Source organism: Oncorhynchus mykiss, chromosome 11 (genome assembly GCF_013265735.2).
Source record: "Oncorhynchus mykiss isolate Arlee chromosome 11, USDA_OmykA_1.1, whole genome shotgun sequence".
Classification (NCBI taxonomy): Eukaryota; Metazoa; Chordata; class Actinopteri; order Salmoniformes; family Salmonidae; genus Oncorhynchus; species Oncorhynchus mykiss.
This window is the reverse complement of record NC_048575.1, coordinates 51246170-51808872: the sequence shown is the minus strand read 5'-3', so window position 1 is coordinate 51808872 and position 562703 is coordinate 51246170. Positions and strand designations below refer to the sequence as shown.

Genomic DNA, 562703 nt, shown 5'->3' with positions numbered 1-562703 from the left:
CTAATAATAATGACCAAACAATGACATCCATTTCCACTATCAGCTGTCAGTAGTAATCTCCCCTGGGGGACACAGGTCTCCAATAAGTAAGACGATGATAGGTTTTAACTCATCACGTTAACAAAACAACAAGACTACTTCCTGCGAACAGGGCTGGCTGTGACAGCACTATCAGCAGTGAAGCAGTCCCTTCCCCTCCCCACCAGTACGACATATCATTTGTCCTGTCAGATTTTCCTCTTTCACTCATCTTATCGAGGCTGCTGGAAAAAAGCAAACTGCAGAACAAATATAATAAATAAAATAAGGGGAACTGTAGAGAGCAGTGAATGATGTGGCTGCTAGGAGAGGGAGACAGCACAGAAACTCATCACATTCTCATCCCCAGCTAAACATACGAGCACATTTGAACAAAACATAATAAAACCTGTGTGTGTGTGTGTGTGTGTTTCAAAAGGGGGTGGTGGTTGTTGGAGGTTGATAATCAGCAGGGGCTTATTGTAGAGTACATTGACTCTAATAGGAGCCGGCTCTGCGGTTGTATGCTGCTCTCTGCTCCCACTGTGAGGAGAGTTTTACATAATTAATGACTGTTGATGTTTCCCAGGTAATCGCCCGGCAAATTCACTCCAGACTCGGCTGCCACCGTCGGCGGTTCCGCTGAGAATAAGCGACACTGGAACAGACAGCTTACATTACAGGCATAAACAAGGCAATTTTGTACAGTGTCTTCAGACATTAACGTGAGCTGTTCAGGGCCATGATTCAAGTTCCTTCAGAGAAATACTGGGAGAGAGAGAGATTGTCTCTGTCTTGTAACCTACAGAGGATTTGAGATTGATGCTACTAAAGCCTGTGCTTGTGTGTATCACATATTCTGTAAGAAGTATAGAGCTAGATAAAGGCACAGCAGCTATTCCAGGAAACAATGAGGAAACCAAATGTATTATCATTTATACAGACTGCTGAAGATGTCCATTTGAGCATGTGTGTGTTGGAGTAAATGGTGCATTAAAAACAAAAAAACAAAGTTTTAAGTGAGAATAGGCATTGGTCTGAAGTCGAAAAAGAAAGGAAATTCACATGAGCACCACAATGCCGATTCCACCCATGCTCCACCAAGGTTTTCAAGCACACAGCTTTGACCTATTACAGTAGCTATGTTGGTATTGTACTTCAAACTATGTGTAGGCAGGTTGCTTAGGATTCAAACCTTCACAAACAGCCTAATTCATACTCTTAGAAGAGCTGCTTCCACAATAATGTGATCTGTACAGGATACAAGGAAAAGTATTGGATTCTTCACACACCACAGTAAGACATTATCCCATTACGCTACTTTTCATGATTTTTTAGAATTAAATGAAAGCAAGCTATGCTTTTATACTTACGAGACCATCAGGCTTGATTGGGCTGTTTTGTCTTGTAATAATGTGGTGCATGCATCTATTTCCTTAAACCTTTATTTTAGCAATATATTTAATAAAACAAAAAAAATCTATAATGGTACTTGAATTAATTATTGCATTAAAGATGGTGACGCAACAACAATACACATTTACAATAAGCCTATATCTAAAAATACATACGCCTAGGGGTGTGGCGAGTAGTCAGACAAAACAAGCATGGTAACGGATATGGGCAATTTTCTAGATACAATTATGATTTGAGAACTTTTTAAATGATCTGATTTTTTTCCATTTTTTTTCAGGTGCCAGCAAGCATATTTCTCATGTCAGTCACAGAGTTCCTAAACCATACTGTACTGTCTTTGAGTCAGTCATGTGAGTGGTCTTAATAAATAAATGGTCTAGTTTGCCTGTCTGTAAAGAGAAGGGCACGTTGATCCTGCTGCTCTGATTGGATGGAGTGGAGCTGTTTTTTTCAGGTCCACTCGCTTCATAATTTCACCCGATCACTTTTCCTCACATGTTTTCAGTCTTGATCATTTAGATTGCTGCTGCCTGCTACTATGATAAATCACACTACGCGGATGTTTGCTATCAATGTGCATAATATCTAACAAGTAGGGCAAGAGAAGGAAAATTGAGGAAACGCTAATGTGCATTCTGACAGAGTGATAACAAACTTAGCTGCCACTGCAAATTGAAGACACACACACCCACCCACCCCTCCACGCACCTCTCCTAATCTGCAGCTTTTTTTGCAGTGAGAATGTGCAGGGAGGTATTTTGCCAACATCTATTTAGGCATATCAAAACACTTCAGTTTAGGGATACGATTATGGTCATGTTGGCACACCCCTAATACAGCCAAATGAGATATACATACACACCACATGGCCAAATGTGTGTGAATACCCCTTCAAATGATTTCAGCCACACCCATTGCTAACAGGTGTATAAAAACGAGAACACAGCCATGAAATCTCCATAGACAAACATTGGCAGTAGAATGGTCCGTACTGAAGAGCTTAGTGACTTTCAATGTGGCACTGTCATTGGATGCCACCTTTCCAACAAGTCAGTTAGTCTAGCAAGATGGCGCCGACAGAGATGGTCGCCTCGCTTCAGGTCCTTAGGAAACTATGCAGTTATTAGTTTTTTTATGTATTATTTAATGTACAGTTGAAGTCAGAAGTTTACATACACTTAGGTTGGAGTCATTAAAACTCCTTTTTCAACCACTCCACAAATGTCTTGTTAACAAACTATAGTTTTGGCAAGTCGGTTAGGACATCTACTTTGTGCATGACACAAGTAATTTTTCCAACAATTGTTTACAGACAGATTATTTCACCACAATTCCAGTGGGTCAGAAGTTTACATAGTTTTGAGAATAATAGAAAACAATAGTTTTGAGAATGACACAAATATACATTTTCACAAAGTCTGCTGCCTCAGTTTGTATGATGGAAATTTGCATATACTCCAGAATGTTATGAAGAGTGATCAGATGAATTGCAATGAATTGCAAAGTCCCTCTTTGCCATGCAAATTAACTGAATCCCCCAAAAAAACATTTCTACTGCATTTCAGCCCTGCCACAAAAGGACCAGCTGACATCATGTCAGTGATTCTCTCGTTAACACAGGTGTGAGTGTTGACGAGGACAAGGCTGGAGATCACTCTGTCATGCTGATGGAGTTCGAATAACAGACTGGAACCTTCAAAAGGAGGGTGTTGCTTGGAATCATTGTTCTTCCTCTGTCAGCCATGGTTACCTGCAAGGAAACGCGTGCCGTCATCATTGCTTTGCACAAAAAGGGCTTCATAGGCAAGGATATTGCTGCCAGTAAGATTGCGCCTAAATCAACCATTTATCGGATCATCAAGAACTTCAAGGAGAGCGATTCAATTGTTGTGAAGAAGGCTTCAGGGCACCCAAGAAAGTCCAGCAAGCACCAGGACCTTCTCCCAAAGTTGATTCAGCTGCGGATTGCAGAGGTCTTGAAAAAGAAGGGTCAACACTGCAAATATTGACTCTTTGCATCAACTTCATGTAATTGTCAATAAAAGCCTTTGACAATTATGAAATGCTTGTAATTATACTTCAGTATTCCATAGTAACATCTGACAAAAAATATCTAAAGACACTGAGGCAGCAAACTTTGTGAAAATTAATATTTGTGTCATTCTCAAAACTTTTGGCCACAACTGTACATTAAGTTGACTGTGCCTTTAAACAGCTTGGAAAATTCCATAAAATTATGTCATGGTTTTAAACGCTTCTGATAGGGAATTGACAGAAATTTGAGTCAATTGGAGGTGTACCTGTTGATGTATTTCAAGGCATACCTTCAAATTCAGTGCCTCTTTGCTTGACATCATAGGAAAATCTAAAGAAATCAGCCAAGACCTCAGAAACAAATGTAGACCTCTACAAGTCTGGTTCATCCTTGGGAGCAATTTCCAAACGCCTGATGGTACCACGTTCATCTGTACAAACAATAGTACCTAAGTATAAACACCATGGCCATACCACTCAGGAAGGAGACGCGTTCTGTCTCCTAATGATGAACGTACTTTGGTGCGAAAAGTGCAAATAAATCCCAGAACAACAGCAAAGCACCATGTGAAGATGCTGGAGGAAACAGGTGCAAAAGTATCTATATCCACACTAAAACGAGTCCTATATCGACATAACCTGAAAGGCCGCTCAGCAAGGAAGAAGCCACTGCTCCAAAACCGCCATAAAAAAGACAGACTACGGTTTGCAACTGCACATGGGGACAAAGATCATACTTTTTGGAGAAATGTCTTCTGGTCTGATGAAATAAAAATGTAACTGTTTGGCCATAATGAACATCGTTATGTTTGGAGGGAAAAGGGGGAGGCTTGCAAGCCGAAGAACACCATCCCAACTGTGAAGCACGGGGGTGGCATCATCATGTTGTGGGGGTGCTTTGCTGCAGGAGGGACTGGTGCACTTCACAAAATAGATGGCATCATGAGGCAGGACAATTATGTGGATATATTGAAGCAACATCCCAAGACATCAGTTAAAGTTAAAGTTAAAGCTTGGCCGCAAATGGGTCTTCCAAATGGACAATGACCCCAAGTATACTTCCAAAGTTGTGGCAAAATGGCTTAAGGACAACAAAGTCAAGGTATTGGATTGGCCATCACAAAGCCCTGACCTCAATCCCATAGAAAATTTGTGGGCAGACTTGAAAATGCGTGTGCGAGAAAGGAGGCCTACAAACCTGACTCAGTTACACCAGCTATGTCAGGGGTGAATTTTGGCCCATTCCTCATCTTATTGTGGGAAGCTTGTGGAAGGCTACCCGAAACGTTTGACCCAAGTTAAACCATTTAAAAGGCAATGCTACCAAATACTAATAGAGTGTATGTAAACTTCTGATCCACTGGGAATGTGATGAAAGAAGTACAAGCTGAAATAAATAATTCTCTCTACTATTATTCTGACATTTCACATTCTTAAAATAAAGTGGTGATCCTAACTGGCCTAAGACAGGGAATTTTTACTTAAATGTCAGGAATTGTGAAAAACTGAGTTTAAATGTATTTGGCTAAGGTGTATGTAAACTTCTGACTTCAACTGTTTTGTTAGACTACTTGTTAGATATTATAGCACTGTCGGAACTAGAAGCACAAGCATTTCGCTATACTTGCATTAACATCTGCTAACCATGTGTTTGTGACCAATAAAATGTGATTTGATTTGAAATTTCTGCCTTGCTAGAGCTGCCCCGGTCAACTGTAAGTGCTGTGAAGTGTAAAGTGGAAATGTCTGGGAGGAACAACGGCTTACCTTCGAAGTGATAGGCCAAATAAGCTCACAGAACGGGACCACCGAGTGCTGAAGCACGTAAAAATGGTCTGTCCTCGGTTGCAACACTCATTACCAAGTTTCAAACTGCCTTTGGAAGCAACGTCAGCACAATAACTGTTTGTCGGGAGCTTCATGTAATGGGTTTCCATGGCCAAGCAGCCGAGCAGCAGCACACATGCCTAAGATCACCATGCGTAATGCCAACTGTAAAGTTTGGTGGAGGAGGAATACTGGTCTGGGGCTGTTTTTCATGGTTCGGGCTAGGCCCCTTAGTTCCACTGAAAGGAAATGTTTACGGTACAGGCGATTAAGTGCTTCCAACATTGTGGCAACAGCTTGGGGAAGGACCTTTCCTGTTTCAGCATGACAATGCCCCCATGCACAAAGCGAGGTCCATACAGAAATGGTTTGTCGAGATCGGTGTGGAAGAACTTGACTGGCCTGCACAGAACCCTGACCTCAACCCCACGAACACCTTTGGGATTAATTGGAATGCCGACTGCGAGTCAGACCTAATCGCCCAACATCAGTGCCCGACTAAGTCCTCGCAGCAATGTTCCAACATCTAGTGAAAAGCTTTCCAGAAGAGTGCAGGCTGTTATAGCAGCAAAGAGGGGACCAACTACATACTCATGCCCATGATTTTGGAATGAGACGAGCATATACACTGCATGACCAAAAGTATGTGGACACCTGCTTGTCATCAGATATAGTAAACTTTGTAAATACAATTCAGGGGATGGCAAAAATTACTCTTGACAAGCTACAGCCCAGTTCTGCCACACCTGATTCTACTATTAATGGTCTGGATGAACAGCTGAGTGGTAGTATCAGGTGTGGTAGCACTGGGCTTGAACAAAAAAGCCTGCACAACACTGTTAATCGCCAAGAGAAGTTTTGATCATCCCTGATACAAACACTGAAAACAAATGACAAACTGCTCAGAAGGACTTGCAAAATACAAAGTCATTAGACAACTACATAACTCTTAAGAGAAATGATAGACATATTTACAAATCTGAAATTGGACAGGTGCTCTAAACCCTTGAATACAAAACTTCAGCTACAAATGTCCTAAGTAATGCTGTAGACAGTTGTACAACTCCAGTAAAAGAGCACACATGTCCTCATTTATAAATGGCAGTATAAATATGAAAACAGGTGGGAGAAGTCACAGATTTGGAACAGAACATACATTTTAATTATTGATAGTGTGCGAAGTACCATGTTTCCCGTGTACATTTGAATTGGCATAAGTCGTTTGTCAGTTCCACATGGGCCAGCTTGCATTTCTCCGTGACAGGCGCATTCTCACAACCCGCCACTCGGCTATAAAACACTGTGTCCCGAGGCAGTACCGTAGGGATGGCGTGCATCGCACGGATGAGGGCAACGACCTCTTCTTTGAGTGTCTGTGAGGTGGTCTCTCCTCTGTTCTAGCAAGATGAACGCAGTAGTACACATTACCACACTCACTGCCACCTGCCTGTCACTACACAAACCCAAATGTTTATTTAAGAGCCACCTAATATATTAGAATAAGTGTGTGTGTGTGTGTGTGTGTGTGTGTGTGTGTGTCGGTAGGGGGCTGGGAAAACTATAATCAAAATGTATCCTCTGGGAGACGAACCCACAATCTTCAGATGCAAAGGCGGTACTTCTAGCCATCACACTACGAACCCTATTCTTAAAACAGTGATTTTGACAGACGATTTAAATGAACAGTCAAAAAGGATTTTGTTTCTTTATTTCCTTTGCTTGGTTAAAATACAATAGTCTAAAATAGTTGTTCTGAATAGTTCAGAAAACAGACAAATTTAATCACGCAGTTAGCATGCATGCCATTTTCTTTTGACTGCGCACAGCATGGCACACAATTTAAGCAAGCAAGGAGGGGTTTGATTCATCTGGCCCAGGGTACACCAGGCGAAAGCAGAGAGGGAAGGCAGAGAAAACATTTTCATCAAAAGCAATCACTTTTGCGTGTGAAAACAATCCTACACATTACTATACATGCTTAATTACGTCACTTTTGTTTTGAGTCGACTTCGCCGTCAGACAGAGTGGGGCACCTGGCTCACATCTGGGAGACACACCTTACATGGGCCCCTGGCGAGATTAATCGAACCCCCTCAATGATTTTGATGTTGTTATACCTGGGTGCAACGTGTGCAGCACCCGCAACCCCTGACTACTTTTTACTTGTTGATGGCAACTTCAGATTTTCTGGGAACACACTGAAAAGTAACGTTTACATTTTTTAAAATATTTATATATTTTTTATAGAAATATATATTTAGCTGATGGATCAGCTTTAATATCACAGATAGATTGTTGCTTCCATCAATGTAATTGTCTGCATCATTTCCAATCTCCCATATATTTTTGGGTTAAATATACACTACTGTTCAAAAATTTGGGGTCACTTAGAAATGTCCTTGTTTATGAAAGAAAAGCTCATTTTTTGTCCATTAAAATAACATAAAATTGATCAGAATTGATACAGTGTAGACATTGTTACTGTTGTAAATGACGATTGTAGCTGGAAACGGCTGATTTTTAATGGAGTATCTACATAGGTGTCCCTCGTACAGAGGCTCTGTCACGAGCGTAGTCTTGAAAATGACCGGACCAAGGTGCAGCATTTATTTTTAAACGTCGCCAACAAAACAATAAACATCAAAAACGAACGTGAAGCTCCGTAAGGCTATACATGCATTAAACGAAGACAACAACCCACAAATGAGAAAAGGAAAAAAGGCTGCCTATGATTCCCAATCAGAGACAACGATAGACAGCTGTCCCTGATTGAGAATCATACCTGGCCAAAAACAAAGAACCAGAAAGCATAGACTTTCCCACCCGAGTCACACCCTGACCAAACCAACAGAGAATAAAAGGATCTCTTACGGCGTGACAGGCCCATTATCAACAACCATCACTCATGTGTTCCAATGGCACGTTGTGTCAGCTAATCCAAGGTTATCATTTTAAAAGGCTAATTGATCATTAGAAAACCCTTTTGCAATTATGTTAGCACAGCTGAAAACTGTTGTCCTGATTGAAGAAGCAAAACAACAACAATGATGTGCAAGTAGAGATACTGGGGTGCAAAAAAGCAAGAGGGTAAGTAATAATATGGGGATGAGTTAGTTGGGTGTGCTATTTACAGATGGGCTGTGTACAGGTACATTGATCGGTAAACTGCTTTGACAGCTGATGCTTAAAGAGAGGGAGATTTTAGACTCCAGCTTCAGAGATTTTTGCAATTCATTCCAGTTATGGGCAGCAGAGAACTGGAAGGAAAGGCGGCCAAAGAAAGTGTTGGCTTTGGGGATGACCATTGCAATATACCTGCTGGAGCGCATGCTATGGGTGGGTGTTGCTATGGTGACCAGTGAGCTGAGATAAGGCGGGGCTTTACCTAGCAAAGACTTATAGATGACCTGGGTTTGGCGACGGATATGCAGTGAGGGCCAGCCAACGAGAGCATACAGGTCGCAGTGGTGGGTAGTATATGGGGCTTTGGTGAGAAAACGAATGGCACTGTGATTGACTATGTCCAGTTTGCTGAGTAGAGTGTTGGGGGCTATTTTGTAAATGACATCGCCAAAATCAAGGATCAGTAGGATAGTCACTTTTACGAGGGTATGTTTGGCAGCATGAGTGAAGGAGGCTTTGTTGCAAAATAGAAAGCCGATTCTAGATTTAATTTTGTATTGGAGATGCTTAACGTGAGTCTGGAAGGAGAGTTGACAGTCTAACCAGACACCTAGGTATTTGTAGTTGCCCACATATTCCAGGTCAGAACTGTGCAGAGTAGTGATGCTACTCGGGCGGGAAGGTGTGGACAGCAATCGGTTGAAGAGCATGCACTTAGTTTTACTAGCATTTAAAAGCAGTTGGAGGCCATGGAAGGAGTGTTGTATGGCGTTGAAGCTCGTTTTGAGGTTTGTTAGCATAGTTAGCACAGAAATGTGCTTTTCTTTCAAAAACAAGGACAATTCTAAGTGACCCCAAACTTATGAACGGTAGTGTGTATATATATATATACACATACATACACATATACATATACAGTTGAAGTCGGAAGTTTACATACAACTTAGCCAAACACATTTAAACTAATTTTTTTCACAATTCCTGACATTTAATCCCAGTAAAAATTCCCTGCTTAGGTCAGTTAGGAACACCACTTTATTTTAAGAATGTGAAATGTCAGAATAATAGTAGAGAGAATTATTTATTTCTGCCTGTACTGCTTGTATCACATTCCCAGTGTTTCAGAAGTTTACATATACTCAATTAGTATTTGGTAGCATTGCCTTTAAATTGTTTAACTTGAGTCAAACGTTTCGGGTAGCCTTCCACAAGATTCCCACAATAAGTTGGGTACATTTTGGCCCATTCCTCCTGACATAGCTGGTGTAATTGAGCCAGGTTTGTAGGCCTCCTTGCTTGCACACGCTTTGTCAGTTCTGCCCACACATTTTCTATAGGATTGAGGTCAGGGCTTTGTGATGGCCACTCCAATACCTTGACTTTGTTGTCCTTAAGCCATCTTGGGGTCATTGTCCATTTGGAAGACCCATTTGCGACCAAGCTCTAACAGCCTGACTGATGTCTTGAGATATTGCTTCAGTATATTCACATAATTGTTCTTCCTCATAATGCCATCTTTTTTTGTGAAGTGCACCAGTCCCTCCTGCACCCCCACAACATGATGCTGCCACCCCTGTGCTTCACGGTTGGGATGGTGTTCTTCGGCTTGCAAGCCTACCCCCATTTCCTCCAAACATAATGACGGTCATTATGGCCAAATAGTTATATTTTTGTTTCATCAGACCAGAGGACATTTCTCAAAAAGTACAATCTTTGTCCCCATGTGCAATTTGCAAACCGTAGTCTGAATTTTTTGGGCGGTTTTGGAGCAGTGGCTTCTTCCTTGCTGAGTGGCCTTTCAGGTTATGTCGATATAGGACTCGTTTTACTGTGGATATAGATACTTTTGCACCTGTTTCCTCCAGCATCTTCACATGGTCCTTTGCTGTTGTTCTGGGATTGATTTGCACTTTTCGCACCAAAGTATGTTCATCTCTAGGAGACGGCTGCGTGGTCCCATGGTGTTTACTTGCATACTATTGTTTGTACAGATGAACGTGGTACCTTCAGAAATTGCTCCCAAGGATGAACCAGACTTGAAGAGATCTGCAACTTATTTTCTGAGGTCTTGGCTGATTTCTTTTGATTTTCCCATGATGTCAAGCAAAGAGGCACTGGGTTTGAAGGTAGGCCTTGAAATACATCCACAGGTACACCTCCAATTGACTCAAATGATGTCAATTAGCCTATCAGAAGCTTCTAAAGCCATTACATAATTTAATGGAATTTTCCAAGCTGTTTACTGGCACAGTCAACTTAGTGTATGTAAACTTCTGACCCATCTTTTGAGATCTCTTTTGTTCGAGGCATGGTTCACATCAGGCAATGCTTCTTGTGAATAGCAAACTCAAATTTGGTGAGTGTTTTTTATAGGGCAGGGCATCTCTAACCAACATTTCCAATCTCGTCTCATTGATTGGACTCCAGGTTAACTGACTCCTGACTCCAATTAGCTTTTGGAGAAGTCATTAGCCTAGGGGTTCACATACTTTTTACAACCTACACTGTGAATGTTTAAATGATGTATTCAATATAGACAAGAAATCCAGGTAATTCCAAAGGGTTCACATACCTTTTCTTGCCACTGTATATATACTGTAAATCATTGGTTGGAGCTCATAACAAGGCATGTTCCATGTTGCAGGCAGGCAGGCAGGCAGACAGACAGACAGTGTCGGCAAGCCAGGCCTACAGGCACGATCCCACTGCTGGGAGCCAGTCCAGCTCTATATTGGAGCATGTTAAATTACATATTTAAACACGACACCCTGGGAGGGCAATTTTTTTACTGCTCTCACCCCATTACTCATTTGTAATAACCTTTAAGGATTTTTGATGTCATACATATTTTACAGAGAGATATCACTCATTTTCACAGTGAGCATGGAGCTCTGTGGTCCTGTCAATGACAGATCCCTGTTAGATCTGTGAAGGTGTGCCGTCATACACTATAATTAGAACGAGGTAAGGACAAAGAGTAATATTCACAAGGTGCGTGTGCGCGTGTGTGTGTGCGCGTGTGCGAGTGTGTATACGTGCACCCTTAGAGTGTTTATCAATACTATATACTGAAGAAAATTGGATGACACTTTAATAGAAAACAATTATATAGTGCAGTGCTTTCAGAGGTGAGCCAACATTCTTCCAAAAACCAGCTTGCAGAAAAAAGTGGAGTAACTGTCATAACAGTACATAAAGCCTTTTAGGAGGTGACCTGATGACCATTTAGAGACTCGAGAGTCCAGTTGGTGGCAGTGTAAATCAGCAACCCGGTGAGCAAGTTTCCTCTTTCTCCTCCTCCTCCCCCCGGTCTCTGTGAGAGAGCTGGCCCGGACCCACACTGCACTCCCTCCTGTCTCTGTGAGAGAGCTGGCCCGGACCCACACTGCACTCCCCCCTGTCTCTGTGAGAGAGCTGGCCCGGACCCGCACTGCACTCCCTCCTGTCTCTGTGAGAGAGCTGGCCCGGACCCACACTGCACTCCCTCCTGTCTCTGTGAGAGAGCTGGCCCGGACCCACACTGCACTCCCTCCTGTCTCTGTGAGAGAGCTGGCCCGGACCCACACTGCACTCCCTCCTGTCTCTGTGAGAGAGCTGGCCCGGACCCACACTGCACCCCCCCCTGTCTCTGTGAGAGAGCTGGCCCGGACCGGCACTGCACTCCCTCCTGTCTCTGTGAGAGAGCTGGCCCGGACCCACACTGCACTCCCTCCTGTCTCTGTGAGAGAGCTGGCCCGGACCCACACTGCACTCCCCCCTGTCTCTGTGAGAGAGCTGGCCCGGACCCACACTGCACTCCCTCCTGTCTCTGTGAGAGAGCTGGCCCGGACCCACACTGCACTCCCTCCTGTCTCTGTGAGAGAGCTGGCCCGGACCCACACTGCACTCCCTCCTGTCTCTGTGAGAGAGCTGGCCCGGACCCACACTGCACCCCCCCCTGTCTCTGTGAGAGAGCTGGCCCGGACCGGCACTGCACTCCCTCCTGTCTCTGTGAGAGAGCTGGCCCGGACCCACACTGAACCCCCCCCTGTCTCTGTGAGAGAGCTGGCCCGGACCGGCACTGCACTCCCTCCTGTCTCTGTGAGAGAGCTGGCCCGGACCGGCACTGCACTCCCTCCTGTCTCTGTGAGAGAGCTGGCCCGGACCCACACTGCACTCCCTCCTGTCTCTGTGAGAGAGCTGGCCCGGACCGGCACTGCACTCCCTCCTGATTGGGACTTCCTCCATGACCGCTGGATGCCAGCCTAAAGCCCATGCACCCCGGTGCCAAGGCTGTTCTAAGAGCTGTAAAACAAATGGGCTGTTTGGTTAATGTACACTCGTTGACCGCCCCTGCCAGGAGTTTGATTTCCTCGTGATTGTAATGAGCATCTATCCTGTCTGATCCCTCATGTTACAGGTCCAGGTTGGTTTAGATTTGGGGTTAATGTTGGGGTTCTAGTTGACCACACATGATGGGATGAGTGTTACACTGAAAATAAGGAAAGATCAAGTCTCACTGAGAAAATACCAAGCTACAGAAGCTAGAAGTTTTATCATATTGTTCAAAATGAGTTTCAAATATGAGCGTAATTAAGCAATAAGGCACAAGGAGGTGTGGTATATGGCCAATATACCACGGCTAAGGGCTGTTCTTAGGCACGACGCAACACGGAGTGTTGGCCATATACCACAAACCTCAGAGGTGCCTTATTGCTATTATAAACTAGTTACCAATGTAATTAGAGCGGTAATAATAAATGTTTTGTCATACTCGTGGTATATTCCACGGCTGTCAGTCAATCAGCATTCAGAAGCTCGAACCACACAGTTTATAATGAAAAATATACACGGTTTAGCCTACAGGAGATCCATTTTGAATTGAATCTCATAAAGCAACCTTTCAGAATGCTTTAGATCAGAGTTTCATGACTGCGCACCTACTGTCACGTAAGCCTCTATACGCTCAGAGTGTAGGACAACTCCACCCGGGGAATAAATGAAGCAACCTGGCGCACGGCTGCAGACACTGTGATTTGGGCAGTTTTTCACACAGGATATCATAGCTCTGCAACCCTAGCTAGCCCCACTGCCATTTCAGGCTCTGCCTCATTAGAGTGAGAGGAAGCATCTTCAATGAGAGAAAAAACAGACTTTACAAAATACTTTATATGGGAAGACTGGAGGAATAGAAGAGCACATTTGCCCAATGCCCACAGCCTCATGGGCTTGCTGTAACATTACTAGCGGCACTGCTACAGATGGCTTCAGGATGCAAACACTACACACACACGCGCACACACACATGCATAGGCATAAGTATGGTATCCAAGGCCAGGCATGCCAGGAAGTGTCTGTGGAGATGAGTGTCACCATACATCCCCCAGGCTGGGGTCTCCAGCCTCGTCCAACAGGGGCACCAGCAGATGACCTGCTCACAATGCCTGCAATTACCCCCAACCCTCCCTCCCTATGCTTCACAACAGACAACAGGGACAATAATGAAAAAGAAAAGAGAGAGGGCAGATTGAGAATGTGTATGTGCTCATAAGCGTGGGTGTTTGTGAGTGGGTGTGCATACGTGTGTGTCTGAGCATGTGATAAAGGGAGTCTGTAGAAGCCTGCTCGTGGACACGGGTTAAATTGAGTTCATGTATTAGTGATAAACAATTAATAAAACAGATACATCACATAATCCTCCAGCACCAACATCTGTCCTTCATGTGTCTCGCCAGACAACACGCAGGCACACACAACCACAGGCAAGCACGCAATCCCATACTCATGCATGCACCCACGCAAATGACACAACCACGTATTCAACACATCATTCCAGTTAAACAGACTGAGTGGTACACATACACCACACGAGATCAAGCCACACACTGAATCAGTTAAAAACCAGAGAGATGTGTTGTAAAGCAACTCTGTGTCCCGAGTGAATAACCTGGTCCATCTGTAAAGAGTGACACACGGCCAAGCCCCCTGTTCGTACCAGTGTGTCCCTCTCCATTCAGATCCAGCTGACGCCTCTAGTCCTCCATCTCTCTCCCTGTGTCAGTGGCAGGGCCCCAACATCAGCAGCTGTTCCCCTTGGCTGTCCCAGCAGCCCCTCTCCAGGCTGGGCCCATCATGCTGAAGGAATGGGAACTCTCACACTACTCCACGGAGACCCAATTAAAAGGGACGGAACTCGGACGGAATCATAGGGAGATGCAGAGTTGCTACTTTAATTGAAGAGCTCTCTCTCTCTCTCTCTCTCTCTCTCCCTCTGTCTCCCTCTCTCTCTCTCTCTCTCTCTCCCTCTCTCTCTGTCTCCCTCTCTCTCTCTCTCTCTCTCTCTCTCTCTCTGTCTCTCTCTCTCTCTCTCTCTCTCTCTCTCTCTCTCTCTCTCCCTCTCTCTCTGTCTCCCTCTCTCTCTCTCTCTCTCTCTCTCTCTCTCTCTCTCTCTCTCTCTCTGTCTCTGTCTCCCTCTCTCTCTGTCTCCCTCTCTCTCTCTCTCTGTCTGTCTCTCTCTCTCTCTGTTTCTCTCTTTCTCTCTCTGTCTCTGTCTCCCTCTCTCTCTCTCTCTCTCTCTCTCTCTCTCTCTGTCTCCCTCTCTCTCTCTCTCTCTCTCTCTCTCTCTCTGTCTCTCTCTCTCTCTCTCTCTCGGGCCACCATCGCCACTTTACTCTCTCATGAGAGGAAAGAAGGGAAGAGACACACAGGCGAGAGCTGTTTGTGGGAAAGGCAAATAGCTCTGTGGTGCCCGGGTTTGGCTGCACAAGGGGAGATATAATTTAGGACAATGTATTTTATTGAAGAAAGTAAGTAGAAATAATGAATTTAGACTGTACTGTATGTAGAGGGAAAAAACCTTTCCCCTTAAACTATACATGAGCTAAAACTATGGGTTGCTTCTCTTTCTTTCCTCTTTATGCACAGTTCTCTTCCTCTGCAGGAGAGTTCCTGGCTTTAATATAACCACATGTTAATTAGTATTGTAGTTAATCCGTTATTGAAGAGACCCAAACTGTCAGGTCACATTATAAACAATCGGTCCAATGGTAGTGCGTGTGACATTTTGAGCTGCTATCTCTCCTAGCTAAATGTTCCCTAGGTACTAATTGGCCTACTTTACGCTGTCTTTCTTTGAATTGCTAGTTTTTTATAGTTTGGGATATTGGCCCTGACAAGCGTCATCCTACACTGTATGTGCAAAACTCCACATTTTCTGTACAGGGACAGCAAAAAATTTAAATAAATGATTTAACCCTTTGAATTATATCAGTTAATTAAAGACTGTAGCATTGAGGCCTACAGTACCTTCATGGGATATTAAACATCATTTGAAAGGAGAATAAAAGTTCAAACACTTAGCTAGCAGCAAAGTGAGCGTAACTTTTCTCTCCTTTGCATTATTTAAGATGGGCTCCATCATTTTATCAATCTATCGATCTCCCACCAGAAAGATGAAAATTGAAAAATAATGAGGCCGATGAATGCTGTGTAAAGAACATCAATGTATGAAATGTAATTATCTGTGCTGGAAAGAGAGAGAGAGAGAAAAGGGGGCTGCTGTTTTCTAAAACAAAAAGAGAGCAAAAAAAGCAGCAGTTAATATTTTTCCCTCTCTGCATATTTTAATTACCAGATCAATCATAACTACATACAGCGGTGCTTTCACAAGAGAGGAGAAAATTGCAAGTCTAAATGAAAAACAATAGATTTACTTTAAAGGCTTGGCTTCTTTTGAAGTCTAAATAAAAATTTCAGGTACCTTTAGGAGAGCCTTCTTCTGAAAGTTATGATATTTAATTAGTGGGTTTAGATTCTACTGAAAATAAACTTCACAGCCCAACACAATGTGAAATGAAAACTGGAGGATCCAGACAAGAGGGAATTAAAATCTCACCACACAGGAGGACTTTGTCTTCTGACAGGAGCCCATGTTCCAAATGTGACTGCAACTGGTTTCATCTCCAGCTGTGTCTCTGTGGTGGATGTAAGAAGACATTCTCTCCATCTCTAACTGGTTCTGTTTCTGTGACTGACTGGGTCTGTGTCTCTGTGGTGGACGTAAGAAGACATTCTCTCCGTCTCTAACTGGTTCTGTTTCTGTGACTGACTGGGTCTGTGGCTCAGTGGTTGTTTGGCGAAAATCACAGCATCACAATGTGGAATTGGTGGAGCAGCTCCCCGTTCCGCCTTTTCCTCCTCACATGGGTTTTTCCTGGTTGTACGAACGCTGATGTTTATTTCTCCTGGCATGTCCTCGCCGGCGCAGAGCCACCGATTTCACACATTTTTATTGGCTAATTTGACTGTGCTCTTGCCAGGAGCTGAGAGGGTGCCAGCCAGGAGTCAGAGCATCCCAAGAACACGGCTGCTTTACTCTGCTCTGATCTCAGACTGGGGTGCTTGGGGGAGCCTAACGCCTGTCTCATAACAAGTCAGTTGACTTCGAATATGTCGAGATTTTGGCAATTATCTACTTCCCCAGAACTCTGTATAGCATTTGTATGTCTCTGTGTCCAGTATGAAGGAAGTCTGAGGTAATTTTGCGAGCCAACGCTAACTAGCGTTAGCGCAATGACTGGAAGTCTATAGGTATCTGCTACAGTAGCATGCTAGTTAGGAGTTGAGAGGAGTGAGTGTTTCAGAGATCACCTGTTTGTCAAAGGGGTGGGTAAGGGAGTGTGAGGGAATGTGAGTGGCTGGGTGTTATGGTGGTAGGAGATTTACAGGGAGAGGATGTACGGGCAGTCTGAGGCCCTGTAAGAGCAGCACAGCACAGACACCTCTGTGTGCGTCCATCCTCAAACATGGCTAACATTTGCACAGTATCGTTACTCAGGCGTGGCGTCTCCGGGGTCAGAGGTTTGTGCTGTCAGGACTATAGAAATTAAACCCAGCACTGCAGAGCAGAATGTGCTGAAACTCATCAATTCCACATGGCTAGAGAGGAAAGTAGCTATTTATAACATCAGCCCCTTCTCTCTCTATACCTGGTGTGAATCCTTATATCTAAACACGCTGCAATAATGATGAATATCACCAACTGGGATGCGCAGACACGGCATCTGTCAGTATAGGAAAACAAACACGCCATCATATCACAACCGCATCCTCAAGCACAACCCTGAGAGGTGTAATGAGACTAACACTGGGAGGTGTAATGAGACTAAAACTGAGAGGTGTAATGAGACTAACACTGAGAGGTGTAATGAGACTAACACTGAGAGGTGTAATGAGACTAAAACTGAGAGGTGTAATGAGACTAACACTGAGAGGTGTAATGAGACTAACACTGGAAGGTGTAATGAGACTAACACTGAGAGGTGTAATGAGACTAACACTGGGAGGTGTAATGAGACTAACACTGGGATGTGTAATGAGACTAACACTGAGAGGTGTAATGAGACTAACACTGGGAGGTGTAATGAGACTAACACTGGGAGGTGTAATGAGACTAACACTGGGAGGTGTAATGAGACTAACACTGGGAGGTGTAATGAGACTAACACTGGGAGGTGTAATGAGACTAACACTGGGAGGTGTAATGAGACTAACACTGAGAGGTGTAATGAGGCTAACACTGGGAGGTGTAATGAGACTAACACTGAGAGGTGTAATGAGACTAACACTGGGAGGTGTAATGAGACTAACACTGAGAGGTGTAATGAGACTAACACTGGGAGGTGTAATGAGACTAACACTGGGAGGTTTAATGAGACTAACACTGAGAGGTGTAATGAGACTAACACTGGGAGGTGTAATGAGACTAACACTGGGAGGTGTAATGAGACTAACACTGAGAGGTGTAATGAGACTAACACTGGGAGGTGTAATGAGATTAACACTGGGAGGTGTAATGAGACTAACACTGAGATGTGTAATGAGACTAACACTGAGAGGTGTAATGAGACTAACACTGGGAGGTGTAATGAGACTAACACTGAGAGGTGTAATGAGACTAACACTGGGAGGTGTAATGAGACTAACACTGAGATGTGTAATGAGACTAACACTGGGAGGTGTAATGAGACTAACACTGGGAGGTGTAATGAGACTAACACTGAGAGGTGTAATGAGACTAACACTGGGAGGTGTAATGAGACTAACACTGAGAGGTGTAATGAGACTAACACTGGGAGGTGTAATGAGACTAACACTGAGAGGTGTAATGAGACTAACACTGAGAGGTGTAATGAGACTAACACTGGGAGGTGTAATGAGACTAACATTGAGATGTGTAATGAGACTAACACTGGGAGGTGTAATGAGACTAACACTGGGAGGTGTAATGAGACTAACACTGAGAGGTGTAATGAGACTAACACTGGGAGGTGTAATGAGACTAACACTGAGAGGTGTAATGAGACTAACACTGGGAGGTGTAATGAGACTAACACTGAGAGGTGTAATGAGACTAACACTGAGAGGTGTAATGAGACTAACACTGGGAGGTGTAATGAGACTAACACTGAGATGTGTAATGAGACTAACACTGGGAGGTGTAATGAGACTAACACTGGGAGGTGTAATGAGACTAACACTGAGAGGTGTAATGAGACTAACACTGAGATGTGTAATGAGACTAACACTGGGAGGTGTAATGAGACTAACACTGGGAGGTGTAATGAGACTAACACTGGGAGGTGTAATGAGACTAACACTGGGAGGTGTAATGAGACTAACACTGGGAGGTGTAATGAGACTAACACTGGGAGGTGTAATGAGACTAACACTGAGAGGTGTAATGAGACTAACACTGAGAGGTGTAATGAGACTAACACTGAGAGGTGTAATGAGACTAACACTGGGAGGTGTAATGAGACTAACACTGAGAGGTGTAATGAGACTAACACTGAGAGGTGTAATGAGACTAACACTGAGAGGTGTAATGAGACTAACACTGAGAGGTGTAATGAGACTAACACTGGGAGGTGTAATGAGACTAACACTGGGAGGTGTAATGAGACTAACACTGAGAGGTGTAATGAGACTAACACTGGGAGGTGTAATGAGACGAACACTGAGAGGTGTAATGAGACGAACACTGGGAGGTGTAATGAGACTAACACTGGGAGGTGTAATGAGACTAACACTGAGAGGTGTAATGAGACTAACACTGAGAGGTGTAATGAGACTAACACTGGGAGGTGTAATGAGACTAACACTGAGAGGTGTAATGAGACTAACACTGGAAGGTGTAATGAGACTAACACTGAGAGGTGTAATGAGACTAACACTGAGAGGTGTAATGAGACTAACACTGAGAGGTGTAATGAGACTAACACTGAGAGGTGTAATGAGACTAACACTGAGAGGTGTAATGAGACTAACACTGAGAGGTGTAATGAGACTAACACTGGGAGGTGTAATGAGACTAACACTGGGAGGTGTAATGAGACTAACACTGAGAGGTGTAATGAGACTAACACTGGGAGGTGTAATGAGACTAACACTGAGAGGTGTAATGAGACTAACACTGGGAGGCTGATGGAGGAGGAGGGATTCAAACACAACTGAATCAAATCATCAGTCAAGAAAGAAGAAGATAAGTCAGAGAGTCATATCTAAAACTCTGTGCTTTGGGTCTTCTTCTGTGGCATGTCCCACACGACTCCCTAGGTCTCTGTGTATGGACTTTTGAATTAGCAGAGCTGCAGCACTAATTATTACCAGTGTCAACGGAAGCAGAAGAAAGAGATGACTGCTTCCACAGAACAGACTGCATGGGCCGAGGGACATTATATTCTAACCCAGTAATTCATGCTTGGAAAAATAAATGAGATTCGACTGAACCTCTTAACCAATACGTGTTTTCTTACTCTACTGGCTACTGTAACTATATTAATGACAGTCATTCAAATGCAGAGAAAATAACTCCACAAGGCAGAAGCATGACAAGTACAATACAGTATGTTCTTAATGGGAGCACTACTGCTGCATCAGGTGAGTGGAGGGCTGTGTGTGGAGCGCCACTGGAGATGAGAGGTGGGAGGTCATGTTAAATATGAGCTCCTATTGGTGCTTCGAGCCACACCCTCTCTTCACTAGACATGGGCGGAGGGTGTCTCTGGTTTACATGGCTCCTGCAGCCCATTATATTCCCAACAATCGGCCGGAGGTGCGATGTGTGCTGTTCATACCTAATGGCCTGGAGTTCCTGTATGGACCTAGGCTGGCTGGCTGGCTGCTCAATGAGCCTGAGACAGACAGACAGCAGAGGTAGGTGGAGACCGCATTAGAACCGCCTCATGAGCCCAGTACGAGCTCTTGGTGAAAATGGACATGGTAGGGTGTGACAGATCCAGCCAGACAGGGGAGTTGGAATGGGTCACATCCAGAGATATCTCAGCTACCGTACCTCATTGCATTGTTCTGGAGATTAAATGGTGTTGTTGAATTTTGTGAGAGGGGGGGGGGGTATCGCTACCACATTGTGTTTTACTGGACAAAGTCACACTTTCAACACCGTGCCAACCTCACCGTTAAAGACACCTACCATGAGATGAGGACTCTACTAACCAACCCAACCCCACCGACCCATCCGATCATCTGACCATCCGATCAGCCTATCTGCACCTTATATCCAGACAATTTCGTTCATGACGAAGATCGGTCTTCATTGAGCTGTTTAAGCGGGAGCATCGCTGCTGCATTTCACAAACGGCGCAGTCCCTCATCTATGAAAGTGCCATAGAGCCCCTCAGACAATTAGGCAGGGAAAAGCTTTACGACCGCTAGCCGCAGCGCCGCGTGGCTCTCGCCACCGGCAGCACAGCCAGGAGCGCTGGCTCGGGCAGAAAGGTAATTATAGAGCCTCTCGTAATGACATGGAGGAAGCTTGCGTCATAACACGCACAGATTTTTTTTTATCACAGCGCCATAATTAATTATCATCCTTTACTCTTTGATTCATTCCACTATTCATAACATATTTATACATTCAAGATGAATGATCATTTCCTTCAGGAATTCATCAAAAAGAGGAAGGACTGGTCTCCTCTCGATGGATGATCAAAGAGTGTGTGTCTGAGTCTCTACCTGGCTAGCGGCAGTGCTGCCCGCTCTGCTCTGTATGGGTTCAGGTTCTGGGTTCAGGTTCTGGGTTCAGGCTCTGGGTTCAGGCTCTGGGTTCAGGTTCTGGGTTCAGGGTCTGGGTTCAGGCTCTGGGTTCAGGCTCTGGGCTCAGGGTTTATGTGCAGGTCTGCAACAGGAGGCTGATAGACCGGTGTCTCTGCATGACATCGGTCTCATATCGCCTGATAGACTGGTGTCTCTGCAGGACATCGGTCTCATATCGCCTGATAGACCGGTGTCTCTGCAGGACATCGGTCTCATATCACCTGATAGACTGGTGTCTCTGCAGGACATCGGTCTCATCTCACCTGATAGACTGGTGTCTCTGCAGGACATCGGTCTCATATCGACTGATAGACTGGTGTCTCTGCAGGACATCGGTCTCATATCGACTGATAGACTGGTGTCTCTGCAGGACATCGGTCTCATATCGCCTGATAGACTGGTGTCTCTGCAGGACATTGGTCTCATATCTCCTGATAGACCGGTGTCTCTGCAGACGTCTGAAGTACCTGTATGCCTTGATTGGAAAGGCATTGAAATTCACATTCATGACATGCTCATTAATGGAGCTTGGATGAAAACACATGTGTAACATGATAAGCAGATATGAATTCCTAGATTCCTAATAGAGGCTTTATGAACAGCTGTCATTTCTTCACCTCTTACCAGTAAAACCCTTGATGTCGGTGTAGCACCTACCCGGGTAATCAAGTTGCCAATATACACCTGTACAGAATTCTACCAATATATCTGCTATTGACTTGAAGAGATTTAGGATTATCTCCTCTCTGTAAGAGCACTACAGTGCATAGCCTACTCCTTACTCCTAGAGAATGATCAACATTTACTCCACATATCATCACCACAACCTCAGGGTAAGAGATGGCACAGTTAGAAAACAGGTGTCGCCCATCCAACCCTCAGTCGGCATTGCGTTAATAGCTGTTTGATGTTTTGACGTCTAGTCAGCTCGATTGTACCTTTCTGGCTGATAATGAGGGCCAATAATGATTCCTGAGCTCGAGGGGTTAATGGTATGTAACCGGCAGAGAAGCTAATTACACGTTACAAACTATTTATCAGATTCTCCATCTGCGCAACGCAAGCACCACAACTCTCATTGTGCACGCTAAATTACTCCTCGGATTATTGTAAAGCAAGTTTCCTTAATTAGGGTCCCGGGCTGCTGTTTTCTTACTCTGAGTAGGTTACCACACGACATCAAGAGAAGAGGGGAAAATTTGATGACTGGTTAATTTGGGCCTGACATCCCCAACAATTCAAAGCCAGTATCTACAGTGTCTTGTATCTACAGTATCTAGCTGTATGAAGAAGAACACAGCCTCACAGGAATCCACAGGCAACAGATTCCAGAATTCCATCACAGTTTTTTGTTGAGAAGGTGAGTCTTATGGGGGATTTACACTCTAAAATGAGAGCGAAGTGTAAATTGCATCTTGGATCCCATGTAGGCTTGGTGGAGACTGCAATACCGTATAGTCAGATGGCAAGGGAATGTTGTGTGAAAGTTGTGTGAACGGCACATGGCGCTAAACGAGGCTCAGGCCCAGTCCAACAGGCCTCTCTCTCCTGTGATCGGTTATGTGAGAAATAACTCATATCCCCCAGCCCCAAAGGTGTGCCGGAGACCATGGAGACACGTACCATCTCATCTGTCTCTGCAGTAAATTTTATTAAAATTACCTTCATTATAAGACAGTGTTCATTATAAAACCAAAAACGCTGGTCTCCCAGGGCCCAGTGGATTAATAAGGACAGCGGTGTATTTTAAGCCGTAAACTCAGCTCCTCACTGTCCTTAATCTCCTTCCCACTTCACAAGGCCAAATTAACACCTCTCCCAAGCTCTGACGGGACCTCATTAGCAAACTTCCAGGGAAAGAAAGAAAAGAGGAACGAAGGAGAAGAAGGAGGGAAGCGACCAATGACAGCCACCAGCTCTGGGATTAACCCTTTCTGGTGCTTCAGCTCTGTGAAAACTAGGTCGCCGTGTTTCTAATCAGTCGCCTGGTTAACGATAATTAGAAGACGAGATCGGACGAGGGATGAGAGAGAAAGTAGGAGGGGTACATTGAAATGAAACAGAAAAGAAATAGAGCCTGTCATGTCGCAAACACTTCAAAGGGAGAAACTTCTCTTTTAAAAGTGGCATGATGAGGGTCCAAATACCAAGAGGGACTCCTCTGGGCCACAGCCCCGGGCGAGGAGGGGGGAGCAGATCTCTCAAATATAGACACACACACACACACACACGCGTGTGACTCATACACCACCTGTTCGGTGCAGCTGTAGAGGAGCTTTAGTGTATCCCAAAACACACAGCCAAACAAGCTCCTGCAATTACAAGTCCTATTTACTGTGCTTCTCACATGAAGCAGCAGGTATAACTCCCACAGCTTTACTCTCAGGCCTGGCAGATTACTGGTGGGTAAAGTTCACAAGCCTCCACAAGCTGTTTGACATTAAGCAGGAAGGTCAAAGTGTATCAGAAAACACCAGGGGTTTCATTTATGATGATGCATACTTTTTCTGGCAAAAAAATGTCCCTTCTGAAAATAGCTGAGAATGACTGTATATACAGTAGGTAGCTAGTACAATTTACTTTAAAATCTGCACTTTGATGGGAGTTATCCAAAGTAGAAGTGCAGACCTTTCGGTGTTTCTGCATTCCAAATTAGTGCCCCCACATCATAGCATTTCTACCAAACATACTTTCAACAATCTGTCCGTGTAATTTATAAAGGTGATTTAGCTCTGTCTGAGTTCAACATCGTTCTAAAGGTTCTTCAGCCATTTGTGCCAGTGAGGTAGCCAAACCTGCCCGCTTAGGTTTGGCTACCTGGCTTATGACGTGTTCATATGCGCTATCTGGTTGCAAGGGAGCTTTGGGGACCCAAACCCTAAAACTGTATTATACAATGGGAAGAATGTCCTTTTAAAAAGTCACTAGAGTTGACCCGTTTCATAGTCGTTCTACAAAATAACTACTGCTACAAACACTTCCAGTGGAAGCATTGATACCTTTCTTCCTTCAAAACAATTATCAGCTACCTACTTTATTTACTTACCAAACATCTTTGCTCCCAGTTGTCAAACATCAATAGTGCTCAAATGAATCCCCTAGGTTCATGTTAGCACAATAAAGATACACCAGGGCACTTTAGATACAGTATTTTGATGTCTCTGCCTTTGCAGTCACAGTCATTTAATTGACATTGGCACCAACCTCACATATCAGTAATGACTTCAGACAAAACAGATGGTCATTTTGGCATAGATAATTACAAACCACTTAAAAAAAAACACGTAGACTATGATCACACATGAGAACCAGAAAATCCATGCAGAGTGTTATCATATTTTGTGATTCAGCTTTCAGGTTAGTTGAGGAGAGAGAGGTAGACTGGAAACATTATTTGCGGTATCACTTCAATATGCCTCTGCTTTGTGGACCATAACGTAGCTCCCAAATGTGATTTATGACCTTGGTTTAATGGCTAGAGCAGAGCCTTGGTAGGTATCAGATGACTTTTTCAATATGGCCACGTCAGAGAGGGCACTGAGAATGCACAATCCAAAAACAGGAAATGAGGGCTTGTCTCAGGGAAGAGAATATGAGTAGCCAGATATCTGATCATCTAATGGCAGAGAGAGAGCTACTCCACTTTGACAGAGAAGATACCAGTCAATAAGGATCAGATGAAGTGTAACATGAAAATGGGGTCCTTACACATGAATTCCTATCCCGGACCCACCCTATCATCCATCCAAGGCCACAGTTTCATGTGCTGAGTTTTTTGTGTCAGGATGTAGTGGTCAAGTTTCTCTAAATCACGTCAAAGCCCCACCGGCAAAACATGGACAAGGAGAAGTAGACTCACCTGAGCTTGGAAACTCTTGAGGACAGGAGCCACCATCTCCCGGACTTCCTGAATACAGACAAACAGAACAAACGCTTACCATTTTTGAGACACTAGAAGCCAATTGCCCTGGTGAGGACCGGGAAAGACTTCTACTGCACTTTGTATTGTAATTTGTCTCAAAAGCATTGAACATGCTTATACTTGTTATGGACCATTTTAACGAACAACTGCCAAATGTCTAATGGACAACTGTCAAATGTCAAATGCTGTTTGATCCCAGATGTATTTTACTTTAGCACAAATTCCAGCAGAAGAAGCAACATCTCTGGTTTGGGCGGAAGTGTGAGGGAGGGAGGAAGATGAGGAAGGGGGGGGGGGGGGGGGGGGTGTTATGAATTGGGAAAAGCTGAGGAGTTTGAGTGAGAGTCTGTAAGTGGGGATTTCCAGCTTGTATAAGCTCCAGCCGCTCCCTTCCTCCTGGCTCTCAGTCAGCCCCCGGTAAGGGGATTGGTCTGCCTGTGGTGACAGCCTGATCCTGCCTTCTGCACCTGTACTATACTGACAAGATTACAGCACACTCTCACACAGGGATAGGGGCTCTGTAGTCTGACTGGGAGATCCCAGGAACCCTGACCTTAAACAACACCTAGCTATAAGCCACAGGGTCTCAATTAAACCTTAACAGACCTGGAGGAGGGGGGTGGGGTAATGACTGACTTGTCCCAAGCATTGTGCGCCAATGATATACACTAAAGCAGATTTGAAAAATAAATACAAAATTACAGGCACATATTGTAGGTAAGCGGGGCTCAAACACTGCCAGAGACTGAGAAAGTCAGTCTGCCTAGTGGAGCGGAGACAAGCCGAATGACACGCAGAACTCATGGCAGGGTTGGGAGAAGGCACGGGGTTGGAGGGTGAAAGGGGCAGGGGGGGGAGGGGGCACTCACCTCCGGAACATTTCTCTTGAACTCCCGGCTCAGCTCCACCAGGTGCTTGTGGGAGTGCTCGCTCTCTTCCTGTCGCCCCGCCAGCTCAGACGCTATTGAGTTTAGCTCCCTCTATAAACACAGACAAAGAGAGAGAGTTAGAAAAAAGAGAGGCAGAGAGAGACAGCACTTAGAGAGGCTGCCAACAGTCATACAGTGCAGCTTAAAGTTGACATAAATAAAAATACACTGCTGAATATTAACAATGTAATCCTTCATGATCTTATAGCGGTAATACTTACTGCAAGCCCTGGCCCATAAATAATTAAGCCAAAATAAATCCAATGCCTACAGTAGCTGAAAGCCTTTTAGATAATCAGTATTTGAAATAATCAATACGCTTGCAACAACCATGGAACTCCAGTGAGAGAGAGTGGAGAGAGAGAGAGAGAGAGTGACGAGAGAGAGAGAGAGAGAGAGAGAGAGAGTGACGAGAGAGAGAGAGAGAGAGAGAGGAGAAAGAGAGAGAGAGAGAGAGAGAGAGAGAGAGAGAGGAGAAAGAGAGAGAGAGAGAGTGTGGAGAAAGAGAGAGGAGAGAAAAAGGAAAAACAAGGCAGAGTCACGTGGGAAGGACCCAATATCCTGACAAATACCCTTATAAACAAATACAGAGCTTCCTGGAGAAACGAGGAGCCGATTTCAAGCCCAGACAAGATTCAAACACAAAGCACTGTCCGTTCTTTCTGCAACAATAAACACAGATAACAGTGAAGCCTCTTCCTTATTCAAATCTCTCTTCCACTGCCTACATCTTTACATTGATGTCAGGTAGGGCTGGGAGGGTCATGGAAGTTTAGACGGCAGTTAAAGCCAGCCATAATAACCATTTGAATAGCACTTTGGATTTGAAATTATAATGACTATGGAGGTTAAAGTGCAGACTGTCAGCTTTAATTTGAGGGTATTTTCATCCTTATCGGGTGAACCGTTTAGAAATACAGCACTTTTTGTACATAGTCCCCCCATTTTAGGGGACCGAAAGTATTGGGACAGATTCACTTACACTACATAAAAGTATGTGGACACCTCTTCAAATAAGTGGATTTGGCTATTTCAGCCGCACCCATTGCTGACAGATGTATAAAATCAAGCACACATGCAATCTCAATAGACAAACATTGGCAGTAGAATGGCCCGTACTGAAGAGCTTAGTGACTTTCAATGTGGCACTGTCATAGGATGCCACCTTTCCAACAAGTCAGTTCGTCAAATTTTCTGCCCTGCTAAATTTCTGCCCTGTTCAACTGTAAGTGCTGGTATTGAGAAATGGAAACATCTAGGAGCAACAATGGCTCTGCCGCAAAGTGGTAGGCCACACAAGCTCACAGAACTGGTCCGCCGAATGCTGAAACGGTTGTCCTCAACCGAGTTACAAACTGCCTCTGGAAGCAACATCAGCATGTAATGGGAGCTTCATGTAATGGGTTTCCATGGCCGAGCAGCCGCACACAAGCCTAACATCACCATGCTGGAGTGGTGTAAAGTTTGTCGTAATTGGACTCGGGAGCAGTGGAAACGCATTCTCTGGAGTGATGAATCATGCTTCACCTTCTGGCAGTCCAGGGGAAGTTTGGGGAAGGCCCTTTCCTGTTTCTACCATGACAAATCCCCTGTGCACATAGCAAGGTCCGTACAGAAATGGTTTGTTGAGATCGGTGTGGAAGAACGTGACTGGCCTGCACAGAGCCCTGACCTCAACCCCATCGAAAACCATACTTTGGGATATATTGGAACGCCAACATCGAGCTATGGCTAATTGCCCAACATCAGGCCCGACCTCACTAATGCTCTTGTGTGGAAGCAAGTCCCCGGAGCTAAATGTTCCAACATCTAGTGGAAAGCCTTCCCAGAAGAGTGGAGGCTGTTATAGCAGCAAAGGGGGGGACCAACTCCATATTAGTGCCCATGATTTTGGAAAGAGATGTTTAACTTTTGGCCATGTAGTGTATACAGTATGTGTATTAAAGAAGTCAGTTTAGTATTTGGTCTCATATTCCTAGCACAGCATGATTACATCAAGTCTGTGATTCCACAAACTTGTTGGATGCATTTGCTGTTTGTTTTGGTGGTGTTTCAGAAAATGTAGCGCCCAATTGAAATGAATGGTAAATAATGTATTGTGTCATTTTGGAGTAGATTGTATTGTAAATAAGAATAGAATATGTTTCTAAACACCGTGGATGCAACCACGATTACGGATAGACCAACATGAATCGTGAACAATGACACAACTATCACACAACTGAAATGCTGAATACAACAGGTGTAGTACGCACAGTGAAATGCTGAATACAACAGGTGTAGTACGCACAGTGAAATGCTTAATACAACAGGTGTAGTACGCACAGTGAAATGCTGAATACAACAGGTGTAGTACGCACAGTGAAATGCTGAATACAACAGGTGTAGTACGCACAGTGAAATGCTTAATACAACAGGTGTAGTACGCACAGTGAAATGCTGAATACAACAGGTGTAGTACGCACAGTGAAATGCTGAATACAACAGGTGTAGTACGCACAGTGAAATGCTGAATACAACAGGTGTAGTACGCACAGTGAAATGCTGAATACAACAGGTGTAGTACGCACAGTGAAATGCTGAATACAACAGGTGTAGTACGCACAGTGAAATGCTGAATACAACAGGTGTAATACGCACAGTGAAATGCTGAATACAACAGGTGTAGTACGCACAGTGAAATGCTGAATACAACAGGTGTAGTACGCACAGTGAAATGCTGAATACAACAGGTGTAGTACGCACAGTGAAATGCTGAATACAACAGGTGTAATACGCACAGTGAAATGCTGAATACAACAGGTGTAATACGCACAGTGAAATGCTGAATACAACAGGTGTAATACGCACAGTGAAATGCTGAATACAACAGGTGTAGTACGCACAGTGAAATGCTGAATACAACAGGTGTAGTACGCACAGTGAAATGCTGAATACAACAGGTGTAGTACGCACAGTGAAATGCTGAATACAACAGGTGTAGTACGCATAGTGAAATGCTGAATACAACAGGTGTAGTACGCACAGTGAAATACTGAATACAACAGGTGTAGTACGCACAGTGAAATGCTGAATACAACAGGTGTAATACGCACAGTGAAATGCTGAATACAACAGGTGTAGTACGCACAGTGAAATGCTGAATACAACAGGTGTAGTACGCACAGTGAAATGCTGAATACAACAGGTGTAGTACGCACAGTGAAATGCTGAATACAACAGGTGTAGTACGCACAGTAAAATGCTGAATACAACAGGTGTAGTACGCACATTGAAATGCTGAATACAACAGGTGTAGTACGCACAGTGAAATGCTGAATACAACAGGTGTAGTACGCACAGTGAAATGCTGAATACAACAGGTGTAGTACGCACAGTGAAATGCTGAATACAACAGGTGTAGTACGCACAGTGAAATGCTGAATACAACAGGTGTAGTACGCACAGTGAAATGCTGAATACAAGCCCTTATCCAACAATGCCGTTAAGAAAAAAAGTTGAAGAATCTACTAAAATAATCTGGGAGAAAAATAAAAAATAAAACAAATAATTAAGGAGCAACAATAAAATAACAGTAGTGAGGCTATATACAGGGAGTACTGGTACAGAGTCAATGTGCGGGCACCGGTTAGTCGAGGTAATTGAGGTAATATGTACATGTAGGTAGAGGTAAGGTGACTATGCATAGATAATAAACAGAGAGTAGCAGCAGTGTAGAAAGGGGGGTGGGGGACAATGCAAATAGTCTAGGTAGTCCTTTGATTAACTGTTCAGGAGTCTTATGGCTTGGGGGGTAGAAGCTGTTAAGAAGCCTTTTGGACCTAGACTTGGCGCTCCGGTACCGCTTGCCATGCAGTAGCAGAGAGAACAGTCTATGACATGGGTGGCTGGAGTCTTTGACAATTTTTAGGGCCTTCGTCTGACACCGCCTGGTATAGAGGTACCTGACGGCAGGAAGCTTGGCCCCAGTGATGTTCTGGGCCGTACACACTACCCTCTGTAGTACCCTGCGGTCAGAGGCCGAGCAGTTGCCATACCAGGCAGTGACGCAACCAGTCAGGATGTTCTCGGTGGTGCAGCTGTAGAACGTTTTCAGGATTTGAGGATCCATGCCAAATCTTTTCAGTCTCCTGAGGGGGAATAGGCTTTGTTGTGCCCTCTTCACAACTGTCTTAGTGTGTTTGGACCATGATAGTTTGTTGTTGATGTGTACACCAAGGAACTTGAAGCTCTCAATCTGCTCCACTACAGCCCTGTCAATGAGAATGGAGGCGTGCTCGGTTCTCCTTTTTCTGTAGTCCACAATTATCTCCTTTGTCTTGATCACATTGAGTTAGAGATTGTTATCCTGGCACCACACGACCAGGTCTCTGACCTCCTCCTTATAGGCTGTCTCATTGTTGTCGGTGATCAGGCCTACCACTATTGTGTCTTCTGCAAACTTAATGATGGTGTTGGAGTCATTCTTGGCAATTCAGTCATGGGTGAACAGGGAGTACAGGAGGGGACTGAGCACACACCCCTGAGGGGCCCCTGTGTTGAGGATCAGCGTGGCAGATGTGTTGTTGCCTACCCTTACCACCTGGGGGCGGTCCATCAGCTAGTCCAGGATCCAGTTGCAGAGGGAGGTGTTTAGTCCCAGGAACCTTAGCTTAGTGATGAGCTTTGAGGGCACTATGGTGTTGAACGCTGAATTGTATTCAATGAATAACATTCTCACATAGGTGTTCCTTTTGTCCAGGTGTGAAAGGGCAGTGTGGAGTGCAACAGAGATGGCATCATCTGTGGATCTGTTGGAGCGGTATGTAAACGCCTGGTTATGAGTGGTTATTTTATTTTCATGACAGTCTTCATCCATAACCGTCGGTGCAAATATTGTCACTAAAATGTTCCCCATTAGCAGGTAGCCTAACGGTTCAGAGCATTGGCCCAGTAGCCGAAAGGTTGCTGGTTCAAATCCCAGAGCCGGAAAGGTGGAAAAAATCGGCCGTTCTGCCCTTGAGCAATGCAGTTAACCCCAAACAATAACTGCTCTCTGGACACAGTTGATTAAGGCAGCCCCCTGCACCTCTAATTCAGAGGGGTTGGGTTAAATGCAGAAGACACATTTCGGTTGAATGCATTCAGTTGGGCAACTGACCGGGTATCCCCTTTCCCTAGTGTAACAAATCATGCCTTAATAACAATTCATATTGTTTGAATATATGATATCAAATAGATCCTTCGATACCTGGTGATACAGTACTTGCATGTTGTTAGAACTAAAACTCCACCCTATCAACATCCAAAGCGATTTATACTAGCCTCACCATACCACATGCCATCCACAAATTCAACTGATCAATCATCCAATTTCCAGCTCCAAAAAAACCCACATCTCAAATCTTCCTAGAGTACAAGTCTCCACTGAGGCAAACAACGTTTGTCCCTCTTCAATCCCATCTCTTTTCCTCTCCTCTTGGACTGGTTTTATTTGATGAAGGTATTCCCTTGTAACTGCTGGCATACAATATAAAACTGGAGTGGGGGATTCAATTACCACAGTGAATTTATATATGCTGGAAAATTCAATTGACTGTGTTTTAATTAATCTCCAGTCTTACTTAAAGGCAATTTAATAAATTATCACGAGCCAAAAAAGAGAGCGAAAACCTAGGGATAAAACTCCAGTTCCATATTTGAAACATTTAACTTATTCTACTTATTCCCAGTGAAGGCATTTTAACCCTTCAATTTGATCACATCTTGATGTAATTAGATTCCTGTATTGGTCCTTGAAAAGAGCTCTCTCCAAAACCAGGGACAGAATGCTCCCATTGACGAGTCTTATTTGATATCCCTTGGTGACAATTATGCCTTTGTTCAAAACAGTCCTTTGCCTCAGGACTTTCTCCAAGAGTCCGAATGGATTACACTCCCCTTGGCCCATCCCTTTCTAACGTAACTACAGGGCCTTCAGAAAGTAGTCATACCCCTTGACGTATTCCACATTTTGTTGTGTTACAAGCTGAATACAAAATGAATTAAATACATTTTTTCTCATCCATCGACACACAATACCCCATAGTGACTAAGTGAAAACATGTTTTTAGAAACGTTTGTAAATTTATTGAAAATTAAATACAATAATATTTAATTTACAGTGCATGCAGTAAGTATTCAATACATGTTAGAATCACCTTTGGCAGCGATTACAGCTGAGAGTCTTTCCGGGTAAGTCTCCAAGATCTTAGCACACCTGGATTTCACAATATTTGCACATTATTATTTGTAAAATTCATTAAGCTCTGTCAAGTTGGTTGTTGATCATTACCAGGCAATATGTATATTTGGCCTTGTGTTTTAGGTCATTGTCCTGCTGAAAGGTGAATTTGTATCCCAGTTTCTGTTGGGAAGCAGGCTGAACCAGGTTTTCCTCTAGGATTTTGCCTGTGCTTAGCTATATTCCGTTTATTTTTATCCTAAAAAAACTCCCTAGTCCTTGCCAATGACAAGCATACCCATAACATGATGCAGCCACCACCATGCTTCAAAATATGGAGAGTGGTACTCAGTGATGTGTTGTGTTGGATTTGTCCCAAACATAACACTCTGTATTTAGGACATAAAGTTCATTTCTATGCCACATTTTTTGCAGTTTTACTTTAGTGACTTATTGCAAACAGAATGCATGTTTTGAAATATGTTTTATTCTGTACAGACTTCCTTCTTTTCACTACGCTATTTAGGTTCGTTTTGTGGAGTAACTACAATGTTGTTGATCCATCCTCAGTTTTCTCCTATCACAGCCATTAAACTTCGTAACTGTTTTAAAGTCACCATTGGCCTCATTTTGAAATCCCTGATTGATTTCCTTCCTCTCCGACAACTGAGTTAGGAAGGACACATGTATCTTTGTCGTAACTGGATGTATTGATACACCATCCAAAGTGTAATTAATAACTTCACCATGCTCAAATGGATATTCAATGTCTGTTTTTGTATTTTTACCCATCTACCAATAGGTGCCCTTCTTTGCGAAGCATTAGAAAACCTCCCTGGTCTTTGTGGTTGAATCTGTTTGAAATTCACTGCTCGACTGAGGGACCTTACAGATTATTGTATATGTGGGGTACAGAGATGAGGCAGTCATTCAAAAATCATGTTAAACACTATTATTGCACAAAGAGTCCATGCAACTTATTATGAAACTTGTTAAGCAAATGTGTACTCCTTATTTAGGCTTGCCATAACAAAGGGGTTGAATACTTATTGACTCAAGATATTTCAGCTTTTCATTTTTTAAATAACATTTTAAATAATTCTAAGAACATAATTCCACTTCGACATTGGGGTATTGTGTGTAAGCCAGTGACACAAAATATCAATTTAATCCAATTTAAGGGCAGCCTGTAACGCAACAAAATGTGGGAAAAGTCAAGGGGTGTGAATACTTTTAAGAGGCAGATTGGAGATTGGGAATCCTGATGTTTACGGCAAAACCAAGCATTGCATTTTTGTAAGAAACATATTCCTAATTGTTTCCCTACAGCCTGTACTCCTACCAACTAGTCACTGTTCGTCAGTCAGCCCTTCTACCACATCTAGAATTGGATTTTTCTGAGATTTGGGACTTGGCTGTGAGGAGTGGGCTAACCTCCAACAGATTCAAGCAGCTCTAGACCACCAGCTAATTTGGCTGCGAGAGAATCCTGGTAGAAGTGGCTTTGTGTGGATTAAAGTGCTGATTCTGAATTGCCCAGTGCTTGCTTCATTGACAAAGAGGCTGTAAAGTAAAGCAAATCATATTGATGCCTCATTCAGTCAAGTTGACAACAATTTCTGGTCCTGCTTCACATGAACAGCCCAACAACATATGTATAGTATTTACATGGTAGTTATGTGGGTCATTTGTAAGTAGAGTGTATAGTACAGTGTTTGCAGTATGCTCAAAGTCCTCTCCATGTTAATTCATTGCAAAAGTGGAAGCATCAGTCTACAGTGTTGGACAAGGAATGTAACATTTCTAAAAACGTATCAAATGACATCATGGCAGAGCATTTCTTTTGATTGCATCCTACATATACCAGCGAGGGAACAGACTTCCGTTTCCATTCAGTTGTAAGTGACTTCACCAATGAGAACAGTGAATACTCCCATGGGAGTAAAACAACAATAGCTACTTCCCTGGCCTTTCTGAAAAGGCTGGGCAACAGCACATCAAATAAAACCTGGTGTCTGTCCACTTTCTTGAAGGGAACTGAAGCAGAACATTTTGTGTGCCTGTTTGGTTTTCTTGAAGAGACCGGATGATGGAGCAACTATAAAACATAGTGTACTTCAAGTCTCTTCAAGATTTTCACCGCACTAATCAAATCTGATCCATTCCAACTTTGAGATCTCTGATAAGATTCACTTATCCATCTCCATGATGCTAAGCTTATGTCTGCATGGAGAATCCAAAACAACAACAACAACACACACAAATCTAGAGGTCCTATACTCCTGATTGCCTACATTGAAAATAGGGGGAGTAAGCAAGTTCCATTCCCTAGGCAAAGAAGAATTTCCCAGTAATCGTTTGACAGGTTTTAAAAAAGGCGATCGGGACCGAATTTTCAGTATGTGGCAGTCGGGTCAATACCGAGCTCCTGTCATTAAGCCTCTGCCAGTCAAACATCCAGCCGTAATTGATGAGTTTCCTCTGGGGAGGGCGGAGCTGTCGCTGGGGTGGGGAGGTGTAGGGAGGGGGGGGGGGGGGTAAGGGGGATGCTGAGCAGGCCGGTCCTGAGGGAGGGAGTGATGGGGAGGCCCAGGCTGGGCCCTGCTGAGAACAGCGTCTGTGGAGGAGCCATCACATGTCTTGACAGACAGCCAGTCACACAGCATTGAGCAGGTCAGGTATTTATGCATATGTGTGTTGTGTTGCAGAAAAGACTGCAGGGAGTGGTCTCATTGGACCCAACGGAGGGAGAGGAAAAACAAGACAAGAAAAATGTTGGGTAATGGTGATAACAAAGCAGTGGAGAGATGATCTCAGGAATATAATGCGTTTGGTACTAGAATATATCGACAATGCTATGAAACAAATCCCTATTGAACCATTGCCAGCATTGATGTTAGCCATTAGAAATAGTATGAATATTTATTAAAGCTTGTTAGTCCATCAATCCCACTCCAAATCATTTACATCCACTGACGTTAGTCTATAAACACATTCAATACACAAAATACATACAACAACAGTAACGACAGTAAAAAGGTGAAGCTACTATATTGTAGAACAGCAGTCTACATTTGACATTAGTTCATTAAAGCTACTCCTCTTGATTACGTCTGTGGTTTGTACACAGTTTTTTGGACCTTCCACAAAGACAAAACATGGTGGAAGAGTTTGACAACTGGTAAAAAAAAATGGCTAAGATATTGCAATATATGTTAGACTGAGTCACAATCACTATATTGCGTAGTGGGCTGGGACAGCACAAATTAAATAGGAAAATAATCGGGCAGGGGGGAAAGAGGGGAAAATGCAAATGGAGATATTATTTTTCTTTTTGTATCCCATCTAATTGCAATCATAGGCAGATGTCTGAAAGTGCGACAGTATCAGCAGAATTGCTGCTGAGAGCACAGAATCTTTGTCTAAAAATAATCAGACATTCTGTGTGCTGCTGTTTGTTATAATGGTAATCGATGCTGGAGGCTTTGAATTCCATCAATTTATAGATCCACTCTGTTCTGCCTGGTGACTTTACTACATCACAACCCCCACTGCATACGCACACCAAGAGAGAATCAAGCACACACATACACTGCATGCAAGCTCACACACAAAAGAGCACACACACAAACACAGACACATGCACACAGTGGCAGCACAGGGGCCAGTGTGTGATTCAGATGAGTGTAGTTTCCTTTCATACATTCCTTATCACCTCCTATTTTCTGTAAGACACCAGAGTCCGTAGCCGTCTCAGATTAGCCCTGCATCTCAGACGCCACATTTGAGAGGGGGATCGATCAATAAATCAAATCACCACAATCAATGGCCCCGATCACTGCAGTCTAGTCTGGTCTCAACGTTATTACTGGCACCCCCCAGCCGCTGAGGGGCGGAGAAAAAAGAAAAACAAGGCTGGGGAGGGAGAGGGGGTTCAGGGCAGGCAGAGCCACGCCTGGCTGGCTTCTGTCCATATGAAAGATGGAAGATGATCCCTTATCTGGCTTCTCTCCCTGGGCTGACCCGACCGACCGACTGACAGACAGGCAAGCAGCTTCTTGTGGATGGTTGGTCCAGACTTGCAGACATAGAGGGAGCCGGGAGGGAGGGGCTGTTGACTGACCTCTGTGACCTGGCCCTGGGAACTTCAACCTCCCCCAAACACACTCTGACAGGGTAGGCATGGGGGGCCTGGGGGGGGGGGGGGGGGGGGGGGGGCAGCTATCACCTGGCTGCTTCCTCCCTGCATCTGTCTCTCTCTCTACATCTCTAGACCACTGTCTACTATAGTCCCTCTCTGTTCACTCAGCTTGGCAGGAGCTGCTCTCCTTTCCACTAATCCACTCTCCACTGTGTTCAGACCATAAGCTAGTGATTGGTACCAGAGTGTCCAGTGTGTTCAGACCATAAGCTAGTGATTGGTACCAGAGTGTCCAGTGTGTTCAGACCAATCACCACTGCGACCTGTACGCTCTCGTTGTCTGGCCCTCACTTCATAATCACCGCAAATCCCACTGGCTCCAGGTCATCTACAAGTCTTTACTAGGTAAAGCCCCGCCTTATCTCAGCTCACTGGTCACCATAGCAGCACCCACCCGTAGCACGCGCTCCAGCAAGTGTATCTCACTGGTCACCACCAAAGCCGATTCCTCCTTTGGCCGCCTTTCCTTCCAGTTCTCTGCTGCCAATGACTGGTACGAACTGCAAAAATCACTGAAGCTGGAGACTCATATTTCCCTCACTAGCTTTAAGCACCAGCTGTCATAGCAGCTCATAGATCATTGCATCTGTACATAGCCAATCTGTAAATAGCCCATCCAACTACCTCATCCCCATACTGTATTTATTTATTTATCTTGCTCCTTTGCACCCCAGTATCTTTACTTGCACATTCATCTTCTGCACATCTATCACTCCAGTGTTTAATTGGTATATTGTAATTACTTCGCCACCATGGCCTATTTATTGCCTTACCTCCCTTATCTTACCTCATTTGCACACACTGTATATATACTTTTTCTACGGTATTATTGACTGTATGTTTGTTTATTCCATGTGTAACTCTGTGTTGTTGTATATGTCGAACTGCTTTGCTTTATCTTGGCCAGGTCGCAGTTGTAAAATGAGAACTTGTTCTCAACTAGCCTACCTGGTTAAATAAAGGTGAATTCAAATATAAATAAAAACAAGGTAGTGATTGATACCAGTGTCCACTGTGCAGCTAGTAGTACAGTACATACAAATTAGAAATTGGTGGTGCTGTACAGTTTGTGTAGGCTCAACTCTGAAAATCTCATTTTATTTTGACACCTTTCTAAACCTTGGACTAGTAAACCTGATAAATCATCCACAATAATTAATCCCCAGTCAGTCAGGCTGTCTTCAAACAGCATGCCAAATCTTACAAAGGGGATGAGAGGCGCGTGAGCGTTACAGCCATCAGCAAAAGGTGTGACTGGTGTTGTCAGACATTATTAGTCGTACCCAGCTTCATTTAGGGACTTTTAGCGCCTGATGCACCAAAGCACACCGGCCAGTCAACGGTTCTCTCTCATTTTAAACACATGCGCAAGCATGCACACACAACCACTGATAACACAGGAAAACACATGACCAATATGGTCTTCTTAATACAAACAGCCTAGCTAGGCTCAGCACCTTCAAAATTCCAACAAATAAAAACTACAGCCCTAACATAGCCCCTCCACTGAATCTAAATCATAGGGATGTATTTAAATGTCCTCCAATTACAACCTTCAAACAGCTATCTATGAATGGACATTCTAAATGAACGGCCAATTAGAAGAGCTTATTTATCATCATTAAGCCAGGCCATTGTTCTCGTCATCTCCAAGTCTGTGGTTACAATCAGAATGTCTTGTCATACTGTAATACATGGCCACTGACTGATTAGACGTTCCCTGGATTCATCAGCAAGCCGGGAAGTTGAAACCTGAGTGAAAACATTATAACCTCAACAGGCCAGCAGGTAAAATAGTGACTGGATGTGAATGATAAAAGATTTGACTCACAATATCTAAGGATAAAAACATTAAATAAATAAATAAATAAATATATATATATATATATATATATATATATATATATATATATATATATATATATATATATATATATATATACATACATACATACATATATATACACACACACATACATATATATACACACACACACAGTATATATACACACAGTATATATAAATAATTAATGATGCTCTACAATGATTGTTTTCCTTTGAATGGACTGTGATGGACTGTTTCTTTGTCAGAAACCAACCGCTCATTTCAGCGTGAGGAGAAGAGAACACTTGGTAAAGTTGTACAAATCGAGTCATCACCATCATCACCACGTTGACCCACTTTTCACCAAAAACGACTATAGAGGAGCAGTGCAACATAGACAACCTGCGATTGACATTTTCTTAAGACAGAATAAACAATCTGTTGGTTCTCAGGTGTGCTGATCTTCCTCTTGTTTTTGTTGTTTTCTTCCCCCTATTCCCTCCATTTTCCCTTGTCGATTGCGGGGAGATCAAAGCGCCGCCACCGGAAGAATCTGAATATTTCAGGTGAGGAGAGATGGCTGCATTTCACACCACCTGTGTAGCGCTATCGCTGAGAGACTAGTCCCTCCTCTCTCTCTCACACTCTGTTCCAGGGGCCCCTGGGGGTCCGGCGACATGAACCAGGCCACCTGTCTGAGAGAAAGAGGCTCCTTTATTCTCTCTCACCTCTCTCATTTTCCCTCTCTCACCCCATCTCCCTCTCTCACCCCATCTCCCTCTCTCCCAGAAATAACTGTATTGAAATAGAACGGTGAGAGTGGGAATACAACCTGGGCTGACAACAAGCGGAGGAAAACTTAGAATGCTGCTGTCAAACGCTGCGAGACCCAGCAGACAAGTTATCATACTGTGAAATGCGAACAGCCATTTGTAATGACAATTTACACATGAATGGGATTTCTTTGTGAGATTTGCAATGGGGAAACTATTTATAGACTTGCGATAGCATAGTAGATTGCTTTGGTGAACACAGTAACTTTCATCATGTAGGCCTAAATGAAAATAACTTCCTGTATCAAAGAAAAGAGTGGAAAAAGAGCCACCCAGTGCAGCTTACTCTTCAGTACATACTGTACAGTACTGTACTGATCTCAAGGAGGGCAAAGTGTTTTTTTGTAAGATGCCGCACATCCCCAGAGCAGCCATTTCTGACTCACAGCAAATAAAAAACATCTCTGACGTCCAGACTAGTCTTAACAGTTTGTTTTAGCTGCTCTTCTTCAATGTGTGTACGTGTGTTTGTCTGTGTGTCCACGTGTGTGTGCACGTGTGCGTGTGTATATACACTGAGTGTACAAAACATTAGGAGCACCGGCTCTTTCAATGACATAGACCTACCAGGTGAATCCAGGTGAAAGCTATGATCCCTTATTGATGTCACTTGTTAAATCCACTTCAATCAATGTATATGAAGGAGAGGAGACAGGTTAAAGAAGGATGTTTAAGCCTTGAGATGTGGATTATGTACAGTATGTGTGTTATTCAAAGGCTGAATGGGCAAGACAAAAGATTTAAGTGCCTTTGAACTGGGTATGGTAGTAGGTGTCAGGCGCAGCGGTTTGAGTGTGTCAAGAACTGCAACGTTGCTGGCTTTTTCACACTCAACAGTTACCCATGTGTATCAAGAATGGTTCACCACCCAAAGGACATCCAGCCAACTTGACCCAACTGTGGGAAGCATTGGAGTCAAAATGGGCCAGCATCCTTGTGGAACACTTTAGTCACCTTGTAGAGTCCATGCACAGACAAATTGAGGATGTTCTGAGGGCAAAAGGGGGTTCAAATCAATATCAGGAAGGAGTTCCTAATGTGTTGTCCACTCAGTGTATGTATGTACAGTGGGGGAAAAAGTATTTAGTCAGCCACCATATGTGCAAGTTCTCCCACTTAAAAAGATGAGAGAGGCCTGTCATTTTCATCATAGGTACACTTCAACTATGACAGACAAAATGAGAAAGTGCCATTAAGGTGCCATTAATACAGGTAACGAGTGGAGGACAGAGGAGCCTCTTATAGAAAAAGTTACAGGTCTGTGAGAGCCAGAAATCTTGCTTGTTTGTAGGTGACCAAATACTTATTTTCCACCATAATTTGCAAATAAATTCATTAAAAATCCTACAAGGTGATTTTCTGGATGTATTTTCTTCTAATTTTGTCTGTCATAGTTGAAGTGTACCTATGCTGAAAATTACAGGCCTCTCTCATCTTTTTAAGTGGGAGAACTTGCACAATTGGTGGCTGACTAAATACTTTTTTTCCCCACTGTATGTATGTATGTATGTATGCATGTGTATGTGTGTGTGTGTGTGTGTGTGTGTGTGTGTGTGTGTATATGTGTGTGTGTGTGTGTGTGTGTGTGTGTGTGTGTGTGTGTGTGTGTGTGTGTGTGTGTGTACTGTACTGTACTGTGTGTGTGTGTGTGTGCCGGGGGTTGTGGATTGGGTTCCACACAGCCAGTTCCCAGCCATGTCTCTCAAAAAGGCCGTAAAGTCTTTACAGCAAATTCTTTACATTCATCTGTGTCATAGCACTCGGCACACATTAGGCGTTTACACGGGAGAAAACACAATCTATTTGATGCTACACTGCCCACACGTCCAGAACCCTCCTCCCCACACTGGAGATTCACAGTGTTTAACTTCCATTTCATATTCTGAACAGGCAGACAGGCAAGTGGAGGGAATGGACTCCATCTTGCTGTAAATCAGCATTTAAACACCCAGCTAAATGTAATGTGGAGAGAGTCAACAAGAGAACACGTATTACCCCGCTGAAGATATTTGTTTTTATTTACTCTGGAATGTGCAATAGATTTTTTGTCTTCCCCTAACGATGTATGCAAATGGTGAACCGAAAAAGTCACACTTAATTATTTTCACACTTCACCCCCATCTGTCCCTCTCTATCTTTTTAATATCATCTGTGCTTATGTGAGCAAGTGCAGGTTAATCTAGGGAGCGGGTCAAAGGCAGCAAGCTCTTTGTAAATGTCAGCAGGGAGATCTGGGATGCTCTCATTACCACACTAAACCCACATGCCTGTCGGCTCCAAGATGGATGTATGACTTGGAGGTGTCTTTCCCCCACTCTTTACCGTCATCGCAGGGTCGCCCCTCCACCACAGAAAACCTTATTAATCAATCGATTTATCGCCATAAATCAGGCCGTAGCTTTGATTGTATCAGCAAGTCACACAATCAATCAATTAGTCCAGCTCTAGCAGACCAATTTGCCTAAAGAAAGATGAATGTCTCTCATCCATTTAACTGTCCGTTTACCCATCAAACACCGGGGCTGTTGACCCAACATGCGTCCTCTTATAGATTTTTACAGATTAAACTTGCCCTCTTCATTTGTGCTGAGGTATGTTCTCTGTTCTTCTTTATGGCGAAGCCAAACATCATCATCATCATCATCACAGCAGAGGACAAAAATGCCCTCTTTTTCAAGAAGCAATTATTGTTATTACTGTAAATTGGACCAGTCAGTTAATAGTCAACAAGTAAATTAACCAGCAGCATCACTGTAGACATTGCTATTAGCCGTACCCAGCCTGAGTAAAAGAAATTGACCTTCACAATGTCTCAGACAAATCATATATATCATCACATAATCCTGCCAAGGTTGAGATGAAAGCAGGAGGGAGGTGTTGAAGGTAAATGATAGACGAGTGAATTCGGAAGAAGATAAGTATAATAACATATTTGTTTCATATTTCATTCCAACTGTGAATTTCAATACACAATGTGACACAAACTGCCATGGTCCACTGGCTCCCATCTGCAACTGAGTGTCAGGACGTCTCCTAGGATACGCTGGAAACTTTAGGGACGACAAAACTGACAATAACAACTAGAGCACGACAGAGCGGGCTGCCTCTCCCAGCGCCTCAGCAGGCTTCTCGGTGGAGTACGCCAGGCAGCCAGGCCGTAGAACCGTAGAGGAGAGGAAGGAACACCAACCCTGGTCCCTGGGGAGAACGTCTGTGGTGGGATTATATCATGACGAGGTCTGGTTCTGCTTCACACTCCCAGACCTTGATATCTGCCTCACTGCCTGCTGCCTGGAACACTGTGGGGGCTGGAGCACCAGAACACCTTGTCCCTGCAGATATATCTACAGGGCTTTAGAGTTCTGCCCAATCTCACCAAGCTCCACCATGTAATTAGAGATAAAGACACAGGGCCAGGGTACTGAACCCAAACTCTGCCAACTTCACACTACACTGCCCACCTATAGCCTCCCAAAGGACAACCACCCATCCCAGCTCTACCATCTATAAGCCACCTGTGAATAACCACCCACAACCCTATTATGTATGACTAAGTACACATCCAGAAGCTTCCCATACACAACAGAAACATCCCAAAACACCATTACAAAATACTGTAGAACGGAGGACCACAACCAGGGTCGTGATGGCAGACAGAGAAGATGGCAAACTTCCCTGCAGACTTATTTATGAGGAGCTTTCCCTTTCTAAAATCCTCATCTCTACACTTCATTGGTATTTCCTTCATAGCATCTCCTCCCAAATCAGAACCTCTTCCAGGCAACTAGGAAGAACATTTGGAAAATAATGCATGGGAAGAAACCTGAACTATTTTCAAGTAACATAAAATTATACTAGCAAGAGATCCATTATTCATTTCAGATACATTTTTCATTTAGGAACAGGGTGGATATGAGCAATGATAAATGCATCGCCCAGGATGCAATTTGTATGTAAAATAACAGAAGATTAAAGAATATGTTTTAAGTGCAAATGTAGTTTGTTGCCATTTAAGGGGAAAATGCATTCCTGGAAAACAATATAAGACTTGAGCCTATGACATTGGCTCATAAAATCACTTAGCCTATTACTAGGTCCTTCACCAGTCCCTGTAATGGGTCACAATGACAGCACAATAAGTCTCTCAAATGATAAACGAGCAGGCTAGAGTGGGTTTTCATTCATACAGTATTTTTGGCAGACCCTTTGGAAATGCAGGGTAAGAAAACTGAATAAAAAGACTAATTCAATACACACCCAACTAGGCAGCACATTTCTTGACACACACGTACATGCATTCACACAGACAAATGCGCAGAAGTGCACTCATGCACGCACGCACGCGCGCACCCACACAACAACCCACTTGTACACACACACACACTTGTACACACACACCCACTTGTACACACACACCCACTTGTACACACACACCCACTTGTACACACACACACACACACACACACACACACACACACACACACACACACACACACACACACACACACACACACACACACACACACACACACACACAAACTTGCCTGCCAGGCATCTATCTACATGTACCTCTCAGGACTGGCTCTCTCTTCATCAGCTTCACTCAGTGCACACTGCTTCAATTCACTGCTTCTCAAAGACACACAAAGAGCCTTTCCCTCCATTCAGAGCAAACCCACCAAACCAAAATTGGTTCTGTGAAAGTTCTCAGAACATTTGTTACGTTGTGGCAAATGTTCTCATAACACAAAAATTGTGCAGTTGTGCGGATGATTCTACAATGTTTCTTTTAGGGTGCAAAAAACATTCACCTGATGTTGCAAGATCGTTCCTAGAACCCATTTCATCTGTTCTTTAAAAGTTTCCCAGAATCTTTCGTTGTGGGAACAATCTGGTGGGAATAATGTGGGGACATCACAAAAGATATGTTCCCAAAACACAAAAACTGTCCAGTTGTGCGGATGATTCTACAATTTTTCTTTTAGGGTGAAAAAAACATTCACCTGATGTTACAAGAATGTTCACAGAAACATTAAAACTGTCCGGTTGTGCTGAAATTCAGATAATGTTTGTATCAGGGTGCACAAAATATTCCTAAAATATTGCAAGAATGTTGACAGAACAGCCTTTCTGAGTTCTTTAAAAGCTTCCCGGAACATTTAATTAGGTTGTGGGAACAGTGTGGGTACAATACAAGAGGTAGGTTCCCAAAACACAGAATATGCTCAGTTGTGATGACATTCATACAATGTCTAAAAAATTAAGTTGCACAAGATATTCCAATAATATTGTAAGAATGCTGACAGAACACCTGGTTTTAGTTCTTTAAAAGGTTCCCAGAACATTTAATTAAGTTATTGGAGTTGTTAGGGATGTTGTAAGAATATTCTTGTTTGCATTGCACAGAACAATCCCACAATGTTGCACATTGTCACACAATTTCCAAATAAGTCAGTTTTCATGACATTCACAGCATATGTGTTTTAGGTTTAACATTTGAGGAAAGTGTTGTAGCTGATCTAGGATACATTGTGTTTTAATTTAATTCACAGGACATTTTAACAGCATTCGAATCATACACATACACCTATATACTTCACATTTTGACTATATCCACATGTGGGCTTTGAACCTGCAATGTTTGGTTCCTAGGCCAGGTATTTTATCCTATGCACCACCAGGGAAGCTCTATGATGTCTTATTTTTTCAGTATATAACCATGGCAGTATGTTCTATTAGGCATTCCATGCTTCCTGGTAACTGGGTTATTCATCATCACTTCACCCATCCTGTTTATATGCTGCATACTTCTGCACCCACATTTACAATGTAGCCAAGACTATGAGTGCTGATCTAGGATCAGTTTTGCTTTTCAGATCATGAAAAATAAGCCAAGGGGGACCATATCAAGTGTCTCAAAGTACTTATTATATATTATTTTTTACAGTTAGTCTAAATTCTGCATTTCTGACTGGATTTATACATTTGGATGAAATAAAGGCATTTATTTTAGCAGATTATATCTGAGCATCCAGATATATTTTCATAAGAAAATGGTTAAAGAATGTGTGTATTTTATGATTTTCTTTCTTCATCATGTGTTGACGTTCTTATGAATTTTTAGTTTAGTTGGATAGAGCTTCCTTTAAATAACTTGTATTATTGTCTATTCATATGCTTCTTAAATACAGACTCAGAACCTTCAAACAAAACTTCTTTTTTTTGTAACCTTTTCTCAATTTCAATCAAAACACAAAGTGCCTTTAGAAAGTATTCACACCCCTTGACTTTTAACAAAATGTTGTGTTACAGCCTGAATTTAAAATGGATTCAATTGAGATTGTGTCGTTTGCCTACACGAAAGACTCATAATGTCAAAGTGGAATTGTGTTTTTTAAATGTTAACAAAGTCATAAAAATTGAAAAGTGGAAATGTTCAACCCCTTTATTATGGCAAGCCTAAATAAGTTCAGGAGTAAAAAATGTGCTTAAGAAGTCACATAAAAAGTTGGATGGATTCATTCTGTGTGCAATAATAGTGTTTAACATGATTTTTGAATGACAATCTCATCTCTGTACTCCACACAAACAACTATCTGTAGGGTCCCTCAGTTGAGCAGTGAATTTCAAACAGAGATTCTACCACAAAGACCAGAGAATTTTTCCAATGCCTCTCAAAGAAGGGCACCTTTTAGTAGATATACACTACCGATCAAAAGTTTTAGAACACCTACTCATTCAAGGGTTTTTCTTTATTTTTACTATCAAAACTATGAAATAACACATTTGGAATCTTGTAGTAACCAAAAAAGTGTTAAACAAATCAAAATATATGTTATATTTGAGATTCTTCAAAAAGCTACTCTTTGCCTTGATGACAGCTCTGCACACTCCTGGCATTCTCTCAACCAGCTTCATGAGGTAGTCACCTGGAATGCACTTCAATTAACCTTGTTAAAAGTTAATTTGTGGAATTTCTTTCCTTTTAATGCATTTGAGCCAATCAGTTGTGTTGTGACAAGGTAGGGGGGTAAAGAGAAGATAGCCCTATTTGGTAAAAGGTTTCTTCAAGTGCAGTCGCAAAAAAACATCAAGCGCTATGATGAAACTGGCTCTCATGTGGACCGCCACAGGAATGGAAGACCCAGAATTACCTCTGCTGCAGAGGATAAGTTCATTAGAGTTACCAACCTCAGAAATTGCAGCCCAAATAAATGCTTCACAGAGGTCAAGTAACAGACACATTTCAACATCAACTGTTTAGAGGAGACTGTGTGAATTGATTCAACAACAAAAACACTACTAACGGACACCAATAAGAAGAAGAGACTTGCCTGGGCCTAGAAACATGAGCAGTGAACATTAGACCAGTGGAAATTTGTTGTGTGGTCTGGAGTCCAAATTGGAGATTTTTGGTTCCAACCGCCGTGTCTTTGTGAGATGTGGTGTGAGTGAACGGATGATCTCTGCATGTGTATTTACCACCGTAAAGCACGGAGGAGGAGGTGTTATGGTGTGGGGGTGCTTTGCTGGTTACACTGTCTGTGATTAATTTAGAATTCAAGGCACACTTAACCAGCATGGCTACCACAGCATTCTGCAGCAATACGCTATCCCATATGGTTTGGGCTTAGTTGAACTATCATTTGTTTTTCAATAGAACAATGACCCAACACACCTCCAGGCTGTGTAAGGGTTATTTGACCAAGAAGGAGAGTGATGGAGTGCTGCATCAGATGACCTGGCCTCCACAATCGCCCGACCTCAAACAAATTGAGATGCTTTTGGATGAGTCGGACCGCAGAGTGAAGGAAAAGCAGCCAACAAGTGCTCAGCATATGTGGGAACTCCTTCAAGACTGTTGGAAAAGCATTCCAGGTGAAGCTGGTTGAGAGAATGCCAAGAATGTGCAAAGCTGTCATCAAAGCAAAGGGTGGCTATTTGAAGTATCTTAAAAAGAAAATATATTTGGATTTGTTAAAAACTTTTTGGGTTACTACATGATTCCATGTGTTATTTTATAGTTTTGATGTCTTCACTATTATTCTACAATGTGGATAATAGTAAAAAATAAAGAAAAACCCTTGAATGAGTAGGTGTTCTTAGACTTTTGACTGGTAGTGTATAGATATATATATATATATTTTTAAATCAGACATTTAATATCTGTTTGAACACTTTGGATGGTGTATCAATGCACCCAGTCACTACAAAGATACAAGTGTCCTTCATAACTAATTTGCCGGAAACCGCTCAGGGATTTCACCATAAGGGAAATGGTGACTTTAAAACAGTTACAGAGTTTACTATTTGTGATAGGAGAAAACTGAGGATTGATCAACAACACTGTAGTTACTCCACAATACTAACCTAAATGACAGAGTGAAATGAAGGAAGCCGGTACAGAATACAAAATATTCAAAAAAATGCATCCTGTTTGCAATAAGGCAATAAAATAAAATTACAAAAAATGTGGCAAAGAAATTACCTTTATGTCCTGAATACAAAGTGTTATGTTTGGGGAAATCCAACACAACAAATCACTGAGTACCAGTCTTCATATTTTCAAGCATGGTGGTGGCTGATTCATGTTATGGGTCTGCTTGTCATCGGCAAGGACTAGGGAGTTTTTTTACCATAAAAAAAATTGGAATAGAGCTAAGCACAGGCAAACCCCTACAGGAAAACCTGGTTGAGTCTGCTTTCTAACAGACACTGTGAGACAAATTCACCTTTCAGAGAACATTTGCCGGGACCTAATGAATGTTCTGGGAACTTTCACGGAACCAGTTTTGTTTTGATGGGAAAACATTAGTGGTACATTGTTTTATCACATTACCTGGAAACCTAATGAGAACTTTTGGGGAATGTTCTGTGGTGGTTGTTACAGATGCTGTGCACAACATTTTAATGAATGTTAGGAGAACAATCCAAGGATATTTCATTTAAAACATTTCCCTTTGAACGTTTTTAGTATGTTTACCTTCTAATGTTAGATAAAAACAAGAACTTATTGGGAATCTTAGCTAATGTTCTGAGAATGTTACCGGTTTGCTAAGAAGAGATTGAATGCAGCTTGGGGAACACAAGACATGCCCACCACAGAGCATGTGATACAGCTCATTACTGGGCACACAGAGTGGAGAGAGCAGGGGACAGGTATGTACATCAACAACTCCATCACTCAGTCGTCACACAACCTGTAACACTTCTCAAAACATTCAGGTGGCTATTTGGCTCCTGTTTTGAATACTACATGCGATATCGAAAATCAAGATACAATCCTGACATAGAAACTGTCTGAGGGCTACCTGAGGAAACATTCACAGTAGCAGGCCCCAAACAAAACTCACACATGCATGTTACATGTACAGGTCAGGAAATGTAGCTGCTTTGTTAACAGTTCTCAACCCAACAACCAAACAGAGATTGAGCCATTAGCAGACTGTCCCCAATCAGAGGAAAGGGAAGGGAAGGGGGATAAAATCTATTTGGGTCAGCGACATTGATCTCCCACACTACAACATGGCTCTGGGGGTCAGGGCTGTGTGTGTGTTTGTTAGAGAGAGTGTGTTTGGAATGTAGGATTGGGGAAGAAGGGTATTGTGAACTGCACACAGTCTTGTAAACCCTCCCTAACCTTGAGGCTATCGCATGACCTGAGGCAAAGCATTACTGACATTAAAAAGACCTCAACTTCTCAGCATTGGAGTTTCAAATACGTAATCAATGGGGCCACATGTGCGCACATTTTCTGCACCGCCAGTAGAGTGCTCTTTCTCCCCCTACAACACAACGTTGCAGCCTGTTTTCCGCTGTGTGTTCATGTTAATGTCAGCAATAATGAAGACCTGAAGCACGCGAAGTGGAGACAGGAGCTCGGTTGGAAACATAAACAGTGGAAAATCAGGAGAAAGACCAGGATGTGAAAAACCTGTCAGATTCTCTGTGTCAGGCGGCTCCTGTGCTACAGCACAATCGGCTCAGACTGGGAGGGGAACAAATGGCCTAATTCACACTGGGTGTGTGAGTGCCTCTGCTGTCTAGCACTGTGAGCGGGGAATTAGATCTATGGTTTGTAGCCTTCATCTCTTTCCAGACAGACTTGTTCCGGCTCAGAGGCGCTGCCTAATCCGCACCTCTCTCCCGCTTGCGCTCCTGGAAAATGACTTCACACAGCTGCCTCAAACGGCCAACATAGCAATTCTCGTATGACTGAACTCCAAAAAAACACCTCAGCAGACCTCCCATAGCTCATTTAACATACCAATCCCTCAAATGCCCCCCACCTCTAGAAGGAAACAAAAAGGAAAACAACAACAGCCCCTTTTGATCATTTAAGGGCCCTTTTCTCTGGTGAACTGTCAGAATCAGCAATACTGGGTGAGTAATGCCTGTGGACATACTGTACCTACCCCCAATAGTAGGTGATGAAGGAAAGACATAGCTTCACCCAATAGTACATGGTTTAGGGCTAGACATAAAACAGGGCTAGACATACACTGAGTGTACAAAACATTCGGAACACCTACTCTTTCCATGACATAGATAGACTGACCAGGTGAATCCAGGTGAAAGTTATGATCCCTTATGGCTGAACCTTGTTAAATCTACTTCTGTCAGTGTAGATGAACGGGAGGAGACAGGTTAAAGGCGGATTTTTAAGCCTTGAGACAATTGAGATATGGATTGTGTATGGTGTGCCATTCAGAGGGTGAACGGGCAAGACAAAAGATTTACAGTGTATTTGGAAAGTATACGGACCCCTTGCCTTTTTCCACATTTTGTTGTGTTACAGCCTCATTCTAAAATGGATAAAATAACACATAATCCTCATCAATCTACACACAATACCCCACAATAAAAGCGAAAACAGGTTAATACATTTTTGCACATTTTTACAAATAAAAAACAGAAATACCTTATTTACATAAGTAATCAGACCCTTTGCTATGAGACACGAAATTAAGCTCAGGTGCATCTTGTTTCCATTGATCCTCATCAAAAAATGTCTGCAGCATTGAAGGTCCTCAAGAACACAGTGGCCTCAATCATTCTTAAATAGAAGAAGTTCTTCCTAGAACTGTCCGCCTGGCCAAACTGAGCAATCGAGGGTGAAGGGCCTTGGTCAGGGAGGTGATCAAGAACCCAATGGTCACTCTGACAGAGCTCTGGAGTTCGTCTGTGGAGATGTGAGAACCTTCCAGAAAGACAACCATCTCTGCAGCACTCCAGCAATCAGGCCTTTATGGTAGAGTGGCCAGACGGAAGCCACTCCTCAGCAAAAAGGCACATGACAGCCTGCTTGGAGTTTGCCAAAATGCACCTAAAGACTCTCAGACCATGAGAAACAACATTCTCTGGTCTGATGAAACCAAGATTAAATTCATTGGTCTGAATGCTAAGCGTCACGTCTGGAAGAAACCTGGCAACATCCCTATGGTGAAGCATGGTGGTGGCAGCATAATACTGTGGGGAGGTTTTCAGTGGCAGGGAGACTAGTCAGGATCGAGGGAAAGATGAACAGAGCAAAGTACAGAGATTATTGATGAAAACTTGCTCCAGAGCGTTCAGGACCTCAGACTGGGGCAAAGGTTCACCTTCCAATAGGACTACGACCCATAAGCACACAGCCAAGACAAAGCAGGAGTGGCTTCGGGACAAGTCTCTGAATGTCCTTGAGTGGTCCAGCAGAGCCTGGACTTGAACCCGATTGAACATCTCATGAGAGACCTGAAAAAAGCTGTGCAGCGACGCTCCCCATCCAACCTGACAGAGCTTGAGAGGATCTGCAAAGAAAAATAGGAGAAACTCCCCAAGTACAGGTGTGCCAAACTTGTAGCATCATACCCAAGAATACTCGAGGCTGTAATTGCTGACAAAGGTGCTTCAACAGAGTACTGAATAAAGGGTCTGAATACTTAGGTAAATGTTATATATATTTTATACATTTGCAAAAAATAACAACTTTTTTTGCTTTGTCATTATGGGGTGTTGTGTGTAGATTGATGAGGTATACAAACTATTTAATCCATTTAAGAATAAGGCTGTAAAGTAACAAAATGTGTAAAAAGTCAAGGGGTCTGAATACTTTCCGAATGCACTGTAAGTACCTTTGAACAGGGTATGGTAGTAGGTGTCAGGCGCTCCGGTTTGAGTGTGTCAAGAACTGCAACGCTGCTGGGTTTTTCCCACTCAACAGTTTCCCATGTGTATCAAGAATGGTCCACCATCCAAAGGACATCCAGCCAACTTGACACAACTGTGAGAAGCATTGGAGTCAACATGGGCCAGCATCCCTGTGGAATGCTCTCGACACCTTGTAGAGTCCATACCCCGACGAATTGAGGCTGTTCAGGGCAGAAGAGGATGCAACTCCATATTAGGAAGGCGTTAACATGTCAACCACCATACTGAAGTATCATACTCAGGTGAGAGAGGACCACTTTGATGACACGTCACACTAATACTATCTGAGATGCCCTTGGAAGGAGGTTGGGTCACATGAAGTTTAATAATGAGCCAATCTTGTTCCGTGGTAAGACTTCTGTTGCTGGGAATTGCTCTGTTCCTATCTTGTTCCCAACACTCGTCCAGGGGGATGAAGACAGGTTGACTTTTGTCCCATGACAATATCAAGACCAGGCTCCCCTCCTCTCTGGGAACACCAGGCACAGCAAGTTCTCACATCAAACCTGTCTATTGGGCTGAATGTTTCTGTTCGTTTTTATCAATGAAAAGGGACAAGCAAGATAGTGATGACTGGAGGGGGGGATCGTAGGAACACTGGTCCATTTGGGTCATTCAGGGTAAGTCAGTGTAGTGGCAGGGCCCTCAGACAAACACTTGAGTACAGAAGACGGGAAACTGTGAGAGCTCCTTCACACGCCCTTGGATACCCACAATGCTCCATGAATACCCACCTAAAAGAATATGTTTCAAAGCCCTGCACTCATTCACCTGCTCTTGTGCTTACTCAGAATAGGATGTTGAGGGAAGGAGTAGAGAAGGAATAGTAAGGGGAAGAATGAAAAGGGGAAATTCAAGTGGCTAGTACACTGAACAAAAATATAAAACGCAACATGTAATGTTTTGGTCACGTGTTTCATGAGCTACAATAAAAGATCCCAGAAAAGCTCCATATGCATAAAAAGCTTATTTGTCTCTAAATGTGTGCACAAATGTGTTTACATCCCTGTTAGTAATCATATCTCCTTTACCAAGATAATCCATCCACCTGACAGGTGTGGCATATCAAGAAGCTGATTAAACAGCATGATCATTAGGCAGGTGCACCTTGTGCTGGGGGCAATAAAAGGCCATTCTAAAATGTGCAGTTTTGTCACACAACACAATGCCACAGATGTCTCCAGTTTTGAGGGAGAATGCAATTGGCATGCTGACTGCAAGAATGTTTACCAGAGCAGTTGCCAGAGAATGGAATGTTCATTTCCTTACCATAAGCCCCTTTCAGCATAGTTTTAGAGAATTTGGCAGTACGTCCAACCGGCCTCAGAACCACAGACCACATGTAAGGCGTTGTTTGGGTGAGGGGTTTGCTGATGTCAATGTTGGGAATAGAGTGCCCCATGGTGGTGGTAGGGTTATGGTATGCACAGGCATAAGCTATGGACAACGAACAATTGCATTTTATCGATGGTAATTTGAATGCACATAGATACCGTGACGAGATCCTGAGGCCCAATGTTGTGCCATTCATCCACTGCCATCACGTCATATTTCAGCATGATAATGCACAGGTCTGTACACACATCCTGAAGGCTGAAAATGTCCCAGTTCTTCCATGGCCTGCATACTCACCAGACTTGTCAACCATTGAGCATGTTTGGGATGCTCTGGATCGATGTGTACAACAGCGTGTTTAAGTTCCTGCTAATATCCAGCAACTTCGCACAGCCATTGAAGAGGAGTGGGACAACATTCCACAGGTCACAATCAACAGCCTGATCAACTCTATGCGAAGAAGATGTGTCGCTCTGCATGAGGCAAATGGTGGTCACACCCGATACTGACTGGTTTTCTGATCCAGGCCACAACTTATTTTTAAAGGTATATGTGACCAACAGATGCATATCTGTATTCCCAGTCATGTGACATCCATAGATCAAGGCCTAATTAATTTATTTCAATTGACGGATTTCCTTATATGAACTGTAAAATATTTGAAATTGTTGCGTTTATATTTTTGTTCAGTACAAATGGACAATATCTGAGTTTGGGCCATTATCGTCGAGACCCTGCAAGCACTTGGATCACTGGTGTAAAATGACATAACATGTATATGTCAATGCAGCCCACCAGTGAACAGAGGGAGTGACCTGTAGAATACAAGGTCTGAGATCACTAAGCAGATGTTCTGACTACGACCAGACGGCAGCAGTCAGCTGATGCTGAAAAAAAAAAAACATAACTTTCGAACTTCCCAAGAACTCCAGCAGCATCAACAGTGAAATATAAGAGAGATACAATATTAAAATGGAAGGGAAATCATTCAAACCTGAGATGCCGTGGTAAAGAGGGGAGCGAGAGAGGTGATTTATCCCCTTCACGGCCTTTTGACACTAAATTAAACTGTTGAGTCCATTCCCCCGTGCCAGCTAGTTATCTTTCCGGGCTAATTTAACACTATAATTTACATTCCATATAAAATACATCCTTATGTGGCGCTGTCAAGTCCGTACATCATTCGCGGAGAGTGCTCCAGTTTCGGTGAAAAGAACTAAATTAGATCATATTCATGATGCAATTAAACACTTCAGTGGGAATCGATGTAAAACCGATGAGCCCTGAAAACAATGCATATGGCTGAGAACATTAGAACACATTACCTTCCCCTGGATCCCTCGCTCCAGACGCAATTTAAAATCCTCCACCATCCACTCTCCGTCTCTCCAGATTCATAACGCACGGCGATAATAAATGAATTTTTCACAAAATTATTCAACTACTAAATTGCCCATGGTAACTGAATATCAGATGAAAGTGATGTGAATTATTAAGTAGAGAAACTGTTTGTTCTCACCATGGGTGTAATAATTGCCCCAAATGAAGAGGAAAGGGGAGAGAGAGGGGAAGGTTACTGTAAAGGGGTTTTTACAATAAACATTACTGTTGACGTAAAACTGTGAAAACTTTGTCTGCCGCCTGGGCCTCCCGCTGAGACGATGGCATCGACCAATTTCCCTTGGGCGGTAGTGTGGGTTTTCTTATGGATACAGAGATGAGTACATTACCAGCCTCTGCTGCACATACACACACACAGATCTGACAACACACTCTCAGGATCTGGCACACCACTGTAACACCAAGCCAATGTTGCACCAACATCACCACATTTTACATAATCAGACAGACAGATAGACAGACAGCACGGCACGACACAAACAGCAGCACACTGGATCACATCAACTACCTGTCACCGTCTTCTCCGCAGCCATCAACTACAATTTGACTGGACATGTCACAATTGGATTCAGTGGGAAAACAGAGAAATTGTATTTTTTAAATGCCTTTAGCTACAGTAAAAAAACAAAAATCTTTAGCACACCTTACACTTTCAGTAGACAGCACTGAAGATTCCATTTCCACACCACCACACCCTCTTTTCCCTGTCAAAAGTCCAAACTTGTTCACAGTAAAAGATGGATCTAATGAAATTCAGAATTTAAGAGGCAGAGGGGGCAGGAGGGCAACAATTTGTAACCATTTCTGACAGAGTGAGTTCGCCTCTCCAACTGAAACAGTAATTATGCTTAATGGTCCTTTAATCTGTCCATCAGGCAGGAGGTGAGCAGCCAGGTTACGCTAAAGTGCTGGGCGCGTCACGCTGTGTCAGGGCCTAGCCAGTGGGGCGAACTCTTCCAGTAGAGACCCCATGAACACTCATCTCACCATGCCAAACCACAGGTCTCTGGGATCCAGGCTGTACTGATAGACACATCACCTCCTGACGTTAGCACTTACTGCTTAACAATCACAATAATTGGGGTACAAGGGCAGGGGAAAAACTGAACACACTCTCAGGGAAATACACCCCGAATTTTAAGAAGAAGAAGTGAAAAGAGGGCAAAGGATTCAATTATGAAGGAAACATTTGGAAAGAGTTCCAGACTTGGGTTTTTTGGAATTACTACCAATATGTTAAATAAAGTTAAATTAAAGGTTCAATTGAAGAGAAAAAATAAAAAAAGGACTATGTGAATAATTCATGTGATATGTTGTCCACGGGTCCTAAACTATTCTCTCCAGCTGGAGTCATGGTACTCACATTAACTCCAGGAGGATCTGTCCAGGTTTCACAGAATTAGGACCTATGAAAGTAAAATGGGGAGGGGGTTCAACATGCTAATTCAACTTGAACTAGGAATCCAGGGATATGACCGGGGTGATCCCAGAGCCCTGCAGTCTGCATTTCTGATCCAGAGATCCCCCTCCTTACTGGGGAAGCCAAGATGGAGACATATCCATCAGGGAGATACTACTAGATTTATCCCAACAGCATTACCAGAAACACAGGAGCCGTGCCAGTACAGGGCCGAACAAATAATACCTTTGTACCCAGTGTCATTTGTACTCAACTCAGGAGTCTGGCCGTCTCCAGGGCTCAAAGAGAGAACTGCTAGTCCCGGCCATGAATCTACACTTCTGCCCGGCTTATTTTGTTATCTTGGACAAGCATTCTCCCACAGCATTTCACTGGTAGAATAAAGAGGGGCGAGAGAACGAACCACTCCCAACCCCACCACTGTTGTTCCCCAGGCTGTCAACACTTCTCAGCCTGCTTCACCCCCGCCTAGCCACATCGATACAGAGAAGTGACTGCCGTTTGCTTTATGATTGGCTTTCTTTCTTTTCCTCTTTCCCCGTTCTTTTCACCACCCCCACTATTTCCGGTCCAATCAGTCCGGCTGGCCTGGACAACAGGACAGAGGCATTGTCTCTTTAAGTGAGAGCCGCAGACAGCGTATAACCGCATCCCCTTCCCATTTCCCCGCTTTATTAGCCCAGCGCTACACCACTGTTTATACTAGTGGGTATTCCGTGTTTGCTGGAACAATTACAGTATGACAAATGGTCCATCAATGCCCTCTATCAGGGTAGACCTGACAGGAATCCTATACGTAGGGCGGCCATTCGCCCCCCCTGCTCCACGTCTCTGGGGTCCCATGCTTTAGTAGCCATGACAACATGCAAGCCACTCTCCACGCTTGCCACTTGACGGTGAGAGATGGGCGCCCGTGAGTGGCTGTGGAAATTAGCCTTTGACATGTCGTATTCCACTGCATTCCCGCCCTCCAAGGGGCTCTGCACAGGGAGCCTCCTTTTCACAAACAAACACACACCCTTTTTCACCCCTCGCGATACTGTAAGTTACAATCCCCTGTTCCATTCCAAATATAAAAAGCAGTGAGGGAGGGAACAACAGCCCATAAACCAAGTGCATGAAATAGACAGATGGTGAGTGAGAGTGTAGAAGAGGTATCAATAGATTATCATCAGATATAAAGACCAAGCCTCAGACAACTGTCCTATTCCCTTTCCCGGTACATAAACTACTTCTCAAAAATACGATTCATCCCAGAAAACAAGACTGACATTTAATTGAGCAGCTCCTGTGCTCTACATTAAACACAGGAAAGTATTTGTTTTTCAGTCAAGTAGCAGCTGTTCATTATGCCTCACCTTTTGGCTTATTGATACAAGAAACTCGGGGGTTTTGGGAAGGGACTGAATTGCATGGGGCTTCTCTGTGTTGAAGAATGGACTATGGATGTAATACACTACATGGCCAAAAGTATGTGGACACTTGCTCGTCGAACATCTCATTCCAAAATCATGGGCATTAATATGGAGTTGGTTCCCCTTTTGCTCCAATAACAACCTCCAATGTTCTGTGAAAGCTTTCCAGTAGATGTTGGACCATTGCAGCGGGGACTTGCTTCCATGCAGCCACAAGAGCATTAGTGTGGTCGGGCACTGATGTTGAGCAATTAGGCCTGGCTCGTAGTCGGCTTTCAAATTCATCCCAAAGGTGAATTGCACGGTCAGGGCTCCGTGCAGGCCAGTCAAGTTCTTCCAAACCGATCATTTCTGTATGGACCTCGCTTTCGTCTAGAATGTTATTGTATGATGTAGCATTAAGATTTGGAACTAAGGGGCCTAGTCTGAACCATGAAAAACAGCTGGCACTATGCATTTAGCAGGTAGCGTTCTCCTAGCATCCGCCAAACACAGATTCGTCCGTCGGGCAGGCAGTGAAGCGTGATTCATCACTCCAAAGAACTCGTTTCCACTGCTCCCGAGTCCAATAGCAGCGAGCCTTACACCTATCCAGCCAACACTTGGCATTGCGCATGGTAATCGTAGTGCGGCTACTCGGCCATGGAAACCCATTTATTTTCTTTTTTTTAAATGTGTTATATTTTACCCCTTTTTCTCCCCAATTTCGTGGTATCCAATTGTTGTAGTATCTACTATCTTGTCTCATCGCTACAACTCCCGTACGGGCTCGGGAGAGACGAAGGTTGAAAGTCATGCATCCTCCGATACACAACCCAACCAAGCCACACTGCTTCTTAACACTGCGAGCATCCAACCCGGAAGCCAGCCGCACCAATGTGTCGGAGGAAACACCGTGCACCTGGCAACCTTGGTTAGCGCGCACTGCGCCTGGCCCGCCACAGGAGTCGCTGGTGCGCGATGAGACAAGGACATCCCTACCGACCAATCCCTCCCTAACCCGGACGACGCTAGGCCAATTGTGCGTCGCCCCACGGACCTCCCGGTCGCGGCCGGTTACGACAGAGCCTGGGCGCGAACCCAGGGACTCTGATGGCACAGCTGGCGCTGCAGCACAGCGCCCTTAACCACTGCGCCACCCGGGAGGCCGGAAACCCATTTCATGAAGATCCCAACGAACAGTTCTTGTTTTGCAACTGAGGACAAACGACTTTTACACGCTATGTGCTTCAGCACTCGGCGGTCCAGGTATGTGAGCTTGTGTGGCCTACACTTCGCGCCTGAGCCATTGTTGCTCCAAGACTTTTCCACTTCACAATAACAGCACTTACAGTTGACCGGGGCAGCTCTAGCAGGGCAGAAATTTGATGAACTGACTTGTTGGAAAGGTGACATCCTATGACGATGCCACGTTGAAACTCACTGAGCTTTTCAGTAAGGCCATTCTACTGACAATGTTTGTCTATAGAGATTCCATGGCTGTGCTTGATCTTATACACCTGTCAGCAACGGCTGAGGCTGAAATAGCTGAATCGACTCATTTGATAGGGTGTCCACAAACTTTTGCATATATAGTGTATAAAGGCTCTAGTTCAGAGAATGATGCTTGGGTGGTTAATCTTAATGTCTGTGTTTCCTGTGTGTGAGGTTTTGAGTCTTATAAACACTGTATCAAAGAAGAACTGTAAAGTCAAGACAATAAGGGAGCAGGATGAACATCAAAAGCATGGTTTTGCGAGTCATGTTTTGGAGGACGCATGACTCGACGTTCGCTTCCTGAGCCCGTTGGGGAGTTGCAGCGATGAGACGAGATCGAAATTGGGGAGAAAAAGGGGGTAAAATACACACACACAAAAATATATATATACAGTTGAAGTCGGAAGTTTACATACACTTAGGTTGGAGTCATTAAAACTAATTTTTCAACCACTCCACAAATTTCTTGTTAATAAACTATAGTTTTGGCAAGTCAGTTAGGACATCTACTTTGTGCATGACACAAGTAATTTTACCAACAATTGTTTACATTCAGATTATTTCACTTATAATTCACTGTATCACAATTCCAGTGGGTCAGAAGTTTACATACACTAAGTTGACTGTGCCTTTTAACAGCTTAGAAAATTCCCGAAAATTATGTCATGGCTTTAGAAGCTTCTGATAGGCTAATTGACATCATTTGAGTCATTTGGAGGTGTACCTGTGGATGTATTTCAAGGCCTACCTTCAGACTCAGTGCCTCTTTGCTTGGCATCATGGGAAAATCAAAAGAAATCAGCCAAGATAGCAAAAACAAAAGGACCCTGTCTTTCAAAGATAATTCATAAAATCGAAATAACTTCACAGATCTTCATTGTAAAGTGTTTAAACACTGTTTCCTATGCTTGTTCAATGAACCATAAACAATTAATGAACATGCACCTGTGGAATGGTCATTAAGACACTAACAGCTTACAGACGGTAGGCAATTAAGGTCACAGTTATGAAAACTTAGGACACTAAAGAGGCCTTTCTACTGACTCTGAAAAACACCAAAAGAAAGATGCTCAGGGTCCCTGTTCATCTGTGTGAACGTGCCTTAGGCATGCTGCAAGGAGGCATGAGGACTGCAGATGTGGCCAGGGTAATAAATTGCAATGTCCGTACTGTGAGACGCCTAAGACAGTGCTACAGGGAGACAGGACGGACAGCTGATCGTCCTCGCAGTAGCAGACCGTGTAACAACACCTGCACAGGATCGGTACATCCGAACATCACACCTGGGGGACAGGTACAGGATGGCAACAACTGCCTGAGTTACACCAGGAACGCACAATCCCTCCATCAGTGCTCAGACTGTCCGCTATAGGCTGAGAAAGGCTGTACTGAGGGCTTGTCGGCCTGTTGTAAGGCAGGTCTCAACAGACATCACCGGCAACTACGTTGCCTATGGGCACAAACCCACCGTCGCTGGACCAGACAGGACTGGCAAAAAGTGCTCTTCAATGACGAGTCACGGTTTTGTCTCACCAGGGGTGATGGTCGGATTCGCGTTTATCGTCGAAGGAATGAGCCTTACTCCGAGGCCTGTACTCTAGAGCGGGATCGATTTGGAGGTGGAGGGTCCGTCATGGTCTGGGGCGGTGTGTCACAGCATCATCGGACTGAGCTTCTTGTCATTGCAGTGAAATCTCAATGCTGTGCATTAGAGGGAAGACATCCTCCTCCCTCATGTGGTACCCTTCCTGCAGACTCATCCTGACCTGACCCTCCAGCATGACAATGCCACCAGCCATACTGCTCGTTCTGTACGTGATTTCCTGCAAGACAGGAATGTCAGTGTTCTGCCATGTCCTACAAAGAGCCCGGATTTCAATTCCATTGAGCATGTCTGGGACCTGTTGGATTGGAGGTGTAACTCAGGGCTAGGGCCATTCCCCCCAGAAATGTCCGGGAACTTGCAGGTGGTGCCTTGGTGGAAGAGTGGGGTAACATCGCACAGCAAGAACTGGCAAATCTGTTGCAGTCAATGAGGAGGAGATGTACTGCAATACTTAATGCAGCTGGTGGCCACACCAGATACTGGCTGTAACTTTTCATTTTGATTCCCCTTTGTTCAGGGACACATTATTCAATTTCTGTTAGTTACATGTCTGTGGAACTTGTTCAGTTTATGTCTCAGTTGTTGAATCTTGTTATTTTCATAAAAATATTTACACATGTTAAGTTTGCTGAAAATAAACGAAGTTGACAGTGAGAGGACATTTCTTTTTTTGCTGAGTTTATATATATATATATATATATATATATATATACATACAGTGCCTTGAGAAAGTATTTGGCCCCCTTGAACTTTGCGACCTTTTGCCACATTTCAGGCTTCAAACATAAAGATATAAACTGTATGTTTTTGTGAAGAATCAACAAAAAGTGGAATGACATTTATTGGAAATTTCAAACTTTTTTAACAAATCAAAAACTGAAAAATTGGGCGTGCAAAATTATTCAGCCCCTTTCCTTTCAGTGCAGAAAACTCTCTCCAGAAGTTCAGTGAGGATCTCTAAATGATCCAGTGTTGACCTAAATGACTAATGATAATAAATACAATCCACCTGTGTGTAATCAAGTCTCCGTATAAATGCACCTGCACTGTGATAGTCTCAGAGGTCCGTTAAAAGCGCAGAGAGCATCATGAAGAACAAGGAACACACCAGGCAGGTCCGAGATACTGTTGTGAAGAAGTTTAAAGCCGGATTTGGATACAAAAAGATTTCCCAAGCTTTAAACATCCCAAGGAGCACTGTGCAAGCGATAATATTGAAATGGAAGGAGTATCAGACCACTGCAAATCTACCAAGACCTGGCCGTCCCTCTAAACTTTCAGCTCATACAAGGAGAAGACTGATGAGAGATGCAGCCAAGAGGCCCATGATCACTCTGGATGAACTGCAGAGATCTACAGCTGAGGTGGGAGACTCTGTCCATAGGACAACAATCAGTCGTATATTGCACAAATCTGGCCTTTATGGAAGAGTGGCAAGAAGAAAGCCATTTCTTAAAGATATCCATAAAAAGTGTTGTTTAAAGTTTGCCACAAGCCACCTGGGAGACACACCAAACATGTGGAAGAAGGTGCTCTGGTCAGATGAAACCAAAATTGAACTTTTTGGCAACAATGCAAAACGTTATGTTTGGCGTAAAAGCAACACAGCTGAACACACCATCCCCACTGTCAAACATGGTGGTGGCAGCATCATGGTTTGGGCCTGCTTTTCTTCAGCAGGGACAGGGAAGATGGTTAAAATTGATGGGAAGATGGATGGAGCCAAATACAGGACCATTCTGGAAGAAAACCTGATGGAGTCTGCAAAAGACCTGAGACTGGGACGGAGATTTGTCTTCCAACAAGACAATGATCCAAAACATAAAGCAAAATCTACAATAGAATGGTTCAAAAATAAACATATCCAGGTGTTAGAATGGCCAAGTCAAAGTCCAGACCTGAATCCAATCGAGAATCTGTGGAAAGAACTGAAAACTGCTGTTCACAAATGCTCTCCATCCAACCTCACTGAGCTCGAGCTGTTTTGCAAGAAGGAATGGGAAAAAATGTCAGCCTCTCGATGTGCAAAACTGATAGAGACATACCCCAAGCAACTTACAGCTGTAATCGCAGCAAAAGGTGGCGCTACAAAGTATTAACTTAAGGGGGCTGAATAATTTTGCACGCCCAATTTTTCAGTTTTTGATTTGTTAAAAAAGTTTGAAATATCCAATAAATGTCGTTCCACTTCATGATTGTGTCCCACTTGTTGTTGATTCTTCACAAAAAAATACAGCTTTATACCTTTATGTTTGAAGCCTGAAATGTGGCAAAAGGTCGCAAAGTTCAAGGGGGCCGAATACTTTCGCAAGGCACTGTATATATATATATATATATGACCTTGTGTCTCACCAATAAACATATATATATATATATATGTTTATTGGTGAGACACAAGGTCTGGCCAGGTTGCTCATGAACAAATAGACAGAAGACTAGGGATAGCCAAGGATATCAAGGTCAGAAAGCATCAAATCTGTGCCGGTCACCATCAATGATCTGTTATCAAGGACAGAAAAGATTACCAGTGCACACTGAAGCTACATAAAGTGGGCCTATGTGACAACCAGGAGATATGTGATGAGGTGTCAGTGTTCGATAACCAGTATGAATTATACACCTGGATTGTGCAACAGTTTCCCATTATTCTTTTAAAAATTCTTCAAGTTCTGTCAAATTGGTTGTTGATCATTGCTAGACAACCATTTTCAGATCTTGCCATAGATTTTTATAAGTAGATTTAAGTCAAATCTGTAACTCGGCCACTCAGGAACATTCACTGTCTTCTTGGTAAGAAACTCCTGTGTAGATTTGGCTTTTTGTTTTAGGTTATTGTCCTGCGGAAAGGTGAATTCATCTCCCAGTGTCTGGTGGAACGCAGACTGAATCAGGTTTTCCTCTAGGATTTGGGTGTGCTCAGCTCCATTCCATTTATTTTTTATCCTGAAAAACTCCCCAGTCCTGAACGATTACAAGCATACCCATAACATAATGCAGCCACCACTATGATTGAAAATATAAAGAATGGTACTCAGTAATGTGTTGTATTAGATTTGCCCCAAACATAACACTTTGTATTCAGGACAAAAAGCAACTTGCTTGCCAATTTTTTTGCAGTATTACTTTAGTGCCGTGTTGCAAACAGGATGCATGTTTTGGACTATTATTATTCTATACAGGCTTCTTTCTTTTCACTCTGTCAATTAGGTTAGTATTCTGGAGTAACTGCAGCAGGGGGGCCACATCAGGATTTTGAAATTCAACGTATTTTTGGGGGGACCAATTGTTTGTTAAATTCAATTTGCGGGGGCCTCCTGAGTGGCGCAGCGGTCTAAGGCACTGTATTGCAGTGCTTGAGGTGTCACTACAGACCCGGGTTCGATCCCAGGCTGTGTCACAGGTGGCCGTGACTGGGAGCCCCATGAGGCAGCCCACAATTGGCTCAGCGTCGTTCGGGTTAGGAGAGGGTTTGGAAGCACGGTTGCCAGGTGTATGGTGTTTCCTCCGACACATTGGTGTGTCTGGCTTCCGGATTAAGCGGGCATTGTGTCAAGAAGCAGTGCACCTTGGCTGGGTCGTGTTTTGGAGGACGCACGGCTCTCAACCGTCGCCTCGTCCGAGTCCGTACAGGAGTTGCAGCGATGGGACAAGACTGTAACTACTACCAATTGGATACCATGAAGATGCTATGTCTCCCGGGCCGGATTGAAGTGCCCGGCAGGCAGTACTTTGCCCCCCCCACCCCTTGAACTACAGTATAGTACAATGTTGTTGATCCATCCTCAGTTCTCCTACCACAGCCATTAAACTCTGTAACTGCTTTAAAGTCACCCATTGGCCTCATGATGAAATTCCTGAGCGGTTTCCTTCCTATCTGGCAACTGATTAGGAAGGACACCCGTATCTTTGTAGTGACTGGGTGAATTGATACACCATCAAAAGTGTAATTAATAACTTCACCATGCTCAAAGGGATATTCAATGTCTGTTTGTTTTTTTGTTTTTTACCCTTCTACCAATAGGTGCCCTTCTTTGCAAGGCATTGGAAAACCTCCCTGGTCTTTATGTATGAAAATCACTGCTCGACTGAGGGACTTTGCAGATAATTGTATGTGTGGGGTACAGAGCTGATGTAGTCATAAAAAAATCATGTTAAACACTATTATTGCACAAAGAGTGAGGCAATGCAACTTATTATGTGACTTGTTAAGCAAATGTGTACTCCTGAACTTATTTAGGCTTGCCATATCAACGGGGTTGAATACTTATTGACTCAAGATATTTCACATTTTCATTTTTAATTCATTTGTAAAAATTTCTACAAACATACTTCCACTTTGACATGAAGGGGTATTGTGTGTAGGCCAGAAACAAAACCCATCTCTATTTAATCCATGTTGAATTCAGTCTGTAACATAATCAAATGTGGGAAAGGTGTGAATACATTCTGAAGCCACTGTAGCGAAAGAAACAGCCCTGGCGCTGTACTTATCAGGCACATTACACTTTGACACATACACCTCTTTGGTGTTTATGCTAAACTACAGTTGGAAGCTTAAAGTCATAAAATGCTTATGTGAAAGATGGAAACAAAGCTTTAAAAATGTCTTGCACTGTCAGGAGCAGGAGTTTTAGGGTTTGTGATTAATTCTATTTGGATAAACATGAAAGGGAGGGGAGAAATGGCTCCAGCTCTAGGAGGTAGGGTGTCAACTGATATAACCCAGCGCTGACATCCAGCAGAGCGGGCTCGCTCATTGATGTGGCAGCGTCTCATTTTCACCAGTTTGGGAGCAGACAGTTTTGCAGTGCCTTGCGGTTCTGAGTTATCTTCTGACTTTGTCTAATTCAATCAACACAACTCAGATCTGACTGTGAAATGGCACTCAGATCACTTCACGCTCAGCAAGTCAGAAAACACAGAATAAGTGGAACAGTCAAACTGACAAAATGAGCAAAGCACATAAGAAATAACTGCTACTTTATCTCGAGCTGAGACCTCGTCCACTGTGGATGATGAGGAGGTGGGCATGCAAGCTGGCCATCGGCTTTCTGTTGAAGTTACAGGATGGCATTCAGAGGGGACACAGGAGTCAAGTGCTGTGATGACGCTGCAGATGCTGCCTTGCTGTAATGTAGTGTACAGTAGGAGGTCAGCTTGTCACAGGAGACTGAATTCCCCCAGTTAATCACCTCCTCATAATGCTGATGTATCATTTCTGATACAACACTACCAAAATAGATAACATACAATTATCTCCAACATATACACTGGATACTGGCTCTACCAGACAAAACATTTTAGCAAACAGACACAACATTCGGATTTAAAGGCCATTAGGGATTCAATAGTTTGCCGATTTCGAGTGGGCGAAATGGTGGGAGAGAAAGGAACACAGGAAGGGAACACCCACCCTCAGCCAGCCCCCAAAATAAGCCCTGCCAGATCACCACAATCCCCTTCCATTCACCTCCTAATTCAAAGCGCCATCACATTATTAGATTTAATAAGCTCAAATAGCAGTTTGGGCCCCATCGTCATTATAAAGCCTTTACTTTCCTGCTGACTGCCAAATCTGTTTTGCACTAGCTACAGACTGCCAAACCCAACAATGGCAGATTAGTGAAGCCCTTCTCCCTTTGCAACAGAGGTTAATAACAAGTGACGGGGCTAAGTCAGGTCCAATTATGTATGCTGAGAGATATTATAGTAGTTTGTTACATCAGATGGTTATTGGATTAAACAGCATGCACAACAATTACACTTAAATTTTAATTTTCGGCACGCATAGGAAATAGGCTCTGAGTCTGAGAGAGCATGTGTCAGAACAAAGGCAGTATTACAATAACCCCTATTGTTCTATCTCCCACTTCTACTAGACATTAGGGCTGGGAATTGCCAGGGACCTCACAATATGATATTATCACGATACTTAGGTGCCAATACGGTATGTATTGCGATTTTCACGATTCTATATGTATTGTGATTCAATACTGCGATTTTGTTGAGATTCAATGTTCCAAACATATTGCTCACCATATGACTGCTGCAAAGGGACAAGAGAGAGCCATGAGAAAATGAGTTTTAGATCAGTCATGGAAATAAAAGTGCTGAAAACAAATTGGCTCACTATTTAAAAAGAAGATGGAAAAACACTAGAGTTTTGGTGCAGGTACAGCAAACTAGCGCAAAAAAGAATATTGCGACAGTCAAAAAGACACGATATATCGTCAAAAATAATATCCCGATATGTAACTATTGATTCCCCTCCCCCCGTCACTACTACTGTGGACAGATCTATGATGATGGAATGATAGTGAGAGAGTCACGACACTAGTGAATCGTTTTCACACATTAATTAATCAATGTTTTCAAACCAAATTTGTGGACAGATCTAAATTAGATAACAATTACAATTTAACTAGGCAAGCCAGTTAAGAACAATTTCTTATTTTCAATGACGGCCTAGGAACAGTGGATTTACTGCCTTGTTCAGGGGAAGGATGACAGAATTTTACCTTGTCAGCTCAGGGATTTGATCTTGCAACCGTTCGGTTGCAAGTCCAATGCTCTAACCACTAGGCTACCTGCCACCCCAAACCTGAAGTTCACTAACCCTTGCTAGCATTTATTGAATTGACCAGGCTACTTTAAGCCTTAGTCATTGGTTTTATGTCTTCCTGAATACAGAGTTAGTCAATTTCTCTATACATTTCCATGTAGTAAATCTAGTCTAATTTACAGTATCTACCTTTCCCATCCATGAAACGACCAGAACAATGAGACAAAGTCAATCATCCAAAGACCTTATTTTATAGTGCAGATGAGAGGCCTGCGGTCTGCAGAAATGAAAGCCCACCAGAGGAGATAGTAGCCTAAACACACAACTTTAACAATGGCAGGTAGTAGGGCATTCTGTCCAGTGGTCATCCACCCATCCCTGCACCCCACACTCAGACAGCCCAGTTAGCCAATGCATTGTTAGCACTGCTGGGGTAACTGCAGCCCACCATTAACCCATCCTCTGCTTTATGAGATGAGATCAGCTGTCCATATCTGCCAGAAATATGGACTTCCTCATCTGCAGTCAAATGCTCTTCCCATCTTCTCAGAAATGGCTCATACATGTTCCAGCTCCGTTATACCTGCTGCAGCCAGGCAGCCAGAAGCAGGCCAGGGGAGAAGGGGTTCAATCAGTGTGTCTCCTGGGGTATTCCCCACTGTCCCGTTCCCTTCCATAAATCTCAGTGCTTTACGATTAAGTACATGAAATGAGTCATAGATCTGGACGGTAAATAAGATCTTGTCAGTGGAGCTGAGGCCAAGCCAGGCTCCTCCTCCTCCAGAGAGACCCTCAGTATCCCCGCCCTCAGACTACTGCTATTGAACTGAAGCTAAAATGTTCCAATAAATAAGGCTGATATTTTCCTGTGGACGTTTATGGTGCCACTCTGAAGCACGATTTGTAAACATATATAGAAAAACAGAACAGCAGTGTAAATTCAGACAAATTTACTATTTTGCTGTAAATTCAGGCACTGGCTCCTCTCTTATCGATATTATGAAAAAACATCACCATTGGCAAGAAATCCACAAACCACCTGACCCTCTACTGTCTAACGCATTCACATGCTGTTGCTATGACAATGTACTGTGTTTGTATCTTTTGTAGAAATGCTTCTCACTGGTAAAAAGCTAGGTAATCAATGAATCAATCCAGCCATCTAAAGCAGGCATATCCATACTGTACATGTATGAATCAAAGATGTATTTCATGTACCGAAGGCATTTATTAGACTCTTAATGCATGCATGAAAGTAACTATGCAAATATCCCTTTTGAGTAGATTCACTTTTATATTTAAACTTATGGCAATGTTTAGGAATTTGAAAAAACAGTGTGTCTGAAGAATGCTCTTGTGGACCTGACAGACCGGTCTCAGGGCCGGCCCTGAGGGTTGATGAGCTCAAAATGTACTTAGAAGTACTGATGGACACTTGCTTCCCAGCCTCAGCTAATCATTGTGGCCGGTTCGTTTACACTGGTCCAAAATGACTCCCTGAATGAAAGCCTTTGCATATTAAGCAGACAAACAGACAATGGAGACACACTGCTGGTGCACAAGAGAGGAACCAAATATCAGCAGTGACATGGTGGGAAGAGACACAGTGTGCTCTAGAGTGTGTACAAATGGAAATTGACAATCTAATTGATAGTCAGCAGCATGTTAGATAGATGCTATTCAAATACTGTGCATACTGAGAATGTATCTTGAACATAGTGCCTTCAGAAAGTATTCATACCGACTTATTCCACATTTTGTTGTGCTACAGGCTGATTTCAAAATGGATGAAATCAAAAACAAATCTCACCCATCTACACACAATACCCCATAATGATAAAGTGAAAACCTGTTTTTTTTACATTTTTGAAAATGTATTGAAAATTAAATACAGAAATATCTTATTTGCATAAGTATTCATACCCCTGAGTCAATACATGTTAGAATCCCCTTCGGCAGTGATTACAGCTGTGAGTCTCTAAGAGCTTTACACACCTGGATTGTACAATATTTGCACATCATTGTTAAAAAAAAAATATTCAAGTTCTGTCAAGTTGGTTGTTGATCATTGCTAGGCAGCCATTTTCAAGTGTCTCCATAGATTTTCGAGTAATGTGATTGCTGGCACAGTCTCGTTCCGCAGGATGGTTAAATCTGCTTTTAAAGTATCAGAAACCTCCTGTATTCTGGCCTCAATCGTAGCAACCACCTGTGTTTTCATTTCAACTATCTCAGAGTGTAGTAGTTTGATGGCCTCGAGAATGTTCATTTCAGCGCCGCCAGGCCAAGCCGCGCCCCCGGGTGAAGTGTGCGTCCCCGGGCCCTCAGACTCAGGAGAGGGCGGTGATGAGAGCGGGTCTTGTAGGCCGGGTTTTCTCAAAGTCATGCTCTTGGCCTTATGTTTGGTCGACATGCTGACATTCGGAAGCAAAGTAGTCTTGGTTTTTACGGAAAGGGATCACCAAATTAATATTTGAAAATAAATACGGTTCTGCTGCAGAATTCACATAAACTTTAAGAATACCACGGGAGCAAACGGAAAACACATCAGTCGCACATGGCGTCCCCTACCATCCCATCTTGTCTCCATAGATTTTCAAGCTGGTTTAGGTCAAAACTGTAAATAGGCCAATCAGGAACATTCAATGTCGTCTTGGTAAGCAACTCCAGTGTATATTTGGCCTTTTAGGTTATTGTCCTGCTGAAAGGTGAATTTGTCTCCCAGTGTCTGTTGGATAGCAGACTTAACTAGGTTTTCCTCTAGGATTTTGCCTGTGCTTAGCTATATTCCGTCCTTGCCGATGACAAGCATACCCATAACATGATGCAGCCACCACCATGCTTGAAAATATGAAGAGTGGTACTCAGTGATGTGTTGTGTTGGATTTGCCCCAAACATTTGCCTCAAGACAAAAAGTTGATTTATTTGCCACATTGTTTGTAGTTTTACTTTAGTGCCTTATTGAAAACAGGATGCCGGTGTTTGAATATTTTGTATTCTGTACAGGCTTCCATCTTTTCACTCTGTCATTTAGGTTAGTATTGTGGAGTAACTCAGTTTTCTCCTATAACCTCCTATCTTTTTATTTTTACTTACAGTTGAAGTCGGAAGTTTTACGAGTCATTAAAACTAGTTTTTCAACCACTCCACACATTTCTTGTTAACAAACTGTAGTTTTGGCAAGTCGGTTAGGAGATCTACTTTGTGCATGACAAAAGTTATTTTTCCAATAATTGTTTACGGACAGATTATTTCAGTTATAATTCACTGTATCACAATTCCAGTAGGTCAGAAGTTTACATACACTAAGTTGACTGTGCCTTTAAACAGCTTGGAAAATTCCTGAAAATGATGTCATGGATTTAGAAGCTTCTGATAGGCTAATTGACATAATTTGAGTCAATTGGAGGTGTACCTGTGGATGTATTTCAAGGCCTACCTTCAAACTCAGTGCCTCTTTGCTTGACATCATGGGAAAATCAAAAGAAATCAGCCAAGACCTCAGAATTCTAGACCTCCACAAGTCTGGTTCATCCTTGGGATCAATTTCAAAACACCTGAAGGTGCCACGTTCATCTCTACAAACAATAGTACGCAGGTATAAACACCATGGGACCACGCAGCCGTCATACCACTCAGGAAGGAGACGCGTTCTGTCTCCTAGAGATGAACGTACTTTGGTGAGAAAAGTGCAATTCAATCCCAGAACAATAGCAAAGGACCTTGTGAAGATGCTGGAGGAAACGGGTACAAAAGTATCTATATCACAGGAAAACGAGTCCTATATCGACATAACCTGTCCACTCAGCAAGGAAGAAGCCATTCCTCCAAAACCGTCGTAAAAAAAGTGAGACTATGGTTTGCAACTGCACATGGGGACAAAGATTGTACTTTTTGGAGAAATGTCCGCTGGTCTGATGAAACAAAAATAGAACTGTTGGTCATAATGACCATCGTTATGTTTGGAGGAAAAAGGGGGAGGCTTGCAAGCTGAAGAACACCATCTCAACCGTGAAGCACGGGGGTGGCAGCATAATGTTGTGGGGGTGCTTTGCTGCAGGAAGGACTGGTGCGCTTCACAAAATAGATGGCATCATGAGGCAGGACAATTATGTGGATATATTGAAGCAATATCTCAAGACATCAGTCAGAAAGTTAAAGCTTGGTCGCAAATGGGTCTTCCAAATGGACAATGACCCCAAGCATACTTCCAAAGTTGTGGAAAAATGGCTTAAGGACAACAAAGTCAAGGTATTGGATTGGCCATCACAAAGCCCTGACCTCAATCCCATAGAAAATCTGTGGGCAGAACTGAAAAAGTGTGAGCGAGCAAGGAGGCCTACAAACCTGACTCAGTTACACCAGCTCTGTCAGGTGGAATGGGCTAAAATTCACCCAACTTATTGTGGGAAGCTTGTGGAAGGCTACCCGAAATGTTTGACCCAAGTTAAGCAATTTAAAGGCAATGATACAAAATACTAATTGAGTGTATGTAAACTTCTGACCCACTGGGAATGTGATGAAAGAAATAAAAGCTGAAATAAATAATTCTCTCTACTATTATTGTGACATTTCACATTCTTAAAATAAAGTAAACCTAAGAAAGGAATTAAATGTCAGGAATTGTGAAAAACTGAGTTTAAATGTATTTGGCTAAGGTGTATGTAAACCACAGACTTCAACTGTATCTACCAATAGGTGCCCTTTTTTTGCGAGGCATTGGAAAACCTCTCTGGTCTTTGTGGTTGAATCTGTGTTCACTGCTTGACTGAGGGATCTTACAGATAATTGTATGTGTGGGGTACAGAGATGAGGTCGACATTCAAAAAACAGAATGAGTCCATGCAACTTATTATGTGACTTGTTAAGCTAATTTTGACTCTTGAACTTATTTAGTCTTGCCATAACAAATGGGTTGAATACTTATTGACTGAAGACATTTCAGCTTTTCCTTTTTTATTAACTTGTAAAGAAGTCTAAAAACATAATTCCACTTTGACATGATGGGGTATAGTGTGTAGGCCAGTGACACAACATCTACATTCAGGCTGTAACACAACAACATTCGGAAAAAGTCAAGAGGTGTGAATACTTTCTGAAGGCACCTTTCCTGAGAGTCCATTTTTAGTCATGTCTGATTCAAAAGAAATAAGTCTGTTTCAGTTTCACAACGGCCATTTCTCAGCTTAAACACTAAGTCCACATATCTCTCTATGTCAAACAATGATGTCTCAAGAGTGGTACAAAAGTAATACGTTTGAAGGTTTTAAAAGAAAACCAGGCATGCAGTCAACGTGGAATTCAAAAGCCCGGCTTCCACAGTTGTAGAATCAGAGAGTGAATGGAGGAAAACAACCGTTTCATAAAAACCCCAAAACAACTTCCCAAGTCAGTAAGAAAGGAACCTTTTAAAGGGATAGCAACTATTGTTCATCTTTGCACAATGCCTTACTTAAATACAATATGTGTACTTTAATAATGAATTATGCTGAAGCATCTTTAAACTGAGACACAGGCGATATTTGAGAGCAATTGAGAAGAGTGATAATAAAAGAGCAAACGAAATGAAAAACGACTTGTATTTCTCTGTAGATATTGAGTCATCACTAGATTCTGACAGCAGTTGTGGAGTGGGCATTGAACATCGGGTTTATAGGCCTCGTTATTTAACATGTTAAGAGTCTCCCCATGGCTCTATGAAAATTTGATGGCAGTATTACAGCTAGTTCGCTGGCTCCTCAGTCCTACTCAACGTTTATGCGCATGCAAATGGGTGAGAGAAGCCAAGGCAGATATGATAAAGACCTCTCTATTGGACACACACATATAATAATGATTGTCCACTACTGTGTTTTCCTACAGAAATAGACACCCTACTACACCTTCAATATGGAAAACTGGAGAGAGGTAGATTTGCTGCAGTGGTGCACGGCCTGACTTAGCCATTTTCTGTCTCTGGATCTGCATACAGTAAAATAAAAAAAAACATTCCTGTAAATAAAGATGGCTGTCCGGCAACTGTCTTCCCAGCAACAATGGTATTGACCGTAGTCAGATGCTAAGCTGATTAAAAATTGATCCATTTCGAAAAAATCTAATCAACTGAACAGGATTCTTTCATAGGGTGGAGTTGGCGTAGTGGTGGTGGTGGTGGTGGGATGGGGGGGGGGGGGGGGGGGGGGGGGGGGGGTCAGCAGCTGACATAGAGGCAGACCTGTCATTAGCCCCTGCACCTCCACACAGCCCTCTGCACCCTGCACCCCAGCAGCACACGTCCCTAAGCGCCCTGGGACCAGACACGACCCAGACGCCCTGAATTATTCAAAAGTCTAGTAGAGGCTACGGCCACCAGGTCTATTTATGCGTGGCAGAGGAGGGTAGTGGCTCTAATGGCCAGTCCAGAGGAGCCCTGGGTCCCAGCGGAGTCACCCGTGGAGGGAGGAGGGGAGGAGGGGCCATAGCACAGGGCTGCAGGGGATGTGAGAGCGAATTCATCAGTGGCTGAGGTCACAGCGGGTTAATGATGCTGCACGTCTAGACGGACGCCGGGTTCACACCCTGCCCAAAAGGCTATGGGCAGTGAGGCCAAGGTCCACTAATACTTTTATCTCTAAAGGAAAACCGGTGCCAGAACATTAACTCTTTGGGGGCATTTATAATAAGCTGGTGTTATTGACTGTTGCCATGGATCCACACATGGTTACACTGGGTGCATCCTCCCTTTCATATTTCAACCAACACATAAACCGAACGAAACAATGACCGGCTGATGATGATTTCTATTGGTATTTGCAATATGTTTTAATGGTGCCGTCTACCGCCACACGCTATCTAAACAAAAATCACTCAGCTGTAGAGAGAGTTCACTTCATATCAAACATAACTGAATAAATCTAATTAGAGGATAACTCTTCAAATGATGTTCACTAGGAGGAATTCAAAAGCTCGCCTGGGCAACCCCCTTGATTACTGACTCCATACACTTACCCCCTTATCATCACACAGACAATTAAAACAGCTAGAGTGGCACCCCCACCACGGCAGAGAGTCATTCAGTAATCAGGGCGAGAGGATGAGGCACAAGGGTGGGGTACACTTTTGGCAACCGTCCCATCACCATGAGTTCTATCTATCACCTTGGCGACCATGTTCCAGTGCATCCCGCCCTCTCCCTCTCTAAGGGATGAGCAACTACAGGAGAAACAGCCAGTGGAGACTACAACCCCCCCCCCCCCCCCCCCCCCCCCCCCCCCCCCCCCCCCCCCCCCCCCCCCCCCCCCCCGTGTATTCCTGAGATTAGCCGATCAACAACAGCAAAGCATATATCAAGTCAAAGTAGCAACGGCAGAGAGGGAAGTGAGTTCATATTCCCAAACGGACTGCTCCCAGATGAAAGGTATAGTGTACTCAAGCATCAAGCCATTGTCAATTGAGAGGACAAATAGACAATAAAGTCCAGGCTGGTGTTGAGCGGCATATTTCTAATATCATCCAAAAGAGATTCAAGGTTGAGTTCTTTGAGAGAGAGAGAGAGAGAGAGAGAGAGAGAGAGAGAGAGAGAGAGAGAGAGAGAGAGAGAGAGAGAGAGAGAGAGAGGGAGAGAGATAGAGAGATAGACAGAGAGAGAGAGAGAGAGAGAGAGAGAGAGAGAGAGAGGGGGAGACAGAGACAGAGAGAGAGAGAGAGAGAGAGAGAGAGAGAGAGGGAGACAGAGACAGAGAGAGAGAGAGAGAGAGAGAGAGAGAGAGAGAGAGAGAGACAGAGAGAGAGAGAGAGAGAGAGGGAGACAGAGACAGAGACAGAGAGAGAGAGAGAGAGAGAGAGAGAGAGAGAGAGAGAGAGAGAGTGATGAAGCGGAATGACTTCAGCCTTCAATAGATATAGGCCTATTTACGCCCAGTCTCTGCCACTGCATGCGCTCTCTACTTACCCTGCATCTGATGCCAAGAACATTTACTGTTGAGGTCAACATCCCTGCCATGATTGAACCCAACCAAGGGCATCCCAGGCTATACAGGACACACATCTCTCCCATTTACACAAATGCAATTTCCACATCTCTTTCCCTCAAAGTGACTCTGCACATAACTCAAGAGATCCACGTGGGCTCTCCTGATGGCGATGTCACAACAAAGAGAAAGGAGGGGGAGATGCACGATCAACATTCAAAACACTGGGAAAACAGTAATAGACAAAATACAACAACCAATGTCAAATGTGTCCTAAACACACATTTTATACACAAGCATTGCAAACAAGTTGTAAATATGTGGTGTAAATCACAGTTGTCTTATATATATATATATATATACACTGTATATAACATTCATCCACCACAAAATTCCTCAGTCACTCCAAAAATGGGCTTCATATTTTGCACACACATGCAATTTGAGAGCAACATGAACTCATCCTCTTTGCAAAGACGGTCATGCTGCCTAAAGCTACAACTCTTAATGTGAGGAGAGAGAGCACCTAGGGTAAGGGATGCGCCTTAAATGCTGCCCTGTTCAGCAATAGGTCCACTGGTGTCATAATAAAGGCCATGGCCCTTAGGTTTAAACCTCCCTATTCCTGCTCTTCTCTTCAGGGTTTTCTTCCTCCAGCCCCATCCTGCAGAAGCCTGGAGCAACGTTTAGCTAAACCTGCTGGCCTACGTAGGCAGAGAGAGTCCCCTGAGGGCTGAACAATCAGACAATTTCAAGATCATGAAGCATTAAACCAATCCCGGCAGGGTACACTAATTAAACAGCCGAGCCCGGTACAGCCAACCAATCCCCACAGAGCAATTAAATCCATCCCCTCTAAAACACTGTAGAACCTGTCTGGGGAAAACCGCAGAGGAGAGAGAGAGAGAGAGAGAGAGAGAGAGAGAGAGAGAGAGAGAGAGAGAGAGAGAGAGAGAGGGGTGAGTGAGTGAGAGCGAGAGAGAGAGAGAGAGAGAGAGAGAGAGAGAGAGAGAGAGAGAGAGAGAGAGAGAGAGGGGTGAGTGAGTGAGAGCGAGAGCGTGAGAGCGAGAGCGAGGGAGAGAGAGCGAGAGAGGTAGTGAGAGAGAGAGTGAGAGACGGAGTGAGAGAGTGAGAGCGAGAGAGGGAGTGAGCGAGCGAGCGAGAGTGAGCCAGAGAGGGAGCGAGAGAGGGAGCAAAAGCGAGAGGGAGGGAGTGAGAGCGAGAGGGAGGGAGGGAGGGAGGGAGGGAGGGAGCGAGAGAGAGAGGGAGGGAGGGAGCGAGAGAGGGAGAGGGAGGGAGGGAGCGAGAGAAAGAGGGAGGGAGGGAGCGAGAGAGGGAGAGAGGGAGGGAGGGAGGGAGGGAGGGAGCGAGAGAAAGAGGGAGGGAGGGAGCAAGCGAGAGCGGGAGAGAAGGAGGGAGCAAGAGAAAGAGGGAGGGAGAGAGCGAGCGAGAGAGGGAGAGAGGGAGGGAGCGAGAGAAAGAGGGAGGGAGGGAGCGAGTGAGAGAGGGAGAGAGGGAGGGAGCGAGAGAAAGAGGGAGGGAGCGAGACAGGGAGAGAGGGAGGGAGCAAGAGAGCCAGAGAGAGAGGGAGTGAGAGAGCGAGAGAGGGAGCGAGCAAGAGAGAGAGGGAGCAAGAGAGAGAGGGAGCAAGAGAGAGAGGGAGCAAGAGAGAGATAATATATAAAAATGAATCTGGAAAAAGGGGAAAAACTATAGGGGAATGCAGTAAGAGACTAACATGGGAAATTGAAAAGGAGTGATTCAATTCGGCTCTTTGTTCTTCTTCTCCTTTATTTTATTTTTAATTACGATTCAAAATGCCTGAACAGTCCCTTTGTTTTAACTGGGGGGGGGGGGGGGGGGGGGGGGGTCTGTGACCACATTATAATGCAAAAACAGTGACCCTGTTGCCATGAAAGATTGCATATTTAATTCCGATTAGAGAGTTCAGGAGCCACCTTGAAACTAGCAGAAAGAGAGACTGCCTTAGGGCCTACTTTACACACGCGCAGAGCTGCTAACACAGTCGCAACACACAATCAATACCCCCAACGTCCTCCGCCACCAAAATAAATTAGAAAGTGACAACAGAAGAACGACATCAGTTGCGATTCCAAAAGAAGTGGTTGCATGGAAACGAAGGCGTGTGGAATGGGGAGCGGGGAGCATGGCTATGTGGGGGCAGAACTGATCTCTGGGACATTGCTCTCTTTTATCCCTCAGGACATAGTGACTTTATCAGTCAGATCATTAAGGAAACACACTATAAATAAATCCTTATGAAACACATTCACTTTTTTTAAATGTACATTTGCAGTCTGTTGTTCAACTACTTAGGCCAAAAACAATCAATTAGAAAAAGGTAAAGGAGCCAAATGTGAGGGGGCAATCAGTCTAAGTTGAGTCTCCATTTACCCACTAAAGCGCATACATCTTGAAACCCATCAATGATCATAGACAGAGCAAGACATCAATCAAGGACCCAATGAATGAATGAATGAATGAAAGACCCTATTGTTTAGTCTACATTTGTATGGCGAGTAGCAGAAAGATATCTCCTCCCGTGTTAACTGTTACTTAGATGGAAGTTCAGCGACAAGACAAATGCATTTTCCTCGTGACTTTATAAAAAGCAGAAATCACCAAAGAAGAGATACGACAAGAGCAGTAGTGGCGTCAGGGAAACAGTAGCCTGGATGGAGAGATAGACTTGGTCTCTCTTTTTCTCGAGTGAGGCGGTGTATTAATCATAGAGCAGCGCTTCACGTCTACACTTCCTGTTCCTCTCCATTAAAAATGATAAACTGTTCCTCTTAAAGCCACTCGCTCGCTTCACGGTCCCAGTCTGCACCTTTCGTAGTAAAAAAGCAGAACTCTTCTCAGATTTATTCCATCCTGCTCCCATTGTTGGAGATGAATAAGATAGTAATTAACTGGAGCGGGGGTAGCAGCTGCACAAAGACAGGACTGGCTAACATAACAAGCCTGATCCATCTGTTTTTGCTGTAACCCACCTTTTGTGTTATTTCTATAAAATGGAGGACATCTGCTTAGCGATAACAAACGCAGTTTGGATTCTCAAAAGAACCATTGAAAGAGAGGGACCATCTTTTCTCAGGTCTTCCCTCTCCTGTTGAAATGAGGACAAATGGGCCCTAGAAAGATGTACAACACAGAGCCCACCGTATCCCTCCTCTCCAGTAAACACTTTGAGCAAAGACACATAATAAGAGCCCCGGGATCCCCATAGAGACCCTTGAGAAGAGCAGGGAAGCATTGATCTCATGAGCTTAGGGGCCCAGGAGCACCCTTCACACTACGCTCACCTCTGCTGCACAACAGAACAGGCCCGCCAGCATCACCAGCACACATCATACACCATACAAAGCCCAGCTCTCACACAAAAACCAGGGTTCCTTCTTTTTTTTTATCCCTGAAGGACAAAATGGACAATAGAGGGAATGAATTAAAGCCACTGAAGCCCTGCCAAATACAGCAGGGGAAGGGTGGAATAGGGACGAGAGAGAGAACGAGAGAGAGAACGGAGGAGAATTGAGGGGATTCAATATAAGCTCAGTAAAATGAAAAAGAAAGGCTTGGTGTTCAATACGTCTGCAATGCCGTCACAGTCAAAACAAATAAAGAGGGGCCACTGTAGAGACACCGCTCAATATGGACTCGCTGGGCAGGGGACTGGCTGTCAGCAGGGAGAGAGGACACAGATTTATACCCATACCGATGAGCCATTACCTCTCCCCTGAATCCTCCGTCTCCCCTCGCCCGCTTGCCTGACGCAGTGCTAAGAAAGAAGAGCATGCCTCCTGCAGAGTAATGTGTCCCTGAAGTTTTGTTAAACCTGGTTATTTACTCCTGCAATGAAATTGCTTCAGTCTAGGAGCAGCGGAATAAAATAAACAGGAACATGAAATAGATCATGCCTTTTGCGAGAAAGCACTGTCAACTACCAAATGGGGATTACTGCTGAAAGATTGGGGTGCAGGCTTTGGATAGGATAGGGCTTTTAGGTAGGTCTGAATGCTAAAGCAGAGAGTGAGACACCGGAAGAGAATCCCAAGGGTCACGAACAGATGATCCGAAACTAATCTATGATACCTTAATATTAATAATATCCAAATGTAGATCCTTGTTAGAAATGGTCTCACACCGTTGAAAAAAGAAAGCCTACCTCCGAGTTTAGTGAAAGCATGAACTTATCATCATTACAAAAACATCCTCACGCACACCCATAACAAACCGAGTGTACTTATTCTGCAAACAGGGAGATGAATGAGGCAAAATGGCTGTGGATGGCGGCTATGGAAATCTGCTTGAAGGAAGGTCAACGTGATTAAGCTGACGTTAATGACAGGTCTACTCTTTCTGTGGGAATGCTCACCGTAGCTGTCTCTAAACCCATTTGTCATTCCACTCCAAATGCTGAAGCATCTGCTTTGAAGTCTCTACCACTAAAGCTACATAGAGGTTAAACAGCTTAATGCTGAAGTCAGTTTCACTTCTCTCTCTCATGTTGCCTGCATTTTATGTACCCGGGTTATGGCTCCTGGATTTCACAACTCAATTTACCCCAGCTAGTCCTGTAAAAGCTGTCTATATTCTTATTTGCTTTGTATTCGCTGTCAAAGAATAAGAGAGGGGCTTATGGTAAACGAGACCATGACAGACGTTAACCTTCTGATATCTCCCAATGAGGAGGAGGTGTGAAAGCATGTTGGAAGAATGTTTTAGCAGGGTACGGGATGCAACGCAGATCTGTGGTGGTGATGCTGCAGCTTATGTCCCACTGCTTTTTAGAATGATGCTTGATCCACTGAGGCCTTTAGAGAGAGGCCAGTCAAAGAGGAGATTGCAGTGACAGCTCTAAAAGGATGGACATATCTTCCCCTTACTCTAGTAACATTTTGTTTAGCATTTGAGGTCGGCTTCAAAGCTTAGCATCCGTCTCTGACTCTGCATGTGTTTGTATGTGGGAGTGAGTCAATAAAAAACTGCACATCTGCATTACCTTGCGTGCACGAGTATGGCTGTCCTTACGTGATTAATATGTACCCGATGGAGGAGGTAAGTGGGGCTCCCGAGTGGCGCAGCGGTTTAAAGCACTGCTTCTCAGTGCTAGAGGCATCACATACAGACCTTGGTTCGATTCCAGGCTGTATCACAACCGGCCGTACCATAGAGCGTCGTCCGGGTTAGGGTTTGACCGGGGTAGGCCGTCATTGTAACTTGCCTGGTTAAATAAAATATATATAGAAAAAAGTGCACGTGCGTGCATGTATGTATGTGTGTGCGTGTATGTGTGTGCATGTATGTGTGTGCAAGAGTGTGTCTGTCTTTGTGTGCATTTTCTCATTGCATACCCTGGGGCTCTGTCTCCACCGATGCTGCCTCCCTGGGTTGCCCATGCTGTTTGTTGTTGAGGCTATCAATGGATGCCTCAGGAGCTATTCCCCCCTCTCCTCCTTTATAGATCACTCATTGGACACAGTTTTCTCAGGACACAAATCCTAACCCTCCTTTCAACCCTATAGTGCCCTAGACCTGGCATTTCCGGAAAATGATTAGATTATGGTAGCGCCTAATGTTACAAAAACAAAAGTATTAAAGCATGAATGAAAGGGAAACAGAGAGCTGTTTTCACAGCCAATTTCAGATTGCAGGGTTTAGGGGGGCGGGAGCTGCTAGCAAACGGCGTACAGAGAAAGCAGCCAGGCTCACAGGATGCAAAGCAATTTCACTGTTTGGCAATAGTGTTGTCTCTGTCTGTGGATTAGAGCTGACACGAGAGTGCCTGAGTCATGCTAAATGCAGAACAATCACAGCCTTTTGTTCCTGATCTCGACTCAATCCCTCAGAGGATGATGGAGAGAAGAGAATGGAGATGCATGGGGCTGGAAAATGGCATCAAAAAAGCATATTGCTAATAAACCATATAAAATGAAACACAGAATTACATCACTTTAAGACAACAGAGGGATCCTCAAATGAATTGAATATAAACTGGGACCACAGTAATGATATTAAACTAAAGTTAGGGAGTACATTTGGATACGCTTACTTGAGACTTTGAAAAACCACATTGCATTACACTTCAAAATGTACCTGATTGATAGTTGATTACTTTAAAGAAATAATCTTCTAAATACATGATATTTCCTCAATTCTATTTTGGAGAGCTAATGTGTGACTTTATATACGAATACAATACACAATGTTATTACAATGTAATACCTTCTCATAAACTGCGTCCTCTTGTAGTCAGACCTCACCTTGGGTCTGAGAATGCTCCCTACTGGCTGAATGATCTCCTGGGCTTTCTCCCTATTGGCTGAGAATTGGCTTGGGCCTGGCAGGAGCTGGCAGGACAGCTCCTGACCCGTCCTTTTCCATGGTCGCCAACAGAAATGCCATCTGGCTGGTGTGAATGATTACCGCGGCAATAGCCATGTGACCTGCGGCCAGCGAGAACCAAGGTCACTCCACTTCCATGCTCTCACTTTCCCTGCCCTGTTTTTACAAAGCTGTGGAGGAATCATTCATCTCAGACTATTCTACCACAGAAATCTAGTTCATAGACATGGTATATTTCACAATCCTGTTTGTTGATATTGATAATAGCACTGAAAGGGTGATGGATTAAAGTCTGTCTGTGATCAGAGGGGCATGTCACACTTTGATCTGGAATAGATGATTCATAGCAATGTTCTTTAAAATAGACACCAGGATGTTGAATTGAAATGAAGCAACAATGGAAGGTACTCTGCTAATGTAACATGCCATGTGACATGTTTTTATCCTATGGCATCGGTATACCAAAGAGCAAGAATAAACTAAAAGATCTCCCCTGCGCTTCAATTATGTCTCACTTAGTTTATAAGCATATTATTACCATTTGCTGGTGGTGATCTCCAGATATAGATTGCCACTAGTATCCTTTATAAAAATGAATTGAATTTCAAATTGTCAATATGCAAATACGACCTTGACCATTATGGAAAACCATGTCATCAAACTAGCAATGCACAAAATACAAGATGATTTTGAACCTGGACAGACATATAAATTGCAGCCCAAATGTTATGGTGAATAATTTCTGTCAGTGACAGTTGATTAATAGAATAATTCATAAATTACTTTAGGTATAGAGCTACATTATACACTGAGTGTAGAAGGACACCACCTCTTTCCATGACATAGACTGACCAGGTGAATCCAGGTGAAAAATATGATCCCTTATTGATGTCACTTTTGTTAAATGTGACTGCAACTCAATATTAGGAAGGTGTTCTTAATGTTTTGTATACTCAGTACATTAAGAACACCTTCCTAATATTGAGTTGCAATATATATATATAGTGTGTGTGTGTGTGTGTTTTATAGCTATTTCTATAGATTCTAAAGTGTTTTCTTCACTACAGAAACTCCAACATGACTGACATCAACATTGGGATGTTCAAGATGTTTCTATTGAATAATATTATTCAGAAACGACATGTTAGACATGTTCTTCTTTTCAACCTTGCATTATAAACATTACGTTTTCAAGTTAAGGTAATGTGCACAAGTACAGTGAAATTCCTTTCTTGACAGCTCTAAACCCAACAATGCACTAATCAATATCAACGTAGTAGTAAAAAATAACATAAGTTAGAATTACTATGTTACACAGAAGATCAGTGGCCTTCCTCAACGTTGTCATAGATATCTGGATCTTTTTTGTTGGAAATACTTTATTTTGAGCTAATCTTAGCACAAAAGCTTTCAGACCTCGTTCAGGAAGGAAAAATTGAATTTTCTCATTTAATTAGTCTGCTGAAACCTGAAAAGCGGTCCTTACATTGGATATTTGATTCTAACATTGGCCACTAATACAGGGTTGCAGCAAACGAATGATGTAAAAGCATGCTATTTTGTAGGCTAACAGGCAAGATGTGAATGAACCCCTACGTAACACAACACAGCTCAACTCGCCCTTTGGATCCCCGACTACATGAGTAGTCTAGCGATTGGGGGGCAGAATAACAATCAGCTCTGATTTCTTCTCCGTAGGCTTTTCCGCAGGACCTGACTTGCCATGCTCCTGTCATTTCTCATGTTACAGAACATCAATCATACGGCAGACAGTGCCCTTGCGCTGGCCGAGCCTGATTTACAAACATTAGCGGGGAATACAATTACACAGTCCTTGCCCGAATAGCCTAGTGCTCACAATGCGGCTTGAGATAAGGGAACCGGGCTGAAAACAGAAAACCTTATTTCGTACTGAGACGCACAGATAGGCGAATTACATCATCAACACTGTGGCTTTTTAGTGATGTCAAGTGTTACCGAAATGTTATTGAAACTGGTTCATTATAAATGCTATAACATATGCTACATTGGAAGTCAGCAATATATTGTGAAACTATTTGTCAATTTACTAGACAAGTTTGTAAAACCGACTGGATCATTGACAACTTTGTGATAATCATTTTACACGCATGTTACAACGCGCACCACCGGAATGACCAATAGCCTAAATAGGCTACATGATAACATCATAGGTAGACTAAGCCTATCTTCTAGTTTTCTGATTGGGTTATAGTCTAAAAGAGAAATAACAAACAGACAATCAATTAGCATGGCTATATGGCTTGAATAAACGATCAAGATTATTTAGCAGATGAACAGAAAAAAAACTTTCATCAATCTAATTGTGCAAACAAAGTTGATTTATATAAAAAACGAAAGACAACATTTTTTTTTTATCATACATAGAAAATAAAGTAGAACCAAATGTCGCTAAAGAGATGCAGTAGAATGCACGACCATCATGTACTCATAGAATAAAACATTAAGCTGGTAAAAAGTTACGTCCTCGGAGCTAAATTCATGAGGGCATAAAAAGTTTCCGTTCTCTATCTACACCATGATGAGCACTATAAAGAAAGAATCGTATAAAAAAATATAAGGGTTAAATCGGTTATGTTGATCCCAGCGGTGAACGCAGAGCGAAGGCTATACAGTGCGCCTGTGCTACTCTATGGTCGGTGCTCCATCGCTGATCAATGATTGAACTGAACAAAGGCAGAAGAGGATCAATTTCTAATAACTATCAATGCAACGCCGCCGATGTCTTTCTCCATTCGTCCACAGTTTACACATTTCACATAATTTTAAAGTACATAATGTTATATGAACAGATATAACCAGAAGGGTAAAGGATAACACTAACCTGAAGCCGCCGTAGATTAAATTTCTTCCAATATTGAAACATCGATCCCACATCGGCGGCCATCTTGGGGATATTGAAGAGATTTTTTTCAGCGGCTGCAATAAATATGTGGGCTGGATTCCCCTCGCTAACAACGTTTACGATAAGGCTACTCGTTCTACTTGAACAAAAATAATAATGAACACATGAACGTCCACTGAACTAACACAAATATGTTTGTTAAAAAGCAGTGATATCCCGGTGGACCCCGAGTGCTCTTTTCTACATAAAAAAAGAATATCCATGCATTTGTGCAGTCCCGGATATTAACTGGACAATTGCACTTGATTTTGGTTTGGCAAAGTTATCAATACTGACGTAAGGGGTTGACCACAACCGTCTGGAAAAGGGGAAGAGAACAACAATGTGACCTATGCATATTGTGTTTATGGAAATCCGTCTACAATAGAATGAATAAAACAGTTGCGTCCATATCTTGAGTCCTAAATACTAGTAGGCTACACAGCATAGTCTACCTCTGTGTATGTTTACACCTCTCCTTCCATTAGCTTATGCTACAAATAACAGTGAATGGGTAGACTAGGCTATGCACAAAAAAAATCTAAACCCATGAAGTGCATTTGTATTTCTGCTCATCAGAAGCAAGCGGCGCAGATCGTAACCATTGCGAATGCATCGACCTACGCTGGTGAACTAATACAAAATTGTTTACTCTGTGACCATGTTAAATTATGACCATGTCAAAATGTGAAATAATACTGCAAAACTGCTTATATAGTTTGCCTAATTTGAAATAATAACTTCATAATAACTTTAACTAACCTTCCACTGTCTTAACTTTGATAAATGACCTACATATAGGCCTATTGCTGCCACCGATTATATATATTTCACATTTCCATACAAATATGTTTTTTATTATTAATATTAATTCATTTGTGAAAATGAATGTATCAATCTAACAACTTGCTCTATATTTGATCTCTGAACAGTTGCTGGTGTATGGTGGGTTAACTGGGTCTCAGAAGAAGTGGGTAGGCCTATGATGCAGGCATAGACAAAATACAAGTAGGCCTATCTATCTGGGATACATACTGGTAAAAACAAAGGCATAGAGTGCATTGTAAAGTATTCAGACCCCTTAACTTTTTCATATTTTGTTATGTTACAGCCTTATTTTAAAATGGATTAAATACATGTTTTTCCTCATCAATCTACACACAAATACCACATAATGACAAAGAGAAAACAGGTCTTTAGAAATGTTTGCAAATGTATAAAAATTGAAAACGGAAATACCTTATTTACATAAGTTTTCAGACCCTTTGCTATGAGACTCAAAATTGAGCTCAGGTGCATTCTGTTTTCATTCATCATCCTTGAGTTGTTTCTACAACTTGATTGGAGTCCACCTGTGGTAAATTCAATTGGCTGGACATGATTTGGAAAGGCACAAACCTGTCTATATAAGGTCCCATAGTTGACAGTGCATGTCAGAGCAAAAACCAAGCCATGAGGTCGAATGAATTGTCTGTAGAGCTCAGAGACAGGGTTGTGTCTAGGCACAGATCTGGGGAAGGGTACCAAAAAATGTCTGCCGTATTGAAGGTCCCAAAGAACACAGTGGCTTCCATCAAATTTGGAACCACCAAGACTCTTCCTAGAGCTGGCCGCTCAACCAAACTGAGCAATCGGGGGAGAAGTGCCTTGGTCAGGGAGATGACCAAGAACCAAATGGTCACCTGACAGAGCTCCAGAGTTCCTCTGTGGAAATGAGAGAACTTTCCAGAAGGACAACCATCTCCGCAACACTCCACCAATCAGGCCTTTATGGTAGACGGAAGCCCCTACTCAGTAAAAGGTACAGGACAGCCTGCTTGAAGATTGCCAAAAGGCACCTAAAGACTCTCAGACCATGAGAAACAACATTCTCTGGTCTGATGAAACCAACATTGAACTCTTTGGCCTAAATGCCAAGCGTCACGTCTGGAGGTAACCTGGCACCATCCATACGGGGAAGCATGGTGGTGGCAGTATCATGCCGTAGGGATGTGTTTCAGCGGCAGGGACTGGGAGACTTGTCAGGATAGAGGGAAAGATGAACGGCGCAAAGTACAGAGAGCTCCTTGATGAAAACCTGCTCCAGAGCGCCAAGGACCTCAGACTGGGGCGAAGGTTCACCTTCCAACAGGACAAAGACCCTAAGCACACAGCCAAGACAACACAGGAGTGGCTTCAGGACAAGTCTCTGAATGTCCTTGAGTGGCCCAGCCATAGCCCGGACTTGAACCCGATCAAACATCTCTGGAGAGACCTGAAAATAGCTGTGCCACGACACTCACCATCCAACCTGACAGAGCTTGAGAGGATCTGCAGAGAAGAATGGGAGACACTCCCCAATTACAGGTGTGCCAAGCTTGTAGCTTCATACCCAAGACGACTCAAGGCTGTAATCGCTGCCAAAGGTGCTTCAACAAAGTACTGAGTAAAGGGTCTGAATACCTATGTAAATGTAATATTTCAATATTTTAATTTGAATACATTTGCAAAAAATTCAAAAAAACGATTTTTGCTTTGTCATTATGGGCTGTTGTGTGTAGATTGATGAGGGTAAAAAACTATTTAATACATTTCATAATAAGGCTGTAACACAACAAAATGTGGAAAAAGTCAGGGGGTATGAATACTTTCTGAATGCACTTTATGGGAAGCATTTCGTACCCTACCTAAAAAAAAAAGCATATGATTGATGTTATTGACAAATTGACACAAATGCTCTAAAAAGTGCCCATAGGGTTTAAAAGGTGAACGTGCTTATAAAGTCAATTACTGGATTAGGGTCTGAATTTTGATTACATTATGAATTAAGATGTTAAAAGAGTATGTATAGCCTACGGTATCTAAGGGGTTACAAAAGTGTGTATTAACATACTGTTCTTCAGTGGTAGCCTACTTTTGAAGAACACAGCTAGACACAAGTACAACGAACAGGAAAGTGATATGCCATGCAGGCATTCATGTTCATCATCTTTGAAGCACAGTTTTATTTCACATATAAATTCCATGGTGACAACTCTGGTCAATCTGCCCCTGGTTACATGAAGGGGTTTGTTAGCCCAGTGAGGCTGCAGACATATTTAATAACATACCGTAATTTATTTATTTCCATCTTACTTGACTCTCTGCACACCATAGACTCAATATTGTCAATATTTTATAGTGGTGATGATGGTGGTGGTTCTTATACCAACTCTGTACTTCAAACAAATCATTTCCCTCCACCATTAAAACCACACCGTATTCAGAGAAAAACTGGGCTTGAACAAGACCAGTTTTGGTGTTGTCTGCACACCCCCATCCCTCAAGGCAATACGTACATACATGATCATCTGGAGCCATGTGAAATCACAAATATAGGCAGAAGCCATTAACTCAGGCCACTGTGATATACATCATAATGCAGTTGATGTACATCATACATGCCTTATAAAACGATTGTGAAGGGAAATAATATGCACATACTGTCATACTTTAGCAACTTAGTAGTTTATTACAATCTAAACCATATATAAGGGAGAAATGTCATATACTCATGCCAGACAGAAAACACCTAGGGGGAATTCTGAAGGAAGTTTATTAAAAGTTTCAGTATTATTGCGTTTTATTGGTGGCTCGAGGGTGGCAATGAGATGCAAGACTCATATGAAAATAATAACATCTTAGTTAGCTGTGATTTATCTGGAAACTTAACATTCAAATCAGAGTTGATATGGAAGACAATTTCATGCCAGGGTTGTGGCCACAATAATCCCACTGGGCTGTGTTTTATGTAAATATGTTGTCATCCAAGGTTGACTGAACAATGCGGCGCTTACAGATTTAATTCTCAAGCCTATCGATCAATCACCTGAGCGAGTAAGCTCACACATGCTATTTGGTCATGTTTTTAGTTGTTTTATGTACATGTGCAGTGAATGGTGACCAACCAATATTGACAGGTACAGGAATAGATGCAGATGATGTCCACCTCTATTACATGGGTATCAAATGCAGTAGGTCGAGTAGAAGAGATGATCAAATTGAAGACGAACCCGAAGAAATGAACTGTATCAGTGGCTCCTTTTCAAAGACCAAGTTCAACTTGGTTTGACACATTGAAAGATGAGCTGCTAGCACTGCCTACTGGACAACATGGGTAAATGGTTTTCAAAGCCAAGGCAGTTGTATCCATTGCCACAGTACAGAGCATGTTAATTAACAATCACAATTTGAGCCATCCTTCCACTCTTAATAACCCAAAGAGATGAGACGACTTGGACTACAGAGAAGGGTGAATGCAACTAACAAGTTTACAGAGAATGACATAAAAACATCCATGTAATGCCACTGAGAATGTTACATTTCTTTCTGAGGGAGAGCCTGAGGTGCAGTAGCTTGAGTGTTCTGTGTTCTGGGGTTTGGTGAAACAGAAACATTGCAGGTAAGTGTGTTTTCAGGGCAAAATAAGGACATTATGTTCACATTTAATGAGAAGGGTCCAATTTAGTGTAACCTTTTCTCTATTGATGTTCACTGGCTACCTGTCCCTCAAAGAATTGACTTTAAAAATCTCCTCCTGGTCCACAAATCGCTAAATGGTATCGGACCTGCCGACCTGTCAGATCAACACTCCCCCTATGAACCTTCACGCACCCTACTGTCAAGCCACGCCAAATTGCTTCATGCACCCAGGACCCGGCTCAGAACAATGGGGGACCGTGCCTTTTCCTCCCATGCACCATGCCTTTGGAACTCCCTTCCTGACAATCTCATGGCTGTCTTTTAAAGCAGGATTTACAGTAAGACTCATCTTTATCGGCTGGTCTCCCCTTCCTGACAATCTCATGGCTGTCTTTTAAAGCAGGATTTACAGTAAGACTCATCTTTATCGGCTGGTCTCCCCTTCCTGACAATCTCATGGCTGTCTTTTAAAGCAGGATTTACAGTAAGACTCATCTTTATCGGCTGGTCTCCCCTTCCTGACAATCTCATGGCTGTTCAGACTCTTAGGTCTTTTAAAGCAGGATTTACAGTAAGACTCATCTTTATCGGCTGGTCTCCCCTTCCTGACAATCTCATGGCTGTCTTTTAAAGCAGGATTTACAGTAAGACTCATCTTTATCGGCTGGTCTCCCCTTCCTGACAATCTCATGGCTGTTCAGACTCTTAGGTCTTTTAAAGCAGGATTTACAGTAAGACTCATCTTTATCGGCTGGTCTCCCCTTCCTGACAATCTCATGGCTGTTCAGACTCTTAGGTCTTTTAAAGCAGGATTTACAGTAAGACTCATCTTTATCGGCTGGTCTCCCCTTCCTGACAATCTCATGGCTGTCTTTTAAAGCAGGATTTACAGTAAGACTCATCTTTATCGGCTGGTCTCCCCTTCCTGACAATCTCATGGCTGTCTTTTAAAGCAGGATTTACAGTAAGACTCATCTTTATCGGCTGGTCTCCCCTTCCTGACAATCTCATGGCTGTCTTTTAAAGCAGGATTTACAGTAAGACTCATCTTTATCGGCTGGTCTCCCCTTCCTGACAATCTCATGGCTGTCTTTTAAAGCAGGATTTACAGTAAGACTCATCTTTATCGGCTGGTCTCCCCTTCCTGACAATCTCATGGCTGTTCAGACTCTTAGGTCTTTTAAAGCAGGATTTACAGTAAGACTCATCTTTATCGGCTGGTCTCCCCTTCCTGACAATCTCATGGCTGTCTTTTAAAGCAGGATTTACAGTAAGACTCATCTTTATCGGCTGGTCTCCCCTTCCTGACAATCTCATGGCTGTCTTTTAAAGCAGGATTTACAGTAAGACTCATCTTTATCGGCTGGTCTCCCCTTCCCCCTAGACTTTGATTGTTGCTTTTATGATGTGGTTATATTTTTACTTTAAAAAAAAAAAAATATTATATTTTATTTTATGCACTTTGAGATTGTTCTTGTAAAATGAAAAGCACTTTACTAATGTAATACATTATTATTATTATTATTATCTTGTTCACAAATTCAACTTTAATGTTTTGTCCTGTGAACATAGATGTGGACCAGTAAACCTTCAAAGCCAATTAATAAAAATATTGATAAAAAAAACTAATTGTCAATTACAATTGATGAGGTATCAGAAATTCCTATTGGTATTGTTTCATGAATTACCTGCTCCCCCATCATAAAACTAAGCTTGGGTAATAGATAAAACAATCTGTTTTTCTGGGGAAGAGGAAAATCCCAGTAATAAAATATGAATTGAGAGCCAAGTTCTACTGGAGACTGAAATACTTGGGGAAGAGGCTGGCACTATGGCAGCAGAAAGGCACAGATGCCACAGGGAGGCTCACCTAGCTAGGTTAGATATATTCTAGGCCAGTACAGTAGATGGCAGCAGCCATCAAATCCACCCAGAAGGTTGCCTGGCAGACTCCTTTGAAGTAGAAAAGTGGAGTAGGTTAGGGCCGCGAGGAGTAATGGCGCCTGGTAGAGTTTTTAGAGTGAAGTGACATGGTGGCAAATTCAAGATACAAGACCATTTTAACAGTTTTCTACTACAGCGGATGAAGGACTGGAAAGAGTGTGGAGATGTGGAATGGACAGCGAGGAAGATGGAAAGGAGCTGAGCGTAGAGGGAAGCAGTGTTGTGAGGAAGATTGGCGTCAAGTAGGCTTTCAAAAAGAAAGAACGTACTCCGGTAGCTCAGAAATTGAACCTGTTGAGAGTGAGGATGAATTTTGGCTCTCGAGGCAGGTCCTGGGTGCATGAAGGCACTGCATCTCAGTGTAAGCGACGTCACTACAGTCCCTGGTTCAAATCCAGGCTGTATCTCATCAGACCATAATTGGGAGTCCCATAGGGCGGAGCACAATTGGCCCAGCGTCGTCTGGGTTTGGCCGTTGTAGGCAATCATTGTAAATAAGAATTTGTTCTTAACTGACTTGCCTGGTTAAATGTAAACATATACAGTGTATATATATATATATATATATATATATATACAGTGCCTTGCGAAAGTATTCGGCCCCCTTGAACTTTGCGACCTTTTGCCACATTTCAGGCTTCAAACATAAAGGTATAAAGCTGTATTTTTTTGTGAAGAATCAACAACAAGTGGGACACAATCATGAAGTGGAACGACATTTATTGGATGTTTCAAACTTTTTTAACAAATCAAAAACTGAAAAATTGGGCGTGCAAAATTATTCAGCCCCCTTAAGTTAATACTTTGTAGCACCACCTTTTGCTGCGATTACAGCTGTAAGTCGCTTGGGGTATGTCTCTATCAGTTTTGCACATCGAGAGACTGACATTTTTTCCCATTCCTCCTTGCAAAACAGCTCGAGCTCAGTGAGGTTGGATGGAGAGCATTTGTGAACAGCACTTTTCAGTTCTTTCCACAGATTCTCGATTGGATTCAGGTCTGGACTTTGACTTGGCCATTCTAACACCTGGATATGTTTATTTTTGAACCATTCCATTGTAGATTTTGCTTTATGTTTTGGATCATTGTCTTGTTGGAAGACAAATCTCCGTCCCAGTCTCAGGTCTTTTGCAGACTCCATCAGGTTTTCTTCCAGAATGGTCCTGTATTTGGCTCCATCCATCTTCCCATCAATTTTAACCATCTTCCCTGTCCCTGCTGAAGAAAAGCAGGCCCAAACCATGATGCTGCCACCACCATGTTTGACAGTGGGGATGGTGTGTTCAGCTGTGTTGCTTTTACGCCAAACATAACGTTTTGCATTGTTGCCAAAAAGTTCAATTTTGGTTTAATCTGACCAGAGCACCTTCTTCCACATGTTTGGTGTGTCTCCCAGGTGGCTTGTGGCAAACTTTAAAATACACTTTTTATGGATATCTTTAAGAAATGGCTTTCTTCTTGCCACTCTTCCATAAAGGTCAGATTTGTGCAATATACGACGGATTGTTGTCCTATGGACAGAGTCTCCCACCTCAGCTGTAGATCTCTGCAGTTCATCCAGAGTGATCATGGGCCTCTTGGCTGCATCTCTGATCAGTCTTCTCCTTGTATGAGCTGAAAGTTTAGAGGGACGGCCAGGTCTTGGTAGATTTGCAGTGGTCTGATACTCCTTCCATTTCAATATTATCGCTTGCACAGTGCTCCTTGGGATGTTTAAAGCTTGGGAAATATTTTTGTATCCAAATCCGGCTTTAAACTTCTTCACAACAGTATCTCGGACCTGCCTGGTGTGTTCCTTGTTCTTCATGATGCTCTCTGCACTTTTAACGGACCTCTGAGACTATCACAGTGCAGGTGCATTTATACGGAGACTTGATTACACACAGGTGGATTGTATTTATCATCATTAGTCATTTAGGTCAACATTGGATCATTCAGAGATCCTCACTGAACTTCTGGAGAGAGTTTGCTGCACTGAAAGTAAAGGGGCTTTTTTTTTATTTTTTCAGTTTTTGATTTGTTAAAAAAGTTTGAAACATCCAATAAATGTCGTTCCACTTCATGATTGTGTCCCACTTGTTGTTGATTCTTCACAAAAAATTACAGTTTTATATCTTTATGTTTGAAGCCTGAAATGTGGCAAAAGGTCGCAAAGTTCAAGGGGGCCGAATACTTCCGCAAGGCACTGTATATATATATATAAATTACATGTGGTGTCAGGTGCACTGAAGACTGCTGTGGTCCAGCCTCGTCCCGATGAAGATGATTCTGGTCAAGTGAAAGTGAGATTTTTGGAGAGAATGGATCTTTGCTTTCTGGCTGAACCAAATGTGGTGTCAGGATGGGTGGAGAAGAGTTTTAGGACTGTTGAATCGGTGAAAGTAACTCGAGTTGGACTTGTGAGGATTTTTTTGTATGTATGTCTTGTATGTCTTTCGTCCAAAGGTGTCAGGCGCTCCGCACCACATGCCTCGGGACAAGACCTGAGACTTGCTTTGCTCTCAGGGCACCGTTGAAAGGAGTGATAAGTGGAGAGGCGTTAAGTGTTGAGGAGGATCAACTGAAATAGAAGATTCCTGGTGACTGTGACGCCCACTGTGCGTCGCAGACCCGGTGGAGAGCGTGGTGAAAAAGAGAAGACACTGTCTGTCCTGCTGAGTTTTGATGCTGAGTCTTTACCGGACAAAGTCAAGTCAAGCTGTGTCAGTTATTTCGTGAGAGGTTTTGTCACGAACCCATTACGGTGTTTTAGGTGCTAAGCTTATGGTCATGTTGCAGCAGTGTGTAGGAGTGAGATTCCTAGATGTGTGCAGGAGGGCATGAGTCAACAGAATGTGTAGTATCAGTGAAAAAAGCTGTCTGTTAACTGTATAGGGGTACCCATGTTGCTTGAGATTAGAAGTTCTGGTGAGAGGAGGGCGGGTCAAGATTGCCACGGTCAGAGTAGCACAGAAGGTGTCTATGCTGAGGCAGTGATGAGAGTAGTAGATGAATATGGGTCCAGGGCGAGAATCCTAAGAGGTTTCATGTGTGATAGGAATAACATGTGCTTCAGTAAGATTGGCTTCTTAGCATTCATAGCCATGGTTATCTGTACCGCAGAAATGGAATGTAAATCACACAAAATAGATGTTGTGGTGGCCGCTGCAGAGAAGTACTTGGGTGTAAGAGATTTTACTGCTGAGGTGTTACAAGGTGTGTTGAATGATAGTGTCCCGTCCTCCCAGGCAGCCAGCCTGGTATAGGATCAGATAGGGCCAAGTAGTGAAATAGTGGTGAGGTTTTAATGGGTGTAGGGTTAGTTGGTAGGGCAATTTTTCTTTCCTTCCCTTCCCTTTTTGTGTCACCAAAAAAATGTAATCATGTAATAATGTGTGTAATGAATTCACAACCCAGAACAGTAGGCGGAAAAACAGATAAGAGAAATGCATGAGTAGGGAGGCCGCCTCACACTCCAGTACAGTAGGTGGCGATGTGTACACCGCCAAAATGTGTGATCCGCCAATACAAATGTAAAAGAGAAGTAGAATCAGAGGAAGTGATATGTTTCGGTAAAATTAGATTTTTTTATAGCGTTTATAGCAATGGTTGTCAACTGTACTGCAGGGATGTCGCAGAAAATGTAGGTTGTGGTGGCAGTTTCAGAGAGGTATTTGGGTGTAGGAGACTTGACGTCAGAAGAGTTACAGGGTGTCCCGTTCTTTCAGGCTATTGGCCTGAGGTAGGACTATATATATTCACATGGTGGGTTTTTAGTTAGTGTACGGTTAGATGGTAGGGTATTAATTATTATTTTAAACAAAGTACATGGGAGTCATACTCCAGTCTAGTAGGTGGCGGTAATGCAACATTTATTGGATACCAATCGCCATTAAACCTCAGAAGAAAAAGAAGAATCAGAGGGCATTGCTAACGGCTAACGTGGATTTTGTCCCGATATACGGCTAATATTAGGCGTTGTTTTTGGAAATTTGTTTAAAACAAAGATGTTGAAGTAGGTGGTAAGGTATAATATAACGTTGTAAGATAACCAGTAACAGGGTATAATTTCTACACGTTTTTGTTTTTGGAACCAGTAATTTCGCGAAGCGAATTAATCGTAGCTAACGTTACTTAGCTAGTAACCAGCACTAGATTTTGCACTTTGCACCGCTCACTCAGGCCTTTTTTTCTGCGTCGCCATGGCCGATGTTGATAAACTCAATATAGACAGCATCATCCAGCGTCTTTTAGAAGGTAAGGAGTCTACACCAATGTAACGTTATTGCTGCAGTAATATTATCTGTTCACTTTGTTAGAGAGATGACTGTAGGCTAGTTTTAGCTAGCTAACGTCGTTAGCTGTTGATGTCGCATGTAGACTGTATATTTTAGCTAACGTTAGTTACTAGTTAACGTTAGTGCATGATGTTGTTGCCATAGTAGTTAGCTAATTTTAACGTCAAACTAGTTAACCAGCTGGCCGTCTAAACTCAACTCCACGATTTACGATGGAGTTGATCGGCGACTAGTATGGGCTGACGAGTTCCGATGTCAAATAAAATTACGTATTTATTTTTACCATACCGAGGCAGCCGATAGTGGGCGCTAGATCTGCACTATTGTTTTGATGTGCTCAGCCGGTAATGCACTCGTGTCCCCCCTAGACCATCTCGTACAAAAGCATTCTCCATTCAGGCTGCAAAGTCAAAGGCATACATACGCTTTATTAAGACTGTACACATTTGTCCAGTTTATTTTCCGACGCGCAGCAATTTAAAGCTAGTTAAGGAATGAAATGTGATTTTGTACGAGCCGGTCCACGGGGGACATAAGTGTATTAATTACCGACTGGGCAGGCACATCAATTATTTTTTGATTGCGCAGATCTAGCCCCCAATATCGGCTGCCTAGTCTACAAAAACAACGGATTTCAGCACCCAAATAGCCCGCATTTACACAGGACAATGTTCATCGTAAATCGTTTAGTCAGTGGCATGCCTGGAGAAGTGGGTATACTCAAATTTTGCCAAAAAATGTCCGAAATGACTCGCCCAGTGAAGGAAAGGTGTGGAGAAATTCGGACAGTGAACACTACCTACAGTTGAAGTCGGAAGTTTACATACACCTTAACCAAATACATTTAAACTCAGTTTCACAATTCCTGACATTTAATCCAAAAAAACATGTTCTGTCTTAGGTCAGTTAGAATCACCACTTTATTTTAAGAATGTGAAATGTCAGAATAATAGAGAATGATTTATTTCAGCTTTTATTTCTTTCATCACATTCCCAGTGGGTCAGAAGTTTACATACACTCAATTAGTATTTGGTAGCATTGCCTTTAAATTGTTTAACTTGGGTCAAACGCTTCGGGTAGCCTTCCACAAGCTTCCCACAATAAGTTAGGTGAATTTTGTCCCGTTCTTCCTGACAGAGCTGGTGTAACTGAGTCAGGTTTGTAGGCCTCCTTGCTCTCACGCACTTTTTCAGTTCTGCCTACAAGTTTTCTATGGGATTGAGGTCAGGGCTTTGTGATGGCCACTCATTACCTTGACTTTGTTGTCCTTAAGCCATTTTGCCACAACTTTGGGTCATTGTCCATTTGGAAGACCTATTTGCGACCAAGCTTTAACTTTCTGACTGATGTCTTGAGATGTTGTTTCAATATAGCCACATCATTTTCCGTCCTCATGATGCCATCTATTTTGGGTTGTGCACCAGTCTCTCCTGCAGCAAAGCACCCCTACAACATGATGCTGTCACCCCTGTGCTTCATGGTTGGGATGGAGTTCTTCAGCTTGCAAGCCTCTGCCGTTTTCCTCCAAACATAACGATGGTCATTATTGCCAAACAGTTCTATTTTTGTTTCATCAGGTTTTGGAGCAGTGGCTTCTTCCTTGCTGAGCGGACTTTCAGGTTATGTCGATATAGGACTTGTTTTACTGTGGATATAGATACTCTTTTACCCGTTTCCCCCAGCATCTTCACAAGGTCCTTTGCTGTTGTTCTGGGATTGATTTGCACTTTTCGCACCAAAGTATGTTCATCTCTAGGAGACAGAACGCGTCTCCTTCCTGAGTGGTATGGCCATGGTGTTTGTACAGATGAACGTGGTACCTTCAGGCATTTGGAAATTGCTCCCAAGGATGAACCAGACTTGTGGAGGAGTTTGAAGGTAGGACTTGAAATACATCCACAGGTACACCTCCAATTGGCTGAAATGATGTCAATTAGCCTATCAGAAGCTTCTAAAGCCATGACATCATTTTCTGGAATTTTCCAAGCTGTTTAAGGCACAGTCTACTTGGTGTATGTAAACTTCTGAACCACTGGAATTGTGATACAGTGAGTTATAAGTTAAATAATCTGTTTGTAAACAGTTGTTGGAAAAATGACTTGTGTCATGCACAAAGTAGATGTCCTAACCAACTATAGTTTGTTAACAAGAAATTTGTGGAGTGGTTGAAAAACGAGTTTTAATGACTCCAACCTAAATGTAGGGAAACCTCCGACTTCAACTGTACATGACCTAAAATTAGTCAGACCAACCCAAGCTGTACTGTGCAAGTATGCTAATAGTAGGCCAACTGTTGAAATTAATACATTTGTCTGTCAATAGTCTGATAATTTTTTCAGGTTTTCGGTCTCACTTTTTTAATAGAAAAACAACAAAATTGGATTTATGTCAACAACAATGCTTAAACCACATCAGGAGATTACTTTTGAGGTCTGGGAAACATCTAAGATTGCTCTTTAATTCAACTGTGCAGGCACCTAGCACTGTTTGGTACGCAGTGTTTGCAAAACAAATGGCCACTGGATAGATGCAAATAATCATGATATAATTCTGCCAGATAGGCATAGGCTAGATTATGGCTAGTTTACATTTAATTGAGAAGGGAAAGCATCCCTATATTTTTCCTGTTCCTTAATTGATTGATACCTGGCCATTTGACTTCATTTTATGAGGCATGCCTTGCTTCAAATTAGCCTATAGCCAAAGTCCTACCAATAGAAATGTGGAGGCAATTATTTTATAAAGACTTCCTCATGTGTGCTCTTCTGTTCTATTGTTTTAACAAATTAACTTCATTTCATTGTCTAGCAGCCAAAGGCATTATCATAGTCATATTAGCAACACATGATAGATAGATAGATGCTTCTTTAGAGATCCCCTCTTTCAAAATCTCTCCCTGAAACTGCTCGCATTTTACAATGTTTTGGAACATTTGCGCATAGGCCTACCTTTGTGCACATTGCTGCGATTTAATGTGAGTAATAAAAGTTTCTCTCCCGAGTGGCGCTGTGGTCTGAGGCACTGCATCGCAGTGTTGAGGCATCACTACAGCCTGGGGTTCGATCCAGCTGTGAACGGGAGCCCCATAGGGCGGAACACAATTGGCCCCGCGCCATCCAGGTTAAGGAAGGGTTTGGCCGGGCGGCTTTCCTTGGCTCATCGTTCTCTAGCGACGCCTTGACTGTGTGCCTGCAAGCTGACTTCGGTCGTCAGTCGAACGGTGTTTCCCTGACACATTGTTGCGGCTGGCTTCCAGGTTAAGTAAGCAGTGTGTTAAGAAGCGGCTTGGCGGGTCATGTGTCAGAGGATGCATGTTTCGTTTCCTTTCGTAACTACCAATTTGATAAATTGGGGAGAAAATGTAAATAGTTTATCAACATTTTAAGCTAAACATTCTGATCTGTTCAGCACCCTTATTAATTGATACAGTGTATACCTCCACTACACTGATACGCATCGTGGGGATTAAGAAGTGAGTATACTCAATGCCCACAATAAAAGTGGGTGTAAGGTCTGTACCTGCATATAGCCTCCACTACACCACCGAGTTTAGTCGGCTAGTTAACCAGCTAAACTAATGAGTTTGTCCCGGTCGTCACATTTCAAAATGTTCAGTCAAATTAGCTAGTTACCTAACGTTACTTTAGCTACATGGTTCATGGCACTGTCCCAGCTATCTGCCCAGTCAGGGAAAGATGAAGTCAATAACATGAGTAATCTGATATGATTGTCATCACTCACTCCCATATCCAGAAGACATTAACAAGATATGGTGGCAATGAGCATGACGGCAAACTAGGTAGATATATTTGCTTGTAGATTAATCAGAATTTAATTTTTTATAGTCAGAGGAGCAAAACCTGGTAAGAATGTGCAGCTGCAGGAGAATGAGATCCGAGGATTGTGCCTCAAGTCCAGGGAGATCTTTCTCAGCCAACCTATCCTTCTGGAGCTTGAAGCCCCCCTCAAAGTCTGTGGTGAGTAACCATTGCTATTTTGTGAAAATAACTGTTAAACGGTGTCTTCTATCCCTTTAGACCAAATGAGGGCTGTGTGTACTATAGCTACATCTTGTTTTCTGCAGGTGACATCCATGGGCAATATTACGACTTATTGAGGCTGTTTGAGTATGGGGGCTTCCCTCCTGAGAGCAACTACCTATTTCTGGGAGACTATGTGGACAGAGGGAAGCAGTCTCTGGAGACCATCTGTCTGCTTCTGGCCTACAAAATCAAATACCCAGAGAACTTCTTCCTGCTGAGGGGAAACCATGAGTGCGCCTCCATCAACAGAATATATGGATTCTATGATGAGTGTGAGTGATGTGTGGGGATGTTGTAATAATTATAGTCCTGCACTCTGACAAAGTACGGCATTTGTATCTACATAGATAGCATTTTGTTATAAATTCCTGTCATATGCATTGCCTAGCTTATGATCATCCTAACGTGCTATTATTATTATTCTAGGTAAAAGAAGGTACAACATCAAGCTCTGGAAAACATTTACAGATTGTTTTAACTGCCTCCCTATCGCTGCCATTGTTGATGAGAAGATCTTCTGTTGCCATGGAGGTATGTTGCTTTTTAGTTGTCCTAAAAAAAATAAGAGAATTAAGTGCACCTACCGCCAACAGCTAAACAATAAATAGGAGTACAAGGCTTTATTGTTGGCTTTTCTACAGAAATGCTTCTACATCTGCATTGCTTGCTGTTTGGGGTTTTAGGCTGGGTATCTGTACAGCACTTTGTGACATCGGCTGACGTAAAAAGGGCTTTATAATAAATTTGATTGATTTGGTGATTGTCTAGGTATTCCTTGACTGTTGGTGACCACTGCTCTAAGACATTGCTATGATATTGAGGAATGTTATTTGCTTTTATTCCAATTGTTCTTCCTGTCCTTGAAATTTTTACACAAGTTCTGATTGGAATTGACCTCATTCCGGTTGTTCGTCTGTATTAATCTTCTTCTGTGTCTCTCAGGGTTGTCACCCGACCTCCAGTCCATGGAGCAGATCCGGCGTGTCATGCGGCCCACCGACGTCCCTGACCAGGGCCTCCTGTGTGACCTGCTCTGGTCTGATCCAGACAAGGATGTCCTTGGCTGGGGAGAGAACGACAGGGGTGTCTCATTCACCTTTGGATCAGAAGTGGTGGCAAAGTTCCTGCACAAACATGACTTGGATCTGATCTGTCGCGCCCATCAGGTATGTTGTCTACAAACCGGTAACTGCAAAAATAAATAAAACGGCAACATGAAGTGTCTTAATTGGGCGTTGGGCCACCACGAGCCACAACAGCTTCAATACACCGTGGCATAGGTTCTGTGACTCTCTATTGGAGGGATGCGACACCATTCTTCCACAAGAAATTCCATAATTTGGTGTTTTGTGGATGGTGGTGGAAAGCGCTGTCTCAGGCACCACTCCAGAATGTTCAATTGGTTGAGATCTGGTGGCTGAGACCGTCATGGCATATGGTTTTCATGCTCATCAAACCATTCAGTGACCACTTGTACCCTGTGGATGGAGGCATTGTCATCCTATGGGGGCGTAGCCAAAATAATGGCCTGCCCAGCATTTCTATACATGACCCTAAGCAGGATGGGATGTTTATTGCTTAAAGACATGCTCCGGAACTTTGGCGACTAGTAGGTATTTTTTAAGCCTCGTGCTTTGTGCTGATGTGTCAGTGTGCAGTTTATAATCAATGAGCAGAATTACTGTTTTACCTCAATTAGCCACGATATCCCTAGTTTGAAAGCAACTCTTTACTGGACACTGCAGTGCTATTTGCCCTACATTTTCCCCCTCGTGGGCCAGCCAAGTAGCAATTCGAGTTCCAGACAATAAGCTTCAGCCCCTCGCCATTTGAGTGACAGCTGGCAAGATGCACAAACTGCAGGCCGAGAGAGAAGTGATGCGGTGCACATAATCTGCACATATGTGACGTAGTTCGCAATTTTCAGGGACCACTTTTGGCACGTGAGCACTACTTTCAGAACTACTGGCTAAAAAGTATACAAAAGTACCGGAGAATCTCTAACTCAGGAACCATACCTGCTTTAAATATACTTTGTATCCTTCATTTACTCAAGTGTTAATATTATTTTGGAAGTAAACCTGTAAATTCAGTCGTGTTCCGATCAGTGCTGATTAGGGCTGTCTCCGACGAAAACATTTCTTAAAAATCTGACCAATCAATTGGTCTAAATTTTTAAATGGATTTTTCCATATAGACACCCCCTATGTTTTAATCAAATCAACTATATGTAGGCTACTGAGCTTATCTGATGATTTAAACACTGATTTAAAAATTAAGACAAATAACTAAAGAGGGAGCCAGAGATTAATATAGCCTAACCAGAAGAAAAAACGACCTGTTCCTGACTCGCTGCTGCTGTCCTTCGCAGATTCTGCCCTTATGCTTCTGAAGTTGTCGGTAATAGTCAACACCTCCTTTTCCATTTGGAGTGCCAAGTTATCGTACCAATTCTACTGATCTGTGTGCGTGCCAGTTATGATTTTTATATGCACATTTTTGTGGAACAGTTTCATTTATAATAGTCTTCATATCTCAAAATCAATGCCATGTGGTTAATCAAAACTCTATCTAAATGAAAATGATACAAATCTAAAAGTAACTTCTATTGCCAATATGTAAAGATAGCCCACAAATAGAATAATTGCAGCTCGCAGGTAGAAAATATTTGGATAAAAATTAATATTCTACAAATCACATTGGCTATGCATAGCGTATTAACTTGGTCCAGCCTAAACTCATGCTAGCAAATTTGCAACATTGTATAAAATATTCTGGGCCCTCAGTTTCCCGAGCCAGTGAGCTCCTGACAGAAACATAGTTGTAGGCCATTTTCGCAAGCGATAAGAAGTAATCAGATAGGCCTATTTTATGACGTTTCCACCGGATCAGGGCATGACATTTTTCCCCACCCCTTTCATGGTTATCGAAAGGGAGAGGGCTGGAATGTTTTTCCCAGGAACTATTGTCATTCTCAATGGATGTAAAAACATACTTTTTTACTTGCTGTTTGAAGCAAAGAAAAAATTACTTTGAGAAGCTCCACAGTGATGCTGAGTTAAGACAATCAGAAATGGTATCAGATCCCCAAATGGTCTACATTTGCGCGCAGGCCATGTAGCCTAGGCCTACTTCTATGCGTAATTAGGTCCTTACTCAAGATTGACAGGAGCACTCCAAACAAAACACACAGAATAAATTGACAACTCGTAAATGGAATAAAATAAACCAAAACGTGTTTCTCACAAGCGTAGCCTAGGTTGTGCGCTCTGCAAACAACGTGTCCACTCCGACAATGAGAACGGTAAGACTGTAATAATAATATATTGAATGCATTTAACAGAAATTACCTTAGGCAAACATTTTTTATTTATTTTTTTATTTGACCTTTATTTAACTAGGCAAGTCAGTTAAGAATAAATTCTTACTTTCAATGACAGCCTAGGAACAGTGAGTTAACTACCTTGTTCAGGGGCAGAATGACAGATTTTTACCTTGTCAGCTCTGGGATTTGATCTTGCAACCTTTCGGTTACTAGTCCTCTAACCACTAGGCTACCTGCCACCCCTTGTGGATTAGAACAGTAAATGTACTACTGGTGTGCCATTCCCGCGGCCTCAAATGGATTAGTCCACTCAAACAGGCCTGAATCAGACTAGTGTCTTGTGTGCCATAAAAACTATATTTATTTGCCACTGCTCGACTAAAAAAAATCTTGGTCGACCAACAGCATATTGACCAAACAATCGACCAGTCGACTCAATGGGGTCAGCCCTAGTACTGATAGTCTGGTGTGGAATTTGTTTTTGTTTCAACCGAACTGTAATCAATGCTCTCTTTTCCGGTAGGTTGTTGAGGACGGCTATGAGTTCTTTGCAAAGCGACAGCTTGTGACTTTATTCTCAGCACCGAACTACTGCGGGGAGTTTGACAATGCTGGTGCCATGATGAGTGTGGATGAGACTCTCATGTGCTCGTTTCAGGTGAGGGATATTTCAATCATGAATGTGCTCCATCTTATCACAGGCATGTAAATGTCTCAGTGATTGTATTACTACTGTAGTGTATGTATGTATGTTAAAGGGAAATTTCAAAATGTTTCCTCTTCATATTCATCTCCAGCACCACCTGAACATCGACATATGTGAAAATGGCACATTTCTATGTTTTGTAGTAAAAGATAAAGGAAGATGTTTCCAGTGACGACATCGATGTGCATCATGTGATTTTAACCAATTATGTGTAGTCCATGCTTACTAATTGGTTGATGTCACTGGAAACATTTATCTTCCTATATTTTTTTACTACAAAACAGAAATGCACTGTTTTCACATGATGTTGCAGTGGTGCTGGCGATGACAAATGTAGAAATGTCCTTTTAAAGTTATGACCAGTCTTGTCATTATGTCAAACTGTACAATGTGTAGACTATTGCAGTGGGCAAAACATAATCTTAATTGGATTACTTGTATTCATTCCACTTGTAGATTTTGAAGCCCGCTGAGAAGAAGAAGCCAAATGGCAGCCGTCCAGTCACACCCCCACGGAACATGGTCACCAAGCAAGGCAAGAAATAAGGTGGCATGAGCTCCCCGTTCTGCTTTCGTCTGTTGCATCTGAAGGGTTGGTTGCCCTTTGCTGCCAATACTGAAAAGATATCCACTCCAACCTGATGAAAGCGGAATGTTTTGTTGTTTTGTCCACAAGGGTTAATGGATATGTCACCATGAAAACCTCAGGGGTTTTGCACTCCATTGCAACTAGTCTTTGCCACATGACTGTTCAATCAGGAACAATGTAACAATATGGCTAATAATGCACAGAAATGCCTTGTTTGAAGCTGTGCGCAAATTTTCCAATTTCTTCATTTCATCCATTTCTGTCGTCACCTGTTTCTCACTGTCAATAATGAAATTAATGGTTCTTAAACAACTATGGAAATATTACATTTAGACATTTAGATGTTTATTTCGGTATAACTTGTTTTATCATAGGACATTGAATCTGCACTCTGCGCCTGCATCCTCACCATTTTTAAAGTATTGTGCTGAATTTAAATGAAGAAATAAAACATTCTTGTAATGTCTAAGTCTTTCTAATAAACTTTTAGCACATTTGAGGGGGTAATTGGCATTTCAATTGTATTTATTTGAGAATTGAGAAGCTCAACATTGATTTAATTACTCCCATATATTGTGTACTACTAGAAGTGTTGTGAAAGATATGGTAAAGTTGCATAAAGATGATATGCAGTCCAGTACTATAAAAATGATATACTATAATACACAGTCACAAATTATATTACAAAACTAGCAAACACGTTTTTTTTCTCTAGGCAAAACCCACTTGACTTTAGTGTCAAGGGCAGCATTAGAAGTACGGTATGAAAAGGTCACTGGGTCACACTCGAGGCTGTTTGCTTCCAAGTTGACATTCGCCTTTCCTGCCACAAGGGGTGTCGTAAAATCCATCAGAATCCTCGCAAGGCGTAGAAGCCATCATGTTTTTCTGCTACACATTTAAGTTTCATAAACCTGAAATGAATTATTCGAAGGGGATGCTTTTTTTCAAAAGTAAACATTTATTAAAAAACAAAAGTCATGGATGATTTTCAGGGTTAGAAGAACTGAGGAAACTCAAATTGTGTAATGAGATGTGACGTCAGCCCAGTCACAAGACCACAGAGCAGATCACTCTGGCTCGCTCCCCCAGCATGTTTCAGAAATGTGGTAGGTTGTTCTACAGGCACAATGGCTGCAACGAACTCCGAACTTCTCTGGGAATCTGGACTTGTGATATCCTTCGAATTACGGAGCAGTTGTTACTGATTTGGCAATAACTATTGTATTAAACTAAATAAAGAATAAGTATCGTCTGGGCTTTCGCATCAGCTGGCGCGCTGGTTTGTTTTGTTTCTGCGTGGCGAATGTTAACGTTAGCTAGCTAACTAAGCAGTACAGTATCAAGCTAGCGAGTCAAGATTGTGACATTGGAGCTAATATAGCTAGCTAACACCTAGGTTGTTTCTAGCTTGGTACTCAGTATAGTGGGAGCTGGTGTGTAGGTGATGTTCTCCGTACTTTCATACGGTAGACTGGTTGCCAGAGCAGTAATTGGCGGACTCTCTCAAACGGATAGCCGCGACTACAGCCTGGTAACAGCAAGCTGCGGGTTTGGGAAGGATTTTCGGAAGGGTATCTTGAAGAAAGGGATGTGCTACGGCGACGACGCTTGCTTCATTGCACGACATAAATCTGCCGATGTTTTGGGTGAGTAAACAATGCCTGGCATTGACAACTATTTTATAACGTGATGATATAACCGGCCTGGTTGTTTAGCTAACTAACATGCCAGACAGTGCACCGTTGCTAGTTACAGTAGCTAGTTTGCCTTAACTACGTTTTGTAGTATCAAACAATAACAAACCAGGGACACTTAGCATGGACTGTTTTGTTTGATCATGATGCACAATACGCTAACTAGGTTGCTATACTATTGGCTTAGTTTCAAGCCAAGCAAATACAATTACATTTGGGAAACGCTGTCCTAGAGGTCAGAGCTGCCTGTAGTAGTTTGATAATTGTAGTGATAGGGGGGCAGCCATAACCAAACGGTAACCAGTATGTACACATTAATAAATAGATTAGAAAGATGAACATTGAGAACTTATTTATTGATTTCTTGTTTTTCACTATAACTAGGCTACAACCAATCAGTCCCAGACAGACTTCATTTTTCATTCACACTTTACCCCATGTCAGAACTTATATGGTGTACCTACCTACCTGGTCCTGGACCTCAGAAGGTCACTATGTTACAAAACGTTCAGATATTAATGTAGTGTAGAACAGACATGATCCTCTGCCTTGTAAAATAAGGAACAGGCTCAACACTAAATAACAGCACATCTATCAGTAGCATTCTAGCCCAGTTCATACAAGTATGACAAACACACTTGTACCTCCTGATCCCCACCAAGACTGATGGTTGGTGTCTCAGATTTGACATTATCATATTGATAGACAAACCAATAGTTCTGCTGCAAATAGTCACATGTCTGTAGCCCACAGTTTAAAGGGCATTGTACATTTTTAGTATCAGGTAAGCTAAACTGTGAATGCTGCTTTATTGGTCATGTGGCTAATTGACTAATTGCACTGTAATGCTAGAAAGTTCAATGCTTTTGCATTAAAGCTATGATTTCAGGTAACACTGGCTTTAGAGAAGAGTAGCCTTTGTAAGCTATCAAAACAACTTAGAAAATGTGATTCAGAAATCCAGAGGTAGCCTAACCAAAGCCAGAATATCCTCCTTGACTTGTTAGAAAATCCCACTGTCCACTTGAGCCTATATGTCCTCTGTGTGGCTTGGAAGGAAGCTGTGAGGCAGGCCATGTCTGACTGTTGTCACATCAGTGAGCCAAAGGTTGGCAGGGAGAGAGTGAGACGACCCTCCTTGTATGGTCACAGCAAGAGCTGATTCTTGTGTCTGGGAAGCAGCTGGAAATAATTGCATTCCTAGGAAGAACTTGGACTGCCAGACCAACAGCTCCCATAATAGGCAGAGGTACATTTCAATAACCATAGAAACCAAATGTTTCAGGGTTTTAAGCAGTGTGATAATGTGACTGCAAGCTAGTGTATGGGCTTGTTGATAATGTAATGTGACTTGACAACTGCAGACAACATATGCTTCAGATAGCTATCAGTAAAAATGGTTTATATGTACCAGACTGGCCAAATTATCAATGGAGATTATTCCAGGAAAAAGTTTAGTGAGAAGCATGTCAAAGAAGTGCTTATTCTCTGAAGCGTCCCTTGTTTCATTCTAAGCACTGTCTTGCTCTATACACTTGGTGTTTTGTTTTAGTGAAAGTGCCCATTGTTTCTCCTGTCACAACTGTGTGAAGACGTCTAGTACTTGTTTCCGATTAATATTTTCCATTGTCGGAAAACTGTCTTCTTCTGGGAATGTCTTCGTCAGGAGTGTTAAGAATAATCAGAATACAATCTTGATTCTTTCCTATCCTGTTCTCCTCTATTGAACCAATACCTGACTGTGTGTGGTTTCATCAGGTGTGGCAGATGGAGTGGGTGGTTGGAGAGACTACGGTGTGGACCCATCACAGTTTTCAGGGACCCTTATGAAGACCTGTGAGCGGCTGGTAAAGGAGGGACGCTTTGTTCCAAGCAACCCTGTGGGCGTCCTCACAAGCAGCTACTATGAGCTCCTACAGAACAAAGTGCCTCTGCTGGGTGAGTAAAGGCAGCCCTGGAGGATCAGTGTTTTGTGAACCTGGAGGCTGGTGCAAAAGGAAATCACTAGTGTCTGCCTCATACTGACTAGAATAGGCATTTACAATAGAGAATACGGTCTTAAAGCAGTCTTAGAATGGTCTGTTTTCAGTCTGCATGGTTAGGCTAAGTGACATGTGAGGTGCTGCTATTTAGATAGGATATTTGCGTGATGAGTCAGAGACCTGCTGCATGCCTCTATCCTGGGAAGTGTAAAGATGTGGAGAAGCCTATCCCCGCCAGAATCTCATCTTGATCCATTGCTTTGCTAGAATGGAGCATGCGGAAATGTGCAGGACAAAACAAATGGAGAGTGAGGAGTCAAGCAGTCCGTGTCGTCAGTCTGTACTTTTCCATCCCAGCTCATGTAGAAGAGAAAAACAAGTCAGTATTGTATTTTTCCAGTGCTGAGGAGTACGGTCGTGAGGCCAGCAGTAATTGTATTACTATTGAAAAAACACACAAGAAAGGGAGTGAGAGTAGGGTGAGTCAGAGAGCGTGAGGGGTTGTAGGGAGCTCCCATAGAACATTCTGGTGGTCCAGATGACTCATCAGCAGGGTGTGGCTGCACGCGGAGCCATGTTTTCGCCGGTTCGGTTAACTTTTATGTTTCCTTAAATGTTATCCTTTCCAAATGTTTCTCCTCCTGAAATGTATTGACATGCCTTCCTCTTCTAACCACAGGTTTAGCTACAGTATGATCATGATATAAAGCAACCCAACAAAATCACTACTCATAAATCATCCCAACCAATTTATAAATTGTTCAATGGCTCTATTCGACTTCATTTGTTACAAATATAATCAGGATGTAGGGCGTGCCACCCATATATTTATCATCTTGTGTTATCTCCTTCCAGGCAGCAGCACGGCCTGCATCGTGGTGCTGGACCGGCAGAGCCATCGGCTGCACACTGCTAACTTGGGAGACTCAGGCTTCCTGGTGGTGAGGGAAGGAGAAGTGGTGCACCGCTCTGACGAACAGCAGCACTACTTCAACACCCCCTTCCAGCTCTCTATCGCCCCACCCGAGGCAGAGGGGGCCGTCCTCAGTGACAGGTCAGTTTTGTGGCCCTGCCGAAGCCATATTTTCTATTGTAAAGAAGCTGTGTAGCTATGTTTTTGGTTTTGAAGCACAGAGTCTCTGCATTGGTTCTGCCCTTGTGCTGCTCTCTGGTCTGTCCAGTTCAGTGTCGATGCAGCATTAGTGAGTGTCAGTACTACCACATGGGGGCCATGTGCTGCTTTCTCTCCTTGTGTAGGCATGCCAGCAGCAGTAGTGCTGCAGACTCCAGTGAGGCCGGTGTTGGCTCCCTGCCACCGTTTTAAGCCAGGCCAAAGTCTCAACACACACACACACACACACACGTGTCCTCATGGCCCTCCTCACAGCAGCCTCACTGCCCTTCTCACAGCAGCCAATCCCTGGTCTGCTTACCCACAGGCCTTCTCAACCCAGTAATCTAGAACAGGGAGATTATTTAGAGCTGCTCATGTGGGTTTCTCTAAACTGGTGTGAGGTGGAACTGAACTGTCACTGTCGTAAATGTAGCTGATACACAGCATAGTACCCGTAGAACAGGCCTATTCACAACCGTAGCCTCATCATACATACCTATTATAAAATGGCTTGGTTTTGCTCAGTGCATAGGATATCTCCATGACTTATCTCTATACAGAATAAACAGATATGGGCCCGGTTTCCAAAAAGCATCTGAAGGCTAAGTTCATCGTTAGAACCTTCGTAGGAGCATCGTTAAATCTCTGAATTGTTTCCCAAAACCATCCTTACCAAAGTTGCACTTGAAAACGCTTGTTATTTACCGACTGCCTCAGACCACTCGTGGAACAGCTAAGTGAGTCGTTAGATGCGTTTTTCCCTACCGTGTCACTTTATACACAGAAGATCTCTGCTAAACATAGAATCAAGATGTTTATCTGCCTCTGCGACTGCTGATAACTTCACAACGAAGTCGACTACAAATACAACGTTCACATTGTCTTTGCAATTATTACAAACAAGCAAAGGATAAAAAGAGAATTCAGTCATCTCTGTTTTCAATTTGAAGTAAAAGATAAATAGCCTACTTGCAGTATAGCCTATATATTTCAATGATATGGAAATACATTTCATGTTCATTCAATTGAGTTTTATTTCTCTGTTTGGCTTACTGTCAATTTTTTTTCCCTCAATATATTTAATGATGTGCCAAATCTTGATTTAATGCATATTATAGGGTGAGCATTAGAATAAGCCGCCTCAATATTTGTAGCCTTAGGTGATATCTCTCCTAAGAGCTGATCCGTTGTCAGTATTGTGGAATAATTCTAATGTTAAGGTCAGATTTGAATGGAGAATTCTGATCCGAGAGCAGCGTTACCTTTTGATTCTCAGTATCGTCACATGCCTCAACGACGCACTTAGTGAGCGTTCTCTCTGCGTGGTGTTTTGGGAAACTCATGTTACATCTTCAGCCATTGTCGGAAAGATGCATCGTTAATACACTCGTAAGCCTAAGTTCCATCGCGTTTGGGAAACCGGGCCCTAGTCAGTCCAAATTTCGGACCTATTTGACGTGGCCCTGTTGCATACAGGCTGGAAATTGTAGTCTTTCCATGAGCTAGAGGCGGCAGTATTTTTACCATTGATAGTATCATATTCGGGGTCATAAGCGTTGTGATTCTGTTGTAGTTGGTGGGAAGACTCTACGTTCATTTAATTTAGAGCTAAATCCGTGATTCCTTAATAGTGATTATTTTGAAACGTAGCGCTAAAGCCTCAATGTAATGTAGGACTGTAGATCGAATGGTGGCTGGGTTACAGATGGTTTCTAGAACAGCCATGAGTGTCGGGGAGTCTGGGGCAGAATGAATGTCGCCTTCCAAGAACTAAACTTGATACTGCACATGGCTCTGATCTACTGTATATGTGTGTATCAGTCGCACATCAACATTACAGCAGTTCCTTACAACTTCCCATGACGGCCAAGGTGTGCTATTCCTTAGATTATTTTCCACCATACCTGTGCAATTTGTTAGCAGCAGCATTTCACAGCTGAAAAAGTAGTCAGTTGAAATGTATAACTGCATTGCATGATTTCTATAAAAAAAAATGTACTTCATTCCAGTGTTTGACACAGTGATCTGTAGCCATGTCTAACCTGAGGTGTGTGCCTGAGTCTCATAGTCAAGACAGGAGACCGAGCAGCAGTGTCAGTGATCTAGGCTAATGAAAGGCTAGAGGCACAGATTAAACTGGGCTCAGACAGGTCAGATTTCCTTCCTGGAGGGGGGTATGAGAAGGGGGAGCAATTGGATAATGTTTGCAATTTGGTTAAGCACTTTAACGCTCCCTCTCTAATGGGCACTATATGATCAGGATATTTTAACTCATGTTCCACAAGACTGTTATTTCCCCGCTACGTTGTGTTAAGCTCTCTGTGCCCCCTCAGTCCCGACGCTGCAGACAGCTCCTCCTTCGATGTCGAGTTGGGGGACATAATTCTCACAGCCACAGATGGCCTCTTCGACAACATGCCCGACTACATGATCCTACAGGAGCTGAAAAAACTCAAGGTACACCCTCGCATAAACCCGTGCCGTACTCGTGTACAACAAACAGGTTTACTGTTTCATTCTGCAGAGTATTGAAGTGGAGGAACAAGACATTGAAAAAAAAACTAAGACACTCCTCCATTTTGTTTTTGCAGAACACCAACTATGAGAGTATCCAGCAGACAGCCAGGAGCATTGCAGAGCAGGCCCATGTTCTGGCATACGACCCCAACTATATGTCGCCTTTTGCCCAGTTTGCCTGTGACAATGGACTGAATGTAAGAGGTAATGATCATCACTTTTATCACTTCTTCCTGCAAGTGGAAATTGGAAACAAAGCCAAGGTAGTCCTCATTTCATAGTCCATTTGCTCCATTCATACCCTGCTTCCCTTGTGAATGGTATCCAGGCTGAGAGGGCTGCTCTATAAATCAGGAAGAATGACACCCAGTGAGGAATAAGAAGTGTTTTATTAGTGTTCCTTCCATTGCTCTCAGGCTGCTTCCTTTTGGAATGATGAAAATGAGAGATTGTTCTCACACTCATCCTTCTGACTGCATCTCTTTCTCTTCCCCACAGGAGGAAAGCCAGATGACATCACCGTGTTGCTGTCAATAGTGGCAGAGTACACAGACTAGAGACTGTATTGAGGCTAGGAGGGGAATTAGGAGAGTTTCCTCTTGCCATCTGTCTCTTGAAGATGTCAGACTGCTTTGATTCCTGCTGGTGGGGATTAGGGACTAGTGTTGGTGGCTGACTGAGCCCACCTTCGGCCCCCTGAGATAATCAGTCCTATTTCTCAGATGGAACACTGACAATACATGCAGTTCTGACATGTCTCTGGTTAGAATACCCGCTGCAAAGGATCTATCTGGGAAATGTCCCAGTTGTCATTGACATAATCCCCGTTCAGTGGGATGAAGGACATCAACATGTTGGAGATGAGGCTCTGGCTCTCACATTATTTTTGGACTTGGAGCAAAGCTCAGGATGGAGAGAGAGAGAGAGAAAGGTGGTCAGTATTAGCCAGTCAAAAGCGTCAGAATTGAAACTCTGTGAATCATGCCAATGAGGGTTAATCACAGGAACCGAGCTGATTCCAGACGGGAAGTAGCATCATACCATCAAGTCGAAACGATAGGGCCATGAAAACGCCACTTTTACAGTGACTCACCTTACACAGAAAAACAAACAATTAAAAGACGTTGAGGGCAAAACAAATATGCGGGTATAAGGGCATGCATCATTGTGATATTAAAGGATGTTAGAATGTTTTGGTAGATCTGTGGGAAAGGGACTACGTGGTATTTTAAGTTGTTTGACTGATCTAAGGGGTTGTATGAAGACGAGGTGCAGTTGCCACATACTTTGCCATGTCAGTACAATTTGGGTCAAACACAGACCAAGTGAATCATTTCTAAGGATGTGAAATGTTAAAATAACTATTTTTTTGAAATGGCTTGATGTTTCTGTCAAACCTGTTCTCTGACCCCTGCTGCGACGCAAAGAGTGAGTGTGACTGCAAGTGATGTTGAAGGTTGTTATGTGTGATAGAGTAACCTGGAGGCTGTCGCGTGTCAGATGTTCATATTGTATACATACGGAATGGATGGGTTTTGTGTAGGCTACACCGCTTTTTTTATATCCACTGGGATGCAATGGTAACAACCATTTACGCACAAGGTTAAAGAAAGCATATCTAAAAGTTCACAGTGGACGTTGGTCAAGTGACCAAGCAGATATCATTTTATTTCTGCTTTGGTTTGATGGGGTGGGAATCTGGACTGTTTCAGTTTAGCTTCAGGGAAAATTGTTCACAATCAGAATTTCTCAGTTGTCATCGCTGTAAAGCTCCAATGGCACATTTGATGAAGTCTTATGAATCAGGTCACTAGTGTTTTTATTTAATTTAACCGATTTTCATTTTCTTTTTTGCTGCAGTCAAAAATGTGCACTTTGCATTTACAACATAACTCATGTGCAGAAACATTTTAAGAGTGACATTTCCTTTGTAAAGGAAAATTCCACCACAAAACTATCTTTTGGTTATTTGTTTCAATAGTCCCGAAATGTATTGCTTGTCAGCAATCAAGTTAAGATAATTAACATAATAAAAAATAAAAAAACATCACCACTTGATGCAAAACACAGATTCATATGATGCAAAATGCATCATACATGGATGATTTTTGTATTTTCAAAACTATATTGCTGACAAGAAAAACATTTTGGGACTATGAAACGAATACCAAAATATTGTTTTTGGGTGAGGTTTCCTTTAACATGTACTATGTACATGTTGATTTATGGAGCTGATGTGCCTTGTATCAGATGTTATTGATAGTGGCAAAATTGTGTATCATATTGTTCCCTAAACCCCACACTGTGTCAGCTCTGGAGACAGAGTAGAAATGGACAAGTAGCCATATGATTCACACTTACTTTCCCATCATGCCCTGCTGTCTTAATGCTTAATCTGCGCCATCTGATGGGAGACCTCTCGTTCCCTTTCAATGTGTTCAATGCCTTTCACCATGGGACACATTCAAATTTGAATGGTCAAGCTATTTATTTTTAGGGGGGGGGGGGGGGGGGGGGGGGGGGGGGGGGGGGAGCATGACAAATTATCTTAGAATCCTTAAAGGCCCAATACAGCTGTTTTATATCAATATCAAATTACTTCGACACAATTAAGTACATCATTACTGTAATAGATTTCCATAAAAATTTGAAAAAAAACAGCATTTTAGAAGTTTGGAACCCGCACCTCTGATTCACAGGGGTTGGGTTAAATACCACATTTCACTTGTACAAGGTATCCCATTTTCCCTTTCTTTGTTATTAGTTTATTAACCAATTTACCGCATGGTGATTTTACCATGGAAAGCCCAAACTCCTGCACATGCAAAATTGCAGATAGGAAATAACAAATCTCACTTTTGCAGAGTTACATCAGCTATGATACGATATAATACACAGGAAAACACCATTTTGACTGCACTGGGCCTTTTAACAAGGTTCTGTGTATCAACTGTAATAGCTCTTGGTTTTCTTTCTGTTGATGTCATGGTGTTCCCTCACTACAGGCTACTGTCCTGCTTCAAGGGCTCTCCCCTAACTAGGAAAATAATATCTATGCCGGTGCTGACCGATGTAGGGCTATCAGGTGTTTTATGACATAAAAAAACCTAAAGGACCTAATGCCCTGCATACATTTCTTACTGCGCTGGGAGTTGAAACGCACCTGCACTGGATGGCCCAAATGTTTTCGCAAACATCATGGCACTGTAGAGATGGCCAAGAACCCCACCAGCCTTAAAATACAAGCAATTCTCCCTGTCAGACGGCACTATATCAAAGCTTCTCCATGATGTCCATATCCTGCTCCACACTGACTTAGTGACCTGCCAGTACCCCTGTTCTGTTGGCCAGTTCTAGACTTCAGTTAATCGTTATGTTCAAAAAGCAACGTTTGTTACAGTGAGCGCTATATTTTGTATATACAGTTCAACAATGCCATGTTTTCAAAGCTGTAACATATTTCAATAAAGTACAGTATTTATTACCCTCGTTCTTTTCCTTTTAACCAGACCCTTGTCACATGTTTTTCTGTGTCAATATTGTTTGTTCAGTGGTCTCTGCAAGGTATTTGTCTACTTACACAGTAGACTGAACAGTTCCTGAGGTAATGAAAACATGTAGGTCAAAAGCATCTAGAATCAGAACACGGCTACCCCCCCAGTGAGGTAGGGCATGCTGCTACACGTGATAGATCATCTTTATGCAGTCTTTCCCTTTGAAGGTGGAATCCTACTGTTCCCTGCCAGGCAGCATATCCCTGCTCTGACTCATCCATTCCTCTGTCTCAGCAGGGGCCACAGTGGACTAGATTCAAGTGTTTCCCTCGCAGCTGTCTGCTCTTATGCAACTGAGGGGACTGCCTGAAGCTACATGAAAAGGCTCCATGTGATCTGTATGTTTGGTTACACATTCCTCAAGCTTTAGCGAGTCTGTGAGATGTGTGGAGTTACTATCAGCACCCAGGTGTGGCATCCCCAGGTGCTTGGCTTGAGGAATGTTTTCATGAGCAAATCTAGGGCCTTTTCACAATTTTAGATTTCCTCACCTCCGTCCTCCCTGGCCTCCTTTTGAAAAAGGTCAAAGGTAATCGAGTAGGGGGAAAGTGGATGAAAATGCACTTGTATAAATTAGACTGGTCATAAACATGTGCTTCCTCGCCAAATGAAGGCTATCGAGGAGGGGAGGACCGTCTTCCATTTACCTATTAACGAATTGACAATTCTCAACAACTTATTGGTTTCTGGGTCACAGGGAAGAGAGGACAGACGTTTACCCCAATTAATGTTATGCTTTTGATGTCTGACTTTCAGATCTACAATATATGTTTCTTGGAATAACTTATTTGTTAGTAAAAACAAACAGCCATGCTTTATGAACTTTAATTTAAAGCACTCAAATTAATTTAAAAATATTATGTTCTCATTTAAATGCATTTACAATATACAATGGGGAAAAGACTATGGTCTGCTGAAAAAACTTGCAGGGTATGAAAACAGTTCTTGGCTTGGTCATCGTTCTGTGGTAACTTACAGTGCACCAATGGCCCTCTCCTCTCCCCCATCTTCTGTATCACTGGAACACACCAGACTGGGCAGCATAGAGGTGCAACCATCACCTTGCTCACAGGACATGGCCCCAAAGAGGAGGGAGCGAACCTAAGGAACCAAAACACATTACTCATCATTAATAGACAGCTGAGCAGACTATGAGCATGGGTGGAAAAAAACAGCAAATTGTGAAACAGTTTTCGCAATATGGTCTGGTGGTTCTTAGGCAAAAGGGCTTGAGATATGAGGACTGTGCAACCAGCCACACACCTTACATACGTCACAATTCACCTTCACCCTGTATCTTTCAGGTCAATCACATCACATGGTTAAACATTATTGCAATCTAGGCACATTCCAGGTTGAACGTTAAAGCAAGGCCTTATCTGTACTTTGGAACTTACCAAAGTATGTTACCAGTCAGAGCCTGCCAAAATAACAACACAGTGGCTTGAGGGCACAAACAGAAGTCAACCAAAGTTCATATTTTGTTCTAATTTACCTTGGAGGAAGGAGGAGTTGTGATGCCACGACCTCTGTGTGTGTAACGTGGTGTTCTGAGCCTGTCAGAATATTCTCCTGTCCTGGTGAACTCTCTCATGAGGGCTGTTCCACTGAACACTGGGCTTCCCTGGCTGGATGCTATCAGCTCGCCTGCAGAGGGAAACCCCTGGGCCTGGAGGGGACCGACATCTGCCTCACACGGGCCCTCCGTAGGCTCCACAACACCTCCACACCTGAGAGCATATAAGGACCATTACAGCAAGGCTGCCTTCAGGCATTTCCCTCCAGTGGTCTGCCTATAGTTGTTTTCCTATATAGCTATAGCATATTGAAAACAGATGCCTGTCAGTCTCAAATCAATATTAATTAACCACATTTGTGATAATCAACAAACTTAAGCAATAGCATTGCTAACAGACTTTGCTAATATATATATATATATTAGAAGTTATATGAGATGCGCATGCCACGTTCTATTGGGAAAAGGTTGTTTTTAGATAACCGAGCAGTGTGAGTTTGAAAGAAGTCTGCTCTCATGAGCGTGTGTGTTACATGATATGCCGCGTGAGTTACTGCAGCTGCACGTGCATCAGTGTGTGAGGGAGAGAGAGGGGAGGGGCAGAGCTAGGGAGATGGCAGGGAGAGAAAGGGAGGAACATGGAGAGAGAGTAGAGGGGAGGGGCAGAGCCAGGGAGATGGCAGGGAGAGAAAGGGAGGAACATGGAGAGAGAGTAGAGGGGAGGGGCAGAGCCAGGGAGATGGCAGGGAGAGAAAGGGAGGAACATGGAGAAAGAGTAGAGGGGAGGGGGATGGGCAGAGCCAGGGAGATGGCAGGGAGAGAGAGTAGAGGGTAGGGGCAGAGCCAGGGAGATGGCAGGGAGAGAGAGTAGAGGGGAGGGGCAGAGCCAGGGAGATGGCAGGGAGAGAAAGGGAGGAACATGGAGAGAGAGTAGAGGGGAGGGGCAGAGCTAGGGAGATGGCAGGGAGAGAAAGGGAGGAACATGGAGAGAGAGTAGAGGGGAGGGGCAGAGCCAGGGAGATGGCAGGGAGAGAAAGGGAGGAACATGGAGAGAGAGTAGAGGGGTGGAGAGGGGCAGAGCCAGGGAGATGGCAGGGAGAGAAAGGGAGGAACATGGAGAGAGAGTAGAGGGGAGGGGCAGAGCTAGGGAGATGGCAGGGAGAGAAAGGGAGGAACATGGAGAGAGAGTAGAGGGGAGGGGCAGAGCCAGGGAGATGGCAGGGAGAGAAAGGGAGGAACATGGAGAAAGAGTACAGGGGAGGGGCAGAGCCAGGGAGATGGCAGGGAGAGAGAGTAGAGGGGAGGGGCAGAGCTAGGGAGATGGCAGGGAGAGAAAGGGAGGAACATGGAGAGAGAGTAGAGGGGAGGGGCAGAGCCAGGGAGATGGAAGGGAGGAACATGGAGAGAGAGTAGAGGGGAGGGGCAGAGCCAGGGAGATGACAGGGAGAGAAAGGGAGGAACATGGAGAGCGAGTAGAGGGGAGGGGCAGAGCCAGGGAGATGGCAGGGAGAGAAAGGGAGGAACATGGAGAGAGAGTAGAGGGGGGGAGAGGGGCAGAGCCAGGGAGATGGCAGGGAGAGAAAGGGAGGAACATGGAGAGAGAGTAGAGGGGAGGGGCAGAGCCAGGGAGATGGCAGGGAGAGAAAGGGAGGAACATGGAGAGAGAGTAGAGGGGAGGGGCAGAGCCAGGGAGATGGCAGGGAGAGAAAGGGAGGAACATGGAGAGAGAGTAGAGGGGAGGGGCAGAGCCAGGGAGATGGCAGGGAGGAACATGGAGAGAGAGTAGAGGGGAGGGGCAGAGCCAGGGAGATGGCAGGGAGAGAAAGGGAGGAACATGGAGAGAGAGTAGAGGGGAGGGGCAGAGCCAGGGAGATGGCAGGGAGAGAAAGGGAGGAACATGGAGAGAGAGAAAAAAGGGAGCTGTTGTAAGAGTGACACTGCTGTTGGATGTTGGCTGTGCTCCAAGGTTGCATGCTAGGACAACCTAACTCTGTTTCGCCTGTTCTCCTGCACATGGCAGGCCACTGCCTCTGGCTGTTTTCTTAGTGTTCCTCAGTATAAACATGCTTTCCATAAACACCACTGACTGCACCACAGAGAGAACCAGAATGTGCCGATAAAGAAGCGTCCCAGCAGGAGAGAGAATGGGAAGGAGCTGGGTTTTAAATATCTTCACTTATCTTCGTCAAGGTCAACATGAGAATAATGTGTGTGTTTGCCTGGGAGGTTATGGAACAGCGGGTTCAGTAACATAAGTATATAAACATAAATTGTACAACTACAACATAAACCTGTCATACAAAAATCAGAGTATTCCATGAAGGTATAAAAATGACATTTCCATTTTGGTCATTCGAACATACTGTATGAACGTTTCCTTGAAAAAGGAAGAAGCAGTGCAATGCAGCGACGTCATAAGTGACCCAGATGTGCCACAATCCGGCTGGGACTGGTGCAAATCCCACCTCAGGCGGCTCAGAGCAGACACTAAGAGAGAGATACATAGAGGCCGGGCGGGCCACACACTGAGTGACATCATCGCCAGAGCAACGTAACAGGTTAGTGACTGTGGGGGATGTCGGGATTACAGCTGGTCAGTCTATCAGGCCTCTAACCCAGCCAGCACGGCCTTTCCCCAGATAGCCAGCCTCTGTCACAGTGCTACTGCACTGTTCTGTAACACAACCCCCAATGAGGCACCAAAAAAAGCACATGCTGGCCAACTGCCTCCGGTAAGGAGGACATCACAGGTACAGCCAACTCTAGGATTCTAGGAAAGGCTAGTTCAAATTTACTCTACTGTGACTGTCACATGACTGGGCAGGCGCTTTAAGGCTATCTAAGCCTGTTAACTGTTTTATTTGCTATTGAACTGAGAAACCGCTTCTCGCTAGGACAAAATGTCCTGCCTTTCTACACACCATGCCTCCGAACAAGGGCTTCTCTGACTATTGAAATCATTTGGGCACTTCTACATACATTATTTGATATAGCGGTAGGGTTGCTATGGTGACTACATAATAGATGATGAAGATAGAAGCAGATTAAGGGCAGCATGTGATGCTGGTGATGTGGTGTATTACACAATGTTGGACCAAATACAGAACCCCCCTATCAGTGGTGGGGTAATAACTGTTTAACGAATGGTGACAGCTACCTTAGTGCAGCAGGAGCCTGGGCCTCTGTAGCCTGGGAGGGGGTCCTGCTCTCTGGGTTGACAAGAGTAGCCAACACCACACTGGCCTCCAGCACCATGTCCTCTACACTGAAGGCCACCGGCCTGACAAACAGCAGAACACAACATCAGCATACCTAGAACCCAGGCCCTGAGATTTCTCCAACCGTGTGAGCAGACCGGGAAAAACTCCAGGCCTAATTTAGGACCTAAGTAAAAGAGGTGATAGTCACGGGGTATAATCACAAGAACCAGGATACTTACTTTCCTGCAGCGCCAAAGTGGGCAGATACTGGTAGACCATGTGATTCAGCAAATGACAGCAATCCCTAGAGAAGAGGTTAATACATTAAACACATGCATTTTTGGAGTAACTGTTTGATCATTCACCACCAATTAAAATAACAGGTCACAATACTCTGGTACTCTGCTAGACAGCAATGTACATTAGATGACAGGGCACATATTACCAATGTTGCTGTGTACACTAGCCATAACCTTTCAAGTTGTTGGGGTCAATCACAGTGAAAGGGGTAATCATGGGTTCAGTTGAATTGCTTTGTTCGATGCCCAGACACCAGAGCCTCTGTGTGTGTTCGACTAGCCCCTCTAACACACTGTGACAGGTAAGACTAGCAGCAATGTAGAGACTGGCTCACTGTCCAACTCAATCACAGGCTAGCATGGACACACAGCAGTCTATAGCTGGGCATAGCTTTACTGTGTAATGAGGGACTTCACAAAAGGGTACCCCCAACAACATTCCAGGACGTTAGGGTCGGGTCAAAGGATGTGGGTCTGAGCACAAATTATGACACTTTAGTTGTACTTTATAATAAATAACACAAAAAAACATAGGATGCAAAATGGCTGCCTTTTTGGGGTCCTAATGTGACATATTTTGCTATTGAATCATGCTGATGTTTTTTTCTCCTCTGAGGACTTGGATATATTTGGAACATGGTATGAGAGTTAGGCAATCAATGCATGTGTTCTACTACTTATTACTGTCTGTTCACTAAAAATGTAGTCATGTGTGGGGAAAAAACATCATATTATAACTTGATTCATTAGGGTCATAAAACAAAATCCTGCCCATGAGGGGAACGTTCCATTGAAAATGATAGGGTACAGAGTCTCCTGGACACTTGGGTCCTGTAAATAAATGAATTAACCCATGGGTATGCAAGCACAGACAGTGACACCCTCCCATATTCACAAGCTCATGTGACAAAAAATAAGGTCCATCCCAAAATAACCCCCTTACCCTAAGCTCCTTCAGACAGAAGGTTATGTCTGAGTCAACTCCAACCTGGAAGTAGTCAAACTCACTGGGCTCTAAAGACATCTCAGTGTGCATGGCCTTCATTTGATCTGCAACCCAAAAAATCAGGAGTCAGGCACAATATGTTACCGACTTTTTGTGGGTTGGTTTTTTCATACAGCGCAGACAGTGCAACATCTCACCACTTTCATCTTCATAGTAGCTTTTCAGATTGACTCTCAGAGGAGACATGGACAGAGTGATCTCTTCCTGAGACACTGGGAAGTGCATCACCATGTCGCCTAGAAGTCTGGCCCAAAAATAATAATACAAATTTAATACAATTATAATAGATAGTACAAATGTAAATTACTAATGAAATAATCATCATATACTGTATACCCTTGTCATGACGTTAGCCTCTTTGGGTATAGCAAGCCCCATCCCCCTCTCCCCGCCTCCCCCTTTCCTCCTTCAACTAGGTTGCTGTGGTCAGAGAGACGTCGTAAATTCCTGAGGATCTCCTCATGGACACACAGTATAGAGAGAGTACATTTTCATAGAGGACAAAGGAAATCCTTCCACCTCACAGAACTTGAGGTACGAACAAATTTCATGTTCTGGAGAAAGTATAAAAGATCGGTGAAGAATCCAGCTATGAACTGGTCCGTTTGTGACAACTTGGGGAAGCTCATGGGAGACGGTGTGGCCACATTACCATAAAGCTGTTTATATAATAGCCTCAGATATGAGGTTTACATCTAATTGTTGTATAAGATGAATGAGTGAGTATGATACTGTTTGTATAAATTGTGTAATATGATTGTGGACTGTTTAATGAAGAAAAATACAATTCCCTTTTGATTTGAACTAAATCAGAGAGCCGCCCCTGAGCCCAGTTAGGGTCAGACATCCTGGGACCGCCCCTGAGCCCAGTTAGGGTCAGGCCTCCTGGGACAGCTCTTTTTCGGCCCTTCCGAATAAAACCCCCTCTCGGGTTTTCGATCAGCAGACCAAGCTTACCTCAATTACGAGATGGCTAAAGGTTGCAGACCATGTTTTTCTCCATTAGGAGAGTACAAAGGTTGTAGACCATTGCTGAATCTTTTAACCATACCACGTGGTTAAACTCTTAAGACTATCGATACTGACAGAATAAGAACACATTTTGATATGAATTACTAGTCTCCAGCTAGGAATTCGGTATCATTGAACGCGAAGAACGACAACCGGCGAAACATCCATTCTATAACGAAACAAATGAATGTCACTCTGAACTATCCACTATAACCACGACAGAGAGAGGGAGAGAGACGGACAATTCTACAAAAGAAACAAACTTTTCACCAGCGATCAAGATGACACACTGAGCGTAAATATATACATTGATTGCAATTGTTCCCGAATGAGTGAGCGTTCATGTGCAAAGGATTAGCATTTCAATTGTTATAATTATCACTCTGTAGTGACTTCTTAGAACGTGAGGTAAAGTAAATAATTCATTAATTCGAAGACTAATTGACCAGATAAAATATCTGAAAAGTTATTTTAGGAAATGATAACTTTGTAATCTGAATATTTTTCCTTGGTGCCCCGACTTCCTAGTAATTACGGTTACATGATTAATCAGTCTAATTACAGAGAATCTTTGATAAAAAAGTCAGTCTTCAGTTAATGATAGTAAAGACACGACACCCTGTAGTAAGTCTTAGTCAGTCTCTGAATCACTCTTCATCAATGTCACGAGGAGATAGATTGGGATATGTTTATGGGAGGTCACCTGGGCTGGGCCTTCAGGACATTGGGGCAGAGGTGAGAAGGAAACACTGCCTGCAGAGCTTCACTCTCCTGGAAACCCATGTTGTGTGTTTTGGTGATACCTGTCACAATGAGTATGAGATGTTGGGACACAGCGCCATCTAGTATTGATACAATGCATTACAATCTGAGAAAGAATCCCCTTTGTTCCAAAATCATTGTTGAACACCTACTGGAATTTGCTCAACACACACCCACACACACACAAGTCCTTAACATATAAAACAAGATCTTATCTGAGAGCACTCTATTGGACTGTTCTCCTACCATGTCTGCAGTGAAACTGGAATATCACCCGGTTGTCTGGGAGATTAATGGATATTTGACAGCTATCCACATTACGCTCAATGGTAGCCAGGCACCGAAATAGCGGCAGCACTGACTAAAACCAAAAAGATGTATATTAATACACAGCTATTACACTATTAGTACTATAAAGTCTCACCCATTGTAAAAGCAATGATGCTGGACTGTTCCATATGGGCCTGTGTGAGACATTTATCTATCTTGAGATGTTGGGGTCATATTCAGCAGATTCAGAACAGCTTGGCCATTACCTTCATGACCAACTTGCATTTGACAGTTCCACAGTCCTGGGCTGGTCGTGTGTCTGGGCTGTAGTGTTGGAAGAACAATGGGGAGAAGAGGAAGCAGGCGTAGGCAGAATGGGCTGAGTTCACTGACCTCATTGCCAACTACAAGAGACCAGACCAGGCAGATAATTATATGCATAATGGTTAGAACAGGACAATGTTATGTAGCTAACACTTTACATTGATAAAGCTTTGTAGACCATCAACAAATCAAACGTTATTTGTATAGCACACTTCAAATGGACTGATGCTTACCCCTTTCATCATAGGATCCAACCATAGTTCATCTCCTATGCGTGCCAGGGCATGAATAGCCTTCCCAAAAACTGTCAGAAACAGAGTCAGAGATACTGTTTATGTAGATTAAATTCATCAATTATGTGTCAACATATTTAGCTATCTAAATCCTACATTTGAGCTATCTAGCTAAATCACTTTAGAGAACAATCCGCAGACTGAGGTAGGCTGTCAAAGCTAGCCAACTTTAGAGAGTAAGTTAGCTAGCTAGCTAACGTTTATACTATCCTGTTTGGCACATTTAGCTAGCTAGCTAAGTTAGCTAGATATGTACTTTAAAATGTGTTGCACATTTCTGTATGTGTTACAGTTATCTATATTCCAAAAGATAACATACCTTTAACACCGTTTCTTTCAATGACACACTTCATTTTGGCAGTCAAGTTCCACAAAGTTTGATTTTGTGGTGATCCCTAATTAGTGTCTGTCCGTGCAGTTGACGCGCAACAACTACAAAACAGCAGCATGAAGATGACTTACTAATGAACCATATTGTGTAATATGCTAATCTATTACCATTATGGTTAGTATGACTATAAGTGGTCATGTAATGTATATTAAGTTACAATTCTAAAATCCTGAATGCATACAAAACAAGATTCAAGATATTTTTTACCAATATAATTTATTGTCAAGCAGTCACACTGTAGTAAATGCACTGCAAACACATTGTTACATAATAATCTCACAAGCCTATTACAGAAAGCTTCCCAGCTGTCATTTATTTCTCTTCAGATGTTTCTGTATATTAGTTTTGCCCCTGCTTTTTGGGGGGATTATATTTTACATTTTTCAAATACTCACCACATTATCAACTGCAAATTAAGAGGTAGAGACAGCAAAATGACATTGCACGAGCAGCACTTGCAGATATTGTGATGAGCAAATGAGCCAGATGAAAGACTGCTCTCACACACAGCATCTGCGCATGTGCAAAGGTTCCCTTCATGCTCTTACAAGGTGGTAGCCACCGGACCAAAACAGTGAAGTTCAGACTCGCGATTCAACGACTTTTTAGCACACTATGCTGTTTAATTTGTGCATCTACTTCATATCGCTGACTCTACCTTTAAGTTTTAAAACATGTATTATTAAAATGACGTGTAATCATACAATCAACAGACAATAAATGTACAGTGTGTAATAATGGTTTATAAACTATTTAAAAACTCGTATAAACAGTTTAACGGGAGACTCAAATAAATGTGTTACCAATAAGGAAAATGTGTTTTGAAATTATACAAATTATACTATACTTCAATACATTGTCAGAATAATAGAATGTATGACTGACTTCATTATAATTATTTAAAATACAATCTTCTCACTCTGCACTGTGACTGTTGGTAATCTTTGGGAGGATAACTTTAGAGTGCACTGTGGTGCCCTTCCTCTGTCCATATGGCTTGATCCTAGATCCAGAATCTCTCTCATTGTCCATCTTGAACGTGAGCCGATCTTTAAGCAGTGGACCTCCAGTAGTATGTTTGGTTGCATCCAAAGAGCTATGACCTTGAGGGAAAACATTCAATCTAAGATGGGCAATAGTTGGTGTATATTCCATTCTAAAGTAAATACAATTACAACCCACCTGATTTAATACACTGGTGCAGCACATTGAGATAGCGTTGCTTCATCAGTCGCCTCATGTGCTCGGTGCTGTAGACATTTGCAATACTGTAGAGATATCGTTTCTGTCCAGTTGTGAGGGTTGGATGCTGGAACATGATAAGAACATTTTGTAGAACACTACATTTACATTCAGCAATATATTAATTATGGTATATGGCAAATAACTTGCTGACATGTTACCTGTAGAAATGGTGCAGTCATCATGGACTTGGGGACGTGTATGGTTTTCACCTGCTGGTGGTCAGGAACCTTGAAATGTGCTGTCCTGTGCATCTCCACCCTGGTGTTTTGTTCCTTATACACATGCTCAGAGTCTGTCATATAGATAGGTGTATTAATGAGGCCTCTATCTGCATTAATCACACAATTGTTGATTGAGTAAAATGTTAATGCGTATTAGATCAATTACCAGTAATGTTAAATAGATTGATGAACCAAATTAACATTACACTAACATTTGGATAACCCCCCAAAATACATTTACCAAAATACCATTTGGAAAGATATGGACTCCTATACCCGACTGGCTTCTGTGGTGTCTATTACATGCCACACGCAGGCTATTACATTTCATTTCTCTATCAACAGAGCAGCGTTTCGCCTTGCATTTCTGACTCACAAAATAGCCAATAGTTTCAAATTAACTATGTAAACATGCAAACATACAATGCACAAGTTAACAACCAGTAGGCTATATATACAGTAGTACATACCTATATATCTATGATGGTACATGTTATTTGACTCCGCAGATCTACAAACATGAAATAATAGAAACTTGATCTGAAATGTTTGCTTTGAACGCAATAATAGCAAAGCTCGAAAAACAAGTCATCATTAAAAACAGATGTGTCTATAAATATAATGCACTCATTTCATTAACATTCATTACAGAAGCATACAACTAGTTCATTTTGCAAGCCTACCTTGTTGCTAAAACGCGGCTACCACCGCGTTTTATCAGGCGATCTCCTTTTCTTATTTCCTCGACAAATGTAACCTGTTTTCTCATGATTTTGTTACTTTGTAACAAATCGATGAGGTCAATGTTAATATTGGTGGTTACAAGTATCAATCTTACATTGCCATGGTCGTGTGACCAGGAGAGGATGTCAGTCCATGGGGCAGATCCAGAGCAGACTACTGACAAGAGGTTATACAGAGCATTCTCAAAGTATTCAGACTCCGTGACTTTTTACACATTTTGTTACGTTACAGCCTTATTATATAATGGTTTAAATGACAAAGCGAAAACAAGTTTTTAGAAATGTTTTGCAAATGTATTAAAAACAACAACAACAGAAATACCTTATTCACATAGGTATTCAGACACGAGACTCGAAATTGAGCTCAGGTGCATCTTGTTTCCATTTATCATCCTTCAAATCAAATCAAACTTTATTTGTCACATGCGCCGAATACAACAAGTGTAGACCTTACCGTGACATGGTTACTTACAAGCCCTTAACCAACAGTGCAGTTCAAGAAAAGTTACGAAAATATTTACCAAATAAACTAAAGTAAAAAATAATAAAAAGTAACACAATAACATAACAATAACAAGGCTATATATAGGGGTACCGTGGGGGTACAGGTTAGAGGTCATTTGTACATGTAGGTAGGGGTGAAGTGATAATAAACAGTGAGTAGTAGCAGTGTACAAAACAAATGGGGGTTGGGGGGGGGGGCAATGTAATAGTCTGGTGGCCATTTGAGCTCAGCAGTCTTATGGCTTGGGGGTAGAAGCTGTTAAGGAGCCTTTTGGTCCTAGACTTGGCGCTCCGGTACTGCTTGTGCGGTAGCAGAGAAAACAGTCTATGACTTGGGTGACTGGCGTCTCCGACAATTTTATGGGCACCGCCTATTACATAGCTCCTGGATGACAGGAAGCTTGGCCCTAGTGATGTACTGGGCCATATGCACTACCCTCTGCAGCGCCTTATGGTCAGATGCCGAGCAGTTGCCATACCAGGCGGTGATGCAACTGGTCAGGATGCTCTCGATAGTGCATCTGGGGACCCATGCCAAATCTCTTCAGTCTACTGAAGGGGGAAAGGTTTTGTCGTGCCCTCTTCACGACTGTCTTGGTGTGTTTGGACCATGATAGATCGTTGGTAATGTGGACACCAAGGAACTTGAAACTCTGAACCCGCTCCACTACAGCCCCGTTGATGTTAATGGGGGACTTTTTGGCCTGCCTTTTCCTGTAATCCACAATCAGTTCATTTTTCTTGCTCGCATTGAAGGAGAGGTTGTTGTCCTGGCACCACACTGCCATTTCTCTGACCTCCTCCCTATAGGCTGTCTCATCGTTGTCGGTAATCAAGCCTACCACTGTTGTGTGGTCAGCAAACTTAATGATGGTGTTGGAGTCGTGTTAGGCCATGCAGTCATGGGTGAACAGGGAGTACAGGAGGGGACTAAGTACACACCCCTGAGTGGCCCCAGTGTTGAGGATCAGCGTGGCAGACGTGTTGTTCCCTACCCTTACCACCTAGTGGCGGCTCGACAGGAAGTCCAGGATTGAGTTTCAGAGGGAGATGTTTCTTCAACTTGATTGGAGTCCACCTGTGGTAAATGCAATTGATTGGACATTGTTTGGAAAGGCACACACCTGTCTATATAAGGTCCCACAGTTGAAAGTGCATGTCAGAGAAAAAACCAAGCCATGAGGTCGAAGGAGATGTCCGTAGAGCTCCAAGACAGGATTGTGTCGAGGCAGAGATCTGGGGAAGGGTACAAAAACAATTATGCAGCATTGAAGGTCCCCAAGAACACAGTGGCCTCCATCATTCTTAAATGGAAGAAGTTTGGAACCACCAAGACTCTTCCTAGAGCTGGCCGCCCGGCCAAACTGAGCAATCGGGGGGAGGTGACCAAGAACCCGATAGTCACTCTGACAGAGCTTCAGAGTTCCTCTGTGGAGATGGGAGAACCATCCAGAAGGACAGCCATCTCTGCAGCACTCCACCAGGCCTTTATGGTAGAGGCCTTTATCAATCAGGCCTTTATGGTAGAGTGGCCAGACGGAAGCCACTCCACAGTAAAAGGCACATGACAGCCCGCTTGGAGTTGTCAAAAGGCACCTAAAGGACTTCAGACCATGAGAAACAAGATTCTCTGGTCTGATGAAACCAAGATTGGCCTGATGAAACCAAGATTGGCCTGAATGCCAAGTGTCAGATCTGGAGCCAGTGGCGGATTTAAGCATAGGTGACATGGGTATCCGCCCAGGACGGCATCTTCCCGGGGGCGGCATGGGGCGCCGCACAATTTAAATAAATACAAATTCTGAATGGTGAAATTTGCGCAATCGGTTTTCTATCACTCATTTACACGTCACGTCAATGATATCATGTCACCGTGTGGGACTGTGGATCAATTAACCTTGTCGGAGTGGGCGCCCTGAATCCAGTTTGTGAGCTAAGCAGGCTACTGCCTGGGATTGTCTCCCACTCAGAAGTATGAGATGGCGCGGGGGCGGGGTAGGTTGATCTTTGGTCTCCCCACTGGAAGTCCGATCAAACATCTCTGGAAAGACCTGAAAATAGCTGTGCAGCGACACTCCCCATCCAACATGACAAAGCCTGACAGGATCTGGGAGATACTCCCCAAACACAGGTGTGCCCAGCTTGTAGCGTCATACCCAAGAAGACTAGAGGCTGTAATCGCTGCCAAAGGGACTTCAGAAAGTACTGAGTAAAGGGTATGAATACTTATGTAAATGTGATATTTCAATTTTTTATTTGTAATACATTTTCAAAAAATAAAAATAAACTGTTTTTGCTTTTTCTTTATGGTTTATTGTGTGTAAATTGATGAGGGGAAAAAACAATTTGATCAATTTCATAATAAGGCTGCAATGTAAAAAAAATGTAGAAAAAGTCAAGGGGTCTGAATATTTTCAGAATGCACTGCATTGATAAAGTATTTAGACCCCTTGACTTTTTCCACATTTTACTACATTACAGCCTTATTATAAAATTGACAATAGTTTTTTTCCCTCATCAATCTACACACAATACCACAGATTTTTTTGCAATTTAAAAAAAAATAACACATTCAAATATGACATTTACACAAGTGTCAGGTTTCCTCCAGACGTTCAGGCCAAAGTGTTCAATCTTGTTTTCATTAGACCAGAGAATCTTGTTTCTTATGGTCTGAGAGTCTTTAGGTGCCTTTTGGCAATCTTCAAGTGGCTGTCATCAGTGGTGGAAAAAGTACCCAATTGTCATACTTGAGTAAAAGTATAGATACCTTAGTAGAAAATGACTCAAGTAAAAGTCACCTAATAAAATACTACTTGAGTAAAGTCTAAAGGTATTTGGTTTGAAATATACTTATGTATCAAAAGTACATTTAATTGCTAAAATATACTTAAGTATCAAAAGTAAAAGTATAAATCATTTCAAATTCAAATTATATTAAGCAAAGCAGACAGCCCCATTTTCTTGTTTTTAAAATGTACAGTTAACCAGGGGCACACTCCAACACTCAGACATTACTTACAAAAGATGCATTTGTGTTTAGTGAGTCCACCAGAACATAGGCAGTAGGGATGACCACGTGTTCTCTTGATAAGTGCATGAATTTCACAATTTTCAAGGAAAATGTATGGAGTAAAAAGTACAACATTTTCTTTAGGAATGCAGTGAAGTAAAAGTTGAGAAAAATATAAATAGTAAAGTACAAATACCCCCAAAATGACTTTAGTACGTAAGTATTTTTACTTAAGTACTTTACACCATTGGCTGTCATGTGTCTTTTACTGAGGAGTGGCTTTCATCTGGCCACTCTACCATAAAAGGCCTGATTGTTGGAATGCTGCAGAGTTGGTTGATCTTCTGGAAGGTTCTCACATCTCCACAGAGGAACTCCAGAGCCCTCTCATAGTGACCATCGGGTTCTTGGTCACCTCCCTGACCAAGGCCCTTCTCCCCTGATTGCTCAGTTTGGCCGGGTGGCCAGCTCTAGAAAGTCTTGGTGGTTATAAACTTCTTCCATTTAAGAATGATGGAGGCCACGGTTCTTGGGGACCTTCGATGCTGCAGAAACGTTTTGGTACCCTTCCCCAGATCTGTGCCACAACACAATCCTGTCTCGGAGCTCTACGGATAATTCCTTTGACCTCATGGGTTAGTTTTTTCTCTGACGTGCACTGTCAACTGTAGGACCTTATGTTTGCCTTTCCAAATCATATCCAATCAATTTATCACAAATGGACGCAAATCAAGTTGTAGAAATATCTCAAAGACGACCAATGGAAACAGGATGCACCTGATCTACATTGAGTCTCATAGCAAAGGGTCTGAATACTTATGTAAATAAGGTATTTGTTTATTTTTTATATATTTGCAAAGATTTCTAAAAACCTGTTTTCGCATTGTCATTATGGGCAGATTGTGTAGATTGAGGGAGAAGAAAATATGTAATACATTTTAGAATAAGGCTATAATGTACCAAATGTGGAAAAAGTCAAGGGGTCTGAATACTTTCCGAATACACCTGAAGTAAATTGACCCATTTCTTCTCTTCCCATCCGATTAGACCAACACTAGATAAATAAAACAAATACAAAAAGTATGACAGTTAACACATTTTATTGAGCTCATGTCAAATACACATGGCATAAACATAAAGTGGTAAACACAACAAACAAGGGGAATAGGGTGAGATAACAGGATTACCTGGGAAAAACACGATTGAAATGATCAGAGTGTATTGCTTCATGATGTTTTAAATGCACAAAGTCTCTTATGCAAATACAGTGAACACCGGTCTGAGGTGAAATCTAAAGAGTACAAAGCCTACACAATACCATCAATTGTAAACCATATGTCACATAGAAATATATGAATAATACCTGCATTTGTATGCAATCCCAGCATAGCTAATTTGTTGGCAAATCAACCTGCAAACATGACTGCATGTGTCATTAGTGGTTTGTCATTTGATAGTCTTAAAAGTATCGGTCATGACTATGACATTGTTGTTGATGATGATTTATTTGGTGTCGGCTTTAGGGTGGCTCTAATGAACACGACGATCAAAGCAAAGTTGGATTATTAAGCCTGTGGCAAAGCACCCCACCACAATTCAAACATTGATTGTTATGCATAATATTAAATCAACATGCATCAGAACGCTGTCCATTTTTTCTTTCTTTCAGAATAACACTTGATACCAGATGACTTTAAAGTTTTCCATTCCTTTTCACATGTCAACAATCCAACAGCAAAATCCCATGTAACAGACAAAACAAACCTAGATACCTTATGCATTTGAAACACATTTCTAACTAATGGTACAATCACATGCCTCCCAGTAATTTACCACCTGGTTTCACCAAGAGTAAATAGATGGTGGTTAATATCATGAGACTTCTGTCATTCCTTAAAGAAAGAAACATGTTGTCCACAATAGGCTGCGCCAATAACAGAACATTAGATGGCCTTAGTTTGAGATTTTTGCACTCATAATCTGAACGCACAAATCAGAATATAAATCTAGGGGTAGACGTGAATTCTACAAGATCTGATTAAAAAAATAACGGTACACATGCACCAAGAAGCCAAACGTGCCACCCATCCCCCAGAAACAACCTCAAAGGGACAAGTCATGTCAATCACATTTACAGCTCCCATGTAACACTAGACTAGACTAAGAACAAATCAAACAACTATAAAACCTAAAAAATGTAATCATTTTAAGTTGAGGTAAATTCAGATGCCAGAAAACCGGTATATCCACTGAATAATCACAGCTTAATTCTTAACAACATAGAACTTTTTGGTTGTTTTGGAAAAAGTTTCATTAAAGCAGAGTGACCTCAGAGTTGACTGACATGATTGGTAACAGACATTGTGATTATCTGGGTAGAGGACCCAGTCAACAAGCACACTGATCAAACCCTCCAGGGAGAGGACAACCGCCAAGAGGGAGTAGAACTAACATAAGGCAGCAGTGATCAAATGACAGGTGTTGAATGACGAAAACATGCTTGACAAGGTTTTGCAGGCAGGCCCGCATTCTGTAGAGGTGACTGAAGATGGGAAACTTGGTGAGAACCTAAGAAGAACTGGCTTTCATTTGATTTAAATTCTTCAAGCACAACAAACAAATTGCATAAGAAACCTGGTATAAAGTAGAAACTGTTCAGCAGCAGATAAAAAAAAAAAAAGCTAGTTAATTTACAGTAGTGACATATCTTACATTATATATTTTTCAAATAAATTAAATGAAGTATATAATTCCAGGCAGGAAATGGAGGGAAATATTTGCTGGTAGGTTCTCGCATTCATTCTTCGTTTGAAAAAAAAGAAAAGTGGCTGACCGACCAAATCCTTTGATTGGTAAAAGAAGGGGTGCAAAAGCCTAGTCTGAACGGACCATTTTCCTTCTGAAGCCATTTCCTTTAGCTAGATGGAAGAGGGGAAAAACATTCAATGTTTTCTACCACAGTCAAGTATGACACAGAACAGTCAAAACATTACAAAAATAATGATGGCATTCCGTTAAAGAACAACAAGAATGAGTATGTAGGTGAATGTTGCTTACTCACCCTGGAACTTTGCCATTGAGTCTGGGTTCTAGTCAAATGCCATCTCCTGGCTTTTCCGTACACAGCGAGCCACCTTCCTCTTGAATTCACCATTCGGATCCTCCCTCCACTCTTTCTGTGGGACAGGCACAAACTCAATAGCACAATTGTCATTGTCACTTTGACACGGGTTCTGGACGTACTTGGGTATTGTAACACAGCTTAAATACCTTTATTATTACAACTCACCGCAGCATCCACATTAGCAGGCGAATCACTGTTAGGGTCGGCCAGCATGGAGATCACACTAATCATAATCGTCTCTACAGTGTGGATTGGAAGCCAACGTTCCTCTGGTTTCTCATAGCCAAACTTGTCCTCTCCTGGCTCATGCAGTATTGAGATACATACATCACCATTCTTTGCCACTAAGAGAGATGAAGTGATTATATACACTAGTAAACAGCAAACTTGGTAGGGGACACAAATCCCACTCCAATGATTCTAAAACGGTTACAGCTCTGGGTTTAGTAAGGCTCATAACGTGTGACCAATGTGTTTACCATTAGGATGCCAGATTTCAGTGATGAACTTCATCTTGGGAGGCCGTAGTGGATAATCATAGGGAAAGGTCAGGTACGCTTTGAAAAACCCTCCTTCACTGTAAGGGAGAGAACAGAGAAAGCAAAGCATTTCACATTGGGGTAATTTAGCAGATACTCTTATCCACAGCGACTTACAATTAGTGCATTCATCTTAAGATAGCTGGGTGATACAACCACATATCACAGTAAGTATCTTTTCCCTCAGTAAAGTAGTTATCAGCAAAGTCAGTGCTAGTAGGACTATAGACACAGTGTACAAAACATTAAACAACTTCCTAATATTGAGTTGCACCCCCTTTTGCCCTGAGAACAGCCTCAATTCGTCGGGGCATGGACTACAAGGTGTAAAAGTGTTCTACACTTTTTTTTTCTCCACAGGATTAAAAATCCTTCTTTAACCCGTCTCCTCCCGCCAAGGTTCTTTGCACTCTGGGAGGGGGACAATGTGGAGTAGTCAACCGTGATGGAGAGGTCTTGGAGCGGGCAGGCCTTCCCCGGGAAGAAGAGCAGCTCCGTCAAGGTCAAAGCTGTCATCATCCCCATTTACCCATTTGAGAGTACATTCAAAGTATGTACTCCTCTTCTTTAGGAATATCAACCTATGTTCTACAGACGCATTCTCAAATAAATGTCCTAACTTACAAGAGGGTGTCTTGTGGCCCTATGATGACCACCTCCCATTTGTATATATCCTCATCATCTATTAGGCCAGCTGAAAAGCCCTCCACTGGGTTCTTGTTGAGCTCTGAAATAGAAAGACACAAGGTAACAAAATGCAACAACTAACAAAAAAAGACAAAAAGAACAGTGAAAAGTTGTTTAGACAGGGGTAGAAAAAGAGAGTGACAGGTACCTATTGTCAGTGTGGCCAACTGAAAAGGTGGCCTGTATGTACCCCCTACCCCCCTCGGGTGCACAAAATTATGTTCAGACATTTTAACAAATTAATAAAAAATGAAACGCTGAAATGTCTTGAGTCAATCAGTATTCAAACTATTTGTTATGGCAACCCTAAATAATGTGTTCAACAAGTCAAGTAAGTTACATGGACACACTGTGTGCAATACTAGTGTTTAAACAGACATAGCATTTTCACCAATTAGATAAGCAGCTTCAATGTTGGGTCACTCAAAAAGTGGAAGATTTTACATATACTGTACCCATCACTTTGTAGCACAGATAGTTGGATGAAATACAAACAAACCTTGCTTACACTTCAAAGCGAGGGCACATATTTCAGCCTTGTGGGAAAAAACTGACAAAAAGTTTTAATTCCACCATGGAAAACACACGGCCATCAGACACCAGTCCAGGTCCACTCACCAGCATTATTTCCTTTCATCATTTGAACAGGGCGAGGGAACACAAAGCACACACAAGCTGCATTCAGTGACAATATTCTTATTTGTCTTATAAATAGAAGGCAGATGCTCCCTGACAACACAAGGAACTTTGATCCTATCAAAAGGGCAGGGGAGACTAGCCCATGCAAGCTGCATTTAGTCAAATTAACTTCTTCAGGGTCGGGGGCAGTATTCGGAAGTTTGGATGAATGAGGTTCCCAAAGTAAACTGCCTGTTACTCAGGTCCAGAAGCTAGGATATGCATATAATAGTAATGGTAGTATTTGATAGAGTGTTTTCTAAGGTTTCTAAAACTGTTAAAATAATGTCTGTGAGTATAACAGAACTGATATGGCAGGCGAAAACCCCAGGAGAATCCATCAGGAATTGATTTTTTTGGAGCTCACCAACGATTTTTATGGCTCTCTATGGGAATATAAAAGGAATACATCCCAGATTGCAGTTCCTAGGGCTTCCAGTAGATGTCAGCCTTTAGAAAGAGTTTGATTTTGAAAAACTAGCTAGAATTTGTAGTTTTTTAAGTGGCTCCCATTTTGGCTGTAGTGTTTTTACGTGCGCGTGGATGAGAGTGCGCACTTCATTATCTATCTCCGGTAATGAACATACTATTCTCCGTCTTACATTGTATCATTTATTTACATATTAGGGTACCTGAGGATTGATTAGAAACGCTGTTTGACTTGTTTGGACGAGGTTTATTGGTAACTTACATGATTCATTTGTATGCATTTTGAACGAGGGAAACCGGTGGATTACTGAGTCAAGCGCGCCAACTAAACTGACTTTTTTGGGATATGAAGGACTTTATCAAACAAAATAACCATTTGCAACCTGATGAAGATCTTCAAAAGGTAAGTGATTTATTTTATCGCTATTTCTGACTTTCGTGACACCTCTGCTTGGTTGGAAAATGTATGTAATGCTTGTGTGCGCGGGGCAGTATCCTCAGATAATCGCATGGTGTGCGTTCGCCGTAAAGCCTTTTTGAAATCTGATGAAGCGGCTGGATTAACAAGAAGTTAAGCTTTTAAGTGATGTATGACACGTGTATTTTCATGAATGTTTAATATTACGATTTTTGTCATTTGAATTACGCGCTCTGCAATTTCACCGGATGTTGGCCAGGTGGGAGGGTAGTGAATATCCCTTTGAGCATGGTCAAGTTATTAATTACATTTTGGGTGGTGTATGAATACACCCAGTCACTACAAAGATACAGGTGTCCTTCCAAACTCAGTTGCCGGAGAGGAAGAAAACCGCTCAGGGATTTCACCATGAAACCAATGGTGACTTTAAAACAGAGTTTAATAGCTGTGATAGGAGAAAACTGAGGATGGATCAACAACATTGTAGTTACTCCACAATTCTAACTTTAATAACAGAGTGAAACAGAGGAAGCCTGTACAGAATACAAATATTCCAAAACATGCATCCTGTTTGCAATAAGATACTAAAGTAAAACTGCAACAACAAAAAAGGCATAGAAATGAACTTTATGTCTTGAATAAAGAGTAATGTTTGGGGCAAATCCAACACAACATATCACTGAAAATATTCACATTTTCAAGCATGGTGGTGGCTGCATCATGTTATGGGTATGCCTGTCATCAGCAAGGAATAGGGAGTTTTTGTGTTTTTTTTTTTTACAAAAAAAACCTGGTTCAGTCAGCTTTTTAACAGACACTGGGAGACAAATTCACCATCCAGCAGGATAATAACCTAAAACAAAGGACAAATACACACTGGAGTTGTTTACCAAAACAACATTGAATGTTCCTGAGTGGCCTGGTTACAGTTGACTTAAGCCGGCTTGTAAATCTATGGCAAGACATGACAATGGCTGCCTAGCAATGATCAACAACCAAATTGAAAGAATTTGAAGTAGTTTTAAAAGAACAATGTGCAAATGTTGAACAATCCAAGTGTGCAAGCTCTTTGAGACTTACCCAGAGAGACTCTGCTGTAATCGCTGCGAAAGGTTATCCTAACATGTATTGACTCAGGGGTGTGAATACTTATGTAAATTGGATATTTATATATTTCATTTTTAATAAATTTGCAGAAATGTCTAAAAACATGTTTTCATTTAGTCATTATTGGGGTATTGTGTGTAGATGGGTGAAAGGAAAAAAGCAATTGAATCCATTTTGAATTCAGTCTATAAACAACAAAATGTGGAAAAAGTCAAGGGTTATGAATACTTTCTGAAGGCACTCTATAGCCATTTTAATTAAATTACCTTTTGACAGCATCCCTTTTGATTTAAACAAAGCTTTCCATAGATGTTTGCCTATGGAAGAAGTGGACAAAGTTACTTTTTGTACCTGAATGCAAGAATATTCAGAAGATAAAGGTGCTCAAAGTTGACTCATTTTACATACCTCACCATACCATAAGACATCCATGTCTTCATCACTGGAAAATATAAATGGTTGAGTTTTATATCATTTAAAAAAGCTTACAAAGAGTGTTGTCAAACTAAAACGAAGTTCAATCAAAATTGCCATTTTTAAACCTTTGATGTCAATGATCTTAAAACAACTAAACTCTGATTATTTTCATATTTGCATGTTGTAGCTTAGACCTCATTTCAGATCATCTAAGGCACATATGTCAGAGTCAAGGCCCGCGGGCCACATCCGGCCCGCAAGAAGGTTTTTTACGGCCCCTGGGATGATCTTGATTTATTATTAGAACCGGCCCGCAGCAAGCCGGCAGCCCGCAGATCTTTTACACGCACCAATACTACATATCCCACAATGCAAAGGTGACGCACCGAGCAGTAGGCTGCTTCATTTCAATATTTATTGGCACAGCAGTCGTCAGCATCACAGTAAAATTAACTTTCAGATACCCATCAAAAATGGCAAAACGGAAGGTGGATACTGAGAACCGGGGGTTTCAAACAAGGTGGGAGTCGGAGTATATGTTCACGAAGGTAGCTGGAAAACCTGTGTGTCTTCTGTGTGGAGAAAGTGTGGCGGTACTGAAAGAGTATAATCTGAGACGACATTATGAAACGAAACACGCGGACAAAAACAAGAATATGGACATGGAACAAAGGCTACAAAAGGCAGAGGAATTAAAACGAGGCCTCAAATCTCGACAAGCTCTGTTCAAAAAAGCCAAATCACAAGGCCAGGCTGCTGTCAAGGCCAGTTTTATTTTGGCAGAAGAGATCGCTAAATCAGCCCGGCCATTTACGGAGGGGGATTTCATCAAAAACTGCATGATTAAAGTTTGTGACGAAGTTTGCCCAGAAAAAAGGCAACTCTTTTTAAATGTGAGTCTGAGCAGAAACACCATTGCCGAGAGAGTAGACCAGTTGTCCATCAATCTAAAAGAGCAGCTTGTGAAAAAGGGAAAAGATTTTATTGCATATTCCTTGGCTGTGGATGAGAGCACCGACATTTCTGACATTGCCCAGTTGTCAATTTTCATCCGCGGAGTGGACTCCAACCTAAGCGTGACAGAGGAGTTTTTGGCTTTACGTCCTATGCATGGCACAACTACGGGGCATGATTTGTATGAAGAGGTGTCAAGATGTGTAAATGAGATGGAGCTGCCTTGGGAAAAACTCGTGGGTTTGACAACCGACGGAGCACCTGCGATGTGTGGACACAGGAGCGGACTGGTGGCGAAGATACGGGAAAAGATGCAAGAGGAAAACGCGACAGGTGAGCTGACAGCTTATCATTGTATCATACACCAGGAAGCGTTGTGCGGTAAAGCCTTGAAAATGGAGCATGTAATGAGCATCATCACGCGCACAGTTAACTTTATCAGAGCCAAAGGTTTGAATCACCGCCAGTTCAAGGCATTTCTGACGGAGTTAGAAACGGAGCATGGTGATTTGCCTTATCACACAGAGGTGCGATGGCTAAGCCAGGGAAAGGTGCTTCAAAGATGTTTCGAGCTTCGTGAGGAGATTTGTCTGTTCTTGGACAGCAAAGGGAAAGACACAACACAACTCCGAGACGAAATGTTTCTGTGTGAAATGGCTTTTCTGTGTGACATTACGAGTCATCTGAATGCAATAAACTTGCAGCTGCAGGGTCGGGATCGTGTCATCTCTGATATGTACAGTACAGTGAAGGCATTTAAAACCAAACTGACTCTGTGGGAGACGCAGATGCGGAAAGAAAATTTGAGCCACTTTCCCAGCTGCCAGACCATGAAAGAGAAGCTCTCTACCAGTGCGTTCCCGAGCACACAGTTGGCTGATAAAATAGGTATGCTTGCCGCTGACTTTCGACGCCGATTTGCTGACTTTGAAGCACAAAAAAGCAGGTTGGAACTGCTCGGTAACCCATTTGCTGTTGACGTGGAAAGCTCACCACCAAACCTCCAAATGGAGTTGATTGACCTCCAATGCAATGATGCACTGAGGGCAAAATATGCGGCAGTGGGTGCTGCGGAGTTCGCCCGTTTCCTCCCCGGCACAATGCCCCAGCTGCGCATCCAGGCTGCTCAAACGTTGTCTATGTTTGGCAGCACATACCTGTGTGAACAACTGTTTTCTTTGATGAACCTGAACAAAACATCACACAGAAGTCGACTTACTGCTGAACACCTCCACTCAATTCTGAGGATTTCTTCAGCTCAGAGCCTTACCCCGAACATTGATGAACTTGTGGAAAAGATGGGACACCACCAAGTATCACCCTCAACCTCAAACAAGTGAACATTACTGTGCAATCACATATTTAGAGTTTTTACTCAGTTCAAGTTTAAAAGTTAAAATTTAATATTTGTTTTCACTGCATGTTACTTCTCCTTAAACAAAGTGTTGTTTTTGATTAATAGATTTTTGCACTTTATTTTTTTGTATTTCAATCCAATTATATTTTAAAAATATTTCAGTTGAGTGGATGATAGAAAATTGCTATTATTGTTTTTTCTTTGAAGTAAATTTAGCCCACTTTTGCTAAAATAGAAAATATAGTCTACTGATGGTGCCTTGAATACCGGTTTCTTTCATTTAATGTTCATGTTATGGGGATATTTATATAAAGGAAATTTGTCTTTTGTGTCTGTTGAAAATTAAAGATTACTGACAGAGCCATAAGAAAATATTGCTTTATTTATCTGATCATATTGTAATATATTTGTTAGGTTTTCAGTAGGTTCAATTAGGTTCACTAGACTATATGCGTCATTTAAAAATTTTTCAATGAACATTCGAACAGTCCGGCCCTCGTCTTGTAGCTGATTTTTTTATTTGGCCCTCCGTCCATTTGACTTTGACACCCCTGATCTAAGGTGTTTGTGTTGTGCCTAATATCAGTTGAGAAACAAAATTCTCTTGAATACAGAGTGGGTGTCACTTCACCAATAGAATTCATAAAATTGACCTATTCCTTCAGACCACTGCAATTTAGCTGGTACACCATTGAACTTGAATAAAATGTTTTACTTGAATTTACTACCCCAAAGATGACCACCTCTCCACGTCGAATGTCAACTTAAATTGTCATTTCTATTATCTATATTTCTATGATTTCAAAAGGTTTCCTAAAGAAGATTGACAGTATAATTTAAAACAACAGTTCCCATTCAAGTCAACATTTGCTGATGTGTGGAGCTCCAGCGATCTTTGTGGTACAATTTGAAAGTCGACATTTAATTTTTATTCCAATTTTAGTACATTTATCAGCCAAAACATGACATTCACCATGTATTAAAGAGCATGTTGTGTCTCAACCGATTGTGGTCACAACAGAAAAAACAGATATGTCAAATAGGGTCTAAACTACAACATACGCACATTTGAAAATAATCGATGTTTACGCGTTTAGATAATTGACGTTAAGGTTAAAATAAAAGTCATTAAAAAAGATATAATACCAAAAATTCGGTAATTATAAAACTGTTTGACAACTTTGTTTGTAAGCTTGTAAATGAAATCAACCTCAACCTTTTATATTTTGCAGTGATGATGGTGGGGTACCCAAAATGGGTCAACTTTCGTTACCTTAACATCTTGAACATTTTGGCATTCAGGTCCAAATAGTAACTTTCTGAGCACTTATACAATGAGCAAATGTGTATGGTAGGTTTCGTTCAAATCACAAGGGGTTTTGTCAAAAAGTGATTGAATTCAAATAGATTTACCCGTATACGCTAGCTGTATGCCATTGCCAGAACGAGTGAACAGGATAACAATGATGTGATGTTCCCACCATTGTCAGATGGGCCTGGGGACGATTATTCCTTTGTTCCTTGGCTAGCTTGTCAGCTAGCTAATAACAAGCCAGATCATGTTTACAGCCCACCAGGGTTGTGTTTCACTGCAGACAGAGGTTGGTGTAAGATTAGGTTAGGGCTAAATTAGATAGTTATTTCCTCTATAGCTCGAATTAGTAACAAAATGTTGACTTCCTAGCTAGCCAACTAACGTAACGCTGGTGACGTTTCAGTGACAGTCAATATGTTAAACTAGCTAACTCGCTGGTTTAGACTACGTCAATGCATAGATTGGGTTAGTCGTGCAGTTGAATTCCGTCATCTTAACATGATAATTAAGCGGAAAATATATAACTACACTGTGTTTACAGCCAAGATCATTGCACTAATGTAAACAAACAATCGTGTCTGCCCTCGTTGAACCCGGCTAGATAGCTACGTAGCTTGGGGGTCTCTTTCTTTCTTTAAACCTTTGTCTTACCTGCCAATTGCTTTCGAAGAAGTAATGCTGATTGTTCAGTCATTGTATGTGGGCTTCAACCAACCAAAAAAAAAATGTTGCCAAACACTGAGAGAAATAATAAAATCAAATTGGCAACTAGATAGCCTCCGTGTTATGACCGGATAGTGGTAAGATTTGTTCCAGCAGCGCTTGGGCAGAAACTATAGCTGGCTAGACTTTTCTCCTGATCATGAAAACTTTGAGTGGGTATTAAAAAGCATTTAAAACGATGTACAATTTAAATCATTTACACCAAGGATAATACAAAAATCTGTAATATGTATGACACATGTATCAAGGATAGGATGTTGTTTTTTATAAAAGGGAAACATAATTCATGGGTCCTTCAACTTGCCAACTTCCGGCGCTATATTTAATACATCGCAGTTTATGATGAAAGCTAGTAAGTAACTGACTAACTGCAATCGTATAACTTTAGATTATCTCAAAGACACCCATCAAAATACATCGAAATGAACGTCATAGATCATGTACGGGATATGGCCGCTGCGGGGCTACACTCAAATGTTCGGATAATGAGTAGTTTACTGCTGACAATGAGCAATAACAATCCGTAAGTATTAGCTTGTTGGCTAACTAGCTAACGTTATTACTGAACATCCACATTTTATCTAACTAACTAGCTATTCATTCCGTTCGATCAGCTTTGAAAGCATATAATTCTGCACAATTGGTAAAAACATGTGTCCAAATGAATGCATGTTGATCGTCACGAGACAAGTTGAAGTTGACAAGCAGTCACTTGTAGCAAGCTAGCTAACGTTAACTAGATCGCTTAAGATGGGTGTAAATGTAGTTAGTAAATGTAATAAGATGGATTAATTCTGGCGTTGTGAATGTTGTATGTTGATTGCTATTGATCTTGACCACAAGTTATTGTCAGTCTAATACTGTGCCATTGATGCGCGTGCCACATATTTTCTTGCAGAGAGCTGTTCTCACCATCCCAGAAGTACCAGTTGCTGGTTTACCATGCAGATGCCATCTTCCATGACAAGGAGTACCGTAATGCTGCTTGCAAGTACAACATGGCACTGCAGCAGAAGAAAGTGCTCAGCAAAACGTCCAAAGTTCGCCCATCTACCGGGGGAACGGCATCCTCCATACAGTCACAGGTGTGCAAGGCTCCCAACTCTGTCAATTACAACATATTAGCAACAAGCATTCATGTCATTAATTTAAAATGCACATTTGACTGACCTGCTCTACAGAGAGTATACAGTGCATTCAGAAAGTATTCAGACCCATTCACTTTTTCCACATTTTGTTGTTAACCTTATTCTAAAATTGATGAAATTGTTTCTCTCCCCCCCCCCCCCCCCCCCCCCCACGTTTTGAAAAATGGTTTGCAAATGTATTAAATAAAAAACTGAAATTACATTTACATAAGTATTCAGACCATTTACTCAGTACTTTGTTGAAGCACCTTTGGCAGCGATTACAGCCTCTAGTCTTCTTGGTTATGACGCTACAAGCTTGGCACACCTGTCTTTAGGGAGGTTCTCCCATTCTTCTCTGCAGATCCTCTCCGGTCTCTCCAGAGATGTTCGATCGGGTTCAAGTCGGCGCTGGCTTAAGTTTGTTGTCCTTTTGGAAGGTGAACCTTCGCTCCAGTCTGAGGTCCTGAGCGCTCTGGAGCAGGTCTTCATCAAGGATCTCTGTACTTTGCTCTGTTCATCTTTCCCTCGATCCTGACAAGTTTCCCAGTACCTGCTGCTGAAAAACATCACCACAGCATGATGCTGCCACCCCCATGCTTCACCGTAGGGATGGTATTGGCCAGGTGATGAGTGGTGCCTGGTTTCCTCCAGATGTGACGCTTAGCATTGAGGCCAAATAGTTAAATATTGGTTTCATCAGACCAGAGAATCTTGTTTCTCATGGTTTAAGTCCTAGGTGCCTTTTGGCAACTCCAAGGGGGCTGTCGTGCCTCGTACTAAGGAGTGGCTTCTGTCTGGCCACTCTACCATAAAAGCCTGATTGGTGGAGTGCTGCAGAGATGGTTGTCCTTCTGGAAGGGTTTCCCATTACCACAGAGGAGCTCTGTCAGTGACCATCAGGTTCTTGGTTACCTCCCTGACCAAGGCCCTTCTCCCCCGATTTCTCAGTTTGGCCAGGCTGCCAGCTCTAGGAAGAGTCTTAGTGGTTCTAAACTTCTTCCATTTAAGAATAATGGAGGCCACTGTGTTCTTGGGGACCTTCACTGCTGCAGAAATGTTTTGTTATGCTTCCCTAGATCTGTGCCTCTTCACAATCCCGTCTCGAGCTCTATGCACAATTCCTTCGACCTCATGGCTTGGTTTTTGCTCTGACATTCACTGTCAACTGTGGGACCTTTTATAGACAGGTGTGCCTTTCCAATCATGTCCAATAAATTGACTTTAGCACAGGTGGACTCCAATGAAGTTGAAGAAACATCTCAAGGATGATCAATGGAAACTGGATACACCTGAACTCAATTTCAAGTCTCATAGCAAAGGGTCTGAATACTTATGTAAATAAGGTATTTCTGTTAAAAAAAAAATAATAATTTTTGCAAAAATGTCTAAACCTGTTTTCGCTTTGTCATTATGGGGTATTGTGTGTCGATTGATGAGGAAAACAATTAATTTAATACATTTTAAATTAGGCTGTAACGTAACCAAATGTGGAATAAGTGAAGGGGTCTGAATTCTTTCCGAATGCACTGTACATAGTTGTGCACAATGTGCTGGAAGGAATCACATTGCCTTCTGAATTGACCAATGACATTTTTATTTTTCCCAGAGTTTGCCCTCAGAGATTGAGGTAAAGTATAAGATTGCAGAGTGCTACACCATCCTGAAGCTGGATAAGGATGCCATTGCAGTGCTTGATGGGATTCCATCTAGACAGAGAACCCCAAAGGTAGGCAGCCAAGTTCGAGGTCTCCTCCTGAAAGCCCCCCCATCTTCTCTCAATGTCAGCTAAGCTTGCAGTGCCGTTTATGACTATTTCAATAAAGTAAAGTAGCCGATTCTTGCGAGGAATTGCATATTTGTTTATCCATTTCAGATCAACATGATGCTGGCAAATCTGTACAGGAAGGCTGGACAGGAACGCTCTGCTGTCACAAGCTACAAAGAGGTCCTGAGACAGTGTCCTCTGGCACTGGATGCCATCATTGGTATGGACTAGTGACTGGGATGTTTCTGTAGTGCATCCCACAGACATTCCAACACCCCGTGTTATTGTGCTCTACGTTTTGAAGGGTTCTTTTACCTCCTTGTCTGTTGTAGGTCTCCTGTCTCTGTCAGTGAAGGGAGCTGAGGTGGCGTCCATGACAATGGATGTGATCCAGAGTATTCCCAACCTGGACTGGCTCTCTGCATGGATCAAAGCCTATGCTTTCATACATGCAGGGGACAACCACAGAGCAATCAACACCATCTGGTGAGCAGACCAGTGCCTCACCGCCATGGAGGCGTTATTCATTTCATGAATCATCATCTCTGGTATTGTTAAGCTCGGGCTCTCATCCTGGGTATTTGTCTGTTCCCTGATTCTCCTTTTCAGCTCTCTGGAGAAAAAGTCTTTACTGCGGGACAATGTGGACCTGCTGGTGAGCCTGGCAGATGTGTATTTCAGGGCAGGCGACACAAAGAACTCCATCCTGAAGTTTGAGCAGGCCCAGATGCTGGACCCGTATCTGATCAAAGGTACTGGACAGCTGGTATCAGAAAAACCCATCATATACATTAGTTTCTTAGTACTCACTAAGCCAGGCTAGCAATGCTTATCTAAGACATTAACTAATTATATATATTGATATGAATTATTTGGACTAATTCAGTTATGTTGTCTATATTTGCTGTCAGGCATGGATGTATATGGCTACCTTATGGCACGTGAGGGGCACCTGGAGGATGTTGAGGTCCTTGGAGGAAGACTGTTCAACATCTCAGATCAGCATGCAGAGCCCTGGGTCATATCTGGGTAAGTGATCTTCAGTGACCAGAAATAAACGTATGATAAGATCCAAGTCATTGAAATACTAAATTAAGTGCCGTTTTTATTTTTATTAATCTATAATAACGTGTTTGTATTTTGTTATAACAGTTATTAACATTTTGAAAAAGCCCGTTTTTCAGTCTACGTACACTAAATACATGTTCCTACCCATCTGATTTTGGTGGCTCAGATGTCACAGCTTCTACAGTAAGCGCTACTCCCGGGCCCTCTACCTGGGTGCCAAGGCCATCCAGCTGAACAGCAACAGTGTGCAGGCCCTCCTCCTGAAGGGGGCAGCACTGAGGAACATGGGCCGAGTGCAGGAGGCCATCATCCACTTTAGAGAGGCCATGCGCCTGGCGCCATGCCGTCTGGACTGCTACGAAGGCAAGGGGACCTATTTGTTATGATAATCATTCTAATGAAAATCTGAAAAAATCTGTTTTAAACTTGGGAACAGCCCCCCACATCAAACATCCAATGCAAGTTTGCTTGCAAATTGGTTTGTAGTTTTGTACAGCTCAGAGGGTAGAACATGGCGCTTGCATCGCCAAGGTTGTGGGTTCTATTCCTGGGGCCATCCATACTCAACATTTTGCACACATTACTCTAAGTCACTTTGGATAAAAGCGTCTGCTAAATGGCATATATTATTTGTTGCTACTAGTATTGAGGTAGTAATGAGACTTCTGTCCTCAGGTCTGATTGACTGTTACCTGGCATCCAATGGGATCCGAGAGGCGATGGGGATGGCCAATAACATCTATAAAACCCTGGGAGCGAATGCCCAGACTCTAACCATCCTGGCCACAGTCTGCCTGGAGGATCCTGTGACCCAGGAGAAGGCCAAAACCCTGCTGGACAAGGCGCTAGCTCAGAGGCCTGACTACACCAAGGCTGTGGTCAAAAAGGCAGAGCTGCTAAGTATGTGGCTTGGTACCTATTCTTATCAGCTGTTGTGCTGTAGAGATTCACAACCATTGCATCTTCATAAGTGTAAGGGAAAAGATTTTGGATATTGTTTGTTGTCCTAATTTCAGGTCGGGAACAGAAATATGAGGAAGGGATTGCTCTTCTCCGGAATGCCTTAGCCAATCAGAGTGACTGTGTGCTGCACAGAATGCTGGGGGATTTCCTTGTGGCGGTCAATGATTATCAAGAGGCAATGGACCAATACAGCATAGCACTTAGGTAATGTTACCCCCAAGTCCAGTGTTTTACACACCTCATGAAGCGTTACAGCACTGTCGCCCTTAAGCCTATTTTAAATGTTGCACTTTTGATCTTGAGAATGCCCATGTTTCTCTATCATCTGACACTGTTGGTCTCTCAGCCTGGACCCAAATGACCAGAAGTCTCTGGAAGGAATGCAGAAGATGGAGAAGGAGGAGAGCCCTGCTGATGCCACTGTGGAGTTGGATGGGGATGACATGGAGGGCAGTGGGGAGGATGGAGACCTGGAAGGCAGTGACAGTGAGGCAGCCCAGTGGGCAGACCAGGAGCAGTGGTTTGGCATGCAGTGACCCAGCAGGCCCACTGCAGCGATCCCAAGGGCACAGAGGGGGGCAGGGGGAATAAACCACACATGGGCATCATGGGCTACCTGATGTACTGCTCTAGTCACCCACTCAATATGGGTGTGTATAGCCCCATCCCAGGGTTATATAGAAGTCAGCATAGCAGCCCCTGATTTTTTTGGGATGGACGCATCATTTTACTCATGACTCCGATGGGCAGAGAATTCAGTAAGCTTAACTCTGCCTTTCCTAGTTCGCGATAGTCACTGATTAGTTGACATGTGAAAATGTTACTTATGTCCTAGAGTAAAGGAGACGAGGTGAGGCGGCCATTTAGGATTGCTGGGTCATGGCCTTTGAGTTTGCCATTAGTTTGCTTGTTTTCTCTCTGGTAAACAGGAAATCTTATGAAACCAGTGACGTTAGTTAATTTGTTGCTTTACCCCTGTAACATTTGCACGTATTAACATGCTTCTCTTAAGAAAAATCTTGGTGTGTAACTGGTGACACTTTCCCTTTCTCTCAATGTTTAACGTGTCAATCATGTGGTCATTTCATTTGACTCACATTCTTTGCAAAGTAATGTTACTAGTTTTCCAATGCAAATGTGTATAAGCATGTATTGTATATATGTTTTGAAGATATACATTAAAATCATGACAAGGTCTCATGACCTGACATTCCTTTATTACAAAGTTTGTGGTAATTTGCTTTAGTGACCAGTTGAGGAGCAACTCTAAAACATCCTTGTATTTAGGCTACAAGCAAGGTAGCGTCAAATGAAGACTTCTCCAACCTGGCATATAGACGATAAGCAACACATCATGTATAATCACTTTATTTACCTGAAACCACAAATCATGTGATACATAATACAATCGTCAGCTCGGCGAACACGTGCCATTGAAGGGACTGACTGCTTTCGAGATAATGTATCACCGCACCTCCGCCCTTCCCAGATACTGCAAACATATCGCACATCACAGTGCAAAGCAAATAGTCTGGTTATTTTACACATCCTATTCAAAAAAAAGATTTCCTTAGGAAAAGATAGGCATTTCAGCTTATAACGTTTGTAAATGAATGTCTTTAATTTATCAATACTATACATGAACTATTACACATCTGATCAAATAATTTACTGCTTCAGAGGACATGCATCATGGAATATTGTACATTAATATAAAACTATGACATTAAGTTTATTAAGATGGCATGAGAACTCTCTTGTCTAGTTTGAAGGCTCCCCATGCAGTAAGGATTGAGGGACTTGGGATTGGTTCATTTGATTCCAAAAACACTTTATGCCCATTCTGTTAAATATTTACCATTTGATTATTAGTACTTTTTTTGTGATGGAATTGCTTATGAAATGTATCAATCATGTCTTGATATCTCTTTATTGACATGCAGGTCTTGGAAGATGTGGTGCTGCTCAAAAAACACATGCACAACACAAACAAAACCTTACAGTTCCTGCAAGGGATTTAGAGGGGCGGGTTTACACGGCACTAGCTGCAGAGAGAGAACAGAGAAAGACAGAGAGAGAAACCAATCAGAGGACGACAGAAATATGGCATAGGTCAAAGAAGCAAAAGGTGCAAACCAGAGGCATGGCTTCCTCACTAGGCATTTAAAAAGGCATGGTGAACAAAAAGCCATTATTAAAAGGTAATCTACTGCTTCATTTTCTACTTACAGTCATAATGTCTAGAGCCATGCCACGTGCAAGCAGGATGGGAATAAATGCAGTAAGCCATATTAAGTGAAACACTATGACCTGCAAGTCGCATGTCAGAGCTCAAAACTTGCTACCAGTAATGACGCTTTACACATCAATCCCTTATTAAAAACAGACTTGATCCAGGTGGAACTAAGACAGACACAGGGTCTTAATCCTATAGTGTATGTTTGGCTGGCACTTAGTGACAAAGGGATGTTGAAATGAAGGCGCCTCCAATTTTCCTCCATATTACAAGATCCTGCCGATTGCCTCTGCTGACTGATAGATAAGACCAATTGGTAATATCACTCATGGAATGGTACCCTTAATAGAATGTATCAAAGACCAAGAGCACAGACTCGACACATTCTTTCAACAAGGAGAAGAGTTACTGCTGTCAGACTCAGACAGCAAGGCTCGGTGTGTGACAGTGCCAGGATGAGAGGAGACATTAGTGGGCAGAAAGCATGCAGGCAGAGGGTACTCACTCTGTTGGGTTAACAGGCAGAAGGCATTGGAAGAAATAGCAGTTAGGTTTAAGAAAACTCAAGCGCTTACTGGCCTGGTATCGGCGAGGGCATGCTTTCCAGGAATACCTACCTACAGTGTGTCTAAAACACACTCAAGTAAACTAGTGTAAAGGTATGGAGCATCTGTAAAACTCCATGCACATAGATACTATTTTGTGTGATATGTACAGATATACAGACTCTTCGACCAGCCAGTCATCTTAGCCTTTTAGAGTTGGACCTATATACTATGGCCAAAGCAGACTCCACTTAGTGACACACCCAAACAGGCAATCCAGACCACATAAAGGTCCCATCAAGCATCCATCTTGTGCTCAACTGATAAGATAAATCAGCCCCTTGGTGCATTTATATATGTTCAAGTACAGTATGTGCACAATATACATAATCTATATCATAATTATTGTAATAAAGAAACTACAGTGCCCGTAAATGAAAGCTAAACCTAAAGAAAAAGTGAACCTTTATGGGAATAACAATAGATTATGTTGTGTTCAAGTGTTTAACGACAGGCTTGTCTATATAAAATAATTGCTTTGAATCGAACTAAGGTAACATTTCATCCTAACCCCACTCCAGGAACATAAAAAAAAACACAGATTCAACTTTTTAAAAAGCTCTTAAAATAACATGAAAGGCAAATGAGGGCTTTCTATTTCTTTCTGCAAAAGCAAAATGGTGCATACCTCAACACTCAATATGACAATGTTTATGAAAAGCTTAGTGAGAAACACGGGTAGTTATCAATAGTCATATTATTAGCGTTGAGGTAGCTGTGCCTAGTGCAGAAAAGAAACATGGAGATCAAACGGTAAGGAAATCTCAGTTCCTCATGCCAGGGCAGAATACATGCATGTTTTTGTGCAGACTTCTGAGTCAGTGCAAATGATGGTCCTTACAGTTACGACACACCATACTTATCCACAAGGTCTTTAGAGGTCAAAGTTCACACTGAAAACAAGAGTCAAACGTCTAAGTCCTGTGCACGTCGCTTATGGGTCCCGACTGCCCCCCCCCCCCACCCGTTCCCAAAGCTACAAAAATCTTCATGTTGATAAAATAGTGTTAATTCTCTGTAGACGTCTCATAAATAGATGATTTTTATGCCTGTTCAAAAAAGGGGGGCAAAAAAAACAAACACAACCAACAGCTTGATATTAAACGAAGACACATGGACAAGTGATTAACCTCAGGAAATAGTGAACGGTAAAAAAAACTGAATGGACAAAAATGTCCTGGAGACAAACCTAGGAGAGGGCTCACAGATAGCATCTGTCATCCACACAGGTACAAATGTTGACTTGAGCGCCCACTGCAGTTGATGTGGTTGTTGTAGTTGATCCTGGTTAATGGGGGGGGGGGGGGTTAGACGTGTGTTAATCTCCACTCACACTGGTGCATTGAGAGGGTTGTGTGCTGGAGTCAGGACCAGAACAGGGCAGACACGTTAGTGTCGATGCTGTAGAGCCACAGCACCAGCGGGAGGGTAATGCCCACAAAGGGCCAGGAGATGCCCTCCGTGCATGCAGAGGGGGACCAGCCTTTGCCGGATGACTTATACTCTGGCTGGTTACCGGGTTCCAGGTAGTTCCTGGCCACGAACTTAAGCAGCTCATCAAGCAGGATGACGGGCAGGGAGATCTTCAACACCACCAGCCACTGGGTCAGGTCCAGAGGGGTGATCTGAAAAATGACCTGGAGAGGTGGAGGAAGAGGGATGAAAAGCGTGAGAATGGGGCAGCTAGAGAATGACCTGGGTTGAGAGGTTGATAGGAGTAAACGCTGACTTACGGGCAGTGGCTCTACGTAGAGGATGAGGAAGTGGAGGGACATGGAGAGGCAGATGGCCCCCAGCAGCCAGATGTTCTCCCAGGGAGGCATCCGCAGCAGGGACTGGTTCTCTGACAGGCTGGGGATAGAGAGGTTGAAGGTCACATTAAGATATTTTTTAGGGTCCACATTCTTGTAATTAGAAAGTTGGAGCTGTCCTCCACTGAATGCTAATTATTCTTTGAGGATGAAAGAACGCTCCGCTGACTACAGGGGACCCACCTGTTAAGGGCATTGCACATCTCAATGGTGACAAGCACAGACAGGGCCATGGTCATGGGGTAGGGGGACTCAAACACATGACACTCCAGGTCGGCGAAGTCAGGGTTGTCAGGGGAACACTGCAGGAAGTGGCTCTGTGGGGGGAGGAGTCAGACAGACACGAGGGACTTAGGCTGGGAGGTACAACACCACACAGACAGTAACGCTGACCTCTAGGAGCTAGTCTTACCAGCTGGTACAGGGAGATCAAAGGGCCGTCCTCAGCGGCCACGAACCACCAGGTAGCAGCTCCCACTGTGGCAGCTCCCACATAGCCTGAGGACAGAGACGTAGAAACAGTTGACTGACTGTGGGACAGACTGGTTCTCTGACTAGGGGGTGGGGGCAGAGGAGTGCACAATAACACTATACGGCAGGGTATGCCAGTAGTAGTAAGCTTGACCTTAAGATGTAGCTATTTGAGACAAAAAATTGAAATAAAGCACAACAGTCCTAATAACTCACATCCGATGGCCAGATATCTGAAGAAGAGCCATCCGGAGATGAGGGGCTCCTTGGCGCTGCGGGGGGGCTTGTTCATGATGTCCAGGTCGGGGGGGTTGAAGCCCAGTGCAGTGGCAGGGAGACCGTCTGTCACCAGGTTGACCCACAGCAGCTGAACTGGGATCAGAGCCTCAGGGAAGCCCAGAGCAGCCGTCAGGAAGATACTGCCCGCACAGAGAAGCATTGTTAACACCACTAGCACAACTACAAAGACCTCAGTGCCAGGAGGAGGTACGTCAAACAGCAGACTCACCAGACGACCTCTCCCACGTTGGAGGAGATGAGGTAGCGGATGAACTGCTTCATGTTGTTGTAGATGGCCCTGCCCTCCTCCACAGCCGCCACGATGGAAGAGAAGTTGTCATCGGCTAGGACCATCTCAGAGGCTGACTTGGCCACGGCAGTGCCAGACCCCATGGCGATGCCAATCTCTGCCTTCTTCAAGGCAGGGGCATCGTTCACTCCGTCACCAGTCTGTGTGGGAGAAAACAGAGATACTTAAGGATGGATAGGAGGCTACATGACAACAGCAATACAATAGATATACAAGCTTTACAGGTACAGTAAGGATAAGGATGGGGGATGTGAGCGGGGGGGTTCATTGTACCATGGCCGTGATCTCATCCATGCCCTGCAAGAACTCAACGATCTTGGACTTGTGGGAGGGCTCGACACGGGCGAAGCAGCGGGCGTTGGTCACGGCATCGCGCTGTGCCTGGGGAGACAGGTCGTCAAACTCGCGGCCTGTGAACGCCATTTTGTCCACGTCGTCCTCCTCGCTCAGGATGCCGATACGGCGGCAGATGGCCACGGCAGTGCCCTTGTTGTCGCCGGTGATCATGATGACTCGGATGCCGGCCAGGCGGCACAACTTGATGGAGGCAGCCACCTCCGTCCTGGGAGGGTCCAGCATGCCAACGCAGCCCACGAAGGTCAAGCCAGACTGAGCAGTGAAACACACACACAAACACGATCAGGGCTGTCATCAGGGTTCCTACTCAACATCCAACCGTTATACTAGATATGATAGTAATAGCATCCCGCAGTGTAAGTCAGATATAATCTACTTTATGCAACAGTGGTGATGAGTAACCCTCACCTCGTAACCAGCGAAACGGGCACAATCGACCAGCACCATATCCTCCTTCCTGGGTGGGGCGTCCCGGGTGGCCAGAGCCAAGCAGCGCAGGGTGTCACGCCCCGTTCCGTACTCTCGGATTGTAGACATTATCCTCTCCTTGATGCCTGGGGTCATGGCAACCTTGTTGGTGCCCACCCTGACATGGGTACATCTGTCAATAACGCCCTCTGGGGCACCCTGTGGGGTAAGAACGAGTTTGAGGTTGAAACACCGATTCAAACACGGGCGACTCAAAAACACTTGGTTCAAAGTGAGTCAAGCATAGGAGTGTTGCTAAAAGCTGGTGATACCTTGACAAACATCTTTCCGAGGGAGGAGCGGGCCTTGTTGGCGGTGCAGTACACAGACATGGACTTCCTGTCTCTGGAGAACTCCAGGGTGAACTCCTTCTTCATCAGCTGCGTGATCACCTAATAGAAGACACGCAGACACACGACTCAGGAAACCTGCTCACAAACCAGCGGTGACGTTTCACACCATTCAACGGTTGCTGTTAGTGGGCTTACAGAGTTGCAGGCATTGGCCCTGTCGATCTTGGACAGGCCTTTGATGTCGGTGTCAAACGCATTCATCTTTTCCACCAGGCAGGTGAGGGCCGTCTCTGTGGCCTCGCCAACCTTCTCATACACACCTTTGGCCTGATGACACAAACATAAACATTAGTCACTTCTACTCCACGTCCCATGATGAGCCATATGAAGGAGAAAGGCAGGCAGGCGAGCGCACGGACCTCATTATAGTCCAGAGAGGAGTCATTGCACAGAGCACAGATGGTGGCAATCTCCACTAGACCATCGTACGCAGAGGACTTCACTAGTCTGCCATCCTGGTACCTGGAGGGAGACACAAAGGACAGGGCCGGACACAAGAGGAAACGTTGGAGGGAGTTTAACAATACACGTAACTAGAGGTAAATCAATAATTGTAGCATGAATGGATTAGCATTAAGAGTGTATTTGGTCCTCACACTTCTCCCTCGGGGGCGTAAGTAGAGCCAGTGATGGTGAACTCGTTCAGAGAGCAGCTGTTCCCCTCGGCCTTGTCAAGGATGAACATCTGGAGACCCCGACACAGCACAGACAAGACAAGGTTAGGCCTAATCATCTCACACCAATGTATGGTTACAACATTACATTAGAGGCTGTTTCTTAACTGACACTGTAGATGGCAGCAGACCGACAACATAATAGCAGAGTGGACTGCATCAAGTCAGCGCCACAGAGTCTGTGAGGGCTGAAGACCACCCTATACTGTGTGTGGTTGGCTCTTCTATCCTAGTGGGGGACCTAAAATCCCCAAAAGTAAAACAAGGAAAATTCTCCCTTGTGAGGGCATTTCCCACATCCCCATGAGGACAAAGGCTATTTTAGGTTAAGGGTTACAATTAGGTTTAGAATTTGGGTTAGGGAAAATAGGATTTGGAATAAAAAAATGTAGGTCCCCACGAGAATAGAAGAACATAACGTGTGTGTGTGTGCGTGTGCGTGTGTGTACACTCTCTGGGCTGCAGGGATTTAGATGCCCTCTCTGGCTGTGTGTGGGGGTTATGGTAGGAGTGTAGCAGTGAGCACTGGTTGTTTGGTTTAGTCAATACTACATAAGTAAAATAGTGGAGGCCGTCTGTCAGGGAGCCTGAATAAAGAGAAGAGAGTGCTGGAGCCCAGAGGGCTTGGCCTTTTCCCTCAGGAAGAACTGGACTGGTCCAAACCTAAGAGTAGGCACATGCACACAAACACTGTCACAGCCAGTCAGCTGGGACACCACCACAGCAGTCTCAGTCAGAGATAAAAAGGAAGGAAGAGTGATGGTAATCAGTCATGTCCTTTCCAGACGGAGGGCACACTTCAAAGAGCCTTGCTGGCGTCAGATGATTAGAAAAAAAATGACACTCTTTCGCTGGATACATTATGCTTCTGTTACTGTGAATTCAACACAAACAATTTTGTGGAAGACTTTCTATCCACGCATCACTGACGGAGATGAAATGGGAGATGGTTGCTGGGCAGTTACCTGTAGAAGGCTTGGCTCACTTTCGGCTCCTAGCCTCTACCTCAAAGATCTTAAAGGGATACTGCGAGATTCTGGTATACTGGATTCTTGATATCCTAGTAGCAATGCTACTGTACCTGTAGACTTCCAGTCATTGCGCTAAAGCTAGTTAGTAGTAGTTTCTCGAGCCAATGCTAACTTCCTTCATCCTGCACACAGAGACATCAAAATGATGTCCATAAGTTCATCTGACTATAGGTAAGTAAATTAAAATGCCAGAATCTCGCAGTATCCCTTTAACCTACTGGATAGGGGAAAGCAATGTGGAGGAAGTTTGGCATATTACTGCCAAACTACTGGCATATTAACATGATGCGCTGCTTAAACAGATGTCCTCCTCACTTATGTAATGTAAACAATGAGATAAGCACCGTAGGACATGATGACTAGTAGTTACTAGTGCATTAAGGCGAAAATTGCATCATCCATTCTAATAATCTAAGTCTGCGCCAGAGGAGAAGGGAAATGACTAGAGAGGGAAAAACATTCACATAAGACCATAGAGACCCATTGGAATGCTAGATCAAAATAGATGTATTCTGGGAAATAAATAGCCGCTGGCCGATAAAGAGTCACTCATCCAGAAAAGAAAATCATGTTTTAAAAGGAGTGCAGTCAGCGGTTCCGTACAAAGTTCTGTGCATATTCAACAAAAAGAGAATAAACATGCTCAATGAATAATTAAATGTCTCACTGCTCTGGGACAGAGAATGTAAGTGTGTTGGAGAGCCACTCAGAAAGAGGGAGGGAGGGAGGGGCTGGATGCTTTGCAGAGCTGTGACGCAAGGTCAGTTATGCAACAGCACCGCGGCTGATCAGTCACCCCACGGCTGAATGTAGATCACAGCCGCAGCACGTCGCTGCCTCACCACCTCTGTTACACAGCTCACTCTTGATTCCCCACGACAAAGAGCCTTCTGCTTACACCATCTCAAACCCAATCACAGCAAGGTAATGCGACAGAGCCATTTCAGAGGCAGACCTCTCCGTTCAGTCAGTGTGTAAAGCAAGATAAAGAAAACAACCAGACTCACCCTGCAGACAGACATCTGATTGGTCGTGAGAGTGCCAGTCTTGTCGGAGCAGATGACAGAGGTGCAGCCCAGGGTCTCCACAGAGGGAAGGCTGCGGACGATGGCGTTCTTCTTGGCCATGCGGCGTGTGCCCAGGGCCAGGCAGGTGGTGATGACAGCGGGCAGACCCTCGGGGATGGCGGCCACAGCCAGGGCCACGGCGATCTTAAAGTAGTAGACGGCGCCGCGGATCCAGGAGCCTCCGTGGACGGGGTCATTGAAGTGGCCGATGTTGATCATCCACACAGCGATGCAGATCAGGGAGATTACCTTGGACAGCTGCTCCCCGAACTCATCCAGCTTCTGCTGCAGGGGGGTCTTCTCCTGCTCAGTGGCTGCCATCTCGTCACGGATCTTACCAATCTCAGTGTTCACGCCCGTAGCCACCACCACACCAATAGCCTTGCCAGACGAGATGTTGGTGCCCTGAAAACACACGGGTGGAACATTATGGCCACACATGCTTGAGGAGAGCAGACTAAATGGAAACTCAAACTCTATTTTCACAAACCAAAATAACATAGCAGGATCTGCATTTGTAAGTACGTTTGATATCGAGTGATACTGGAATAATTTGTGCCCAAATGTTAAAGATCCATGCATCAGGTCTTCAACTTGAAACAAATAACTGAAGGAGAAGCTCAAACTACTAGCTGATAGTGGAGAGTTCAATCATCGTACAGCCACTAAAAGGTGCAGTAAGGCGTGAAGAGTGTTGCTTACAGAGAAGAGCATGTTCTTCTTGTCCTGGTTGACAGCTCGGGGGTCAGGCACTGGGTCGGTGTGCTTGATGACAGAGACGGACTCGCCTGGAATCAAAGCGGAGAGCAGTGCAGATCACATATCACACTGATATCCCTTTGTCGGTGTCCATCGCCTCAGGGAAAAACTACATCAACTTCAATCATAGACTCCCACGCCACAATCAATGTGTAACATTCCTCGCTCTGAATGCTTGTGCACATGATGCAGGGCAAAGCCTCTAATCATATGGATCAAGAGGAAATCAACCCTTGCTATTAACCCAGTTCAGAGGTGAACTCAGTTCGTTCATTCATTCATTCATTCATTCAGGCTCGACATTAACACTGATTAGGGCTCTACACTGACTTTAAAACCTTTTTTTTTACAAGGAGCAGGTCTGTGCCTAAGTTGAAAAATGTAGGCGCACACAAAGAAATTAAGGAGCACAAAATATATTTGAGGTTATAAAGCTAGAATCCTTGCATTTTTCTAGGCACACTGGTGCTCCGAAATAAAAAATTCCAGAAAGCACAAATTATTTAGGAAACTAAAATGGTCGCACTGAGCCCTGTTGTCTTGTCCAGGACAAGTACAAAATTATCACAATATCAAACGATTACTCTGATCAGAGGCCAACATTGGAAAAATCAAATCTATTTTTCATGTACATAAATTTAAAAAACAGATGTGGACATGAGGGAGGCGGCATAAAATGTAGCCAAACTTTAATGAAACTTTGAATTACATAAATATACGTTAAATACCAGTCATGTTTGACAAATATCATTTTTAATTTGTAATTTAGCAGACTCTGTTATCCAGAGCAACATAAGTGAGTGCATACATTCTCGTACTGGTCCCCAGTGGGAAACGAACCCACAACCCTGGAGTTGCAAGCGCCATGCTCTACCAACTGAGCCACATGGGACCAATAATGAAGGGTAATTAACATGAACATCTAAAGACTTGATTCTGTAGACGTACTCAAAGCACAGCGCCTGTTGCGCACCGCACATCACCCACCTTGAATCTCATCGAAGGTGGTCAGCATTTTGAAACTAATTAACAAACGTAGTTGTTTAAAACCTGAATGTTTAATGTCATTTTATGAAGCATGTATTTTTTTTCAAAGTAGCCTAGCCAAAATACGACCATTGAAATGTTGAGAGGATTATTTTAAAACCCTTAATGACATTGAAACCAACATTTTTCTCATGTTCTATTGGTTTTCAAATCAACTTTCTTTCATTGTCCAGCAGCCAAAGGAATAACCCTATTCATATTAGCATCCATGCTAGTTGATGATTCTTTAGAACTCCCGTCTTAATTTCTAAAATATATTTTCATCGAGGTACGTTAGGAGAACAGTGTTTTGCGCTAATTGCATTTTGGAACATTTGCCCATAGCTTTCAGCCAAGTGCGCATTGTTGAGTTTAAAATATGAAGAAATACAACTATCAGATTTTTAAGCTAAATCGGTCTGATCCGTTGAGTCAGCCACATTGCCTTCTTAAATGTTTTAATGTGCAGCGGTTGTATGAATTTGGGATCTGTCATCCCATAACTGTCCGTTTGAACCGTATAGATTTTTTTTATCGTCCCAGGGACGCGGGATGCCCTTAATTTCGAGCCCTGGAGGGAATTATTTTATAACGGCATAAAATATATTTGGTTGTAATTTTGCAATATTTTATAGGCTACCAAGGGTGGCCAACCATCCTCCAGGAGAGCCTTAAAAGGGGGAGTATAGCGTACATGTTTGCCTGGTAAAAAAAAAGAAGATAATTCTATTTTGTAAAGTGGAATCCTTGCATCATACAACGATGTGAAAATTGTGTTACAGACCGAGTGACTTATCTGTCCTACTTGTTCAATGGACAAGTGGCAAAAAAAAGTGAATGTCAAGCCCCTTGTCATGATATTAAATGAACAATGCACGTCTTTCATTTGGACAAGCTAAAGTAAAACATTTGTTGTGCTGTGCTGAGCAGTTGGGCTGCCAGTGTACCGAGTGTAGAGCAGCTTTGCAAACTGTCAGACCAGCAAAGAGACATTTACTTTAGAGACGCGAGTCATCTATCAAACAAAGTTTTGAATAACAAACTCTAAAGGAATAAACCTTTAGAGTTTGCCTACGTGGAATGAATGCAAATAAACCTGTGGCAGAGGACAATCAAGAGCAAGTCATACAGTATGCTTGCACGCTCAGAGTAGCTACTGCTATCAGTAAAGCCAGCTGTAGAACACCTGGAATGAGCATCTGACAAAATCTATTTTTACTAGAGAAGTACAGTATCCTAAGTTTGTTCAGTATAGGCAGGGTTGCCAGATCTAGATAACGTTTCCAGATCAAATGACCACTTAAAACCTGCCCAAAAAGCCTGAAAACTACCCTCAAGATGTTTTCACAGTATTAGAGTAGTTGCCACATTTATACAATAAACCCTTTATCGAGCCAATTAAGGAATAGACGGAAAATGTAATAACATTAGAAGCTGAATTCGGTTTTAATCAAAATAATAACTCTTGCGAGCTATGACATAATAAAGGAATTTGAATATGTCGCAAGAGAAAATAATTTGCCCTTAAACTCACCTGATCATTTCCATCAATGGATGTCGGTATAACTAGTTTGACTGCTATGATTAAGCAACAAAGCATGAGGGCAGTATTGTATATGGCCAATATACCACGGCTAACGGCTGTTCTTATTAATAACCTCTTGAAACTAGGGGGCACTATTTTTATTTTTGGAAAAATAACGTTCCCAAAGTAAACCGCCTATTTCTCAGGACCAGATGCTAGAATATGCATATAATTGACAGCTTAGGATAGAAAACACTCTAAAGTTTCCAAAACTGTAAAAATATTGTCTGTGAGTATAACATAACTGATATTGCAGGCGAAAGCCTAAGAAAAATCCAATCAGGAAGTGACTCGTGTTTTGAAACTGTTGTATTCCTATGCACCCCTATTGGCCATTGAAAGGGATATCAACCAGATTCCTTTTTCTACATACTTCCTAAGGTGTCCACAGCATTTTGACGTAGTTTCACGTCTTAATGTTGAAGAATGAGCGTAAACGACTACATTGCGTAAGTGGCCAGCTGAGGGCTCTCAGAGTGATTCTTGGGTAAAAGACAGAGGTAGTCATTTTTCCTCTCGCTCCTACTGAAAAGCCAATTGTCCCGGTTGATATATTATCGAAAAGATATTTGAAAAGCACCTTGAGGATTGATTATAAAAAACGTTTGCCATGTTTCTGTCGATATTATGGATATAATTTGGAATTTTGTTCTGCGTTGTCGTGACCTCTATTTCTGGTGGATTTTTCAACATAACGTGCCCAAACAACTGAGGTATTTTGGGTATAAGAATAATATTTATGGAACAAAAGGAACATTTGCTGTCTAACTGGGAGTCTCGTGAGTGAAAACATCCGAAGCTCATCAAAGGTAAACGGTTAATTTGATTGCTTTTCTGATTTGTGATCAAGCTTCCTGCTGCTAGCTGGACATAATGCTATGCTAGGCTATCGATAAACTTACACAAATGCTTGTCTTGCTTTGACTGTAAAGCATAATTTCAAAATCTGAGATGACAGGGTGATTAACAAAAGGCTAAGCTGTGTTTCACTATATTTCACATGTTATTTCATGAAAATGAATATTTTCTAGTAATATTTTTTGACCGTTGCGCTATGCTAATTAGTGTAGTTGATGACAATTCTCCCGGATCCGGGATGGGTAGTTCCAAGATTTTTTAAATTTTATTTATCCGTTATTTTACCAGGTAAGTTGACTGAGAACACATTCTCATTTGCAGCAACGACCTGGGGAATAGTTACAGGGGAGAGGAGGGGGATGAATGAGCCAATTGTAAACTGGGGATTATTAGGTGACCGTGATGGTTTGATGGCCAGATTGGGAATTTAGCCAGGACACCGGGGTTAACAGCCCTACTCTTACGACAAGTGCCATGGGATCTTTCATGACCGCAGAGATTAAGGTGTGCCTGGATACAGCAGTTAGCCGTGGTATATTGGCCATAAACCACACATCCATGGGGTGCCTTATTGCTATTATAAACTGGTTACCAACGTAATTAGAGCAGTAAAAATACAAATGTTGTCATACCCGTGGTATATGGTCTGATATACCACAGCTTTCAGTCAATCAGCATTCAGGGCTCAAACCAAGTTTAGAATGGTAAATAAATCACTTGCGTGGATGTGCATAACTATAGATAAATAAGACAGGAGAGTTTAAGTGATGAAAGTTGGACAGAGGGTCTCTAAACGAGTGTTAGGCTATTTTCTGGCAATTGTGCCGTCATTATGTGCCAGATGTTAAGACTACAAACCGTTATAAATGGCCTATTTGTGAGATTGACTTGCTCCCAGCTGTGCCCTGGATACCATATGTGAATTGATTGCCCCCCATCTATCTTCAGATTTCGTTCTGCTAGGTGACCTAAACTGGGATATGCTTAACACCCCGGACGTCCTACAATCTAAGCTAGATGACCTCAATCTCACAAATGATCAAGGAACCCACCAGGTACAACTCTAAATCCGTAAACATGGGCACCCTCATAGATATTATCCTGACCAACTTGCCCTCCAAATACACTTCTACTGTTTTCAATCAGGATCTCAGCGATCACTGCCTCATTGCCTGCATCCGTTATGGGTCCGCGGTCAAACGACCTGTCAAACTCTCCCGAAAACACTTCTGCGGACAGGCCTTTCTAATCGACCTGGCCCGGGTATCCTGGAAGGATATTGACCGTCAGTAGAGGATGCCTGGTTGTTCTTTAAAAGTGATTTCCTCACCATCTTAAATAAGCATGTCCCTTTCAAAAAATGTAGAACTAAGAACAGATATAGACCTTGGTTCACTCCAGACATGACTGTCCTCGACCAGCACAAAAACATCATGTGGCGTACTGCACTAGCATCGAATAGGCTATAGAAGGGCTATATAAATACATTTGATTTGATTCTATTGTTATTGACTGTACTGTCCCATGTGTTGTTGTTTTTGTCGCACTGCTTTGCTTTATCTTGGCCAGGTCGCAGTTGTAAATGAGAACATGTTCTCAACTGGCCTACCTGGTTAAATAAAGGTTAAATAAAAAATAAATAAAAGGCATAGGCTACAGACTTAAATCTGGGTTTATGATTAATTCAACTTTGCCATTGTTTGGTTGAATAAATGCAGGTAGCCTATAGCCCCTGATAGGCCTACATATCATTTCAGATAGTCTACAGTAGTCTACAGTAGCCTAGGCAAGAAGTAAACTGAACGACTTAGCAGCTTGCTTAGTTCAAATTAACAGACTCATTTATTAAACATGAATAAGCGAGTCGATTTCAAGATAAGTGTTTCCCAATAGCCTGCTGGAATAGGCTACTGAGGATGGGGGTCATAATTTCAATCACTGAATTAAATAACATGTATATGATCTGAATATGCTTGTCAACAACAGCCAGTGTTTATTTGTTTGGCCTAATCTGACCATGGTTACCATCAATCTAATGCATTCTAACAACTGATCTGCAATTGCAATAGAGCTTTGATAACTTCCAATTGAATTAACTAAACTCGGCCCTTAATAATCGCACAGTAACAAAAAGGCTACAACAAACTGAAATGATTGGCTATTTAATAAATCAGTTTGCCAGCTCCAGGTAGACTACACAAGTGGCACAAATTGATTTGCAATGACGCCAGTGATTGTAATTTCAACATATTTTCTGTATCAAATGGTAGCCTTTTAAATTAATAGGTTAATTGATGGCCAGAGGTAAATGTATCATTTCCACATTTAATGTCAGTTTCATTAAAAAGAACCACGCAAGGGAGTTCCATAACTGAGAGCTGAGCATGCGTAAAACACTTTGCTTGATACTGTTTTCTTTAAGCAAAGTCCACATTATAATGGAGTTTAAACCACATCCGAGATAATTTATGTAATACGCTCTAGTGCGCCCAAAGTCATTATCCAGTGCTCTGTCTCCATTATGTATTGATGTGCATCAGCTCTAGCCTGTTAATATGTTTTATGGAAAAAGGGTTTGAGAAAAATAGGTGTTTCTATAATGATAATCTAAAAACAGTTGTCACGACGTGACGCACATTCTGCTATGGCTCCTCTCATTCATGTGACTCAGCCAATAGTGGACTACGCTGCGGTGCTCTCCCCCCCCCCTCACTCACTCACTCACTCACAGACTGCCTCTCTGCCAGCAGCAAGTCACAGTGAAATATATATCTATATTTGTTTTAAGAGAAATGCCACAACGGCCAAGGTGCGATTTAGAAATAACCCAAAAACCCGCAACCAACACATTTTCACCTGCAACATAATTTTCAAAGTAGCCCAATTCGGCAGGAAAATCGTGGACATGGCAACCCTGAGTATAGGATAAACAGTGCAGCAAACAGCCGTGTGTCTTACCGGTCAGGATAGACTGGTCTACTCTCAGGGTTGTAGATTTGATGGAAGAGAGACGGATGTCTGCAGGAACCTTGTCTCCAACTAAGGGGGGAAAGAAGACAGACACACAGAGAGAATTAGAGAAACAGATTACAATGTCATAGACGGACAATGATGCATTGCAAATCAGCAGAAAGTGGACACATGATACCTCACATGACCTCCATAACATCTGCCTATGATGTCAACTCATTGTAGCACAAAACAGACACAATATAGTTACAGGTCTCTCAAGACAAACTGGTTATGCATGTGCAAAGCCATAAACAAGTTTAAGCCTATGCTGTAAGCAAAACATTATGAAGAAAACCACCCTATACAGAGTGCTTAGACTAATGGACCTTGAAGACTACCAAGCTGTTCACTGAAATATAGATGCAATTTATTCAGTATCACTGTTAACCGACAGACTATAGCTCATTTCAAGATTGGTTGCTGGGCCACACGAAGACAGAGGAAGGGTCCTGGGCTTCTATCGCTGTAGGGGAGAAAGGAGCACCAGAGCCGGAAGAGGAAATGGAGGACTGGTGAGCCGAGCCTTAAAAGGCCGGTCCCTGAGAAAGAACCCAATTTGGACCACATCTGAGTTGTGGTGACCCGATTCAGCAACCTATTAGCGCATAAATGCTGGGAGATGGGGAAAACACTCGTTTAAAGCACGGTTCTTCTTTCAGTTTCAACGTGCAGAGCAGTTCTACATAAAACATGTCAATTTGCTCTTACAGATATGGGCCCGGTTTCCCAAAAGCATCTTAAGGCTAAGTAAGTAGTTACAACTTTTATAGGAGCATCGTTAAACCTCCGAGCTGTTTCCCAAAACCATCGTCACCAAAGCAGGACTTGAAACCGCTTGTTATTTACCGACTGCCTCAGACCACTCGTGGAACAGCTAAGTGAGTCGTTAGATGCGTTTTTCCCTACCGTGTCACTTTATACACAGAAGATCTCTGCTAAACATAGAATCAAGATGTTTATCCGTCTCTCTGCGACTGCCGATGACTTCGTTGTGAAGTTGACTGCAAATACAAAGTTCCCATTGTCTTTGCAATTATTACAAACAAGCAAAGGGTAAAAAGGACACATCAAATTAAAAACAGAATGACTGCATTAAATGATATACCGTGTAGGCTATAGGCCTATATATTTATGTTCAATTAATTGACTTCTAATTTGCAATTTGTACACTACAATTTTTTCCTCAATATATTTCATGATATACCAAATCTTGATTTAATGCTTAATTATAGAGTAAGCGTTAGAATAAGCCGCCACAATATTTGCACCCATAGGTGATAAAATCTCTAGGAGCTGATCCGCCATCACTATTGTGGAATAATTATAATGCTAAAGTAAAATTTGAATGGAGGAAGCTGATCCGAGAGTAGCACTGGCTTTCTTTCGATCCCATCAGCAGACCTGCTCCAACGACGTACCAATTGATCATTCTCTCTGCGTGGTGTTCTGGGAAACGCATGTTAAATCGTCGGCCCTCGTAGATGCCAAAGTTATATTGCTATCAGGAAACCGGGCCCTGGAGCCTCCACATAGTATTACATTTATTCCACTAACCAGGCTGGCCTGTCAAAATGAATTCCCCTAATAAAAACACCTCCACACAAAGACCATCTCACAAAGGAGACAAACAGGAAGACGTGCATCTGTAGTCAACTTTAAACCATCCCAGGACGAACAAGGTGATGTCGTGCAGACAGAAAAGAAAATGGGAAGGCTAATAAATGGTTTGTTTTTTAATTATGCAAACATGATCCCTCTGTGCGCTTGAGGGGAGAGGAAAATAGAAAACTATACCGAACAAAAATATAAATGCAACATGTAAACTGTTGGTCCCATGTTTAATGAGCTGAAATACAAGATCCCAGAATATTCTCTCTAATTTTGTGCACAAATTTGTTTACGTCTCTGTTTGTGAACATTTCTCCTTTGTCAAAATAAATCATCCACCTGACAGGTGTGGCATATCAAGATTCTGATTATAACAGCGCATCATTACACAGGTGCACCTTGTGCTGGGAACAATAAAAGGCCACTCTAAAATGCGACAATGCTACAGAAGTCTCAATTTGAGTGATTGTACAGTTGGCATGCTGACTGGAGGAATGTCAACTTGAGCTGTTGCCAGAGAATTGAAAGTTCATTCCTCATCTACCATAAGCCGCCTCCAATGTGATTTTAGAAAATTTGGCAGTACGTCCAACCGGCCTCAGAACCACAGACCATATGTAACCACACCAGCCCAGGACATCCACATCCGGGTTCTTCACCTGCGGGATCGTCTGAGACCAGCCACCCAGCCAGACAGCTAATGAAACTGAGGAGTATTTATGTTTGTAATAAACCCTTTTGTGGGGAAAACTCATTCTGATTGACTGGGCCTGGCTCCCCAGTGGGTGGGCCTATGCCCTCACAGGCCCACCCATGGCTATGCCCCTGCACAGTCATTGATTTCCTTATATGAACTGTAACTGATAGCAGCTGTTTCCCGTCATCCCCACTGAACAGGAAGAGGTGGAGGAGATAATCCCAGACGCTGTCACTCGGACATGGAGCCCCGCCTTCCAAAACTCAGACGCAACAGGAGTGGCTCTTAGAACAAACAGTACACACTGGAACAGAGACACAGAGAGAGAGAGGAGAGAGGAGAGAGGAGAGAGAGAGAGAGACACACACACACTGAGAGAGAGAGGGACAGAGAGAGAGAGGGACCGAGAGAGAGAGGGACCGAGAGAGAGAGGGACCGAGAGAGAGCGGGACCGAGAGAGAGCGGGACCGAGAGACCGAGAAAGAGAGAGACCGAGAGAGAGAGAGAGACCGAGACACACCGAGAGAGAGAGAGAGAGACCGAGACACACCGAGAGAGAGAGAGAGAGACCGAGACACACCGAGAGAGAGAGAGACCGAGACACACCGAGAGAGAGAGAGACCGAGACACACCGAGAGAGAGAGAGACCGAGACACACCGAGAGAGAGAGAGAGAGAGAGAGAGAGAGAGAGAGAGAGAGACCGAGACACACCGAGAGAGAGAGAGACCGAGACACACCGAGAGAGAGACCGAGACACAGAGAGAGAGAGAGAGAGAGAGAGAGACTCACACCGGTGTGCAGTTGGGTACGTGTGTCAGGCCATATTAATACAGAAACTGGTGCCAGGAGTTCTGGACCACCAGTGGCCATGGGCCAATCGTGAGAGACAGCGTTCTCCGATATAATTGTGTAGAGCTCAATCGCATCTTTCAACTGTCTAATGTGGAACAATTTGTTTCACTCCTGATAAGGTCAGGCAACCTACCTCACAGAGGGAAGTCTAAAATTGTATCAAAATGTTATTTGTGCTGAATACAACAGGTGTAGACTTACCGTGAAATGCTTACGTACGAGCCCTTGCCCAATAATGCAGAGTTAAAAGGTAAGAACATTTAGTTAAATGAAAAAAGGAAATCGTAACAATAATGAGGCTATATACAAGGAGCACCGGTACGACGTAGTTGCGATACAGTCAAATGTACATGTAGGTTTTAACTAACGTTAGTTGTCTGACTTTATTAGCCAGCTAATGTTTAACACCATAAACTCAATTATTTGATCAGTTAAATTGGATAATGTTGCTCAACATTTCTCTGGCTAGCTAACAGAGAATTCTATCTAGCTAGCAAGATACTTAATGTGCCACACTTAATCCCCTCACCTCAAACTATCCAAATTAGAGGTTGACTGATTAATTGGAATGGCCGATTAATTGGGGCCGATTTCAAGTTTTCATAACAATCAGAAATCTGTATTTTTGGACACTGTTTTTTTTAATTTTTTTAACACCTTTATTTAACTAGGCAAGTCAGTTAAGAGCACATTCTTATTTACAATGACGGCCTAGTGGGTGGGCTAACTGCATTGTTCAGGGGCAGAACGACAGATTTTTACCTTGTCAGCTCAGGGATTCAATCTTGCAACCTTACGGTTTAGTCCAAAGCTCTAACCACCTGCCTCACGAGGAGCCTGCCTGTTACGCGAATGCAGTAAGAAGCAAAGGTAAGTTGCTAGCTAGCATTAAACTTATCTTATAAAAAACAAAATCAAATCAATCATAATCACTAGTTATGGTTGATGATATTACTAGTTTATCTAGCGTTGCATTTAAATCGATGAAGTGCACATTCACAAAAAAGGACTGTCGTTGCTCCAACATGTACCTAACCATAAACATCAATGCCTTTCTTAAAATCAATACACAGAAGTATATATTTTTAAACCTGCATATTTAGCTAAAAGAAATCCAGGTAAGCAGGCAATAATAACCAGGTGAAATTGTGTCACTTCTCTTGCGTTCATTGCACGCAGAGTCCGGGTATATGCAACAGTTTGGGCAGCCTGGCTCATTGCGAACAAATTTTCCAAGATTTTACATAATTATGACATAACATTGAAGGTTGTGCACTGTAACAGGAATATTTAGACTTATGGATGCCACCCATTAGATAAAATACGGAACTGTTCCGTATTTCAATGAAATAATAAACTTTTTGTTTTCGAGATGATAGTTTCCGGATTCTACCATATTAATGACCAAAGGTTCGTATTTCTGTGTGTTATTATGTTATAATTAAGTCTATGATTTGATAGAGCAGTCTGACTGAGCGATGGTAGGCACCAGCAGGCTCGTAAGAATTCATTCAAACAGCACTTTCGTGCGTTTTGCCAGCAGCTCTTCGCAATGCTTCAAGCATTGCGCTGTTTATGACTTCAAGCCTATCAACTCCCGAGATTAGGCTGGTGTAACCGATGTGAAATGGCTAGCTAGTTAGCGGGGTGCGCGCTATTAGCGTTTCAAACGTCCCTCGCTCTGAGACTTGGAGTAGTTGTTCCCCTTGCTCTGCATGGGTAACGCTGCTTCGAGTGTGGCTGTTGTCGATGTGTTCCTGGTTCGAGCCCAGGTAGCAGCGAGAAGAGGGATGGAAGCTGTGCTGTTACACTGGCAATACTAAAGTGCCTATAAGAACATCCAATAGTCAAAGGTATATGAAATACAAATGGTATAGAGATAAATAGTCATATAATAACTACAACCTAAAACTTCTTACCTGGGAATATTGAAGACTCATGTTAAAAGGAACCACCAGCTTTCATATGTTCTCATGTTCTGAGCAAGGAACTTAAACGTTAGCTTCTCTTACATGGCACATATTGCACTTTTACTTTCTTCTCCAACACTTTGTTTTTGCATAATTTAAACCAAATTGAACATGTTGCATTATTTATTTGAGGTTAAATTGATTTTATTGATGTATTATATTAAGTTAAAATAAGTGTTAATTCAGTATTGTTGTAATTGTCATTATTACAAATATGTTTTAAATTTGTATTTATTTATTAAAAAAAAAAAAAAAAAAAAAACGGCCGATTAATCGGTATCGGCTTTTTTTTGGTCCTCCAATAATCGGTATCGGTTTTGAAAAATCATCATCGGTGACCTCTAATCCAAATGCCAGTTGTTTTTCGGTTACAGCTCATGAAGTACGCTTCATCACCTTCTCGCCCCCGTCTCCGTGGTCAGGCTTCTCACCTACCTCTTCGTTATCGTTCAGGGGACGCGCCAACTACCCTTTCACACTCTGGCTGTATTTCCAAAGCTAACGCTGACGCTGTAACTAGCACATTGGTTGTGTCTCCTCTCTTCAGTCACATGCTGCATTCTGTTATGTGAACGATTGGCTGAGCCTTGGATACAGCCCGTATTTCTCCAAACGCGCATCACTCGTTCACTTACAGCTAGTAGTGATCCAAAGCCCCCCCCCCCCCCCCCCCCCCCCCCCCACCCCCCCCACCCAAAGTTCTCATTGGATCTTCACGAATCACATGGATCACCTATTTTGGATTCAAAACGGCAAACTTTGCCGAAAGGTGACTACTTTGCATCCCTGAAAAGTGACTAGGCAATCAGGATAGATAATAAAACAGAGTAGCAGCAGGGTATGTGAAGAGTGTGAAACTGTGTCTGTGTGAGTGTATCTTTGTGTGTGTGTGTGCGAGAGCTTATTGTGGCGTACCGCGGACAAGCCACAAGGGGGAGACTCGTCGAGACCTGGTGGTGACAGACATTCTACATCATGCGGTGGTGGCTCCCTCTGCTGGACATGCCAAGTCTCGACAGGTCCTCCAGCCAGGACTAATTGAGGCTGATTGACGCTGGAGAATAATCAAGGGGCTGATTGCTCACCAGCCGTACGGGGCCCATAAAGCTGCCAGGAGTGCAGCACAAGGGAGGGTTGGAGGTAGTGAGAGGTTGCTACCTAACAGAGGTCCTCACGTTCTGCTAGAACCGAGGGGCTTGGTGTTCTACCCCAGAGGAAGCCGGGTTATTTTTCTTTATTGTTTTAAATAAACACCCTTGAAACTGAGGTAACACACTTGTCTGATCTGTGTAAACATTTTGATCAAACTCCCTGGTCTGCCACAAGTGGTGGAGAATGCAGGCAAGTCTGAAAACATGGTCAGACCAGGGTTGACGTTTACGCAGTATCAGCGCGGACAAGTTGATAGCGTAGTTCGTTCGGGCCCAACAGGACATTCAGGAACGAACGCTGGAAGAACAGCGTCTACAGAATGTCCAACAGCTGGAGGAAGTCAGGAAGCTACGAGGAGAAACACAGACCGAATCGCATCCCAATCGGTTTTTTGAAATCAAGCTAACGGAGGATGATGATATCGAGACCTACCTCTACACATTCGAATGGACAGCACTCTGTGAAGGTTGGCCCAAGGCGAAGTGGGCGAGTCTGCTGGGCCCATTCCTGTCCAGAGACGCCCAAAAGGCGTATTATGATCTCAACACCAAACAGGCGGCTAAATACGACTGTTTCAAGTGGGAGGTGGTCCCAACCTGTTGGTCCCAACTGGAGGTTCTTGGCAGAAGTTTCCCCCCGAGCCCGAGTGAGCGAACTACTGCGCATCACCAGAGCATGGCTCCTAACCGATGTAGCCACCTTCCCCATTATCAACAAAGTGGTCATGGATCGCTTCTTACGGGTGCTACCTCACGACATGAAGAGGGCGGCAAGCCTACGCACGCCCCAAACCACGGGAGGACCTCTTGGGAGCTGTGGAGACGCACCAGAATACAGAGGCCCTACTGAAGAGGACGTAGGCCGAGTCCAGGAGCCGTCGAAGGGAACCGAAGGGCGATCCCACCACCGTACTTGCCAATCTGACAGTCAGCTGGGCTAAAGGACTGCAGACCCACAGGGAGACCGCCAGGGGAAAGTCAACCCACCACCGACAACCCCAGGTGGATGAAGACCAAAAGGTGATGTTTTGAGTGTGGCACCCAGTGACACCTTGCATGGAATTGCCTGGGTCGAGAGGAGTCGATGCCATCAGGGGGCCCTGGAGACGAGTCGGGCCACACCGTAAACTGTCACCTCCTGTTGGGCCCTACAGCGAACCACCAGCACCCATGGGCCCCGGTGAAAGTTGACAGTCATGACACCCACACTCCGGGAGTGTGGTAACACTCATACAAGCACGCCTGCAGGCCCATCTGACCGAGCATTGTGAGGAGATGTCTATCTCCTGTGCCCACAGTGGCTCCAAGCGGTATTCGACCGGGCAGACCACCATCATGACGCCACAAGAGAGCTGCCAGATGGTGGTGGGGGCCGTACCAGAGTTTCCGGTACCCCTCCTCGTGGAACAAGATTGTCCGCAGCACTGTGGAAGCACAAGCTGGTAAAAAAAAGAGTATGAGCCCATGCTCCTCCTCCTTGATTTCAAGGGACCCCTGAGACACCTGCCCTAAGCCCCCCGAGGGGGACAGTTCAGGACCTCCCAGTGGGAGGATCCGAACTTGAAAGCCGCTGCAGCCCAAGTGATAGTGGTGGATGGCCAGCTTCTTCTGGGGTTGAATGACCGGCAATACCCCCATTTCCAAATCGAAAATAACCTGTTGTATCAGGTATCGCACGAACAGGGAGAACTTCGAGAGGTGCTGTTGCTGCTCCACCGGTACGTCGGGAACCATTCTTTAGCTAGCCCACACCCTTTTGTTGGGGGCGCACCTGAGAATGTAGAAGACCCGGTAACGGATTTCCACCTGGGTTGAGGCGGGCCGTGGAAGACTATTGCCGCAGCTACCCAGAGTGTCAAATCACCGCTCCAAAAACACACGGTACGAAAGAGGCCATACCAGATCCCCAAGGCCTGAAGGAAGGCCGTGAAGCAGGAGGTGGAGGCTATGCTGAGGATGGGAGTCATCGAAGGAGTCCCAAAGTGCAGCACTATCATGTTGGTGCCCAAACCGGACGGTAGTCTGCGTTTCTGCAATGACATCTAGGGGGTGAAAAACATCAGTTTGTTTGACGCCTACCCATGACGAGGGTGGATAAATTCATCGACCGGTTGGGAAAGGCACAGTACATCAGCACCCTGGACCTGACCAGGTACCCTTGGAAGCCTCCTCCCGGTAGAAGACAGCATTCGCGACACGGGACGGGTTATACCAATACCGGGTCTCCCAATTCGTTCTCCATGGAGCCCTGCCCACGTTTCAGCGCCTGATGGACTTAGTCCTCCGACCCCACCAACAGTACGCAGTGGCCTATTTGGATGACATCATCCACAGCCAAGGTTGGGAAGCGCACCTGATGTGCCTCCAGGTGGTACTGGACGCGCTCAGGAAAGCCGGGTTGACAGCAAATCCCAAGAAAGGCAAGCTGGGGTTCGAGGAGGTGGAGTTCCTGGGGTATTTGATTGGACAGGGGGAATATTAAGCCCCAGGAGAGGAAGGTCCAGGCGGTTCGTGACTGGCCCGTTCCCCGAAACCAAGACAAAGGTCAAGTCCTTCCTGAGGCTGGTGGGATACTATCACTGGGTTTATCCAACTTTGCAGCTATAGCCTCCCCCTTACCGATCCGACCAGAGCCCACCTTCCAAAAACAGTGAAGTGGCATTCAGGCGCCTTTAAGAAGCCCTGTGCTCCCATCCAATTCTCGTGACGCTCGATTTCCAGGTACCGATGCTCGTGCAGACGGATGCCTACGACACAGAACTAGGGTCTGTCCTGTCCCAGGTACACAATGGGGAGGAACACCCCATCATGTACATATGCCAGATGTTGGTACCCCGAGAAAAGAAGTACTCGATTGTCGAGTGTCTAATGGAGAAGTGGGCATTAGACACTTAAGTAGTACCTGTTGGGCACCCACCTCACCCTTGTCCCAGACCATGCTCCCCTGACCTGGATAACCAGGGGAAAGGAGACAAACGATCGAGTCACCTGGTGGTTCTTGTCCCTTCAACACTTCTCTTTTTCTGTTGTGCACAGGTCAGGTGTGAAGCATGAGAACGCGGATGCCATATCAAGAAGGGAGATGTACATCGCACTGACGACCGGAAGGGGCGTACCGCAGACAAGCCACTAGGGGGAGACTCGAGGCCTGGTGGTGACAGACCTACATCACGCGGCGGTGGCTCCCTCTGCTGGACATGCCAGGTCTCGTCGGGTCCTCCGGCCAGGACTAATTGGGGATGATTGCTCACCAGCCGTAAGGGGCCCATAAAGCTGTCAGGAGGGCAGCACACGGGAGGGTTGGAGGTAGTGACAGGTTGCTACCGGACAAACGTACTCATGTTCTGCTAGAACAGAGGGGCTTGGTGTTCTACCCCAGAGGAAACCGGGTTATTTTTCTTTGTTTTAAATAAACACCCTTGAAACTGTGTGAATATTCAGAGTAGCAGATTTTTATTAACTGTAAAGCAGTCTTGGGTCTTTGCGGTAGCAGAGAAAAGTCGGACTTGGGTGGCTAGTGTCTGACAATTTTTAGGACCTTCCTCTGAAAAAAAAAAAAATTATCAACCACCTCACTTGGACTATTCAGACAAAGGCAAACTGTTACAGAATAATATCTAAAGGCTAAAGAAAGATACGTTTGGGAAGAGTTTTAATATACAATCTGATGCCAAACTGACCAGAAAGAAAACATGACCAATCAAATGTTTCCCCTTCAGCCATGAAGTATAACGGCCACATCCTAAGGGTTGTGTAATACTTCCTGTGCTAAGAGAAAACACATTTTTAAAGAAACATTTACGACTGCAGGACAGGAGGGAACTAGAGAAACAAATTGGGACGGCTTGAAGACGTTTAAAATTGCACTTGTTGATGTCATAAGAAAAAAGGAAACGCTAACAGTCTAAGAGTGAAAAGCACACAAGGCACACATTACATTGTCCTGGTGCAGTTCAACTGGCCCGCAGGACTGCTCTGGATGAAGTGTGTGTGTGTGTATATAATCTGTCCCTTTATGTCAACATCCTACTTGGTACCAGGCCAAACCTCTGTGACAGTCTCCACACCTAGGAGAGTGAGACAGGCAGCGTAGCAACAAGACGCACAGACTCAAGAGTCAGTGCCAGACATGACTCCCAGGGGTGTCCTTCTTTACAACAGAGGAGTAGGTCCAAGCGAGGCCGCCAAACCAGGAAGACAGACGGACACAAGCCCTTGTGTGTATGACTGCATGACACAGCAGGTTTCTGTGTGTCCAATCCTGAGGGTGCAGATGCTGATGGCAGATAGAACAAAAGGCTGAAAAGCTGCTATTCTGAGGAGGCTATTTCAGAAGCACTCAACAGGTAATAACGTTGTGGAACTCTTAAAGTGCTCTTAACCAGCTGTTCTTGTCTAGGCAGCATCCACTACTGACCAAGTGTATAGTACACTAACTATTCAGGTAGATGGTAATGGAAACTGTACTATAGAGGCACAAAATAGGTAAGAGGAATAAAAAAAAGAAATGGAGGTACTTATTCAAGAACTATTAAGTGTTATGTACTACAAAAATAAAGCGAATTGGATGGAAATGTATACATTTTTCTTGAATCTTCAACATACAAATACTACCAAAAAGAATTTACAGAAACTCATAACAAATGAAGTCATCCATGATTCACCAAATTATATTTTGAAAGAGGAAGGAAAATATTTTTTCAGTCTCCTCCATTTCCACTGAATGATGTTAACTGTAAGGATTTATTTCCTAATAATGTTAGATTATTAAGACATTTACAGAAAGGCCTGTGTGAAGGCCAACTTACAGAAGAGGAACTTTGAGGCAATTTTAATTACTCCTATAAAAATGGTAGACTTTCAGGTACTCAACAAGGTCTGATTTCATTACTACTAAAACAGGACCCAGGTGGTAAGTATAAAGATCCAGTCCATTTAAAAAAAACTGGAGGCCTCTTACACTTCAATGTTGTAATGCGAAAATTCTGGTGAAAATACTACAATGTATATATAAATGCCTGGATTACTTTAATTTTGGTGAATCTCTTATATAATGGGTTAAAGTTATTTACAGCAACCCCAGATGTAAAATAGTAAATAATGGTTACTTCTCAGAAAGTATTGATCTTTTTAGAGGAGTAAAACAAGATTGTGTATTGTGTCCATATCTATTTATTATGACCATTGAAATGCTAGCTATTAAAATTAGATCCAACAAGAACATCAAGGGGTTAGAAATCCAGGGGATAAAAACAAGTGTCCATGTATGCTGATGACTCCAGTTTTTGATTAAGTCCTGCACATCCCTGCACAGTCTCATTGAAGATCTGGATCACTTTTCTAGCCTCTCTGGACTAAAACCTAATAATGACAAGTGTACCATATTACGTATTGCATCATTAAAATACATTGGTAAACTACAAGGTAGTGTAAATACTAAAATGAGTGGATGGTGAAGTAGACATACTTGTTATTCACATCTAAAAATATATACAATAACTTACAATTAATTTCAATAGAATATTTGCGAAAATAGATAGAATTCTGCAACCATGGAGAGGTAAATACTTGTGATTTTTCCATAAATAGACATTGAACTCTTTGGTCTTATCACAGTTTACTTACTTACCGTACTAATGGTGCTGCCTACTCTAAATGACTAATTTAAAACAATCATATGAGCAAACAATATTTCATTTGGAATGCTAAGCCAGACAAAATTAAACGTGCCTATTTATATAATGAATGAGTTTGGGGGGGGCTAAAATGAGATATTAAAGCTTTAAACCTCTTACTAAAAGCTTCACTCATACATAAGTTAAACCAAAAATTGTTCTCCAGTAGGTTATCAAGAAAGGCTCATCCTTTGTTCATAAATTACCTTTATACAGATTACAACTTCCGAAGAAAATGATTTTTTAAATATTGCCCTTCCTTAAAACAAGCCATACAAAGCCGGTTACAATTTCAGTTTTATCCTCCTGAAAAGATAGAACAAATGTTATGGTTAAACTCAAATATACTGATTAATAAAAAATAAAAAAAACATTCTTTATGGAAAAAATGTATTATATTTCGTAATGATATTATGAATAAAACGGTGGAGTTGTGTCACATATGCAGCTATTGAAAATATATGGGGATGTCTGCTCAATCCATACGCATAACTAACGGATGGCAGCACCACAAAAATGTAGGAGGCAAGTGGAAAAGGGAAAAGGTAGGGAACTTGTTCGCCTGCCATATATTAAGACACAAATTGGCAAAATACCAGTTTCATGAGGACAATTTTTTTTGACAGCTGCTCCATACAGGTCTCAAAATAAATGGGAAGAGATTAGATGTACTGATTCCATGGCACGTGTTTTTTGTACCAGTTCATACATTTTGATTCAACACGTCAAGTTTTTCAATTTAAATTATTATACAAAATTCTTGCCACCAACAGAATGCTATATATAAATAAAATTGTATTTGTCACATACACATGGTTAGCAGAAGTTAATGCGAGTGTAGCGAAATGCTTGTGCTTCTAGTTCCGACAATGCAGTAATAACCGAGTAATCTAACCTAACAATTCCAAAACCACTACCTTATACACACAAGTGTAAAGGGATAAAGAATATGTACATAAAGATATATGAATGAGTGGTGGTACAGAACGGCATAGGCAAGATGCAGGAGATGGTATCGAGTACAGTACATACATATGAGATGAGTAATGTAGGGTATGTAAACATGTAAGTGGCATAGTTTAAAGTGGCTAGTGATACATGTATTACATAAAGATGGCAAGATGCAGTAGATGATATAGAGTACAGTATATACATATACATATGAGATGAGTAATGTAGGGTAATTAGTAATGTAGTAATATATGGGGCATACAACCTCTCTCAGCCCTATAGATTTTGCTGCAAAGAGACAATCCCTAGATAATTTATTCTGGTACTGCCCCTATGTAGCTTGCTTCTAGTCACAGGTTCAGGAATGGTTAAAAAAAAAAAAAATCACAACATTCACTTAAAATGAACCTTACAAATAGCAGTGTTTGGCGATTTGGAAAGCCATAGTCGGTCAATAAATAATCCTCGTAGGAAAGGTTCTTTAGCTCACAATGTATATGTATGTATGTACATGTATGTACAGTATATCACAAAAGTGAGTACACCCCTCACATTTTTGTAAATATGAGTATATCTTTTCATGTGACAAGACTGAAGAAATAACACTTTGCTACAATGTAAAGTAGTGAGTGTACAGCTTGTATAACAGTGTAAATGTGCTGTCCCCTCAAAATAACTCAACACACAGCCATTCATGTCTAAACCGCTAAACCGCTCCAAATTGGGCCCAATTAGCCCTTTTCCCTCCCCGGTGTCATGTGACTCGTTAGTGTTAAAGTTCTCAAGTGTGAATGGGGAGCAGGTGTGTTAAATTTGGTGTCATCCCCCTCACACTCCCTCATACTGACTGGCCACTAGAAGTTCAACATGGCACCTCATGGCAAAGAACTCTGAGGATCTGAAAAAAAAGAATTGTTGCTCTACATAAAGATGGCCTGGGCTATAAGAAGATTGCCAATACCCTGAAACTGAGCTGCAGCACGGTGGCCAAGACCATACAGCGGTTTAACTGGACAGGTTCCACTCAGAACAGGCCTCGCCATAGTCGACCAAAGAAGTTGAGTGCACGTGCTCAGCGTCATATCCAGGGGTTGTCTTTGGGAAATAGACGTATGAGTGCTGCCAGCATTGCTGCAGAGGTTGAAGGGGTGGGGGGGTCAGCCTGTCTGTGCTCAGACCATACGCTGTACACTGCATCAAATTGGTCTGCATGGCTGTCGTCCCAGAAGGAAGCCTCTTCTAAAGATGATGCACAAGAAAGCCCGCAAACAGTTTGCTGAAGACAAGCAGACTAAGGACATGGATTACTGGAACCACGTCCTGTGGTCTGATGAGACCAAGATAAACTTATTTGGTTCAGAGGGTGTCAAGCGTGTGTGGCGGCAACCAGGTGAGGAGTACAAAGACAAGTGTGTCTTGCCTACAGTCAAGCATGGTGGTGGGAGTGTCATGGTCTGGGGCTGCATGAGTGCTGCCGGCACTGGGGAGCTACAGTTCATTGAGGGAACCATGAATGCCAACATGTACTGTGACATACTGAAGCAGAGCATGATCCCTTCCCTTCAGAGACTGGGCCGCAGGGCAGTATTCCAACATGATAACGACCACAAACACACCTCCAAGACGACCACTGCCTTGCTAAAGAAGCTGAGGGTAAAGGTGATGGACTGGCCAAGCATGTCTCCAGACCTACACCCAATTGAGCATCTGTGGGGCATCCTCGAACGGAAGGTGGAGGAGTGCAAGGTCTAACATCCACCAGCTCCGTGATGTCGTCATGGAGGAGTGTAAGGTCTAACATCCACCAGCTCCGTGATGTCGTCATGGAGGAGTGTAAGGTCTAACATCCACCAGCTCCGTGATGTCGTCATGGAGGAGTGTAAGGTCTAACATCCACCAACTCCGTGATGTCGTCATGGAGGAGTGGAAGAGGACTCCAGTGGCAACCTGTGAAGCTCTGGTGAACTCCATGCCCAAGAGGGTTAAGGCAGTGCTGAAAAATGGTGGCCACACAAAATATTGACACTTTGGGCCCAATTTGGACATTTTCACATAGGGGCGTACTCACTTTTGTTGCCAGCGGTTTAGACATTAATGGCTGTGTGTTGAGTTATTGAGGGGACAGCATATTTACACTGTTATACAATCTGTACACTCACTACTTTACATTGTAGCAAAGTGTCATTTCCTCAGTGTTGTCACATGAAAAGATATACTGATATTTACAAAAATGTGAGAGGTGTACTCACTTTTGTGATATACAGTATGTATGTATGTATGTATGTATATATATAGAGTTGAAGTCGGAAGTTAACATACACCTTAGCCAAATACATTAACTCAGTTTTTCAAAATTCCTGACATTAAATCCTAGTAAAAATTCCCTGTCTTAGGTCAGTTAGGAACACCACTTTATTTTAAGAATGTGAAATGTCACAATAATAGTCGAGAGAATAATTTATTTCAGCTTTTATTTCTATCATCACATTCCCAGTGGGTCTGAAGTTTACATACACTCAATTAGTATTTGGTAGCATTGCCTTTAAATTGTTTAATTTGGGTCAAATGTTTCGGGTAGCCTTCCACAAGCTTCCTACAATAAGATGAGGAATGGGCCAAAATTCACCCCTGACAGAGCTGGTGTAACTGAGTCAGGTTTGTAGGCCTCCTTGCTCACACACAATTTTTCAATTCTGCCCACAAATTTTCTATGGGATTGAGGTCAGGGCTTTGTGATGGCCACTCCAATACCTTGACTTTGTTGTCCTTAAGCCATTTTGCCACAACTTTGGAAGCATGTTTGGGGTCATTGTCCATTTGGAAGACCCATTTGCAACCAAGCTTTAACTTCCTAACTGACGTCTTGAGATGTCGCTTCAATATATCCATAATAATTGTCCTTCCTCATGATGCCATCTATTTTGTGAAGTGCACCAGTCCCTCCTGCAGCAAAGCACCCCCACAACATGATGATGCCACCCTGTGCTTCACGGTTGGGATGGTGTTCTTCGGCTTGCAAGCCTCCCCCTTTTTCCTCCAAACATAACAATGTTCATTATGGCTAAACAGTTCTATTTTTGTTTCATCAGACCAGAGGACATTTCTCCAAAAAGTATGATCTTTGTCCCCATGTGCAGTTGCAAACCGTAATCTGGCTTTTTTATGGCGGTTTTGGAACAGTGGCTTCTTCCTTGCTGAGCGGCCTTTCAGGTTATGTCGATATAGGACTCGTTTTTACTGTGGATATAGATACTTTTGTACCTGTTTCCTCCAGCATCTTCACAAGGTCCTTTGCTGTTCTGGGATTGATTTGCACTTTTCTTACCAAAATATGTTCATCTCTAGGAGACAGAATGTGTCTCCATCCTGAGTGGTATGATGGCTGCTTGGTCCTATGGTGTTTATACTTGCATACTATTGTTCGTACAGATGAACATGGTACCTTCAGGCATTTGGAAATTGCTCCCAAGGATGAACCAGACTTGTGGATGTCTACAATTTTTTTCCTGAGGTCTTGGCTGACTTCTATTGATTTTCCCATGATGTCAAGCAAGGAGGCACTGAGTTTGAAGGTCGGCCATGAAATACCTCCACAGGTACACCTCCAATTGACTCAAATTATGTCAATTAGCCTATCAGAAGCTTCTAAAGCCATGACATTTTCTGGGATTTTCCAAGCTGTTTTAAGGCAGTCAACTTAGTGTGTGTAGGCAGTCAACTTAGTGTGTGTAAACTTCTGACCCACTGGAATTGTGATACAGTGAAATAATCTGCCTGTAAACAATTGTTGGAAAAATTACTTGTCATGCACAAAGTAGATGTCCTAACCGACTTGCCAAAACTATAGTTTGTTAACAAGAAATGTGTGGAGTGGTTGAAAAACAAGTTTTAATGACTCCAACCTAAGTGTATGTAAACTTCCGACTTCAACTGTAAGTAAAACATCACAGCACAATTGAAAAATATATGGCACATGGAAACCAAACGAGGGTGGTCTATAGTGATAGGAAGGGATGGGCTGAGAAGTGGGATTAAAGAGTTTGTTTGGTAATATATTACTGTTTTGTGATCGCTTTATGTATGTCAAATATATGCAGCCGAAAAGCTGTTAGTTTTTTTTAACAAGATGTGTCCTCCGAAAAAGGGGGCGGGTAAATACAAGTCAACATTTCTAAGAACTTGTAGAATCAGAGAAAAAAAACAAAGGCCATGTGATCTTATTTAATTATTTTTAACCTTTATTTAACTAGGTATGTCAGTTAAGAACAAATTCTTATTTAAAAGGACAGCCTACCCCGGCCAAACCCGGACGACACTGGGCCAATTGTGCACCGCCCTATGTGACTCCCAATCACGGCCGGTTGTGATACAGCCTGGATTTGAACCAGGGTGTCTGTAGTGACACCTCAAGCACTGAGATGCAGTGCCTTATCTGGAATAACAATCATTTGTCTGACCAAACAATCATTTGTCTGACCATTTGTCTGACCAATGTGTCTGTATTTAATTTTTATTTCCTGTTTTCATGCTAGGTCGAAAATATACAGGTTAAGACAACTAATTCCATCCGGGAGCGTTTTGAAAATAAACAAATTCATTGGACCAGCGCTGTTGCACATTCTACAGAATTAGCCTGACGTGACTAGCTATCAATAAATCAAGTGGCTGTAGATCATTTGAAAAATGTTTAAATTAATAGAATGACAGCAAAGCAGTTATGCTATGTGTTTGCTAAGTAGTTAGCTGAAATTCACTACAATTTAGTTTATTTTCCATTTTGATGGTGAACTTTCTGTACAGCCAACATTCACATTGTCATTTTTGCTCGCATTGCTAGTCCCATTGTTTAGAGCGCTTCCCCATTATTGCAGAGTTAAAATATATTAGAATCCTGTTGTCTTTTTCATCTTCAACCTAGTTTAATAATAATTGTGTGTGTGTTTATTTGTCCCATTTCATGTGTGAATTGAACATTTGTTTTTTGCATATTCAACTACCCCGGAGACACCCTCGAAGAGTGGGGTTACGGCCAGGGTCTGTGATTAAGGTTAAGCAATTAAGGTTAAGTGCCTTGCTCAAGGGCACATCAGATTTTCCACCTTGTCGGTTTTCAGTGGGTGTACTGAGATCTCCAGTCTCCTCTCGTAACCAACCGAACAGGGCTGTGTGTAGGACTGTACAGCACACTAGACACAGACAGATCACCATGTCCCCTCCTGGGCCAGGTATGGTTGCCATGGCAACAGGACAGCGACAGAGTCAAATGACACCTAGAAGAAGACCAGTCAACAGTTCAGGCTGCTGCAGTCACTATGGGACTTTTGGCTCTAGTGCGCCCAGTGAAATTGTGTTTAAGATTTGTTTTAAGTACTCTCTCCATGGTGAAAGTAGTAAGACATATGTCATTTGTTGTAAAGATCTGTGTGAGCTTATTTTACTATAATCCTAAATCAAAATATTTAATTTGACATATTAAATTATTTTATATTATGCAAATGTCCCTATGGTGGACAGAACGTGTTACTATATTAGACTAACGTTTTCACCACACTATAGTTACAGGAAATACACATCCTTTTTTACCTCAGATTGGTGATGATAGTCATCACGATTACAAAGGTGATTGCTTGAAACAGATCAATAGATTTGGTTTTGTACCGGCGTCTGTGTCATATGCGCCTGTCGGTGGCGGGACTGCAATTCATCAGACTGTTGAATGTAATTTACCAGACCAGGGTGTCAGGAAAAAAATGTGGGAACTTTTTCGACAAACTTCTCTAGCCTCAACACCACACATTGATTTGAGGGTCAAACTATCACTCAAATTAGAGCCAACCCCTGTCGTCATTTAGAGATCAATGTGAGAATATGATTCACCGAAGTTAAATCAGTAGAAAATTGTAGCATTTCCTTCTGAATCATATTCTCACATCGATTTCTAAATGGAGACAGGGGTCGGCTTTCATTTGAGTGATAATTTGACCATCAAATCGGTGTGGCATTAAAAGGTCAGAGACATTGTAGGAAGAGCGCCCACATTTGTTCTTGTCACCGTGGTCCCAGTTCCATTGATTTCAATACAAATACCAATGATTAATTTGCGTGTGCCATTGATTACAGTAGAACAAGCTAATTCCAGTCTAGAGCTTTAACGGTACTAATTTAGTAAAATACAAGTTCTGAACAAGTGTATAGGAAGCAATGTTGATATCTTGTTTTTTTTTAAATATCCCGACTTACATCAGCATATTGATTATGCATTTGTACACTTAAAACCAGTGTGTGGACACTGATAAATGAAAAATTAAGGAAGTAGCAACAGTATCATATTCAACTTATGTTTTAGGAATATTAAAAATGGTACTAACATTTTTCAAAAGGATTCTACTTAAAATCAGGCAAATACTCCTGAATGAGCACAAAATCGTGCTATAATGTATTGATTTTGATAAGGGAAATCCCCAAAATGTGTTTGTCCTTCCTACCAGTGGCCTGTGCCGTGTGGAACATAGAACAGATGCTGCCTGACTACCAGGGTCCTGCTGGGATATATGAAGTAACATAGCAGAGGTCAGGGGTCAACATGCCTAACTATCGGTGACCTCTACACACATCAGCCAGTTTATTAGGAACACCACCCCATTCGCAAAAATTCAAATCGCTCCTACAGACAGTGAGTCAGGGGGCCGTGGCTTGCTATATAAAGCAGACAGGCATCCGCTACTGTTCGATTGAACAAAACTAGTGACCTAAGCGACTGAGCGTGGTATGATCGTCAGTGCCAGGAACACTGGCTCCAGTATATTAAAAATGGCCGCCCTCATGGGCTTTTCACACACAACAGTGTCTAGGGTTGAGCGAGAATGGTGCAATAAACAAAAACCATTCCAGTCAGCGGAAGTCCTGTGGTTGAAAACAGCTCTTTGTCGAAGGAGAATGGCAAGAATTGTGCAAGCTAATAGGTGTGCCACAAACAAACAAATAATGTCACAGTACAACAGTGGTGTGCAGAACCGCATCTCGGAACGCAAAAATCGTCGATCCTTGTCACGGATGTGCTATCGCAGCAGACAACCACATCGGGTTCCACTCCTTTCAGCTAAAAACAAGAAGAAGCAGCTCCAGTGGGCACACGGTCAGCGACACTGGACAATGGAGTGGAAAAACATTGCCTGGAACATGACAGCGAGTTCAGTTAACTTGAGAGTCCTGCACAGTCCCCAGACCTCAACCCAATAAAGCATATTTGTGATGAGATGGAACGGGCTGTTGGCAGAATGAATGTACCACTGTCCAATTTGTAGCAACTGCATGATACCATCGCGTCAGCATGGACCAACATTCATGTGGAAAGTTTGACACCTTGTAGAATGCCCTGAGGAATTCAGGCAGTTCTGGAGAGAAAGGGGGGTCTGACCTGGTACTAGATGTACCTAATAAAAACTGTCGGGTGAGTATATGCTGGACAAAACATCTGTAATGTTGGATAATTCAAATAATACGTAAAGTAGACAAGTACAGTTGAAGTCGGAAGTTTACATACACTTAGGTTGGAGTCAAGTAAATCTTGTTTTTCAACCACTCCACAAATGTATTGTTAACAAACTATAGTTTTGGCAAGTCGGTTAGGACATCTACTTTGTGCATGACAAGTAATTTTTCCAACAATTGTTTACAGGCAGATTATTTCACTGTATCACAATTCCAGTGGGTCAGAAGTTTACACACACTAAGTTGACTGCCTTAAAACAGCTTGGAAAATCCCAGAAAATGTCATGGCTTTAGAAGCTTCTGATAGGCTAATTGACATAATTTGAGTCAATTGGAGATGTACCTGTGGAGGTACTTCATGGCCGACCTTCAAACTCAGTGCCTCCTTGCTTGACATCATGGGAAAATCAATAGAAGTCAGCCAAGACCTCAGAAAAAAATTCTAGACCTCCACAAGTCTGGTTCATCCTTGGGAGCAATTTCCAAATGCCTGAAGGTTGTTCATCTGTACGAACAATAGTATGCAAGTATAAACACCATAGGACCAAGCAGCCATCATACCACTCAGGATGGAGACTCATTCTGTCTCCTAGAGATGAACGTATTTTGGTAAGAAAAGTGCAAATCAATCCCAGAACAGCAAAGGACCTTGTGAAGATGCTGGAGGAAACAGGTACAAAAGTATCTATATCCACAGTAAAAACGAGTCCTATATCGACATAACCTGAAAGGCCGCTCAGCAAGGAAGGAGCCACTGTTCCAAAACCACCATTAAAAACCAGATTACGGTTTGCAACTGCACATGGGGACAAAGATCATACTTTTTGGAGAAATGTCCTCTGGTCTGATGAAACAAAAATAGAACTGTTTAGCCATAATGAACATTGTTATGTTTGGAGGAAAAAGGGGGAGGCTTGCAAGCCGAAGAACACCATCCCAACCGTGAAGCACAGGGTGGCATCATCATGTTGAGGGACTGGTGCACTTCACAAAATAGATGGCATCATGAGGAGGGACAATTATTATGGATATACAGTGCCCTGCGAAAGTATTCGGCCCCCTTGAACTTTGCAACCTTTTGCCACATTTCAGGCTTCAAACATAAAGATATAAAACTGTATTTTTTTGTAAAGAATCAACAACAAGTGGGACACAATCATGAAGTGGAACGACATTTATTGGATATTTCAAACTTTTTTAACAAATCAAAAACTGAAAAATTGGGCGTGCAAAATTATTCAGCCCCTTTACTTTCAGTGCAGAAAACTCTCTCCAGAAGTTCAGTGAGGATCTCGGAATGATCCAATGTTGACCTAAATGACTAATGATGATAAATACAATCCACCTGTGTGTAATCAAGTCTCCGTATAAATGCACCTGCACTGTGATAGTCTCAGAGGTCCGTTAAAAGCGCAGAGAGCATCATGAAGAACAAGAAACACACCAGGCAGGTCTGAGATACTGTTGTGAAGAAGTTTAAAGCCGGATTTGGATACAAAAAGATTTCCCAAGCTTTAAACATCCCAAGGAGCACTGTGCAAGCGATAATATTGAAATGGAAGGAGTATCAGACCACTGTAAATCTACCAAGACCTGGCCGTCCCTCTAAACTTTCAGCTCATACAAGGAGAAGACTGATCAGAGATGCAGCCAAGAGGCCCATGATCACTCTGGATGAACTGCAGAGATCTACAGCTGAGGTGGGAGACTGTCCATAGGACAACAATCAGTCGTATTTTGCACAAATCTGGCCTTTATGGAAGAGTGGCAAGAAGAAAGCCATTTCTTAAAGATATCCATAAAAAGTGTCGTTTAAAGTTTGCCACAAGCCACCTGGGAGACACACCAAACATGTGGAAGAAGGTGCTCTGGTCAGATGAAACCAAAATTGAACTTTTTGGCAACAATGCAAAACGTTATGTTTGGCGTAAAAGCAACACAGCTGAACACACCATCCCCACTGTCAAACATGGTGGTGGCAGCATCATGGTTTGGGCCTGCTTTTCGTCAGCAGGGACAGAGAAGATGGTTAAAATTGATGGGAAGATGGATGGAGCCAAATACAGGACCATTCTGGAAGAAAACCTGATGGAGTCTGCAAAAGACCTGAGACTGAGACGGAGATTTGTCTTCCAACAAGACAATGATCCAAAACATAAAGCAAAATCTACAATGGAATGGTTCAAAAATAAACATATCCAGGTGTTAGAATGGCCAAGTCAAAGTCCAGACCTGAATCCAATCGAGAATCTGTGGAAAGAACTGAAAACTGCTGTTCACAAATGCTCTCCATCCAACCTCACTGAGCTCGAGCTGTTTTGCAAGGAGGAATGGGAAACAATTTCAGTCTCTCGATGTGCAAAACTGATAGACATACCCCAAGCGACTTACAGCTGTAATCGCAGCAAAAGGTGGCGCTACAAAGTATTAACTTAAGGGGGCTGAATAATTTTGCACGCCCAATTTATCAGTTTTTGATTTGTTAAAAAAGTTAATATCCAATAAATGTCGTTCCACTGATCGTGTCCCACTTGTTGTTGATTCTTCACAAAAAAATACAGTTTTATATCTTTAAGTTTGAAGCCTGAAATGTGGCAAAAGGTCGCAAAGTTCAAGGGGGCCGAATACTTTCGCAAGGCACTGTATTGAAGTGACATCTCAAGACATCAGTTAGGAAGTTAAAGCTTGGTTGCAAATGGGTCTTCCAAATGGACAATGACCCCAAACATGCTTCCAAAGTTGTGGCAAAATGGCTTAAGGACAACAAAGTCAAGGTATTGGAGTGGCCATCACAAAGCCCTGACCTCAATCCCATAGAAAATTTGTGGGCAGAATTGAAAAGGTGTGTGCGAGCAAGGAGGCCTACAAACCTGACTCAGTTACACCAGCTCTGTCAGGAGGAATGGGCCAAAATTCACCCAATTTATTGTGGGAAGCTTGTGGAAGGCTACCCGAAACATTTGACCCAAGTTAAACAATTTAAAGGCAATACACTCAATTACTATTTGGTAGCATGTAAACTTCTGACCCACTGGGAATGTGATGAAAGAAATAAAGGCTGAAATAAATCACTATGTGAAAAACTGAGTTTAAATGTAGTTGGCTAAGGTGTATGTAAACTTCTGACTTCAACTGTTCAGTGCAATCGGAAAGTATTCAGACCCCTTGACACATTTTGTTACGTTACAGCATTATTCTAAAATTGAATAGTCCCCCCTCCTCTCATCAATTTACACGCAATATCCCAGAATGACAAAACCAGTTTTTGCTTTTAGACATTTTTGCAAATGTATATTTAAAAAAAAAAACTGAAATATTACATTTACATAAGAATTCAGACCCTTTATGCAATACTTTGTTGAAGCACTACAAGCTTGGCACACCTATATTTGGGGAGTTTCTCCCAATCTTCTCTGCAGATCCTCTCAAGCTCTGTTTGGTTGGATGGGGAGCATAGCCATTTACAGGTCTCTCCAGAGATGTTCGATCGGGTTCAAGTCCGGGCCAGTCAAGGATATTCAGAGACTTGTCCCAAAGCCACTCCTGTGTTGTCTTGGCTCTGTGCTTAGGTCATTGTCCTATTGGAAGGTGAACCTTCACCCCAGTCTGAGGTCCTGAGCGCTCTGGAGAAGTTTTTCATCAAGGATCTCTCTGTACTTTGCTACGTTCCTCTTTCCCTCAATCCTGACAAGTCTACGAGTCCCTGCCTCTGAAAAATATCCCCACAGCATGATGCTGTCACCACCATGCTTCACCGTAGGATGGTGCCAGGTTTCCTCCAGACCTGACGCTTGGCATTGAGACCAGAGTTCAATACTGGTTTCATCAGACCAGAGAATCTTGTTTCTCATGGTCAGAGTCCTTTAGGTGCCTTTTGGAAACTACAAGGTGGCTGTCATGTGCCTTTTACTGAGGAGTGGCTTCCGTCTGGCCACTACCATAAAGGCCTGATTGGTGGAGTACTGCAGAGATGGTTGTCCTTCTGGAAGGTTCTCCCATATCCACAGAGGAACTCTGGAGCTCTGTCAGAGTGACCATCGGGTTCTTGGTCACCTCCCTGACCAAGGCCCTTCTCCCCTGATTGCTCAATTTGGCTCAATGAGTCTTGGTGGTTCCAAACTTCTTCCATTTAAGAATGACGGAGGTCTCGGTTCTTGGGTACCTTCAATGCTGCAGACATTTGTTTGGTACCCTTCCGCAGATCTGTGCCGACACAATCCTGTCTCGGAGCTCTACAGACAATTCCTTTGACCTCATGGCTTGGTTTTTGCTGTGGGACCTTATATAGACAGGTTTGTACCTTTCCAAATCATGTCCAATCAATTTAAATTTACCACAAGTGGACTCCAATCAAGTTGTAGAAACATCTCAAGGATGGTCAATGCAAACAGGATGGACCTGAGCTCAATTTCGAGTCTCATTGCAGAGGGTCTGAATACTTATGTAAATAAGGTATCTGTTTTTATTTTTTATAAATTTGCAAACTTTTCTAAAAACCTGTTATCATTTGTCATTATGGGGTATTGTGTGTAGATTGTTGAGGGCTTTTTGTTTTTAATCCATTTTAGAAGAAGGGTGTTCGATAACAAAATGTGGAAAAAGTCAAAGGGTCTGAATACTTTCCCGAATGCCCTGTAGCATCTCAGACATTTAAATGATTAGTTAAAGAAGACCTCTGGATGGTCCTTTCCCTATCCCATTACTTAGTGTGTTTTGTTGCCATCGACACCATGCAAAGGTTGTAATTAAAAGGTAGACTTAGCGATATGACGTAGACGCAGAAAGTAAACAGCATAGTGGGTCAATTTCCGCAACAACTAAGAGCATTGAAGCGCGAGGCTCCACCTCTGCTGTTTAGTTCCCGTGGCTCCCACGTTGTGAACAGCGTGAAGTGAACCCCTGCACATGCACAGATACTGTGTGTGACAGAGTGAAGTGTTGCATCTCGCTCAGCTCAATATCTGCGGTGCTGCTCGTGGCAACGTCATTTCGCTGAGTCTACCTTTAAAAGGTCTGCCTGCTAATCCCTATACCTAGCCTAATGAAAGGGGAGTGTTGATGACTCATGCTACCTTCCCTCTCCACACAGCAGTCTTCTTAATTTTCTAATGCACCGTTCCACATGTGGTCATGAGAAGCTGTAGACCAGGCTACAGTCTGACCACGGTAAAAGAGGAAGCTCCGAAGGGTATTCATGTTCCCGTCACTTTCCCCTGGTGTTAAGGTCAATCTCTGGCTCCTCTTAACAGCCTCTCCAGACCATTTTACCGTGACTTCTATTAACCAGACAGCATAACGCAGATTCCCAGCAGTCAATTCAGGACATGCCTCAAGGTTAGCTGCCACAGTGCAGTTCAAAACTCAAACGCAAGGGCAATGCAAACATGCCGAAAATTGTAGCTTAACTGTTGGTTGGTACCCTTAGTCTTTATTGACACTGTGAAATGTCTAAATGAATTGATAATGTTGAACAACAATATAGGCTAAATGAACAGCAGGTTATTTACTGCAAACTGCCCTCTTCTCAAGTACATACAATTCCCTCCGCCTCATTCATCCAAAACCCAGCCAAACATTGTGCCTCCTTGCTGACCCGACACTCACCAAAAGACCCCACAGTGACAGCAAACGCTGGCCAGGCCCACACAAAATGTCACATGCCATGCTGGGTGTCTGGAATCCCAGGCCATGGAGGGTGCTGATGGGTAGTGTCTGCACATTAGGCTTGGAGGGGTGGGATCACCATCTACCACCGACTTCCCTACAAGGTCATCTTGCTGTCCAAACAATAGGAACAGCTGAGCAATCCTCCCCCCTCATCCTTCACCCAACCCAACACTGACAGGCCCCTATCAACATGCACCAGCCAGGGACCAGAACCCCCAGATTCCTGCAGAAATGCAACACCTCTGCCTACAGACCACATTATGCTGATGCAACGGCAGTTGCATTTATGGCCAATGTTGAGCTATTCAGGGAGAAGAGAACCATCTCTTTAATTTCCCTGAAGTTCTGAGATAAATTAAGTGACTATGGGTAGAGAGATAAGTGAATCTCGTAGCAGGAGAGGCAGCAGTCAACCACGGTGCTGTGAGGGACAGGCTAAAAGGCGCAGCTCATCAGACCAGCATTTTCCCTGGTGGCGTCATGTAAAAATCTCCCCTGCGTGAAGAAGATTCTTCCCAATCGTTCTGATTGTGCTCGGATTTCTCCCAGCGTGAAAATGTTCCGAGTTGAATAATCACACGAGCAGCTCTTTACACTATGTGGATGGCTAAGCAAGTGTGGATGTTTTGCTCACTTCCCTGAGCTTGAAGAACTGTTCTGTGGGCACACGTATTTGCTTCACACATCTGCCAATCAATGGTGGCCAGGAGTATTGACACTGACCAAATCAGAAGCTTGTTGAGGTGTGAGGTCAGCATATAAAACACAGACTCACACGTCAAAGTGCTGAGGGTTGATGTGAGGAGAGATTTTTTGCGATTGCAAAGACTTGGGCGCTACGGGAGGGTGTGAGAGACATCCGGCCGTGCTCAGACTCGAGGCTGTATTCGCTGCCAAAGGTGCTTCAACAAAGTACTGAGTAAAGGGTCTGAATACCTATGTAAATGTGATATTTCCCAAAAAATAAATTATACATAACATTTTGAACTGTTTTTGTTTTGTCATTATGGGGTAGTGTGTAGATTAATGAGGGGAAATAACTATTACATTCATTTTAGAATAAGGCTGTGACGTAATAAAATGTGGAAAAAGTCAAGGGGTCTGAATACTTTCTGAATAGACTATCTTGGTTGTAAAATAGTTGCTATTAAGCTCAAAATGGAGAGTTGAGAAATAAAATGATACCTCTGACAAGATATCGGTTTGTTTAATCTAATTAAACAATCAGGACCCTTTTTCTCCGGGAAAGGAAAGCGAGTGACTCGTTCGACATCGCAGCAGGCCCCAGCGAAACATGTACAGGCAGGAATCATGAGAATAATGTATTTTACTGTTTGACCAAATAAAGGTTTTAAGCCACCTAAAAAAAACACATTAAGGTGAGGTGACCATGTAGAATGGGCAGCTCCCACCGATGAGTTGAATTAAAACATTAATTCGCACAGCCAAGTCAAAGGGTCTGGAACCCAGCCTGGAACAGCAGTCAAGGAAAGCTGACATCACATAGCTGCAGATTAGTTTAGTAAGAACAGCAGTGACAGCAAACCTCAGCACAGCATCCCTGTATCGACAGTGCTGGGTCAGACAGCTTGGGATGGTCAAGGATGAACTATAGTACACAGATACAGCAGGAGGACAGCCAGCCCAGCCAGAGGATGTACTGAAAAATGCATTAGCTACAATCAAAACAGTAATGAAAAGCAACACTGGGCTATAATCTTCCAGACAGTAAACACATCTGCAGAGAGTAAAGCGCCATCTCTAGACTGTGGATGTCCCATGTGGGCTTATGAGAGTTGAGAAGGAGAGTGCCAACTGTGTCTACCTCCAGAGAGCTTACAGGAGCTAGGAAGGAGAAATGGGCTCGGAGTGGAGCGGAGCGAGAGGCTGTCAGACAGGCAGGGCCAGAGATGGCCCGTTTAGTATTCTGCTCACAGCTCAGCCAGTCACTGCAGCCTGCGTCCTCTGCCTCAGCAGTGAGCTGGCATCTGCGTCACAACCAGCCCTCCTGCTGGCAGGGGGGGGGGGGTCACACTGGAACTTTGGGCAAAAAACATTCAGAAACAAACATCACAGAAACCAATATAAAAAGGTCTCTGCAGATTTGACCCATATGCCCTCTTTTAGGTGAGCTTCTCCATCTCCACCTGACAGCATGCACAACGCATCACTCAGACAATATCTGCTTTACCAGCCACTCTCTGGAAGTCTGCTTTCCGAGCAAGGATGTTAGCCATTTTCCTGGGTGAACATAGAGCACACAACCAATCATGCCCACACTGAACAATCATAGGAGGCATAGAGGCTGGAATTCACACAGCAGGACCAGTCTTTGACAAAAATTCATGTGCATCAAATAATGGCAGAAATATACAGAATACCCACTAAGACTTCCAGGTCCCACTTAGATAACCATACTATTACATCTACCCCCCGAACCTAATTTTCCATCACTAACTAACACAATTGGTTTAATAGAAATTTGCGAGCAGCAAATGCACGCAGTGTTGATGGTGCCCTTCTCAAGGTGACTTTGGAGCCCTGCCAAAAACTGTCCCACACTGCAACAATGTTCCCCAGAGAGGGGGTGGGTGGGGTGGGCACCAGACACCGGCCATCTTCACTACTGTCACTGCCTGCTATAAATACACCATGATTTTATAATCTAGACAGGCTATCCAGGCTTAAAATAAACCCACCACTTTGCGCAAAAAAACACAGCATCACCTCAACGGCTTAGGGTTAAACGAAGTATCATGATAACGTTAGCCCTTCAAGGACTCCAGCATTCAACTCGACATCATTTAAATACGTCCATCCCACGCTGCACTGCAGCCAGGTGCTGCCCAGGACGCATTCCTCTCAAAACCGTGACGTCTCACTCTTCGCTAAAGTGCTAGAGTCACTGTCTTTGGGTGAGTCATACCAGCCTCTTTTACCAGCTGCACTGAGAAAACGGGAGACAAGCCACTCAAAGGTTGAGTTTACCGGCTCCAAGGGGATGTTCTAGCTACGGTTGAACCGCATGCAAGACTCATCAAGGTGGTGTGTTCAGTGCACCCTGGTGAGTTAAGCACCCCCAGGAAAAATGAGCACATGATCTGAGAGGCCTTTAGCAGCACTAGTGCCTAGTCATCTGGGACAATGGGTTAATAGAAACATCCCAAAATACACCACTCCTGTAGGGTGAGTCACCTCTGCAGTGGGACTAGGGGAAGAGGGGAATTGAAATGAGCTTTTACTGCTAAAACGTCAGCCTGACCTTGCCTGGACTCATGAGCCCTTTTAAAAATAGCATTTATCTGAATGAGGAGTCATAAAAAGCAAAGGCTAAAAACAATGCTGTTTTGCGTAAAAGGAGATCAGGACTGTCCTTTTTTTCTACAGTGCTAAACTATTTAAGGGAAATATTTTTCTAACAAAGAATAATAACCGTTTTAATTCAACCTTAAACAATACTTATTCATAAGCAAACTTACTGAATTATCAGAAATAGTATAGGCTTAATGCATTCTAAATCACAGAGAAAGACAGGGCTACCTTACCAGAAACCTCTACGATGTCTCCTGGCACAATTTCTTTGGCCTTGATCCTCTGAACGGTCTTCCTGTCCTGGCGGTAGACCTTGCCCATCTCAGGCTCGTACTCTTTTAGGGCTTCAATGGCATCCTCAGCATTGCGTTCCTGTGTAGATAAGAAATGTTGAGCGTTTGCTCACATATTTGAACTTGATGATCTGACGACATTATAGATGCCAATTCAAATAAGCCCATTTAACTTTTTCATTATCCCGCAAACTGCAGATATGTGGGTTCATTTAAAGGCACAAACTTCAACAGCCTAACCATGCTACTTTGTTTTGTTAACTGATGGATGGGGCTGGTGAAATATAACCCGTTTTGAATTCAAAGACAGCAGGAGATCTTAGAGATTGTGCCTTTAATACATGACAAGGACCAGGCGATTTGCCTTCGCATATTTTAAAATCTGAAAATATATTTTTTAAGTGCAATATGCAGAAATCGCTACACCATTTCATGGTTGCTAAAATTCGAATCATTTTCCTAATTATTGTACAATCTAAAACGCTGTGAAATATCTTTCGGCAGACATAGGTGGGTTAATTTAAAGGCACAAATCATAGAAATAGCAAACATAGAACAGATCTACAGCTTCATATACCTGCTTTCAATTAGAATAACAGATATATAACTAATGTCTATGTGAATTTGGTCAGGTTGCCAAAAAAATAAAAGTTACATATGGCATCTGAATAAACTTAAGAAAACAGAAGTGCAAGTAGTAAACATTGTGTCCGTCACATATACTAGTAATTTATGAAAACAGCAGCTAAATAAGAACCTTCACACCGTGAATAGAATGCTTAGTTCTAAAGTCCACATTTCTAGGCCAACTTCAACGTATCAGTTAGTGAGAGCCTACCAGGGCAGGGATGGCCAGTTGCATCACTTCCTGTTGAGTAAGTCTACTCCATGGCATACACTGGCTTAGCTTACTGGACATTCCTCCTAGGGGCTGCCTGGCAGTGCAAGCAAAGTCAACCAGCGTGACAAAAGGTCTGACAAGAAAATGGGCATCGAAACAGAGTAAAAGAGACAACTACCAACTTGTGGATTGAATTGCCTATCATTTTTTCCATTCTTTGACTACACAGAAATTCTTTATGGACTGGATTCAAATGTTCAAGACCATTTGCTCCCAAACATGCCATCTATGGAATGTTAAACTCCAACAGACTGAGGAAATGTAACCTAGTTCTGGACAAACTCATGCAGGAATTTAGACCGAATGAATAAATCCTAAGGGAGCATCCAGCCAATTTGTGTTGGTAGTTGCTACAGACAAATTTATCTTTGCAAAGACTGCAAACATTAGAGAATGGCTAAGAGACCATGGGTGTAAACATAATTAAAGCAACAGACGTGAAGTCTGAGCAAGAGGAGAGGTTGTCACTTTGGTCACGCCTAAACCTTCTCAAATGTAGTCAGTGACCCACTTACTTCCTTGCCCCATTTTTCATCTACCATTGAACAGCAAGTCCTTAAAAAAGGAAAGCATAAAACTGCCATGTGGCCAATGAACAGCATGTATGAGACTTGTGGATTCTCCTACCTACAACTCTTTATGGTAGCGGTTTTACCTATAGTCGCTAGCTAGTTGCATACAATAAATATTCCTTTCCACAGCCTGCACCAAAACAAGAGTTTCTGAATCCTGTCACTGACATTGCAACGCCACACTGAACATCGACGTTCAAAATACTGTAAAAGATGTCTAAATTACATCATGCAATTTGCTCACCTGCCACACACCCACGATGGCATTGGCTATAAGAATGAGTAAGATTACAAAAGGCTCCACAAAGGCTGTGATTGTTTCTTCTCCATCCTCGAACAAGGCCAAGACCTAAAGGTAAACAAGACAACGATGATCCATTACTGACATGATTCCACATAGGAGATAGCACAGGAGTAATAAACAACATCCCTCCCCCTGGTTACGCCTCCTACTATGCATTTAAGCGATCATAATCATGTTAAGAAAACTGTTGTGAATTAAGGTTAAACTAAATGTCCACGGAGAATGTGTATGCATTCTGATACGACTGGTTAACTTAGCAGTGGTAGAAATGCATAGAAATTTACATTTTGTTGAGTGAGCTCCATTTTTTGCAAAAACAACAAGATGAACATACAAAAAGTTACATCGGAAGATTTACAGCAGGATATCAGTGCAAGAGTAACACATTTAAACAAGATGGATACAACACATTTATTTAGATGTTATAACATTTTTAAGAAAACGGACAACATTTTCGAAGTTCAAAAGCAATGTGCTAAAGGTGCAACACAGAATTTTGTTGAATTTTTGAATTGTAATTTCAGAAAATGTCCATAATATAGCTGCAGTAATAGCGGAATGATAGTGTTTCACAGTATTACTTACCCACCAGTGTTTTGATTGGCTGTGATATTAGCCTATTGATTTCTCCCGTCAGATATCCGTTTTACAGCTGTTTGAAGCTAGTGGACCGGAACAGAAAGTAACTTTGTTTTTTTCCGGTTTTGGTCCACCAGCTTCAAACAGCTGTAAAAAAAAAAAAAGTATTTGTTCTTATTCAAAATATATTTCACAACGATTTAGATGGTACAATGATTCCCTACACTAGTCAGTGCCTATTGTCTCACAAACAGAAATTGAGCAAACAGTGTAGAATTTTTGCAACCAGACTTTTTGCAACCATTTTCATAAGATAACACAGTCACAAAGTCAGAACATTTTTGACAGATGTCGCTCAGGCAGGAGCCCTAAATAGGCGAAAATCACAACCAATCACAACACTGGTGGGTATGTAACACTGTGAAAACACCATCATTCCATTATTAGCGCCAGATATATTGTGGCCATTTTCTGAAATTACAATGCAAAAATTCTAACAAGTAGCACCTTTCAAATACCATAAACCTCATCGTAATCTAGCACCGTGATTTTATTTTGAGTGATTATTTAACTAGAGTTTGCTGTACTGAGCAATACATAGCTCTTTATAAACGCACATTGCTGAATTAAAGTTCCAAATGAAATCTGTTTTTATATCATTTATGGTCAATTTTGCACATAAGACATTTGAAATTCGAAAACTTAAACCGAACACCGAAAATACAGTTAGACTACAATTTATAACAGATCGTCTTGATGTGTTGCTGTATGTCATTTCAGTGTCAGCACATAACAGTACATTTGGACAAATTAATCAATGGCCCTCCGTAGCCATAAGTATCATGCATAGAATGCATGTCAAATATGAGCAGTTGAAACAAACAGCCAGCCAGCACCTTACCACCTCAAACAAACCAGTTACCAGGACTACTGCTGCAGTAATCGGTCACTTTACATAGCCATTCTCCAACTCTGCAGTCTTCCTCCCTCACAAACCGGAGATAAAAACACTCTTCTGGGAGCAAGACTAATTTGCATGTTATCTACTGAGAATAAGAGCACACGGCACGTGTTGCACAAATTCACTTGAACGGGACAAAGCCACATCATGAACACACTGCTACAAGTTCTGCTGCACCCGCTTGTTATTTCAGTAGCCTACTACTCGCACTCATTTGGATCTGATTTAACTGACAACCGACCAAAAGTATGGGAGTGAGGTACATGGGAGAAGGGGTGGTGCATTCGTCTGGGGAATGCCCTCCCACTGAAGGTCAGAGCCCAAATTTGGTCTTGAGTGGTGCCCTGTCCCCGTCAGACAGCAACCACCAACATCACCATATCGCAAGGCTGGGCACTGCATACCAGCTCCTCTAGCAGACTGACACACACTGGGATTATAGATTACAGCTCTTGACACCTCCATACTGGCCTCAAAAGGACCTCATCTCCTCAAGCCAATGTACATAGTATCTGACACTACATTGTAAACCGTTCCAGTGCAAAAACATCCATCTGTCCACAGATGAATATGAATAGTAAACACTGATGTAGCAGTACACTGCTAATACTGCAGAAAAATAGGCTAGATCACTGTATGCTGTCAGTTACATTTCTATCAAACCATTTAGCTTGTGGATAGGCTTCTTACTCCAAATAACGAGGCAGAGGAGAGGAAGTGATTACACTGCGAGAGTAAAAGACGACTCAAATGTCTTGTTAGACACATGGTGATAGCAACTCGAGTCAAGCAACTGCTGTCATCACCATTCCTCAAATGTGTAGCTAGCCTTCTCAGCTGTTTGGCTGCCTGATCTGTGAATGTAACCTCAGCCTAGGCATTCAAACAGAAGACATTTGCACTTGCTGTCCACACGTCTCATGCCATTAAGCCAAACATACACTTTCCCTTTCCATGCCAGACAGCCCACTCCTCCTGGTGTGCTTTCATCAGCAACTCTGAACAGCAAGCAGATGATTTAAGAGTTTGTTTCTATGACAACTTAACGCTGCATGTCCGGGTGGGGGATTGTCACCTCTATGTAATAAACCAAAACAATCTAATACATTCACAATACTCTTCAATACAGCGGTCACTGTAAAGGATTGTGAACAAATTCCAGGCCCATGGCAAGCAGCAGCAGTACTAGAGTCTAAGCGATATACTTACAAAAGATATACAAGCTGCCAGCAGAAGAATTCGTACAAGTAAATCTTCAAATTGTTCAACAACAAGCTCCCATAGAGACTTCCCTGTGGAATGAAAGAGATGTACAAATACATCAAATCAAGAAGAATTTGTAGCACATAGTTTGTTGTAACAGTTCAATCTTTTTAATTATGTGTTGTTATTACCTTCTTCAGCAGGTAACTCTGAAGATGGGCCAATCCAAAGTGCATACAGGGAAAAGAGAACACACCATTACATGAGTAATGTTTTAGTAGCTAATGCTGTTAAATTTTGACAATCAAACATATGGCACTGCAATTTGTTTATCTCCACCCCATTTGACTCCCAATGACCCCCTATGACTACCACTAAACCCCATATGTCCTGGTTCAGATTTAGCAAAGCTACAACTTTGCTATAGGCAACATGGAAAAACAGGGTTTTGATTTAATTGCATTCACCGAGTGAAACCCCAGTCTTGTGTTCGGCTGAGTCATTAACAGTAGCAAGTCGTAGATGGTAAGCATATTGCACAATCAATGTTTGAATTCATGGTGGTGACACATTAGGTAACTTTTTGAACCCATGTTCTCAGAGGTCACCTTGAATGGTGTCAGACGCACCCAATCTATTTTATGTCATCCAGTAGACGCTTTCATGGGCTTAAATCGGTAATCGAGCCTCGTTTCTTGTGTTTACAGCCAGGAAAAACTACAGAACCCAGGATTCTATGAACCGGCTTGCGTTAGCTAACTAGCATCATTAACTGTTAGCTAGCTAGGCCTGTGCCATGCCATGGCGAGCGGCTATGCTGTCCCAAATGTCCTAGACTAGCCATCACATCAGAATGCCAAGGCACACGTCAACGGTCTATACTTGTATACCTGGTTTAAAATACCCCTTACACTAATATAACAATTCCCCCATGTAACTGACTACTTTCTAGCTAGTTTGTACAAGATTGAAACCCACGAGGTTGTCTACGATGACATCAGCCAAATTAATTCAGTCCATGACGGAGCGGAGTGATGGGGCTGACATTTACCCCAATGTGTAACTCCTAGGTAACTTTAGCTAACAGTGGGACTAAATGATGGTATCATGTTCCCTCATGAGTGACATATAGTGAACATTAGCTAAATAGCTACTGGTACTACTAGTAAAGGTGTAGAGGTTCACATACCGTTCGAGCCCCATTTCTCCTTTTGACGTTTCACCTGGTCCAAACCAAGTCCAGTGCTTTCGTTGACAGAGAAATGGCTATAAACTTCTTCAACACTCTTTGTGTGAGCGTTATCCATGGTGGTTGGTGGGCTTCTTGTCACTTGTACTTTGTTTTCTCAGCCGCCTCAGTCTCTTTAAAATTAAAACCTTTCAGCAGTAATACAGTTTACCAACTGTGAAATATGCATTCACAGAAAGGCCAGATGTCGATGATACGAGTAAGAAATTGTCCGTAAGTTGTTAGGCTGATAAACGAGCTAATTGGAACGAAAAAATGACTCTTCCTCCCTCAATAAATGTTACTTTGGGTGTCCTCTTATCTCCCCAAAAAATGGTGGAAAAGAGCGCTGCAATCAGCCGGTCCAATCCTTGCGCTGACCTAAATCCACCTCTCCCGGCACAATTCACAGCTTCAGTGGTAACAAACTGTAGCGCTGATCTGATTTTGTTGAAAGTGCCTCAACACTAGGTCGTCATTAGTTACCACAGCCACAAAGTCAGAAGGCCCGCCTACTCGACCAATCAGATGAGGGAATGTGATGACAGTCAAAGTCAGAAGATTCGAATACTTGACCAATCATATGAGGGAGTGTGATGACGCGTATGCCGGTTTACAGTTCGTTGGAAACGACCAATCAGATGAGGGAGTATGATGACGATTATGCCGACTGTCTTGCAGAAGCAGACGAGAGACGCATTTATTTTATCTAGATTTGGTTCATCAAAGATTTGGTTATTTATTATCTATATTAAAACCAACCGTTCTAAATGCAAAGTGGTAATTGGATGTTTTATTCAAAAACTCATCTTGCAAGCTTATCAAGATGTTTGCCCTTACTCATAGTTACTTGTCTTAACCCAAAATAGGTTTACTCCAACATCTGCATTTCTTTTTACATGGCATGTAGACAAACAAATTGGTACATCTTGATTTTAGATTTTTATTTTCAGAATCCATAAGTAATCCACAAGTAAAACGTACATGGTTTCACAGAAATGTCAATGTTTGAAATTGGCTGATTTAAGATGAACACTTCAACCCTGTTACTTTATTTGGCACCTAGGCACTTACCCGAGTGGATCTCAGTGCAAGATGCGTAACTACAGTCCCTGGTTCGAATCCAGGCTGTTTCACATCCGGCCATGATTGGGAGCCCCAAAGGGTGGCGCACAATTGGCCTGGCGTTCGGGTTTGGCCGGGTTAGGCCGTCATTGTAAATAAGAATTTGTTCTTAACTGACTTGCCTAGATAAATAAAGGTTCAATAAAAAAAATACTAGTCAATTATTTATTAAACTTAACATTGCCTTGTAGGACACCTTTTTGGTATTTTGTGCCAGTTTCCATCTCTGTACAAAGTCATAGTCTTCAAGCTCTGGAATATGGCAAAACATGTAATGATAATAATTGATTGTACTTACATGGCACTTTTCTAGACACACAAAGCTCTTTATAATATAAGGGGAATCTCACCACACTAACTTACTCTTTATTTGCATTTATTTATCTTGCCCACCCCCCCCCCCCCTCTTCTGAGGACAAATGTATATATACATTTTTTAAACATAATTTAGTTTAATATACATAATTCATACACTTTACATACATGGTACTTTTATACACAGCATTACATCATAGGAGTACAATTTAATATACAGATAACACATAAAACGGTACTCATCATTACCTACTCTTGCAATACGTGCCATGGGATCTTTAGTGATCACTGAGTTGGGACACTCGTTTAAAGTCCCATCTTCAATTTCATTGAGGAACATTCCATAGTTTGTACTTCAACATTATTAAAATTAAATGAATGTTGTGAAAGTGTATGGTTTAAACGACAGTGATCTGTCTTTGAACCGGTGATGCCACCTGGTTCATTGCAGCAGCATATTTCTCTTTGGCTTTTGTTTGTATGTCTTTCCCCTGGTGGCATGTATACGTACGTCTCTGTGCCCACAACTTCCAACGGAACACCATTGAATGGGATATTTTTACTCTTCCAATTTAGTTTTTTCCCTGCCAGCTGCTGTGCATCTTTTGAAGGTCCAGAATATGACATGTTACTATTAGAATGAAAGGCTTGTAAAGAAACGATCAACGTTGGTCTATCAAATAGAATAACTCATTTTAGCCCTCTCAAACTCTTGGCTCCATTCTGCCATCTCTCTAGTTTTCAGCCATTAGCTTAGCACATGACTGCCTCATATAAAATAGAATCCTAATGCTGTTTTTTTAACGTTTAGAAATGTCAATAATCATTGCCTGCAATAAGGCTTTCGAAACATATGGACATGTTCTCTTTCATCAGCAAGAAAGAATCCTTAAAATAAAAAATATACACTTACTATAGCAGTTTTGCACAGATCCACACAGCTATGGGTGCATCCATCCAACAAAACTACACTTCAGCTACACTTTCAAAACAGGTGTTCGGAGCATGCTAGAAAGCTACAATTAACAAAAATATAAAACGCAACAATTTCAAAGATTTTCCTGAGTTACAGTTCAATTGAAATACATGCATTAGCCCCTAATCTATGGACGTCACATGACTGGGAAAACAGATATGCATCTGTTGGTCACAGATACATAAAAAAAAGTAGAGGCGTGAAAATTTAAATATCTTGCAACTCCTCTGGTGGACATTCCTCTTGTCAGCAAAACAATTGCTTGCTCCCTTAAAACTTGAGACATCTGTGGCATTGTGTTGTGTGACAAAACTGCAAATTTTAGAGTGGCCTTTTATTGTCCCCAGCACAAGGTGCATCTGTGTAATGATCATGCTGTTTAATCAGCTTCTTGATATGCCACACCTGTCAGGTGGATGGATTATCTTGGCAAAGGAGAAATTCTCACTTACAGGGATGTAAACAAATGTATGCACAAAATTGAAGAGAAATACAACAAATATTTCAGCTCATGAAACATGGGACCAACAATTTACATGTTGCATTTATATTTTTGTTCAATGTAAAGTTGGTCGCTTCGTCTTCCGTAGTTTTCCGTAAACAAGCGTTATAACATGAAAATACGGCTGTGTGGGAAAACTAACCAAAACCCTATCAAGTTGTGTATCAATTTAACCTTTTTCTTTTTTGATAATTATTTCTCTCTGATATGAAAAACAAGGTCCTTATGCTTCCAAAACAGTACCGCAAGCATGTTAAGGTTGGGACCAAACATGTTAATGTTGGGACCAAAACTTCCCACTACAGCGGACTCCATTCCAAGCACACAAGTTTAGTGCCGCGTTCAAGTGCTAGTCGGAACTCTGAAATGACCGACTTGCTAACTGGTTGAACGTGGTTCGTGTATGACTATAACCATTTAGCAAGTCATACATTTCAGAGTTCCGTCTAGCACTTGAACGAGGCACTAAACTCATGTGTGCTTGGAATGGAATCCCTTATTATACCAGTGGAATGGCACACCAAGCAGTGATGCAGCCAGTCAAGATGCTCTCAATGGTACAGGTGTAGAACTTTGAGGGTTTGAGGGCCCATGCCAAACCTATTCAACCTGCTGAGGGGGAAGAGGCACTGTAGCGCCTTTTTCACAGCTGTGCGCGTGTGTGGACCATTAAGTTCTTAGTGATTTGGAAACTGAGGAACTTGAAGCTCTCGACCTGGTCCACTTTATCCCCGTGTATGTGGATGGGGCGTGCTTGTCCCCCCGTTTCCTTTAGTCCTCGATCAGCTCCTTGGTCTTACTGACATTGAGGGAGAGGTTGTGTTACGGACCCACACTGCCAGGTCACTGACCTCCTCCCTGTAGGCGGTCTCATCACCGTCTGTATTCTGGCCTACCACCGTCGTGTCATCAGCAAACTTGATGAGGATGTTGGAGTTGTGCGTGGCCATGCAGTCATGGGTGAACAGGGAGTACAGGAGGGGACTAAGCACACACCCTTGTGGGGCCCCCGTGTTGAGGGTCAGCGTGGCGGAGGTGATGATGCCTACCCTCACCACCTGGGGTCAGCCAGTCAGGAAGTCCGGGATCCAGTTGCAGAGGGAGGTGTTCAGTCCCAGGGTCCTAAGCTTGGTGACGAGCTTGGAGGGGACAATGGTGTTGAATGCTGAGCTGTAATCAATGAACAGCATTCTAACATAGATATTCCTCTTATCTAGGTGGGTGAGGGCAGTGTGGAGTGGAGTTGAGATTGCATCTTGTATGGATCTGTTGGGGTGGTATGCAAATTGGAGTGGGTCTAGGGTGTCTGGGATGATGGAGTTGATGTGTGCCATAACCAGCCTCTCAAAGCACTTCAGGATTACAGATGTGAGTGCTACAGGGCGGTAGTCATTGTGGCATGAACAGGAATGGTTCTCTCAAAACTATTTACTAATTTGGTCTTCAAAACTTGAACTCAAGGTAGGCAATTTAGAAAATGAGGTGTTTCCTGCGAACCGGAATACGCGGCATCACACTCCCTCATCTGATTGGTTGAGTAAGCGGGCCTTCTGACTTTGTGGCTGTGGTAACTAGTGACGACCTCAACACGGCCCCTTTCTTGCATATTCCACCTGTGGGCTACTCTCGTTGGACAGAAGGAGTCTGGAAATGTTTACTCGAAAGTAAGGACAATTAGGCTAAATTTAATTTACCAAGAGTTTGCCATTAGTTTGCAGCCAGTGACAGACATTGTCAAACAATCCTCCGACTCTGTAGTAATCAGATATAGAAAATCAGGTTGATACATTTTCCTTTCCCAAGATCAGTAAGGCCCTAGTTCAGGGCTCTCCAACTTAGATTCTAGGGCTACTAGGTGTAGGCTTACATGCATTTATTCCAGCACATCATTAACACACCTTGTTAAAATAAAACATATTGTGGTATTTAGTCCATGATTAGCTGAATCAGAGGGGTGTAACGAAAGCCTGCTCGCTCTCCCGTACCATTATTTGCTTTGAATTATTAAATGAGCAAACTAAAAAGCCATTAACTAATTTACAGTAACTCAAGATCAATGTACTTTGACATGGGATAACGAAGACATAGGCCTAGATGTGGCACATTCAATCCACTTTTTTGGTTCTTCTTAGTTCACCAAAATGGACAAATATTGGTTTCCTTATCTTGAAAGTCTATGTACCAGCATAGATTGTGATCCACACTCTAGGTTTGCATACCTAGCCACACCCAGTATTTACATACATTAGTATTACCAACAGGGTTGGGTAGGTTACTTAATACATGTAATCCATTACATTTAGTTAGTTACTTGTCCAAAATTATAATCAGTAACGTAATTTTTGGATTACCCAAACTCAGTAATGTAATCCAATTACATTCAGTTACTTTTAGATTAATTTCCCCTTAAAGGCATTAGAAGAAGATTAAAATGTATGTTACCTATTGAACCACATCTATTGCAGGATAAATCTATGTTAAAGTTTACATAGCTGGCCATATGGATGTTAAATTTTACTTTATGGATTGGTTATGTAGGCTTCTTCTAACCCATCGCCTTCTATTACATATAATAATGATTAAATTATATATTTACATTAAAAACATCTAGCAGAATTCCAGTCATTACAATAAATTTTATACCCCTTGATCTTCAAGAATAGGATTTATGGAAATATGGAAGTATAGGTTAGCCAAATTGTTTTACCTCAGCATAACCCCAAAACTAAGGATTTACCCTGCTGTTTATGATTTTGGTGTCATGCAGGACTGATTAGGCTCATTGATTCAAGATGAAAAAATAAATGTTGCGCTCATGGAATGGTATGCTTGGAGCGCTACTGAAAAATGATATTTACATGTGAATAATGAATGCCATATGCTGCATTTGCTATAGGCCTATTGTTTAACTTTTTGTTGGTGACACTTTGATATCTTGATAATATGCAACTGTTTAAAGGGAAAAGGAACAGAAACAATAACAAAATGGATGCCCCGCCTGTTTTGGTAAAAAGCTGAGGGATGGGCCTGGAGAAATGTATAGAGCTATAGATGTAAGGACTGACCATACATGATATAACAATTATTGTTTTATTCATGTTATGAGGCTATACAGTGTTTGTTTACATTTACAATGTTTACACACATTGGAGAAAACAAGCTTATATTTTGGGTTCTCATGGAGTGTGACAGTTGAACTAAGTTATATTCTTCAAGAATGTATTTAAGTCCAAAAATGGTTGTAGCAACTACTGATTGCCCCTTTAAGTCTATCAAAAGTGTGCGAGTTTGAACATATATCCATTAGGCCTATGGATAAAACATTTTTACCAGCATGAATTACATTGAGCAATAAAAGCCCCACTTTTATTCCATAGGCTGAGATCCGCATTTTTCACTGGCTGTTCACTGGTTTCAAAAACAATGATAGGCAGCTTAATCTTCTTGAATTCAACCATTGGGTTCAAATACACATTTAGATTTGTGAACAGCCATCCACAACAATCACAATCCGTAAGGCGGAGTGATTCACATCAATGCGCTATGTAGATAACAATAAGTGATATCCGTATCACCGTAGGCTACACCACTGCTGTCATCCTTACCTCCAAGCGTTTATTAAAGTTGGATAATCTTTGGATGCTGACAGCAGTCGCACCATTGGAAGACATAGCTTGGACTGTAGCCTACTCCTGCTCTTTTCCCGCGATCCATCAAACACATTTGGTGTGTCATCATAGTGGTCTCTGACTTCTGGTCAGAGTTGCTCAGGTGGAACAAACTTAAATTTGCGGCATTTTTCAATGCTGATTTGAATGACTGAGAAAACTGAAGTGTCAAAGATTTTTCACAAACCTCATTTCTGAATAAAAGCAATCCATTAAGTAGTCTAGATTTTCAAAAGTATCTGTAATCTGACTACAATATTTTAGCTAGTAACGCAATGGATTAGTTATTGTATTTTGTAATCCCTTACATGTAATCCGTTACTCCCCAACCCTGATAACCAACAACAATGAAAGTGACTGGACCCCAGGCAGCATGCTCATATATTTGCATGCACCTCACCTGAAATCAGAATGTGACGTAAACAAAGGCAGATTCTCTTAGTCAAACCAAGAGATGCAAAGCAATCACAGGCAAACTGCTATTATGGTGTGAAGGATGTCAGCGAAGGCCACTAGTTGACACCCCACTGTGTTTATTAGGGGGCATTATTGTCAGCTCTTTAAAACAGGACTGGCATTTATCATCTGTTGACACTTCATAATGAGGCCTCCAGTGGCACATCACCAATCCTGCTGTTCAGTTATAATTCTCTGCCAATCAGTTCCCAGTCAAGTAGCCTTCTAGAATTCACTCTTGATCTATCTGGCACTAACTTTGGCTGTGAGCAGAATATTGAGTTATGCTTCACTACAGCCAAAGTTGTAGTGAAGGGCACGGCGAGTGACATGTCCCCTTATTCACGTTGGCATTTATAGACAGAGGTATTCAGAATGAGTGATTTGTGAATAGCATAGGTATATTCTAAAGACGAAAGTTAACCTGTCAGTTTGATTTATCATTCAATGTTATCCATCACCTTTAGATGGCTGTGACTAGTCAGACAGAATTACGACCAAATATTGATTATCTTCAAGTATTGTTTTAAGCATGTATTTGTATTAACAAAGTCAAGTGAGAAATACAACAGGATATTATGTAGCTAATGTGATATAAGTAAAAAAATTGAGTCGTTACATTTTAAGTGTTAAAACGGGCATAGACTTGGCCAAGGTACAATATGCAAGATGATAATGCTGGACCAGTTCACCCTGCACTGTCCTGTTTTAACAACAGAGGTCCAATTGATTTCCAAAATAGGCAAGCTCCTCGGCCCAAGGTCATGGAAGTTGTTTCCCAAAATAGCGGCACGCAGCTGCGTCCCAAGTGCAACACTTTGTACGCGGTTATCTTTAGACATATAGATTGGAGCTGTATTCTTAAAGATGTGTCAACAAATATGGAGGCTGAGGATTTGTTTGAAGTCAAAGAGCCAGAGAGTTAAACCTCTTATCCGTCAGACACCTTCTAGATCATGTGTTCTTTCAGTTCTCATCAGGCACCTCTCACAATATCATCATCAGAAAGGTGCTCCTCACAGGAGAAAAATCTGTTAAATGGAACTAAATCTTAGTTTGGGATTATTCACAGAGAACATAACTAGCTAACTTAATTGAATCCTTTTAACTTTAGGCAATGAAAGCAGAGATGTTTTGATTACATTAAGAGATGAAAAGTACCTAAAATAGATAAAAAGCGAGACAGACTGATGAACTATAACTGGAGAACGAAGTACAGTAGTGAGATGAGTGAGAAGTCCTGGTCATTGTGGTAGAGCTTAGTGTACCAGAGTTGGCCCTGCGTTGACAGTCTCCTCCTTCTCACAGCACCAGCCTATCCTCACCGCCCTCCTGGATGACCTGACCAATGGAAACCTGGTTCTGGGCCCTCGGGAAGCACCCAAGCTTGCACACCATCAGCTGCTCCAGGTCGAGCCACATCTTCACCTGCTTTATGTTGAGCCTGTGGCTCTCCCTCACCGCCTTCTGCTGCTCACGCAACTTCAGTTGTTGTCCAAAGGGAAAGAGGAATCCTTATTACATCAGCACAACAGGCTCATTTTGACATCAAAGACAGTGTATGATACCAGCATAGTTAAACAGACATTTTCAGTTTCTTTTCAAGTGCCAGCATATGGTTTTGTATCAAACACTGAATGGAAGGGTGGTCATCTTTGTATTCATTGACTGGAAGCTTGACCAGACAAACATGACCAAGTGCATTAGCATCAAGCCTATTCATAACCATAGATGGAAGTAGCTTGTCATGAATGTGCCATGCACTTTCTCCTCTCTGGCCCCATTCTGATCAGGGTGAGGAAGAACCTAAAGTATGGCCCCTGTGTTTGCAGGGGATCTATGTCAGATGCCATTGGCACTGTGCCTGCACCCTGACAAAGCACACAAAGCACCTCTCTGCTCACCTTGCCCAGGGACTCCTGCTCTGCAACGTTCTTCATGTACTGCTCCCTGTGAAACAGCCGGAGGGTCAGTGGTCACGTGAGCCTATTAACTTTCACAAGATCACTGCTGCCATTATTGTTTCACAAGGGAAAGACTACCTGTTAGTCGAATAACACAACATACAGTAGCAAACATCCATAACAGATTTTATTAAACCAGTATTTTACTTACATATTTTTCTAAAGAAAAGCAATAGTTCTGGACACACTTTGAAATGCATAGATATAGTATATAAAATACCTATGAGGGTGAACCTACTAACGGACTGCTGCAAGTGAGGGAGGTGTATGGGGAGGTGTGTGGCAACAGTAGCAGCATTTGCAACTCAATGATCTGTGAAGAACAGAGAGAGATGGTGAGAAGAACAGGAGCTCTGGTTGACTGTCGCAGCACAGATCAGGTGTTGTTTTCTACCTGAGCCCCTTACCTCTTTCATGCAGTTGATGTAGTGGTATCAGTTTTCCTCCCGAGTCGTCGCCTCCCTCAGAGCTCTCACCTCCTGCAAGAAGAAACTGAACTGTTCCTCTTGGAGAGAACATTGCAATTGTGTGGTGTTGTGAACAAATTACATATAGAAAATGTCATATGTGGTGTTAGGTCAGGTGTCTACACATAGCATTTAATATTGTACCTGGTCCAGTGGATCGGTTACTCTCCAGACCTGCAGCACAGCTGTCATACTTGGCCTTCTTTTCCTCATACTCTTGAGTTAGCTCCTGTGAATAATGAAATCCCCATTCACAGATACATGAACAGAGAAATACACATAGATGCGCATATTCTACACCATTTAAGTACAATGACAATACATTTCACTGTTATAGTATGTATGTTATGTACAGTGCATTCGCAAAGTATTCAGACCCCTTGACTTTTTCCACATTTTGTTACGTTAAAGCCTTATTCTACAATTGATTTCCCCTCATCAAATCTACACACAATACCCCATACTGGCAATGCAAAAACAGGTTAAGAATTTTTTTCAAATGTATAAAAAAAACTGAAATACCTCATCTAACCGGTGCCCCCACACATAGACTCTGTACATGTACCCCCTGTATAAAGCCTCGCTAATGTGATTTTACTGCTGCTCTTTAATTATTTGTTACTTTTATTTTTTACTTAGCACTTTTTTTTTTTTAAACTGCATTGTTGGTTAAGGGCTTGTAAGTAAGCATTTCACTGTAAGATCTACACCTGTTGTATTCGGCGTACATGCCAAATAACATTTGATTTGAATATCACATTTACGTAAGTATTCAGACACTTTACTCAGTACTTTGTTGAAGTACCTTTGGCAGCGATTACAGCCTCGACTCTTCTTGGGTATGACGCTACAAGCTTGGCACACTTGTATTTGGGGAGTTTCTCCCATTCTTCTCTGTAAATCCTCTCAAGCTCGGTCAGGTTGGATTAGGAGCGTCATTACACAGCTGTTTTCAGGTCTCTCCAGAGATGTTTGATCAGGTTCAAGTCCGGGCTCTGGCTGGGCCACTCAAAGACATTCAGAGACTTGTCCCGAAGCCACTCCTGTGTTGTCTTGGCTGTGTGCTTAAGGTTTGAAGATGTTTGAAGGTGAACCTTTGCCCCCCATCTGAGGTCCTGAGCACTCTGGAGCAGGTTTTCATCAAGGATCTCTGTACTTTGCTCAGTTAATCTTTCCCTCGATCCTGACTAGTCTACCAGTCCCTGCCGCTAAAATACATCCCCTTAGCATGATGCTGCTACCACCATGCTTCACCATAGGGATGGTGCCAGGTTTCTTCCAGAGGTGAGGCTTGGCATTCAGGCCAAAGAGTTCAATCTTGGTTTCATCAGACCAGAGAATCTTGTTTCTCATGGTCTGAGAGTCTTTAGGTGCCTTTTGGCAAACTCCAAGCGGGCTGTCATGTGCCTTTTACTAAAGAGTGGCTTCCATTTGGCTACTCTACCATAAAGGCCTGATTGGTGGAGTGCTACAGAGATAGAACCTTCCAGAAGGACAACTCCCATCTCCATAGAGGAACTCTGGAACTATGTCAGGGTGACCATCAGGTTCTTGGTCACCTCCCTGACCAAGGCCATTCTCCCCTGACTTCTCAGTTTGGCCGGGCAAGAAGAGTCTTGGTGGTTCCAATTATGGAGGCCACTGTGATCTTGGGGATCGTCAATGCTGCAGAAATATTTTGGTACCCTTCCCCAGATCTGTCTCTTGACACAATCCTGTCTCGGAGCTCTACGGACAATTTCTTCGACCTCCTGGCTTGGTTTTTGCTCTGACATGCACTGTCAACTGTGGAACCTTATATAGACAGGTTTGTGCCTTTCCAAATCATGTCCAATCAATATAATTTATCACAGGTGGACTCCAAATCAAGTTGTAGAAACATCTCAAGGATGATCAATGGAAACAGGATGCACCTGAGCTACATTTCGAGTTTCATAGCGAAGGGTCTGAATAGGTATTTCTGTTTAAAAGAAAGTATACATTTGCAAACATTTCTAAAAACCTGTTTTCACTTTGTCATTATGGGGTATTGTCTGTAGATTGATGAGGGAAACAAATAATTGTATCCATTTTAGAATAAGGCTGTAAAGTAAAAAAAATGTGGAAAAAGTCAAGGGGTCTGAATACCCCCCTACTAGTACAAATGTACTATATGCAAAATGTAGTTTCCCCAACCCCTTTCATATCACTATCAGATCAAAGCCCATGCATATATTTTCACCGTTTTACTGAATCTTAGCCCAAGCCTAGTCTATTAAAATATTTCTGACGCATCTTTTCATCATTAGTTATTGTTAGCCCGTATGATTTTATACCAAATTAGGGAAGACATATTGGAAAATATGATCCCCTGCTTTAGCCAAGAGATGTGAGGGGCTTTCCCTATCATATACTTTACATATAGACTCTATGTAAACTATCGTTAAAGGATGCACAAAAATCCTGCAAACCTTATTCTTATTTCTCGTATGTTTTTGTTCTACCTAAAGGTATTTTTAGTGCTACATTGATATTGATGACTGCATTGTTGGGTTTGGAGCTTGCAAGAAAGGCATTTGACCATACTTGTGCATGTGACATTAAAACTAGAAAGTGAATAGCAGCTGGTGGAAGCATCAGGGTTTTCCCCTTCCTTTGATAAACCTATTGACCTCCTGTCATGCTTTGCTAATCTTCTAGTTTCGCATAATAATCTGGGGTTGTACATTTGGCTAATTCTATAGACACAGCTCTGTGTAATGACGCAATCTGAAGATGAAACTACAGACAACGTTTCACAGCGTGTGACGTTCACCTGACGTTGCTGTCTCAAAGGCCTCGGTTCCTTCATGGCCGGTGCAAGGGCAGACTTCTTCTCCACTATCGTCGAGTTTAGTTCTTTGACCTGAAAAAAAGTAACACATATTTTAATCCATATGCCAACATCCTGGTTTGGTGCGAAAAATTATCCACAGAAATGTAAGATTAAGATCAAATCAAATCAAATGTATTTATATAGCCCTTTGTACATCAGCTGATATCTCAAAGTGCTGTACAGAAGATGGATAACTATGCCCATAATAACATCTAATAATCATATGTCACCTGTGTTTTACACAAGCAGGGGTCGTATAGGGTGTGCATGGAGAGGCAGAGCTGTCTAAGGCCAACCAGGGGATTGGAAGATTGTGAGGTGAGTGAAAGTCTACTTTATAGCGACAGGTGTTGCAGGTCTACGCACTTTGAAGGGTTGAGCAAACAGGCAGGGCTCAGCTCGACACCTGAGAGTACAGGCCACCGTTCTCCAGTGTGTGTGTGTATAGCAGTGTGTGTGGTTATGTGGTCTATTGTATATGAGGAATGAGTAATCTGGAGTTGAGTGAAAGTCTACTTTATAGCTACAGCCAGGAATGCTTGAATCCATCATTGGGAGCGGCAGTCTACTATCTTCTAAGTGTGAAACCTGCCAGCTTCAACCACAAACCCTGACTAACTAAGAATTTCAAAAACATATTGAACTGGGGTCTAATAATTTGCAACTGGTTCTACTTGGACTTCATTGCAATGGAATGAATGACATATTGATAAAACAGGTTGATTTGGTTATCAAACCTGGCTTGAAACCCACCAACTCCTCTTTTCCCCTGAATACATGTAACGCTCCGGGTGTCGTGGGTGTTGAGTCAGACGCAGGAAACAGAGAGTGCAATGCTGTGCTCTTTAATGCACTAACGCAACACTGGGTGCTCACAACCAAACTGCCCCAAACACGGGGGACGAAAATAGTACAACAGAAATACACGACCAGGAACAACACGTTCCTCTAGTACGGAACCGAAGGTCACAATAATTAATCCCGCACAAAGAAACAGGCGGGCCGGCTGTCTAATAAAGCCCAACTAATGATTCACGAACAGGTGCTAACAATAAACATACAAGAAGGGGGAGGAAAGACAATCAATGGCAGCTAATAGGCCGGTGACGACGACCGCCGAGCGCCACCCGACCGGGAAGGGAAGCCACCCTCGGTCGGACTCGTGACAGTACCCCCCCCCCGACGCGCGGCTCCCGCAGCGCGCCGACACCGGCCTCGAGGTCGCTCCGGAGGACGAGGTGCAGGGCGATCCGGATGGAGGCGATGGAAATCCCTCAACATTGATGTATCCAAGATGTCCCCCACCGGTACCCAGCACCTCTCCTCCGGACCGTACCCCTCCCAGTCCACGAGGTAAGGCAGGCCCCTCACCCGGCGTCTTGAGTCCAGAATGGCCCGTATCGTATACGCCGGGGACCCCTCGATGTCCAGAGGGGGGGGAGGGACCTCCGGCACCTCACTGTCCTGCAGGGGACCAGCTACCACCGGCCTGAGGAGAGACACATGAAACGAGGGGTTAATACGATAATAGGAAGGGAGTTGTAATCGATAACACACCTCGTTTATTCTCCTCAGGACTTTAAAGGGCCCTACACACTGCGGACCCAGCTTCCGGCAGGGCAAGCGGAGGGGCAGGTTTCGGGTCGAGAGCCAGACCCTGTCCCCCGGTACAAACACGGGGGCCTCACTGCGGTGGCGGTCAGCACTCCTCTTCTGGCGTCCATTCTCTTGTTGGAGAGATTCCTGTACGGCCCTCCAGGTCTCCTTGGAGTGCTGTACCCATTCCTCCACCGCAGGAGCTTCGGTCTGGCTCGGATGCCATGGTGCCAGGACCGGCTGGTACCCCAACACACACTGACAAGGGGACATGTTAGTAGAGGAGTGGCATAGTGAGTTCTGGGCCATTTCAGCCCAGGGAATGTATCGTGCCCACTCCCCTGGCCGATCCTGGCAATATGACCGCAGAAACCTACCCACCTCCTGGTTCAATCTCTCCACCTGCCCATTACTCTCGGGGTGATAACCGGAGGTCAGGCTGACAGAGACCCCCAAACGTTCCATGAATGCCCTCCATACTCGGGACGTGAATTGGGGGCCCCGATCAGAAACGATGTCCTCCGGCACCCCGTAGTCCCGAAAGACGTGGGTGAATAATGCCTCCGCAGTCTGTAGGGCTGTAGGGATACCGGGCAACGGGAGGAGACGGCAGGACTTACAGAACCGATCCACAATCACTAGAACCGTGGTGTTCCCCTGAAACGGCGGAAGATCGGTCAGGAAATGTACGGATAGATGTGACCATGGCCGTTGTGGAACGGGGAGGGGTTGTAACTTCCCTCTAGGAAGGTGCCTAGGAGCCTTACTCTGGGCGCACACCGAACAGGAGGAGACATAAAACTTAACGTCCTTAGCCAAGGTAGGCCACCAATACCTCGCCCGAAGGCTCCCCACTATCCTCGTCACCCCAGGGTGACCCGAGGAGGGTAGGACGTGAGCCCACCGAATCAGTTGGTCCCGAACACCAAGCGGCACGTACTTTCGCCCCGCCGGACACTGGGGAGGCACGGGTTCCGCCCGTAACGCCCGCTCGATGTCCGAGTCCACCTCCCATACCACTGGTGCTACCAGCCTTGAGGCGGGAAGGATGGGAGTAGGTTCGGTGGACCTATCCTCCGTGTCGTAAAGGCGGGACAGTGTGTCAGCCTTTACGTTCTGGGAGCCCGGTCTATAAGACAAGGTAAACCGGAACCGGGTGAAGAATATGGCCCACCTTGCCTGACGTGGGTTAAGTCTCCTAGCTGCCCGAATATACTCCAGATTCTAGTGGTCGGTCCAGATGAGAAAGGGGTGCTTAGCCCCCTCAAGCCAGTGTCTCCACACCTTCAGAGCTCTGACCACCGCTAGCAACTCCCGGTCCCCCACATCATAGTTACGCTCCGCTGGGCTGAGCTTCCTTGAGAAGAAAGCGCAGGGGCGGAGTTTTGGTGGCGTACCCGAGCGCTGTGATAGCACGGCACCCACCCCAGCCTCGGATGCGTCCACCTCCACTATGAACGCTAGAGATGTGTCCGGATGCGCAAACACGGGCGCATCATTGAACAGCGCCTTCAACTTGTTGAAAGCTCCGTCCGCCTCTGCTGACCACTGTAACCGCACCGGGCCTCCCTTCAGCAGTGAGGTAATGGGAGCCGCTATCTGGCCAAAACCCTGGATAAACCTCCGGTAGTAGTTGGCAAAACCCAAAAACCGCTGCACCTCTTTTACCGTGGTCGGAGTCGGCCAATTACGCACGGCCCTAATGCGGTCACCCTCCATCACCACCCCCGAGGTGGAAATGCGATAACCCAGGAAGGAGACGGCTCATTTAGAGAACACGCATTTCTCAGCCTTGACGTATAGGTCATGCTCCAGCAGTCTACCAAGCACCTTGCATACCAGAGACACATGCGCGGTGTGAGTGGCCGAGTAGATCAGAATGTCATCGATATAAACAACCACTCCCTGCCCGCACAGGTCCCTGAGAAACTCGTCTACAAAGGATTGGAAAACGGCTGGAGCATTCTTTAACCCATACGGCATGACGAGGTACTCATAGTGGCCCGATGTGTGGAAAACCGCATTTAGTACCACGTCTCCCTTCCGAATACGCACCAGACTATACGCGCTCCTGAGATCCAGTTTTGTGAAGAACTGCGCTCTGTGAAATGATTCCACCGCTGTAGCGATGAGAGGTAGAGGGTAACTATACCCCACTGTGATGGCGTTTAGACCTCTATAATCAATACACGGACGCAAACCTCCCTCCTTTTTCTTCACAAAAAAGAAACTTGAGGAGACGGGTGAGATGGCGGGCCGAATGTACCCCTGTCCCAGCGACTCCGTGACATATGTCTCCATCGCCAGCGTCTCCTCCTGGGACAATGGGTACACGTGACTCTTGGGAAGCGCAGCGTTTACCTGGAGATCTATCGTACAATCCCTTCCCGGTCGATAAGGTGGTAATTTAGTCGCTTTCACTTTACTGAAAGTGATTGCCAAATCGGCATACTCGGGGGGAATGCACACCGTGGAACCCTGGTCTGGACTTTCCACCGACGTGGCACCGATGGAAACTCCCAAACACCTTCCAGAACACTCCTCTGACCACCTCTGGAGAACCCCCTGTCTCCACAAAATTTTAGGATTGTGCCGGGCCAGCCAGGGAATCCCTAGCACCACTGGAAACGCAGGCGAATCAATAATATAAAGACTGATTCGCTCCCTATGATTCCCCTGCGTCACCATGTCCAGTGGAACCGTGGTCTCCCTGACCATCCCTGACCCTAATGGCCGGCTATCTAGGGAGTGCACGGGAAAAGGAGAATCTATCGGCACCAGCGGAACCCCTAACTTAAGGGCGAGTCCGCGATCCATAAAGTTCCCAGCTGCGCCTGAATCGACTAGCGCCTTATGCTGGGAAGAGGGAAAAAAGTGAAGGAAAAAAGTTAAGACAAACATGTGGCCAACAGGGGGTTCTGGGTGAGTTTGATGCTGACTCACCTGGGGTGATCGAGAAGCGTTCCGCCTGCCATCTCTACTCCCAGACGGACCCCCCCCAGCACCGATCGGCCGTGTGTCCTCTCCGACCACATTTGGTGCAGGGAAGGCCTCCTCCTCCGATACCCCTCGGCACGGCCCCTCCCAACTCCATCGGAATGGGAGCGGAGGGGCTGGGTGGTGGAACACACAGGACCCTCTCCGAACGCCCACGAGCAGCCAGCAGATTGTCCAGTCGGATGGACATGTCAATCAGCTCATCCAGGGAAAGAGCGGTGTCCCGACACACTAGCTCCCTGCGGACGTCCTCCCGGAGACTACACCTGTAGTGGTCAATAAGGGCCCTGTCGTTCCACCCAGATCCTGCTGCCAAAGTCCGGAACTCCAGTGCGTAATCCTGGGCGCTCCTCCTCTCCTGCCTGAGATTAAATAGTCGTTCTCCGCTCGTCCTTCTGGAGGGTGATCAAACACGGCACGGAAGCGGCGGGAAAACTCTGGGTAGTGCTCCCTCGCTGAGTCTGGTCCATTCCAGACTGTGTTCGCCCACTCCAGAGCACGACCCGTGAGGCAGGAGATGAGGACACTCACCCTCTCCGCTCCCCAGGGAGTGGGTCTGACGGTGGCCAGGTATAACTCCAGTTAGATTAAAAACCCCTGGAAACCCGCCGCCGCTCCATCATAAGCCCTCGGGAGTGTCAGACGGAGGGTGCTGGAGTCGGGAGATGGGTCCGGAGCCAGGGGTTGCCGAAGGTGGAGAGAGGAGACCACTCCTCTCCCATCAGTCCATTCTCTCTATCACTTGATCCATCGCCGATCCGATCTGATGGAGGACGGTGGTGTGGTGGAGAACCCGTTCCTCCATCGATGGGAGAGGGTTGGCTGCTGCTCCTACTGATTCTGTAACGCTCCGGGTGTCGTGGGTGTGGAGTCAGACGCAGGAAACAGAGAGTGCAATGCTGTGCTCTTTAATGCACTAACGCAACACTGGGTGCTCACAACCAAACTGCCCCAAACACGGGGGACGAAAATAGTACAACAGAAATACACGACCAGGAACAACACGTTCCTCTAGTACGGAACCGAAGGTCACAATAATTAATCCCGCATAAAGAAACAGGCGGGCCGGCTGTCTAATAAAGCCCAACTAACGATTCACGAACAGGTGCTAACAATAAACATACAAGGAGGGGGAGGAAAGACAATCAGTGGCAGCTAATAGGCCGGTGACGACGACCGCCGAGCGCCACCCGACCGGGAAGGGAAGCCACCCTCGGTCGGACTCGTGACAATACAAGCACAAAGGACAGTTGAAAAATGCATGAGGGGTATTTCAAGGTTTCAAAGACACAAAATCAATGCGAAGTAATCAATGACACAAACAAAACAGCACAGTCAGACACGGAAGGTTCTTGTAAAACAAATTGTGCATCTGGACAAGCATCTGAAGGCAATGAGCATGATCCTGTGACTGAGTATGGGGGTTGTCTGGAGTGGGTAAAGATCTGTCCCTGTGGTAAAGTGACATGCTACTCAGACAGTGGCTCCGATCCCCTGGTATAGTCACCATTTCAGACACGTCGTCCAGCGAGCGTGCCTTCATCTCGTCCAGTTCACCCCTTGATGGCCGACACCCTCTCCAGTTCCTCCTGGGTGTCACTGTACCCAGAGATCCGCTTCTGTGCCTCCATGGATTGCTACACAGACAATAAGAGCATGAAAGGGCATATGGGGTTCCAGTCATCCGTTAGTACACAAAATATGAGATCCTTGTGCCTTGCAATATGGCAGCATAACATGAGATTGTGTCCAGTTTTATAATCCTAAACCAAATGTCAGTGTAGGGACCTGGCAAGAGTTCATTAGAAACACCTGGCACTTGAGCAATGTAGTATATCTACACCCACAGGAGCTGCAAGGCAGTGGGATATTTTAATGAGTGTAATCAGTAAATACAAGTTAATATTTTGAGGTGCGTAAATCTCCATGTAATAACATACAATGGCTCAGCTAATTCATTGTTTATAATTAGTTTGCACCATATCGACAAATGTAAGTCTATAGCTGTGACTCAGTGACTAAGTTACTCCCTCCCTGTCTGGGAGGATATAGCACGGAGCCTAATCCTGAACTGACCTCTGGCACCGGAGTCGCAGCTCTATGCACTGTGAAGCGTTGTGTCCACACAAACAGTCAGGGCTCAGTTCCACACCTGGGAGTACAGGCCACTTTGTTCTCCAAGAAGAGAAGGTTACATGCGGTTGAGGTAGCAGTGTGTGTGTGTGTGTGTGCAGTCTATTGTATATGATGAGTGAGAAATCTGTGACCTATGAAAATAAACACAATTTCCTTCACACGTATCCCCCAGCCCTCCATTGCAAATCTGTTCAAACACTGATAAAGACTGAATGTGAATGACCTAATTAAACTACATTTATTCTAATATTTGGTTCTGATATGAATAGATCACAGTGGCAGGCTGGGCTTCTAGCATGTTCTGGGTTATACGGTAGGCTATAACCAACATTGTTGCAGCGAATGGTTCATTTTATGTGGGAGGGGTAACAGTTGGGAACAGGAATGCAGGTAGCGAGAGGAGGGGGCTCAGGCATCAACAGACAACCAGCCGTGGTGGTGGGGGGATGCAGCCACTGATAAAAAAAATACCAGCGTCATAGAGAGAAATAGATGCAGCCTTCGCAAATAGCAGCAGCCCAGCCCTCGCTGCGTCAACCAGGCTTTTAGCAAGTCAGGAGGTGGGAGGGTTTTGAGGTGTGAAATAATTTCCAGGAAGGTTATGTCACTTCACTTTTAATGCAATTTACATCAACATGGGCAGGATGGAAAGGCACGTGCAGCACTATAAGAGGGCTGATGCGGTATGGAGGAAAGCAGGTAGGGTGGATAGCTGCCCATAGCTGATAGCTGTGAAAGGGGATTGGTGAGGTGCATTACCAGTTGCTGTTGGCTGACCTCACGCCTCTGTTTTAGGATCTCCTCTGTCCGCTGCAGGATCCCATGCTCAGCTCGGTAATCTCCTGCCTCTTCTTCTTGAACACCGTCTCCTTGCTGCGCAGTTTCCCAACAAATCGATTGAACTGAGAAGAACCGAGGGAGACGGTCATGAAAAAAATATGCTAAGAGAAAGGGAATTACTAAAAGTAGTGACAATAACATTGCATTTTTTTGTGTCTGAAAATGAGACTGACATGTTCTCTTTCTTCCCAGATACACACAAACAACCACATCTTGAAGCAAGGTCATCCTCTCCAATTCCTACCAAGACAGACATGACCCGTGGCAAACACAAACATTGGCTCCCCTTCTCTGTAGGGGTATGATGAGAATCCTGTGCATGTCAACATTTATAGCTGTTGTTCATTCTGGAGAACCCCAGAAATCACAGAATGTTACGTCACTTCGAATATATGGTTTGTTTTATTTCAGGACATCAAGGGCAGACAAGGTTGAGAGGGAATTAGCAGGCAGAAGAATGCTGCATAGCATTCTCTCGTCACATACAATGTGTCCCCAGAACAACTGCTACTAAATTAGCCAGTACTTTGAAGAGCTTGAACTATTTATCATGACAGAAGATCGTTTTTGAAAATGCAGCACAATGGGGATAGTAGATAATTAAACATGGTACGCACTGTGCATATTTATAAATAGCAGTAGCCTACAGTGTATGTGAAATCTATTTCGGCAGGGTGAATAACCTTTCCAGATTGAGCAAACACATCTGTTATTTATGTTGGGGGAATTTGGGGTGTAAGTGAACAGAGAGCCAAGCAATGGATGATGGAACACTAGACACATGGTGGACCAAAACCAAGCTAACTAAGGATGGGCACCCAGGGGCATAATACAGACGCCCTCCTGCAGCTGCTGGGTGACATGTGATTACATGCACGCTCAGAATGGAAAATACCTCTGATAAGGTGATCATTTCCACCATGACCCATGACTCCAGGAGAGACTGATAAGTCCTTTCCATTTACCACAGAAACCCTTCTTGTTCTCACCTACTGTTTTACCACACTGAGAAGAAGTAGGTTTAGAGTTCCCTTTCCCATCAAAACATACTCACTTATTATCCAGGGAAGCAGATGAAACCACCCACATGAACAGGGCATTGGGGAGAGCAGGGAGGAAGTGGCTGCTATTTCAGACAGGCAGCTTATGTGCCTCGCCAGCCTGTCTCAGCACCATGATCTCACTGCGTGTGGAACTCCTGCTCACAAAACAGTCAGACATGAACATATGGGTGCAGTACGTGCCTTTTATCCAACAGCGACCACCAACTATATAGACCTGCTTATGGCCAAAGGTTGCTCTGAAAACAGGAACAGGCATAGTTTGAGATGTGAAGAGTGGTCGTTTTTCCTTATCATCCTTGAACTTATACAGCCAGGCACAGGGTGTGTTGACACAGGAGTGATGGCTCCTGGCACTGTGTTGCAGAGGCTAAAAAGCCACTCAAATTTGAGAGTCCACTCTCTGCCAGTGGTTCAGAGGGATCTAACCAAACATAGCGTCAAAGCTTGTGTCAGTTTGTTTCGATTGGGGTAAAATATCAGCCATCGAGTTACATTTAGTTGAAGGATTCACACTGCAATGGTTTGTGTTTGGCGGAATTAATTTAGAAGAGATTTGAAAACAGTTAACATTTCAGACAGTTTGTTCAATACTGTCCTGGTTCTAGGTAGTCCATGCTGTGGTCTATTTTTAACCTTGCATGGGAATGTGGGAGAGTGAGGGGAAAGGGATAAGTAGCTTTAGCCAGTAAGCCCCTCTCTGTTTACATAAGAGCAGAAATAGCATCTCACGTTCAGTGCGGCACACAACTCTACCGCGCTTCACTCTTATCAACAAAGTTTGACGTAAGCAAACAGTAGAATGTTTAATCCATCTACCCCTAAAGATGGAAAACATATCATCTCTGATGCATTTTGCTTTATCCTCAGAGAGTTTGGATAGTGATGTTCAGTTTTGAGTGGTGAGCAGATGTACAACGTAACGTGCGAATACAGAGCAGATGGTATCAGTGGAGGCTGGTGAGAGGACAGCTCATAATGGCTGAAACGGAGCGAATGGAATCAAACACATAGAAACCATGTTTGATACAATTCCACTCATTCCGCTCCAGCCATTACATGAGCCCGTCCTCCACAATTAAGGTACCACCAACCTCCTGTGGATTGTATAAGGGTAGCAGTCTTTTTGCTGGACAATGACGATACATCACTCCCCATCGAAAAAGGCTCCGACCCTGTTCCAATGGTGAGGAAGGGTATTACTATTGGTGTGGATGATGATGATGTTCAGACCAGAGTACTGAGCTGTGAGAGGTGGTTAGCTACCCCGTCTCCCTCCAGGTCTCGTGCTTGGCTGTTCTCACCTAAAAGAGACAAAAAAATATTCAAATATCAATATGATAACCTGAATAAACCTTTTGATGATAAATAAAGCCGCCTCCCTTCATCAGACAACATCAATCATCCTAACAAGTTCAAAGAGCCAGCAAACGCTTAACAACACACAGACAGCCAGCGCATACAGATTCATATAACTGACAAAGACTTGTGTGATTTAGTATCAATGACAGGGAATGGCATTCTGAAATGGACATAACCTTCATCCTATGTAATTGCGGGTGTTATGTCATATAAATGTACTGTATGTTTAGAGAATGTGAGACAAGGAGAAACAAATCACCTGCTGCCTGAAGAGACAGTTTATCATCCATGGGGTCATTTCTCATCATTCTTTTCTCAATCAGCAGATTTATTTCAATGGTGTTCTCTCGATTCTGGACAAAGTGGGGAAAAGTCAGACTCAAACTTTCAATTTGTCAGAAACAACCTGTTTGGTTACTGTCAGTCATTCTTGAACCAAATTGACATGGCTCTATAGCTTAATTACCCAGGTAGGTAGATAGCTCACCTTGTCCTCTAGTTCCCTAAACTCAGCTTGGCCCATGTCTGGCTTGGACACCACCTTCTGCAGGTACTGCACCATCCGCCTCTTACTCTCCAGCTCCTTGGGCAGTTTGTCAGACACCATTTAGGAGTTGAACTTGATCTCCTCTTCAAGCCTCTTCATTTAGCCGGAGACAGTAACATAGACAGTAACAGAGACAGTAACAGAGACAGTAACCAACAGTAACAGAGATATTTGATCAGGCTACATCATTCTGAAAGTCTTTGAAACACAATGAGGCACACCTGCTCATAGAAGAAAAGGAGGGTAATATGCTGATCTTGAGTTGAGCACATCTGCTCATCACAAGAATTAACATTAAACAAAATCAAGAGAGCGTATGCAAAACATTGTTTTAATTAATCAATGCAGGAGCATAACCTCAACATACAGTGCGTTCGGAAAGCATTCATACCCCTTGACTTTATCCACATTGTTACGTTACACCCTTATTCTAAAATTGATTCAATAGATTTTTTTCCTCATCAATCTACACACAATACCCCATAATGACAAATCAAAAACAGTGCTACTGAAATTTTTGCTAAATTATAAAAAACAGAAATAGTACATTTTCATAACTACTCAGACACTTCACTCAGTACTTTGTTGAAGCATCTTTGGCAACGATTACAGATTTAAGTATTGGGTATGACGCTACAAGCTTTGCACACCTGTATCTGCGGAGTTTCTCCTATTCTTCTCTGCAGATCCTCAAGCTCTGTCAGGTTCGATGGGGAGCGTCGCTGCACAGTTATTTTCAGGTCTCTCCAGAGATGTTCAATGGGGTTCAAGTCCAGGCTCTGGCAGGGCCACTCAAGGACATTCAGAGAGTTGACCCGAACGCACTGCTACGTTGTCTTGGCTGTGTGCTTAGAGTCATTGTCCTGTTGGAAGGTGAACCTTCGCCCCAGTCTGAGGTCCTGAGCACTCTGGAGCAGGTTTTCATCAAGGATCTCTCTGTACTTTGCTACGTTCATCTTTCCCTCGATTCTGACTAGTCTCCCAGTCCCTGCCGCTGAGAAACATCCCCAAAGCATGATGCCGCCACCGCCATGCTTCACCGTAGCGATGGTGCCAGGTTTCCTCCAAATGTGACGCTTGGCATTCAGGCCAAAGAGTTCAATCTTGGTTTCATCAGACCAGAGAATCTTGTTTCTCATGGTCTGAGTGTCTTTAGGTGCCTTTTGGCAAAATCCAAGCGGGCTGTTATGTGCCTTTTACTGAGGAGTGGCTTCCATCTGGCCACTCTACCATGAATGCCTAATTGGTGGAGTGCTGCCGAGATGGTTGTCCTTTTGGAAGTTTCTCCCATCTCCATAGAAGAACTCTGAAACTCTGTCAGAGTGACCACCGGGTTCTTGGTCACCTCCCTGACCAAGGCCCTTCTCCCCCGATTGCTCAGTCAGCTCTAGGAATTGTCTCGTGGTTCCAAACTTATTCCATTTATGAATGAGAGGCCAATGTGTTCTTGGGGACTTTCAATGCCTCAGACATTTGATAATACGCTTCCCCAGATCAGTGCCTCGACACAATCCTGTCTCTGAGCTCTACGGACAATTCCTTTGACCTCATGGCTTGGTTTTTGCTCTGACATGCACTGTCAACTGTGGGACCTTATATAGACAGGTGTGCCTTTCCAAATCATGTCCAATCAATTGAATTTACCACAGGTGGACTCCAATCAAGTTGATCAAGGATAATCAATGGAAACAGGATGCACCTGAGCTCAATTTTGAGTCACATATCAAAGGGTCTGAATATTTATGTAAATAAGCTATTTCTGTTTTTATACATTTGCAAAAACCTGTTTTCTCTTTGTCTTTATGGGGTATTGTGTGTAGATTAATGAGGGGAAAAAAATATTTTCATCCATTTTCGAATAAGACTGTAACATAACAAAATGTGGAAAAAGGGAAGGGGTCTGAATACTTTCAAAATGCACTCTATCTAGTGTTCTTCCATGCTGCTGTTTAACTGACGCACAGTAGACCTACATGAGACTGAAAACCTTTACAAGAGGGTCACATCATTTGATATGTGGTATTTTGAGTCATTGTATTGTCAAATGCTTTGTTGGTGTGACACTCACAAAAGCTTTCATGTCTGTCTGTCTTTACTTTGGTCATTTTGGAAACTATAAATGTGCAAATCTCCTGTGTGATTGTAAAGAGACCAACACTAGATGATTATGGGGCCTTAATAGATGTGAATCTGTCACGTCCTGACCATAGAGAGCCCTTGTTTCTCTATGGTGTAGGAGGTCAGGGCATGACTAGGGGGTATTCTGGTTTAATATTTCTATGTTGTGTTCTATTTTATGTTTTCTATGTTGGTGTTTTGTATGATTCCCAATTAGAGGCAGCTGGTATTCGTTGTCTCTAATTGGGGATCATATTTAAGTAGATATTTTTCCCACCTGTGTTTGTGGGATATTATTTTGTGTTTGTGCATGTGCACCACGTAGTCACGTTCCGTTGTTTGTTTATTTGGTTTATTGTTTTGGCTTATGTTTCAATTTTTGAATAAATATGTGGAACTGCGCCTTGGTCCTGTTCTTACGACAACCGTGACAGACTCAATTAACAGAGATTCAGCCTAATCTGTCGTGTCCTTGACCTTTCAACCTTTTCAACCAGCTGTGGTGTGGAGGGTGATGCAGAACACACCTACTCACTCTCTGGCTTGGAATCTACTGCTGTTGCCTGCCGCAGGTTCTTCAGCTGCTGCTGAGATCTCTGCAGTCTCTGCTCTGCCTGGAAAAGCTGGACGTATCCAAATGACAACACACCTTATCAGCATTTTAAAAGAAACCAACATCATGCTTATAAATCTACTTGTAGGTGAATTTGGAATATGTAATTGACAACAATCTTTGATAATATGTCAACGTTCCTTTTTCAGGACCCTGTCTTTCAAAGATAATTTGTAAAAATCAAAATAACTTCACAGATCTTCATTGTAAAGGGTTTAAACACCGTTTCCCATGCTTGTTCAATGAACCATAAACAATTAATGAACATGCACCTGTGGAACGGTCGTTAAGACACTAACAGCTTACAGACGGTAGGCAATTAAGGTTACAGTTATAAGAACTTAGGACACTAAAGAGGCCTTTCTACTGACTCTGAAAAACACCAAAAGAAAGATGCCCAGGGTCCCTGCTCATCTGCGTGAACATGCCTTAGGCATGCTGCAAGGAGGCATGAGGACTGTAGATGTGGCCAGGGCAATAAATTGCAATGTCCGTACTGTGAGAAGCCTAAGACAGCTCTACAGGGAGACAAGATGGACAGCTGATCGTCCTCGCAGTGGCGGACCACATGTAACAACACCTGCACAGGATCGGTACATTCGAACATCACACCTGCGGGACAGGTACAGGATGGCAACAACTACCCGAGTTACACCAGGAAAGCACAATCCCTCCATCAGTGCTCAGACTGGCCGCAATAGGCTGTGAGAGGCTGGACTGAGGGCTTGTAGGCCTGCCGTAAGGTCCTCACCACACATCACATCACCGGCAACAACGTCGCCTATGGGCACAAACCCACCGTCGCTGGCCCAGACAGGACTGGCAAAAAGTGCTCTTCACTGACGAGTCGCGGTTTTGTCTCACCAGGTGTGATGGTCGGATTCGCGAGCATCACCCCTGGAATGAGTGTTACACAGAGGCCTGTACTCTGGAGCGGGATCGATTTGGAGGTGCAGAGTCCATCATGGTCTGCAGCGGTGTGTCACAGCATCATCGGACTGAGTTTGTTGTCATTGCAAGCAATCTCAACGCTGTGCTTTACAGGGAAGACATCCTCCTCCCTCATTTGGTACCCTTCCTGCAGGCTCATCCTGACATGATCCTCCAGCATGACAATGCCACCAGCCATACTGCTCGTTCTGTGTGTGATTTCCTGCAAGACAGGAATGTCAGTGTTCTGCCATGGCCAGCGAAGAGCCCGGATCTCAATCCCATTGAGCACGTCTGGGACCTGTTGGATCGGAGGGTGAGGGCTAGGGCCATTCCACCCAGAAGTGTCTGGGAACTTGCAAGTGCCTTGGTGGAAGAGTGGGGCAACATCTCACAGCAAGAACTGTCAAATCTAGTGCAGTCCATGAGGAGGAGATGCACTGCAGTACTTAATGCAGCTGGTGGCCACACCAGATCCTGACTGTTACTTTTGATTTTGACCCCACCTCCCCCCTTTGTTCAGGGTCACATGTTTGTGGAACTTGTTCAGTTTATGTCTCAGTTGTTGAATCTTGTTATGTTCATACAAATATTTACACATTCAGTTTGCTGAAAATAAACACATTTGACCGTGAGAGGACATTTCTTTTTTTGCTGAGTTTATGTGTACTCTGCATGCAGCAAAGTTGAAAATATGGGTTACAAAGCCTGTAAATTGGAAAGTTGGACATGCCATATCATTAGTTGGTTCTTCTGCTGAGCCAGAGACTATTCTCTCTCCTGTTCCACAAGTAGTTGTCTGGCCAGTTCCAGCATCCGCTGGTGGTTGAACACTGACTCCACCTAGTGGACATAGAAAACAACTGTGATACTGTTTCAGCACCTGAGATTGAGTTTCACCTCACACGACAGCCGGGAGCCACTACCACTGACCTCAGTTTCCCTTCTGGCATGGCCTTAAATAATGGTCCACTAAAATAGCACTCTATTACTATTCTACCCTGGAAAAGGGTGATGCCGTGAGCCTCTCAGATGCATGTCTAGTCTCATTACAAAAGGGTGGGCTTTCTCAAACAGATTGTCTGCCTTACCCTCTTCTTCAGCAACTCCACTCGCTTGATCAGCTGGTCCTTCTCCTCATCCATAGCACCAATGTCCTAAGGTTGAAAAGGTGTCACACCTTTCCACTGATCTCTGCAGTGGAAAAGCCAGAGCTCTTCAGTTGCTCACACTCCTTATGGTAGGTCTTGAATCGTTCCATTAGTTCTTCGTACTACAAAAACAACAGATCAAACACTATGCAATGATTAATCATATCTTAGTTATGCATTCCATCACATCTTTCTGAGCCATAGTGAACTTAAAAAATTATAAAATAAAGTTTTTAATCATGGCATCATAGTGTGATCTCTCTAGTCTAGCGAGAGGAGGAGTCATTAGCCCAAGTTCCCATTTTCTCATGTTATGCTTGCACCTTGAAGTCAGTGTTAAACAAACCTGGTGACAGGTGTCAGTGATGACACCACCCTGCAGGAACTCTGCAGGCACCTCCAGCTTAACCAGGAAGCGAGCCAGGTAAGCTCTCTTCTTCAGCTCTGTGATCCTCTGCAGCAACCAGAAGGATAGGGTGAATCACAGGTCACCAGGCCCTGTCTGAAACTGCTCCTGTCTGAAGATAGAGGACAGTGAGAAGCAAACACTCTCAGTGTTCTATTCAGTCATTGGTTCTACTGCTGAAATCTGCTTTGATTTTGTAAGTTGTCTGTCAAGAATACTTACAGATCAGACATATTCCCAGGTGGTTTGTATTTCAACATCCCTAGCAAAGTGAACATTATCTTTGCTGTTTGGTCAGGCATTTCTTCACGGATATCAATAGCTTACTGAAATAAATAAAATATGATTTACAATTCATTCACACATTTTACACACACTTTAGGTGACTGACTGATAATTGGAAACACAATAATAGTGGGGCTCAAAATGGGGTAGGTGTCATCATCAACATTACATTTGAAACATAATATCAACTGGGACAACTCAAAAGTATGAGGTTGTTGTTTACATTATCTTACCTTAGTGTCAATTTCAGCCAGAACATAACTGAGAATCTCCAGCAGTTGCATTGGCTCCAGTGAGTCGAAGGTGATGAGGTTAACGTTTTTCTTGAAGGGGTCTTTATTCAGGTGCTTAACAATAAATGTTGGTTGCTTGCTCATCTTAAAATCAACTGGTCAGCTAACGTTAAAGCGGGGTAAATAATTTTAGATAATGTTAGCTAGTCAAGAGGATTAGCAAAAATACAAAATCAAAACTAGCATTACGTTAGCTTGCTACGTACTGTAAAGTTAGCTATTTAGCTAGATACTGTTATAAAACGTTAGGTGAATAGCTTGAAGCATAGCTAGCTACACGCTAACAAGAGAGTTCGTATGCACAAAGTGGCCAGCTGGCTTGTCCCCTTGTTTATTTCTAGAAATACTCGTTTTAAACACCATAACAACGTTCACAGTCAGCAAAACAAGACCATTCGTATCCGTTTTGGTAACCAGGCACAAACGTACTCGAGCTGGTTGCTAACAGGAAGTCTTTCAGCTTGTTCAAGAGGGCAAAGATTGTTTGACAAGATAGTCGAGTGACTGCTCAAACAATGGAAATAGCTTCAAAATAAAAGTTATCCTCTTACTTGACCACAATATCAGACATTATAGTGTATTTTGCCTGTTGCAAGATGCGTTCAGTTTCTCTGATCTTACCCTCCCCTTTTCATAGGAGGGATTGAAGCTTATTTTTTAGTTCTAGTGGTCTGCCAAGGTGAGTAAATTAATATAAAAGATACAATCAGTAAATGTTTTAATAACGGGACATCGAAATGTGTTTTAAACAATAATGTTAAATATAAATTAGTTAAAAAGGAATTCTTGATTGAAATGTAAATATTCTTCATTAAATAATATCTGGAATAGTAGTTTAATTTCCATTCAACTAGATAGTACTGTCCCCATGCTGCTCCCCGCCAGGGGTCTGAGGATTCTGAAACAAAACTTAGGCTCTTGACACGCATCCGTGCATTGGTAGATGTGCTGTACATGGTTATAAACAGTTATTACACTGCTATAAACGGTTATTCTCACTGTTATCGACTGTTACAAACACGTATTACAAAGTCCCCCAGTGTCCGGTGTGAGGCGTGAAGTCAGGAACTCTGCTTGTCGGTTACTGCGTAGCAACCTTGCGGTGCCAAAAGCCCTGGTCTGCCCTAGAAAGCCTATGTAAATTACGATCGCCAGAACGGCCAAATCCATTTATTTTGGACATCCGTTTTGGGATCTAAAATTAGCTTATGCTGACATACACCAATCACGGGCCTTCAGACATGGAGGCTCGTGGTCTCATGCCTAATGGTGCTTTAAGAAAACTGGGAACTCGGAGGGAAAAACGAGCTAAAATCATGACACCAGTGAGCTCCATGTCGGAAAATCGGAGCTCTAGAAAGAGTCCTGACTTGGAATTCTGAGTTAGATGACCGTTCTAAAAATGTAGAATCCCAGTCGGAGCTCGTTTTTTTCAGAGTGGCCAATTGTCTTGAACAAATGAAGTCGGAGATACATCACAGATATAACAATGAGACAGATATTTCACACGATGTATAAATGTGAAGCATCCGCTTAACGTTTCCACTCACTATCAAATGTGGTATTGATAGGAAGCCCAGTGGCCGGAGAAGATTGATTTTGGCCGACATTCTGCTAATTTTCTCGTCGATTACACATGAATTTCTCAACACAGTTTTCTGTTCCCAAAACTAGAATCTGTTACGAACAGAGTGGACTACGTTTTGTAGACTTTAACTATGCCAAATGTTTACAAAACTGCATTGTTTAAGGCTTACAAAGGAAAATTAAGTTATTGCACACGCACTTCAGAGTTGGCGTTCCCTGTCGGAAATATGCAAATGTTGGTTAGAGCGCGATAATAGGATCTTGCTAGTTCGTGCGTGGCTCTGCCCATCTTGCTTGTTCTACCCACTATGACTAATTTGTTCCGATTTGATAGGACAGACTATGGTCTATATTTGTTTAGTTATACAAATCTTTCTAGACATTAAAACTAGTAGATAGCTGTCGAGTTCAAAACAATTGGGAACTTGGAAATCTCGGACTTCCGAATTCAGTGCAGGTCATCCAACTCGGAATTCCAACTCGGGAACTCAGGCCTCTTTCTAGAGCTCTGACTTTCCGACCTGAAGATCACTGACATGAATTGACCTCGTATTTTTCAGAGTTCCCAGTTAGTCACCATGATAGGCTGTAACGCGACATCATCCAGGTATTCTTAAGAAAAACTCTCGATGGCGCATGAAGCTGAAAGTATTTGAATTTGAAGCATGCCATATTGTTGAATGGGCCTGCATGGTACCAAAAAATTGCTAAGGATCATGGTGAAAGTGGCCATAACTAGCAAAGGATCATGATGTCGTAGTTTCATCCTGCCAGAGAGAGTCCGTTTAAGTGCACCTGCAAAGAGCCTGCATGAAGGCATGAGCCTCCTCGTAACCTGTCGGCCCATGATTGGTCTGTGTCAGCACGTGGTCCTGTGTGACAACAAATGCAGTAGTTAGAGTGGATCACTATTTAATTAAGTATCGCGATTTGTAGCGAACTTTAAAATCATTCAACATGGGGAGCGAACTTGATCATTATTTACTAATTTTAGAGCCCAAAACAGCCTTCAATTTTGTGGGGTGCGGCCATTCTGGCGATCATAATTTCGGCTTGGCCCATAAGACCCTCACAAATTTCTACAGATGCACCATTGAGAGCATCCTGTCGGGCTGTATCACCTCCTGGCAAATGTACCATCCGCAACCACAGGGCTCTCCAGAGGGTGGTGCGGTCAGCCCAACGCATCACCGGGGTCCCACTCCCTGCCCTCCAGGACATTTACAGCACCCAGTGTATTAAATCAAATTAAATTGTATTAGTAACATGCGCCGAATACAACGGGTGTAGACCTTACAGTGAAATGATTACTTACGAGCCCCTAACCAGCAATGCAGTTAAAAAAAATATGGATAAGAATATATAATAAATGTAACAATTAATTAAAGAGCAGTAGTAAAATAACAATAGCGAGACTATATACAGGGGAGGGTACCGGTACAGAGTCAATGTGCGGGGGCACCGGTTAGTTGAGGTAATATGTACATATAGGTAGAGTTAGAGTTATTCAAGTGACAATGCATAGATGATAACAACAGAGAGTAGCAGCGGTGTAAAGGGGGGGGGGGGGGGGCAATGCAAAAAGACTGGGTAGCCATTTCATTAGGTGTTCAGGAGTCTTATGGCTTGGGGGTAGAAGCTGTTAAGAAGCCTTTTGGACTTAGACTTGGCACTCTGGTACCGCTTGCCGTGCAGTAGCAGAGAGAACAGTCTATGGCATGGGTGGCTGGAGTCTTTGACAATTTTTAGGGCCTTCCTCTGACACCGCCTGGTATAGAGGTCCTGGATGACAGGAAGCTTGGCCCCGGTGATGTACTGGGCCGTATGCACTACCCTCTGTAGTGCCTTGCGGTCGGAGGCCGAGCAGTTGCCATACCAGGCAGTGATGCAACCATGCTCTTGATGGTGCAGCTACAGAACCTTTTGAGGATCTGAAGACCCATGCCAAATCTTTTCAGTCTCCTGAGGGGGAATAGGCTTTGTTGTGCCCTCTTCACAACTGTCTTAGTGTGTTTGGACCATGATAGTTTGTTGGTGAAGTGGACACCAAGGAACTTCCACTACAGCCCTACAGCCCCGTCGATGAGAATGGGTGCGTGCTCGGTCCTCTTTTTCCTGTAGTCCACAATCATCTCTTTTGTCTTGATCATATTGAGGGAGAGGTTGTTGTCCTGGCACCACACGACCAGGTCACTGACCTCCCTACAGGCTGTCTCGTCGTTGTCTGTGATCAGGCCTACCACTGTTGTGTCCTTGGCAAACTTGATGATGGTGTTGAAGTTGTGTCTGGCCATGCAGTCATGAGTGAACAGGGAGTACAGGAGGGGACTGAGCACGCACCCCTGAGGGGCCCCCGTGTTGAGGATCAGCGTGGCGGATGTGTTGTTACCTACCCTTACCTCCTGGGGGCGGCCGGCAGAAAGTCCAGAATCCAGTTGCAGACGGAGGTGTTTAGTCGCAGGGTCCTTAGCTTAGTAATGAGCTTTGAGGGCACTATGGTGTTGAACGCTGAGCTGTAGTCAATGAATAGCATTCTCACATAGGTGTTCCTTTTGTCTAGGTGGGAAAGGGCAGTGTTGAGGGCAATAGAGATTGCATCATCTGTGGATCTGTTGGGGCGGTATGCAAATTGCAGTGGGTCTAGGGTTTCTGGGATAATGGTGCTGATGTGAGCCATGATCAGCCTTTCAAAGCACTTCATGGCTACAGACGTGAGTGCATGATCACACAGTCATCCAGAACAGCTGGTGCTCTCATGCATGTTTCAGTGTTACTTGCTTCGAAGCGAGCATAAAAGTAATTTAGCTCTTCTGGTAGGTTTGTGTCATCATCTAGATGGCAGAGACTGTGCAGGTGCATCAAAGCTGGGGACCGAGAAAATAAAAAACAGCTTCCATGTCCAGGCCATCAGACTGTTAAATAGTCACCACTAGCCTGCCTTCACCCAGTACCCTGCCCTGAACTTTAGTCACTGTTACTAGCCAGCTTCCACCCTGTACTCAATCCTGCACCTTAGAGACTGCTGCCCTATGTACATTGTCATTGAACACTGGTCACTTTAATAATGTTTACATACAGTTTTACCCACTTTATATGTATATACTGTATTCTAGTATACAACTACTGCTGTACACACCTTTTCTATTCATATACGCTCCATACTGTCTATACACACCGTCATATACTGTACATATACAGTACACTGAGTATACCAAACATTAGGAACACCTTCCTAATATTGAGTTGTACATGACCAAAAACATTTTATTTGGATTTGATTTAGGCTTTCTAAGACACTGGGGGCCTGTGCCATGGATATTACGGTTGGCTCTCTTTGGCAGGATGAAAATGACAACATTGACCATGATGCTTTGCTAGTTCCGGCCATTTTCACCATGATCCTTAGCGATTTTTGGTGCCATTTAGCCCCATTCAGCAATTTTCCATATAGGACACATTTTTTCTGTAATTTTCATTAGAAGAGCCCTTTTATATTTCTGGATTTGAACATTGTAAATAATAGTTCCACAACAGACAACAACAATATGGTTGGCACAATAGTATTGCTGTGTCTCTGTATAGTTGAGGGTATTTTGGTTCAATAATACTGAAGTCAGTTTTGGTCCCAGAGGGGATCTCAATGCTGTTACACAAAACCAAGTTAACCTGACTTAATGAAACCTGAATTTAAAAAATAAAAATGTACTTGTCTTTATTTTAATTTTAACTTTACATTATATTATTATAGTAGATCATTGGTTAATACAGACTACACCTTATTTATTTCTACCCACATTTCTGTCCACAACTTCTGAATCAGGTAATAATTAAACAGATACATGTACTGCCTTTCCAATTGATGTAAACTTTCCACACAAATATTAATTAGAAAAACCAAAAGACCTGTTATTTTGTCTGTTGTTTTAACAATGTAATAATAATATATGCCATTTAACAGATGCTTTTATCCAAAGCGACTTACAGTCATTTCTGCATACATTTTACGTATGGGTGGCCCCGGGAATCGAACCCACAACCCTGGCCCTGCAAGCTTCATGCTCTACAGGACCACCATTAGAATGTAATAACATAGACATTAAAACCAGTAGATAGTGATAGCGCTTTCCTATGAAAAACTCCCGATGGCGCCGGAAAGTATTTGAGTTAGAAGCACTCCATATTGCTGAATGGGGCTATATGGCACCAAAAATCGCTTAGGATCATACAGTATTGGAACAATATGATAGTGTCTGTTGTGGAACTATTATTTCCAATGTTCAAATCCAGAAATAGTAAAGGGCTCTTCTACTGAAAATCACAGAAGAAATTCTAAAATTTACTGAAATGTAAACACCTCCCCCACTCAATGATGAGCTCTGTACTCACTGTAAAAGTGCAGGATGACAATGAAAGAAATACAGTCTTTCAGTCTTCAGGACTGTCCAATAGCGTATGATCAGAAGGAAATAATATGAATGAAGTTAAAATTCTCCATCATTCATACGAATTCAGGTTAGTCAAACAACACCAAATTTGTAGCGTCGTAATGCTGTAGCTACTATTTGACAGGAGGTCGTACGAATGGGGCTTGTACGGAGAGACAGGGTAAGGAGTAGTAAAGCCCTGACCAGGACCTCTCAGCCCTCCTGTCCAAAGTTCTTTGTGAACTCCCTGATCTTGAACAAGTCCTTCGTGCTGACTGTTGATCTTGTGGTGGATAGTGAGCGCAACATGTCAGACTGGATGACAGAGGGACACAGAGAAGACAAACAAAATCATGATTCAGCAATTACACAAATATAAGCGTCGGTTTGCAATGCCTGGATGTGTATGTTGAAACAGCATGTTCCAGTATGTCAAATCAAATCAAATTTTATTGGTCGCATACACATGGTTAGCAGATGTTAAAGCGAGTGTAGCGAAATGCGTGTGCTTCTAGTTACGACAGTGCAGTAAAATCTAACAAGTAATCTAACAATTCCCCAACAACTACCTAATACACACAAATCTAAAGGGGTGAATGAGAATATTTACATATAAATATATGGATGAGCAATGGCCGATCGGCATAGGTGCAATAGATGCTATAAAATACAGTATATACATATGATTTGAGTAATGTAAGATATGTAAACATTATTAAAGTGGCATTATTTAAAGTGCCATTGTTTAAAGTGACTGATCCATTTATTAAAGTGGCCAGTGGTTGGGTCTCAATGTAGGCAGCCTCTCTGAGTTAGTGATTGCTGTTTAGCAGTTTGATGGCCTTGAGATAGAAGCTGCTTTTCAGTCTCTCTGTCCCAGCTTTGATGCACCTGTACTGACCTCGCCTTCTGGATGATAGCGGTGCGAACAGGCAGTGGCTCGGTGGATGTTGTCCCTGATGATCTTTTTGGCCTTCCTGTGACATCGGGTGCCGTAGGTGTTATGGAGGGCAGGTAGCTTGCCCGCTGTGATGCGTTGTGCAGACCTTACCACCCTCTGGAGTGCTTTGTGGTTGAGGGCGGTGCAGTTGCCGTACCATGCTGTGATACAGCCCGACTGGATGCTCTCGATTGCGCATCTGTAAATGTTTGTCAGGGTTTTGGGTGACAAGCCACATTTCTTCAGCCTCCTGAGGTTGAAGAGGCGCTGTTGCGCCGCCTTCATCACACCGTCTGTGTGGGTGGATCATTTCAGTTTGTCTGTGATGTGTACGTCTCACTCTCCACCTCCGACAGCTTCCTAACCATCATACAACCTGCCAGAACACTGAGGACAGACTCCCCTGCCTGGGAGAGAGAGAGACAGACAGACAGAAGAGAACGAGAGTGAGAGCGAGAGAGAGGAGAGTGAGACAGAGATGGGGGAGGGAGATAGATAGCGAGAGAGACAGAGAGGATAGTGAGACAGAGATGGGGGAGGGAGATAGATAGCAAGCAAGAGAGAGAGAGAAGGGGGGGTAGAAACAGCTGGTCCGGGACAGGGTAACCCGAGAGATAATAGAGAGAAAGAGAGAGACAGACAGAGCCAAATTACAGAGAGAATGCATAAGATCACACAATATACCAGATAAGCCAGTTTTTGAAGCCGGTTTTTAAAGGGACTTTAAGTAAGTCCCTAGTCATATAGTAAATAGCTCATTGATTTCTATAATATATTGTTGTTATTTTCAATAAATGTTTTTTAACTTTAAACAATTTTTTTTTTTTTTTTGGTGATTAAAAAAAAATATAATCCAAGTAAACATTTTTCAGAGGGACTTTTAAGTTGAAAAAAAAATCTGTATGATCATGTGACTCATGGGCTCCCGAGTGGCGCAGTGGTCTAAGGCACTGTATCCATCTCAGTGCTAGAGGTGTCACTACAGACCCTGGTTCGATTCCAGGCTGTATCACAACTGGCTGTGATTGGGAGTCCCATAGGGTGGCACACAATTGGTCCATCGTTGTCCGGGTTTGGCTGTCATTGTAAATATGAATTTGTTCTTAACTGATTTGCCTAGTTAAATAAAGGTTAAATAAAAATAAATAAATACAACTTTCACATGGAAGTCAGGGGGGAGGTGAGATCAGGTGGGACCATTCTAGCCAATGAGAGGGCAGATACACGTTTGAATAAAGGGGCCAATCTGTGTCTGTGACAGCAAGGGCAGCGCCATTGAGACTCCATCTCCATTTTAAAGTAGTCAATTTCTTCTTCTTCATTGGCTGATTGCTCCCAACTCATAGGAATCCTCACCCAGTTGACTACTTTAAAATGGTGGAAGGCCTCAATGGCAATGTCCATAATAAAATCGTATATATCATGAGTCCAACTCCAATATCAAAGTTGTCGAAATGTTTATTGATCAAATAAGCCCCACGTAGAAAATTAGCATTTCATGTTTTTCATGGCCAAATTGACAATCTTTCACTGGCCTCCATAATTTTTTTATTTCGTGTTCGTGTTTTGTTTAACAGATAATTTGGCGGAGAAAAAGGTAGCCTATTAGTTAGCGCGTTGGGCCAGTAACCGAAAGGTTGCTAGATTGAATCCCCGAGCTGACAAGGTAAAAATCTGTCGTTCTGCACCTGAACAAGGCAAGTTAACCCACTGTTCCTAGGCCCTCTTTGTAAAAAAGAATTTGTTCTTAACTGACTGGCCTAGTTACATTTAAAAATCTCGCTTCGCCTCTTTCTCTCTGAAGAGAGAGTGGGACAAGCTGCGCAGACTCTGCCACCAGCGCACACGCAGAGTTGTACACAGGTTCTTGTCTGTCTGGATTTCTCTTTTGTACCATTAGATGGAGACAAATATCGATATTTCAGACGGTATATATACCGTAATAAAACATGTCTGTTTTTAATCTTACAAAATGGCAATAGATTAGTCTACATTATTACTTACATAATATAGACCATATCATTATCAGGTTTTCTTCAGCATGGATTTCTTGTTTTGCCGACGTGCCTGTGTCTTTAAAACTGGACAGACCCTCAATCACATCAAAGTCCCTCCCTCTCTTTTCAGCACTAACTCAACCTAAATAAAATGAGCAAAACACAGTAACTGTAGCGTGCGATCCAACGAAGTGTATATCATGTGTGGTGGATCTAAGGTTAACGAGAGAACATTCGAACTAACTTTCAATTAGATGCGGAGTAACGAATTAACACGAAAAACGGGAATTACACTGGAAATTTAAAAGTGTTTCACTAAATCATTGTACGGAACGTCTGGATATAGCACAGTGCTGCTGCTTTTACGATGAATGAAGGACCATTGTCTACTGACATTACTTACAGAAGATAAGGACACTTTCTTTATGTTTTTGTTGTTGCAGGTATCTGAACTGGGTCGTCATTCTCAGTCCTCATGGCATTCTCTACTATGCGAGCTGATATTATGTTGATAACTAACGTTAGAACCATAAGAAAAAAATGTGCACGAGTCTTCTGAAAACTGTATTCAGTCAGTGACGTGTGGAAATAGCTTCTAATGGCCATTATAAGTCATACTTTAGAAATTATTTTGATTGGAAACTAATCATATCGTTGAGTAGAAATTTTAGTAGAAGTTTCTACTCTATTCTCAGTGAACTAAGTTATTAAAACAAAAATGGTTGAACCAGTGGGTTTTGTGGAGGCTTGGAAAGCCCAGTTCCCGGAGTCAAATCCCCCAAACATGGAGCTGAAATCATTGGGGGATGTTGAGCAGGAGCTGGAGAAATGCAAGGCATCTATCAGGCAGCTGGAGTTGGAGGTGAACAAGGAGCGCTTTCGGATGATCTACCTGCAGACGTTACTGGCCAAGGAGAGGAAGGCATATGATGGACAGAGATGGGGCATCAAGAGGATGTCCCTAATGAATATTGGAGACCAATCCAGTGTTTCAGACACCCAGAGATCCCACTTAGATGAGCATTCATTGGAGGAGCAGCCAGGAGAGGCAGTTGACACAGGGTGTAAACAGTATCCAGAGGGAGAGGTGGATGGGGTGTCTCCCTCCAAACAGAGTGGTGGCTTCTCCCCTCACAGGTCGACAGCGGGTCCTCCAGACACACATCTGGACAGGGTAGGCATGGGCTCAGTAGCAGCACTGAGGTCCAACTTTGAGCACATCAAGAGAGCCAACTCTCACACGGCAGGAGATGGGAAAGGGGTTGGTGGGACAGAGAGACCCTTCTACGTGAACATGGAGTACCACCATGAGAGAGGCCTCGTGAAGGTCAATGACAGGGAGGTCTCAGACAAGATCAGCAGCCTGGGCTGCCAGGCCATGCAAATGGAGCGGAAGAGGTCCCTGCACTCCCTGCCCGGGAACCTATCCACTGCGACGGGGGAGATCCGCAAATCTGTCCTCCGAGGCAGATCCACGGAGGGTGGCTGTGGCTACAATGGGCTGTTTGATGATGCAGCAGAGGTGAACCCACATTTCTTCAAGGACAGTGTGAGCCGTTCCAATGGGGGGAGACAACCGGCAGACTGTCAGCCCTACACCAGTGTGTATGTCGGGGGGATGATGGGGGAGGGGAGGATCATCCACATCAGGGACCACAGTGTGGAGGAGGACTCCCACCTCACCTGGCCAAGGCGCTCCTACTCACCGGGGAGTTTTGACGATGTTGGGGGCGGCTACACCCCAGACTGCAGCTCCAATGAGAACCTGACGTCCAGCGAGGAGGACTTCTCCTCTGGCCAGTCAAGTCACGTGTCCCCAAGTCCCACAACCTATCATATGTACAGACCGAAGAGCCGCTCTCCGTCCCAGATTTCCCAGCAGTCCTTTGACAGCAGCAGCCCACCCACCCCTTTGTCTCAGAAACGTCTGAAGCAGCAGGTGTTGGTGTCCGAGGCCTCCATCGTGGGTGTCCGTAAAACAGGTCAGATCTGGCCCGACGATGGGACCTCCACTACGTCTAGTAGGACCTCGCATGACAACAGTCTCCATGGAGATCTGGGTAGGTCTGCAAGGACATAGTCTCTGTCCTTTTGTAATCAAGATATTTTCTATCCTCTGTTTTAATTTCCATTTGAGACACTGTATAAAAGCACGAGAATTGTTAATGCACCCTAGGGCTCAATAACCACTGCCGTTTCATGTTTATTAGAGGTGCCTGTACTTGCCCTAACCTAGACCCCTCAAGCGCGGATGTGCTTTCAGTATATGTCCACCTGCAACATGTCGAAGGAAAGGAAGGAATTATTTAGATCTAGTGTACCATGCATCTGCCAAGAAGTTTTCCATATGAATACATTAAACCATTAGCACAGCCCAACCATTGCAAAGCACCCTAGTGCTTGTGTGGTTCTTTGTAGATTGTACGACTGTTTTCTTTTCACTTTGTAAACATGCCTCCCCCCCCCCCCCCCCCCCTTCTGCTCTCCTATTGAGTTGCCTAGTGCTCTTGTGGACATGCCCTGATTGAGACAGTGCGTGCCCTCAGGCTGCCCAGTCACTCGGCCCTGTCCACCGAGTGTTTTTGTGTCAGCACACATCAGCGTTGTTGTCCTTGGCTAGAAGTAATTAACTTAAAGGGGCTTGTGTAGCGTGATGAATTTAGGGAGGCTCTTTGTTGGGGGTGGGGAGGAAAAGGGCTGATAACTCTCACTAAAAAGAGGACGAAGGGCTCAAAGTGTGTCACATGGCTTCCCATCAAATCTCAGGCCTCAGTGTTTCCTGTTGTGATGTGTGAACACAATAGGAGAATCACTCATGCAGAGTATGTATTGACACTGCAACAATGTAGCAATGTTAAGTGGGATGGGGTGGTCTTACTAGGTGCTGCCAAGGACAGAGAAGAGAGTGAGTTCCCATGCAAAATATTTATGAAAGCTTTAATACATGAGAGGCTGTATGATTTGTCTATGATGGTGATTAAATTAAAGAAATACATGTCTAAGTGAAAAGGGGTGACTCAATGCCACATATTACATGATTTCACTGAAGTCTTAACAGACGGTCGGTCTGTTGTAGTGAATCAGGCAGGGTCATTCGTTGCTAGGCTCAACAACTAAAAAGCTATGCTAATTCATATGAGAAGAGCCAGAACACATTGTTTGACGTTATTACAAAAAAACACATGCTGTTTGGTGCAGATTTTCAGTAGCAATTGTTGAGAACAGGCTGTTATGTCAGGTGTTAGGCTGGAAAGCATTTTAAATCAAACATGCAATGAACAAGCAAATTGTCTGAGAACAGTAAGCCAGTGTTTGGCTCTTCTGACAGAAATATAGATTCCTTTTGACTTGTGGTCAGATATTGAGCTTTTTGATATTACAATAACACTATCATGGGTTGTTTTCTACATTGTCTCACCACATTGTTGTTTCTTCACAATAACACCCATTTACCAATGCTGCTTGACTTGTAGGAAATGGGGAAACGGGCTATCCGATACAAAGACACATGTTTAGACTGAAGCCTTAGTAAACTGGACAGTTAGCTTACTGTGATTGCTGCTGGTTAAATGTTCAGCAGAAACAATGCTGCTGAGCCTGGCCCTGGAGTGGTGGTCTAAATGGCCGTGTTGCTGAGGTAACGGTCCTGCTGCAGGATCACTTCATGTAAACCGGGCTTCGTGGATTAATGGGAATCTGGATTTATTTTCTGATGTCGTAAGGACATTAGGGCTATTGCGCACATTGCTGGATCAGTGCTCTGGTAAGCAGTGGTTTTGAGGCGAGCATGACAATCCACTATTCTCTATTTTGGTCAGTGATTCTGAGCGAATATGGGAAAATCTGTTTTTCTTTTTGTTTTAAAACTCATTGCAACATTCAGTCAAATCCATTTAATCTGCTGAGTAAAGCTAGCTTATAATGTCAATGTTATAAAGGGCCACTGTGCTCCAGTTACATAAGTGTTCTGGTGACTATTTAGCTTTACAAGAATCAGATTGACTTTATTTGCCAAGTACATTTGCACATACCTGGAATTTGACTTTGTGAATAGGTGATGCCAGCCATAGACAATATGCAGACACAAAGCCAGCATAAATAATATAAATACAGTAAACGTAAAGCTGATTTACAGTGAGGATACAATTTACAGACATACACTGACTATACCAAACATTCGGAACACCATCCTAATATTGAGTTGCACCCCCCCCCCCCCTCTTTTTGCCCTCAGAACAGCCTCAGTTCGTTGGGGCTTGGACTCTACAAGGTATGCTGGCCAGTGGCGGGCAGTGCTTTTAAAAATGAATGAATTAGCATGACTGTCATTCATATTCCATTCACCCAGCTCAATGTAACCTTGATCGGTTTAGGCTACTACATGATACTCACGTTTTCCTGTGCCCATCACGAGGTTACTATAACCCTATAAAAATAAAATAATTCAACAGAATGGGTGGAATGAACACACCCCTGATCACACGCAAACACAGTTCACTTTCATAGCAGAAATATAAAAACAGCATGATCACTTTGCTTCTTGCATATATAATTCCTTCTTGCAACTATCTACACGTTAGAGGTCGACCGATTAATCGGAATGGCCGATTAATTAGGGTCGATTTCAAGTTTTCATAACAATCGGAAATTGGTAATTTTGGGCGCCAATTTTCAGATAAAAAAATATATATATATATATTTTGTATTTATTTAACTAGGCAAGTCAGTTAAGAACACATTCTTATTTTCAATGACGGCCTAGGAACGGTGGGTTAACTGCCTCGTTCAGGGGCAGAAAGACAGATTTCCACCTTGTCAGCTCGGGGGATCTAAATTTGCAACCTTACAGTTAACTAGTCCAACGCAATAACGACCTGCCTCTCTCTCGTTGCACTCCACAAGGAGACTGCCTGTTACGCAAATGCAGTAAGCCAAGGTAAGTTGATAGCTAGCATTAAACTTATCTTATAAAAAACAATCAATCATAATCACTAGTTAACTACACATGGTTGATGATATTACTAGATATTATCTAGCGTGTCCTGTGTTGCATATAATCTGACTGAGCATACAAGTATCTTAAGTATCTGACTGAGCAGTGGTAGGCAGAAGCAGGCACGTAAACATTCATTCAAACAGCACTTTTGTGTGTTTTGCCAGTAGCTCTTCGTTGTGCGTCAAGCATTCGCTGTTTATGACTTCAAACCTATCAACTCCCGAGATGAGGCTGGTGTGACGGAAGTGAAATGGCTGGCTAGTTAGCGAGTGCTAATAGCGTTTACAACTTCACTTGCTCTGAGCCTTGGGGTGGTTGTCTCCCTTGCTCTGCATGGGTAACGCTGCTTCGATGTGGTGGCTGTTGTCGTTGTGTTGCTGGTTCGAGTCCAGGGAGGAGTGAGGAGAGGGATGGAAGCTATACTGTTACACTGGCAATACTAAAGTGTCTATAAGAACATCCAATAGTCAAAGGTTAATGAAATACAAATGGTATAGAGGGAAATAGTCCTATAATAACTACAACCTAAACTTCTTACCTGGGAATATTGAAGACTCATGTTAAAAGGAACCACCAGCTTTCATATGTTCTCATTTTCTGAGCAAGGAACTGAAACGTTAACTTTCTTACATAGCACATATTGCACTTTTACGTTCTTCTCCAACACTTTATTTTTGCATTATTTAAACCAAATTTAACATGTTTCATTATCTACTTGCGGCTAAATAGATTTTATTGATGTATTATATTAAGTTAAAATAAGTGTTAATTCACTATTGTTGTAATTGTCATTATTACAAATACATTTTTAAAAAATAATTTAATCGGCCGATTAATCGGTATCGGCTTTTTTGGTCCTCCAATAATCGGTATCGGTATCGGCGTTGAAAAATCATAATTGGTCGATAATTACACGCTCTCCTCCTCTCACTTTTTGTCTTCACTTGTAGACTTCAGTGTATAACACATCCGCTGTCTGTGACCAGGTGAAAAAACCTTTCAAAGACAAACCTTCATATCATGACTGCTAACCGCTACGCACAGCTTGTTTATTGTCACCTCATAGTCAACATAGCTACTAGAACTAACACTTCAGTAAACCCACTACAATCATGCAATACAGTCAGCAAGCAGTTTAGCAGTTACAACAGCGGGCCCAGATGGTAATACATTATTAAAATCAAAAGCTTACCATGACTTGGAAGAGATTCAGTGTTGGATAGGTATAGTCAGTTAGCTAACATAACATACCTCTCTGTCTTGAGCCAGGTGTTTGAGTAGGCTAAACTAACTAGCTGCATTCAGTTAGCTAAGTGAAAGTTACAAAAATAAAATACAACCAAATATAGCTAGCTCACTCTCTCTCCTCCTGTCTCGCTTGTCCTTAATTTGGGAAGAAATGTATTTGTTCAAAACTGTTATGCTTTCTGTACTAGATTCATTCTCAGAACCTTTGATTGGGTGGACAACATGTCAGTTCATGTTGCAAGAGCTCTGATAGGTTGGAGGACATCCTCCGGAAGTTATAATAATTACTTTGTAAGTCAATGGAAGGGGGTGAGAACCAAGAGACTTCTAGGTTTTATATTGAAGTCAATGTACCCAGAGGAGGACGAAAGCTAGCTGTCCTCCAGCTACACCATGGTGCTACCCTACAGAGTGCTGTTGAGGCTACTGCAGACCTTCATTGCAAAATGGTGTGTGTATGTGTGTGTGTGTATATGTGTGTATATATATATATATATATAAAATGGTGTGTGTTTATTTATATATATATATATATATATATATTGATAACATTTTTAATGTTTCACTATTTTTATGAAATTCACTGAGGAGAATGGTCCTCCCCTTCCTCCTCTGAGGAGCCTCCACTGATGCTGGCCCATGTTGACTCCAATACTTTCCACATTTGTGTCAAGTTGGCTGGATGTCCTTTAGGTGGTGGACCATTCTTGATACACACAGGAAGCTGTTGAGCGTGAAAAACCCAGCAGCGTTGCAGTTCTTGTCACACACCGGTGAGCCTGGCACCTACGACCATACCCCATTAAAAGGCACTTCAATATTTTGTCTTGCCCATTCACCCTGTGAATGGTACACATACCCAATCCATATCTCGAGGCTTAAAAATCCTTCTTTAACCTGTCTCTTTCCCTTCATCTACACTGATTTGAAGTGGATTTAACAAGTGACATCAATAAGGGATCATAGCTTTCACCTGGATTCACCTGGTCAGTCTGTGGAAAGAGCAGGTGTTTTGTATACACTTACCGGGCCAGTTTATCAGGTACACCAATCTAGTACTGGGAGATGCTCTATTGTGTTGAGGTCTGGGGAATGCACAGAATTTAAAGTTAACTGAACTCGCTGTCATGTTCCAATGTTCCATTGCCAATGTTGTTCCACTCAATTGTCCAGTGTCGCTGACCGTGTGCCCACTGGAGCTGCTTCTTCTTGTTTTTAGCTGAAAGGAGTGGAACCCGATGTGGTTGTCTGCTGCGATAGCACATCCGTGACAAGGATGTCGTTCTGCACACCACTGTTGGACTGCGCCGTTATTTGTCTGTTTTTAGCCCGCTTGTTAGCTTGCACGATTCTTGCCATTCTCCTTCAACCTTTTTTCCCACAGGGCTGCCGCTGATTGGATGTTCTTTGCTTGTCGCACCATTCTCTGTAAACCCTAGACACTGTCGTGCGTGAAAAGCCCGGGAGGGTGGCCGTTTATGAGATAATGGATCCGGTGCGCCTGGCACCAACGACTATAGCACGCTCAAAGTCGCTTAGATCACTTATTTTGCCCATTATAAAGTTAAATCGAACAGTGGCTGCATGCCTGTCTGCCTGCTTTATATAGCAAGATACGGCCACGTAACTCACTGTCTGTAGGAGCGATCCATTTTCGCTAATGGGTACCTAATAAACTGTCCAGTGATTGGATACCCACAATATAAATGCAGAGGAAGGGATGCTGCTGTTATAAATGTATACAGTGTTGTGGAGAGGTTTTATATGTCCCTTTCAAATGGCAGTGGCTTCATTTGAATTCATTTAAGTTGCACTAAGTCATTGCTACATTTTAAGAAGAAAATACAACTCCAATGTTGTTTCTTTGGGGAGGGGAGGGGGGCGTTTCTCTGTGACTGCATGAGCAGCGAACCTGTCAAACACATGGTGGCATTGACAGGCACCCTGCAGCCCTCTTAGTGTTTTACTACCTGGCATGGTGGCTGGCTCTGCCTGAAAAAGGTCAGCCCTGGCATTGGGTACAGTACTGACTAGCATAAATGGGCCTCAGTCCTTGCCACACTGACTCCACCAACCCTGGTTTACCTCTTGCTTGTAATCATGGGAAAACAGCCCGTCTAAAATGGTCACATCTCTAAGGTCTCTTATTCCTAGAATAGCACAGGAATAAGAGAATGAGCACATTCTCCTCGTTTGTGGATATCTAGGCCAATTGTCAGTCCTGGCTGTGAATAGAGCTGCTGATTAGCTGTGTGGCTTAAATGAGGCCACTTCTATGACGTGTCTGCTTTGCCATAGTTAATTATCACTATGACATTGACAGACATGCCAGTGGCCAGAGCTTTTTCCTACTGTATGGCTCACAGAAATGTCTTACGGCTAATGATGAGTACATTATAAGATGGGCTACTGGGACTTGTGTTGTTAGAATGTCTTCAGTTTGAGTGAACCTCTGCCAGGCCAAGAGTAGCCTCTGCTTAGTATCAATTAGACAGGTCTGTATGTCTCCTTTGACACAAATGTGAAGCTTTCACTCAGTCTGTCTTGTAGTGATCCTATCTTTCTGGGTGTTTGGCGTCAGTCCAGGGCTGTATTTGTAATCACAGCAGGAGGTAGAGAGATGGTGGTGGCCCACCCTCCAGGTTAACGGTCCAATCATTAATCTTTCAGAGCTCCTGATGAAGTTCACACAGGCTGGTTTTTGTACCTGTACATCAACATTCTCAGCTTTAAGTGGATAAGGAAGCAAAAAAAATGGGCCAATCCCTCCCCTTTTGAGTTTACATTCAAGACTTGTGTCTGTGGGGCCAGCACAGAAAAGGGACAGCGCTCTTGTGCACCATGAGTGAGCTCTGTGTATTCTGTCACCTGTCCTCCCAGGTGGTTAACTTGGGAAAATGGTGCAGTGGGAGTGTTCCTGGAGAGCTGGCAGGGGATCAGAGCAGCAGGCCAGGGCCCTGCCAGCTGCAGTCAGAGGGAGCACAGGGACAAACACATCATTAATCTCTCAAATGAGCAGACCCAGTTCAAGTTACACCAGCATAGGGGTAAATGGTTGGGCAGTAGCCTACTTGGCACGATTTCAACTCTCAACCTTGAAATACTTTCAGATCTAACAGAACATGGACAGTCCTTTACATTATTTTAAGTGCAGTCGGCCTACTACATCCAGGTTTGAAAGTACTGGTGTCACCCCAGGCTGTTTTCCATATCCAGGTATTTTCTTAAAGGTAATGGTAGAAAGGCAGAAATGTTTGAGCTTTTGTCCCTCGCTCCAGGCTTCCCTCTTCGCTCTAATCCTCTCTTGTGCTCTGTTTCGCCCCTCTGGTCCCCTTGGTCTTAGCTCCACTCCCAGGTCCTACTCAAAGGGCCTTCTGTGCTGCTGGCTGGCAAGCCAAGTGTTTATGGAATGTCTCAGCTGCTTGTGGGGTGTAGGGGGAACACCGCTAATGAAATGTAAAGTGCTGTATGAGCTTACCTCTCCACAAACAACCTGACCCCTGGGGCTTGTTAGACAATAATTAGTTTTTGGCTATTGCTTCTGGCAGACCATACCCAGCTCCACGAGGGGGCAAAAGGGGGCCTAACCCCCTCAATTGAAACTTGTGCTCCCTCAGTTTTACAACAAGCTCGTTGATTTTGTCCATCCACACCAGACGCAATCAGGACATGCAGGTTGAAATATCAAAACTAACTCTGAACCTCTAATGTTTTCTGTAGTTGCAGATCAGACCTGCGCAATGATCAGGAGGAAAACTGTTTCAGTTCAGCAATATTCTTGGTATGTCTGGTGTGGACTGGTCACTTGAGGTCATGCCACAGCTTCTCAAATTGGGTTGAGGTCAGCACTGACTGGGCCACTCCAGAAGGATCATTTTTCTTCTGTTCAAGCCATTCTGTTGTTGATTTACTTCTGCCTTTTGGGTTGTTGCCCTGTTGCATCACCTAACTTCTGTTGAGCTTCAATTGGCGTACAGACAGCCTTACATTCTCCTGCAAAATGTCTTGATAAACTTGGGAATTCATTTTTATGTCGATGATGGCAAGCTGTCCAGGCCCTGAGGCAGCAAAGCAGCCACAAAAACCATGATGCTCCCTCCACCATAGTTTACAGTTGGGATGAGGTTTTGATGTTGGTGTGCTGTACCTTTTTTTTCTCCATACTTAGTGTTGTGTGTTCCTTCCAAACAACACAACTTTAGTTTAATCGGTCTGCATAATATTTTGCCAGTAGCTCTGTGGAACATCCAGGTGCTCTTTTGTGAACTTCAGACATGCAGCAATGTTTTTTTTGGATAGCAGGGGCGTCTTCCTTTGTGTCCTCCCATGAACACCCTTCTTGTTTGGTGTTTTACATATTGTGGACTCGTCAACAGAGATGTTAGCATCTTCCAGAGATTTCTGTAAGTATTTAGCTGACACTAGGATCCTTCTTAACCTCAATGAGCATTCTGCGCTGTGCTCTTGCAGTCATCTTTGCAGGACGGCCGCTCCTAGAGAGAGTAGCAACAGTGCTGAAATTTCTCCATTAATAGACCATTTGTATTACCGTGGACTGACTAGAGCTACAGTTGAAGTCGGAAGTTTACATTCACTTAGGTTGGAGTCAAGTAAACTTGTTTTTAAACCACTCCACAAATTTCTTGTTAACAAACTATAGTTCTGGCAAGTCGGTTAGGATATCTACTTTGCGCATAACACAACACATTTTTCCAACAATTGTTTACAGACAGATTTTTTCACTTATAATTCACTGTATCAAAATTCCAGTGAGTCAGAAGTTTACATACACTAAGTTGACTGTGCCTTTAAACAGCTTGGAAAATTCCAGAAAATTATGTAATGGCTTTAGAAGCTTCTCACAGGCTAATTGACATAATTTGAGTCAATTGGAGGTGTACCTGTGGATGTAGTTCAAGGCCTGCCTTCAAATTCAGTGCCTCTTTGCTTGACATCATGGGAAAATCAAAAGAAATCAGCCAAGAACTCAGAAAACCAAATTGTAGACCTCCACAAGTCTGGTTCATCCTTGGGAGAAATTTCCAAATGCCTGAAGGTACCACGTTCATCTGTACAAACAATAGTACGCAAGTATAAACACCACGGGACCACGCAGCCGTCATAGCGCTCAGGAAGGAGACGCGTTCTGTCTCCTAGAGATGAACGTACTTTGGTGTGAAAAGTGCAACTCAATCCCAGATCAACAGCAAAGGACCTTGTGAAAATGCTGGAGGAAACCAGTACAAAAGTATCTATATCCACAGTAAAACAAGTCCAATATCGACAACCTGAAAGGCCGCTCAGCAAGGAAGAAGCCGCTGCTCCAAAACCGCCATAAAAAGCCAGACTACGGTTTGCAACTGCACATGGGGACAAAGATCGTACTTTTTGGAGAAATGTCCTCTGGTCTGATGAAACAAGAATATAACTGTTTGGCCATAATGACCATTTATAAAAGGGGGAGATTTGCAAGCCTAAGAACACCATCCCAACTGTGAAGCACAGGGGTGGCAGTATCATGTTGTGGGGGTGCTTTTCTGCAGGAGGGTATGTTGCACTTCACAAAATAGATGGCATCATGAGGGACAATTATGTGGATATATTGAAGCGACATCTCAAGACATCAGTCAGGAAGTTAAAGCTTGGTTGCAAATGGGTCATCCAAATGGACAATGACCCCCAAGCATACTTCCAAAGTTGTGGCAAAATGGCTTAAGGACAACAAAGTCAAGGTATTGGAGTGGCCATCACAAAGCCCTGACCTCGATCCCATAGAAAATGTGTGGGCAGAACTGAAAAGGTCTGTGCGAGCAAGGAGGCCTACAAACCTGACTCTGTTACACCAGCTCTGTCAGGAGGATTGGGCCAAAATTCACCCAACTTATTGTGGGATGCTTGTGGAAGCTACCTGAAACGTTTGACCCAAGTTAAACAATTTCAAGGCAATGCTACCAAATACTAATTGAGTGTATGTAAACTTCTGACCCACTGGGAATGTGATGAAAGAAATAAAAGCTGAAATTAATAATTCTCTCTACTATTATTCTGACATTTCACATTCTTAAAATAAAGTGGTGATCCTAAGACAGGGAATTTTTACTAGGAATCAATGTCAGGAATTGTGAAACTGAGTTTAAATGTATTTGGCTAAGGTGTATGTAAACTTCAACTGTACTTTTGTAACCCTTTCCAGCTTTATGCAAGGCAACTATTCTTAATCTTAGGTCTTCTGAGATCTCTTTGTTCAAGGCATAGTTCATATCAGGAAATGCTTCTTGTGAATAGCAAACTCAAATTTTGTGTGTGTTTTTTATGGGGCCAGGGCAACTTTAACCAAAATCTCCAATCTCGTCTCATTGATTCGACTCCAGGTTAGTTGACTGCAGACTCTAATTAGCTTTTGAAGAAGTCATTAGCTAAGGGGTTCACATACTTTTTACAACCTACACTGAATGTCTTAAATTATGTATTCAATATAGACAAGAAAAATACAATTATTTATGTTATTAGTTTAAGCATACTGTGTTTGTCTAGTCTTGTGATTTAGATAAAATGTATGCAGAAATCCAGGAAATCCCAAGGGTTCACATACTTTTTCATGCCACCATAAATGTACTTCAATGTGTCTGTCGTATTTCAAGACATGGCATATGAGGGTCCAGTGAGATACTTGATGGGTTGGGTGATACTTTTATCATCCATCTTGAAAAAAAAGTATACTTAACTGGAAATCATCCATCGTCAACACAATGGGAAGGTCAAATGCTTTATTATCTAATGTTGAAAGTGCGTGGGTGACTTGTGGCGGAGAGTGATGGGGGCGTGTGAGTAGGTGGGTCTGGGCAAGGGGTGATATTGTGGATTTTTGTGTGCATCTCTATGTTGTCGTTTGTATGTGTATGTTTTGTATTGAAACAAAAAAAAGAACATCTAAATGATTGAGTGACAGGTTGGTGCAAAATCTCTATCTGCGCTGTGTCGGCACAGTGGACAGAGCCTGCTGCGGTGTTGGGTTTCCATCTGTAGTAGGCTAATTGAATAACGTGATACGCCTGTAATATTTTGATTTAAAAGGGCTTGATCAAGTTTACCATTGAAGCTGCTTCACTCAACTCTTTCAAGCCCCACACCACTACAGAGTTTAGTTATCTTCTTAGCTAGCTGTAAAAGCGTTAGTGTTATTAGTCTGAGCCTATTTAGCTAGCTCGAAACAGCTAATCTGCAACTGCCACAATGGATATCAGAAACAAAGTCGGAGAGCGGTGAGCAGCAGCACCATCAAATTACTGAGGCCACGCGCCAAGCCGAGCAGCGACGATGCCGCCAAGCTCCAGCAGAGATTTGTATATAATGACAAGATACCTATGTCGATGAGGGGTGTTGACGTCAACCGCCTGTTTTCAATGGAGAGATGCTATGCTACTAGCCACGTCATCAATATGCATAGCCATCTCGGGACAACTCCAATATAAAGTGTTTTTTCTCAAAGTTGTTGGGATGCCACGTGTCCTTATATCAGTACATTCGTAACAACCTAAGCATTATGAAACTTGTATTCGATCAAATACACCTCACGTAGCAAATAAACCATTACATTTTTTGTTGACCTATTTCGACACTCATACAAAAACTCCCCCGTTTGGTAAGTGAAAGAAACAACTCCACCTGCCGGAGAAGACAGATTTTTGTCCCAGTTGTCCATCTCGCTTCGCCTCTTCCTCTCTGGCTCAAGCTAGCGCCGTATGCAGAGCCTTCCCCTTCTTCCACAAGCACCGCCAGGATAATGGCCCCACAACCCCCTCCACCTCCACCGTTCCTGACAATCTTGGAAAAGAGGAGCCAGCCCAGGTTAGCCTATAATCCTACCCTAGCTGCAGGTTTTATGTCCAAAAACGTTCATTTAATGGCAACTGGTTCATAAGAAGAGTGTCTGGAATACTCGGTTACTGCAGATGCAGCATTTTGTTAACCATGTCGAAAGTTCTGTGTTGGGGACAATGCTAACACAGACGAGGCCTTTAACCAAGCTGGGTGTTCTAACTTGAAGCATGCTATTGATAGTCCTAAGGGATTTGCTAGGCAGGCATCAAGTAAAAAGCATTTGATATGCAGTGTGGAAAGAAAAACAAGTTAGGGAATGGGTACTGAGGTGTCAACTTGTTAATGATGGGCAGCTGGCAAGAAATCGTGTCAGCGGTTGTGGACATTGAGTTCCTCGTTTCAAACCAGCAACCACTGACGGGAACATTGCACGTGATAGAGGGGAGGGGGCAGTGGACTTTTTTTTCTCTCCGAGAAGACAAGGAACTTGCCACGGTGTTGAGCAGCATACCCCGCAATGCCACATAGACATCATACGATATTCCAAATGAAATCATAGGGCTCATGAGTGAAATAGTCACTGAGGAAGCTACATCCGAGAACAAACTTTTCCACTTTGACAAACGTGTTCAGTCAGCACAGAAGAAGCATGCTACACCTGAGGAAGGCTCAACTAATCCAACTGGCATTTGAGGGAGATCTTTCAAGAAGATTTCTGAAACGGTAAAAAAAACACAATTAGGTGGGGGGTTTTTTCGATTAAAATCTTGCTTTAGTTTTTAGGGCCCTGTCCATGGTGCTGATAGAGCGCAGAGGAGATTTCGCGCCAACCTGTTACTTCTTGATCAAAATAATTTGATATTTTATGTTCATTGTGGTATAGCGTGATATATATAAGCAGAATTCAATATAATTCCAATGCAAGAACCCAAATGATGCCCCCGGGTATAGCTTTAAATCAGTATGTTATATCATAGAAATAGATACATTCTATTATGGTTTTCGTGGTTCCTCTTGCGACGAGCAATCCCAGATCCGGGAGCGTAATCATAGCTACAAACGAATTAGCATAACGCAGCGGACATAAATACCCCTAGTAACTTTTCCTATTCATGAAAATCGCAAATGAAATGAAATAAATATATTCAAACACAAGCTTAGCCTTTTGTTAACAACACTGTCATCTCAGATTTTCAAAATATGCGTTACAGCTATTACAGTTACAGTTATTTTTGTTGGCGAAATAGCTCCCGTTTGTTCATCATGCTTGGCTGAGAAATCGACCGGAAAATGCTACCATTACAACGCCAAACTTTTTTCAAAATTAACTCCATAATATCGACAGAAACACGGCAAACGTTTAGGATCCATCCTCAAGGTGTTTTTAACATATATATTCAATAATATATCCGTCGAGGCAATTGGTTTCTCATAAGAAGCGATTGGAAAAATGGCTACCTCAGTATTTTACGCAAGATTTTCTGCGGGAGACACCATGTGACCACTTGCTAAATATGCTAAATACGGCTATTCTTCAATGGAAATGCGTAAAAAGACGTCACAATGCTGTAGACAACTTGGGGAATACGTGGAAAACGTAAGCTCATTCGTAGCTCATTCACAGCCATATAAGGAGTCATTGGCATGAGGCGGTTTCAAAAAATGCGGCACTTCCTGGTTGGATTTTTATCTGGGTTTCGCCTGTAACATCAGTTCTGTGGCACTCACAGACAATATCTTTGCAGTTTTGGAAACGTCAGTGTCTTCTTTCCAAAGCTGTCAATTATATGCATAGTCAAGCTTGTTTAAAACGGGAACGTTTTTCATCCAAAAATTAAAATGGTGCCCCCTAAATCCAAGAGGTTAATGGAACTGTACGTATTGGAAAACCTGTTGATGGTAGGCCAGCATTGATTATCTGGGTCAATTGATTAGCACCGAGTGGCATGATTTTCCATGTTTGACCTATTTATTTGGCAAGACAGCTAGCTGTACATGCATCTCATTTGCCTATGCTTGGATCTCCATTCACCTTTTGTGTAGTGTTTGTTTACTGTTAATGTTACTGGCCTACATAGATTGTGTCATGCCTTTATCGATCTGATATTTTGTTTACTAGTCCTGCTACTTGGCAACGCTGTTTTTGTTCTGTTCACATTCACAGTTGTCATTATTCTAAGTCAAGCTGCTGTTCAGTATTTTTGTTTGCATGCATGAATAACTAAGCGACTACTTTCAGCATTTAGTTTGCATTATTTTGGTAAGTCAGCTGTGTGTACAAATGCATTCACGTAGGCTTTTTGTAATAGGTGAATTACCCTATCTAATCTTGTAGCCTATATTCATTCCCAAAACGGACTTGCTTTAGTGTGTAGGGCGCTGTCCCTTGTGCTGATACAGATTTCACGCCAACCTGACTGTCACTTCAAAAGCACTCAATGATCTCCGAGTCTCATCATTTGAACTTCGTTTATTGTGGTATAACGTGATCTAAGCAAAAATCTATATAATTCCAATGCAAGAACCGCCATTTTCAACTACTTTATCCCTTTATGTCTGTGGCATTTCCTGGTTGTCCACAGTGCTCAGAGGATAAGTCTCTAAACCTGGCCAGGCCTTCAGTGTGTTTCACCTGACTGACCAACTCTTATTAAGTGGTTGCCGAAACCGAAAGGTCGCTGGTTCAAATCCCCCCCCAAAATGTTGATGTCCCCTTGAGCAAGGCACTTAACCCTAATTGCTCCTGTAAGTTGCTATGGGTAACTGCTAAAATGACAAAAATGTAAAAATGTCTCATGGGTGCATCATCTGTATAGGTTGAACCCTCATTGTCAAGCATATAATAGAGAAAATAACTAGGTGTGTGTGTATCCACAGTGTTTTTGTTGTGGTCCATTTTGAAAAGAGAAATTGGGACACAGGTCTGAATAATTTATCCCTAATAAATCAGCAAAAAAGAAACGTCCCTTTTTCAGGACCTTGTCTTTCAAAGATAATTAGTAAAAATCCAAATATCTTCACAGATCTTCACAGTAATGGGTTTAAACACTGCTTCCCATGCTTGTTCAATGAACCATAAACAATTAATGAACATGCACCTGTGGAACGGTCGTTAAGACACTAACAGCTTACAGACGGTAGGCAATTAAAGTCACAGTTATGAGAACTTAGGACACTAAAGAGGCCTTTCTACTGACTCTGAAAAACACCAAAAGAAAGATGCCCAGGGTCCCTGCTCATCTGCGTGAATGTGCCTTAGGCATGCTGCAAGGAGGCATGAGGACTGCAGATGTGGCCAGGGCAATAAATTGCAATGTCCGTACTGTGAGATGCATAAGACCGCTCTACAGAATGGACAGCTGATCATCCGCGCAGTGGCAGACCACGTGTAACAACATCTGCACAGGATCGGTACAGTGCCTTGCGAAAGTATTCGGCCCCCTTGAACTTTGCAACCTTTTGCCACATTTCAGGCTTCAAACATAAAGATATAAAACTGTATTTTTTTGTGAAGAATCAACAACAAGTGGGACACAATCATGAAGTGGAACGACATTTATTGGATATTTCAAACTTTTTTAACAAATCAAAAACTGAAAAATTGGGCGTGCAAAATTATTCAGCCCCCTTAAGTTAATACTTTGTAGCGCCACCTTTTGCTGCGATTACAGCTGTAAGTCGCTTGGGGTATGTCTCTATCAGTTTTGCACATCGAGAGACTGACATTTTTTCCCATTCCTCCTTGCAAAACAGCTCGAGCTCAGTGAGGTTGGATGGAGAGCATTTGTGAACAGCAGTTTTCAGTTCTTTCCACAGATTCTCGATTGGATTCAGGTCTGGACTTTGACTTGGCCATTCTAACACCTGGATATGTTTATTTTTGAACCATTCCATTGTAGATTTTGCTTTATGTTTTGGATCATTGTCTTGTTGGAAGACAAATCTCCGTCCCAGTCTCAGGTCTTTTGCAGACTCCATCAGGTTTTCTTCCAGAATGGTCCTGTATTTGGCTCCATCCATCTTCCCATCAATGTTAACCATCTTCCCTGTCCCTGCTGAAGAAAAGCAGGCCCAAACCATGATGCTGCCACCACCATGTTTGACAGTGGGGATGGTGTGTTCAGCTGTGTTGCTTTTACCCCAAACATAACGTTTTGCATTGTTGCCAAAAAGTTCAATTTTGGTTTCATCTGACCAGAGCACCTTCTTCCACATGTTTGTTGTGTCTCCCGACACTTTTTATGGATATCTTTAAGAAATGGCTTTCTTCTTGCCACTCTTCCATAAAGGCCAGATTTGTGCAATATACGACTGATTGTTGTCCTATGGACAGAGTCTCCCACCTCAGCTGTAGATCTCTGCAGTTCATCCAGAGTGATCATGGGCCTCTTGGCTGCATCTCTGATCAGTCTTCTCCTTGTATGAGCTGAAAGTTTAGAGGGACGGCCAGGTCTTGGTAGATTTGCAGTGGTCTGATACTCCTTCCATTTCAATATTATCGCTTGCACAGTGCTCCTTGGGATGTTTAAAGCTTGGGAAATCTTTTTGTATCCAAATCCGGCTTTAAACTTCTTCACAACAGTATCTCGGACCTGCCTGGTGTGTTCCTTGTTCTTCATGATGCTCTCTGCGCTTTTAACGGACCTCTGAGACTATCACAGTGCAGGTGCATTTATACGGAGACTTGATTACACACAGGTGGATTGTATTTATCATCATTAGTCATTTAGGTCAACATTGGATCATTCAGAGATCCTCACTGAACTTCTGGAGAGAGTTTGCTGCACTGAAAGTAAAGGGGCTGAATAATTTTGCACGCCCAATTTTTCAGTTTTTGATTTGTTAAAAAGCTTTGAAATATCCAATAAATGTCGTTCCACTTCATGATTGTGTCCCACTTGTTGTTGATTCTTCACAAAAAATACAGTTTTATATCTTTATGTTTGAAGCCTGAAATGTGGCAAAAGGTCGCAAAGTTCAAGGGGGCCGAATACTTTCGCAAGGCACTGTACATCTGAACATCACACCTGCGGGACAGGTACAGGATGGCAACAACAACTGCCCAAGTTACACCAGGAATGCACAATCCCTCCATCAGTGCTCAGACTGGCCGCAATAGGTTGAGAGGCTGGACTGAGGGCTTGTAGGCCAGTTGGCTGGTGAGGACCTGCCTTACATCACTGGCAACAACGTCGCCTATGGGCACAAACCCACCCTCGCTGGACCAGACAGGACTGGCAAAGGGTGCTCTTCACTGACGAGTCACGGTTTTGTCTCACCCGGGGTGATGGTCGGATTCGCGTTTATCGTCGAAGGAATGAGCATTAGACTGAGGCCTGTACTCTGGAGCAGGATTGATTTGGAGGTGGAGGGTCCGTCATGGTCTGGGGCGGTGTGTCACAGCATCATCAGACTGAGCTTGTTGTCATTGCAGGCAATCTCAACGCTGTGCGTTACAGGGAAGACATCCTCCTCACTCATGTGCTACCCTTCCTGCAGGCTCATCCTGACATGATCCTCCAGCATGATACTGCCACCAGCCATACTGCTCGTTCTGTGCGTGATTTCCTGCAAGACAGGAATGTCAGTGTTCTGCCATGGCCAGCGACGAGCCCGAATCTCAATCCCATTGAGCACGTCTGGGACCTGTTGGATCAGAGGGTGAGGGCTAGGTCCATTCCCCCCAGAAATGTCTGGGAACTTGCAAATGCCTTGGTGGAAAAGTGGGTTTAATATCTCACAGCAAGAACTGGCAAATCTGGTGCGGTCCATGAGGAGGAGATTCACTGCAGTACTTAATGCAGCTGGTGGCCACACCAGATCCTGACTGTTACTTTTGATTTTGACCCCCCCTTTGTTCAGGGACACATTATTCTATTTCTGTTAGTCACATGTCTGTGGAACTTGTTCAGTTTAGGTCTCTGTTGTTGAATCTTGTTTTGTTCGTACACAATATTACACAATATTTACACAAGTTTGCTGAAAATAAACGCAGTTGACAGTGAGAGGACGTTTCTTTTTTTGCTGAGTTTATTAGGGGAAAACACATTTGTGCCTTCTTTTTTAGCTAGTATCACACCTTCAGTGTATCTGTGTGTGTGTGTGTGTGTGTGTGGGTGCGTGCATCCTGTAGGTCACAGATTGGAACAATTATTGCGCCTTGATATTCTGTTACACAGAGCATTACTGTGACCATCCTGAGCTATTTCAGCACACTGATTAGTAGGTGTGCTGGGCTGGGCTGCTGAGTTCTGACCTACACTGTTCAATGGCTGGTGCTAATTTTAGGCTGTCCCATAACAGATCTGAGCAGAGCGCAGGTGGGCCTCACTACTCCTACTGGGCCTGTGGTCGACCTCCCTCCCATTTCAACAAAGTACTTCAGATGTGCCAGAATGTGCTGGTATTTGGTTGGCTCACGCTCTGCTGATCGCCAAAACACCCAGTCAGCTTCTTCCAGGGCCGGTATGCCCCCGCCCCTTCGCAAATGCCACATTTTCAGGCCTGGTTCTTTTCAACCTGATGGGTAACGCTCAATCAGAGAGAAACCAGATGTGCTGATGTGACGTGACTGCAGTACTGAAAGGTCTACCCAGCCCAGTCTTTCCTGGGTTAGCTGTGAGGGACGTAAACATTCCTTTGCAGTAGTGCAACTGTTTGTAGGCTGAGGATTAGTAAATTGGATTGTTATTGATAAACCAGTACACCATTATAGTTTTCTATGTCTTTTTATATTTAGCGAGTAGAGCTCCAATAGTCATACCCGTTTTGATGGTAAAAGCCATTATCACACCCGTATCCTCCCTGTTAGCTGACAGCTGTCTCCCCAGTGACCACACAATCAGGATGAAAATCCATTAGTGGAGGCAGAAAGTGGCCAAACCTCTTAACAACATCACACATTTGCATCGTCACTGTTTTTTAAAAATATATATATATAAGTGCCATATCTCCTCTAATCTATAAACGTGCAGTCTGAGGCGACAGAGAGACTCATTGTGATACATGCAATACTGAAGTTATAATTCCTGGACCATAATGTCTCAAATAATCTGTCTTAAAGGGAATACTGTATTAGCCCTGTCTGTGGAGAATTGATTAACATTTGTGGCTCATTTTTGACTTGGTGGACCCGTTTTGTTCATTGCGGCCCATCACGGTTAGTGTGAGATGGGTCAAGCAGGGTCTCTACAGGCTGCCACTCTGGTCACTCTCTGGACCATTTCCCCCCTTAAGTTATTTTGAGAACTGCCGACCAGTTCATCTTTCTTTCCATAGAAATATTTAGTGTCCTCTAGCCAATGCAGTGAAGTGTGACAGTGCTTTGATGCATGCATCACACAGAGACTCTAAAAGCAAGTTCTCCGTCTTAATCCAAAGGAGAAAGACAATGGCCTGGAAACTATCCTTCAAGACAAGTTTTTTTTTTTTAGGAGTGCATTCATATGTAAAGGATATCCTGTATTCCACTGAAACGGACTGTGTGAACCCTGCCCTGTAAGCAAGGTCACATCTGTTGTGATCAGATTGTAATTGTCACATGCACCGAATAGAGGTGTAGACCTTACAGTGTAATGCTTCCTTACAAACCCTTAACCAACAATGCAGTTTTAAGAAAAATAGGTGTTTAGTAAAAAATAACAAATAATTAAAGAGCAGCAGTAAAATAACAGTAGTGAGGCTATATACAGGCTGTACCGGTACAGAGTCAATGAGCGGGGAGCACAGGTTAGTTGAGGTAATATGTACATGTAGGTAGAGTTGTGATGTTGAATTGCTGTGTTTACAATTCTGTGGATGTATCTTGGTAACGCGTCATTCCACCTCTGGATCATAGTCCGTTCATCTAAACTCAGCAACAACAAAAAACGTCCCTTTTTCAGGACCCTGTCTTTCAAAGATAATTCGTAAAAAATCCAAATAACTTCACAGATCTTAATTTGTAAAGGGTTTAAACACTTTTTCCCATGCTTGTTCAATGAACCATAAACAATTAATGAACATGCACCTGTGGAACGGTCGTTAAGACACTAACAGCTTACAGACGGTAGGCAATTAAGGTCACAGTTATGAGAACTTAGGACACTAAAGAGGCCTTTCTACTGACTCTGAAAAACACCAATTGAAAGGTTCCCAGGGTCCCGGGTCATCTGTGTGAACGTGCCTTAGGCATGCTGCAATGAGGCATGAGGACTGCAGATGTGGCCAGGGCAATAAATTGCAATATCCGTACTGTGAGATGCCTAAGACCGCGCTACAGGGAGAAAGGACGGACAGCTGATCGCCCGTACAGTGGCAGACCACGTGTAACAACACCTGCACATAATCGGTACATCTGAACATCACACCTGCGGGACAGATACAGGAGGGCAACAACAACTGCCTGAGTTATACCAGGAATGCACAATCCCTCCATCAGTGCTCAGACTGGCCGCAATCGGCTGAGGGAGGCTGGACTGAGGGCTTGAAGAACTGTTGTAAGGCAGGTCCTCACCACACATCACTGGCAACAACATTGCCTATGGGCACAAACCCACCGTTCCTGGCCCAGACAGGACTGGCAAAAAGTGCTCTTCACTGATGAGTCACGGTTTTGTCTCACCAGGGGTTTATCGTCGAAGGAATGAGCGTTACACCGAGGACTGTACTCTGGAGCGGGATTGAGGTGGAGGGTCCGTCATGGTCTGGGGCGGTGTGTCACAGCATCATCGGAGTGAGCTTGTTGTCATTGCAGGCAATCTCAACGCTGTGCGTTACAGGGAAGACATTCTCCTCCCTCATGTTTTACCCTTCTTGCAGGCTCATCCTGACATGACCCTCCAGCATGACAATGCCACCACACACAGAACGAGCAGTATGGCTGATTTCCTGCAAGACAGGAATGTTCTGCCATGGCCAGCGAAGAGCCCGGATGTCAATCCAATTGAGCACGTCTGGGACCTGTTGGATCGGTGGGTGAGGGCTAGGGCCATTCCCCCCCACAGAAATGTCTGGGAACTTGTAGGCGCCTTGGTGGAAGAGTGGGGTAACATCTCAAAGCAAGAACTGGCAAATCTGGTGCAGTGCATGAGGAAGAGATGCACTGCAGTTCTTAATGCAGCTGGTGGCCACACCAGATCCTGACTGTTACTTTTGATTTTGACCCTCCACTTGTTCAGGGACACATTATTCCATTTCTGTTAGTCACATGTCTGTGGAACTTGTTCAGTTGTCTCAGTTGTTGAATCTTCTTATGTTCATTCAAATATTTACACATGTTAAGACATTTACACATTTACACCTAAACGCAGTTGACAGTGAGAGGATTTTTTTGCCGAGTTTATTTAGACTAAGTGTACAAAACATTAGGTCCACCTTCCTAATATTGAATTGCACCCCTGTTTGCCCACAGAACAGCCTCAATTAATTGGGGCATGGACTCTACAAGGTGTCAAGCATTCCACAGGGATGCTGGCCCATGTTGACTCCAATGCTTCCCACAGTTTTGTCAAGTTGGCTGGATGTCCTTTGGATGGTGAACCATTCTTGATACACGCGGGAAACTGTTGAGTGTGAAAAACCCAGCAGCGTTGCAGTTCTTGACACACTCAAACCGATGCACCTGGCACCTACTACCATACCCCGTTAAAAGGCACTTAAAAATGTTGGCTTGCCCATTCACCCTCTGAATGGCACACATAAACAATCCATGTTTCAATTGTCTCAAGGCTTAAAAATCCTTCTTTAGTGGATTTAACATCAATAAGGGATCAAAGCTTTCATCTGGATTCACATGGTCAGTCTACAGTGTCTTCACAAAGTATTCATACCCTTTGACTTATTCCACATTTGGTTGTGTTAGAGCCTGAATTCAAAATTGATTAAATGGATTTTTCTCACCAATCTACACACAATACCCCATAATGACAAAGTGAAGACATGTTTTAAACATTTTTATTAATTGATTGAAAATGTAAATCTCATTTACATTACTATTCACACCCCTGAGTCAATACATGTTAGAATCACCTTTGGCAGAGATTACAGCTGTGAGTCTTTCTGGGAATGTCTCGAAGACCTTTCCACACTTGGATTGTACAATATTTGCTCATTTTATCATTTAAAAAATTATTCAAGCTCTGTCATTGGTTGTCTAGACAACCATTTTCAGGTCTTGCCATTAGATTTTCAAGTAGATTTAAGTCAACTTCAACTCGGCCACTTGATAAGCAACTCCAGTGTATATTTGGCCGTGTTTTAGGCTATTGTCCTGCTGAAAGGTGAATTCATCTCACACTGTCTGGTGGAAACTGTACTGAACCATGTTTTCCTCTAGGATTTTTCCCATGCTAAGCTCAATTCTATTTATTTCTATCCTGAAAAACTCCCCAGTCCTTATCAATTACAAGCATACCCAAAACATGATGCAGCCACCACTATGTTTGACAATATGGAGAGTGGTACTCAGAGTAATGTGTTGTATTGGATTTGCCCCAAACATAACACTTTGTATTCAGGACAAAAAGTTTATTGCTTTCCCACATTTTCTGCAGTATTACTTTAGTGCCTTGTTAATATTTTTTTAGTCTGTACAGGCTTCATTCTTTTCACTCTGTCAATTAGGCTAGTATTGTGGAGTAATTACAATGTTGATCCATCCTCAGTTTTCTCCAATCACAGCCATTAAACTCTGTAACTGTTTTAAAGTCCCCATTGGCCTCATGGTGAAATACCTCAGCGGTTTCCTTCCTCTCCGGCAACTGAGTTAGGAGGGACACCTGTATCTTTGTAGTGACTGGGTGTGTTGATACACCGTCCAAAGTGTTGTTAGTAACTTCATCATGCTCAAAGGGATATTCAATGTCTGCTTATTTTTTTAAATGTATTTTTTACCCATCTACCAAATAGGTGCCCTTCTTTGAGAGTCATTGGAAAACCTCCCTGGTCTTTGTGGTTGAATCTGTGTTTGAAGTTGATTGCTTGGCTGAGGGACCTTACAATTATCTGTATGTGTGGGTTACAGAGATGAGGTAGTCATTCAAAAATCACGTTAAACACTATTATTGCAAACAGAGTGAGTCCATGCAGCATTTTATGTGTCATGTGAAATTTGTTAAGCAAATCTTTACACCTGAACATATGTAGGCTAACCATAACCAAGGGGTTGAATTTTTATTGAATACTTGTTGACTCAAGACATTTCAGCATTTTTTAAATGTATTTATAAACATTTCTAAAAACATAATTCCACTTTGGCATTATGGGGTATTGTGTGTAGGCCAGTGACAAAACAATCTCAATTTAATAGATTTAAAATTCAGGCTGTAACACAACAAAATGTAGATGAAGCCCATATTTTCTGAAGGCATTGTATGTCATGGAAATAGTAGGTGTTCCTAATGTTTTGTACATTCAGTGTACATATGGAGTAGGTATATGTGTATATATCCTTGATGCAGGGTTAGGGCCAATTCCAGTCAATTCCAGAAATACACAATTATTTTCAATTAGGAAGAATTTGAATTGGAGTTAGGTTAACTTTTTGATTTGACTGGAATATAAATGGAATTGACCCCAACTCTGCTGTCATTGTTCTCCACAAAACAGAGGTTTTCAGATTTTGTTTTATCTACAGGGACCGAGTGCATGGTGGCCGTGCCAAGGTTATTCTCTCTAGACAGGGATTTGAGAGCGTTTAACCTGTTATGTATAGCAGGTAGCCATAGCTATGTTTAGTGGCTCCCTCTGTAATTACAAACTTACAAACTTGTAAAAACAAACACCATTTCCAGATACAGGAAAAGATCTTCTAAGCCTGATGAACTTTGTGCTGATCTTTTGTGTTTAGTAAACCAGAGGCAAATTCGATAATGCTGAAAGAATCTAAATTCTGCAGCATTCTCTACTAAAAGTCCAGATAAATGTTTTCCTCTGTTCCTCAGCTGCTACAGTACTCACAGAAAGTATTCACACCCCTTCACATTTTGTTGTGATACAGCCTGAATTGCACGATTTATAACCCCTTTGAGGTTAGTTGAGGGGAGACTGTCAGATTCCCTCTACCACCATCCACCCACAGTGTTTTTCAGAGTAAAGCCATCTTCTCAATGACTCTGTTACTGCACAGTGGAAACAAGAAAATTGCATTTGCTCTTTGTTTGTCCCACAGAGCTGTAGCTGAGCTTCTTTGGTAAATGTTTTAAAGTGATTTAACCTGTGAAAAAGTAAAAGCATTAGACAACTTACAGGGTTGGTTCAGGGACAGCCATCCTAGAGTTGATTATATTATATTTAATATGAATCTAAATGTGTGTGTGTGGGAGGAGGGGGGTGTTTGTGTGAACATTTGACCTTGTGCAGAATGTCTGTTTCCGCTTTGAAGTTGATGAATTGCTCAACATTCCGGACAGACCTGCCTGGACATTTCCTTAGCAACAGGCCTTGTAGTCTGAGAACTAAGCTTGATTGAGGATCTAGCCTATTGTGAAATCCTCTTCACTCAATGTTAGGATGTTTGCCTGCTTTTTCACGCTACCATGGAAAACTAATCTGCATTTTCTTTTAAAGTATGGCTATTCCAGGGCCATGTACATAACTGTCTCTGTGTAATTCCATAAAAAAATAATAATATTGTATTTCAGATTAGTTCATAAGTAAGAAATAACATTTTTAAGACATGTTTTATGGATGATAACATTGGATGGTCTATTATCATGATCGAGTCATATTGACAAAGTTGTTGTGAAGGTGGGGAGGGGTATGGCTGTCATAAAAATGTTTGGCGTTTTTGACAAATCAACTGTACTATTTGTTCGGCTCTGGTCTGGTCCCGTCTTGATTACTGTCTGGTAATATGGTCTAGTGCAGCAAAGAAAGACCTAGCAAAGCTGCTGCAGCTGGCTCAAAATAGAGTAGTATGCCTTGCCCTGAAATGCACATACAGAACTAACATCGACCACGTGCATGCCAGTCTTTCCTGCTTGGGGGTTGATGAAGAGAGTAACTGCTTCTCTTCTCGTTTTTATGAGAAGTATTACTGTGATGAAAATTCCCGTTTTGTCTGCAAAATCAAATAACATTTAGCTCATACACCCAAACATACCCCACAAGACATGCCACCAGGGGTCTCTTCACAGTCCCCAAGTCCAAAATGAATTCACAGCAACGCACAGTATTATACAGAGCCATGATCGTGTGGAACTCCCTTCCAATACTCAAGAAAACAGCAAAATGACCTTTAAAAGACGGACTGAACAACATCTCATGGAACGGCGAGGACCGTGAGGAGGCACACACACAGACACTCTAACAAGCACATCATTTTGTTGTATTGTTTATATACATGTTGTATTGTTTGTATATGGTTGTATTTTAAATCTGTGTGACTGTCCTTGTCTCTCGGTGTTTTGTTACTTGTCATGTTTGGTGTTCTTTGGGGACCCCAGGAAGAGTAGCTTCTGCAACCGCTAATGGGGATCCAAATAAACCGATAAATATGCCAATTTTACTGAAATGTATTTTTGTCTGAATGATGGGTTAGTATGTGTCCATTGACAGTGATTTCCAGGCCTCTGTATCTGTGTGAGAGGAAGTGTTTTTCACCCATTGTCACTGCTGTTGTATAATCTGACAGACACACACACAGTTTGGCCTTTCACATTGGCTTCCCCTATATTCCCCTGGCCTGTCATGCCCTGCAGTGGCCTGCTCCTCCAGAGTAAACACAGTGGTTTCTCTCTGCAGGGCGCAGTGTGTTTGTTAAGGCTGTCATTGTATCTGGGTGTCACATTGTCAGCCTGACTCGGCCAGGCCCCAGACACTTCACACGGCTGGGTTTGTTCTGCCCGCCATGTTTCCGGATTCCTTTTTCCTGTTTTCTAGCAGAGGTGAGCTAGTTATCTCTGTGTATCCTCTTCTGAAAATACAGTAGGTTCTGTCAGTGTCCTGCTTTTTCAACACTGAGGACTTTACAGACAAACAAACCACAGCTTGTATCTCCCACACAGAAACTGCCAAAGATGATATACATTGTTGGTGAGTCCAGGTATGAATAACAGGGATTGAGCACTACTTTATGCAATTCTAGATGAGTAATCTACACAAAAGCAGCTATAACATCAAAATAGACCACTGTGTTGCATTGTCTGCATACACTTCCTCCCAGAATGTCCACTTCTGCTGTGATTATGAATAAGAGGGGGTGTTTCTGGTCGGTTGCCAACACTTACGAACCAAAAAGAATAGGAAGAGCTAAGATTAGTCCTCCCTCTGTCTGCTCTACAAACGGAGAGGTCTACTGTAGCCTTAGCCACTTCCCTACACCTTGGATGTATTCACTCAGAAGGAACTAGAAACACCACACAGCCACAATTAGACATGGTGGAGAAGGAAGGAGAGGAGAATAGATAATAACGGGCGGACAAAGTCCCATTGACCCAATTATCTGTTCCACAGGTTACTGGTTTGATTCTGACCACTGAGTGATCAATAAGAAGGAATTCCTCTTAGAGTATTTTTTATTTTTTTGCAATCCATTGAGTTGATATGTAAATAAAGAATGACTGGTTAAGCCCCTGTCCAGTTGAACTACTGGCATGTCTGTACAGTTACAGTAGTTTGTGTAGCCTACTCGGAGTAGAGGGATTGACATGAATGATTATCCCGAACCACACAAGTGAGTCAGTATTTTCGCTGCAGTTCTCCTGGTTTATCCTCTGCTGTGGAACTGACTGTGTGTCTGGCACAGTCTCTGTGGTAGATTTGGCAGAGCTGCACACTGCCTGCTGAAGGTCAGAGGGGATTTAAAGCACAGAGACATGGACTATATTGGAATGGAGCGTATTGGAATAGAGCACGTTAGAGGTTGAATGATACAGCTGTGTTTTCAGCCTGTGGGCCTTTTTATAAATATATTGAATATACAGTAGCTTCCAGATAATACCATTTGCTATACAGATGAATCACTTTTTTAAGCCCTTGTGTTTGTATGATGTGAAACCTATTTTGGTTATTTTTGTGTCTGCATGATGTTCTCTTCTCAACAAAGGATTATGACTAGAATGTTTGAGAGGGTGATAAATGGTCAACCCTTCCTAACTTCCTTCCACTGTCTGTTTAGTGGCATCCGTGGTGTTTTTAGATGAGAAGAGCTTTTCTTGCCTGTGAAGTGATGTGGTCAACGAGAGAGATTCCCACTGTGCCACTGCCTGAAATGCCTTGCTGCCATGAAAATAGTTATTGAAACAGATATATTTTCAAATCCCCCACCTAACCCCCTTCCATCTGTGTGTCATTATCCCAGAAGCCCCCTACAGTGGGACCCCTCCTTCCTATGGATATCTGGAGCAGACAGAGGAGCACCAGCAGCACCATGACCTCCAGCCTTTCAGCACCTCGCCCTCCTCCTCACCTCGCCTCCGCTCCAAGAGCCGCAGCAGCCGGGACACGCACTCATCTGGCTCCCTGGAGTTCGCCTTGTCGGTAATGTTATCACCAGTCCTACTACCACACGCTTCATCTCCTACATTTTAAAACTCTGGTCTCGGATTTTCCATTCAGTGCAGCAATCTGTTAATGCTCCCGTCCTCTAGCACTGCTTCCACCTTTCTAAGTGTGCCCTGGGCTCTGCGTGTATTTAATAGAGAGATGTTCTGCTCTTTCCAACCACACTTTCACTCACCCTATAAATCTCAACCACCCTTACTGTACTGTACCTAGCCAATCTCCGGTGTCCCCTGGGTCGTCATCCTCTGATGTGCTCCACTCTCTGATCTTCAAAGGTTAAATTCGGGGTGGGGGCTCTCTTATGCCCCCCTTCGTCTTCAGGCTGTGGAATTGTCAGAGCTATTAATTCCTGCTCTGCTCTCTATGCACGAGAGCCATATCGACAGACTGTCAGAAACCTAACTGACTGATGCCTTGGACCCATCTAGAACTACAGGTCTCATCCTAGGCTAGGAAAACAATTGTTTCTCTACACAATACAATGGATCTTTGACCCTGGCCTCTGCTCTCTACATCTCCCACAGGGTTTCATTGAATGTGTTGGGTTCCCTAGAGAGGACGGTCTCCTTGAACAACCACAGAGATTTGGGAAGATCTGCTCCGGTTCGAATTAGAATCCCAAGATGAGCCTGATAGAAGTGAAAACCCTGTCGGTTGGTCTGTCTCTCTCTCTCTCTATATAATTCACTGTCTCTCTCTCTCTCTCTCATTCTCACACAGACAGAGCTGGATCAGGAGAAAGAGTTGGAGATGCGGAAATGGGTTCTGTCAGGGATCTTAGCCAGTGAGGAGATGTATCTCAGCCACCTGGGGGCTATCTTACTGGTGAGAGACTGAGGACTTTGAGCTGTGCTGCTGCTGTTAAATCCTAGGCCCTAAGTAATCACTCAACTAATTGAATATGGCACACCTCACTATTGAACATGTTGGATAGACACACAGAGACCCATCTGTGTGTGTGCGTGCGTGTGCACACACACACACACACACACACACACACAGTAATGCTTTGTCTTGCATTGATTGTCCCAGCCCATGAAGCCTCTGAGGGCAGCGGCCACCACCTCCCAGCCAATGCTGACCATCCAGCAGATAGAGACCATCTTCTTCAAGGTGACAGAGCTCCATGAGATCCACAAGGACTTCTACGATGCCCTGCTACCCAGAGTTCAGGAGTGGAGCCACAACCAGTGTGTGGGCGATCTCTTCCAGAAACTGGTGTGCAATATTATTGTTGTGTAAAGACTTAGGAAATGCTGTTGTGGTTCTTTTTGTGTTCTTCCGAGGGGCTTCTGTTCAGTACTCCAAAAACATGAGAATAAACTTCCACAGCCGTAAACAGCATTGTGCTCTGAGTAAGCTGATATGTCTCCAGTCTAGTGGCTGTTACGGTGACTGTAGGAACACCATACTGGCAGTCACGAGTCATGACCGAAGTCAAATTCCATGTGACTAGGCTTCTCCAAAACTGCGCTCTGATGCCACTGATGGTTGTATCCTACCAAACGTGTTAATGGCCTGGTACTCAGGGCTCTATTGTTTCTCTAATCACTCTGACATCCACGCAAATACAATCAGGAATCTAGTCATGAGATCCCTGGCTTTCAGAGTTTGAGCAGAATAGGATCACCAGTTGGCAGTGAGATACAGCTCCTCAATAGCTGCTTGTTGCATGGAATTAAAAGTGTTCCTGTAAGCCCATGTTGCGCAACATTCTTATAGCCTATGCTATGCAATTGCGTGAGAAAACAACATAGTTTTGATGGCCTCTATTAAAAAGAGGAGGTTCCCATCAGCTTTCTATAGACTAGGCCTACTATATCTATTTCTCAACTTTCCTAATATTAAGCACATTGCTTCGCTTTACAACCGAAGTAGCCTACCTGGCTGGCATGAAAATACACCGCGGGGAAAGTGTTGTCCTCCATTCACTATTCCACTACATACAGATGATTTTTTTTCTGCCCCTGTTCCAGCAGGTGCATGATAATGTTCCATTCTAAATCAAAATTAATTACACACATATATTATCTAGTATCTAGTAAAGGCATGATTACATTGAGAATAGTCTGATGGGTGAGAATATTATCAGTTGTGAATGATGCCCATCGCGTGCAGTCTAGGCATGCAAAGTGGCCCGTAGCCTACGGAGGCCGTATCCTACAGAGCCTAGAGAAACATCTGTTCTTAGAAAGCCCAGTCATTTCGCAATCGCGTGTGAAAACAGAGTTTAGACTAGCCACAATTTAAAAGAGGGTCCCACCTTTCTTGTGATGCTATATTTATTGCTAAATCCTTAAAATGTAAGCATATTCATCCACTTTACAACTGGTGTAGCCTACCTGGCACATACAGTACCAGTCAAAAGTTTGGACACACCTACTCTTTCCAGGGTTTGTCTTTATTTGACTGTTTTCTACACTGTAAAATAATAGTGAAGACATCAAAACTATGAAATAACACACATGGAATCATGTAGTAACCCAAAAAGTGTTCAACAAATCAAAATATATTTGAGATTCATCAAAGTTCCCACCCTTTGCCTTGATTGACAGCTTTGCACACTCTTGGCATTCTCTCAACCAATTGACTGATGGGTGAGAACATTATCAAGTACTTGTCAAATTGTGAATGAGAGACTGATGAAGTGTGTGCAGCCTGCGCAAGAAACAAAGCAGGTCTCATGCCTTTTCATGCAACCTTTTTCAAATCAACATTAATTGCATCATGCAGCCTTAGAATGTATTAAAAAACAAAATGTAGTGTATCACAACTAAAGTTTCATAAATAACTCTAAATTAAGCATATAGGAGGACCTGTTTCAAATGATCACTTTGTTAAATGCTCAACACAGAATAGCCGCATATTCGCACTTCCTCTGAAATGGTTTGGGGAAAAATATCCTTTCAATTTTATTCAGCTTACTATAAAATAATATCAAATAATGCCACAGGAATTCTAAGCAAATCTTGTCTGCTGAATGAACTAGTGTAGTCCACAGCCATATGGCATAGCCAGATCAGAGCATAACATAATGGAGACTCAGAATATGCTATTCGGTTCTAATGGAATAGGCAACATTTTCTTTGTATCATAATGTTTCTTTAGACCTGCCTAAAATAAACAATTGATTTATGGTGATGGTGTATATTAAATGGATTTATTAGACTTTTTCAAATGTACATGTTCCAAAGGTCTACATCAGTAGCTTGTCGACAATGTGTGGAAACCTGGAGATGCTAAGCGTGTTTATGTTCATTAAAGGTCAATTACCATTAGACTGGCAGTTGTTTGCATGACAGTTATCGGCTGACAAAATGTCATGACCGACGCAGCCCTAATCCAGTCACAGTCAGCCACTTTTAGACAAAATGCATCATAACTCCCCTGTAAACTTCACTTGATCATTTTAATAATACTGAAGGAAGAGGAAGAGATTTAAGGAGTAAAAAATGGGAGTTAGACTGGCTGTAATGTGCAGTGGATGCTGGCTCCACGTGAGCAGACTGCCTGGAGACGTCTCCCGCACAGATAAAAGCCTGGCTTTACCACATGACAGCCAGTAAAGCAGGGCAAAACACTGAGGCTCCTGCCTGCGAAGAGCTGCCTCAGTGTGACGGTGGAGAAAAATGGAGACGCATGAAACAAAAGCACACAGACGCACAAAACGGATAACTTGTTTAAGACTGATAGGATGCATGTTATTTTCATTTTTGAAATGCTGTTTCTATTAAACTGCCATATCTCATCTGATCCCTATATGCAGCACGTTGAGACGGGAGAAAGAAACCGAACTAGTATCACGAGTAGAATCATGAATCAACAGCAGGTTAACTACCACATGCTACATCTTATCTACTCTCTATTGTCTCTCTCCACAAAAGGCTAGCCAGCTGGGGGTGTACAGGGCCTTTGTGGATAACTACAAGGTTGCTGTGGAGACGGCAGACAAGTGCTGCCAGGCCAACGTACAGTTTGCTGAAATATGTGAGGTAGGTATTGCACCACACACAGCAGGATAGGAGGGAGGGCTATTTGGGAAGTGGTGACTGGGCATTCTTAACTGTGACCATTATGGTGAGCTTTTACATGGGTGATGTTTCTGTTAGAACACATGCTGTTGTTATGGGTAATGAAATTGTGTTACTGTGCTGTGTTGAAATGTTGTTCTTGGACACACTTGTATGACTTTCTCAATTCCTGATGTGGTCTCAGAATCTTAAGGTCAGAAGTTCCAAGGAATGCAAAGACCAGGCCAAAAATTCACTGGAAAGTAAGTGCGATTTGGATTATTTTGTACTATTCCGGGTCAAATGAACTAAACCTTACATTTTAAATATCAATAGTTCAAGACAATGAATAATTCAACCCTGTAGTTCATTTAATTAATTTCAGTAAGAGTGGTACATGCTTAAGCATATTGAATTTGACCCTCAGCCTCAATGTGTCCTATGCTGTTAGTTCTGCTTTGCCTTGTCCTGCCTTGGGCCTTATGCACTTTATGAACCTTTCCCCCTCAGCTCTGCTTTACAAACCAGTGGACAGAGTCACCCGCAGCACCCTGGTTCTGCATGTAAGTCAAATCAACACACTGGACATTTTTCCCCTTTGGTCCTGAATTTTAGATTTTTTTTAATATGGAAACAATGCCTCTTCACATCCATTAGAATAAGTCATCATAATTGAATTTAGATGAATCCCCCCCCCCCCTCGCTCTCTTCTTTCTCCCTCCCAGGACCTGTTAAAACACACCCCCTCCAGCCACCCAGACTATCCACTGCTGCAGGACGCCCTGAGAATCTCCCAGAACTTCCTCTCCAGCATCAATGAGGAGATCACCCCACGCAGGCAGTCCATGACAGTGAAGAAGGGAGAGGTCAGTCAGTGTAAAAGGCTGCGACATCACAAGGTGACATGCTGTGTGTATGCATCTCTCCACGGATTAGCTTTTTCTATGGCTTCACGGCCTAATGAGAACATGTTTTCTTTCCAAACTAGATTTACATCCTGCATTCACACTTGCTATTATGGTTAGATTGAAGGCAGTACAGCTTGTAGATGTATTTCTGACACAAAGTCTGGAATAGAGAAAGATTTATTAAGTAGGAGGGGTACAGTTTGTTCCCTCCCTAGACATAGACCGGTTGTTTTTACTGCCAAGGACACATCCAGTGGTTTGACAAGTAGGCAAATAGAAGCGCAGAGTAGAGGTCTTTTCGGGTCCAAAAAGTTGGACCTGGACCCTAACAGACCCGCACATTTTTTTTAAAGAGATGACTCAGCAGGAACTGAGAACAGTCAAACCCAACAACCGACCTATACTCAGCCCGTACCCTAACAGGTCTGGGTCTAGACCGGACCCGAGTTACTTTCTTTTTTTAATCAGCCAAGTTGCTTTTCTGGTTAACGAATAGGTCTTTATATGTTGGCTAGGCCTTCTATAAGTAAATAAATTCCCCTTATTAGCGTAAATAAATATGCTATGCAGAGCTGTGGTTGGGTCTATCAGCTGTAGTTACATAGACCTGATGACAATCCAAACAGGACCCGACCCAGACCTGAGGGAAAAGTTAGAATTTTGGGCCTGGACCCACTCTTTGGGTTTTGGTGGATCCATTAAGACCTCTAGCACGGAGTCTGACACCCAGACCCGGACCTGTGACTCTCTGACCCTCCCTTATATTGCTTTCCTACTTGGCTTCATTTCATTCTGCCATTTTGATGTCACATTAAAAATTCCCGTCAACAAAATAGTGTCCTATTACACAGCTTGTTTCAAGATAAGGAATCATCAACACCGGTTCATAACCATACATTAAGCATCTAAGAGTTACTGTAAATTAGCCAATCCGTGCTTCTCAGTTCCTGAAAAAGTAGTATAAACATTGAAAAGCCATGAGAACATTGTGTCTGGAAACTCTAATAAAACGGTGTTGTTAGTCAGATTCCTGCTGAGTCATCTCTGTGTGTCTGGTTTATTAGTGGAGGAAGTGGAGTGTAGAGGAAACTCATGATAAAGTAGTATAAACCGGGAGGGCAACGGTCTCCACGGTTCTGACCAGGAAAGCCCATCGCACCGCCTACATCCCTGTCCTGGTTCCCCCACTCCCATCCTCCGGTCCCCGTCTCTGAAGTCTGTTTCCCAGAAATGACCTGTAAGCACGTCTTATCAGGCATCTGTCCACCCTTCCGCGTGGACGCACGCACTGGTTACCCTCACCCCTGCTCAACTTCCTATATTATTACTGGAAACCTGCCCCACTATGACCATCAGACATCTTATTATAAGTGAATGTGAGACTGGAACTCAGACACATATTACTGCTCTTTTGTAGTATTCCACAATTCATAGGCCGGTATATGCTAAAGACAAAATAAATGTAGTACTTGTGACTAGCTAAAAGTATATACTTACTGTGGTGATTGAAATCCAGGGTTCAGTTTAGTTGGGCCTCTCTTACCAATTTTGTCAGCAGATATCTCAAAATGGAGGATGACTATGTCAGAAAGTAACCAATGTCAATAATGTGACCATGAATCCATTAAGGACCCTCCCTGGTGGAGTCTTCCTTGTTTTTGCTGAAATGTGGTTTGGAAGGGTTGGTAGAGTCTCATGTGGGTACGATAAATATAAGTAGCGTTTAGACCGACGTGTATAAGGTCAGTATAAACAGTCCATGCGTCCACAGCCACGCTCTGGCCAAAGGAACAGCAGATGTCACTGCAGCACTCACCAACCGCCAACTGGAATGACAAACCAGGCAGGATTATAGGAAGTTCCGAGGGGTATACTACAAAGCAGGGTCAAGGATTTAGTCAGCTAACTTCCCCAAATGTTCTGAAATAACTTCTTTTTTTCTTTTTTGGGGGAAGTGGTCATGGTCTAATTGACTCAACAACCTAAAACATATCAGAAAATCAACAGTTATTTCTGGTTGTTTATCAAAGTTAGCTGGCTAACTATAATTGATCCTGCTTTGTGGTATACCCCTCTGGAATTAGGATCTATTCTTGTAAACGCAGGCTCTTTGATAACGAAGCCACGGATTAACCTAACGGCCCTTAATTTACACGTTTTACAACCAGGTCTCAACTTTGTTTGAAGACAAAGATTTTCGGAGGTCCTGTTCTTTCCTTGTGACAAGAAGAGAATATACTCATCTCAGCATCCACTAGAAGTTTGTTATTTTGCAGAACCAACAGACTGTCAGCTCAGATCATTGCTTAAATATTATGTTACTGTTCAGTGCAAGTAGTCATTTTGGAGATTCTTCTCCTGAGTCCTGTCGAGAGCCAATCATGCCACATTCATCAGATCGTAGTTCCACTTGGCGGCCATAATTACATGTTGTTACCGTCCTATATATATATATATATATATATATATATATATATATATATATATATATATATATATATATATATATATATATATATATATATATATATATATATATATATATATATATATATATATATATATATATATATATATATATATATATATATATATATATATATATATATATATATATATATATATATATATATATATATTAAATTTATTTCTTTTTTATTCAATGAATGTGTGATTCACTGTTTGCCCCTGTAGAACCGTCAGCTGATGAGGGACTGCTTTATGGTGGAACTGGTGGAGGGATCTAGAAAGCTACGCCACGTCTTCCTCTTCACAGACTTACTACTATGTGCCAAGCTGAAGAAACAGACTGCAGGGTGAGTGTAGCTTTACTGATGGACTAGATGGTACACAAACCATTTCATGTCTGTGTGGTGTTCCTTACCTGTGTCTGTTGTTTGATCATTTGTGTGTGTGTGTGTGTGTGTGTGTGTTTATCTCCAGGAAAGGCCAGCAGTATGACTGTAAGTGGTACATTCCGCTGTCAGACCTCACCTTCCAGACCATCGAGGACTCTGAGGCCACGCCCATCCCCCAGGTCCAGGAAGAGGAGATTGACGCCATGAAGATCAGAATCTCACAGATCAAGAACGAGATACAGAGAGAAAAGGTGACCACAGACATCAGAAAGGGAGAAAATCACTTTATTTGAGTAATGTTGGAACCCTTGACCAGATCGTAGCTTCATAAGAGGAGCCAGCAATGACAGAGGCCGTGCGTTGACACAGCAACAAGTGTCTGAGTGCTGTTCTCCTGTGTGTGCAGAGAACCACTAAAGGAGGGAAAGCAATAGAGCGTTTTAAGAAGAAACTGTCGGAGCAGGAGTCTCTGCTGCTGCTTATGTCCCCCAGCATGGCCTTCAGAGTGGCCAACAGGAACGGCAAGGTGAGCCAGCCACGAACTGTTTTCTCTCTCTCTGCGCCTATGGTCCTGCAAGGTCATATCTAAATACACACCCTACTGTTTGTACTGTGAAATATTTTGGTCTAGGATCTGGTGCCCCCTACAGGTGTAGAGATGTGGTACAGTATTTCCAACAGGTCTACTGTGGGGCTACATGTTTCTGAGCTCTGTCTGTTTCAGGGCTTCACATTCCTGATCTCCTCTGATTATGAGCGTGCGGAGTGGAGGGAGATCATCCGCGAGCAGCAGAAGAAGTGTGAGTGTTCTCTGCAACACAAGCTATGGTTGCTACAGTCCCATGACTGAGCTGACGGTGGCTGTCAGTCTCTCGCTAAACTCCATTTTCGCCTGCAGGTTTCAAAAGCTTCTCTCTGACCTCCCTGGAGCTGCAGATGCTCACCAACTCATGTGTGAAGCTTCAGACGGTCCATACTATACCAATGACCATGAATAAGGAAGGTAGGCCATTGACATGAAATGGATACCGTATTAGTAAGAATGGAAGGCTGTTCAGTAATGTAACTTATAATAAGAGAGGGAGTTGTTTCATCAAAAACAATATTAATAATAAACAACTCCTGACTATTCACTCTCCTCTCTTTAGAAGACGAATCCTCTGGACTCTATGGTTTTCTGAATGTCATTGTTCATTCTGCATCAGGACTCAAACAGAGTTTGAGTAAGTGGCTCAGCTTATGTTTTCCATATTGTTGGTGTCCTACCCTGATTCCCATGAAATGAGTATTGCCAAGGCCGCCCTTCCATTCCGCTGTCAGTCCCCTCCAGTCCGGTTGTCACCTGCTAGTCTGCAGGCATTCCCATGTGGAGCGGCGGCTGACGTAAAGTCAGAACTCGCAGGATTAACGAGGAACACTGTGCTCCAGCCATGGTCGGTCTGGATGGAAAACCCCTGTCGTTTCACACTTTGTCCTAAATACAGTCAGGCGTACAGCTCACATGCATACAGTATATCTTATCTTATACAAACTCCGACCTGTTAATCCAAATGTAATCTTCCTCTGGACGGGAACTATTTCCCTTAAAACGTAACAGATTCAGAGGGCATGACAAGTTCCATGGTGGAGATTGTCAGAAAGCATGGTTTAACAGTGTAGCGTGAAGTACATACAGGACAGTCCTACTGTGATTCAGTAGCTAAGTATCCCTATTAGCCATTGTAACAGGCTCTTCTTCCACACAGATCTCTACTGCACTCTGGAGGTGGATTCCTTTGGCTACTTTGTGAACAAAGCCAAGACACGTGTGTATAGAGACTCCACAGAACCCAACTGGAACGAGGTGAGGATGCCATGTATCCGTTAGCACTCAGAACTCAACTTCCTGGTGTCTATTATTCAGCCAGATCTGCTAGATTGTCTCTTACCTAGTTTTTGCACGGTTTCCCTGCAGGAGTTTGAGATTGAGCTGGAAGGATCTCAGACTCTGAGGTTGCTGTGTTATGAGAAGTGCTACAACAAAGCCAAGCAAAACAGGGAGGACGGCGAGAACACTGACAGGATCATGGCCAAAGGACAGATACAGGTATGGAGTGAGGGTATGAAGCACATGTTGTGTTGCCTGTCACACCAGGCAACAGTGACATAGCTTAATGAAATAATAGGTGGTTTAGTTTATTAGGATCCCCATAAGCTACTGCACATGCAGCAGCTACTCATCCTGGGGTCCACATACAATGTACAAATACATGACAAAGTACAGAACAGTTATAGACCATAACAACATAAGATATTACATATAATTCACACAAAAAAAAGTTAAACAAAGGAAAGACACAACAAAATATTATTTACATGCTATTCATATACATATTCTTTATATGAATATACAGTATATATTGATATCATAGCTGGTGAAAATGACATATCTTGTATGCCATCCCCAATAGCTGCAATGTTGCAGGTAATCCCACCATGTGTGTTTCTGTGGTGCGGAAAAGGGCTGTGGGGTCGCTGCTAGGTCACCTCACCCTGACTGGTGATAGGGTGTTGTGAGTGTGACAGAGGGGGGATTACAGTTGGGAAGGGAAATGAGCAGACCAAATGTAGCCCCTGGCACCGATCCAACCAATGGCAGTGGAAGGGGGAGACTGAGAGCGATTCTTCTTGGTCTCGTTAGTGAAGGGTTAACATTGGATGTTTATTGAATAGGCAATCTACTGTATGTGTTGTCTCTTTTGGACAATCCACCGCCAACGTGGTCCGTCACATCCATTAAGTTGGGCGTGATGACCCTCTGGCCTGGGTCTGATCTGTTTGTGGAATTTGAGATAAGTGCTGATTGGAGAGGCAGTCTGAACGTTGTGTGCGCATGTGTTCCGAAATGTTTGGGGATTAAAAAGAGACCGATCAGATGCGGGGGGGGGGGTTTGTTTGAGAGGAAAAAGGGTCCGGGGAAGTCAGGAGGAGCCAGGGTCACTAGAACCAAAACAGATCTAGCAACTGGTGATCCATGAGGATGCTGTAGGAAGCTACCTGTGTATACCTGGGGCTGCATATAGTCCTCATAACCTCTGAGCAGCTGCCAGATCGTGGCCATAGTCAGGGGAGGAGGGGACTCTCAGGAGTTAATCCACAGATCCATCTAGGAACTGGGACAACAGGGAGGCAGCGTGGTCGTGGGGCTGCCTTTGTTCCCATTGTTTTTGTTCATCTGGTGTGCAAGGATTGATGGCATGACAGGGTTAAGAAGTTGATGGGACACCCAGACATTTTCCGGGGGACTACTGGACTATTAAAGGACTATAGTGGTCTCTGGATTCTTTGAGAAAATACTATCTTTTCTGGACTGCTGCCTTGTTTTGTTTGTCCCATTGTTTTGAACCATACATTAGCTAGTGAAAGTAGAGAGTGAGAAACTGAGTCTTAAGTAGAAGAGTATGGGTGAGATCTGTGATGAAGAGCTGATACTAGATCAGACCAGCAGTCAGTTCACCAGCAGCTGTTCCCTGGAGGATGAGGGGGACACAGGTCCCAGGAAGCCCCCAGGCACAGGGGCACGGCTGTGGGGCAGGGTCCGCAGCACTCTGCTCAGACAGAAGGTAAAGACAGCACAAATAGGAGCGAGAATTAGCTATATTTCTTATCATGGATGGTCTGTGCTTCGGAACAGGGAGGGTATTGTATTTTTTTTTAATATCCTTCGTTGTACAGTCGCTAGTGAAAGTCTACACACCCCTTGCACAGTTGTCACATTTTGCTGCTTTTAATAAAATTAAAACCAAAAAGAGATTAAATTGATCCCCCACCGATCCACACAACCTACTTTACATATTCAAAGTGATTTAATAGTTGGTGGGAGAACCTCCAGCAGCCATTGCTGCTGTGAATCATTGTGAATAAGATTCTACCAGCTTTGCACAACTCTTAGGACAACATATATCCATTGTGTTAGTCAAAATTACTCAAGCTCTGTGCATTTTATTGGGAACCAGCTGATGTACATCAATATTCAAACCATGTCTAATTTTCAAGCAGATTTAAGTCAGGACTGAGGCTGGACCACTCTCCAAAACTTGGAAAGCCATTCAGGTGCGTCTTTGGCAGAAAATATGTTTAATTGTTCCTCTAAAAAATCTATCCCAGGGTTAGGTATTCAGGTGACAGAGGCAGGTTTCCCAGGAACTTTTTACCTAGGCGTTTGCCCCTTTCATATTTATTTTGCTCCTGACAAACTTCCCAGTCCCTGCCAGTAGCAAGCATACCAATAGCATGATGCTGCCACCACAATACTTGAAAATACAGAAGGTTCCCCTCTGTGTTGTGTTGGATTTGATCCAAACCTGAAGATTTAATCTAGGCCCTGAAATACATGTATTTGTTGTTGATCTTCTGTATTTAAGTATTGTGGTGACAGCATCATGTTATGGGTATGCTTGTTACCAGCAGGGACTAGGGAGTTTGTTAGGATCAAAATAAATATGAAAGGAGCAAAACCCGTTAAAAAGTTAGAGGAAAACCTGCCTCAAACTTCTGAATAGCTAACCCTGGGATTTTTATTTTTCAGCAGGACAATAACACAAATTTTAATGCCAAAGACACACCAGAATGGCTTTCAAAGTGGTGTTGAGTGGTCCAGTCTCACTCTTGACTTAAATCAGCTTGAAAGTCAGAGACAATGTTTGAATATTCCTATACATCAATGATTCCCAACAAAATTGACTGAGCTACAGCAATTGACAAAAACAATGCACATATGTTGCCCTAAGAGTTATGCAAAGTTGGTAGAATATTATTCTGCCAGAGGTGCTTCCACTAAGTATTTACTTTGGGGTGTGAAGTCATACTCAATCATAATGGTTTTTAAAAAATTAATTTGGAAAATGTTCTATAATTCTATAACTTGAAAATGTGAAGTACGTTGTGTAGATCAATAGGAAGAAAATCCAATTGAATCCCTTTTTAGATTTCATTTTAAGCCAGAAAAATGTGACAACTGTACAAGGGGTGTGTAGACTTTCACTAGGCACTGTATATCATTTACATTTGAGTAATTTAGCAGACACTCTTATCCAGAGTGACTTACAGTTAGTGCATTCATCTTAAGATGGCTAGGTGGGACAACTACATATCACAGGCATAAAGTAAATGTTTCTTTTTTTTTATTTTTTTTAACTTTTTTTAAAGTAAATTTCCTCCATTGGGGTACCAGGACAGAGAAGAGCTTGGACTGGGCTGAGCTCCCCTCCAGTTGGGGTGCGAGGCCCAAGAAGAGACCTGAGGTGTCAGAACGGAGTGCTCGGGTTGGGGTGTAGGGTTTGAGCATAGTCTGAAGGTAGGGAGGGGCAGTTTATATTGCTGTTCCGTAGTTAAGCACCATGGTCTTGTTGTGGATACAACCTTTGACTGAAAGCCAATGAAGTGTGTGGCTGAGCGGGGTGACATGAGTGAACTTGGGAAGGTTGATAACCAGGCAGGCTGCAGCGTTCTTGATAAGTTGCAGGGGTTTGATGGCACAAGGGGGGAGCCCAGCCAACATCGAGTTCTAGTAGTCCAGACGGGAGAGGACAAGTGCCTGGATTAGGACCTGCGCCGCTTCCTGTCTGAGGTAGGGTCATACTCTACGGATATTGTAGAGCATGAACCTGCAGGAGCGAGTCACTGCTTTTGTTTGCAGAGAATGACAGGGTGTTGTCCAGGGTCAAGCCAAGGTTCTTTGCACTCTGGGAGGGTGACACTGTGGAGTTGTCAACCATGTTGGAGAGGTCTTTGAGCGGGCAGGCCTTCCCCGGGAGGTAGAGCAGCTCCTTCTTGTTGAGCTTTAGGTGGTGGGCTGACATCTGCGATATCTGCCAGGCACGCAGAGATGCGTGTCGCGACCTGGGTGTCAGAAGGGGGGAATGAGAAAAGTAGTTGCGTGTCATCCGCATAGCGATGATAAGCAAGATCATGTGAGGATATGAAGGAGCTGGATAACTTGGTGTATAGAGAGAAGAGGGCCTAGAACTGAGCCCTGGGGGACACCAGTAGTGAAAGTACGTGATGCAGACACAGATCCTCTCTATGTCACCTGGTAGGAGCGGTCTGCCAGGTAGGATGCAATCCAAGAGTGTGCAGAGTCTGAGATGCTGAGCCCTGAGAGGGTGGAGAGGAGGATTGATGATTCACGGTGCCGAAGGCAGCGGATAGATCTAGGAGGATGAGAACAGAGGAGAGAGAGTCCGCATTGGCAGTGCTGAGAGCCTCAGTGACCCAGAGAAGAGCAGTCTTGGTTGAGTGACCCGTCTTGACGCCTGATTGGTTAGGGTCAATAAGATTGTTCTGAGAGAGAAAGTTGATCAGGGAGAGCACGCCTAAGTGTTTTGGAAAGAAAAGAAAGAGGGGATACAGGTTTATAGTTTTTGATGTCTGATGAGTTGAGTGTTGGTTTCGTGAGGAGGGGAGAGATTCCAGCCATTTTGAAGTCAGAGGGGACGCAGCCAATGGTCAGGGATGAGAGACGTGAGGAGGGCAAAGGATCGAGTGGTCAGGTTGTCTTGTGGCCAGGGGGGATAAAGAGCTCAAGGCATGTGAGTGAGACCTGTGGACACAATGGGCTGAGTGAATGAGTAGCAGATGTCGTCAACCTTCTTCTCAAAGTGGTTGACACATTTGTCCGGCGAGAGGGAAGGATGGTGGGGGAGCGGTGGAGGATTAAGGCGGGAGGAGAAGGTGGAATATAGTTTCCTAGGGTTAGAAGCAGAAGCTGGAAATGCAGAGTTGTAGAAAGTGCATTTTGCAGCGGATACAGTGGAGGAGAAGGTAGAGGGGAGGGAGTGAAAGGATGATACGTCCTCCGGAAGTTTAGTTTTCCTCCATTTTCTCTCAGCTGCATGCAGCCCTGTTCTGTACGCTCACAATGAGTCACTCAACCACAGAGCATATTCGTTAAGTATCCTTGAATGTGTTGTACAGTATTCTCATACTTAATACGTAATGTTATTTTCTTTTGATAAATCCACTGCATTATGTAAGAAGAAATTGATGTCCACAGAACAAAATGAAAATGATTTTTGGAATTAGATAGAGTATCTTATATGTTGGTCCCTAAGGTGAGAGGACATCTGTCATGTTAGCATTATCTATCACAATACTCGTGCTTGTTGGCAACTTGGTATTAGTCACATGATTTAAAATAGATCAGTGACATGAGTTGGCACTACCCAACCATATGAAGTTTGTGAGGATAAGGGCAAGTGAAGGGTAATTGTTACTTAAGACCCAGGCTTGCTGATTGGGGAGAAAGACAAAATAACCATCTTTTCTCTTTGAATCCATCATTTCGTACATTTTTTTTGCTTTTCTTCAGTGAAATTATACACTTTCCAATCTAATAGTTTCATTGAAGGTTTATTTTTATATTGTGCTTTAGATTAATTGGAAAGGATCAAGAGGCTAACTGTGCTAAACATTCATACAAAGCAGGATTTTGAGAGGTTTAAATATGTCATTGGTTCTTAATAATGGATTGAATTTCATTACTAGAGTACTATAACATGTCTGTACTGCGAATAAAGACTGCATCAGTCCTACCACGCCATCGTGTTGTCCACACACTGTCTATCAGAGAAGTTCGTCTTTACTGGGTTAGATGATTTTTCTGATTGATAGATGTCTCCATATTTTCCAGCTGGATCCTCAGACGCTACAAACCAAAGACTGGCAAAGAACAGTCATCACCATGAACGGGGTACGTATTACCAGCCTAAATGTAAACAATTATCACTGTTTTTCACAAAGCTTTCTGAAACCACACTGCCTTGCTTTTCTTGTTTAGCAAAAGCACTCTTTTGGCACAACTTTACATTGGCATTACTCCAGTGGCCAGTGTAAGCGTTGTTAAATAAGTTATGTATATATAACATGGTAATTATATGGGTTTTTCCACTGATAGTTACTGTGTAATACAGACTTCAATATGAAGTATGCCCCCTATATTAAAGTCTACTGTATGGATCAGGATACATGCCAAGCTCTTAATTTCACTGACTCCTGGCTAATTCTTAACTTCACTTTGTAAAGATTGAGGTGAAGCTGTCAATGAAGTTCACCAGCAGAGAGTTCAGTCTGAAGAGAATGCCCTCGCGGAAACAGTCAGGCGTGTTTGGAGTGAAAATCAGTGTTGTAACCAAGTGAGTGAATAATGTGTGTTTGTTAGCCTCTGTATAACCTCCGCACCCAGATCCAAATCATACTTCAGGATTTTGGCAATGAAACCATTTTTATGTCACTGCGTGCAGTCTGACGTCAGTTGCTAACTAGCATTAGCGCAATGCCTGGAAGTCTATGGTAACTGCTAGTAGATACCACATTGCGACATTGGCGTGCGAAATTACCTCGCACTTGCTTCGTACTGGATGCAGAGACATACAAATGGTATCCATGAGTTCATCTGACTCTGTGGAAGTAGATAAAGGGCTCGATTGCCAAAATCCCGAAGTATCCCTTTAAGCCTGTCATGAAGGACTAGCCTCATGCAATGCATGTCACATTTCTATGACCAGCACAGATCAGACTTAATATTGTCAAATGGATGGGATACCTCCTACTACCTCCTTCACTTTAATCCAAAAACAACAGTGGAGGGTCAGGAAAAACTGTCAAAGACATGCCTTGTTTGGGATTTTCTATTTTCACAGGGACCATAAGTCTCTCATGATCATTTGTAAAAATAACTAAAGCCCCTTATGGGCATGGTCTATTTGAGAAACCTTTTTATAGTGCTAAAGATGCAATACTTGCAGGATGGAGGTCTTTCTCAGTGTTTGCTTTACTCCGAAAGTAGAAAGAAAAGATGGGTAATTTATTCATACTTGGGAACAGGTATTACATATCAAAATTGAAAAATATTATTGAGTTCAGTTTATGCACTACCACAATAAAACAAACTGTGTGTACAGAAGTAAGAAATTAGACACCCAGTTTTGCAGTCACAGGTATTTTGATTCATTAGTGTAAAGCAACTAGACTTCTCTTGTTTCCTGCATTAATCCAATTTTAATCCTGCATTAAGTGTAACCACGTGTGTGTGTGTGTGTGTGTGTGTGTATGTTTAACCTCGACAGACGGGAGCGGTCTAAGGTGCCCCTCATCGTGAAGCAGTGTGTAGAGGAGATCGAGCGCCGGGGCATGGAGGAGGTAGGAATCTACCGGGTCTCAGGGGTGGCTACAGACATCCAGGCCCTGAAGGCTGCATTTGATGCCAGTGAGTACACCGACCTTGGATCTCTTCCTTATAGCAAATAATACATCATGCTATACAAGGAATGTATTACTATTATTCATACCGGCTTGCGACTTACTGTTCCCCCAGTTTATCGTTCATTCCCTTCCTGTGATTGACAGACAATAAGGATGTGTCGGTGATGATGAGTGAGATGGATGTGAATGCCATTGCTGGAACGCTGAAGCTGTATTTCCGTGAGCTGCCGGAACCTCTTTTCACAGATGACCTGTACCCAAACTTCGCTGGAGGAATCGGTCAGTCTCTCCTTGTGACCTCAAAAAAAGCTTGCTATGGCATTTAGTCTCATCGTAGTGAATACAACATAAGAGTGACATTTAACAAACCATTAAACATCAATCAGGTAGTATTAAAAATACTAAAACAACTGTGTCCTCTTGCAGCCCTGTCAGACAGTGTGGCTAAGGAGAGCTGTATGCTGCACCTGCTGCTGTCACTCCCAGAACCCAACCTGGTCACCTTCCTCTTCCTGCTGGATCACCTGAAGAGGTATACTCCCCACAGTGACATCATGTTTGATCCTGTCACATTAATACAGTCTAGTGCTGAGTGATTAACCAATCCTTTAGTTTTTTGGGGTTATTAAACAACTAATTGACCGATGTCGGTTCATTTACTTGAATTCCATTTAGTTTTTGTTGTTTGTGGCCCAACACACGTTTCTCTAGAGAGAAATCAAATCATTCATGAAATAAATCAATTCAAGAACTATGTGGGACGCTAGGCTGAAGGGAGTTGTTGTTTTCATTAAGCAAATATTAAACCTAGTTCAGAGCAGAAACGGGGATAATTAACTACAATCTCAAACGGATCAGAGAGGGAGAGGCAAAGCAAGAAGTTCCACTCTCACCAACATATGCCCAAAATAAGCCCAATGCGTTTTGATGGGTTTATTTTGGACTTCTCGCCTGCCTTCCCGCCTTTGGGACAACGACTCCCATTGTTAGGGCAGAGACATGAGCATCTTGTCATTATATACAGATCTCTGGACTGATACACTTTTACGCCTGCTACATTAGGTTAGATACGCACAAACCATATATCCCACATGAGAGAGAAATAATCGAACCCGAAACCGAACCGACCTCAAAAAGCATTAATCTCTCAGCACTAATACAGTCACAGATGTGTCATTTCTAAACCTGTTGCTAATTTCTCCTTCCTTGTTCTCGGTATCCCACAATCGTACAGTTATGACATCCTCTGTGTTCTTACAGGATTGCTGATAATGAGAGCGTTAATAAGATGTCTTTTCACAACCTGGCCACGGTCTTTGGTCCAACCCTGCTCCGCCCATCTGAGAAAGACAGCAAGATCCCAGCCAATGCCACGCAACCCATCACTATGAATGACAACTGGTCATTGGAGGTTATGTCACAGGTACTGCCAAAATCTGTGGAGGAAATCTGTGGAGACCTGTATCTTTTGGAACGTCAATGTTGATTTTGTTGCAGAGGTAGATTCAGAGGTATTCATGGAGCCCAAAATGATGTGCTATGGTTCTAATAATCTGTTTCCTTTGCTCTTTCCCGCTTCCCCTTCTGTCTGTGTAGGTACAGGTCCTACTGTATTTCCTTCAGCTTCAGAGCATCCCAACGCCGGACAGCAAACGTCAAAGCATCCTCTTCTCCACTGAAGTATAGCGAGAGCATGGACATTTCCATCTGTGAAAAACGGAGGGAGGAAGAAGTGGACAAAAGTATGCCTTCCATGGTAAATTGTTGGCTGCTGGAGCTAATGAACACTGGATGGATTACAGGGCTCCTGCTCTATATGGCCCACCAGAGGGAGTCAACAGCACATTTCAGATTGGATCAAATACAGTACTTTATGATTATGATCATCCTTATCTTGCTGACCTTAAAACTGTCTTACATCAAACACAAAAAGCCATTTAATATGGTCAAAGAACAGACCATTCCTTTATTTGGTTTTTAATTGAAAAAATATTGTTACCAGATGAAGTGAGGCAAATTGTCATCTCCATGATCCCTCACATTAAGTGTGCTGAGCACTTACAGATAGTGTCAAAATCTTTTACCTATCTGACAATCAACTCATTTTAGAGGCACTGATGAGCACAATTATCAAAATGGTAAGATGGTTACAGTCCTTATTGTGGCATAAGGCCTGTTTTGTACATTGTTGGCACAAGTGAGGGTTACAAACTCCAATCTTTTCCCTGCTGAAGCCCATTGTAGGAAAATGTGTATTCACCAGGTGTTTATGCGTATGCTCTCTTTATTTAGTAAGGAATGTGAGACTGATCAAACTTATGTAGGTATATTTAACATGCAGGCATGTTGACTTAAATGTGTTTTGTAATACTTTTCTCTTCAAATAACTGCTGTTTGTGAGTTTCTGTTAAAAGATTTCTGGGAGGTTGTACTTAGTTAAACAGTGGACCTCAACCATATCTCAGAATCGTGTTTTTTGTTCATTTGCTTATAGGGACCTGAAAGCTGGATACTGCTAAATCTATGTTGTAAGACCAGCAGCATTAAGTAGTAGGCTGAAATGTTTAAATACAATTATGACAGTCCTACATTTTCCTTAAGAATTTATATTTTGATCTTATTCAATTAGAGATCATTCGTCTGAACACACCACCCCTTTACTGGAGGAATTTAGTTTTTTTTTTCTTTTTCAGATGGGTTAAAAAAAATACTATTCAGTGCTGTCACGTGGAAATAAGACAGGAATACCACTGATAAACTTTGGCTCTTTATTCAATTTTAGTGGTAGCCTACCTTGGTCCACTAATATCCAAATCTCCTGGGTATGAAAACAAATAATGGGCATTGTGAAGGGCACCATTTGTCTTCTGTTGTGTTATTTTGTTTCTAGCTAAATATATAAAGGGTTTATTGTTCTCTGCCTGGTGAGCTGTAACTTTGAAAGCCCTTAATGTATCTGTACTTGCAAAATGAAAATAATTCCAAATGTTTACAGATATCTGAATTAAGATGTTAAGATATGATACCATTAGCACATATGAAACTGTTAGGCTAACTGACTGTTTGTAGTCTATCAGCAATCACTTAATTTACATTTCTTCATTTCAGACAGTTGTAGTCATTATCCCAAGAAAGTCTAATTTATGTAGCTACAATAAAGAGTTGATTCACATGTGCTTTGTATTTTTTATCTTGATTCTCTGCAATCTGATAACACAATTTAAGATTATTTAACATGATTGTTGTCAGTAGAATAAGATTTTAGTTATTTTCTACACTTATATTATTTATATATATATATGTGTTCTTTATTCATATAGAGCTGGGCTCTAGATGTAGATGGGCTAGAATGAGCATGCCGATCTTGTTGAAAAATACATCTATGAAGGATGCGGTCCAAGTCCAGGGCAAGGCTCTGGGAGGCAATAATCAGGCTGCTGTTCGCTGCATTGACAACTGAAAAGCATCGTGTCAGATGGACCGAATTGGAATAACCTCCAGTATCTGTCTCAGCTACAAAGCTGCCTTAAGATGTATTCGCAAACCCTTATTAATTTTCACTCTTCAAGGATCAAATAGAAGAAGCCACGGTATGAATTTTAGCTAGCGTTAGTAACGTTATCAATATCAAGCTAAGCTAGGCTAGAAAACTAGCTAGCTACTGTAGTTATGTGAAAATGCATATTTTATCTAATAATTTCTTAGCTAATGTATTTCTGGAAAAGCTTGCAACTTTCACGTCTCCTGGAACATTCAATTTAGTCGTTTTTAGACTAGTTATAGTAGCCAGGCTCAGACTATAAAAACGAACGTTAGCTGAATAGTTTGACACAGTTAGCTAGCTAGCGACGGTAACTAGCTAACTTAACGTTAGCTGACAACTTCTCATGATTTGCTGGATGGAAATGTTGGCAGCAATCTATGTAGTTACTTCTAAATAGTAAGTTATTCTATTTAGCTAATGGTAACTAAAAGGGCAAGTGGGGTGACATTCTGTCAACTGGTCATATAGCCAAAGCTCATCGTTAGGTGCCAGAAGATCCCGACCCCACCATTACGCTTGTTTACACTGGGGTCTGAACACAATCATAGTTATATTAAGACGTTGGAACGCGCGCCAGATATAGATCAGAAAATCTCAATGCAGGGATGGGATATGCCTTTATCCACACTAATACACTGAGAAAGTTTAAATACGAAACTGGCCTTTTTGCCCTCATGCTAGCTATCAGTAGTTAACATGGCCATTTTGGAATGGCAGTGTCAGCCAATCAGCTCCTTTGTTGTTCAACGCTAGCATGGGGACGAAAATGGCAGTTTTCTGGGAAAACTAGCAGTATTTCAATCTTCTCGATTGAGTAAGGTGGCATATCCCATCCCTGCATATACAGTAAGGGAAAAATATATTTGATCCCCTGCTGATGTTGTACGTTTGCCCACTGACAAAGAAATTATCAGTCTATAATTTTAATGGTAGGTTTATTTGAACAGTGAGACAGGATAACAAAAAAAATCCAGAAAAACACGTCAAAAATGTTCTAAATTGATTTGCATTGTAATGAGGGAAATAAGTATTTGACCCCTCGGCAAAACATGACTTGGTACTTGGTGGCAAAACCCTTGTTGGCAATCAGAGGTCAGACGTTTCTTGTAGTTGGCCACCAGGTTTGCACACATCTCAGGAGGGATTTTGTCCCACTCCTCTTTGCAGATCTTCAAATCATTAAGGTTTCGAGGCTGATGTTTGGCAACTCGAACCTTCAGCTCCCTCCACAGATTTTCTATGGGATTAAGGTCTGGAGACTGGCTAGGCCACTCCAGGACCTTAATGTGCTTCTTCTTGAGCCACACCTTTGTTGCCTTGGCCGTGTGTTTTGGGTCATTGTCATGCTGGAATACTCATCCACGACCCATTTTCAATGCCCTGGCTGAGGGAAGGAGGTTCTCACCCAAGATTTGACAGTACATGGCCCCATCCATCGTCCCTTTGATGCGGTGAAGTTGTCCTGTCCCCTTAGCAGAAAAACACCCCCAAAGCATAATGTTTCCACCTCCATGTTTGATGTGGGGATGGTTTTCTTGGGGTCATAGGCAGCATTCCTCCTCCAAACACAGTGAGTTGAGTTGATGCCATCTGACCGCAACACTTTCACCCAGTTGTACTCTGAATCATTCAGATGTTCATTGGCAACGGGCATGTATATGTGCTTTCTTGAGCGCTGTAGGATTTCAGTCCTTCACGGCGTAGTGTGTTACCAATTGTTTTCTTGGCAAATATGGTCCCAGCTGCCTTGAGATAATTGACAAGATCCTCCCGTGTAGTTCTGGGCTGATTCCTCAATGTTCTCATGATCATTGCAACTCCATGAGGTGAGATCTTGCATGGAGCCTCAGGCCGAGGGAGATTGACAGTTCTTTTGTGTTTCTTCCATTTGCGAATAATCGCACCAACTGTTGTCACCTTCTCACCAAGCTGATTGGCGATGGTCTTGTAGCCCATTCCAGCCTTGTGTAGGTCTACAATCTTGTCCCTGACATCCTTGGAGAGCTCTTTGGTCTTGGCCATGGTGGAGAGTTTGGAATCTGATTGATTGATTGCTTCTGTGGACAGGTGTCTTTTATACAGGTAACAAACTGAGATTAGGAGCACTCCCTTTAAGAGTGTGCTCCTAATCTCAGCTCGTTACCTGTATAAAAGACACCTGGGAGCCAGAAATCTTTCTGATTGAGAGGGGGTCAAATACTTATTTCCCTCATTAAAATGCAAATCAATGTAACATTTTTGACATGCGTTTTTCTGGATTTTTTTGTTATTCTGTCTCTCACTGTTCAAATAAACCTACCATTTAAAATTATAGACGGATCATTTCTTTGTCAGTGGGCAAAAGTACAAAATCAGCAGGAGATCAAATACTTTTTTCCCTCACTGTAGCCCCACAGTGGAGGTGTCATAATACCCATAAAACCTAGCAGTCACACAGGGAAATGGTTCCAATCATTTTTCTACCATTCATTTTTCCCATAGTGGATTTTAGAGAAACATAAAATAAGGGCTGTTTTTCGTGGGCTTATCCTGGCGTTTTGATAACCATATTAAATCTCTCTCGGACAAGGTGACTTATCAATATATTCGACTCTATTTACTCTGATTTGAAAATGGTAATAGAAGTCATGCAATCCCTGCAAGCACGCCATCTCTAGCTGACACATTTGATAGCAGGTATTGTGTCAATTTGAAAGAAATGTTGCCATTTATTCATTACTACATTTAGCTAACATTAGATAGTTAATTCAGAGATTCTTACCTTTGTCTCCATTCGGCAGTTTCGTCCAGATCATGTTAGCCACATTAGCAGCCGATTTAGTATTTTATTTTTGGGTGTAAATACAGTCGAATATATTGATAAGTCACCTTGTCCGAGAGAGATTTACATAGTTATCAAAACATCACGCCAGGGTAAGCTTACACAAAACAAAGCCCTTATTTTAAGTGTTTCTAAAATGAATGGTGGAAAAACGATTGGAACCATTTCCCTGTTTGACTGCTAGGTTTTATGCGTATCACTCTGTTGTACACTATAGAGGTACGTTTTTCCGACCCGTATCTTGCGCCGGCTACACAGTGTCTTAATGTAACCATGATTGTGTTCCGACCCCAGTAAACAAGCGAAACTGTAGGGTCGTAATCTTCTGGTAAGCTAGCTAGCTATGTCAAATGTCATAGCGGTAATGAACTTGTAGTCCTGATTGTGGTGATGCTTTCCATTGCATGTGCAGCATACCCACGCAAATGTACATAGTAAAATCCTAAACATCCCTTGTATACATATAACATATAATTGTATGTGGGGTTGGTCCTTCAGCTGGTCGAAACTTGAGACTAAAAAATGATAATACCCACTCATTCTACTAACCGAAGTCTTGCAGGTGTTGACATGGTTTTGGGCCTATGCCAGGTGATAGAAAGTTCAACGGCAGTACCGGCACTCTAAAAGTCTGGATATTTTGTCTCAAATTTCGACCAGCCGCACAGACAATCAGCAGAGTAAGTTCACATTTAGTTTGATTAAACATTCTGGCTGGTGAAGAAACTTTCCAAGTTTTTGCAGTGCTTTGTTTGACTGTATACCAATAATTAGTCTGATTTATTAGGCAACTTGTCATAGCGATCTAGCTACATTATTTATGTTTGTGATTCCCTGGGCCTGAAGCATGTCACTCTTTTTTACACATGCAACTTAGAGGTCTCTCTAAAGCCCATATAACTACTTTATTTTGAAAATATGAAACACACACTTCTCATTATACAGTAGAAGAATTCAAAGTGAGCATATATTTCTCCCGACTATTCTTTATTTTCCTGAAAAAGCTGTACAGTCTGCTCTTCAATGTCCTGTCCAGAGAATGTGACTTATGCAATAGGAATTTGGCTACTCCTCCTTGTCTCCGAATCCTTCCTTTTGGAAAAATGTCCCAAAGTGAAAAATATTCAGTTCTTGGAAATGTTCCTAGAGCTGGAGGTTACCTAAGCACCCGTTTGTGCGTGTGTGATTGTGCATTGTCTGATCCTACTTTTGAAAGAAGCCGGAGTTGTTCACCTCACACTGTGATGTCCCCTTAGCTCTGAAACAGATTGTCCTAGCCATGTGTTTTGTGTTGTATGCACTGCATAGCTCAGTGTTTCTCCATCCTGGTACTGGGGACCCAAAGGATTGGGAAACACTGGTATATCATAATAAGGTACATGAAGGATGGCTTGGTTGGATCTGTTAGGAGGACTGGGTCTTCGGCTATGATGGATGTTTTAGACTGAAGAGTTCAGAGGTTACACTGTCTGCTCTGTCTGAATCACACTGGTGCCTACTTGTCCTTGCACACGTTCATCCTTGTAGGATTTTCTCAGACGCCATCACAGAAGCAGATGTTATGGAAGAGAAGTAACGCCCACAGTCAAAGCACTGAATAAGGAAGAGGAGGGAGAGGCCGTTTGCAGTAGGCCTAACTCACTAAGACTCTTGCTCGCTCTCTCTTGCTCCCCCTTTCCCTGCTTTTAATGGTTTTGTTTCATAAGCAACACGTGGGCACTGACTGCATAGTTGTCCTCCGGGTCAACCTTGGTTTGAATCCAAGGGTTCCATGCATCAATTAGCCTGACATTGTTGTAATCAAATAGAAACACTAGCCCAATCATCATGATCAACCCTTTACCCACCCATGAATGCATAGCTGGGATTGTCGTGTCCTTTCACTTTCTGTAACCCATTTGCACACAGTGCATTTTGCATAAGACCAAGGCCTTTATTTCTTCTTTGAGTATGCTGGGATGCATTACTAATATTTTGACTATAAGAAAGCCATTGAAGTATTACTGCACACCTGAACCTGACAGTCTACGGAAGGCATTCTGTCTTGTTACTCTATGAATAGACTGAAAGTCTAGGCTATACCCGCAGCCTCTCTCACTCAATCCCATTCATTCATAGCCAAAGAAAAGGGCAGCCTTCCAGGTTGTGTGTTTGGGTGATCTTTGACCCACATCTGAGCTACAGGAAGCTATACCCAGGCTGTGTGTTGAGAGCCCATGTCAGTAGCTGGCAACATGTCCTGCACAATCCAAACAGAGGTCAGCAAGGGTGTGAACACACACACCTGACTGGGGGTTGGAGGCTACAGTAGAACACTCTTCTGTTGCAAGATGTCCCTCTGTCTGTTTTGTTTTACATTAAAGGTGCAACTCTACAGGAATGTTCCAATGCCACGTTTTACATCAATATTCCACTGCCAATAAGGGTGTATGTTAGTGTATTGCATTTCATTGTTATTTCAACATTCACTATCTGTTCTGTCTCTTACCCTCTGGCTGTTCAAGAATGTGTACACTGCTAGGCATATTTCAATGGGGGTCTGAATACACAAGCACCTTCCAACCACAGGAATCACGGGGCTTCAACACACGCAGCTGAGAGACATTAGGCAGAGTTTACTCCTAAGGAGCACAAGCCCGCTGCTGCTCTGCCATAAATGAGAGGCGAGAGAGGACAACTGGGAGCTGTTAAAAAGCTCTGGAAAGATCTCATAACTCCAGCAGAGTGCAGAAAGACCCAAACGGACCAGACTGCGTGTTCCCTTTTTTGCACCTCTTTTTGACGGATTGTTTAAAGTAGAAAGACAAGTGGAAGGGTTTTGGCTGCATATCTGAATTTATTAATATGCCAAACAATAGAGTTTAGAAAATGTTATCACAGGCACTGATTATTATATGTAGACAGAAATACTCCCTATATAATTTATGTTTAGAAAAGAAACAAGTAATATTTACTCAACTTTGTCTGCTTACTTGATTAAACAATGATGGCCATCCAGGGAGGGCGTTGGTACATCCACCTGCATCCAGCTTGACAGCAGGCATAAAGAGATCCAGAAAGCCTGCTTGGTTTAATTGTCACATATGCTGTGCGGGATAGTATGGCCAGCAGGTTGGGTTACAGATCATAGAAATCGCAGGGGAGAACAGCACCACTAATGTCACTCAGCTGAGGGATATTACTGAGATCTGCCCCTCCCTGTCCCGTCTCCAGCAGTATAGAATTTCAACTATGCCTACATCTCTGAGAACCGTAGTCTGGCCGAGCCCTTTGGAAAGCCATTACTCTGCAAATTGGTTTATTTTTAGGCTCTCTTGCAATTATGATTTACTCTTGCGATTTATTGCACAATTATTCCTTGTAGACAAAAAATAAAAATGTCTTGTATTCAACAAATATAATATTTCTTAACTTCTTGGTATGCCCTAAAAGTTACAAAAAAAGACTGCCTCATTTGTCCTATAACGCTGTTTTATAACCTCTACTGTCATAGATAAAGCCCCAAATATTTTCCCTACCATGGTCATCTGGACAGCAAGGCAAGTTGTCCATGCACCTGGGTGAGACACGTGAACTAATACACATGGATTGTGTATTAAATCTTTATTAGTGACAGTAGGAACTTCTGGGCAGAGAACAACCCCGGTTGAACCCTAACCAGCCTATGACTGCCATCTGGTAAAGTTGATGACAGTCAGGAAATCTGACACTGGGATGAAGAGAGATGAAGTCACATGAGCATGTAGTTGAAGTGAGTCCTTCCATTGATATGTTGTCCTTTCTCCCTGTGTGTATCCAGATTGAGGTGTAAATGTTTGGGCATCAGAGAGCCCAGTATGAAGAAGACAGGCAGGCCGGTGGTGAGTAAGGCTCAGAGTGGAGAGAGGGGGAAGACTGAAGGCGCTGCTACAGGAATCACAGGCAAGGCTGCAGCCAAGACCACCACAACGGCACCTCTGTCAAAGGTACACTTCTACCCCTCTACACATCTTGTCACTAAGCCAAGTAGACTTCTATCAAATTCAAAATTATATACAGTGGCCTACTTTGCCAACACCAATTTGTACATGTTTATCATGGTACCGAACAATCCTATGTTATTATTCTGCCTGCTGACTGGATTAGTGAGCATTAAAATAATTGTTTTCATGTGATTGTTTTTCCATGTGATTTGTTCTCCAGGTTAAAAGCAATGATGATCTGCTAGCAGCAATGGCAGGGGGCACTCCAGCTATGACCAGCACTGTGACCAAGAACAAGAGGACTGCCTCCACAGGGACCAGCAGTGGTAACCCAGACAGTAAACCAAAGACTAGCTCAGGTAAATCTGTTTATATCTTTATGTTAGCTGACTAGCCTCTAATGACCTATGCTATTTTCATCGTACTTATTATTACTCTGCATTTCATGCTTGCTGGGCTCTGTCTCTCTTTACAAGGTTCTTCAGCCAAACGTGTGACGTCCTCTACCTCCAAGGAGCCCAACTCGTCAAGGGACCGTCTGCGAACATCCAGAACATCGGCTAGTAAGAAGCAGTCATTGTCAGGGACGGGGCAGGAGGATGTGGCCCAGGGAAAGCGCTCTCGCACCCAGCAGCTGGCAGAGTCGGAGGGCCGCATGAACAAGTCTAAATCAGACAACCAGATCAGTGTCAAGGTGGCCCTGGAGACCAAGGTGAAAGACCTGCTGGGTTTGGCCAAGAGCAAAGACTTGGAGATCCTGCACCTGCGCAGCGAGCTGAGGGACATGAGGGCCCAGCTGGGCCTGGGAGGGGAGGAGGTTCCCACAGAGGAGGGAGGAGGAGGGGAGGAGGAGAAGCCCCAGGAGAGGGAGGTGTCAGCCATCACAGCAGCGGATGTGGAGTCCACACTGCTTCTCCTGCAGGAGCAGAACCATGCCATTCGTGAGGAGCTGAACCTGTTGAAGAGTGAGAACCGCATGCTGAAGGACCGGCTCAACGCGCTGGGCTTCTCCCTGGAGCAGAGGCTGGATGGCTCTGACAAGTTCTTCAGCTACCCCTCCCTGAGCCCAGACCTGGCAGTCAGCAGTGGGCACAGTGATGGCGGGGGCACTGGTACCCTCACCTCCTCTGTGGAAGGCTCTGCCCCTGGCTCCTTGGAGGACCTGCTGACGGCCCAGCAGCACAGTGGTTCAGTGGACAACCTGGACAGTGAGTCCAGCGAGGTCTACCAGGGTGTCACCTCCAGCGATGATGCCCTGGACGCCCCCTCCGGAGCCTCGTCCTCCTCCGAGTCGGAGAGCGTGCCCAGGCGAGAGCGCTCACACCGGGGCAGCAGCGGCAACACCAGCGAGGTGTCTGTGGCCTGCCTGACGGAGCGCATTCACCAGATGGAGGAGAACCAGCACAGCACAGCCGAGGAGCTGCAGGCCACACTACATGAGCTTGCTGACCTGCAGCAGATCACCCAGGAGCTGAACGGAGAGAACGAGAGGCTAGGGGAAGAGAAGGTAATCCTCATGGACTCCCTGTGCCAGCAGAGCGACAAGCTGGAGCACTACGGCCGGCAGATTGAGTACTTCCGCTCTCTGCTGGACGATCACCACGTGTCCTACGTCCTGGAGGAGGACATCAAGAGCGGCCGCTACATGGAGTTGGAGCAGCGCTACGTGGACCTGGCCGACAACGCCCGTTTCGAGAGGGAGCAGCTGCTGGGAGTGCAGCAGCACCTCAGCAACACGCTGAAGATGGCGGAGCAGGACAACGCTGAGGCCCAGGAGGTAATTGGGGCTCTGAAGGAGAGGAACCACCACATGGAGCACATCATGGAGTCTGAGAGGCAGGACCGGGGGGCCATGGTGGCAGCGCTGGAGGAGTACAAGGCAGCGGTAAGCTGTGAGCAGGTAGAGCTGAGCCGCTGCAGGGCCCAGCTGGACCAGGAGAGGCAGAAGGTGGCTGAGCTCTACTCCATCCACAACTCTGGAGACAAAAATGACATCTGCCAGCTGCTGGAGGGGGTTCGGCTGGACAAGGAGGCGGCGGAGGCCAGGGCTGCCAAACTGCAGGAGGAGCTGAGCCACGCCCGCACTGATGTCACCAGACTGCAGGACACCCTCAGTAAGGTGAGTCCACCACACACACACCATCCTACAGAGGTAGTACATTTGATCCCTGATCCCACCCTTTTGATAGTTTGCTCATGTTCCCCATCAAAGTTGCGAGACTGCTTCTGTCTCCTGTATTCAACTTGTGGAAAAGTTCACGAAAGTCCACTTTCTTCCATACCACCTTAAAAGCTTTTCATAGAAATGCATGTGTCTGCTTTATATGTACCCTCACCACTGAAAAGAAGAATGAGCATTAATTTGGGCCATTTAGTTTATGAATGCGATAATGATTGATTCCCCTGGTGGTGTGTGCAGCTGGATCGGGAGTACCGGGACATCCAGGAGCAGGAGCAGAAGCAAATGGCAGAGCAGAAGCGTGGGCTGGAGAAGCAGCGCGGGGAGCTGCAGGAGAAGGAGACTGAGATCGGGGACATGAAGGAGACCATCTTTGAGCTGGAGGACGAGGTGGAGCAGCACCGAGCTGTAAAACTCCACGACAACCTCATCATCACAGACCTAGAGAGTGAGTGGGCTGTGGCCAAGGGGGAAAACATGTCACAGCATCATAGATCGATGCCAGGGAATCTTTTTCCAATTTATTTTCATAACCGTTTTAGAATAAATTCCTTTTCTGGACATGATTGGTTCATATTCCCAAAGTAGCCATACAACAAATGACCGTGCTCATCTCTCATGGGCCTATTAAATAGATAGACTATATGTATTTCAGGTTTTGCCATCCCATATGCAGCGCGGTTTATAATGTAGACCTACAGTTGAATTTAACAGGTGAACAGTTGATATTTTACGTTGCAGAAGGCCTATGTATGCTACTGTAAGTACTCTATTTGAATGTATTTTTATGTTTTAGAATTCGCAGGCTGTCTTATCATATTTAGGTAGGAGGAAAAGTCGATGCACAAACATCGTTGAACTCTGAAAATATAGTTTACCAAGCTACCATTACTTCACACTTGAGGAAGTTAAGCTAAAGTAAAACTACCCTTAAAAAATATAGTTTACTTAACTAAAGTTACTTAAAACAATTAGTTCAGGACATCAAAACTACTTTGTGAAAAATGATCATATGTAAATCTGAAATGTCGTAGATGACCAATTACAAGGTCAGATCACTCTGTAGTCAGGTGTTAACAGAATGTGTAATTGTATTCTATTAATCACAAAAACAAGGTTTCAGGTGAGTTAGGCAGGTCTGATGCTGAAAAAGAAAGAAAATGATTGCCCATTTTACCCATATTTTATTTTTGTAAAAAGAGTAGTGTGTAGTTCCAGTAGTTAGCTCCACCACTACATGGCAAAAACGTTATTAACTACTGTTAACACTACCTGATTGGAATTTAGTTCCACTACCACCAAGCTACTGCAAAATGTAGTTAAATTACTAGTTGAACTTCATGCAGTTTACTACTCTCCAACACGGACAATAATCTATTGATAAACTAAATATTGAACAACCGCGTGTATTTTGCATAGAAATGTGGGCTGTAGCATTTAGCCTAATTGTTTTGAATATGCAACCAATCTTGCAGAATTTGCAGACAGGCACTCACTATATAGGCAGCATAGCATGCATGTTTAGTTTGAAAAGGTCACTGCAAAATATTCAAACATTCTGCCCACACCTCTACAGAAATATAAATTGCCATTTCTCTTTCTTATAAAAACTACGTTGACCTAATTCCAATAGTTTCAAATTATACAGCAAATAAAGGGTTTTATTGTCACCATAAAAGGTGAATGGAGGCCGTTTTCCAGGTGGAGTTTTAATGCTCGTTCACGGGCGCACAGTTTCTTTTACGACAGTTCTGATTCGTAACGGGAAACATTCGAATACTATGGTGTGCGGCAAGTTTTTCAGACATTTCGCTTTTCAGACATTTTGTGTGAAATTTCTGCAACGGTTACGAATGAAGCCCCTGGTTCTACACATAAGACATAACACTGGAAACCCACTGTGCATTTTACACCTTTGGCCAGTGCCACATGGTGGCTGTGTAGAGCTGTGTCAGGCTTCTTGCAGCCAGAGGAAAGTGTGAACAGTACAGTAGGAGTGTGCCGAGTACTTGGACAAAACAAGTATTGTAATGGATATGGAGAATTTTCCGAATACGATTATGACGAGTCTATCTTTTTTTAATGATCTGTGATCTGTAAAAGTTATTTTCAGCTGCCAGCACGCATCTCTCTTTCACTCAAACAGTGTGAAGCACTGTGTGCGCCAAACAACTATTGACTAGTATTTCTGTCTGTAAAGAAACTTGCTTCGTTTCGGTTGAGCCTCCTAGAACGATTGGATTAGAACAAGCTGCTCTCCGTCTGCTGTCATTTCATTTGACATTTTAGTCATTTAGCAGACACTCTTATTCAGAGCCACTTACAGTAGTGAGTGCATACTATTTCGTACGGGTCCCCCTTGGGAAGCAAAAACCCACAACCCTGGCTTTGCGGGACCACATTTCCCCAGGCAGACACGCACAGATGTTTTCACAGAATGTCTGTCGTGATCTAAGCCCATGGTTCTTGCAATTATCATTTATTCTTTCCCAGGCATTTTTACCGATCATAAATAAATGAAAGTACAAATGTAGATAGTTTATTTTGATTGTACAAATGTTGTGGCATAAGTGTTGGGGGAGAGGTTTTGCTCCTCTCAAAAGTGAAACAATATATGGGGCAAGTGAATTAGCCTACCTTCATCTAAATCTGATTCAATAAATGTTTCTCACCCATCTACACACAATACCCCATAATGACAAAGTATAAACATGTTTTTTTTTACATTTTAGCACATTTATTGAAAATGAAATATATCTAATTTACGTAAGAGTCAATACATGTTAGAATCACCTTTGGCAGCGATTACAGCTGCGAGTCTCTTAAGAGGTTTGCACACCTGGATTGTACAATATTTGCACATTATTCTTTTAAAAATTAATCAAGCTCTGTCAAGTTGGTTGATGACCATTTCTAGAAGCCATTTTGAAGTCTTGCCATGAATTTGTCTCCTAGTGTCTGTTGGGAAGCAGACTGAACCAGGTTTTCCTCTAGGATTTTGCCTGGGTTTAGCGCTATTCCGTTTCTTTTTATTCTAAAAAAACTCCCAAGTCTTTGCCCAATGACAAGCATACCCATAACATGATGCAGCCACCACCATGCCTGAAAATATGAAGAATGGTACTCAGTGATGTGTTGTGTTGGATTTGCCCCAAACATAACACTTTAAATTCAGGACATGAAGGTCATGTCTTTGCCAATTTTTTTGCAGTTTTACTTTAGTGGCTTATTGCAAACAGGATGCATGTTTTTAAATATTTTTATTCTGTATTTTTATTCTGTTCCTTCTTTTCACTCTGTCATTTAGGTTAGTATTGTGGAGTAACTACAATGTTGTTGATCCATTCTCAGTTTTCTGCTATCACAGCCGTTCAACTATGTAACTGTTTTTAAGTCACCATTGTCCTCAGGGTGAAACCCCTGAGCGGTTTCCTTCCTCTTCGGCAACTGAGTTAGGATGGATGCCTGTATCTCTTTTAGTGACTGGGTGTATTGATACACCACCCAAAGTGTAATTAATAACTTCACCATGCTCAAATGGATATTCAATGTCTGCTTCTTTTTATTTTTACCCATCTACCAATAGGTACCCTTCTTTGCGAGGCATTGGAAAACCTCCCTGATCTTTGTGGTTGACTCTGTGTTTGAAATCCACTGTTCGATTGAGGGACCTTACAGATAATTGTATGTGTGGGTTACAGAGATGAGGTAGTCATTCAAAATTCATTTTAAACAATATTTCACACAGAGTTCATACAACTTATTATGTGCCTTGTTAAGCGCATTTTTACTCTTGAATTTATTTAGGCTTGTGAATACTTTCTGAAGACACTGTATGAACTTGTTATTTAACAGAAAATAACATGTTAACTCTGATACACTTGGTAGATAAAGTCAATCATGTTTTGCCTTTTAGACTCCTTGACGTGTAGCTGTATTGCTATTGGCTTCAATGGGATTCAAGTTTACTTCATAGACTGAATTACACAATAATTAACCCTAACCTCTAGTTTCATAAGTTGGTGCTGCTAAGGTCAGTGTCTCTATCAGCTCTTGAATTGTTTGAAAGCAGATTTTCTTCCTGCGCTGTGTGTGAATATATCCTGTGGCCCGTTCACATGAACTCAGCCATGTCTGCTTCCTCCCTCAGACTCTGTTAAAAAACTGCAGGACCAGAAGCGTGACATGGAGCGGGAGATTAAGATTCTGCACCGGAGGCTGAGGGTGAGTGGGCCAGTGGACAGGGCCATCTGAGGACCAGAGGTCACTGACATGGTCAAGCACAGCAGCACTATGGTTTGGTTTGGTCCAAACCATAGTTACAACTGTAATCCACTCGAAAACAATATGATGATATTTGCTTACACAAATTTTCTTATTAGCTTTATCATTCCCGGCTCAGTGATTGAAATGATGTTGCTCTGTGTGTATGTGCGCGCGCATGTGTTTGTCTGTTCAGGAAGAATCGGCAGAGTGGCGTCAGTTCCAGGCTGATCTGCAGACGGCCGTGGTCATCGCTAATGACATCAAGTCGGAAGCACAGGAGGAGATTGGGGATATGCGTCACCGTCTCCGCGAGGCCCAGGAGAAGAACGAGAAGCTTGGCAAGGAGCTGGACGAAGTCAAGAACCGCAAGTAAGAGACACTGAGAAACACGCTGTGCTTGATTCCAAGTGTCATGTGGGCCGACGCCAGCTGTCTTGTGATCATATAGGCGAGATGTACAGTACTAGTCAAAAGTTTGGACACACCTCCTCATTCTATGGTTTTTCTTTATTCTTGCTATTTTCCACATTGTAGAATAATAGTGAAGACATCAAAACTATAAAATAACATGTATGGAATCATGTAGTAACCAAAACAAAAAGACAGCTTTGCACACTCTTGGCATTCCCTCAACCAGCTTCATGAGGTAGTCACCTGGAATGCATTTCAATTAACATGTGTGCTCAATGTGTGTTCAATTAATTTATGGAATTTCTTTCCTTAATGCGATTGAGCCAATCAGTTGTGTTGTGACAAGGTAGGGGTGGTATGCGGGAAGATAGCCCTATTTGGTAAAAGACCAAGTCCATATTATGGCGGCAACAGCTCAAATAAGCAAAGAGAAGTGACAGTCCATAATTTAAGACATGAAGGTCAGTCTATCTGGAAAATGTCAAAACGTTGAACGTTTCTTCAAGTGCAGTCGCAAAAACCATCAAGCGCTATGATGAAACTAGCTCGCATGAGGACCGCCACAGGAAAGGAAGACCCAGAGTTACCTCTGCTGCAGAGGATAAGTTCATTAGAGTTAACTGCACCTCAGATTGCAGCCCAAATAAATGCTTCACAGAGTTCAAGTAACAGACACATCTCAAAAATCAACTGTTCAGAGGAGACTGCGTGAATCAGGCCTTCATGGTTGAGTTGCTGCAAAGAAACCACTGCTAAAGGACCCCAATAAGAAAAAGAGACTTGCTTGGGCCAAGAAACACGAGTAATGGACATTAGACCGGTGGAAATCTGTCCAAATTTGAAATCTTTGGTTCCATCCGCCGTGTCTTTGTGAGACGCAGAAGAGGTGAACAGGTGATCTCTGCATGTGTGGTTCCCACGTGAAGCATGGAGGAGGTGGTGTGGGGGTGCTTTGCTGGTGACACTGTCAGTGATTTTATTAGAATTCATCCCATCTGGTTTGTGCTTAATGGGACTATCATTTGTTTGTCAACAGGACAATGACCCAAAACACACCTCCGGGCTGTGTAAGGGCTATTTGACCAAGAAGGAGAGTGATGGTGCTGCATCAGATGACCTAGCCTCCATAATCACCCGACCTCAACCCAATTGAGATGGTTTGGGATGAGTTGGACCGCGGAGTGAAGGAAAAGCAGCTAACAAGTGCTCAGCATATGTGGGAACTCCTTCAAGACTGTTGGAAAAGCATTCCTCGTGAAGCTGATTGAGAGAATGCCAAGAGTGTGCAAAGCTGTCATCAAGGCAAAGGGTGGCTACTTAGAAGAATCTCAAATCTAAAATATATTTTGATTTGTGTAACACGTTTTTGGTTACCATATGATTCCATATTCGTTATTTCATAGTTTTGATGTCTTCACTATTATTCTACAATGTAGAAAATAGTAAAAATAAAGAAACACTTGAATGAGTAGGTGTGTCCAAACTTTTGACTGGTACTGTATGTGTGCCAGTGTGTTGTGTGTTGGGTTAACAGTGATTGCCACATTGATGAAGCTGGATGTGGTGGTCTGTATTTGCATCCACATGAAATGGGTGAGGTGGGACCTGATATGCCTAGATATGTATTGAGTGTGTTGGTGTTTGTCTCCTTAGGCAGGATGAGGAGAGGGGCAGGGTGTATAACTACATGAATGCAGTGGAGAGGGATCTGGCTGTACTGAGGCAGGGCATGGGCCTGAGCCGTCGCTCCTCTACCTCCTCTGAGCCCTCTCCAACTGTCAAAACCCTCATCAAGAGCTTTGACAATGCCTCCTCACAAGGTACCCCAACCTGCGAGTGTAAGATATGGACCACTTTTTTGTACTTTTATTCTCATTTCACCTGCATATTCCTAGTAATAAGCACAGCAGTAACACTGCTACTAATACAATGTAGTAGTATTACTGTGGGATGTGACTGATTTCTGTTCACAACAGGCCCAGTCCCCACGACCGCTGCCCCTGCTGCTCCGACAGCACCTGCTGCCACATTACCACGCACTCCCCTAAGCCCCAGCCCCATGAAGACCCCTCCTGCAGCCGCCATCTCACCCATACAGGTATGCCACCTGGAACCCATTCCAGTGTGTATGTTTGCATGGCAAGCTCTAAGTGTAGGCATCAGGTCAAGCACACAATAAAAACCTGGCTTACACTAGACCAGTCATTCACACATAGCTGCAGTGCATTCGGAAAGTATTCAGACCCCTTCACTTTTTCCACATTTTGTTACGTTACAGCCTTATTCTAAAATGTATTAAATAGTTTTTTCCCTCATCAATCTACGCACAACACCCCATAATGACAAAGCGAAAACAGTTTAAAAAAACAAAACAAGTATTCAGACCCTTTGCTATGAGACTCGAAATTGAGCTCAGGTTCATCATGTTTCCATTGATCATCCTTCAGATGTTTCTACAACTTGTTTGGAAAGGCATAAACCTGTATATATAAGGTCCCACAGTTGATAGTGCATGTCAGAGCAAAAACCAAGTCAAAGGAATTGTCCATAGAGCTCTGAGACAGGATTGTGTCGAGGCACAGATCTGCGGAAGGGTACCAAAATATGTCTGCAGCATTGAAGATCCCCAAGAACATTGTGGCCTCCATCATTCTTAAATGGAAGAAGTTTAGAACCACCAAGACTCCGCCCGGCCAGCATCAAGTTGTGGGGATGTTTTTCTATGGCAGGTACTGGGAGACTAGTCAGGATTGAGGGAAAGATGAATGGAGCAAAGTACAGAGAGATCCTTGATGAAAACCTGCTCAGGACCTCAGACTGGGGGGGAAGGTTCACCTTCCAACAGGACAAAAACCCTAAGCACACACCAAGACAACACATGAGTGGCTTTGGGACAAGTCTCTGAATGTTCTTGAGTGGCCCGGACTTGATCCCGATCGAACATCTCTGGAGAGACCTGAAAATAGCTGTGCAGCGATGCTCCCTATCCAAGTTTGAGAGGATCTGCAGAGAAGAATGGCAGAAACTCCTCAAATACAGGTGTGCCAAGATTGTAGCCAAGAAGACCTGAGGCTGTAATCGCTGCTTATGTAAATGTATTATTTCAGTTGTTTGTTTTTAAGAAATTTGCAAAAATGTATATAAACCTGTTTTTGCTTTGTCATTATGGGGTATTTTGTGTAGATTGAGGAGAAAGAAAACAACAAGAATTGAATCCATTTTAGAATAAGGCTGTAACGTAATAAAATGTGGAAAAGGTCAAGGGGTCTGAATACTTTCTGAATGCCCTGTATTTATCAAGGTCTAGATCAAATGATGTGTTTCAGAACTGCCAGAGCAGTATGGCAAGGAATTGTTGTCTGTGCTGACTAGGTCAGGGAGCGGTGCAGTAGTGAAAGAGTTATTGTGACCATCGGGTCAAGAGCTGTCCTATATTCACAGTGTTTATAGACCTCCATTACTCCACAGATATAATTTCCTCCTCTTCCTCTGGCACTTTGTCACAGTTGACAGTCTCAGGGCTTGCCTCATACACAGACCATGAGAGATTGAGTTGTTTGAGAATATGTCTCATAGCTCTAATTCCATTACCTCACTTTCCCTTAATTTACATTTTGGTAATTTAGCAGATGCTCTTATCCATAGTGACTTAGTCAGTGCATCCAAATTATCCATATGACCCAAAGATTCTTTCTCATGTTTTAAACTGTCACACGTTTTTGCAAAATGTCAGCTGTTTGCCTCTAACACATTTTTCATGAACCTGCAATGTAGTGTTGTCACGATAACAGAATCTTGACTTAGATACCGATTCCAGGTTTTGTATCACGATACTCGATACCACGGGGGGGAGGGGGGAATTAATCGTATTAGACAATGTCGTAGAGTGGCACTTGATCCAGACAGATCTTTTGAGTTAAATAGCATTACATTTGAAATGTTCTATTTAAAAAATGTATGAAAAAATTTAATTTAAATCATTAATGAATCAATTATATAATCATACAATCAATTTGACTTAGTTCGTTACCAATCTAACTACATAACAACATAATGGTAATCATTTATTTGAATGTTAAATCTCTAGTCTATTGATAATCTGGGTAAATCAAGATGTAGTCTAGGCCTATTTTACTATACAGGTGAATACATATCCAATAGGACTGTGTGCATGCATGGAGTTATTGATCTTGTTTTGGCTGATTTCATGTGGCTACAGATTAAAAACAATCTGTTTCCCTTCCATTTGGGACATATTTTATTGTACTGATCAACAACATTTGCATAGAAGAAGCAGTATCTTCTTATATAAGTGTGCGCTGTCTCTTTAAGGCCCATGACGTAAGCATTTCACTGTTAGTCTACACTTGTTGTTTACGAAGCACATGACAAATAAAAATGTGATTTGATTCACACAAACACTCAGTTCGAGGCTCGAGGGAAAGATGATCTTGGCCGAATCCCAAATGGACCCCTAAGCCCTACACCCTATGTACTCGTGGAGATCTGAAAGGATTTGACCGGTGTAAGCAATATGGTAATAGTTCCACCTAGGCTAGGTGGACATTTCACTGTATTGCTTATGCCAATCAAATCCTCTCAGATCTCCACGAGTGAATAGGGTGTTCGATTTAGGGGTCCATTTGGGATTGGGCGTGGTAGATTAAGTGAATGAATTAAGGTTTTGGTGACAATCTGCTTTAAAATCAGCAATAATTTTCCTTGTGGTGTTGCATATTATCATATTAGTAATAATGTAGTGAATTGATGTAAGCTAGTAAGGAAAGTTAGCCTACAACGCTGGAAGTTACGGGTGCAAATTATTGTATGGGACAATATACATTTGAGAAAGATCATTTGAAAAATACAATTTCGCTAAATGTATTTATTGGTTTCTTTTCATTTTGATAAGGGATGAAAATGCAATGAATTGAAGGTTATTTGTTGTAAAAGAAAGTTGATGTGGGGTGAGGTTGCGAGAGAACTTGAAGAAACAATGGGGTCCCCAGAAATTCTGTCCAAAGAAAATGGTGTCCCTGCTGAAAACGTTTGAATACCACTGCAATAGAGTATAAGGACAAATTCAGTCATTCCATGTAATACTGTGGACAGAGGGGCAAATCTGAGCATTGGATATTTTATATACATTATTTAAGCAGAGTATCAGATCTTCTCATATGAAAGGGGCAAAGTTCAGGGAGAGATTGGTTTTTCTTTTTCCTAGACAGGTTTCAAGTCTTCTGTCCTGCTTTTTCTCATCTATCCTCCTCTGCAGTCACAAGATTATTGCCAATGCCTGGCTGCTGGTGCTGCGGTCAGAATGGCCTCCTTGACCTGGGCATTTTTTCAGAAATTACACATAGTAGGCTACTTCTATAGGAATTGTGAAGACATTTTCAGGAGGTTTTTGGATTAAAAAAAGGGGTTTATGTGGTGGGCGTGGCAATGAGCATGGTCGGCTCATCAGAGCGACTACATTTTAGAGGCCCCCATCTTGTCGGTGTAGAGAAAGTGTTTGCATTTTTGCTCCATTTTCTTGCAATTCTACAATATTTCTCCATGGAGCTGTGAGAAAATGCTGCAGCTTTAAACCTAATTTCCTGCGATTCTACATATTCTGTCATGGCGCTAAAATTACATTTTGGTTTTAAAGCTATTTTGCTAAAATTCTATGCATTTTGCCATGGCAATGCTGTGTTCTTTTACTCAAAAATAATAACAAAATGAATACTCAATTCTCCCTGATTGTCTGGCTTTTATATAATATTTTTCTCAAACATTATATTATTTTTAAATATAGGTTCATTATCTTTTCTATATACTTTATATCTGCTTTCTAGCCCTTTATTATTTGTAAAAAAAATGTTTTACACTATTTGACTTAGGTAATCTGAAAAAATGCTTAGACTGACCGCCCAAGGATTACAATGGCAGAAAAATCCCTGATTTTGTATGTATGTGAGCGAGTTTTAATCCAATGATTGTTGGCCTATTTCAGAGACACTCCATAACTGGGTCCATCTCTGCACCCAAACCCCTCTCCTCTCTGAGTGACAAAAGGCCCAGCTACGCAGACATCAGCATGCCAGGTGAGTCCGCAGAAACACCAACACTGACAGCAGAGCTCCATATCTGGATCTTATTCGGTCCCTGGTGAATAAAATGAGAGAGGAGTACTCCGTCACAGTCACTCATAAAGGAGGAAAATGGCTGCAGATATGACGCAATTTCGTCTTAGACATCTTAGCTCCTCCTAGTATTAAGACTGTCTGTGTTGGGCAATGCAGTATGTGGATATATTTGTCATTTTAAAGTTTGGTGGTGCTTTGCGCCCAAAGCAGTGGGGTGGGTGTCTTTAGCCCCTAAGGGGGCGAGCATGGAGTCAGCAGAGCTTCACTTGACTTTGATGTGTGGGTTTAATAAAACACCATAGAAAGTGTGGTGTCCCAGTGACTGGCCTCCCCCATAAATGTTGTCATACATATTCTAGTGAGTCCCAGGGCCTGGAATGTGAACGTGCTATAATGGTCATGCCCTCCGATGTTTAGTTAAATGTCCCTGTTGTTTTTTAACCTCATTCGATGGTACTTGACAGTTCCAGGGCCTGGAATGTTACTTTGATCCCTTGAGTATAAGAGGACGAAAAAAATCCCTCTTGCTTAAACTAACATTTTGAAGGGAATATGAAGTGACTTTATTTCAATGCAATGTTTCTGTTTCCTCACTTTGGTTGTGGGGTTGTCATAATGTTTGTGTGTTTCATCCTGTCACTATCCTCTTCCCTCCACAGCAGAGCATCTTCTCAGGGGCTCCTCTGCCAGCCGCCCTGCCTCTGCTCTCCAGAGGGTGTCCAACATGGACTCATCAAAGGCCATGGCCATCTCAGGTATCACAAATCATGGACATATGAATAGGCCTTGAAATAGATCTATAATTCTTTTAAATGGTTGCCAGTAAAATTAAATGCATTTTGAGAAAGAATTCAATGACATTTGTAAAAAATAAAAAATTGAAATAAAAAAAATTTTGGGAACGTATGTTGTCGCTGGCAGTGAAGACGGGTCACTCACCCTGTATCTCTGTCTGTCTGTGTGGTGGCCAGTGTCCCGCAGGAGCAGTGAGGAGATGAAGAGGGACATCTCTGCACCTGAAGGTGGCTCCTCCTCTCTGATGGCCATGGCCTCTGCTTCCTCCCTGTCCTCCTCCTCCCCCACCGCCTCTGTCACCCCCACCGCACGCAGCCGCCTCCGGTAAAACCCTCATCAGTTCCATGCCGTTGATACGATACATACTAATCCACTAAGTCCTTTTTATGTTTTAAACAATATTTTGACTATACCAAATGGGCTTTGTGGACTAGCTGGTCAATGGAGTCTGAATATGTGTGTTAATTCAAATGATTCTCTGTCCTCTCCAACGTGGTGTGTTCAGAGAGGAGCGGAAGGACCCCCTCTCAGCGCTGGCCCGGGAGTATGGGGGGTCCAAGAGGAACGCACTGCTCAAGTGGTGCCAGAAGAAGACTGAGGGTTACCAGGTATGTGTTGTTCAGTCAGAATAGACCGGTCAGGTCATTTCACCTCTCGGGTCACTCTCTGTTGATGAGGATTTATTTTCTCAATAGTGAGACTCTGGTGGGGGTTTTTATAAGCTCATCTATCTGGAGTGACAATCTAATTCAATAACTTTGTCAGAATGTCCTTTATTCCTTCAGAGGTCTAGTTCAGTTAATTGTTTTTTAAAAGCCCCTCTCCGACACCTACGTCGGCGCATCCTTAATGCTCCCCTCTCAAGTCGTAAACTATTGTAGATGTTGTCATGAGGACTGTTGTCAGTTTTATTGTGTTGTCCTTATGTTTCCTCTCCTACTCTAAAGCATGTGACTGGACCAACAGTGCCTGGGAACGGCTTCAAACGTCATCCACAGAGGGAATAAACATTTGGCTACTTTGAAAACTTTATTTATTGGTTGAATTTGCTATTTAGGACACGTTTTTAAGACCCACTCTGTCATATTGAAACAGCCTTTTTTTTATGATCTTGGTCCTAGTGCAGAGAGTGACTGGTCGTCATGGTTCTCCAGGAAGTGCTCCAAATGTTACACATGTCGTGCCAACTGCCTGTCAGAAAAGCTGTGAATTGCCCTGGCTGAGAGGAGGGCAATGAGATTCAATACATTGGGGATTCACACTATAGTGGGATGGAAACAAACCAGCTTTGTTTTTTAGGGGGGTTCTTCTGTTGTTTGAAATGTTGCTCTTGCTGAGTAAGCAATCCTGCCAGGATTACGATGTGGTGTTAAGAGATCCTCCTGTCAAATGAATCTGAGTAGACACATCATATTCCACTCAATCTTTATGACCTCTTCCTTTAGAGAAACTTGGTCATTCTGATAAAACAGTGTTTGTTCGTGAGGAAAACAAGCCAGTTTATTTCTGACAGTATGGCCACAACAACCTCTCCCTCAACCGTCAGTAAAACAAAGGAGTTGATTGTTGACCTCAGGAAGCAGAGGAGGTAACATGGCCCGGTCCACATCAATGGGACTGCAGTCAAGAGAGTAAGCAGTTTGAAGTTCTTCTGAGTCCATATCACAGAAGACTTGACGTGGACCAACAACACCACCACTCTTGTCAAGAGGACGCAACAGCGTCTCTACTTCCTAAGATGGCTGAACGAAATTCGTCATGCCACCCCGGGTCCTCTCCAAATACTATCGCTGCACCATCGAGAGCGTCTTGACCAGTTGCATCACGGCCTGGTACATGAAATGCCACATCCACGACGCAAGGCCCTCCAGCGGCTGGTGAAGACGGCCCAGCACATCACTGAGACCGTACTTCCACCCATCCAGGACATGTACTCGAAATTCAGCCTGAGAAAGGCCTGCAGCATCATCAAGGACCCCACACCCCCCAGCCATGAGCTGTTCACTTGCTTAGCGTCGGGCAGATGGTATCAGAGCATTAGGTCTGATACCAACAGGCTCAGATACAGTTTCTAGCTACAAGCCATCAGACTGCTGAACACTTGAACTGGACTGACCACATGCTTGTACCAGGCGCACCGGTTTGTGTCCAGAAATGCAGCGCTGCTGGGTTTTTTATACTCAACAGTTTCCTGTGTGTATCAAGAATGATCCACCACCCAAAGGACATCCAGACAATTTGACACAAATGTGGGAAGCATTGGAGTCACCATGGGCCAGCATCCCTGTGGAACGCTTTTGACACCTTGTAGAGTCCATGCCATGACGAATTGAGGCTCTTCTTGAGGGCAAAATGTGTGGGGGGGGTATACTCAGTGTACATTCTTTGTGTACTTTGGTATACTCAGTGTACATTCATGCTACACACACATCTCAACTGCTGCTACCAGACTCTTATTAGGATTGTTAAATGCTGCACAATTTTAACATTTGCCCCCAAATCTCCCCTTGCCAAAACACTTCTAAATAACAGACTATAAATGGTGCCTTCCTGTAATATAATTATGCTAAAATGTTTTCTATTCTACTGAGCCATTTTAAATCAAATCAAATTTATTTATATAGCCCTTCGTACATCAGCTGATATCTCTAAGTGCTGTACAGAAACCCAGCCTAAAACCCCAAACAGCAAGCAATGCAAGAGTAGAAGCACGGTGTCTAGGAAAAACTCCCAAGAAAGGCCAAAACCTAGGAAGAAACCTAGAGAGGAACCAGGCTATGAGGGGTGGCCAGTCCTCTTCTGGCTGTGCCGGGTGGAGATTATAACAGAACATGGTCAAGATGTTCAAATGTTTTTAAATTACCAGCATGGTCAAATAATAATAATCACAGTAGTTGTCGAGGGTGCAGCAAGTCAGCACCTCAGGAGTAAATGTCAGTTGGCTTTTCATAGCCGATCATTGAGAGTATCTCTACCGCTCCTGCTGTCTCTAGAGATTTGAAAAAAGCAGGTCTGGGACAGGTAGCACGTCCGGTGAACAGGTCAGGATTCCATAGCCGCAGGCAGAACAGTTGAAACTGGAGCAGCAGCACGTGTCATCATGCCAGGTAGTCCTGAGGCATGGTCCTAGGGCTCAGGTCCTCTGAGAGAGAGAAAGAAAGAGAGAATTAGAGAGAGCATACTTAAATTCACACAGGACACCGGATAAGACAGGAGAAGTACTCCAGATATAACAAACTGACCCTAGCCCCCGAACTCATAAACTACTGCAGCATAAATACTGGAGGCTGAGACAGGAGGGGTCAGGAGACACTGTGGCCCCATCCGATGATACCCCCGGACAGGGCCAAACAGGAAGGATACTTTACTTTGTTCGTGTTCTTATCTTTTATTATTTCTTAGTGTTGCATTGTGGAGAAGGAACCTGCAAGTAAGCATTTGGTTGGAAAGTGTATACTATGTGTATCCCGTACATACTGTGTATCCTGTACATAAGACTAATACAACTTGAAACTAGTAGGAAGATGAAACAACGAGGTGGTTTTATTATGTTTTTATTTATTTATTATTATATCCAATTGGTAGTTCCAGTCTTGTCCCATCGCTGCAACTCCCTTATGGACTCGGTAGAGGCGATGATGCGTCCTCCGAAACTTGACCATGTCAAGCCGCACAGCTTCTTGACACACTGCTCGCTTAACCTGGAAGCCACCCGCACCAATGTGTCGGAGTGAACACCATCCAACTGTCGACCGTGTCAGCGAGCATGTGCCCGGACCGCCACAGGAGTTGCTAGAGCGCCATGAGACAAGGACATCCCGGCAGGCCAAACCCTCCCCTAAACCGGACGATGCTGGTCCAGTTGTGCGCCGCCTCATGGGTCTCCCGGTCGTGGCAGCCTGCGACACAGCCCGGTCTCGAACCCGGATCTGTAGTGACGCCTCTAGCACTGCGATGCCGTGCCTTAGACCGCTGTGCCACTCAGGAGGCCCAACGAGGTGCTTTTAGGACCAATGTCTGGGACCCAGTATCTATTGGATTATCAATACAATACACTTCTGAACCCTACATGTCTTTACACTGTACCTTTGCAATACAATAATACAATACAATACAATTTCCCCTCTTTCTGGCAGAACATTGACATAACAAACTTCAGCAGCAGCTGGAATGACGGCCTTGCGTTCTGCGCTGTGCTCCACACCTACCTGCCTGCTCACATCCCCTACCAGGAGCTCACCAGCCAGGAAAAGGCAAGCTGATTTCCTACTGTAGTGATGATAAGTAACAATATATCATAGAATTGTAACCAGGTTTCTATCCAACCATTACATGTGGAATAATTACCTGATCAGAAAAAGTCACGACAGGGCTCATGGAAGCAGGAAGTCGGTACAATTTCATAAATTTTCGACAGATGATTGGTTTGTTCGACATGGTGGGATCTTTTTGTGCGAGTATAATTATTTGAGAAACGTCGGTGGAAATGCCAAATATTGACTTAATAACCATCATATTGAAGTGAACTTGGAGTCACGTAATGATATGGGCCTACTGGGAAAAGCATTAAATGCTTATAGGCAGAGGAAATAAGTTATATTCATGCTAATTCCCAATAGGCTCAATATCGAGGGTAGGCTATTATTTAGAATTCTGGTGACATGATGATCGGTTCTTGGCTGCCAATTATCAAATAAAATGACATTGCGCTCATCCATATCTCATCATATAGTCACCCCCCTGTCCACTTTATCAGCGAAGTCTCGAGAGCATGTGCCAAAACCAGATTGTGCAAGTTTACGTGGTTTAAATTGCAATTTAAACCCATATAACTAACGTTTTTTTATTGGATACATGGGAACTTAACTGCAAACGTCATTTTTATCTGCACTGCATCATCAAGCACAGCCTTTTATCTGCAACAAGTCAGTTTGATGGAAACATCTCTGGTGGGAAAATGCACATTGTTTTTAATGCAGATTTTAGAATATATTTGCATGGAAATCTGTTGCCAATTGGATGGAAACCTAGCTATTGTTTAATCTTTTACAGTTGTCTCAATCTGTCATCAGGGAGCTTTATAGTGTGTGATTGTGTGTTTTTGTCTCCCGATCTTTAGAGGCGTAATTTCACACTAGCCTTCCAGGCTGCAGAGAGTGTGGGGATCAAGTCCACTCTGGTAAGATTCGAGTGAAAGATGACCTGAACTGTGAATAATCCAGAAAATCACATTGTAGGATTTTTTATTAATTTATTTGCAAATTCTGGTGGAAAATAAGTATTTGGTCAATAACAAAAGTTTATCTCAATACTTTGTTATATACCCTTTGTTGGCAATGACAGAGGTCAAACGTTTTCTGTAAGTCTTCACAAGGTTTTCACACACTGTTGCTGGTATTTTGGCCCATTCCTCCATGCAGACCTCCTCTAGAGCAGTGATGTTTTGGGGCTGTTGCTGGGCAACACAGACTTTCAACTCCCTCCAAAGATTTTTTATGGGGTTGAGATCTAGAGACTGGCTAGGCCACTCCAGGACTTTGAAATGCTTCTTATGAAGCCACTCCTTCGTTGCCCGGGCGGTGTGTTTGGGATCATTGTCATGCTGAAAGACCCAGCCACGTTTCATCTTCAATGCCCTTGCTGATTGATGGAAGGAGGTTTTCACTAAAAATCTCACAATACATGGCCCCATTCATTCTTTCCTTTACACGGATCAGTCGTCCTGGTCCCTTTGCAGAAAAACAGCCCCAAAGCATGATGTTTCCACCCCCATGCTTCACAGTAGGTATGGTGTTCTTTGGATGCAACTCAGCATTCTTTGTCCTCCAAACACGACGAGTTGAGTTTTTACCAAAAAGTTATATTTTGGTTTCATCTGACCATATGATTTTCTCCCAATCTTCTTCTGGATCATCCAAATGCTCTCTAGCGAACTTCAGACGGGCCTGGACATGTACTGGCTTAAGCAGGGGGACACGTCTGGCACTGCAGGATTTGAGTCCCTGGCGGCGTAGTGTGTTACTGATGGTAGGCTTTGTTACTTTGGTCCCAGCTCTCTGCAGGTCATTCACTAGGTCCCCCCGTGTGGTTCTGGGATTTTTGCTCACCGTTCTTCTGCTCATTTTGACCCCACGGGGTGAGATCTTGCGTGGAGCCCCAGATCGAGGGAGATTATCAGTGGTCTTGTATGTCTTCCATTTCCTAATAATTGCTCCCACAGTTGATTTCTTCAAACCAAGCTGCTTACCTATTGCATATTCAGTCTTCCCAGCCTGGTGCAGGTCTACAATTTTGTTTCTGGTGTCCTTTGACAGCTCTTTGGTCTTGGCCATAGTGGAGTTTGGAGTGTGACTGTTTGAGGTTGTGGACAGGTGTCTTTTATACTGATAAAAGTTCAAACAGGTGCCATTAATACAGGTAACGAGTGGAGGACAGATGAGCCTCTTAAAGAAGAAGTTACAGGTCTGTGAGAGCCAGAAATCTTGCTTGTTTGTATGTGACCAAATACTTATTTTCCACCATAATTTGCAAATAAATTCATAAAAATCCTACAATGTGATTTTCTGGATTTTTTTTCTCTCATTTTGTCTGTCATAGTTGAAGTGTACCTATGATGAAAATGACAGGCCTCTCTCATCTTTTTAAGTGGGAGAACTTTCACAATTGGTGGCTGACTAAATACTTTTTTGCCCCACTGTATGTGTGTGTGTGTGTGTGTGTATATGTGTATATGTATATATATATATATATATATATATATATATATATATATATATATATATATATATATATATATATATATATGTGTATATATGTATATATATATATATATATATATATATATATGTGTATGTATATATATATGTATATATATATATATATATATGTATATATATATGTATATATATATATATATATATATATATATATATATATATATACATATATATATATATATATGTATATATATATATATATATATATGTATATATATGTGTATATATGTATATATATGTGTATATATATATATATGTGTATATGTATGTATATGTATGTGTGTGTGTATATAATACAAAGATGAACACATGGCACAGCCTTTTTTCTAGGCATGATGTATCTTAATAACAAAGACCCTGTTTATTCAACCTGGTCTCATTCTCTGTTTTGCAGGACCTCAATGAGATGGCCAGTACTGAGAGACCAGACTGGCAGAGTGTGATGACCTATGTCACAGCCATCTACAAGTACTTTGAGACCTGATGTGATCTCTCCACCCAACATGGCAAGCACAACCTGCAGTCCAGCCTGCTAGCTCCTCTGACCTTAGAGCACCTCCAACACTTCAACTCGACATTCAACTCAGCTGTTATGCCTCACTTCACTGAGCCACCCTTCACCCCAACACCCAGCCATGCCGCACACCGGCCGCTCTGTCTCTCGTCTAGACGCCTTCTAGTTTGAGTCACCATAAGAAACGTAGAAATAAGCTCACTGTTGACTTCCTAAAGTTGACTTCCTAAAGCTAATCATGGATATTTCTATGATGAACATTTTTCACTGACACGTTTAGTGTGATGAACACAGCCTAAGGGCTCTTCAAGCACCTGTTCAGGGCCAGCTCTGTTTGGGATGCTATTTTTACTCTTATCCATTACTGGATAACCCATTTGAGGTCATCCTCAGTGCAGATTGTCTGGTTAAACCAGTATAATCTGAGCTACGATAAGAGCCTGCAGATCTACTAGCTCTACTCTCCTTGACCAGAGTTGGGGAACATGCTACAGACTATCCCAGCCTTTGTGCCTTGCACCTGGCTTTGATTCTTCTAACCAAGTGGTTATCCCAAATGTTTAAGCCAAACTATACCCAGTGTGCAGTGTGTCCACCCTAGGAATCATGGGACAAATTTTCTATGGAAATCAGCCAAGGCATTTTTTGCTCCATTGTCTTCCTGACCCATTGAACACTTTGTGAAGGGGCCTCTTCTATTATGGATTAAGTGCCTGTTTGATTTACATCGCTGGAGGTTTACTAAGAGACGGTTGGAGCAAAAATTGCTCAAATGAAACGTTTCAATGCTCCAAGCTTTCAAAGCAGCTTTGGAGGAATCTAAGTGAAGCTTTTTAGAAGTGATTCTCCAGTTCTATGAACACTAGCTACATCAAAAGGGAAAAGCTGTCAGGTGCTCTCTTGGTCACCTGTAAGATTCAAGTTACAATTTGATGTGCTTTTGGACTATTTTTAGGAGAGTGATCATTGCTACGTTAACATAATTAGTTTTGCTAACAGAGACCAACTCATAGAAAACAATAGGCTATACAGAACCAACACAATGTCTCTCAGTGATGGTTTTCTCAAATAGAACTGTCTTAATCCTGAACCAAAAAAGTAACTTGCTCAAGTGTCCTATCTATGTGAAGTCAAGGGCTAGACTTCCAAAAAAGTCCTAGCTCTTGGTGATTTGATTGTGGTAAATGTTTCCCCAGCATGTTGAGTCTCAGGGTTGGATGTTCTCTTGTTGTTGTCATCAATCATGATAGGGGAAGAGTTTTTTTCAGATTCAGAACGCATCCGTTTTGCTGCTGGAGCCAAATGTATTAACACATTGTTCGTTTTGACACATTACTTCCACCAACAGCAGACTGAAATTCCCAAGATTGGTCACAGTCCAGTTGTCTTGAACTGTAAGATTTGTGTGTTATTAGACCCTCTGAGCTCAACAATGACTAAGTTATTGTGTGTGTAATCTAACTCTGTGACTTGATATACTCCATCTTGCTAGTAACATTTAACATGGGGGGGGGATAACTACAAGAGATGCACAAGGAACTCAATGGTACATTTTATATTTGAGCTTTCTTCGTGTTATCACTTGCCACCCAATTGACTTTATTGATAAAGCTGTACTAACACTAATCATGTGTAAATCAATTCAATGTAGTTTACATAGTCACCAAGAAAGATATTGGAATGAAGAATGACTGTGTTATGTTATTGAGCCTCTGCTTATTGAAGTTTGTGTGGGTTAATTAGCATGGTTTAATCCACCTCGGAGTGTAGTGATGCAAGTGTTACAAATGTTAATGTAAACTTCATATAATGTGAATCTATGACTTTTCATCACACTGCTGCACTGATGTCTCTCCTAAACTCATAATGTATGATGACGATTTGCCTTTCATGTGGTCCCAGCCACACTCCTGTATCATTTCAGAATGGTACAGTATGCAATCGATACGCCGTCGTTGGTGTACCATTTTAGGCTTAGGCCCCCTTACGTCTATGATCTAACACACTCGCATGTGACCATAACTTTGTAGGGACAACATTTTTCTGAATATATTTAAAAGCACATTTGCGCCTGTCTGCTTGCCAAGCCACCTTCCCACCAGCTGTACAGGTGCACTGCATGGTGTTTGACAAAGCACAACTTGAAACACAATTGCTTGTTTTTTTTATGTCGATCAGTGTGGTTGGAGAGTAAGACTGGGCGGTTAAATGTTGTGTTGGTGGTCTATTGTATGGATAAACACTCATTTGTGAGAGCGCATGTGCTGTGACTGTTATTATTATCATGTACGGTATTTACTATTGAACAGTGAGCACAGCATGTCAACGCTAACTCGTCTATTTATGATTCCCATTGCTATACTGCAACCCTGTCTTAAATTTGATTTGCATTGGATCCAAACACCAGTTGGTCTGCAATTATTCTATTATGTGAAGCTACTTCTTGCCAAGTGTTAAAAATGGAATCTCTTGATCATGTTCCAATGGACATTGGTATTGATAAGTGGTCCTTCATGTTGTGATCTATGAGGACTTGAACCCTTGCCCTAACATTCTACTCAACTGTACAGTGTAGACAGAATGTAGTTGACCTATTAGATAATACAATGTGTTAAAATATCAGGATGATACCATCTTGACATATCATTCACCACTGAAGAACATTGGTCTGATTTTGCTTGATTTCATTTCCATATGTTGCTCATATTTTCCATGGCTTCTGTATTTCGCTCTGCATTTTCTTCCGTTTCTTTCTACACTACTTCACAAAAGAAAATGTGAAAAGGACTTTAAAGCATGTTATTATTTTTACGGGTCCGTTAGAGGTTCATTCTGTTTACTTGAAAGGTTGATGTTTTTCTAAGCTGCTTTCTTTTGGTTCTTATTAATGGTGCCTTTTGCCTACAAATGTATGTCATTCTTGCCAGAGTTTTACTTGGTAATAAGGAGGCCAAGAGACCCATGTTTCCTTTTGTCTCATTCTGTCTCTAAGTCATGATTGCCACAATATGAATTTCCAATGGAGTGTCTTGAATCAAAATGTATCCTGTTGATTGGGTAATGATAATATCAAGAGTATGGTGTAGGGAAGTAAGCCAAATGCACATTATGATAATCAACAATTCGGTAAAAAAATGTAAAGGCTTATCTGTATTTATATTGTTTTGTTTTGCAGACCAGTAATATTAAAGAATCATTGCAACAGGAACGTGTTATGTTTTGTGAAGGAATAAATGAATTTGCCATGTGGTTAATTCAGTCATATCCCCCTTTTTATAGAGTAAGAGGCTATGATTTAAATGTTGCGCTGAATGTATTATCAGATTACTGGTCTAAAGTTAATGAAGGCACTGATAAACAAAAAGCATTCATCGCTTGTGAAACAGGCAACACTAATATTAACTCTACTCTGTAGGGCTAGGGCATATTAAAATTTACTGGGATAATTTAGATCAAATTAGATTGTGATGAATGAAGTGTTTAATTCAGTCCGCTAGCCTGTGGGATTTGGAATACAGCAGCAGCCTTTGTTCTGATAAGGAGCGATATATACTGAACAAAAATATAAAAGCAACATGTAAATTGTTGGTCCCATTTTTCATGAGCTGAAATATAAGATCCCAGAAATGTTCCACATGCACCAAAAGCTTATTTCTCTTCATTTTTGTGCACACATTTGTTTACATTCCTGTTAGTGAGCATTTATCCTGTGCCAAACTAATCCATCCACCTGACAGGTGTGGCATATCAAGAAGCAGATTAAACAGCATAATCATTACACAGGTGCACCTTGGGCTGGGGACAGTAAAGGCCACTCTAAAATGTGCCGGCCACTCTACAATGCCACAGATGTCAAAGATTTGAGGGAGGATGCAATTGGCATGCTGCTCAGGAGTATTTCTGTATTTTTGTTAAGTGGAATGATGTGATAATACCCAGATTCCCCTGAATAAGCTGTTTCTCAATGAACTGTTTGGTAACTGTTGAACAGATGATGATTTGAAGGTTTTAAAGTAATGGTGTATTATTTTAGTTTGCACACAATGACAACCCAAGTGAAGAGGATAATATGGAGATGAAAAAATATTCTGATTTAAGTACTGAATATTTCCAATATGCACAATCGAATGTGAACTTTAGCCAGTGATCTCATTCCCAAGTCTTGGGATAATATCTGTTCAAATGTCAAAGATGAAGTCCATAGCCTGTAAAGTCTATTGCTAACATGACAAATATTAGCAGAGGGGAAGATAGGTTTTACAGTGTATACCAGATGAAGAGCTCAATCACAATGCTTTCCCTTCCATGTGTTTTATTCTGAATAACAAATCAGCCCAAACTTTTTTATTTTCTTCCTATGTTAGGGATGTGGGGGTCAGTTTTTGTTCACCTGAACTCACCCCCAGTTGCTAATTTAAGGCAATGCATGGTAAATATGTCTTTCTGAAGTGGCCATACAGCATTTACTTTGAGATGGAGCCTCCAACCACATTTTTAGATCAAGCATAAATTGGCTTTAACCCGTCTACAACGCCAGACTATATGTGATGAAGTGAAGGCCTGCACCCCTACCCTAAAAGTCCATTTATGCTTGATCTGAAAATGTGGTAGGAAACTCCATATGTGTGACGCATATGCATGCAGAGGCTGGATGCATGCAGAGGCCAAATTGAGCTCCATACCGAATTGCCATGCGCCTCCCAAATGTTGTAACAATGCGGAGGGCACCTTATAGGTCTACATTGACATGGTTGGTTGACGGTAGGTGGGAGCAGCAGGTCCTGTATAAACACAGACTCACTTCGTTGACAACTTCCATCACAACAGTTCTGCTCAACAGCTCTGGTTTAGCGCAAGAAGTATGAATGCACTGAATTCTGCAGAGGCCGTATCACTGCAAATGCTGCATGATGCGCCATTAACCCGCACATTTAACTTTAGAACTGTACAATTCCCTTTTTTCTTAAACATTTATTGGAACAATTATGTTTTTCTTCAACGTTTCATAATTTATTTATTGAATAGGATAATCTCAGAAAATCTCAAATAACAGCGTGAATTGACACCTTACACATGCTTTTGTGAAAAATAAATCTTATTGAAATAAACTCCGAGATTGTCCTCTTGGCCTCAGTTGATTGATGTAAACTTTTTCTGCCCAAGTTCCCAAAAGCGTTTGATATTATCCTATGTTGTGCTGCTGGGGTCACGTGTCAGTCTGGTCCGCCTGTGCGATATTGAACCGAGGAGAATCGGTTTAAGCATCAGTAGTCAAACAGTTTGAGCGCACAAATTGCCTATCAGATTACGTTCCCCAGCTATGATCCTTTACAACGCGAGTTCTATTTTACGCCACTTAAAACGTAGGCCTATAATGTGAATTATTTTATTCGAGCGATGTTTATTGGCATGATGCAAACTATTTCGATTAGGTTGTGATTCATTTGGAATAAGACACGTCGAGGGATATATTGAAAAGGTACGTTTTTTAGAAATTGAAAATAGGATTAGAATAGCATTAGATAGAAGTCCAATGGTTTGTATTTCTATTTAGAGTATTTTATTTAAATCAAATTAATGAATAGCCTAATTAAATATTTTGAAAGTTTATACAACAGTTATTGATCCTGGTGCGATCAAAATCATTTTCAGCCAGGTATACAGAAACTGGACAGTAGCCTATGCCAAGTTTTTTTTATGGACAATTGTGCTCGGTACAATTTGGGGAGTGTTTGGAATTACTTTATCGATTTCTAGACATTGTATTTACACAAATTCCGTTGTATGTTCTGGTCTACTCCCTTTTTTGATAGGGAGTTACAGGAGGGAGACGAGAGAGCTAGGGAATAATACTGTCACTTTCTGGTAAGGATAATGTTTATGGGTTTTCCAGGTATAGGTTTCCACATGTGAACAGGATGTAGCAGGTTTTACCACGATGATTTGACTTTTCCAGGTAATCTACTAAAGTGTTTTCTGGGCAAACAGTTATACATTAAGCTGTTTATGTGCACTTATTAAGGCCCTGTATGCTCAGTTGGTTTCTATTCATGGACATTATTTGAATTCCTTTACATTTGTGTCAATCTGAAACATACAGTACCTTTCAATTGAGATATCAATGCACTTCGAATACACCCCTTTGGTTTTACATCCAACCACCAGGACCCACTGTTGAGCAGAATACTGTCAGAACTCTTGTTGGCTACAACTGTTGAGAAACATTTCAGGATGGAATATAAAGGCATTTAACATGGTTGACTATTCATGCCCCTCAAGTGCTGTCAAAGAGGACAAATGAAATACCGTGTTATTACCTAGCTGTTGTAAGGTGACTGGGACAGGGTCACACACACACACGGTTCACATTGAGATATCACTTCTAATTCAGTTGTAACCTCTATATTAAATGTACCTCTTTGCACCTTCACTTGTGACTCGGTCTGTGTGATGGTGAACATAATTATGCCTCTTCCTTTCTCACATGCAGTATAGCAATGTAGCCATATGAGGCTTTCTGCATTGTCACGGGGGTTTTCCTACAGAGTACTATATACTACACTATGACTACATACATACAGTTTGCAACCGCCTATTTTTGTTACTTATACTGTATGTGTGTGATATAAAGTTAAAACAGTGTGGAAACGTATACAGTGACTGAGATCGGTCGGGAGAAAAACCTCAGTCCCACCAAAAGGGAAATGTTTCTGAGAGCAAAAGCCTTTCAGTTCCAGCACAGCTGCTATCTCCTGAAACAATGAGTAACCTTCGAAAACATCCTTGGCTTCACCGTGGGAATTCTCCTCCATAAACATGATGAGAGTTCTGTACGGAAGGAGCTTGGAAACCTCTTCACTCTCACATACAATTCCAGGGAATTCAGTGTTGCACAGTGACCTCAGTTGATTGACAAATTAGACCTAATTTAAAACAATTGTCGAGTGTATATTATGCCTGCTGTATTCTCAAATCACACACTGCACTACTTGAATTGTTTTTTTTTGTTTTTTTTGTCCTGAGCATGACGACACCCATCTAACAAAATCTAAATGATTAGTTTGGTGTTCTCATAACCTCATTTAGTGAATCTTTCTCTGGACGTCCTCAAGACTCCTCTCCCATTATCAGGCAGGGGTTGGGCAATCTCATGGGGACATATAGAACATTCCAGTCCCTGAAGCATATTGTTTCCTCTCTCTGGTACAGCTGACATTTAACTCACTGGGATAGTAGCTCCATAACACCATCGTGTCATTCTGACGCTGGTTATATTTCCCCTGACCCCTGGTTTACAGTTCAGTGACTGTTGTTAATGGGGTAAAGAAGAATTGGTGGGAAGCCAGTTATCATGTGTTAACATGAACACTGCAGTTGCCCAGGTACTTTACTGGGGTGACTATTTCAGATCTTGATGTTGGTTTTCGATCGAGTGTGAATGATGATGAACAGCAGTTTTATGGGGAATACAGTACAGTTAATGTAAAGTAAACACTGAAACTGTTACTTTACAGTGTATTTTAATTGCTACATTGGACATTCCAGTGTATCATGTCAGATAATACACCGTCATATTTATTGTTTGACTTCAAACGTGTTAATATTTGATGGGAATTATCATTGTAGTATTCATTGGTATTTTCTGCAATCATTTCCTGTTTTGGCATTCAGCACTTCCACTTTATTCACTCTTTCTTCCCTTTATCTGCAGCGGTATGACACTTGTGATCACTTCCTGGCTCAGTCTCAGCCCCATTGGAGTTTCATGCTAAATTGTGCAACAGTGAGGGGAAGAACTTGAGAGGAGAGCACCAGACAGGACAACAGATAAGAAAACAGAAGGTTGGACTGCTTCTCTGACCACCAACTGTGGGACTTCTAAGAGGCTTTAAGGTGAAGTGGTCTCAGTGTTTGGAGAGCTCAGCCATAGTCCCAGGCAGTGAGTTAAGCCCTACAGGGCAAGGCCACCGCTACCAGCCTGCAGCTATGGACCTTGAGGAGAGTGGTCCTCCTTCCTCCTCAGTGACCTTGCTGCTCCTCTCACCATGCTGAACGATGCTTCCTCTGTCATCTACATTGTGCTGGAACTGCTGATCGCCATACTATCCGTGCTGGGCAATGTGCTGGTCTGCTGGGCCGTCTGCCTCAACAGCAACCTGCAGAACATCACCAACTTCTTTGTGGTGTCCCTGGCGGTGGCAGACATTGCTGTGGGAGTGCTGGGTATCCCCTTCGCCATCGTCATCAGCACTGGCTTCTGCTCCAACTTCTATGGCTGCCTCTTCATTGCTTGCTTTGTGCTGGTGCTCACCCAGAGCTCCATCTTCAGCCTGCTGGCCATCGCCATAGACCGTTACATCGCCATCACGATACCGCTCAGGTCAGTTCAACATTGTATGAACATAACAGAGAATGTGCTAACATGTTGCTGCCGTCATGCTGTTTTCCTCTCTGAGAGTTCAGACCCAATTACGGACAAAGCGGTTAGACATTAGACTTTGTAAAGATTTTCAATGTACCCTATGAGGTTGTATAGGGTTATTGATTGATTTGCATACCCGGGTTGCAGGTACATTGTGTAGTTTTCATGCCAGTAGCAAATAGCAACAAAAAAAGTCTGAAGTAAATCTTAAAACCTGTGAGAGTTATTTTCAGAATAGAGCAGCAGAGGATCGTGCTATTTTTGAATGAACTTGAAATCTTTAGCCCAAATGGCCAGATGAGCTTTTTTGATTTCCTCAGTGGATCCAGATATAAGTGGAATCTCCTTTGACTACGAGTTTATACAGACCATGACCCCTCTTCAGAACTATACACATGTCAAAAACGTTAGCCGTTTAGACAACTTGTTTATTTTCCTATGTAAACAAATATACATGACATTATGCCTTAAAATGGATTAATAATCAGTAATTACTTATACACTTTTTTGATAGTGTGTGCAGACTTATTGCATCCACGATAGTTTGTTGTTCTGAGTTTAGGGCTGTGTTCCTGTATCTCTCATAGCTAACCTTTGAACTTTAACATCTTGAGAATGTGGCAGAAATAGGCCAAATAGCTTAGCTGCTCTCTCACACTGACTGACAGACACACTCAAAATAGACGTTCCTTCCAAATGCTAACATTTTGTTTTTAAGCATCTATTTTATTACTTAAACGAGATGTTTTCCCATAAAGAAAGAGTGTGTGAATGATATGCCTATTATAATGTTTAATATTTAACTCACTATCCCTTAACCTCTGGGAGAATCTAACCCTCCAGAGAGACAACTCATGCTCCCCAAGCCAACAGAGCATGTTTGCCTCCAGAGTGGCGCAGTGGTCTAAGGCTTGAGGCATCACTACAGACCCGGGTTCGATCCCAGGCTGTGTCACAGCCAGCCGTAACCGGGAGACCCATGAGGTGGCACACAATTGGCCCAGTGTTGTCCGTGTTTGGAGATGGTTTGGCCAGCTGGGATTTCCTTGTCCCATTGCTCTCTAGTGACTTCTTGTGGAGGGCCGGGCGCCTGCTAGCTGACCTCGGTCGCCAGCTCGACGGTGTTTCCTCCGACACATTGGTGCGGGTTCCGGGTTAATCGAGCATTGTGTCAAGAAGCAACGCGGCTTGTGTTTCGCATGGCTCTCGACCTTCGCCTCTTCCGAGTCTGTAGAGGAGTTGCAGCAATGGGACAAGACTATAACTACCAATTGGGGAGGGAAAAAAACCCAGAGATTGTGTGTCTTACTAACAGAGTCCATATCTTTTTTTGTTCCCACAGGTACAATAGCCTGGTGACAGGCCAGCGTGCCAAGGGGATCATTGCTGTCTGCTGGGTGCTGTCCATCATCATCGGCCTGACCCCGATGTTGGGCTGGAACAAGTCCACTGAGCGCCCCAACAGCACCTGCTCCCCAGGCCTGATGGAGTGTCTGTTTGAAGAGGTGGTTGTCATGGACTACATGGTCTACTTTAACTTCTTCGCCTGTGTGCTGATGCCTCTGCTGCTCATGCTGGTCATCTACCTGCAGATCTTCATGGCAGCTCGGCATCAGCTGAAGCTCATAGAACTAAAGGCTGTCCACGGGGGGAAGTCCCACTCCACCCTGCAGAAGGAGGTCCAGGCGGCCAAGTCGCTGGCCATCATCGTGGGTCTGTTTGCCATCTGCTGGCTGCCGCTGCACATCATCAACTGCTTCACCCTGTTCTGCCCTCAGTGTGCCCGCCCACCCCTGTGGATAATATACGTGGCCATCATCCTCTCCCACGGCAACTCGGTGGTCAACCCCTTCATCTATGCATACCGCATCCGGGAGTTCCGTCACACCTTCAGGAGGATCATCCGCCGCCACTTCCTGGGCCTCCACCGCCGGCAGCTGTTTGAGAGTGGCGGCAGCACTCGCACCTCCACCCACAACAGCGTCTGTGGCTCAGTGAGGGTTAAGGCCAACTGCCTCAGCTTCGACCTCCACACCGAGCACAACACCTGTAGCTGTGAGAGCCATATCACACCTGCAGGGGCCGTTCTGACCTCAGCGCCCATTCACAACCACCCTCTTTCTGTGATTAGTTTCCACAATCACAATGTGAGCCCCCCTCTGCCACAGCCTCTCATACAGACCCAGACACAACCCTTATGTCATCCCCTGCAGTATGGGGACCACCAGCAGTCTCCTAAAGGACCGGAGATGGAAGAGGTAAAGGACAGGCAGGATCTCTCCCCTGTCCAGGTCAAATCACTGTTCTATAAACATAAAACCTGCTTCACCAAGCTTTCTGGGGTGTCCTGATGGATACAGAATTGGTGCCAGACATCTACTAGGGATCCCTTAACACCTGGCCTTCTCTGTGAAATTACTCAGATGCTCTTATTTTTGGGGAGTCAGCTCTGAGTGTAATGGTAGATTACTGGGTAGGCAGGCTCACAAGCTGAGGATCAGAGTTTGGATGTATCGCATGTTATCTAGATGGCCTAATGGAGGCATTCTATCAGCAGGGATTCTAATAGTGGAGCCGAGCTTCTACACAAAGGCAGCCATACAAAACAAACTGTATATGCACCATTTCAATTGGACCTTTCAGCTTCTTGAAGCAAAACATTGTTGTAGTTATTTATAGCAGAAATGTTACTTGAATGGTTCAATGTGATTCTGTTTGTGATGTTTATTCTCTTGGTCTGCGACGTCATGTGGTGCTTAGATCTGAAGCTTCACAATTGGCTCTTGTTCTTTGCCCTAAAGAAATAACATCGACGTGATTGGATTACTCCTGTGTATTTGGGGATGGCAGGGATGTTTCAAGCGTGTGATAAGGGGACCGTACTACTTCATTGATTTAGCATGTTTGTGTCCCATATAGATGGACGTGATGAGAGTGCATTTCCTTTAGACGTTCAGGTTTTTGATCTTGCAAATGTATGAATGCAACAAAGCTTAAATCTGCCTCGCTAAGAGTTTTTCAATGATAATGGTTTTAAACTATTTTGAGGAGGATCTACTAATCTACCACTGTGCACTTTCTCTACATTACACTTCGTTCAACTTGTCTAACTGTCACTTTCTCTACATTACACTTCTTTCAACTTGTCAGTAGCACGAACCTGTGCAGATCCTTCAGATATCACAGACAATTAAATGGTACAAATAAATAATGACATACACCTTATATTTTTTACTAAAATGACTCTCTCGCAAGTGTTACATATCTATGGCATTCTGTGCATTCTCACATTTCGGATGCAATGCATGCAGCAATACCTCCTGTCCAAAAATAAATATATTTTTTAAGTAAATCTGTTTTTTGTTTTCATGGTGAACTGTTTAAGTATTACAAGTACTGTACAGTTTTCCCAAACATGAATTAATAAGTGCAGAGAAAGCTCCAGGGCTCACTGTGGCTCTGCTCCCAGAAGGGAGGAGTTTTGGACAAAGGGAAGTGAAGCTCCATAAGAGGGCTGGTCAGTCTGTGGAGGGGGCAGACCAAACCAGATGGGCCATGGGATTTATGTCCCCTTTTACAAACTGTGAGCTCCTCTGATTTCTACAGCTTTCCCAGCTTTTATCCAAATTCCCGGATGATTCCAGGTTACGGGGCACAGGGCATTCTCCTTTTAATGTCCTCCCAGGGGCTTCCTGAAATGACATTGTAGTGTTTTAAAAAAAATATGTTACCAGCATAATTGACTGGTGTTTTCTACACAACAACATCCTGACTCTCACCCCCTTTCTGACATGACTAAATAAGACTTCCACAACTCACGTTTTTAGAAGTGGCCATTCTGGCCAATATCTCTTTCACTCACCACTTACGTGTTTAACAATGCCATCCTCAAATGACTGGAGGGTCATTTTAAAAATGTTTATTTAACCTTTATTTAACCAGGAAAAGCCCATTGAGACCCAAAGTCTCAATGGGATCAACAACATGATCCAGCCTAAAAAAAGCATTTACTACACTCCTCTGTAACAGAGTCTCCCATCAATATTTTAAATTGATTCAGTAAGATATCTAGATTAAACATGGATTGTTGATTATTCCATGCATCTGGTGCACAAGAAGAGAAGGCAGTCTTGCCTAATACTGTGAATGTCCTGGGGACTTTAAGTAACAACCACCTAATGTTACAGACATAGCTTCCTTCCTGTCATGACTCAGTGATCCTGATACTGTACATGGTTTACTGTACATTTGGCCATGAGAAATGGTGCTCATGGAACAAGGCTAATCTAATTCTCTCACTGAGTGACTCTATAGTGCCTCAGTCACTGGCATGTACAATCTATCAAGTGTTAGATGGTCTGGTACTCTTGTCTCATCTGATTGACAGTGTAATTTGAGCAGTAACAACGCACATTCTCTTCATGGTCCGTACAATGGGAAAGAGTTGATTGATAGTTCAGTGTTGATGGTTTAATCATGACCCTTTTCGCACTAACTCTTAACTCATCACGTACGCTGCTGTTACTGTTTATTATCTGTCCTGTTGCCTAGTCACTTTATCCCTACCTATATGGACATATCTATCTCAATTACCTCGCACCCCTGCACATCCACTCGGTACTGGTACCCTGTGTATATAGCCAAGTTATCATTACTCATTGTGTATTTATCCCTCCTGTTATTTTTCAATTTAAAAAAAATGTTTTTCTATATTTATTGTTGGGAGGGGCTGTAAGTAATACTTTCACTGTTATTCTACACCTCTTGTTTACGAAACATGTCACAAACACAATTTGATTTGATGTAGCATACAAGTCAACGGGACGTGCCATGAATGGACTGAGGTCCTCAGATGATCTCCTGTACTGGTCATTGTTATGGTGTTAAGTGCAGAATGTGTATTACATACAACGTGTGTGGTATTGTGAAATAAGAGGAAAAGCTCAGATCCCTGATCCTAACGTTTCCAAGTAAAAGACAAGTCATTTCTCTCTTAGATTTGTTGTGATGATGCTTATGGTAACAACTGTCTTGTCATTATAATTCACTAGATAGTAGAGTAGCATTGCCTCTATGGGTAATGGTCAGTCTAATCCCAGTTAGTGGTCGGCTGACAATAAACCCGCTAAGTCATCCCCCACAGTATCTAAGTCAGACCTCCGTGTTTAACAAGTAGCAGTAAAAGCCAGAGGACTTATGCGTCTGTGTGTTGACTCCATGGAAACAAACAAGAACACTTCCCTCACATAAAAGGTTCTGTCTTCTCTTCCATTGAAAGGAGAGGAGAGACGAGGGGGAGTCAGATGGGTTATCAACCAGGGGGAATGTGCTTTCGATGTGTGTATAAGACAAACATTTTTGCTGGCTCTGCAACAGTTCAAAACTGTTTACAGGTCTGGCTTTAAAATGCCAAATGGATAACGTATCCTGTCAACTGTTGGTTTACTCAGAGCAACTGCAGAAGCCATTCACAATGGCCTCCTCAGTGCAGAAGCTTAGTCACTAAGTATGACAGTAGTCAACAACATAGATTTTTTTTTTTTTTTTTAAACTATTGTGGCACTGTGTGCTAAACCCAAACTCATCACTCCTTTGGCTCTATGGAAGAGGTGAGTGCTTCAGATACTTGTAGCAACATTATGGGAGGTGGCTTTAGTGGTCTGGTCTAAAGTGTTTTGTGTAGAGACAAGGTGAAATGTTTGTCACCGTGCAGTTTGGAGGTAAGTGAAAGACAGTGCTATATCATCATCATGATGAAGTATAATTCCATCATCTCTATGGAGGCCAACAGCTGACCTCTAATGAAACCTTCGGAGACCTATGGAGATATAAACAGATCATTTGAGAATGACACATTTAAACATTAGATGTAATTTTGTGATATACGATGTCATATGAATGTAATACAATGTTATAGGAAATGTACAAACATACTTCTCTTTTCTTATATTGAAAGAGGGCCAAACAGAACTGTTTAACCTGAACTGCAGGGTGATAGACTTCATCCACAGTTTGAAGGAGAGATGTTATCTGGATTCTCAAGGTGCAGTTCCGAACTTCTCCCAAAGGGTAGAATAATTGACAGTTGAACTTCCGATTTGTTGTATTAGATTCTTGATTTAACCTCAGAAGCACCTGATAGTGTTTGTATTTGTGTTTATTAGGGATCCCCATCAAGCTACTCTTCCTGGGGTCCAAACACATAAAGACAATTGCATTACACATAAAACAAAATATTTTAAAAATTATTTACAAAAAGATAAGAGTCTGAAAGCATGATACAAATACTATTGGATATATATTATACAGTACATTTCCGTGTGAGGTTGTATGCACATGGTATCTCTGCCAATGACTGGAAATGATAGAAACAGCCAGCCAGATTGTTTCCTGACTGAGTAAATACCAATAAGTGAAAATGTAATAGACTGAGAGAGCCCAGTGTAAATGTCACATTACAGATGTACTCTACAGACCATGTGGACCTGATGGACAGGACAGGGGAGCTGGTGAACCTGAGTGTAAAGGAGAAGAGCATGGAGCAGGCCAGCAGTCTGATGAAGGAGAGGCACAGCTACGTTCTCATACGCATCTGCAGTGAGTCTCTCCAAATATAATAAAGGCACTAGGCTGTGTATGTCTAAAGAGCCCATGGGATCAAAGAGTGGTTTCTCACATTGCCTGCTCTACACACGATTACTAGGCCTACTAATATGTTATAGATAGGTTCATAAGGCCAGGCACCACAGGCAAAAATGTTGATTTTACTTGTATTTGTACATTTTCAGATTTTTGGAACATTTGCAACTACAAATACATCTGCAATAATGTATATAAATACTTGATTTGTATAGTTTTATCTCAACTCCGTCAATTACACCTGCCATAAATGTCGTTCTCGTTAGTATTTTTCATGTAGAACTTCTACCTCTAATTTTAAAACTTTCCATGTTGAATCATATATCATGCAAAAGATTGTTTTCCGGTGTTGTGCCGAAAAGCTCCCACATGCCAGAACCCCTTTCTAAGGTCTTCGAAAGCCAAGTTAACATACTTATTGGCAGACTCAACAGCCTTGGTTTCTCAAATGACTGCCTCGCCTGGTTCACCAACTACTTCTCAGATAGAGCTCAGTGTGTCAAATCGGAGGGCCTGTTGTCCGGGCCTGTGGCAGTCTCCATGAGGGTGCCACAGGGTTCAATTCTCAGGCTGATTATTTTCTCTGTATACATAAATGACGTGGCTCTTGCTGCTGGTGATTCTCTGATCCACCTCTACGCAGACCACACCATTCTGTATACTTTTGGCCCTTCTTTGAACACTGTGTTAACTAACCTCCAGATGAGCTTGAATGCCATACAACTCTCCTTCCAACTGCTCTTAAGTGCAAGTAAAACTAAATGCATCAACCGATCGCTGCCCACACCTGCCCGCCCGTCCAGCATCACTACTCTGGACGGTTCTTAGAATATCTACACATACCTAGGTGTCTGGTTAGACTGTACACTCTCCTTCCAGACTCACATTAAGCATCTCCAATCCAAAATTAAATCTAGAATAGGCTTCCTATTTCACAACAAAGCATCCTTCACTCATGCTGCCAAACATACCCTCGTTAAACTGACTATCCTACCGATCCTTGACTTCTGCGATGTCATTTACAAAATAGCCTCCAACACTCAGAAAATTGGATGCAGTCTATCACAGTGCCATCAGTTTTGTCACCAAAGCCCCATATACTACCCACCACTGCGACCTGTATGCTCTTGTTGGCTGGCCCTCGCTTCATATTCTTAGCCAAACCCACTAGCTCCAGATCATCTATAGGTCTTTGCTAGGTAAAGCCCCGCCTTATCTCAGCTCACTGGTCACCATAGCAGCACCCAGACATAGCACGCACTCCAGCAGGTATATTTCACTGATCACCCCCAAAGCCAATTCCTCCTTTTGGCGTGCCTTTCCTTACAGTTCTCTGCTGCCAATGACTGGAACAAATTGCAAAAATCACTGAAGCTGGAGACTCATATCTCCCTTGCTAACTTTAAGCATCAGCTGTCAGAGCAGCTTACAGATCATTGCACCTGTACATAGCCCATCCAACTACCTCATCCCCATAATGTTATTTATTTATTTTGTTCCTTTGCACCCCAGTATCTCTAATTGCACATTCACCTTCTGCACATCTATCACTACAGTGTTTAATTGCTAGGTTGTAATTACTTTGCTACTACGGCCTATTTATTACCTTACCTCCCTAATCTTACCTCATTTACACACACTGTATATAGACTTTTCTATTGTGTTATTGACTGTACGTTTGTTTATTCCATGTGTAACTCTGTGTTGTTTGTGTCACACTGCTTTGCTATATCTTGGCCAGGTCGCGTTGTAAATGAGAACTTGTTCTCAATCTGGCCTACCTGGTTAAATAAAGGTGATTTTTTTTTTAAATGACCTCCTCAAAAGGATATATAGCATGGAGGAACCCAGAATGTAAATGACTGTCTGAATTCTGTAATATGGTCGCAGTGCCTCAAACCTGTCTTTGTGGGCAAAAGCTGCATTGACGCAACAGCCAGTATGGCAGTAGCAACGTTCAATGAGGGAACCACTGCTATATCAAATCTGATGGACAAATTGTGGCTTGACAGCCCTTTGGTGACACTTGAGCAATCAGAGAGGAGTTGTGAGAGCTGATGATGCTTCAATGGAGTGTGTCAAGCATAGGCGCAGGTCCCATGACACAGTTAAGAAAGTAAAGCGGCACCGGCAACAACTCAGAGGACCTTACATATGGGGCAGGCATAGCTGATTACTGTTCTGCACATTTCAACAGCCATACAAAATCCTTGTATGTGACACATTGGGAAAAGTGACATGAGAATTTGCCCAAAAGTACACATTTGCCCATCAGACCAGTATTTAATGATATGCTCTATTCCTTGAAAGAAATGTATTAAACGTGATAATGTATTATTAAAAGGTATAGCTCATGTTTATTTGTCAGTTTAGAAGTGATATATGAATAAAAGTGTAATTCATGTGAAATGAATGGTAATATTTATGGAAAGTACATTTTAATTGCATTAGCCTATCTTTGTCATATCATGTTCCCTGTGCTCCAATTCATTTTTCTCAGTCTTCAAACGACGTACATTCACATTATTCCACGTTATTCCACACACCGGTTCTTAGGTCTTATTTTTTTAATTTATTTTTCATCTTTATTTAACTAGGCAAGTCAGTTAACAAATTCTTATTTTACAATGACCCCATACCCCGGTCAAACCCTCCACTAACTGGGCCAATTGTGCCCTGCCTGATCACGACTGGTTGTGATACAGCCCGAGATCGAACCAGGGTCTGTAGTGACACCTCTAGCACTGAGATGCAGTGCCTTAGACCTGCTGTGCCACTCGGGTAGACTTTTAGTCAGACTTTTATTTGACATCTTGTGTTGTTTTGATTTTAAATGTCATTATATGCGTAAATATATGCAACATATGCATCCGTCATACATGTGAATAGTGTTTTTTAAATAATTCCATGAAATGACAATATTTTTATGAAATGATCTGTAAAAGTCTGACTATTGAGTGTCATATCACAATAAAACATTTAAAAAACATTCTGCTTTGAAGCAATGTGTTTAAAAACGGATTCTTGGAATATGCAAATTAGCACATATTGTAATAAAATAATCTATTGTATTTATGTATACTTTTAACTGGTAAAGGTTCAATCTGATGAGAGTAAAGGAAGAAAAAAATCTCTATTAGCCTGTGGTGCCTGGCCTTAACATGGCTGAAGTTAATGTCATTATTACTAAAGTTACTTTACAGTAATGAAACTGGTTAACTTTAATTCACTTCATATTTCCCCCAGGAGGTGATGGGACTGAAGGGCAGAAGTACGTGCCACTCCTAAATGACCTTGACAAGAGCCATCCCGAGTTAGCAGGTAATGAAAAAAACATCCACAGCACTGAGGCAAATGTGCCCGACTGAAACCACTGCATGGCTTTATTCAGTGCCAGCACTGAGCATGGTCTAAAGTAATTCTTTGTGGCCTCCTAATGGGACAATACCTGTAACGTGACTTTGTTGCCTAGTTACTGTACATGTGCAGTACACTAGCCTTAAGCAAACCCACATCTAGCCTGATTTAAGACTGTATGATTAGGATGGTTAATACAGTGCCTTGCGAAAGTATTCGGCCCCCTTGAACTTTGCGACCTTTTGCCACATTTCAGGCTTCAAACATAAAGATATAAAACTGTATTTTTTTGTGAAGAATCAACAACAAGTGGGACACAATCATGAAGTGGAACGACATTTATTGGATATTTCAAACTTTTTTAACAAATCAAAAACTGAAAAATTGGGCGTGCAAAATTATTCAGCCCCTTTACTTTCAGTGCAGAAAACTCTCTCCAGAAGTTCAGTGAGGATCTCGGAATGATCCAATGTTGACCTAAATGACTAATGATGATAAATACAATCCACCTGTGTGTAATCAAGTCTCCGTATAAATGCACCTGCACTGTGATAGTCTCAGAGGTCCGTTAAAAGCGCAGAGAGCATCATGAAGAACAAGGAACACACCAGGCAGGTCCGAGATACTGTTGTGAAGAAGTTTAAAGCCGGATTTGGATACAAAAAGATTTCCCAAGCTTTAAACATCCCAAGGAGCACTGTGCAAGCGATAGTATTGAAATGGAAGGAGTTTCAGACCACTGCAAATCTACCAAGACCTGGCCGTCCCTCTAAACTTTCAGCTCATACAAGGAGAAGACTGATCAGAGATGCAGCCAAGAGGCCCATGGTCACTCTGGATGAACTGCAGAGATCTACAGCTGAGGTGGGAGACTCTGTCCATAGGACAACAATCAGTCGTATATTGCACAAATCTGGCCTTTATGGAAGAGTGGCAAGAAGAAAGCCATTTCTTAAAGATATCCATAAAAAGTGTTGTTTAAAGTTTGCCACAAGCCACCTGGGAGACACACCAAACATGTGGAAGAAGGTGCTCTGGTCAGATGAAACCAATATTGAACTTTTTGGCAACAATGCAAAACGTTATGTTTGGCGTAAAAGCAACACAGCTGAACACACCATCCCCACTGTCAAACATGGTGGTGGCAGCATCATGGTTTGGGCCTGCTTTTCTTCAGCAGGGACAGGGAAGATGGTTAAAATTGATGGGAAGATGGATGGAGTCAAATACAGGACCATTCTGGAAGAAAACCTGATGGAGTCTGCAAAAGACCTGAGACTGGGACGGAGATTTGTCTTCCAACAAGACAATGATCCAAAACATAAAGCAAAATCTACAATGGAATGGTTCAAAAATAAACATATCCAGGTGTTAGAATGGCCAAGTCAAAGTCCAGACCTGAATCCAATCGAGAATCTGTGGAAAGAACTGAAAACTGCTGTTCACAAATGCTCTCCATCCAACCTCACTGAGCTCGAGCTGTTTTGCAAGGAGGAATGGGAAAACATTTCAGTCTCTCGATGTGCAAAACTGATAGAGACATACCCCAAGCGACTTACAGCTGTAATCGCAGCAAAAGGTGGTGCTACAAAGTATTAACTTAAGGGGGCTGAATAATTTTGCACGCCCAATTTTTCAGTTTTTGATTTGTTAAAAAAGTTTGAAATATCCAATAAATGTCGTTCCACTTCATGATTGTGTCCCACTTGTTGTTGATTCTTCACAAAAAAATACAGTTTTATATCTTTATGTTTGAAGCCTGAAATGTGGCAAAAGGTCGCAAAGTTCAAGGGGGCCAAATACTTTCGCAAGGCACTGTATGTGGTGGTTAATATGTATCTTAATATGTATTAACTGTCTATACTTATGTATGTTACTTTTGTAAATGTTTCTACCTCAGAGGTCCTAAAGAAGCTGTCCAACCCATGTAAGGAGCAGAAAAAAAAGGGTGGTCCCTCAAGGAAAGGTTCTGTCAATCAGATCCGGCGCAAGCCCACTGCTGGAAACAAGAAGAGCCATCCTGGAAGACTTAAAGATATGAAGAAAGGAGAGGAGGAAGGCTGAAAAAGATGGTGATGGACATGCATGTATAGAAAGCTATGGACCACATACATGTAATTGTGTTGGTGCTGTGGTTCTCTTCACTCCAATAATTTTTTACTTTGGTAAATTTAGGTTGATAAATTAACATTCCCACATATACCTTGTCATGATGTTGGCCTGTGGGTAAGGTTTATGACCCCCCCACCATAAATACCTTTCTCCCTTCCCTCTCTCTTGACTCTACAGAGGGACTCTTGAATAGCCTTTGTTAAACAGAGAGTCTGGGAACATCAAACAAGTGGAGGGAAAGGAACCATATTTCGGTAATAGAACCAGTTGAAAATATGCGTTGGTACTTAATGAATATGACGTCAGTTCGGTTGTCATCTGAGACATTATGACTGATGAAGGAACGACATAAACTGTATCTGGGAAAGTCTACACATTATAGTTATCAGATTCACATGGAATTGTTGTGCAATTCAAATGTTTAAATATAAAATTATTGGTGAAGAGATTAAATGCAATTTTAGCTACCAAATGAGAGATTTGGGTTTTCATAAGGTTAGGCATGGGTTAGACATGGGCTTTAAACTATGAAACACACACTTCTCCCTCCACTATATAAAAGCCCTTGACGATAATGTAACCTCCTGTTCCGGGTACATTAGGATGACGATCCGATGTCAGAAGGATTCAGATAATACCTACAGAACGAAGCCAACCTCAGCGTGAGCTTTGGTTGCGAATGGTATGAACTTTGAACTCTTATTCGCTACAGAAGTGATACCTCCTAGCCGTTGAGTTAGCAGCGGCCGTTGTAAACGTGGGCTAGGAGAGGACAGACAGAGTATCCCATCTACCACACAACGACGACACTACAACGTTTCCCGTTCAACACCATAGACACTCTTCAAAGGATGGAAGAACTCTTGGGCAACTCGACCTTCCATCTACCACCAACCTATTGAAGTGCAGCTCAGAGTAAATATTCATTATGTTTTCCTTTTCCAAATGGGCGGTAATTTAGAATGCCTAAGATCCTGTATTTACGATAGAGACATCGCTTCTCCCTTTGTTCTTCAGTCTTCCTGCTCTTTCACTCAAACCCAACCCCCATTTTCTTTGTGTAACCAGCTGTCATATCTGTTCCGTCCGCTAGGGACGTTTTCCTTTATGACATAATTTGTAATCAAGGTATGATTCATTCTGTGTATTTGTAATTCTGTGTGATTAATTAGGTATTTAGTAAATAAATAATTAAACCCAATTTTGTATTGCTGATTCAACTTGTTAGTCAGGGTTCGTGAAGATATCCAAGAATTTACAACTTTCAGATGAGACTGAAATAAGGTGACGATTAATATTGACTGCTATTGATGTAAAATATTACTAGGTCTTTAAGAGTTTATTCGGAAGATAACAGCTCTATAAATATTATTTTGTGGTGCCCCGACTTTCTAGTTAATTACATTTACGTGACTAGCTCAATCAGGTAAAATTAATTACAGAGAAAGGATTTTATAGAATAGCATGTCATATCACTTAATCCGGCATAGCCAAAGACACAACACCCTGGTAAAAGTAAGAATGGCACTTGCATGTAGCTTGTCTCCTGTGTGTACTAGAAGCTGGTATTGTCCCAGAATTGTTTTTTACTAATCTAGGATTATTTGTCTAAGTTAACACAGGCAGCCCAATTATATGTAAAAGAGCTGATCTGATTGGTCAAAAGACCAATTAATGGAAAAAGTTCCGAATTGGACTGCCTGTGTAAACTGCAGTCTAATGTGAGAATTAGACTATATGGACCATTGAACTTATTAAAGGCATATAAATGTAGCCTGAGCCTACTTATCCATGTATTCACAACAATTAATAATGTTTAAATTAAATTATTAGTTGAACAACTAATAAAGGTAGCCTATATATGTACTGAACAACAATATAAATGTTGGTCCCATATTTCATGAGTTGAAATAAAAGATCCCATAAATGTTCCATATGCACAAAACGCTTATTACCTGAAAGACGTGGCATATCAAGAAGCTGATTAAACAGTGTGATCATTACACAGATGCACCTTGTGCTGGGGGTAATAAAAGAGCACTAAAATGTACAGTTTTGTCACACGTCCCAATGCAACAGATGTCTAAAGTTTTGAAGGAGAGTGCAATTGGCGTGCTGACTACAGGAATGCCCACCAGAGCTGTTGCCAGATAATTTAATGTTCATATCTGTACCAAAAGCCACCAATTTAGAGATTTTAGCAGTAAGTCCAACCAGCCTCACAACCGCAGACCCGTGTATGGCGCTGTGTGGGCGAGCGGTTTACTGATGTCAACGTTGTGAACAGAGTGCCCCATGGTGGCGGTGGGGTTATGGTATGGGCAGGCATAAGCTACAGACAACGAACACAATTGCATTTTATCTATGGCATTCAAATTTGAATGCCATGACGAGCACATTGTTGTGACATTCATCCGCTGCCATCACCTCATGTCACAGCATGATAATGCACGGCCCCATGTTGCTAGGATCTGTACACAATTCCTGGAATCTGAAAATGTCCCAGTTCTTCCATGGCCTGCATACTCACCAGACATGTCACCCCTTGAGTATGTTTGGGATGCTCTGTGTTGACGTGTAAGACAGCGTGTTCCAGTCCCCTCCAATATCTAGGTCAAAAAGGCTCATTAACAGCTTCTACCCCCAAGCCATAAGACTGCTGAACAGTTAATCAAATGGCTACCCAGACTATTTGCATTGACCTCCCCCCCCTCCCCCTTTTTTTTTACACTGCTGCTACTCGCTGTTTATTATCTATGCATAGTCACTTTACCCTACCTACATGTACAAATTACCTCGACTGACCTGTACTCCCATACATTGACTCCGTACCAGTACCCCCTGTATAGCCTATATATATACTTGTTTGTTTAGTAAATATTTTCTTAACTCTATTTTCTTAAAACTGGTTGGTTAAGGGCTTGTAAGTAAGCATTTCATTGAAGATGAGTAGGTCAACAGACCACAATCAACAGCTTGATCGACTCTACGTGAAATAGATGTGTCGCGCTGCATTAGGCAAATGGTGGTCACCAGATACTGATCCACGCCCCTATGTTTAAAAAAAAAATGTATCTCTGGCCAACATATTGTTATGAAAAAGGCAGGGAGCAGGCCTCGAACCCTCGATCTTCTAGCCCGAAGTCCAGCGCGCTATCGGTTCAGTCCCAAAAGCATGCTCAAGCGGCAGAGTCAATATCGATATCCGTGCGTATAAACCCAGGGTCGTTGCAATATGTATCCGTATTCCTAGTCATCTGATCCACAGATTAGGGCCTAATGAATTTATTTCACTTGACTGATTTCCTTACATAAACTGTAATTCAATAACATATTTGAAATTGTTTCATGTTGTGTTTATATTTTTGTTCAGTACATTTGTAGACACAGTAGACCTACCCTAGTCCAATAATACACCTGAGACCTGTCAAAAGCATACTTCCTGTAGTGCTGACCATGATTTTTGACGATGAGAAATGTGATGGAATCGGGCTGGTTGCATTTCCGCATGTAGATTTTGCCCAATAGTCGAAGGGGTGGGTTTACTAGGCTATCGGATTCACAAACACACGCACAAGGCTTGGACAGTATACAGAAGTAGCCTCAAAATGTCGGGGTCTGCGTTTGAATCTCTGGAGAAGACATTGGAGAAACATATTCCAGATGAGGAATTGAAAGAAGTTAAACGAATCTTGTTTGGAAAAGAAACCAAGTGAGTTGTTGTCGAATTCTGCACGCAACATTATCGGGGTTAAAAAATCCTGTCTGTAGGTTACTAGCCAGCAGATCCGAGCCGCTTGTTTATAGCTGCACTAGGTCAGACAGTATTCCTGTACAGATTAAGACAACACGGAGCCGGAACGAGATATGACTCGGAAAATGTACCTCAATCCAGTGATGAGAAAGACATTGTACTCCGAATCGTCAATTTATCCCAATTTACATCGAAAGGATTTAAAGACTGCTATTTTTTCCGGAACACTTTCCTTTTCGTCCTTTATTTTATTTTTATTTTTTTTAAACACATTTTTTATTAACAACAAGTCAATACATAAAGCACATGAGGGAACACAAGCATACATAGATTACAAACAATGGACAATCGAGCTAGGGGGTACAATATCACATTACAATTACACAAGGACCTTAAGGGACATACATATACTTACAATTCTAACAGCTTTTTTGTTAGTAGAGCATTTAACTGTCTTAAAATACAGTTCAATTTCTTTTTGTAGGGTACGAAAATGTGGTTTTCTGTTTGTAAATTTACATTTGTGTATATGAAATTTGGCCAAAAGAAAATGAAATGAATTACATAAAAATGTTTCAGCTTATTTCTATTGTATGTAAATAATTCAAACACTACATCTCTCAACAATATAGTAAAATCTTCATAAATGTGTTCAATTATAAACCTACTGATGTCTTGCCACAGTTTTCTTACATGCATACAATGCCAAAAAAGATGCAACACTGTTTCTGGGTGGTCATTACAAAAGGAGCAATTTGAGTTGATGTTTTCCTTAAACTTCTTCATATAGTGGTTGGCAGAACTTTGTCAATATTATAATTGCAAAACAACAGGAAGTTAAGGCCACCAAAAGTAGAGAAGACATGATGAGGAATACAATTCCAGATAGAAGTGGGTCTTCTTAGGAATTGTTTTATCCAATTGATCTTAAAAGTATTATTTAAAGTAGTAAAGTCCAGAAATGTCAGTCCACCATTCTCATAAGTGTTCATTACAACAGTTTTCCTAATGTAATGGGTACGGTTTCTCAAAAGAAAGTTGAAAAGCATCTGGTCTATCTCGTTGCTTATTTTACTGTCAAGATATAAAGATAGAGCACCATATGTTAGTCTAGAGATACCTTCAGCCTGGGTTATTAGGACTCTACCTTTTAAAGATAAGTCTCTCTGTAGCCATTGATTTAGCTTCTTCTGTTTAATAAGAGGGTTAACATTTAGTAAGCCTCTAGACTTCTGATCCTTTGTAATGGTTATGCCTAAATATGTAAGTTCTTCTTTTACTGGAATACCATAATATGAAGGTGTCACACAATCTTTGACAGCTATGAGTTCACATTTATTAATGTTAAGATAGATTTCCTTTTCGTCCTCATACTAGGTAGCAGAAGCCAAAGCAGTCCTTTTGGAATGACAGTGTCAGCCAATCAGCTCCTTTGTGTGACACTCCCCAGTAGAAGTCCTCCATAGGAATGAATGGAATTTGACAGTATTAAATTGACAAAATTGCATGTATTTAAGTATTTATTTATTGCAGTTGGGACAGTAACATTAGTAATCTAAAAATATATATACTTTAAAGGAAATGTATATATATATTTTAATGTTTTTCAAACAGTACATCTCTCCACAATAGTGTAAAATCTTCATAAATGTGTTCAATTATAAACCTACTGATGTCTTGCCACAGTTTTCTTACATGCATACAATGCCAAAAAAGATTCAACACTGTTTCTGGGTGGTCATTACAAAAGGAGCCATTTGAGTTGATTAATGGAATTAATGTATTTTTAGATCACATAATATATTTTAAAAGCATACATTAAGGTGTCTTTAAAATAATACATACATAATACAAAACAAATAGAGACATTAAAAAATGCATTTCTATTAGCGTCCAAAACATGTTTTACAATGGTTGGGGTGCCAAGATGGAGACACGGTGGCTTCAACACAGCACCACCTATCAGTCATCTATTGTATGTATAAATCATTGAGTGCAATGCATTTCTCATCCCTGGATTGAGGTATGTTTTCCGAGCCTTATCTCATATCTCGCACTGGCTCCTATGGCGTCTTAATCTACAGTGGAAGCCTGTCCAACCCTAGTGCAGCTGTAAGCAAGCGGGTCAGATCTGCTGGATAGTAGGCTAACAGAGAAAATAGATCAAGTTTCATAACTACTTGGACAGTATGTATGGCCACATTTTGACACTGCTACTATAAAGTGGAACATACAGGAAAATATTGCTGTCTTTATTTTTCCTATCCAATGATTCCTTTTCACTATGATGTTCTGCATAGTGAGTTAATGATTTACAATCAAGTGGACTTTGACCAGTAGGTGTCCTTTCAACCTCTGTTGTATTTGTGCCTGTAGACGGGGGCAGTATTGAGCCTTTCACTGAGTATATGTTTGTTACACCCTGGCAGCCGTGGCCAAATTAAAGGGATAGTTAAATCAAAAACAATGTTTTGGTATTTTGTTAGTTAGCCAACTGTTAATATAATCACACAAAAATGCACTTGTTTGTAGGTTTTACTAGCAGTACATGTGTTGCTGAGGGTCTGTGAACCCAGATGAGAGTCAATTAAGTAATTTTGTCTGGGTAATTAGGGTTGTCTGACCTTCTGGCCTTCCACATATTGATTTATTTCCTCCTTGAAACTAAAAGGTTTACAGCACATTTGACAATCTCTTTCAGGAAGTTGCTTCTACCAGCATGTGCAGTGGAGATAGCTTTGGAGAGGGACTTTGAGCTTCAGGGGTACATGTTTGAAGCTTCCACGGAGCAGCTCAGGACCCCGAGGCCTGTCCGGGTGGGCCTCATTCAAAACCGCATCGTCTTGCCCACTGATGCCCCTGTCCTGGATCAGGTTAGAGAAGAATGACTACTTGGATTCCATCTATTTTACCAACCAAAGCCTACTACAATATTGTTTAAAGCTATTGCTTTCTCTCTTCCTTCTCATTATATATGCATGTGAAGTTACAATTGCACTTTCAAGTCCTTGCTATTAGCAGTGTTGAGAAAATGCATGAGGCTTGGTGACTGATCCCTGTGTTTATCCCTCTGCCCAGATCACAGCGCTCCACAAAAGGATTGGTGAGATGGTGGATGTGGCGGCCATGTGTGGGGTCAACATTGTCTGCTTTCAGGAGGCCTGGAGTGAGTGACATAACTAAATGTCAGTCTAAATGGTAGCCTATTAAAGCTTATCAATGCTTTCCCAAAACTTTTCTTTGTGCAATTTGTTACAGAGAATACGGTAATTCCACTTTAAATAGGATACAAATTGTGTTTGTTCACTTTACAGTAACTGTAGAAATTATAACAGGGTGATATTGGATTAGCCAAGGTGATAGAATCTGGGTATACGGCAGTAGGTTCATTTGTCCTTAATTGGTCATAGGGACGTCAGCAGCACACCAAACAGTCTGTTGTCCTATTTGTTTTGGCTCCTGAATGGCATTTTGATGTGTTGTGAATGAGGAGTGCATTACTCTGGTTCCTTAGAGTCTCCCAGTATAGAAACATACTAAACTCACCCCAAAGTGTCCCGCAAGGGAGGTGACCCCCATTCCCACAACTATTTACGGCATTGATAAGCGTACACAGAAGTTTGCACCAAAATGCTTCTCATGGTGTAAAGAAGGATCATGTGACAAATAGTTTGAGCATATTTTCTGTCCTCTGAGAGATGTACTTATGATATGCACCCAAAGTGATGTTTAGCTGCTCTCTTGCCTTACTCTTACTGCCTTGAGTTTTTAGAGATGATCCTGCTTTGTTCCCCACCACAGCTATGCCCTTTGCTTTCTGTACCCGGGAGAAAGAACCGTGGACAGAATTTGCTGAGTCTGCAGAAGAAGGATACACTACCCGCTTCTGCCAAGAGGTGAGGTGAGGTGAGGTGAGGTGAGATGTCTAATGCAACACTGCTAGTGACTCATACTCTGAGAACAGTCAGAGTAGTAGCCATTTAATAGTATGGTTAGTAAGTATACACAACTACACTGAAGTTTTACAAATTCCTTTTACAGCAACTAACAGATATGAAACAGTTAAATAATGTCATTGCATAGATTGGAGATTGGCATTGCTCCTTAGTGTATTATTTAGCATGTGAAATAATGTTCCATTATGATTCATTACAAGGCACATTCTACAACATTTATATAGGCCTAATTGTTGAATGTATACTGTTTTAAGAAACAGAGTGGTTGTACTGTAGGTTAGTTTCGCAAGCTAGTAATATTGAATAATAATATTGTGTAATAATATTGAATAATAAATGTTTGCAGCGGGAATTCATGCTCAGCTTGGGGACTAAAACATGTTAAAAAAAAACACCAGCTCCCATCGGAGATGAGCATTCCAGCATGTAGCTGTGCGTTGTTGTCCACAATACATCCCTGTATGTACACATACTGTATGTGTGCTGATAAAGATGGGCAATTCCAGCCGTGTGTCTTTGTATGATGACCCATGTCTAAAACTGCTCTCGTTTGTCTTTAGCTGGCAAAGAAATACAATATGGTAGTGATATCGCCCATTTTGGAGCGAGAGGAGGTACACAACATTCTGTGGAACACAGCGGTAGTGGTCTCTAACTCGGGCAGTGTGCTGGGTAAAACCAGGAAGAATCACATTCCCCGAGTGGGAGACTTCAACGAGGTCAGTACACTAATCAATCTTTTTTTTATCAGCGATCAAACAATCAATAAACAATTGTATGTATACAGCCCAATTTGTCACAAAGTGACAAAACACCCAGTATACAGTACTGTATGTCTCACAGCTGGCCCTATGGATTCTTCCCATGGTGGTCTGTGCCTCTGTCCACAACCTATCCATGAACAAGGGAACTGGTTCCTTCTTTCACAGAATATGGTTTTCCAGTGAGCCTCAAGGAATTTAACAGTGAAAGCACACTGGCATTAGTTAAATTGCAGGGTTCAGAGAGGGCTCTTGCATGTGTGGACAGCACACCTCCTACCCTACTTTACTGCCATACTTGCCGTGCAGTACATGCTGAGCTTTCTATGTCAAAATATTCAGACCCCTTTACTTTTTCCATAATTTATGTTACAGCCTTATTCTAAAATGGATTAAAATATTTTTTTCCCCCTCATCAATCTACACACAATACCCTCTAATGACAAAGCAAAAACAGACCCTTTACTCAGTACTTTGTTGATGCACCTTTGGCAGCAATTACAACCTCGAGTCTTCTCCGGTATGATGCTACAAGCTTGACACACCTGTATTTGTGGAGTTTCTCCCATTCCTCTCTGCAGATCCTTTCAAGCTCTGTAAGGTTGGATGGGGAGTGTTGCTGCACAGCTATTTTCAGGTCTCTCCAGAGATGTTCGCTTGGGTTTAAGTCCGGGTTCAGAGACTGAAAGTCACTCCTGCGTTGTCTTGGCTGTGTGCTTAGGGTTGTTGTCCTGTTGGAAGGTGAACCTTCGCCCCAGTCTGAGGTCCTGAGCGCTTTGGAGCAGGTTTTAATCAAGGATCTTTCTGTACTTTGCTCTGTTCATCTTTCCCTCGATCCTGACTAGTCTCCCAGTCTATTCCTCTGTAAAACATCCCCACAGCATGATGCTGCCAACACCATGCTTCACCGTAGGGATTGTGCCAGGTTTCCTCCAGACTTGACACTTGGCATTCAAGCCAAAGAGTTCAATTTTGGAAAACTCCAAGCGGGCTGTCATGTGCCTTTTACTGAGGAGTGGCTTCCGCCTGGCCACTCTACCGTAAAGGCCTGATTGGTTGAGTGCTGCAAGGATTGTTGTCCTTCTGGAAGGTTCTCCCATCTCCACAGATGAACTCTGGAGCTCTGTCAGAGTGACAATCAGGATCTTGGTCACCTCCCTGACCAAGACCCTTCTCTATCTCCCCTGATTACTCTGTTTGGCCGGGCGGCCTGCTCTAGGAAGAATTTTGGTGGTTCCAAACTTCTTCCATTTAAGAATGATGGAGGCCACTGTGTTCTTGGGGACCTTCAATTCTGCAGGTACCATTCCCCAGATCTGTGCCTCGATACAATCCTGTCTCTGCGCTCTATGGACAATTCCTTCGACCTCATGGCTTAGTTTTTGCTCTGACATGCACTGTCAACTGTGGGACCTTATATAGACAGATGTGTGCCTTTTCAATCATGTCCAATTGAATTTACCACAGGTGGACTCCAGTGAAGTTGTAGAAACATCTGAAGGATGATCAATGGAAACAGGATGCATCTGAGCTGCTGCCAACACACTGACTCAACTCCAGCCACTTTAATAATGGGAATTGATGGAAATTGATGTAAAATATATCACTAGCCACTTTAAATTATGCCACTTTGTTTACATACCCTACATTACTCATCTCATATGTATATACTGTACTCGATACCATCTACTGCATCTTGCCTATGCCGTTCTGTACCATCACTCATTCATATATCTTTATGTACATATTCTTTATCCCTTTACACTAGTGTGTATAAGGTAGTAGTTTTGGAATTGTTAGGTTAGATTACTCGTTGGTTATTACTACATTGTAGTAGATTACATTGTAGTAGTAGTGTAGATTGCTGAGGATTTTTTATTTATTTAATCCATTTTAGAGTACGGCTGTAACGTAACAAAATGTGGAAAAAGTCAAAGGGTCTGAATACTTTCTGAATAAGTAAGTGTACAACAAGTTCTGAGCAGATCACCGTGTACATATTCATCGCATCGTGTCCTATTTGTTCATCAAACAGTAAGTCCTAATGTCCAGCTCCCACAATGGTGTTTCTAGGAAGACATGGGTGCACGCTCATTTCAGGCAATTTTCAATAAGTCATGTCATCCACTAAACCTATTTACAGGTCAATGGATTCTGCATACTCATGCAGATGACATGGCAAGTATGACATGTTCATTGCTCATGTTTATTGTCCTACACTGACACCTACAGTATCAACAATTTCCTTAACCTCTACAGGTCTAATGTATTTCTATGAGAATTTATTTGAACCTTCTTTCATTTTTGTCTTTTGTTTCTATATTTCCTTACATGTAACCTTGTTATGCTCACCTCTTACATGTTTTTATGGAAGATATACTGTACTCGATGCAGATATGCACAGACTTTTGCTTTGACATATTTTTCTTCCCTCTCTAACTCAGTCCACATATTACATGGAGGGAAACACTGGCCACAAAGTGTTTCAGACCCAGTTTGGAAAGATTGCTGTGAACATCTGCTATGGGCGCCATCACCCTCTCAACTGGTTCATGTACAGCATGAATGGAGCAGAGATCATCTTCAACCCCTCTGCAACTGTTGGAGGACTCAGTGAGCCCATGTGGTCAATCGAGGCTAGGAATGCAGCAATAGCAAACCACTGCTTCACCTGTGGAATCAACCGTGTTGGGACAGTAAGTACCACCAAAGACGGGATTATTTTGTTGCACATCTTTCTCTATTACAACCACCTATTATTGAGGCAAGTCCTAGAGGCATTGTAACATCTATTTTATGCTGCCCCCTACTGCCTCCATAGTCCAATTATCTACAGTATGTATACTGGTATTCCTTCTATTGTGTATAACCATATATGCCACTGCTAGACTTCACAGCTGGTGTAAATTACATTATGTATGTGCCATCATGATTCTCTTTCTGACAAGGATATCTCTTGTTTTATGTAGGAGCACTTTAACAATGAGTTCACCTCTGGGGATGGAAAAAAAGGTATGAATCTTTGTCTTTTTTAAGGACAGCGTAATATCATGCATATTACTTTGTCCTCTCCTGCCTTATCCTGTCTGTGACAAAATATAGTCATATGCATATCTCTATTTCAACTCACCACTGCATCTTTCTGTCAAGAATTTTACATGGATGTACACTACCGTTGGGGTCACGTAGAAATGTCCTTGTTTTTGAAAGAAAAGCACATTTTTTGTCCATGAACATAACATAAAATGATCAGAACTACATTGTTAATGTTGTAAATGACTATTGTAGCTGGAAATGCCTCATTTGTTTATGGAATATCTACGTAGGCGTACAGAGGTCCATTATCAGCAACCATCACTCCTGTGTTCCAATGGTACGTTGTGTTAGCTAATCCAAGTTTATCATTTTAAAAAGCTAATTGATCATTAGAAAACACTTGAGCAATAATGTTAGTACAGCTGAAATCTGTTGTGCTGATTAAAGAAGCAATAAAACTGGACTTCTTTGGACTAGTTGAGTATTTGGAGCATCAGCATTTGTGGGTTCGATTACAGGCTCAAAATGGACAGAAACAAAGAACTTTCTTCTGAAACTCTTCAGTCTATTCTTGTTCAGAGAAATGAAGGCTACTCCATGCGAGAAATTGCTAAGAAACTGAAGATCTCGTACAACACTGTGTACTACTCCCTTCCCAGAACAGCGCAAACTGGCTCTAACCAGAAAAGAAAGAGGAGTGGGAGGCCCCGGGGGCAAAACTGAGCAAGAGGACAAGTACATTAGAGTGTCTCGTTTGAGAAACAGATTCCTCACAAGTCCTCAACTGGCTGCTTCATTAAATAGTACCCGCAAAACACCAGTCTCAACGTCAACAGTGAAGAGGCGACTCCGGGATGCTGGCCTTCTAGGCAGAGTTCCTCTTTCCAGTGTCTGTTCTTTTTCCCATCTTAATCTTTTCTTTTTATTGGCCAGTCGGAGATATGGCTTTTTCTTTCCAACTCTGCCTAGAAGGCCAGCATCCCGGAGTCGCCTCTTCACTATTGCCATTAAGACTAGTGTTTTCCTGGTACTATTTAATGAAGCTGCCAGTTGAGGATTTGTGATGCGTCTGTTTCCCATTAAGACCATTCTTGATTTACACGGGAAACTGTTGAGTGTGAAAAACCCAGCAGCGTTGCAGTTCTCGACACAAACCTGGCACCTACTACAATACCCCGTTCAAAGGCACTTAAATATTTTGTCTTGCCCATTCACCCTCCAAATGGCACACAGACTGTACACAATCCATGCCTCAAGGCTTAGAAATACTTATTTAACCTGTCTCCTCCCCTTCATCTACACTGATTTAAAGTGGATTTAACAAATGACATCAAGACTGATTCACCTGGTCAATCTGTCTTGGAAAGAGACGGTTTTCTTAATGTTTTGTATACTTGGTGTAAGTGAATTTGCCCAAATACTTTTGGTTCCCTAAAATGGGAGGACTATGTACAAAGAGTGCTGTAATTTCTAAACTGTTCACCTGATATGGAGGAAAATACCCTCAAATTAAAGCTGTCAGTCTGCACGTTAACCTCATATTCATTGTATCATCCAAAGTGCTGGAGTACAGAGCCAAAACAACAAATGTGTCACTATCCAAACACTTTTGGTCCTCACTGTATGAGCCATACCCCAAAGCAAAGTGTTTGTTTGCTGTTGACACTCAGAACAGGCCTGGGGAAAGCAGCCAAGTCAACAAGTGTCATGTTTCTGAACATTATATCCACACTCATTTCCAAAGACCCATGTATAAAGTGTCAGTTTGAACATGCAGTCCTGCCCTACTCGTTACACGTAGGTGAAATCTGACCAGGTAGACACGAGCCATCTGTCATTCAGTTGGGATTCCTCTGACCAGTTTTATTGAAAAGCTCATTGTCAACCAGAGTTCTGTCTTTGTTCTTTTATAGCTCACCAAGATTTCGGGTACTTCTATGGGTCAAGCTATGTGGCTGCTCCGGATGGCAGCCGCTCACCAGGCCTGTCCAGAACCCGTGACGGACTCCTTGTGACTGAAATGGACCTCAACCTGACCAGGCAAATCAGTGACAAATGGAGTTTTAAGGTGAACTACTTTCATGAGAACCTTATTTCACAAGAATTGTACATACCATGGGCCATATTTTACATGATTTCATCTCATGTTTTTGGTAGTAATAGCAGTTCATTGCATCCTTATTGGAAATGCATGTTTGCCTAATAGACATCACTATCTGGTCTACCTTTCTAGCTTTCAGTTAGGCGATAACACGACCCTCGTCTATTACATTTGCATGAAGTAGTTTGCACTGTAACTATTTGCAGATGACTGGGAGGTATGAAGAGTATGCAGAGGAGCTCACCAGGGCCACCAAGCAGGACTTCAAACCCAACATTATCAAGGAGTAGAAGATCCATGCGTTCTGAAGGGACCTCTACATGGAGACGGGCTGCACTGTAGACATGAAGTCACTGTTGAGGCAGACATGTCTAGTGCCATCAAGAGTATGAACAGACCAATTAAAGCCAGCCATTTGTTTAAATTATTTTATTGATTACAGTACGTAATTGGAATTGTAAAAAAAAAAAAGTTTGCCATTTTAATAGATAACAAATACACAACCATGAATAAATTGTCTTCCCACCCAATTAGTAGATTGGGAAAATATCTTATGTTAAAATATTATTTAAATAATACATAATTATGGCTGGTACAAATACCATAGTGCAATATCATCCATGATACCAAAATGTAAAAATAAATGTTGAATGAGAATTAAATAAAGGTGTCATTCTGTGTTGTCTCTACTTGATTGCGGTTTTCAACAGAAAACATCTTATGATCAAAATCCTTTAAAACCTTACTGTAGCATTAAGTCATACACTGAAGAAAAACCTACAAAGCATCCATACCCCGTACTGAGTATTTCAGACTTTACACTGTCTCCATTCTCTCTTTTCTCTAATTTAAAGAGCATGGAGATTGAGGCATGTAGTGCAACCCTGAAAAGGGACCTTCCGATGAAAACGAAGTTAACTGGTGCACACAACAAGAGCAAATTCTGTTCAAAGCAGCTGGCTGAGGTTGAACATGATGTTCCGATTGCCGACATCTAAGCCTGCCGGGCAGATTTGGTTCCATAAACAGGCTATTGGTCGAGGCGTTTTGAATTAAGAAAATTAGTTTGTGAAATGGGTTTGCCATCGTAGTACAACACATCAGACTTCATGAACATTAATTACCTGAGTCCTTCAAAAACGATTTCTCCCTCTATTCCCTGTTATTAGCAAATTCTAAATAATAAGTTAAGTTTAACAAACAGACATGCCACCAAAGGTCTCTTCACGTTCCCCAAGTCAAGAACAGACTATGGGAGGAGCACAGTACTATGTAGAGCCCTGGCAACATGGAATTCCACATCAGGTAACTGATGCAAGCAGTAGAATCAGATTTAAAAAAACAGATAAAAATACGCCTTATGGAACAGCGGGGACTGTGAAGAGACACAAGCACACACACATACACATGATAAGACACGCACTCTACACACACGTACACATGGATATTGTATTGTAAATATGTGATAGTGGAGTAGTGGACTGAGGGAACACTATATGTATTGGGCAAAATGTTATGAAATGTAATGTCATGTACTGTTTTAAACGTTATATAACTGCCTTAATGTTGCTGGACCCCAGGAGGAGTAGCTGAGCAGCTAATGAGGATCCTTAATAAATACAATGAATACAAATCAAACTATTAATGAAATAAGACTAGGCTAGTCTTAGGGGAGGAAAGCAGCTATACATGGCCCATCAGACTTGCATGACAAATACATGACACCAGTAAACCATTAAGAAAAGATAATGTTGCCGTAAGCCCTCGTATGTGCATTGTTTTGCCCTCGTCTCCAAGTTTAGAAACAACTTGAGTGTCATTGGCATTTTGTCCACTCAGCATTAGGAATAGGATGTATAGGCTTGCACTGCTAAATATTTCAATGTCAATTGGTAGAATCAACTAAAACTAAACAAAAGGGGACACTGTCAAAATTCATTTATTCTATTTCATCTATCTGCCTGTCTCCCAACCAACATAAAAAAACACACTTGCTTTGTTAATCTCTTCAGCTGTTATTCCTTTAGACACTGACGACTAGCATGGGCTGTGTGTGGTGACGTTGGAGTGGTGTTGTATGTTCGGTGAGCAATCAGCCATGTTAGCACTGGAGTGGACAGCCCAGGCCCATCTACAACACTGGGCCAGAGCTGGAACCAGCAGTCCCTGTTCAGGGACCTGTAGACACACTGTTGTGTCATCATAGTGAGGATGGGACGCTATGATGATGTGGAGACCATCTGCACCGCCACCATCAGCTCTCCTTGAAGATGAACAGAATATCCTCATCTGTCCCGTAGCTCATTCGAGCCTCTTCAAAGTTACTAATGCTGGTGCAACACACGCCTGCAAGCAAAACACCCAAAGGCTTTCTGTCAATGTGATATTTTCACTCTTACTCAATTTCCCTGTGCTTACTGCCAAGAACATGGTCAACCTTTCACCCTCTGGTTACATGTTCATGCAATGCACCATGCAGGGGTCAGGTGTTAATGTTATTGTGTAATTTATTAAGAAGCGTTTAAATGTAGAACTTCAATGCCCAAAATACAATGCGATTTATTCCACACTTATACTTAATGATATATGAGTCTGGTATGTCAGTGGCCCTGTTAACTGTTAGAGATGTGTAGAGGGACCACTCACGGTCTGAGTAGGCAGGGTTGTTGTAGAAGATGCAGCCGCTGCTCCGGTTGAAGCCGCACACCACCACGAAGTGACCCTGGTATTCTGGCTTCCTGCAGAAGCACTTCTGGCCCACAGGCAGGAAACAGCAGTACTTGACAGGCGAAGAGCAGAGTTCACACACCAGAACCACAGCGTTGACCAGCACTATGGCCACATGGCTCAGGTCAACATGTTCCTGGATTTCCTGAATTGTCACAGAGCTACAGGTGACATTGAAAAAGGGAGAAAGTTAAGATCTGTTAGTTATTCTCTCTCCAGGTCTGGAAAACAACTATTACTAACCAGACAAGCTGGTAGTTTTGGAACAATTTGTCTTTATTCTTCACAAAGTTAATTAACCATTGTTTCACCACGACATTCTTGCTCTCAGCCTTAAGGAAGAGTTTGTTCACTCTGTCTTCCTCAGTGTCAAAATGCTTTTTGTAGAAGGACTGGAAAAAGATGAAAGGAACAAACACATGATAAGAGTCTCAGGTTAATTAATTAAGGATATTTGTTATGGTGGGCTACATCAAAAAAGGTGTGATGGGTCCGCACTCAAAAAGATGTTGCATAAAGCTTACTTCATTTTTAGAATCGTTTTATTTATTTCACTAATTTCATCAGGGACATTTTAGCAGCTGCCTTCTACACACTGAAGAATGCTGCAAAGCCGAAACATCTGTGTACATTATCCCTGATGCAATGAAAAAAAAAAAAAAAAAGCTATGCGACATCTTTTTGAGTGTGAATTCACAGGTTCTATGCACCAACCAAACTTCCGGAAGAGCGCAATGGTCTCCTTTTAATGGGTACATGACAATGAAATATACTTATACATTATAACTGTTGTACTTCTTGTGATGGTCTACAAAGTGTTGCCTCGTTACCTGATTCCTGAAGCCCTTGTCAACACCCAGTGTCTGAGTGCAGAAGCGGTACCTGACCCCCAGCTGGCACATGAGGTAGGCCAAGTCAATTGTCCACACGCTCTCCGTCAGCTTCAGCTCCCAGCAAGCACCCTGAAACTCCTCATCACTCACAGGGTGGAGGTACCTGCCAAATCATGGACAAAAAGTGACTCTTGCATGATGAGGTCTTCAGCGTCACAATTTTCTGTATCTACTGTAGTTAAAATGCAGACACATGCAAGTCTGTGTACCGTGTATGTAAAGTATATGACGAAATGTTCCCGTACTTCAAAACCATTCTTGCGCAGGCTAATCCACAGTCCCAGTGGTACAGCTGCCGAATGACAGGTACATTCAGCAGAATGGCATCACCTGTCAAAAACAAGATATGAGGCTGATGCAAAGAAGTACACAATCATAGATACTGGTCCTCACCTGGGCCTAAATCTGTCTGTTACTTGCTGTTCTGGCAAGCTTCTCTAAATGAATTCAAATCATGTTTACAAAACTAGCTAGCTAGTTAAGTAATGTTTTTCTCGTTGATTGGAAATTCCTTTAGCACCACTGATATAGAAAGCAAGTAGTATTCACATGTGACAATGTCATGAAATGGATTGGGTGCTTTTGCTCCACTGTTTACATTGGTGGCTAGCTAGCTAACGTTAGCTAAATTAAGTGGGGTCAACTACCAAACTCTACATTTCAAAACCACTCTCTAGCTAGAACATAACTACATTTACCTGACATTCTGTTGGATTGTTCTTTGCTGCTAGATGCAAAACCCAAGTTAGTCAGACTTATTTACAGATGGTAGCTAGCTAATTCTCCGGAGTTGGATTGCCTCATGAGGGTGTTGGCTAGGACTGCCTAGCTAACAACGAAATTAGCTTACCCTAACAGATAACGTTAGCATTATTTACATCTGGTAGGTCGACTTGATGGTCGATTCGCTCACTAAATTAACTGTTAGATCCTTCAAAGTGGTAGCTACAGCTTTGACGTAAGTGAACTGTTGAGGAATGGTTTCTAGTGTACACAGACAGTTCTGTTCAGCTAGCTAGTAAGCTAACTAGCCATATGGTTATATTCAGAGAAAACTACAAACGAAACACCACTGAAGAGTGCAAGAATAACTAAATTCTTCTGGGTCAAGGATTTTTGGACTCTTCAGCATAACAGTTCCGCTTTGTAAATTAATAATTTGGCGAAAACGATTGAAAATGTGTACAATTATCTATAAATGTTAACCTAGTTATGATATCAATAATAATTAAACTATTTAAATGAGATGTGTTTTATTTCTTTCTTATTTTTTTCAGGACTGTCAACAATGTTCATTTTTTTGTATGTACTCTTGTAATTTATTGCACCATACACAATTTCTCTACTTTGTGTTGCAGTATAAGGGGGGTGTCTATTTTACTCAGGAGAACTTCAGGTTTACACCCAGAGGAGCGTCACTGCTCATTGTGGAGCCCTTAAAGAATGTCAAATCATCTTAAATACAATATTTTTTCATATTGGACATACATATTTGAGGTTGTGGACAGGTGTATTTTATACTGATAACAAGTTCAAACAGGTGCCATTAATACAGGTAACGAGTGGAGGACAGAGGAGCCTCTTAAAGAAGAAGTTACAGGTCTGTGAGAGCCAGACATCTTGCTTGTTTGTAGGTGACCAAATACTTATTTTCCACCAAAATTTGCAAATAAATTCATTAGAAATCCTACAATGTGATTTTCTGGAATTTTTTTTCTCATTTTGTCTGTCATAGTTGAAGTGTACCTATGATGAAAATACAGGCCTCTCATCTTTTTAAGTGGGAGAACTTGCACAATTGGTGGCTGACTAAATACTTTTTTTGCCCCACTGTATATGCCACTGTATCTTGGTCCAATGCCGCTCTGACGTGTGTGTATATATATATATATATATTCTTAATCCATTCCTTACTTAGATTTACATATATTTTGGGTATATGTTGTGAAACTGTTAGATATTACTGCGCTGTCGGAGCTAGAAGCACAAGTACTTCGCTATACCCGCAATAACATCTGGTTAACATGTGTATGTGACCAATAAAATTTGATTTGATTTTTGCGAGAGATCATCCACTCACAGTTGGAACCGAAAATCTCAAATTTGGACTCATCCGACCCGAAGAACAGATTTCCACCGCTCGTGTTTCTTGGCCCAAGCAAGTCTCTTCTAATGTCCTTTTAAACTGTCCTTTTAATAGTGATCCTGCTTCTCTTGCCTGTTTTGAGTGTTTTGGTTGATAGCCTACTGATTCCGTGAGCACCAAGCCTCATGCAACAATTTCACAAATTCGGCTGTTTTTAATCTTTGCTATGCTGTAATAAAGGCTTTACACTTTTTTTCCCCCTGTTAGACCAGCCTCTGTTATTATTTATAATTCATATAGTGTTGCTTACACTGTTTCAAATTGTCATAAAAATAATATTTATAATAATAACCCTCCTTTATCATTGTTGTTGTTATTATTATAGGTAATGTCATTATCATTAGTAGGCTTAGTATAGAAGCCTTGTATGACCACCATGGAGCTGTAGGCCTAGGAGCGCACCCTGTTTAGTATTAATACCGTAACTTACTTAGACCTATGTTAACACCTATATAGGCTACTGTATCAATCAATCATTTATTCGTCATCACACAGCATATGAGTCATTCATGATGTGAAATGCAATCAAGCATTTTAGTTTTAAAATAAAATAAAGCGACAATTGAATACTTAGCCTAAACAATAAATAGACCTAAACTTTTAAATTTCGGAATTTGCATTCAAGAATGAATGCAACTTTTAATGTCTTTGCTGTAATAAAGGCTTTACAACCCAAAAAAAACATTACAACAGACTCTCTGGTACGCTTATAAATTATTCCAAATGGTCATAAAAATGATTGTAATCTAAAAGCACCTGTTTGACACACACACACACACACACACAAAGGCCTAAAATGCATGCAGCGCTTGCTCCATACCTTTTCTTTATCTCCAGTATTTTCCAGAACTAGACCAATTTATTCCAAACATCTGACTTCCCCTTTACCTCCTGAGCAGTCAGTAAACATTTCCCTGTTTTCAAGTTTATTTGTCACGTCCTCGCCATCCATTTTGCTGTCACGTGTTATGATATAGGTCAGGCCCGATTGGTCAGGTGTATGCGAAGCATGTCTGTCCCATACAGAGAGCAAATGTTGAGGGAATAGGGAATGTTTTTCCTAAACAAATGAGGGATTTTGATTTTGGTAAACCAGCCTCTGTCTTTTTAACACAGCACGGCAAGTCTGAGCCAGGCGGCACAATCAAATCAATTGTGGTCAGACTTCCTCTAGTCATTTGTGTGTCTTAATTATTTCATCAAACTGATAGCTAGTCTAGAGCTGAACTGGCAGCTAGCTAGTTCATTCACTTCAGACAGAACTTCAGTCGAGTGGTTGAAACATGTACTGCATTAGCTTACATTACGTGTCAGTTACACTACTAACTCTGCACTGGGAATTAAATACTTTTTTTCTTTTAAGTAAAATGGTAGTTACCTTGCCAGCTAAATCAGTAAAATAAAGAGTAGCAAATCAGCCTCTGTGATCCCTGATTCCCCCATAAATTAGCCGAGGAACCCTCAACTCTGTTCCCTTAATTTTGATGACTGGTCATGGGATTTGCTAGCAACAACATTGAGTCACCATCTCATCTCGATTCTTGTCAAAAATGAAATTCTGAAAACGCTACAACTGCGGCGCTTCCACCGGAGGCTGAAATTCATACTGCTATACAATCATTTAGCGAATACAGCCACCAACTTTTTTTTCCCCTCGTTGCTCATACTACATATTAGGTAAGCTGAGATTCAATTGGTCTGTGCTGTCCGGGTACCTTGATGTCCCTACCTTAACCGTAACCCCTGACCTTATTCCGGTGTCATGCTTAAGTATGGCTAGCCGAGCTCGGCTAACCGAATGAGCGTGCTCGCATACTCCCTTAAAAGTATTTTGCTTGAAAAACGAGAAGCGTTTTCAGAATTGACATTTTTACAAGAATCGACTGATGGTGACTCAATGTTGTTGCTAGCAAATCCCGCGACCAGTCATCAAAACCCACCTCCATATAAGAGAAAGGAGTTGAGGGTTCCTCAGCTACACATAAAGTAGTCCTCCACAACCTACCTACCTCCTTTCCTTATCTAGATGTGATGTATTTCTTATTACACATTCTGACTCCTCCAGATGGCCAACATCACAGTGACCCACAGAGACGGCCGTGTAGCCCAGCTGGAGCAGGTGTACATCCGAGACAGCAAGATCCGATTCCTCATTCTCCCTGACATGCTGAAGAACGCACCCATGCTAAATAGTATGAAGAACAAGAACCAGGGAGCTGGAGCAGGAAGAGGCAAAGCTGCCGTTCTCAAAGCACAAGGTACAGATTTACATTACATTCTGGCCCTAATCAGACCCACCTTGGTATCCTACTAGCCTGGGTGCCAGTGTCACACCCTGACCATAGTTTGCTTTGTATGTTTCTATGTTTTGTTTGGTCAGGGTGTGATCTGAGTGGGCATTTTATGTTACATGTCTAGTTTGTCTATTTCTATGTTTGGCCTGATATGGTTCTCAATCAGAGGCAGGTGTTAGTCATTATCTGTGATTGGGAACCATATTTAGGTAGCCTGTTTGGTGTTGGGTTTTGTGGGTGATTGTTCCTGTTTGTACCAGATAGGGCTGTTTTGGTTTTTCATGTTTCTTGTTTTGTTAGTCTAGTCATGTATAGTTTCTTTATTAAAGAACCATGAATAATCACCACGCTGCGTTTTGGTCCGCCTCTCCTTCGACTCAAGAAAACCGTTACAGCCAGTCTGTTAGTGCCATCATGCCAAGTCCTTGTTAGTCATTAGCCTTTTAAGAATACCCATACTAGAGTGCTCCATACTTAAACTGCATACTATGTAGGCTACTCATTGTCTCATACTATTTAGGTTGTACCATTTAGTAAAAAGTATGCATTGTCACTGCCATGACGTAGTAGCGGATTCTGACTGGGTGAGAATATGGAGTGTGGGATGATTTTTTTTCAGATTCAACAGACATACAGTGGGAAGACAGTATATGAACCCTTTAGAATTACCTGGATTTCTGCATAAAATTTGATCTGATCCTCGTCTAAGTCACAACAATAGACAAACACAGTCTGCTTAAACTAATCACACAATGAATATTTGTCATGTCTTTATTGAACACACTGTGTAAACATTCACAGTGCAGGTTGGAAAAAGTATCTGAACCCTTGGATTTAATAACAGGTTGACACTCTGGCAGCAATAACCTCAACCAAACATTTTCTGTAGTTGTGGATCAGACCTGCACAACGGTCAGGAGGAATTTTGGACCATTCCTCTTTCCAAACTGTTTGAGTTCCACAATATCCTTGCGATATCTGGTGTGAACCGCTCACTTGATCATGCCACAGCATCTCAATCAAGTTGAGGTCAGGATTGACTGGGCAACTCCAGAAAGTGTATTTTCTTCTGTTGAAGCCATTCTGTTGTTGATTTACTTATGTCTTTTGGGTTGTTGTCCTGTTGCATCACCTTACTTCTGCGCTTCAATTGGCAGACAGATAGCCTTACATTCTCCTGCAAAATGTCTTGATAAACTTGGGAATTCATTTTTCCGTTGATGATAGCAAGCTGTCCAGGCCTTGAGGCAGCAAAGCAGCCCCAAACCATGATGCTCCCTCCACCATAGTTTACAGTTGGGATGAGGTTTTGATGTTGGTGTGCTGTGCCTTTTTTTTCACACAATGTTGTGTGTTCCTTCCAAACAACTCAACTTTAGTTTCATCTGTCCACAGAATATTTTGCCAGTAGCGCAGTGGAACATCCAGGTGCTCTTTTGTGAACTTCAGACGTGCAGCAATGTTTTTTTTGGACAGCAGTGGCTTCTTCCATGGTGTCCTCCCATGAACACCATTCTTGTTTAGTGTTTTACGTATTGTAGATTTCTTAAAGTCTTTAGCTGACACTCTAGGATTCTTCTTAACCTCATTGAGCATTCTGCGCTGTGCTCTTGCAGTCGTCTTTGCAGGACGGCCACTCAGGGATAGCAACAGTGCTGAAATGTCTCCATTTATAGACCATTTGTCTTACCGTGGACTGACTTTTAGAGACACTGTGTAATGCAACCGCTGTGTCAGATTTAAAAAAAGCTTTACCGAAAAAGCACACCATGCAATAATCTGAGTACAGCGCTCAGACAACAAAACAGCCAAACAGATAACCGCCAAGTTGTGCAGTCAACAGAAGTCAGAAATAGCCTTATAAATATTCACTTACCTTTGATCTTCATCAGAATGCACTCCCAGGAATCCCAGTTCCACAAATGTTTGATTTGTTCGATAAAGTCCATCATTTATGTCCAAATACCTCCTTTTTGTTCGCGCGTTTAGTACACAATCCAAACTCACAATGCGCAGGCAAGTCCAAGCGAAAGTTCAGGCGAAAATGTATATTACAGTTCGTAGAAACATGTCAAATGAAGTATCAATCAAATCAATCTTTAGGTTGTTTTTATCATAATTCTTCAATAATGTTCCAACCGGAGAATTCCTTTGTCTGTAGAATTGCAATGGAACGCAAGCTAACTCTCACGTGAACGCGCTTGGTCAGCTAATGCCACTCTGCCAGAGCCCTGACTCAATCCCCTCTCATTCGCCCCCACTTCACAGTAAAAGCCTCAAACAAGGTTCTGTTCTGTCCAACACTGTGGACTGTTGCCATCTAGTGGAAGCCTTAGGAAGTGCAATATGACCCCATAGACACTGTACATTCGATAGGCAATGAGTTGAAAAACTACAAACCTCAGATTTCCACTTCCTGGTTGGATTTCTTCTCAGGTTTTTGCCTGCCAAATGAGTTCTGTTCTACTCAGACATTATTCAAGCAGTTTTAGAAACTTCAGTGTTTTCTATCCAAATCTACTAATTATATGCATATTCTAGCTTTTATGGCTGAGTAGCAGGCAGTTTACTCTGGGCACCTTTTTATCCAAGCTACTCAATACTGCCCCCCAGTCCCAAAGAAGTTAACGTGATGAACAGTGGCAAGAAAAAGTATGTGAACCCTTTGGATTTACCTGAATTACTGCATGAATTTGATCTGATCTTCATCTAAAATTCACACAACAAACAGCCTGCTTAAACTAACACAAATTGTATTTTTCTTGTCTATATTAAATACATAATTTAAACATTCACAGTGTAGGTTGGAAAAAGTATATGAACCCTTAGGCTAATGACTAATGACAGCTAATTGAAGTCAGGAGTCAACTAACCTGGAGTCAAATCAAGGAGACATTTTGGTTAGGAGCTGCCCTGACCCATAAAAAACACTCACAAAATTAGAGTTTGCTATTCACAAGAAGCATTGCCTGACGTGAACCATGCCTTGATCAAAATAGAACTCAGATGACCTAAGATTAAGACTTGTTGACTTGCATAAAGCTGGAAGGGGTATTAAGGAGACATTTATCTAAAGTTCCATATATAACACTTGTATTCCCATCAACATTTATGATGAGTATTTCTGTAAATTGATGTGGCTCTCTGCAAAATCACCGGATGTTTTGGAACTACTGAACATAACACAACAATGTAAACTCAGATTTTTGGATATACAGTGGGGCAAAAAAGTATTTAGTCAGCCACCAATTGTGCAAGTTCACCCACTTAAAAAGAGTAGAGGCCTGTAATTTTCATCATAGGTACACTTCAACTATGACAGACAAAATGAGAAAAAAAATCCAGAAAATCACATTCTAGGATTTTTATGAATTTATTTGCAAATTATGGTGGAAAATAAGTATTTGGTCACCTACAAACAAGCAAGATTTCTGGCTCTCACAGACCTGTAACTTCTTCTTTAAGAGGCTCCTCTGTCCTCCACTCGTTACCTGTATTAATGGCACCTGTTTGAACTTGTTATCAGTATAAAATACACCTGTCCACAACCTCAAACAGTCACACTCCAAACTCCACTATGGCCAAGACCAAAGAGCTGTCAAAGGACACCAGAAACAAAATTGTAGACCTGCACCAGGCTGGGAAGACTGAATCTGCAATAGGTAAGCAGCTTGGTTTGAAGAAATCAACTGTGGGAGCAATTATTAGGAAATGGAAGACATACAAGACCACTGATAATCTCCCTCGATCTGGGGCTCCACGCAAGATCTCACCCTGTGGGGTCAAAATGATCACAAGAACGGTGAGCAAAAATCCCAGAACCACACGGGGGGACCTAGTGAATGACCTGCAGAGAGCTGGGATCAAAGTAACAAAGCCTAGCATCAGTAACACACTACGCCGCCAGGTACTCAAATCCTGCAGTGCCAGACGTGTTCCCCTGCTTAAGCCAGTACATGTCCAGGCCCGTCTGAAGTTTGCTAGAGAGCATTTGGATGATCCAGAAGAAGATTGGGAGAATGTCAGATGAAACCAAAATAGAACTTTATGGTAAAAACTCAAAACTCGTCATGTTTTTGGAGGACGAAGAATGCTGAGCTGCATCCAAAGAACACCATACCTACTGTGAAGCATGGGGGTGGAAACATCATGCTTTGGGGCTGTTTTTCTGCAAAGGGACCAGGACGACTGATCCGTGTAAAGGAAAGAATGAATGGGGCCATGTATCGTGAGATTGAGTGAAAACTTCCTTCCATCAGCAAGGGCATTGAAGATGAAACGTGGCTGGGTCTTTCAGCATGACAATGATTCCAAACATACCGCCCGGGCAACGAAGGAGGGGCTTCGTAAGAAGCATTTCAAGGCCCTGGAGTGGCCTAGCCAGTCTCCAGATCTCAACCCCATAGAAAATCTTTGGAGGGAGTTGAAAGTCCGTGTTGCCCAGCAACAGCCCCAAAACATCACTGCTCTAGAGGAGATCTGCATGGAGGAATGGGCCAAAATACCAGCAACAGTGTGTGAAAACCTTGTGAAGACTTACAGAAAACGTTTGACCTCTGTCATTGCCAACAAAGGGTATATAACAAAGTATTGAGAAACTTTTGTTATTGACCAAATACTTATTTTCCACCATAATTTGCAAATAAATTCATTAAAAATCCTACAATGTGATTTTCTGGATTACATTTTTTTTTTGTCTTGTCATAGTTGAAGTGTACCTATGATGAAAATTACAGGCCTCTCTCATCTTTTTAAGTGGGAGAACTTGCACAATTGGTGGCTGACTAAATACTTTTTTGCCCCACTGTAAATATGAACTTTATCGAACAAAACATGCATGTATTGTGTAACATGAAGTCCTATGAGTGTCATCTGATGAAGATCATCAAAGGTTAGTGATTTAACTCTTTCTGCTTTTTGTGACTCCTCTCTTTGGCTGGAAAAATGGCTGTGTTTTTCTGTGACTATGTGCTTACCTAACATAATCGTTTGTACTTGTATGCTTGGGGAATTTCTGTTTTGAATTTGGCGCCCTGCACTTTCACTGGCTGTTGGTTAGGTGGGACGCTACTGTCATGACGTTGCCCTCTTTGGGTACAGCAAGCACCACCCCCCTCTCTCTGCTCCTTCAACCAAGCTGCTGTGGTCAGTGAGTTCGTAAATTCCTCAAAGAAATGATCTCCTCATGGACACAGTATAAGAGATTGAATTTTCATAGAGAACAAAGGAATTTCTTCCACCTCACAGAACTTGAGGCCCGAACAAATTTGATGTTCCGGAGAAGATATAAAAGATCGGTGAAGAATCAAGCTACGAACTGGTCTGTTTGTTACAACTTGGGGAAGCTCATGGGAGACGGTGCGGCCACATTACCATAACGCTGTTTATATAATTGCCTCAGATATGATGTTTACATCTAGTTGTTGTATAAGATGAGTGAGGATGATACTGTTTACACAATTTTACAATGTGATTTTGGACTGTTTAATGAAGGAAACTCCAATTCCCTTTTGAGTTGAACAAAATCAGAGGACCGCCCATGAGCCCAGTTAGGGTCAGGCATCCTAGGACAGCCCCTTTTCTGCAATTCCGAATAAAACCCAACTTTGAGAAATTCTAAGTAGACCATGTTTCTCTCAATCACGGGAGGACAAAGGTTGCAGACCGTTGCTGAATCTTTTAACCATACCACGTGGTTAAAATCTTAGACTATCGATACCGACAGAATAAGAACAAGTCTTTGATATTAATTACTAGTCTGCAGCTAGGAATTCGGTATCATTGAACGTGAAGAACGACAACCGCCGAAACATCCATTCTACAACAACATGAATGAATGTCACTCTGAACTATCCACTATAATCACGACAGAGAGAGAGAGACGGACAATTCTACAAAATAAACAAACTTTTCAACAGCGATCAAGACGACACACTGGGCGTAAATATATATATTGATTGCAATTGTTCCCGAATGAGTGAGCGTTCATGTGCAAAGGATTAGCATTTCAATTGTTATAATTATCAACTCTGTAGTGGCTTCTTAGTCGAACCCCCCCCCCACACTTCCCTTTTGTCTAACAAGCCGCTATGCCGGTTTAGCCCACTAGGGCACATTCCCCTATCATTTCTTGTAACCATATTTACCTTGTTTGTTTATGCATTTCTGTGAATTACTTAGTTAGTAATAAATAAATGATTTAAGACAATGACTCATACTGAAGACTGGGTTTGTGTGGATAACCACCAATTTACGACATTTGGAATGTGACTAACGTGAGGTAAAATAAATAATTAATTAGAAGACTATTGATCAGATATGAAAATATCTGAAAGGTTATATTGGGAAATGATAACTTTGTAATCTGAATATTTTCCTTGGTGCCCCGACTTCCTAGTTAATTACAGTTACATGATTAATCAGTTTGATCGCGTAACACTAATTACAGAGAATCTTTGATAAAAACGAAGTCTTCATTTAATGATAGTAAAGACACGACACTACCGTCCCACATATCCCAGAGAAGTTAACCAGCCTGATAATAAATCATTTCTAATTCTATTAATTCCTCTAAACTCTGAATAGAATAGAAATGGAGTCATAGGCCTACTCGGGCTGGTTTTAGGCAGACTATCACATTCAACCTATACCATAGCCCATCTATCCCATCTTAAAATGGACTGAAGACAAACTGGTCATGTACATTAAATAGCCTAGTACACACACTTTTCAAATGTAAAATTCTATTGCACAGAAAAATGTGGCCAGTCGGATGCATCACAAATTCAGAACCACTGGACAGCAACATATGAAACTAAATTAAGAAATGACATAGGTAGCCTAGTTTACAAAACTTAAGCTGGTTGAGAGAATGCCAAGAGTGTGCAAAGCCGTCATCAAGGCAAAGGGTGGCTATTTTGAAGAATCTAAAATATATTTGGATTTGTTTAACACTTTTTTGGTTACTACATGATTCCATGTGTGTTATTTCATAGTTTTGATGTCTTCACAATTATTCTGCAATGTAGAAAATAGTAAAAATAAAGAAAAACCCTTGAATGAGTAGGTGTCAACTTTTGACTGGTACTGTATGTTTTTATAGACAAACTATTTGCTTTGTCTCCTCTTTCCCAGTGGCTGCCAGGGGTCGAGGACGTGGACGGATGGGAAGAGGACATATTTTCCAGAAAAGGCGATAGTCTAAAAATATATATTTTTTACTTTCTATAACTTGTTTATTATTCTTTAGTGGTCAACTATGTGAAATGACAATTTCCATATTAAAATGATTTTCTTACTATTTTGTACCTTGTTTTAAGGTATCTTATAACAGATTATACACTTCACATTTGACGAGGCTTAATCTGGAATATTAGGTAATATCAGTACATGCCCCATGTATGATGTTTAGGGGGCAGGGGCTGGAGATGGCTAGAGGTCTGGACAAAAGATGGCTTCAACATTCCCCCACAATGTGAAATGACTACTTCTCTGTGCAGGATCTACCGGGTCCCATACGTTGTTTCTCCCAGCTGTACAGACAAATAAGAATTTGTCAGATTAATAATACATGATTTATATAACTAATTTAAGTAAAATCTGCATAATGAAAAAGTTGATAAACAGTCAAGTTGCGGTTGTTAAGCAAAGAAGAGTGATGGTTATTTTTGTAAGTATTCCCTGATAATTAAACTGGTCCTGTATATAGTGGAATAAGCTTGACAATTCACAGGTAACTCACAGGTTCACCAGCATTGTCATCAATGTTATCCAGATATGTGAATTTGTGTTTGCTGTAGTAGTCTCTTCTCTTTGTGCATGTCAGGAGAAACCAGTTACAAACTGCATTCACCTAAGGGCACACACTTGCATGACTATTTCAAACTGAAAATGACAACTCAATTAAACTGTATTAACAGGCTAACATTTCTTAGAAAAATGCTTTATGGTACTAATAAGGAATGTTTGTTTACAAATAATGAGTGTTTTGGAGATGGCTCCACTTAACAGAACTTACCAAAGAGAGAAACGTTAGCGCTGCACCTACATTCACTATGGTCGGAACCATGTTGAATTTACCTGCCTGTAAAGATAGAACAGTAGAGGAAGGTAGGCCGATTTGTCATTTGACCTTGAAACCCTTATTGTGGTGGTCTCAATTGTTGCCTTTACCATCTTGTGAACAGAAAGCTCATACATTGTCAAAATTAAGTATTCTACTCCTGTGGTTTTAAGAATCAATTCTTTTTTTGTATGTTGAGTCTCACCGTTCCAAAAACAATGACATCAAATCGGATTCCATATGCTTTGATCAAGGTTCTTGTTTCCCTACCATCTGTGGTTTTGTAGTACTTGGCAAACCTGTGGAAATAAGTCTTGTTGAAAAGCTGTATTTATACTCTATGACAGTATTGTGTCCACAGGTTCATTGATTTCACCTGAAGTTGTATCCAGGGGCCACGTTGTTTTCAGGGATTTTGTTGTCTAGCCTCCGGAAGGAGTACTTAGGGCCACAGTAATGTTCAGGCCAGTCCAGGTCACAGTTCCAGTCAATCATAATCCCAAGAACACCACCCTGAACAAACACAACCATATAGTCTCATCTCAAATTAATCTATTTAAATGTGTAATTTGATATACCAATGAGTGACACTACTGCCAAAATGTGGCCTGATGAACAAGGATGATTAAAGCCCATTCAATTGCAACACACACTAAACACGGCATTAAGAATAACTACAGGAACATCTAGTATGGACTTATGCAGAATCGAGGCTTGTAAGGGACCTAAAGAGGAGAGTGTAGAGCTACATTTTTATACCCTAATTGCCATGGTCTGAAAGTCCTCCTCAGCTTCAGAGACCATGTCTTTAAGGCGGAAGATGGGACAGTCAGGGTCTGTTTTGCGATTGAATTCACATTGTTTCAGATAGGAGGAGTTAACATCAGGCAAAATGTTTCTTCTGCAAGAGACCAAAGAGAAAATATTATTCTACAGAATAAAGTAAAACTCTCATGCAGGTGTCCTGCCTTTATTCCTTTTCATGTTTAATTTCGGTGCCGGACAAATTAACATGACTCACTTGTGAAAGTTGAATTTGGGGTATGTCACACTGTTTTTGATTAGCACCGTGAAGTCCTCTGCTGCAACCAGCAGTGCATGTCTATGATACAAAATGTGTTCCACTTATAATACCTTCCCCCAATGAGCATACACTCATGAATCATATTATAATTTGTTCTTACTTACTCGGGTAAGTTGATGTCTATTTCAAGAGGACACCAAGATAGCACTTCACATGTTTTGACAGTCTCTGAGTAGTTCATGCATAGCCCTGTCTGGATACCTTTTTTAACAGAGTAATACGATTAGAAAACATTACTCTTTACTTAATCAAATATGTTGCAGGATGATTCTGAAAATATGACTGAATTTCAGGACAATTTTCTCTGGAGGAGTAGATTTAGATTTTCTTATGAATGTTTCAGCCATCTCCCTGCTGGTTTCTGCCCTTAACAATTTTACAAGGACTCATCAGCAAGGCATGAAGACCTACCGTTACCACGAACATCATTGGATCCCTCTAAGCAGTCACTGTCTGACATGCAAATGGTGGATTGGTTTGGGAGCTTAAGAAGATACAGGATCACATTTCACTATCATTCAAATACTTTTGATTACCATTGAAATAATGGTTGTATAATGCATATCTTCTAAGTCAATGTATTTTAGTATAAATACAGTCCAACTTAACATTTCACTGGACATTTTCAGTAGTGTTTAATTCAAACAATAAATACACATTTTACAATATAGACTTACACATTTCAATGTATTATAAAGGAGAAATCAGCAACTTACCTCGGGACAGGTCGATTGAGTTTGATTGGGGGTGACAATCATGTTGGTCAACACAAAGAAAGAACTCTCACCCTGCCAGGCAGAAGACATTTTCCGTGAAAAAAAATAATTTCTATACAAAAACAGTTAACAACACAATCTGAACTCAAACGGACAAAAAAAGTAATACACTGCAGATAAAGTGTATAGAGTATAGGATTCTACCTGAGCAGGGGTGTAAAGTACTTATGTAAAAATACTTTAAAGTGCTACTTACATATTTTTTTTTTTTTAGGGTACCTGTACTTTACTATTTATATTTTTGACAACTTTTACTTCACTACATTCATGAAGAAAATAATGTACTTTTTACTCCATACATTTTCCTTGACACCCAAAAGTACTTGTTACACTTTGAATGCTTAGCAGGACAGGAAAAGAGTCAAATTCACACACTTATCAACCCAACTGCCTCTGATCTGACAGACTCAGTAAACACACATGCTCCGTTTGTAAATTAAGTCTGAGTGTTGTAGTGTGTCCCTGGTTTTCCGTAAATTAAAAAACAATAATATGGTGCCATCTGGTTTGCTTAATATAAGGAATTTGAAATTATTTTTACTTTTAAGTTTATTTAAAACCAAATACTTTTAGACTTACTCAAGTAGTATTTTACTTGGTGACTTTCACTTTTACTTGAGTCATTTTCTATTAAGGTATCTTTACTTTTACTCAAGTATGACAACTGGGTACTTTTTCCACCACTCTACCTGAGGGGGGATGTTGTAATCAGCCACATCCCACACACGGGCGCCCAGATCAGAGGTGTTGGTGAAGCCAGTGCCCTTCACCTTGGTTGTGACAGAACTGACCACTGAGTCTGTTTCCTGGTAGGACTTTTGCACCACACAGACATACCTATAGTGTAGCAGGTCAGACAGGAGACAAGGGGACACAGGTGTAGAAACAGTGATACATTCACACATCCACTCTGACTAAATGTACTGGAACACCAGCTTGTTAATGTAAGAAACAGAATAATTGAATCCCAACTTACCCAATCACATAAAAGAGGATCAAAAACTGGATTAATCTGAAGACGGATCCCACTACTTTGCTCTTTACCACAATCATTCTTTCTGTTTCATATTCAAAGAAACAGTGGTGGCAGCTCTGAGAGCTACAGCCGCCCATCTTCTGAGTTATGGTTACACTGTAGAAAACTAGCAATGGGAGTGATTCAAGAGGTACAGAGGTGTCACAGCCTGCTGAGATAATAGTCTAATCATTTTAATGGCTAGTATGAAAATTACAACTGACCCTGGCTCAGTTGGCAAATATACCCTATCTGACAAGTGGCATAATAAAACTGCTGTTCATCCACTCCAATGGATGAATGAAAATATGACTCTATGCACACAAGAACTAGCGAAGTTGTGAAATGATGTTATCAAGTCAACAATATTTTCAAAGTTACATTTATTGCACATGGTAAAAAACATATGTTCCAATCTAAATGTTAGTAAACAGTCAAAGAAAAGATAAAGCAGTTCCCACCTCCAGTTAGCTCCTGTTCAGTCTCATCTAAGATAAAGTTTATTACGTTATTTCCCTCTTCATTATTGATGGTCCCTAGACAGTGAGATGGATGGACACAATATCTACAAGACAATGTTCTGGTTCAAGATGTTAACCTTAATGCTGAATGGAAGATTAGATCAATACACCAGTACAAATGCATTGTACAGTCACTACATGATGAGAACCAATCTCTGATGGAGCTTTCTAGAACACTGACTCTTCCTCGTCCCTAAAGCTGTGTGTCAGGGCTGGACTGGGGAGAGGTAGTTCTCCTGGGCCTCAGACAGTGTACTCTCCTTCTTGGCTGGGGTACTCCTCTCTGATTCTCCACACACTACAACTGGGCATGACAGGGATACTTTCTCTGGGTGGGGCCCCAATTCTCCAGTTGATGTACTGTCTGTAGGAGCAGTTGCGAAGGGCAGCGATCCGTTGCTCCCCCTCGGTCAGGTCAGAGAGAGGCTCCCTGTACAGCAACACTGCCTCCAACAAGGGCCGACTCAGCACCAGCTGTTCAAACAGGGAGGAGGTGGTAATGCAGCGGCCAATGCTCTGCCTGCAGCACAGCTGCTCCTGGGGATGGGTGGAAGGGAGACAGCAGCCACACAGACACCAGGCTGGACGGTTGGGCCGGGGGAGAACCTGGGGCGGCTTGTCTATGATGTTGTTGCCTTTCTGCAATACACCAACCATGGCACTCAGGTGCCCTGTGTCGTCCTGGCAACAAGTGTGCAGTACACATCAAATTAGTCATATGCACTGATACAATGTGTATGTATTACCATACTGACTTACTGTATAAAAGACAAGAGGAGGATAAGAAAGTTAGATTAAAAGTGACATCTTTATCTATTGTATCGGGGTGAGAATGGCACTACATTGGGGAAAACACAGTTATGCTAACCTTGCATGGGTGAACAGAGATGGGCTTCACTTGTTGTAAACTTTTCTTATGTGATTTCTTCACCACTCTTATATGGTTCTCGTCCACAAACGAGACACAGAGAATGCACTGGAACATAGAAGAAGAATTGTCTCATTGTTCAGCGTCTCACCACATATTTACATCAAACAATTCAGCCAATGAGAATGACAATCTTGCTGTGGGTTTGTATAATCCTCAGTGGGGAATGCCATCCCACTCCTACATCCCACTCCTACCTGCTTTCTGTCCTGAACAGATTCAACTTTCTTCTCGGAGTAGTTCTGTCTGGCTTCTTTAGAGTAACAACTGGTCCCAATGAGCCAGTCGATAAATACAGTGGTCTACGAAAAATCACAATCATTGTCCTTTACTTTCCCTGTTATTAGTTTTGCATTTGAAACAAGTTGAATAAAAAAGACTGAGCAACACTCACCAGTGTATAATATGATAGAGTTGATCCAATAAATATGATCAGTTGGATTATGCTGAATTTTCCTGCCTTAAAAGAACACATGATATAAATTACCATTTGTATTTTTCAGATTTTCATGGATTAGAAAAATAAATGCACGCCTACTGAGTGGCTCAGCGGTCTAAGAGATACAGCTCGGGTTCAATCCCGGGCTGTATCACAACCTCCCGTGACCGGGAGTCCCATAGGGTGACGCACAATTGGCCCAGCGCCGTCTGGGTTAGGGGAGGGTTTGACCCGGGGGGACTTTGCTTGGCTCATCGCGCTCTAGCGACTCCTTGTGTCGGACCGGGTGCCTGCAGGCTGAAAGCAGTCGTCAGTTGAACAGTGTTTCCTCCGACACATTGGTGCGGTTGGCTTCCGGGTTAAGCGGGTGGGTGTTAAGAAGCGAGGTTTGGCGGGTCATGTTTTGGAGGATGCATGACTTAACCTTCGCCTCCCAAGCCCGTTGGGGAGTTGCAACGATGAGACAAGATCAACATTAAGGAGAAAAAGGGGGTAAAAAAATAAAATAAATAACACATTCACAAGATTACCATCATCATTGTTGCAGGTTTAAATGACGAGACTTACTCAGTCATACAAACCTTTCCAAACACCATGACATCAAACCTGATCCCAAATGCTTTAAACAGGGTTCTCTCCTCAACACCTTTCTCTGTCTGATATCTGGCAAACCTGCCAACACAAGTAGTAGGTTAAACAATGTAATATCTGGATTGCATTGATATATACAATTACAAATGTCTATAGCAGTATTCATTGACAGCTTTCCATAATTTGACATGGGTCAACTGACCATGTATGACCTATGACATGACCGTTGGCCTCAAGAACAAGGCCTGTCACAATTACCTGAAGTTGAGACCAGGGTACAGTGTTCTATTGCTCTCCTTCTCATCCAGCCGGCGGAAGGAGTATTTGGGCAGACAGTTCCGCAAGAACCCATCCAGGTTACAATCCCACTTAATTTGGATCCCAATGACGCCACCCTTTGGTGAGAGAGCATGGTGGAGATGATCTACTCAACGTGTTTTATATCAACCTGACAATCATGTAATCTGACGTAACTAAGGTGATTTAGGGCTAGATTCAATCTGTATCGCCGAAGTATTGGGGAACATCCGCATTATATCTCGATTTAAATGTAAAGGCAATGTTCCCGCGTTCGCGGAGACTGCACTGCACTCACGGTACACGCTGCACATGTCGGCTCAATTTTTGACACCACACTCCAAAAAGCAAGTTCTGCAGGCTCTAGTTTTGTCTAATCTTGATTATTGTCCAGTCGTGTGGTCCAGTGCTGCAAGGAAAGACCTAGTTTAGCTGCAGCTGGCCAAGAACAGAGCTGCACGTTTTGCTCTTCATTGTAATCAGAGGGCTAATATAAATACTATGCATGGCAGTCTCTCTTGGCTAAGAGTTGAGGAGAGACTGACTGCATCACTTCTTTTTTTTATAAGAAACATTAATGTGTTGAAAATCCAAAATTGTTTGCATAGTCAATTTACACACAGCTCCGACACACGAACTTACCCCACCAGACATGCCACCAGGGGTCTTTTCATAGTCCCCAAATACAGAACAAATTCAAGAAAATGTACAGTATGATATAGAGCCCTTATTGCATGGAACTTCCTTCCATCTCATATTGATCAAATAAACAGAGAACCTGGTTTTAAAAAACTGATAAAGCAACACCTCGTGGCACAACGCCTCTCCCCTATTTGACCTAGATTGTTTGTGTGTATGCATTGATATGTAGGCTACGTGTTCCTTTAAAAAAAATTATGTAGTTCTGTCTGCCTTGAGCTGTTCTTGTCTAATGATATTCTGTATTATCTCATTCTGTATTATGTTTCATGTTTTGTGTGGACCCCAGGAAGAGTAGCTGCTGCTTTTGCAACAGCTAATGGGGATCCTAATAAAATACCAAATCGGAAATCATCCTTAACATTTTTACGCGGATACGGATTGAATCCAAACCATAATTCTGTAATTCATTAAGTAATCAAATATGTCCAACATTATGTGCAGTGCCAAAATAGATACAGACAACAGTGAGGGACATACATAATTGAGGGTCATAGAGTTAGTTTATGTGAAAGTTTGTGTTTTTTTGAGAAACTCCCTCTAACAAAGCAGCCCACCTCAACTGCCATCTCTAAGAAGTTCTCTTTAGCCTCCTTTACAATGTCCCCCAGACGGAAGATGGGGCACGAGGAGTCTGTATGCCTGTTAAACTGGCAGCGCTTCAAGTAGCTTTCCGTCATCTCAGGGAGGATGTTCCTTCTGTAAGACAAAAACGCATCAGTTAGATCCACTTTCACTAAATTGAAGAATGTGCTTGTTTTCCTTTTTTAACAATTAATTTAATAGTTTTTGATGCTCTCAGAGTATGTACAGATGAGTTATCTTAGTTTGAGCCAGTTAGCTACAGCAGGAGAATAATCCTGCAGCAACAGGAAATTTGAATTATTATATGGATTATATGGATTGCAATTGATGGACATTTTTTATACATTTTTCTTAAGGGAAAATCATGTCTGAAATTGTGGAAAATACAAACTTCAGAAGCCTTTAAAATGTTTTAAACCCCAAATATACTACATGTTTTAAATGTCATCAAATTAAGATCCCACATCTGTAAAGGTGGTGAAGGTTACTCTAATTATAATCTACTTGAGAACTGTTGTGTGCAAACTAAAAAGCCAAATTAATTCATATTGAATTGGAAAGTCTCACCTCATGAAATTAAAGTTTGGGAATCTGATGTTGTTTTTGATGAGGACTGTAAAGTTCTCAGCTGATGCCAAGAGAGCAGGCCTAGACGTCAGAGGAGTCATCAATTGTATTATTGAAGCAAAGTTGTGAAAACAATATTTTTTTTTACAGCGGACGGTTTCATTTTCATTTAAAAGTTTCTGTTAAACTACTGTGAAACTATGTTCCTTGGCATATTTGACTATATACACATGCAGCACTAACAAAGTGAGCTTCCTCCACATTAGAGGAACTAAAGTATAAATATAGCTGTCAGGCAGTGGTCTATGTAGAAGAGAAGATAACATTATTTACTGAGTAACTAACCTCTGCAGCGACCACATGTCAAATCACACTGAATTTGATGCTAGTAAGAGGACATGCACACATAAATGCATACTGATGCTGAGAACAACAACAACAATAATAGTGAGCTTATTTACTTGGGGGGCTTTTTCTTGGACTCTATGGGGCACCACGCAGACACCTCACATGTTTTCCGTGTCACATCAAACTTCACACATGCACCTGTCTGAACCCCTGAAAAGGAAAGCAACATTTGAATTATTGTATGGGTCACATGACAAACAATACCAACTATTATCTTAGATGTTCTATTATCACGTGTCTACATGTTTACTACCACTGTATAAACGTATATAACCATAATGTATCTGCAAATAGTAAAGAGCCCAGAGCGGAGCTGACCGTCTGAAACCTTAACACACCGGGGACAAATTCCTCCCCTCCATGCAATAACAAATAGTATCACCAGATAGAGATGACACAAACAGAAGAGATGGATAATGGGAGAAGTTCTAGACAGTTGTCGTTGTACCGTGACTGTGCTGATCCCAGAATCCCTTTACACAGTCCTCGTCTGTCCGACACACTTTTCCATACGGAGGGACCTGTAATATAAACATCCCTAGGAGATTAGTGTGTTCTAGTCATCAAATAGAAATGATATAAGACATTAGACTGTACAGTAATTGGATGTCCTACTGGCACTCTACCTCAGGGCATTTTCCTTGCCTTTGTTTTTTTGTAACAATGACATTGGTCACCACGAAAAATGAATTCTTTCCCTTAAACAGAAAGTCAAACAAATGTATAGAAAGTCAGAACCAATGTAAAAAATATGTTTATGTATATTACAAATGTAATATGTGTATAATATACAACAATAAAACAACAATATTCTCTCACTATCTCACACACACATAAACACACACACACACACACCTGTGATGGCCCACTGTAATCCACAACGTCCCATACTATATCACCAACATCTGGTAAACTGGTTAAGGCCACTCCCTTGACCTTAGCAGTAACAGAGCTGACCACATAGTCGTGTTCTTGGTACTCCTTGTTCCAGAGCATCATAATGCTACAAAATAAAACAATATTTGATCATGGTATGTTGCAAATTGGAGTAAGTTAGCCTACTTTGATAGATATCCCTGATCGTTTTAAAATACCATTGGCATGGTTACAAGAGATGCAGTTGATGCAAGTAATACATAATTATTTTAGAATATAATCATTATATAAAACATTCATACTTTATTTTTATGCACACATTCTTGATCAGTCAAGGCGAGTGGACGTTCGTAGTCTATTACCGTTATTACCGCAAGATGAGTCCTTCTGCAGAATAGCCTACTCACCAGATGAACATCAATATGACTCCGTTAAATGTCCATTTCAGCGATCCCAGCCTTACACTTTGTATTCGGACCAGTTTATGTGTTTCATACTCACATAGATTTAGCAGTTTACAAGGCATTTTGGATTAGTCTGACTGAGAGAAAGGATCTCTTCTGACTCATACTTGGTTCTTTCTTCTCCTTCCTCTGGGTCAGCTTGCAGCTGTTGCAGTTCCATTGACCGGACAATATTCTACGTCTGTGAAATTCAAGACTGGTCCAGTCATCGTTGTTGTGGAGGCAGTGTGCGTGCACATCCCTACTGAGCAGCCAAAGCTGAAAACAAAGTCGTCTTTGTCGATTGTTTTATGTTATTTGCTACTTTGAAATGATTTGACAATAAATTGCTTGAAAAGTACATGAATAATAATATATTCGTATTGACTAATGATGTAGGCCTCGGGCTATACCGGTAAGAACATTAAAAGAGGTAAAGGATATTAAATTAAGATTTCTGACACTATCAGTATTTGCATATCAAAGGGTCATATCCTTATGAAGGGTTTCATTGTATCTGGGCAGGGGCACAACTTTCACTGGGGAAGGGGGGATGTCTCCCCAACATTCTGAAATTTAAATTTTGTCCCCCGGTATTGTCATTGGAATGTGATAGAAAAGAAGGCAACGGTGTGCAGACGCCTCCGAGCGGTCGGGTAGGCTTTTTGGAGTGTTTAGGACGACTGGACTTAGGACCATGGGGAGACCACAGAGTGGGTTGATATGCTGTGTGAGGGCAAAGCCTCCGGAAGTCTGGCTGGACCAGCACGGGGAGGGGGAGGGGGCGGGGGCGGGGGCGGGAAGTTGAGCATAGTTCAGTGTACGTCTTGCGCTCTTTCACATAGTTGTGAAAGGAACAGAAACTGGCTAATCTTTAGTTGACTGACGTAGCCGTCAAGGTAACTGCTCTTTAACAGAAAAAAACGAAACTAGTGTTTATTCGCAGTGCTGAGCTAGTATTGTAACTGACATGTAACGCTAGCTAATGTTTCATCCCCTCTCTGCTGAAGTGAATGAATAATCTACGCTAGTGAGTAGCTACCACACAGCCAGGTCAGCTCTAGCTTCTAGTTATCTGTCAGATAGCGATATTAGGTGGCTATTATTACTATCTAACAGCAGTTGTTTGTATGGACATGTTTTGTACCCTTTGTTTTGTTTGCATGGACATGTTTTGTAGCCTTTGTTTTGTCACATTTCAGAAGTAAATGAACTTGGCAAGCTTTCGCTAGTTGGTGTACCATTAGAGAGAGAGCACCAAAAATTGGCTTACATAAACTATTATTTTTGCCTCAATCAAACTAGACAATGTGAGTTGTATTAGTCAGTATGTCAATGTAGCGTTATTGATCTGTCAGTTTCCCTAGTTAATTCCCTACTTTTCACACGGACACAGTAATAAACAGCTCTAACATTAGAGGCTTCACTATCATGGTGCACAGAAGAGGTCTGTGCAGGACTAATTTCTTTATCCCACAATGTTATTTTAGGCGTATGTAACGCAGCTCACTTGCCAGCCATGGTCCCAGCAATTTTGCGCCCTATAGGCAATATCAAATGTGCAACAATACCTTAAGAAACAGGTTAAGTTACCAGAGATTCTGACTTATATTAGGCTATCTGTATTACTGAGCTATATCAGCCAATATGCTAGATGTAGATTGAAGCAAGCAGAGTAGGAGAGACTTGCACTTCCTCTTGAGCTATTTTTATAGCCTACCTTTTAAGGAGTGGGAAGAGTTTCAGACTGAGAAATATGGGTGATCAATATTTAGGCCTATTTTTAGGCAATGTAGTAAATTATAGCCTAATCATAGGCCATTTTAGGAAGTACATTTCCTTGGAAAGATAACTGCCCCGTGCTTCTCCGTCCATGTATACATAGGCTACAGCCTACTCTATTTAATTGAGACCACACGCGCACCTGATTTCGCAGGTATGGCTACTGAACTGGAAACAGCAGTGTCACTTGCTACATTTTTGCATAATCCTATAGGATATAGCCTACCTTTTAGGAGGACTGTTTACAGGCAGAGACAAATAAATGGGTAATCCATATTTATTGAAATTGAAAAGGCGCAAAGCTCACCCAGCATAGTAGCCTAACCTATTGTGCGTTTGCCTTTTCAACCACGATAAAAACATTTGATTGCACTTCGACTCACGTTGGTTGAATGCCTTCCACTTCTTTTCATTATCAATGTTTATTTACAGCCACTTTAGTAAACTACAGTCTATTAATTTTTTAAATGTTTTAATTTGACCCCTTTTTCTCCCCAATTTCGTGGTATCCAATTGTTTAGTAGCTACTATCTTGTCTCATCTCTACAACTCCCATACGGGCACGAAAGTCATGCGTCCTCTGATACACAACCCAACCAAGCCGCACTGCTTCTTAACACAGTACCATCCAACCCGGAAGCCAGCCGCACCAATGTGTCGGAGGAAAGACCGTGCACCTGGCAACCTTGGTTAGCGCACACTGCGCCCGGCCCGCCACAGGAGTCGCTGGTGCGCGATGAGGCAAGGATTTCCCTACCGGCCAAACCCTCCCTAACCGGGACGACGCTAGACCAATTGTGCGTCGCCCCACGGACCTCCCCGGTCGCGGCCGGTTATGACAGAGCCTGGGCGCAAACCCAGAGTCTCTGGTGGCACAGTACAGCGCCACCCGGGAGGCCCCTAGTCTAATCATATTTAAGTTAATTTCATCGCTTACTCTATTTCAACAAGAACACACATACTAGGCGCCCAACTAGGAGAGGTAGGCTACTGAAGTTGAAGCAGAGAATTCTGAGTGTGTGAATAATACGAAAAATATGTACTTTTAATACAATAGGTAGGCTAACGCTTACAAAGCAGAAAGAGGACAGTTTCAAATAATCTGTGGGACAACAAAAATAGTTTCATCCCAAAGTCGTCTGTCGTCTGATTAAGGCCTGCTCCCCGCCTGTAGTATGAAAAATGCCAAACGAGCCATAATCTCTGTCGGGACCAGCAGGTCCAACACTATGCTCATCATGTCTTAGCAGGATCAGACGGTGACAGGGGTCCCAGCAGGGTCAGACAGCTAGGGAAGACCAGTCTATGGAGCTCAGGTGAATTTCGCAGTATATTCAGTGAATGATACAAAGTTCCATCTTGAATTGATGGGTAGACCTACAGTAGCTACATGACAGCAGGCTAAGTTTAAAGCTACAGTCTGGGATCTGGGAATAATGTTCATTTCAATTATTGAACCATTTCTTCTAGTTTTGGATAATATAATGTAGAAATGTATGTAACAGTATAATTTTAGACCGTCCCCTCGCCCATACCCGGGCGCGAACCAGGGACCTTCTGCACACATCAACAGTCACCCTCCACCATCGCTCCACAAAAGCCGCGGCCCTTGCAGAGCAAGGGGAACTACTACTTCAAGGTCTCAGAGCAAGTGACGTCACTGATTGAAACGCTATTTAGCGCCCACGCTAACTAAGCTAGCCGTTTCACATCCGTTACACTCACCCCCCTTTTGACCTTCCTCCTTTTTCCGCAGCAACCAGTAATCCGGGTCACGGCACCAATGTAACAGTATAATTTTAGACCGTCCCCTCGCCCATACCCGGGCGCGAACCAGGGACCTTCTGCACACATCAACAGTCACCCTCGAAGCATCGTTACCCATCGCTCCACAAAAGCCGCGGCCCTTGCAGAGCAAGGGGAACTACTACTTCAAGGTCTCAGAGCAAGTGACGTCACTGATTGAAACGCTATTTAGCGCCCACGCTAACTAAGCTAGCCGTTTCACATCCGTTACATGTACACCAAGGTAATTATTTGTCATGCCTCATTGTAGGAGGATCAGCAGCTTAGCAGAGTCAGGCAGCCAGGGAAGACCAGTCTGTGACAGAGGTGAGGTGGATCTTTGCAGATACAACACTTTATTCCCTCTGTCCAGCAAACACTGGACACGCCAGACGCTATTTTAAGGCAGTCTGACAAACCTCCAAAGTTGATTTCCAAACTGTATTAAGGGTTGATAGAGGCTTTTCCTGATGATACAAAACATGTCAAACACAAATGTGAGGAAGACCTGGGAGACGCTACTGATGATGATGAATGGATACAGATATGTTTGAATGCCCAGTCATGTTCATATCATCTCAGACATAAAGACCATCCATATAACATACTATATATGCCAGTGAAACTGAATATCATGCACTCAAAATGTTTTATTATTCTGCTGGAGGTGTAAAGCACAAAAGGGGACATATATATGTGCATGTGTTGTAGTCTTGTGAAGGCTGGCTGAATTCTGGCAAATAGCATGTTCTGTTATCTCAGCATGTCTACAGATTCTCCCTTCTCCCTGTTTTTGTTTGCTTGGAAATGTTGATACATGTTGATGGTGTTTATTACTGTGTCAGTGTGAAAAGTAGGGAATTAACTAGGGAAACTGACAGATCAATAACGCTACATTGACATACTGACTAATACAACTCACATTATATCAGAAGAAACTGTGTAACCTAGCGTTTATAGTGGCTAATAAATGCATTGCCATTCATTGGAAGGTTGGTTATCCTCCCACAATGTATGGAATACATGTCGAGTTATGTACTGTATCACTACATTTGTTTTAAGATTAAAGGTATACTGTTCAACTTTCATAAGGTATTTTATGGACTACTGTACGACAAAAGGAGTCTGTTTTGAAAACCTACCCACATCAGGGGAGATTTAGGCAATCCCTAGCTGCTGGGCTGCTCAGTCCTGGCCCTGGGGATCTGCTGTACTGTTGTCACTCTGGCCTAACACACCTGAAACCAATAATGAATGTTTCACTAAATCAAATGTAAAAAATGGTCACATGCGCCGAATACAACAGGTGTAGTAGACCTTACCATGAAATGCTTACTTACTAAGATCCTAAAGCTGAGTGGGGTGTGATTGGTTGGGGCACTACAGGGACGTGGACACCTAGGGGCAGGACGGGGTGTTCCAGCTGTATTGTGTGCAAGTAAAAAGCTCTACAGGACTATTAGGCCTATGATATGAATTATATGGAGGGTGTACTGTTTCTGTGTGTTAATGTATGTGTGTTTTCATTCATCTTTTGTTTTCCAAACCTTTTCCTTGAATTACATTTTTAAAAATGGGAAGGAAGTTGGGGAGATAGTTGAGTTATTGACTTGACTGGTGGGGGTTGGGCATGTAGGCGGCTTGGGTTGGCTGGGTGTTCTGGCTGAAATTTGATATAGTCTTAAAGACAATCAAAAGTTGTCTTTGTACTTTATTTGTAAGAGTTGTTCATTTGTTAGGCTATTGGTTAAAGGTGCGACACAATATTGATTATTGAATTATCATGGATCTGGTTCAGTCTTATCAATCACTTAAACATATTTAATCATCTCTTACTGTGGGAATTTTTGCTTGCTTTTTGTTGTTCTAAAGATGGCTAGAAGGACCATGGGTCATATTAGATTATGTAGAAATGCAGGAAATGTGCTTTAAATGTCCCCAAAAATGGGAAGGCCCCCAGACCGTCTGCCACGTTATGTCCCCCTCTGCAAATAGCACTGCTGGGTGATTTAAAAAGTCATAGTCAATTGATCAATAATATAATAATACCCGGAAGCCAGCCGCACCAATGTGTCGGAATGAAACACCGTTCAACTGGCGACCAGGGTCAGGCTACAGGCCCACCACAAGGAGTCGCTAGGGCGCGATGAGCCAAGTAAAACCCCCCCGGTCAAACACTCCCCTAACCCAGATGACGCTGGGCAAATTGTGCGCCGTTCTGTAAGACTCCCGGCCATGGCCGGTTGTGGCACAGTCTGGGAATGAACCCGTGTCTGTAGTAATGCCTCTGGAACTGCGAAAATGTTTGTAAAATATGTCAAATCTATGAGGTTCAGTACATTTGTGTGTACCTGTATGTCATTATCACACACTACTTAGTTCAGTTCTTTGCACCCCATCATTGTGATTTATTGTTTGTTTTGTGACACTTCTATTCAGAGCTCTGTCTTTTTCCCCCGTAATTTAATCCTCCCGTGTATGATAGTTTTTGTCTGTCTCACTAACGATGCCTTTTGCCTATTCCCTGCCTGTACTTTAGCCTATCGGATTTCCTGTTATCAAGCTATTGCCTGATCTCCCAGACGACGTTATTAGCCTTTTCCTTGCCTTTTTGGACCCCCTGTGTATGACATTCTGCCTGCCCCTGGACCCAGCTACCTGCTTCCTCCTGTGATCCTTCACAAATAAACAGCTGATGCGCCCTGCGCTTGAAACCAGCACTATGTCCCATCGCGTTCATTACAGTTAGATATTACTGCACTGTCGGAACTAGAAGCACAAGCATTTCGCTACACTTGCATTAACATCTGCTAACCATGTGTATGTGACCAATAAATTTGGATTTTATTTTATTTGAATATTGTCATTCTTGTGCAGCAGGGGTCTCTGCAACACCTGCCATAGACCTTTGCCCATGTTTCAGATGTTTTTTTTCTCCTTTCACTCTACATGCACACCTTTGCCCAATGTATCATTATTATGTAATGATTAGAGCATCAGTGTGTATCTTGCTTGGAAAACAGGACGAAACTGAGTTGTGAACAAAAATTGCTTTGAAGAAAGAATGAACTGATCACGAAAGCTGTACATGACATCATTACAAATAAAATCACTACCATACTACATCATGGTTTGATCTTCCTTCAGCCTCAGTAAGGGACCCAACCAAACTACCACCTCATTCCTTTGTTGTTGTAAGTCTCACAGGAGGTCAAGCCAGGTCACTCATGGGGAGAGAAAGAAGGATAATGTTTCTCCCAATTTTCACGACCATGCTGTGTCCAGCCTATGAGACCAGGCTGTTGGAGATTGGATACAAATAGGGCCCAATTCTGACCCGAGTTAAGCACAGTTATATGGAACGTAATTCCCTTTTTATACACTTTTCTGTATTTAAGTGCCTTTGAAACGGGGTATGGTAGTCAGTGCCAGGCGCACCGGTTTGTGTCAAGAACTGCAATGCTGCTGAGCTTTTCACGTTCAACAGCTTCCTATGTGTATCAAGAATGGTCCACCACCCAAAGGACATCCAGCCAACTTGACACGACTGTGGAAAGCATTGGAGACGAATTTAGGCTGTTCTGAGGGCAAAAGGAGGGGGGTGCAACTTAATATTAGGAAGGTATCCATAATGTCTAATACACTCAGTGTAAATGACACTTGTTTTAGATATATTTGACCTTATAATTGCTGGAGATGAATGTGAAACCAGTCGTTTAACAGCAAATGGAAGCATATCAACATATCAACTTTCCCACAATAAAGTTTTTGAAATGCTGTGCCATTATGCAGAATTTAAATTATACTGCCTTTTAACTTGCAGGGATGAGCACTCTCGAATGTCTAATAACAACACATATTCAACTGTCAATTTACTGTTAGTTCCCTTCAGTTGGTATAGACTACATTATCATTCCGTTTAATTACATTCTTTAATTTACCTTAATTTGCTTCCTATGTAAACGCTGTCACGGCCATGTGGTTGTTGATGAGGATCATTAGTAACAGTTGATAATATATTTTTTTAAATATATTTAAATCATTATGGAGCGGAGTGCAGACCAATTCTTAACAGCTTGAACTTGACGCACGGCGCAATACCTGGCCGTGTCATCACACAGTTTCATGGTTAGTGCAGGCAATAGACGAGGGTACAGCCTACTGTTGTACACTTTTCTCCCTATTGTAATTACATATTAATATGTACACTAATCTTCCAACATGACCATGAGTTAAAGAACTGAATGTGGCAATTTTCAGAATGAATCAAACCACTGTTTATTTTCTTTCATGCATAAAGGCTCTCCAAACCTGTTTTTTATGATTCATAAATACTTTCATAACCCTAAATAACCTACACGTTATTTAAGCCCATTACGCACCTTTACGTCTGCAAAGCCCATTACGCACCTTCATAAGTTAAGTCTGAATACCAGCTACTGAGAAGTGCGTAGGAAAGGTTTCATTTCCTAAATCTGAATCAGGCCCATATAATCCATGGTCTGGTTTGCATTTAAGATGACACATGGTCTTTGTTGTAACAAAGGGTACTGACACCAACCATAACATAACTGAACATGTGAAAATTTGTTTCTTAGGGCTGGTTGCTATAATATAATATCTTTCTATATATACAGTGCCTTGCGAAAGTATTCGGCCCCCTTGAACTTTGCGACCTTTTGCCACATTTCAGGCTTCAAACATAAAGATATAAAACTGTATTTGTTTGTGAAGAATCAACAACAAGTGGGACACAATCATGAAGTGGAACGACATTTATTGGATATTTCAAACTTTTTTAACAAATCAAAAACTGAAAAATTGGGCATGCAAAATTATTCAGCCCCTTTACTTTCAGTGCAGCAAACTCACTCCAGAAGTTCAGTGAGGATCTCTGAATGATCCAATGTTGACCTAAATGACTAATGATGATAAATACAATCCACCTGTGTGTAATCAAGTCTCCGTATAAATGCACCTGCACTGTGATAGTCTCAGAGGTCCGTTAAAAGCGCAGAGAGCATCATGAAGAACAAGGAACACACCAGGCAGGTCTGAGATACTGTTGTGAAGAAGTTTAAAGCCGGATTTGGATACAAAAAGATTTCCCAAGCTTTAAACATCCAAGGAGCACTGTGCAAGCAATAATATTGAAATGGAAGGAGTATCAGACCACTGCAAATCTACCAAGACCTGGCCGTCCCTCTAAACTTTCAGCTCATACAAGGAGAAGACTGATCAGAGATGCAGCCAAGAGGCCCATGATCACTGGATGAACTGCAGAGATCTACAGCTGAGGTGGGAGACTCTGTCCATAGGACAACAATCAGTCGTATATTGCACAAATCTGGCCTTTATGGAAGAGTGGCAAGAAGAAAGACATTTCTTAAAGATATCCATAAAAAGTGTCGTTTAAAGTGCCACCTGGGAGACACACCAAACATGTGGAAGAAGGTGCTCTGGTCAGATGAAACCAAAATTGAACTTTTTGCCAACAATGCAAAACGTTATGTTTGGCGTAAAAGCAACACAGCTGAACACACCATCCCCACTGTCAAACATGGTGGTGGCAGCATCATGGTTTGGGCCTGCTTTTCTTCAGCAGGGACAGGGAAGATGGTTAAAATTGATGGGAAGATGGATGGAGCCAAATACAGGACCATTCTGGAAGAAAACCTGATGGAGTCTGCAAAAGACCTGAGACTGGGATGGAGATTTGTCTTCCAAAAAGACAATGATCCAAAACATAAAGCAAAATCTACAATGGAATGGTTCAAAAATAAACATATCCAGGTGTTAGAATGGCCAAGTCAAAGTCCAGACCTGAATCCAATCGAGAATCTGTGGAAAGAACTGAAAACTGCTGTTCACAAATGCTCTCCATCCAACCTCACTGAGCTCGAGCTGTTTTGCAAGGAGGAATGGGAAAAAATGTCAGTCTCTCGATGTGCAAAACTGATGGAGACATACCCCAAGCGACTTACAGCTGTAATCGCAGCAAAAGGTGGCGCTACAAAGTATTAACTTAAGGGGGCTGAATAATTTTGCACGCCCAATTTTTCAGTTTTTGATTTGTTAAAAAAGTTTGAAATATCCAATAAATGTCGTTCCACTTCATGATTGTGTCCCACTTGTTGTTGATTCTTCACAAAAAAATACAGTTTTATATCTTTATGTTTGAAGCCTGAAATGTGGCAAAAGGTCGCAAAGTTCAAGGGGGCCGAATACTTTCACAAGGCACTGTATAAAACACCTCATAGGATGTATAGCTGTCCCTCTCTGTAAAGAGCAATGTGATTGTCCCAGTGTTGCTCACAGGTGAGAGGAAACAGAAACCCTTTGTTGATAAAGGGAATACAAGGGCCCGAAGATATCACGCCGGGGTCTGCCATTTGAGACAGATTGAGGCAGAGAGGCCTAATGCAGCCAAGCTTTAATAGCCATTTCACCCCCACTCAGAGAATGATCTCACTAGAGAGCATTGCTGCACACAGTTCAGAGACAAATGTGCAGAGTCAAAATCATTGGCAACAACAAAGGAAATCAGTCCCATTCAACATTATATAATCTTTAACATGATATAATCTGTGCAACTGATAAACAGACATAGAGTAGCTTTGGCAAAAAAAGGTAGTTGTATAATTAAGAACAGTATCTTGCCCTGTCACTTTCTCTGCTATTGTCATTCTAAAAGAATCCAGTAAGAACAAATGATCAAGTAACATGGAATACAACCACTTTTTGTGCAAAATACAAACCACTTAATGGAAATGTTCTGTATTGTACATTGGCTGTAATTGAGTAAACTGAGACATCAAGTAGTTTGTGATGATATGATGTGGCCTAGTTGGTAGAGCATGACACTTACAATACTAGGGTCGTGGGTTCAATTCCCAACAGAGACCAGTACGAGATAGTTTGAAAATATATGCACTCACTACTGTAAATTCCTCTGGGTAAAAGCATCTACTGAGAAGGAATGAATAGATCCTTTCAGTTTTCACATATAAATAAGTTCCAAAGTATTTCAAGAAACTGGAAAGCATATATCAAGCAAGTATTTTTTCTATTCTACAAGTTTTAGCAGATTAATTGTTTTGCACAGATAATTATCACACTCAAGTTACAAATGCTGGTAAACACTTAAAAACATGGAGTTGAAAGATTTTTCAAAAAAGTAGTGCACTGGGCCTTTACTAGTCCTGTATTAGGGACGGATATATATCTTCAGCTCTGGACAATTTGTTGCACCCCCCACACATCTGCAAAAAAGAATCGCAGCATCCCCACCCAAACTACTTCCCGCTGCTATGGTGGGCACAGCACTGGAATCTTGGAAATATATTCCCTAGAAGGTCATGTTCTTGTCGAATGTCCACTCAAGCCTCTCAGTCCTTGAAAAGCTTTAGCTAGTCAGTAATTTCGGGAACACTTTACTTGACACCCAGCGTCATAACACGTTATGACACAGTCATAACCATGTCATAATATGTCATAACAGCTGACGTAACTTGTCACAACCTGTTATAATATAGTCATAACACTGTCATGACACATATATTTAGACCTGTGTGACATATATTGCGTTATTTTATGGCTGCTTATGACACCTACATATGACTGTAAAAACCCTGGAAACCTACCATGGAATTATTTTATGGCTGGTTATGACATCTACATAAGAGTGTTACCGCAATTTCTAAATCATTCACACATACATACACACACACACACACACACACCTCTATAATATCTTTCTGTGGTTTGTGGGTTGTGATTCTCTTTCAGGCAAACGGGATTTATTATGGCATTTTCCCTGTACCTAACGTAACGTCTGTCAGTAATTAAATAGACTGGCAATGTTCAATTCCTCAATCCTGTTATTTAATGCCCACAATTACTGAAATTAACTTAAATTGAGTTTCAGGGAATGCCTTGCTGCGGGTGTTGCAGCTTTTTTTGTGGCTGGTGGGACTGGTGCCCACTTGGAGATGGGCACCAGTCCTAGGGCAACGTTTGGGGAAAGAGGGTTGTTGTGATGCATTATTTTCACATCAAAAACACAAATGGTTATATGTTATATGGAAACAATTACACAGCTTTCTGCAAACGAAATGGGTGTAGCCTATATGTGCCATTATCAGTTGCCTGCGCGAAAAGCTAAACCTTGGCCAATTAATATCGAACCAAATATAAACAACAAACTTCAATAGCATTTTTAAAATATTTATTGTTGAAAAATATATTAAATTTGAGTTTCACATATGTTGTTTTTCCAAAAGACAAAATGCATTCGTTTCCTATTCTGGTTATTGCAGGTAGATCATATGTTTTGAATCAATGTTAGCGCAGCACAAAATGGGTTAAATGTCACGTGGTAGCGGGTGGTATCACTCGAGGCTATAAAACTTGTATTTGAAGTAAGAGAACAAAGAATCAGAACCTATATAAGAGTCCCCAAGACGCTGCGCAGTCACTCTTTGGCATTAGAGAGAGCAGAGAAGATTACTGCCGGTGCACTCTGCGTCCACGGGTCCAGAAGAAGAAGATGATGATGATGCTGACTTCTATCCTTCTACCCTGCGTCTTTACGCTGCAATGCCTCCGAAGCATGCATTGTTCGCCAGTGCCAGAAGGAAGCAGGTACCAAGCGGCGCCGGTGAGTGGAGTATACTTGAGTTTTATACATTTTCTTTGTTTGATAATATCTCTCAACAGTCAAAATGAACTTGATAGTAATTACTGGAAGTTTAATCGGTTTTGCAAGTTAACCATTATCCGTGCATTTCAAAATCACCTGCTATTTCAAATCATGCACACACGAGAGTGCAGAAAAGTTTGCTTAGTTGTCATTTCCAGTTTTCCAGTTCAGATTTTCACTGCAGTGGGGGAAAATATTTTTTTCTTTCTGTTTTTCTTCCCCAATGATCAGTGTGCTATACCTACACTACAGTTTGCTTGCAGTTATGATTGTGCTGAACCCTGGTTGACAGATACCAACCTGCTAAATGTTTAAAACCAATCGGGCAAACAAATAATGTAGATGTTATGTTCAATATTATTAGAAGGGTTCTATGCCAATACTTAGTGCTAAGATGATGGCCTGCCCAGTGGACAAAGTGTCATATCTTTCAATGATGACCAATACATGACAGGAGTAAATCACAACATAAGATGTAAACACTGGATCATTAATCCTAAACAAAAAGATGTCTCAGTCGAATACATAACCATCCCAGGATGGGACTAAGTCTAAGAAATGTTTCATTTAGAAATTCCACAAAGCCACTGCCTCAACATTGACACTGACATTAAGAAGGATTTTATTTTCAACCTTGGCTACCATGGCACAACTGAAAGTCCTGGGCATCTGATCAATAGAGAAGGTAAAATTGAGTTCTTGTCTCTGCAAGGCAGGAAATTATAATAACTGGGCTATAAATACATTTTGTCAACAACCCCATGAATGAGAGGATAAAGAGATATTGCTGATAACTTGCAATATTAGCCTACTGCCTCAATTACAGAGATTATCAGGTACTTTAAGATGAAAACTGAAAAAAGAAATGTGACATCAATTTGAGAATGTTTGAGGTAGCCTACTGTAAACCTACTGTATAAAGGACAAAGTATGGTAAACTTCTCCTCAATGGAATTGAGGAAAAGTTGTTAGTTTAGTTTCTACTCCCTTCCTTTTACTGAAATGACTTGCACCTGCGATGGCAACACATACAAATAGTAATTCAATGTTATCCCACTGGGCACACACTGTTTGAATCAGTGTTGTTTCCACATCATTTCAATGAAATTAAGTTGATGTCTAGATGGTAACTGAACTGAAAATCTGTAGTCTTGTCAATTTGTTTCCCATTGTTGACAAAAGAGTGGGTGATTATACAAGCACAGACACGTTTCTCTGTATGTGGCATCTGGGTCAGGAAACACAGTGCCTGTTTGCTCCCACAGGGAAAATGGAGGGAAGGGAACACGATGGGCTCACTGTTTGGATATCTCTTTGTGAATAAAACCCACGTCCCTTGGTTTTTCTTCTTGTTTTGCTCCATTAGTTCTGTCCTCTGGCCAAATTGACTGCTAGACACTGTGAGCCAGAGAGATTACTAGCCTCAGTTAAATAGCATCCACTTGTTGAATTAGGCTACAGCAGCTCCACATCACTGGAAGGCTCCAATGAAATGACAAGTTAGAACGCTTTGAAAAGCCCTCCCTCTTGAAAGGTGATTGGTTTCTGTAAACCATCTGCAAAACAGAGGAGGGTTCCTGAGGACCATGAGAAAATGAATACGATCAGTTCATGCAAGGTGAGAGTCGCATCATCCCCTTGATTCTCAGCTCAGCACGAGGAAGTTTGTTTGCCAGGAAAGATAAGCGAGCACAGTAAGTACCCAGGGAATTTGTAATATATCTTCCATTGCCTGGTGTTACTGATTGGGGCTGATGTATTGGATTAAGGAGGATAAGGAGGCAGATACCAAGGCATGTGTTGATAGTGGTGCATCGATCTCTCACCTCATGGGTTTAACCCTCTTTCCTATTATAGTGAAATAGTTTGTCTTTATTTGCTCAGCTGTATATATGCACTCTCCAAATCCAGACCACATCTGATTTCGCATGTAAACATTCACTCAAGAAGACCAGCTTCTCTCTTCATAACTAGATTCACTCCAGAATGCTTACCAAGTTGCTCAGTTTGCAGAAAAACCCTCTAGTATTGTTCTAATAGGAACAGGTTTTAGTATCCTCCTTCTAAGTTCTTACAAGACATAGTGAGATCTGACAGAATGTCCACATGTTATAATGTCAGGGCTTTAGTATAGATAGAGAAACCTTTCAGAGGCGCCTTGTACAGACATGTTGAGTTGTGCTCTTTGAATACCACTCTGCCAGATCCCCTCCACTGCATTGGCTCAGAGATCTTGTCATCACTGTTACCAGAAGCTAGACGTGTCCATACATGTAATGAATCCCCCTCCCAAAACACGTTGGTTCACATACACAGTGATAAAAAAGCCTGAATCACCCACTTTCGGGGTGTACTACTTCAAAAAATGGGCTATTTGCATAGTCAGCAGAACAGAAGATGATGGACTGACTGAGTGGCAGCCAAAGCAGTGAAAGAACAACACCACTGTGTACCCGGTATACACTACATATCTACATAATTACATATGTGTCCAGCCTGTACGCTCAATGGGTATACACACAGAACACCATATACAATACATGCTGTAAATGTAAATAAAGGCCAAGTTTCCGGTTCAACCCGTGACACCATGGAAGTGAACTTTTACCTTTACCCTGTTGGGAATCTGAGGGGAGGAGCTGCGCTTTCTCTCACCTCAGGGGCTAGACTGGTTCATTTGATTGACGAGGGGGGATAACTTGTCAACAACACTCATTTCTCTTCTCATTTCTCTCTTTGAAACATGTTGAGTGCACACTTCTACTGCCTGTTAGCCATGATTTACAACGTACTGTAGATAACCCACACTTCCTTTCGCATGCTGTTGGGTGTATATATGTCTTATCACCAAACTAGATTAGAGAGCAACCCTAACATCCATATATTGAGTTAAATTCCAGTTTGCAAACTCTACAAAGTGAAATGCAGGTGAAAGACTGAGAGTTCTGCATAGTGTTCCTCCCCTTGTTTAGGGGCACATAACTCAGGGTAAGGCCCTCTCGTTTTGAGGTCTGGAGCACATTCCACAAATCCTGCTGGGCATTGTTCCCGTTATAGTGGGGCAGCTATGCACATTTTGTGATAAAAGCACAACATTTTGCACATAGGTAGATTTATAGACCCTGAAAATATTTAGATATGAAGCCACCCCAGATTTGGCCCTAGGGGGGGAGTGGCAGCCATTTTTCTAAATGGCCGCATAGGGTAATACTATTTCAATATTCAGAAGGACTATATTGAGGCAAGCACACCACATTTGACACAGAGGTAGATTTGTGTAGCCTGAAAAGATTAAGATATGGAGCCACCACAGATTTGTCCCCTGTGGGCCGTGGTGGCCATCTTACAAAATGGCCACTGTTGGTAATACAATGTTACAATTCTAAACAATTTATTTTGTAAACACACCAAATTTGGCACAGAGGTAGATTTATGTACCCTGACAAGATATATATATGGAGCCACAACAGATTTGGCCCAAAGGGGCCGAGGCAGCCATCTGAATTTGCTTCTGATATGGGCATCGCAAAGTAGCTTTAGTAGACATTTGTTTACATGCTTATGTACCTGGTAGGATGTGAATCCCAGTCTCCACCTCCAGAACCAAATGTCAGAACCAAAATAAATATTCTGTGCTTGGCCTAGGGTGATTTTAAGCCAAATTCAGTACCTCACGCATTCTACCTCATCTCAGCTTCACTAATAATTAAAAAAAAGACCTACATGACTGCTGTGTTTCCTTCTGTACTCGTTGTAATATGCTGTGTGTGACTGTTAAACGTTTTGGTTTTGAGGATATCCAGAGCAAGACGTATAGCCCAGAAATATGACTTAGTATATGCAATTACCTTTTGTAGATTAAAGGTTTGTAAAATAGAGGCACAGTCTGCAGCCTTTTAGTAAAATGATTGTGGCTCCATATCTTAATCTTTTCAGCATATCTCAATCTACCTCTGTGCCAAATTTGGTGTGTAAATCTCAAAATAGGCCATCTGAAATGTAAATTGTATTACCATCTGCATCCATTTCATAAGTTGACTGCCACGACCCCCAGAGGTCAAATCTGTGCGGGCTTAGTTTTTAAATTGTTTCAGGGTACATGTGTCAAACTTGGTGTGTTTATCTCAAATAAAGTCCTCCAAAACTCTAACATTGTATTACTGACAGTAGCCATTTTGTAAAATGGCTGCCATGCCCTCCAGGGGCCAAATCTGGGGTGGATCCATAGCTAAATGTATTCAGTGTTCATAAATCTACCCCTGTGCCAAATGTGGAGCCTTTATCTTGAAACAGTCCTTCTGAATTACGTTTTAAGTTTTACTGTTGGTGCCCATTTTGAAAAATCCTTCCACGCCCACAGTGGCCAAATCTGTGGCTCCATATCTAAATGTTTTCAGGGTACATCAATCTACACCGGTGCCACATTTTCCACCACAAAAATGCACAACACATTTTTGCAGCTATCGGTCACCCCACAACTCCACAACACTATTGCCTCACAGAGCAGAAGTTAGCTACCAGAGGGAGGGTGGTCATTTCAGCAACATGGTATCTTAACCCAATGACAGAATGATTATCTGGTATCTGTTCTTCATTTAGAAGACACTGCAGTACACTACCATCTCATGTTCTTAGTGTATTAGGAAATTGAATGTGTTTTACAGTAGCGGTGTCAGAGGAAATGTACTGTAAACCCTTTTTTGATCCTGAATACACCACAATGGCTCCTGAATTGCAATGCTGCAGGAGCTGTAAACGGCCTGCAATTGTACAACTTCAAAAAGCCATGGAGACGCTGTGCCTGACAGAATTCCTCCTTTTTGTAATTTGCGCTCGAGGTATGAGTTAATGAGCAGAGCCATTTTCTCTGGGTTCTGCAGGGGGATATTTACTGTATTAGTTCCTATGTGTAATGATAACTGACAGTACAGTAAGCTCCAAGCCCACAAGATTTTCAGTTATTTTTGACCTCTCATACTCCCACCTTCAGAAACATTTACAGGCAATCATGTTTAGGCCATGTTTTTATTTGATATTTTACCGTTATTTAACTAGGCAAGTCAGTTATGAACAAATTATTATTTTCAATGACGGCCTAGGAACAGTGGGTTAACTGCCTTGTTCATGGGCAGAATGACAGGTTTTTACCTTGCCGGCTCGGGGATTCAATCTTGCAACCTTTCGGTTACTAGTCCAACGCTCTAACCACTAGGCTACCTGCCGCTCCAGTGTCACCGTATGCATGGATTATAATAAATAGTCATGCATTTGGATACATATTTCTACCAAATCTGGTGTTCTCCAATGATTTTTAAATGATTTTTCTAATAAATGTTGCTCATGTTCCTGCTTTTTCAAAGGGATGGCTCCAGAGATCTGATCTCCATAACCTGAAGAAGAGAGGAAGAGCCCATCCTCAGGACACACTCAAAGACACAGCCTTGACCAGAGGAGACCCTATAAGAGCAGCCCTGGTAACTAACAGCACTGAGGTGTCTAACCGCCCCCGCTGTGGTGTCCCTGACTACCCCATGCTGAAAGATGTCCTCTACAGGGGGAAACACAGGCAGAAACGCTTTGTCCTGTTCGGGGGGCGCTTGGAGAAGACTGACCTCACCTACAAGTAAGGAGATATTATTTTTATCATAGTATAACCACACTGTTGAACGGCTTGTATGCATTTAGAGATGGACGTGGACCCAACCAAGGAAATATAATTTTATATATGACATGTTTTGGTGGATAGTTGCGAGTACAACTGGTTATAAAGGTACGGTATGCCCAGAATCCAGTGTTACTCTATCCATCATTTGTTTATTTTTTAAGTCCCCTGTTTTGGTCATAGCTCTTATATTCTAACTCAACAAGGCAAGTAGGAGGTGCACTCTCATCCCGTTTGCCTCAAAAACAAAGTGTGTCTCTGAAAAGGAGGAACCTATGATGTTATTTCTTTGCCTCCTCTGGAGACTCACGGCATGGAATGTCTGGTCTGGGCCCTCTGTCGGCTGGATGCTGCCTCTCTGTCTGTGTCCTTTGGTTCCTCTCATTGTGGCTGTTCTTTATCATAATGCATGGTATCTAAAGAGCCACTCAGAGAGAGGAGTAGAGGGCAAGCCATGATGGGCAAATGAGACTGCTGGAGTTGAGCAATAGATTTGTCTCAATGTGCCCAGGGATAGGAGTAGGGCTCACCTGTGTCATGGCAGTGTTACATTGGGAGCCCTCATACTTAGGACAGTGGAATCACTGGGTTTTGCCAAGGGCTTTAGTTTGGATAGTCCACTTAGGCATGCATTTGATATGAATAAACTTCTTAGATGATTCCCTAATTTAATTTTAATTGTTGACATAAGCTCTCTAAAGAGTTTCTTTGTGAAGGAAGAGGACTGTTATACACAATTATCTTACAGAGCCTGTAACAGCACACCTCTCTGTTGATTTGATGGTTATCAAATCAAATCAAATTGTATTGGTCACATACACATGGTTAGCAGATGTTAATGCGAATGTAGCGAAATGCTTGTGCTTCTAGTTCCTACCATGCAGTAATGTCTAACAAGTAATCTTAACAAATTCAAAACAACTACATTATACACACACATTTAAAAGGATGAATAAGAATATGTACATATAAACATATGGATGAGTGAAGGCCGTGCGGCATAGGCAAGATGCAGTAGATGGTAAAGAATACAGTATATACATACTGTATGATATGAATAATGTAGGATATGTAAACATGATTAAAGTGGTGTTATTTAAAGTGACTAGTGATACCTTTATTAAGTCAATTTATTTAAGTGGCCAGAGATTTGAGTCTGTATGTTGGCAGCAGCCTCTCTATGTTAGTGATGGCTGTTTAACAGTCTGATGGCCTTGAGATAGAAGCTGTTTTTCAGTCTCTCGGTCCCAGCTTTGATGCACCTGTGCTGACCTCACCTTCTGGATGACAGCGGAGTGAACAGGCAGTGGCTCGGGTGGTTGTTGTCCTTGATCATCTTTTTGGCCTTCCTGTGACATCGGGTGTTGTAGATGTCCTGGAGGGCAGATAGCTTGCCCCCGGTGATGCATTGTGCAGACCACACTACCCTCTAGAGAGCCTTGTGGTTGTGGGCGGTGCAGTTGCCGTACCAGGTGGTAATACAGCCCGACAGGATGCTCTCGATTGTGCATCTGTAAAAGTTTGTGAGTGTTTTAGATGACAAGCCAAACTTCTTTAGTCTCCTGAGGTTGAAGAGGCGCTGTTGCGTTTCAGTTTGCCCGTGATGTGTACACCGAGGAACTTAAAACTTTCCACCTTTTCCACTACTGTCCCGTCGATGTGGATAGGGGGGTGCTCCCTCTGCTGTTTCCTGAAGTCCACGATCATCTCCTTTGTTTTGTGGACGATGAGTGTGAGGTTATTTTCCTGACACCACACTCCGAGGGCCCTCACCTCCTCCCTGTAGGCCGTCTCGTCGTTGTTGGTAATCAAGCATACCACTGTAGTGTCATCTGCAAACTTGATAATTGAGTTGGAAGCGTGCATGGCCACGCAGTCATGGGTGAACAGGGAGTACAGAAGAGGGCTGAGAACACACCTTGTGGGGCCCCAGTGTTGAGGATCAGTGTTGTGGAGATGTTGTTTCCTACCTTCACCACCTGGGGGCGGCCCGTCAGAAAGTCCAGGACCCAATTGCACAGGGCAGGGGTCGAGACCCAGGGTCTCGAGGTTAATGACGAGTTTGGAGGGTACTATGGTGTTAAATGCTGAGCTGTAGTCAATTAACAGCATTCGTACATAGGTATTCCTCTTGTCCAGATGGGTTAGGGCAGTGTGATGGCGATTGCATCGTCAGTGGACCTATTAGGGTGGTAAGCAAATTGGAGTGGGTCTAGGGTATCAGGTAGGTTGGAGGGGATATGGTCTCTGAAAGCACTTCATGATGACAGACGTGAGTGCAGCGGATAGTCATTTTGCTCAGTTACCTTAGCTTTCTTGGGAACAGGAACAATGGTGGCCATCTTGAAGCATATGGGGACAACAGACTGGGATAGGGATTGATTGAATATGTCCGTAAACACACCAGTCAGCTGGTCTGCGCATGCTCTGAGGTCGCGGCTAGGGATTCCGTCTGGGCCGGCAACCTTGCGAGGGTTAACACGTTTAAATGTTTTACTCACATTGGCCATGGAGAAGGAGAGTCCACTAGTTTGGTAGCGGGCGGTGTCAGTGGCACTGTATTATCCTCAAAGCGAGCAAAGAAGTTGTTTAATTTGTCTGGGAGCAAGATGTCGATGTCTGCGACGGGGCAGTTTTTAAAAATGTTTATTTATACGTGATTGACTGATGAGAGGGAGGTTATAGATATGTAACAAGGCTGGTGGTCTATGGTGTGTTTCTACAGATGATGGTGTGTGGAGTTTACAGTCTCTGATGTAATATATCTATATCTCTTCCTTCCTCAGAGTGGTTCGCTTCCCCTGGCAGATGAGTGAGGACAAGGTGCGGCGTGTCCTGCAGGAAGCACTGAGAGTGTGGAGTGAGGTCACACCCCTCACCTTCACTGAGGTCAGCAGTGGAAAGGCTGACATTGTCATCGACTTCACCAGGTATGAATGTGGTACAGTAAGTGTATTCAAATGTCAGTACAGTATGTATATTCAAATGTTCGATTTCAAGTTACTGAGTTACTAAGTCCCTTTCCTGATATGGAGCTCTACTGTAGGTACTGGCATGGAGATAACCTGCCCTTTGACGGGCCTGGGGGCATTCTAGCCCATGCCTTCTTCCCCCAGACCCACAGGGAGGGCGACATCCATTTTGACTATGATGAAGCATGGACCCTTGGCAACTACATGGGTGAGTGTTTGCTTGGCGGGGAACATGCAAGAATTATGAAGAGTTGATTTACATAGAGCTCTGTGTAAAATTAGTACAGTCAGGAAGTAGTTGTCAGCTATGTGGTTGTACTGTGTATCCCCGTAGGTGTGACCCTCTCCCTGATTCCACTGCAGGCACAGACCTCCTCCAAGTGGCTGCTCATGAGTTTGGGCATGTTCTGGGCCTGCAGCACTCCCGGGAACCGGGTGCAGTGATGTCCCCTTATTACAGCTTCTCCTATCCCCTGGAGCTGAGCGAGGATGACAAGCTGGGGATCCAATACCTGTACGGTCATCGTCCACATATCCCGCCTCCACCTCCACTATCACCACCGCCACAAATCACCACAGAGACCAATGAGATCATTAGTAGTATTGTGAGTGTTACATCTTGCCATTCATATGTTTTGAGGTGCTACACAGGCAAATAAGGTTCTACACAGGCAACTAAGATACTAGCCACACAAGAATACACATAATATGACAGTATGGAGATGCACTATTGATCCTCTTTCTGTCTCCAGCCTGACGTCTGCCAGACAGACTTTGATGCTGTGTCTATGATCCGCGGGGAGCTGTTTTTCTTTAAATCAAGCTATGTGTGGCGCATTCGGGAGGGGCGGCTGGAGGCGGGCTACCCCGCGCTGGCGTCCCGCCATTGGAGGGGGATTCCAGAGAGCATTGATGCTGCCTTTGAAGACCAATCAGGGAGTATCTGGTTCTTTCAAGGTGTGTGACAGAGATGTTGACTGTCTGTGCTGTGGTTAGTCATGTCTTATGAGTATAGATAAGCCCCAAGTTGAAAACAGACCGGTAAATATACATGTAGGCAGACAAGCAGTAAAATGACTGCTTTATAGCGTTATGCCTTTTTTGGTTACCCAGAAAAGTGTTCTTCCAAGACCAAATTCAGTAACCTTAAGTAGGGCATGTCAGGAGTGACAAGAGTGTTGAATAGCCAATAGTTATGTAAACTATGAAAGCCCAGATCTTTGCAGGGCCACAGCAGTGGCATCAACTGTATCTCTCTCTCTCTCTCTCTCTCTCTCTCTCTCTCTCTCTCTCTCTCTCTCTCTCTCTCTCTCTCTCTCTCTCAAAGGTCAAAGCTACTGGGTGTTTGATGCAGAGAGACAGATCACAGGGCCAGAACCTGTGCGGAGGCTCGGCCTGTCAGTCTCCCACATCCAGGCAGCCCTGCTCTGGGGCCAGGACAGCAGTTACAACACCTACTTCTTCAAGTCAGGCAGCTACTGGAGGTTCAGCCCCAAGGAGAACCGCGTCCACTCTGTCTACCCTCGCAACATGCAGGACTGGAGCGGCATCCCCAGTGATGTAGACGCAGCCTTCAAGGACCAATACGGTAATATATCTTATGAATGAATCACCCAATCAGCTTTCAGTTTTGAGGTGAGTCCTACACTGAAATGTTCCATGATGGAATAATTATTGGATTGTATTGAGTAGTCCTTTTCACTCAGTCCCTTACGTACACGGGTTGAAAATAGCAGATTCTGCTAAGGATAAGCACCTTAATTGGAACACAGTGCCTGTACTGTAACATGCTATGCATGATGTCAGAGCCCAGGGTCTCTGCTTCACAGAGCTGTATGGGTTTTGACCGACAGCCGCTCTGAACTTGAGCACCGCGCGACAAGACGTTTCCCCCATCCCTCCCGCTAATCGTGCAACTTTAGCTAAATGTTTGTTGTTTGAGAAATGCTGTAAATTACGAGTGCTCTGTGTTTTGAAAGATGAGACGTTGAGGATTATAATAAATACCACTTGGATGTTATACAAGCAAGCCAAACACCTGTGAGTCCAAATGTGCACTTCACATTTCCATATCATAACACTCATGTAATATACAGTTGGAATTCTGAACTTACGTGCTCTCAACAAGATTTAGAATTTTGGAATATTGATAAGTGGCTGTTGGGATGTCGAGTGTGCAAACAAGAGGACATGGCGTCATACCCTGAGTTGTTCAGAACAGAATGTGTTTCTGTGTTTCTCTATTGTGTAGAAAATGAGCTGTGGACCACTCATCTGAATGCACTCATGACTCCATTCTATGATCACTAAAATTACTATCTGCTTCTCTGAACTGCCTTGTGAAAGTCTAACACTGTAAGATCGTACTTGATAATTTAGCTAGTGATGTTGGCAATAGAACCAACTTTCAAATTATGCCCACCTGACCTAGATTGTCATTTATAATGGACCGTTTTTGTATTGCGTAAACAACAACAGTAATTATGGAAAGGCGGGGATGCAAGGCTGTGATCCAAACAAAACAAATACAAGTGTGCTTGCTCTAGTTCCTCAACGGCACAGCTAGGAGAGATAAAATAAGTTGAAGACTCTTCTTTGAGTCATAAACGTACATTACTTGGGAACTGTCTACACTTGGAGACACCATCTAGTCCTCTCACTCAAACCCTTGTCATTTTTTTGTCTTATATTTCACCTCCCCCACATTTTCAGGAATATTCTTAGCATGTTACTGAATGCATCCAGGATATTTTCAGATTTCTTTAGCAATAAATGCAGCGAATAGTACAGTAAATGTAAAATGCACAGAAAATCAATCAAAATCAGGGTTAATGTTTGGATTCAGTCTTGTGTCAAGTGAACTGTTGTGTCCTCACCTTTAGTCTAATCATTTTTCCATAATCTCCAAACGGTTCCCTTTTAATTGCTACCATGGTTATGCATGTGTTTTCTGTAAGAAACATTTCAATGTAGCCCAGTCCTTATAGGCCAATTCCCACGAGTGTAAGGAGCTAATAGATCTTTTTTTTTATTGACAGGCTATGCCCACTTTATCCGAGGGAGGCAGTACTGGAAGTTTGATCCTGTGGAGATGAATTTACTACAGGGGTATCCTCGCTATATTGGAATGGACTTCTTTGGCTGCCTAAATGCATGAATCATCAGTATTAAGTGATGCCGCTGTCTCAAGATCAAACCCAAGTCCAGGTTTAGTCCAACTATGCTCTCGTACTGATGGTCTTCAAATACAACATTGTAATGTTGTGCATTTTTTGGGGGAACAAGACCATTGCACCTACAGAGGCATTTTCATCTTCTTCCAAATGTTGAAGAAACAAACTATTTAGAAAGAGACTTTTATTTCTTTTACTTGAGTGAGTTCCAAAAAATGTGTGTTCTTCCTCAAATGTGTTTTTGTTTAATCATGACCTTAACACTTTGAACGGACTAGATCCTTTTTTTCTTCTCAGGGAAACACAAATTCAAATGTTTCCTCAGAGTTTGGACTTCATGTGCAGCTATGTACTTGGATTTATTTGTTACTGGGTTCGGTTCTATGGTCAGAAGTTGCGATGTTCAAGACCATGGGCTGACAGTACAGTGCCATCTACAGTCCAGTACCAACCAATTTTTAGGAGGTTCTTTTTTAACTATATTATGATGTAGAATTTACTCCAGAGATGTTGCAGCATAAACATGTTTGCTTTATTCTTAAAAGGGAAATATGTCTAAAGCACTGCAATTAAGGTGCTAAATCTGTTAATCACTGACAATCAGGGACACCTTTTGTTCTCAAATGTTATGAACACTTTACTCACAGTCTTATATGAATGACATCAAGTACATTATCTCATCACATTTCATTTCTCTCTAAGATGAATATACTTCATTCAATAATGTTCCATCCATGGTGCTCTCAGTCAGTGCAAAGGGATGGGGTGAACTTGGTGCTGCATTATGTGAATGTAAGCCATGAGGATAAGTTACTTTTTGGATGACTGCAGTTTGTCAGTGCAGGACACTGATATATCTGCTTTACTGTAAAATACACTACCGGTCTAAAGTTTTAGAACTCCTACTCATTCAAGGGTTTTTATTTATTTAGACTATTTTCTTCACTGTAGAATAATAGTGAAGACATCAAAACCATGAAATAGCACATACTGTATGGAATCATGTAGTAACCAAAAAAGTGTTAAACAAATCAAAATATATTTTATATTTGAGATTCTTCAAATAGCCACTCTTTGCATTGATGACAACTTTGCACACTCTTGGCATTCTCTCAACCAGCTTCACCTGGAATTATTTTCCAACAGTCTTGAAGGAGTTTCCACATCATAAATATATATTTAGACTTGTTTAACACTTTTTTGGTTACTACATGATTCCATATATGTTATTTCATAGTTTTGATGTCTTCACTATTATTCTACCATGTACAAAATAGTAAAAATAAAGAGTAGGTGTTCTAAAACTTTTGACCGGTAGTGTATGTATTTGTGATATTTTGTGTTTGACAGCCAATAGCTGCAGCCTGGTGGGTAACTTGTTTTTAGTCTGTCTCTTCTAACATTTCGAGTGTTGACTATAGAGCTCAGAAGTATTTCAGGACATAATTGATCTTTAATTAAAAGAGCCATTATATCGGTTCTAATTACATATTAACATGTTTTTCTACTCAAATGTCACATTTACAATGTAAATACAAATATATGAATTCTGTACTGTGTTTTGGTACAAATAAAATATTTCAGCCTGAGTACATTGTCCATTTTTATGAATCAGATAGATAAATAGATAGATGGATGAATATGAAATGAAACATGTAAAGTGTCCCATGTTTCATGAGTTGAACTTAAAGATCCCAGAAATGTTCCATACGCACAAAAAAGCTTATTTCTCAAAAATGTTGTGCACAAATTTGTTTACATCCCTGTTAGTGACCATTTTTGCTTTGCCAAGATAATCCATCCACCTGAAAGGTGTGGCATATCAAGAAGCTGATTAAACTGCATTATACATTATACAGGTACCCTCTAAAATGTGCAATGACACAGATGTCTCAAGTTTTGCAATTGGTATGCTGACTGCAATGTTGTTTTAGAGAATTTGGCAGTACGTCCAACCGGCCTCACAACCGCAGACCACGTGTAACCACGCAAGCCTAGGGCCTCCATATCTGGCTTCTTCACCTGCGGGATTGTCTGAGGGAGGGGGAGTTGGTGGATGCTGGGTGCTGAGGAGTATTTCTGTCTGTAATAAATAACTTTTGTGGGCAAAAACTCATTCTGATTGGCTGGGCCTTTTTTCCCTTGGTGTGATATAAATATGGTACATCCCATTAACCTATTAATAAACAAATTAGGCATATTTGGGCAGTCTTGATACATTTTTTTAAACAGAAATACAATGGATCAGTCTAAAACTTTGCACATACACTACTGCTATCAAGTGGCCAAAATATACACCTGGGCTGGTGCAGTTCAAAGATGATGGTACAAAATAACGTTTTTTATATTATATATTTTATATTTTTATATTCCTAATTGTGCACTCTCCTCAAACAATAGGATGATAGTATTTAACTGTAATAGCTACTGTAAATTGGACAGTGCAGTTAGATTAACAAGAATTTAAGCTTGCTGCCAATATCAGATATGTTTATGTCCTTGGAAATGTTCTTGTTACTTACAACCTCATGCTAATCGCATTAGACTACGTTAGGTCAACCATCCCGTGGAAGGGACACTGATCCAGAAGAAGTTTTAATAAACTTCTATAATGACCTTTTAAGACGTATTCGCGTTAGACCTTTTTGTATCCTGTTGCAATTTTGATTAATTTAAGTGATTTTGAGTGCAATATTTATGTATTCATTCTCCCCATGCATGGTTTCACACTTTTAGCAGGTGAACATTGCTCTAGCAACCTCTGGGTCGGTCTCTGCCCTCTGGGGAGGGTCTTGTTAATTTACTTGGCCCTAGGGATGGTGCAGGCAGATATTGGGGGCTGGCTGCGGTGCTCCCATTCCTGGTTCTCACTCCCTGCATTAGACCATCAATCACATTGGTCCCTCTGTCTGTCCTACCAGTTTCACTCCTGACCGATTGGCATACGTGATCCACCCTGGGAGGGCCCCCATCAGCCGTGCCTCTTTTGGAGACCCCCCTACGTGGTTGATATTCTTGTCCCAAAGATTAAGCAATTACACATGGCCGGTACATTGAAACGGTGAATGGTTCATTAAATCAGTTATTGTTCCATTTATCACTCCAATGTTACTTGGATTACTGGCAATTCTAGTGCTAAGATATGCAAACAAGTTCTGATCTTTGGGGACAGGTGCATTTATCAGACCCAAAACCCATACGGAGTGCTGTCGGGTGCCCTGGACGCTTTTGGTGACCCTTTGTGGCCCTGGAGTCTCATTCGAATGTCTGACCTATCAACTTTTTATGGTAGTTTCTGTGCCTACCATGGTTACCACTGGAAACAAGGAATCAGGGTTCGATTCAGGAGAGGGAGCCTGTGAAACGGCTACCGCATCCAAGGAAGTCAGCAGGCAAGCAAATGATCCACTCCCGATTTCGGGAGGAAGTGATGAAAAGTAACTATGCAGGACTTTCGTCTCACCTGATTGAACTAAATTACACCAAAACAACGAGTGAAATTAGTGAGTATTGACTTTTGTAAACATAAGTGTTTATTTGTATATACATGAGTATATATATGAATCTATAATTACGTAAGAGGAAATAATGTACAATGCATAGCAAAATCTCTGTACAAACCAATAAATAATGCCAGGTCAACAAATATATAAACAAAGACAATTCCATATGACATCTTAATATTTTCATGAGACAAGACACTGCAAATACATATAAAGGTTTTTAGTTTTTAACTCTATGATAATGGCAATGGCAACAGATACTGCCAAAGTAATATGCAGAGTAGGACCAGTCATTCCAGGTAAAGCAAAGCAGACTCCAGTAAATGATGAATAACACCACCAAACAATCAGTGATCAGTCAAGTGGTAGTAAACACACAGTTAGGTAAAAGCATAAAACATACTGAACCATTTCAAAATGTCAAGAGTCAAATTAGTTCCTGTTGCTAAGTGGTTCAGTTTCTCCAAGGGTAACCAGTAGTAACCACACTGCCACCTAGGCTTGAACAGTGTATCTGAGGTTCTTAGAATGTTGTTGTAGTGTTCAGAACATAACACTCAGAAATGGCCATCTCCCCGAGAAAAAGCAAGTGATAGAGAAATGAAACAAACATTGTATTTTGAGAGTAACAGACCCCTCGTCCTCCCTCCCTCCCTCCCTCCCTCCCTCCCTCACCCACTCTACTCATCTCTTTGGTACATATAGGAAGGGGTAAATCAGCCACCTTTCTCCATGGCCTGAAATATTTTCTACCACCACATGGACCTCTATCTATTCTCCGTCAGGGTTGAGTTTTCCCCATTTAATTGTGTCATAATGGAGAGAGAGACAGAGAGAAAATGTGTGTTCACAGTGCTCTGCATAGAAGAGAGCCAATCGGAGCAATCGGCAAAGACCCAATCACAGTGTAAGGGAGCAAATCACAGTGAGGGAGTTTGATTAAGTGCACCAGGCTATGGCCCGTGACATGAATGGGCCAAAGCGGTGAGGGAGGAGTACCCTTCTCAAATCGAATTGTAATTTGTGCCGCTCGGTCATGTTGTCAACAAGGCAGCATCATGAATCGTTCAGAAACATACATCTCTTTTTCCATAAAATATGTTTGAATCTTCTAATTAGTTTTCATTGGGAAGGCAGTTAAAGCCTTTTTTTTTAAAATCAAAAGCAATCACTTCTGCATGTGAAAACACAGAATCCTAGTCATTAAACCATGTGCTTAACCTACGTCACTTTTGTTTAGAGCCAACTTCGCCATCGGCCAAAACGGGGTACATGGCTCACTCCTAGGAGGCAACCCAGTTACAAAACTAATGCAATTAAAGCTAACCCAGTTCACCCGGGGAAGTCCGGGGCATTAATTGAATACCCTCAGTGACACAGCCCAGAAGAGATAACCAATCATTATGCTATGTATGTCCCTCCAAAAAGAACTCTTAACATCACGGGGGAGTTTCCACCATGCTGCTATTACTCATCTCTATGGTCCTACCATGGTCATCAAGGAAAGGACACACATTTAAAAAGCAACTGAAGGGGTTGGGACCAGCATACAGCACTGAGCAATAAAGGCATGTAATGTCAGTGAAATGACAACTTTTTGGTCGTCTATTCCATGACATGAAAAGACCACTGGCATGCTTGTAATAATTTCAGAGTTGGTGTCATTCCTCCCACTCTTGTCTGCTTGTAAGTAAGAAGAAGCTTGTTTGGGGTTTGATGCACTGCTTTCTTTTGAGGTCGAGGATTGTTAACTCCTCTTGCATGATTGGGCAGGTGAATTATTGACCTTTAGAAAATGTACATTTAGCAGCAGCCCCATAGCAAAGGAAATGGTGGCAAAAACAACTAAAGCAATGGCCTAACTGTAATGGGAACATCGCCAAACATGAAGGTCCATTGCAAAGTAATGCTGATATTATGCTGTGAAGTTGGCCATTTCTTAAATACCATAATACTGTATCTCTATCACATTTTTCTCTTATTTTACACCTAACTCTCTGTAATCTTTCTAATGTTTATTTTGAGCATATTGAGCTCCATTGCTACATCCTTCTTCCTTGTAGTGGTTATAATTGAATATAACAAGATGTGTCTCTTGGCTGCCCTTAATAGAGTGTACACTATTCACACCTTGTTTGCTCTGAAATGGGCACAGACTTGAACCTATATTCAATATGGCAGCATCTGCAGTAAACTCTTCAAACTTAGAAAGGAGCACCTCTCTATCTAATCACATCAGGACACTTTAGTTGTTTTCTGTACGTTCCTTGTGCTCCTATTTTACTATATTTACTAACACCCCTCTTATCATCACAGAGTCAGAGAGAGTATTTAACATGACCAGATATTCCAAATATCTGTAAACACCATTGACACAAACTCAGGCACGAAGGGTTAGGGACAGCACATTGTTAAGCTCCCAATAATCAAGGCCTGAGCCAAGAAGACATCAGTCTCTTCAGGCTTGTCTGGAGAGTCCTGGTCTGGACACAATTGTGTTGATACCGGTAATTGCTTCTCCTGCTTTGCTGCCTGCTTATGATACATGCAGACAGTTCTTGTTTTTCACTAGGCTCCATCTCTAGTGTAGTTCTCAGATACTTTAGTGTAGGTGGATTTAGAGGGCCTTAATCCAGAAGACTGACAGAGAGTTGGGGCACTCGCCCTCAGAAGATCCCTTTGGCAATTTTCAGGCCCTTCTGCTTCATGCGGGGCAACGTAGAGCTGGCTACACTCTTGGCCCGGCCTGTCTTGGATGAGGTACGTTTCTTCAGCACAAAGTTATAGTTGGCGGTAGAGTTCATGGCATAGAAAACGTTGGCATTGTCTGGGATCCGCAGCTCTATAGGGTGAGAGGAGAGGTGTATATATTGTTAGTAAAAACATTTGTTTTCCAGGTAAGTAATTCATAAATTAGGACACGATACAAGATGGATGGAGATAAGTGTCAGTGGTAAGAACAACAAATGGATATACTATTAATGACAATCTGTTTGAATGATAATGAAAAGTATTATATGGGCGACAACGAAAGGTCCAATGCAGCCATTTTGATCTCAATATCATTTGCATATTTCCGTTAGGGAACGCTTGTGCGCGTGTGCAATAACTCAATTCGCATTTACACTCCTAAACAACGCAATTTTTAAAAACTTTGGCAAAGGGTAAAGTCTACAAAACTTAGTCCACTCTGTTCGTTACGTATTTTTGTTTTGGGAATTGAAAACTGCATTGAGATGAAATGTTTCATCGATGAGAAAATTTGCAGAATGTCGTCCAAAATCCACTGCCTGCCACCGGGGTTCCTCTCACTACCATCGCACTGCCGGCCACTGGGATTCCTCTCACTACCATCGCACTGCCGGCCACTGGGGTTCCTCTCACTACCATCGCACTGCCGGCCACTGGGGTTCCTCTCACTACCATCGAACTGCCGGCCACTGGGATTCCTCTCACTACCATCACACTGCTGGCCACTGGGGTTCCTCTCACTACCATCGCACTGCCGGCCACTGGGGTTCCTCTCACTACCATCACACTGCCGGCCACTGGGGTTCCTCTCACTACCATCGCACTGCCGGCCACTGGGGTTCCTCTCACTACCATCACACTGCCGGCCACTGGGGTTCCTCTCACTACCATCACACTGCCGGCCACTGGGGTTCCTCTCACTACCATCGCACTGCCGGCCACTGGGGTTCCTCTCACTACCATCACACTGCCGGCCACTGGGGTTCCTCTCACTACCATCACACTGCCGGCCACTGGGGTTCCTCTCACTACCATCGCACTGCCGGCCACTGGGGTTCCTCTCACTACCATCACACTGCCGGCCACTGGGGTTCCTCTCACTACCATCGCACTGCCGGCCACTGGGGTTCCTCTCACTACCATCGCACTGCCGGCCACTGGGATTCCTCTCACTACCATCGAACTGCCTGCCACTGGGATTCCTCTCACTACCATCGCACTGCCGGCCACTGGGATTCCTCTCACTACCATCGAACTGCCTGCCACTGGGATTCCTCTCACTACCATCGCACTGCCGGCCACTGGGATTCCTCTCACTACCATCGCACTGCCGGCCACTGGGATTCCTCTCACTACCATCGAACTGCCGGCCACTGGGATTCCTCTCACTACCATCGAACTGCCGGCCACTGGGGTTCCTCTCACTACCATCGCACTGCCGGCCACTGGGATTCCTCTCACTACCATCACACTGCCGGCCACTGGGGTTCCTCTCACTACCATCGCACTGCCGGCCACTGGGGTTCCTTTCACTACCATCACACTGCCGGCCACTGGGATTCCTCTCACTACCATCACACTGCCGGCCACTGGGATTCCTCTCACTACCATCACACTGCCGGCCACTGGGGTTCCTCTCATTACCATCACACTGCCGGCCACTGGGGTTCCTCTCATTACCATCACTACCATATTTATACATCCAGTGAAATATCTGTCTCATTGTTCTATCTGTGGCACTATTTTCAAAGTAACATCATCACGTGATCAACGACAATGAATCTTCCGTGTTTTTTCAAACCGGTGTTGCACAAAGTGAGATCCCACTGATTTCGCTGTGGTTCCAATGCATTCTTCGATTCCAAGCTGCTTTCAAACATCGACCTCTACTGGACATCGTACTTACAATGAATGTAGTTAGGATTTTTTAATTAAGTGTAACCTGAACGGTAGCTCAGCAGGTTGAGTCGGGTTCTTCGGGACTGCCATTTTTTCCTTAACTATAGATTTAAGAAGAAATTAAGCAAATTCCTCAAAAGGTTTATTGAAAACTTTCTTGCTCTACTTCTTATGTTTCTCCTTAAGTAAAAAGTTAAGCATTTTGATTCTTGAAAATATAGTTAATGGAAAGATAGCTAAACTCATAAAAGCAATTGAACATTGCTTTAACATTCACTCACAAACTTCATCTGAAAGTTTCCGTATTGATTATTTTAAACCCAAGAACATGTTTTAGAACGGTAGTCTCTGTAAGAAATATGCTAACATAATTGCCATTGCTAGCTCGATCGCAATCTAAATCGGTTGCCTAGCAACAAACATCTTAAGATTTGTAAGAAGATATTTGAGAAGTTCGTAAGAAAATAATTAAATCTTAAGATATTGTTGAGGAATTGCACTTACGAACTATTTTATGAACGTATTTCTTTTTTCTTAAGAAGGGATAGCAATTAAGTACCTTACTGTGATTGTTTTCAATTAAAATGGTCAAAGAGAAACAAAAATAGCTTATTAGCAAAGAGACATTTCTCAAGGAAGAATTTTGCTAGGACTGTCTGGGAGGGATCAAATCAAATGTTATTGGTCACATACATGGTGTTTAGCAGATGTTATTGCAGGGTGTAGCAAAATGCTTGTAACTGCTTGGTCTGAGTGGGGAGGGGAAAACAGTAAACCAGCTGTTATTGGCAGAGCAGTTTGGAACTCTTTTTTATTGGTCCATTAACTAATTTACCCCCTGGTGATGTCACCAGGCAGGCCAAAACTCCAACCAGCTCTTACACTAAATGGGCATTATTATCATTTTCATCATTTCACAGTATTATTCCAACCTCATATTGTGGAAATATAAAGCACAGGAAATCAAGTTTTTGGGCCTTTAACATATTTTTGGTAAATGATCATATTACCTTTTTCTTCAGAGATTTTCTGCATCAGCTCATAGTCCTCAGCTTTCTCTCGCTCCAGGTTGTGTTTCACCATGGCTTTCCTGATGACTGCTGGCGTCTTGTCCTGACTGGTCACCTGCACCAGGAGATAAAGAACACATTTTTAGTTGACATATAAAACTGATGTGCCTGAAATCTCTTCTCTGGCTCAGACATTGTTAATTGAATCAACCGCCCTCTGCTAACAATTAACATTTTCCACAAGGAAAACATTTCACAAGAAATGAATCTATCAATATCAAATAACTCGCTCCTGCTCCTCCTCCTTGGTCTTACCAGGATGCTCTTGTACATGTTGCCGTTGTCCACCTCCAGGCTGACTCTGATGATGCAGCAGTCATCCACCTGCTGGTTGTAGCGGGGCAGGGAAAGGGTGGAGTAGCAGGATACGGCTGAGACTGAGCGCTTGTGGGAGTGGGAGGCGCCTGGGAGAGGAGTGGAGGAGGACACCGAGGAGGACGAAGCACTGCTGGAGCCTGAACCGGAACCCATCCCTGAGGTGTCTAGAGATGACAGGGAGGTGGACTCCCAAAACTAGAGAAAAAGAGAGCGAGATCGATTACAACCATTTACAGTCCACAGAACAAGCTTCTGTTGCAGAGTGGCATGCTGCAATAAACAAATAAAATGTGAAATGTGAAAGTATGAGTCGTAACTATAAAGATAATGAGGGTGAGAAGCTGAGAAGTAATGTCTGTGATGAGACGGTAATGAGGAGGTTAGAAAAGAAGAAACCCCCTAGAGTGAGAGTGAGAGGGTTAGAAAAAAGAAACCCCCCCGTGTGAGAGTGAGAGGGTTAGAAAGAAGAAACCCCCTCGTGTTAGAGTGAGAGGGTTAGAAAGAAGAAACCCCCTCGTGTTAGAAAGAAGAAACCCCCCTCGTGTTAGAGTGAGAGGGTTAGAAAGAAGAAACCCCCTCGTGTTAGAGTGAGAGGGTTAGAAAGAAGAAACCCCCCTAGTGTTAGAGTGAGAGGGTTTAGAAAGAAGAAACCCCCTCGTGTGAGAGTGAGAGGGTTAGAAAGAAGAAACCCCCTCGTGTTAGAGTGAGAGGGTTAGAAAGAAGAAACCCCCTCGTGTTAGAGTGAGAGGGTTAGAAATAAGAAACCCCCTCGTGTGAGAGTGAGAGGGTTAGAAAGAAGAAACCCCCTCGTGTTAGAGTGAGAGGGTTAGAAAGAAGAAACCCCCTCGTGTTAGAGTGAGAGGGTTAGAAAGAAGAAACCCCCCTAGTGTTAGAGTGAGAGGGTTAGAAAGAAGAAACCCCCTAGAGTGAGAGTGAGAGGCTTAGAAATAAGAAACCCCCCTAGTGTTAGAGTGAGAGGGTTAGAAAGAAGAAACCCCCTCATGTTAGAGTGAGAGGGTTAGAAAGAAGAAACCCCCTCGTGTTAGAGTGAGAGGGTTAGAAAGAAGAAACCCCCTAGAGTGAGAGTGAGAGGGTTAGAAAGAAGAAACCCCCTCGTGTTAGAGTGAGAGGGTTAGAAAGAAGAAACCCCCCTAGTGTTAGAGTGAGAGGGTTAGAAAGAAGAAACCCCCTCGTGTGAGAGTGTTAGAAAGAAGAAACCCCCCTAGTGTTAGAGTGAGAGGGTTAGAAAGAAGAAACCCCCTAGAGTGAGAGTGAGAGGGTTAGAAAGAAGAAACCCCCTCGTGTGAGAGTGAGAGGATTAGAAAGAAGAAACCCCCTCGTGTGAGAGTGAGAGGGTTAGAAAGAAGAAACCCCACTCGTGTTAGAGTGAGAGGGTTAGAAAGAAGAAACCCCCTCGTGTTAGAGTGAGAGGGTTAGAAAGAAGAAACCCCCCTCGTGTTAGAGTGAGAGGGTTAGAAAGAAGAAACCCCCTAGAGTGAGAGTGAGAGGGTTAGAAAGAAGAAACCCCCTCGTGTGAGAGTGAGAGGGTTAGAAAGAAGAAACCCCCCTCGTGTTAGAGTGAGAGGGTGTGAAAGAAAAGGTAGCTGGAGTGGAAGTACCGTGAAGTTGGGATCAGGAGTCTGCCACTCTTTCCCCAAAGCAGAGGCTGAATGTTTTACTGAGGATGTAGAGCTCTATAGAGGGAATCACAGCCACAGTTAGCCAAAAGTCTGACCGGTAAAGTAAGTACATGGGGCAGTGTCAATTCACATGGCCCTTAATCATTATAGAACATTAATTCAAAGACATGACGATGTCAGGACTGAAATTGCTGCAGTGATGCTGTAATTTCAGTATCTCAGAAAAAAAAATCAAGATGGATGTGTGCGGCATGATGAAATGCCTCTGCATCTGGTGGGAGTGTTCGCCTCCCCCCCATGTGACCATGGTCCGCCTCCTCACCTTTCTCTCTTGGGCGTCCGGTGAGTCCGACAGGAAGCTGGAGTTTACATCCTCCAGGTCAGAGCCGCTGGAGCCGGCTGAGGTGACGCTGAGTGTGTCCCCACTATCAACTCCCCCTCCCTGGTACAGTCTGAAGTGGGACTGGTCAAACGACTTGGAGTGGGAGCTTCCTGCACTGCTGCAGCTGGCCTCAGTTAACTGGCGACTGGAGATGGAGGAAAACACAGAGACGTATAAGAGCCGGACCTCTAAAAAGATCAGACTGTACACAATGGAAAACACCGGGTAAGGATGTACGCTAAAAATGTCAATACTAATTTCCAACTACACTGAACAAAAATATAAACGCGACATGCAACAATTTCAAAGATTTTTACTGAGTTACAGTTCATGCAAATCTGTCAATTGAAATAAATTAATTAGGCCCTAATCTCTGGATTTCACAGCTGGGAATAAAATATTTGTTAGTCACAGATACCTTTAAAAAAAGGTAGGGGGGTGGATCAGAAAACCAGTCAGTATCTGGTGTGACCACCATTTGCCTCATGCAGTGTGACTTCTCTTAGAGTTGAGAGTTGATTAGGCTGTTGATTGTGGCCTGTGGAATGTTGTCTCAGTCCTCTTCAATGGCTATGTGAAGTTGCTGGATTTTGGCGGGAACTGGAACACGCTGTTGTACATGTCGATCCAGAGCATCCCACACATGCTCAATTGGTGACATGTCTGGTGAGTATGCAGGCCATGGAGGAACTGGGACATTGTGAGGCCAGTTGGACAAACGGCAAAATTCTCTAAAACGACGTTGGAGGCGGCTTATGGTAGAGAAATTAACATTCAATTATCTGGCAACAGCTCTGGTGGACATTCCTGCATTCAGCATTCCAATTGCATTGTGTTGTGTGACAAAACTGCACATTTTAGAGTGGCCTTTTGTTGTGTACAGCACAAGGAGCACCTGTGTACTGATCATGTTGTTTCATCAGCTTCTTGATATATCACACCTGTCAGGTGGATGGATTATCTTGGCAAAGGAGAAATGCTCACTACCATGTATGGAACATTTCTGTAATCTTTTATTTCAGCTCATGAAACATGGAACCAACACTTTACATGTTGCGTTCATATCTTTGTTCAGTGTATAATACATTTAGGGATAGTGTGAAAAGTTGTCTATACTATATGGGACTTACTCGCTCCAGCGTTTCATGATGCCCCCGTTCTTCTTGGCTCTGAGAGTGTTGCTGGCAGACTCAGACAGCGGTTCAATCTCACAGGACAGAGTGTAGCTGTGGAGAAAAGGAATGGAAATGACAACACTGTATGACCATATAGACTTGATTCTTTTCATTTTACATTTCATTAAAAAATCCTTAGGCCTCTCCTCACCTCTCTGTCTCACTGAGTCTCTCCACTTCTGAGAACCAATCCCTGAAGAGGCTATCCTGGGTGAAACTGTAGTTGTTGGACGCCAACTGCAGAAGCTTAATCTGAGCTATCACCTCAAACTCCTGCAAAGAGAGAGAGAGAGAAAGAGAGAGGGGGGGCTGGGGGTGAGTCTCTGCCAGTCACCTCTGGTGGGCCACAACCATAATACCAGGGTGTCTCCCTGTTTACCAACACCTATTTATCATAGGTACATATGAATTTAATTTACCTTTCGTCGCTTCTCAAAGTTGATAAGTCCACTCTGGAATAGAGAACAAAGAACAATTAGATGTGGGCACTATTCATGTTGCTATAAACAGAGACTTAACAAGTGGACTGAAGAGGCTACAGGATCCAGAGATAGATAGAGATAGACTCTCACCTCGGTGAAGTCTTTCATAGCCGTGTCCATCATGACCAGGTCAGTGAGGAAGGTGCCCAGGTAAGGAATGGTCCCCTGCATCACCCCCTGGGACAGAGACAGAGTCAGAGAGAGGAGTTATCAGAGAGAGCAGTGACCACAGGAGCAATAACACACATCTAACCACTAGATGGCGCTATGAACACAATAACAGCATAAAGTGGTTGACTTTGGTATTTCATGTTTAAAAAAAACATCTCGACTCACCAAGTCTCTCTGCTGCTGGTGTCTCCTCTGTGCTCGTTTAGGGTTCATCTCCAGGGTGGCAAATTTGGAGGTGCCCTCCTGCAGAGAGAGAGGGAGGAGAATCTGGTTTTACAAAACTGACTAGAACAGTGCAAAAACCAAATGGGAAACATAACTGGTATTGGCCATGATTCAATTTCAGAAGAGTAGATGGACAGGGCTTAACTAATTCACAAATATATGAGAGGGTTCAGTATGGGCACTGTCGAGTTAACTCTAACGTTTCTGTGAATGATGCAAACCAGAGTGATTCTTCACCCCAGGTAATGAGAGCTTGCAATCCTACACAGGCCTGGTTGGGCTGGCCCAGATAGATAGAGTAGTAGTGGTAAGGGGGAGCAGAGGTAAGCAGGACAACGCCTTGGGATATCCCTTACAGGCACATGCCTCATTAGGGTGGTGCTCTTATCTGTACTTGCCAACTGCCTATGACGTCAGTGGGGATTCCCTCTGAGCAAGCACAGGTTTCCTCTGTCAATTCACAGCCAATGTACGTCAACAAGCACCCCAGGCTTCAATGTTAGGGCCAATTAATTTACAAGCCCAATAGCCTAGGAATGTGGATAGGAATACCTGTTAGAGAAACTCTCTGCTTTTTCCAATCATAATTGCTTCGTATGACATCAAAGTAATTTCCCCATTTCACCAGTGAAAGAATATGCTGGCAGTTAAAGAGTAACTTATGCTAAATAGGCATAACAACGACGAGGGCACGTCCTATTTCTTTGTGTAGGAATGTATTCAGGTGAGAAGACTAAATATGTTTCTCTTGGAGGATTCAGATATAACTGATAATGCTGTCTCTGAATATGTTGTTGGCCTAGTGGTTAGAGCGTTGGACTAGTAACCGGAAGGTTGCAAGTTCAAACCCCTGAGCTGACAAGGTACAAATCTGTCGTTCTGCCCCTGAACAGGCAGTTAACCCATTGTTCCTAGGCCGTCATTGAAAATAAGAATTTGTTCTTAACTGACTTGCCTAGTTAAATAAAGGTAAAATAAAAAATAAATCCTCTGTGATCTTCATCAAAGAGAATATGGTCATATTAGTCCATCTAGTCCTGGTAGAAGCACTGAGCCTTGTGTTGAAAGAGTAAAATATGAACGACTACTGGTGACACTGCAGGCATGCGGTTAGGCATAGCAAGTCCTCTCGAAACACAAACACACTGATACTTGCACTGGTGGATCTGATACAGAGGGAACACTACAAGGTAAGATTCTATACAGTGTTGTACAACTCATGATAAATGAACTAGCAACTGAGAGGAGACAAGGTGTTAGCTAGTTTGTCTATTCATTTTCAGGATGCTATGGAGACCCAGCTGTACAGATAGAGATGAGGGCCAATAAAGCAGTAATGGGTCAGCCAGCCACATTTCCTGTCAACTACTAGTGCTCACCCTAGTTGTCAACCCCCACTTTTGACACAACCACATCCTGTTTATGCAGTCCCTATCCTAAAAGATCTACTAGGTGCTGAGTAACATTTGGGTCATTTATGCACACAATCGTTTCGACATCCACGCTTCTACCTCTGATCATTGACCCACCTTGACCAGCAGCTCTCGGCTTAGAGAGTAGTTGTTGTCATCCGAGAAGATTTCTGACAGCTCACGGAAGGTGCGGAAATTCTCTCTGTTGGCAGAATAAGTCAAATAGGTCAAAAGAGGAACCTGATATCTCAGTGGCAAAGACAAACCTAAACCACCACTGCAAAAAAAACTATAAATTACATTTTAACTTCTACCATCAACCCAACCATAAACCCATGTCACTAATGATGTTTTCTTTGGTGGTTGGGGAACTTGACCATGAAACCCCCCTGGTTCAATTCATAATCTAATAGTACACCCTCCAACCCAACTGTTATCCCTCTGTCGCTGATCCCCTGTCTCACCTGGACACCTCATCCCAGGTCCTCTTGAGTCGGTGGAGAGAGTTACACTGCAGAGCAGAGAGGATAGCTCTCAGAGATGAGAAGTTCTTGAGGATCCGACATTCCTAAACACAACAGAAAGAACCCATGGAGTGACAAAAACAGACATGACCAATGACCTACACATGAAACTAACTGTTGAGTGATTGAGCCAGAGAGTGGGTCTAATGCCTTACCCTGGCCACCTCTATCCAGCGCTCCACCAGTCTGGCCCGCTGGGTGGGCTTCAGACAGGGGTTGCTGAGGCAGGTGGTGATGACACAGTTGGTGACTCTGTTGAACTGGGCCACAGTGGCCCGAATGGTGGGGGCCAGGTGCTCCTTCCCCTTCTTATCCCGCTGGGACCAGATTCCCCCCAGGCAGTGGTAGGGGACCACCTTCTTGAACAGATCCTAGAGGATGACGTCAGGGGGGAGGGAGAGAGAAGGTAAGGGTAAGTAAAGGGTGAGCACAAAGAAGACAAAATTGAAGTAACTTGAACTCGAACAGCAAGTTCAAATTAAGAGGGGAATGTCTCACCGCATCCATGAGTGTGAACTGCTCAGCAACCATGATGGGGTCAAAGGACAGTAAGTTCAGGGCAGGAAGCTCGTCCTCAAAGACACTCTCTTCCTGCGTGGCGAACGGACAGCCAACCTGCTCCACTGTAAAGAAAACACAGCTGAGATAATAATCAGACTGCCTAAATGACCGTCTATTTTACCAGTTCACCACAGGCCCTTAATAAGCATCAGCATCCCCATCATCCCTGATATCTCTGAGACACAGACCAGTTTAACCCTATCCTGGCTCTCACCGTTAAGGTCCGGCTCACACCGATGCCTGCGGTGGAAGAGGGCCAGCAGGTTGAGTGCACGGCGCTCCAGGTCGGAGCCAGGGAAGTGTTGGTGCAGGTAGGACATCAGGTGGTGTAGACAGCTATACTGTGGAGGACTCCAGAAGTCCTCTGAGTACTGGTCCAGCCACGCCCCCAGGATGGACGACACATTGCTGCAAGACACAACCCGGATGGGAAGAGGCAGGGAATGAGGAGACATGCAGATGACAGAGAGGGAAGAGCACCAGTGGTACATTAGAATTCTGAAAGAACAAACTGTTTGAACACGCTGGTCTCCCCAGATACTTACTGTCTGATCTCTGTGTGGTCCTCCTGAGTGTGTCTGTGTAAGTCTATACCAGGCTGGTTCTGAAACTTGGCATACCTAAGACATGAAGGACAACATCTGTCAACGTTCTACACAGGGAACTGACACGTACACTGTGTTAGTTTGTGTGTGTTTGTGTGTACACCTGCAGATGTGGTTTTAGCTTCATAGCCGACAGGCTCTGTACCTGTTGAGTAGGAGGCCCAGCACCTGCTGGGTGGTGGCGAAGGAGCGGTAGGTGCAGAGGAAGATGGTGACGTAGGTGGAGTCCTTACCCCTGAACGCTGACACCATGTATTCTACCAGCCTCTCCAGCGTACCAGCCTTAATGGTGCGTACTTTACATGTCTCATACAGGCTGAGTGCAGAGTCTGTCTCCACCCCCAGCCATCGCTGCCCTTTACTGGCCGACTGGTGCAGCTGCACTTTCCTCAGGGTGATGGTGAAGACTGCCCCCTCCTCCACCTCCTCTCCGATCTCCTGTGTCGAGCTCTACAGGGTGGGGGAAAAAACAGCAAAATGTTGGAAATACACAAGCAACGTTTGAGATCGGGCCTTTGCTCTATCTCTCTCCCTCTCTCTATCACTCACAGTGGAGGCTGCCGAGGAGAGGTCGGCTCATAATACTGGCTGGAATGGAGTCAATGGAATGGCATCAACCACATAGAAACCACCAGTTTGATGTGTTTGATACCATTCCATTAACTCCATTCCAGCCAGTATTATGAGCCGTCCTCCCCTCAGCAGCCTCCACTGGGGTATATGCATAAATAACAATACTGTTCAGCAAACAGAGGTTGCTATAGATACACAGCCCAACAACAGAGCCCTGCTTAACAAACAAGGAACTAACAATCAAATGTATTTATAAAGCCCTTCTTACATCAGCTGATGTCCCAAAGTGCTGTATAGAAACCCAGCCTCAAAGCCCAAACAGCCAGCAATGCAGGTGTAGAAGCCCAATGAAAGAGGCCATAAAACAGTTCACTGTTGTTGATTGTTGTCGCCATTCGTTTTTTTTCTCTCCAGCTCTCCAACACAGAATGTTGTAAACAGTAATGGTCATTTAAACGCACACAGTCTGGCATAACCAGTACATGTAGCAGAATACATTTCCATTACAGGACTTTACAGTGAGCATCCCAGGCACTTGGCCCAGATAGCCAAGCAACATCGGTTTAATCACTTTTTGGCTTCCGGCCTCTATGGGGGACTGGTATGTACAGTAATCTAGCATGCCACAGACATCAGTCATACCCTTACTTGTGTATCTGTCACACGCTATTCATCAGAACCTTTCAGTAGCTGGGTATACAGCAGCTTCTCCCTCAGGACATCTGCTGTTAGTCGTAGCCTACTCTGTACTCTCTCACCTTCAATCACACAGCTGCTCTGTTTTGCTTGGTTTCCATGGAGTGGAGCAGCTGCATTTCAATATCAAGTGCTATATTCATACTATCAATGATGCAACCTATTTTTACTGTATGTTGTTACAAATCATTTTTTTTTTACATGTTTGTAGCCTAGTGGTTAGAGCGTTGGGCCAGTAACCGAAAGTTTGCTGGATCGAATCCCCGAGATGACATGGTATAAATCTGTTGCTCTGCCCCTGAGCAAGGCACTTAACCCACTGTTCCCCAGGCGCCGATGACGTGGATGTCGATTAAGGCAGCCCTCCATACCTCTCTGATTCAGAGGGGTTGTGTTAAATGCGGAAGACACATTTCAGTTGAATGCATTCAGTTGTACAACTGACTAGGTATCCTCCTTTCCCTTGTATGGCAGAGGCTGAGCACACCAGCACTGGGCTAGTCAGAGAGAGTCATGCTCATCTGAGCCATACAGAAATGCTGCTGGCCTATCAATCTAAACCCAATTGAACACAGCCCTGCTCTTAATTAACATAATGGCAACCTCTCTAGGTTCATGGAGCAAGGCCTCAAATCAGTGCTATTCAGATTCACCAGGTCTTGAATAATGAAAGAATGAAAAGGAGAAAGAAACCATAATCCTAATGTAAATGTAGATTAAAGGGTTTAGATAAGATTAGGTTTGTGTGGAAAACTCTATTTGTGTAGTCTGTGTATGTGTATACAGTGATGAACTGTGGCTGCCTGTGGTATGGCTGTGCCACACAGGACCTATTTACAACTGCAGAAAAGTCAGGGGACTCTCCAGAGACCAGGTTTCCATGGAAACCAGAGGAAACTCCCAAAGAGCCACAGGAACAGGGCATAAGTAGGGCCAGGAAACAGACATATACGTAAGCGAAAACAGCTTCCCCCATTTAGCCTTAACCAGTCATATTCCCTCTCTGCCTGACTCATAGCTTAGTCAGCGACAGAGGTGTCATGGGTAGCCCTAGTAGTGTGCCTTTGGTCTCAATTCCACTTTCTGTTGTTCTAACACAAAAGGAGCCACCATCACAAACATACAATATATAGATGTAGGATCTTAATCTGAGCCAGTTTGCTACAGCATGAAAATAATCCTGCAGCAACAGGAAATGTTCATTATTATGTGGATTATAATGAATGGACATTTTTTTGTAGGGGTTGATACAGTTTTGTAAGGAAAATCAAGCCTGAAATTGGAAATTACAAACTTCAGAATCATTTTTTAAATCTCAAATGCATTACACCTTTTAAATGTCCTGCATTGCCATAAAGTTATCCTGCAACAAGGTGATCAAATTAAGATCCTACATCTGTTCACCATCAGATTAAAATAAACTACGAGTGTTGATAGGCCTACTTGAGTTAATTTTGTATTAAGTGTTGGATCTGGAGTTGATTTGATCAAGTGTTGTACTTGAGCACACACTAATAGAGTTGCACCATGCATTCTAGAAGTAAACTTCCTCATTATGACAAAAAGGTGCTGCTGTCACAAGGGTGTGATGATGACTAGATACTAGACAGTGGTGTGCATCTCTAATAGGGAAGAAAGGAAACGAAACTCACGTGGGGAAGAGTCTCCTTTTAAACAAGTCATCAGTTTATCGGAAAGCGAATTCTAACTGGAAAGTCCATCAAAAATGAAAGAATGAAAACTAGTCTTGACTTGACAGGCCAGGAACCTCACTGTAACCACGACAACTGCAACATTTGAATGGGTTCTGTTTTGCAAGCTCGCTTTTTATGCAAGACTGTGTCCGAATGAACTTCCTCTGTCAATGCAAGTCGACAATGAGTGGTCATATTCATAGTCTCACCTACAGTGTGTACCATGCATCCCATCTATAAAAAAAAATCTACCTGGATGTGTTAGCTTCAGTCATTTAGAAACCTTATGAATAGCATGTAGCGAGGCTGTAGCCACAATGACAACATAAACAAAGCATTGATCTTTGGACTCTGAGCTAGTGCCAACAGAGACCTCCATCCTTCAGCCAACAGTTGCAGATAATCCGTTCTTTTACATGTGCCTGAATACACATTGTCACATGGCACAATTACAGCTAATGCACATAGCATCGCTATAACAATCTACTTTTTATAATTGTATTTCGGTAGTTTGTTGATAGTGTTGGCTATTGGGAAATGGTTGGCAAATCCACAGCTGGTTTCATAATCCTCCTCTCCTCCAGTTGTTCAGGGAACTGACCCATAGAAAGTCCCCACCAGAAAGAGATCTACTCCGAAATAAAGTCAACAAATACACAACACAAACAATAGTGCAGTCCAACAGTGACCCTCTAGCACAGGCAGCAGCTTCCGCTCACACACAATGACTGTTGAAAGCCAATGAGATCATGTACAGCTTAGGATCACTTTTTCTAGAGCAAAAATCTCAACTATAAACACAAATATACACACAAATGACACAAACTGAGCAGAAAATGTCCCGTAGACATCGGTTTATGATTTACACAAAACTTAGTGTGGAAGGGTAAAATGCGAGTGTGCATTATCTGCTTGTCTTACTCATTTTCTTTTGAGTGCTGTTCTTTAAGAGAGGGCCTGTGAGCACAAGAGAGTTGAATGTTCAGAATGTTCTTTGTTCTATGTGAAATCATATCAGGAGCTGTATCCACAAAAATGATATTTGGAATAGTCAGACAGAACAAGGCCTACATCCTTGCTATAACATTAGTAGCCTACGGTTTGGGACATAAGTAGGAATTCATGTTTGGAAGTAAGTCAAAGACAACTACTTACTTGGTATTACGTTTCAAAAACCTGGAATAAAGTTATTTTCCAGGATGCAGGCCTAAACATTCCAGACACTGTCTGTTTCTTTCATTCCACCTTCCTGAACCTCAATGCCACTCTCCCTCTCTTTCACTCGCTGTCCCTCTTCCTCTCCCTTTCCCTTCCTTTCCGTCTCCATTCAAATGAGCTACAAATCCACCTACAGTTCCTCATTACAGTACTCAGTCAAACTTCCGCCTGCAGTCTGCAGTCTTCAGGATGAGATCCAACAAACAATGGTCTCCTTAACAAAAAATACATTTGTAGAGCATTTCCACAAACACACACACACACACACACACACACACACACACACATAAACCCACACAAAACAACAACAAAGTATGTAATTAACTATTCGGAGGGAGAGTATGATTTGCTATTGACTTATTTGTCTGACAAATGATATGTCCAATTTGTTCATTACCACATATGTGGAAATACTCTTTAAATTCTTAAGCCCTAATATTTTAATTATTGCATTATTAACAATAACACTTTTCAATGACGGTCTGCCATCTTTTACCAAGGAGAATTTGTGCCAGTATCACCAGTTTAATCTCTTTGATTGACCTAATAAACTCAAAACCGAAATAAACAATTAGCTATAAAGTGCAGTACTTTATCATCATAACAGTATATTGGCTAGATGACTATGAATCATGACTAATGGACAAGGGCCAAAGGAAGGACACACATATACAGGGTGAGGACATCATCCACAAGACAAAGTGGCTCCTCCTCTCTACCCTTGGTTGTACCATTATCAGTAATGTAATATTTCAGATGACAGAGTGACCATAACAGTATCAATCTTATGCCAAGCCTGTGACACAGCACTCCTGAGATAGACCCGAGTTATTTACAGACTCTCACTACACCATCATTTCAGCTCAAGGATATATAACTGCATGTGGGTTACAGGGGCTATAGGGGCCCTAAAGTAATCAACAGCCATTGGCTGAAGTGTCAAATTAATTTCAATGGACTGAGTTTCTTTATACACAACTGAACTATTGAATTCCAATACTGTACATTCACCATGCCTACTCAGCTGAAGGAGAAGAATGGCTGTGATTGTAGAGGCAGCTCCTAGGCCAATGAAAGAGGGGGATTAAGCATTAGGTAATTGTGTTACTGGAGAGGATTAGATTACAGGAGAGAGAGAGTTGGTACATGTAGGAGTGGAGACTGAATTGCCCTCTACACTTGTGACAAATGAAGGAAACATACTGTCTTTAATAATAATGGAGCGTTTGAGTTCCAGCCTTTCGTTTCACAAGCTTGTGGAAACTCTTAAGGCAGCATTTATTCTTCAGAAGGATATTGAACATATTTAGAAACATGCATGCCAGACGGTGGTGTTACTGGTAACATACAGTAAGTACACACACACGGTTTGTATACGCACATTCCCAGAATTACAGATGTTTTGCCTGCCAATTCTTGATCTGATGTAACAACTAACAACATTCAAAGTCACTGTATCAATTACGCTCTCGTCCTCATCTGATCTCCTCTGATCGAAGGAGGCATTATGTAAGGCCAACCAATTTGATTAGTCATCCCCAATGCTTTATTTGCGGCAACCTCTCAGTGAAAAACAACTGTTAAAAGTACAGACCCATAGTATAATATGTGCTGAGGTATATGTACTTCTTTACACGTTCCCCATCTGCCTATAAGGCCAGTATTGAGCATCAGCAGATAGTAGCCTAAGTTAGAAGGAACATAGTCCACTCTTTTGAATCTTCCTTTGAAATGTGGGTAGTACAGGACACTCAGTACTTATGTCATGATAACAACCATATAAAAACTGTGAAACATCACTATGAACTTCAGTAGGCCTACATTTTATACATTTTGATAAGACTCAAAATCAATAGGATACTACCACATCCCAAATGTTCAGTTTAGGGACACTAGCTCTAGGCCACGAGCCTATAATTACTAATTCGGTATTGATGTAGAGTTCTTTACGCACAGCTCACTGGCTTACCTCAAATAGTGGTAGGTCAGGGTCCAAATGGGTAAAACTGTGAAGGACCACCGGGCTTTCGTCCTCGCCAACCTCCAGCTTTACCCCATCCCAAATATTTCGCACCTTCCATGTTCCAGCATCAAACATCTCATCGAGGAATCCTGATTTGATGTTTTGCGCATCGGAGTACATCCCCATAAAGTGGACCATTGATAAATGATACGAGTATGGCAGTCAATCGCTGCTGTGACAACCTATCTTGGTCGTACATCCATAGTTCCTTCGTATGATAGGCTACAATAACATTATTTTTTACCATGGACCCACCCACACAGTAAAAACGGACGTGCATAGACGGAGTATGCTACTGTACTAAAGGCAAGCGCCTCGACCTACTGTACTTGGTAATGCATGACTCAGTTACGGAAAGTGCTCCATAGCTCCACCTTTCTTACGGTACCCGTCCCTCGGGGAATCGTTGTTACTATTATGTCGCTGTGGAAACCGTCTCCAGAGAATGTATTATATATTGATACATTCGTCCGGTTAAAATGTATTCACTGCATGTAGCCATAACGCGCAACAACAGGGGTATTATACCTCGGTAGAAATATAAAAGGATAGATAACAACTAGAGCATATTGGCCACCAAAACCTTAGAATAAATCTAATGGATGGACCATAGTCAGTGAAGCATTTTGAAGGCAAGTGAATCCTTTAGACGTTATGTACCCCCAGGGAATGTGTGAGTATAACAGTACAACTTCAATTAGTGCTGGGGTATTTTTACAATTGTGCAATGACTCCTAAGCGATTATCTTGATGAGGTGAGGCAACAACTACAAGTAACATTCAATACTTTTCTTCTTTTTTGAAAACAGCTGGTTATCTAAAAAAAAAGATGATACGATTTATTTGACCTGCAAACGTATCATTAGGGGTATAATTGTATGTTCTGTGGATGAGTGCTCATGTCATCTCCGACATTGACTGGATAGACAATTTTGATGGTATTTCTCTTGAGTGACACTTCCCTCTGCTGGTCAGAATTGGAACACACTTGGAACCTCTTAAGAACCAAACATTACTACAACACATTGCAAAATACAATATTCAACAACATACATTATTCTAAGTGTGAGAAAGAAAATAAAAACAGGTGTGACTGAGAAAACATCTGCTTTAACAACAGGGGGTGTTTTCTCCAATACATTCCTGAGCCCACATGTTCTCCCATGTCCCCCCATTCAGCAGCACAAGATAGAGATTACTGGTGCTGCTATGATTCAGATTCACAAATCTCTCCCTGAACAGCTGTATGGGATGAGGAGATACAGAAAGAGAGAGGAGAGAGAGAGAGTGAAAGGGATGGGGTAGGGAGAGGGAGAGTTGTCAGCATGGAGGTAAAACTGTATAGGACCTCGGCGTTACTCTGGACCCTGATCTCTCTTTTGAAGAACATATCAAGACCATTTCAAGGACAGCTTTTTTCCATCTACGTAACATTGCAAAAATCAGAAACTTTCTGTCCAAAAATGATGCAGAAAAACTAATCCATGCTTTTGTCACTTCTAGGTTAGACTACTGCAATGCTCTACTTTCCGGCTACCCGGATAAAGCACTAAATAAACTTCAGTTAGTGCTAAATACGGTTCCCCTCTTTCCACTGGGATTCTCTGCCTCTAACCCTATTACAGGGGCTGAGTCACTGGCTTACTGGGGCTCTCTCATACCGTCCCTGGAAGGGGTGCGTCACCTGAGTGGGTTGATTCACTGATGTGGTCATCCTGTCTGGGTTGGCGCCCCCCCTTGGGTTGTGCCGTGGCGGAGATCTTTGTGGGCTATACTCAGCCTTGTCTCTGGATGGTAAGTTGGTGGTTGAAGATATCCCTCTAGTGGTGTGGGGGCTGTGCTTGGCAAAGTGGGTGGGGTTATATCCTTCCTGTTTGGCCCTGTCTGGGGGTGTCCTCGGATGGGGCCACAGTGTCTCCTGACCCCTCCTGTCTCAGCCTCCAGTATTTATGCTGCAGTAGTTTATGTGTCGGGGGGCTAGGGTCAGTTTGTTATATCTGGAGTACTTCTCCTGTCCTATTCGGTGTCCTGTGTGAATTTAAGTGTGCTCTCTCTAATTCTCTCTTTCTCTCTTTCTTTCTCTCTCTCGGAGGACCTGAGCCCTAGGACCATGCCCCAGGACTACCTGACATGATGACTCCTTGCTGTCCCCAGTCCACCTGGCCGTGCTGCTGCTCTAGTTTCAACTGTTCTGCCTTATTATTATTCGACCATGCTGGTCATTTATGAACATTTTAACATCTTGGCCATGTTATGTTATAATCTCCACCCGGCACAGCCAGAAGAGGACTGGCCACCCCACATAGCCTGGTTCCTCTCTAGGTTTCTTCCTAGGTTTTGGCCTTTCTAGGGAGTTTTTCCTAGCCACCGTGCTTCTACACCTACCTGCATTGCTTGCTGTTTGGGGTTTTAGGCTGGGTTTCTGTACAGCACTTTGAGATATCAGCTGATGTACGAAGGGCTATATAAATAAATTGGATTTTGAATTGGAGGTGCAACCAGCTGGCTACCTTTGGCCCTCCTATGATTAAACCACAGTCCACCCTCTTCTATTTGTCAGGCTTCCTGTTTGAATCAATAAACAGTGTTGTTCTGCTATGGCAGATACCCCAACATGGTTTACTCTCAGTAAGTGCTCATGTACTAACTGTACAACTAACCTATAACAAAATACAGAAGTATGATCATATCACACTTAGAACAGAAACAACAAAGCCAAGCTATTGGATAATATGCCACTGCTAAATGTGAGGAACACACACATACTGTATGCACACACGCACATGCTCAGGCATATATCATTTATCAAAGAAACTCACATTTTTTCCGGCATAATATTGAGTGTATCAGAGTTGATACCTACCTTTCGGTCTACCTCTCTGCGTTTCACAGTAATGAAGGCAGCCTGGCACATAGACTGAGTCCTACAGAAGTCTCCACCCCTCAGCAGTCCACAGGTCCACTGAGCCCACCACATCACTGCTTCTCTCAGAACCAAGGAATAAGACTGGAGAATAAAACCGGACCGGGACAGAGAACCAAAAGCAGGGCTTAGGGCTGTCCCTTCTCTCCCCTCCCCAGTCACAGATTGGGTAACCACCTCAGGCCCACTCCAGTGGGTGTTTACTTAAACAGTTGTGTCAACACGCAAGAAACTGAACAATAAAATATTAACTTCTACAAAAAAATGATAGGGATTCCAAAAAGCCTGCTCATAGCTTGTAAGAGTGAAGAAACTGTCCCATTGTTCAATTGCAAATTACAACTATAAACGGTACTTTACAGTGCCTTCAGAATTTATTCATACCCTTTGACTTCTTCCACATTTTGTTGTATTACAGCCTGAATTTAAAAGTAATTGCATTGGGACGTGTTGTCACTGGCCTACTCACACTACCTCATAATGTGAAAGTGGAATTATTTTTTTCTGAATTTTTACAAATGAATAAAACAATGTATATCTGAAATGTCTTGAATGACTACCTCATCTCTGTACCCCACACATATAAAGACCTGAGAGGTTTTCCAATGCCTCTCCAAAGAAGGGCACATATTGGTAGATTGGTAAAAATAAAAATAAAAAGTAGACATTGAATATCCCTTTGAGCATGGTGAAGTTATTAATTACACTTTGGATGGTGTATCAATACACCCAGTCACTACAAAGATACAGACCCTAACCCTAACTCAGTTGCTGGAGAGGAAGGAAACTGCTCAGGGATTTTACCATGAGGCCAATGGTGACTTTAAAGCAGTTACAGAGTTTAATGGCTGTGACAGGAGAAAACTGAGAATGGATCAACAACATTGTAGTTACTCCACAAAACTAACCTAATTGACAGAGTGAAAAGAGAGAAGCCTGTACAGAATGAAAAAGATTCCAAAACATGCATCCTGTTTGCAACAAGACAATACTGCAAAAAATGTGGCAAAGCAATTAACTTTTTGTCCTGAATACAGTGTTATGTTTGGGACAAATCCAATACAACACATCCCTGAGTACCACTCTCCATATTTTCAAGCATAGTGGTGGCTGTATTATGTTATGGGTATGCTTGTAATTATTAAGGACTGGGGAGCTTTTCAGGATAAAACATTTTGCCAAGCACAGGGAAAATCCTAGAGGAAAACCAGGTTCAGTCTGCTTTCCACCAGAAACTTGGAGATTAATTCACCCTTCGGAAGGAAAATAACCTAAAACACAAAGCAAAATCTACACTGGCCAAGAGAACAGTGAATGATCCGGAGTGGGCGAGTTACAGGTTTGACTTTAATCTGCTTGAGAATCTATGGCAAGACTTGAAAATGGTTGTCTAGCAATGATCAACAACCAATTTCACAAAGCTTAAATAAAAAAATAGGCAAACATTGTGTAATCCAGGTGTGCAAAGCTCTTAGAGACTTACCCACACTAGCACAGCTTCCTTATGGTGGAGTACAACAACAAGACAAACACGTGAATGAGTTCACCATAAGTTACATGCGTTGTTGTCAATCTCTTATAAAGGTTACATAAGAGCCTAGTTTTATGGGGCGTTATGTGATCTAGAAGCCTAACAACCTGAACAAAAAAAGTCTCCAAGGAAAATCCTACTGACAGACAGAGAGTTGGCTCCTTAAAACCTTTTACTGTAGTGGCCTAAATCAGGGTCAAAGAGCGTTTCTTGGTAGTCTTAAACAAATCTACTTTGAAACAAAAGTATACACCTCACACACGTGGTTAGAATACATTCTTCTTTATTTAATGAAGAACACTTAAACAAAAACAAAAACAAAAAACATAAGCCAACCGTGACCGCTATATAAACAATGTGCTAACGTATAACATAGACAATATCCCACGAAATACCCAAAGAAGATGGCTGCCTAAATATGGTTCCCAATCAGAGACAATGATAAACACCTGCCTCTAATTGAGAACTAATCTAGGCAACCATAGACCTACATAAACACCTAGATGGAAACAACCCCATAAATCTACAAAACCCCTAGACAGTACATACACCTTAGATGAGACAAAAACACACATATCACCCATGTCACATTCTGACCTAACCAAAATAATAAAGAAAACAAAGAATACTAAGATCAGGGCGTGACACTGGGATCCACACAAAACATGAAACGTGACATAATACAGAACATTAGTAGACAACAGCTCAAGGACAGAACTACATTAAACATTTATATATATACAGTGGGGCAAAAAAGTATTTAGTCAGCCATCAATTTTGCAAGTTCTCCCACTTAAAAAGATGAGAGAGGCCTGTAATTTTCATCATAGGTACACTTCAACTATGACATACAAAATGAGAAAAGAAAATCAAGAAAATCACATTGTAGGATTTTTTATGAATTTATTTGCAAATTATGGTGGGAAAAAGGTATTTGGTCACCTACAAACAAGCAAGATTTCTGGCTCTCACAGACCTGTAACTTCTTCTTTAAGAGGCTCCTCTGTCCTCCACTTGTTACCTGTATTAATGGCACCTATTTGAACTTGTTATCAGTATAAAATACACCTGTCTACAACCTCCAAACTCCACTATGGCCAAGACCAAAGAGCTGTCAAAGGACACCAGAAACAAAATTGTAGACCTGCACCAGGCTGGGAAGACTGAATCTGCAATAGGTAAGCAGCTTGGTTTGAAGAAATCAACTGTGGGAGCAATTATTAGGAAATGAAAGACATACAAGACCACTGATAATCTCCCTCGATCTGGGGCTTCACGCAAGATCTCAAAATGGGGTCAAAATGAAAAAGCAGAGCATCTCTTTATTACGGACAGACCTCTCCTCATCTTTACAACCATTGAATCTATATGTTTTGACCATGACAGTTTACAATCTAAGGTAACGCTAAGTAATTTAGTCTCCTCAACTTGTTCAATAGCCATACCATTCATTACCAGATTCAGCTTAGGTCTAGAACTTAGGGAATGATTTGTACCAAAAACAATGCTCTTAGTTTTAGAGATGTTCAGGAACAGTTTATTACTGGCCACCCATTCCAAAACAAACTACTACTCTTTGTTAATCATCAGCATACATGGACACACATGTTTTGTTTAATGCCAGTGGCAGGTCATTGTTAAAAATAGAAAAGAGTAGAGGGCCTAGAGAGCTGCCCTGCGGTACACCACACTTTACATGTTTGACATTAGAGAAGCTTCCATTAAAGAAAGCCCTTTCAATTATATTAGATAGATAGCTCTGAATCCACAATATGGCAAAGGCTGAAAAGCCATACGTATTTTCAACAACAGGTTATGCACTGAAATCTAACAGTACAGCTCCGACAATGTTATTATTATCAATTTATTTCAAACAATCATCCGTCATTTGTGTCAGTGCAGTACATGTTGAGTGCCCTTCTCTATTAGCATGCTGAAAGTCTGTTGTTAATTTGTTTACAGCGAAATGGCATTGCTAGAAAGCTTATAGGTCTGCTGTTAGAACCAGTAAAGGCCGCTTCACTGTTCATTTTTGGCATTTCCTGCCTAAGTTTGTCCACTTGGCCAATTAAGTAATCATTACAATAATTGGCAACATCAAATGGTTTTGTGATGAATAAGCCATTTATTCAATGAAAGATGGAGTTAAATTGGTCTTTCTGCTCATAATTTCTTTTAAGTTTTTTTCCATCATTCTTTATGTCATTGATCTTGGCTTCATAATATAGTTATTCTTCTTTTTGTTAAGTTTAGTTATGAGCTTAAAAAAAAAGAAGACACTTGTACCATGTCAGAGATAGTTGAAATTAATTCAATTTTGAGTTTGCATCCCAATATTACACTTTATATACATCAGATTTTCTGTGTGTTTTTAAAAATAAAGTTTATTAATTAAAATATTCATAACATTCGACCCATGAAGCCAATCTGGCAATTTACTGCAGGAAAGGGCTATGAAACGTCCCATTCAAACAGAATGAAATCACTTCTGAGAACCACAGACCTCCTAACTACCTGACAGAAAGAGTCTGCTCTTATGAACGGATGGATTTATTGCTCACCATTATTTCAAGGAGCTGCAGGCCCATTCTGAGGCACTCCTAGCTCGTAGGTCTTAGCATTTAAAAACTTTTTGACAACTGGCCTGCAGCTAACTGAAGACCATTTGAAATGCAACCCTTCTGAGGCAGCTTTACAATACCTTAAGGAGACACCCTATCTAATAGCAGGGAAAAGCAGGGTATTTTTGATTGGGTTTGGGCCAAGACTGCCAGCAGGTTTTACGAAATGCCTCTAGTGCAAAGATTCTGTTTCCCAACTTATTTGTTCAACATGTAATTGGAAATAAATCATAGACCAGCAGCTACCATAGGGAACAACAGAAGCAACTTCCTCTATAATCAAGTGTAAGAGGGTTTGAGTAAGAAGAGCACGACTAGAGGAAAACAGCTGACACAATGAAACACACAGAGATGGACTTGTCACAGTGAGGAGGAACTAGAGACCAATGTCACAGTCTATTTCCAAACTCAGTGAATTACAACAACACAAAACCAAATAATTTCCAACACCGATAAAAAGAATGAACCACCAAGTAGCAAGTAATACCATATTTATAACTATGTAATAAACAATAAAAACACATCCACATTCAATAGTGGGCATGACTAAACATGCACAAGAAAAACATATCGAAGTAAACGCACACCACAGGGGAATGGTTGCCCAACTCTGCTCTTGGATGTGTGCCAGACACACTGAACAGCTGAACCACCACCCTGGTGGTAGCATACTGTAACAGACAAACACATCCTCCTTCTCTGAATCACCACCCTCTCTCTCACCCATAAACTCTTTCTCTCACATACACACACACAGCCAAAAAGACTGCGACTGAATCAAATAACAACATATGAGCTATTTCTTACCAGATCATCCAGTATGTTGACAGGGAAGTCAAACATACACATCTTGACTGGCTGAGCCAAGGCTTTGTGAAGGCTGAAGAGGGACTTGGTCTCCATGCTGCTAAAGCACTCCCAGAGACAGAGAACAGACGACCGATGCTCCCGGAGCAACAGATCGCTACACTCCCTCCGGCTTTAACGCTCACTCTGCATCAATCACACACACGCACACAAACAAACAGGTACTCCGGGCTGCTGTTAACAGAAACAACACCACAACTTCCACTGTTGCTGCCGCTGCCTCTACTGAAGACTTGAAGGAACCTGTCTGTGAGGTAGAGAAACCCCCTCGGCTCCCTCACCTGCTTCTTCTAGCCTCTCTCTCTCTCTCTCTCCCTCCCCTCTCACTCTCCTTTCAGCGCTACGTTGTGAGAATCTAAATTGTATACTCCTCGCGTCGTCTCTATTCTCTCCCCATCTCCTTCTCAAAACCCATTGGAGGAGAAGGTCAGAGGGGCGGGACCTTTGGCTTTCTCATCCAATAGGTTTTGAGAAGGAGGCGAGAAGAGGGGACGCGAGGAGTGAGAAAATGCGATTCTCCCAGAGTGTTTCTCACAAGGGAATGTCTGTGCTGTCAGCTGCTGCCCTCTCTGCTTTTATCTATTTCATCCTGCAGATGTAGGTAGAACCTCTCATCATTCAGCTGCTTATCCCACATTAGTGGCTGCTTTTTTTTCCTCAGTAGCATTGTAATGTTGTTCACACACCCTTTCACACTGACCACAGCCTGCATAATAAGTATTGTATGCAGAAGGCAGAGAGAAAAAAACGAATGTGAAATGCAGCAGGTGTGCTCATCTCCCTCTGCCTCACTCCCTGACTGTGCTGCAGTGGAATGAATGTTAACACTGGAAGCCAAGCTACATTGTTATGTGTAACCAGAGGTGCTAAATAAACAACACATCCAGGGGAAACAAGAGAAATTGCTCTGGGGCGAAAGGATGTCGCTATGTGGGCGGTGGTCAAGGCAACATTAGAAGTGTTTGTTTGGCCACATACATTAGAGGTACAATGTGTACACAGTCCATGCATCTTCCTGCATGAAGTACTGCTTCTCTTGATGCCCCAGCTACCATCTCGAGTAGCTCCCTAGGGTTTCAAACTAACAGCAGAGCTAAAATGAATCTTAGGCATGATATGTAGGTCACACGGCTTTTACCTCAAATGGCTAAAGCCTAAAGTAACTTCTTACAAGATTGGAGAAAAAAAAGTTGTTCCTCCCCTGAAGACCGCACATACACACTTGGTACTTTTGTGTACAATGTACACTTCTGGAATATGACTAACGTCCTGTTTCATCATTCACCAGGGGGATTCACGGTTGTGAAATATACGTTTCAAAAGCATCAACATGTAGTGTACAATGCTCATTCAGAGAAGTGAGAAGGGGGTCATTCCATGTCATTTCAGCAAGCCAAGACCCCCACCATCTCAGATTGTTCTGAAATGGTTTCTGCAGTTAGCAACAGAGAAGAGAAGCATTCCTGTAACATTATTTGGTTGAAATATAATTCGATCTTAAGCTAATTGACTGCACCCAAATTGGCCCTATTAATTTGTGGGATTCACATAATATTCAATAAATATAGTACCTAACATCCGAGTTGTACCAAACTTCATCCTACCAATGATTAAGACATGAGGAATCCAAATAAATGGTCAAGAGCCACCCACAGACCCCCCCACACCCCACACCAAGCCCACCCCAACAGCCATTATACAGTATCAGTCTGATTAGAAAATAAGATTCACACACATTCACCACTGTATGCTCATCTATGGATTTCCCAAGGACCATATCAAACTTAATGGCATAATATGTGTCACTGGAAACTTTCTTTGCACCTATGAGGCTTTTGGAGAGTGGAACAAAGTGATGGAAGTTGCGGGTTCCTGGCAGAGTTCTTGTGTTATAGTTTGCTGCTATGATGAGTACTGGATTTGAATTGCAGATGCTGTGGATGATGAAAACATGGACGTAAAGTTGAAATTCATGCATCCAAGTTATCCAGCAAGGTCATTTTATTGGCCAAACATAAAGGACACATGTTATGTACCAAAACCAGGCATCATCTGCACCATTAATGCAACGACCCCTGCAACTGGTCGCCAACATCACTTGGGATGTAGATACATCCCTGCAATAGAAGATGCACTAAAGGAAAAGAAAGTGAAATAATAAAATGAGATATGAGTAGTCCTCAGCTCTGTTGATGATTTTTCTTTGATATGTATTTGGGCAAATACATTGTTCTGACTTTAACACTTCACTCTACATTCATAAATCATTTGAAGGTTCAATCTTGAATTAACATTGAGGAAGGGGAGGGGGGGAATTCTTCACACTTTTTTCCACTAATAGCAGGAACAGCACCATCTAGTGGTCAGAAACTAGTAATATCAAGTTGTATGATGGTACATAAACCAACAACTTCAATGACGCATTTCTCTGAACAGGGGAAAATAACCATAATCTCATTCACTGAATAGATTACATTGTATGAGGAAACAATACTCCTATCTGCAGCTTCATACTACTTGTCAGACATAGAGAACTGGTACTTTATACTAGCCATTGGGGTGGGCTTGGTGTCATCACGTCTTAATCCTTGTTAAGAAGAGGTTTGGTCTAAATCGGTTGTTGCGTACTATATTTATTAAATATTATTTGAATCCTATTAATTGAAATGGCAAATTTGGGTGCAATCAAGTAGCTCAAATTGTTCAAATTGTCTTTCAACAAAATGATGTTGCAGGAATGCTTATCTTATCTGTTTCTAACAACAGAAATGATTTCAGAACAATCTGAGATGGTGGGTGACGAAATCCTCTGAAATCCTCTTGTCTTTTTGAGGTGGAACGACCCAAGAGACAGATTTGAAATGTAAACTAAGTCGTAATTCGCAGATAGTATTGTGGTGCAATTTAACATTGGCTATAGGTTGACAGATAGATGGGCAGTGAAAAGAGTATGTGTGCCATGTTCAATAGTATAAGGCTTGAGACACTGAAAACTGTTTTCAGATGCAGAGACCCACATTGCCTGCCTACTGTAGAAGAGCAGTTGTCATGGAAACTGTAAGGCAAAGCTTTCCCCTCATGGAGCAAAACCGTGTGGCCAATGCCGTGGCTGAATTCATGCAAGTCTTGCCTCAGTGAGGGAGTTCTATTAACTCCAGCCTATGAACCGTGACATGAGCTGGCAAAAGCGGTGAGCGGGCAAAAGCGGTGAGGGAGGAGCACCCTTCACAAATGGAACAGTAACCTGTGCCACTCGGTCATGCTGTCATCAAGGCAGCATGGTGCATCGTCCAGAAACATATACAACATCTATTTTCCATAAAATATACATTGGATACAGTATACCAAACACTAGGAACACCTTCCTAATATTGAGGTGCACCCACTCCCCACTTTTGCCCTCAGAACAGCCTCTATTCGTTGGGGCATGGACTCTACAAGTTGTCGAAAGTGTTCCACAGGGACGCTGGCCCATGTTGATTCCAATGCTTCCCACAGCTGTGTCAAGAGTGGCTGGATGTCCTTTGGTTGGTGGACCATTCTTGACACACACAGGAAAAAGTTGAGCATGAAATACCCTGCAGCATTGCAGTTCTTGACAGAAATTGGTGCCCCTTCACCTACTACCATACCCCGCTCAAAGGTACTTAAATGTTTTGTCTTGCCCATTCATCCTCTGAATGGCACGCATACACAATCCATGTCTCAATTGTCTCAAGGCTTAAAAATCCTTCTTTAACCTGTCTCCTCCCCTTCATCTACACTGATTGAAGTGGATTTAACAAGTGACATCAATAAGGGATCATAGCTTTCACCTGGATTAACCTGGTCAGTCTATGTCATGGAAAGTGTTCTTAATGATTTGTATACTCAGTGTGTTTGAATTTTCAAACTAGTTTTTATTGGGAAGGCAGATAAAGCATTTTTATCAAAACCAATCACTTTTGCGTGTGAAAACACAGAATCCTACTCATTATGCCATGTGCTTAAAGGGATAGTTCACTCAAATAAAAAAAATACACAATGGTTTCCTTACCCTTTAATCAGTCTATGGACAAGGTAGGACAGCAATCCACGCTTTGGTTTAGTTTACCTGGCAGTGGCTGGCACTGTTTCCAAATTATATGTTTTAGCATTTGTGGCACAAATCCCATTCAAGTCATGGAACCGGAAAATGTTTGTCATCAGGGAGGGTATTTTTCTCCTCACTCTGCTGACAAGCATTTCTTCTCTGCTCATTCAGGAGTAATAAAGGCCTAGTTCACTAATTTGGTGGATAAATATATTTTATTGTTATTTATCAAGGGGTACTGCAGCACCCTCAGCACCCCTACTTTCTGAGGCTATGCCTCAGAGCCACAGCCAGGACAGGAAGCCAGACTGTCTTTGTCTACAGGAAGTGGACCTGTATGTTACAGGGTGATGCACAGCACACTCAGAAGCCAAACCATGCAGGAAAGGTGAACAAGGTGAGCCAGGGGTACACGCAATGCCGTCGGGGGTACACCAAATACAAACGTGATTCCCATGTTCAAACAGTCCATTTAGATTTTCGAACAGGGCTATACAATTGGGGGATGTTTTTTTTCTCAACTCAGTAGCCTCGTTTCACTGCCAAAATTCAAATGAAACCATCTAGTGTTCAGCGCAATAACAACACAATGTCAAATACAGGTAGCCTAGTCAAAGAATTAACATCCAATCACATTAATCGTTACTCACTCGCGGGAAACCTTCACCCTTGCTCAGAAATGTAGAAACGAAACATGCCAATTTGAAAAATAAGCCACGAGAGTGTTTTGAGCTAGAATTAAGACGACTTTCGAGTAGTAAGACATGTACAAAAGCAACAGATACCATTAATAAGAAGGGGCTAGAAGCGTCTTATATGGTGAGCTACCGAATGGCTAGGACAGGCACGCCCCATACTATTGTGGAGGACTTAATTTTTCCTGCTGCCGTGGATATGGCTGGGACAATGCTGGGGGAAAAGGACTGAAAAACTACACAGACAAGGCCTTCATCAAACAACACTGTTTCACGATGCATCAGTGACATGGCAGGAGATGTTTTGAAACAATTACTGCTTTGCATACAAGCCAATGAATTCTATGCGTTATAGCTGGATGAGTCAACTGATGTGGCAGGCCTGGCACAGCTCCTGGTATATGTCCGTTAAGTTTATGGTGGGGGGGTCAATTAAGGAAGACATCCTCTTCTGCAAACCACTGGAAACCAGGACAACAGGAGAGGATATTTTTAAAGTACTGGGCAGCTTTGGGACATCAAATGGACTTTGGTGGTCAATATGTGTTGATATCTGTACTGATGGCGCAAAAGCCATGAAAGAGAGACATAGTGGAGTGGTAATGCGCATGCAAGTAGTTGCTCCTGACGCCAGTTGGGTACACAGCAGCATCCACCGAGAGGCTCTTGCTGCCAAGGGAATGCCTGACAGCTTGAAAGACGTTTTGGACACTACAATGAAAATGGTTAACTTTGCTAAAGCAAGGCCCCTGAACTCTTGTGTATGTTCTGCATTATGCAATGATATGGGCAGTGACCATGTAACGCTTTTACAACATACAGACGTGCGCTGGTTATCAAGGGGCAAAGTATTGACACGTTGTTTTAATTGAGAGACGAGCTTAAAGTTTTCTTTATTGACCATCATTTTCACTTGTCTGACCGCTTGTATGATGACGAGTTTCTCACACGACTGGCCTATCTGGGTGATGTTTTTTCTCGCTTGTATTATCTGAATCTCGGATTACAGGGACTCTCCGCAACTATATTCAATGTGAGGGACAATATTGAGGCTATGATTAAGAAGTTGGAGCTCTCCTCTGTCTGCATTAACAAGGACAACACACAGGTCTTTCTGTCATTCTATGATTGTTTGTGTGCAAATTAACTCAAGTTTACGGACAATGTGAAATGTGATATAGTGAAGCACCTGAGTGAGCTGGGTGCGCAATTACGCAGGTACTTTCCCGAAATGGACGACACAAACAACTGGATTCATTATCCCTTTCATGCCCTGCCTCCAGTCCACTTACCAGTCCACTTACCGAAATCTGAACAAGAAAATTGCAACAAGCGGTTCTGTGAAAATTGAATTTAATCAGAAGCCGCTGCCAGATTTCTGGATAGGGCTGTACCCAGAGTAGCCTGCCTTGGGAAATCTAGCTGTTAAGACACTGATGCCATTTGCAACCATGTACCTACAGTTGAAGTCGGACGTTTACATACACTTAGGTTGGAGTCATTAAAACTTGTTTTTAACAACTCCACAAATTTCTTGTTAACAAACTATAGTTTTGGAAAGTCGGTTAAGACATCTACTTTGTGCATGACACAAGTCATTTTTCCAACAATTGTTTACAGAGATTATTTCCCTTATAATTCACTGTATTCCCTGTAATTCCAGTGGGTCAGAAGTTTTCATACACTAAGTTGACTTTGCCTTTAAACAGCTTGGAAAACTCCCGAAAATGATGTCATGGCTTCTGATAGGCTAATTGACATCATGGGAAAATCTCTTTGCTTGACATCATGGGAAAATGAAAAGAAAATCAGCCAAGACCTCAGGGAAAAAAATTGTAGACCTCCACAAGTCTGGTTCATCCTTGGGAGCAATTTCCAAATGCCTGAAAGTACCACGTTCATCTGTACAAACAATAGTACACAAGTATAAACACCATGGGACCACGCAGCCGTCATACCGCTCAGGAACTAGATGCGTTTTCTCCTAGAGATGAACGTACTTTGGTGAGAAAAGTGTCAATCAATCCCAGAACAACAGCAAAGGACCTTGTGAAGATGCTGGAGGAAACAGGTACAAAAGTATCTATATCCACAGTAAAACGAGTCCTATATCGACATAACCTGAAAGGCCGCTCAGCAAGGAAGAAGCCACTGCTCCAAAACCGCCATAAAATGCCATACTACGGTTGGCAACTGCACATGGGGACAAAGATCGTACTTTTTGGAGAAATGCCCTCTGGTCTGATGAATCATTAATAGAACTGTTTGGCCATAATGACCATTGTTATGTTAGGAGGAAAAAGGGGGAGATTTGCAAGCCGAAGAACACCATCCCAACTGTGAAGCATGGGGGTGGCAGCATCATGTTGTTGGGGTGCTTTGCTGCAGGAGGGACTGGTGCACTTCACAAAATAGTTGGCATCATGTGGAAGGAAAATGGTGTGGATATATTGAAGCAACATCTCAAGACATCAGTCAGGAAGTTAAAGCTTAGCCGCAAATGGGTCTTCCAAATAGACAATGACCCCAAGCATACTTCCAAAGTTGCGGCAAAATGGCTTAAGGACATCAAAGTCAAGGTATTGGAGTGGCCATCACAAAGCCCTGACCCCAATCCTATAGAACATTTGTGGGCAGAACTGAAAAAGTGTGTGCGAGCAAGGAGGCCTACAAACCTGACTCAGTTACACAAGCTCTGTCAGGAGGAATGGGACAAAATTCACTCAACTTATTGTGGGAAGCTTGTGGAAAGCTACCCATAACTTTTGACCCAATTTAAACAATTTAAAGGCAATGCTACCAAATACTAATTGAGTGTATGTAAACTTCTGACCCACTGGGAATGTGATGAAATAAAGAAAAGCTTAAATAAATCATTCTCTCTACTATTATTCTGACATTTCAAGTTCTTAAAATAAATTGGTGATCCTAACTGACCTAAGACAGGGAATTTTTACTAGGTTTAAATGTCAGGAATTGTGAAAACTGAGTTTAAATGTATTTGACTAAGGTATGTGTAAACTTCCGACTTCAACTGTATGTGAGAGTGGATTCCCGGCCCTCACTAGCATGAAAACTAATACAGGCACAGACTGTGTGGAAAATTATTTAATACTAAAACTCTCTCCAATACAACCCAACATAGCAGAGTTATGTGCATCCTTTCAAGCACACCCTTCTCATTAACCTTTGGTGAGTTATTCACAATTTCTGATAAACAAATAATGTCTTATATGTAAGATGGCTAAATAAAGAGATAACTTATTGATTATTTGTCACGGGCGTCCTCCTCTTCATCTGAAGAGGAGAGGCGAGAAGGATCGGAGGACCAAAATGCGGCGTGGTATGTGTTCATGATGAAATTTAATAAAGAAAACACTGAACACTGAAACACACTATACAAAACAATAAACAAATAACGACCGTGAAGCTAAATGAGAACTGTGATGACACAAGCAATCAACATAGACAATCACCCACAAACAAACAGTGAAACCCAGGCTACCTAAGTATGATTCTCAATCAGAGACAACTAATGACACTGATTGAGAACCATACTAGGCCAAAACATACAAATCCCCAAATCATAGAAAACAAACATAGACTGCCCACCCCAACTCACGCCCTGACCATACTAAATAAATACAAAACAAAGGAAATAAAGGTCAGAACGTGACATTATTATTATATTATTATTTGTGCCCTGGTCCTATAAGAGCCCTTTGTCACTTCCCAAGAGCCGGGTTGTGACTCATGTCTGAGCAGCCGCACACAAGCCTAAGATCACCAAGCGCAATGCCAAGCGTCGACTGGAGTGGTGTAAAGCTTGCCACCATTGGACTCTGGAGCAGTGGAAATTGGCAACAGTCTTTTGCCCATTTATCAGCAAAGATAAAATAGCAATAATTCCATACAGGCAGATGTTATTACCCCGCCTGGTTTCTGCAGCCGAATTGCCCGGAGACCAGGTTGTATTACAGGTACGTAGGCTAATCTTAGTTCCATAGTGTCAACAGTGAGAACTGTATGCTCTCCATACCTGTTCATCCCTACTTCCTGGTCACCTGTGAGCCAATATATATGTGACCGATGACCCAACACATAGTGCCCTCTAGTGTACAAATTGTGTGGAATACACAAATGGACAACAACCACAAAAGTAGGCTGAAATGGCTTCTACAGTATTAATGGTATAGACTTTATACCAGAGAAGGCTGTTGGGAGGGGCTATAGTAGGATGGGCTCATTGTAATGGCTGGAATGGAATCAACTGACCAGAGTCAGACATGCGTTTGGTGTGTCTGGTACCATTCCAAAGATTCCATTCCAGCCATTACAATGAGCCGGTCCTCCCAGAGCTCCTCCCACCAGCCCCCTCTGCTTTATAGCATTGGAACAATGACAACCTGTAAGGTTACATACAAAAGCATCACATTGTAAGTTATCTCACATTGCAACTTATTCTGATGATTAAAGGGCAGGGGGGGAAAGATATAGAACAAGTCCATTTCAACGGCGGTTTGAGCGAGTTTGTTGTTTTTGGGGTAGGCTTTCTTTGCTCTGCTGATAGCCCAAGAGCTGACTTTGGTGTTTAACAATGGGAGGTCCCCCTCCCTCTGATGCTGAAGGCCAGTGGGCCTGATCCAAAAAGCATATTTCCTAGAAAGCTTCACTTCCTTGCCAAGAATATCATTGTGTTTATTGTTCATTCTTATCAATGCACAGCCTGTCCAGAAACAACATACAGAGACTTAAATATTCAGCGCCATGCCCTTCATCTTTTAAGCAGAAAAGTGTGCTTGTATGTGCATGCATGAGTGTATGTGTATGTGTGTGAATGCTTGTGTGTGCGCACGTGCATGGATTTACACGTATATGTGTGTGTGTGTGAGCGAGAGAGACAAAAAATGAGAGTGTGTGTGTATCACATTCACACCATATCCAAGGATACTGACTAACAGATGCAGTTCCAATGATGGATGTGATAATGATGTTTGCTCATTCAATGATGATGAGGGGATGATGTTTCAGCTTCAGCGTAGTAAACCATTGGGAGAATTATCCACACATCTAAGAAAGTCATAAACATATTGGGGGTTATGGGCATGCTGACAAATTACTATTCACATGCATTTAGGTCAGGGGTTCATCCAGTGAGGTTTCAGGTTAAAATAATCTACCAAAGTAAAATATAATATAATAACATGATGGTGTATTATTTATTCTGTGGGTCTATGCAACACTACAAAAATAGTGACAGGACAGGTGCATCTCACATACTAAATGTTTCCCAGGTAACTGTAGCATACCTGTTTTTCCAGCATTATCATCCTCTCAGATTCATGACCTTAAAATCTCTTCCCGTGCATGTTCAGGACATATTCTCTTTTCTTCTGCACCAGCATCCAGCATTTTGATAAGTATATTATCCACAGTGATGCTCGTGCATCAAATCAGCGTGTATGTTTATCCTTGTGGAAATGTGCAGTGAGTCCAGCACCACCTTGAGATGACATGTACTGTAGTAGGACAACAGTTCCTGTACTCGTCTATTCAGCTATTAGTCTAAACTACACAGTAAATTGCAGCATTCGTGCATTTAATTTCTAGCTTCATCCTCTATCTTCATGATGCCCTCCTGCACCATGGGGAAGCATGCAATGCGCATTGGTCTGATTTGAACAATTTCATGCGATTTCTTTATTTGCAATTGTTCATTTAACCCCCCCAAAATAGTCATACAAGTGAAGTTAAATAAATAAATAAAAAATACAAATGACGGGTCATATAATGCCTGATCCTATCATTTTGCTTTGGTGTACATTGCAGCATCACGCAGTGATTTATTCTGTCCATTTATCTTATGTTAGGAAATGATTTACAGCTGTGCACTGAGACTGGCAAAAAAATAACAACTGGCCTACCGATGTCAAATATCTGTTTTCTGCCTTCTGTCCGGCTCTTAGGTAGCAGCCAGACAATTTTTTTTACAGTATGCCCGACCTTAAGCTTCTAAAACATTGATGCTCTTGAACACCCCAACACCCCACCAAATCGCAAATCGATACTATGTTCTTGAACAAGTCCCTACGCACTGCATTGTGGGAATTGATGTAAAATCAAGATGGCAGCTTCCTGCGCGAGAACTTTCGGTAAGATCGGCTGGCACATTTTGGAGTCTCCAGCATGTCTTGCTGGGAATATTGCCTCTCTGGTTCCAAGGGTCTCGCTGCATAGATCAAGCAGGGCACACGGAACGGGCGGTTCAGGATTCCGATCCAAACTGCCCTTCACCCCTCTGCGCGGTGGCCGTGTCCTGGGGTGTGCGTTCCTGCTTGGACAGTTGTCTGCAATACAGTTGTCTGTCCAACATCACCTTGCTGAAGAAGAAGATGCCAAGGTAATAGGCAATAATATTAGCTATGAAATGTATTTTCATTGATGTCCATACAGTCTACCTGAAGCAAAGCATGTCAGGTGGATCATGTCAGCTGACAACCTGTCTGTGGTTTGCCTAATAAATCAGATGGAACGCATCGCCACATTCGGAACTACTGGCTGGTGTACTTTTGTCATGTAGTTTGCCCAATGTTACATCCACGTTCAACCAAATTTGGCCTTTTTAAACATTTTTCTGACTTGTATGTCTTCCACAGGCGTATTCTGATGGTGGCCTGAAGTTGACCCTGTACCAGTACAAGACCTGCCCGTTCTGCAGTAAAGTGCGAGCTTTTCTGGACGACCATTGAGATTGTGGAGGTCAACCCTGTCATGAGGAAGGAAGTCAAGTGGTCAATTTACAGAAAAATGCCAATCCTAATGGTGAACAATGATGTGGTAAGGGGGGACAGAGTCACTCTGCATGGTTTGGTATTAGCTAGCAGATCCCACTTATTTACAGCTGCACTAGGGTCAGACAGTCTTCCTGTATATATTTGGCTTGGAAAACGTACCTCATTCCAGGGATAAGAAGTGCGTTCTCCGAATAGTCCCATTAGCCTAACTGTTACAAAGAGAAGATTGGACGACTGCTAGTTTTTTAGCAGTTGCTCAGTCTTCTGTGTGACAGTGGGGATAATGGGACAATTCGGAGTACATATCTCGCACCGGCTCTACAGTGTCTTAATCTACACAGGAAGCCTGTCCGACCATAGTGCACCTGTAAACAAGTGGGTCGGATCTGATGGCTAGGCTTGGTATTAGTTACAGGTGTCTGGGATGATGGAAAACTTGTCATGTGATCGCTCTCCTTCTGTGCTCTTGACCTATCAGCAACTGAACGATTCCTCAGTAATAATCAGCGCTTTGAAGACACAGTTGGTGAGCAAGTAAGTAGCTACCTCCTGAGAAGTGTTCTAGTTGTTTGTTTGTTTTTTTACATAAAGTGGTCCTTCTTGATCATGATGACTAAGCATTCTGAATTCTCTCTTCCTCCAGAGATAAAACCATCTCAGAGATTCTGCGCTGTTACCCAGAGATGAAAGCGGCCAATGAGAAGGGGAAGGAGGTGACAGAGTTCAACAACAAGTAATGGTGAATGAAGCTGAAGGTCAGATGATGTACCCAGAAAAAGACTCCAGAAAGTAGGTGAACACATTGGATGCCAAATTACTGCTGCCCATAATGACAATTCTCAATGTTATTAATGAAAATGAATGTATTTGTCCAAACCTCTCTAAAGACCTACTGTGCATCACTACTCTTGATATATTCTGTCAAGCATCATCTAGGCTTAAATGTCCCTTTCTCTTCACTGTCCATCTTCAGAGAGGAGATCAAATGGCGTAAGTGGGCAGATGATTGGCTGGTTCACCTGATCTCGCCCAACGTGTACCGGTCCACTGGAGAGGCCCTGGCCTCCTTTGACTATATTGTCCGTGAGGGCAAGTTTGGCACTTCTTTGCAAAGTATGTTGGAGCAGCTGCCATGTTTGTCATCTCAAAAAGATTGAAAAGTATGTGGGTGACACAAATTTTTGTGTGGTTGTCTGATACAGTGGGGCAAAAAAGTAATGTGTCATCCTCCAATTGTGTAAGCTCTCCCACTTAAAAAGATGAGGCCTGTAATTTATCATAGGTACACTTCAAAGTGTACCTATGATGAAAATTACAGGCCTCATCTTTTTAAGTGGGAGAACTTGCACAATGACAGACAAAATGAGAAAAAAAATCCAGAGAATCACATTGTAGGATTTAAAAATATATATATTTTTAACCCCGTTTTCTCCCCAATTTCATGGTGTCCAATTGCTTTTAGTAGCTACTAGCTTGTCTCATCGCTACAACTCCCATACGGGCTCGGGAGAGACGAAGGTTGAAAGTCATGCGTCCTCCGATACACAACCCAACCAAGGGTTGCTTCTTTAACACAGCGCGCATCCAACCCGGAAGCCAGCCGCACCAATGTGTCGGAGGAAAAACACTGTGCACCTGGCAACCTTGGTTAGCGCGCACTGCGCCCGGCCCGCCACAGGAGTCGCTGGTGCGCGATGAGACAAGGACATCCCTACCGACCAACCCCTCCCTAACCCGGGCAACGCTAGGCCAATTGTGCGTCGCCCCACGGACCTCCCGGTCGCGGCCGGTTACGACAGAGCCTGGGCGCGAACCCAGAATCTCTGATGGCACAGCTGGCGCTGCAGTACAGCACCCTTAACCACTACGCCACCCGGGAGGCCCACATTGTAGGATTTCTAATGAATTTATTTGCAAATTATGGTGGAAAATAAGTATTTGGTCAATAACAAAAGTTTCTCAATACTTTGTTATATACCCTTTGTTGGCAATGACAGAGGTCAAACGTTTTCTGTAAGTCTTCACAAGGTTTACACACACTGTTGCTGGTATTTTGTCCCATTCCACCATGCAGATCTCCTCTAGAGCAGTGATGTTTTGGGGCTGTTGCTGGGCAACATGGACTTTCAACTCCCTCCAAAGATTTTCTATGGCGTCTCCACTCCAGGACCTTGAAATGCTTCTTACGAAGCCACTCCTTCGTTGCCCGGGCGGTGTGTTTGGGATCATTGTCATGCTGAAAGACCCAGCCACGTTTTATCTTCAATGCCCTTGCTGATGGTAGGCTTTGTTAATTTGGTCCCAGCTCTCTGCAGGTCATTCACTAGGTCCCACCGTGTGGTTTTGGGATTTTTGCTCACTGTTCTTGTGATCATTTTGACCCCAAGGGGTGAGATCTTGCATGGAGCCCCAGATCGAGGGTGATTATCAGTGGTCTTGTATGTCTTCCATTTCCTAATAATTGCTCCCACAGTTGATTTCTTCAAACCAAGCTGCTTACCTATTGCAGATTCAGTTTTCCCAGCCTGGTGCAGGTCTACAATTTTGTTTCTGGTGTCCTTTGATAGCTCTTTGGTCTTGGCCATAGTGGAGTTTGGAGTGTGACTGTTTGAGGTTGTGGCCAGGTGTCTTTTATACTGATAACAAGTTCAAACAGGTGCCATTAATACAGGTAACGAGTGGAGGACAGAGGAGCCTCTTAAAGAAGAAGTTACAGGTCTGAGAGCCAGAAATCTTGCTTGTTTGTAGGTGACCAAATACTTATTTTCCACCATAATTTGAAAATAAATTCATTAAAAATCTTACAATGTGATTTTCTGGATTTTTTTTTCTCATTTTGTCTGTCATAGTTGAAGTGTACCTATGATGAAAATTACAGGCCTCTCATCTTTTTAAGTGTGAGAACTTGCACAATTGGTGGCTGACTAAATACTTTTTTGCCCCACTGTATATAACTAGCCAATAATGCTTAGTGATGAGCTCTGTTTAAATTGAATGCCTCTATCCTGCAGACACAACTTGCAGGATGATGTGAGACAGGATCTGTGCAAGGCAGTCAATGAGTGTGTGGCAGCCATTGGCAAGAAGTTGTTCATGAGTGGAGACCAGCCCAATCTGGCTGACCTGGTAAGAGCATCACATCTGTCATGTGAAGCATTATCTTAGAATTCTAGAACTTGTATTGTCTACTTTGTCTAAGATGCAGATTTCCTGATGAGACTATTTGTTTACAATAGCCAAAGTGTGTTTTGCTGATTGTCCTTGACTCTCCTCTCTGCAGGCAATGTATGGGGTCCTGAGAGTGATGGAGGGTCTTGAGGCCTGGAATGACATGATGGAGAACACCAAGGTGAAGAGCTGGTACAGACGAATGGAGAAAGCTACAGAAAGCCATGAAGACCACAACTGATCCTGCTCAAAACATTGACCAACGCTAGGAGACTTGAATTCAATAGCACTTCCAGCCCTAAGACTAAATCTGTAGATGTCATGAGATGGGAAAAGTGATTGTGTTAAGTAAAGACTGCATGATAGGCAGAAAAATGCAATAACATTTTGTCCTAAGGACCTTCTCCACCTGCTGCAATTTACAGAAATCTACTCCCAACCTTGATATATTGTCTGTGAAAATGCACCCAATGATTTGTTTTGCTTTACAAAAACTGGCAGCAATTAGCTGTTTATACTTGTTTACTGTCTACCTGGTGTCAAAGCTGCAGATTTGAACAATGTGTATGACATGGGTAAAACCAAATTGGCCGTTTTTAAATTTACATTACCTCCAGTCTTAGCATTTTGGGTTCCATTTTAGATTCAAAGGTTTTAAATTTAACGAGCTAACATGACATTTGATGACTCCATGAAATTTTCCCTCTAGGTTTGATCTTCCATAAGTTATGAAAGTAGGAAATACCCTTGTAATGCTTTGATGGAAAGTATACTCAATCTTATTATGGCTACCTGTTTCAGGATGTTAACTTCCTGACTGCTTATTCTACGTCAGATGGTTGTTCGAGGGTTCCAGTCATGAGCAGAGAATGTATTCTCAATTATGCAGGATATAGCTGGGTGTTAAGTGAAATGGGTTTAATAATTTGGGAGCTACCGTTGGACAAACTTATGTATTAACCAGTCTAATGTGCATACATGTAAAAAGGTTAAATAAAGTGTTTTAATACCGTACACCGTACATTGTTATTTTACAAGTTACACCTGTATTATTCATTTCACTCAGACTGCATTTAGACAGGCATCCCAATTATGATCTGTGATTGAGCTGCCTGTGAACGCAGCCTCAACGGTTTGGTACAAGCTCAGCACTAACAGAGTGGTAAATGCAAACCTCACACTATATAAAAACAGCTAATTACATGTCAATGTACAAATTATAAACATGTTGGTGGATTCCATTCCATTATGACCACCCTGACAAAATGACTTGAATAGGGGACGTCATGATTGAGTACTCAGATCTAAAAGCAGTCAACAAAAAATAGAAACAAAAAAAAGGGAAAGAAATCCCTCAGTTTAAAATAAGTAATACCATATGAATTTGGTAAAGCAAACTAATCACATTACAGTGAATCGGGGAAAAAGCCTTGAACTGTACAGCAAGAAGCTACATAACTACCCTAATAGTATAATGTTCTCAACAAGAGTAAGGAGAAAAACAACATATATGACTATGCAGTAGGATTAGCACGAAGATTGGATAAAATGGTTCATGTTGCAGTCACGATACAAGCCAGTTATAATTTGGTTTTAGCCAACTATACTAAGTATACATACTATTAAGCAAATTGATCAGGATATAGTGCATCATTGCAAACATAACTTCCACATCAAGACTGAGCTTCTCTACCTAGTGCATTCTATGAGTTGTGGACTGAGGTGATGCAGCCTTGAATCCAACTGATGCATCATGTCCAAAACCTTCTTTCTCATCCTTCCATCCTCCACTCAGGATCTCCAGAAGTGGGAGCTCAGCTGGCCTTTGGGGGGAGGGATCTGCCTGCTTCTTAATGAACTCTGATAGGGAGACAAAAGAAAACACAGGATCATTTTTGACCAATTTTAAGAGTTCAGTAGGTTTTAAAGACACTGCATCAGTGTCAGTTAAACAACGGTGCCTATGATACTGTGCTATACTTGGCCTTGCAGCACACTCACCTCTAGGAACTGCTTGAGCCTCGTGACTGAGCCTGCCTGGCCTTGGCTGGTGACAGCTTCAATCCTAAGAAAGGACAAATGACAACATGAAGTCTGAGTATTGACAGAGCGGTCAAGGTAGAGTGTACCACAAAGTTACAGCAGACTATTTTGTTCTGATGTAAAACTGAACTGCTGAGAGTGGCGATTGTACCTTGGCAAGTATTCCTCTTGGATGAGCAGAATGAGCTTCCAAAACTGAACCTGATACTGCTTCATTAGGGCGTTGCCACAGACCTAAGGGAAGACCGAGAACAGGGGACGTCAGTGACCTGCATAAAATGTCTAGTCCAGAGACCGTCTTTGGAGACAGGTGTCAGACACATGACTCATCACCTCTAGGAAGTCAAAAAGGAGTGTTGCCGTGACGTCTGCCAGGGGCTCCATGTTCAGCATCTGAGCCAGCCAGCGCCAGCCGTTGTTCAGCCCATGTGGGTCAGGCTGGACACAATGATAATAAAAGGTCAGCCTAATAACAGTATACAATTGGGGGGGGTCAGTGAAGTGCTTTGACATAGTGATATTAGCATTCGTTATGTAAACAATGTAGGATTGTCGATACCCCTTGCTTGGAGCCATAAGGCCATCTGAGCTGTATCATAGCAGCATAGAGGCGGATCATTCCTGACATCCTCTTCAAAAAGCTGTCCTGAGCTTCCACCCCTCCATCTTCCACACGGTAGCCTAAGATTCTGGTGGGACACAGAACAACACTTCAGCCAGAGCAACTAACCTCATTTGCTTAGATCGTGGAAGCAACGCACTTGAAATGCAGCATTGGTGTTTTCAACCCAAAGTCATGGAATTACATCAATTTCTGTTTCATTACAGTTCGTTCCAGATGCATTGCAAAACAGTGTGATGCCTCACTGACTTCTGATATTCCTCTACAGATGTGCCATCCTTCATAGGTGGGTAGTGGGGCACGGCGTAGGGGCATTTCTTATGAAGGTGGGCAAGGATGAAGTCTCCGACTTTGGGGTGAAGCTCCCACACCCCAGAGGCTACCACAGCGATGGGGAAGGCTGCCTCATGGTGGGACGCCACCTCCTCCTCTCCTTGTTTCTAAACAAACACATTGACAAGGAAGCATTTAAGAGCTCTATGAAAAGACACTACAGTCTTTTATTTGTATGACTATGGGACTATAAAACGTAACAGAAAAGTTAAGCAATTAGGAAGAAGTATAGAATTGTAAAGAGATAATACAGACCAATAGTGCTGTGTCTCCAGCAGTTCAAGCCAAGGTCATGTGAACTCACCACAAACTTCTCGGCCAGTTTGTAGCTGACAAAGTCCAGGCCGTTGGGATGCTGGGAGGTGGAGACAGACTTCCCTCCGGATACCACTGATCTCCCAGACAACAGCTTGTCAATCTTGTCAAATATTTCCCTGAGCTTGGAACCTGAGTATTTGACAAACATGGCGCAGACAATTTCAATCTCACGATTATTATAGCAATGTTCACCTTCTTTCACTTTCCCATAGATAAAATGATTGTCATTATAAGCCTCTGAGCCCTCTCCATAACCCAGACGCACCTGAGATACTGGAGATCTGGCTGACAGGGATTGTGGCTGCCTTCTGGAGCTCCATTCTTAGTTTCTTTGTCTGAAAAACAAATGTAAAAGGTAATAGGAACAAAAGGGTAATGTTGCCATTCATTTGTAATTTAGCTTTTAATGTGAAGGTGTATCATAATATGGGAACTGCATTTTCCTATAATGGCACAGTTCATTCCTCACCCATGCACAGTTTCAACCAACCTGGATATCCTTAGTGTTGTTCAAGCCTTCAAAAGACTGTGCACACTGGTTAGCGGAGTCCTGCAGCTCTTGGTACCACTTCAGGGTGCTCTGCTCAGCTTTGGTCTGCAGGCCTTCGGAAAGAAGAGTGCTTTTTAAACCCCTTGTTCACTACCTAACCTTTCACTCATTCGTACATACCCTATGTAACCAAACAAAGACAATCCTTTCATCCATCCATTTATCCTCCCTCTCCTTACCCTTTTTCCGTGCCTTCTCTTTGGCTGACAGAGCTGCACTCTTCTTCTGCTCTTCCTGCTGGGCCTGCAGCATTGCCATCTTCCTGCGTTCCTCTTCCTCCTCCTGCTCCTTCTTCCTCTTCTCCTGGGCCTGGGCAGCCGCCTCTTGCATCACCCGGATCAGTGACCTCATCTCATGCAGTGCCCGCTCTGCCACCGTCATGTCCTCCACACTGGGGAACTCCCCCTACACAATCACAATCACAACGACTTACCCATATTGAACAGAAAAAGGACATAAACAGGATGAAAACAATAGATATTATTCCCCACTCCCCCATAGCATGGGTCTACTTCGACAAAGACAATCATAGATGAGGGATAAAGAGAATCACACTGACCTCCGCTGTCATGCGCACCACCTCTGACACCTGGGAGCATAGCTGGTTGGCACGGGTGCTATAGGATGTGAGATCAGGGGAGGGGCCTGACTGGGTGGGTGCGGCCGGCTCCAGGAGCTGATTGAGTTGAAGTATCTCTTCCTGGACGGCATTGAGAGCACGCAGTCTCTCCCTACCCTCCACCTGTCTCTGCCTCTCAAATTCCGCCTCCCGCAAACGCTGTTGCTCCGCTTCCCGCAGGCGCAGGTTCAGGATCTGTGAGGGGCGGAGGAGGTTTTTCAACCTGTATCTAAATACAACTGTTTTGCATTTTGCTTTCTGAAATTCCAATGGTTAAACTTTCAATACCTTTATTCTGTTCTTGTGCTCTTCTTTCAACTTTTCTTGGCGCCCAATGCTTTCTTGTGTTCTTTTAAACAAGAGAAAGACAAGAAGCAAATGAAGATTCTTGACATTTAAATTCTGTCACAGGGACAGCAGCATATTGGTGGGTGAAAAGGAGACAATTATGCTTTAGAGATAAAAACTAGCAGGGCATACTCTCTGTCCATCATGTCCGTCATACTCTGGTACTCCTGTCTCTGCTTCAGCTCCATCAACTCCTCAAAGCGTTTGAGCTGCTCCGACTCACGACTCGCAACTGAGGCCACCAGCTTCTCCTGCAGCTCCTGCCTCAGACTCAGCTCCATCTGCACCAGGACATTCAAGAGTCTAGATTAGGTATGAAATGCTAGCTTAACATAATGCCATATATACAGTACCGGTCAAAAGTTTGGACACACCTACTCATTCAAGGGTTTTTCTTTATTTGTACTATTTTCTACATTGTATAATAATAGTCAAGACATCAAAACTATGAAATAACACATATGGAATCATGTAGTAATCAAAAACAGTGTTAAACATGTGGGAACTATTCAAAGTAGCCACCCTTTGCTTCGATGACAGCTTTGCACACTCTTGGCATTCTCTCAACCAGCTTCACCTGGAACAGTCTTGAAGTAGTTTGTTGGCTGCCTTTCCTTCACTCCTTCACGCATTCCAACTCATCCCAAACCATCTCAATTGGGTTGAGGTCGGGTGATTGTGCAGGCCAGGTCATCCGATACAGCACTCCATCAGTCTCCTTCTTGGTCAAATAGCCCTTACACGGCCTGGAGGTGTGTTTTGGGTCATTGTCTTGTTGAAAAACAAATGATCGTCCCACTATGCGCAAACCAGATGGGATGGCGTATCGCTGCAGAATACTGTGGTAACCATGCTGGTTAAGTGTGCCTTGATTTCTAAATAAAATCACTGACAGTGTGACCAGCAAAGCACTCCCACACCTCCTCCATGCTTCACAATAGGAACCAGACATGCAGAGATTATCCCTTCACCTACTCTGTGTCTCACAAAGACAGCGGTTGGAACCAGAATTCTCAAATTTGGACTCATCAGACCAAAGGATATTGCTTGTGTTTCTTGGTCCAAGCAAGTCTCTTCTTCTTATTGGTTCCCTTTAGTAGTGGTTTCTTCGCAGCAATTTGACCATGAAGGCCTGATTCACAGTCTCCTCTGAACAGTTGATCTTGAGAAGTGTTTGTTACTTGAACTCTGTGAAGCACTTATTTGGGCTTCAATTTCTGAGGCTGGTAACTCTAATGAACATATACTCTGCAGCAGTTAACTCTGGGTCTTCCTTTCTTGTGGCGGTCCTCATGATAGCCAGTTTTAGAGTGCTTGATGGTTTTTGCGACTGCATTTGAAGAAACTTTCTGAAATGTTCCGTATTGACTGACCTTCATGTCTTAAAGTAATGATGGACTGTCATTTCTCTTTTCTTATTTGAGCCGTTCTTGCCATAATATGGACTTGGTATTTTACCAAATAGGGCTCTCTTCTGTATACCACCCCTACCTTGTCACAACACAACTGATTGGCTCAAATGCATTAAGGAAAGAAAATCCACAAATGTATTTTTAACAAGGCACACCTGTTAATTGAAATGCATTCCAGGTGACTACCTCATGAAGCTAGTTGAGAGAATGCCAAGAGTGTGCAAAGCTGTCATCAAGGCAAAGAGTGGCTACTTAGAATAATCTAAAATCTATTTAGATTTGTTTAACAATTTTTTGGATACTACATGATTCCATGTGTGTTATTTCATAGTTTATGTCTTCACTATTTTCTACATTATTCTACAATGTAGAAAATAGTAAAAATAAAGAAAAACCCTGGAAGGAGTAGGTGTATATAAACTTTTGACAGGTACTGTATATATTTTGTTGTTATGGTAGGAGACACCTGTCTGATGCACGCCTGTCTGAGTGGACTAATACATTGGAGGCCACGGGGATGGCACACCAGTATCACGCTTACCATTCTAATCTACAATGTTGGTTTGGTTATGGTAATTGCTGTTAATGCATTCAATATATTATTATGCCATGTTGATGCATGAACAAAAAAAAAGCTTTTGCAACCTTAGCTTTGGCACGATGTTTCTCCTCAAAAATGCGTATAAATCCTTCCATTTGAGTTGCCCTGGGAGACAGCAGGGAGATGGTGGGAGAAGGAATGGGGTTGGTGACTGGACTGAGATTGTTGCTGGCATCTGGGGCACTGTCCTCATCACCAACAATCTGCTGTGGATCGATATGAAGACAAATGTGGTGAGTTCATACGAATGTAAAATAAATAGTGCGCAGAGGGAGTTACATAATGGTATAAACAAAGCAGGAAAGAGACTTGCCTGCTCTGTGTCTTTCTTCAACCTGGGGACCAGTTGTGGAGAAGAGAGGGGAGTGGGCTGAGCATTGGCTGAAGGGAAGGGGCTGGTTGAGGAGACTGGGGCCTCCTCAGACAGGCCTGTGCCTGGGTCAGTGGAAGCAGAGCCCAATGAGCAGGTCTTCTGAAGCGCTCGAGGGCTCATGTTAAGCCTCTTCAAGATGAGCCCAGAGAGTGGGGACAAGCTAGGAGCTTCATTACATCCTGACAAAATATCCTGCAGGGGACGAGAAAGGATCATACCACTAACGTTAGGCTATATCACATATCTAATCAAATTAAATGCTTATTTAAAACGTGTCCAATGTTGGCTAGAATACTGAAATTGTATACATACCATGGTCCAGCTAGGTAGAAGGCTAATAATTATATTGGTGATGTTGTAACTTTGTTTTTGTCAGTTAGCGAATGCAGAACATGCGAAACAACGTTGAACCTTTGAGCTAACGTGATTTATGTGAAGCCGTTAGCTAGCATGTTAACGTTCATTACCTCCCCCTTTTCGAGCCAGTCTGGGTTGTATTTCAGTCTTCCCTTTGGTGAGTTTTTCAAGGCCTCCAATGTATCCCATCGTAAACTTTCAGCAGGCATTTTGGCGTGTAAATAAACACACGACAAACACTTTAAGAGACAGGTGATTATTAGGCTTGCTGCTGATTGCGGTATAAGTGCCACTGAAAGTCAAACTCCGACGTGATCCATTTCCGGCTATGATAAATCTATGGTTCCGAGTCGAGGCAGTTTATCCTCAAAGCTACTTTTCCCTCATAATGGGTAAAATCGTAACATGTTGTGAACAATGTTCATCTAAATACTGGGTGTAAAAGCTGGATAACTATCTAGATTTTTTCCTTTATTTTCTGAGTTTGTTGTTTGTGAAACACACCAGACTGTCCATTCTCATTTTAAGCATTTGTTATTGTTATTGTTAAACAGTACAGTACATTTCAACTGAATATACAAAATAGAACTCATACAGCTCATACAATATAATTCTAAGAATATTCAATCCGATTGGTGAGTGTGTGTGTCAAGAGCTTGATAGGACAGAGTCACCAAACACATTACTATATAAAGCTTTGAGAAACTGAACATAATCCTGCAGGCTGCGGTTTGTGGAGCCAGATTGTTCCAGTCTCTCCTTCAGGTTCCTCAACTGATTCCAGAATATTCATTCCATCTGCAAAGAAAGAAGGACTTCCATATCAGTTCAGTTTGACAGAGTTATCATAGTTGTTGTATCATTCCTTATTATGGTGTTTAGATTTTATAGTTTGTATAAATAGTATTCCTGTCCATTGCAATTGTTTGCAAAGTTGTAACAAATATGTTACTAGATATTGGATGTATAATGTATAACACATATAGATAACTCTCTAGAAAACCAGGTCTTTGGGTTAAAATGTCTCACTCACATCCTCTTTGCTTCTGCGTAACTGACTGAGCTCTGTCCTACTGAGTCCCAACTGGCTCTCCAGGTCCAGAGCCCTGGCCTGGCTGAACCTCTTTGAATAAAGCCCACTGTAGGCTCTGATCCACATAAAAGTTGAAGAAGTCCAACCAAAATGATCAAGTTGACACTTAATAAAGAACATAAAAATAAAAAAAACGCTAAATTTAAATCTTGACACTGAAACATAAACTGAAAGACTGCACAGGTATTTGAGTGATGTTCAGTAGTAAGACAGACCTGTCTCTGTCTGGCCTGCTCCAGCTGCTTGGAGAGGATGCTGCACTCCCGGACCTACTCCTCAAGCTGTTTCTGGGTGCTGTGATTCGTCTCTGAGATCTCCAGCTTTAAGCAGTAGTCCTCTGACTCTAAGCGGGCCCTCTGAACCTGCAGCACAATTGTCACATATCAATTCAAAATCTTAGCTACAGACTGGATAGCATGCAGCATTATAGCTGGATTATAACACCTTGATTGAAGTACAGCCAACACTCAGATAGGCTGATCAACTGTACCTTGCTCTTATAGTTTTCCACCTGGCTCTCTAGCTTCTTGACTGAACTCTTCAGCTGCTGCGCTTCAGACTGGGGCTGTGTCAGGTTCTACTCTACTTCTTCAAAAAGAAGATCCACAAATAACCTGACATTCAAAGTTACAGAATGGTTTGTCATCTTCAGTCCTTATCAAGGTTTGATATTCTATAGTTTATTACACTTGATGACTGAAAGAGAAACATGTTTACCTTCAGTCTCTGGTTCTCTAGTTTGTTGACGGAGTTGTCAGAGGTGAAGCGGTGCGGCCGGATCAGGAGCCCAACCGTCTCAGCACGGCCTTTCTCCACCACAGTGTGGATCTGTGCAGTCATCTCAGTCACCTGGCTGCACAGACAGACAACAAAACACATAATGCAGTAATCAGAAAGGAAGAAATGCCTGCAAAATACACTTATTTCAAGGTTCTGGACAACTTAAAAAAAAAAAAAATCCAAAGACAAACCATTATGAATCATTCACATGAAACATGTCTTGAATGCCTCATGGTAGTCACAATTACTGGCTCTCAGCATCTTGCTGCAAAACTCAACAACAAAGGAGATACAGCAGGAGGCACAAAGGAGATACAGCAGGCCCTGCTGGAGCAGTAGGAGGAGATACACTTCTTGAGAACATTGATTTCCACTTCAAGCTGCCTCTTTGCAGTCACCTCTTTGGAGTGGCAGCAACACCAGCTCTCAGCTGAAAAAAGAGCCTCTGCCACCGTAAGTCTCCTGAATGATGGCACACAAATACATAGGGCAGTGTGACACTTGGGCCACTTGTTAAGTGTGACACTTGGTCCGCTTGGTAATGTATCTACATGTGTTCCTCCCATATAATATAATTCACAGGATCACACCCAACCCCCTTGTTTCCATCCAAACACCACATGTCAACCTGTGAGAGTAGCCTGAGGACCTGTGTGTGTCAGACCTTCTCCAGCAGCTTTGCAGAGAGCTGTCTGGTTGAATCGTCACTGTTCTCTGCTCTCTGCCTCTGTGTCTGGTCTGCCTGCTTCAGACTCTCTTTGTTCTCTTCACTCTGCTGCTTCAGCTCCTCCAGCTGGTCCAGCAGGGCCTGCATCTCCTGCTGTATCTCCTTTGTGCCTCCTGCTGTATCTCCTTTGTTGTTGAGTTTTGCAGCAAGATGCTGAGAGCCAGAAAAGCAAAAACAACATTTGAAACGTCATCTATGACAATGGATATGCACCACACAGAGTGAAAGGAAAATTCAGTCATGGATGCACAGCACTTTTTCTGCTTCTTTGTCCGCCAGTCTCTCCAGTAGGCCTTGCCTCTGCTTTGATGTCCTCAATGATTCTGTCTATCAATTAATAGAAAAAAAATGTTTTAAGAATGCTCAATATATGGGGCATTGAACAGTCAGCCTTGTGCACGAGGAAACAGAATCAATAGAACATATTTTCTGGTACTGTCCATCGGTGGCTCGCTTATGGAGTCAGGTCCAGGAATGGTTGTTATGTCATAATATCAGAGTTCAGATTGACCTGCAAACTGCATTGTTATGGAAAATATCATTATACTCTTGGGTAAAACATTTATTTTTAAGGCAATATCGGTATACATTTTTACAAATAGGGAGTTTCAGGAACCCCAGTAAGACATCATAGTAAAATGGAGGGATGTATTGCAAAAGGAAATAGCAAAATGGCATTATACTGGGAAAGATGGGTTAATCTGTGGACATCGGTGGGTTGGAGTTAAGATCTGAATGAATGGTGGATTGGCTGTTGTGGGTGAAAATCCAGCACTTGAAGAGAGGAGATTCTGAATATTTAATGATTTAACTACATGTACTGTAGATGTGACCGAAATAGCTGTAAGTAGCAGTAAAAGTATTGTTGTCAGTTAGTTTACTACAATTAGGGTAGGGATGGTAGAGAAGAGTATAAAGGGAAAACATTTCAAATAAGGGATTGGAAATTATGCAAACAATTAAAATGATAGAACCTACAATCTATCTGCAATATTAAATCATTGTTGTTCTTCCAATCAAAATATAAGACCACAATTCTTATTGTCATTTTCCATTTTCCTGCAAAGACACTGATACCTTGTCAATCTAAGCAAGTCCATGTATTGGGGAGAGTACCTCTTGTTCATGGCACTCCCTGAAGAATTCTCAGAGTGCAGCTCACCTTTTTCACGCCACCCATAGCCTCATTCAGGGCTGTCAACTGTGTGGCCACTGCCACCCCATCAATCTCTGCTTCTACCAGCTTCCTCAGTGGCATGTCTCTTTCCCCATGTAGAGTCCTCGACTCAGCCCTGTATGAAATGGAAAGATTAAAACCAAGCTAGTCCTAAACTGCCTCACACATTTTTACATTGTCTTGTGAATGTTTGTAAACGTATGCATGATGACTAAAGGTGCTCATGTCATGATATTACTCCACACCTGTTGTGGCCAGTCTCCCACATCTTTCTTTGGGAGTGTTGGAGGAAGATATTCTCTCATTTTCCAAGGAACAGGTCTTTGGTGGAATCCAGCAGATCCTCCTCCTGCTCGTCGATGACATACTGGCATGCACTCAGATACTCAGGCTGGTGCGCCAGCAAACAGAAACACACACACACGCCCAGTTTCTTTGTTTATACGACACATTTATGCAACAAACAAGAGGGCACTAGATATTGCTGATTGCAAGTGAGAACTTTGCTCTGTAAGTTGTGATAGTGGGATAGCCTCTTCTAGGGTTTGTTGTGTAAGGGGCAAACATTGAATTGTACACACTATATATTATCAACTGACATACCTCATTCTTCAGAGATCAAACATTCATCATGAGTCTACCAATCTTTTTTCCATATTTGTTATGCTGGCCATGCATCCTCTGCTCTTGTTCATCCTCATGAGACAGGTCAGCCAACTGCTCCAGACAGTATGAAGGCCCCTGAGAGACATGAAAATCAATATTGGTAGTATATCTAATGATATTGTGCGTGATATATCTTTGGGAATAGTGAGCAATAATGTATGTTAATAAATGTGAAATGTAAGCTATGTCCATTGCACTGGATGAAAATGTATCTGTGAGGAGCAAATCATTTACTTGCAGGACCTCCCACTTGTGTCATCCGAGTGGAGGTTCTTCCTGGGTCCAGCACCCAGGGGACCATGGCACAGAGGTGCCCAAAATCCCCTTTGATGTTGTACACCTCTTTGATTGGCAGTCATGGCTTAACTGTTATAGGCCCACTTTATTTCAAAGGTTGAATCAGTGTTTATAACTCTATTGACTAAACGTTTACTAACCTGTGGCGTCTTTTCAGTGCAGCTCTTCTCTTCAGGTGTACACGCGTTTTCAACCAATAACTTAATCTAGAGTTGGAGCACACGATACAACATAATTTGCACTAGTAGGGCAACTAGCTGCTAGAAAGTCACAAGACAACCTGAGATAAGAACAGTACCCGGGAGCATGATCACTCCATGAATGTCCAGCAAGCTAAATCTTACAATGTTCTTTATTCATAACCGGATTATGAATAAAAACAACTGGTTTGGCAAAAGTGAGTGATTTGTTTACCTGCTAAATCTCTACCGACGGGATTGGATCCGGTCATCTCTAAAGATATCGCTCTGGTGATTGGAGAACATTCTTTTGACCCACGTTCTAATTCACGTTGCCAGTAGCAACGGGAAATCATCTGCAACACGTATAATTACCGCAAAATATCTCCCGCCTATAGACCGCGACAACTCATTCGATGCCATGGGGTGCTCAAACGAACCAAATTTGAGGGATACATTTCGAATATTATATGAATTTGGTTGTAAACGTCCTAAGCAAGCACCATTTATTTTCTTAACCGAACTCGCTAGTTCCTGATCTGCATGACTGCACACATATGAAAGAGTAACGGGTATCATTGCATAAATTGGCCAGCAGAGACAACCGTCGGAACGTCGGCTGCAAACACTTGTTTCACTGTATTTGTGTGTGATAATACTCGTCGAGCCTGTGTTACGGAGGGATTCGGTGACTTGTTCCAGTTAAAGGTTAAATAAAAATAAACTTGTTATGCAGGTCCAGCGGACAATAATTGGCAACTTTATTCACTGTCGACTTGGGCCCTCTCATATAATAGTTATAGGGAAACTAAGAGTGCCCGTCGAGCGGTTCGAACCATCTCCGGACTAACAGATATGACTTTCGGCGGAGACATTACACCTGGTATACTGGACACACGCACCTTGGTGGGTTGAGCTAAATAGGTTTCGGCAAATGATTTTGATGTGTCTAGTCTCATCCATCAAACGTGTCTGGCAACCAAGTGAGGGTTTTCTAAATTGAAGGCACCAATGCCATACACCTACCTACCTTATGCTGTTTGTTCCGTAACGGCCAAAGTTAAACCAAAAAGCAATTTAAGGAATCGGAGCACACATTTGTGGCTTTGATAACTAAATCGATTGCTAAATCCTTGTACCATCAACACTTCCTGACTACAATCATTCAGAAGTTGACAACGCCTGCATTCAAAGTTACAAAAGGATACCTGGCCCTACCAATTAACTTTTGCATTTTCACAATACAAAGTGGCACCAACACAGCATGTCGTATTTCTTGTGATTGTATACACTTCTGAAATATAAAATAAACTGTCAGTAACACTAATATACTGATCCAGTAACACAAGTATACTATTTTAGCCATAACCGCCAGACATTTAACATTAATGTAGTTTGCTGGCTCTAGATAAATCACTACAATTTAATACTATGGTTGGTTAGAAGAGTCACACGCATTTGTGTACACATTAAGTTTTATTGTAACAAAACAAGTTGTACACCTTTAAGTTTAAAACAGATGATTATTTCCCCCCAGCGGAAAATAAAACAGTGATTAGATGTAAATTCCATGAGATAACAGGTTGTTTTCCATGAAGCAGTGGGGGGCCCAAATTTACAAGCATTTTTTTAAAGTTTTGTTTTGTTTATTAAAAATGTACTTTCACATCTCATGGATGTCTGTAAAACAATAAAAAAAAAGATATAGTAATGGTGTCAAAATGCCCACCCACCTCAGCACCCCAAGATATCCCTTTACCCTACCCCAGCATTGACCCCAAACATTACAAGTGATGGGAATAAGCTGGTATTTTCTGTTAACTTTTAACCACATAAGGGGGGGTGGCATTATTTGCAGGGATCTACTCGCCAACTGAACAAAATTATAAAAACTATAGAGGGGGTCTGCTAGCGCTAGGTCACTGCACCATGGCTTTTATTCATTTATCACAACCTTTAACTGCAAGAAAATTATATATATAAATTGCTATTTAATTCTACTCAAGATGGCATGCTGATTCTATTTTTTTGTAAGTTTTTATTTTTCTTCAGATGAATTTGGGAATTGGGGTGGTACATACAATTCAAGGCAGGAATTTGCCATTGGTTTTTAGATGAGACAAAGAAACTTAACATGGCACAGACAGGAGTGAGGCTTCAGAATGAGACGACGAAGCACAAAATAAAAATACAAAATCTTGCTCCCAAATATGGGTGGATAACCAAATTGGGTGAAAATAGGAAAGGGTATTGGTAGATGTAATTTTTCAGTTTAGTCATCTTCTCCTTCATCATCCTAAACAAAATAAAGGGAGAAAAAGAAAAAAAAATCAGCAACACCATAATAACAAATCACACTATTCAATATAGCCAATTAAGCAATTATCTAGGGCATACCTCCCCATCATCTTCCTCTCCATCATCTTCCTCTCCATCATCTTCATCACCCTCCTCATCAATGTCCTCAAGACCTTCCTCGTCATCATCATCTTCACCTTCTGCTTCCTCATCATCCATGTCAGGAACCTGCCAATCAAATTAGCCAACATTTTAACTATACATTCTTCATCTACACAGGAGACTTAATCTCCTGGGTGACATCCAAAGAAGGAATAATAAAGTTGCACAATGGACATAAGTCAAAGAGCTGGTAACAAGTCCTATTCAAAATCAAGAGAACATCGATAACAGGGTGTGCTAGGCCTTGGAGACCAGTGTTGGAAAAAGTATGCAACTGTCATACTTGAGTAAAAGTAAAGATTACTAGTCATTTTTTTTATGAAGTTAAAGTCACCCAGTAAAATACTACTTGAGTAAAAGTCTAAAAGTATTCGTTTTAAATCTACTTAAGTATCAAAAGTAAATGTAATTGCTAAAATATATTTAAGTATGAATCTTTTCAAATTCTATATATTAAAGCAAACAGCACGATTTTGTTGTTTTTAAAATGTACGGATAGCCAGGGGCACAGTCCAACCCTCACATAATTTACAGAGGCAGTAGGGATGACCAGGCATGTTTTCTTGATAAGTGTGTAAATTGGACCATTTTCTGTCCTGTTAAGTATTGGGTGTCAGGGAAAATGTATGGAGTAAAAAGTACATTATTTTCTTTAAGAATGTAGTGAAGTAAAAGTTGTCAAAAATGTAACTAGTAAAGGAAAGTACAGATACCACAAAAAAACAATGTAAGTAGTACTTGAAAGTATTTTTACACCACTGTTGGAGACTTACCAGGTAGTACTGCAGGGGGTTTGGCCAGATGTCATCCTTGATGACCTCGCCCAGCTCATCTGCCCCAGCATCTGAGTGATCAGTGAACCAGGTGAAGAAGCTCTCTGGCTCTTCATGCTGCCTCTTCTTGCCGGCTTTATTCTGCGTCTGGCTGGAGCGCTTTGTCAGGTCCTTCAGAAAGGTCACAGGGGTAACAAACCAACTTAGGTATTTGTTGTGAAATTGTTAGATATTACTTGTTAGACACACACACACAACAACCAGGCATGAAAACCAAAATGATCTATGAACACTGAGGTACAACATTCAGGTTGGGGCCGGGAATTTCAAGGGACTTCATGATACGATATGCATTTTGAAACTAAATTTATTGCGAATAAATACTGCCATATTATTGCGATTTGATGTTCCAAGCATATTGCTCACTGTATGTCTGCTGAAGAGGGAGCACGAGAAAGTGAGTTGAGTCACTAATAAGTGACAAAAACATACTGGTTCACTATTTAAACATATGGAGAACAAGCTAGCTATATGATTAAAAATACCAGAGTAAAAAAAAGAAAGTGTTACCCTCTTTTTCTCCCCAATTGTTAGTAGTTACTGTCTTGTCTCATTGCTACAACTCCCGTACGGGCTCGGGAGAGACGAAGGCCGAGAGTCATGCGTCCTCCAAAACACAACCAAGCTGCACTGCTTGTTAACACAGCGCGCATCCAACCCGGAAGCCAGCCGCACCAATGTGTTGGAGGAAACTGCGCGCGGCCCATCACAGGAGTCACTAGTGCACGATGAGACAAGGATATCCCTACCGGCCAAACACTCCCTAACCGACGCTAGGCCAATTGTGCGTCGCCCCATGGACCTCCCGGTCGCGGCCGGTTGCAACAGAGCCTGGGCTCGAACCCAGAGTCTCTGGTGGCACAACTAGCACTGCGATGCAGTGCCTTAGACCACTGTGCCACCCGGGAGGCAAAAATACCAGAGTTTTGGCACAAGCACAGCCAGCTGACACTACCCAGTCGACTTATACATATAGCTTTCCCCTGAAATCAATACTTATGACAAAATGTATATTATCCAAAAAGAATGTTGCTATATGCAACTGCAGAGATATCCCCCCCCCCCCCATTTCAGGTACGCAGTGTTAAAAAAGTCTGGTCAACATATTGGTGTAAGTGCCCTACTTGTTTCTGCCAAATGCTGTACTTTTAAAGCAGCAATGTGTAACCTTTTGGGCAACCAGACCAATTTCACATAGAAATGTGAGTTATTGATCTGTCATTCTCATTGAAAGCTAGTCTAAAAAGCAGTATATATGTTCCATGTGAGCCATTTCTATGCTACCCATTCTGAAGTTTAGTTTTTACGTCTTTGTATTTTAAAAAATAATAATTTTATACCCGCTGAAAATGCAACGTTGGGTTACTGAATATATATTTCTCATCGGTTTAGATGGTACAAGTATTCTCTACACATTGCTTGTGTAGAACTGAAATTATTTAGCAACCAGGAAATATAGCGATTTCTGCATATTGCACCTTTAGAGAACCTCCAATATTTCCATACATGTGAAAAGAGGTGATATGAAATACCTTTCCTGATTTCCATTTTATTTCTGTTGACTTTGATGATGGGTCTCCACTCTCGTTCAGGTGGAACTCTTTGGAAAGGACTTTGTTTTCAAAGTATGGGTTTTCATCAAAATACTGGAAGACAAAATAAATTTAATTAAGCCAATAAATGGCATATTGCTGCCATTAATGCAATATTCTATGAATGCAATATGATGGTAACCTTCACGTACAAAATCTATTCTGTAGCCTGACTTGATATCTTCAAACTCTGTAACCTCCACCCTGGTCAGATAGTGAAGTGCCTCCTCATCTTCCTCACCAAGAAGGGCAGAAACTGCAGGAGGAAACATTTAAACTGTCAGAACATCTGAGCATTCTAGGTTCCAGTGGTAAAATCGTGTGTCAGCCTCCTAAAGAAACTCACCTTGCGGATGGTTGACGAATGTTGTGACCCAGAAGTTGGGGATTTTGGCGATCAGTTCTGACCTCTTCTGAAAGAATGGCTGACGGAGTTTGTTGTATTTCTGTTCTACCTTCAATATCTCCTCACTCGCCTGCTCATTCAGTCTGTGAAGAAGATTGTACATGCATATCAGGATTTTTCCTCGATCAAAAGGGGCTACGGTGGAATTTTCATCCCGAAAGTGACGTATACATGTCATTTTTTAAAAGCATTTTACGTCAATTTCCCGGGAAAAAAAACTAAATTACTCGGTGGAGCCGAGAAATGTTTGCCGTTTTAACACGAATTACCTGAAATGTTACACACTGTGCCATGGAGCTGGGAGAAAATGGTGTACTTTTAAAGCTAATGTAAACCGAATTGTACATGTTCTGCCATGTAGCTGAGTGAAGTCGTTTAAAGATAATTTCCTGCAAGTCTATATGCATTTTGCCATGGCTTATGTTTTTGCTCAAACATAACAAAATCAACACTGTTAAATTAATTAAAGGTCCGTTCTCTTTTCTACATACTTTATATTTTGTTTCAGTCATTTAAGTTGACACCCGAAAGAGTCTATTCAAAATCGACAAGGCTGATTAATTAGGGCCGATTTCAAGTTCTCACAACAATCGGTAATCTGCCTTTTTGGATACTGATCATGGCCGATTACATTGCAAGCCAAGAGGAGACTGCGTGGCAGGCTGACCACCTGTTACGCGAGTGCAGCATGAAAAGGACCTTGTGGCTGCTAGCTAGTATTAAACTTATCTTGTAAAAAAATCAAAAATAATACTTCACAGAATCACTAGTTAACCTAGTAATATCAACCATGTGTAGTTAACTAGCTTGTCCTGCGTTGCATATAATTGATGCAGTGCATGTTTCTTAAAATCAATACACAGAAGTATATTTTTTAAACCCTGCATATTAAGTTAAAAGAAATTCATGTTAGCAGGCAATATTATCTAGGGAAATGGTGTCACTTCTCTTGCATTCAGAGCAAGGATATTCAGGGTATATGTGACAATTTCTTCCTAAAAAAGACAGTAATTAATTTTCCAGAATTATGACATAACATTGAAGGTTGTGCAATGTAGCAGCAATATTTAGACTTTGGGTTGCCACCCATTCGATAAAATATGAAATGGGTCCATATTTCACTGAAATAATAAAACGGTTCGTTTTCAAAATGATAGTTTCCTGGATTTTACCACATTAATGACCTACGGCTTGTATTTCTGTGTGTTTATTATATTATAATTAAGTCTGTGATTTGATATTTTATAGAGCAGTCTGACTGAGCGGTGGTAGGCAGCAGCAGGCTCGTAAGCATTCATTCAAACAGCACTTTACTGCGTTTGCCAGCAGCTCATAGCAGTGCTTGATGCACAGCGCTGTATATGACTTCAAGCCTATCAACTCCTGAGATTAGGCCGGCAATACTAAAGTGCCTATAAAAACATCCAATAGTCAAAGGGATATGAAATACAAAATGGTAGAGAGAAATGGTCGACGCGTAATAATTCCTATAACTACAACCTAAAACTTCTTAACTGGGAATATTGAACCACCAGCTTTCATATGTTCTCATGTTCTGAGCAAGGAACTTAATGGTTAGTCTTTTTTTTTAAATTTTATTACATGGCACATATTGCATTTCTACTTTCTCCAACACTGTTTTTGCATTATTTAAACCAAAGTGAACATGTTTCATTATTTATTTGAGGCTAAATTGATTTTATTGACATATTATATTAAGTTAAAATAAGTGTTCATTGTTCATTCAGTATTGTTGTAATTGTCATTATTACAAATTAGCCGATTAAATCGGTGTCATCTTTTTTTGGTCCCCCAATAAATCGGTATCTGCGTTGAAAAATTATAAAAATCGGTCGACCTCTACAGTTTGGACATAAACTGACCTCGGAAAAAAAACTTGCTTAGGCTGCCCACCCAAGGGTTTTTTACAGCAAAAAAAAAAACTATATCAATCACATTGTCACACAGTTAAACACGAATTTGTTTTAATACTGACAGATATACACTAACTTGAATGGCTTACCTGTCAATTTCGTTTTGAACTTCATCAATGTGTTCAATAGCTTCCTGTTGCTCTTTTTCTGTAATGAGAAATGCAATAATGTCAGAAAATATTGTAGTGACTCTCGGTGCAGTGCATTGGTGATATACATCAACATTAAATAGTAACTACCAAGTTCCTGCACATTTACCTGCCAATAGTCAAAGATGTAGCTATAGCCAACAAAAAAAAGTTACGAGCTAATGTTCTTGTTTTGAAATTGACCCTGAACTCCCAAGCTTCACTCAGGTCCATGGATGCAAAAGCGTTGCAGGAGTGAGCTGGTAACGATTTGTAGTCTGAATAAAGGGGTGCAAAATGGGCGAAAACATCAATCATAATCAACAAATGATTTTTACCATGCATGACTGAAATGTGTGCGCGTAGTGTTAGCAACACCTCTGCAACTAGCAATTTCAGAGCAGCTTGTAAACGGCGGTTCTTCCTGCTGGCTACAGCGAGGGCCGCGTGGTTTGAATGTGGGAGTCCGCACACTGCACTCTGTGCCTCGATTCCCCAACACTGACTTACAGCTAGCTAACTAACGTTAGCTGCATTGCATCGAAACTATGCGTAAGTTATTTGTTTATAACTAACCCTGCATTGTTGAATCAACGCATATAATTCTTCCAATGGCCTACTTCTCGAAAACTACGGCTCACTAACTATAAGTTAAACTAGTTAGCCATGTTTCAAATATCACATTCGCTGGCTAGCTTTATGGCGGATATGAACAACAACAAAGTAACAAGGCCACGGTGTTTCATTCAACATAGAAAACATGAATTCTCAATCAAAAATTCACTGTCTATTATAACAATGGTTGTACAGTTGCTTTTACAGTACCAAGGACTAGACTTGAAAAATAAAATACTGTACAGAATATTCATTGATTAAACAATTAGCTAGGTAACGTTAGCTAGCTATGAAATGTTGCTAACGTAATTAGCTAACATGGCCTCCATCACCGGTCTAACGTAGTAGAACCTAGAACTACGCACTCACGGCAGACAATACAGACTGCACCCAGAACAGGGCAGATTCATATTGAAAAGCACAAGGACAACACATTACTAGTTGTGAACTCATTTGCATTCAAGTTGTACATTTAAATAGAACTAATAAAGAAAGTGAAAATGGCGGTTAACTGGAGGCCGCCATTCCTTACCGGAGGTCTCGTCCGCGCCGTCATAGTTTGAGTTCAGCTCCTTTTTACTCACTTTTGCCGCCGATGCCGACATGTTTTTCGAAGGCTGTGAATAACAGACTTCGGAAAAGAACACTGAATTCGTTTTTTTCTGTTCTCTCCGAACAGGAGATTATTATTTCTACCTAAGATTTCGGTGTACCGTTACAACGTGTGCAGCCCTCCTCTACACAATAAAAAGCGAGTAAGTCAGACACCACGAAGCTCAAGGCAAGCCCACTCACGCGCTCCCTTTCATTACGAACGCGCCTCAGCAAATGGAACCAACCGGGCTCCGCCTCTCGAGGACAAGTCTACTTGCTCGATTCTAGTGTTGCTTTCTGATAGGCGAGGTCGCACACAGGGCTGGCATATACTAAGGGGATTCGATTATTCTGGACAGGGCAAGCGTGTTTTACACCGGGTGAAAGTTGATTGCATTCGTTTTGGAACCAGGCATCTAGTTCAAAGCCCAGGAGAGGTCGGCTCAAAACAAAAGTGACGTAGGGAGTAGGATTCTGTTTTCAAATGCAAAGGTGATTGCTTTTGATAACGCTTTTATCTACTTTCACAATGAAAACTAGTTTGAAATTGCAAACATATGCAATGTAAAATACATGTATGTTTCTGGACGATGCAACAAACCTCCTTGTTGACAACATGACCGAGTGGCGCAGATTACTGTTCGATTTGAGAATGTCGCTCCTCCCTTGTTGCCCGTTCATGGCACGGGCCATACACCTCCCGCAGCTCAGCATAATTGAATCCACCCACTAACTAAAAAGGCGGGATTTTGTTGAAGAAAATATCAACATTTCTTTTCTTCCCTCCCCAATTTTTCCCTTCTTTTTTTATTTTAATTTCTTAATTTTTTTTTTTTACATTCATAATACATCAAACATGTCTAGCAAACCAAACACAGGTATTAACAATACTCAAAATATCAATAAAATAATACAAAAAAAAATAAACAATTTAAGTGCAATTATATTCACTCTGAAAATATCTTATTATAATAGAATGTTATTCTTGTTGTTATTCACTAGGGTTAATGTTTTAATAAGATAATTAAATTCAATCAGAAAATTGTGTAATTTTGGTATAGAATTTTGGAATTTTTGTTTGTGTATAAAGTATTTGTCAACAAGAATTAAAAAATGAACAATCATTTCAGTGGTTTTGTTATCATTGCAATAGTAACATATTATATCTTTCATGTCAAAAATATAGGCAGTGTTCCTAATGGTAAATAAGTACTTTGCAAGGTTTTCCCAAAATTCTGACACAAATTTACATTCAGAGAACAAGTGAGACAGATTCTCACCTTCTTTTTCACAGAAAACGCGGATATCATCAATAGCCACAAATTTGGAAATCATAGAATTACATGGATATATCTTATGTAAAATTTTGAAGTGCACTTCCTTAACATTGTATACAGTATTTGTAAGGCCTTAACCATGCATTTTTCCAGACAATGCCAGGAATAAGCATATTCCAGAAAAACTGTCTTCTCGGTGTAAGTTGGTTTTGTGAATGAAGAATTTGTTTTAAATATTTATTACAACAAGATCTCTCAAGAAAGCCCACACCTTCCAATCTGAGTTTTGGAAAAACTTTGTGATCATTCCCAAAATTAAAATGAGTTTTCATTAGTGTAGTTAGACCACTGGGAACGGCTTTGATCACAGAAATAAACTCTCTGAAAGGTATTGGAAACTCTTTCAATGTTATAAATTGTTCATATGTGAGAATATTACCCTTGTTGTCAAAAATATCAAGAACAAGGTCAATATTCCTCTCATGCCAGCTGGGATAGAACAATGACTTATTCCTTACAGTTATGTCTGAATTATTCCACAAAAGAGCTTTATGATGGGAAACATTGTGCAGGAAACATATTTTCCAGGCCATTAAAGCTTGTTGGTGAAACCTAGCCAATTTAGCAGGTAATCTTTCAGGAATATAATTACATGTCAGTAAAAATTTAAGACCTCCCAATTTATCAAACACATTATTTGGAATGAAATACCATATTGATCCAGTATCGATCAAACATTTTTTCAACCAGTTTATCTTGAAAGTGTTATTTATGTCAACAAAATCCAACACAGCTCTTTTGTTAGAAAGGACAGATTTTTTTTAGTTTGTGAGACTTATTTTTCCAGATGAAGTCAAGAAAGGTTTTATTGATCTCTTTACAAGTATCTGGATTTACACATAACGATAATGAGGGGTACACAAAATGAGACAGTCCTTCTACCTTGGACAGAAGTACTCTGCCAAGTATAGAAAGATCTATTTGTAGCCAATTATTAAATATATTTTTAGTTCTCTTAATTTTAGGAGAGAAATTCAAATGTTGTCTGACTAAGTGTTTTTTTTACCGATGTATTCCTAAATATTTAACACAGTCCTTTACAGGAATATTTTCTATTTCTTTATCATCAGAGTCAAATAAACATAAGATTTCACATTTAGAAACATTCAGCATTAATCCTGATGCAATAGAAAATGCAGTTATAGCATTAAGGGCATGTGCGACCTGGTCTTTGTCTCTTAAGAAAAGAGTAGTATCATCAGCCAGTTGGGAAATTTAGATTTCTTTGTTAAAAATGGTTAAGCCATACACATTTGCATTATTCAGAATATCTAGAGATAGAATTTCCACAACCAAAATGAATAAAAAATGCGAAATTGGGCATCCCTGTTTGTTGTACACTTCTGTTGATACTAAATCTTTTGGAAGTATTAAGGTTTAGTAGCACAGAACTATTTATATATTTGTAAAACATGAAAATTACTTTAATAAAATTTTCACCAAATCCCAAATGTTTAAGAGACCTAAAGAGAAATTCATGTTCAATTGTGTCAAAGGCTTTACAGAAGTCCAGAAATGGGACAACCGCATCTGAGTCAATTGCATCTGAATAATCTATAAGGTCCAAGACTAAACAAATGTTAGAGCTTATGTGACGGCCCTTCATAAATCCTGTTTGAGTCTCATTTATAATGGTATCTATTCCTTTCTTTAATCTTTTGGCATAAACCAGAGCAATCCATTTATAATCAACATTTAATAAAGTCATTGGTCTCCAATTGTCAATGAGAGAAGGGTCTTTATCAGGCTTCGGAAGCAATGAAATAAGGCCCTGTTTCATAGTGGAGACCATTTCCCCTTTTTTAATGCAATCTTGAAATGTATTGAACATCGGGTCATCTAGCAACTCCCACAACTGTCTATAGAATTCAACTGTCAGGCCATCAGGGCCAGGTGATTTTTTTTCATTGAATTCAGAGCCTCTCTAATTTCTTCAATTGACACAGGTGAATCGCAAACGGAGTGGAAATCATCCTCAATTACAGGGACATAATTCTGAATGTGGCAAATGTAGCTTTCACAACCATCTTCCTGAAATTGAGAGCTGTAAAGGTTTTCATAAAAGGAATTGACAAATTATGATATTGTGATGGGATCTTTGCATAAAACATTGTTCATTTTGAGTGCAGTTATAGATTTTCTTTTGTAGTTTCTCTTTTCAAGTGCAAAAAAGTAACTAGTGTTTCTTTCCCCCTCTTCAATCCATTTTGCTCTTGACCTTACAAAGGCACCCTTTGCCAGATCCGTATAAGTCTGTTCTAATTCTAGTTGTAAAGACCTGAACACAGACTCCTCTTCTTCAGATAGATTATCTTTCTTTAGAAAACTGTCAAGCTTGCTCATCATCTCCTTTTCTCTATTGTTCTTTAATTGCATCAGCTCTTTGGCGCGTTTAATGGCTACCACTCTGACTTTATATTTGAAAAATTCCCATCTACTTCCATGACCCAAGTCTTTTCTTGCAAAATTATCTTTAGCTAATGATTTGATGTTTTCAATGAGAGCAGTATCTTTAAGAAGTGTGTTGTTTCATTTCCAATATCCTCGAGTACCTTTTGATGTTTTAGTAGCTTGTAAATTCAGAGAAATCAAGTGATGATCAGAAAAGTGATGATCTACATCTATAACAAATTGTAACAAAAAAGGGGAAATTAGGAATAAATCTATTCTAGATTTACGTGACATAGTTTTGTTGGTCCAGGTATAACCCTTAGCATCTGGATTGAAATAACGGCAGGCATCCTCAACACAGAGATCCTTGCATAATGTAATGATAATGTTACTGTTTTGAGGGTTTTGACTCGTTCTAGGAGGAAAACAATCAGCAGATGTATCAGGTGTTTCATTAAAATCCCCTGAAATAATTAGAAAAGCCTCTGAGTATTTGTTGCTTAAATCCTGCACTTTACTGGTAAATTGGGTAAAAAGGGTCTTATTAGGAGCATGTGAGTGTCATGGCCATTGTTGGTGGAAGAAGGTGAGGACCAAGGTGCAGCATGGTATGTGTCCATATTTATTAAATGAACACGGAAATAACAAAGAGAAACGACCGAAAACAGTTCTGGCTGATGCAGCCACACAACACAAAACAGAAAACAATCACCCACGAAACACAATAGAAAACAGGCTACCTAAATATGGTTCTCAATCAGGGACAACGATTGACAGCTGCCTCCGATTGAGAACCATACCAGGCCAAACACAGAAATAGCAAATCATAGAAAAACGAACATAGACAACCCACCCAACTCACGCCCTGACCATACTAAAACAAAGACACAACAAAAGAACTAAGGTCAGAACGTGACAGTGAGTTATGTCCGTATACATTACAGATGATGAAAATAGCATTGTCAAGTTAAACAGTTACTATGACCCATCTGCCATCTTGTGAAGATGTGGATTCAAGAATGTCACCTTTAAACTTGTGACTAAGTGTGAAAACACCAGCAGAATGATTTGATCCATGACTGAAATAGGCCATATCAAAAGAAATATCGACATCGTTGTAACATTTTGTATGTATTTATATAATTATTTCTACATGATCAGAACTAACAGTTTCTTCTCTAAATATATATAGTTATTTACTTGCTGTATAGCATTTTCCCTCTCAACCCTACCCTGCTACAAAGGGACGGTATGCTACTACTATTGCAGAAAAAATATTTGTTATTTTCATTTTTTAATTTATTTTTATTTCACCTTTATTTAACCAAGTAGTTGAGAACAAGTTCTCATTTACAACTGCGACCTGGCCAAGATAAAGCAAAGCCGTGCGACAAAAACAATAACACAGAGTTACACAAAAACAAACATACAGTCAATAACACAATAGAGGCCTCCCGGGTGGCGCAGTGGTTAAGGGCGCTGTACTGCGGCGCCAGCTGTGCCATCAGAGTCCCTGGGTTCGCGCCCAGGCTCTGTCGTAACCGGCCGCGACCGGGAGGTCCGTGGGGCGACGCACAATTGGCCTAGCGTCGTCCGGGTTAGGGTCCGTGGGGCGACGCACAACTGGCCTAGCGTCGTCCGGATTAGGGAGGGATTGGTCGGTAGGGATCTCCTTGTCTCATCGCGCACCAGCGACTCCTGTGGCGGGCCGGGCGCAGTGCGCGCTAGCCAAGGTTGCTAGGTGCACGGTGTAGCCTCCGACACATTGGTGCGGCTGGCTTCCGGGTTGGATGCGCGCTGTGTTAAGAAGCAGTACGGTTGGTTGGGTTGTGTATCGGAGGACGCATTCGTCTCTCCCGAGCCCGTACGGGAGTTGTAGCAATGAGACAAGATAGTAGCTACTACAACAATTGGATACCACGAAATTGGAGAGAAAAAGGGGTAACAAATAAAAAAATAAAATAACACAATAGAAAAATCTATGTACAGTGTGTGCAAATGTAGAAGAGTAGGGAGTTTAGGCAACAAATAGGCAATAGAGGCAAAATAATTACAATTTAGCATTAACACTGGAGTGATAGATGTGCAGATGATGGGGTGCAAAAGAGCAAGAGTATAAATAACAATATGAGGAGGAGGTAGTTGGGTGTGCTATTTACGGATTGGCTGTGCACAGGTAAGCTGCTCTGACAGCTGATGCTTAAAGTTAGAGAGGGAGATATAAGACTCCAGCTTCTGATTTTTGCAATTCGTTCCAGTCATTGGAACAGCAGAGAACTGGAAGGAAAGAGAACTGAGAACTGGAAGGAGAACTGGAAGGAACTGGAAGGAAAGGCGGCCAAAATAAGTGTTGGCTTTGGGGATGACAAGTGAAATATACCTGCTGGAGCGCGTGCTACAGGTGGGTGTTGTTATGGTGACCAGTGAGCTGAGATAAGGTGGGGCTTTACCAAGCAAAGACTTATAGATGACCTGGAGCCATTGGGTTTGGTGATGAATATGTAGCGAGGGCCAGCCAACGAGAGCATACAGGTCGAAGTGGTGGGTAATTTATGGGGCTTTGGTGACAAAACGGATGGCACTGTGATAGACTACATCCAGTTTGCTGAGTAGAGTGTTGGAGGCTATTTTATAAATTACATCGTCAAGGATCGGTAGGATAGTCAGTTTTACAAGGGCATGTTTGGCAGCAAGAGTGAAAGAGACTTTGTTGCGAAATAGGAAGCCTATTGTAGATTTAATTTTGGATTGGAGATCAAATCGAATGTATTTATATAGCCCTTCTTACATCAGCTGATATATCAAAGTGCTATACAGAAACCCAGCCTAAAACCCCAAACAGCAAGCAATGCAAGTGTAGAAGCACGGTGGCTAGGAAAAACTCCCTAGAAAGGCCAAAACCTAGGAAGAAACCTAGAGAGGAACCAGGCTATGAGGGGTGGCCAGTCCTCTTCTGGCTGTGGAGATTATAACAGAACATGGCCAAGATGTTCAAATGTTCATAAATGACCAGCATGGTCAAATAATAATAATCACAGTAGTTATCGAGGGTGCAACAAGTCAGCATCTCAGGAGTAAATGTCAGTTGGCCTTTCATAGCCGATCATTGAGAGTATCTCTACCGCTCCTGCTGTCTCTAGAGAGTTGAAAACAGCAGTTCCGGGACAGGTAGCACGTCGGGTGAACAGGTCAGGGTTCCATAGCCGCAGGCAGAACAGTTGAAACTGGAGCAGCAGCACGGCCAGGTGGACTGGGGACAGCAAGGAGTCATCATGCCAGGATGTCCTGAGGCATGGTCCTAGGGCTCAGGTCCGCCGAGAGAGAGAAAGAAAGAAAGAAAGAGAGAAAGAAAGAGAGAGAGAATTAGAGAGAGCATACTTAAATTCACACAGGACACCGGATAAGACAGGAGAAATACTCCAGATATAACAGACTGACCCGAGCCCCCTGACACATAAACTACTGCAGCATAAATACTGGAGGCTGAGACAGGAGGGGTCAGGAGACACTGTGGCCCATCCAATGATACCCCCGGACAGGGCCAAACAGGCAGGATATAACCCCACCCACTTTGCCAAAGCACAGCCCCCACACCACTAGAGGGATATCTTCAACCACCAACTTTCCATCCTGAGACAAGGCAGAGTATAGCCCACAAAGAGGGGGGCGCCAACCCAGACAGGAAGACCACGTCGGCGACTCAACCCACTCAACTGACGCACCCCTCGTAGGGACGGCATGGAAGAGCACCAGTAAGCCAGTAACTCAGCCCCCGTAATAGGGTTAGAGGCAGAGAATCCCAGTGGAGAGAGGGGAACCGGCCAGGCAGAGACAGCAAGGGCGGTTCGTTGCTCCAGAGCCTTTCCGTTCACCTTCACACTCCTGGGCCAGACTACACTCAATCATATGACCCACTGAAGAGATGAGTCTTCAGTAGACTTAAAGGTTGAGACCGAGTCTGCGTCTCTCACATGGGTAGGCAGGCCATTCCATAAAAATGGAGCTCTATAGGAGAAAGCCCTGCCTCCAGCTGTTTTCTTAGAAATTCTAGGGACAATTAGGAGGCCTGCGTCTTGTGACCATAGCGTACGTGTAGGTATGTACGGCAGGACCAAATCAGAAAGATAGGTAGGAGCAAGCCCATGTAATGCTTTGTAGGTTAGCAGTAAAACCTTGAAATCAGCCCTTGCCTTAACAGGAACCCAGTGTAGAGAGGCTAGCACTGGAGTAATATGATCACTTTTTTTGGTTCTAGTCAGGATTCTAGCAGCCGTATTTAGCACAACTGAAGTTTATTAACTGCTTTATCCGGGTAGATGGAAAGTAGAACATTGCAATAGGCTAACCTAGAAGTAACAAAAGCATGGATACATGTTTCTGCATCATTGTTGGACAGAAAGTTTCAGATTTTTGCAATGTTATGTAGATGGAAAAAAGCTGTCCTTGAAAGTCTTGATATGTTCGTAAAAAGAGAGATCAGGGTCCAGAGTAACACCGAGGTCCTTCACAGTTTTATTTGAGACGGCTGTACAACCATTAAGATTAATTGTCAGATTCAACAGAAGATCTCTTTGTTTCTTGGGACCTAGAACAAGCATCTCTGTTTTGTCCGAGTTTAAAAGTAGAACGTTTGCAGCCATCCACTTCCTTATGTCTGAAACACAGGCTTCCAGCGAGGGCAATTTTGGGGCTTCACCATGTTTCATTGAAATGAACAGCTGTGTGTCATCCGCATAGCAGTGAGTTAACATTAAGTTAACATTATGTTTTCGAATGACATCCCCAAGATGTAAAATATATATTGAAAACAATAGTGATCCTAAAACGGAACCTTGAGGAACACCGAAATTTACAGTTGATTTGTCAGAGGACAAACCATTCACAGAGACAAATTGATATCTTTCCGACAGATAAGATCTAAACCAGGCCAGAACTTGTCCATGTAGACCAATTTGGGTTTCCAATCTCTCCAAAAGAATGTGGTGATCGATGGTATCAAAAGCAGCACTAAGGTCTAGGAGCACGAGGACAGATGCAGGGCCTCGGTCTGATGCCATTAAAAGGTAATTTACCACCTTCACAAGTGCAGTCTCAGTGCTATGATGGGGTCTAAAACCAGACTGAAGCATTTCAGATACATTGTTTGTCTTCAGGAAGGCAGTGAGTTGCAGCGCAACAGCTTTTTCTAAAATGTTAGAGAGGAATGGAAGATTTAATATAGATTTGATTTGATATAGGCAGATAGTTTTTTTCTGGGTCAAGGTTCGACTTTTTCAAGATGCTTAATTACTGCCACTTTTAGTGAGTTTGGTACACATCCGATGGATAGAGAGCCTTTTATTATGTTCAACATAGGAGGGCCGAGCACAGAAAGCAGCTCTTTCAGTAGTTTAGTTGGAATAGGGTCGTATGCAGCTTGAAGGTTTAGAGTCCATGATTATTTTCATCATTGTGTCAAGAGAAAAAGTACTAAAACACTTGAGTGTCTCCCTTGATCCTAGGTCCTGGCAGAGTTGTGCAGACTCAGGACAACTGAGTTTTGGAGGAATACGCAGATTTAAAGAGGAGTCCATAATTTGCTTTCTAATGATCATGATCTTTTCCTCAAAGAAGTTCATGAATTTATTACTGCTGAAGTGAAAGCCATCCTCTCTTGGGGAATGCTGCTTTTTAGTTAGGTTTGCGACAGTATCAAAAATACATTGTATTTTTTTTGATTGTTCTTATTTTCCTCAATAAAGTTGGAAAAATAGGATGCTCGAGCAGCAGTGAGGGCTCTTCGATACTGCACGGTACTGTCTTTCCAAGCTAGTCGGAAGACGTCCAGTTTGGTGTGACGCCATTTCCGTTCCAATTGTCTGGAAGCTTGCTTCAGAGCTCAGGTATTTTCTGTATACCAGGGAGCTAGTTTCTTATGACAAATGTTTTTAGTTTTTAGGGGTGCAACTGCGTCTCGGATATTGCGCAAGGTTAAATTGAGTTCCTCAGTTAGGTGATTAACTGATTTTTGTCCTCTGACGTCCTTGGGTTGGCAGAGGGAGTCTGGAAGGGCATCAAGGAATCTTTGGGTTGTCTGAGAATTTATAGCACGACATTTGATGCTCCTTGGTTGTGGTCTGAGCAGATTATTTGTTGCGATTGCAAACGTAATAAAATGGTGGTCTGATAGTCCAGGGTTATGAGGGAAAAAAATTAAGATCCACAACATTTATTCCATGGGACAAAACTAGGTCCAGAGTATGACTGTGGCAGTGAGTAGGTCCAGAGACGTGTTGGACAAAACCCACTGAGTCGATGATGGCTCCGAAAGCCTTTTGGAGTGGGTCTGTGGACTTTTCCACGTGAATATTAAAGTCACCAAAAATGTGAATATTATCTGCTATGACTACAAAGTCTGATAGGAATTCAGGGAACTCAGTGAGGAATGCTGTATATGGCCCAGGAGGCCTGTGGTACAAAGACTGACACAGGAGACAATCACCCACAAAACCCAACACCAAACAGGCTACCTAAATATAGTTCCCAATCAGAGAGAATGACTGGGTAACACCTGCCTCTGATTGAGAACCATATCAGGCCAAACACAGAAACAGACAAACTAGACACACAACATAGAATGCCCACTCAGATCACACCCTGACCAAACAAAACATAGAAACATACAAAGCAAACTATGGTCAGGGTGTGACACAGAGAAAAGAGTCAGCCCGAGAATTGAACCATGTGGAACCCCCATAGAGACTGCCAGAGTTCTGGACAACAGGCCCTCCGGTTTGACATACTGAACTCTAACTGAGAAGTAGTTGGTGAACCAGGCAAGGCAGTCATTTGAGAAACCAAGGCTATTGAGTCTGCAGATAAGAATGCTGTGATTGACAGAGTCGAAAGCCTTAGTCAGGTCGATGAAGACGGCTGCACAGTACTGTCTTTTAATCGATGGTGGTTATGATATCGTTTAGGACCTTAAGCGTGGCTGAGGTGCACCCATGACCAGCTCGGAAACCAGATTGCATAATAGCGAAGGTACGGTGGGATTTAAAATGGTCAGTGATCTGTTTGTTAACTTGGCTTCCAAGATGTTAGAAAGGCAGGGCAGGATGGATATAGGTCTATAACAGTTTGGGTCTAGATTGTCTCTCCCTTTGAAAAGGGGGATGACCGATCTCAGACGATACAAAAGAGAGGTCAAACAGGCTAGTAATAGGGGTTGCAACAATTTCCGTGGATAATTTTAGAAAGAAAGGGTCCAGATTATCTAGCTCAGCTGATTTGGCTGGGGTAGGGGTAGCCAGGTGGAAAGCATGGCCAGCCGTAGAAAAATGCTTATTGAAATTATTCGTTATCGTAGATTTATCGGTGGCGACAGAGTTTCCTAGCCTCAGGCCAGTGGGCAGCTGGGAGGAGGTGCTCTTATTCTCCATGGATTTTAGTGTCCCAGAACGTTTTGGAATTAGTGTTACAGGATGCAAATTTCTGTTTGAAAAAGCTAGCCTTAGCTTTCCTAACTGACTGAGTAAATTGGTTCCTAACATCCCTGAAAAGTTGCATATCGCGGTGGCTATTCGATGCTAATGCAGAACGCCACAGGATGTTTTTGTGCTGGTTAAGGGCAGTCAAGTCTGGGTTTAACCAAGGGCTATATCTGTTCTTAGTTCTACATTTTTTAAAAGGAGCATGCTTATTTAAGATGGCGAGGAAAGCACATTTAAAGAGCAACGGGATGAGGTCAATATCCTTCCAGGATACCCGGGCCAGGTCGATTAGAAAGGCCTGTTCGCTGAAGTGTTTTAGGGAGCGTTTAACAGTGAGGGGTGGTCGTTTGACCGGGGACCCATCATGCACGCAGGCAATGAGGCAATGAGGCAGTGATCGCTGAGATCCTGGTTGAAGACAGCAGAGGTGTATTTAGAGGGCAAGTTGGTCAGGATGATTTCTAAGAGGTTACGGTTTTAGGGTTGCACCTGGTAGGTTCATTGATCATTTGTGTGAGATTGAGGGCATCTAGCTTAGATTGTAGGACCGCCGAGGTGTTAAGCATATCCCATTTTAGGTTACCTAACAGTACAAACTCTGAAGATAGATGGGAGGCAATCAATTCACATATGGTGTCCAGCACACGGCTGGAGGCTGAAGAGGGTCTATAACAAGCGGCAACAGTGAGAGACTTGTTTCTGGAAAGCTGGATTTTTAAAAGTAGACGCTCAAATTGTTTGGGCACAGACCTGGCTAGTATGACAGAACTCTGCAGAATATTCTGCAGTAGATTGCAACTCCGCCCCCTTTGGCAGTTCTATCTTGTCAGAAGATATTATAGTTAGGGATGGAAATTTCAGGATTTTTGATGGCCTTCGTAAGCCATGATTCAGACACGGCTAGGACATCAGGTTTGGCGGAGTGTGCTAAAGCAGTGAATTAAACAAACTTAGGGAGGCGGCTTCTAATGTTAGCATGCATAAAACCAAGGCTTTTACGGTTGAGAGAGGTGCTGGGGGCTTCAGGGCCTGGGTTAACCTCTACATCACCAGAGGAACAGAGGAGGAGTAGGATAAGGGTACGGCTAAAGGCTATAAGAACTGGTTGTCGAGTGCGTACTGAAGAGAGAGTAAAAGGAGCAGATTTCTGGACACAGAAGAATAGATTCAAAGCATAATGTACAGACAAGGGTAGGGTAGAATGTGAGTACAGTGGAGATAACCTAGGCAGTGAGTGGCGATGAGAGAGGTTTCGTCTCTAGAGGCACCAGTTAAGCCAGGTGAGGTCACCACATGTGTGGGGTGTGGAACAAAAGGGGCATCTAAGGCACATTGGGCAGGGCTAGTGGCTCTACAGTGAAATAAGACAATAATCACTAACCAAAATAGCAATAGACAAGGTATATTGACATTAGGGAGAGGCATGTGTAGCCGAGTGATCATAGGGTCCAATGAGTAGCACTAGATGAGTCAGGGAGCCAATTCCGTAGTCGCTGCTATGATGGGCGAGCTGGAGACACGGCGATTCAGACAGCTAGCGGGCCCGGGGATAGCAGATGGACATCCGGCGACGTCACAACGGAAGAGCCTATTGAAACCACCTTGGACGGTTACGTCGGCAGACCAGTCGTGATGGATCGGCGGGGCTCCGTGTCGGCAGTAAAGGGTCCAGGCCAATTGGCAAAATACGTAATGTGGCCCAAGAATTGGCTGGTGAACCTCTTTGGCTAGCTCCAGAATAGCTCCAGGCTAACTGGTGCTTGCTTCGGGACAGAGACGTTAGCCAGGAGTAGCCACTAGCTGCTAGCTAGCGGCTGTGATCCGGTGTAAAGGTTCAGAGCTTGTGGTAGGAATCCGTAGATGTGGTAGAGAAAAAGCAGTCCGATATGCTCTGGGTTGATATCGCGCTGTGCAGACTGGCAGGAATGGACCGGGTTGAGGCTGGCTGATGTTCGAGTTAACGGTGAGGACCGCTAGCAGTGGTTAACTGACTACTAGCTAGTTAGCTGGCTAGCTTCTGATGGGGGTTCCTGTTCAAAATTATAAAAATAGCAGAACCATACCACATTGGGTGAGGTGGGTTGCAGGAGATTATATTCAGTCCGTAGATGGAAAGTGAGATTAAAATACAAACAAAATATATATGAAGAAGACGATATTTACACGGGACAGGAGGGGACAAGACAAAAACACACGTCCAACTGCTACGCCATCTTGGACAGAAAGCTTTAGTTCGTTCACACACACACATTGAATTAGAGGATGATGCATCTGGAATTTATGGAGATTGTGCTCCTATTAGAGAGACAGTGAGAGAGACAGTCCCTTTGTTTAGGGTTCTTTAATATTGATTGGAGATTAACAATGTTTGCAATTCTGTGCCATGTCACTGTTAAGGTTCTCTTCCGGTGAAGGAGAGGAGGACCAATTACCCACAAAACACTCAAAGAATATGGCTGCCTAAATATGGTTCCCAATCAGAGACAACGATAAACACCTGCCTCGGATTGAGAACCACTCTAGGCAACCATAGACTTACCTAGACAACAATACTACACCACAATCCCATAACCTACAAAACCCCCAAGACAAAACACAACACAATAAATAACCCATGTCACACCCTGGCCTGACCAAAATAATAAAGGAAACACAAAATACTTAGACCAGGGCGTGACAGAACCCCCCCAACCCAAGGTGCGGACTCCCGGCCGCACACCTAAACCCATAGGGGAGGGTCCGGGTGGGCGTCTATCTACGGTTATGGCTCCGGCGCGGCACGTGGACCCCACTCCAACAAAGTCTTATTTCGCTTAATACGCATCCTTAGATATGCGACCCTCGCCGCCAACCTTGGCCTAGTAACCCTAACCAAGGGCCCCACTGGACTGAGGGGCAGCTCCGGACTGAGGCGTAGCTCGGGACTGAGGGGTAGCTCGGGACTGAGGGGTAGCTCGGGACTGAGGGGTAGCTCGGGACTGAGGGGTAGCTCGGGACTGAGAGGAAGCTCAGGCAGGTAGATGGCTCTGGCAGATCCTGGCTGGCTGGTGGTTCTGGCAGATCCTGGCTGACTGGCGGTTCTGGCAGATCCTGTCTGACTGGCGGATCCTGGCTGACTGGCGGATCCTGGGTGACTGGCGGATCTGGAAGATCCTGGCTGACTGGCGGCTTTGGCTGCTCCTTGCAGACTGGCAGCTCTGGCAGCTCCTTGCAGACTGGCAGCTCCTTGCAGACTGGCGGCACTGGCGGCTCAGGACAGACGGGAGACTCTGATGGCGCTGGGCAGACTGGAGATTCTGGCAGCGCCGGACAGGCGGGAGACCCCGGCGGCGCCGGACTGGCGGGAGACCCCGGCGGCTCCGGACAGGCGGGAGACCCCGGCGGCGCCGGACAGGCGGGAGACCCCGGCGGCGCCGGACAGGCGGGAGACCCCGGCGGCGCCGGACAGGCGGGAGACCCCGGCGGCGCCGGACAGGCGGGAGACCCCGGCGGCGCCGGACAGGCGGGAGACTCCGGCGGCGCCGGACAGGCGGGAGCACCTGTAGGGATGAGACGGCGAGACAGCCTGGTGCGTGGAGGTGGTACCGGATAGACCGGACCGTGCAGGCGCACTGGAGCTCTTGAGCACCGAGCCTACCCAACCTTACCTGGTTGAATGCTCCCGGTCGCCCTGCCAGTGCAGCGAGGTGGAATAGCCCGCACTGGGCTATGCAGGCGAACCGGGGACACCATGCGCAAGGCTGGTGCCATGTAAGCCGGCCCAAGGAGACGCACTGGAGACCAGATGCGTAGAGCCGGCTTCATGGCACTTGGCTCGATGCCCACTCTAGCCCGGCCGATACGCGGAGCTGGTAAGTACCGCACCGGACTATGCACCCGCACTGGGGACACCGTGCTGTGGAGCACAGCATAACACGGTGCCTGCCCGGTCTCTCTCGCCCCCCGGAAAGCACAGGAAGTTGGCGCAGGTCTCCTACCTGGCTTCGCCACACTTCCTGTATACTCCCCCCCAATACATTTTTGGGGCTGACTCTCGGGCTTCCATCCGCTCTGCCGTGCTAGCTCCTCATAATGCTGCCTCTCTGCTTTCGCTGCCTCCAGCTCGGCTTTGGGGCGGCAATATTCCCCTGGCTCTGCCCAGGGTCCTTTCCCGTCTAGGATCTCCTCCCAAATCCTATAATCCAGACTTCGTTGCTCCTGCTGCCGCTGCCTGTCACCACGCCGCTTGGTCCTGTTGTGGTGGGTGATTCTGTTAAGGTTTTCTTCCGGTGAAGGAGAGGCGCACCAAAATGCAGTGTGGTTATTTCGATACATGTTTAATAAAATATAAACACGAACAAATACAAAACAATAAACGTACCATGACAACCTAAACAGCCTATTCTGGTGCAAACTAACACAGAAACAGGAACAATCACCCACAAAACACTCAAAGAATATGGCTGCCTAAATATGGTTCCCAATCAGAGACAACGATAAACACCTGCCTCTGATTGAGAACCACTCTAGGCAACCATAGACTTACCTAGATAACTATACTACACCACAATCCCATAACCTACAAAAACCCCAAGACAAAACACACCACAATAAATAACCCATGTCACACCCTGGCCTGACCAAAATAATAAAGAAAACACAAAATACTTAGACCAGGGTGTGATAATCACTCAGCTTTGATTATCCAATTAACTGTCCATTTTTCCATACAAGAAGTGGTCTGAAAATAATAAACATGAATACAATGGCATCAATACTAAGACAAGCCACATTCATTTAGCAATAACAAACAAGATATGTAGCTCTCATCTGATAAAATAACCCAATGACTGAAACTAAAATACAAGTAGCTAGCAACATCAGACTAACCAGCTAACAATGCCAGATAGCTTGCATAAAAATGAGATACATAATGCTGGAATAATGACGCAAATATACTTAAACTAACGTTATTGACAACTTTGTCATTCAAACATATACCTTACTTACAGTTTTGTATTCACGCACAGCGATGAATAAATTGGTCAGAAAGGAAATGATGTCCAAAACGGAGATTTGTGTTCACAACAGTAGGTGGCGAGCTGCACTTGGTAATGAACTAAACACTCTAACAGCTTATGATAGCTTTGACGTCATCACTGAGTTCTTAAAGGGACAGGCTTTCTTACACAGCTGCCCCAATTGTCTGCTACAACATTGTAACCATATAGAAAGTCTGTTCTAGGTGACCAGGTTCTTCTGCATCGTAATCGAGGATGGCTGGGAGCTGCACCAGCCGGGCCACTGGTCGTAGGTAAGTCTAACACTTGGCCTGGATAGCAGCTGTCCTAATACGTCCATCAGCTCCAGGGTAAGTTTGAGTCACCTTCCTGACAGACCAGAGAGCTCGAGGGAGCTGATTGTTCACGATGAGAACCACTTGATCCACAGTAAGTTTCCTCCCGTCCTTACTCCACTTCTGTCTTTCCTGTAGACTTAGCAAGTTATAGCGAACGAACTGGGACCAAAAGTGATCGGCAAGGACTTGGCTATATCTCCAGCGGCGTTTCACTAGGATGTTACTGGAGTCATACAAAACCTGAGGAAGAGATGCATCATAGTGTCCCATGAGTAGGAGGCTGTAGGAGGCTGTGTAACGGGATCTGGTTTCGCGACATCTGAGATGTTCCTTCAGGTGGGGGGCCATCACTTTGAAGGCCTAACGCAGTTGTCGGTCTCTTCCAACGAAGTTCATACCATTGTCCGAAAGAAGCTCAAAATGGTTGCCTCGATGTGCAATGAAGCATCTTAGAGACATCAGGTAGGCCTTGGCATCCAGGCTCTCCAGGAGGTCCAGGTGGGTGCAGCGGCTGCTCAACACTTTTGTAGACGATGCCCCATCTCTTTTCATTGCGTCATCCGATATTTATGTTGAATGCTCCGAAACAATCCACTCAGGGACAGTAGACGGGTGGCTTGTACAGTCGCAGACAAGCAGGAGGTAGGTCTGCCATTTGTATTTGTATATATTATGGATCCCCATTAGCCAAGGCAGCAGCTATTCTTCCTGTGTTTTGCCAAAATTAAGGCAGTTATGCCATTTTAAAAACATTACAATACATTTGTAACAAAATTCACAACACACTAAGTGGATCTTCAGGTTTTACACGCTATCTTTGGAATTGCAAACAGGTGTGCTGAAACTCCCAGATGGCTTCCCTTCCCCACAGAATCCAGTATCTATGATACAGTTCCGCCAGAACCCTCTCTGGGCTGGGATGGAGGAGAGTCTTGTCGAAATCTTGAATGAGTAGCTTGGTCAGCGGATCCAAGATGATGGGGTGCATAGCATCCATCTCCAGGTGCTCTGCTCTTCATAGTCTACCGCCAACTCTAAGGAGTCCTGAATCCTTATCATACTCAGGAGACAAGGGACCCAGATGACTGTTAGAAGACCGGTTTGACATGTTGGCCTTGACCTCTTCAGGAAACTATTCCATCTGAGCTTGCTTCAGGAGGAGATTCTCTATGTAGTCTGCTGCTCGCTAGGTGAACTGGAGAGTGGATTGGTCGTGCTGTGTAGGGATCTAGTTGTTGCCTTCATGAGGTCTTTCCATGTATCACTTGCTGATATCTGGGAGCTGAGAACTAGGACTGACAGACATGTCCGCAGAAGGCTGATTTTTTCAGTATTCTGTCATCAGTCGGAAGCAACAGACATTGAAGGCCACTGATCTGTTGGAGGAACTCAGGGCCTTGGTACCATCGATGTGGTTGGACCAGCTCTTTCAAGGTCTTGCCCCGAGTGACATCATCAGCCAGGTTGTTTGCGAAATCCATTTACCTCCAGTTGGCTACATCTTTAAGGTTCTGAATCTCTGCAACACAGAGCCATATCCTCTCTCTGATGCATAACAGAATATGTGGAGGTCTCTGGTCGACTTTGGATTGTCAGCATATGGTGGTGCGTAAGTTCTGGGGAGTTCCACCTGGACAAGGTCAGGAATGTCTTGTTCCCAGACAATCCATCTGTCCAGCAGGCTCTGAGGTTGAATGGAGTCGTCCCAAACTATCCCTTCCTTCCACAGGTCCTGGATGAGTACCTTGGCTCAGCTTGTGAAAGGCCTAGTGAGTCGTATTGATGGACGAGCATGCTATAGATATTACTCATTGTAGGTTTGGAGCTCTCCACAGTGCAGTGCTTGTATCCCAGGGAGTCTCTGAGGCAGTTCCAACTTAGCCCCAGGGTTGGTTCCTGGAGATCCGTGCTATTTTGGGAAAGCCACAGTTCTCTTCTTTCCTATCTTGCCCCGGGCAGTAGGTGCTCGATGACAGCTGGTACATTGCTAGCCCACTGGTGTATCTCAAAGCCTCCAGTATGGAGCCACTGCCACAGTCCATTAACAATGTTTCTTGCAAGCCTCCCGGGTGGCGCAGTGGTCTAAGGCACTGCATCACAGTGCTAGCTGTGCCACCAGCTCTGTCATAGCCGGCCGCGACCGGGAGGCCCATGGGGTGACGCACAATTGGCCCAGCGTCGTCCGGGTTAGAGAGGGTTTGGCCGGCAGGGATATCCTTGTCTCATTGCGCACTAGCAACTCCTGTGGTGGGCTGGATGCAGTGCACGCTGACCAGGTCGCCAGGTGTACGGTGTTTCCTCCGACACATTGGTGCGGCTGGCTTCCGTGTTGGATGTGCATTGTGTCAAGAAGCAGTGCGGTTAGGTTGGGTTGTGTTTCGGAGAACGCATGGCTCTCGACCTTCACCTCTTCTGAGTCCATACGGGAGTTGCAGCGATGAGACAAGACTGTAACTACTACCAACTGGATACCACGAATGTGGGGAGAAAATGGGGTTAGAAAACACTGTTTCTTGCTTCATCGGCAGAGGGGATGCTTCAAAGGCAGTTATCCACGTAGAATGACTCCTCGGCGGACTTCACAAGCTCTATGTTGTCCTGAATGTGTCTTGCTGAGCATAGATGGCGCAACAGGGACTACAAGTTGTGCTGAATCGCAAGACCTCCCACTCATAGATGCTCGGTTCTTCAGTTCTATTCATGTTCCAAGGTGAGCTGGGGGATGTCTTTCTCTCTGTGAACGGGGCCGCATGGATGGGTCAGGTGCGTTCTCATGTGTTGGATCTATATCTTCTGGTGGTTAACTCAATCCGGCTTGAAGGACCATGAATTAGAGGATGATGGCTCTGGAATTTTTACACTGATTGAGTAGTAAGTTATGGAGATTGTACTCTTATTAGAGAGATGGTGAGAGAGACAGTTCCTCAGTATATGGTTATTTAATGTTGATTGGAGATTAACAATGTATGTTTTCTGATATGACCTTAAAAAAATCTATGCTTGTTTTCTCATGCACCATTGACCCAGGAAAATGTGCCCTAGTGGGTGTCAATCCCCTGGACATTCATGTGGCAGAGTTTAAACACTATGTCCAGAGAGAGACAGAGGTGGTGAAGGTGGCTAGGGATGTGGTGAAGGAGCTTGAGGAGCTGCCATCTTATGGCCCACTGGCCCTGGCTGAGGTGGGCTAGCTTGGTTATATCTAGAAACACTTTTTGTTTTTGTTTTACTATTCTATTAGAAAACAGTACAACATTAATATCAATTCATAGGGACTAAGGGCCCTTTCGTAAAATGTGTTTAAGATTGGAAAAACATTATCAGGTTCTTGTTTTTTACATTGGAACATTTGTTTTTGTTTCTATGCTACGTGTGTTTGAGGAATTGCATACAGTATATCTCTACGAGGCCTGATTCCGTGTGTAAGAGTTGCCTCAGAAACTCCTTCTTCTGCGTCTTTCTCTGGAGTACCGCCTGAGGGAGTCCTCTCAGGAAGCCATCCAGGAGCCTGTCACTACAGGATCCCCTCCCCCCGCGGGACAATGAAAAGTTGTTTCTCCCTTTCCTCCTCAACCTCCTCATCCTTACTTAAGCCGGCCTCCCTAACAGGTAACCACTCTCTTCAAACCTTACAGATATTTTATGTATGTTTATGGATCTGAGGTAAAAGCAGAATGATAATATTTTTTTTAAGGTCTGTTCTCCTGATAAATGTAACATTTTACAGGCACATTTGAGGTCAGGCTCCTGGGATGTGAGGACTTGCTGAAATCCTTGCCAGGACGAGGCCAAATAACCAGCGCATCATCTGCTCCGGATAGCCCAACAGATTCCAAAGTTGACAGCCAACCTGATCACACAGAAGACCTCTTCTGTAAGTTCCTGTATAAAGGACCTTAGCCCTACTCATCCTTATTGCTATATTGAACATCCACTACCTCCTCCTCTCTTGCGGGGAGTGTACTGTGTATGTACGGTATTAAGTGCCCAGAGGGCTTGTGACTTCTTTGTTGAAGCTGTGGTTGCCGTGTTTGAATATCCCAAGTACTGTCCCTGTAGAACCAGCTCTTCTACATGTTATTGAAGTCAAGAAAATACAGGACAGTAATATCTGACTTTGTGTCTGGCAGTGGAGATGAGTGCAGTGTTGAAACTGTATAACAGAGTGGTGGGTTGCACCCACTGGAAACCCCTGAACAAGCAAGCTTCAGCATCCAACTGGAGCAGGCAAGGAGTGTCAATAGAGTGGGCAATTGATATTCTCATTGAAGTGGAAAGGATGACTATTAGAGCTAGTTCTTTTACAGAACACCAGGAGGAGCCATTGTTCTTCCTCTACCTGGTCGTATGGGAACTCAATGGAATGTGTTGTACATAGTCTGAATTTGTCTGTATTGGTAAAAGGTCATATTAATTCTCAGTTGGGAGATTAAACATATATTTCATATTTGGACCCCCACAGTCTTGGGAGCTGAGGATTGGGGTCTTCTGGCAAGAATGGAGGGTGACGTGTGCAGTCAAGTACCTGCGCCTGGAAGAGTTCCTGGACAACCAACAACATTTTCTGTGTTTGTGCCTGGAGCCCCAAGGTACACTGTTCACTGAGGTGTGATTTGTTTATAGTTCCGAATATGAGATGGCATAGCCACAGTGCGGCCTATCAATCAGATATCCATATGTTACACACTACTTAATTTTCTGGTGGCTTTGCAGATTAATTTAGTCAAACCTGTGATTGAGCGCCAACCCAATCAAAGGTGCATTTTTTTCAAAAGAGAAAGTTACTCTGTGTCACCTGCTTTGACCCTTTAGTCACAGATCGAATAGGCCTACTCATGTTACTGTTGATGATATTGTGTTGATGGATTGAACTCAGTGTTCTTTTCCCTCCACTCAGGGAAGAACTTCCTAAGTGTTGCCCAGATGAACAGGAACTTTGCCACATGGGGCCATCTGATGATGAGTGTCCTGCCTCAATGCAGTTCCTTCACCACTTTGAGTCTGTCTACTTCCTCTGATGTTGTGGTCAACCTGCCACTTTCCACCAATAAGGCCACTCTTAACCCCCTTACTGCCAGGGTAAGAGAAAGCACAGTGCTGCCCATGCAAACACAATACAGACAACGTGTGCATTAAGAACACCAACTGTAAAACAGTTATTGTGTGTTATGTGTTTATAAGAATATTTGGTTATGGGAGTATATGTAATATCATTATCACTGCATGATTTCCCTGACTATATACATGACCAACACTGTGTTTCTCTTTTCGCTTAACGTAAGTGAAGAGCAGCCATCTAAAACGTCTAGCACTGACCAGGGAAGATGCATCCCCAACATGATCTCAATAGCACAGAAAACACCACAAATTCCTACTCTGACAGAAAAAGTGGTGAACACCTCTACCAGCTCCACTGAACAGAAAACTGGGGTAGTCAAATGTCATTTTGGTAAAGTCTTGTGCATAGAGTCCTTTAGAAGACTTTGATGAAATGTTATTCAAATGAATGACAGGTTTTGTGGAAATTCTTACATAGGGACCAATTGTTTATTGATTTAAGATGGTTTATTGTTTATTGTCAGCGCGCTGGAGAGGTTCCAACAAACTTAATGCACCATAGTGAACGTCAAATACACAGATAAATAACCACAAATACACAGATATGTAATGTTATATAGTTTCAATGACTGGACATAAAACAGAATAAAGCCTTCTCTCTATCAAGCTTTTAACCCTCACACTGTCTGTACATGCAGCTTCTTAAGAGGAATACAGACAAAAAACTGGGAGCCGGAGGGGGAGACGCAAATTAAGTCAAGGGCGAGCAATTTTTCAAGCTAGTTTTAGTTCAAGTCATTTTCAATCAATGCTTTTAGATATACACTACTGTTCAAAATGGTTTATCAAACCTCAGACAGAGCATCCCGGAGTTACGTCTTCACTATTGACGTTGAGACTGTTGTTTTGTGGGTACTATTTAATGAAGCTGCCAGTTGAGGACTTGTGAGGCATCTGTTTCTCAAACTATACATGCTAATGTACTTGTCCTCTTGCTCAGTTTTGCACCGGGGCCTCCTACTCCTCTTTCTATTTTGGTTAGAGCCAGTTTACGCTGTTCTGTGAAGGGAGTAGTACACAGCGTTGTACGAGAGCTTCAGTTTCTTGGCAATTTCTCGCATGGAATAGCCTTCATTTCTCAGAACAAGAACAGACTGACGAGTTTCAGAAGAAAGTTATTTGTTTCTGGCCATTTTGAGCCTGTAATAGAACCCACAAATGCTGATGCTCCAAACACGCAACTAGTCTAAAGAAAGCCATTTTTATTGCTTCTTTAATCAGAACAACAGTTTTCAGCTGTACTAACATAATTGCAAAATGATTTTCTAATTAGCCTTTTAAAATGATAAACTTGGATTAGCTAACACAACGTGCCATTGGAACACAGGACTGATGGTTGCTGAGAATAGGCCTCTGTACGCCTATGTAGATATTCCATTTAATAATCTGCCCTTTCCAGCTACAATAGTCATTTACAACATTAACAATGTCTACACTGTATTTCTGATCAATTTGATGTTATTTTAGTGGACAAAAAATGATTTTCTTTCAAAAACAAGAACATTTCTAATTGACCCCAAACTTTTGAACAGTAGTGTAGATGCATCAGCCGTATCTTTGAGATGCTTGTGGGAGAATAACTTATATTTTGTAACTTAACCCCTATGTACTGTATCTATTTGACCAACAGACTATAGACTGGGATGCACTGCTAGCAAAAAAATGTCAACCTCAGTTTCTGCCAAAAATCAAGAAGTCTGTGGATGTCAGTAATTTGACAGCGACTCTCCAGCCGACCCGGCCACCTCCTCCCGTGTCCTGCAGCCTCTCCCCTGAGCAGCAAGATGCTGTCACAGACTGACTTCTCAGCTCTGCATGGATGAAGCAGTCAGAGACAGAGGGTTGCATCTTGGTCATGAAACAGTTGCATGAACAGTTCCCTAGCACAACCTTGACTGACATTAACTGAATGTATGGCACCCCAATGGTACATAGAAGTCAACACCAACAAACCCAAATCAGCAGGATAAATGAATGCAACCCTGGTATTGTTGTGCCATGAATGATTCTGACGTCCTGGTTCTATGATTATAGTGACATCCAAAAATGAACACTATTGTGTAATGCTCTGTTGAATGGATTTCACTCAAATGAAAATGGCTGCCATCTACAAAACATAAAGGAATTTAATGAGAGGTCTATGGGGACAGAATTTGGCATGCTTTGTGGCCTTTGCTTATTTTGCTATTGTCATGGGGACTACTCTGTCTCCATCAGAAAGATACATGCTGCTGTTTCTATGCTCCACTGTGAGAGGCCTTGCCCACTGCCTTGACTGAGCAAATGAAAAAGGCTGTTTATTCTTGTTACAATACGTCCTTTTCAAAAAAGAAATTGCGTCTTTAGATGAAAAATGCCATGTTCTTATACTGTGGCAAGAAAAAGTATGTGAACCCTTTGGAATTTGCTGGATTTTGTCAGATTGTGTGTGCAACTGGTCAACAGAAGCACAAGTCGGACGCAACAGCAACAAATGCTCTCCATCCAACCTCACTGAGCTCGAGCTGTTTTGCAAGGAGGAATGGGAAAAAATTTCAGTCTCTCGATGTGCAAAACTGATAGACATACCCCAAGCGACTTACAGCTGTAATCGCAGCAAAAGGTGGCGCTACAAAGTATTAACTTAAGGGGGCTGAATAATTTTGCACGCCCAATTTTTCAGTTTTTGATTTGTTAAAAAAGTTTGAAATATCCAATAAATGTCGTTCCACTTCATGATTGTGTCCCACTTGTTGTTGATTCTTCACAAAAAATGCAGTTTTATATCTTTATGTTTGAAGCCTGAAATGTGGCAAAAGGTCGCAAAGTTCAAGGGGGCCGAATACTTTCGCAAGGCACTGTATCCTCTCACTTTAGCCAGGCAAATTCTCATCAAAACTCAGAACAGAATTAATCTTGTTTCGCGACAGTACCAAACACCGGGAATCTTCCCCTTCAGTTGGTCCATTTTCAGCTACCCCGGTAATTATTCCTTTCAATGGCACCCTTTTCTTGATAAAGCAATAACGATAGGCCAATACAATGTATGTGTCGCACAAACTCAAGGTTAATAAAAACGTGTAAAAACACTGAATCTTTGAAATACCCTTATTGAACATCCACGTACAAGTAAGGGGACACACTCAAGGAGTCAAGAAATACACCAAAGACGTGAATATTACATATCCTTTTAATTTATTTGCTCAAAGAACATTGTACCAAATGGTCTATTAAAAAAATGATTTAACCAAAGTTGAAGTGGTTTCCAACTTTGTATCTAAAGTTAATGCAAAACCTTCAAATGTGTCTCCAGTATTAAAGTGCATTAGTGTTAATCTACACAAAGCTCTGAAATCAAGTTTTGGTTTTAGGTACAAAGACATTGATTAAGTGACCTGACAACCAAAACAGAAGCAATTCATTTCGATAATAAAACAACCAATATAAACACAAACGATTAATATATGAGGACAAATAGGCAAAATTGACTCAATAATTTAAAGTTCCTGTGAACTTATTTTGCAAACATACCCACTTCTTAATACATAATAATGGTAAATATGGCTCTTCAGTTAGTTTTCCAAAACAAGTCAAACTTCTGAGCATAAAGCCAGTTACTGCCGTGTTCTGAACAAAAACGTAATGATGTCACTGTCAACGTCAGACAAAAAAAACAGAATAAATATTAGATCGATGTGGACATCAATACTTCACTCAATCAGAAATGCAGCATCAATTCAGTCAGAAACGGCAGTGCGAATAAATTAGTCATCTGTAAGGATTGAGAAGGGAAAATATTCACCACATGTGCTTTTGTCCTATTGTCTACATACAGGGAAGGGAACACTAATTAATATAAATGTTCATTTCAGGCAAAGACAAAAGCAGGTGTGGGGAAAGAACCAATAACTACTCAGAAAACCTGTTAATGCCAAGGAAAATGTCTGAATACATTAGACTGGGCATAACTGAAGTGGTTTCTACTTAAGGGGACTGGTGCAGTTTGAATTGTTGCATAACCTGATTTACTGAGAGAAACCATAGAAACAGGACAATTTTCAGAGGCACTATACCACAAACTGGCAACAAGAATTGGTCCCCAATTATGGTGTTACTCACTCAGTTGGGTAGATATTCAACCAACATTCATTATAGAATTCTGGTCTTAACTCAACAATTGAGCATCTAAATAATAGCAGCAATAGCAATATTGAGAGAAGCTCCCCCTTCCCTCTGTTTCAGCTCACAGAGTTGATACCATTTCATTCTGTTGTCCCTTGTTCTCCATCTTCTGGCATTCACAGAATGAGATGGCTCCATAAACCTCAAGTAGCAAGAGTCACAGATTTCTTAGCCTCAACTGAGGGGTTGAAGATCCATTCAGATGTTGGGTGTCACCTCATCTCGACTTAACTCCCAGCGACATTTTCAGGTTCTCGTACACCACATAGCTGATGCTGACAGCTGGAATGACCTTCAGGAAGTTAGGGGCCAGGCCCCTGTAGAGACCAGTGGCCCCCTCTGTCTGGATGATTTGTTTGAAGAGCCCTGACATTGTCATCTGTGGGCTGCCCTCCAGCATGGCTATAGGAGATAAATGGCAGTTAGCATTAGAGCCAAGGAACAGAAAAACTTGTAGTCATTTATAACCTAATCTAAATAAAAATGAGGAAAATATGATATATTCCAATAAGCAGTGAAAATTAGGTGCATTGTTGAAGCTCTCACCTTGTGCCTGCATGCGGGTCCTGACCAGGGCCAGGGGGTAGCTGGACAGCTGACCACAGGTGCTGGATACTGTGCCACATCCAAGCAGAACTAACACTCCCGGGTCAGTACTGTTGGCGCCATACTTCTCTAACCAAGAGTTCTTCAATGTCTGTGGAAAAAGGAACATATTCAGAGACTATTCCAAATGGAGCCTCCAATGCAGTGAAAACATGTAACTAGAGATTTGTAAAAGCCTTCTCTGGGTCTCTTACCTCATACACAGCCAGGTCTATTCCAGCATAGGGGATGATGCCCATCATGTTGGGGATGAAGCCCTTGTAAAAGGCACGTAGTCCCTCTCTCCTGAAGATGCTCTTTGCACAGTCAGAGATGCCAGAGTACTGACCAGTCTTTCGCAGGGCAAGCCGTGTTTTCAGAACCTGGTGAGCAGGGAAAAAAAACTGAAAACCTAGCAGGTGGCATGTAATCGGAACGAAAACATTGGCATTACAAACTTTCAAATCACAAGTGTTTGTCCTCATCCTGATAACAATCACAGGTGTAATCGTCCCTATCTGTAATGACAGAGGGCGATGACTGACGGCTGCTCACCTCCATGGGGTAGATGGTGCTCTGAGCGATGACGCCAGCCATCGAGCCAGCTACAAAACGCTCCAGGATGCCAAGTGTCTCCTTATCACTGCCAATCAAACGCTTGATCTACATCAGTGTCCGTTGAAAGAAAAGTGAGGGGATGAGATAAGATAGACACCGTTAGAACATAAACTTGGTCATCACATACAGAATTTAGATGGAGTTATAATAAACGGTATAGCGGTCCAGACTTCCCCTAAATTAAGTAAAATGATACAGGAGTAAGTGTTGCATTGCATGTAGTACCTGCTCATAGGCCATGAACTTGATGGCAGATTCAGGGGCGATTTTGATAATGTTGATTCCATTCCCTCTCCACAGCGACCTCATCCCACCTTCTTTGATCATCTGGGTGAGCCCACTCATGATGCACATGTTGTTGCTACGGGAACCATGGACCTGACAAATCAAGAATATAAAATGTTTATATCATACAGAAGTCAAATGACCAATTAGATAATTGGGGCCGTATTCCGACTTGATCTGTGTGCTTAATGTTCAGCCAAGTCTCCAATTGACGTCAATTAATGATTTAGACGAACGTTTACGTTGTGCAAGCTTATTATAACTCTGAATCGGGCCCTTCCTCCTCAAAACATTTAGTCAGTTATTTAAGTAATGAGGCATTCGCTCAGAATGTGAGTACAATGTGGAACAAGTCAAAGTGTACTGGGGTCAGTTGCACCAACCCACAGATGACTTGTTCAAACAGACCCACTGACGTCAATCAGGAGTCCACACTTTGCTATCACGTAAAATCCTATCTACTCACTCCTGACTTATCTGCCGCTGCAGCCAATCACATCTCAACAGAGAAGGTGTGCTGGCTCTCAGCCACAGTAATTGGTCGGCTGGATGAGCCAGGGGGGAACAAACAGCTACTAGGACCCTTGTCCCCATGTTTTGGCACATTTACATACTCATTAACCCATGTATGACTCTTAGGTAATCGCTCTTGCAACTGTTCTGTTATTTGCCTACAAGTTATGCAAGATGCCCACTTTCACTCAACAATGAACAGGTAATTAAGGACAAGGTGTACCATTCCTAGGACTTCAAGTGTTGTTGGGAATACAGGGCTGTGGTGGTAACTAGGACAGTAGATCAAGGGCTTCTTACCTGCATGAGTACTTTGAGTCGGTCTAAGGGGGCGGTGAATGTTCGGGACACTGCTCCTGCACCTCCGCCTGCTACCAGATGCCTCCACCACATCCCTGTCAGTTTCTCCTCTGTCGTGAAGTCATCGGGCACCATCAGATTGTCACCTACGTCAAACAGCTAGAGCAGACAGATTGAACATTAGTATAATTATCCACTACTCGCCCATTTAGTTTGTCCCAAAATACATTAGTTATCCAAGAGCAGCTGCAACAAGAAGTTGAGTCAAGCTATAAGGGGTGAGCTGACATTTTCAGTGTGTGGGATTTCTAAGGCCTCATGTTTACACAAACCATTCACCTAGAGGTGACTAGAGACAAGCAGTATTGACAGCTAAATGTGCGTCAGAGAAGACTCTGCCCTCATCCCTTTAGAGCAAAGGTCGCAGGTTATGAGGCTTTAGGTCAGTTGACTTAATGTTCCGAGTTAGGAAGCAAGTTGGATTCTACACGTTTCCTGTTCTGTTATTTTTGGGACACTTCTGTGTAATCAGACATTAAACCAGTTAACACATAAGGGTGCTTCTGCTTTAATGCCGTGGTTCGGGCTTGACGTGCACTCCTGATATTATGAGGGTGAAGACTGAGGGGAATGTTCCCTCCTTGTAACACTGTTTGTTGCACAATGACCATCTAGGTCAGCCAGGGAGCCTCCCCAGACATAGTTTAAGTCCCAAGAGAGGTGCCTTTGCAAAATCCATACCAGAGTACAGGCTTTATCCCTCTATACCATGCCAGCACCAAATCACTAACTGAAAGCTATTTAATGATAGGCAAGAACTTAGAAAATTGGCAGCACCTGTTATGCAAGTGTAATTAATACTACTGCCACATGTTAGTCTGGCCAAAGTGACTCAAGAGTAAATGCTGCTTGACATTTTGCCTGGCCTTTGTGTTAGGTGGTCATCTCATCTCCAAGGGAGTATGTCTGAATATTTTTAGCCCCAGCTCAACCTATAAAGGCTGTTCTGTAGCTTTTGGCACATTGGAGAGGTAAGCAGGCTAAGATTTAGAAGCTGCCTCGCTCATTAATGCGTACAGTATTTCAATACCCCACCCACACGCTGCCCAAGATCACACTGTCCCATGAAGGTGGCTCTAAGAAGGCAGGGGAACATTTCATTCTCCTCCTACCTCTTTACAAATGTGATGATCTTACATAAGGGATAATTAAACCTGTATCGACATTTTATATAAGGGTGTAATTAATTCAACCCGTATTTTTTTTAGCATACTCTTGTATTCAGAGCTTTCCTGTCCTACACCAATTAGTAACAAATAATATTAATTGGTGACACACATCCATTCGGTGTTGATCAATACAATAGGATTAACATCCCCATTCACAATATTGAACTTTAAAGGCTATTGTCAGTGGATACAGTGTACTCAAATTCATGTTAAATATAATTCAATTCTCTGCTTTGTGGATAGCTATTTCACATCCTCCCTCCTCACCGTGGAGTGTTTCCAGTATAGGGTGATCTCAGGGATGTTGTTCTCTTTGGGCTGTAGCAGAGGGTAGTTGCTCCACTCATTCCAGTCGATGGTCATTGTTCCATTCTTATCCATGCTATTTAAAACATTTAAAAAAAAAAGATTAAAACAAAACCATAAACTCTTGAGAATATGAATCAAACTGGTAATAATAGCTATACTTACAACATTGACCAAAATCATAAGGAAACACCGTTTCATCCTAACACCTTACCTCTGTAGGACCTTCTCTGCATGCTGCTGGGATATGTGAACACCAAGGTCCTGGAGAGACTGCATTATCTCCTTAGAATCCATTTTATCTGAATCATAATGGAAGACAATTAATCACAATTCCACCTGAATCCAAACAAAATGTGTATTTTATGGTAGCTTAGGCATGTTCTAAAACTAAGTTCGGATTTGTGCATAATAGCATACCAGCTCTCCTTCTGTCCAGGTTCTTGAAGACGAGTTTCAGATCTTTCTCCTGATCTTGCAAATAGTGAACAAACTCCTCAAAGACCATCTGCCCATCCAGGTCATTGTCTGCACTTTTCACCGCTTTCTGCAGGGGCAAAAAAAAACGAAATTATCAACAAAATTGCTTTCTTATAACAGACACCATGGAGGACAATAGAAAATCAAACAACAAAAGTAAACCCAAGACTGGAGCTTATCTGGAGGGGGACAATACTAATTGAATGCATGTAAGCACCTGACAGGAGGGTAAGGTGACTGTTGTGTGAATCATGTCAAACAGTGCATTTCTCATCACCTCAATATCCAGCCAAGACAAAGCACTTCAACAATGTCTCTGATCGAGGCAAAGAACACCAAGGCCCTATGTTGAAAGCCATTGACTCAAACCTAGGCTAACCCGTCCCTCATTCAACTATTTTGTCCCATGTTTAAATGGCATTCAACGTGTATTCACTTTCAAAATGTGACATTAGGCCTGTAACATGGACAGAAAGAAGGCTCCCAATGGGAGCGGTGTCACACGTAACTGCCAAAATGTGACATTAGGCCTGTAACATGGACAGAAAGAAGGCTCCCAATGGGAGCGGTGTCACATGTAACTGCCAAAATGTGACATTGGGCCTGTAACATCGACAGAAAGAATGCTCCCAATGGGAGCGGTGTCACACGTAACTGCCAAAATGTGACATTAGGCCTGTAACATGGACAGAAAGAAGGCTCCCAATGTGAGCAGTGTCACACGTAACTGCCAAAATAAAGGGAACATTTTAGTAAATGAGGGACACAAAGCATATTGAAAGCAGGAGCTTCTACACAGGTGTAGTTCCTGAGTTAATGAATCAGTTGACCCAAATCATGATGGGATGTTGTGTATAACACTACTCAGTTGCCCATTATTTTGGCCACCATGGCTAAGAGCTCAGTGACTTTGAAAGAGCAGCCTCAAAGGAGCGTTAAAGGATGTGTGTCAGTCACCAGATCTCAACCCAATTGAACATTTATGGGAGATTCTGGAGAGGTGCCGGAGACAGCGGTTTCCACCGCCATCAACAACTCTCCAATAGAGTAACAGACACTTGTAGAATCTATGCCAAGGCGCATTGAAGCTGTTCTGGCGGCTTGTGGTGGACCAACTGTTAAGATACTATGTTGGGGTTTCCTTTATTTTGGTAGATACCTGTAGTTCAAGACAGTAGAGCAAATAACACCAGGCCAGCAACTCAACTGCTGATGCCTCAGTCTATTTTAGACCAGGTAGGTCGACGGGCTTAGCACAAGTTGGCAGGTCAACTTGTCATTAAGGATATAGATACATGTCCACGACACTAATACCTATGCCTGAAGACACGAGGGATCGAATCACGATGCCAACCTCGGCCAAGAACATCATGTCTTGCCTCTGTGGGTCACGCAGTCTTTCGGGTCAATTAACTAGTCCGCATGCATGGGGTGGCAGGTAGTCGAGTGGTTAGAGCGCTGAACAAGGCAGTTAACCCACTGTTCCTAGGCCGTCATTGAAAATAAGAATTTGTTAACTGACTTGCCTAGTTAAATAAAGATAAAATAAAAACTGTAATTTAACAATTCCATCATGTTTCAGTGATTTCTTCATGTGCCTAATTGACAACCCTGAATCTGCTGGTTTAATGCTTAGGGTCACTGATATGCAATTAGACTAATAAGAGGCACATTTAAACTTAAAACTAGAAGCGGTTGCCGGACAAAGCCCAATACACAATCAATGTAGAGAACAATAATAAATTGTCTATGCCTTCAGTGTCAGATTGTTTTATAATTCATAAACTGTAGAGTCAAAGAATTCTAACATTGATGAAGCAAATGCAAATTCATTTTTCAAATATATTAATGAATATCAGGGGCCACATTTATCCCTCGGGGGAACTCCTTGAGTAGGGGCTTAGAGTTTTTAAAGCCTGTCTACATAATGTTATATGAAATTACGTGATCTATCTTGAATTCCATGGGTCTGAATCATTGTTGCATTCAATTCCTGCTGAAACCTTTAAACATTATGGTCTGATGTGGTGGATTACATGCAACACTATGCAGTAGGTGAGATTTTGACAAACACAGACTACAGGAAAGTACGACAGAATTGTTAACAAAACGTATAGTTTAGGAAAAAGACAAATTAAATCACTCAAAATGTAAAACTTGCTGTGAAGTTTGCAGAAGCATATAAATACATGTGTAAAAGAATAGAGTGCAAGTCTTACCTTTCGCCATTTCCGATAAATTGAACATTCTTGGGACGGTAGAAACACACTCAATTTGAAGAGCGATTTCAGCTCCGATGGTAGTCCATTGGACTCATAATACTCGAATTCAATAGGATCCGAATTCGGAACAGGCACATAAAGGCACAGGCCAAGCATGTTTAAATGTAAGATAAAGCCACTCCACAATAAATAAATAAATAAAAAGTACACCAAAGATTGATCAATTCCCTAGGCGTGTTACTATTAAAACGCCGGTAAAGAAGTGCCTCGTGTTATAGAAATCTATGAAACCACACCCTTCTGAAAATAGAGCCATTTTATTGGCTACTATGATGATCTTTTTGTCCCCTCTCTCGGTAACGTCATTTGCTATCGACCAATCACTGCATCATTCAATTGACAAGCATTGATCTTGCGTGAAAGCTGCTCAATGACCCCCAACCCCTCCCTCAGACTAATGTGCCACGTTCATGTCCTATTCAGGAACTAGGAAACTCGGAAATGTCAGACTTGCTAACTGGTTGCACGCGTACTGCGTTCAACCAGTCAGCAAGTCGGATATTGCCGAGTTTCCTAGTTCTGACTAGTAGTTGTACGCAGCATTAACCCTCTCTTACCCCAAGCTACCGTTTGTTAGCCTACTATAGGCTATATTTTGGGAAAATAACAAACGTTTCCCGTTTGGAGATTCATCATGCCTTAATTGAAATTTGTGATATGTTAGTACTACAGGTTTTATAAGCAGAGTTTTACAAGGTGAAGGCCTATATGCTGCTTTTTACAATACATCATATACATTATGTTATTAGATTGAAATTCATTAAATTCTTTATTTTCATCAATGTTTGTCATTCTATATTGTCATTTAAAGCTGATTGATTCTACCAGCAAGATGGTCTGAGTTCAGCCAACACATCATAATAGCAACTTTCTGAAAATGTCCGGCTAAGACAGAACAAGCAGATCCTTAGATTGTTCCTTAGATTGTTATTTAGCCTGGTAGTAACAATGTTAACAACTGCAGGAATGATGAGATAACAAACTGTGCCTTTTATCAAATCAAATCAAATTGTATTTGTCACATGCACCGAATACAACAGGTATTACAGTGAAACGCTTACTTACAAAGCCCTTAACCAACAATGCAGTTTTAAGAAAAATAAGTGTTACGTAAAAAATAGATAAGTAAAAAATAAAGGTCCAATGCAGCTGTTTTTTTTTCTCAATATAAAATAATTTCTGAGTAACAATTAAGTACCTTACTGTGATTGGTAAAAAAATATATATGTTATATATATATATATATATATACACACTTTTTAGCAAAGATACATTTCTCAAGCAAGAGTTTTGCTAGGACAGTCTGGGAGTGGTCTGAGTGGGGAGAGGCAAATTGAAAACTATCTGTTATCGGCAGAAAGGTTCAGAAATCTACTTCTTATCGGTCTATTAACTAATTTACCATCTGGCGATGTCATCAGGCAGGCCAAAGCTCCATCTCACCAAAACAGGCAGACATTTCAGGCAGTCTTTTCAAACAGCTTTTGCACTAAAATGGCATTATCATCATTTTCACATTTTCACGGTATTATTCAAGCTCATAGTGTGGAAATACAGTATATATAAAACACAGGTCAATTTTTGACTGCACTGGGGCCTTTAATATCGATACTGCAAATGGAATGTATTATAAAAGGCTTAATAGTTTGGGTGGTTGGCTTTCTCCAGAGAATAAAAAGTAATCAACAGATTCAAACTTTTATATTAGTTTAAAAAAAATGGGGTTTGTATGTCCTGCGAGGTCTGCATTTGTCCTACCAGACCACCAGGTACTATGGAACACCATGAGGTTGTATGTAATAAAATGATGACGACATGCCTGGTGACAAGCGCCAAGTGACGGATGTGCTGGAACAACGTCAAGGTTTTGGGTTAAACCATGTGGTGGACAGACAGCTGAGTTCAGGGGCGGTCTTGGGCAATAATTTGGCCCTGGCATTTTCTCCACACCAGCCCACATCACTGCTCACTCCCCCAACTCACTTTTGGGGTGACAATTAGACTATAGTTGCTATATTTTACTGTAAAAATAGGAATCAGAATTTCCAGAATTGTTTTTGGTTCAATTGAGATGAATTACATAAATCTTTATGTGCACTAACTAATATCATAGGCTAATTAATTTGGGGTTCAACACACGAGGAAGTGGAAACTCAAAACACATTGACTATAATACTCACTGCTAGTAGCCCTTTTTTCATCCAACAGCAAATGTAATGTCCTAAAAAAACATTGCAGTTGTAGGCTACTACCCATGAGACATTTTGTGCGCCACTCCATATCTCAAAGCCATATCAAATATCTTGGTTGTAAAATACTTGCTACTGAGCTGTATATTCAATAAACAAATACCTACAGAAAGCTGATACACTCCCCTCTCTTCGACAGGGACAAGGGGACGAAGCTTCCTAAGCTGTGTGTTTCACGGCACACGGGATGGTTGGCGGAGCCAGGTTCCAGATCAGAGCCAACTCCCGCACTCGCTTTGAGGAGCGTGTGACAGTTCAGGTACCATGTTATGCGGTGATACGCACTGTGTCTCCAGTGCGCATTCACAGCCAGGTGCGCTCGGTGCCAGTTCTCCGCACTTGCCTTGCGAAAATGAGCATCTAGCCAGGATGGGTTGTGCTGGCTCAGCGCTCCTGGTCTCCAGTGCGCCTCCTCGGTCCAGGATATCCTGCGCTGGTTCTACGCACTGTCAAATCAAATCAAACCAAATTTATTTATATAGCCCTTCGTACATCAGCTGATATCCCAAAGTGCTGTACAGAAACCCAGCCTAAAACCCCAAACAGCAAGCAATGCAGGTGTAGAAGCACGGTGGCTAGGAAAAACTCCCTAGAAAGGCCAAAACCTAGGAAGAAACCTAGAGAGGAACCAGGCTATGAGGGGTGGCCAGTCCTCTTCTGGCTGTGCCGGGTGGAGATTATAACAGAACATGGCCAAGATGTTCAAATGTTCATAAATGACCAGCATGGTCCAATAATAATAAGGCAGAACAGTTGAAACTGGAGCAGCAGCACGGCCAGGTGGACTGGGGACAGCAAGGAGTCATCATGTCAGGTAGTCCTGAGGCATGGTCCTAGGGCTCAGGTCCTCCGAGAGAGAGAAAGAAAGAGAGAAAAAGAGAATTAGAGAGAGCACACTTAAATTCACACAGGACACCGAATAGGACAGGAGAAGTACTCCAGATACAACAAACTGACCCTAGCCCCCCGACACATAAACTACTGCAGCATAAATACTGGAGGGTGAGACAGGAGGGGTCAGGAGACACTGTGGCCCCATCCGAGGACACCCCCGGACAGGGCCAAACAGGAAGGATATAACCCCACCCACTTTGCCAAAGCACAGCCCCCACACCACTAGAGGGATATCTTCAAGCACCAACTTACCATCCTGAGACAAGGATGAGTATAGATCTCCGCCACGGCACAACCCAAGGGGGGGGGGGGGGGGGGGGCGCCAACCCAGACAGGATGATCACATCAGTGACTCAACCCACTCAGGTGACGCACCCCTCCCAGGGACGGTATGAGAAAGCCCCAGTAAGCCAGTGACTCAGCCCCTGTAATAGGGTTAGAGGCAGAGACAGCAAGGGCGGTTCGTTGCTCCAGAGCCTTTCCGTTCACCTTCCCACTCCTGGGCCAGACTACACTCAATCATATGACCCACTGAAGAGATGAGTCTTCAGTAAAGACTTAAAGGTTGAGACCGAGTTTGCGTCTCTGACATGGGTAGGCAGACCGTTCCATAAAAATAGAGCTCTATAGGAGAAAGCCCTGCCTCCAGCTGTTTGCTTAGAAATTCTAGGGACAATTAGGAGGCCTGCGTCTTGTGACCGTAGCGTACGTGTAGGTATGTACGGCAGGACCAAATCAAAGAGATAGGTAGGAGCAAGCCCATGTAATGCTTTGTAGGTTAGCAGTACAACCTTGAAATCAGCCCTTGCTTTGACAGGAAGCCAGTGTAGGGAGGCTAGCACTGGAGTAATATGATCACATTTTTTGGTTCTAGTCAGGATTCTAGCAGCCGTATTTAGCACTAACTGAAGTTTATTTAGTGCTTTATCCGGGTAGCCGGAAAGTAGAGCAGTGCAGTAGTCTAACCTAGAAGTAACAAAAGCATGGATTAATTTTTCTGCATCATTTTTGGACAGAAAGTTTCTGATTTTTGCAATGTTACGTAGATGGAAAAAAGCTGTCCTTGAAATGGTCTTGATATGTTCATCAAAAGAGAGACCAGGGTCCAGAGTAACGCCGAGGTCCTTCACAGTTTTATTTGAGACGACTGTACAACCATTAAGATTTATTGTCAGATTCAACAGAAGATCTCTTTGTTTCTTGGGACCTAGAACAAGCATCTCTGTTTTGTCCGAGTTTAAAAGTAGAACGTTTGCAGCCATCCACTTCCTTATGTCTGAAACACATGCTTCTAGCGAGGGCAATTTTGGGGCTTCACCATGTTTCATTGAAATGTACAGCTGTGTGTCATCCGCATAGCAGTGAAAGTTAACATTATGTTTTCGAATGACATCCCCAAGAGGTAAAATATATAGTGAAAACAATAGTGATCCTAAAACGGAACCTTGAGGAACACCGAAATTTACAGTTGATTTGTCAGAGGACAAACCATTCACAGAGACAAACTGATATCTTTCCGACAGATAAGATCTAAACCAGGCCAGAACTTGTCCGTGTAGACCAATTTGGGTTTCCAATCTCTCCAAAAGAATGTGGTGATCGATGGTATCAATAGCAGCACTAAGGTCTAGGAGCACGAGGACAGATGCAGAGCCTCGGTCTGATGCCATTAAAAGGTAATTTACCACCTTCACAAGTGCAGTCTCAGTGCTATGATGGGGTCTAAAACCAGACTGAAGCATTTCGTATACATTGTTTGTCTTCAGGAAGGCAGTGAGTTGCTGCGCAACAGCCTTTTCTAAAAATTTTGAGAGGAATGGAAGATTCGATATAGGCAGATAGTTTTTTTCTGGGTCAAGGTTCGACTTTTTCAAGATGCTTAATTACTGCCACTTTTAGTGAGTTTGGTACACATCCGGTGGATAGAGAGCCGTTTATTATGTTCAACATAGGAGGGCCAAGCACAGGAAGCAGCTCTTTCAGTAGTTGAGTTGGAATAGGGTCCAGTATGCAGCTTGAAGATTTAGAGGCCATGATTATTTTCATCATTGTGTCAAGAGATATAGTACTAAAACACTTGAGCGTCTCTCTTGATCCTAGGTCCTGGCAGAGTTGTGCAGACTCAGGACAACTGAGCTTTGAAGGAATATGCAAATTTAAAGAGGAGTCCGTAATTTGATTTCTAATAATCATGATCTTTTCCTCAAAGAAGTTCATGAATTTATCACTGCTAAAGTGAAAGCCATCCTCTCTTGGGGAATGCTGCTTTTTAGTTAGCTTTGCGACAGTATCAAAAAGGAATTTCGGATTGTTCTTATTTTCCTCAATTAAGTTAGAAAAATAGGATGATCGAGCAGCAGTAAGGGCTCTTCGGTACTGCACGGTACTGTCTTTCCAAGCTAGTCGGAAGACTTCCAGTTTGGTGTGGCGCCATTTCCGTTCCAATTTTCTGGAAGCTTGCTTCAGAGCTCGGGTATTTTCTGTGTACCAGGGAGCTAGTTTCTTATGAGAAACGTTTTTAGTTTTTAGGGGTGCAACTGCATCTAGGGTATTGCGCAAGGTTAAATTGAATTCCTCAGTTAGGTGGTTAACTGATTTTTGTCCTCTGGCGTCCTTGTGTCGCCAGTGTGCCTTCACAGCCCAGTGCGTCCTGTGCCAGCGCCCCACACTTGCCGGGCTAAAGTGAGCATCCAGCAGTCCAGTACGTCCTGTGCCTCCTCCCCGCAATCGCCCTGAGGTGCGTGTCATCAGCCCGGTGCCACCTGTACCGGTCCCACGCATCAGGCCTCCAGTGCGCCTCCACAGTCCAGTACGTCCTGTGCCTCCTCCCCGCACTCGCCCTGAGGTGCGTGTCATCAGCCCGGTGCCACCTGTACCGGTCCCACACATCAGGCCTCCAGTGCGCCTCCACAGTCCAGAGCTTCCGGCAACAGTTCCTAGTCCAGAGCTTCCGGCCAAAGTTCCCAGTCCAGAGCTTCCATCGACGGTTCCCAGTCCAGAGCTTCCGGCGACACTTCCCAGTTCGGAGCTTCCGGCGACGGTTCCCATTCCGGAGCCTCTGGCGACGGTCCACGGTTCGGATTTTCCGGCGACGGTTCCCATTCCGGAGCCTCTGGCGATGGTCCACAGTCCGGATCTTCCGGCGACGGTTCCCATTCCGGAGCCTCTGGCGATGGTCCACAGTCCGGATCTTCCGGCGACGGTTCCCATTCCGGAACCTCTGGCGACGGTCCACAGTCCGGATCTTCCGGCGACAGTCCACAGTCCGGAACCTCCTGAGACGGTCCACAGTCCTGAACCTTTGGCGATGGTCCACGGTCCGGAACCTCCAGCTCCATGGCCAGAGCCTTATCCTGCGCCGATACCCAGTCTAAGCACGGCGTCCAGCTCCAAGGTCAGAGTCTTCTTTTGCGTTGGTGCCCAGTCCAGGCACAATGTCCAGTCCTGGTCCATGTCACGTCCTGGCCATAGAAAGGTTTGGTGGATGAGGAATAATAGTCTAAGGCTGTTTTTCATGGTTCGGGTTAGGCCCCTTAGTTCCAGTGAAGGGAAATCTTAATGCTGCAGAATACAATGACATTCTAGATGATTCTGTGCTTCCAACTTTGTGGCAACAGTTTGAAACAGTTCCTGTTTCAGCATGACAATGCCCATGTGCACAAAGTGAGGTCCATACAGAAATGGTTTGTCGAGATTGGTGTGGAAGAACTTGACTGGCCTGCACAGAGCCCTGACCTCAACCCCATCGAACACCTTTAGGATGAATTGGAACACCGACTACGGGCCAGGCCTAATAGCTCAAAATCAGTGCCCTACCTCACTAATGTTCTTGTTGCTGAATGGGAGCAAATCTCTGCAGCAATGTTCCAACATCTAGTGGAAAGCTATCCCAGAAGTTTGGAGGCTGTTATAGCAGCAAAGGGGGGACCAAGTCCATATTAATGCCCATGCTTTTGGAATGAGATGTTCGATGAGCTAAGTCTACATACTTTTGGTCATGTAGTGTATATTAGTGATTTATTTTTCATTAATCTTAAAGAATTGTTAGAATGTTTCTTACACTTTGACTTTACTGAGTATTTTGTGTAGATCATTGACCATTTTTGTTATTATATGCATTTTAATCCCACTTTGTAACATAATAAAATATGAAGATATCCAAGGGGGTGAATACTTATGATAGGCAGTGTACCTACCAATGACTGTATGAGGAACATACCCACATATGAGGAACATACCCACCTCTGCAACGTGGTCTCAGAGCATTTCATATTATTTTGTACGTAAATCTGAGACATTTAATTTAGTATGATATTTTCATTTTCATATGGTATGTATTAATTTGTTTATGTCCATCATCCATTTAATTTGTACAATATGTTACAATTTGCATAATGAACAATATGCCACAAATTTGCAAAACGTGATATGTTGCGAATTCCAATTTGATATGGCTAACACTAGCTACGTGGCTAGGTAGCTAACGCTTAGCTAACGCTAAATACACATATTTAGCAGATGTTATTGCGGGTGTAGCAAAATGCTTGTGATCGTATGTAACCCAGTGGAGGGTGCTGAGGTGAGGAAGGCTCATAATATTAACCTGGAAACTATGTGTTTGATGTATTTGATACCATTCCACTTATTCCACTCAAGCCATTACCACGAGCCTTTCCTCCCAAATTAGTGTGCCACCAACCTCCTGTGATGTAACCATACCAAACGTAACATATTATACTAATTTGCATGTCTCGGATTTACATTTACTATGTTAAATCTAGTCTATGACACCAGTCCAACCTCTTATGCATAGCCACAAGGGGTCGTATTCAGGTCGTTCGATGGGAGCACGAGCCAACACTGTCAATGACGCCTGACCATACAGGGGCGGAGCTAATTAAACAATGAAGGGATTCGATTATTGGGCCGGGTTATCCCAGTGAGAGGAGTTTGTTTCGGGTAAAAAGTGATTGCATTCGTTTTGGAACCGGGCAGCCAGATTCACAGTTCAAAGCCCACGGCTAAATCTTCTCAAAACAAAAGTTATGTAGCCTAGGCACCTGTAGAAATGAGTAGGATTGTGTGTTTTCACTTGCAAAAGTGATTGATTTTGATAAAAACTTATTGCCAATGAAAACTTGTTAGAAAATTCAAAAATATATTTTCTGGAAAATAAATGTAGGTTTCTGTATGATGCACCATATTGCCTTCTTGACAACATTGGCGCAGATTACTGTTTGTTTTGCGAAAGGCGCTCCTCCCTCACCGTTTTTCCCGTCACGTCACCGGCCATAGACCGGTACACCGTGGCTCAGGTATTCGAACTCCATCAACGGTATTGTTTCGGGGTAATAATACTGTCCATTAGGGTTGTCTTTCTTTAAGTGTGTGGGTCACCAATGGCATGTGAATTGTCTCTTTCTTATCTTTAGCTGGCGATATAAGAAAAAGAGATACATGTCAGGAGTTGTATTTCATATAGCATCAGAGGCTGGTTTTAACAGAAAAGTTTCAGACAAATGTGTTGCTTGTTCTACTATGGTTTGTTCTCCAAGCTGGCTGGTCGTTAGCCCAACAGCATTTGAGCCCGCATTGCATCAAGCGCACAAGAAAAAGTTGTGAGGTGACAATCTAAACTGTGGTTCGGTCTCAAGGTATGTAATCAATGTTTTGGGATGATCATTTTATCAGTTTGCAAGTTGTTTCAATGTGTTATATTCACCACATCGGTTTAGAATGTAATATGAATTAATATTTTATCTATGAACGAGGCTTATCAGCACCTTAATCATGTGTTTTTTTTAATCATTGTTTATAGGTTCATTAAAATATCCATCAATGGCTTTTTTTGTGAAAAAGAAGAAATTCAAGTTTCAGACACATTTGACATTGGAGGAGCTGACCGCTGTGCCTTTTGTCAACGGAGTATTGTTCTGCAAGCTTCGATTGTTGGACGGTGGAGACTTTGTTGCAACTTCATCAAGGTAAATTGTTATTTTGTGCTCGCTGTGGGCATGTCGCATGGGCAATACAGTAGTCTACATAATAACCAAACTGCTGTCATAATGTTATAACTTGTGAAATGCCTCACACCACTCTTACTCTGTCATAACCCAAAACACAATGTTGTTTTTCTGCATTGTTTGTAAACAATGTCTTTGTAAATAAAACCTGTTTAGATTCAAAGTAGCCTAGGCCTGACTAAAATTGTCATGTTAGTCTTATGCACTGTCAGTCCTTGAATCCATAACTTCATCTATACATTTTAGTTGTTAACCAACCATCCTTAAGCTTTATATCAGTGATTCCTCACGAAACGGTAGAAAAGAATACCATGATTTTGGGGATTTTCACGAAATGTAATCCATAGAATAGTGCTTTGGAGAAAGTATTTTTGACCTAGACATTTGTATCTATATATTGTTGAACATAATACACTGTACTGTCATATCAACGTTCCAGAGTGTGATCTCTGCTAGTTTTAAAGTTATGGTCCATTTTATACAGAGCAAATGGCAATGTAACCAATCACAGCCCTCCTTTTAACTATATCCTTGCACATCCCACAAATCACCAGCAGAGGGCCATCATTTTGAATAAATTTAAACAATTGGTATTCAAAGTCGGGTCGTGACCGGAACTGCAGTGGGGTTGCTAAAATGTAAACCAAACAATCTTTTTTTTTTTTTTTTTTTTTGAGTGGCGACTACAAATTAAGAGTACAGGTCATTGAACAATATACACACGTTTTTGAGAAAGATAATTTGAAAGATACAATTTTTATTGAGTAAATATATTTATTGGTTTCTTTTCATTTTCATGAATTGAAGGTTATTTGTTGATGTAAAAATCTAAATTGATTGATTTTATAATAAGATTTTGGGTGGGGTTGCAAGAAATACGTAACAAATAATGGGGTCCCCAGAAATTCTGGTGGAAAAAATGGGGTCCCTGCTGAAAAAGTTTAAATACCACTGATTTAAACATTCACTTTGTTGGTAATGCTTACAAATAAGACAATAACTGTAACAGAGATCCCACTCTGGAACTTTGATATGCCTGTACAGCATATTATGTTCAACAATATATGGGAAAATTATCAAAATCCCAAATATTATATTTTCAATATTCATGTTTTATCATTCTATATTCATGAATGTCAAAAATGAGTTTTTGAAATCAAAGTACTACTCTTATTACAGAGCAAACGATACAGCTTCATATGACACCAATGTGTGCTTTGTAGCACCTACAGATGAAACACTATGGAGTATAATTAATTTTTTTGCCAACTTTGATAAATTATTTCTCAATTATGCTTTTTGATATAAATGTCATATGTCAACAATCCTTCCTCCAAATGACAATTATATGGACAAAATGTGAAAATCACAAAAACCGTGGGGGGGGGGGGGGGGGGTTGTGAGGTATCAGTCAGCAAACCAAATGGCTAAAAAACGAATGAACCTCTACAGGATAGGTGGGTCCCCTGCGGGACGAGTGAGCTAACGTAGCACGGGGCAGATCCTTAAGATGAAGGGTTTGTGGCTGGAATATGGCAGGCCACTGACAGTATTAACTTCCAAGCTCTGGTTTAGAACCAAGCCAAGTGGGTCAGACTGGTAACTGGGTCATAAGACAGAATTGAGTTGGAGAAAAGCCCTCTGCAGACATTTGTCTAAGCTCTCTGTCCTCCAAGTTGTACATTTCCATTCAAGTCACATACAATCCTTCCCCTCCCCAACCTCAACACATCAACAGCTTTTGTGTCTTTTCCATGTTGCCCCAGACAGAGTGTAGTGGTTGGAGTTAGAGGACATTTACCAGGAGGAATTATCTCACTTTGGGCAGACAGGGTGACTTGTAATGGTCTGGATCTGATTGTGAAAACTGACACCTACTGACTCCTTCCCTAAAGCACACAACATTAATTGTACAGAGATGGGAGAGCTTTTAGGAAAAATGATGGAAGTAGAGATTGTAGAATGTTGTTGCTCTTCCTCTCCTTCAGCTACACACCCAAACACTGGCATACTAACACCTGGTGAAATAAAACACATGTTTATGTGAGGGGGCATTGTTTACTTTAGTAATATAAATGGGAACACAAAAGGAGTCTGGTATTTGATCTGGGAGTGTTTGTTGAAAAGTAGGCTGGAGAGGGAAGTGATGCTTCTCTGGGGCTTTCACAATGTTAGGTAGAGGGTTGTGCGACATCAGATGAAGGGTAGCTGTGCAAAAACATGATTAAGGGATCCTGAGTATTGTCTCAAAGAGAACTGTTTGGATCTGAGTTCATAAGCATTTGTCAAGCCACATTTTTACTTTTGGATACCTGCTTGTCAATCCTCTCATTGCAAAATCATGGGAATTAATATTCAGTTGGTCCTTCTTTGCTGCTATAAAAGCTGTCACTCTTCTGGGAAGGCTTTCCACTAGATGTTGAAACAATGCTGCAGGGACTTGCTTCCTTTCAGCCACGAGCATTTAGTGAGTTTGGGCACTGATGTTGGGCGATTAGACCTGGCTCGCAGTCTGCGTTCCAATTCATCCCAAAGGTTTTCGATAGGGTTAAAATCAGGGCTCTGTGCAGGCCAGTAACGTGTTCTTTCACACCGATCTCGACAAACCATTTCTGTATGGACCTCGCTTTGTGGACGGGGGCATTGTCATGCTGAAACAGGAACTGTTTCCAGAAAGTTGGAAGCACAGACTCATCTAGAATGCCATTGCATGCTGTAGCGTTAAGATTTCCCTTCACTGGAACTAAGGGGCCTAGCCAGAACCATGAAAAACAGCCGCAGACCATTATTCCTCCTCCACCAAACTTTACAGTTGGCACTATGCATTCGGCAGGTAGCGTTCTCTTGGCATCCGCCAAACCCAGATTAATCCGTCGGACTGCCAGATGGTGAAGCGTGATTCATCACTCCAGAGAACATGTTTCCACTGCTCCAGAGTCCAATGGCGACAAGCTTTACACCACTCAAGCTGATGCTTGGCATTGCACATGGTGATCTTAGACACTCATTTCATGAAGCTCCCAACAAACAGTTATTGTGCTGACATTGCTTCTAGAGGCAGTTTGGACCTCGGTAGTGAGTGTTGCAACTGAGGAGAGGTTCTTTTTTTCACTCTACGTGCTTAAGCACTTGGTGGGCCCGTTCTGTGAGCTTGTGCGGCCTACAACTTCTCAGCTGAGCCGTTGTTGCTCCTAGATGTTTCCACTTCACAATAACAGCACTTAGAGTTTACCGGGGCAGCTCTAGCAGGACAGAAGTTTGATGAAGGTTGCATCAGTAAGGCCATTCTCCTGCCAATGTTTGTCTATGGAGATTGCATGGCTGTGTGCTCAATTTTAAATATATGTCAGCAACGGTTGTGGCTGAAATAGCTGAATACACTAATTTGAAGGGGTGTCCCCATACGTTTGTGTATATATAGAGAACATTAACTGTTCATGTCAGCCTCAGTTTACACTGCCAGCAGGACTGCACACAGTCTTCCAGGACATTTCCAATATGTATATTTTATTAATATACAGCTGAGTTTCCTTTCACACTTTGAATTTGTCATTGAGTCCATATTACCAGTCAGGTTCTTCCACCTCAGAATAGCTGGAGCATGTCCCGTCTGGTTGACCTGTGAGGAAACCATTTTTCTGGGCTTTCAAATAAGAGCTCATCTTTCTCCCCACTATGGAGAACCTTATGATGCAGTATGTCCTAACTGAACTTCTGAACTGTGGCCACCCTGTGTCCCAGGTCTGTGTATAGCTTTTGTTTCTCTCCTATGCCTGTCATCATTGATTAACACACTTCTTTTTTTTAACTCTGTTGCCCTCCACCTCCTTTACCATGCAATGATACAAGACCCACCCATGAAGCCTGTTTTTGAGCATTATATAACAGGTTGTCTCCATCCAATCTGCTTGAGTTATCTGACAACTCTGTCTCTGATTATCTCTGTTACCCAAGTGCAGAAAACAAGGGCTTCTTAGAAAAGGAGACTAATTTGGGGGGGGTCTGTCTCTGCTAGAGATGTCGTGTTATGTCACAGGGCCTGGGGAGTGCAGTACACACAACTCCCTTTGTTCTGTTGTTGTGTCTGAAATAGTTTTGAAATCCATGGAGTTTGACCAATGGGCCAAGCTCCATAGTGTGGAAATGCTTCAGTCCTAATGGTTGTGACACAAGCCGTAAGCAAGGGGGATCACATGCTGTTATGTGACTCTGGAAGCTCATTTTTGGGTCTTCTGATGTAGGTCTTGCTAAGAGCTAAACTACATATTGTATATTGCTTTCTGTGCTGAATTACCACTGTTCTTCATGCCAATTGTAAAAGGGAAAACAGCCCAGTGGCTGCCAGCGAGCCATACATTCCCCTGTAGGGTTTTGGCAGAGGAAGAGCCATTTGTACTCCATGCATGGGTTTTGTGTTTTAGCACCCATATCTGTTTTGTTTGTGTCTAGCTTTAAGAGCCAGCAGTGAGCAGAGCGTGTTGTTTGATGTGGCAGTGGGGCCTGATTAGATCAATTTCCTGAACTGGACAAGATTTGGCCTGGGCTGCATGGTACAGACATGGTGGGGAATGTTCAGATTCCCTCTTCCCTGCCTGGATGCCTGCTGCATGCTGCACACAGTCTGCTCTCCTTCCTGATTAACAGAGGACACATATGATCATGGACAACTGGATGGAAGTAGCAACACTCATACCCCGCCCACACGAGTGGCGTAGCGGTCTAAGGCACTGCATCTCAGTGTTAGAGGCGTCACTACAGACCCTGGTTCAATTCCAGGCTGTATCACAACCGGCCGTGATTGTGCCCCGCCGTATGGGACTCCCAATCGGCCTAGCGTCGTCTGGGTTAGGGTTTGGCCGGGGTAGGCCGTCATTGCTATTAAGAATTGGTTCTTAACTGACTTGCCTAGTTAAAGGTTAAATAAATCAATACAAATAAATCTATTTTTCAGATCTCCATTTCCTGTGTTTGAAAAGTGCAAAATACACTTGTCACTTAAATCATGCTGGATTGATTACTTTCATTTTACTCCTGCGACTCTTTCATACTCTTGCTTGTACCTATCGTTTTTCAACGTTACGACAACGGAAATGTTTGTAATGACATGTCAAACACACCCCAGTAATAGCTGAAATGAGTTCAATGGAATACATTGTCTTTCCGTTGCGTCTATAAGAACGCTAACGCTTCGTCTGGGATTTAACGCATCATCACAAGAAAGATCACTTTATTTTGAATGGTGTTCATTTTTTGTGTCTTTTGAAAAGGTAATAATTTATTACAGTTGAATTATTTGCAAATTATATGCTCTGTAATGAAAGCAACTCCTGAAAATGGACACTTATAGTGATATTAGATCTTGCAAACAATGTAAATTATGCATACAGTAGGTGTAATCTAGAGCCAAATGTGTTGATTTTTAATCAGAGGGTTTCCTGCAATTGACACACTTGTTGAATAATGCAACAGAATGTTAGAACAACAGTAATTCACGAGGCAGTCTAGACAGGGCAGGTGAATGCAGGTAGGGTAGACGGGGCAGGTGAATGCAGGTAGGGTAGACGGGGCAGGTGAATGCAGGTAGGGTAGACGGGGCAGGTGAATGCAGGTAGGGTAGACGGGGCAGGTGAATGCAGGTAGGGTAGACGGGGCAGGTGAATGCAGGTAGGGTAGACAGTAAGTTTTGGATGGTTGCAGCCTTGTCCCCCCCCCCCCTTTGTTAATTTATTCATACATGCAAATATAACCAGTCCATTTATGCAAATGAGGCACATCTACATTCCCCCCACAATTTTAAATACCTGATTCCATTCAAAAATATATATATATATTAGTATTTTTTTTAATAATAAATTGAATACCTAAATTCCCACAAATCCCTGAACTCCATTATTTAGTTGTCTGAGCCAATAAAATGTTTTATGTGCTATAATTCAGTCAGTATCTGATGGATTGACAGGTTTGGAGTATCTTCATACATTGTCCAACTGTTGCATTTATCACAATTGTATTTTTTTTATTGCAATTTTGATGGCCGTTGTTAATGGAAGAATGAGTGAAGTGGAGAGTGGGGGAATTGAAAGAAGAGTAAAATTAGCGGACGTGGAGGTTGACTCACTGGGACAGGCTGCTGTCCAGCTGTTTCCTGTTTTCCCATCACCTCTTTTTGCCCCATCCATAGAACAGAGACGAGGGTCTGCCACACCTCTTCTGGTCTTTGACCAGGTAATCAAGAGGAGCATCCTGTTTTAAAATGGCCTTCACTTTCAATGAATTTACAGTGTACATGCTAATTTAGTATTAGTGCAGGCTACTGACTGTATTTTGTATTGAAATGCGACATTGCCTACATTTGATAACTGCATTAATGGCCTGGACTGGAGCCTCATACGCCTTGATTAGACAAGGGCATTTCCATGTAAAAGGACCCATAAGCACCAACATGTAAAGTTCAAAGGAGCATGTCAATTATCAGCTAGGATTGTATTTATATATATTTTTAATACATTTTTTACACAAGGTTTATACATTTTTCAAACATTTTCTATCCAAAATATTAAGAATAAGCAAAGGATTTGATTTGTCGTCACACAGATGGAAAAGGGGTATTGGAAAACATCTACCAGAACCCGTTTTAAAGGGTGTTTATAAATGCATCAAAACACAATCCTGTTGAAGTAACTAATAAGTAACTGCCAACTAATATCAACACATCAACTAACACTTAGTTTTGGATAAATTATTTGCCTTGCTTAAGAATTGGTAACAGAATTTCCGAAAAATCAGTAACTGATTTGCTGCATTTGAATTTGCTACAATGAATAATCATATTAGTCACAAACCACAGTTGGGTCACCTGCAAAGCAAGTGTTAAAACAGTCTGGACCACTCCTCCCTCCACCTTCCTGCTTCTCTCTCCAGTTAATGTCATCTCTTCCAGCTCTTACTGACACCTACCCATGATCCCCCTCTTTGCATTTACTGTAACCAGCATCCTTAACCGTCCATGGATGTTGATATTTGGTCAGTCCTCCCTGCCTTGTTTTCAACATCCACAGATGTAGTTTTTGGTCCGGACTGGCCTTGATTTGGCCCAAACATAGACGTCAATGAGTACGGTTACATTCACACAATAATGTAATTTATTGTGGATAGATTAATATAATAGTTTGGATTTAAAATGTTTACATGCTTTGCATTTATAAGGCTACCTGATGGCACTTATAAATGCAGAAAATTGCCAATCAAGATAACGTTCTACCACAGCGAACATGTTATTTTTGGGGAGCATATTTGATTCTGAGTTCATGCATGTTAAGTTTGTATGCGAAAATGAATTCTACTACGCATACATTCATTTGTTCCGAACACACTTCACTCACGCTAAAGAGGGAGGCTCGATCAGATGCCGCAAGCACACGGCTAGATCAAATAGACCGCTGGAACACCAATTTAAAAAACAAAAGTTTTACATCTCATAATCATTTGAACGATTGCTCAGAAAACCAGGTGTTTTAATCGGTTTATGCTTTGTTTTTGACCTTATGATAAACAGAGTATTGCACAATCTGCCTACTGCCATAATCCATTTAATAATATCAAACTATTAGTGTGCTTGTAAACTTACTCAAAGATTGGTTCAGATTTGGTCCGGACAAAATCTGAAACAACTGTTTCACAAGTTTTTAAAATGTTCGTAGAGTTGAGTACACTAACTTATTGAATTGTACTCTAGTTTGATGTCCAAACCTGTGTTAATTACTGAACAAAAATATAAACGCAACATGTGTAGTGTTAGTCCCATGTTTCATGAGTTGAATGAAATACAACAAATCCCAGAAATGTTCCATAAGCACAAAACCCTTTTATCTGTTTGTGCACAAATGTGTTTACATCCCTGTTAGTGAGCATTTCTCCTTTTGCAAAGATAATCCATCCACCTGACAAGGGTGGTATATCAAGAAGCTGATTAAACACCATGATCATTACACAGGTGTAGTTTGTGCTGGGGACAATAAGAGTCTACTTTTTTTTAAATGTGCAGTTTTGTCACACTCACAGATGCTTCAACCTTTGAGGTAGCATGCAATTGGCATGCTACCTGCAGGAATGTCCACCAGAGCTGTTGTCAGAAAATGTAATGTTAATTTCTCTACCATAAGCTTCCTCCAACATACATTTTTGAGAATTTGGCATTTCGTCCAACCGCAGACCACATGTAACCACGCCAGCCCAGGACCTCCACATCTGGCTTCTTCACTTGCGGGAGACCAGCCACCCAGAAACTGAGGAGTGTTTCTATCTGTAATAAAGCCCTTTTGTGGGGAAAAACTCATTCTGATAGGCCAGCCACTGGGGCCCAGCCAATGTCCTCCCAGGGCTGCAACCTTGCTCAGTCAGGAAATCCATAGATTAGGGCCTAATGCATTTATTTCAATTGACTGATTTCCTTATATGAACTGTAATTCAGTAAAATTGTTGCATGTTGTGTTTTATTTTTGTTCAGTATGAATATCGTACTTGGTTCGGACCAACCAATATTATTTATTTGTGGGGCGGAGTTCATTAAAATAATAGCCAGTGTGTAGAATGATACCCTATATGCAATGGAGGATATTGCATATTTCTAATTTTGTGTACATTTTTAGAATGCATCACCATAAAGAGAATGACATTCATATCCATAATAACACATTTCTGTGTAATACCAATCAGGGACCCATGATGCAATTCTGTTACCGGGTGTAAATCCACTTCACTTACTGTAGTTCAATAACCAAAAGAGATTTTTCAAAGTCAAGTGTAGGCTCAGTGTACTGTTTCTACCATGGCCTGAAGTCCTCATTCACTGCAGCTTCCTCAGCTCTCCACACTGCTCTCTTCCAGGGCTAGGCTGTTTATCCGAGTTCTGTCAGGGGCCAGTGACTGACACAGGCCTGCTGCTATTTTGTGTTGCTGCTGTAGAGTGCCTGAGGACAGCACCCAGCCTCTGGGACAGGATGGGAGATAAGAATCCCATAGTAAAGCTTGCCTGACTGAGTGAGTCATCCTAAGCTGGGGTACAGTAGGGGGTGACAGTGTACTGTAGCTCTCAAATAAACACATTCCTTTTGATATAGCTACTAGTGGATATGACTGTGATTTCAATGTGGTGAACAACTTTTTGTTCCACTGACTTATTTCCTTTTTTGACCACAACATCTGCCAGTTGTGTAAACTTTCAATCCGTTTCAGTCAATAGTCATAGTTCTCACCCTTTTTTTTCCTTTTCCTGTGTAGTTTTATTGCCACAACTCTTGCATTTCCTTTTTGAGTTTTGTTAACTGATGTTTGTGTTGTTTTGTGATCACTTTAACTCTCTCTGGGTCTGGATGTAACCGGTCATGCTGGTGTTGAGAACTGGGCTGGCCTCCAATGAGGATTGTCTTTCAACATTGTTCAGATATTGTATATCTCCCCTTGTTTTCTCAGTGCGTTGTGTGTTGCGTTGCGTTTCCTTGGTGAGATCCCTGTTGATTACTCCCTGTGACATTGTGGCCTTCTGTATCTGTGAACTGACTCTGAGAATGTCTCAGATACCGCTGTTACAATGAGTTTGGTTGTTAAGTGTTGTCTCCAGACCCCCTCCCCCCATGTCTCTCTCCTCAGTGCTCTAGCTCTTTCACTCTCATTTTGAATGAACGCTGTAGTTGGGGATTTGAGGCGTGTGGTTGCCATGGTGGTTGAATAAAGCCATCTGGTATGTGGAATGTGGCTGAGAACGTTTTCAGAGACAGACCAAAGGGGGGCAGTGATTAGTGTGGCGCTCCTGATAAGAGCTAAACAAGTGTGTGTGTGTGTGTGTGTGGCACAGCATTAAGGACCAAGGCAAAACATGAAGGGACGACTATATAAAGAATCTATTAGAGTTGAAAAATCTAAAATGGTAGTGAGCAAAAATACTTGCATAAAAAGTGTTTTAAAACATTTATAGAATGTACAAGATGAGTCATTGAGAGAGGAAATGGGGAACTCATGTATGTTAGACATTTTAAGTATGACCGAATGTTTATAGTCATGCAATTTTGTTGGAGTTTGTGTAGGCGTACTATTACTAAAGGTTTGTAGCCAATCAAATAGCTGGAATCTGTTTTTGTAATACAAAGCAGCAGTAGTGGAGTTATGACTTGTTTTTTAAGTTCCTCTAGTAAACAACTATTTTATTTGGCCAATTGGCTTAACGCACCATAGCTGGGTTTCAGTCGTTCCTGACCTAAAGTGAGAGATGCATAAAAAGAAAAGAGAGACTGAGAAGGGAGGAAAAAGTGTTACTGGATGTGCAGTGTTGGTGAGAGTTGCAAAAATATAATGGGTGGGGAGTGTTAGCAGCAGCTGCCACCAGTTTGCGCTGATCCATAACTGTCCGTTAACGCTATACAAGTGGCACTCGCCTAGCAACGCTAGCCTCGCCATTGTCAGCCAATCCAGTAGGAGCTTCGATTGGTCACTCCCGTCGCAATATCGCAGATGATTTACAGTTTAAGTCGGAAGTTTACATACACCTTACCCAAATACATTTAAACTCAGTTTTTCCACAATTCCTGACATTTAATCTTAGTAGACATTCCCTGTCTTAGTCAGTTAGGATCACCACCTTATTTCAATAATGTGAAATGTCAGAATAATAGTAGAGAATTATTTATTTTAGCCTTTATTTCTTTCATCATATTCCCAGTGGGTCAGAAGTTTACATACATTCAATTAGTATTTGGTAGCATTGCCTTTAAATTGTTTCATTTGGGTCAAACGTTTTGGGTAGCCTTCCACAACCTTCCCACAATAAATTGGGTGAATTTTGGCCCATTCCTCCTAACAGAGCTGGTGTAACTGAGTAAGGTTTGTAGGGTCTCCTTGCACGCACACACTTTTTCATTTCTGCCCACAAATTTTCTATAAGTTTGAGGTCAGGGATTTGTGATGGCCACTCCAAAACCTTAACTTTGTTGTCCTTAAGCCATTTTGCCACAACTTTGGAAGCATGCTTGGGGTCATTGTCCATTTGGAAGACCCATTTGCAACCAAGCTTTAACTTCCTGACTGATGTCTTGAGATGTTGCTTCAATATATCCACATACTTTTCCTTCCACATGATGCCATCTATTTTGTGAAGTGCACCAGTCCCTCCTGCAACAAAGCACCACCACAACATGATGCTGCCACCCCTGTGCTTCACAGTTGGGATGGTGTTCAACGGCTTGCAAGCCTCCCCCTTTTTCCTCCAAACTTAACAAAGGTCATTATGGCCAAGCAGTTCTATTTTTGTTTTATCAGACCAGAGGACATTTCTCCAAAAAGTCATATCTTTGTCTCCATGTGCAGTTGCAAACCGTAGTCTGGCTTTTTTATGGGGTTTTGGAGCAGTGGCTTCTTCCTTGCTGAGCGTCCTTTCAGGTTATGTCGATATAGGACTTGTTTTACTGTGGATATAGATACTTTTGTACCTGTTTCCTCCAGCATCTTCACAAGATTCTTTGCTGTTGTTCTGAGATTGATTTGCACTTTTCACACCAAAGTACGTTCATCTCTAGGAGACAGAACGCGTCTCCTTCCTGAGTGGTATGATGGCTGCGTGGTCCCATGGTGTTTATACTTGCGTGCTATTGTTTGTACAGATGACCGTGGTACCTTCAGGCTTTTGGAAATGTTTTCTGATGTCTTGGCTGATTTTCTTTAGATTTTCCCATGATGTCAAGCAAAGAGGCACTGAGTTTGAAGGTAGGCCTTGAAATACATACACAGGTACACCTCCATTTGACTCAAATGATGTAAATTAGCCTATCAGAAGCTTCTAAAGCCATGACATTTTCTGGAATCTTCCAAGCTGTTTAAATGCACAACTTAGTCAACTTAGTGTATGGACACTTCTGACCCGCTGGAATTGTGATACAGTGAGTTATATTTGAAATAATCTGTCTGTAAACAATTGTTGGAAAAGTTACTTGTGTCATGCACAAAGTAGATGTCCTAACCGACTTGCCAAAACTATAGTTTATTAACAATCAATTTGTGGAGTGGTTGAAAAATGAGTTTTAATGACTTCAACCTAAGTGTATGTAAACTTCCGACTTCAACTGTAAATAAAGTTCAGCTTTCTCCAACTTTAGTCCCGACCTACTCGGCTCCCTTACCCATGCTCGCATCGCTTTTACCGGTCTCCCCGCCCCCTCTTCTCTCGCTTTCCTTCCATTGAAAATGTATGACTTCCGATGTTTCACCGCACGATGATGGTTCCTAGTGTAAATCTAAATGCTTGCTGTGGTGGGGTTCAGTTTTTGTGGAACTGACACTCATACTAGAGAAGGGAAGGATTTTATTAACTTCAACAGTGCTATATATTCATTATGTGGAAGGCTGGATCACATCTCTTGCATTTTAGCCATGTGTCAATGCAGAGGGGACAGCCATGTACTAGTCAAGCAGTGTATAAAGTGTCACTGTCAGTCATGTGACTTCAGATAGTATGCCTAAAGTGTGGAATTGATACTCGGGGTCTGCATCATAAAAGCCATATGTGCAGTTGGGGACATGCTGTCCCTGATGTAGAGGTACTGTAGGGATTACATGTGGCTCACCTGGAACTTTTCTTTGGGCAGATGATCCTATGACGCCACTCCCTTACATGGCATGGAGTAGGAACACGTGCCTTGGCCCTGTGCCCTGCAAGGAGCCAACAACTACCCACCACTATACTGAAGCCCCTCTGCAGCTCTATAGTTAATCAAATGTGTCAGCTGGTTAGGGACCATGTGCTATCTGACCACTGTACACAGGGCAAATTCTTCCTCTTTGCACAACACCCAACCTTAATGGCAGTGAGTTTATTTTCTGTTGCTTGACCAAAGGGACTGTAGTACTCCCCTGTGCTTATTTCAGAACAGTGATGGTCACTCTTAGGTACAGTGCCTTCAGAAAGTATTCATACCCCTTGACTTATTCCACATTTTGTTGTTAGTCTTAATTCAAAATGTATTAAATCTTTTTTTTCTTCTCACGGATCTACACGCAACACCCCATAAGTGAAAACTTTTTTAGAAATTTTAGCAAATTTAATTGAAAATTAAATGAAGAAATACCCCTGAGTCAATACTTTGTAGAAGCACCTTTGGTGGCGATTACAGCTGTAAGTCTTTAAGAGCTTTGCACATCTGGATTGCACAATATTTGCCCATTTATTCTTTTAAAAAATCTTCAAGCTCTGTCGTTGATTGTTGCTCATTGCTAGACAGCCTTGCCATAGATTTTTCAAGATGATTTTAAGTCAAAACTGTAACTAGGCCACTCAGGAACATTCAATGTTGTCTTGGTAAGCAATTCCGGTGTAGATTTGGCCCGTGTGTTTTAGGTTATTGTCCTGCTGAAAGGTGAATTCATCTCCCAGTGTCTGAAAACCAACTGAACCAGGTTTTCCTCTAGGATTTTGCCTGCACTTATAGCTGTATTCCGTTTCTTTTTATCTTCAAAAACCTCCCTTTCCGATGACAAGCATACCCATAACATGATGCAGCCACCACCATGCTTGAAAATATAAACAGTGGTACTCGATACCGGTAACCCTGTATGTAGCCTTATTTTATTGTAGCTCTTTTTTTCCCATTTAGTTTATTTAGTAAATATTTTTCTTACATATTTTTCTTTAACTGCATTGTTGGTTTAGGGCTTGTAAGTAAGCATTTCACAGAAAGGTCTACACCTGTCTACATCACATTCTTACTCCAGAACTTGAGGGTGCCAGGCTGCCCTTCATTACGCGACCTGTCACCATCCTTACGCACAGCTGCACAATATTGGTCTCACCTGGACTCCTTTTACTTTGTTCATTGCCTCGTCTTTATCTGTCTGTTCCTCAGTTGGTTCCCCGTGTCAGCATTGTCGTTGATGTCGTTATTTTTCCCCTGTCCAGGCGCTGTTCCTGTTCTGTATCCTGTCCGTTGTTTATTAAATGTTCACTCCCTGTACCTGCTTCTCGTCTCCATAGTGTTGATCCTTACAGAATGCTGACACCACTAATGGAAGCATCTGGGAGTTTTTGTTTTTTTGTTTTGGCTGGTGATGTCTGGTCCGGGTGCAGTCGCCGATGGAACCGGGGGTGCCTCAGCTAGCACGTCTGGCTTCCACACCTTACCTGGCTCGAGAGGTCTTCTTGCCTCGGTGGGCTCTGCAGGCGCCCATCCCACGTTATGCTTCAGCTGGCCCTATTCCCCCCCCCCCCCCCCCTCCAGATGCTGTTCCTGTTCTGTTTCATGTCCATTGTTTATGAAATGTTCACTCCCTGTACCTGCTTCTCGTCTCCAGCGTCAATCCTTACAAATTCCTCTATGACGTTGTGGGGTATTGTGTGTAAATCAGTGACACAAAATCTCAATTAAACTATTTTAAATTCAGGCTGTAACACAACAAAACGTGGAAAAGTAAAGGGAATTCTTCCTGAAGGCACTTTACGTCTCTGTTGGATCAACCGCTCAGGAAGCCTGCTGCATTTATGCCTTCTCACTTGTAGAGCGTGTTTGGGTTTTGCCTGATTTTAAAGGATAGTTATGTTTCACTGGGTATCCTCTGGTGTAGTTGACTGCAGTCCGGTAATACCTGATTGTTTGAGCACTCCCAGGTGGTGGTACACACTACAGTAATCAGGCCGATCTGTCCACCATGGCTGTGTGTTTGCATTGAAGATGATGGGTCATGCATATCTAGCTCTATACATTTAGCTCCTCTTGCTCTGCAAGTTATTTATTATTTCCATAGTCCACATTTAAGCACTGAATTCACTAGAGTTTATTCTGTGCATTCTGAGTGGCTGGATACTGGTTCCATGCCGATGCATGACTGTCGTACTGTCAAAGCTTGCACTCAGTCCATCTGTCCAGTTGGGAGAAGGAGGGTTTAAAGCATGTTAACATGGGAAGTAGATTATCACCAGGAATGTTTTATGCCAACCACTCTGTATTCTCATCCATTTTCCTCACTGTATGGGTGGACAGGGTGACGTCAGGCACTGGCCTAATTACATCAACTTTCTTTTTTACAGAAGCCTGTAGATTATTGTTCGCCGTTTTCCTCGACAACAAGTTTACTTTCTCTAAAATTGGAGCAAGACATTGAAGAGAGGCCAAATGCACAAGAGATGTCATTTGCTACGTTGAATTAGTGACTTCTTTTTTTGAGATCACTCAAACAGTAATGGCTGTCATTCACTCTCCACTTTAGATTTATCTTGACACTAATAACAGACGTGTTAACCAATTCCTTTAAAAAAAATTGAGATTGATGCATCTGTGATGTAGTGCCATCCCATTGTTGATCCCTGTCCTCTTGTCACACAGAGTGGAGGTTCAGGAGAACTGTGTTCGATGGAAGAAGAGGTTTACCTTTTTGTGTAAAATGAGTGCCAACCCCACAACTGGAGTGCTGGATCCCTCGATCTGTCGGGTTTCTGTGCGGAAGGTCTGTGTTGACTGATTGGAGACCTCTCTCTTACCAACACACAGCTCTATGCTGTTATCTCTGTGAACATCCAGGGCTACAGTTTCCTGCATGTAATAATGGATTATGCATCTTTCCATGTACAATTAACACCCCCTAACTGTAGCCTCTATAATCTGATGGTAGAGCAGTGCTAAACACACACTCTCCACTGCATGCCTGACTGTCAAAGTCCTCAGGAGTCATCTCCCTCTTCCTGTTTTCTCTACAGGAACTCAAAGGAGGAAAAACGTATTCAAAGGTAAGAGCCCACTCTTCCTGAGCACTCCATCCTATATCCATAAACCCATTTAAACAATTTACTGTAGCCTGATGTCAACACACAAAAACACTCCCGTTACTCCATTTAAACAGGAACATTAGTCACCCAACTTCTACAAACACAAGCAACAACTTTGGCACTCGTGTATAAGCATATGTAAACTATACCATGTTAGATGGGGAAAGTTTACAGAGAATGCACACTCAGGTTGCCAGGGACCCTTCCTGTGTTTTCTCACGTTCTGCTTCTGGATTTCCTTAAGCTAAATATAACCCCTTTCCTCTTTGGAAGTAGGCTTCCTTAAATACACACATCTGTAAACAGTAGCTTCGATGAAATAAAACCTGGAGAAAAGGAAATGAGAGTCATCTCTTGGATAACCTGACACTAAAATGAGAAACAGTAGGGCTAAGTGTCTGGAGCATATACAGTCTGTCTCTACATCCAGATGGCTACATGTATGTCACAGTATATGAAGGTTTAAAACTACTGTACTTTAAGGTAGACTCAGCGAAATGACGTTGCCACAAGCAGCACCGCAGATATTGAGATGAGCGAGACGCTAGACCTTGCCCTCACACAGTATTGGCTCCTGTTCACGGGATTGCTTCACGCTGGTGGCCAGGGCAACAAAACAGCGGAGAAATGGACCCTCACTCTTCAACACTCTTAGTTTGACGCACAATGCTGTTTAATTTCTTTATCTACGTCATATCGCTGAGTCTACCTTTAATGTAACTGTTGCTCTCCCTCAGCTGGGTTTTACTGACCTAAACATGGCAGAGTTCGCTGGCTCAGGCTCTGCAGTCCGCTGTTGTCTACTGGAGGGATACGACACCAAGAATACCAGACAGGACAACTCCATACTGAAGGTAAGCTTGGGTGGACAGGAATTGACTGTTGACCTCGGGACTTTTTCAGGGTTGGGTTTGGTTGAACAGAACAACTAATATATACTGAACTCCCCACTGGGGAGCCAGGCCCAGCCAATCAGAATGAGTTTTTCCCCACAAAAGGCTTTATTACAGACAGAAATACTCCTCAGTTTCATCAGCTGTCTGGGTGGTTGGTCTCAGACCATCCTGCAGGTGAAGAAGCCGGATATGGAGGTCCTGGGCTGGCGTGGTTACATGTGGTCTGCGGGTGAAAAATTCTCTAAAACAACATTGGATGCGGTTTATGGTAGAGAAATTAACATTAAATTCTCTGGCAACAGCTTTGGTGGACATTCCTGCAGCCAGCATGACAATTCCACGCTCCCTCAACTTGAGACATCTGTGGCATTGTGTTGTGTGACAAAACTGCACATTTTAGTGGCCTTTTGTCTCCAGCATAAGGTGCACCTGTGTCACGATCATGCTGTTTAATCAGCTTCCTGATATGCCACATCTGTCAGGTGGATGGATTATCTTGGCAAAGGCAAAGTGCTCATTGACATGGATGTACACAAATTGGTTTACAACATTTGAGAGCTTTTTGTGCATATAGAACATTTATGGGAATTTTTATTTCAGCTCATGAAACATGGGACCAACACTTCACATATTGCGTTTATATTTTTGTTCAGTAAATCGTTTTATATTGAGTGGTAAAGGAAATCATCCTTCTGATCACCCACAGTGGTGGTTTTAACATGAAAATGGTGGTGGGGAAAACTCAATCAACAAAGCCGATATGCATTGAAAACAGTCCACTCCACTGGCTACACATTGAATTAACTAATAACCAATCCCAGAAATGTTGTTTTGAGCCACACACAAATGTTATAAATTTGGGTTATGGCTACTTCCCAAATCTTTAGCTCTTATTACCCGGAAGACAACGGTAGTCGAGCATACTTTTGTAGAGTAAACTAGCTAGTAATTGGTCTGCAATATTGCGACATTGCGTGCATCTGCCTGCCTATTATAAAGGGGTCTGGTTAACAATATGCAACGTTTATGACGCTATTCCCTTGCTGCTTATATTGCACAGTTACAGTTCCATGTTTAAACTAGTTAAGCTAGCTAGCTTGAAGACGTGTTTAACAGTGCGTGGTAAGGAACTAGCTAGCTATGAAGTTGACACATCAGTCCAATCAAAGTCGGCAGGCATAAGATGTTGATTTATCTGTTGCTATCTGTTGCTTTCTTGGGCGAGCACAAGCAGCGACGACGGAATCACGTTATCCAAAAACATGGCAGACATTGGATGAATATAAAATTGTAATTGTGTGTGATTAAAAAAATTCGAATAAACGTCCAAGGCGACAATTATTTGAATAATTCAATGAATGTTTTGTGCAAAGAGGTGATGACTATAGTGTCTTAAGAATTTTCATATCTGACTTCCATCTATGGAAATTGTCTTTTTCCGGGCGTCAGTTAAACTTCAGTATCGAAGCAAAACTGTAGGAGTAGTTGGAACTGTGCTTCTAGACCAGAACCCTGGGCACCGAAGAAGGGCTTTTGCTGGCTAGCTCTCCCAGCAGGTGCTGTGGGGATGTAGTGACCCCATGAGTGACAGCACCCTGTGCCAACGATACCTATGCTCTGTAGTTTCTCTGTCTGCCTCTCCACCACACAAAGCACAGAGCAACGCTGAAACTGCTGCATTTTTGAGCGGTCTTATTCAATAAAAATTGACCAAAGCAACAATGCAATCGGAAAGCAACCACGTATGCTTTATTAGATAAACCTATTAAAAAATATTTATAAACAATGTTTGCTAACTGATATGATGTTTTGTTGTGACATGAAATACCAGAATTGCATACAAATGCCCTGGATATTGGTGGTGCTCTGGACCACTTGTGACACATGACAACTGATCACACAGAGCTGTTGAGGCCCAGCACCTCAGCAGAACTTTTGATATAGCTACTGCAAACATGACTCAGTCTTTTTTTGACTTTTTATATTGTAATAAAAGTTGTCTTTGTCTGGATCTTCTCTGAAGGTGACTATCGGGATGACCCTCCTCTCTGGAGATCCGTGCTTTAAAACGTGAGTGACCTGATAGATGCTCAAATCTCTGATCTGTCATTCAGCATCATACATTTAGTAAACCTGATGCTGTTGCCACTTTTCCCACAGTATAACATGTGGACTGAACAGTCATGTTTTTTGCAGCGCCCCCAGCACAGCCAAGTCCATCTCGATCTCAGGCCAGGACCATACCCTGCAGCTAGACTGCAAGGGTGAGGGCACTGGAACCCCTAACCGTCCCCCTTCTTTGGGCCGGTCCATGAAGCCCAGGCCCTCTGTCATCAGCTCAGGTATGACATGCAAGAAGGATCCGATTTAAAGCTGGTAACTGTGTGTTTTATGATTTATCTCATCAACACTAAACAGTTAACCCAGGTCTGGGAGACATGGTGAGGGACTGACTAATTGAGGTGTGGTTCTGGTTGATGTCAGGACTTCCAGAGGAGCCAGACCAGACCCAGATGGCCAGCCCAGGAGAAGTGTTCCAGTCGGGCCACTCTCGCAACTCCAGCTACGCTAGCCAGCTGAGCAAGATCTCAGGTGTGTGTTCCTGTTCCCCATCTTCCCTCTCCATAGGTCATATTTCTTTGTTACTGTAATTTCACCAATGACAGTAATGTAAACTCTTGTTCCCCAGGCTACAGCACAGAGCACTCCTGCTCCTCCAGTATGTCTGATCTCACACACCGGAGGAACACCTCCACAGGAAGCAGCACCTCTGGGGGCCTGAGTGTGACCGTAGACACCCCCCCAGAGAGGGAAAGCGACATCTGCCGGCCAGAGAGACCCCCTCGCCCCCCACGGCCCATCCTGCCATCCAACAGACCCCCCAGGCAATACCTATCTCCCACCCACCAGATGTGTTTAGCCCAATGTGTCTGTTTTCACAATCCTATGAAACACTCCAATCCATCAGTGAAACACTACTGATATTGTTCTTTGTATCTGCTGTTTGTCACCTTGCTGTTGAATGACTGGGCCTTTCCCCTCCACCCTGTGACAGGAGGAAGCAGGATTCTGTGGAGAGCCATCCCTCCTGGGTGAATGACACCCGCATCGATGCTGACGATATAGTTGAAAAGATCGTCCAGAGCCAGAACTTTGGTGACATAAGTAACACTGAAGGTATGAAGCCTGCCCTTTCACTTGTCCAGCACATTTTTGCAATCTCTTTTGTACATAACTTCCTCCATTGTACTGTGTTTCATTTGGCTCTCTCTTGGTGTGATTGTTTCCTCTTCAGACAGTAACCTGCGATTGTTTGTCAGTAGAGACGGGACCACTTCCCTGAATGAGCTACAGCTTGGAAACAGGTGAGAACACACACACACACACACACACACACACACACACACCTCTTACTCTCCTACTTTTCATTCTTTCAGGGTGTCCGCCGGTGTCTATGAGCCAGTTGTGATTGAGAGCCATTAGGACTGGTGAAGATGTGAGTTTAAGTTGAGGCCTCTGTGGTCAAGCTTGTGGACTAACTCTAGAAACATATGGTAGTCATCTTGGAGCACCAGCTGAGCTGGTTGCCATGAGAGGAGGACTGTACCGCACAGTTTTCATGTTTAGTTGTGGATCTGTTTACCCTATGGGGTCTGATTGATTGTAAACTGTTTTTGTCTGGTCATTTTGCACTTTATTTCTAATGTGTTGTATCCCCAGAAGATGTGGCTTAAGTCTGAACTCATTTCAGCTGTATGTTGTTACAGTATCTTTGTTTCCATGGTAAATTTCTTGTCCTGTTGATCAGGAAGTGACATCATGCATTTCTCTATCCTCAGCCTTTCCACAAATATTGAAAAATAACGATCGGACAAATGTAATACTGTAAAGATAATATCCAATACAAATTGTATGCGCTACTTTAGAATGTATTTTTCTCATACATGACCCAAAGCACCAGATCATCTCTGTGATGACAGTGCTAGTCACTATTGGAGGAGAGCTGGTGATGGAGAAGAGGGAAAGTTCTCAGCACTGGTCTGACTGGTTTCAATCCCATTTAGATTGTAGTACTCTGGCGCCCCCTTGTGAAGAAATGGCCTGTTGAGGGATCAGTCTCTGATCTTCAATCATGTCCCCAAACTGGTAGGTCCTAGCCTGTCATTTTTAGTGTTTACAAATCTCAAGGAACTGGGTAGGTGTAGTAATATGGGGGAAGTTTTATATGCTATAAGTTCTAAACCCATTAGATGGCTATTTGGTGCTGTCTGATTCTCTCCGATCTGCAAACACCAAAGGGTTAAGAAGCTAGGGGTCAGACTTGACAATACCTATTCAGCAGTCGTTTACACTGGCAGATGTCTTCAAACATCTTATGAAGGATCATTCATCATTTATTTGTTTTTCCAATCAGCTTGCTGGTTTGTTAGATTTTTTTTAAATGGAATTGATCAAGCACTACAGAGGTTCCCTGTTTATTGTTTTTTATAGAATCACATTCTCAATGATGTTGAAAAATACAGAACAAATGGTTTTCCTACATATCTGAATGTAAACTGGGATATACTTTTTTCTATCATATGTGACTAATAGAGCTGTTGTTATGGACTGAATTCTCGGAGGTTTGATACACTTGTTCAGAGTTAACATTTTGCAATGTGCTGATAAATAGTATCTGTCAGTTGTCTGCCTATGAATGTCTTAAATGAGATTCTGTATTTATTGCTGTGCATTATGTACAAAATATCAGTTCTCACATGGGCTAATATTGACCACAGCTGGGTTTACATTGAATGGTCTCAGGTGATGTGTGACGTTCATTGCGACAGCACTTTAGATTGAATTTGTTTTCTTTCTTTTTTTTTCTTCTTTCCTGTGTTTGAAGAGGGGTTTAAGCTATACACACGACCCCAGTGTCCTTACACATAAATTAGCATTTTGTCTAATCTTGTTACATTTTCTATTAATCTTAGATTGTAATTTTAACAAATGCACATGTATACTAGATTTTTAAATTAACAGTAATCTCAGTCTATTTTTGTGATCCTGCCTAAACGTTTCATGAACAATAAAAATTAATTTGATTTTTTTTTTTCTCTACTTCTGTTTTCAATCTTTATTAAACTAAATGGAGCAATAACTTTGTTTTAAAATGTTAGTCTGGTTGTTAGTTATGCTGTTCAATGCTATCCCACTACTATTAACCCCACTCATAAACATACAGAAAATAATGTCTCCTGCATGTATATCAGTCACGTCACTGGAAATATAATCGATCTCAAGCCCAAGTTTCCCTCAGTGTCATTTCATATGCAGTAGCTTTGTCATCTTCCACTTTCTCATTCCCCATTTATCCGATATCCCATGCTTCACAGGGTTTCCTCTCGCAGGGAGATGTATCTCCTCCTCCTACCCCCTCTGCGTTCAGTGAACATGTAACAGAGCATGCACCACAGACTTTCCTCTGGAGCGATCTGCACTCCACTGCCTGCCCTGAATGGCCGCAGAGCACAGGACCCTGTAGGAAGGAGCACAGAGGAGAGGGAAGGAGCACAGAGGAGAGGTTAGAAGGGGCTCAAGAGGGCACACGGTAATATAGTAAGGCACCTGCTGTCACCAGTCTGTATCTATATGTGGATACACTATTTACCCAGGATAAAGTAGGCAGTGGCGCTGAGGGAGAGGATGATGAGGAAGATGGTGCCAGGACCCACGTCCCCCAGGGCACAGGCGTTTGGACAGGCACAGGGACTCTCCACCCAGATTTGCAGGGGAATGTCTCCATTAAAGTGTAGGGCGAAGGAAGTGGATATGTTGGGACTACAGCGGTAGTGTACTACTGTCAGGGGCTGGGTGTACTCTAGGACTTGAGAAAGGGAAAGGTGATATCAATGTTGAGCGCACGGACCAGAATAATAATGACACTTCTGATTTATACTTCTGCTTACCAGAATATGAAACAGACAGTGTCTGCAAGCTGTTGTTGTAATGGAATTCGTTGCCCTCATGTCTCCCATAGTTTATGTAATGACTGATGTATCTGTTATTTCTGTAAAACCTGCTCAGTAAATGAATCATTTGATTAATCTTTGGGAACCTTTGTAAATACTTAGGCCTATATGGATGCTTCACAGAATGTAATATTGACCAACACAAAAGACTGCCACTACTAGTTATTTTTTTTTGTATTTTTTTTTTAGCTATTAAGATTTTAACAAAAAAGTACATACCTGACTGTCAAACAGGCAGCCACATCTGTGCAATCTGTCCCTGCGAGGTCCTCTGGCTCAGAGAACGGTTGACAGGGGCTGAAGGAGAGGAGGATTTCTGCATTTGGCGGTGCGTTCTCCGAGGGCACAGGCTTTAGGTGTCCCAAGAATCCGTCTGAATCCGCCATGGCTACCAGGTTTATCACCCCTGAGCCGTCCTTCATGATGCATCTACAGTTACTCATTTTTAAACAGCCTGTCTTTCTCTTCAAGTTCGAGGGCGGAGGGTTGGACATGGAGGGAGACGATGAAATGGCACCAAAGCAGATGGATAAAGTCAAGAGAACCATTTGAAACCTCATCTTGACAATGTTGGAAGTGTAGACCTCGAGCTAGTTGTCTGTTTAGGAAGGTTCATTAAGGCAGCCATTTGTAATGTAGCAGCACAATGCCACTGATAAACTCATTAGAGCCCAACTGCTGACACATTCCAGGCGGTTCACAAAGCCCACTCTGCTCCCAGACCACATAAATGACCAATGACACCACACACACAAACCCATGCACACAATTTGTTTTAGACTACTTCTATATTATGTATTACATCGACCCCCATACATTGAATAATTCCCTCATATAATGAGCAGTTGCAGCGTTACCCTTTTCAGCTGGATGGAGGGAGGCAAAGCCAGACAGAGTAGGCTAGTGTATGAGGGTATTGAAAACACAGCTGGGACAGGGACTGGATAGATTAAAATTATTCAACAAATTTCAAATGGATTGTGAAAATAATAGTGCAGAAGACAGACTTCCCATTGAGCACGTTTAAAAAAAAATCTAATTTCAACCAGCGTTGTAAACATTGACATTAGGGTAAAATGTCAATTTACAGTAAATTAAAATCCGACTAAGGTTTTTACATAAATCTAATTTCAAATAATCATTATAACTATGTATGTTGAAATTGCATTAAAAAGCATATTTTTCATCCTATATTCAATGTACTGTATATTGGATGGCTGAAATTGTGTTGTATTTCATATTTGACTAGACATTTATTTGACATTGTTTCAATGTTGATAGTAAAATGGTATGTTTGAATCAACGTCATTGTTTCAACATCATGCCATCAATTATTCAATGTTATTTAGGTAGTCTACGCAAATGAGTCTGGAAGCTGATCAATGTCTAAAGGTGTTTACATTATAGCTCAGCTGAAACCAACACAGCTTATTTTCAAAGTTAAGCAGGGTTCCCAGACATGCATCTGGATGGTAAACTTGTTCTCCCTGAACTGCATTACCCCTCATACCAGTAGGAGTCATTGTTCAGGGACGAATCGTTGTTAGCTAGCAAGCTAATTTAGCAAGTGCTCTGTGATGCTAGCATAGTTTTTAGTTTGCTAACTTTTTTTCCCTCAGTCCGCTTACTAGCCAGTCCATCTAGTTACCTAGACAATGAGCTCACTGAGGCTGCCTGCAGCCCAACAATGTCACGTGACCGGCAGAGTCACGTTCTAATCTACATTACATTACATTACATTAGAGAGTTCTAATCTACATTACGCGGCTACGAGACCGAGGAATGGGTAGCCTACTCCGCTCCTTGTCTTCAATGAGAGAGACTTTTCAGTGTTAGTTTATTTGGAAAATGTGCTAGGCTACTGGAGGTTAATGGCACAAGAAAGTTTAATGGACTAAACTTTCTGAACTTCACCAACGGAGTAGAGACAATACCAGGATTTGTGGAATCGAGCTCCGAATACATCAAATCGCCCGAGGTGAGTACTTCAAAAATATATATTCGGTCTCCCGAGTGGCGTAGCTGTTTAAGGCACTACATCGTCAATGTAAATTATCCAGTGGCGATTTTTATGAATTGTTCAGCAGTCTAATGGCTTGGGGTGTAGAAGCTGTTGATGAGCCTTTTGGTCCTAGACATGGCGCTCCAGTACCGCTTGCCGTGCGGTAGCAGAGAAAACAGTCTATAACTTGGGTGACTGGAGTCTCTGACAATTTTATGGACTTTCCTCTGACACCGCCTATTATATAGGTCCTGGATGGCAGGAAGCTTAGCCCCAGTGATGTACTGGGCCGTTCGCACAACCCTCTGTAGCGCCTTACGGTCAGATGCCAAGCAGTTGCCATACCAGGTGGTGATGCAACCAGTGCTCTCGATGGTGCAGCTGTAGAAGCTTTTGAGGATCTGGGAAAAGGTTTTGTCGTGCCCTCTTCACGACTGTGTTGGTATGTTTGGACCATGATAGTTTGTTGGTGATGTGGACACCAAGGAACTTGAAACTTTCGACCCGCTCCACTACAGCCCTGTTGATGTTAATGGGGGGCGGTTTGGCCCGCCTTTTCCTGTAGTCCACGATCAGCTCCTTTGTCTTACTCACATTGAGGGAGAGGTTGTTGTCCTGGCACTACACTGCCATTTTTCTGACCTCTCTATAGGCCGTCTTATTGTTGTCAGTGATCAGGCCTACCACTGTTGTGTCGTCAGAAAACGTAATGATGAAGTCGTGTTTGGCCACACAGTCGTGGGTAAACAGGGAATACAGGAGGGGACATACCACTGAGGGGCCCCAGTGTTAAGGATCAGGGTGGCAGATGTTTTGTTTCCTACTCTTACCACCTGGGGGCGTCCTGTCAGGAAGTCCAGGATCCAGTTGCAGAGGGAGAAGTTTAGTCCCAGAGTCCTTAGCTTAGTGATGAGCTTCATGGGCTCTACGGTGTTGAATGCTGAGCTGTAGTTGATGAACAGCATTCTCACATAGGTGTTCCTTTTGTCCAGGTGCGATTTGAGATTGCGTCATCTGTTGGGGCGGTATGCGAATTGGAGTGGGTTTAGAGTGTCTGGGAGGAGGCTGTTGATGTGAGCCATGACCAGCCTTTCAAAGCACTTCATTGCTACGGACATGAGTGCCACGGGGCGGTAGTCATTTAGGCATATTACCTTCGCTTCCTTGGGCACAGGGACTATGCTGGTCTGCTGAAACATGTAGCTATTACAGACTTGGTCAGGGAGAGGTTGAAAATGTCAGTGAAGGCACTTGACAGTTGGTCCGCTCATGCTTTGAGTACACGTCCTGGTGATCCGTCTGGCCCAGCGGCTGAATGTTGACCTGTTTAAAGGTTTTGTTCACATCGGCTACCGAGAGCGTTATCACAAAGTCATCCAGAACAGCTGGTGCTCTCGTGCATTCTGCAATGTTGCTTGCCTCAATGCGAGCATAAAATACATTTAGCTCATCTGGTAGGCTCGCGTCACTGGGCAGCTCGCGTCTGGGTTTCCCTTCTGGGTTTCCCTTTGTAGTCCGTAATAGTTTTCAAGCCCTGCCACATCCGACTAGCGGCAGAGCCGGTGTAGTAGGATTCAATCTTAATCCTGTATTGACGCTTTGCTTGTTTGATGGTTCGTCTGAGGGCATAGCGGGATTTCTTACAAAGCGTCCGGATTAGTCTCCTGCCCTTTGAAAGCGGCAGCTCTAGCTTTTAGTATGTGGATATATTGAAGCAACATCTCAAGACATCAGTCAGGAAGTTAAAGCTTGGTCGCAAAGGTCAAGGTATTGGAGTGGCCATCACAAAGCTCTGACCTCAAACCTATAGAACATTTGTGGGGAGAACTGAAAAAGCGTGTGCGAGCAAGGAGGCCTACAAGCCTGACTCAGTTACACCAGCTCTGTCAGGAGGAATGGGCCAAAATTCACCCAACTTATTGTGGGAAGCTTGTGGAAGGCTACTCAAAACATTTGACCCAAGTTAAACAATTTAAAGGCAATGCTACCAAATACTAATTGAGTGTATGTAAACTTCTGACCCACTAGGAATGTGATGAAAGAAATCAAATCTGAAATAAATCATTCTGACATTTCACATTCTTAAGAAAGTGGTGATCCTAATTGACCTAAAACAGGGATTTTTTTACTGGGATTATATGTCAGGAATTGTGAAACTGAGTTTAAATGTATTTGGCCAAGGTGTATGTAAACATCCGACTTCAACTGTAGCGTCTCTGTTCTGCCGGTGCATGGAAAATCCCGCCAGCTCTATATTGTCCATTTCTTAGTTCAGCCACGTCTCGGTGAAACATAATGTCCCGTTGGTAGGATAATATTAATAATAGGTCATACATTTTATTTTCTAATGATTAGCAAGGAAAATGGAAGGCATTAGGAGCTTGCCTCTGGCATCTCAGAGGAAATCTGTCCTTTTGTCTGATGGGTCCAAATTTGAAATATATGGTTCCAACCGCTGTGTCTTTGTGAGACGCAGAGTAGGTGAACGGATGATCCCCGCTTGTGTGATTCCCACCATGGAGGAGGTGGTGTGGGGGTGCTTTGCTGGTGACACTGTCAGTGATTTATTTTGAATTGAAGGCACACTTAACCAGCATGGCTACCACAGCATTCTTCAGCGATACACCATCCCATCTGGTTTGCACTTAGTGGGACTATCATTTGTTTTTCATCAGGACAATAACCCAACACACCTCCAGGCTGTGTAATGGCTATTTTACCAAGAAGGAGAGTGATGGAGTGCTGCATCAGATGACCTGGACTCAACAATTGAGGTGGCTTGGGATTAGTTGGACTGCAGAGTGAAGGAAAGCCAGCCAACAAGTGCTCAGCATGTGGGAACTCCTTCAAGACGGTTGGAAAAGCATTCCAGGTGAAGCTGGTTGAGAGAATGTTTAGCAGTTTAGCTCAGAAAATGCCTCCCTCGTCAATCTGCTGCCATAGGCGGCCACCTAATCCAGCCTAATGAGTGGGCCACTATGTTGGAATTAAGTAAAACCAGAACTCCACACCCCTATCTCTATCTATGGATAATTTATGAAAGGGCCAACTTTAGCTAGCTACCCACCTGAGGACAACAATACAACGTGATACAAAAAAATCAAATAAAAAATACTGTCAAAAATGTCTGGCTTGATGTGATGTGATTGGAGTGAAGCCAAATTCAAACTGGCTTCCCTTGACACTTTTTTTTATTTTATGTGGTGAGCCAGCACCATTCACAGTTGAGCTCACACAGTTTAGCTCAAGGCTGATTGGATTTTATTGTAGTTTTTTACCAAGGGAGGCCAAATGCTCGCTGACTTCCCTTGCATTCAATAGTACGGGTGGCAACAATATTATACTCTTTTTGACCAGACAGCATCAGAAATCATCCATGTTTTGTGCTGCTACCATGTTGTGCTGCTGTTGTGTTGCTACCATGTTGTTGTCATGTTGTGTTGCTACAGTATCGTGCTGCATTTTCCTGTGTTGTTGTCTTAGGTCTCTCTTCATGTACAGTGCCTTGCGAAAGTATTCGGCCCCCTTGAACTTTGCGACCTTTTGCCACATTTCAGGCTTCAAACATAAAGATATAAAACTGTATTTTTTTGTGAAGAATCAACAACAAGTGGGACACAATCATGAAGTGGAACGACATTTATTGGATATTTCAAACTTTTTTAACAAATCAAAAACTGAAAAATTGGGCGTGCAAAATTATTCAGCCCCCTTAAGTTAATACTTTGTAGCGCCACCTTTTGCTGCGACTACAGCTGTAAATCGCTTGGGGTATGTCTCTATCAGTTTTGCACATCGAGAGACTGAAATGTTTTCCCATTCCTCCTTGCGAAACAGCTCGGGCTCAGTGAGGTTGGATGGAGAGCATTGGTGAACAGCAGTTTTCAGTTCTTTCCACAGATTCTCGATTGGATTCAGGTCTGGACTTTGACTTGGCCATTCTAACACCTGGATATGTTTCTTTTTGAACCATTCCATTGTAGATTTTGCTTTATGTTTTGGATCATTGTCTTGTTGGAAGACAGATCTCCGTCCCAGTCTCAGGTCTTTTGCAGACTCCATCAGGTTTTCTTCCAGAATGGTCCTGTATTTGGCTCCATCCATCTTCCCATCAATTTTAACCATCTTCCCTGTCCCTGCTGAAGAAAAGCAGGCCCAAACCATGATGCTGCCACCACCATGTTTGACAGTGGGGATGGTGTGTTCAGCTGTGTTGCTTTTACGCCTAACATAACGTTTTGCATTGTTGCTAAAAAGTTCAATTTTGGTTTCATCTGACCAGAGCATGTTTGGTGTGTCTCCCAGGTGGCTTGTGGCAAACTTTTAAACGACACTTTTTATGGATATCTTTAAGAAATGGCTTTCTTCTTGCCACTCTTCCATAAAGGCCAGATTTGTGCAATATACGACTGGTTGTTGTCCTATGGACAGAGTCTCCCACCTCAGCTGTAGATCTCTGCAGTTCATCCAGAGTGATCATGGGCCTCTTGGCTGCATCTCTGAACAGTCTTCTCCTTGTATGAGCTGAAAGTTTAGAGGGACGGCCAGGTCTTGGTAGATTTGCAGTGGTCTGATACTCCTTCCATTTCAATATTATCGCTTGCACAGTGCTCCTTGGGATGTTTAAAGCTTGGGAAATCTTTTTGTATCCAAATCCGGCTTTAAACTTCTTCACAACAGTATCTCGGACCTGCCTGGTGTGTTCCTTGTTCTTCATGATGCTCTCTGCGCTTTTAACGGACCTCTGAGACTATCACAGTGCAGGTGCATTTATACGGAGACTTGATTACACACAGGTGGATTGTATTTATCATCATTAGTCATTTAGGTCAACATTGGATCATTCAGAGATCCTCACTGAACTTCTGGAGAGAGTTTGCTGCACTGAAAGTAAAGGGGCTGAATAATTTTGCACGCCCAATTTTTCAGTTTTTGATTTGTTAAAAAAGTTTGAAATATCCAATAAATGTCGTTCCACTTCATGATTGTGTCCCACTTGTTGTTGATTCTTCACAAAAAAATACAGTTTTATATCTTTATGTTTGAAGCCTGAAATGTGGCAAAAGGTCGCAAAGTTCAAGGGGGCCGAATACTTTCGCAAGGCACTGTAGTGTTGTGGTGTCTCTCTTGTCCAGATATGTGTTTTGTCCTATATTTTTAATCCCAGCCCCCATCCCTGCAGGAGGCCTTTTGCCTTCTGGTAGGCCATCATTGTCAGTAAGAATTTGTTCTTAACTGACTTGCCTAGTTAAATAAAGGTAAGAAAAAAAGAAAAAAGGCTTACATGTACAGAGACTGGGGGGTGCTGTTTCACTCACTCAGATGCTTTCTATGGTGAGATACATTCAGCCTCTTGTGAATTGAAGGAAAATTATGAAACACAGAGAGATGAAAGATACATTATTTAGTATGTTTTTTGTTGTTTGTTTTGTTCTTTATGGTAAATTTTTTGGGGGGGAAGCCTGGCTTCCCTTGACTCCATGAGTATACGCCACTGCACCTTGTACATTCTACTAATCTAATTCACAACAGTAAGGTGAGGCCCTGACTGAGTTCCTACATTTTTTGGGGGTATAATGTCAAAATCCAGACCTTAACATGATCGAGATGTTGTGGCAGAACCTGAGACGAGTAGTTCATGCACGAAAACCCACAAATGTCCCTGCGTTAAAGCAGTTCTGCATGGAATCGGAGGCCAAAGTTTCTCCACAGCGATCTGAGAGACTGTTCAACAACTCTAGGAAGCGTTTGGTTGCAGTCATTACAGCTAAAGGTGGCACAACCAGTTATTGAGTGTAAGGGGGCAATTACAGTGCCTTCAGAAAGTATTCATACCCCTTGACTTATTCCACATGTTGTTGTGTTACAATCTGAATTCATAATGGTCAGCAACCCCAGTGTAGATTTGGCCTTTTGGTGTTTTAGGTTATTATCCTGCTGAAAGATGAATTTGTCTCCCAGTGTCTGTTGGAAAGCAGAATGAACCAGTTTCCTATAGGATTTTGCCTGTGCTCATAGCTGTATTCTGTTTTTTTTTATCCTAAAAAACTCCCTTGCCGATGGCAAGCATACCCATAACGTGATGCAGCCGCCACCATGCTTTAAAATTTGAAGAATGGTACTCAGTGATATATTGTGTTGGATTTGCCCTGAAACATAACGCTTTGTGTTTAGGATGGACATTTTATTTCTTTGTCACTTTTGCAGTGTCACTGAAGTGTCTTGTTGCAAACAGGAATGCATGTTTTGGAATATACACTGCTCAAAAAAATAAAGGGAACACTTAAACAACACAATGTAACTCCAAATCAATCACACTTCTGTGAATTCAAACTGTCCACTTAGGAAGCAACACTGATTGACAATAAATTTCACATGCTGTTGTGCAAATGGAATAGACAACGGGTGGAAATTATAGGCAATTAGCAAGACAACCCCAATAAAGGAGTGGTTCTGCAGGTGGTGACCACAGACCACTTCTCAGTTCCTATGCTTCCTGGCTGATGTTTTGGTCACTTTTGAATGCTGGCGGTGCTTTCACTCTAGTGGTAGCATGAGACGGAGTCTACAACCCACACAAGTGGCTCAGTTAGTGCAGCTCATCCAGGATGGCACATCAATGCGAGCTGTGGCAAGAAGGTTTGCTGTGACTGTCAGCGTGGTGTCCAGAGCATGGAGGCGCTACCAGGAGACAGGCCAGTACATCATGAGACGTGGAGGAGGCCGTAGGAGGGCAACAACCCAGCAGCAGGACCGCTACCTCCGCCTTTGTGCAAGGAGGAGCAGGAGGAGCACTGCCAGAGCCCTGCAAAATGACCTCCAGCAGGCCACAAATGTGCATGTGTCTGCTCAAACGGTCAGAAACAGACTCCATGAAGGTGGTATGAGGGCCCGACGTCCACAGGTGGGGGTTGTGCTTACAGCCCAACACCGTGCAGGACGTTTGGCATTTGCCAGAGAACACCAAGATTGGCAAATTCGCCACTGGCGCCCTGTGCTCTTCACAGATGAAAGCAGGTTCACACTGAGCACATGTGACAGACGTGACAGAGTCTGGAGACGCCGTGGAGAATGTTTTGCTGCCTGCAACATCCTCCAGCATGACCGGTTTGGAGGTGGGTCAGTCGTGGTGTTGGGTGGCATTTCTTTGGGGGGCCGCACAGCCCTCCATGTGCTCGCCAGAGGTAGCCTGACTGCCATTAGGTACCGAGATGAGATCCTCAGACCCCTTGTGAGACCACATGCTGGTGCGGTTGGCCCTGGGTTCCTCCTAATGCAAGACAATGCTAGACCTCATGTGGCTGGAGTGTGTCAGCAGTTCCTGCAAGAGGAAGGCATTGATGCTATGGACCGCCCGTTCCCCAGACCTGAATCCAATTGAGCACATCTGGGACATCATGTCTCGCTCCATCCACCAACGCCACGTTGCACCACAGACTGTCCAGGAGTTGGCGGATGCTTTAGTCCAGGTCTGGGAGGAGATCCCTCAGGAGTCCATCCGCCACCTCATCAGGAGCATGCCCAGGCGTTGTAGGGAGGTCATACTGTCACGTGGAGGCCACACACACTACTGAGCCTCATTTTGACTTGTTTTAAGGACATTACATCAAAGTTGGATCAGCCTGTAGTGTGGTTTTCCACTTTAATTTTGAGTGTCACTCCAAATCCAGACCTCCATGGGTTGATACATTTGATTTCCATTGATAATTTTTGTGTGATTTTGTTGTCAGCCCATTCAACTATGTAAAGAAAAAAGTATTTAAGTCGAATATTTCATTCATTCAGATCTAGGATGTGTTATTTTAGTGTTCCCTTTATTTTTTTGAGCAGTGTATGTATTCTGTACAGGTTTCCTTCTTTTCACTCTGTCATTTAGGTTATTATTGTGGAGTAACTGCAATGTTGTTGATCCATCCTCAGTTTTCTCGTATCACAGCCATTCAACTCTATAACTGGCCTCGTGGTGAAATCCCTGAGTGATTTCCTTCCTTCCTCCCATCCAAAGCCAAATAAATAACTTCACCATGCGAGAAAGGATGTCCAGCTTCTGCTTTTTTTTATTTTACACATCTACCAATCGGTGCCCTTCTTTAAGAGGCATTGAAAAACCTCTGTGGTTGAATCTATGCTTGAAATTCACTGCACGACAGCGGGACCTTAATTAATTATCTGAATGTGTGTTTTACAGAGATGGGGTGGTTAGTCAAAAATCATGTTAGTAATATTGAACACTGAATGAGTCCATGCAACTTATTATGTGATTTGAAAGCACATTTTTATTGCTGTACTTATTTTTACTTGCCATAACAAAGGGGTTGAATACGTATTGCCATAACAAAGGGGTTTAATACATATTGCCATAACAAAGGGGTTGAATACTCATTGACTCAAGACATTTCAACTTTCAATATTGTTTTTAATTCCTAAAATTCTCTACAAACAAAATTCCACTTTGACATTATGGGATATTGTGTTTAGATCCGTGGCACACAATCCAAATGTAATCCATTTTATTGGCTGTAAAACAACAAAATGTGGAAAAAGTAAAGGGGTGTGAATACTTTCCGAAGGCACTGTACTTTTTCAAACAGGGGCTTTAGGTGTTGCATAACATTGTTTATTAAATAAATGAAATAAGCATCAAAAGGGCGTTATTTGTTCACTCAGGTTCCCTTTATCTAACATTAATGTTTTGGTTGAAGATAACAACATCATTCAGTGTCCAAATATGCAAAAATAGTGAAAATCAGAAAGGGGGCAAATGCTTTTTCACGGCACTGTATTTTGGGGAAATAATCGAAATAGCAAGTTGTGTTTATTTTAATACTAATACATGAAAGCAAAAATTCTCTGGCCTACTGGGCAAAAAGGAGGGCTCCACCACCTCCCAATTCAATTAACCCCTGGCTGTCAGATTACTACTAGGCTTACAATTAAATTCAAAGCGATTGGCGCACTACTTAAAAAAACTTTTTTTGTTGCCTACTTAAATGTTTTGGTCTTGAGCTAGTGTATGGTGACTGCCATACCCAACTGACGCCCCTAGAGGTGCACCCAACCCTAGTGGTTTCATGGGAGAAGCAGATCCTCTGGAACCACATCCTGGACCTGAAAAGATGTCTAGACAGCATGTAGCAGCAGCTGGATGAGAGTGAGTAGTGGATCACGCCATCTATTCACCAGAGGGATTTCTCCCTTGCTGGTAAGGTGCTCCAGGAGGGGGAGGGAAACCACTCAGTGCCAACCTCCGTCAGACAGCAGCTCAGACTGCCATCATTCAGACCATTGCCAACCAGACCGCCGTTGACCAGACTGCCACCGTCCAGACCACCGACGACCAGACTGCCACCGTCCAGACCACCGACGACCAGACTGCCACCGTCCAGACCACCGACGACCAGACTGCCACCGTCCAGACCACCGACGACCAGACTGCCACCGTCCAGACCACCGACGACCAGACTGCCACCGTCCAGACCACCGACGACCAGACTGCCACCGTCCAGACCACCGACGACCAGACTGCCACCGTCCAGACCACCGACGACCAGACTGCCACCGTCCAGACCACCGACGACCAGACTGCCACCGTCCAGACCACTGACGACCAGACCGTCCAAACCACCGACGACCAGACCGCCACTGACCAGAATGCCCAGACCACCTTTGATCAGACTGTCCAGACCGCCACCGCCCATAGTGCCAACGACCACAGCGCTGTCAACCAGAACGCTGACGACCCGGTCGACCACAACGCCATCGACCAGACCGTCCAGAACATCATTGCTGACCACACTCCTGACCACTACAGCAACGACAACATCTGGCATTCCTCAGATGGCTACACAGAGCCTGTGTGATCAGGTCCAGAACTAGGCAAGCTACACAGAGCCTGTGTGATCAGGTCCAGAACCAGGCAAGCTACACAGAGCGATGCGCTGCCTAGAGAGGACCTGCAAGGTAAGATTGCCACTGCTCTGCAGGGACTGGGGATGGTAGAAATCCCAAGCCTGGAGGGTCTGAGGTGTGCAAACTAGAGGTCGACCGAATATGATTTTTCAACGCCGATACCGATTTATTGGGGGACCAAAAAAAGCTGATACCGATTAATCGGCCTATTTTTATATACAGTGGGGAGAACAAGTATTTGATACACTGCCGATTTTACAGGTTTTCCTACTTACAAAGCATGTAGAGATCTAATTTTTATCATAGGTACACTTCAACTGTGAGAGAATCTAAAACAAAAATCCAGAAGATCACATTGTATGATTTTTAAGTAATTAATTAGCATTTTATACATCAGAAAAGCAGAACCTATTATTTGGTACAGAAACCTTTGTTTGCAATTACAGAGATCATACGTTTCCTGTAGTTCTTGACCAGGTTTGCACACACTGCAGCAGGGTGTTTTGGCCCACTCCTCCATACAGACCTTCTCCAGATCCTTCAGGTTTCGGGGCTGTCGCTGGGCAATACGGACTTTCAGTTCCCTCCAAAGATTTTCTATTGGGTTCAGGTCTGGAGACTGGCTAGGCCACTCCAGGACCTTGAGATGCTTCTTACGGAGCCACTCCTTAGTTGCCCTGGCTGTGTGTTTCGGGTCGTTGTCATGCTGGAAGACCCAGCCACGACCCATCTTCAATGCTCTTACTAAGGGAAGGAGGTTGTTGGCCAAGATCTCACGATACATGGCCCCATCCATCCTCCCCTCAATACGGTGCAGTCGTCCTGTCCCCTTTGCAGAAAAGCATCCCCAAAGAATGATGTTTCCACCTCCATGCTTCACGGTTTGGATGGTGTTCTTGGGGTTGTACTCATCCTTCTTCTTCCTCCAAACACGGCGAGTGGAGTTTAGACCAAAAAGCTCTATTTTTGTCTCATCAGACCACATGACCTTCTCCCATTCCTCCCATTCCTCCTCTGGATCATCCAGATGGTCATTGGCAAATTTCAGACGGGCCTGGACATGTGCTGGCTTGAGCAGGGGGACGGCACAGCAAAGAGGGGTAGCGATTGTGCAATCATTGCACCTCTGTGCTCACCCTGTGTGTGTGTGTGTGCACGCATTTGTGTGTAATCCTACTGGCTACTGTTGGTAATTTCATATAGAAGGCATGCGCTCAGTGATTATCAGTTAACAGATGAATTGCTTGATGGTTTAACTACATGGGCCTGGTGCACTGCTCGTCTTGTGCCAATCCTAAAGCGTCCTAGCTAGCTAACTCATTGAAGTTTTACCCTAATTGGAATATTTACCACACTGGTTGAATTTAGATGAAAACAGTACTGATTGATCACTTTTTGCAAAATGTTTTCCATGTAGATTCCACGTCATAATAGGTTGACAAATGACGTTGAAACGAGGAGTGTGTGCCCAGTGGGTTCTTTGTTTATTCAGCTTCATAAGGTAGTGCACTTGCCCTCATGCCCTGAAACAGCAGGTTCAAACCAAGTTGTCAGTCCCCTATATAAGTCACTACAATAGGAGGTAAGTTGATGCCCTCACCTCATTTTTTAAAATACATTTATTTAACCAGAACACCTCACTGCACACACCTTTTGAGCCTCTGCACTGCAGGTGTGACACATCTGTAAAATCTTGCATCACTTCTCTGGACTGGAAAAATAGGTAAAAGAAGATCAAAAATGTGCTTCTTTTCATTTATGAAAATTATGAATAGGCTTCAAATACATCTCCATTGATTTTCACTGAATTCAGGTATCTGAATTTAAACATCTATTTTTGATTTACATTTGCTTGAGTTGTCAATTAACGGAAATTCAAAGTGAAATCAACTAAAAATGTTGATTTCGGTTGAAAGATAGGTGAAAGAAGACAATTCCATTGCGTTGAGGATTTTTTTGCAAATCCTATAAGTTTTCCATGTTGATTCAATGTCATAAAATATTTTTTTGTTGAAATGATCTGGAAATAACATTGATTCAACCAGTTTCTGCCTAGTGTGTGGCTATCAGCTTTTATGTCAGTTACAACAGTTAGCAATGTCTGAGCGTAATGAATATAATTGTGTCCATGTTATACCTAAAAGACAATATATATTTCCAATTTCTTCAAATAAAATAACATCTCTAACTTGAAATTGAGCTATACAATATACACTGAGTGTAGAAAACATTAGGAACGCCTTCCTAATATTGAGTTGCAACCCACTTTGCCCTCAGAACAGCCTCAATTCATTCGCTTGGAGAAGGTGTTGAAAGCGTTCCACAGGGATGCTGGCCCATGTTGACTGCAATGCTTCCCACAGTTGTGTCAAGTTGGCTGGATGTCTTTTGGGTGGTGGACCATTCTTGATACACACAAGAAACTGTTGATTGTGGAAAAACCCAGCATCGTTGCAGTTCTTGACACAGTCAAACCGCTGTGCCCTATATCTGCCAGCACCTGAGGGAATGGGTACATTCATATTTATTTGTATTGTGTTGTTTCCTTGTCTATTAGGACTTTGTTGTGGCAGAATTGGGGTGAGCTGGTGTAACTTCTCAAGGGTTATGCTCTGTTCTGTGTTGGACTGTGATGTTATGTTTATAGACTCAATTTATGTTTGCACCCTAACACAAGGCCATTGTGTTCTGGAACTGTTGTTTCTATAAAATAACTTGTGTAACAATATGATTGTTTTATCACCTCTCACTATATAAGGGCATGTAACCATTTACTCTTCCAGCTCCTTCCCTGACTGAGATCAGAGAGGAATCTACCTATCAGCTGCTTGTATTAAAGATTCACCATTATAGAACTAAATTAGTTAGCTAATCTTTGAATGGATTTTTCCACAACATTTGGTGCCGTAACCCGGATGAGAGCGACCTGACTTTTTGATCCATTTTTATTGGCTTGGAACCAGACAACCCTCTGGCCAGAAAAAAAAGGTAAGAGACCTTATTAAAAAATCTGTGAGGGACTGTGTTTTCTAGCCAAGCTTTAATGGTAAAATATCTCTTCCATGAAATCCATGACATTTTGGGGTTCAATTTGGCAGAACTATTTCCCTATAATAATGAATCTGGCCAGTGAACAGTATAACCTAAGGAAATTGGTTAAGAGGATCTAAGGAAATGTATTCAGAGTACAGCCTAAGGGAATTGATCCAGAGTTAACACTGATCAATAGAGGCACAGTAAAACCTAAGGAAACGGATTTAGAGAACCTAAGGAAATAGGTTCAGAGGATCTAAGAAAATGTTCCAGAGAGTAAATCTAACGAAACTGATTTACATTATGTCTCTAATAGTCAAATCAAATCAAATGTTATTTGTCACGTGCGCCAAATACAACAGGTTTCACCTTACAGTGAAATGCTTACTTACAGGCTCTACCCAATAGTGCAAAAAAGGTATTAGGTGAACAATGGGTAAGTAAAGAAATAAAAACAACAGTAAAAAGACAGGCTATATACAGTAGCGAGGCTACATACAGACACCGGTTAGTCAGGCTGATTGAGGTAGTATGTACATGTAGATATGGTTAAAGTGACTATGCATATATGATGAACAGAGAGTAGCAGTAAGCGTAAAGAGGGGTTGGCAGGTGGTGGGTGGGGACACAATGCAGATAGCCCGGTTAGCCAATGTGCGGGAGCACTGGTTGGTCGGGCCAATTGAGGTAGTATGTACATATGTACATGAATGTATAGTTAAAGTGACTGCATATATGATAAACGGAGAGTAGCAGCAGTGTAAAAGAGGGGTTGGATTGGGGGTGGGGCACACAATGCAAATAGACCGGGTAGCCATTTGATCACCTGTTCAGGAGTCTTATGGCTTGGGGGTAAAACTGCTGAAGCCTTTTTGTCCTAGACTTGGCACTCTGCTACCGCTTGCCGTGCAGTAGTAGAGAGAACAGTTTATGACTGGGGTGGCTGGGGTCTTTGACTATTTTTTTGGGCCTTCCTCTGACACCGCCTGGTGTAGAGGTCCTGGATGGCAGGCAGCTTAGCCCCAGTGATGTACTGGGCCGTATGCACTACCCTCTGTAGAGCCTTGCGGTCGGAGGCCTAGCAATTGCCGTACCAGGCGGTGATGCAACCAGTTCTCTCGATGTTGCAGCTGTAGAACCTTTTGAGGATCTCAGAACCCATGCCAAAGCTTTTTAGTTTCCTGAGGGGGAATGGGCCTTGTCGTGCCCTCTTCACAACTGTCTGTGTGTTTGGACCATTCTAGTTTGTTGGTGATGTGGACACCAAGGAACTTGAAGCTCTCAACCTGCTCCACTGCAGCCCTGTCGATGCGAATGGGGGCGTGCTTGGCCCTCCTTTTTCTGTAGTCCACAATAATCTCCTTTGTCTTGATCACGTTGAGGGAGAGGTTGTTGTCCTGGCACCACACTGCCAGGTCTCTGACCTCCTCCCTATAGGCTGTCTCATCATTGTTGGCGATCAGGCCTACCACTGTTGTGTCCTCTGCAAATTTAATGATGGTGTTGGAGTCGTGCCTGGCCATGCAGTTGTGTGTAATTAGGGAGTATAGGAGGGGACTGAGCGCTCACCCCTGGGTGCTCCAGTGTTGAGGATCAGCGTGGAAGATGTGTTGCTACCTTCCCTCACCACCTGGGGGTGGCCCGTCAGGAAGTCCAGGATCCAGTTGCAGAGGGAGGTGTTTAGTCCCAGGATCCTTAGCTTAGTGATGAGCTTTGAGGGTACTATGGTGTTGAACGCTGAGCTGTAGTCAATGAATAGCATTCTCACATAGGTGTTCCTTTAGTCCAGGTGGGAAAGAGCAGTGTGGAGTGCAATAGAGATTGCATCATCTGTGGATCGGTTTGGGCGGTATGCAAATTGGAGTGGGTCTAGGGTTTCTGGGATAATGGTGTTGATGTGAGCCATTACCAGCCTTTCAAAGCACTTCATGGCTACGGACGTGAGTGCTACAGGTCTGTAGTCATTTAGGCAGGTTGCCTTTGGGCACAGGGACTATGGTGGTCTGCTTGAAACATGTTAGTATTACAGACTCAATCAGGGACATGTTGAAAATGTAATTGAAGACACCTGCCAGTTGGTCAGTAAATGCCCGGAGCACACGTCCTGGTAATCCGTCTGGCCCCGCAGCCTTGTGTATGTTGACCTGTTTAAAGGTCTTACTCACATCCTCTACGGAGAGCGTGATCATACAGTCGTCCGGAACAGCTGATGCTCTCATGCATGCCTCAGTGTTGCTTGCCTCAAAGCGAGCATAGAAGTGATTTAGCTCGTCTGGTAGGCTCGTGTCACTGGGCAGCTATTGGCTCCCTTTGTCGTCTGTAATAGTTTGCAAGCCCTGCCACATAAGACAAGCGTCGAAGCCGGTGTAGAATGATTCAATCTCAGCCCTGTGTTGACGCTTTGCCTGTTTGATGCTTCGTCGCAGGGCATAGCAGGATTTCTTGTAAGCTTCCGGGATAGAGTCCCGCACCTTGAAAGAGGCAACTCTGCCCTTTAGCTCAGTGCGAATGTTGCCTGTAATCCATGGCTTCTGGTTGAGATATGTACGTACAGCAGTGGCGTGCCTGGGGCCTGGGCCTTCAGTGAAGTCCTACACAGTCCCACCCGAATTAATCCACCTCTTATTACCATCATTATGGTGCCATGGCTCTAGACACTATACATTTAGACAGAAACGCAGTATAACCAGGCGTTGCGTCACCTTGAAATTTACATTTTTATTCAGAGAATTGCATGGGAAGAGTACAATACCTTTTCATTGTGCAGCTTCGTTGCCCTGCGCGCTTGTTCATTGAGCTGTAGATCCACTCGGGTGTCCCCAAAAGTTTTCAAAAGCACCATTGCTTGTAAGTGCCCAGCCGTACTTTGGTGTCTCGTTGCTGCCTTGGTTAGACAACTCAAGTTTGCAAAGCCAGTGTGGCGCCAAACACCAAATCGATCACTTGCAAATAATAGGCATTCCCAGCAGTACAGTTTGCAGTGCTTCTCGGAGCCTGTGAGCCATTGATAGCGCTCGTAGTTGGAACTTTGAAAGTGGCGAACGAACCCCTTTCCCGCCTGTGACAGGCTTTGTAGCGTCGGCGTCGACCTCTCCTGACAATGTCTAACTTTTCTTGAAAAGTTTGTCTTGAGAATGGCGTTATAATTATATCCTCGACCAAATCGATATCTTCTCCTTCCGCCATTGTGGGTTGAAAAAACAGCTTAGTAGTACGCAAATTAATTTGTTTATCAAATTCAGTTTCCTAGTTCTGAGATTCTGCATAGACCTGCCCATATAGGACCTGCCTCTCAATAATGGTAATCAAATCAAAAGACGTGCACGCACTACGCCTACTAGCTGGCTCCTGTGTAACACTGGAGCCAGCCAGCAGGCGTACAATAGCAACTCTAAAGCTGATTGGTTGACACTAAATTTTAATTTCCATTCACTTTAAGCTACAAGTGCCCGCACTGTTGATTCTGAAGGCCTGAGGGCCGATTTTAGACCCCTGGCAACACATGATGGCTGAATATGATTGGAATAAAGATCTAACATAAAGACCAGCCCTCCAAATCTCAACCTGGGGCTGGAAGCAGTGCAACCAAGAGGAAAGCTATGAAATGAAGAAAATAACTCTTACTCTGGGGAATAATATATTTTAAAAAAAAATAGATTCTGATGATGTTTAGGCCAGCAGAGAAGGCCTTGCTGGCCCTGACGGCCCACCACTGACGTACAGTCACTCTGGGGACGACGTCCTCGATGCACTTATTGATAAAGGCAGTGACTGATGTGGTGTACTCCTCAATGCCATCGGAAGAATCCAGGAACATTTTCCAGTCTGTGATAGCAAAACAGTCCTGTAGTTTAGCATCTGCTTCATCTAACCACTTTTTTTATAGACGGAGTGCTTCCTTTTTGAATTTTTGCTTGTAAGCAAGAATCGGGAGGATAGAGTTGTGGTTGGATTTACCAAATGGAGGGCGAGGGAGAGCTTTGTACACATCTCTGTGTGTGGAGTACAGGTGATCTAGAATTTTTTCCCCCTCTGGTTGCACATGTAACATGTTGATAGAAATTTGGTAGAAGGATGGGCTTACCTACAATTACTTGAAAAATACTATTGGAACAGCATATTAGCAGGCCTCCAAGTAGGAATTGGAATCCCTACAATTAAATACAAATATAATATATACAGTGTATTCAGACCCATTGACTTTTTGAACATTTTGTTACGTTATAGCCTTATTCTAAAATGGATTAAATAAAACAAATCCTCAGCAATCTACACAAAACACCCATAGTGACAAAGAGAGAACTGTTTTTTAGAATTTTTTGCTAATTTATAAAATAAAAAAAAACATACCTTATTTACATAAGTATTCAGACCGTTTGCTATGAGACACAAAATTGAGCTCAGGTGCATCCTGTTGTCATTGATCATCCTTGAGATGTTTCTACAACTTGATTGGAGTCCACCTGTGGTAAATTCAATTGATTGGACATTGGATAGGTACACACCTGTCTACAGTTGAAGTCGGAAGTTTACATACACCTTAGCCAAATACATTTAAACTCAGTTTTTCACAATTCCTGACATTTAATCCTAGTAAAAATTCACTGTCTTAGGTCAGTTAGGATCACCAATTTATTTTAAGAATGTGAAATGTCAGAATAATAGTACAGTGATATATTTCAGCTTTTATTTCTTTCATCACATTCCCAGTGGGTCAAAAGTTTACATACATTCAATTAGTATTTGGTAGCATTACCTTTAAATTGTTTAACTTGGAACAAACGTTTCGGGAAGCCTTCCACAAGCTTCCAACAATAAGTTGGCCCATTCCTCCTAACAGAGCTGGTGTAACTGAGTCAGACTTGTAGGCCTCCGTTCTCACACACGCTTTTTCAGTTCTGCCCACAAATTTGCAATGGGATTGAGGTCAGGGCTTTGTGATGGCCACTCCAATACCTTGAATTTGTTGTCCTTAAGCCATTTTGCCACAACTTTGGAAGTATGCTTGGGGTCATTGTCCATTTGGAAGACACATTTGCGACCAAGGTTTAACTTCCTGACTGATGTCTTGAGATGTTGCTTCAATATATCCACATAATTTTCCTCCCCCATGATGCCATCTATTTTTAGAAGTGCACCAGTCCCTCCTGCAGCAAAGCAACCCCACAACATGATGCTGCTACCCCTATGCTTCACGGTTGGGATGGTGTTCTTCTGCTTGCAAGCCTCCCCCTTTTTCCTCCAAACATAACGATGGTCATTATGGCCAAACAGTTCTATTTTTGGTTCATCATGCCAGATTACATTTCTCCTAAAGGTACGATCTTTGTCCCCATGTGCAGTTGCAAACCATAGTTTTGGAGCAGTGGCTTCTTCCTTGCTGAGCAGCCTTTCAGGTTATGGCGATATAGGACTCGTTTTACTGTGAATATAGATACTTTTGTACCTGTTTCCTCCAGCATCTTCACAAGGTCCTTTGCTGTTGTTCTGGGATTGATTTGCATCCCTGACTCCTCCATCAATGCCTCTGGTCCCGAGAGCTACCTTAAAAAACAAGCTCCCACCAAAGTTTATGTATCCCCTTCTGAATTGGCTGATAAATGTTTATAATTTGGGCACATTGAATATTACTCTCAAAATAAAGTGAATATCCAACGGAAATAAATAATAAATATAATATTGTTAGGGTAGACTAAAATACAAACAATGCCTTCCAATAAGGGGAAAGTGGCATCCCGGTGAACAGAAGTTATCATATTTGTTTTGCAGAACATTGTTTGAGAGTGATCCGTGTGTATTAGTAGTAGTGATTGAGAGGGTTTTCCTATTGGCAAGAGTAGAAGGGTCCTAGTTGAAGGAAACAGACATGGAGACTAATGAAAGGTAAGACAATGATAATGGAAAGATTCATGGTACTCATGGTCTATCAAATGTAATGAGTGTTAACGGTATGGTGAATGGTAATATGTTATTAGTAGCTTTCAGATAGCACTCCATTAATGCAATATTTTAGTAATTTGAAGAGCTAAGGTTTCACTACAAGGTCACATGAAAAATATGAGTGTGAACAGCATTTGGTTGCCATTGCGAACAGAGGGATTGAGCCTTAGGACTGATATTGAATTAGAGGCTGCCATCTGGTGTTTGGGTTAAACATAAGCTTCCTGTGGCCGATAGATAAGCAGCCAGTAACAGTGAGTGAACTCAAACAGGATGTAAGGGACACAGTGGAAAAATTTGGAACAGAGGTATGAACAGATACAGACAATTTCCAATTATTTCTCAATTCGATAGTTTGAATAAATAAGTAAGAAGAAAACGTAATCTAAAAACAATCTGTATTACGTGGAACACTGTCCAAAATTGAAGTGAGTAGATACAAATACATGTTTTAGTATGAAAGAGCTGATAAACCATCACCAACTTTTTGAAGGCCCTAGCAGATTTGTTAAACAACAGGTTTCATATTTTGACTAGTTGATGTCCCAGGGACAGAAAGTACAGAACACAAGCCATACGTCAATTCAACCGGTCTAGACGATAAGATTACAAGAAAGAGGCTCTGGGATTGTTTACTTTAGAAGGTGCCTATTTGGCTTAATGGGACCCTGTATCATCTGGGTCTCCAGTATGATTATATGTATGCATGTTTTTATTGAGGCTTCCTCGCCAAAATGCAGTGAGCTCGATTGAAAATGAGAGGGAGGTAGATGGGCATAGTAGTACCAAAAATTGCATTTTTAGGATTGATGTAGAATAGTGAAAATGAATGACATGTGTATTTTCTCTTTCTGGACTGATGGAATGTCCACTACCAAGTTCTGATGAGTTTAACAATGATTCTGTATTTCTTCATTTTGAAGTGTTTCCTGAGGCAGGTGCCTTGGGAAAGCAGTTAGTGAAATTCTGCAGTACTATAAAGTATAAAGGTACCTGGATCCGGCTGTTAAGGGAGCTCCCAAATTAAGTAAGGCCTGGCCATTTGTTTGTTTTTGCCCTATGTTCTACCGCACACACACACCTGCATACACACACAACCCAACCGTCTATACTTATGAATATTTGTTAGTGCTGTTAATACTGTGTCTGATTTATTGTGTGGGGTTTTCTATTTGGTTTTAGTAGGTTCTTCACAGGTTAGAAAAGATGCACCTTTCTAACCCGATATGCAAAACATGTACTTAGTCATTCTGTATTATGTTTTGTGTGGACCCCAGGAAGAGTAGCTGCTGCTTTTGCAACAGCTAATGGGGATCCTAATAAAATACCAAAATACCTTAAAGGGCACACAAATGACATTTTCTGAAGTATCTATTGTCTGAATTTTGGTTGCACACTTAAGTTGAGAAATGTACTGAAACACCCAATGTAAACCTGGTATGGATAATATTTAACATGTTTTAAAACAAGTCTGAAGTACAGGGAAAGAAAAGGGAAAGAACAGATTCAAAGGTTTCGAATGACCTCTGTTCTGACGAGGTCTTATCACCCTCAATAGAAAGATCAGTGACATTGGTTTATATTTAAATATAATATGTAAATGCTGATAAGTATGACGAAGTGTATTGTTGTTGAAACAAATCACCTTTTTTTCCCTTTACCCTTTATAATTCATTGATAGTTCTGATTTGGACGGGCGAGAAGGAGAGAGACAGAGCGCTGCCCCTGAACTGTGAAGAAGGCACACAGGGAGGGGGCGGGTGAGCTACTCACACACAAGTACACAGTGTGAGTCAAGTGTCCAAAGGGGCAATGGTGGTGGCTGTAGAAAAGAATGTGTCCAATGTTTAATTTGTCAAGATTCACAACGCAGGAAAGGAAGCACCAACCTATTTGTCAAGACTACCAGTCCCCAGGGGCCCTTTTGTAAATATGCAAATTGATTTGTTCACAAGCCTGCCTTTAAAAGAAAAAAAGAGATGTTGGTAATGGTTGACAGCCACTTAAAATGGATTGCAGCCTTCCCCACATCTAATGAGGAATCAAATACTGTGGCTAAATGCCTATTACATATTGTTGCACAAATTGGTGTGCAATTGGGGGTAACATTTCAAGTTGAAGATAAAGAAAGAACTGTGAGACAAGTTAAGATATTTTTATGGACTGTTTCACCTGGAAAGTTCTGGACTTGTGGAAGGCTAATATGGCGTTCTGAAAAATAAACTGGCAAAAATATGTGCCCAAACAGGACTTACCTGTGTGGATGCCGTACTCATAGTTTTCAATGCGTTCCACCCCAGTCAGGAAAAGTTTCTGATGGCCCGTCCCATGAAAACCCCTGTGTCACCACCAGCTGCAGTCCCAGATCTGCATCTGTTGGATGACACTATGATGAAGTACTGTATAACTGACTAACTGTATTCGAGCTGTTCACTCACAGGTCTCTGCTGCCCAAACTCCCCCAGACGACCGTCCCCATCACAATCTCCAACCTGGAGATTGGGTAATGGTCAGGAGAAACAACAGAGGTAAAGAACCATCAGATCACCCTCACTACCCCAACGGTAGTAAAAAAGCTTAGGGAAACACCTGGATCCACGCCTCCCACTGTAAGCATGTAGCAGAGCCGGAAGAAGATGTTACTCCTACAACCCAGTAGGGGCACTCTGCTTACCCTGGGACCTCCTACAACCCAGTAGGGGCACTTTGCTTACCCTGGGACCTCCTACAACCCAGTAGGGGCACTCTGCCTACCCTGGGACCTCCTACAACCCAGTAGGGGCACTCTGCTTACCCTGGGACCTCCTACAACCCAGTAGGGGCACTTTGCTTACCCTGGGACCTCCTACAACCCAGTAGGGGCACTCTGCCTACCCTGGGACCTCCTACAACCCAGTAGGGGCACTCTGCTTACCATGGGACTCGCAGCCATTGTGGCTGTTGGCATCCTCTGGGTGGTAGCAGATTTTGAGCCAGATGCGGGTTAACTTCCTATAACCTCTCCGCTCCAAAGTGGCCCGGCTTCCACAGGGTTTAACCCAAAGAAGATGACCCTGCAGACCTGAAGAGAAGAAAAAGAGGACATGAACATTTTGGGGTTTCCCCCGGGTCAAACACTTTCTTACAATTAGCTAGTAATGTCTCTGTACTACAGAATGTATCAGATTGTTGTGGATGGTTACCAGACAGTGCTGAGACTATGCCATTACTAGCTATACCCCTCGGTGTTTATTAAATATTAATGTGGACCAAAGCAGTTACCTTACATACCAAGAGCTTGATCCGGTGGAGGAGAAGGTGTTTTATATGAGAAGGTTTTAATAATCCCACCTCTGCCCAAACAACCCATCACCCTGTCCTACTCTTCCCCAGGTTATGTGTTATATAGCAAATGGAACCAGTCTCCAGTTGGGGGAAAGTCATTGTAAGTATAACCTTTGTCTACAATAACATAATCCTGCCCTTACTGTTGAGAAATGGATCGGAACCCTAACATGTCATTGGGAACGCTAAACCTACTTCCTCAGTAAGTGGAACTACTGTATGTGTGTGTGTGGGGGGAAAGCCTACTATTATCTGCCTACAAACAAACTGGTCAGGATCCTGCTATGCTGCCTATGTTGTTCCTGTTGTGTGTGCTATCCCAGTATCCCCAAATCACCCTTTTCTCTGCATTAATTCCCAATTATGGCATGACAACTGTGCTTGATTCCTTTTAGAGAACTAGCAAATGTAGAAAGAATGGGTAATGCTACTGCTATTGAATAATTAACTGTTGAACTTGTATAAGGGAGGGGTTTGTGCGTTGGTGGGTCAAGAATGCTGAGTCAGTTGCCACTATCAGACGCGGTGGTTTCTATTGCAAACAAGCAAGATAAGTTGGGTTGGGATGTGTTTGCACGGGTGAAAACTAGCTTGTGGAACTTTAGTTGCAATGTCTCCTGGTACTAGTTGGAGTCCTTTTTGCTATCTTTTCTCAAGCCGGATGACCTTGGTGAGGAGATTGCGTGAAACAACAGTATCTCCTCCCCACCAAATCGTCATGACCACAGAAGTTAACGTAAATGACTTGACAGACCTCATCATCAATTCACACTACGTTGGTTATCCAGATGGCCCTATTGGGGACAAAGCCTACTGTCATCGAAATGACCCCGATCCCTATGAACCTCCCTTTCCACCAGATTATTATTATTATTTAGTTACCGTTCAAGAGTTCCATTCACACCACCCCTTTCCGTGTAAAATACCAATTTCCCAGAAACCAGAAGGATTTTAAGTAATGTCTGACAACATCTTAGGTATATAATGTTGGGTGATGCTTATGTTTCCCGTAGCATCAAAGGGGGAATTGTTGTGGCAGAATTGGGGTGAGCTCTGTTCTGTGTTGGACTTTGATACTATGCATTTCATAGACTCCTGTTATGTCTGCACCCTAACACAAGGCCATTGTGTTCTGGAACTGTTGTTTCTTATAAAATAACTGTTGTGTAACAATAATATGATTGTTTTATCACCTCTCACTATGTAAGGGCATGTAACCATCTACTCTTCCAGCTCCTTCCCTGACTGAGATCAGAGGGGAATCTACCTATCAGCTGCTTGTATTAAAGATTCACCATTATAGAACTACATTAGTCTCTGCCTAATCTTTGGATCGAATTAACCACATCCATTTGAACAGAAAGTGAGATTAAGTGGCATTCACAAAGGTAAAAATCTGTCACGTATTAACAGATCAGCAGCGGTCCTGGCTTGTAGCTTACATTGAACTAGACTGTGCCTCCCTCCCGTAGCCTCAATGTGCTTGACTGCTGATCCTGCTGGCCCATCAACCCTTGCACCAAGACATGCTGGACAGGAAGCACTCAGACTGTCAAATGAATAATCAAATGGCATTTTGTTCTATTTGTGTCAGTGAACATACTGTCTGTATAATGACTTTATAAAACGCCTACATTCGCTGTAAAACAAGATTAAGAACAGTAGGTGGCATCACATATAGCTTCTGCTGCAGTGGTAGCCTATAGATATTTACTGTGCATACACTTTGTCATTTAACTGTTATTCCATTTGTTCACAACATGGCATTTTGTGTGTGTTATGATTTAATAAATATTCTCAGGAATTTGACTGAAGAGACATTTTAACCTGAAAATAATCTGCCATAGTTCTCATAAAAATAAATCATGCATGAATGCTTTTTTGGGGGGGAATAACTTGTTATTAGAGAATCCATAATAAAACAAATCACAGAGTGAGTGTGGTGGGTATTGGAAACACAGCTGGGACAGGGACAGGGTAGAGAAAGTATTCAACACACTTGAAATAGATTACGAAAATAATAGTGCAAAAGACGGACTTCTTTGTTCATCTTTAGTTGTGTAGTTTAGGTTCATGAATCATGTAAGAGATCAATGGCAAACAGTATAATTTTAGTCTGTATACAAATCAATTTGTCAGTGTCATGAAGGAGGAACCTTCTATTGATGTTTTATATTGCCAGAAAGATTACATTCAACTTTCAGCAAAAAATATGAATTTCTGTCTGTGTATCGATATACTTTTCAGTGTATTCTGACACACATACAAAAACACACACATGACACACACCCACTGATTGGCAGGGTTGTTAACTGATATCTGCATCGGGAGTTTTAGCTAGCTGAGAGTCTGAAGGGGTTTGGAGCCGCTCTGATTGTTCCCTCAGTAATCTATGGAAGAGTATTAGGGCCAAGTGAAGAGGAAAAACAGCAACAGGCCGTGGTACTTTGACCGTTGAGCATGTTTGGGATGCTATGGATTAACATGTACAACAGCATGATCCAGTTTCTGCCAATATCCAGCAACTTCATACCGCCATTGATGAGGAGTGGGACAACATTCCACAGGCCACAATCAACAACCTGATCAACTGAAAAGGGATAAGTCAAGTTGCATGAGGCAAATAGAGGTCACACCATATACTGACTGGTTTTCTGATCCAAGGCCCTACCTTCTTTTCTTTTTAAAGGTATCTGTGACCAACTGGAGCATTTCTGTATTCCCAGTCATGTGAAATTGGTCCCCCTTTGAGGCTAAAACAGCCTCCACTCTTCTGGGAAGGCTTTCCACTAGATGTTGGAACATTGCTGCGGGGACTTGCTTCAATTCAGCCACAAAAGCATTAGTGAGGTCGGGCACTGATGTTGGGCAATTAGGCCTGGCTCGCAGTCGGCGTTCCAATTCATCCCAAAGGTGATCGATGGGGTTAAAATCAGGGCTCTGTGCAGACCAGTCAAGTTCCTCCACACCGATCTCGACAAACCATTTCTGTATGGACCTTGCTTTGTGCACAGGGGCATTGTCATGCTGAAACAAAAAAGGGCCTTCCCCTTTGTTGCCAGAAAGTTGGAAGTCATTGCATGCTGTAGCGTTAAGATTTCCCTTCACTGGAACTAAGGGACCTAGCCCGAACCATGAAAAACAGCCCCACATCATTATTCCTCCTCCACCAAACTTTACAGTTGGCACTATGCATTCAGGTAGGTAGCGTTCTCCTGACATCCTCCAAACCCAGATTAGTCCGTCGGACTGCCAGATGGTGAAGCGTGATTCATCACACTCCAGACCCAGATGGTGAAGCGTGATTCATCACTCTAGAGAACACGTTTCCACTGCTCCAAAGTCCAATGGCGTCGAGCTTTACACCACTCCAGCCAACGTTTGGCATTGTTCATGGTGATCTTAGGCTTGTGGGCGGCTGCTCAGCCATGGAAACCCATTTCATGAAACTCCAGACTAACAGTTATTGTGCTGACGTTGTTTCTACAGGCAGTTTGGAACTTGGTACTGAGTGTTGCAACCGATGCTTCAGCACTTGGCGGTCCTGTTCTGTGAGCTTGTGTGGTCTACCACTTCGCGGCTGAGCCATTGTTGCTCCTAGAGGTTTCCACTTTACAATAACAGCACTTACAATTGACCGGGGTAACTCCCAAAGGGCAGAAATTTGATGAATTGACTTGTTGGAAAAAAGTGGCATCTTATGAAGGTGCAACATTGAACGTCACTGAGCTCTTCAAATTGATTTATATAGCCCTTCGTACATCAGCTGATATCTCAAAGTGCTGTACAGAAACCCAGCCTAAAACCCCAAAACAGCAACCAATGCAGGTGTTGATGCACGTTGGCTAGGAAAAACTCACTAGAAAGGCCAAAACCTAGGAAGAAACCTAGAGACGAACCAGGCTATGAGGGGTGGCCAGTCCTCTTCTGGCTGTGCTGGGTGGAGATTATAACAGAACATGGTCAGCATGGTCAAATAATAGGTCTGGGACAGGTAGCACGTCCGGTGAACAGGTCAGGATTCCATAGCCGCAGGCAGAACAGTTGAAACTGGAGCAGCAGCACGGCCAGGTGGACTGGGGACAGCAAGGAGTCATCATGCCAGGTAGTCCTGAGGCATGGTCCTACGGCTCAGGTCCTCCCGAGAGAGAGAAAGAAAGAGAGAATTAGAGAGAGCATACTTAAATTCACACAGGACACCGGATAAGACAGGAGAAGTACTCCAGATAAAACAAACTGACCCTAGCCCCCCGACACAAACTACTACAGCATAAATACTGGAGGCTGAGACAGGAGGGGCCAGGAGACACTGTGGCCCCATCCGATGATACCCCCGGACAGGGCCAAACAGGAAGGATATAACCCCACCCACTTTGCCAAAGCACAGCCCCCACACCACTAGAGGGATATCTTCAACTACCAACTTACCATCCTGAGACAAGGCCGAGTATAGCCCACAAAGATCTCCGCCACGGCACAACCCAAGGGGGAGGCGCCAACCCAGACAGGAAGATCACATCAGTGACTCAACCCACTCAAGTGACACACCCCTCGTAGGGACGACATGAAAGAGCACCAGTAAGCCAGTGACTCAGCCCCTGTAATAGGGTTAGAGGCAGAGAATCCCAGTGGAAAGAGGGGAACCGGCCGGGCAGAGACAGCAAGGGCGGTTCGTTGCTCCAGAGCCTTTCCGTTCACCTTCACACTCCTGGGCCAGACTACACTCAATCATATGACCCACTGAAGAGATGAGTCTTCAGTAAAGACTTAAAGGTTGAGACCGAGTTTGCGTCTCGCACATGGGTAGGCAGACCATTCCATAAAAATTGAGCTCTATAGGAGAAAGCCCTGCCTCCAGCTGTTTGCTTAGAAATTATAGGGACAATTAGGAGGCATGCGTCTTGTGACCGTAGCGTACGTGTAGGTATGTACAGCAGGACCAAATCAGAAAGATAGGTAGGAGCAAGCCCATTTACTGCTAACCTACAAAGCATTACAACATTGAAATCAGCCCTTGCCTTGACAGGAAGCCAGTGTATGTAGGCTAGCACCGGAGTAATATGATCAAATCTTTTGGTTCTAGTCAGGATTCTAGCAGCCGTATTTAGCACTAACTGAAGTTTATTTAGTGCTTTATCCGGGTAGCCGGAAAGTAGAGCAGTGCAGTAGTCTAACCTAGAAATAACAAAAGCATGGATTCATTTTTCTGCGTCATTTATGGACAGAAAGTTTCTGATTTTTGCAATGTTATGTAGATGGAAAAAAAGCTGTCCGTGAAATAGTCTTGATATGTTCGTCAAAAGAGAGATCAGGGTCCAGAGTAACGCCGAGGTCCTTCACAGTTTTATTTGAGACGGCTGTACAACCATTAAGATGTATTGTCAGATTCAACAGAAGATCTCTTTGTTTCTTGGGACCTAGAACAAGCATCTCTGTTTTGTCCGAGTTTAAATGTAGAAAGTTTGCAGCCATCCACTTCCTTATTTCTGAAAAACAGGCTTCTAGCGAGGGCAATTTTGGGGCTTCACCGTGTTTCATTGAAATGTACAGCTGTGTGTCATCTGCATAGCAGTGAAAGTTAACATTATGTTTTCGCATGACATCCCCAAGATGTAAAATATATAGTGAAAACAATAGTGGTCCTAAAATGGAACCTTGAGGAACACCGACATTTACAGTTGATTTGTCAGAGGACAAACTATTCACAGAGACAAACTGATATCTTTCCGACAGATAAGATCTAAACCAGGCCAGAACTTGGCCGTGTAGACCAATTTGGGTTTCCAATCTCTCCAAAAGAATGTGGTGATCGATGGTATCAAAAGCAGCACTAAGGTCTAGGAGCACGAGGACAGATGCAGAGCCTCGGTCTGATGCCATTAAAAGGGTAATTTACCACCTTCACAAGTGTAGTCTCAGTGCTATGATGGGGTCTAAAACCAGACTGAAGTATTTCAGTTCTTCTACTGCCAATGTTTGTCTATGGAGATTGTATGGCTGTGTACTCGATTTTATACACCTATCAGCAACGGGGGTAGCTGAAATAGCTGAATCCACTATTTTTAAGGTGTGTCCACATACGTTTGTATATATAGTGTATATTGACTATTGGTTGAGACGCAGGGCCCGTTCTAGCTTTCTCGCTTGATTTTATGGCTGTTTTAAAATAAATTCCCAGCAATTCTACATAGTAATGATTTATGTTCACTACTTGGTCAATTGATTTGATGATTAAATCTATGCAAATAAATGTAGCTGTATAAATTGATAGTTCACCCCTCTGTTTTATTTTATTCTATAGGGTATATTGTAACCATGTGTTCAAGCCAATCAAATCAAAGTTTATTCAGGGCTGTCCTTTTAGAACTACGAAAGGTGCTCCAATTGTTTAAAAGAACACATCAAGATCTGTTGCCTATGCCCAGTGGCAACCCATCATTCAGGGCAGTTCAGAGCCCCACCTGTTTAGCAAAAAAAAAAAAAAAACATTTGTTTTTTTGTTGCCTGTTTTGCATGTTTTTTGGCATTAATACGTGTCACAAATCAGTTTGCAAACAATGTAAAAAAAACATGTTTTATTGAGTTAATAAAGCCGCATACAAACATGGTCTCTTTTTTGCTTTCTTGAGTAAGGCAGCTCCAAAATGCAGGTGTTTCCGCCTTTCTGTGGTGGTGGGGCAGCCAATGGAAAATACGGAGCATAGGGGTTTGTGTTCGGTCACTCATGGTGACACTACTACACCACAAAATATACAGGGAGAGCTCAAAAATTCAAGCCCCTTGGGTGCTGCCAGAGAGTTACATTAGAAGTGCCAATCCAAGAAGGTTCAAGGTCATTGGCCACAGATAAAGTTACATCGAATCACGTTATATCTACCTTAGCTTTGATTGGACTGAGCACATCAACATCATACTTTCAAAATCTTAGCTAGCAGTCATCATCATGAATCATGCCGACAATCTACCTTCAAATAATTTTCCATCCTTGTCATATGAAGAGAAATTACAGATGAAATGTATTGGTGCTCATCGGCCATAAACATTACACAACAAGTTGGAAGTCGCAAATTGACCAATGAGGGGTTTGGAAGGAATCAGTGGCTAACTGTAAGCTTTGCAACGCAATCACTAGCCTGCTATTCAGTGGGTGTGGGTGTGTGGTCCAAGTCTGGGTTTAAGGGTCTGTTTTCCCAGCTTAAAAGGATAAACATTCAACACCATGGGCCAGAAAAGGTTGAATACATTGGCCATGCTGTCAATCCAGCATAACTTCTGCATCGTTCAAAACAACTGGAAATCTCCGACTTCAGTGAGTTCAAGACAACTGGGAACTCTGAAGAAAACGAGCTCAGACTGGAAAAATACATTTTGACTGGTCATCCAACACGTCTTTTTGGAGCTCCGACCTGAAGATCACTGATGTCATGATTCAACCTTGTTTTTCCGAGTTCCCAGTTGTCTTGAAAGCACCATAAATCCAGAGAATGCCAGACTTTGATGACAAAGCTGGATGAAATAATTTGCCCACTGTTCGTCGAATGGAGGAGACCAAGGCGCAGCGTGATATGAATACATGTTCTATATTTAATGAAGAAAGAACACTAAAACAAACTTACAAAACAACAAACGACCGTGACGCTGTACTACAAACAATGCATATACAGGCAACTAGACATAGACAATAACCCACAAAATACCCAAAGAAGATGGCTGCCTAAATATGGTTCCCAATCAGAGACAACGATAAACACCTGCCTCTAATTGAGAACCAATCTAGGCAACCATAGACATACATAAACACCTAGATGGTAAATAACCCCATAAAGCTACAGAACCCGTAGACAGAACAAAAACACATACATCACCCATGTCACATGACCTAACCAAAATATATAAAGAAATCAAAGAATACTCAGGTCAGGGCGTGACAGTACCCCCCCCCCCCCCCCCCCCCCCCCCCCCACAAAGGTGCGGACTCCGGCCGCAAAAACCTAATCAAAAGGGGAGGGTCCGGGTGGGCCTTTTTCACGGCGGCGGCTCGGGTGCGGGACGTGGACCCCGCTCTACCTCAGTCTTGGCGCACTTAGGTGGCTGGCTGGCTGACGGCTCTGGCGGCTCCTGGCTTGCTGACGGCTCTGGCGGTTCAGGACAGACGGGAGACTCTGGCGGATCCGGACGGGAGGGAGACTCTGGCGGATCCGGACGGGAGGGAGACTCTGGCGGATCCGGACGGGAGGGAGACTCTGGCGGATCCGGACGGGAGGGAGACTCTGGCGGATCCGGACGGGAGGGAGACTCTGGCGGATCCGGACGGGAGGGAGACTCTGGCGGATCCGGACGGGAGGGAGACTCTGGCGGATCCGGACGGGAGGGAGACTCTGGCGGATCCGGACGGGAGGGAGACTCTGGCGGATCCGGACGGGAGGGAGACTCTGGCGGATCCGGACGGGAGGGAGACTCTGGCGGATCCGGACGGGAGGGAGACTCTGGCGGATCCGGACTGGCGAGTCGCATTGTAGGCCTGCTGCGTGGTGCCGGCCCTGGTGGTACTGGGCTGGAGACACGCACCTCAGGGTGAGTGCAGAGAGGAGGAACAGGGCATACAGGGCTCTGGAGACGCACAGGAAGTCTGGTGCGTGGTGTTGGCACTGGTGGTACTGGGCCGAGGACACACACCTCAGGGCGAGTGCGGGGAGGAGGAACAGGGCGTACTGGACTGCCGAGGCGCACTATAGGCCTGGTTTGTGGTGCCGGCACTGGTGGTACTGGGCCGAGGACACGCACCTCAGGATGTGAGAAGCAGGAACATGACACACCGGGTTGTGAAGGTGTACTGGAGACCTGGTGTGTATAGCCGACATCAAATCTTCCGGAACTTTAACACAAGTCTCAGGCTGAGTACGAGGAACTGACACAGGTGGCATCGGACAGCTAACACACTCAGGGCAAAAGCCGTGCATACTACGCTAAACCACCATCTCTCTCTCTTCACTCTCCTCCAATTTCGTCAACAACTCCTCGAATGTCTCATAATCTCCCCTCGGTTCACTCTCCTCCAATCTGTCCAATAACTCCTCAACAATCTCAGACACAACCCTCAACTTTGCCGACTGCTCCAAGTGCCACCCCCCAATACATTTTTGGGGCTGCCTCTCGGGCTTCCAGCCGCGCTGCCGTGCTGCCTCCTCATACCGGCGCCTCTCTGTTTCCGCTGACTCCAGCTCTGCCTTGGGGCGGCGATATTCCCATGGTTGTGCCCAGGGTCCTCCGCCGTCCAGAATTTCCTCCCAAGTCCATGAGTCCTGCGATCGCTGCTGCTGCCTTTTACCACGCTGCTTGGTCCTTTTATGGTGTGTTATTCTGTCACATTAGTCGAATGGAGGAGACCAAGGCGCAGCGTGATATGAATACATGTTCTATATTTAATGAAGAAAGAACACTAAAACAAACTTACAAAACAACAAACGAACGTGACGCTATACTACAAACAGTGCAGACACAGGCAACTAGACATAGACAATAACCCACAAAATACCCAAAGAAGATGGCTGCCTAAATATGGTTCCCAATCAGAGACAACGATAAACAGCTGCCTCTAATTGAGAACCAATCTAGTCAACCATGGACATACATAAACACCTAGATGGGACTAGATACTTATTTTCCACCATAATTTGCAAATAAATTCATAAAAAGTCCTACAATGTGATTTTCTGGATTTTTTTTCTCATTTTGTCTGTCATAGTTGAAGTGTACCTATGATAAATGACAGGCCTCTCATCTTTTTAAGTGGGAGAACTTGCACAATTGGTGGCTGACTAAATACTTTTTTGCCCCACTGTATATAGCCTTGTTATTGTTATTTTATTGTTGCACTTTTTTATTTTTTTTACTTTAGTTTATTTAGTAAATATTTTCTTAACTCTTATTTTTCTTAAAACTGCATTGTTGGTTAAGGGCTTGGAAGTAAGCATTTCACAGTTGTATTCAGCGCAAGTGACAAATACATTTTTATTTGATTTGATATGCCCCCTTTGTTTATCCTACGATTCTGACTTGGTGTACAGCGGTGTTGGCTCCTCTGAGGAGGAAGGGGAGGACTATCCTTCGCAGTGGATTTCAGTATTTTATTTATTGTAAAACATTTAGAAAGATATACTTTTAGATAAAACTACACTAAATATAATCATGTCACCAAATAACTGATTAAAACACACTATTATGCAAAGAAGGTCAACAGCACTGTAGGGTAGCATTATGGTGTAGCCTATCAGAGCTCATGCAGCATGAACTGACATTTTGTCCACCCAATCAAAGGATCAGAGAATTAATCTAGTACTTAAAGCATAAACTACAGCTATCTTCTAACACTGC

At 42.7% G+C, this 562703-nt stretch overlaps 23 protein-coding genes, 2 long non-coding RNA genes, 1 other non-coding gene and 2 pseudogenes across 56 annotated transcripts in view; 12 read left to right on the top strand and 16 right to left on the bottom strand.

Annotated features, from left to right (window-relative positions):
• Window positions 1–84385, bottom strand: part of cux2b (cut-like homeobox 2b) — a 122414-nt gene extending 38029 nt beyond the window's left edge. For 2 of the 4 annotated variants that reach the window (XM_021621280.2, XM_021621282.2), the window contains exons 1-3: window positions 84009–84385; window positions 26305–26415; window positions 25373–25420 (exon numbers count right to left, since the gene is read on the bottom strand). In XM_021621280.2, the coding sequence (XP_021476955.2) occupies window positions 25373–25420; window positions 26305–26415; window positions 84009–84071 (222 nt within the window). In that variant the 5' untranslated portion in view covers window positions 84072–84385. The remainder of the gene's footprint in view (window positions 1–25372; window positions 25421–26304; window positions 26416–84008) is intronic. The other 2 variants (XM_021621281.2, XM_021621283.2) reach the window with 1 other exon arrangement.
• A 9625-nt stretch (window positions 84386–94010) lies between these two features.
• Window positions 94011–103900, top strand: LOC110535906 (serine/threonine-protein phosphatase PP1-gamma catalytic subunit A). Its single transcript, XM_036935727.1, has 8 exons — window positions 94011–94539; window positions 94572–94688; window positions 98576–98707; window positions 98815–99045; window positions 99200–99304; window positions 99716–99939; window positions 102622–102756; window positions 103261–103900. Exons 2-8 carry the CDS (start codon window positions 94634–94636, stop codon window positions 103348–103350), a joined length of 972 nt encoding a protein of 323 aa, XP_036791622.1. The 5' UTR covers window positions 94011–94539; window positions 94572–94633; the 3' UTR covers window positions 103351–103900.
• Window positions 103901–104368: 468 nt separating this feature from the next.
• Window positions 104369–113219, top strand: pptc7a (protein phosphatase targeting COQ7 a). The gene is made up of 6 exons (XM_021621278.2): window positions 104369–105042; window positions 106849–107028; window positions 107928–108126; window positions 110520–110643; window positions 110778–110907; window positions 111202–113219. The coding sequence occupies exons 1-6, from the start codon at window positions 104841–104843 to the stop codon at window positions 111258–111260; spliced, it is 894 nt and encodes a 297-aa protein (XP_021476953.1). The 5' UTR covers window positions 104369–104840; the 3' UTR covers window positions 111261–113219.
• Window positions 113218–123808, bottom strand: rad9b (RAD9 checkpoint clamp component B). Of its 4 annotated transcripts, none has more exons than XM_021621275.2 (11): window positions 123725–123808; window positions 122879–122949; window positions 122588–122725; window positions 122298–122412; window positions 121993–122092; window positions 120416–120522; window positions 120216–120322; window positions 119213–119277; window positions 118931–119053; window positions 115753–115987; window positions 113218–115358 (listed from the first exon to the last, which is right to left on the bottom strand). In XM_021621275.2, the coding sequence occupies exons 2-11, from the start codon at window positions 122888–122890 to the stop codon at window positions 115230–115232; spliced, it is 1131 nt and encodes a 376-aa protein (XP_021476950.2). In that variant the 5' UTR covers window positions 122891–122949; window positions 123725–123808; the 3' UTR covers window positions 113218–115229. The 4 variants fall into 4 exon arrangements, with proteins under 4 accessions (XP_021476950.2, XP_021476949.2, XP_036791621.1 ...); XM_021621274.2 differs by lacking the exon at window positions 123725–123808 and adding an exon at window positions 123258–123387; XM_036935726.1 differs by lacking the exon at window positions 122298–122412.
• Window positions 123542–125867, bottom strand: LOC110535908 (protein FAM216A). 2 transcript variants are annotated; one of them, XM_021621279.2, is made up of 5 exons: window positions 125479–125867; window positions 125266–125306; window positions 124733–124866; window positions 124512–124638; window positions 123863–124432 (listed from the first exon to the last, which is right to left on the bottom strand). In XM_021621279.2, the coding sequence occupies exons 1-5, from the start codon at window positions 125562–125564 to the stop codon at window positions 124245–124247; spliced, it is 576 nt and encodes a 191-aa protein (XP_021476954.2). In that variant the 5' UTR covers window positions 125565–125867; the 3' UTR covers window positions 123863–124244. The 2 variants fall into 2 exon arrangements, with proteins under 2 accessions (XP_036791623.1, XP_021476954.2); XM_036935728.1 differs by lacking the exon at window positions 125266–125306 and having other exon boundaries at window positions 123542–124432; window positions 125479–125820.
• Window positions 125868–130138: 4271 nt separating this feature from the next.
• Window positions 130139–141030, bottom strand: LOC110535903 (ubiquitin-conjugating enzyme E2 G1). Of its 2 annotated transcripts, none has more exons than XM_021621270.2 (6): window positions 140732–141030; window positions 133343–133445; window positions 132659–132756; window positions 132345–132523; window positions 132117–132231; window positions 130139–131973 (listed from the first exon to the last, which is right to left on the bottom strand). In XM_021621270.2, the coding sequence occupies exons 1-5, from the start codon at window positions 140772–140774 to the stop codon at window positions 132145–132147; spliced, it is 510 nt and encodes a 169-aa protein (XP_021476945.1). In that variant the 5' UTR covers window positions 140775–141030; the 3' UTR covers window positions 130139–131973; window positions 132117–132144. The 2 variants fall into 2 exon arrangements, with proteins under 2 accessions (XP_021476945.1, XP_036791618.1); XM_036935723.1 differs by lacking the exon at window positions 140732–141030 and adding an exon at window positions 136304–136479 and having other exon boundaries at window positions 132117–132227.
• A 97-nt stretch (window positions 141031–141127) lies between these two features.
• On the top strand, window positions 141128–142152 carry apc7 (Anaphase-promoting complex subunit 7). The gene is given in 2 exon segments (NM_001160593.1): window positions 141128–141326; window positions 141702–142152. Coding segments are annotated over 2 exon segments (372 nt in total). The 5' UTR covers window positions 141128–141225; the 3' UTR covers window positions 141973–142152.
• Window positions 142153–147061: 4909 nt separating this feature from the next.
• Window positions 147062–198512, bottom strand: LOC110535902 (sarcoplasmic/endoplasmic reticulum calcium ATPase 2). 2 transcript variants are annotated; one of them, XM_021621269.2, is made up of 21 exons: window positions 198009–198512; window positions 197011–197028; window positions 196826–196908; window positions 194017–194121; window positions 192240–192378; window positions 162578–162658; window positions 156094–156179; window positions 155332–155796; window positions 153216–153304; window positions 152979–153081; window positions 152755–152886; window positions 152539–152658; window positions 152207–152425; window positions 151715–152050; window positions 151361–151581; window positions 151069–151271; window positions 150794–150879; window positions 150565–150698; window positions 150304–150421; window positions 150087–150207; window positions 147062–147774 (listed from the first exon to the last, which is right to left on the bottom strand). In XM_021621269.2, exons 1-21 carry the CDS (start codon window positions 198124–198126, stop codon window positions 147761–147763), a joined length of 2991 nt encoding a protein of 996 aa, XP_021476944.2. In that variant the 5' UTR covers window positions 198127–198512; the 3' UTR covers window positions 147062–147760. The 2 variants fall into 2 exon arrangements, with proteins under 2 accessions (XP_021476944.2, XP_036791617.1); XM_036935722.1 differs by having other exon boundaries at window positions 147062–150207.
• On the bottom strand, window positions 156969–157044 carry trnaa-ugc. Its single transcript has one exon. It is a non-coding gene; the product is annotated as a tRNA-Ala (tRNA).
• A 6148-nt stretch (window positions 198513–204660) lies between the features above and the next one.
• LOC110535054 lies at window positions 204661–234028 on the bottom strand (annotated as a pseudogene).
• A 1771-nt stretch (window positions 234029–235799) lies between these two features.
• Window positions 235800–285393, top strand: LOC110535900 (breakpoint cluster region protein). Of its 2 annotated transcripts, none has more exons than XM_021621268.2 (23): window positions 235800–237717; window positions 265006–265181; window positions 265926–266030; window positions 266238–266423; window positions 269090–269197; window positions 269421–269478; window positions 269726–269778; window positions 269941–270081; window positions 272818–272939; window positions 273067–273232; window positions 273388–273507; window positions 273706–273781; window positions 273880–273984; window positions 274130–274204; window positions 274727–274824; window positions 274936–275067; window positions 280651–280710; window positions 281043–281152; window positions 282086–282225; window positions 282366–282500; window positions 282648–282753; window positions 283482–283644; window positions 283818–285393. In XM_021621268.2, exons 1-23 carry the CDS (start codon window positions 236376–236378, stop codon window positions 283905–283907), a joined length of 3867 nt encoding a protein of 1288 aa, XP_021476943.1. In that variant the 5' UTR covers window positions 235800–236375; the 3' UTR covers window positions 283908–285393. The 2 variants fall into 2 exon arrangements, with proteins under 2 accessions (XP_021476943.1, XP_021476942.1); XM_021621267.2 differs by having other exon boundaries at window positions 265003–265181.
• A 200-nt stretch (window positions 285394–285593) lies between these two features.
• specc1la (sperm antigen with calponin homology and coiled-coil domains 1-like a) lies at window positions 285594–316828 on the top strand. 2 transcript variants are annotated; one of them, XM_021621266.2, is made up of 16 exons: window positions 285594–285811; window positions 292386–292551; window positions 292769–292907; window positions 293025–294667; window positions 294968–295175; window positions 298878–298951; window positions 299187–299362; window positions 301058–301224; window positions 301381–301502; window positions 305403–305493; window positions 306195–306290; window positions 306507–306654; window positions 306836–306938; window positions 310467–310583; window positions 311450–311509; window positions 313501–316828. In XM_021621266.2, the coding sequence occupies exons 2-16, from the start codon at window positions 292423–292425 to the stop codon at window positions 313588–313590; spliced, it is 3363 nt and encodes a 1120-aa protein (XP_021476941.2). In that variant the 5' UTR covers window positions 285594–285811; window positions 292386–292422; the 3' UTR covers window positions 313591–316828. The 2 variants fall into 2 exon arrangements, with proteins under 2 accessions (XP_021476941.2, XP_021476939.2); XM_021621264.2 differs by having other exon boundaries at window positions 301058–301242.
• A 2049-nt stretch (window positions 316829–318877) lies between these two features.
• Window positions 318878–326691, top strand: adora2aa (adenosine A2a receptor a). Of its 3 annotated transcripts, none has more exons than XM_036935721.1 (4): window positions 318878–319099; window positions 319514–319576; window positions 321332–322000; window positions 323385–326691. In XM_036935721.1, exons 3-4 carry the CDS (start codon window positions 321666–321668, stop codon window positions 324391–324393), a joined length of 1344 nt encoding a protein of 447 aa, XP_036791616.1. In that variant the 5' UTR covers window positions 318878–319099; window positions 319514–319576; window positions 321332–321665; the 3' UTR covers window positions 324394–326691. The 3 variants fall into 3 exon arrangements, with proteins under 3 accessions (XP_036791616.1, XP_021476937.1, XP_021476936.1); XM_021621262.2 differs by lacking the exon at window positions 319514–319576 and adding an exon at window positions 319434–319485; XM_021621261.2 differs by lacking the exon at window positions 319514–319576.
• A 616-nt stretch (window positions 326692–327307) lies between these two features.
• On the top strand, window positions 327308–334332 carry LOC110535896 (uncharacterized protein C22orf15). Of its 2 annotated transcripts, none has more exons than XM_021621258.2 (5): window positions 327308–327651; window positions 327999–328085; window positions 328517–328639; window positions 331928–332002; window positions 333939–334332. In XM_021621258.2, exons 3-5 carry the CDS (start codon window positions 328531–328533, stop codon window positions 334100–334102), a joined length of 348 nt encoding a protein of 115 aa, XP_021476933.2. In that variant the 5' UTR covers window positions 327308–327651; window positions 327999–328085; window positions 328517–328530; the 3' UTR covers window positions 334103–334332. The 2 variants fall into 2 exon arrangements, with proteins under 2 accessions (XP_021476933.2, XP_021476935.1); XM_021621260.2 differs by having other exon boundaries at window positions 328504–328639.
• A 3389-nt stretch (window positions 334333–337721) lies between these two features.
• upb1 (ureidopropionase, beta) lies at window positions 337722–348435 on the top strand. Its single transcript, NM_001165197.2, is given in 9 exon segments — window positions 337722–337862; window positions 340606–340777; window positions 340983–341070; window positions 341706–341800; window positions 342421–342579; window positions 345066–345317; window positions 345591–345633; window positions 347571–347725; window positions 347965–348435. Coding segments are annotated over 9 exon segments (1152 nt in total). The 5' UTR covers window positions 337722–337758; the 3' UTR covers window positions 348049–348435.
• Window positions 348173–355825, bottom strand: LOC110535895 (protein GUCD1). Of its 8 annotated transcripts, XM_036935716.1 has the most exons (7): window positions 352229–352506; window positions 352077–352102; window positions 351624–351708; window positions 351316–351481; window positions 350786–350877; window positions 350405–350646; window positions 348173–350104 (listed from the first exon to the last, which is right to left on the bottom strand). In XM_036935716.1, exons 2-7 carry the CDS (start codon window positions 352081–352083, stop codon window positions 350013–350015), a joined length of 684 nt encoding a protein of 227 aa, XP_036791611.1. In that variant the 5' UTR covers window positions 352084–352102; window positions 352229–352506; the 3' UTR covers window positions 348173–350012. The 8 variants fall into 8 exon arrangements, with proteins under 8 accessions (XP_036791611.1, XP_036791614.1, XP_036791612.1 ...); XM_036935719.1 differs by lacking the exons at window positions 352077–352102; window positions 352229–352506 and adding an exon at window positions 355530–355825; XM_036935717.1 differs by lacking the exons at window positions 352077–352102; window positions 352229–352506 and adding an exon at window positions 355534–355825.
• Window positions 355826–359886: 4061 nt separating this feature from the next.
• p2rx4b (purinergic receptor P2X, ligand-gated ion channel, 4b) lies at window positions 359887–366853 on the bottom strand. Its single transcript, XM_036936314.1, has 12 exons — window positions 366717–366853; window positions 366430–366577; window positions 365681–365752; window positions 365376–365448; window positions 365069–365165; window positions 364902–364982; window positions 364640–364781; window positions 364257–364393; window positions 364086–364179; window positions 363836–363901; window positions 363571–363670; window positions 359887–360029 (listed from the first exon to the last, which is right to left on the bottom strand). The coding sequence occupies exons 1-12, from the start codon at window positions 366851–366853 to the stop codon at window positions 359887–359889; spliced, it is 1290 nt and encodes a 429-aa protein (XP_036792209.1).
• A 268-nt stretch (window positions 366854–367121) lies between these two features.
• p2rx7 (purinergic receptor P2X, ligand-gated ion channel, 7) lies at window positions 367122–373522 on the bottom strand. Of its 4 annotated transcripts, none has more exons than XM_036935715.1 (13): window positions 373168–373521; window positions 372646–372793; window positions 372417–372488; window positions 372239–372311; window positions 371844–371940; window positions 371383–371463; window positions 370788–370929; window positions 369493–369629; window positions 369225–369315; window positions 368599–368664; window positions 368402–368506; window positions 368145–368252; window positions 367122–367957 (listed from the first exon to the last, which is right to left on the bottom strand). In XM_036935715.1, the coding sequence occupies exons 2-13, from the start codon at window positions 372787–372789 to the stop codon at window positions 367520–367522; spliced, it is 1554 nt and encodes a 517-aa protein (XP_036791610.1). In that variant the 5' UTR covers window positions 372790–372793; window positions 373168–373521; the 3' UTR covers window positions 367122–367519. The 4 variants fall into 4 exon arrangements, with proteins under 4 accessions (XP_036791610.1, XP_021476927.2, XP_021476929.2 ...); XM_021621252.2 differs by having other exon boundaries at window positions 373074–373519; XM_021621254.2 differs by lacking the exon at window positions 373168–373521 and adding an exon at window positions 372969–372990.
• Window positions 373523–376817: 3295 nt separating this feature from the next.
• On the top strand, window positions 376818–379393 carry LOC110535893. The gene is made up of 2 exons (XR_002475334.2): window positions 376818–377003; window positions 379216–379393. It is a non-coding gene; the product is annotated as an uncharacterized LOC110535893 (long non-coding RNA).
• A 5686-nt stretch (window positions 379394–385079) lies between these two features.
• mmp11a (matrix metallopeptidase 11a) lies at window positions 385080–398204 on the top strand. 2 transcript variants are annotated; one of them, XM_021621250.2, is made up of 8 exons: window positions 385080–385335; window positions 390738–391000; window positions 393826–393969; window positions 394086–394219; window positions 394375–394616; window positions 394764–394968; window positions 395339–395599; window positions 397050–398204. In XM_021621250.2, exons 1-8 carry the CDS (start codon window positions 385225–385227, stop codon window positions 397166–397168), a joined length of 1479 nt encoding a protein of 492 aa, XP_021476925.1. In that variant the 5' UTR covers window positions 385080–385224; the 3' UTR covers window positions 397169–398204. The 2 variants fall into 2 exon arrangements, with proteins under 2 accessions (XP_021476925.1, XP_036791609.1); XM_036935714.1 differs by lacking the exon at window positions 385080–385335 and adding an exon at window positions 386737–387071.
• A 4469-nt stretch (window positions 398205–402673) lies between these two features.
• On the bottom strand, window positions 402674–428408 carry LOC110535052 (ral guanine nucleotide dissociation stimulator). Of its 4 annotated transcripts, none has more exons than XM_036935713.1 (18): window positions 427989–428408; window positions 414048–414352; window positions 413843–413917; window positions 413512–413705; window positions 413235–413359; window positions 412892–413107; window positions 412677–412780; window positions 412330–412414; window positions 410741–410818; window positions 410495–410581; window positions 410342–410374; window positions 410074–410195; window positions 409878–409973; window positions 408688–408892; window positions 408345–408419; window positions 406663–406920; window positions 406348–406462; window positions 402674–403529 (listed from the first exon to the last, which is right to left on the bottom strand). In XM_036935713.1, the coding sequence occupies exons 1-18, from the start codon at window positions 428082–428084 to the stop codon at window positions 403354–403356; spliced, it is 2445 nt and encodes an 814-aa protein (XP_036791608.1). In that variant the 5' UTR covers window positions 428085–428408; the 3' UTR covers window positions 402674–403353. The 4 variants fall into 4 exon arrangements, with proteins under 4 accessions (XP_036791608.1, XP_036791607.1, XP_036791605.1 ...); XM_036935712.1 differs by lacking the exon at window positions 427989–428408 and adding an exon at window positions 422970–423204; XM_036935710.1 differs by lacking the exon at window positions 427989–428408 and adding an exon at window positions 420053–420472.
• Window positions 428409–438660: 10252 nt separating this feature from the next.
• LOC118937364 lies at window positions 438661–444117 on the top strand (annotated as a pseudogene).
• On the bottom strand, window positions 443759–450696 carry gle1 (GLE1 RNA export mediator). Of its 3 annotated transcripts, none has more exons than XM_021621245.2 (16): window positions 450464–450695; window positions 449937–450188; window positions 449668–449829; window positions 447743–447891; window positions 447551–447611; window positions 447203–447457; window positions 446823–447048; window positions 446584–446696; window positions 446359–446428; window positions 446080–446222; window positions 445692–445882; window positions 445380–445509; window positions 445154–445258; window positions 444972–445054; window positions 444779–444842; window positions 443759–444637 (listed from the first exon to the last, which is right to left on the bottom strand). In XM_021621245.2, exons 1-16 carry the CDS (start codon window positions 450560–450562, stop codon window positions 444569–444571), a joined length of 2172 nt encoding a protein of 723 aa, XP_021476920.2. In that variant the 5' UTR covers window positions 450563–450695; the 3' UTR covers window positions 443759–444568. The 3 variants fall into 3 exon arrangements, with proteins under 3 accessions (XP_021476920.2, XP_021476921.2, XP_021476922.2); XM_021621246.2 differs by having other exon boundaries at window positions 444431–444637; window positions 449668–449826; window positions 450464–450696; XM_021621247.2 differs by having other exon boundaries at window positions 444431–444637; window positions 450309–450643.
• Window positions 450697–453218: 2522 nt separating this feature from the next.
• Window positions 453219–455485, bottom strand: LOC118937365. Its single transcript, XR_005034672.1, has 4 exons — window positions 455234–455485; window positions 454734–454871; window positions 454376–454521; window positions 453219–454245 (listed from the first exon to the last, which is right to left on the bottom strand). It is a non-coding gene; the product is annotated as an uncharacterized LOC118937365 (long non-coding RNA).
• A 1244-nt stretch (window positions 455486–456729) lies between these two features.
• seta (SET nuclear proto-oncogene a) lies at window positions 456730–464132 on the bottom strand. Its single transcript, XM_021621248.2, has 8 exons — window positions 463773–464132; window positions 462587–462644; window positions 460504–460646; window positions 460310–460413; window positions 460098–460211; window positions 458506–458676; window positions 457670–457798; window positions 456730–457568 (listed from the first exon to the last, which is right to left on the bottom strand). The coding sequence occupies exons 1-8, from the start codon at window positions 463843–463845 to the stop codon at window positions 457545–457547; spliced, it is 816 nt and encodes a 271-aa protein (XP_021476923.1). The 5' UTR covers window positions 463846–464132; the 3' UTR covers window positions 456730–457544.
• A 24513-nt stretch (window positions 464133–488645) lies between these two features.
• Window positions 488646–496493, bottom strand: slc25a25a (solute carrier family 25 member 25a). The gene is made up of 10 exons (XM_021621244.2): window positions 496187–496493; window positions 493908–494034; window positions 493702–493789; window positions 493449–493563; window positions 491953–492111; window positions 491080–491232; window positions 490792–490899; window positions 490452–490619; window positions 490198–490348; window positions 488646–490053 (listed from the first exon to the last, which is right to left on the bottom strand). Exons 1-10 carry the CDS (start codon window positions 496343–496345, stop codon window positions 489869–489871), a joined length of 1413 nt encoding a protein of 470 aa, XP_021476919.1. The 5' UTR covers window positions 496346–496493; the 3' UTR covers window positions 488646–489868.
• A 7874-nt stretch (window positions 496494–504367) lies between these two features.
• Window positions 504368–527210, top strand: fam102aa (family with sequence similarity 102 member Aa). The gene is made up of 12 exons (XM_021621242.2): window positions 504368–505046; window positions 505211–505376; window positions 520775–520895; window positions 521146–521175; window positions 521952–522068; window positions 524134–524180; window positions 524307–524452; window positions 524595–524702; window positions 524800–524995; window positions 525166–525287; window positions 525406–525475; window positions 525548–527210. The coding sequence occupies exons 2-12, from the start codon at window positions 505231–505233 to the stop codon at window positions 525591–525593; spliced, it is 1149 nt and encodes a 382-aa protein (XP_021476917.1). The 5' UTR covers window positions 504368–505046; window positions 505211–505230; the 3' UTR covers window positions 525594–527210.
• LOC110535887 lies at window positions 527195–529474 on the bottom strand. The gene is made up of 4 exons (XM_021621243.2): window positions 528341–529474; window positions 528059–528168; window positions 527761–527976; window positions 527195–527628 (listed from the first exon to the last, which is right to left on the bottom strand). Exons 1-4 carry the CDS (start codon window positions 528679–528681, stop codon window positions 527480–527482), a joined length of 816 nt encoding a protein of 271 aa, XP_021476918.2. The 5' UTR covers window positions 528682–529474; the 3' UTR covers window positions 527195–527479.
• Window positions 529475–562703: the final 33229 nt, after the last annotated feature.

Bases quoted from the DNA above. Each gene is read 5' to 3' on its own strand.
- LOC110535908 (XM_021621279.2), bottom strand. From the start codon at position 125,564: ATGAGAAAACAGGTTACATTTGTCGAGGAAATAAGAAAAGGAGATCGC. The intron at 125,307-125,478 runs GTAGGCTTGCAA...TCATGTTTGTAG, and splicing joins AGCCGCGTTTTAGCAACAAG to ATCTGCGGAGTCAAATAACA. The intron at 124,867-125,265 runs GTATGTACTACT...TCTATATGACAG, and splicing joins GTACCATCATAGATATATAG to ACTCTGAGCATGTGTATAAG.
- fam102aa (XM_021621242.2), top strand. From the start codon at position 505,231: ATGGCTTTTTTTGTGAAAAAGAAGAAATTCAAGTTTCAGACACATTTG. The intron at 522,069-524,133 runs GTAAGCTTGGGT...TCTTCTCTGAAG, and splicing joins AGGACAACTCCATACTGAAG to GTGACTATCGGGATGACCCT. The intron at 525,476-525,547 runs GTGAGAACACAC...TCATTCTTTCAG, and splicing joins GAGCTACAGCTTGGAAACAG to GGTGTCCGCCGGTGTCTATG.
- specc1la (XM_021621264.2), top strand. From the start codon at position 292,423: ATGAAGAAGACAGGCAGGCCGGTGGTGAGTAAGGCTCAGAGTGGAGAG. The intron at 292,908-293,024 runs GTAAATCTGTTT...TCTCTTTACAAG, and splicing joins TAAACCAAAGACTAGCTCAG to GTTCTTCAGCCAAACGTGTG. The intron at 306,291-306,506 runs GTATCACAAATC...TGTGGTGGCCAG, and splicing joins AAAGGCCATGGCCATCTCAG to TGTCCCGCAGGAGCAGTGAG.
- p2rx7 (XM_021621252.2), bottom strand. From the start codon at position 373,192: ATGCCTTGTAAACTGCTAAATCTATGTGAGTATGAAACACATAAACTG. The intron at 370,930-371,382 runs GTGAGACTTTCC...TTTGTCTTACAG, and splicing joins CCAAACTTTAATTTCATGAG to AAGGAACATCCTCCCTGAGA. The intron at 368,507-368,598 runs GTGAGTGTTGCT...GATTTTTCGTAG, and splicing joins CTCTATCATATTATACACTG to ACCACTGTATTTATCGACTG.
- LOC110535903 (XM_036935723.1), bottom strand. The intron at 132,524-132,658 runs GTAAACACATTG...CATCTCTCTTAG, and splicing joins TGAAATCTGGCATCCTAATG to TGGCAAAGAATGGTGATGTA. The intron at 131,974-132,116 runs GTGAGTAAGCAA...TCTTCCATCTAG, and splicing joins CTCAATGGCAAAGTTCCAGG to CTAAAGGAAATGGCTTCAGA.
- LOC110535895 (XM_036935716.1), bottom strand. The intron at 351,482-351,623 runs GTACGGGAACAT...ATGATTTGGCAG, and splicing joins TGCGCAAGAATGGTTTTGAA to GTACCTCCACCCTGTGAGTG. The intron at 350,878-351,315 runs GTAACGAGGCAA...ATCTTTTTCCAG, and splicing joins ACAAGGGCTTCAGGAATCAG to TCCTTCTACAAAAAGCATTT.
- LOC110535887 (XM_021621243.2), bottom strand. From the start codon at position 528,681: ATGAGGTTTCAAATGGTTCTCTTGACTTTATCCATCTGCTTTGGTGCC. The intron at 527,977-528,058 runs GTAAGCAGAAGT...CCCTTTCTCAAG, and splicing joins ACTGTCTGTTTCATATTCTG to TCCTAGAGTACACCCAGCCC. The intron at 527,629-527,760 runs GTAAATAGTGTA...TCCTTCCTACAG, and splicing joins CACTGCCTACTTTATCCTGG to GGTCCTGTGCTCTGCGGCCA.
- LOC110535902 (XM_036935722.1), bottom strand. From the start codon at position 198,126: ATGGATAACGCTCACACAAAGAGTGTTGAAGAAGTTTATAGCCATTTC. The intron at 194,122-196,825 runs GTAAGTATATCG...GTTTACCTTTAG, and splicing joins TGGCAGCTTGTATATCTTTT to GTCTTGGCCTTGTTCGAGGA. The intron at 151,582-151,714 runs GTACAATGAACC...TCTCCCACACAG, and splicing joins TGGATGAGATCACGGCCATG to ACTGGTGACGGAGTGAACGA.
- LOC110535052 (XM_036935710.1), bottom strand. From the start codon at position 420,244: ATGGTCCACTTTATGGGGATGTACTCCGATGCGCAAAACATCAAATCA. The intron at 413,918-414,047 runs GTACAGAGCCTG...TTCATGTCTTAG, and splicing joins CTGGGCCTCCTACTCAACAG to GTATGCCAAGTTTCAGAACC. The intron at 413,360-413,511 runs GTGAGAGCCAGG...TTTTCTTTACAG, and splicing joins GTGTGAGCCGGACCTTAACG to TGGAGCAGGTTGGCTGTCCG.
- p2rx4b (XM_036936314.1), bottom strand. From the start codon at position 366,853: ATGGGCGGCTGTAGCTCTCAGAGCTGCCACCACTGTTTCTTTGAATAT. The intron at 366,578-366,716 runs GTAAGTTGGGAT...GCTACACTATAG, and splicing joins ATCCTCTTTTATGTGATTGG to GTATGTCTGTGTGGTGCAAA. The intron at 365,449-365,680 runs GTAAGTTGCTGA...TATCTTCTTAAG, and splicing joins CTCAATCGACCTGTCCCGAG to CTCCCAAACCAATCCACCAT.
- slc25a25a (XM_021621244.2), bottom strand. From the start codon at position 496,345: ATGCTTGGCCTGTGCCTTTATGTGCCTGTTCCGAATTCGGATCCTATT. The intron at 493,790-493,907 runs GTATGCTATTAT...ATTATGATTCAG, and splicing joins CCTGGACAGAAGGAGAGCTG to ATAAAATGGATTCTAAGGAG. The intron at 490,349-490,451 runs GTAAGAGACCCA...CTTTTTCCACAG, and splicing joins TAGACCTGGCTGTGTATGAG to ACATTGAAGAACTCTTGGTT.
- pptc7a (XM_021621278.2), top strand. From the start codon at position 104,841: ATGTTCTCCGTACTTTCATACGGTAGACTGGTTGCCAGAGCAGTAATT. The intron at 108,127-110,519 runs GTCAGTTTTGTG...GTGCCCCCTCAG, and splicing joins GGGGCCGTCCTCAGTGACAG to TCCCGACGCTGCAGACAGCT. The intron at 110,644-110,777 runs GTACACCCTCGC...TTGTTTTTGCAG, and splicing joins AGGAGCTGAAAAAACTCAAG to AACACCAACTATGAGAGTAT.
- LOC110535906 (XM_036935727.1), top strand. From the start codon at position 94,634: ATGGCCGATGTTGATAAACTCAATATAGACAGCATCATCCAGCGTCTT. The intron at 99,046-99,199 runs GTGAGTGATGTG...TTATTATTCTAG, and splicing joins ATATGGATTCTATGATGAGT to GTAAAAGAAGGTACAACATC. The intron at 102,757-103,260 runs GTGAGGGATATT...TTCCACTTGTAG, and splicing joins CTCTCATGTGCTCGTTTCAG to ATTTTGAAGCCCGCTGAGAA.
- LOC110535896 (XM_021621260.2), top strand. From the start codon at position 328,504: ATGTACTCTACAGACCATGTGGACCTGATGGACAGGACAGGGGAGCTG. The intron at 328,640-331,927 runs GTGAGTCTCTCC...TATTTCCCCCAG, and splicing joins CGTTCTCATACGCATCTGCA to GAGGTGATGGGACTGAAGGG. The intron at 332,003-333,938 runs GTAATGAAAAAA...TTTCTACCTCAG, and splicing joins GAGCCATCCCGAGTTAGCAG to AGGTCCTAAAGAAGCTGTCC.
- adora2aa (XM_021621261.2), top strand. From the start codon at position 321,666: ATGCTGAACGATGCTTCCTCTGTCATCTACATTGTGCTGGAACTGCTG. The intron at 322,001-323,384 runs GTCAGTTCAACA...TTGTTCCCACAG, and splicing joins GCCATCACGATACCGCTCAG to GTACAATAGCCTGGTGACAG.
- seta (XM_021621248.2), bottom strand. From the start codon at position 463,845: ATGTCGGCATCGGCGGCAAAAGTGAGTAAAAAGGAGCTGAACTCAAAC. The intron at 460,212-460,309 runs GTACGTGAAGGT...TTTGTCTTCCAG, and splicing joins CAGGCTACAGAATAGATTTT to TATTTTGATGAAAACCCATA. The intron at 457,569-457,669 runs GTATGCCCTAGA...TATTTTGTTTAG, and splicing joins GAGAGGAAGATGATGGGGAG to GATGATGAAGGAGAAGATGA.
- LOC110535900 (XM_021621267.2), top strand. From the start codon at position 236,376: ATGGTTGAACCAGTGGGTTTTGTGGAGGCTTGGAAAGCCCAGTTCCCG. The intron at 274,825-274,935 runs GTGAGGATGCCA...GTTTCCCTGCAG, and splicing joins CAGAACCCAACTGGAACGAG to GAGTTTGAGATTGAGCTGGA. The intron at 282,754-283,481 runs GTATACTCCCCA...GTGTTCTTACAG, and splicing joins CTGCTGGATCACCTGAAGAG to GATTGCTGATAATGAGAGCG.
- rad9b (XM_021621274.2), bottom strand. From the start codon at position 123,291: ATGAAGTGTGTCATTGAAAGAAACGGTGTTAAAG. The intron at 122,413-122,587 runs GTAATGGCCAAG...TTTTGGTTTTAG, and splicing joins AATGCAAGTTGGTCATGAAG to TCAGTGCTGCCGCTATTTCG. The intron at 120,323-120,415 runs GTGAGATGTTGC...TTTGGGTTGCAG, and splicing joins CTACTATGAAGATGAAAGTG to ATCAAATGAAGGCCATGCAC.
- gle1 (XM_021621245.2), bottom strand. From the start codon at position 450,562: ATGCCTGCTGAAAGTTTACGATGGGATACATTGGAGGCCTTGAAAAAC. The intron at 447,892-449,667 runs GTTGCAAAAGCT...GTCCTGGTGCAG, and splicing joins AACATCGTGCCAAAGCTAAG to ATGGAGCTGAGTCTGAGGCA. The intron at 447,458-447,550 runs GTATTGAAAGTT...CGCCCCTCACAG, and splicing joins AGCACAAGAACAGAATAAAG to ATCCTGAACCTGCGCCTGCG.
- mmp11a (XM_021621250.2), top strand. From the start codon at position 385,225: ATGATGATGATGCTGACTTCTATCCTTCTACCCTGCGTCTTTACGCTG. The intron at 393,970-394,085 runs GTATGAATGTGG...GCTCTACTGTAG, and splicing joins ATTGTCATCGACTTCACCAG to GTACTGGCATGGAGATAACC. The intron at 394,969-395,338 runs GTGTGTGACAGA...TCTCTCTCAAAG, and splicing joins GAGTATCTGGTTCTTTCAAG to GTCAAAGCTACTGGGTGTTT.